This window comes from Eublepharis macularius, chromosome 11 (genome assembly GCF_028583425.1).
Source record: "Eublepharis macularius isolate TG4126 chromosome 11, MPM_Emac_v1.0, whole genome shotgun sequence".
Lineage (NCBI taxonomy): Eukaryota > Metazoa > Chordata > Lepidosauria > Squamata > Eublepharidae > Eublepharis > Eublepharis macularius.
This window is the reverse complement of record NC_072800.1, coordinates 67,334,675-67,803,419: the sequence shown is the minus strand read 5'-3', so window position 1 is coordinate 67,803,419 and position 468,745 is coordinate 67,334,675. Positions and strand designations below refer to the sequence as shown.

General features: G+C 41.5%; 1 protein-coding gene across 2 annotated transcripts; it reads right to left on the bottom strand.

Moving 5' to 3' along the window:
* Positions 1 to 172,478: 172,478 nt before the first annotated feature.
* On the bottom strand, positions 172,479 to 458,980 carry PLXDC2 (plexin domain containing 2). Of its 2 annotated transcripts, XM_054992093.1 has the most exons (15): positions 458,471 to 458,980; positions 320,424 to 320,635; positions 280,460 to 280,606; positions 274,483 to 274,552; positions 241,655 to 241,777; positions 237,884 to 238,002; positions 229,150 to 229,249; positions 220,879 to 220,974; positions 217,883 to 217,964; positions 203,413 to 203,473; positions 202,518 to 202,671; positions 196,653 to 196,691; positions 186,535 to 186,695; positions 179,647 to 179,679; positions 172,479 to 174,300 (listed from the first exon to the last, which is right to left on the bottom strand). In XM_054992093.1, exons 1-15 carry the CDS (start codon positions 458,580 to 458,582, stop codon positions 174,184 to 174,186), a joined length of 1,626 nt encoding a protein of 541 aa, XP_054848068.1. In that variant the 5' UTR covers positions 458,583 to 458,980; the 3' UTR covers positions 172,479 to 174,183. The 2 variants fall into 2 exon arrangements, with proteins under 2 accessions (XP_054848068.1, XP_054848069.1); XM_054992094.1 differs by lacking the exon at positions 179,647 to 179,679.
* Between the last annotated feature and the right edge of the window lie 9,765 nt (positions 458,981 to 468,745).

Below are 468,745 nucleotides of genomic sequence, written 5' to 3'. Positions count from 1 at the left end.
AGTAGTCAACTTGTCTGCAGATTACATAAATATGTACCATCTATTTCCCACCATAGCAAAGGGCTGTCAAGGTAAGTGAGAAGCAGAGACGGTTTGCCATTGTCTTCTTCTTTGATAGTCTCCCATCCAAGTACTGATCCTTCCAAGATTTGATGAGACTGGGCTACAGCATAATCCATGCTATTTTACTCATTTGCAGATTTGGGGCAATATAAACACAGAGTCTATGACAGCTTATTCATTGTTTTTGACCTTTAAAAGCCCATGTGGTCTGCTCCCAGGTTATGTTGAAAGAATCCATACTTCTTGGGTGGGATGCAGATCTGTTTTCTCCCTGCTCATTGACAGTTTCTATTGTTTTCTTGAAAAAGTTACTGTTCTTATTTTTACCTCAATCACCCAATCTTCTTCAGCACTTCTGTTGCATCATACTCCACATGTGTGTCTGGCACATATCTTTGATGAATTGTAGAGACAAGAATCCATTAGGAGTGATATTAACGGCTGAATCTTTTAAGGGGTTACTCTGTTAACTGTGATCATTGGATTGAATTCAACGGGCTCTTTCATGGGTGAAAAAGGGAAGAGAGCGTCCCCTTAAACAATGAAAAGGCTATGCTAGGAATCATGGGACCTGCATGAACAAAAACTGAGCGGGGTGTGTGTGTGTATGTGGTACAGTCTGCTCCTCCCTTAATATCTGTGTTTGGTCCTATTGGGTGGAGCTCTAGTTTCAGTTTTCCAATTTTGTATGTTAGCTGAAGTTGATGGTTTCTGGAGTTGTCTCCTTGCAAATAAATGGTTGATGTTTTGAGCCAGTTTATCTCTGCTGAGTGGACCTGAGGATGAGTGCCTGAGAGAGTACTCTAACCTGGGAACCCAAGTCAAAGGAGGGCATTAAAAGTGGGGAGGTGCTGTAATAATGATGGGAATTGGGCAAGACTAGGTGAACAAATTAGCCCAGTGTCTACAGTAACTTTATACTACTAAGATCAGATTATTCTCTGGTTTTGCCCCAAAGTTGCTGCTGAATCAATTATTCCTTACCTAATTCTGTATAGTTGTTCTCATCTGTTCTTTACAGATCTTAATGCTAGATATATCTACACCCAGTGCTTTTTTTCTGGGAAAAGAGGTGGTGGAACTCAGTGGGTTGCTGCTGGAGCAGCGTGGAGGGCAATCTAAACTCCCCTCTGTCTGAAGATCAGGGGGCGGGGCCACCAGCCATGTGGTCATTTTCAAGAGGTTCCGGAACTCCGTTGCACCGCGTTCCAGCTGAAAAAAAGCCCTGTCTACACCTATTGTTAAAAGTACCCTTCTCTATCCCTAGATAAGTACAAACCTACCTTTTAAATCTAGCAACCCCTCTGTTAGCTCTAGTCTTATGTCCCTGCGATCAATTAGAAAAAGTATTGATGGACATGAGAGAAAAAAACAATGAGTTTTTCGTAACTTGGAATTTTTTTTCTTACCGCTGGCAAATAAATGCCATGTACTCATGAATCATTTATTTGCTTCTTTTGCTAAAGCAGTGACCACCAAAGTCCAGAAAGCGCATGCATTTAAATATATTAGAGGAAATTCAAAATTAACATAGCATATGCCAAGTCCCCCCTGGAGACGGATTGGATAAAGAGGTAGGAGATACCGCAATATGTTAACAGCACCAAGAGTCTTTTTGCAGATATTTACCTCTGAAATGTAAATAGCTGCATATTTTTAGAACTGGCTCCTGCCCTCATTAGAGATGGGTGAAGAAAGAGAAGTTGTTGTAAATATGTCACTTAATTGGATAGCCAACACGCAAGCTGCTTTAAATGTTTAATTCCTAGATACAGGTTCAATCACCAGCGGGTGAATGGCAGCAGGAAAGGAAAGAGAGAACATTTTTCAGCTTCAGCGTTACTGGTTAGGTAGTGGCAAAGTGCAAAAATAAAAAGTCTCATTTGGGTCATGCGTCAATTTAGAAACTTTAAGAGTCATACTCTTTAATTTAATATTAAATGTATTTGTATCAGGAAACCAATTCAACTTGTTTTTCAGCAGTTCTGGGCAGGGCTTTTTTTCTGGGAAAAGAGGTGGTGGAACTCTGTGGTAGAACTCAGGACCACACAATGACGTCACTTTGGGTCAGCTAGAACAAGGGGGGAGTTTTTTAAAGTTTAAATTGCCCTTGGTGAAAATGGTCACATGCCAGTGGCCCCACCCCGATCTCCAGACAGAGGGGAGTTTAGATTGCCCTCTGCACTGCAGCACGGAGGGCAATCTAAACTCATCTTTGTCTGGAGATCAGGGGGCGGGGCCACTGGCCATGTGACCATTTTCAAGAAGTGCCGGAACTCCGTTCCTCCGTGTTCCAGCTGAAAAAAAGCCCTGGTTCTGGGTATAGTTCCCATTTAGGATCATTTCAAGAGATCCAGTCTTGCAAATTTCTGCACATAGGAGTAAGTTTTCTAGTTTCATGGGGAATAAAAAACACTTGCATGTGCAGTAAGCATGTAAAAGTGTGAACTGGTATGAGGGAGAACTTCCTCCTTTCCTGAGAGAAGGGGCTGTTTTAAAATAATTTAAAATGGAGCACGCAGACATGAGAAGCTAACTCCATTGCGTCCTTTTCGCTGTTCCATCCCCCTCACCCAGTATTTTCCTCTCAGCTGTAATGTCTTCCCATCATGGAGCCTGGGTGAGAGAAAATCTGCTTCAGGCAGTACCGAAACTGAGGAGTGCAGGCCACTGCAAATGGCTTTACACCTGAATGGGCAGACTTGTACTCTCTCCCTTGGTGATCCTCCAGCTGCACAGGAAAATTAAACCAGCCAGAATAAATGGTCAGACCAGAAGGTTTCCAACTGCTCCTGCCTTTTCACAAATAACTGGTTCCAGATTTAGATTGCTTACAACATTTGCAACTGGGCACATCATTTGAGTCAACTTTTAACTGTCGGACATAATAATGAACTGTATGAGCTGTCAACAAGTAATCCAGATAAGACAGAAGTGCTGTTCATGAACAAGAGGGTCAAAGAAGGGCTGAGGTTCAGCTTGGGATCCTATGAACCTCATAGTCAGCAGGTTTGGCAGGTAAACACACTGTGTGTGGCTGTGTGCGTGGCTGCTGCAACTGCCTATGGGCAGAGCCATCAATATCTCCTTCTCATTGCAATTAGCCTTCGGCAGGTGCCAAAGTGAAAGATGCTGGGGAGGGGAGCTGCTGAGCATTGGAGGTCAGTACAGGCTAGGATGTGCAGGAGGCTGCTAAGTGGCAGCAGCAGATTTGTGCAGGAGGGGAAGGCATGAGGGAGCTGCTGAGAAGTGGTGGCAAGTCTGTGTGCAAAGAGGATGTCTACGGAGGCTGCCATGGGGTGGACATGGTAATGTCTGTGCAGAAGAAGGAAGTTGAAAGGGAATTCAGAGGAGCAGGTCTGTAGGGGAGGGGGAAGAGTATAACTCCATGCTACATGTAAGGAGTGTCCCAATGAACAGGGACAGGTCTCTCAGAAGCAGCAGAATGAGTAGACAGTTATAAGCCTGGCAAGCTGTGGAAATCTGGGGGGGGGGGTTACTCACGGGGGACTCTACCAGGTAACACTGTAACATCAGTTCCAGGAAGAACCTGGAAGTGACATCACATTTCTCTAGGAATCACCAGAAACTCTATGGTAAAACCATAGATTTTTCAATGATTCTGAGAGCAGGCCAACATCACTGACATTATTACATTATTTTTCACTCTCTGGCCTCATGAGTGGTGATGGGAAACAGGAGCTGAAGAACGGGGATGTCCCACCCAAATGAGAACCTAGAAGCCCTAATACAACTAGTTGTTGTATCTCTAGACAGAGAAAGAATCAGTAGTGAAGACAGTAATGATCACAAGAATTATGTTTATCTGAAAACAACAGCTAACTAACTAAATAGGCCACAAGTAGGCCTTAGTAACTCTCCTCGTCCAGTAATGGCCACAAGACCTGGGCCTCTTCTTTCTAGAGAGCCTCTTGCAATTGTTCTTAGAGCAATGGTACCAATATTCCACAATGGTGGGCAGGGTATGAACTAAACCCTAGTTTCACATGTTCTGGACAGGTTTGCAGATTCAATTTATGTTCTTGATGGGGGAGGAAGAAGTTGATTTTATATTTTAGAACTATTTTGATATTAAAATTACACACCTCAGCCACAAGAGTTTGCTACTCTCGACTTCCGGTTTGGGATTCATGGAGGTCTAACGCAGCTCCATTTGCGGAGCTGACCGGATTGCCGTTTTAACCGGCCGGAGGGGTGAAAATAACCCGCGGCCGACTGCTCTCAGGCGGGGAGCAGGCAAAGAACGCTCAAGACCCTAGGGTGAGCTAGATCTCGGACGAGGGGGGGCTCTACACAAGGAGTCTCCCCCCCGATCCTTGAGGTCCCACCTTGCGACGGGTCGGCTATAATCTCTGCGGCAATTTTGGGGCCAATTCGGCTGGCATAAGACCTACATACCCAAGCTTCGATCGGGGAGGGAAGTCGAGAGGAGAATTTAAGATCGAAACAGCGATTACAACCCGAGAAAGTTGAAGAGAAGGTAAAGATCGCTATCTCTTGAAACGGGACAGATTGACAAAAACAGAGAGGAAAGAAAGTAGATTTTTAAACTGCAACAGACTAGTGAAAAGGAGGTGAAGACTCGGCAGGAGTTGTATTTTAAAAGAGACTAAGTTTAAAGAAGTTATTACAAAAATCGGACTATTGTTTTGAATACCTGTGGTTTTGGAGCTGTGGGAAAGAGACACCATCGCGAGACCTGCTGTGGGAAGACGGGAGACAGGAAGTGCGTAACAACAATAGAGTGGCTGAAGGGAAGCGGCCCTTGCCAAGGGACAGGAAGTGGGGAATCGCCATTTTTGAAAGTGGAAGGGTCGTGGCTTCAGCGGAAGAGGAAGTAGGCCATCTTGGATTATAATAACATAGAGAAACCATAGAGAAAAGACGCCCGACATTTTGGATATAAAAAATTAATTTTGGCAAAGATTGGGACATTTGAAAAAAAGGAAAACGTTTAATTATACGCCACGGAGTTGAGGAAGAGAGCAGATTCGTGGGAGCGAGCTAAAGCAAGCCCCACGATGTCGAAAAAAGAGTGGCAATCGGCAATAGAAAATTTGGACAAAAAACTTATAGACATGATGAAAGAACTTAAGGACACGAAATTGGAGCTTATTAAAGAGGTCAAAGAAGTTACACAGACAGTAAAGTCGGAGCTGTCAGAAGTGAAAAAAGGCGTGGAAACGATTAGCAGTGAATTACAAGGAACGAAACAGAGAGTCAAAACAGTAGAAGACGCGATGGAGAATTTAATAGAAACGCAACAAACAGAGATGAGATTGGTAAAGGGGAGGATGTCAGTTGCAGAAACTAAACACATGGAGAAGCAGCTTCGTTTTCGTGGTCTGCCAGAAGTTGAAGGGAAGTCAGCGCAAGAACAGATGACTGAGGTGTTGGCTGAATACCTGGGGAAGGAGGAGGAGGAAATTGTGGCTATCCTAGATGTGGCGTATCGTGTGAACTCGAGAATTGCAACCCAGAGAAAACTACCAAGGGATGTGATCGTGCAGTTTACAACTAGAAATATGAAAGAGAGGATTGTGACAAAACAATTTCAAGATCCATTGGAGATTGATGGCAAGACGATTATCATAATGAAGGAATTGCCCAGATCAGTGTTACTGGACAGGAAAAAATATAGAGTGTTAATTCAGACTTTGAAGGACATGAACATTAGGTACAGATGGGAGTTACCGGAAGGAGTGTCCTTGGAGGGGCAAAAAAGCGTATCAGATCTGAGCGGGAGATGGAGAGATTTATTAAGGACAATGAAAAAGACTTACCAACAAAACCATGAATATGGAGTGTAAAGTATTATCTTGGAATGTAAATGGACTAAACTCACCGAATAAGAGAAAAAATATTTTTCATTGGCTACTAAAACAAAAATGTGATATTGTTTGTTTGCAGGAGACCCATATTAGAAAACAGGATGTAAAATATTTAAAATCTGGAAAATTGGGCAAAGAATTTGTAGCGGCTTCCAACAAGAAAAAAAGAGGAGTGGTGTTGTATATAAAAGAGGAGCTGCAGCCAAAATTTGTTATGAGAGATGTGGAAGCTAGATTTGTAGCAGTGGAATGTAATTGGAACTTAAAGAGAGTGTTGGTAGTCGGACTTTATGCACCTAACGGTGCAAAGGAAAGCTTCTTTGAGGACTTAAGGAAGCACTTAGACGATCTTGTATATGACCAGATAATTCTTGCTGGAGATTTCAATGGAGTGACAGATTTGGAACTAGACAAAAAGACTACAAAAGCACAAAAGAAAAGAGGACTATTGCCAAAGCTTTTTTTTGAGTTGATTCAACAAGAGACTCTCGAAGACGTATGGAGGAGAGAATATCCTAAAACCAGACAGTTTACTTTTTATTCTGCAAGGCATCTTACATTATCAAGAATTGATATGATCTGGGCCTCAAAGGACTTAGCGTTATGGACTAAGGAGGTAGAAATAATGCCGATGGTAGGCTCAGATCACAACCCAATTATGTGGAAATTTGGAAAAAGGAGAAAAAGGAAAGCCTGGAGAATAAATGAGGACTTGTTACAGGAAAGTGAGAATATGGAAACATTGAGAAGAGAGACTAAGTTTTTTATACAATACAACGTGAATAAAGAAGTACCAACCAGTAAAGTTTGGGACGCGTATAAGGCGGTTGTAAGGGGCATACTAATGGACTTAAATGGTAGAGCAAGGAAAAAGAAAGAGGAGAAAAGACAAGAGATTGAGGAGAAAATAAAGGCCAAAGAAGTACAGTTAAAAAAGAGACCAGGGAAAAAGAAAATACATCAGGAAATCAAAATTCTTCAAGAACAGTTAACAGCAATGAGTAATAAAGAATTGGAGTGGAACCTTAAAAGACTGAATCAAAAAGCTTTTGAGGGTGCTAATAAACCTGGGAAATATTTGGCATGGCAATTAAAGAAGAAAAGGGAAAAGAAAATAATAAATAAAATTTGTGAAGAAAACAAAACGTATTTGGAGCAGACTACCATTAGCAGAGCCTTTTATAAATTTTACGCTAAGCTGTATAATAAAAAAGAAGTAAACAAAGAATCAATAGCATCATATTTGGAGAAAACCAAACTTCCAGAGATCTCGGAAGCTTGGAGAAATAAGCTGAACAGTGAAGTAACTGACGAGGAAATAAGTATGGCAATACAATCCGCAAATCTAGGAAAGGCGCCAGGGCCAGATGGACTTACGGCTAAATTTTATAAGACAATGGCCAACGAACTGGCACCATTCCTAAAAGAGGTGATGAACGGAGTTTTTAGGGATCAAAGAATTCCAGACACTTGGAGCGAAGCGAATATATCATTGATCCCAAAAGAGGGCCAAGATCTGACTAGCGTGAAAAATTACAGGCCTATATCATTACTTAACAATGATTATAAAATTTTTGCAAAGATATTGGCGGAGAGACTGAAGGGGTGGCTCTCGGAAGTTATAGAGGAAGAACAAGCAGGTTTTTTGCCGGACAGACAAATAAGAGACAATTTAAGGACAGTGATCAATGCTATTGAATACTATGACAAGCGTTGCGATAAAGAGGTTGGTTTCTTCTTCGTAGACGCTGAAAAAGCGTTTGACAATTTAAACTGGGATTTTTTGTTTGCCACTATGGAAAAGCTACAATTGGGAGAAAGATTCATCAGAGCAATCAAAGAAATATATAGGGACCAGACTGCAGCAATTGTAGTGAATGATGAACTGACTAAGAAATTGACGATTAGTAAAGGAACAAGACAAGGTTGCCCGTTATCTCCATTGTTGTTCATATTAGTATTGGAGATTCTGATGACACAAATACGACAAGACGAGGAAATACGAGGAATAAAAATAAAGGACTATTCATACAAGGTTAGAGCATTTGCAGATGACATAATGTTAATTGTAGAAGATCCATTGGAGAACATGCCAAAAGTGATAGATAAGATTAAGGAGTTTGGTGACCTGGCAGGTTTCTTCATTAATAAAAAGAAGTCAAAGATACTATGTAAAAACATGACTAAGCAGAAACAACAATTGTTAATGGAAACAACGGACTGTGAAGTAACTAGTAAGGTGAAATATTTGGGAGTTGAGCTGACTGCAAAAAATATAGATTTGTTCAAGAATAATTATGAAAAATTATGGACTCAGATAGAGAGAGACTTGATCAAATGGAATAGACTGAATTTGTCATGGTTGGGCAGGATTGCAGCAGTTAAGATGAATGTGTTACCAAGAGTAATGTTTTTGTTACAGACAATACCAATCATCAGAGACTCTAAACAATTTGAAAAATGGCAGAGGAAAATATCAGATTTTGTTTGGGCAGGCAAGAAGCCTCGAGTGAAAGTAAAAGTTCTACAAGATGCAAAGGAGAGAGGCGGAATGCAACTGCCCAATCTGAGACTTTACCATGATGCAATCTGCCTAGTTTGGCTAAAAGAGTGGATGACATTAAAGAATAAGAAACTATTAGCCCTAGAGGGATATAAAAATTTTTTTGGATGGCACGCATACCTATGGCATGACAAAGTAAAGGTCAACTCGATGTTCCTGCATCATTTTGTAAGGAGAAGTCTATATACAATCTGGAAGAAGTACAGAACTTACCTACAAGAAGGAACCCCCTTGTGGGTGGTTCCATATGAGGTGATAGATCCGAGAGCTGTGGATAATGAACAACAATGTTTAACGTACAAAGAAATAATTAAGATTGAAGTATCTAAACTTAGAATAAAGACGCAAGAGGAACTATCACCTAACTATGATTGGTTCCAGTATAGACAGATTAGAGACTTATACAACTCGGACTTTGCAAAAGGGGGCATACGAACAGAGAACTCGGAACTAGAGCAGACCCTTCTTAAAGAAGACAAGAAAAGAATATCCAAGGTATACCAAGTACTGTTGAAATGGTATACCGAGGATGAGATAGTTAAAACACAAATGGTGAAATGGGCTATAAACTTTAATAAAGAAATAACAATGGAGGCATGGGAATACTTGTGGAAAACTACAATGAAGACAACGACATGCACTAATATTAAAGAGAACATTTTCAAAATGATTTATCGTTGGTACATGACACCAAAGAAGATTGCGCTAGGGAACTTGAATACTTCTAATAAATGCTGGAAATGTAAGAAACATGAGGGCTCCCTCTATCATATGTGGTGGTCGTGTGAGGTAGCTAGGCAGTTCTGGGGGGAAATAATAAGAGAAATGAGTGAAATTTTACAGTTTCAAATAAATAAGAACCCAGAACTCCTGCTGCTAAACTTGGGAATGGAGGGAATTCCAGCCCATCATAGGACGTTGATTTTTTATATGACTGCAGCAGCTAGACTTTTGTATGCGCAGAAATGGAAAGTACAAGAAGTCCCAACTATTGAAGATTGGATCTACAAATTGCTGTATATGGCTGAAATGGACAAGATGACAAGAAAACTGAGAGATCTGGACTCAGGGCAGTTTAACACAGACTGGGAGAAGCTGAAACAATATCTGGAGAAGAAATGGGAGGTGGGAGGAAAACTGTGGCAGTTTGAGAACTACTGAAGTATAATAAAAGTATAAAAGAGAGGGGTGACTTTACCGGGGGAGGAAGAGAAATGTGAATTTATAAGCAGTTAGATTAATTGATTGAGATATATATAGATATATATAGATATGTATAGGTTAACTGATAGAACATTGATAGAGAATAATTAATGATAAGGTTTAAACATGAGGATTGAGTAAATAACAATATTTTCTTTCTTTGATAAGATTTATATGCACCAAACTGAATGTACAGAAGAGTTAAAGATTATGCGAGGAGTTATATAGAATTACCATAAAAAGTTGAAATGAGTAATATATAGAGAACAAATCAAATTGTTTGATTTAAATGTGGGAAATTTTTATGGTTTATGATATATAGGTTTATATAGAAATATTCAAAACTGGAAAATGGGATAAATTGTTTATCTAAAGACGTATAGTTTGGGTGTATAATAAGTAAAGGAGTTAAAGATGTACTGCTTAATATAATGGAGAATGTATATCTGTTTTAGACAGAGGAATTTAACAGAAGTAAGGGAAAAGGGACAGGGGGTGGGAAAGCTGTTGGAAGTCAACAAAAGGGGGGGAAAGGGAGGGGGTTAGAAACGAAAAACTAGGGGAAAATTGACTGTAATGTAGAAATAAAAATGGTCTAACCCAATAAAAAAATTTTCAAAAAAAAAAAAGAGTTTGCTACTCTCTAATATTCTGTATTCTATCGGCAGTTTGTTGGAACTCTGTCAGCTGAAGGTCTGTCATGTTGTGTGAGTAGACGCTTGGGCATGATAGCTGCTCCACAGCATTCAAACACATGTTCAAAGCTGCTTGCTGGCTTTGTCCTGAGGATTTCATGCTTCATCATCCCCACATAATACTTCTCATATCTATTCCCATGCTGTTGGAAGCACCCTGCACAGTTATAGGCTCTTTGTGCAACTTTCCCCACTGGTATAGATGCTGTCCTTGCATTTTTCTCAGACATCTGCAAGAGTGTCATTTAGTGAGGGCATATTTTAGATTACATGCAATTGGATTATAATCTATTGCCTCTTTGCTTTACATGAGATAGCAGCTAAAGTTTAAATAATGTCTTCTCCTTATCTCTACAATAATCTAACCAGGCTGCTGCAACTTGAGTTCTCGAGGTGGCCTTGTTTTTATTTATATATTTACATCATTTACTCTCTACCCTTCTCCTCAAAGGGAACCCAAAGTGTCCAACATCATTCTCCTCTCCTCCATTTTATCCTCACAACAACACTGTGAGGTGGGTTAGGCTGAGAGGGTGTGACTGGTCCAAGGTCACCAAGTAAACTTCCATGACAGAGCGGGAATTCGAACCTGGGCCTTCCAGATCCTAGTCCAACATTCTAACCACTATTTTTACCAACAGTTTCCAATTCTAAGTGCAGAACATGGCCAAGGCAATTATTGGCATTTCTTTGGAATAGCCGTTTTACTCAGTTAATCTTTAGAACTATAATTGCTTCTTTAACACTTCTTAATCATTTTGTTATGTGTCTACAAACTGCAAACTGTTGTGTATTGGGTCTCTTGCTCTTCAGTTTTCAGAAAGTTGGCTGCTTTTTGTGCCTCTTTTTAAAAATCGCTTCACTGGCAAGTATGTAGAAATGAAGTTCTGCTTGTACTTCTTCCACGAGCTAGCTTCAGATTTTCAGGAAATCATATTAGGTTGGCTCCAACAAGCTTCTCCACCAGTGAAAAAGGGAGGAAGGAGGCCCCTTTGGCTACCAAAAAGGCTATGCTGAGAATCATGGCACCTGCATGGACAAAAGCCATATGGAGTTGGGGTTGCAATATGGAGGGAATTAGGTGAGATTTAGCAAAAAAAGTTGGTGGGATTCCACCCATAAAGAGAATTTTAAAAAATCAGAATTTTTCTTCTTTAGGGTACCACATTTCTGTTACTATAGGAGAAATCTTAAACAGGTCTACTCACAAGTAATCAATAGTATTCAGTGGTGCTTACACCAAGAAAATTCCCACTGGTCTACTGTTTCAGTGTTTAATGTTGCCTAATGAAAGTGTTCATGGCTTATTGTACGAACATGCATATGGTCACAATCAATCACTGGAATCTCTGATAAATGGATCTTTCTGATTGAGATCTAACTCATACCAATAGATGTTATCTGTTGAGGCCAAGAAGCATTGAAGCATTTGAGTACAGCAAGAATGTCCAGCTTCACAGAAGTAAAGATATAGTTCAAAGATGGGGTATATTGGTTGAGGGCCAAAAGATATTCATATGTGTAAGAAACTTGTAATCACTTAAATGGACTTTAATATAAAAAGTAGCAAAAATGAGCTAACAGTTTTTATATATTTTAAGACAACATTACAAGTATAGATAACCTTGTATGGCATTTGAAGTTATAAGATAACTAGCAACAGAGCCCGTTTTTAAAAAGAGGGCCCTAGAAAACGCAGGAATGCTGGCCCTCTTGCCATGGCACCCTCCAGAGGGACAGCCCAGCTCGCCTGACCATCCTGCGGTGGTGACGCCCTCTGGAGCGACAGGCTGGCTTGCCTGGCCATCCCACTGTGGTGGCACCCTCTGGAGGGATAGCTTGGCTCGCCTGGCTGTCCCATGGTGGCAGCTCTCTCCGGAGCGATGGGCTGGCCCACTTGACTCTCCTGCTGCCACAGTGCCCTCTTCAGGGACAGCCACAGCAGTGGTGCCCTCTGGAGCAACAGGCTGGCTTTCCTGGCCGTCCCGCCACCATGGCGCTCTCTGGAGGCTGTATTGGTCACAATGCACTTTTTATCCTGGTGCTCCTGCGCAGGCGCACCAGGATAAGAAGTGCGTTGTCAGCAATATGGCTTGCCTTTTATGTAGAAAGATGAGTTAGCCAAGAATGTGAACCCTTATCAAGTAGGACAGTTAGCTATTATTAGGAGATAATTTTTTAAAAAACTGTAAATATAGGATAAGTTTATTGAGAGTTTCTTCTCAGAAGGGCTCTTTGCTTGAGATCTGCTTATCTCTGGGGTGAGATACTTTTATGGATTCATGTAACTGATTTCCTATAAGTATCTATGTGCCAATGGACGGTATGATAATCTGTTGATTTAATTAATGTCAAAAACTGATAGATATGCTATAATAAAAGATGAAAAATGTGACCAGAGATTCTCTAATGGTATTACATATGTACAAAACATGATACAAACTTAAAATGTTGTTGAGGTGTAACTTTTGCCAGGAATTCAATGATCTGATATAGGAAAACTAACTAGATGACTAGGGCTTCTTAAACATATGCCTATATCCGAATCAGGCCTGACCAGAGTCACCCAGAACAAAGTGGTATAATACTATTCCATTCACTAACACAAACACAATATCTAGACATCCTATTGCAGAGGCAGGAATGATCCTATGTCAGGCAGAAATTCATGATCTAACAGGATATTAAACTTGTCAACAATTTTGATAACGAATATGATTCTGGATACGGTTGCTCTTGGAAAGTTTCTTTTAATATCATTTTAATACAGTAATACTTCACCGACCGTGGTTCTAATATTGATTACTGAAGTAAAGAGAGGGAGAGAAAGTAAAGAACAACAATGGTAGAAAAATGCGTGAGAGGAAAATGATGAAAGAGTAAGTATTCTTCTTGACAAACACAGACAAACTGGCCAAATGCCTGAACTTCAGGCTTCTATTTTCTTTTAAAAGGGTTCAAAATGATTTAAGAAGACCTACACAGAGTTTTTAAGGGCAACTTAGGGTTGAAGTCAGAATCAAAAGCCAAAGACGAATTCCACTGGAGAGCTTCCAGGCAAAACTGTCATGCTATCCTAGATGTAATGCAGATGTAATCACAACAACCCACATATATATCTATATTGGCCATAGCCTAGCGCAGAATGTAGCCATTCTTGCACACCTCATTCCGCAACCTGCATTCCAAACTGGCACAGTAAATCTTGCCCTGTCAATCTATGGAGCATTATTTATGAAAGGGAGGAAATGCCATATAGGCTGCGGCTATGAGGCAGACTCTGGTGGTCTTTAAAACTACAGTAGCATGGCTGGAACATGTCTTGTCTGTGGTTTTGTCATATGTTGCTAGTGTAACTTAAAGACTTGTAATGTGGAGAGATCATAGAGTCTAGGTCTTTCACAGTTTGAGGGTTGAAGGGGGAACTTAATAAAAGGACAGAAATCCAGGTCAGGGATCACTCTTCTGCTTAAGATAAGAGTAGTGTAGGCAGGGCTTTTTTTCAGCAGGAACGCAGTGGAACGGAGTTCTGGAACCTCTTGAAAATGGTCACATGGCCGGTGGCCCTGCCCCCTGATCTCCAGACAGAGGGGAGATTAGATTGCCCTCCGTGCTGCATCTGCGGGGGGCAATCTAAACTTCCCTCTGTCTGGAGATCAGGGGGCGGGGCCACCAGCCATGTGACCATTTTCTCCGAGGGCAACCTACTGAGTTCCACCACCTCTTTTCCCAGAAAAAAAGCCCTGAGTGTAGGATTCTTCTTTCACACAATGGCATATGTCTGGTCAATCATGTTTGTTTCTTTTTGCATAGACTCCTCATGGTGTGTGTGCATGCTTGCCAGTTCTAGGAATAACAGCCTCACAACCAATCAGCCTGTCTACTTTATATTATGCATCTTTGTGGATTTTGCTGGCTTGATCATGAATAAGTGGTCAGTGCTTTTGCCAAGGAATGTTTATTTTAAAAATTAGTACAAGTTAGAACACAAGAATTACAGTTCTCACATATCTAGGTGACCTAAAGAATTTTTCAAACACTGATATAGCTGTTGGACTTGACATTATCATTATTTAATATTAGGCCTCTTAGTTTCGATGACTGCTTGCTTGGATATCACCTTCTTGGAGATGGTACTGTAAGCATGGAGAAATCTTTCCAGTGATCCCCAAAAGGTGATTTCACTGTGCATTTTGCAGCTATAAGCAGAAAAAATCCCTTTACAAAAATCTTCACAGGACTTGTGAGAAATATAACTATTTTTTTATAACTTGCTGCTTTTCCTGTACTTGTTTTATTCTCTTTCTCTTTGTGTCTTTCTTTCAATTTTAAAAAAAAAGTTTAGAAAAGAAACCTTTAAGAAGAGAAACATGATACAAATTTATATGTATAGTGTGGAAAAAATGCAGAACGGCCTTTTTCTGCCACTCCCATAACATTAAAATTCAGGGCCACCCAATTAAATGGACTGCCAGTAGATTTGGAACAGATGAAAGGAAGAAGACAACTGAAGAAGTAATTCTAACTCAAGAAGAAGGCAGGGCTGCTGATAGCCACTATGAGCCCCTGGGCAAAGATTCCATCTCCCACCACATAGGACCATGATCCAAACCAAATATCTTAACAAAACAAATCACTTGGTTTGCTGTCACCATAAGTGTATGGTGCCAGTCTATGGAGCTTTATTTATGAAAGGGAGGAAGTGCCAAAAATGAATGGATTGGAACATCTTGGACCAGGTAATTTCCATTATAGGCTACATGTAATAAGAGAGCCTTTAAGCAACTTGCCATGTGTCTCTAATACTTGAATCCCTAAACTGCAATGTAAGGTTATTGGGTGACACACGCTAGCTAGACCTACCTAACAGGGTTGTTGTGATGATAAAATGGAGGGCAGGGGAACAATGTAAGCTGCTTTGGATCGTCGCTGCGGAGAAAGATGGGGAGTGACATTTGTTATAAATCTAATCTTCAGTTTAAAAAGGATGATTGCTATTGCTGTTGCTTCATCAAGTATTGTTCATTTTTATTTATTTATTTATAATCCGCTTTCTCATTGAGACCCAAGATGGATTATACATTGCAAGTCAATATAATCCAGAGCTAGGAGGATGCTCAATGAACAAATACAATATGGTATGGGTTGCAGAAATCTGAAAACAAGCAGCTATTTGAACGCAGAGTATTGCTACAACTCTTTTGGCAAGAGGGAGAACTGCTCATTTAGTGTTCTAACTCCTGTTAAATATTGCAAGCACAGCAGTCAAGGGCAGCCCTCTGGTATCCATAGAAGCCATCATAATCGTGTAAAAGAAGCAAGAGCAGCTTCCCTCCCTCTTTCCGGCCAAGCCGTTCCTGCCCAGATTCCCATCCCGTCTATTCAGTTTGCACAGTCTGCTCCTCTCAATATTTCTCTCTCTAGCCATACGTTTAATTTTATATTTACACAGGCATGCATATGTCTACCAGAACACTTCTAACATCTGATGAAGTGGGCTCTTTCACAAAAGTGAAGGTAAAGTGGGCTCTTTCACAAAAACATAATATTACAATAAATCTTTAATAAGTAAACCAGTAAGAAATCTCTCTCATACTGGTTTATCCTTGTACCCTTACCTAGAACAAAAGCAGGGGCAACATGAGTTATATAATGATGCTCGATGAAAAGTTCTGAGATGACTGGGTTTTACTGACTTTTAAAAAAAGATTACATCATTGATCATATAAGATGAAGCAGAGCAGCAATTGCAAAGTGGTATTAGATGTCCCACGGATACAATAGCAGCAGTAACCCACTACTTGAACCCTATTTAAAATATAATTAAAGAATGGGAAAGAAAGGATTCTATCTGTTCCACGTTTATAACCTCTAAGACAGGCTAACATTCTCTTACCATGTATGTAATGGGTGGGTGCGGGGGGTCTTTTTATTACTTTGATTAGGGTTGTCAGGGGCCTCAGGGGCCCAAGCCGGGGTGCAGGGAGAGGGGGGCAGAGGGCAATGGGGTACTTACTTCCTGCAAGTGTGCTTTGCATGCATGCTCTTGCACTCCCTCATCCTGCTGAAGTGCCTGCAGCATTTCCTCTATTGTGCTATATAATTATGTCATTTTTCAGCACAAAAGAAGAGCTGAAATGTGCGCTGAAGCCAAAAACCACCCATTTGGAGGCTTCAGCAGAACAGGGAGCACGCACATGCACTTCTCTCCCTCCATGCCTCCCCCGCCCCGTCAGCCAGGTGAGCGGGGCTGGGGGTCAGCAGGTGGGGACAGGGATTCCTTCAACCCTGGTGGGGAGATGGCAAGCCTAACTTTGATAGATCACAGGGAACTATTAACTAGAATCCCCTTCTGTTCATAATATCAACAAAGATTTGCTGCTATGCAACTGGTAAGTTAAGTTACCAAGCAGGATAACAACAACAACAACATTCGATTTATATACCACCCTTCAGGACAACTTAATACCCACTCAGAGCAGTTTACAAAGTATGTCATTATTATCCCCACAACAAAACACCATGTGAGGTGGGTGGGGCTGAGAGAGCTCCAGAGACCTGTGACTAGCCCAAGGTCACCCAGCTGGCTTCAAGAGAAGTGGGGATGGAATCAAACCCGGCTCTCTAGATTAGAGTCCCACACTCTTAACCACTACACTAAACTGAATAGGGATGAAGACTTGAGAGCTACGCTGCTCAGCCAGGGGCCGTACTTTGCTGCAACGGAGGGAGGACGGCACCACCCCCTCCTTCCATATATGGAAGCGCTGGGAGGGCGGAGCGAGCGTAGCACGCAGCGCTGCCCTCCCAGCTCAGTTTGTTCCAGTCGCTCGGGGGAGACGGACGTCTCGACGAGCGGCTGCGCGCGCAGGCCCAAGGAGCGTGGGTGGACGCCTGGCTACTGCCGGCCTGTCGCCTCTGCGCAGCTCGGCGGCCGAGGCGAGGCACGGCCGAGTGGCGTCTGCTGCGGAGTTAGGCGGCCGGCGAAGGGCCGTTTAGCGGCCGGAAGTGTGTGCGGCCTGTGTGCAGCGCAGCGCGGCGGCTTCCTTTGGGGCCCGAGTCGCGGCGGCGCGGCGGCGAGTGGCTGGCGGCCTCCTCGCTACCTCCTTCTGTTGCTCGCCCGGAGCCGGGCAAAAGGGGGCACTAGGGGGTTGGGGGGTGGTCTTGAGATTAGTGTTGGGGGCGCGGGTGGTTCGGCGCGTCCCGCGGCCCGTTTTGCCCCCTCGGCCTTTAAGGCGGCGGCCTGGGAGAGTAGGCCTGCATTTTCCCCGCACAAGGCTACCTAGTGGGCGGCGGCCTTGTGCCTAGCCAGCGCATATCGGCGCCATTCTGCCTGCAAGGGGGCCGGCGGCCATTTTGTGGGTGGCTGAGTGAGCCGCCATTTTGGCTGCTGCTCTTTGCGGGGGTGCGGAGTTCTCTTTCTCATTGCCCTAGTGGCTGCCTATTTTCTCAAGCAGCCTTGCTAGGCAGGGCTAGCCTTGCCTGGTCTCTAACAGGGAGTGGGGAGAGGAATTTAGGTTTTTAATCCTGGTTTTGGATCGGCCAGCCTAAGCTCCCCCCCCCCTTTTTTGTTGATCTGGGAAGCTGAGCTAATTCAACCTCGCGTGGAGGATTAGAGAGGTAGACCCATTACTTAGTCCTGAGGTATTGGATCTTGGGGCTGGACATATTCCATTGTGGGCTGGTGGTTGCTAGGTATGGCTCCCAAGAAGGGTAAAGGGAGTTCTAAGGGCAAGCAGCCCGCTAAGAAGGCGCCTGCCAAGCGTCCCCTTCCCCCAGCACTGTCGTCTTCTGAGGATGAAGACTCATTCGGTGGGCAGCAGGATATTCTGAGGCGCCTTGAGGCGCTGGAGCAGGAAAGGGGGGATAGGGTGTCGGCTAGGCAGGTGGTGCGTTCCGGGAGGCCGGTGAGGCGGGCTTCTAGGAATGCGACTAACCGTGACATTTTACGCCGTTTAGCTGCTTTGGAGGGTACTACTGGCTCGCAGGAGGCTGGAGGTAGCGGCAGCCATACAGCAGCGGCGTCTGAAGCCCAGGAGCCGGCAGTCGACGAGGTGGAACCGTCGGAGGAGTTACCGCCTGTGGCAGTGGCCGTGGACCCAGTGGATGCGTCTGGTAAGGACCATGCACCACACTACACCTATCCTTGGCCTTGGGGCCCATGGGCACAAGGCGTCGCCAGTGGACCGATGGGCGGCAGGCAGGACGCTCTCTCCAGTTCTGCGTCTGCCCTTGCAGGTGGTGGGCAGCCTGCCTTTAATCAAGGGATTTCGCATAGTACTCATCACCAGCAAATGGTTCCCCCGCAAGCCTGGGGGGGTCCGTCCTTTGGCTGGCCGGGCTTTCCTGCCAGCCCTTGGGGGTGCTTTCCCTATTCAGCATTGAACTATGGCCAGGTTCCTTTTCACGCTATGCCTTTTGGTGATGCGGCCCTCCCGTTAGGAGACCACTTGGCGCAGGCCACGAGAGACAAGATTCTCCGTGGGGAGTATATTGATGTCTTCTCCCTTCTCTACCGCGAGTTAGAGAAGAAGGACAAGGACGAGATGGACGATAGGGATAAGGAGCGTTTGAAAAGGAGGCGTGTTGACAGGACCTGGAACAATTGGCTGCCTGGCTTTTTGATTTACGCCGGAGTAATTGCCAGGGCGCAGCCCACTCGGGCGGCGTCTTTGTTTCAGTACCTGGATATCATCCTGAAGGGGTACACGGGCTTCTCAGGTGCTGCATGGATGCAGTACGATGAGGAGTTCCGTATGCGGGCAGCAATGAACCCCAGCATCCCGTGGGACCGTATTCACCAGCAGCTGTGGCTGTCAGTGATGTCTCCTGCCAAGCCTAACTTGGGGGATCGTTCGGACAGCGGGCATGTAGTGTCGCGCAACGCCCAGTCAGCTACTACCCGCGGTGGTGCGGGGCAGCAGGTTCAACCCCGGCTGCTCTGCTGGGAGTACGCGTATAAGGGAACCTGCCCTAGGAAACCTTGCCGGTTTCGGCACGAATGCCCATCCTGTGCGGGCCAGCATCCATACAACGCGTGTGGTAAGGCCCGCCAGGGGTGGGGAGGCAGGAAGCAGGGGGGCGGTAACTCCGCCAGCCAACAGCCTTCTGGTAAAGGGCCCCAGCCCGGTAAGGCTGAGGGTCCTTGAACGCTTGTTACGTTCTTACCCTCTTAAGGAGGACGCTGTTTATTTGTTGGATGGTTTCAGGGATGGTTTCAGAATCCCAGTTCAGGGACCTAGGGCCCCATTTTTGGCTGAGAACTTGCGTTCAGTGCAGGGCAAGGAGGATATAGTTAGGAACAAGATACAGAAGGAATGTGCAGAGGGTAGGGTTTTGGGGCCGTTTGTGGCCCCTCCAACCCTCAATTTCCGGGTGTCCCCTTTGGGGGTGGTGCCGAAGAAGGCGGCGGGCGAGTATCGCCTCATCCACCACCTTTCGTATCCTAAAGGTGATTCAGTCAACGATGCCATTCCTGGCCATTTGTGCTCGGTCAGGTACACCTCCTTCGACCAGGCTGTGCAGGTTGTGCGCAGGTGTGGGGTGGGCGCTGAGCTGGCGAAATGCGATATTAAGTCTGCATTTCGTCTTCTCCCTGTCCACCCGCTGGATTTTGAGTTATTGGGGTTTGCCTTTGAAGGCGGGTATTATATGGACCGTGCCCTACCAATGGGTTGTTCCGTGTCTTGTGCAGCCTTTGAGCGATTCAGCTCATTCCTGGAGTGGGAACTGAGGCGGCGCGCAGTTAGCTGTGACTCCGCCCACTATTTAGATGATTTTTTGTTCGTTGGGTGGGCACAGTCGTCTCAATGTGCCAGGCTTTTGGCTACCTTTCTTGAGCTGGCAGACGAGCTGGGTGTCCCATTGGCTCATGAGAAGACGGAAGGTCCCTCTACGGTGCTCACCTTCTTGGGCATTGAGCTGGATACGGTTCAGCAATCGTTGCGATTGCCCTTGGACAAGGTCGATGACCTTAGGGATCGTCTACGGGCCTTCAAGGGTAAGCACAAGGCTTCGTTGGTAGAGCTGCAGCAGCTTGTTGGGCACCTTAATTTTGCGTGCAAAGCTGTTGCGCCTGGGAGGCCTTTTTTGCGTCGTTTGTGCGACGCTATGGCGCGCCTGCATGCACCCCATCACAGGTTACGTGTGACGGGGGGTATGCGCGCTGACCTAGAGGTGTGGACGGAATTTTTGAGTGACTTTAACGGTGTTACCTTTTGGCGGGAGGATTTGTTGCTCGAGGCGGAGTTGCAAGTTACATCTGACGCCTCGGGTTCCACTGGCTTCGGAGTTTATTTCCGGAGGCACTGGTGTGCTGAGCAGTGGCCCGCTGATTGGTTGGCATCGGAATTAGTCAGGGACATGACCTTTTTGGAGTTTTTTCCTATTTTGGTAGCAGTCCATCTGTGGGGCGAGGAGCTGGCGAACCACACTGTCCACTTTTGGTGTGACAATTTGAGTGTGGTTCACGTCGTCAACTCCTTGACCTCTAAATCTCCTAGGGTCATGCGATTGGTCAGGGCATTTACCTTGTTGTGCCTGCGGCGCAATATATTGTTTAAGGCCAGACACGTCCCTGGCGTGGACAACGGTGTGGCGGACGCTTTGTCTCGCCAACAGATGGAGCGTTTCTGGCAATTGGCCCCGGAGGCGGATCCTCATCCGGCAGTGATGCCCGCAGAGCTTTGGCTGCTTGGGAGGTTGAGGCGTGCCGCGCCATCCAGCTAGCCATCGCGCCCAGTACACGGAGGGCATATTGGAGAGCGGTAGGCCAGTTGGAGGGGTTCAGGAGGGAAGTTGGGATTGGTACCGCCTGGCCTATTCCAGTCGAGCACATTCTCCAGTTTTGTGTCCACCAGAAGGCTCGTGGGCTGGCAGTGAAGTCCATTAAGGGGCAGCTGGCCGCCCTGGCCTTTGTCAGTAAAGCCCGGGGATTTCCTGAGGCCACGGGTGATTTTCGGGTGCGGAAGATGCTCGAGGGTTGGTCCAGGGAGTGCGTGGTCCACAAGGACCCGCGTCAGCCCATCTCCCCATCCGTCCTTAGGGGCCTGGGTGCGGCCTGGAAAGGGGTTTGTTCTTCAGGCTATGAGGCAAGGCTCTTTCACGCGGCGGCGTTGACTGCCTTTTTCGGGGCTTTCCGGGTCGGGGAACTGGTGGTCTCATCCTGCAAGGATAACTCAGGCCGTGCCCTTTTGGCAAGTGACCTAGCTTTCGATGGGGACACGGTCACGTTGGCAATCCGCTGGTCCAAAACGGACCAGATGCGCAAAGGGGCTTGTGTTCGGTTGGGCTCTTGCTTGGAGGAGGAGCTGTGCCCAGTCCGTGCATTGCGGAGGTATTGGCGGGTGCGAGGCAGCGATCAAGGCTACCTTTTTCGGCACCTGGATGGCTTCCCCTTGACTCGTTACCAGTTCTGGGCTGTGACCAAGCGAGCCTTGGCGGCGCTGGGGCTGCAAGGTGTGAGTTTTGGTACTCATTCCTTTCGAATTGGAGCAGCTTCGACAGCTGCTGCAATGGGGTATTCAGGTCAGGCTATTCAAAAGGTGGGTAGGTGGCGGTCTGCGGCCTACCGCTCCTATGTGCGCCCGTTGAAGTATGTTTAATAGTTACTAATTGTGGTTTTTCTTAGGTCCTGCGTCACGGGTTGGACGACAACGCATATTGATATGCGGGCACAGTTTTGTCTTCTGGGCTGCCCATCAAGCACGCAGGACGTCAGTTGGGTCCCAGCTTGGACTCAGCGACCGGGCTACTGTGGAATGGCGGGGCCGGCGGGGCCTTCGGTGGCCGGGCCTGTTGCCATTGCTGTTCGGGGCTGGGCGTGCTATGCCACCCCATATTCTGGTCATCCATTTGGGGGGTAACGATTTAGGTTTGATGCAGGGTAAGGCATTATCTTCCCAGGCGCTATCTGATATGCGCCTTATTGCAGCGCGTTGGCCGGGAGTGCTGATCATGTGGTCGGCTATGGTCCCTCGGCGAGTTTGGAGGGAAGCTGAAGATCGGCAGGCCATCGAGCGGGCCAGGATGAAGGCCAATAGGGCCATTCAAATAGGTTTGGGGGCAGGGTTAGGCGTTTATTTGCCTCACCCTCGGATCAGGGCCGAATTCCCCGACCTCTACAGGGGTGATGGGGTGCACTTGTCTCAGACAGGCAACCAGATTTTTCTCGATGACCTGCGGCAAGGACTTCAGTTGGCTTTAGGCCATCAGTGGGGCGCCTGGGCCTAAGCAGAGGCTTGGCCCTGGCGTTGGCTGGTTTGTAGGAGTAGGGTGCGGGACGGTGAGCACCCTTGGCGCTTCCCTATGTGGGAAGAGGGGCCTGCCTAAAGGGCTGGTACTGCTGTGACGGCTGCCAGGCCCACAGGCAGGCTGCCTTCGGGAACCCCAGCCTGCGAGTCCTTTCCCTCACTGCTATACGGCTGAGGTGTCAGGAGCTTAAAGGGGGGTGACCAAATTTGCCTGGCCGGCTGGGTCCGCCCCATCCACTGGATGGGTCCCACCTGGGGCTTCGGGGCTCGCCCAGACAGGTCAAGGCGGTGGTCCAGGTGGGACACCGTGGCTTGACCTGTACCGCTTTAGGTCCTTGCCGCTGTTTGGTTTGTTTTGTTTGTTAAAGTTAATAAAGTGGCCCTTAGATCCAACCTGGTGTCCGTCTCTTTTCTGACTGGTGCGGCAATTGTATTTACGTGGAAGTAAATGTCACTGATTTCAGTGAAATTTGCATGCTTGGGAGGATAGTGATTCTCCCAAAGATTTCCTAGCTGTTTCACAGGAGCTCAGTAGGCAAGCTGGAGATGAGGTTTATGTAATTTTTATCACAAGCCAAAGGTAGTTTGAAATTAGGGTTGCTGTTTCAGTTGTTGCTTTGTATTGTTGCTTTGTATTGTTGCATCCAGGGTTTTTTTCTGGGAAAAGAGTTGGTGGAACTCTCTATTATCATATGTGCATACGTGAAGCACATGCATGCCACCAGAAACACACAATGACATCCCTTCCAGGAGCCTGCTGTGGCTCCCGCTCCTGGGCACTTCACCTGGCTCTGCTGGGGGTGGCAGTGGTAGTTGTCCCCCCAGGCACTTCTCCTCCTTCCCCTTGGCTGGTGCCTCCACCAACACCACAGTGAAGATGGTGGGTAGGATGGGGGCCCTTTCCCTGTGGAGCAGCTGAGGAAGGAGCACCCTGCCGAGCTGCTCCTTCACTGCCACCTCCAGCCACCTGCGTGCCTCTTTCCTTCTCTCGCCCCTTGCTTGGCATGGCAGCTGCAGTGGGAAGAGCAACAGGAGGGCGGCTTTTTCTTTCTTTCTTCTCCATCTTGGCCTGCCTCGCAGCCAGCCAGCTTACAGCGGCACCTCAGGAAGGAAGCTAAAGAAAGGGAAGAAAAGACATCGAAAGAGAAAGGGAGGGGGGGAAAGGAAGAAAGAAAGAAAGAAAGAAAGAAAGAAAGAAAGAAAGAAAGAAAGAAAGAAAGAAAGAGGGAGGGAGGGAGGGAGGGAGGGAGGAAGGGAAAGGCTGAGAAGCAGGCTGCCCGGGAGAAGCTCCACCCAGGAAGATGGCCCATGGGTCATTGGATGCTGGGGGTGGGGCCACCAGTCACGTGATCTTTTTTCAGAGGTGCCAGATCTCAGATCCAGGGAGATCCTGCTGAAAAAAAGCCCTGGTTTCATCAATCTGCTAAACCTGTTGGACTAGAAGCAATAGTGATGGCCAATTCACATGATACAAAGTTCTCATGTCCCCCATTTGCCTTCCCTGGTTCTGTCGATTAGATATGTGCTGGGAGTTTCATGCCTGAAATTTAATTCCCAGCTACTACAAAAATGGGCTACATGTACATTTCCCCAGTGGAACTCATAGTGGCTCTCTAGGGTCATTAGATGAGGAAAATGGGGCGGGGAAAATCTTAAGCTCCCCTCTCAATGCACGATGGTCTGTTCCAAATTCAACCTGTGCACCTTGGGAATTAAGGTCTGAACTTGAAACTCCCAGAACATATCTGATCAACAGGTCCGAGAAAGAAATGTGTGGGACACAGGCATATCAAGTTGAAAGAAATTTGAATCTGAAGTGGGGACAAACCTGAAGGTGAGAGAAAGAGAACAGCACAGACACACTGGACTGGGTGAAAATCAGGTCACAACTTGATTATTTACAAATTCGTTAGGTTTTGGTGCAGAGTTGGCTGGGGACAATGGGTGCAGCTGACAGCCCAATTGCTGACAGCAAACCACCCCTCCAACCTGTTTTGGGGGGTAGCCAAGGAGACAATGTGTGCAGTCAACAGCCCAATTGCTAACAGCAATCCCCCAAACTGCCTGTTGAGGGTAACCAAGGAAAGAGGTCCCGAGGAAAGAGAGCAACTCTTAGGGCCAGAAGTGGTGGAAGTTGCTCTTCCTGCCCATTATCAGCCTCTTGAGGGTGTGGTCAACATACCAGCCCTGAAGGTGGTTGTCAAGTCCTTCACCCCCAGAGTCTCTTAAGGCCCCCCCTTTTAGGGTCATTCAGGGAACTCATCCTTGCACATCCTGTATTATGTCCTCAGTCAATCCCTAAATGACAGAGGAGCTTGCCTGGCTCCACTGCCAAACTAAAGGAATCTGTAATATTCTTATCACTGGTTCTAGGATCACTGAGGTCCACATCCTTACCTTCTAAAGAAATGTATGCCATCTGGCTTGTAGAGGCTACTCTGTGGAAAATGCCCAAGTTCCCTATTACGCTGTATCATTGGCTAAAACAAAGGGGCAGAGGACCCCAGTACTCTATTACAATGGGTTCAAACAAAAGCCAGAATTGCCTTGGGGAATTACGTCTGTTTGTGCACCATCCATTTGCTGGGATCTAGAGCACCCAGCACTTCTGCCTCTGCAGCCACTTCAAACAAATGACCCAGGCATTGCGTGAGGTCAGTCCTTTCCAGTCAACAAGTGATTCTCCAATGGCTATGGTATGCAGCCACCTCAGCAAAGGTGAGGAAGCATCAGTGGAGCCTTGATGGGTGCACCTGTCAGGCTGGAACAGGCTGCGTCGTCTCCCCGCATTCTGTCTGGGCCCATGCTTTGGTTGCAGCTTTAGGAGCTTTGGTAGAAGCCATTTTGGGGCTCTCATGGTGGTTTGGGCATTGGGCACTGATCTGTTTGGAGATCCCCTTATGGGATCTTGGGAACAATGCAGGGCAATAACAAGACCAGCTTGTGGGCTGTTGCGGCATGCTTGCTCCCTGGTGACAGGGGAACAACGCCGAGGCATATGCCCTAATGTGTTCCCTCTTACTGTCATCCCATGGTGCTCCCTCAGTTGATGCCCTGAGGGGGTGAAGGGGTGATTGGCTGGCAGGTGGGCCCACAGGTCACAAATCTGTGCTCCATACAGTGTCAATGCTCCAATAAGCTGTAACCAATAAAGTTGTGGCCTTCTTTACCTCCAACCTGATCTGTGTCTCCTTCCTCCACCTTAGCCCTCTCCTCTCAAGCTGGCACGTTAGTGACCCCTAACATGTACTTAAGTACCGCAGGAAAAAAGCCAGTCTAATTTCTTTTGATATCTGTCCACCTTGTCCTTATTGAAGAAAAGAATGCTGACAGTGTTGTCAGGGCTTGTCGCTGCCGCCACTGGGCGGGGCACCAGCTGGGCTGGCCCTGACATCAGAGGGGCATCAGGGATGCTGCAGGACCCTGCTCTGTGGAAGGAGGGGCGGTATACATCACCCAGACTCCCTCTCAGTCCACTCACTGGCCTGCTCAACCTGGCCTGCTCACCCCCTGCATCCTCCATCATCTCCTTCTCCTCCTCCTCCCAGAACTCTCCTCCAAGCCTCCACTCTCAGACTGCTCTGTTCTCACTCCACGCCATCACTCCTTACTCACACCCACCACCTCAGAGCTCTTCCTAGCCACCCTTTATAGGGTTTCCTTTCTCCACCCCGCCCTCCTTCCAGGCTTGTTCCCTCTCCTGACTTGGCCCAGCTGTGCCTTCCCTCAGGTGTTTCCCTCCTATCACTAACCCCTTCTAGGCTTCCTTGCGGCAGGGTGGGGTCGAATGCGAGCCATCCTCAGCTGAGGTCTCCTTGGCCTTGCTCATGAGGAGCTGCCCCAGTAGGCCTTTGAACTGCTGAGCTTGCCTGGCCTTGCTCACGAGGAGCTGCCCCAGCCGGCTTCTGTGCTGCTGAGCTTCCCCGGCCTTGCTCATGAGGAATTGCCCTGGCCAGCTTCTGGGCTGCCTGCTCATTGATGCTGGGCGGGGCTACCCATATCCTCCCCCAGAATGCCTGTGGCAGCTCCACCTGGAGGGGCTTGGCTCCTAGCAACTCCTGAGCCAGGCTACTGTCCTCTAGCCGGGGTGTGGCTCTGGGCTGTAGTGGCTGCTTCTCCTCCTTGGCTGGTAAGGGCTCTGTTTGGGCTGCTGCTGGGTCCCTATTCCCCCTGCCTTGGCACTTTTCCTCTGGCCTGCTTAGCCCCCTCTCCTCCCCCTGGAGGGTGGGACTAGCTGGCCTCTCCCTGCTCCCTCCAGCTCTCTGAGACTTTGGCCTTTCACCCCTTCCCCCTGGAGTGGGCAGGTTCTGGACCTGGTTGCTGGCTGGGGTGGCAGGGCCACTGCCTCCCGGTTGCCTCCCACTGTTCCCTCCTGGCAAGTCTGGGGGCTGGGACTAAGACCCCAGACAAGTGTGGTCGGGACCTCCTGCTGATGAGGAAACTGGGCAGGGAGGGGGAGGAGAATAATATGGTGCAGGAGAAGTTCTTTGCAAAGAGCAGCTGCTTAAGCTAATCAGGGATCGTTGGAAATATTAGTCTTGGTCATCTATTCCCATGCTTGAGTGCTCTGACATATTTTACATACTAGAAACATAGGCTGAAGCAAAGGTTGCCAGTTGGTCTCATGATATGTGGAAAGGGAAATCCGTAGTTGCTAATCTTGGTTTTTAGTGTACAGCTGTTAAAAGCATAGCAATGCTCTTCAAGTCATTATTTGGAAATCCTTGCATAAACAAGAAGTTCTAGAGAAATCAGAAGCTGCTTCAATAGGGTTGCCAACTCCTGGTTGAGAAATTCCTGGAGATTTGGGGATGGAGTCTGGGATGGATTGGGGTATGGGGAGGGGGAACCTTGGTAGAGTAAAATGCCATAGAGTTCACCTTCAAAAGAAGTCATTTTATCCAGGAGAAATGAACTATGTAGCCTGTAAATCAGTTGCAATTCCAGATCTCCAGGCCCTACCTGGAGGTTGGCAGCCCTATGATTCAATGTCAGTCATCATGAAGATCATTTTTGCCAGGACACATTTCTCATTTGTTGTCTACAAGACATTATCATCTGCATCAATTATGCACCATTTTGTGCAGATCCCCCCCCCTCTTCTGCCAGTGATTGCCATTCACAGGCGGAGAAACCCATAATTTGATATTTCCTACCCAGATGATAAGTATTTTGAAATAAAAGCAGAGTGTAAAACTTGGGGATGCCCACCTGTATGGCAAGTTTAGCTTCTAGGCTGGCTTTAAAAGTACAGGGCAGGAAATGCTGGGTACCGCTGGCAAAGAAAATTTAGATAGGTTAATTTCCAAGTCTCTTTATCGCTTCCATTCTTGAAGTGGTCATTGTTCTGGGGATGTGCCCATAGCCTTGAGTTTAATTCCGCTGCACAATCTAATTGCTTTCCATTTGAGCAACAACATCCTGGCCTGCAATGCTGTATGTGGAACATTAGCCTGCTGCGGCAGCTGATTTTTCAAGACTGGAAACGGGGATTTATAAAAATGAAGGCTGACATGTCCAAAGCTGTAAAGCCCCAGAGGATGTTCTTATAATGCAATTTGTTAGAGATTAAAGAAACAGGGGAAGGGTCCCTCCTGCCTGTCATGCTGCAGGAACAACAAACACAGCAAGTTTAAAAATGATTAATGACGCCAGGATATGAAAAATGCCTGGTTTAACTGGGCTGTTAATAAATTTTATTTAACAGGAGAAGCGTGAGGGATGGCTGTTGGTATTTAGATATATTCAGACATGTAGGAAAGGAAGGGTATAAATTAATAGTGACATTTTAATTTTCGCCAGTAACACTTCTGCTGAATACAGAGGAGATATATAGTATTTAAGGGTTTATTAGAAAAAGTTGAGTCTATAGATATTGCAGTAAAATGAAATACTGGCAAAGATCTTTCTCTGTTGAGAGTATGATGCTCTCAATGTATGTGTATTTGGTCTCATTCTGCGGCAACCGGGACTTGTAGACTCTTGCAAGATTTCTAATCACCACCACTGTCTGCCTCGAAGGGTGATTCCGCACGAATGGTTTTCCCTGCTTCAGCTTCTAAATGACCTCGATTTTTTCTTGTGTTTCCACACGTGGGAAGGCAATCCTAGCAGCAGATTCAAAGTCACTGCACGTTTTGCCCGGTTTTTTTCCATCCTGCTTTCCCCTGACTTATTTGTCCATGCGCAGTAGATTAGGGATTTTAATCATGCGGAATTCTTTATCCAATGTTCTCCCCACCCTTGCTCTTTTCTCTCGCCCTTCTAATCAACTTAATTTGATTGGCCAACCATGTTTTCTAAGCTACACCCACTACCCTTTTCCTTCCCCTCTTTAAAAAAAAAATGTAAAAAAACGTTGCAATGTTTCTACAAATCTATGCAGAAACATATCCTGTGTCACATGACAACATCTGACCAATAATGGGTCCATTTTACAACATGCCAAATTTGTTACTTGTTGCTCGCTGACAGCTTCTGAGGTAGAGTGAAAGTGTGATGGAGGGACTTCAGCGTTCAACTAGTGGTCTAGGCATTTCATGGAGGGAGAAAGAGACCGTCCTCAACACAACACCTATCACTAAACCACACCGCTCACGAAGAAAGCGGGAAAGATAGACGTGGGGTCATTGGTAACAATTTTCCCTCCAAATGTCAATAGCCAATACTCTTCCACAATATCGGCGGGAGGTGCTCTGGCCTATCCAATATGTTTATTTGATGCAACGTTTATGTGTAGCAACTTTTTTTGTGAGAATTTTTTTTCTAATGTGTTGGTTTGATGCAACGTTTATGTGTAGCAACGTTTTTTGGGGGGGGGGATGAAGATGTGCATCATTCAACACTTCCCCCGGAAAAAGCAATGAGGAATCGATTTTTATCCTGTCAAAAATTCCGCATGATGGACTTTGAGCCGATGAAATGTGCGAAACAAAAGCCTAATGTGGAATCGGAAAGAAGTGGATTTGTAGGACTCCACCGTGGCATGACTGCTCAGAAAGTCCGATCAAAATTGATCATGAGGAATCAGGAGAGTAGCAGTTTCAGTCTGCTGTAGCAGAACACAATTCAAGTCCAGTAGCACCTTAAAGACCAACAAAAGTTTCCACGGTATAAGTTTTTGTGAGCCAAAGCTTTTGTGAATCAAAAAGCTCTCTTTGTCAGACAAACGTGAGCCTTTCTCACAAAAGCTTATACCCTGGATATGATTGTTGGTCTTTAAGGTGCTACTAGACTCAAATTTATTTCTGTCTGTTAACCACATAACCAGATCTAGCTGTTAACTACACAACTGCTCCTGTTCTATCTGTTAACCAAACAACCAACATTTTCTACAACAGTAGTAGTAGAAAATGTTTAATAACAATAACAACAACATTTGATTTATAGGACAACTGAGTGCCCACTCAGAGCAGTTTACAAAGTACGCCATTGTTATCACCACAACAAAACACCCTGTGAGGTGGGTGGGGCTGAGAGAGCTCCAGAGAGTCATGACTAGCCCAAGGTCACCCAGCTGGCTTCAAGTGGAGGAGTGGGGAATCAAACCTGGCTCTCCAGATTAGAGTTCCGTGCTCTTAACCACTACACCAAACTGGCTCTCAGTTTACCCCTATAAACACATTTTGTGCAGTGTGTTGGATTTGAATCTGGGAGATTGGAGTTCAAATCTCTTTTTGGTTATCTAATTTATCGGGTTGCCTTAGTCAGATTGTAATATCCAACCTAAACTACCTAATAAAGTTGTTGTGGGGATGGGGAATCAATGAAATACATGTGTGTGTCTCTGTGTGTTTGTGTGTAATCTGCTGCTTCTGAGCTCCTTGGAGGAAGGGCAGGATATAAATATAATGAATAAATAACTTACACTGCCCTTAAAGCTTCCATAGCTGTTTATTTGCAGCATTTAGTAATGCTAGTTTCTGATATATGAAAATAAGGCCCTCGTATTGCCTCAGCAGGCAAATGCTGGTCTGGTAAGGAACATAACCGCTCCATTGTTTTTAACTGAAATGTATTAAAGGGTTTGTTGAAAGAGAGTAAAATGCTACAAGGAAACATAAGAAGAAATTTACAAAGTGAAGTACATGGTTACATCGAAATAAATTTAACTGGTCGTCCAGTTCTGTTTTGGTCTCTGTAACTGCTGTCTTGCTCATTCTAATGTAAAGCTAAGGGTTATGAAACATAGATATCTACAGTTAATTATTCAGAGGCCTTAGTAGATGCTCAGGACTTCCAGGTAGTCTAGATACTTGACTAGACCATCCAACCCTTTCATCTAACCATGAGTAGGAACAGATGTATTAATATCATTTTAGTTTAGCACTCTCTTTTCCTCCCAGGAGACAAATATGCATGTTGCCACAACTTCCCTAGTGGTACCCTAATGCCCTGTGTCCCCCCTGTTTGGATTAGCTTGATTCTCAGGCTTTCTCATGCCCTTTTCCATAATTCTGCCTCCCTGTCAAATCTGGGGATCTTCAAGTACTTGTTTCATACTAAAGTCTCTGGTGGTGCACACTTCTTTCAAACCCCATGGCTGTGTACAATCCTAGGGACTTTTTTGGATAGTCCAGCTATAAGAGTAAACAGTTAGTTAGGATATGGGTTGGGTGTAAGGTTGCCAGCTTGCCTTGAGAAAATGCCTTGGTAGGACTGGTTTCCAGAGGCAAAGCATTCCCAAGTTATTGACAACTCTGTCAATTCATGTTACAAGATCCTTGTCTCGCTGATGAAATTTCACAAATCCATATCATTTCATTGGCTAAAATCCATCTTTCCTGAAGATAGGATTCCATCTCTACCTGGACCCTTCAGATTTCATGAAGCAGAAATACCATATTGTCGCATTAAGAGTACACTGCTCTGACTATTGAGGCTCCAATATCTATTGAAAGTCCTTTCATTGGGCTTATCCATTTAAATTCTTTCACGATTAAATCTAGCACAGCATTCTCGGTTGATGGATTCCACATAAATTAGGCATAATGTGAAGAAGTACTTCAGATACTTGTATGAAGATGTGAGAATACTAGTTAAAATCTCAGCAGTGGAAGAATAACTCCAAAGAACATTCCAGCCCAAGTTCTCCTGTTACTTTAAAGGCCTGGGTTTCCTAATTCTACAGCTGTTGTAGAGCTATCCAGTGAAACTTGACTACACAAGTAACACATATGGCTTTTTGGAATTCCATTCAAAATGCAACTGCTTTACTGAACTTTAATTTTATTTTTTTGCCTTTATAATTCCCAGATGTCTCCGTCTGTGAAACTGTTTCTTTTATTAGCAACAGCTGCGCCAAATTTTGAGAGCGATTGCTGTTGTTAACGTCTCCCAGAGGCAAATACTGAAATGGCTGAAACGTCCCTAAAGAGGTTATATCGTTTGTATCTTTCTGTTCCCATTTTGCAAACAGCACATGGAACCAAAGGGCCTCCTCCCCAGCTATAGTTTATCCCCATACTACTGTATTTGTTCCAAGGTTTATGAACATAATAAATTTCAGGGAATAAGTGAAGTCAATTCAGCCTATTAAGTTTCATTTTCTTTTAATACTCTAATCCCCTCAGGATGCCATTTGCTGTAATTGTTTCTTAAATGATCCCCCGTTGTTTAAGCTTCAGCGTCTTTGCTTGGAAAGCCCTTCCGCACATACAAGTTATGGAGCAAAATGGCAAACAGGACATCTGTTTCTGATTTGTTTTTCTTTACTTTGCAATTATCGCCATTGTCCTCTTATCTTTTTTTAGAGAAGAAAAATTGATAACAACATTTGGTATTAACTGTATACAATTTAAGGTTTTATATACCTAAATTAAATTTCCTCCAACCTCTCTCATTGACTATAAATCCACAGTTTATAGTCTTGTCTCATATTTTTTGTATCTCATTGGATCAATTGTGTTGTCCTTTGGTTGACTTTTATAGTTGGTATTTTTGTGAGTACTGTAGCAACCAAAATACTTCCTGGAGACAAATATATTCAATCATCCGTATCTCTGTCATTCTTTTCTCCTAAGGCAGCTCACAGTAAAAATTAAAAACATAATCTAAAAACATTAGATTAAATGTGCATGTCTATAATTGACAACCTGCCAGACCTTTAAAAAGCCAGAAAAGTCAACAGCACCAAATATTAAATAATAAATTAAAATGGCAGCAGAACACTTTAAAACTGAAAACAAGTGACGAAGCTCTAGGAAGCAGCAGGTGCAGACAGAGCAGGCAAGACACATCCACGCAAAATTCTAGGAGAGAGTAAGTTGCTATGTGGCACTGGAAACTAAGAAGACACAGCTACACATTCAAGGTGCCTCTGCAGAGAAGGCCCTGACCTGTAAACATAGTCACCTCAATTCAAAAGGGTGTTTGGGAAGGTAGAGCCCAAGTGTCAAGTACTGATGGGGAGAGGAGGGGGAAAGCAAAAGAGAGTTATGTGAAAAAGAGAATGATGAGAGAGGCGTGAGAACCAGATTCTCCTTCAGTCTGTTGACTGAAGGAGGGGGGGGGGATATAAGGGAAGCATTGTGCATGTGGAAATTCACCGGATAAATGGTTGATGGTTGTCCTCTGCAGACTGAAAGAGGTCCACATTCCTTATCACCAAATTCTCCCATTTATTTGATTATTTGGAAAATTCTATGCCACTTCTCCAGAAACCATTATTTCTAATTTTCTTCTACAATGTCAGTTTTAATAATCAATCTTGTTTGATCATACCCCCTATAACTATCTCTGAGCTTCTTCAATTCTCTCTCTCTCACACACACGCAAAATAAATATATGATATGAGTGTGAATCTGGTCTGAAAGAATTACCTGTCAAATGAAAAAAAAATATTCCAGACATAGCAACTGTCAGCATCACAACTTTTTTTAACATCTAGACTGGTGTTTAGTTCTCATTCAAGGTATAGCTCTTTAATGGTCAAGGTTGGCCATGCTTCATTTGAGCAGAAGAAGCGCATCTTTGGTTTATGCTAAATCATTTCTTGGGCCTTGTACATAAACAGTGAAATAAATGGGCTTAGACTGGAGTAACTCTGCTTAGGATTTCACTGTAAGCCATTTAAGTAAAAACTAATGCAGGTAAGGGATTTGTTCTCCATTGCCCTCCATGACTTCTTGACCTCATAAAAGGCTCTTTGGAAGAACATCTTTATTGTACGCAGAAGGTCCCAGGTTCAATCTCCAGCATCTCTGTGTTAAAAAGGATCAGGTTGCAGGTGATATGAAAAACTCCTGCCTGAGACTCTGGCAAGTGCTGCCTGTCAGAGTAGATAATACTGACCTTGATAGAACAAGGGCCTGACTTAGTATAAGACAGCTTTGTGCGCGTGTGCGTCTGTGTGGGGCTAGGCATAATCTTGCTGCACATCATTTATTTTTCTTTCTGCACTCTATATGGTTTGACATGGGGCTAAAGAGGATAGGATGTGTTTTCTATGGTATCAGCCTTCCAACAGTGCAAGGGGAGAGGAAGCATTCCGTCTCAATCCTTCCCTGGGATAATGTAGCAACATGGTTCAACTGACAGAGAAAGCAATAGTGATTTGTGCTGTACCTGTGACATAATACTTCAATTGAGAAAGTACACACATGTTCATACACAGTCATGCATATACACAGAGGAGCAGTGGGTGACTTCTTCAATTAATGCTCTTCCACATACTGCCATAAATTATTCAAATTAAGCAAATGCATACAGTCATGCTTAATTTATCCTAAACACAGAAAGGGGTGGGTAGATCAGAACAGAGCACTCACCTACTTATGTTTACTCTGTTAGACTAGACTTAGATTGGAGAGTGTGGTTGATTTAAACATGATTTAAACATGATTTAAACAAAACAATTTAAACATATTTATACAAAACATGATTTATTTTGTTTTCTTCTTTCATGACAAGGCATGTGCTGTTTCTTCCAGTGTGACATGCTAGTTGCACATCCATGTTTTGCCCTCCCCAGCTCTACTTTTCATACCAATTTTAACCAGAGAGCCTGAAAAAATCTGTAGCAGTCAATTAAAGCCTCTTCATTTCATAGCATTTGCCTATAAACCCACTTTGAGAATTTTAAGTTGAAATATGATGGATTGTGCCAAGCACTGTGGGAACAAAACCCTCACTAAACATAAGTGGGGATGTACAGAGAAGCTAGCAGGTGAGGAAGAACTGCCCCACTCATCCCTGCAAAGAGAGAGAAAGCTCCAGCTGAAATAGGGTTGCCAGCTCCAAGTTGGAAAATTTCTGGAGATCTATGGGGTGAACCCTGGAGAAAGTGAGGTTTGGGAGAGAAAGGATCTTGGCAAGGCATAATTCCGTAGATTCCACCCCCCAAAGTAGCCATTTTCTCCAGGTGAACTGTTCTCCGTGGCCTGGAGACCAGTTGCAATTCCAGGAGATCTCCAGCCACTACCTGGAGGATGGCAACCCTAAGCTGAGAACATTTCTAGACATGAATGGAAGGGAATGGGAAGGGTGAAAGATGAGAGCTTGCCATCTCCTTGAATAGTAGGAGATGTTAGCAAGGCCTAGTCCCACCTCTGCAATGAATGTGTTAGGCTGCAATCCTACTTCATTTCCTTTGAAATGAGGATTAGTGCATGCAGGCCTCACAGGGCCAGTTCTCCTTTCATTTGACGGATCAGTTCTCTTAGAAGATTTACAACATGCATCCACCACTCCAGGAGTCCACCTCAGCAATCCTGAGGTGATAAAAGCTTTGAGTCGTGGCTTGCCATAGTGTTTTCATTCCAAACTGTTTGAAAGAACAAGAGCCATCCAGCCATCTGTGCCTATAGTTCTCCTTTCAAAGGACTGACTTCCACTATGCTTTGCAATGCTTTATGGGATTAGTCCTCCAGAGCTCCAGGGAAAGGTGTTTTTTTAAAAAAAAAAATCTTTACCCAATGCAGTGCCATTAAAACTTGTAACAATCAGCACTTGTGGCAAGTAGTCTTGGTGGACATCATGCCATCAGCCTGGAACATGGTATTTGCCAACTTTAGTCTGAGCCTAATTGAGTCCCATGGGACTTATTTCCGATGCCTAGGATGATGGTGTTCTTGATATAATATTGGCTAGGTCCAGACATGATATGAAACCAAGGTTTGCTTTAACTGTAGTTGGTTTGCAAAACCAGGTTTTGGCTTGCAGCCAGGTGATCATTCAAATCCTGGTTTGCCCCAACAAATTCTTGTATCATATTTATTACATTTACACTTTCCCCCACTTCCCCTGCAAAGACCTAACAGGCATCCCTATTGTGGTGAAAACAGTCTTGGAGAACAAGCCAGAATTAAGGATGCATGTCACACAAAAAAGTAGTTAATAAGGAATTCAAACCATGATTTCAGATCTTGATTTTATGTGTCCAGTGGACTGGCCCATATTTGGATGATTAGTGGAATCAATTATGCTTTCACGTGTTGTTTGTGTTAAGCCATAGCCTGAATAGATTAGTCCACCATTGTTGGCAACATTGAAGGTGATGCAATGGCTGGACCATTGGTCTGGGATGCTGGATGAAATGGTGTCATAGGCAGGGGACCAGGGAAGCTCTCTGTAGGATGCTTCCACTTTGGTACAGGTCTCCTCGGGAGGGCTCAGAGCACCCAACCAACCCTCTTTGTTTACTCTTTCCCAGTAGGTTTTACTTTATATGTGACTGAATGAAGTGTGAGGATCCAGGCAGTGTAATAAACAACTTTATTTAAGAGATTTAGTAACAAGTGGTGTTCAAAAACTTGGTAGAATAATAAGAACAGTAAAGTTAGGTGAACAAACAAAATAAAACACCCGAATGCGTCTAACTAGACTGTTCTGAGCTGTCTCCTGGTGATTGGCTTCAAGCTGATTCACCCCTTCTGGATGAGGGATCCCTCTGTTTGCAGCAGCCTCTCCTCAGCTCTGCTCCCTGGAAGTGAACAGCTTCCCACTGTGGAGAAGGCCTTTTATCCCTTCTTCTCAAGAAGCACCCCCCTACTTCTCTACTAGTGCTATTTCTCCGTCCCAATCCCCTGTTAACCAATCACTGGGTCCAAAGGGGAACTGGGAAATGTAGGTCCTGTAGTCACTCTAGTACAGGCTTCACCATAGCCACTAGGTCTCACTACGCAGGTCCAGGCTCATAACTATGGTTCCCAGATGCCCGCCAGTGGCGGGCAAACTCAAGGGGGTTTGCCACCTTACCTGTCGGCGTACCAGTGATCAATGGGAGGTGGCAAGCTCCTGAAAGTTGGTGGGGCATGCCCCTGGGCAGCTCGGCATGCTCCGTGTTACAGTAGCCCGACTCTGGGGACTAGTAGTTAGCCTGTGGAGAGAGAGAAGATAACCCCTTAGTGAGCCTCTGAACATCTATCTAAATTAGTATTGTTATATGATGAATTATTCTGTTACAAAAATGCACAAGCTTAAAGAGGAATGTTGCAGTGAAGTTTTTCCAGAGCTGAAACTACTGTTGCTATCACAGCAGAAGCATCATCAGTGCAATCAAACCCACGAACGATGTAAATGAGGAGAGTCGACTGCAGCTCCCAAAGACAAGTGTAAGAAAAATTGTTTGGGCCGGTTGCACTTATGACTTGAATTTAGGGTTGTCAGCCTCCAGGTAGTGGCTGGAGATCTCCCGGAATTTCAACTGGTCTCCAGGCCACAGAGATCAGTTCACCTGGAGAAAATGGCTACTTTGGGTGTGTGGGGGGGGGGGTCTATGGAATTATGCCATGCCAAGGTCCTTTCCCTCCCCAAACCCCTCTTTCTCTAGGTTTCTCCAGGTTTCACCCCCCCCCCCCCAGATCTCCAGGAATTTCCCAACTTGGAGCTAGCAACCCTACTTGAATTGGCCAGGGAGTACCAGGTGTGTCTGCATAGAGCTTGTTTTTTAACTTGGATACATTCCTATGTAAATCCAGCCCCAGAAATCCACATGTACTGAGACTTGGGTTCACATTGGACCCTTGATAATCTGCATTTTGACAGGAACACCTGCGGCATCAGGCCAGATTATTTGTTCTACACAGCTGGATTCTTGCTGGCATCAGCAGTGCCATTTAGTTTTTCCAGGGACACTTCATGGTCTGTGTATCTAAACGCTAAAAAAGAACACTCCTTTGGGCAGGTTAGCATCTGCCAGGTAAATGCTGCTCATGGTCTAATAGAGAGGTGAAGTAGATGTTAAAACTATTTAGTGTTCTGGGGTGTAACATTGCTTGAAATTAATCATAGTTCTGATCACATCAACCATGTCAAAAGCTCAATATGCCTAATTCACATGAGGCTGTTTTTGCATGTTTGCAATATGATGCCAGTTTTAAAGGCATCAAATTGGCAGTGGAATGGCTACTGCTTGTGACTTTTGACTGTCCTCTGTGCCTTTAGAGAATCTATCCCTTAATCTCTAGTTTATCATTTGGCCTCCAACACTGCTTATTCTTAAAATAAACAAGCTGTGATTCTTCAGAGAGTCCTCCAAGAAACGAACAGCTTGCAAAAACCCCACTAGAGTGCAGAGTAAGCAATTAAAATAAAAAAGACTTTCCATTACTGCTCAGAACCTCTAATGCAGCTTCGTGCCCTGAATCACAGAGCCCTGTGTTGGTTGGTTTAACATCTGCCACTTCAGCGTAAAAAAGTAAAATTTGAGAAAAATCTGCTCCTGTAAAATGATAGAATGGAACGACTGTTTCCCCCATCGAAGGCTGGAATGGAGCAGAAATATTGAGAGAATCCCAGCAAGCTCCATAGCCAAGGGCAGGGCTTTTTTTCAGCAGGAACGTGGGGGAATGGCGTTCCAGAACCTCTTGAAAATGGTCACATGGCTGGTGGTCCCGCCCCCTGATCTCCAGACAGAGCGGAGCTTAGATTGCCCTCCATGCCACCGAGCGGCGCAGAGGGCAATCTAAACTCCCCTCTGTCTGGAGATCAGGGGGCGGGGCCACCAGCCATGTGACCATTTTCTCCGAGGGCAACCCACTGAGTTCCACCACCTCTTTTCCCAGAAAAAAAGTCCTGGCCAAGGGTGTCAGGAACTAACAGGGTGGTTACAACTCAGTAGTAGCTGTATGATGGAGCAAAGATTGTAAGGCCAACCTTGCATAAGAAATGCTTATCGCTTACTAATCGAGAGGAAAAAAACCTTAGTTTCTTATTTTCTTGGTAGTGACTTTGAAGCCTTCTGGGGGATACAGTCATTTATTTTATTTCAAGGATTTCTATCCTGTCTTTCTATCAGAAAAGAAACCTCCCCGCAAAGCAGTTAACAATAAAAAAAAATTAGTCACCAAAAAGAGCCAATCAACAAAACTCAGCAGTGAAAAAAATATCCACCAGACAGCCACATTTTTATAGTATGCTGAAGTAAGACTTGGCGCCATGTGGAGATCTCACAGGAGGACACTCCGAAGCCTACTGTAGTAGAAAAAGCCCTCTTCCATGTGCCAATCCAAATAACCGCAGAAAGGGGAGGTACATGGAGGAAGTCCACAGATCATGTCCTAAGATATGGAGAAGTTTATACGGGAGGAGATAGTTCTATGCTGCTTAGGACTTTGAAGTCCACTACTTCAAATAGGGAGCTATGGTTCAAATCAATGAAAAATAGGGAGCTATGGTTCAAATCAGTGAAAAAGATAAAGCTGAAAAGGGGTATCTTTTGTGATACCTGGTAAATAGGTATCCAAGATTTTAAAAATAAGAAGGATAGACAGTACTGATACGTATGCTGGGATGAAAGGGAAAGTTGCAAAATCCTTGTCCTTGTCCAGTACTATTACTCCATGGACTCATGGAAAAGTAGAATAATAATTTAAGCAACTTGGTAATAAAGTACCACCTGCATACTCATGTTGCAAAATTCTAGCTTCAATGCTAGAAATACGAGAAGGAATGAGTGCAAACTGGGACAGGAAATAGTACTAACTGTGGTGTGCATGAAGTTCTAGCAGTATTTAAATAATATGAAAAATAGTTGATGCAGACCTGTTTTAGATGCATCTTTGAAATGCCTCTGCATATCCATCCTGTAAAATTCACGATGTATTGTCTAACTCAGTTTACTCAGATTATCTAGATTACATTCCCCAGATTATTTAGTTGCCAGAAATTTGTTACAGTACCAGATTGTTCCTAGGATGTATTCCCATTTCCTTAGAACTCTCTTATGTGAAGGAATACAATTGGGAGTTTCCAGCCATCTCACATTTTTCATCATTGTACATCAAAACCATTTGCATTAGAACAGTTTAGAAAAGCACAGGCATGCCTGGAACAAATGTTACAGCACTAACTAATACATAATGGGCCAGTATGAGAAAGGTATGAACCCAATACTGGCAAAGCTAAAAGCAAGTTTAAGTAAAATGTGCTCTCAGATGCTTCATATAGCCTGATACAAGTAGGAGGAGACAAGCCTATTTCATATACAGTGAAGCAAACACTGAAAGATTCCAGGTTCAGCAAATCACAACCCTATTAAATAGACAAGCACAGATAAATAGCAGAAGCAGACATAATACACTGTGGCTGATATATGACATAAAATGAAAGGTGATTTGTATGGGCATGTGTGAGTGTGCAAGTATAAAGGAAACATCCATATATATTTTCAGAGGCTGCAGATCCCCATTTCTCTTTCATATTTTGCCTGTGGCATTGCCAATTTACCTTATTGTTGGAGGTAGGCCTTTTGTAAACACAATAGTGAAATCTTAGCTTAAATGTGTTCATGTCCAAGGGTCAGGCCCCCATCCGGGCGTGGCTATGCCTGGCACCCTCCTGCCTGTTGAGGGATTCTGGTAAGCTGACTTGCTCCACCTCGGCTGGGTAAGCGGCCTTGCCCCACCTTGGTGGGCGCTGCCACACGGGCCACTCTTGTGCCTGGCGGGTGCTTCGGGGAGGCTGCCTTGGGGCTCATCACCGGCGTTGGGTTCGTTGCCAGAGGGGGGTATACATCACCCACGCATCCTCTTGTCCACTCCGTCTCCTTCACTGCCTGCTGCCCCCTTTCTCATTCACTTCCATATGCAGCCCCGTTCTCGTTCTCGTTCTCGTTCTCGTTCTCCTCCCCCATCCCCCCTCCTCCTCTCCATCTCTCCTTCTCCTGCTTGTTCTAAACACCACATGCTCACTTCTCTATCTATCCTCTTCTCAAGTCTCCACCCCTTGACTCCCTACTGAGCCTGCTTATATAGGGCTTCCTGCTCTGCTCTCTTCCCTTCCTCTCCTGGACTGATTGTTCCTGATCTTGGCCAGATGGGGAGGCCTCCAGGTGTCCTGTCCTGCTCTGCTCTCCACCCTTCTTCTTCTGGGCTGATTGCTTCTGATCTGGGCTAGCTGGGGAGGCTCCCAGGTGTCTCTCCCCAGCTCCGGCCTCTCCCTTTCCCCTCATTCCCTTCTTGAAGGATGGAGCTGGCAGGGCCTTTCTGTGCAAGGCGGCCTGGTAGCGCTCTCTCTCTCTCTCTCTCTCTCTCTCTCTCTCTCTCTCTCTCTCTCTCTCTCTCTCTCTCTCTCTCTCTCTCTCATTCAGGGCATGTCTTCACCATACTTTTCACAGATCTCTTTGAAAATTAGCCCAGAAGAATGGCAAAATGGTGGAATCTGCATAAGAGATGCAATATATGCTGCAGAAGGATGGGCAAAGCCACTGACAAAGAAAGAACTTGCTTTGTATGCTTTCAATACATCTAATTGTATGCTGAAGAACTGACTCATAAGTGAATGGAGCTCCCATACAAGAATATCATGCACATTTGTTTTTTAAAGCTACAAAGATGACTACAGCTGGTCACTGAATATAAGATGTGATTTGACTATTGTAATGAACCCTGTGCATGGTTGCCTTTGAAGGCCATTTGGAAGTTGGAGCTAAATTTTTAATGTAAGTAGTTAGGAGGATTGCAGTCTTAGGTGATCTGGCCAAGAAGCAAGCCTTTATAGAGGTCCAGGAAGCATGCCCCAACCCGTAGTCTATTGGCATACAGCAGCTTTGTTGCAGGCGTGCTGTGATTTCTTTCTTTCTTTGGCCAGAATTTGGTGGTAAGGCATAGGCGGAAGGAATAAAATCTGGTATCCCTGAGCTTGTCAGTTCAAGAACCACCGCAGGCTTCACTCCTGAGAGCCTTCAGATGCCACACAAGCACAAGGCACTCACACTTGTGTTTGTCAGCACTTCTCTCTGAAGAATCTGGACTCTACATCCAATCTCACTGCAACTTTCAAAAGGAAAAGGCATTGAAGTAATAATAAGACTCAAAGTCACACACGTCTTTTTTAGAGCTTGTTAGCACTGTTCAGTAACTGGTGGGATCCCATTTTAAAATATAAGAATAAATGTCCAAATGAGTCGAAATGAACATGTTCTGTTTGAGAAAGTTCAACATGTAGAGTTTTAAAAAATTGTGTTTATGATCAATCAATTAGGTTGCAATCCTTACAACCCTGCCCCTCTCCCAGGATGCAGCAAAGAATGGTTACTTGGTCACTCCAATTCTGTGAATAACCCCCACTGATCAAAATGGGATTTCTGAGTAAACATGCACAGCATCAGGCTGGTAAGCATTTTATGGATTGATCCCACAGTCCTGCCGGCTCCCCAACTTACAAGGTATGGCAGGGATACTTCCATTTCTTGATGAAGTTCTGTAGCAGTAATCTTGAAAGCAGAATTCTGTAAGGATTTTTTGACAAGGACAAGGTCATCATGGCTAGTTTTTTTTAAAAAAATGTTTCTCCTTTTTATAACTTTAACTTCCAGAGCATCATTCCCTATTGCTTCTTGTAAAATTGGTTGCATTTCTTTTTCACACCAAAAGAATGACCTATCAAGGGAAGTTGCTCTATTTAACAGTTACTATCCTTGCTAACACTGCAAATGTGACAGTGCTCAGTCTGTCAAGAGGTAACAAGGCTATATAGCAAGGTTCTCTTTGTTACATCCCCCTACAAGGTACCATTCTATATTTGCAGCAACATCACCATCGACAGCATTTCATACTGTTATTCAAAAACCGCCACTAATGTGGCATAACAGAAGAACCACAGAGCACAGAAAGGTGTTCTCTATAATTTTCATTTGGTGTTATCTATTTATTGAAAACTAGATGAAGCAAATTAATTTAAGCATGCACATTTGTAACAAAAAGGATTTTATAACAACAACAACATTCTATTTATACCACCTTTCAGGATAACTTAATGCCCACTCAGAGAGGTGTGTTATTATTATCCTCACAACAATCACTCTGTGAGGTGGGTGGGGCTGAAGAGCTATTACCAGGGCTTTTTTTCAGCAGGAATGTGGTGGAACGGAGTTCTGGAACCTCTTGAAAATGGTCACATGCCTGGTGGCCCCGCCCCCTGATCTCCAGACAGAGGGGAGCTTAGTTTGCCTTCCGTGCCACTGAGCAGCGTGGAGGGCAATCTAAACTCCCCTCTGTCTGGAGATCAGGGGGCGGGGCCACCAACCATGTGAACATTTTCTCCGAGGGCAACCCACTGAGTTCCACCACCTCTTTTCCCAGAAAAAAAGCCCCGGCTATTACTGATCCAAAGTCACTCAGCTGGCTTCAAGTGGAGGAGTGGGGAATCAAACCTGGCTTTCCAGATTAGAGTCCTGCCACTCTTAACCACTACACCAAACTGGCTCGCCCATTGATTTTTTTTTTTTACAATTAAACAAGAGTAACTACATTGAATAAACTCTAATATGTATTTTTGTTGTTTGTATGCTTCAGAAGTAGGATTACCAACCTCAAGTTGGCAATCCTACTCAGATGATATTGACCACTTTCTCTCCACCCAGCACTAATACAACCCAAGAATCAGAAAAATTTAATCACTACTGTTTCCATATGGGTGGAACATTCCACTGCCTTTTTCTTGACAGTGTCACCTGTATCATACTAGAAGATATGAAGAAATGTACATTTCCGTACTGCCTATAACAAGCTTCCAGAGATATTTTTAGTACATAAAAATAACCTGATATGGTGTCATCCTGCAGAGTTTTCCCTAAATCTGCTGTAAGGATGATGCAGGTGACAAATTTGACTCTTAAATGAAAAATGGCTAAATAAATAGAGATTAGCAATCCTATGCAGGTCTACTCAGTTCTGTTCAATGGGGCTTACTCCTAGGAAAGTGTTCTTAAGATTGCACCATCCATTTCCTACCATGTCCCATAACAACAACAACAACAACATTTGATTTCTATATCGCCCTTCAGGATGACTTAATACCAATTTAGAGCGGTTTACAAAGTATGTTACTGTTATCCCCATTAGGGTGGATGGTGATGAGAGAGCTAGAAGCTGTGACTGACCCAAGTCACCCAGCTGGCTTCAAGTGGAGGAGTGAGGAATCAAACCTGGTTTTCCAGATTAGAGTCCTGTGCTCTTAACCACTACACCAAACTGCATTAGGTATACAACTAAGAAGTTGTAAATATCCACTCAAAAAATAGAAAGTATATTTTTGTCACTCCAACATATGTATCAAACAGGTATGCTCACTAGGAGAATGCATTGGAGTGTTCATGTCCCCAAATTTGAAGAACTAAGCAAATTTTATTGTTTTTGTTAAGTAATATGTTGATCTAAGCCTGATGTTCTAATCCTGATTTGTGCCATCACATTGTCCTGCAACACCATCATAAAATTCATGCAGTAAAACTTGTTTTACTGGGAAGATGTATAAGCTATTCTGAGATCTTATCAGTTTGCATAAGGTAAGTAGAAATTGTGTGTGTGTGTTTGGTGCCCTCAGGTCATAGCTGACATGACGACCCCAGCTGGGGTTTTCATGGCAAGAGACTATCAGAGGTGGTTTGCCATTGCCTGCCTCTGCAATCCTTGTCTTTGTTGGAGGTCTCCCATACAATTACTAACCAAGGCCATCCCTGCTTAGCTTCTGAGATCTGACGAGATTAGGCTCACTTGGGCTAACCAGGTTAGGGGAGAAATCATCTGCCAAATAGTTAATTAGTATAGGGGGGACGAATTTAATTACGTACAATTGGTATTATTGTTATAATTCTGTTATTCTTGCAAAGTTGTGTTTTTCAGATTGTGAGGGATAATGTAGTTACAGTGTTGTCCAGTCTGTTGGAACAAGATTCTTTTTGCAAGAGGAGTGAACTGGAAATATCCAGCAAATTGGTGGACTTGAAGAAGAACTGAATGTGATTGACGGAAAAATTTGCAAGCAGGAAACACCTGTTCAGCTTTTTGTTCCATATTACACCCATGTGAAACTTTGCTGTATTATTTGACTTAAGAGACTGAGCTAACGCTATTCTGCTTCAATTAATTTATCTGAGAAGTGTTATTCCTGATTCAGGCTCATGCAGACAAGGTGACAGTAGCCTAGTTCAAACAGGAAGCTCAGATCTCTGTTAATGAATATTAATGAATAGAGGGCCAACAGACCCTTACAGAAGTTTCTGCTTCATTTTTCATCCATTTGTTTTTACAGCGCCAGGAGAAAATGCAGTATAGAAACGTAGTAAACAAATAAAACACCATCCAGCATCTGCTGTCTTGGGTCATTGGTTGGACTCCCCTTTTGTGTCAGCATAATTACTAGCCTCCGGTGCAAAACAGGAACATGATCTGCTTAGATTAGATGTAGCCTTTCATTACAAGCTAGTTTCCATTCTAGTCCAAGACTATCAGTCTCTTTACATGTTATGAAGTACCTATGGACACTCAAGTGAACCTCATTTCACATGTCTCCACCCAACTTCTGATGTACTCACTTGCACAGTCACATTTCAGTTTGCTCTGCATGTGTTTGACATCAGTTCTTCCTCAACTACTAAAAGTATCCCAGTTTTCCCCACCTCCCATATCCATTGAAATGCTGATCTTGAAGGTTTCTCACACCTTAAAGAAATGCAAATCGGCAAGTCAAAGTATCCTATAGTAATTTGAATTGATAATTTGCATTTCTTTAAGGTGCCCTCAGGTCATAGCAGTGAAAATAAAGCTGAATTGGTGCTTTGCCCTCCGGAATCACTTGCAGATGCAGTAACACAAAGGGAGCGCCTGTGAAAGCAGCGTTCACATGAATCAAACAAGAACAGTCTGCACGTGAATTGAGGACCACACATCAAACCCTGCACTTGGGCATACCCAGATAATTCGCAATGTGTAGAGAGACTGTATGTTTCAGGGGAGGTTAGTGCTGGCTCAGGTTTACTGCTATGATCAGCTTGAACACAGGGATGATATTTGTATTGTCCTAGTTTTGCTCACAGAATAATCCACCAGCCCAGGTTCTGACTAGGCAGAGACAGTGAGTGAGTTGATGGACGGGATGGAACATCAATGGCTTCTACTTGTTGGTAGGATGGAGGCTAGGAGTGAATGAGGCTTCTTTAACCATCTGTAGATTTCCTAAAATAGTTTTCCGTGCCATACTGTGAATGGAAAGGTGTGGGAGGAAAAAGAGTGGAAAGTTAGTTATCCCTTGCCACCCCTTGAAGTCGTTCTTTGGGTCAGCACCCACTTCTGTCAGCAGATTGATTGAATGAAATTAATTTTCTTGGGACCTTCATTAAAATGTCTCTTTTTGATGCTCTCTGTTCTGTGTGTTAGGCTCAAACCATGGATAAAGCTTGACTGCACAGGTGGCATTTGGATAAAATGACAGCATCCTGGGTTTTCATACTTTTATTACAGGTGCTCATATATTGTAGATTGACAATCAAGATACCCAAGCTCACCTTTCGGTAGGCAGGCAGAATTTATGCATTGGCTTCTTTACAAGAATAATTTTGTTTCCTTTCAACAATAAGTATGGTTTTCATGTTCACTTGGGAAACATCTCTTATCTCTCTGACTGCTTCAGTTACACTTTGTTCCCGTCTTGCCTCTGTCGCTATGTGCTGCTAGGGGTTTGCTGCCAGCAGAGAAGAAAGGTTTAATGAAATTCAAAAACTTTTAGTACATTCATCTTATTTATGATCAAAGGCAGAGAATGAAAAGAAAAAAACATTTTTCAAGTATTTTTTTGACAGCTTGTAAATCAGTCATATAGACAAATATGTTTTGCTGCAACAAGAATCATATCAAGGGGACCTCTGTGGGATGTTCTTAGATACCAGATGGATACATATTGCATTGATTCAGAAGATACTTTGCTTTTGATGGGGACGCTTTTTTGATAGTGCTTTTGTCTAGGCATATATTCAGTAATCTGAATTTCCATGCTTGTCCCAATATACAGGGAATTTTTCCTGTTGAATTTCTATCTGCCAAGCAGCAGCTAAAGGCACATGATTTCTGCCAGAATAAAGGTGGCAACTTGTATAAATATTGCAAATAGTGTGTTACTAATATTGCATGAGAACATATAAAAAACACATATTAACTCTTTAGGAAGATTTCTTGCATCTGCTGAAGCTGGTGGTTATGCATACATATATTCAAAAGAAGAGAGGTTTTCAAAAGTCGTTGAAATAACCATGGTAGTGTAGGAACCCTATGTTGTCCCTAGCAAATGGGTAGTTGGATGATTTATTCATTGATTAAAAAAAAATTGATGCAACTTTTCTACCCAAACAGTGTCCTCAAGATGGCAAACACCAAGTCATTAAAAACAAGTAGTGTACATAAAATAGTTAACCAACTCAATGAAACATATAAACACACATACTAACACAACCATGGAGGAGGGCCCATAATTGTTAGTGGGGAATGCTGGCATAATTGAGTATTATTGCTTCTTAAAAATAAATGTAGAAAACCTCTTGATGGATCCTTCAAATCTGGTGGTCCCACTCCAACTCTACTAGCCTTGCCTTTCTATTGATCGTCTCTCATCCTTCCCCTTAAACACAACCTTCAATACCATTTCCATTGATAATTTCCCTAAGGAAGGCAGTTCTTCAAAGACAAGAGGTGATCCTTTTGGTTTAGATGTTACCATCAGATAGTGTTCCTCTGTGAATTCCCTCATCAGTTAGTTTCTCTGGTTCTTACATCATTTACAAGAAAGGTCTCAGGTGAGAATATCCTATAGTTATGCAGCCTCATTTACCACATTCTTCTTCAGTTGGCCCTTTTGATGAACTTCTTTATTCTCTTATTCCCTTTGGATATTTTTCAACATCTGACCCTTTCTGTGACAAACGGTGACACAATACCTACGTTGAGTATTACATGTTGCCCTCCATAGATTGCATTTTCTTTTTATTCCTAATTGTTCCACCAGTCTGTCTTCTAATAATAGTCATATACAAATCAATTAAAAACATACACTTAAAGGTGTGAAAAAATATATAAAGCCTTTAGTCATGAATGCTCAGATTAATGTGGCTTCTTATTAAAATATAGCGCATTGCCACCAATCATCATTTAACATAGTTCTTAAGCCATTCTTTAAACAACAGCTACTGCCCTTCACTTCATACCAAAGACCTACGCCTCTGGCAGCAAGCTGCCTTTATCAGACTTCTGCTTGAGTAGAACTTTCAGATAGGCAGTCTAAACTGGAGAAGAAGCTTCTGCAACCTTCCCCTGTGATAAATAGGGGGTGGGGAATCATGTGCCTGGCATAACATTATCTCGTAGCTTAACTGAATGTTATTCACTTTTTTCCCTTTTTGCTAATGGGAGGTGCTATATGTTAAATTCAGTTTCCACACTGGAGTGTGCTGCTGATTCATCAATGAGGACAGACCCTTGCTCTTGTATATAGAAATCTTGTATATGGAAATCAACAGGGCTCAAGAGTGTACCCTCATCATCCCAGCAGCAGTTTTAAACAACTAATACTGAAAACTACCATATCAGTTTAACTAAAAGTTTGACATGAATACTTCCCAGGGTTGAAAGGTACAACTTATCTGTAGCACTGTAAGTATTCTGAGTAAAGAATTGGATCTGAACATTTTTTTTCTCAAATTGCTGTCAGGATCCAAAAGAGAGATGTGACTCTCTGCCTGGTGGGTCATAAGACCAGGAGGGAGGAGAAGTAACTGAGTGAGTTGGATGAGGAAGCTTGATGGCAAATCTGCATAATGTGTGAAATAGATGTGAAAGATAGCCTGTTGCTCAGTAATTATATATTTCAACTTGTGAAACATGAACAGTGCTACCACCCAAATCGCCTGCCTTATATTGACCCCTGTCCTGCTCTGTGTGGAGGGGTTGTTCAGATGTATTCTCATCAGTCACAGCTACAGGCCTTTTCAAGAGAGCGTAGCAAGTCACACTTGCTCCTCTTGGAGTCTCCAAGTTTGCAAGAACTTCCAGGATCACTGCAATGTTGTCCCTGGATCTTTTTTTAAATGATGGAACTCACTGGTACTGAATACCAGCACCTTTGGTGGTGGTGGTGGTGGGCTCTCCCAAGTCCTGAGTGGGGATTTGGTATAAATATATGCAACCTTATAAATGACTACTGGCACTTTTTTCTTTTTACAAAAACACCCTGGTTGTCCCACCTCTCTCCTCAGCTGCTGAAGCAATAGAGTCTCAAAAGCTTCCTCCACTGAAGAGGCAACCAAGTACAGTCTGCAGTCTGAGATGGATACACAACCCTGTCCCCAGATATAAGATTCCTGCATTGTGTGTTGAGGAGGAGGAAAGTGACATGGAGATAATTTTGCAAGTGAGTTTTGAAAATGCAGTAAATTTAAAAAAGGGGTCCATAGCCATAAATTTGAGATGTGCTGATTTTAATCAATTCTTTCTATAAAGCAACTGGGATGTCCCTGATAAGTTATTAACTCCCATTCTTTGATAACCTTATAAAATGGGAATAACAAAAACCAGAATCATAGAAGTAATGTACATTCAGATGCACCTTAATAAAAACCAGAACAAATTTTCTTATTTCATATTGAAGTACATGTTTAGCTGAATTGAAGTAGGTAACACAAATACTTTCGTAAAAATGATAAGGCTATTGCAATTTATGCTTACCTCGTATGTTATTTACCAGTCCTACATATGAACATTACACTTCTTTTGCATAGTTTTGTATTAAAAATTTGCCATATATCCATGATTTTATACTTTTCAAAATGAGAAGATGCCAAATAAAGCAATAATTAGAGTATCTTTACATTTAAATGCTTGATTCTGCTCTTCTTGTATTTATATTGTTGTTTCTTTCTAAAAATCAATTCAAATTATTTCACAATAACCAACTAGTTGGAATTCTTCAGCATTGAGCATTTCTCCCAGTAGATGGTGCAAGTATTTTCTTTTCTGTCAGCAACATTTTCACATTTTCATGCACCCCAAATGCTCTTTGATTCAGTCCCGCTGTCACTGTTACTTATTGAGTACATTATGATGCTATTAGGCCATAATGTGTAGGCAGGCTGTAAATAGGACTGAAAGTACCAAAAGCTACTATTCTGTATATTTATTCTGTAATAAATACATTTTAAATACAACAATAAAAGCAAAGCCTTCTAAATGATGTGATTAAAGAGGTAAGTTTGGAGACGTAAATTGTAAAACAATGGCAACTTGACTAGACTGTTTTCGGTGGCATCACAAATAAAATGGAATTGTAATTTATTAGACTTTAGCCACAACATTATCATAGCCTTGGGACTCTCAATGAATTTAGTAAGAGAACTATCCACAATAATCTATTGCACACTCTGAGGTTTTCTAGAACTGCAATTTCTACTGCCAGCATCCCTGACTAAATTTGATGTGTACCATGCAGACCTTAGTGATTCAGTCATCAGCATTCCCTTACTGACTCAGTAAGGGGATGCATGGTGTGCATGGAACCCCTTGATAAATAAATAATATCCTACAAAGGATAAAGGTAGAATATTGCTGGTTATTTTGCTGTTTATTCTTGTCAGATCAACCTTCTGGGAGGAAGGGGAGTGGTAAAGTTTGCCTCAATCCTTGCCATTTTAATGGCCATGCAAGTGCCCGTGCTTTTCTTCAGTGGAACAAGATAAAAATCCACATGGCTTTGAGAGTAAAGGTGGGTTTACACAGTTGTATTGAGAAAGAGATGAAAGACTAGGAATAAGGAATGGCTTCTTCATTTGTTGTCTCACAGATTTTTCAGAATTTTACAGGTCAGATACTACTGTCTTTCCTCTCTATTACCTGAACTGCACATTGAGGGGAAAATATACTACATGGTACAGAGAGATCTCTTAAGGCTGTATTTCAAAATGCAGACCTTCAGAATGGAAGACCATAGTGGTAGCCTGTGTGCTATAAGGACTTGACAAGGCTGATAAGGAAGGAGGAAGGTTCATTTGGTTCACTATGAGGATATGAAGAGCACAGACTCTACCACCTTAACTCTGTTTGGCTTCAATGGGACTGAAGCATGCCACACTCGTGCATTCTAGACACCATGCAGATCTGAAAGTAGCCAGGTATCTATTCGAGTACATTGTTCAAAGTTTTTTTTTTATTTTAAAAAATTTATTTGGAAAGGAAAATAGAAATACTTCTAGATAGAATATCTAGTAACGTATTTTTAGGGGTTTTCGGGGTGGTGGTGGTCAAGATGAGACTAAATATTTTGTGTTCAACATTATATTAACAATATTAACACATTGTTCAAAGTTTTGATTTTTTTGTATATTGCAATATGAGCATTTTGCTATCCGTTTTTAATATTTATTTTAACTGTACAGTGCCAGCAGCAAACCTTTATGAAGAAGGTATAAAAGAGACACAAGTGTTCTTCTGAACTGATGCAAGCCACTTTTTCATTTTTCTTCTATTTTTTGTTTCTTCTCTCTCTTGTATTAGGGGTTATCATGAAGAATAAAAGCCATGTGGACACAGCTTGATCTGGTCTAACAGAGAGAAACTGAAAACACACAGAATTGTCCTGTGTCCTTTTCAAACATAGCTATGAGCCATGGGAAAAGAAGGCTGTACAGTGCAATACAGAGATAGGTGTGGAGTGTTGAGTGTAGATGGTCAGTGTAATTTCAATTAGGTGGTAACAGGATTGTCACCCACTGGTGATGGGAGATTACTCATCACTAAGGATGTGAACCTAGAAAAAATTAGGTATTTGTCAGATTCAGCTTTTGGAAAGAACATAATATTCAGGTCCCTAAAACCAGTTCAGTATTTGGATTTAGGTAACCCCCCCAACCCCAAATTATAGGGGCCATTATTCCTTATGGGGAATCTTTCCAGGGGCCTGTAGTGGCTGTTTTTCAAGCAAATTACACCAAAATTGCATGGAACCTATCCTTCCTGTCCACTAAAGACCCTCAAAGGTTCATGTACATTGGATCAAGGGGCCCAATTCTATGGGCCTCAGCACAAGGTGTCCCTAGTAGAGATGGGCACGGACAGCAATATGAATTAAAAAAAGCCACGAACAGCCCAATCTGCTGTTCGCAAACAAGCTGTTCATGAGGCCCCATTCTAAACGAAAAGTTGGTTGTTGCAAGCCTCGTTCATTGCTGTTTGTTGCAGTTCATCAAGCCAGACAGTCTGGCACCTGCAATCAATTCCCTTGGCAACTTAGGCAGGGATTGTCTGAACTCTGTCTGAACTCCTGCTGTTGCCCTGGAAACCCCAATCTAAGCCCAATTTAGCTTGATAGGCAGGTCTTCCTTTCAAGTGTGAAGCTCCAAATTTGTTACAAGAAGGGAGCAAAGACCAGGGGAGAAGGGCCTTCCAGTTCTGAATTTGCAGACAAAGGAGAGACAGTTGTTGTTGGCATTTTGATAGAGAGAGTGCATTGGAGCTTGAATTTTCTTTGTGTGTGGTGGTATAGGGATCTACCGCTTCAAGTTCCAGGGCTGCTGCCAGGCTCTGGGCTGAGCTATTATTTATTATTGGTACCTTTCCTTCTGCCTGCTCAGGTAAGGTTTCTGGGAGTGGTGCGGTAGGGATCTACCCCCAAGTTCCAGGGCTGCTGCCAGGCTCTGGGGCCAAGTTATTATTTACTATTGGTACATTTTCTGGGGTCTGCTCAGGTTTCTGGGAGTGGTGCAGTAGGGATCTTGACTTGGATGATGGCTGGAGGAGAGCCTGCTGGCCCCCACGAACAGCCAACCATGAACATGTTCATGAACAGGGCCATGTTTGTGGTTGTTTGTGAATCCCTGTTCGTGGATGGCAATGAACAATGAACATCATGTTTGGGGTTTTTTTTTCTGTCCATGCCCATCTCTAGCCCCTAGCCATGCCATTGTTTCCTATGGCCAAAAGGGGGGCAATCCCATGCTTTCTCCAGGACAAAGAAGCCAGCCAATAAAAGCAAGCAATCACTGGCTAAAAGCATTCTAATGCAAACAGAACTAAGAAGTCCAACAGAACCAGTATCAGATCGGAGAATCCCAGCAGAATTTTGGGCCAACCTGGCAAGCCCACCACAATCAATGTCAAACCAAATAATCTAAGCCAAACTAACTGAAATCAGGGGCACTGTTGCAACACCAACGTAACCAATTTCAAAGCCAAGAATCCAAACCAAATCATTCTGGCAAACCAAATCATTCTGGCAATATCAAGACCTGGCAAGAAGACACTGACATTAATATACTATAAAATTGAAGAAAAACAGTCCTGGGAGCCTTACAATGCTGGCCCTGAATATTTCCATATAAGCCTGGATATTTCCAGAATTTTTCAAGACCCATTTACTAGTATCCTGAAAAATTTGCAATACCCTCCACACACCTGAATATAACTGAAAAATACTTATAAGGTATTTATATGGGATGCAGGGAGACTGAGGGCAGGTCTACACATGCAGTAGAATGAGGTGACAGAATTCAGAAGTGGTAGAGTAAATTACACCACTTCAGACTTCAGGAGAGGGATTACATTTTTGACTGTTTCCCCACCTGCCTGTAAATTAAACACATACTTCAGGGAGAAATACTCTAACTTATCCTTTCACATCCTGCAGTAATTTACTATTTTCTGGGGATTGTTAGTATAGGTAAACTTTTAAAAGAGTGACTCCTCACCTGATGTCTGTTCTACCACCTCAGCACTCTATCACATCATTACCCCCTCATTCTGCTACAGGTTTGCCAGGCCTGAAGGCCTGAAGTGGTTGGACTCTGAGGTGCTCTAGTGCATTGTACTACTTCAAAGGTGAGAGATCACATTTTTAATGCTTCTCCATGTCAAAACCGCATGCAGTTTTTAAAAAATCAAATCAGGGAGCTATAGGATTTGAGTATGTGGTTAATGGCCCCAGACCAAGTACGGTACAGTTGGCATAATGTAGTGTTCTCACAGCAGACTGGTGATATTAGAAACTTCTAAAGGTCTGTCATGTCTAGTCTGGCCTGTGATGAGGCCTTTTATTGCATCAATTACATGTCAGACTGCCAGGTGGTACAGGAATGGATGGGCTTCTACTGTTTATTTTTGTAAATCTGGAGAACAACACTTCCCTTTTCTTTATTTTGACATGAATACAAGAAGGATGACTGTTTTGGATCCTAAACACGTTAAAATGTGAGTATTATTGGTCATTGTTGATGTCTTGCAATGTGGATACTGTGTACTTTGATGTCAGAAAAATCCTGTACTCATACGCATTGTGCTTATTTTCCCTTCCTGCCAATAGATTTAAGTAATAATGTAAGGGCGCTCTCCCCTTGGGATAGGTGAATGCTGTGAGCCCAGTGCCAATTTGCTGCTGCTACGAAGTACAAACTGAAATGAAACACACAAACTTTTGGGTGGGAGTGTGACTTTATAATTTGGTTTCCTGGATTTGGTTCACCCTTCTGGAAGCTGCTTTAACAAAATGAAACAGCTATTTACTGGCGTTTTTCCAGTTTGTTTGTTTCCTTTTGCACACTTCTAATCTGCTTTGCACACAGAATGTGCCAGGTTCAGTCTCTGGGATTTCCAGATGAAAGGATCTTATGGTAAAGAGCCAGTCTGCCTGTGACTTTGGAGAGGTAGTGCCAGTAAAGGTGGATAGCAGTGAGCCAGAAGGACCAATGTCCTGACAGTATAAGGAAGTTTCATTTTTCCTAGCTCCAGTGGAATGAATTATTCCTTCACACTGCGTTATAACCCTTGTTCAGCACCTTCTGATGAGTGTAAGGAATATTTTATAGTAATAAATTAATAAGCTACAGTCTGTTAAATAGGTTTGTTAACTGATTTTGAAAGCTTCTTTTCTCCTGTGGCATACTAAAGAAGACATTTTAAAATGCAGGTTGACTCTCTTGAGTGCTGAGTTAAATTGTTTGGATGCAAAAAAGAGTTTAAGGGTGAATTTGCATTTTGCAAAAGTGTTGCTTTGGAGATATTTGTGACAGTGATAGATGGAGTTCTAGCTAGTTGAGTATTTAATGGATAACCAAGCAACAGAAGGAAATAAATGATTTAAAGAGTAACAATGGAACATGCTTAGGAATCATGAAATAATATTAGGAGGAGCTGGTAAATCTCTTTGAAATATATTAAGAAGTAAAGTGATATGCAACCTCCTAATTGTGAGTAAAATTAATGTGATGGAAAAGCAGAGCAATGGAAGGTCCATCTGTCCATCTATTGACTTCTTTTCAAACTTAGCCTTATCACCTGATGAGCTGCAGCTGAACATGTGAATTAGTTCCTTTGAAACAGTGTGTTTCATAGCATATGTTTTTAGAAGAAAAAGCTAGGATACTTATTTTCAAAATAAATGTAAGTGATAGCTCTATACTGTTTTTCCCGGGTCAGCTAATCACACATGCTGCTCATCACTTGAGACCTTTTGAAATGTAGCAACCATGCATACCAGAAGCCCATCAAATGCATGCAATGGGAACATGTGCTATCTGCAGTCCTCCCAATATGCACAGTTACCATGTTGCATGAACAGCAACATTATTTTTCAGATTTTTCTCATTGACTATGAATGAGGACTCTGCAAAATCCAGTGGTAAGTGCATAGTGAATATTGCCCCTGTTCACATAACATGGTGAGCTCATGTATCAGGATGACTGTGGTATGTTGTGTGTAGTTGATAGTCTCCTTGCACATGGATTGTATGTTTCCTTGTTTCAGTCATCAAGAGATAAATCTATAACAGCTTTGTCTAATGTCGTTGTTCTCTTTAGTGGTTAAGAATGCTAGGACTTTAATATGGAGAACCAGGTTTGATTCCCCATTCTTCCACTTGAAGTCAGCTGGGTGACCTTGGGTCAGTCATAGCTTCTCAGAGCTCTCTCAGCCCCACCTACCTCACAGGGTGATTGGGCTTTTTTTCTGGGAAAAGAGGTGGTGAAATTCTCTATTATCACCTGTGTGCGTGCAAAGCACATGCACACTCCCGGAAATGCGTGGTGATGGCACTTACGGAAGTGACATCACTCCCAGCAGTGGCACTGCTTCCCAGAACCCAGCATAATGCAATATGACGAGATAAATGTTAGTAAGCTTGGAAAATTACACTATTATGAGAAAGGCTTTTTTCCCTCATGCTCATAAATATTCCAATGTCCCAGACAAACAGTATTCATAAAAACTTCCTTAACACCCATATGTCCGGTGCAATTTCAGTGATGTTAATCAGCTGAGGGTGGGGAGAACCATTTGAGTTACAGCTATTAAGACATAAGAACACCTATATGCTGATGAATATATTGATGAAACCTTTCTGTGACTTGGACACAGCCATCCATTCATAGCATAAAACTGGAATAACCATAACTGATATTTTAACTAATACAAATAACCATAACTGATATATTTAACTAACTCAGAACCAAAGCTGTGGGAACCATAACAATGTCAACTTCAGTCAACAAAGAATGAAAGCAATACACACACACAGCCCCCCACAGCCCCCACCCCCCATGAAAATAAAACAGAATGAACTCAAACAGCACACACATACGCAGAAACCCCTGAATGAAATGAAAGCAGAATGAACTCAAAGCAGCTAAACCTCCTCTGTAGAGGTGGCCCCAGCAGCTCTCTCTCTCTCTCTCTCTCTCTCTCTCAATCTCACTCACAAATGGAAAAAAAGCAGAATGAACTCAAAGCAGCTAAGCATCCTCTGCAGAGCCAGCGCCAGGCCCAAGCAGCATCTGCTTGCGCGTGCTCTCTCTCTCTCACTCACTCAAGAAAGCAGAATGAACTCAAAGCAGCTTAACCTCCTCTGCAGAGCCCACAGGGCTGAAGGAGGAAGGAATCACGTGGGCAGATTCTAGAGCTTCCAGAAAAGCATTCCGGAGCATCCCCCCTCAAAAAAGCCCTAGTTGTGATAATAATAACATAGTTTGTAAACCGCTAAGTTGTTCTGAAGGATGGTATATAAATCGAATGTTATTATTTCCAGGACACACAAATACAGAGCTGTATTCATTTTTAGGAAATGGCTCATTCCCTTGTAATGACTGAACCCACACCAGCAAGAGCCTAATAAAACCCCTCTCAGAGTCATTTAATTAAAAATGAGGTTTTTATTGTCCAGTGAGATTCAGACATATTTCTGATTTTTTTTTCTTTTCTAGCCTTTTCTTTAGAGTTCCATACCCATGTTTAACTTGTAGCATTTTACAAATGTTTTGAGATGCTAAGGGAATGCCAGTCAACTAGTAGGATACAAATCAAAAAAATAATTACAAATACTCACACCACAGTGGTTGTGCCATTGTACTGTTGAAATGTGTGAGCCCAACATGAGGCACATATATGAGTCCTCTTTCCAATGCTATACCAAAAATGCAAAAAGCAGATAATATTTGCTCATTATCCACTGATTTTTAAAATGGTTGAAGCCCCTCGCAGGTTCAATATATAGTTATTTTTTTTGTTCATCCTCAGCTCCTCCCCCTGCCTCATCACAATTCTTAGGGAGTCTTCTATCCCTTATTTGGGGATACTACTTTCCATCAGCACTGAGTTTAGTAGCCTGGTGCACTTTATGTCCATCTTTCTGTAAAGAAATATTATTTATTTATTAATAAATTGAGACTGACAAACCTCAATGTTCAGTGCAACAAGCAGATTCTAAACAAATCAATCTACATATCCTAAACAAAATTATATTAATTATTAATATAACTATTAATTACATTCAAAAGATTTGGTGAGATAAGCTAGTGAGATAATAAATAAATGGATCCTAAATAATAATTCAAGCAATATATATAGACTTTTACATGCATTAACCCTCTGAATCATATTAAAGATAATAATCCAATCATTGTTCTCATAGAAGGCATAAATGGCATAACTATTATAGTAATTTAGAATGCAAAAGGCAAACTTTTAATGCACATTTTATCTTTCCAGATCATGATGAATGATATCATTATCTATTGTTAATTAAATTATCTAAATTTTTGCCAAGTGTTCCTTATGGACCTCTGATAATATATCAATTTTGCCATCAATGCAATCTTCCGTACAAGATTAAACCAATCATGATTAGATGGGGCGAGGTTTGTTCTTTTTCCAGTTAATAGATTCAAGCCATTTTTGCTGCAGTAACCAAGCTTAAGACCAATTTTAAATCTGAGGAAGACAGATATTCTTTAGTGGTGGTGGAAAGTGCCATCAAGACATTGCTGACTTGGTGGTGGTGGAGAGTACTGTCAAGACATAGCTGATGGCAACCCCATGCTTTTGTATTCAAGGCACGAGACTAACAGAAGTGGTTTGCTGTTGCCTTCTTCTGCAACCTTGATCTTCTTTGGAGGCCTCCCATCCAATTATTAACCATTACCCCCTGCTTATCTTCTGAGATCTGATGAGATCAGACTTGCCTGGGCTATCCAGGTCAGGACAGGTTTTCTTTAAGAAATAAATAAAATTAGTATTGGATCTCAAGAAATATGACTTCCTAGTATTTGATTAATAAATTGAATGTATTGCCAGAAAGGCTGAATTTTAGACTGTCTAAAAAAATATGTATCTGATCTGTATTAGACATATTACATATCCAACAACAATCCTGAACATTATTATATATCTATGCTAATTTATGAGATGTTAAATACCATTGGAATAATACTATTGGAATAGGAATTTTCCTTCATGTTTACTGAAATCAGTTTACAGAGAGGGTCATTCCATATCCATTGCCATTCATCCAAATAAAGATTAGCCTGCAAATCCTTTCCCCATTTTTAGTATAATTTAAGGTTGGAGAAACCAATGTTAACAGCAAAGAATAAATATTAGAAATGTCACCACTGGTTTTTCAATCACAACAGATTATGTACTCAAACATAGTCTTCTGTTATAAACCATAATTTTGCAAAAGTATACATAATATGTGCCTGATATGAAAGAATTGAAATAATGGCAGTTTAAATCCATTTGTTTTATAAGTTATTTGATCAAAATCCAAATGTACTGATTTTCAACCAATTTTTTCTAATGCCAATAGATTATTATTCTGTCAATCTGAGAAGTTAGTAAAGTTAAAAAAAAAACCCAGCACTTGAATTTGTTCATTAAACAAGGCTGAAGTTAAAGGTGACCCTGGCCTGCACACAAAGAAGGTATTGTTTTATACCACTTTAACAATACACAATTGATTATTAGGTTATCTGTGGTTAAATCTTCTGTTTTTAACCAAATCAGATATTTTACCTGTAGACTATAGGGCAAATATGACTCCAAAAGAGTGTCTCTTTGTCACAAGAGTACCATTCTTTCAGCTCTGCTAGTTTCACTGCTCTATAATACCTTTTTATATTTGGAACCTCACAACAATATCTTTTAAAAAGACAATTAAATGTCTTCATTGCCATTCTTGGTAGTTTATTTGCCTATATAAAATCTTTAATTATATCCATCTTTAAAATGCACAACCCTCCTCTCTAAAATTTGCTAGGATCCCCAGTTTAACATTGGCAGATCTAATCAGAGATTAAATTGTTACATAACCCTGATCCTCTTACCCCATTAGTTTATGTCCTCAGAATTACATGGCTTTTGTTTTGGGAAAGTATCTATGGACCTAAACTTTGTAGTGTAAGATGCTGTTCCATTCCACAGATGTTCTTAACTAAATCACTCACTTTTTGTTTTAATCTTAATAAAATGGGCATAATTTAGCCAAAGGTTCCAGCAAATGTATCCCATATTTAACTTTTTTCATTGAAATTAAAGGAACTTAAATGAACTTAACTCTGGTGGGTTGTGCTCATTCTACTTGTTTGTATTTAAAAAAGAGTCGTGTTAAAATTGGATTGCTTTCTCTTTTTAAGCATCATCTACAAGATATTTTTTTCTCCCATGGAGCAAGTACAAACAGTGGACAGAGGCTAATTTGGAAAACAATATATGCACATTCAAATCTTAAACTGAATGGCTAATTGCTCTGAATGCTACCATGCTCAAAAAGCTGCACATTATCATTCTTCCTCCAAGCATGGGATCATGATGATGTGATCCTAGCTGCTTAACGAACACATCTGTTATTTAGTATCAGGGAAATGCACACCAACTGCATATTTTGTAGGCCAAATGATTTCTGGTCCCTAAATAGGGTTTCATTATATGAGAGAGAAAACGAGTGGACAAATGCAAAGCCAACACAACTGGAATAGATGCAAGAAGAGGCTTCGGGCTGAATACTGTAATATGCAAGGCTGATCTGGCTTTATGAATGCATTTTTAAAAAGCTTTCCCCCTTTTATTCCCCTGTTCCTTGCATTTCTTACCATTATAATTATATTGTCACCTTGCAGACAGGCCCTTCTTATAGCTCTTAATAAATGTTGCTTACCAGAACCTCCTGGTCATGGGAACCAAAGCACTCCCCCTAAGGTTTACAACAGTATTCCATGAAGGGAAGAGATTCTGCAGAATATTAAAATGGCACCAGCCATTTTATATTAGCATTATAAGAATTTCAGTGTTCAAGAAAAGGTTCCTATTGCATACCAGAATGTTACTATTCAAGTTCTATCACTCCACCTCTTCCATTAACCTATTAATTACTTCTTCTTGCTCTTAGTTATCAACAGCTTCCAGATTTGCTGTTAAAAGTACCCTTGGCATTTCTTAGAAAGCTAAGACTGCCAATACAGATGCCGTTACCTGGGCCAACCGAACAAGCATCCCAGTCCTTCTCAGAAAGAGTCAGCTGCACTGGTTTTTATGCACAAGATTATTATGGCTGAATATCAAAGAACAAGCCTTATCATGAGATAGCTAGACCCATACTTTGCCCAGAAATCTTCTAGAAACATGATGGATGGACCTTAACATGGGGACCTCTGCAGCTACTTCTTCATCCACCAGTAGAACTGTAATTTAATCCAAGATCCAGAGGGATGCTGTGAGCTCATTGTTTCGGGGAGGGAGATGTTAATATGTTTTTCAATGTACTATGTCTACATTAGCGTAATGCACATAGTGGGTGAAAAGATATTTTGTGGCAGTTCTTTTCTTTATTTAGGGCCTTTAATAAAAAAAAATCCTTTTCTTAGTGATAACTTTTGAACCTACTATGTTCAATATTTACAAAAAAACTAGACGTTTCCAAAAGAAAACAAGAAAAGATAAATGCATGTGAAAATAGTAGGACTCCCTAGCAGCTTAGGAAGATGCAATATATTTCATCTTCAGCCATCTTCAACATGAAGAGAAATTCAATCAAATTAAAAACAGAGAGACATTTTTTTCTTCAAGCCACATTAAACAATCAGGGTTAATAGAAAACATACTGTGTTCCCAAAGCAGATAATAACACTAAGGATGAGGTATTATACTTTGGATGAAAAAGAAACCAATAAGCTAATTTAATGAGCTAAATGGGGAGAATATCCTTTCCATCAATATGCTAAGAGGCGCAGGGAACAGGGACATAACATTGCAAGGAATTAATGCTATCATATACACTACTTGAGTCTGATTCCTGAAATTAATCAAAAGTTGGTTTAGTGAAATATGAAGTCCTGAGGAGTCTTTCAGAAGTAGTTTTTTCCTTATTACTCTGCTCATAAATTTCTATTTGTAGAGTGATGCAATAAGCTTGGCGCTCCATTTGATTACTATGCAATGCACTGACACTGACAACAATATATATATTTTACTTGGAAAAAATAGTCTAAAATATTCTCTATTCAGATGCGTTATAGCAAACAGACTACTTTATTAGTCTTTCATTGTGGAAAAACTAAATTCCTTTTTATCGATTAGTGGGAATCAGAGACACCTCTAGAGATTGAGGCTCTTTTATTAGTCTTTTGTTTCAGCCTCTATCCTGAAGATGTTCCCTAGTTGATACATTTCTAATGAATTGGAGGTCTTCTTGGCAATATTCTCCTTTGGATCATCATTTCCAAGCTTCTAGATACTTGTATGTGTGCCAATGAAGAATGATCTTGTCTTGATACTTGACTTTCATACAAGTGAGTTCTACATATCTATTAATTCTTAATTATTGCCTGCAGACCTGTACAAGCTCTTTTCACACATTCTAAGCATGTACAATGAATATGCACAGAGAGGAAGCAGAATATTCTGCTCCTGACCTGTGTGTTCACTGGAATGTTTTCAAGGAGTGCACATTTGTACATGATCAGGAAACTTGCCCAGAAGAGTACTTGCATATGGCTGTCTCAATTCAACTGGGAAATCTGAAAAAGCAGGATTCCTAATCACATAGAATGCTGAATGTGTGCTGGCTCTTTGCATTCCAGTGAATATGCATAGGGCAGGGGCAGGCTTTGCTGTCGAGAGCCTACTCCCTCCCTCCCTATGTATACTCCTTGTATGGTCTTAGACAGTGGTCTTATACAGAGTGAAGATTTTTACAAGGAAGTTGTAGACTGGGAAGTGAAAACAGCCCTGGAATCAGCCCTGCTGAGCAGTCCCTACCAGCTACCACTTCAGGAGCCATTAAACTCAATGGTGCCAACAATGGACATTAGCTTACCCTTATCCCACAAAATGGTAGCAATGCAGGAGGTGACAATTGGTGACCTCACACTAAGAGTCTGAGCCATGTGATCCCTGAGGGGCTGGCAGAATTGTTGGGGCTTAGCCATCAGCAGCCCTCGAGGGTTGTGGACTACCAGGACATTTTCCTGTACGTTAAATGGCCAATTTGCCTCTGAAACAAGATATAAGAGATGTTTGAAATTTGTGTTGGAAAAATACTGGATCTCTGGTTTAAGCCTACAATCTTTCTGATCATTGCTGGAGGAGTTAAAATAGGTAGCTGAGTTTTTGAAAGAAGAAAAATTCCCTTCATATTTTGATGTATTTTCACTTTACCTCACAGCTGAAAGGGCATCTGCAAATTGCTTTTGATTCCAATGCTGCTTATCTGTAAAGATGACAATATTTTGAAAGAAAAATGAATTTTATTCCACCATAGTAAGAAAATGAAAGAAGCCACTTCAAAATATGGCATATTCATAAGACAGATTCATAACACATTGAATTTGGAGAGACATAAACAGGGGAGCTGAGAACAAAACATGAGCCTGTTTGGGCAATAAAATGTTCACTTTGTTTATCGCCTTTTCCCATAAAGGTCGCCAGTAATCCAAATAAATGCAGCAGTCCTTTGTCCTAGGAAACTTATCTCGACAGGATAGCCTTCTTCTGTTTTGTTTGATGTTCTCTGCTCTGTCTTTTTTAAAACATAAATTGTGAATTCACATGGTGGAGAATGAACACGAAACAGTAAAACAGGTAAAAAACTACTGAAAGAGGAGACTGAAAAATTGAGACGCTGTTTAACTGAGTGGCCTGTTTCTATCAGCCGATAAACAGAATATAGAATAACAGATTTTCTTTCCCTGTTTTAAATGTAAGAACAAACAACATCAACAGCAACTATGAAAAAGGGAAATTCCATGAGGAACATTAAAATGAATGTGATTTAGTCTTTTCAATTGGAAGTTGTTTATGAAGGATGGCATTTGGTGACTAGCAGTGTAATCCTTAAAACACTTCCTTGGGACTAAGCCACACTAAATTGATCTGAGTAGTATTCTGAGTAGATCTGTTTAGGGTAGCTCTGTGATCCCACACAGAGCTATTTGGAAGTAAGTCTCATTTTATTCAATGGGAACTACTTCCAGGAAAGTGTTCTTAAGGTAGCTGCCTAAATACGTTACCTAATGAAATAATTAAATAAGTCTGTGATAATTCTGTATTAAATAAGGAGTTACTCCAGCCATGTATAAGATGATAAAGTTATTTTGTCACTGTTGCAACATAATTTTTAAGAGCTGGCTTTGTTTTTGAAATCATATTTTAACTTCAGAGGTTAAAAAGTATACTTTGACATTTCCTGCTGTTTTTGTTTGTGGCAATTTTATTATTCAGAGAGGGAACCGACAAAACTTATATAAAGTGAGAACCATGAAAAGACTGAAGATAAAAAAAAGCATGTATTTTTTTAAAAATGTCATTTCATCTAGGAACATGGCTCTACCTGGCCGGCAGCAATGCCGCTTGAGCCAGGGGCCACCTTTTGCCGCCCTGACTGGAGGAGAAGGCAGCACAGTTCCTGACTATCTGGAACTTGGCCAGGGGTGGGGGTGGGGTGGGTAGAGCCAGCAGCCTGAGCAGGTGGCTCCGCTTTCCCGGTCGTAGTCACTTCAACTGCTTGACCCACCCTACTCACCCTATATTGGCGCAGGATTAGCTGGCTGCTATTATCAGGGCCAGGTGGGGATTCCCACCCCATTTCCCCAAATTGGCATAGGGAAGGGTTTTTTTTTTGCCTACCTTGCACCACTTACGGTGGTTGGGGTAATTGGCATGTGATGGTGCTTGTTAGTTTTGTCATGGGCAGAAAAGACTTTGTGGCTAGGGAGTGGGCTGGTGAGCACCCTTGGCGCTTCCCCATTGGTGGAGAAGAGGGGTCGGCCAAGAGCGGCTGGTACTTCTTGTGACGGCTGCCAGCTGCATGGGCAGACTGCCTGGGAGAACCTCACATGCAAATCCTTCCCTCACTGCTGTACGACTGAGGCTTTAGGAGCTTGAAAGGGGGGGTCCCAGCCATTCACATGGATGGCTTTGAGGTCTGCCCAGACAGGTCAATGTGGAGGTCAAGGGGTGACCCCATGGCTTGACCTGTAACACTAGCAGGCCCTTGCCGCAGTTATTAGTTAGTGTTCCTGGTTGATGTTGATTTAATAAAATGGCCTTTAGATCCAAGCTTGGTGTCTGTCTCTTCATTCCGACTACGGTGGCAATGATTTCTTTTGAAATAAACAATGATACCTTGTACAAGTTGCGTCCTTCAAATTTCTTAAACACCAGATTGTTTTACCTCAAAGAGTACTAGTCTTGCTGCACCAACTGATAGTAATAAGTTTCCCTAAGAACTTTCTCTCTCTCTATTTTAATAGCATAGAGCACATCATGATCTTGAGTGGTGTGAGGTTGTTTCGAAACCTCTTCATGCTGCAGTTCCCCACTTTCACTACCCTTTCCTGCACAGGTCATTTTTCATGTATGCTTCATGAAGAAGCTTTTTCTTCAGTCACTGTTTGCTCTGCACTTTTATTTCACCCTCCTTTACTTTCAGTTGTCCTATATCCCCAGGAGCTCTTAGTCCTCAGCCATCCCATATGTAAATTTTTCATACCAGTCAAACTTAAACAAAAGCTGGCCAGCAGATTTGTTTGTTATCTAAGCACCTCAACATACTGAGCCGCCACATAAACTCAGTCAATCCATGTATGGAGCTTCATTACCAGCTGAGAAATACAATGTAGGTTTGAGTACTGCTAGCAAATATTTCTTCATTGGTGTGGAAGGGATTTTCACTGTGTTGTTGTTTGGGTGGTGTGGGAGCAATTCATATCAGCACTGGTGGGACAAAGAGCGCACACATTTTCCCCTTTGTTGTCATACTTGATAAACAGCTGAGTGGAAATAAAGCACAGTTTTTGCATAATCTTTTTGTAGTTGTAAGAGGGGTTTCCCTTAATGGGAATGCTTGTAGGATGCTGAAAGAATTGGAGTTGGATTATTGATTCATAACTTCTGTCTTTTCAGACAGCCAATAACATGCATTATATTCCTCCACATCTTGTATTCCATACAGTTTTATGCATACAGTATTAATGGACAGCTATGTCTGCTGCATTGAGAAATGGAAAGATGTCCAGACAACCTTTCATTGAGAAATGTTGTACTTAAAATCTCCTGGGTATTGAGGAGAAAGAACACATGAAGCCTTCTAATAAATCACACTAATTGGTCTATCTAGCTCAGCTTTATCACTGCAGTGGAAGCAAGTATTCAGTTTTTCAGGCAAAGAAAAAGTATTTCCCAGCTTCTGAGTATTTTTAAGTGGTGATAATAAGTTTCAAAGCTGGGACCATCTGGATGAAAAGCATGAGTGTTACCACTTTGCCCTAAACCTGGGATAGTGTAGCAATGTTGTGACATTGTCTGCCCATCAGGATCCCTCCCCTCCATGCCAATCAATCCTTTATTGGAAGGAAGGAATCCCACCTACATTGAAAAATCAGTGAATGGCCAAAAATTTTGGTGGGAAAGATTGGGCTTTATGGGCTTAGCAGCACGTCACCTTTTAAAAAATTTTTGCGCAAGTGTAGCAACATTGTGACATTGTCTGCCCGTCAGGATCCCTCCCCCACCATGCCAATCACCTCTGCACAAATGCAGCCGGCAGTTCTACCAAATGCCATTTCAGTTAAAATTATGAATGGCCTGACCCCACCTTGGAATAATAGGCTTACAGCAGTAAGCCAATGTGTGGAATGCATGCAACAACAGTGGGGATTCTCACACTTTCACTGTGAGTCCCGCCTTATCGGAAAGGTGATAATTTAAAATTTCAAGTTAATATTGTGAGGCAGCAATGTTGTTGTCCTATTCAGAAACAAAAAAAAAATGGTGGAAAAAGTGGCTGAGGAGGTTTGGAGGGCGGATGTGGTAAATTCCTCATGGACCAATCAGCTCCTGGGATGAAGGAGAGAGGGGAGCAGAGAAGCCAAACGGAGTATATGCTTTCACACGGACAAGGTTTGCAGCAGCTGCAACTCCCCTGTGGCTTCAAATTAAAACTCACAGTATCTATGCAGGGGGAAAAACTGGGGAAAACACAGCCAATCTTCGGTTCTGCGCCCCATGACCACCTTTCAAGTGTGAAAGTCATGCAAACATGGGAAGGAGAGACAGTGCTAAAATGATTTAAGAGTCCCAATGTGAAAAGTATGCTTGTCAGCTTTCTTCACTGTCCAACTTTCACATCCATCCATAGTAATGAGAATTACATTGCAAATCTGTTCTTTCCATGGTCTTTAAATTCTTCAGGAACATTATTTAGATTGTATTTTGTCACTGTGATTCTTTTAATGTTTCTGTTTAGCTTAATTCTAATTTTTGATATTAGCAACTCTTTTTTTTTAATTAAATAAATTTTATTGGATGAGGTGATATAAAATAGTTGGTTAATACATGCAACTTATCCAAATTAAACCTTTCTAAATATATAACCCCACCCCTCCCCTCCCCTTTTCTCTATTGACTTCCAACAACACTCAAACCCCCGTTTACTCATATAGATTATTATTTCACTATAATACAATTATATTATGTTACCCATGGTAGAGATCTTATATATATTCCCTTCGTTAAAATCTTACTTAATAAAATTTAAAATCCCTCCAAAGACCACAATTGTCCTTTAACATCGCATTTCTTTTCCAAATATTTCTTAAACTTCTTCCAGTCTTCCAGAAAAATTTCTGGATCTTGCTTTTTCAGATTTCTGGTTAATTTGTCCATTTCGGCCATGTACAACAGCTTCCTTGTCCATTCTTCAATATTCAGTACTTCTTCTTTTTTTCAATATTGAGCATATAAAATTCTTGCTGCTACTATCATATAATACAACAATATCTTATCATTTCTATTAACCTCTTCTAAATGTAAAGATAGTAATAACATTTCTGCATTTTTAGCAACATTGTATTGTAATATCAAAGACATTTCAGCACATATTCTAGACCTTTTGGCAAGTCCACCACATATGAAATAGAGAACCTTCATGCTCCTTACATTTCCAACATTTATTCGATAACTGTTTGTTAGCTATGGCTAATTTTTTTGGTGTTACGTACCGTCTATACAGCATTTTATAACCGTTCTCTTTAATACTGGTACAAGTTGATATTTTAAAGGTATTTTTCCATAGTTGTTCCCATGCTTCCATCGCTATTTCCTTATTACAATTTATGGCCCACTTTACCATTTGCACCTTGACTGTTTCGTCTTCTGTAAACCACTTCAATAACAACTTATACATTTTAGATATTGCTTTGCTATTATCCCCCAATAATAGTTCCTCTAGTTCTGAATTTTTAATTTTAAAACCATTCTTTCTATGTTCTGAATCAAATAAATCTTTAATTTGTCTATATTGTAACCAACCATATTTAAATGGCAACTCCTCATTTCACTTAAGTTTCAACCTATCATTTTCTAATACTGTTAATTCTTTGAGGGTAAGCCATTCCTTTCCCTGATATTCCATATTTGGGTTGATTACTTCAGCTGGAACAATCCAAAGTGGTTTCTTTAGCTCTATAAATTTCTTGTACTTGAGCCAGGTTGACAGTAGATTTCTTCTCAGGTAGTGGTGCTGAAACATTGCATCCATATTATGCTTCCCGTACCACATATATGCATGCCATCCAAATAGTTTATTATGTCCTTCCAATGTTAATAACTTATGATTGGTCAAAGACACCCATTCTTTTAGCTACACCAAACATATCGCTTCATGGTAAAGTCTTAGATCAGGTAACTGCATTCCTCCTCTTTCCTTAGTGTCACAAAGAACTTTCATCTTGACTCTTGGTTTCTTTCCTGCCCAGACAAATTCTGATATCTTCCTCTGCCATTTTTCAAATTGTTTCTTATCTTTCACAATTGGAATTGTTTGCATTAAAAACATCACTCTGGGCAGTACATTCATTTTAATTGTGGCAATTCAACCTAACCACAACAAATTTAATTTATTCCATACATACAACTCCACAAGGCACTTATCATTTTCACGTATTGATAAGATTTGGGCAACAAAAGATTTGACTCTACTGACAAAAAAAGTGGAAATCTTACCAAAGATGAGTGCAGACCATAATCCAATGGAAATGGACAATGGGTTGAAGAAAATTTAGATGGAGAATAAATGAGGATTTATTACAAAATCAGGAAAATTTGAAGTATTTGAAAGAAGAAACTAAGCAATTTTTTGTAACAAATAACAACAATGAAGTCTCAACACAGATGGTATGGGATACCTATAAGGCTGTAATGAAAGGAAATTTAACCTTACTTAACAGTAAGGATAAGAAAAGAAAGCAGGAGAAATGGCAAGAAATTCAATAAAAATATATAAAAAAGAACAACAATTGAAGAAAAGACCAGGAAAAAAGTCGATTATACAGGAAATTAAAATATTGCAGGATCAAATAACAGCCATTAGTAATAGAGAGCTAGAATGGAAGTTAAAGACATTAAAGCAGAAGTCATTTGAAGGAGCAAATAAACCAGGAAAATATTTAGCCTGGCAACTGAAAAAAGGAAGGAAATGAAAATTATTAATACAATAATGGAGGAAGGTAAAGAATTGAAAGATCATCAACTAATTAAGCGTGCGTTCTTTAAATACTATGCTAAATTATTTCAAAAGAACTCTGTGAATGTACAAGAGATAGATGGGTATTTAAGGAATGCCCACTTACCAAAGGTACCAGAGGTACCAGAAGAGATGAAACAGAGAATGCTCCAATAACAGAAGAAGAAGTCATACAGGCAATTGAAGCAGCTAAGATTGGGAAAGCACCAGGACCTGATGGGATCACAGCTAAATTTTATAAAGTAATGAAGGAGGACCTAGTACCAATTTTAAAAAATGTAATGAACGATATGCTTCAAGGAAAGGGTCTCCCAGATACATGGAATGAAGCTAGTATTGCACTGATCCCAAAAGAAAGCCAAGATTTGACAGAGTTGAAAAATTATAGACCCGTATCACTTATAAACAATGACTACAAAATAATGGCAAGAATACTGGCGGATAGGCTCAAAATATGATTAATGGATTTTATAGATGAAGATCAGGCTGGATTTTTACCAAACAGGCAGTTAAAAGACAATGTGAGAGTAGTGATAAATGCTATTGAATATTACGATAAGCGACCTGATAAGGAAGTTGGCCTTTTCTTTGTGGATGCAGAGAAGGCCTTTGACAATTTGAACTGGGATTTTATGTTCACAACTATGGAGAAGATGGATCTAGGTAATGAATTTATACAAGCAGTGAAAACAATTTATAACTTACAAAGGGCAACAATATGTGTTAATGACGACCTGACAGAGAAGTTGGAAATAAGGAAAGGAACCAGACAAGGATATCCACTATCGCTGCTTTTGTTTGTGATGGTCTTAGAAGTATTATTGAGGAGGATTAGAGAAGATGATAGTATAAAAGGAATAAAAATAAAAGGATCCTCCTACAAATTGAGAGCATTTGCAGACGATGTGATGTTTATAGTGGAAGACCCTCTACAAACCTTGCCAAGACTGCTGGACAAAATAAAGGAGTTTGGAGATTTGGCGGGTTTCTACATAAACAAAAAGAAGTCAAAAATAATAACTAAAAATATGACTAAGATGAAACAACAAGAATTAAGTGAATTAACAAACTGCGAAGTGGTACACAGAACTAAGTATTTGGGGATAGAGCTGACAGCTAAGAATATAGACTTGTTTAAGAATAACTATGAAAAGCTCTGGACTCAAATTGAAAGAGACATGATATTAGCAACTCTTGATCTGTATCACCATCAGTCCCTGGTTTTGTTTTAGCAGAAAGAGTAGAGCTTCATTATCTTTGGCATCCAGTCATGTAATCTGTTTGGTTCCTGAATTGACCACCTGGTGGTTTCCATGCAAGGCTTTTTCCTGGGAAAAGAGGTGGTGGAACTCTATTATCACATGTGTGCGTGTAAAGAGTGCGCGCTTCTGGAAATGCGTGCTACTGCCACTCCCAGAAGTGACGCCACTTCCCGGAACCCAGCACAATGCATATGATGAGATAAATGTTAGTAAGCTTGGAAAATTTACACTATTATGAGAAAGGGTTTTTTCCCTTTCTGTATCCTCTACAAAAAGTGAAATCTTCCATTCCCTTTCCCAAACATTTCATTTCTTTAGAATCATATTTTAAAATATGCCTCTAAAAATCCAAAACCCATCTCACAAATCTAAATTCTAACAGATTCCCTCTGCCAGCATATGAAAAAAAATTCCAAAATTCTTTCTCAAAATTCCACAGAGTCTGAAATTCCTAATCTAATGAATATTGAATTTTCAAATTTTCAGGGAGGGTTTTGCTTTACTGGAGCAATTCAAAATTGGATACTCAACTTTAGCTGCATTAGATTTATACTTAGTTTAAAATGGCTTTTTTTTTGTTGCCTGCCAGCTCTACCTTACCAATGGCTAAGCTGTTGTGACATTGTGAAATGCTCATAAATATTCCAGTGTCCCAGACAAACAATATTCATAAAAACTTCCTTAACAGCCATATATCCACTGCAATTTCAGTGATGTTAATCAGCTGAGGGTGGGGAGAACCATTTGAGTTACAGCTATTAAGACATAAGAACACCTATATGCTGATGAATATATTGGTGAAACCCTTCTGTGACTTGGACACAGCTATCCATTCCTAGCATAAAGCTGGAATAACATAACTGATATTTTAACTAATACAAATAACTATAACTGATACGTTTAACTAACACAAAACCAATCTGCATTCAAAAGCTGTGGGAACCATAACAATGTCAACTTCAGTCAACAAAAGAATGAACCCAACACACACACACACAAACACACACAAATATGCACAGCCCCACCCACCCCCAAAAGAAAGCAGAATGATCTCAAAGCAGCACACACACAGCCCCCCACAGGCCCATGAAAAGAAAGCAGAATGAACTCAAAGCAGTACACACACACTCAGCTCCCACCCCACATGAAAAGAAAGCAGAATGAACTCAAAGCACCACACATATACACACAGCCCCACCCACCCACCCACCTCCAAATGAAAATAAAACAGAATGAACTCAAAGCAGCACACACTCAGAGCCCACCCCCCTGAAATGAAAGCAGAATGAACTCAAAGCAGCTTACCCTCCTCTGGAGAGCTGGCCCCAGCGTTCCGGAGCATTCCCCCTCAGAAAAAGCCCTGTTTCCATGTATTCAACCATCTTTTTGGTGCCTGAAGCATGAGATAGCAATGAACAGGGTGTTCGCTTCACAAAATTCTATGAGTCACTCTCCTGCTTCATTTCATGATCCTAGTCCAAATTTTCCAACAATGTATGATTCTGATTAGTGTCCTACTTTTGATTTCCATTCACCTATGATATCAGCATATCTTGTTTAGGTGTATGATAAATCTCTTCTTGAACACTTGCATAAAAGTTTTTGATTTCTTCCTCCTCAGCATCTGTTGTTGGAGCATAAACTTGAGTGATAGTTATGTTATCAGGCCTTCCATGAAGTCTGATTGATATTAATTGGCCAGACTTTGCGTTGTAGCTCTTGTCTTGACTGCTTGTGCTATGTATTGCCTCACTATTAGAGCAACACTGTTTCATTTGAGTTTGTTATTTACACGGTAAAACACTTCATGGTTTTCTGACTGAAAATGTCCTGAGTTGGTCCACATTAGTTCACTCACACCCAGGATTGCAATGTTTAAACATTCATTTTGACCGATGGGACTCTAATCTAGAGAACTGGGTTTGATTCTCCACTCTTCCATTTGAAGTCAGCTGGGTTACCTTGGGTCAGTCACAGCTCTCTGGAGCTCTCTCAGCCCCACCCACCTCACAAGGAGATTGTTGTGGGGATAATAACATACTATGTAAACCGTTCTGAGTGGGTGTTAAATTGTCCTGAAAGGTAATATATAAAACACATGTTGTTATTTTCTTGTGTGACAATTTCTAGCTTACCTGGCTTCATACTTCTCACGTTCAATGCTCCTATTATGTGTATAGCACAGCTTTGGACATTCCTTTTGCATCTATTCACATTAATAACTGGACGTCCTTCCGACTTTAATCCAGTCCCGTAATTAAAAATAGCATTATTCGCACTTGTCCTCAGCTCTTCCCCAGTAGCCAATTGAGTGCCATTCAACAGGGGTGGGGGGCTTGTCTTCCAGCACTATATCTTCTTTCATTTTGGATTGTCTCATCATAGTTGGCTTTTTGTACCTTTTAATCAAGGGTTATGCCATGGGTCAAGAAAAATAATATTGGCCAGAGCTTAGAATATCTAAACAATTTCTTCAAAAGGATGTTAAAAGGCTCCCAACTAGGTAGAATTTCCTTATGAAAGACCTATACAATTATTTTACTTAGATGATTTTACATTTTTGGCAAAGTAAACCTGGTTTAATATTCCAAGATCAGCACATATGAAGATTGTGGTTCACCACATCCCCCAAACCTTTGAAAACTGGGATGATGACACAGTGTGGTAGGTCATGCTCGTTTTCAGATATCAAATAATTCATAAGACAAGTTCACTAAGCTTAAAATCAAGAAAAGCCTTTGATGTATAAATATGTATGTCGTAACTATGCATTACTCAGAGCTAAACCTTTATTCATTTGGGGATTTTTCCCTGTGATGTTGAAATGAATTGTTCAGGACTACTTAGAGAAAGTTACAATTGTAGCTATGAACTTGAATACGCTGTTATTCTGTTCACAGAATGAATAGTAGGGGTGTGAACTTCAAAAAACTAATGTTAATTTCAGATCATTTTTTAAAGGGCATTATTTTCAGTATTCTGAAATTTCAGGTTTGATAGCATTCACTCTCTTTCTTCCTCCTCCTTTGCCACTCCTGCTGCGTGCATTGCATTGTGTATGTGTGTGTGATCCTGTAGCTGGATTGGCAGCAGTACTTCTGGGCTGTCCCTTTAAAGAGACTTTATTTTAAATAGGAGGTACACTTGGTTACTGGACTCCTGAAATCAAATCTACTGCCTGTTAGAGCACCCCTCATTCCTTTTTATGGGGTTTGGAAGTCAGGTTATTCCTTAGGAAATAATAGTCTTTTAAAATTTAAAGGGCACGTGTTGTCAAAGGCTGTTTACTGGAGGGGTTTCCTCCCGCTCCCTTCCTCCTCCTGTGCTTTCCAAAACCCAAACACTCCCCAAATTCTGAGAGATAAATTATCATCACCCTCAGATTTTTAGAAGTGTCTGGTTGTTTCAGGTATCCCTGAGGTGACCTGAGACAGCTAATTTAGAGTTTAATTTTAGCTTGAGCACATTTTAATGCACACTCCTAACTAAGAGCCAAACTACATATTACAACAGCCACAGGTTTGACCTGACCTTATCAGGATTGGGCCCTTGTGGAATTTTTTAAATGTTCAAATTCTTCTGTAAAATGGCTTGAGCAGTCACAGGTTTGACTTGTGGCTGCTGTAATATGTAGGAGTGTGCATTCACATGTGTGCAAGATAAAATTAAACCCTAAATTAGCCATTTCAGGTCACCCTGGAGATATCTGAAACAACCAAAGACTCTTCTATCCCGATCATTCCTGCAGCATAGGGGACCAGGTGATCTTGTTCCCTCCCCCTTGTGCCTTTTCAAATAGCCATGGGGGGGGACAAGATTGCCTGCCCCCATGCCCAGGGCCTGATCTGGATTGGGGCCTCATGGCATTTTTAAAAACTGTCTCATTGTTCTGTAAAATCATGTTGGCCATCATGAGTCAAACGTGGCCACTGTAATGTATACTTTGGCCCCAATATAGCATAATGCATAAAGCCATTCTATACCAGCTTCAGCCCTTGGTCTTATGAAATCTGTTGACAAGTGGTGAAATTAGCATGGCTTGACCTTGGCACACAGGCCAGGGCAGACATGGGATGATTTTGTCCTGTGGCCACAAGGAATTGGGTGGTTGTGATTATGTCCTTAGTTCTCAGTGCACAGTTGTAAAAAGGAGCTAGCTCCAAATGACTGAGAGGGAGATCCATGATGACCAAGTTACAAGATAGTCATCTCCCCTTTAAGGCGTGCTACTCTACAGTAGCAAGGGTACATTCAGCTTCTGTAGCCTTTGCTACCACTAGTATTCTAGGGAGCTCCAGGTAAAAGTAGTATAGTAGTTTCTATAGGAAAGTTTTGCAAGGAGGCAGGATTGCAGTTCATGATGGCTAATATGGAGTTATTGAGGGAATCTGTAGTTTCCTTGATTGAGTTCAAGTTGTCTGAATTTGATGTATTGCACCCTAAGGTACTAAGGGAACTGACTGATGTATTCTTAGAAACTCTACAATCCTTGAGAAGAACTGGTGAGGTGCCACAAGGTTCCAGAAGGATGAATGTTGTCTCCATCTTCAAAAAGGGAAACAAGCAAGATCCAGGAAACTACAGATGGGTCAGTTTGACTTTGATACCAGGGAAGATACTAGAACAGCTACTTAAGCACTAGTCACTGGACAGGATCCCCTTCCCTGTTGTAGCTGGGAGATCTTGAGTTGGATCAGAAGGAGGAGCTCTGTGAATGCAGACTGTTGTTGCCCCTTCATGCATTTTCTAGGTGTTTGCTGTCTCCCAGAAGCAGTATTTCAGGGAGCAAGTTGGGCTGCAATGAGAAGGGGAAGCTGTGCTCTGCTGGTGGAAATCCCTCCTGGCTGCAGAAATATTTTATGGCATTCAAGACCTTTGCTGTGCTGTTTGGGTACATCAGAGTACATATGGGACACAGGCTTGTGGATTGAAATTCTCACTTCCCTGAAAGCAAAATACATTTAATACTAAGATACTTAGTATTCTGTCTGACTGTTCAGAGAATGTGCAGGGAAGTTGGCAAGGGGCTCTGTTGGGATAGTTTGTCCTGTTCCACCAGTGTGCACAAATTGATGTCACTGGTGTTGAGCAGGTTTTACTAAAATGATATTAGGAAAATGTGTTGCCTTCAGGATGATGGATGCTGGGGCAAGCTGAGCGCATGAGGAATGTGCGGCATAATTTGTTTTCACTTGCAGAAAAATGGATCTGCATTGAAAATCTATCAGGAGAAAATTAAAGAAAAGGTTGGAACAAGCAGTGATTTTTGTCTTCCTTTCCCTCAGCAATACCGAGCCTGAAATGATGAAAGGTTCATAAATTTGAAATGCAAATCAGGTATTCGGGGGTGGGGGAGCCAGTTTCATTTTAGTGCTGTATGTAAAAAAGATCGACTGTCTTTGCAGACAGGGCTATTGGATAGGAACTCATCCTAACAAACGCCCCGGTTTTGTTTTTTCCTATTGTTACAAAATGGGGCTGTTTCCCCACAGAACAACGGAATCCTTGTGGCAGCGCAAATGTCGATCTTGATTGCATTTCACATACCTTTCAATGAAATGTTTAAACATTTTATTTCAGACATTAATTATAATGATAAGAAAGAGGCTGAAAGGAGGAAAAGAATAACACATTGCTTTAATCATTTTATGACATATGTCTCTTACATGTCTTATCCGCCCTGAGCCTGCTTGCGGGGAGGGTGGAATATAAATACGATAAAATAAAATAAATACAGTAAAAGAACCAAATTGATTATGATTTTAATTTGCCACGAACCGATAATTAAAATATACCAAAAAATGAATCCTTGGATAGGTGCAGAAAAACAAACAGAATTCTAGTTTTTCCTAGACTGCCAGTAGTTGTTAAGAAAATTTATGGCAGAATTTTTTTCTACGATTAAACATTTTAATAGTTTCTATTTATTATCCCTTGCATATTAAACACTTGAATAAAATGAAATTCAAGTGAGTATTGATTCATCCTAGAGATCTGCGAACAAAGTCTTAGAGATCTTAGCTATAATTCAGTACCACTGCTTTGATGTGGAGTTGATCCTGTTCGTTACCAAATAATCACACATTCTGGAGTAAACATTTAGACATTATTTTTATGCTACCACAATAATGTTGGTAATATATAAAAGTTTTAATGCTACATAATTGAAAGTTATTTTTTTTCCTCTAGCAAGGAAGACAGCTTGGGTAATAAAATGAAATTCAATCCCCATCAGGCCAACATTTAAAAGAAGCAATATCATTTTCAATAGCCTTGGATTGCTGAGGCAACATGTTCTGTTGATGGTTCAGAACTCAACCCCTTGTGGTGCATGAAACAGTTGTCTGTCAGTTAGTATATTTAAAAAATAGGAAGCATCTTTTCATGATTAAACAGAGGAAGTACTGTGGCTTATTGGTAAAGAGCATCTGTTTTGCATGTGAAAAGATCCAGTAGTGAGTGATATGAGAGACTTCTCCTCCCTGAAAAGGAGAAAGGGCCTGGGTTTGGGACAGAGATGGCTTTAATGGCACATGTGGCCAATCTCTATCTTCAGATTGACTCAAGGAATACATCTCTGTTATTACCTTTGATACTGTGGACCATATGAAATGCCTGGAGAGCGAGGAGGGTCTGGGTAGAGCAATGTTGATAGTTTCAGACTTTACCGCCAGACCACTCATAAAAGATTGCAGTGGAAGGTGCCACAAATCTCTGTGTTAATTTAATATCTATGTAAGGCCCCTTAATGAGATCATCCACACTTCTGAGTGTTTGTTTTACAAAATTTATATCCCGTTTTTCTGCCTTCATAAGGGCCACCAAGGCAGCATGGTTGTCAACAACACACTAATGACACCCATCCATATTATCCTGAATAAGCCAACATCTGCTGCTGTCCTTGTCCTGCCCTGCTTTGTGGTAGCCAGCTGGTTGAGGGAGGACAAACTGAAACTGAATCCAGATAAGATGCAGGAGATGGGGGCTGGAAGAGCCATGGCTTTTAAATGGGAATTGTTCTTCCTACCATTGACAGTGTGTAGCCTTCACTGGCCCTATTTTACAGCAATGGCTGGAAATGAATCTTTCTTCCTAATGATGCTACCTGCTTAGAAACCTGACAAAGAGCAACTGCAGCAGTTTCGACAGATGCATAGGATTTCACCAGCTTCCTTACCAAATATTATAACTAGGAGCCAGAAATTAGATTCGGTTTTGGTATACCTGAAATATTTCTATCTGCCTTATGGTCTGTTGCTTAGGGTTCCAGATCCAGGTTGGGAAATTCCTGGAGATATGGGGTCAGAGCTTGGGAAGGGCAGAGTTTGGGAAGGAGCTCAGCAATGCTATGATGCCATTGAGTTCACCCGCTGAAGCTGCCATTTTCTCCGAGGAAGCTGATCTTTGTAGACTGGAGATCAGCTGAAACTGGGAGAACTCCATGCACCATCTGGAGGGTTGCCATCTATTTGCTATGCTTTAAATGGGCTTTTTTGTTGCATTGTTTTTTACTTCTGTAATCTGAGTACAACTGCATTGTTTTCTAGATGTCTTATGCTGTCTAATCAAATTGTTTTTTATATTTTATAATCTGTTTTGAGTCTCGCAAAGAGAAAAGCAAGCTAAAAATGAAATACGTAAATAAACATGTCGACAAATATCAGTGCACCTGAGAATTATTTCTACAAAAGGCAGTTATCCCCTATACTCCACAAGGAACCTGAAGGTTACCATTCTGGGACAAGGCCATATTTTATTTTATCCTGTTCCCAAAAAGAAAGCTAGAGCTATTTATGAGAAACACTGTTTCATTTGTAATTTCTGAAGTACCAAATGGCTTATTGATGAATGTCACACAATTATTTAAAAAGTCACAAATTGAAGGCTAGACTAGAACATAACTCTTCTACATATTGCTGATGCCTCTAAATTGTTTTTCTTACAAGTGATTTACCATTACATTGTACCTTATTTGTATTCTTCAGCTTGTTGCTTTTGATTACTGGGCATTTTAATAGTTATATTTCTGTTGCTCATTGTGCTAAAAGCAAACCAAAAGCCCACAAATCCAGCAGCTTTGAGAAAGAACTTTAACTGTCTGAGAAAGCAAATCAATCATGCATACAGACCTAGGGTCTGATTAAAATACATGTTAAATGAGAGTTGGGTTGGAAGTAAGTCTACTCCAACTCACATTTAACGTGTGACCTGACACCTTAAAAATAGTATATGGGTGGGGGCAAATTCTCTCCTGAACACAATATGGTGGCAGGAGGGGCTTAATCATTAACAGAATTATAGAACTGGAAGTTACACCAAAGGTCATTTTGTCCAACTCCCTGCACAATGCAGGAAACTCACAGTTATCTCCCCTGCCCAATCCCAATCAACCCCTGCTCTACGCCCAGAGGAAGGCTAAAAGCCTCCAGGATCTTCAGTCAATCTAGCCTGGTGGGAAATTCCTTACTTACCCCAAAGTGGCAATTAGCATTACCCTGGGAATATAAGAAAGAGCCACAAGGACCTAGCACAGGGTCACCCCTTCTTGCTCTCTCTCTCACAATCTGCATACATCCACACTGAATCTTAGAATCATCATCTTTGTAAGGTGACCATCTAGCCTCTTTTTAAATACTTCCAAGGAAGGAGAATCCACCACCGCCGGATGAAGCCTGTTCCACTGAGGAAAAGTTCTAACTGTTAAGAAGTTCCTCCTAACGTCTAGCTGAAAACTCTCTTGCTTCAGTTTCAATCCACTGTTTCTGGTCCCACCTTTTCGGGCAACAGAAAACAACTCTGCTTCATCCTCTATGTTACAGCACTTCAAATACTTTAAGATGCATATCATATCAACTCTCAGTCCACTCCTCTTCAGGCTAAACATAGCTCTTCAACTTTCCCTCATAGGACTTGGTCTCCAGACCCCTCACCATTTTTGTTGCCCTCCTTTGGACATGTTCCAGCTTGTCAACATCCTTCTTAAACTGTGGTGCCCAGACCTGAACACAGTACTCCAAGTGAGGTCTAACCAGGTAAAGACAAGAATAAAACACTCGGGGTACATAAACCACGGATTCCAATATCTCTACACTAATGCTCAGATCATTATTATTACATTATTATTATTATTATACAAACAAGAGTAACTTGAAGGTGACTATGACCTAATAGGCATTACTGAAACTTGATGGGATGAGATACACGTGGAATATTAGGATTAAGGGGTACACCTCATTGCTAACAGAAAAGGGCTGTTTTTCTCATGACTGGCTAGTTCTACATGTCTTCCCAGGAGACATGTGGAACCAGCAATGAAACAGACAGCCCCTCCCCCTGTCCTTTTCCACTACAGAAAGCATGAAGATTGAAATGGAGGGATTGATGTAGTCCCTCCATTTTAAGTTGTGAAGGAAACAAAAAAACAAATACTAAATGTTCATATTTTCTTTAGACCTTTTGATATTTTTCTTGAACTATGTAAAAATTGTTTCTTCTGCACTGTTACAAAATACTTTGTTTTATTCCCTGTTTGTAAAAATATTAATTTTAGTAAACATTAGAAAGTAAGAATTATACAAAATGAAATTCCCTTGCTTAGAAATGGTTATGATTTTGTACTTACTTTGATTAAACCCATAGCCAATCAAACATCATTCATTTCCAAGCTGTAAGTGAAGTCAATTCATATAACACAGAATTACATATTGTTGTTGAGATGGATTGACTTGATGAAGGAAGCCATAACCTTCAGTCTGCAAGACCTGAGTAGACATGGGCACAAACAGAAAAAAAAATGAACATGGTGTTCGTTGCCATCCACGAACAATGAACAACGAACATTGACGAGCATGATCCTGTTCATGAACATGTTCGTTGTTTGTTGTTCGTGGGGGCCAGCAGGCTCTCCTCCAGCCATCAAGATCCCTACCGCACCACTCCCAGAAACACTAGCTGAGCAGGTAGAGGAAAGGTACCAATAATAAATAATAGCTTGGCCCCAGAGCCTGGCAGCAGCCCTGGAACCTGAAGGGGTCGATCTCTATACCACCACACAAAAAGAAAATTCAGGCTCCAATGCACTCACCCTATCTTTCTAACAGCAGCTGTCTTTCCCTGAAAGCCAAAGCTGGGAGCCTCACTTCCCCTGGTCTTTTCCTCTTGTAACAAATTTGGAGCTCAAATCCACATTTGGAAGGAAGACCTGCCAATTAAGCTAAATTGGGCTTAGATTGGGGTTTCCAGGGCAACAGCAGGAGTTCAGACAGAGTTCAGACAATCCCTGCCTAAGTTGCCAAGGGAATTGATTGCAGGTACCAGACTGCCTGGCTTGATGAACAGCAATGAATTAGGCTTGCAACAACCACCTGTTTGTTTAGAATGGGGCCTCATGAACAGCTTGTTCGCGAACAGCAGATTGGGCTGTTTGTGGGGGTTTTTTAGTTCGTATTGTTATTCATGCCCATCTCTAGACCTGAGCAAGGCTGTCAATGATAGGATGTTTTGGAGGTTTTAATTCATAGGGTTGCCATAAATTAAAAACAACTTGACCTCTCATAACACAGAAAATTTGGAATATATTTCTAAATCTGATGTAAGTTTTATCTCTATAATAATTGTTTCAATTAACTTATTTTAATAAATATTTTTAAATATTTACATAATATTTAAATATCTGCATAAACTAAGCTTGTCAGTGAAAGTTTTCTTTGATTATAAAGAGGGATACTTTTTAAAACAATGGTACTATTCATTAAACCATGCTGACAAGGGAAAGAGAAATAAGAGAAAACACCGCTTTCTTTATTACAGAATTTTAAACTTAATCAAACATAATTTTAATGTCTGGCATATTTATTGTGGACTGTTACAAATAGCTTAATTAATATTTTCTATATTCAGCAAGAAGTTGAATTTATGTTTTAAATGATAAATCATTGTTCTTTCCCCTATACTGAACTTATTTGGTAGCACATAATTATCCAAGTGAGGTTGCTAAATAATTAGAATGTGGAACAAAGGTAGGAAATATAAAGGAGTAAAAGGGCTTGCCTTAAATTGTTTTAAGACATGTATTTCCCTCATTGTTTACTAATGGGAACAAGGCGTTGAAAAGGAGTTAACATTATTGCATGTTAAACAAAAATTCTGATGACGGTAGAATCAGTCAGTGAATTACCTGAATATTTGCCTTCATGAGTTTGTGATGGCAGATCTTGAGAGAAAAAAAATACAAGGAGTTTTCTACATGTTTTTTCCCCATCAGTTCTGGCCCTACACTACTTTGACTTATCCCCTGAGCTCTACATACATTCTTTTGCCTTCAGTTTTTACTTTAAGGGGTTTTTTTGTTTGTTTCTCTTTTTTTTCTTTTGAGGTTTTTTTGCATGCTCAATTTATTCCTGATTTTCTTAGCAGTTGATCTCAAAGCTTTGGAGTGAATTGGGTATGGTTCTTTCACACGGCTGCCCTCCCTCTGCATTTTTATAGTTTTGGAGTTGGTTTATTTTGTTCTGCACATGCCTTAAAAGAATCAGGATTTTCAAGTGAGGGTTCTGTCGTCATTAGTGGCATTATCGGTGATGTCAAAGCACCCCTCCTTATTTTTTGAACATGATTATTTTAATAGATTGATATAAAGGCTGAATTTTAAAAAAGATTGACAATGAACACATGGGGAGGTCTTTGCATGTGGAAACCCCAAAGGGGAACAACTACACCACCCATATCTAAGCCCAGGCTAACCCAAAGCAAGGAGGTGGAGGCCAGCACCGGAAGGACACTTGTGGGGCAAAAATGCTAAGGGAGGGCAGCTGTACAGAAGAACCATACTCAAATGAATTCCAGTGTTTGGGGATTGACTGCTAAGAAAATCAGGAATAAACTGAGTGTGCAGAAAAACCCACAGCACTTGGAATTTGAAACTGATGGGCTAAGAACGCCTACTGGAAAATACAGAACATTCAAACTTGTCTTCCAGAGTATTCCTTATTCATCTTTGCTCTAATACAAACATAGCTCAAAGAGCTATATTGTTAGCATTGCCAGGACTTCCCCTTCAGTTGGAGACCTTTTGACCCCTGCGGACCTTACCCACTGCTGCTTAAGTAGGCAGTGGGAGTGAAATGAGGAGGAATCAGTGTTGTCCCAAAGCTATACGATTACTTCCAGCGCAACTCACAATGATGTAATTATATTTGTGGTGACACTCTAAAATTACCTCGGCTGACAACCCTATATATTGAGCAATGCTGTTTTTCTGACGTGTTCTCATTGTCTTATTAAAGGACAATAATTAGACATTAAATGGTAAGCAGGACTAAGTTGTGAAATGTCCCTGTAGAAAATGTCCTTTTCTCCCTGTCTACTCCCACATTCCCTCTTTCAACCCCCCCTCTCTGGAACCACACCAACCCTTCCCAACGACCTCTCCTGTCCTGCCCATCCCATCCTTTCCGCGAAGGCAGGAAGGTGGGTGATGTTACCTGCCCCCACCACCCTGCGGCTCAGTGGGTTTCTCGGCTCATGGCTCTCCAACGAAGGGGTATTCCCAGTCTTGCATCATGATGCAGCTGGCGACAACCTGTTGTCCTCCTCTCCCCATCAAGGTCCTGGACATTCCCTCTTTCGACCTCTCCCTCTCTGGAACCGCTCTGACTCCTCCCAACCTCTCCTGTCCTGCCCACCCAGTTCTTTCTGTGAAGGCAGGAAGGTGGGTGATGCTGGCGACAGCCTCTACTGCGACACAGGAGGGGTGGACAAGCCTATGCTGGAGCAGTCTGCGCAATCTGACATGGTGGATGTTGGGGTCCTCTTTGCCCTCCTCTCCCTGTCAAGCTCCCCATCCCTCTATGAAACCAACCCTCTCTGGAATCACTCCGACCCTCCCCAATGACCTCTCCTGTCCTGCCCATCTTATCCTTTCCATGAAGGCAGGAAGGTGGGTGATGTTAGCTGCCGCCGCTGAGTGCATCAACAGGTTGCTCGGAGTAGGCCTCGCAACAGTTGGGATCTTCCCAGTTCCCAGTACCTCTTTTGACCTATCCCTCTCTGGAACCAGTCCAACCCTTCCCAATGACCTCTCCTGTCCTGTCCCTCCCGTCTTTTCCACGAAAGCAGGAAGGTGGGTGATGCTGGTGGGAGTCTATGCCATTTATTTGAAGTGCCTGTCCTGCTTGCGCAGGAAATGTGTGTCTGAGTAGTGTGGACTGCTCTATCACCACGCAGTTCCTGGGGCTGGTGGTCCCTATTTAAACTTCTCCCTGTCCAGAACCACTCTGACCCTTCCCAACCTCTCCTGTTCTGCACATCCAGCCCTTTCCATGAAGGCAGGTGCTGCCTGGTGCTGCTGGTTTTGGCCACGAGGGGCAGCTCTGAAGCAGTTGCTGTCTGTTCTGAGCAGGGGGGAATGGGTCCTGTGACTCCCGTCCTTTCTGCGAAGGCAGGAAGGTGGGTGATGCGGGAGGCAGCCTACAGCTGCACACGTGGGCACCTACCTGTTTGCCCACAATCCGCTTTCCTAGGGGAAACGATGCCTCTTCCACGAGGGGGGAGGGCATCCTCCACCACCTCAATGGCCAGCACGTGAGTCTCTGCTTCTATGCGTTAGGGGCGGGCCCCACCTCCCACCCTTGGTTCTTTCCTTCCAACTTTCCAATGATGCGATAAAGTAGATAGTAATGTGATCCCCCTGTCTCCCCAATATCCCTGAACACAGTATCTGTCTCTCCTGTCAATCCAATACAGGTATTCCATGTATCCATGCATCCCTCTGTCCTACACACCTATCCCATACAGCTATGCACCTGTCTATTGATAAACCTATCTATCCCATGCACCTAAACATCCAATGCTCCATGTCCAGCCAGTGTGTTTGTCTGGTAACAGACTCTGCACCATGCGTGGTATGGACAAGAGCATTGGCTCCAATGCCATAATATCCCCATTTGGTGGATGTGCATTAGAGTCTATGACCCACCAGGGTGTGTTTTTGTGTGTGCAAGGCCTCCGCGCATGCCATCATGTCTTGCTGGAGGGTTTTCTTTGCAGACTGTTGCTGGGTCATTTGGTTATGCGGTGGCTGCAGGCATCACCCAAATTACTGCCTTGGTGGAAAGTAGCCTCGGGGAGCCCTGGTGGGCGGGCACCTGGAAGGTGCTGCCAGCCAATGGCCAGTCCTCCCACCCCCTACAGGGGGGGCAGCCTGCCTTCAGGTTCATCGCATGGGGCCAAAGTGAAATGGGGAAGGTGGCTCCATTTGTATTGAATGGGAGTTTCCTGGGGGGTGTCAAATTTGGGAATGTATAACTCCGAGATCCATACTGCAATCTTGACCAAACTTGGGTGACGGCTGGAGGAGAGCCTGCTGCACATTCTCTGTGAATATGGGCTCTCTAAATGCTAAGGGGGGCACTCTGGCACCAACGAACAATGAACACCAAACATGTTCGTTAACGGGACATGTTTGTTTCCATTTGTTTGTTCGTATTTGTCATTGGCAATGAACAATGAACAGCCTGTTTGCCTCCCCCCACCCCTGTTCATGCCCATGTCTAATCTATATGGTTGGAGGGTAAAGTTAAGTTAAGCAGGGTCTCGTTAGACCTACTGTCTTTTGTGATGCTTTGAGTCCCATCATGGAAGAATATTAGATTATGAATAAAATAAAATAAAATAAAATAAAATAAAATAAAATAAAATAAAATAAACAGCACAGACATGCATGGTCAGCTCAGGTCCACCCAACACCATCTCCGGCAGTGTCAGAGTTATTATTTTTTTCTGACTCCTGTTTGGCCAAGTATGCTTTGCTGTCTGTGGTCTTTTAAGTTCTGCAAGTATCACAAATACTCCCCATTTAGATCATTTTCTACTACGAAGAGGCTCTGGAGATGATTTACAGTACAATCCTAAGCCGATTTACTCCAGTCTAAACCCATAGATTTCAATGGGCTTAGACTGGAGTAACTCTGTTTAGGATTGCACCATTAGGCTGGTTAGTTGTGCTGCTACTTTTATGTATATATGCATTTTAAATTGTGTGATAATTTTGTATGTTTTTATGGTTTCTAATTTATAATAATCGTTTTACATATTTTAACTATATGTTTCTGTAATCCACCCTGAGCCTGCTGGAAATATGGGGAGGGTGGAATATAAATTGAAAATAAATAAAAATAAAATAAGTAGTGGAGCAGGGCCAGTGACACTTCATATACTACATGGTCAGAGTCATTTTCCCTAATAGTAAATAGCAATGAATATTAACCTGAGAGCAGGGCAGAATGTGATACATCTTCCCTAAGGTATAAAAAACCTTTACAGTGCAAACTAGAATTTGGTACACAGAATTGTCCAGATTTAGGATACAGAATATCTATTCCCAGAAAACAAAGCTTTAGTGTAGTTTAGTGGACTTGTTTTCCATATAGCTGATTTATCTATTTCACATCCTCTCCTTTATCCCTATTGCATGTTGAATCTCTTTAAGAGGCTTACATTGTTATTTGTGGGGCTTATGAACAATTACTTATCATTTTGGAATGGCTGAATCAACCTATGTGAAGCACTCAGAGCAAAAACGCAATGTAAAATGTATAACCTTATATTTCAAAAATCTTTTGCATGTATAAAAAATGAGAAAGAAATGGCCAGAGTTGATTAGTATGCAGAACAAAGGACCTTCTTCTTTACAGAAATAAATAAAAACACAGATATAGGGAGCAATCCTAATCAGATTTAGTCAGAAGTGGACACTATTTTATTCAGTGGAGTTTAGTTCCAGAATTGAATCTTTAAACATTTCCCACATTTCTGTACAGTACAAAAATGGTTCCCAGCTGTTCAACTGAATTCACTATCTAATAAAAGGGTGAAAAAATTAAAACGTTGCTTCTGAGAAATTAACAGTGCAGTCCTAAGCAGAGTTACTTCAGTTTAAGTCCATTGAAGTCAATGGGCTTAAACTGGAGTAACTCTGCTTAGGACTTCACTGTTAAACACACAACATGAGAAATTACGAAAAACTGGAATTACCATAATTAATTTTTCAGGCAGTGAAATGAAACATCAGTGGTGTGAAACACTGACAATTAACACTCAAGAAAAAGCTGGTTATCTTTAATATAAGTGTAACACAGCCAGAAAAATTTCTAGAAGTTAACAGTTTTTATAAAAGTCATTAAATAAATACAACTGTGGGTGCCACCCATAATGCCATTGCTCTGAATTGCTAAGATGTAAACCTGTCTTTTTCCGCTTATTTGAGAAAAAATGAAATTATGTCTGCTGGGTTCTGAGGACAGCACATGTTTTGCATGCAGAAAGTTCCAGGTTCATTTTCTGGCATTTCCTGTTAGAAGATCTTAGGTTGCAGAAATTGGAAAATACCATTTTTTAAAACCTGAAACCCTGGAGAATTGCAGTCAATCAAAGTAGATGACACTGAGGACTGACTTACATGATAATTAATTCTTCCAGTCTACCACAAGGACTTTGATTCACATGTGCATTGGCAGTTCTGCATTTCTGAGGTGTGCATGTTAGCTTAGCACTTAAAGCCCAGCTACAAGAGACGAATTACACGAGGAGGAGCACGTGAAAGGAGTCGCAATGTTAGCCAGGAAGCTGAGTTTTAAGAGATCGGAAGCCTTTGCCAATTTCCCCTCTCTACAGAGCCAGGGAGATTGCTGCTCAGAAGGTTTGTTTATATCCTCTTTGCCTCTTAGAAGGGGAGGTGAAACTGATAGAGCCTTTGGGAGGCAAAGAGGAAATTAACAAACCCTCTGAGCAGCGATCTCCCTGGCTCTGTAGATCTCTTTTAACACTCAGCTTCCTGGCTAACATTGCAACTCCCCTCACATGCTCCTCCTCATGTAATTAGTCTCTTGTAGCTTGGCTCTCAGTTTGCACTGTGGAAGGGGAATGCTAATTTATGAGTAAAGTGCACACAAGGTTTATTAACTTAGGAAAGAATCAGACTCCTTTTTTGTGAAAGAATTCTATATTGGGATAGTCAAGGTACGGAAAGCAATCTAGCTATCTATCTAGGCTAGGTTGGAGAGAGATTACAGGAAGAGGAGGAACTCAGAAGGAAAGAACACCCTGAGAGGCGGCATGCTAGGTAGACAAGGAGACAGCAGCAGAGAAGACAAGAGGAAGCATAAAGGAATGACCTATCTGGCTTGCTAGCTCTATTGCCCTCTTTGAAGAACTAGTATGCTCTTTACCAAGGAAAACTGCACACTCCTTCACTTATAACAGAGTAGAGTCCTGATTCTGTTTGTGATTGTAGAGTATGTGAAAAAAAAGGCTTCATCCCCTCCCTGGTGCCATTTCACTGGGGTGGGGTGGGGGCTGCTATTTGCTGTCTTATGAAACTTGTATGTAGCTTTAATTACATGTAAGTTTCCCAGTGGAGAAAGGAGTACCTGGAACCACCTAAGACTGAAGAAATAGTCGAGGGAGGGGGGCTCTGAAGTCCCTTTTCTATGTGCATACTCTGATGAGAATTGGGTCCACACACTTGAAATACTAATAAGGCTTGCATTATAACAGCTATTTCGGTTCCACTCAAGAAAATCTATATTCCAAATACAAGACCTTTCATATGGTTTCTTTTTGGTTTTCATTTTACAAACACAGTCTTTGTATTTCATGGAAATGATATAGCGTTAGGATTTTCCTTTGCCGATTCAGCCATTAATTGGCAACTAGGCTATATCATCACTACAAGTATTGAGCATTCTATAGTGTTTTCTGCCAAGATGCTGAAAAGCCTAGAAATCCCTAGCTTCTTCACAGAACAACACTTCATTGCAGCTGCATCAAAGCTTTAAAATGGATTTATAGTGGTAATTGGCTGAGGGATGCAGAGAGATGGAAAGTAAAAAATGAGTACAATTTCTGAGTTTCTGATTCAGCGGTTATAGGTGACCAGTGATACTTCATAGCAAAAGACAATGCTCCATTTTCTTTTGAATGTCGAGGGATTCTTTTATAGCCTTAGCAAAGGAAATCATGTAATCTAAGCACCAAGTTAATATGGATTTCCCTAGCATATTTCAAAGGAAATAGCAGCCACACGGAAATAAGGATAATGGCTGCAACACGAAGAGAGAGGGACGGTTAACCCTCCTCTCATACATGTTTTTGTGATCAGAATTAGGACTAAGCTGTCTTTGATAGGACTTTTCCCTTTCTAGGGCTAATAACAGCCCTGCGAGGAGAAGGTTGATGTCAGTCAGTGAAGTCATAGTGGAGTGAGAGTTAAATACTATGTTGACTTCTCAGGGCCTGATTCAGATAAAGGTATCTCAATTTGAGAAAGATCTGTTCAGGTAACTCCTGGGATCATGCTGAGTTTGGCCCTGACACATGGCTACTGACTACTAAGACATCTGCTAAGTTGTAGCACAATTCCTCAGCATTTCAAGAATGTGATATTAAATTAAAGAAGCAACAAATATATAGGCACTTTCCATTTTCTGACTGTGCTATCAAATGGAAACAAAGAGGGCCCAAAACAGCGAGAAAACAGCATGTTGTGGTGCTACAAAATGGGGGATTCTGGAATTGTGAGAGACATCTGGGAGAGGAAAAAGACTGGCTGCTAGACAGCCACACAGGAGATGCAGTAGAAAGAAAATAACACAACTATCTTGTGCAGGAAGGCATGAGAGAGTCTCACAGTATGCTAAAGAATGTAATGTGACATGGCCTCCAAAAACTACAGTAAATGTGATATCCACTTCTCAGTCTCCTCACATCCTCTGCTTCTGGGCATCCAAGCACTTCTAATTTGAGCTGATCTTTCTTGGGTTTAAATGTCTTGCTTAAACTTAGGATCACCTATACCTTAATATTAAATCAAAATGTTTTATAGAGCTGTTTCAATGAGCAATTTTAAATCAACAGTTGGGTTTTGATGGCTCTTGTGCTTCTTTCTTAATGGATCATCATAACATCAGCCAACAGTCCATTTGCAATTCCATTGTATTTATTAAGAAAAGGAGTCTGCCGTGCACTGAAAAGATAAAAGAATCAGAAAGCAACAGAAAGTGAAGGGCCATAATAACACACAGTCTATAACTTGGCCATGCTTTAAGAACAATAGATGTGATGGTTATATTGAACCAAGATATCTGAGAGGGAAAACATTTTAAGTTCAATAGGAGTTCTGTGTAAGAAACCCATAATAAAAACAGTAAAACATTAATGATTCAGGCTTTGTCAGAGATGAAAGGCAAAGTCATTGGGAGCCTGTGGCATTGCTGGTGGGGAATTTTTTTAAAAAAAACGTAAGAGAAACTACTGTTCACCTCCAAACTAGCTGGACAATGCATTTCTTTCTTTTTTTTTATTGGGCATTTTTATAGATCTTAAGTTGAACTTGAATAAAGAATGTTTATTTCAAGGCAACTGCAACAGTCTGTTATCCAGAAGGAATGCACAAGTATTACCACACCAGGAAAAGCTCTCCTGCAATCAATGTCATTTAAATCACCAGATTCTTGACAGGGAGTGTACATTCAATTTGCAAATACATTGCCATAATTTTAGCTGTTCTCCATATGATGTCTTTTTTGTGTAACTGCCCCTGTAAAGCATCTTCTGTGTCAAAAAGATTATGGACTGACATAACCCCAGCTGGAGAGAATTGTGGTAGTGGCAGTGGAACGTTTAGACAGTGAGCTAGGGGGAGGGGAACAGAAGTTTCTGCTTAGATGCAGGACCCATTCAAGGTATTTTATCAGCCCAAGGAAGGTGGCATGGTATAGCCGAATCTCGTCAGACTTTGGAAGCTAAGCAGCATCAGTGCTTGGATGAGGGACTGCCATGGAAGATTCTGCAGAGGAAGGCAATAGCAACCCACCTCTGCATCTCACTTGTGTTGAAAGCCTCTTGCTGGGGTTGTGTAAGTTGGTTCCAGTTTGATGGCACCTATGTGAGCCTGTATATAAGCAAAACATAATGTGGCTGTTCCTACCCCTCCTGGTTAGTTTCTAATCAGCACAAGACAGGTTCATGGAAAATACTCTGCAATTTCATTTTTGGAATATAATTTTATTTTTAATGTCTTTAATGATAAATATGTAATGTATATTAATTCATTGTCAAGGATCATTACTCCACGGCAGAGTGCATGTTAATGGGTGCTTTTCTTCCTTTTTTAAAAACAAATCAACAGAGACTTTTGTGGCACCTCAAAAACGAACAGATTTATTGTAGCATAGATAACTGCAGAATAAATTGTTCCTGAGCATGCACAGAATGCCATTCTCTCACCACAGAATAACTGCAGCCTCTTGCCTCTTTTGAGAGTAAAACAAGCAATAGATTTAAATTTCTTTGACCTGATAAACAAAACATTACATATTTGTTTTTCCTAAGCATTTCTCCTTCTCTCTCCTTCCCTCTCTCCCTCTAAGCACTATGTCAATTAGTTTAGCCTAAGTAGTTGAAGAAATCCTTCCATTTTTTCCAGAATTCGGTTATTTTGTAAGTAGGTAGTCAATTTGGCCATTGAAGCATATCCATGAATCTTCTCTCTCCACTCTGTGAGTCCAGGACAGGCTTCATTTTTCCATTTTCCTGCAAATATTGCTTGATGACGTGGTTACTATCAGATAGGGAGGTTATCAGACTTTGTGAATAGCTGTTCATTAGGTAAGTGGTAGAGGAAGGTGCTGAAAGGATTAGGCAGGGAGGTGTCTCAGGAAGCCTTTGCTAGCTCTGCTGCTCTCCCGGGCGTGGGGGCAGCTAGTCAACCAGCCATTTGTGACCCACATTCTGGTAACTTTCTTGTCTCTAGGCAGGGGGTTGGCATCTGTTCTACCTGGCTGGGCAGTATTTTTGTGCTTATGGCACATTGAGGAAGGGATTATGATATTTCATTTCCACGAACTGCCCTTCTAGCATGAGGGTAGGGTCTGACTGCTAACAATGTTCCCTCCCGATGAGGTTTTCCAGATCTCCTGCCGCTGTGGAAAGAGGCCTCCCCCTGGAAGCTGTATTCCCTATTGCCACTCTGAGGGGCAGTGGGAGAAAAATAAAATAAAAACAGCAATGTCGCTACCTCACTTACAGATACAAACAAGAAGTGACAAAGGGTATCTCTAGGCAATGCTACAAGCTGTATTCTCTATTGCCACTTTGTAAAAATGCATTTAGTTATCCTACGGCATTGTTTATTGAAATGTCCTTGATATTGACTGTACTGCTCTCACACTATGTAATCCACCTTGAGTCTCAGTGAGAAAGGCGGATGATAAATGACAAATAAACGAATCCCATTATGCTTCATGGGAAGGTTGGTCACAGTATCACCAGGCAAGTACCTGTGTGGGAAGGGGGCAGGGCTGGCTTATAAAAGCTCCATTATCCCTTCTGGCAATAACATCAGGGTCATTTGAACTGAGAAGGAGCTGGGACAACAACTTCCACAGCCTGAATGGCAATGAATGCATTTCTCCTAAGGTGCCATATGCAGCTTGTACAGAAAACTGGTCCTGAATTTTAGGGGAAATCCTCAGCTTGTAGAGGGCTATTTGAACTCTCTTTCTGAACTTCCAGGTCATCTTTTCCCCTGAAAATAATACATTTTGCTAACTTTTAACAAAAGGTATACTTAAGCTGTTATGAGTAAATGTGCAGACTGTAGTTGAAATCCATCAGTTTCATCTTTGGAAAAATGGGAAAAGGGAGTAATGTACCCTACCAGTAAACAATGCACTTGCATTGTGAAATGCATGGCATAGAAAAGGCGAATGTGCAGTTGTTGAAGGTGTTGAGTCACCCTTTCTCTGGATGACACGAATTTCATTTCCTTTGTTGACAGGAATTTATCACTATGATACTAACTTTTGTTGAAAAAGTAAAGGGCCTTTGGCAAAAACAATCTATGCAAAGCCATAGCAGAGGTAACCTGCTGAAAATATCAGTCAGCATTATGCACCTCCTTCTTTGCTTGCCTGTATTTATTGTCAAACCAACCTTACCCTGCCTAAAGACCTTGGGGGGGGGGCGCTTGGGAGGGAACCCTAGCAGAAAGATGTCCATTTGATTTAATTTCCCTCCTATTCTTCTTAGCAAGTGGACCAAAGGGCCTAACGGGACTATTTATTTTGTATATAAATGCTGAATAAACATGACATTTATGTTACTTTTTGTGTGAGTGTGTTATGTTTAGTTAAATATACTTTTCAAAAAGAAGAGCAAAATGGCACTTTTGTCCTGTCTTTTGCCTTTTGGAAAAGTGTAGTGCTTCATGGTTTAATCTCAAAATCTCTGCTCTTTTCCAAAAAGTGACAAACTGTCATACACCCGCAATGGCAAGGTTTTGAAAGGTCTTTCCAGTTCACAAACATGAATAAGCCAACACAGAGGACTGTGAATATATTGACCTTTATTCTGTGACTTCATGCATTCTTTACACTGGATGAAGTGGGAGCAGAGTAATGTGAGAGCATGTATTTGTTTTTCCAAAACCACAATATTCCTTAGAAGATTTTTCCGTACACCATCACTTTTTCCTTTTTGCTGTGACTTTATTTTTTCATTTCAAGACAATAAGTGTTGCTTACGGTCCAGAAATATTGGGGTGGGATGAAACACTGCAGGCTACCTTCCAGAATATTATGAGAATCTGTGGCACATTACTTTCCCTTTCATCTCCTCAGCTCAAAAAAGAAAGTACTTAGGCTGTTTTGAAGCTGAAGGCAGGAGCAGCGTGGATCTTTGAATCCGACAGCAACTTTCATGTAGAAACAGATCTGAAAACACTCAGTCATATCTAAGGACTTGCCTGGAACCCAGCCTGCTTAATATACCATGAAAGGAAGGTTCATTTAAAGCATTGCTGTTTCACATCTTACAATGTTTCTACATGACAAAGCCCACTTGTGGGGAGAGTGGAATATAAATTGAATGAAATAAATAAATAAAATAATAAATAAATGAGGAGAGCTGGGATTTTTCATGTAGGAATGAATGGAAAATACTAACAAGTGTGTCTTTCTGATATAAAAACTCTCTTGCCCTGAGTAAAATGACAGGCAGAAATCACACTGGAAGTTTGGTTAGTTACCACTCCTGCTGCAAATGACAAATCAGAACTGAAACACAGGAGTGAGCGAGTAGGTGTGTATCTTGAAAGTCTTTGTGATGCTTTTAAATCTGTGACTGTTGAGTGACATGCTTATTGTGACTGGGTAGTTTCCTGGTGGGTGTTTCTGGGTTGATCCTAAAATCCATTAGTGTTCTTTAGTTCTCATGATTTTTTGTGATTCTTTTCAATGCAGAAGGGGAGGGGGGAAATTGGAGGCTCTGGGGCAACTGTTTTTGCACTCAATGGTACCAAAAAAATCACAGAATATAGTCCTTTTCCTGACCCATTACTCATCTGCTTTCCAGCACACACAAACAAGGAGGTTGGCTTTTAGCCTTTAAAATTTTTCTTTATTTAAACTATAAACTATACACCATAACATAATAAACAATAAACACAGAGAATAAGAAAAAAACACAATTCTAAACATGACACACTAACAATACATATATCTATATAATTAAAAGGAAAAGGGAAAAGAAAACAAACAAACAAAACACACCTAGATTACACTACAGGTTGAGTTCTGATTTTCTCTGCAACAGGTATGTATCATTTCTAGAGTCACACTTATTCTAGGTTAGTCACAAACCCCCTCTTTTTTCTATTGTTCATGTTTCTTAATCCATAAATGCAGATGTCATCAAGTCCTTGTTATCCATTTCATTAAGAAGTTAACTAATGTCCTTTCTCTAATCAATGCAGTAAGTTTTGCCGTTGACGCAAACTCCAAAACTTTTGTCAACCATTCCTCCACTGTAGGCAATGTTGTAGTTTTCCTCTTTTGTGCATAAAGTACTTTTGCTGCTGTAATGAAGTATAAAAACAGTGTTCTAAAGCTTTTTTCCAACTGGCTGTCTGTTATTCCCAACAGAAAAGTCTCTGTTTTCAGCTGAATCTTCAACATCTTCTGAATTGATGATTGCATCTGCAACCCAAAACTCTTTGCTTTCTTACATGTCTACCACATATGGAAAAAATATCCCTTCTTGTTTGGCACATTTCCAACATACATTTGACACCCCCTTATACATTCTAGCCAATTTTTCAGGAGTCATATACCAACGATACATCATTTTGTAAAAATTTTCTTTCATACTGGAGCTTAATGTAAATTTCAGCCCTCTTGTCCACATATTTTCCCATTGCTCCATATTGCGTCCACAATTTTTCACCCATAGATTTCTCAAAGTCATAATGACTCTTGTCTAATTTGAATCTCTCCAGAATTTGCATATATGGAAACCACTGACAGGCGTGCCCTTCTGCTTCTAAGTCCTCTCTTGATTTAATTTTAACTTGGTCCTGAGAGAATTCCAATAATTCCTGATAAGTTAACCATTTAGGTGGACTAACCATTTCCCTTCTAAAATGAGCTTCTTGTGATGACAGCCAGAGAGGTATTTTCGAACAAAACCTATGTTTGTATTTATTCCATACTCTCAGGATTGCACGCTTTACATAATGATTATTAAACTCTGCGTTGGCTTTAACTTTGTCATACCACAGATACCCATGCCACCCAAATTTTAGATCATGTCCTTCCAGGTCCAGTAATCATCTATTTTTTAACAGTATCCATTCCTTCATCCAAACCAAACAGCCGCAAAATATAATCTCAAATCTTGGAGGCCCAAACCTCCTCATTCTTTTGTATCCTGTAGAACCTTAAATTTAACCCTTGGCTTTTTGCCTTGCCATATAAATCTCGATATATCCTTCTGCCACTGCTTAAATGGTGCCTCTGTTGTCAATACAGGAATTGTCTGAAATAGGAATAACATTCTAGGTAAGACATTCATTTTAATCGTAGCTATTCTTCCCAACAGCGATAATTGAATTTTATCCCATCTTAGCATATCCCTTTTACTTTCTTTCCAAGTCTTAATATCATTATTTTGGAATAACATACAGTTCATATTTGACAAAGTAATACCCAAGTATTTTACCTTTTTCTCAACTTTAAACCCTGTTTTGCTCTCAAATTTAATTTGATCTTGTATTTTAATATTTTTAGTTAAGACTTTGGTTTTCTGCTTATTAACCTTAAAACCGGCTACTACACCAAATTCTTTCAACTTTGTCATTAGAGTTTCAATTCCATTCAAAGGGTCCTCCAAAATCAACACCAAGTCATCTGCAAAGGCTCTCTGTTTGTAGTTCTCCTGTTTCACCTTAACACCTCGAATTCTCTCATCTTGTCTTATGTCCTTATTCAAAACTTCAAGCATCAGTATAAATAACAAAGGTGACAATGGGCAACCTTGTTTTGTGCCTCTTTGTATTCCACATAGTTTGGTTAACTCTCCACTCACGACTATCCGTGCAGTCTGGGTTGTATAAATCAACTTAGTCCATTTAATAAAATTGTCCCCAAAGTCCATATTTTCCAATATCTTAAACAAAAATGTCCAGTTTAAATTGTCAAAGGCCTTCTCGGCGTCTAGGAAAATCAAAGCAGCTTGTCTTTCATTATGTTTTTCTAAATATTCCAGAATATCCAATACCATTCTTACATTGTCCTTTAGATGCCTCCAAGGTAGGAATCCACTTTGGTCTTCATGAATAATGTCCCATAGGATACTTTTAAGTCTTCCTGCCAAGATCGATGCAAACAGCTTATATTATTTAATAGTGATATTGGCCTGTAGTTTCTTGTCAATGTGTGATTTTGTCCATCTTTTGGAATAAGTGTTAGGTTGGCCTACAAGGAGGTTGGCTTTAATGGGCCCTGGAGTAGATAAGCGTGGGCAGTACACGCTCATCATTTCACTGAATCCTATGGTGGGAAACTGCAAGCAAATCATTAGTGGCAGGCTGATACCCAAGCAGAAAAACAGCTTGTGCTAGCCAGCAACATTTGGGAAAGAAATCCTGCTTTTTACTTTTTTCTTCTTGAGGTCCCTTTAATTGGGCAGAAAAATTCTTGTGTGCAGTGCCTGCATGTACTGAGACACAATATCCAATTACACAGGACTCTGGGGGGGGGGGGTGTCCATTCTCTCAGGAGAGCTGTTGTGGCATAGTGATTAGTTATGTTGTGAGTCAGCAATCAGGTGTGTTGAATCCTACTACTGCCATGAACTTAGCAGGTGGACGGGTAAGTCACTCCTCTCAGCCTCAAATCCCCAGCTATATTGTGGGGATAATAATAACACTTTACATTCAACTGTGTAATCCTCTTTTTTGCCACCCATCCCTGCCAAGTGACAACTTTGCAAACAGTCCATTACAAAGACTTCCTCTCACATCATTGGACTTTTCTTGGAGTTAAAAATGAGGGTGGGGACTGTGTGGTGCCAGTAATCAAGGTTCTTCTTGCTCTGAATACAGTATTCCCCTCAACCCAATAGTCCCCTTTGTTTCAAGAACCCGGGGGCTTCAGTGATTGTCTGGGAGGGGACAGTGCTGTGCTCTATCATCACATTAGAAAGAATAAATGAGGTCAGTTACCTGGGAAAAATAATTTGGAAAAAAAATGTGAAAACCGAGAAGCACCTGCGCACTGCTGTGATGAAGCGGCACTTTAGCACTCAAAATTGAAAAATGTCATGGAATATTTGAGGGAGGAATTTCCATGACTACCAGCAGCCCAGACCCATGCTTCCTTTCCAGAGAGTGACAAGTAAGGCTCAAAAATAGTTTCTGTGATTTTTGTGGATCAGGATTTTGTTTATGCAGATCCTTACTGGTTAATTTACGTTGCTTATTTCTTATTTCAGTTCAAGTATGTGAGATGTCTTCAAAGTGGTGAGATAATCTTTACACCTCCAATTTGTCCCAGGGTATGCTTTACGAAAGTGACTACATGTCTGTCTTGGCAGACATCTTCATTAATATAAGTGATGTCAGCACAGATCTGAGTTTTCTGATTTGGTTTTGACCTGCACAAAACCAAAACCTGCACACAAGGCTCCTTTCTGGTCCATATGTTCAAGTGCTTTTTCACATTGGAGAAGAGGGAGAAAGAAATTCTTTGGGATGTTAATAAGACAAATATTTTTCCAGGGCTTGAGTGCAATAATGCAACTCACCCACTTACCCCAATTTTAAAAGACTGTGGAACAATCTTGAGCCTCTTCTCTTGAGCAGAGTATTTGGGTTTTGTGGCGAAGTACTCATTAACAGCGGGTGGCCTAAGAGAGCCCGGTGAAAGAGCTTCTGCTTTGGTTGTTGGGGGTTTTCCGGGCTGTATTGCCGTGGTCTTGGCATTGTAGTTCCTGACGCTTCGCCAGCAGCTGTGGCTGGCATCTTCAGAGGTGTAGCACCAGCCACAGCTGCTGGCGAAACGTCAGGAACTACAATGCCAAGACCACGGCAATACAGCCCGGAAAACCCCCAACAACCATCGTTCTCCAGCCGTGAAAGCCTTCGACAATACAGCTTCTGCTTTAGTTACCTAATTGTGTCATGAAGTAAAATGTGCCTGTCACATTTAGCATGGATTGTCCAGAGCTTTGTAGATTCTTTTTGAGTTCTGGGAAGCTTCAGCATCTTCCACAGGGAGTGATGTTCTCGCTTGGCCCAAGGTATACCAAGGAATTGTTCATGTTTTGTTTCTGGCAGCTATTTGAGGCCAGACTCTTTTGAATTTGCTTTTGATGTGTGGTCAGCTTTCAGGGTGCTGGAAATCTTCCCATGAAGCTGCTATTTGCAAATAGACAGTGATGGGCCAGTACAGATTTCGAAGTATCTGTAGATAGTGTAGCATTATTATTACACATTATTATTATTACACATTATTATTGTAGCATCCACAAATGAAGAATATGATGAGGTACTCTGGTAGGTCCTTGAGAGCGTATGAATAAGAGAAGTCAAATTCAGCACAGACAATATTCAATACCTGGCAGATACTGTTAGGTATACTGGCTATGAGGGCTTCCAGGGAAGCAGAAAAGGAAATGGTGTGGGGAGGTGGATATGGAGGAAATGAGATGCCCCCTGCAATGCCCCGTAGGTTTCCTGCTTGTGGAAGTCAGAAAGGCCTTATGTTCCATTTAGGACAGCCCCCTGATCAATACAGAAAATCCAAAGCTAGAGTATCCCAGAAAGATTGCTGTCCAGTCTCAGTGTGAAAAACTTCAGTGAGACAGAGAGCATCTCCATCTGGGCAATTGGTTTGATTGTTGAACTGTCCATATTGTTGAAAAGTTTCTCCTAAAATTACACTGAAATCTGGTCTCCTGTAGATTAAAAGAGCTATTCTTGTCTTCTAGAGCAACAGAGAACAAGCCTTTATAATTTTTTTAATTGACAGCCCCTCCCATATTTGAAGAGTTCATATGCAGTGATGGTACCTCATCTAAAATTAAGATGAGAATTAAGCTTTCCTTATGATGTTTCATCCTATATTACCTATATTGCTACACTCAGAGCTGTTTTTCTGCTCATGCTTGAGACAGCCCACCTGTACCAGGAGTCTAAGCTTGATGCTATGTATGTATATAACTGGTGCTCTCTCTGTGCAGTCCTTCCTGACAACATATCAGACAGAAAATGGCCCTAGAAATGGAATTCTTCTCAATTGCTATAGTCTTGCTGGTCTCAGAAGAATCTGTAGGAAATGGATTTAGAGAAAGGGCAAGTGGTACCATTAGGGTTCTTCCACCATCATCGCCCTCAGGGGATTTTTCCACACTAGACGCTTAAAGTAGCTTCTGCTTCAATTGCTTTGTAATGGGAATGTGACACCTACATTGGGCCCGCATGCTCTTTCCCATTAAAAATGCTGCTTCTCTCTATTCTCTTCCATATTAAGAATGATCAAGCATTAACATAAATAGCAAGAGAAACTCAAAGGTGATTGAAATCTCATGCATGCAAATGATCTTAGAATGGTCTAAAAAGACTGCGTTTCTTTGTTCAGCTTCTCATGTATCCCCCAAGTACTTGTGTGAAGTTAATCAGATCTGTGGCATGTTTTTTTTTCCATTTGGAAGACCTGCAGATACCTTCGGGCTCTATAAAAGGACTGGGCCTATTTTAAGTCCTGCTTTGTGATACCTGTGCTGCAGCCTTGTTGATGCCATCCTTGTCCAAACGCTTTCATACTCAGGTGGAAAGTTCTCTTGACAACCTCATCAAGTTAATAAAGTAAGGGGGATAACTCGTTATATTGTGAGTACAGAGGAGCTTTGCTGAAGTTAAAATAACTATGTTCAGATTCATCAGTTGACATCAACTGACGGAAAAACATGTGAGGCTGGATTTTGACTAGGGATGCTGTGCATTTCGCTGTGAACATGTTTAATGGTTGAACTTACTGTGTTTGAAGGTAGCAGTCAGATGTGAGCCGATCACTTGGTTTGTTTGGTTTGTGCAATGCAGCTGCAAATGCCTGCCAAGCTGGTTTGTACTGGGTTTTCCCAAAGCTGAACACATGCAAAGATGCTGCCAAATCAAACTGACCAGCAGCCATTAGCATCACAAAGGAATACTTAGCTAAACACCAAAGGATAGGATTTTATTGAAACATAGCATTTATTGACGGCTGCTTTATACAATTTGTGAATGATCTGAACTGGTATGCATCGAGTCATCCCAAAGCCGCACATGCACAAGGACGCTGCTCATTCAAATGGATTGGCAGCCATTATGGCCAATAAGGATTACTTAGATGAACACCAAAGAGAAGGATTTTATTGAAAGACAGCATTTATTGATGACTGATTCATCAGATTTGTGAGTGATCTGACTATCTATTTAAACAATTGCCTGCTGAGTAGAAAATAGGAGAACTTTAGTATTTTTTTCAAATACTAAAATACAGACTACGTTATTAATAGCAATCAGAAATCAATTTTACAACAATGTATTGTAGTTAGAGATAGGCACGAACCAGGAAAATTCTGAACCATGCAGTTCATGGTTCATCGCATTTCATGACCCATGAACTTTCACAAAGTTGCCCTGGTTTGTGAACCAATTCATTCAGTTCATGAAAATGTCACTTCCGGGTAGCAGAAGGTCTGCAGAGAACCCATCTCCCTGTTGCCTAGGAAACTGATTGATTGGCGTCAGGCTGCCCGCAGTGATGAACCAAAATACAAACCAAATGAACCAGGCTAAAATTCGTCCCGCGAACCGCCGATTTGCAAATCACAAACTGGTCCGGTTTGTGACGAACTTCAGTTTATGTTTTGGTTCGTGCCCACCACTAATTGTAATGAACTTGGGGTTTACTCTCCTATCTACCTGACCTTTTATTGCTGTGATCAGTTTATCTTACATGAGAAAAAGGATAGTGATGCTCTGTGATGGCTGCAGATATCGCCCTTCAATGAGCTTTAATAGCTCTGGCTCACCAGTCATCAGGACTAGAGTAGATGATCCAGACATTCCTAGCAAGGGGGGAATGGATGTAGGTATATGTTGGTCTGTGGGAGAAGAAGATGCAGGATGAACAACTGAAAAAGGGGAGAGACAGAGACAAGCAAGTACTTGTTGCTGAAGAGCAAGCTGCAGGCTTAGTCTTTCTGTTGGGAGATCTGATGTAGGGGTGGTCTGCTACCTCTCTGCCTCCCCCTGTGTTCTGTCTGTATATTTGTAAATAAAGCAAATGTTATGTTGACAGCATAAGAGGAGGGGGATGAAAATACTAGTATTACTGCAAAAAAATATTTAATGAAGTAAAGGGGGGGGGTGCACAAAGACAAAATGAAGATGAAGAGACAATTGGTGAAATGTGCAATGAAAAGCTCAGAGCACCAATTGTCTCTTCAAAATTATTTAAGAAATATTTTATTTCAACAAGCATTACTTGCCTTAAAGATTGTTCACCATGCAAGGATAATGGTGTAATCATGAAGTCTGGGATAATTAAAAATACACGTGTGCCACTTGGTTTCCAGTGTTGATAGATCTGTTCATGCCATTTAGACATTAGTTTTAAAAAGAACCGTATTTTTATCCATGTTGGTATGCAGCAGCGATACAGTCACTGAAAATATCTTATATACGAATATTCAAGTGGACTTGATCTGAGGATACTTAAATTTAGACACTGAAGCTGTGAACAGACAAGACAGATCTTCCACACCTGAAAAATAACGCAGGTTTGCAGAAAAATCTGAAACCTAAAAAAAAAAAATGATGAAAGGAGCTCCTGTAGATTTACCCAGATGCCTCAGTTGCTGTTGCTAGGCAACCAAGGTCAGTATTCCAGGCTTGGTTTCCGTCAATAAAAGGCAGAGGGAAGGGGAAGGGCCCTTTCTAGGGCTGTTTGGGCCTTTGATGGAGGACTCATTAGGGCCAGGCCCAAAAACAACGACTGGACGACTTGATAACATTTGACTTGCATAACTCACCCAGGCCTAGCTGCTTGCTACTGCTCAACAGCCCAGCAGCCACCCCTAAAGCCAGTGTAGTGTAGTGGTTAGAGTTTCAGAGTAGGATGTGGGAGACCCAGGTTCAAATCACCATTCTGCTTTGGAAGCTCACTGGGTGACTTTGATCCAGTCACACATTCTCAGCCTAACCTACCTCTCATAGTTGTTGTGAGCAGGGTTCATTTTGAGGGGAAATGCGCAGGAACGCAGTTCCGGTAGTTCTCCAAAGAGGTCACATGTCAGGTGGCCCTGCCCACCTGATTTTTGGCCATTTTAGGACTGTTTTGGCCTGGATTGGGCCCAAAATGGCCAGGATTGGGCCTAAAACAGCTAGGATTTGTCCTAAAACAGCCAGGATTGGGCCTCTGACAGGTGGTGTATCACTCTCCTGCTCAGCAGCAGCCCAAATCTGACCATTTTAGGCCCCTTTTCAGCCATTTTCAGCCCCTTTTTGCCATTTTGGGGTCAATTTCAGCCCTGAATGGCCAGGATTGGGTCCAAAACAGCCAGGATAGGTGAGGTCAGGGGATGTGGCATATGCAAATCAGTCATGCTAATGACACATTTCTGGTGATGTCAAGGGGCGTGGCATATGCTAATGAGTTGTGCTAATGAGTTCCTGCAGCTCTTTTTCTATGAAATGACCCCTGGTTGTGAGGATAATATGGAGGCAAGGAAAATGATGTAAGACGATTTGCATCCCCACTGTGGAGAAAGGCAGTATGTAAATGAAGTAAATTAGTAAATATAGATGAAGATGGGGGGGGGAGATAAAAAGTAAGTTGTTAAATAAGTTTGAAGGAGAGAAGGATGTAGGGGAAGGTGAGCATATAGAGGCTGCCAGGAAAAGGGAAAGAGGAATAGTGTGAGGAAGGGGATACAGGGGAAAATGAAGTACACACACAGACACCATGCAGCTGGGCCATAGGAGAGAGGCTGTCTGGGGTGGAAGGGGGAAAGGTGAAAGCAGTGACAGAAAAAAGCTGATGGGAAGGAGAGAAGGAAGCAGGAAAAGGGGAGAGGCTATGGGGCGCAGGGAAGGGAAAGAAGATATAGGGCAAGAGGGAAAATGAGAAGCCCCTCGCAAGTCCTTGCAGGTCCCCACTTGTTAATTTCTATTACCAGAGCTGCTATTTGTGACACAGCTGAACAATGTGACACTGCAACAAACAGAGAAAATGGTTTTGTACTTACTTTTCTTTTAAAAATACACGCAGCAACTGACAGCTTTCAAGAAACATGTTATCTTCCTTCTTTGCATTATTTCAAGTGTCATTTTCAAAACCGCCCTTAAATTGAGAAACATGAATGCTACAAGGAGCACCTGGATCAAATTTCCCTAGACATTGTCATTTTTTGAGAAGCTGATCTTCTGTATTTTCTATCAGTAAATCACAGAATGTCATCGGGATGCTTGGAACCACATTGCTGCAACACTTCCCTTGCAGTTTTCAAAGCATTTCCCTGTGTCTTCGGGTATGGGGTGAAGGTGGGGGGCAGCAGGCATTACTTTCACTGATAATCGTAACACTGCACTTTTTCATTTGTATGAGCTTCAAAAAAGTAGAAACATGCTACCTATTCTTATTGAAGTGGCTGTATGTTTAATGCAAGAAGAAGCTCCATCATAGAACTCTAGTGCAACAAAACCACAGTGACATATCTGCCTGGGTTTTCTTTCAAGATAAGTATCTGATCTCTGCAAGTTACTGTACACCCATAGAGAGTTCATGCTGATCTATTGGTAGTCTGTATGGCAGAAGAAGGGAAGCTAAATGATACTGAAAGTGGCATGGTATGCTTGGGGAATGAGGCCAGGGAGGGATATACAAAGCATGCACAGCAGCATTTCAAGAACTTTTTCTAATTTTTAAAGATCTATAATGCTTTGAACATTGTATATATGTTCTTGCGTATGTGAACGCTATTCCTCTCCAGGAATTCAAGAACATTTTCTCTGTTTCCCTTTGTAAGAAAACAAAATTGACTAGGCCAGAAGATGCTTGCAAATTGGTCTAATCAATTTTACCACTTCCATTGATTTGCCTAAGAAATGGGGAAGTGGCTGAAATTCAGAAAAAGGTCTATCTGTTGTAGTCTCCACCCCGCCCCAAACAATAGAATGGAGAAGGCTCTATAATTAAGACAAAGGCTTCCTAAATTCAGTGACGTTCCCGCTGGTCCTCTTGTGCAATTTGCTTTTACTATTATCAAGCTACCATTCCCATGTTTCAGAGAGTTGGTGCCACAGAAGAGAAGCTTTGCCGCTAGTTGCTCTACAGAAATTATCATCTGTCCACTGTCTAATGCAGGTAACATTCAACTAGGAGTGGTCTACTTTCAATATATCTACCTTCATTTGAATAACATTCTTATTAGCTTCACCTAAGGCAAAGAAAGTATTTTTGGTTAAAAAAAGTCTTAGATATTCTACAAGGAGGGAGGATTAGATATATGACAAATCGATAAAAATAAATCCAGCTGTCTTCTGAGTCTCTCTGCCTCTTTGAACACATCATTCATTTTTTCTGACTCTGAGACCTAATTCATTACAAGCATGAACTTCTATCCTGTATCCAAAGGACAGATTGATAAAAAAGTCGATATGCAAGAAATGCATTTATTAAAAATTAGGTATCACTTTCTTCCTTTTGGTTATCATTCATAAAATGAATTGGTAGTTCCACTTCACAATCACTTAATGCAATAAGTGAAAGGATTAAATGTGATCAATTCATGGTTCTGAATGACCTCTCATCAGATTAATATCTCAGTCTGTGGAAGTGCTTTCCAAAGGGCGGATAAGTAGGGGAAATGGCTGAGTTTCTACATTTATCACAATTTTGCTTGCATTCTCCTTAACAATAAGTAATTTTCTTTGAGCTATGTAAAAAGTACAGAAAGGGTTTCTTTCGTACAATATTTTTACTTAATCAAAGAATGCTTGTAGAATCAAAGCGGTTCCACGTTCCTCTTATTTTCTCATCTTCCTCTTTATCACCCTGAGTCTTCCTGTTATCCAATGACACTCTGTGTACAGCTGGCTTTCCTTCTAGTCTTCAGTGGTTTAGTGACAAGGCAAGCCACCATTAATTTAAAAGCCACTTGCAGTGTCAGCAGTGGTAGCTGGAACACTAGTACTACAACTAATACTACAATGATAGCTCCGGTCGTTCATGAGGTTTCTTTATATATGTAAACAGATACTTTGAATCATTCATGGTCCCTGGTCTATAATTGCAGCAGAATTCCCAGCGCTTCTACTTGTCTGCAAGGCATATAGTAGAACCCTATCCATCACTGTGCAGAGGCAGCTGATCATAGGAACTGGTACCTAGGAATACCTTTTCCTCCCTTGCAGGCTGGTCTGTATCCGCGGGTAGACAATGACTTTCGTTGCTTAGTTTAAAAAGGCTACAGTGTCCTGCTTCTCAGAACAAGGCCCCTTTTTTGTACCAGGAGGTGAAGCAGGGATGGAAGCCAGGGCTACCAGCAGCGGCCATCTTAAAAGTGGTCATTGGTTTCATTGCACTGTAAACACAGCCGCGTTTTTCTGCCTTATATCTTCTTTTTCAAAAAGTCTCACTGGATGAAATGTTCACATTGTCAAAAGAACAGAAATTATATAAGCTGTCAACCTGCTGAAGTCATCTTTAAAATATATTGTGACGTTTCTGCCTCACCACAGAGAATGAGGTGTACCACTGCTATAAACAAGCATAGTATAAAAAACCCACCTCTGCAGGACTGGTACCATACATCTTCCCTTATCAGTCGAAAGACAAATGAAAAGTTAGCAAATGTTAATGGGCTTGTTTTCTGTGCTATCTGTCTCTGTGAATGAAAACAACAAATCAGCAACGTTTGCAAAAAAAAAAAAACCTTACCAAACAATTCATTTTACTTCACTTGATATAAGATACTATTATCTCCAAAGAGACAATGGATATGTGGGGCTGTGTGAAATTTCTCATCTTTGAATGTGTGTTTCTAGTGTTATTAGCGTATTTTTCTAAGAACAAAATTGTTGGGATGAGTGTCACAATGCACTGTATTTCTGTTAAAGTTTATAGGACAGTAGAAAATGGATAAAATAAAGTTAGAACTGCTTCTAAACTTGCTATTACTTTTTTAAAAGTTTAAATAACATTAATATACTTTTTTAAGATGCATTGGGAAATTAGTCTCTCCAAGGTATACGATATGGACATTTGAGGCTAGGATTTAAAAAAAAATCATCACTTAGCCTTGATCTAGGGTCACTGCACAATCTTTAGCAAACCACTATAGCTTTGTCTAACCTACCTATCAGGGTTCTATTGAGATGTTTACAGTGCAATCCTAAGCAGAATTACTCCAGTCTAAGCCCATTGATTTCAAAGGGCTTAGACTCCAGTAACTCCACTTAGGGTTGCCCTGTTATTTATTTAGTTATAGGTTGTCTCTCTCTCCAACAGGGACTCAAAGTGGGAAAGGGGGCCTGGTTATACTTTGTGACCCAAGGCCTCAAAATCCTGTAACAGGTCATGATCTTCAAGCACATGAACAATCTTCTGAAAGAACAACAATTTGCATATAATAAGAGGCAATTCTAGAGCGAGAAGAACAGTGTATGAGGGAAGACTCTTCAGCAAGCCAAAAGAGAGAGTTTTAGGGGAGTTGTCCAGTTCCACATTGCTTGCCCCAAATATACTTTAAATCACTGCCAATGAGGTTACCCAATGAGGAAAGTTGGGGGAATTAGCTTGCAAGAAGAGGCAGCAAGAGGCAGATAACTTTGCAAGATCTCCACCTGCATATACAAGGATTGTCCCTACCAGAGAACTCTTTCAATGAAGAGGCACATGTTTCAATCAAAAGGGTTTTTTTAACTGAAAATAATAAAGATCAACAGCAAAGACATATACAACAGACACTCAGAGCTAACTGGAAAGCAGAGGTGAAAATTGGATAGAGTTTGAGGGATTGGATGTGTTATGTATTGCTTGAGTAGGAAAGAAGGCTCCTGAGGCTTACTGGTCTTTGCTTGCCGGTAATGGCCAATCATAACTGTTGCCGTATAGTCCAATCACTGTGCTGCAAGTAGTTTCTTTGTATATAATTCATGCAAATGAAGGATTCTAGCTGCTTACCTTGTATTGGTTGTTGTTAAAAGTGGGTGTGGTTTCTGCAAGTATAAATTAGTTACTGTTGAGCCTGAGTGTTGTCTGTCTGCTTCCAGCTTCCAATAAAGATGTTTACTATAATAAAGAGCTGTTAATCTCAAATTATAATAGGATGATAATTACCATCCAGAAGAGGACATCCGAGAGAGAGAGTGTTGAGCAACCAGCGCATCAAATGCTGAAGAGCTCAGATGGAGGTCCAAGGGTGGATCCTGGATCCAAAAGCATGCGCACAACTATGGCAGAGGGGTAGTCCAATTATACAGTGGAATGTACCTTGTGTCAAGATTGCACCTTCTGCCAAAAAACAATAACTTAATGGTTGTTCCTTGGGTGGGACAAAGGACTGGGCAGCTGTTAATCTCAATATATAATACTGGCGACAAGGATGGGATTGAAGGTGGGTAGGCAGCCCCGCAAGGCCAATGGCTAAATCACTCCTGTTGCAGGGAACTGTAGCCTCAGCTGACCCAGAGCCAGGGCTTTTTTTCAGCTGGAACGTGGTGGAACGGAGTTCCGGAACCTCTTGAAAATGGTCACATGGCTGGTGGCCCCGCCCCCTGATCTCCAGACAGAGGGGAATTTAGATTGCCCTCCACACTGCTCGGCACTTGGAGGGCAATCTAAACTCCCCTCTGTCTGGAGATCAGGGGGCCGGGCCACCAGCCATGTGACCATTTTTTCCGAGGGCAACTCACTGAGTGCCACCACCTCTTTTCCCAGAAAAAAAGCCCTGCCCAGAGCTAATACACAGTCACCCTGTTGCAATTCACTAACAGTGGATTATGGCCGCCAAGGGCCACTTTGAGCCTTTTGACTCAACCTCCCAAGGACTGGGAGTCATACATCGCGAGGTTCAAGTTCTACCTTGAGACAAACAAGGTCACTGATGCAGACCTCCAGACAGTGACCTTCTTCAGCATCTGTGGGCAGTCCACTTTTGATATAGCCTGGGCACTCGTGGCACCAGCACAGCTCTAAGCTACAGCATTCAATGTCATCAAAGACCGGCTCCAAGACCACTTCTCACCACAGCCATCAGAGATCACTAGCTGGCACACTTTCTACAAGTGAGACCAAGCACAGGGTAAGTTGGTGACCATTTTTGTTACAGCACTCCAGCAAGCGGCACGACAATGCAATTTCACTGATCTAGAGATTGCGATCCAAGATCGACTTGTATGTGGTCTGCGGAACAAGAAGCTGCAATGTCGGCTGTTCACCAAGAAGGAACTCACGTTCAAGGAAGCCCTCAAGGAGGCACTAGGAGCGGAAGCGGCTGACCAGTCAACAAAAGAGGTGCGCCAGTCATGGAGTCCTCCCCTACAAAAAAGACAGAACCGGTTCTCCATGAGAGCATTGAGAGCGATTTGGAGGACGACGATGAAGTTCACAGGACTCAAGTGGTACAGTCCAAGAGAACTGAACCGCAATGCACTAACAGGTTACCCTGTGCCAGCTGTGGAGGACGCCACGACCAGAAGTCCTGCAAATTCCAAGATGTTGAATGCCAGGCTTGCTGAAAGAAGGGGCATATCACACGTGCATGCAGGGTGCCCAAGAGCAGAGGTTCCCTGCCTCAGATGCTGCAATGACAGTGGCCAGAACAGAAGGGTTCTTTCCGGCCCGAAGAATGCCACTCCATGACCAGCCGAACCACAGTCCTGAACACGCGAATACCCACCAGAGAGAAAATCAGGGTAATGGTGCACATCGAAGGGACACCATGCAAGATGGAGGTCGACACCAGGTTGGCACTCTCAATCATCTCAACAGACACCTTCCACCGAGTGTATCCCAGAAAAATAGAAAAATGAAGTCACTAAGGTATGCCGGGGACGACGAGCCTGCTGAGACCTATGCAATCCTTCTGATATGGACGGTCCTCTGACAAGTGATTCGACGTTGACAACGGCCTCTGCCCTGCTAGCAGAAGTGGAGGAATTTCCCAGACTCCATTGAGTTTCTGGACAACTTGATGTTGCTGGACAATCTCCACTCTGCTCGCTGTTTGGAGCAGACCAAACTTAGGGGGGGGGAGTGTTATGTATTGCTTGAGTAGGAATGAAGGCTCCTGAGGCATACATGACTATTGGTCTTTGTGTGCCAGTAATGGCCAATCATAACTGTTATCTTATAGTCCAATCACTGTGCTGCAAGTAGTTACTTTGTATATAGTTCATGCAAATGAAGGATTCTAGCTGCTTATCTTGTATTGGTTGTTGTTAAAAATGGGTGTGGTTTCTGCAAGTACAAATTAGTTACTGTTGAGCCTGAGTGTTGTCTGTCTGCTTCCAGCTTCCAATAAAGATGTTTACTATAATAAAGAGCTGTTAATCTCAATTTATAATAGGATGATAATTACCATCCAGAAGAGGGTATCCGGGAGAAAGAGTGTTGAGCAACCAGCGCATCAATGCTGAAGAGCTCAGATGGAGGTCCAAGGGTGGATCCTGGATCCAAAAGCATGCACACAACTATGGCAGAGGGGTAGTCCAATTATACAGTGGAATGTACCCTGTGTCAAGATTGCACCTTCTGCCAAAAACAATAACTTAATGGTTGTTCCTTGGGTGGGACAAAGGACTGGGCAGCTGTCTCTGGGGCAAGACAATGAACTGGTGAGCTGTCTCTGGGGTGAGATAATAAACTGGAAAGATTTTATTATGTCTTCTCAGGCAGAACTAAAGTTATTAACAATGATTGACGACTTGCGATATATGGGTAGGCAAGGCTATCAGAGCCCTGTGTCACCTGAGAATAGGAGAGTGGATAAGAGAAAATAGGTGGGGTATATTATGGTGATTAATTCAGGAACTCCGGGAATACCCTATTGTTTTAGGATCTTTGCATATCTCCAGGGCATGGGGGCTGAAAGCTGGCCTCTCCTGACAGCTCACATGCTAGTAATGTTCTGTCTCCTGGCCAGGATCTGGCTTCCATATTTCTGCCTGGCTTGGGTCTGACTTGCGTTTAAAACACATACCGAGAAGGGCTTATGGCATAGCCATATTCATCAGCCTTAATATCGTGAGGGCAAGTCTGACTGCTAACAGCCTGTCCTAAAGAGACCTTTGGGTTCTACAAACAATAGATTCTGCAAGAATAGCTAGATCATTCTTCTCTTCAGCTACTGTAAACTTTCCAGACCCAGAAAATAGATTCTTCTGCACTTGGCAGAAAGTCTAGTTTCAGCCTTTTTCAACAGACAGTTTAAGAAATGTTTGACTCTAGGTCATCAGACTTAGAACAGTTAAGTCAGGAAGACACTCAGACTAGTAATATCTAGTATAATATAGCAAAGGGATATAAATCTTGATCCACATTCCTACACTTGACATTTGTGCACTCATTTTGCTAATAAATATTGAGATAATTCAATGAATATAGGCATACCTCATGTTGAGATAAATGGAATTAAAGTGCACTGTTCAGTGTTTATGTTCTATTGATCCCAGAGAGGTTTTGGCCAGCCTACACCTGCCGAATTGTACTAACTGCATTTATTATTCTGTTTTAGTAATACTTGGTGACCTTAATCTCTAAATCTAGTCATGCTAAAGTAGGAGTATTTCATAATGTTAGAAGGTCAAATGACATTTAGAAAAATCACTTACCTAATACTCCTTTTTTGTTGTGCATAATGTCAAAGCTCTTAGTTGCTTCAGTGCATACGGAAAAGATTCACTTGGCATAGACCCACAAAATTTAAAATGCTTCAATTAATTTGAAGGCATTTTTTTTTAAAAAAAGCTCTAAAACACAATGTGTGGAAAGATCTGTAGGTGATTCAATCATTAAGCGCCCCCCCCCTAAAAATCATTTAAACAACTTATGTTTTAGAGTAAAAATAACAAAGTATTGGGGCAGCTTAAAGACTATTTATACCCAAAGCCATCAGAAACAGATGGGCACTGTGTGTGTGTGTGTGTGTGTGTGTGTGATTACAAATAGAGCCCAGAAGGCCTAGTGTCCTGGGACAAGTGTGAGACACTGCATTGCACAACATGGTTGAAAACAAGATCCAGTCAAAAGAGTAAATAATCCAAAAAGAATGGGTATGGACCACTGCGGATGAATGAATAAAGGAGGAGAAATCTGCACAGTGTATAGGCATTTGCTGAAGTGAACACTGAGTCATAAAAGCTTATGCCACAATAAATTAATTTATATTTAATGTGCTTCAACATGTCTACCCCTCTACAATTGTTTTTTTGGAGAATTATTTATAACATTCCTTCCAGTTCTCCCCTTCAGGCATTTTTTTGGCCCCAAGTGTTCGAGCCATACCATCATAATATCTCGAGGAGCACAACATAAAAGTTTCCTTCAGCCCTGTGGCTGTGAGTATCTGGTACCGATTGGACAGAAGTTTGATCATTACTTGCTGTTTTGTACAATATATCATGTTAAAAAGAAGAAACATTTGTTTGGGCTGTTGAGACATATTCAAAGTGAAGATGATAAATCAAAGTTGAAGTTCTTTCTATATGATTTAAAATACGTTGTCTTCAGGGTTGCAAAAGTTGTGGAAGTCGCACAGTATGGGAAGGAACGATTTATGTAAATCAAAGCTAAGGACTGTAAACTGTTGTTGAGATTTGACAACATACCTTGCTTTTAGAAAGTATTGATTCAATTGCATTATATTTTCATGATGTTATCTTTTGTGTGGCCAATTTTTTATGCATTTTTGTGCTACAGTCACTGCTATGTTTGGTTTAAAAATACACTGCTACTCATGATGACATAAAATATTCTCCATACTGGGCAAAGAGATGTGAAATAATGTTAGATCTTACAGGTTAAGATTTATTTTTAAAAATTACAAAGTTCAAAGTCCAGCTTTCTCATTAAGACTCAGGGTGGATTGTAAGTCCATGCAATCAATACAATGAGACATCTGATAAGCAAAGTAACAGGATTACAGAAATACGAAAACAAAACATAGGTGTTAGATATGACAAGTTAACAATGCCAAAATGTGGGATTATATAGGTAGATAATAATGCAGTGAGAATAGTAGTATAATCCACGGTCTCATTCTATTTATTAAATCACCTTATTGAACGGTTACGTCATCATATAGGTTGCCTTTACTTTACATCATCTAAGAAGTGCCAGAAGCATAGGGGCTTTTCTGACAGGCCATTTGACAAGGTATGGGCCACAGTAGAGGAAGTGGGGGGCAGTTGTTGATCTTGCATTAGCAGGGTGGCACCCCCAGAAGGCCATGCACAGATAAGTGAAGCTGTCGTGGGGAATAGGGGGAGAGTCGGTTCTGCAGATATGCGGGTCCAAGGCCATGAAGGGCTTTATATTTATACAGAATCTTGAATTGAGCACAGTAACTGATGGGCAACTAATAGAGTGACTGCAGAGTGAATGTAATATGCATTGTGCACATTCCTCCAAGCTCCTGATAATAGCTAAGTTGTGGCATTTTGTACCAACTGGAGTATTCGAGTTGACATCTAGGGCAGACCTAAGTAGAGTGCATTACAGTAGTCTATGTTACTATGACATGGATCCAGGTGGCCAGTTCAGTCGAGTCTAGATAGGGGGTCATCTTCCAGGCGAAACACAATTGGAAGAAAAGGGCATTGCACAAGCAGAAACAAGGCTCAGGATACGCCCCATGCTTTCCATTTAAGACAATGTCTGAATTAGTCAGAACTGCTTAGATTTATTTGGGCTCTGTCTCAGTTACTTCACTAGGGCAAGGAAGCTGTGTGAGCACTCATTTGCAGACCATGTGCACTTTAGTGAGAGCAAGTCTTTATTAAAAGCTCAGTTCGTTAATTCCACACCTATGCATAAAGAATACAAACACGGCCCTCACATAAATCCAAAGAACATTTCTAGTATGTGGCACTCTCCTCAAAGGGGCTGTATGTCCATCTAAGTGACAGATTTCAGTGCAATTCTCTTAGGCAAGAGAATGACGATCAGGGAAAGCACCTCAGGGCCAGAGCACAACGTATGATCAGCTAGAAACTGAAACGTAATATGACACCATGGACTTGTGTGGGGTGGGGGGTGTCTTTCCACAGAAGTCCCTTGTCTTCAGAAAAGACCCTGGGGCTGCCCCGTCAGATTTCTTTTCTGTGCTCTCTTACAGCAGTGCTTCTAAGTATAATAAAGTATTTGATTTTTGGAACTTGGATTATATTTGATAGTAAGACCCTTTGTTCTATTGGACATTTTTTTTTGCCTTGGAGGTAGGGATGGTTAAAGTAGAAGAACAGTGGTGGATGATTTGATCCCAGTCTTTTGGGTGACAAAAGGGGGAGAAGAAATATTTCAGCTTTGTTTTTTTCATCTCAAATGAAGAGTTAAGCATGGCTTTATGCCCCCCGCCCCAAATAACACCTTAAATCTAGATGTCTGTTTCTGATCTGAATAGCAACAATAGGTTCTGGAGAAAATTAAGGAGGCTCTTTCAGTCCATTCCATTTATTTTCCCCACACCCTGTTGTTTATTTTCCTTTTTGTTGTTTGTAAGCAGCATTGAGAGTACCTGTGCCCTTCACCAAGGCAGTGGAAGTGGAGAAGGCAGAAAGGAAAAGCATGACTGCCAAAAAATATTGTGGGATAACTGCAAGGAGGAAGAGAGAACTAGAAAATCCCATCTGTATCTCTTCTCTGTCTGCTGAAGAAGAAGGACAGAGATGGAATTTTCCAATTGATTAATTTTGCCCCTTTTTGACTTCTCTTGTGCATCTCCCAGAAGCAGATCCTTTCAAAGACATGAGATTATATAGACACCTTGAAGAAGAGACTACATGTTATGCACTATTCCACAAGGTTTATTTTTTACAGGCTTTTAAAACATTTATAGAATATAGCCGTATATTTTCCCCAGTGAGTTTAAAAGAAGCTACGAGCAGTCATTTTGAGAAGGAAAATGGGGCAACAGGAAAAAGCCCTTTCCCCAGCAGCATTCTTCTGTTAAATATCACTCATTTAACAGAAGAATGCTGTTGGGGAAAGTGATTTACTAGGACATAACACTTGATATCCACAACTGTATTGGTCAGAAATGTGAAAGTTAAAAATGTATCAGATTATGTTCCATAATGATGTTATATTTTTGGCTATTTCATGTGCCAACCATATATATGTTCCTATGGAAATCATGCATTACTATTCTAAGCAGAGTGATACTGTTGTAAACCTATGGACTTAAATATACTCAGAAGGATGTAACTGATTAGAATGCACCAATAGTTTGCAAAGTATCTGAAGACAAATTGCTGCCAGCTAAATCTGTAAATGTCTGATTTTTACATTACACTTTTTTAAGTACATGCATGCTTAATGAAGATTTGGGCTATTCCCGTGAATAGTGAATATATTGTGTGAACCCATCTCAGGTCTTGCTTTTACTTCTGGTCCTCCATACAATATTTATTATTTCTATAGAACCATCAAGATGCATGGTGCTTTCCAGAATTAAGAGGACAGATCCTTGCCCGAAACAGCTAAAACCCTCAAATTTCAGAGAAGGAAGAAAGAGAAGGGAGGTAGAAGCAAAGATAAATGGGAAGAACATGTGTTTGTTCCAGTTGCACATTCTTTGATTTTGTTTCAGAAAAAATGAAAAATAAAAGGTTGTATCAAAGGCACAAAGGTACAATCAAAGGGTTATACCAAATGGCATCTACTGAAGCTACATTTGAAGGAAATGAGAGAACATTTCCATTGTTTCTAACAGCGTTTATAAAATAAGCAAAAGTGATGAATGATAAGAGCCTTAATATAAGAACCTGGAAATGAACATAATGAGAACAGTGCTTTTAATACTATGAGAATATTAGTCTATTCTTTTCATTTATTAATATGCATATTTTAGCCCATTTGTAAAAGAATATTTGTAATATTTGCATTTCATATAGCACACATTTGAAGTTTGTTCTGAAAACTCTTTTAGGTGGCATGCTAAGCTTTATTTCAAATGTCAAGGTTTACAACTGCTTTACCAGTGTCTAACAATGCAATCCTATGAAATGCATCCTATTCCTAGGATTGCTCTGCAAACAGTGCTACTGACTGGCTGCTACTATGAGGATGAATTCATTAATGCAAGTACAACCCAACTGCACTACTCTGCCTGGCCTGCTGATCTCACTGGGGTGGTTCCACCCCCAGCAGCCTTTCTCGGACTTGGTGGCAAGCCTTTCTCTGACAAGGAAAAGAAAGACTTAGGGTTACTAGCTCCCCTTACACTCCCAGCGGGAAGCACTCACTTGCACACGCGTGATGATGTCCCTTCTGGGAGGTTTCATCGTGCAGGCACAGGAGCATGCATGAGCTCTTCTCAGGGGGCAATTTGTGTCCCAAGCAGGCTCAATTCAGCTGTTTGGGGCCCAAATCGGCCTGCTGCAAAGTGCAGGAGTGCTCTTGGAGCAGCACAATGAAGACACTCTGGGGAACTGACATCATTGCACCATCCCAACAGTATGCTCAGGAGGCCTGTTCCCATGCCTTTCCCCCTGTCAGCCAGGTGAGTGGTAGAAGCAGGGGATCCTCCACTACCACGAGGAGACTGTTAACCCTTGGAAGACTTCAATCCTCAGCCAAAAGGAAAAGTCAGGTATAATTGAATTGAAATTTGCTCAGTGGACTGGCAGGATAATGAGGATCCTTCCTCACAGTGTAATCCTAAGAAGAGCTACTCTAATCTATTGAAATCAATGGACTTACGCTGGAGTAACTCCTGTCAGGATTACACTGTGAGTTTCTAAGCATGCTAGTAGTTATCCTTTAATCTACCAATATGTTTAATTAGTCCTTAGCAAAAACAAATTACAGCGTTTACAAACTGTCAGCCGCCTTGAGTCTGCAATTGGTGTGGGGAAGGCAGTCTAGAATTTTAAACCAATACATATATATATAACATGATCTTTTTGGTATTTTGTACCCCTGTTTAGGTTGAGCCCAGAGCAGGTGCTGAAAGCACTACTGAGATTTTGCATCTGCTTCTATCCTTCTAATGCATTGTTTTAAACACAAAAGATCAGCCAACAGAAGAAATCAGCTTCATATATCCCAGCATGTATCATGATTAAAAAACCCAGTTTTAGTGTTTTTACTGTTGCTGATTTTTATTACTTTCCGTTTTTACTATTTTTGCTATTACTCGTTTTCAGCACTTTTATTAGCTTTGTTTATTGTTATGGTTGTTTAGTGTTTTATTTGGGTACACTACTTTGAGAGTTTTATGGTTATTAAGCAGTATAGAAACAAATCAATTGACAAATGCCTCTCATATTTAAGAAAAAGACCAGTAATACATATAACAAAAGAAATAATAAAATAACACTAGAAGTTGTCATGCCAAGACTGGGCTTTTCTTTCATACCTGCATGCCTACTTATTTTCTTTGGGATAATCAAATTAGCAAATTTTCCCACTAGGGATTCTCCTATTTTTATATTACATTAATTTGTTCTAGTTTCACCATATTTCAAGAAGTGCATCTGTCACTAGAAAGTTCTCAATGTTTCTTCATCTCAGAACAAAAAACACGTAACATCTTCCATTTCCCTTGGTAGACACAAATGTCTGCTGAATTTCTTATGGAGGTACCATCTGCTTGAGCTGAACAATCTTAATTAGCCTAAAGTCTAATAAATTAGTATATGCTGAGTATTTGTTCTATGCAAAGATGAGAACGACTGTTTTTGAGCAATTTTGCCATCTTTAATTAGCATTGTTTCTTTTGTAGTGCATGCAAGCGGCGGTGCTGATGTACAGGAAGGCATTTAGCATAATTTTGGCAAAACTGGCTGTCATTCTACGTCTGTGCTTCTGCTCGTTTATCTTATCATGAAGAGAACAATAATTCTGGTTGCAAATGCCCAAATATGGAGGCCGGATACTTTTATCTCGGCATGAAATTCACTGAAACTTGGAAGCCCATTATCATGTCATATGTTATTTCAGAAATACCATAATGGGTTGGATCTTGCAACACAGTTTCACCTTGCACTTGCCCCCAACCACTGCAGGGGCTTTCATCTGCTACGGGACTCACTTTCTCTGCTGCTAGCACTTCCATTGCAAAAGATCTACATTTTTCAGAGATTGCTTACACATTCAGAAGTGCTAGGAACTGAGCGTTGCAGTACAGGAAAGCCTCTGTAGGAGCTGGACAGAAGAGCAAGGGGAACAAGGGGAATGATGTTATGGCACCAAAGCCGATGTCATTATGTTATTTCAGAAATAATGTAGATATTTTTTCATGACTCATGAGATCAAGGAGGGAGAATGTTACACTTTTGAACTGAGTATCAAAAAGTGGTTCTTGGGCCCTGCTGAAAAGTACAAAGCACATCAGGCATTAAAAAGAATAATCCTTCCCTGCAGCCACATAATAGGTTTAAACAGGACTACTAGGCAAAGGATTGAGCTATGGGAATGATTTCCATACTTCTTCTCAAGAGGCAAAAATGGACTATATCTATGTTTAGCATTTATATAGCATTTTTTTCACTGTTCAAAGTGCTTTGAAATACATATTTAATTGGTCTCTGCAACAATCCCTTAACATAGAGCTATGTTGTTGTTGTGTTTCCAGTATGTTTTGCCTCAAACATTTAATTGGATGGATCCAGCACAAGAGCTTGTAATTGTGCCAAGATTACAGATTTCCCCAGCTTCCCCCTCCCTCGTGCAATCCTCTCTGAACCCAGGAAAGTTTATTCCTGGGGTCACAGAACTCATGTGGAGTAATAGCCATGTAGGTCGGGTGGTTGCTGTGGGGAGGGTGAACAGGGTGAAACCTCTCCCTTCTTCCTCTTCTGTCACTAGAGTTCCATTCACATCAGAGGCATGAGAGAGCAATTTTGCCTCCTTCCCCTGCATGTCTGTTACTCCACACAAGTCCTGCAACTGAGACTAAACTTTTGCAGATTCGGAACAGGAGAGGAAGAAAGGGAAGAAAGAAAGATCCCCTGACGGATCGCAGGGTGCAGCCCATTAGTCTTAAGAAAACAAAGGATCAAACTTGGTTAAACTATAAAGGATGGAAGAAAAGGAGACATTTTAAAAGATCCCGTTGAAGCAGAGAATGAGGAAGAAAAAGCAGAAAACAAACAAATTCTGAATCATAGTAATGGATCAAATTGCGATAAGGATTGGAAGGCACATTAAATATTAAAAATAATGCTGTAAATTGTCAGTAGTCAGAAACAATACATTTCAAAGAAGCCATGAAATTTTTTATATCATTTCATAGCATATCCAATAAGAGGAGATAAGCCACATGCTATGAGGATGAATGCATGGATGCCAGCAGCAATATTGTGGCAAAATAATGGCTGGTTTTATTTGATTCATCAGACCATATTGCCCTTTATCAGCAAATGAACAGATGTACTCACCAGTTCCAAATGATCAGACCGTAGCTTCAAAACATACTTGTTTCTGCAGTAAACAGATTTACAACTCAAATGAGCAACTTTGTAAGTGGCAAAAAAGCTCAGCTATTTCTTCACAAAACTTATAGTGATCTTGTGTTGGAACAGAGACCTTAGCCTCTGTGCCCAAGTGCAATAAGTGTCTAAGAATGACAAGAATGTCCAACTAAATATAAGAGCAAGATTCGGATCCAGTAGTAGTACTGGTCTGGTGACACTACTGGACCTGAAACTTATTCTTCTACGACAGACCAACATGGCTGCTGACCTGAAACCAACTAAATATAGAAGTGAAGATATAATTAAAAGACAAGAGGTTAATGGTTGAAGTCCAATATGTATGAGGAACTTGTAATCAGCATATTCTTTTAAGTTAGGTATTGTTAGAAGTGTAAATAATTATGTTTTGATAAAATATAAAACTGAGACAAGATTCCCTAGTAATATTTTGATTTGTGTACCATACGTCAAATGAGGGATAATTTTTTTTAATGTACCTCTTGCTAGGAGAATAATGATCTGATCTAACAGTGTGTATAACAGAAAAAAATGAGCTGAAATTAGACAAAGAATTCGGTGGTTCGGCTTGGTAAAGCAGTTCCAGAACTTTGAACCAAATCTGGGAAAGGAGTCTGTAATGACTCCCCACCACTGAAGAGTTTGTGTGTTTCGTTTTGATACTTACCAAGCAGAGGCCGTGCAGACAGGCAAGGTAGTCGGTGGCCGTCTGGCAGCATCTTATTTTCCTTGATGGCAATTCTGTCTGCACAAACAACTAAATGGCTCCAAAAGGGAGAGACTGAGCCCTTAATGTTAATGCTTCTGGTGGGAAGGGGATGTGCATGGTGTGCATGAGTGCATTTTCTTTCAGCACTTCCTGGGTAATGGGGTTAATTATAACACTGGCATTGAGTGGCTCATAGGGATAAAAGGTTTGCTTTGCACCAGGGAGGGGAACAGCAGATAGCATGGTGCCATTAGCCCCGGTGTCACCATTGCCAATCACCATCCCTATCTATGCACCTTTAAGCGCAATGCAAGGAAAGGCTGGCCTGGCAACATCCCTGCAGGCATGCACACACATATGGGCTTGAGAAGAGAGGGTATCCTTCATCCTCTCTACCCCCAGCTGCCACAAAGGCTCATGTTCTGCAGATTAGGGTGAAAATTGGAAAGAAAAAGCAATTATTAAAGGAGAGCCAGGAGGTCCCGGGCATGTGGAGCTGTTTCATGCCCATTCAGCGGCCTTCTGCTGCTGCTGTCCTTCACTTAGGTGCCATGGTGCTCCAGGGCCACTTACTATGACTTAAGAAGTCCTCCAAGATAGCAAGTCAATGTGCACCAGGAGGTATTTCATCTGGCCCAGAAAGCTTTCAGGCTTTTGGGGCTTCTCTGATCAAAACTGTTAACCCAGCATTAAATGACAGGGAGGAAGCAGGCACAATAATCACAATTATAACATTAAATTTATATACTGCCCTTCAGGACAACTTAATGTCCACTCAGAGCAGTTTACAAAGTATGTCATTAATTATCCCCACAACAAAACACCCTGTGAGGTGGGTGGGGCTGAGAGAGCTCCTAGAAGCTGTGACTGACCCAAGGTCACCCAGCTGGTTTAAAGTGGAAGAGTGGGGAATCAAACCTGGTTCTCCAGATTAGAGTCCTGTGCTCTTAACCATTATACCAGACTGGCTCTCATGTGTGTATATTACACACTAGAGCACATCCAACTCTTTCCAGATCAGTATTGAACATGGACGGACTGATCTGGTCTGATTTTTTTTTCTTTCTGCTTGTCTTCTGGTGATTTCTCCTTTCTCCTTTTCATTCAACTCTGGGTTAATGGTTTTAGTAGGAAAGAGAGACTGGCAGCCAGCAACCTGTCCAGTCTCCCACTTTTAATAGTAAAAAAGAATGGGAAAAGGAAAAAAAGAAGGGAAAAAGAGGGCCCTCTACTTTTCCCTCTACTTCCCATTAAGGAAAAATCAACATCTAGCCCTCTTTTTCTCTGTGCTTTTACACACAGTGCAAGACTGACTGGAAGCTAGTTGGTTTAAACAGGGAGTCCCAGGCTTCTGCAAAGCAGATAAGGATGAGAAGGATTCAGCTCTCATCATGGAAACAAAACTAACAGTTGCAGGAAACATGGCATAACAGCAGGACTCAAAAGTAAAATTTATTGGCTTTGTCACTAAAACATTGTGTGTGCCCAGCTACTACCAACACTGGCCTTCTTTGGGGTCCATTGTTGTGTGAGTTTTCATGTGCTTGAGGAGAAACTCATTGTTTGATGGATTTAGGGATGATGCGAAAAGAACAGATGGTGCATGCATGCATGCGCAGCTGCCCGACACTTGCCTTGACATGAGCCTTCTCCATTCCTCAGGGTCCATATATGCAGAACCCTATTGTTGCATGTTCTCAAATTCGGTGGGTTGATGGCTTAGAGGAAGGACTGTGTTTTGATGTCATTGCTTGCAAAAAAGCTGCCCCAGAGCCTCACTCCCTTGAGAAGAAGAGCATGCAATTGCACATGCACAGCGCAAAGGGCTAAAACAAACAAAACCCTCCAAACAGATCAGTTCCAAGCCGGCACCAACTCAGCCAGAACAAATTGGTAATGAGACGCAATTGTTCCATAACCCCTGGAACCAAAACTGAAACAGAAACTTTCTAGATGCATACCCCAATCTGATCTCAGATAGCTAACTAGAGCCTAGGGCATCTTAAGTGCACACTGCACATCTGATCAAAGTTACCGAGAACAGTATAAAATAAATTAAAGAATGCCACACACATACACACGTTGCCCTTAAAGGTCTAGAAGAACAAATGTTTTGGAACATATTTTCAATTCAGGGCCAGCATCTGCAGCTGAGCAGAACATTCATTGTTATTCTTGTCTTCTTCCATCTAGTACAATAGTTGGAAAGTATCTACAAATGCTTCAAAATCCATGCTGAGCATCTTTCTAATACCTATTTTATGAACACAGGCAGATGTGAATAAATTAAATGATTTTGAACCAGTTGGTTCCATTTGTAGAATTAAGTAGCAATTTGCAAAATGATGCTGTCGATCAAAAATGAATAGCAGAAGGAGATTTTCCTCTCCCAATACAACAGGACAGGACAAAAAGTTGCTTGCTTTAAAGCCTTCTATTTCAGTTCACTAGCATTTTGGAACTGTTACTAATTGTTATAATTGTGTTCTTAAACCCAGCAAAGTTGTTTAGGTTTTCTTCTAGGATCATAATTGAAAAAAAGGCAGACCTTTTTATTTCTGACTGGCTGATTTTATTGACAATATTAACTAATTCTTTTATGTACAAGTTAGATCTGTATAAAAAGCCGATATTGTTTATTGCACTTTGGGCAAACAAAATTAATGATTGAATTGTTCTATATGTATTCTATATGTTTTGAATGGGAAGAAAACAACACCAATAATAACAAGGGTCATTCTGGATTTGGGATACCTGCAGTGAACAACACAATTTAAGAAGTTTTCAGGTCTAATGACTAGAGATAGGCACGAACCAAAATACGAACCAAAATTCATGATGAACCAGACCGTTTCGTGGTTCACAAACCAGTGGTTCATCAGATCCCATTTCTGATGAACTGCCACAAACTTTAGGCTGGTTTGTTTGGTTTGTTTTTTGATTCGTCACTGCAGACAGCCTGGTGCCGATCAATCAGTTTCCTAGGCAACAGGAGACGGACTTCCTGCAGACCTCCTGCTGACCCAGAACTGACCTTCTGCTGGCCCAGAAGTGACCTTCTGCTGGCCCTGAAGTGGCGATTTTCTGACCTGGATGTGACATTTTCACGAACCAAATGAACTGGTTCACAAACTGGGGGGAGGGGGGCCAGATTTGTGAAAGTTTGTGGTTCATGAAATTTGACGAACCACATGGTTCTTTTTTCCCCAGTTCGTGCCCATCTCTACTAATGACTAGTATGGTATAAAGAAAAACAGAATAACACATTGGATTCCACGTGTTTCTACCCTCTTTTCTGTGATGTTCAGAATGGATGCTCTGAGTCATCATTGCAAGCTAAGTTCTGATAGATGGTAGTTGTGGGTTTTCCGGGCTGTATTGCCGTGGTCTTGGCATTGTAGTTCCTGACGTTTCGCCAGCAGCTGTGGCTGGCATCTTCAGAGGTGTAGCACCAAAAGACAGAGATCTTTCAGTATCTCTCAGTGCTGGTGCAGAGGAACAGTAAAGGAAGGTAAATGGTAGAATCAGCACTATGTCATATTCCTCAGCTTTTTTTGTTCCAAAGGACACTGAGAGATCTCTGTCTTTTGGTGCTACACCTCTGAAGATGCCAGCCACAGCTGCTGGCGAAACATCAGGAACTACAATGCCAAGACCACGGCAATACAGCCCGGAAAACCCACAACAACCATCGTTCTCTGGCCGTGAAAGCCTTCGACAATAAGTTCTGATAGGTCGCCTAACATTCTAACTTGTCAGAGTGTTAAAGTTTTTGCTTGTCAGCTATTTGAATATGGCTCCTGGACACACATACAAGCTTATACAGAGCCAATGCCTATTCCCAAAGAAAAGGTCTGTGCCGGTGCAGAGGAACAGTAAAGGAAGGTAAATGGTAGAATCAGCACTATGTCATATTCCTCAGATTTTTTTGTTCCAAAGTAAAGCAAATACCTTTGAGAGGAAATAGCAACTGACTTCATTTAGGAATGTTTTCCCATTCCTTGGCTGACATATTTTCTTTTTTAAAAAGAGAGAGAGAGAAAGCTTGAGGATCCAGTCAAGCTGTCTCTTGCCCTTTTCAGTGCCATTTCTAAAACCCCTGAGATGTAGCACAAGTAAACCAAGCTTGGACTGTCTTTCTGAGCTGCTAAGCGGATGGACAATAAGCCAATTTACAGTGCTAGAAAACAACCTCTGAAAAGATCAGCCTGGTGTTTTTTTTGCTATAGTTTTGTCTCTCGGCTTCACTGGAAGAAGCTGGGCAGGAACTGCCAAATAAAGTCACCATCTGGTTCGGTGCCTGATGATTTTACTCAGCAGAGTAAAGCATTTTGTACTGGCAACTGTGATCATTTTTGTAAGCTTTCATTTGTAAACATTGTATAATCTCGGTTACATACCAGATCTGCATTAGCTTTTCTGGATCTCAGCACAAAAAAATGGGTTTGTTGAGCATTTGCAAGCATGAGCAGTGTTGCAACTACCAACAGGTGCTTATGGTCTGCTACTCAAAAATCCATGGAGGAGCACATATTTCAACTCTGAAATCTCACAACAGGGCCAGGAAAAAATCCCAATGAGATTGCTGGCTCAGACTTTTTCCTGTGACTCCTCAGCTGTGCGCCCCAGATAATTAGGAGCAAGATGATTTGAAATACATCCAGAGGAATGTCTTTGTACTGCTGACTCTGCATTTCCATACTTCTAGCCAACTCTCTATGCACCAAGAACACTGAAACCTAGTGGAAAAAAACCTCTCTCTGCTGATACGGATATCAGGAGAAAAAGTTTTTCTCTGCTAGGTTTCATAAGCTGTTCTCTGGCAAATTATTAATACAGCTGCCAAGGAAATGTTCCCAAAGGATAATCTCATGGAAGACTTTTCCCCCCTTACATCTCCACCATATTCTTTATTGTATCCATTAGGAGTTCATCATGGGAAGGGGGGGGTGCAGTTTGCTGCCTACTTACCATCTCATTATTTTTTTTTGGTCAGAGTGAGTGCTGATGGTTTGTCCCTTGAAAGAAATTGTGAACCCTTTGGAAATTAAAAATGCATATGTTAACATTATCTGGGCCCTATAAAAACAGTGAAGGAAGCTGCATATGCCAAATATGCTTCTCTGTCATTAGTAGGGTAACCCAAATGGTGGCTGAACTTTCAGAAGAGGAAAGAAGACTGTAAAGTCTATTGGTCATGAGCAACTTTTACAGGACCATTTAAAGCAAAAGAACAGGGAGCAAACAAGGTTTCTGGGGGATGTTTTGATTGGGGAGCTGGAGACTGGGGGAAAAGGTGGATAAAAAGCCTGGTCTATATACACCCCTAGCTACTTTTCTTTCTCCCCTTCCTCTTTCCATTCCCTCTACATACATCTCTTGGTTGTTCCTCTTTTAGCTTTCCTCCCATTCTCTCTTTCCTCTGTCTCCCAGGCCCATTCCTGGGTGGTAAACAAAGGGAGAGTATCACGGTAATGTACAAATAAACAAAAACAAACAAGCTGTGAAATCTAACTAATGAGTGTCTCTATTGTAAATCAATCAAATTAAAGCAACATTATAGTCAAATTAAGCAAGATAAACAGAGGATATATATACACACAGTGTAGGCGATTACAGAAGGCAAAGCATCATAATTAAAATATAATTCAACAGGATTTCCTATACAGTATTAAAGTGCTATGTGCCTAGAATTGACCAGAGGTCTGAACAGTAATCACCAAAGACCCAGTAAGTCTATGATGAAACAATGCCAGAAGGTCTTCAGTGCAGTGCATTCCTGGGTGGAGCAGTAAGCAGCTTGCCTGCCTTGCCAACGCTAAGTGTCAAAGCCATTTACTAGAACCAAAGAAGTAGCTAGTCACAAGAAGCAGCCAGCAAAGCAAGTCATGCAGAGGCTCAGTGGCAAGGAAAGAAACTGTATGAGAACAAAAGTGAGAATACCTGTCTTCCTGGGTTTTAAATTCTGTCTTATGAATGTTCCTGCTCTGTGCTTTGGCTCCTTTTCTTGAGCAAACTGCCTCTTTGCATGGATTTTGAATTCAATGACTGTCCTGCAGATTGGCTCACTTTCTTGATCTGTCCCCACCCCAGAGGTTGGAGGAGCCTTCAACCTTCCAACAGCAATTGGTGCCTAGGCCACTCCTGCCATGACTTGAGAGGTGGTGCTCCCAGTGGCAGTGAGCAACAAGTGGTTAGCACTCCCTCCCAGCCTCCATCTCTCACCCTCTCTCACGCTTGAACTGCACAACCTGTCCAGTCTGTTCTTGAAAAGCTGCTGCAGTGCTGTAGTGGTGAGTGATGTCAGAGACTTAAGTGAGCAGTGGTCAGGGGGGCAATGTGCCTCCAGCTTGGGGCCTAGGACAGCTGCCCCAGTTGCTCCATGCCTATGACCAAGTCTGGCTACAGAGGCCAAGAGTATGGCTGGTCTTCTCAGAGATAGCAACAGGTAAGCTAACCTATGGCTATGCTTAGCTTTGCTTCTGCTGTGGATTGTGAGTGTGAAAGAAGCTTCCTTCCTTTGTCTCTGTGCTTGTTGCCTCTTCCTGGGTTGCTTTGAGCTCCCAGGAACAGACAAGCACATTGTCTTAATAGTCCACATTTGAAAAGAAATATTTCTATTGCTTTCAGCGGGAAGGTCAAAAGTTCAGTTATAGCCTCCCCTTTTAGTTGTTCCTTCCATACATCTTGTCTAAGGTAAGTGTAGTTTCACATGGACATGTGAAGAAAAGGTGTAAGCAAAATTTAGCGCTTCGTAATTGCTTCTGTTTCAACTTCCTCCAGACTATCTTTGCATGTTGCTTTCACCAGCGGTTTGCATTTAAAATTTAATTTAACGAAGCCATTCCTCAATCTTTCATGCATTCATATGATCAAGAATGATCAAGAGAATTTATTGTATATGGCCATCGGCCTTCACAATCTAAAACCTTTCATAATAAAACATGCATACAAATATAATTACATGTGCATAAATAAAATTACAGTAAAATGCATTTTACCTAAAATATAAAATATAAATAACTTTAAAATCAAATGGTTTCTAGCAGCTTAAAATGCAACAATCTGTATCAGTTGTTTACTTTCCTAGTTGCCACATTTGCCTTCATATGATGTCACAGCACACATGCCACCAATGTGGTCCCCCCACTGCTTGTAACAGCTGTGGGCAACAAGGGCTGCCAGTGGGAGGCCTTCAGTGACAGGCAGCCCTCGCCTTCCTTGCCCAGTCCTATCCAGGGAGGAGGCAACGAGGATGAGTCAGGAAGGCTGGGAGGGCCTCCAACCACCCTACCAATTGCCCAGCTGGCCCCTGCTCCAGGATCTCTCTCTTATTTCCACCAGGTCATGCCTAGTTGCTGCAGCAGTGGGTTAGTTCACTCTTGGTACTCGCTGCTGTGCTGTGCTGGGCCTTAGCTTGCAGGTGGCAGCTGCATCACTCCCCAGCCTGGACCCACAATGCTTCACCTCCTGCTGGGTCCCACCTCCCCATTGCTGCTCCACCACCCTCCAGGAGTGTTGGATAAGTATAGTTGCAGAGTAGAAAATTTGCACAGCAGATAAAGAATCACAGACACGTGTGTTCAGCTTCTAAAATAAATGTTTACTACATAGAGGAAAAAATAATAAAGAGTACACTGGAGATAAAATAAAGAAGGGCAAACTTAGTTCCTACATCCTTACATCCTGAAGATAACGGTCTAACTAACTGGAGAGCAATGGCGTCCTGAGTAAAGGAAAGAATGTCAATTGGCCCCCAATAAACCTGGTCAGCCAATAATCAATCCTAGATCTGTTTATTAAGCATGCAACTCCCCTTTTACCCTGGCAGGAAGAACAACTCAACATCTAACTGGTCTTATGCAAACTAGTTGTCTCTAACTAAACACAAACAAATTAACTTTTTCATGACTGAAGAGAATGACACTTGTAAAAATCCCAACAAGAAGGAGTTGCTGTAAGGACATGCTGAGTGGTGGTGAGGGATGGAGAGTCTGAGCCCCCCAGCGTTCCTCCCATACCTGCACAGTAAGCCCCTTGTCCCATCTGGTGTAGAAGACAGCACAGAGCAGGGTGAGGGGCTAGCACTTGCCTGTTGCTACCTTGCCCCATGCACCCACGCAGTGACTCTGGGGCCCTGTACTTGAGTTTTGCCCAGGCCCTGGAATCACTAAGACCACTCATGCCTGCAGTTGGTGCTTTTAATGCTTTGGGGTGAGGTAACGTGGATGCTTTTACTGCATTATTTTTGCTAATGCAAGTGTGCTATTGTGCCTTAATAAACGGGTTTGATTTGTAAATTTGACTTAGTTTGTGCTTGGTCTTGGTCTCCTTAGAGTTCTCAAAAACAGGACCTGCTACACTGCAGCCTAAATGCAACACTTCAGCTGCACCTGCAGCTAAGTGCAACACCTTGTATTCAAAGCCACATTAACTTACTATTACTCATGTGTTTAGAAATCTGTCATTCTATTTTTTTACACTGTAAACGTTACATCTAAGCATTTCATTGTTTGTCAGCCTTTATAATAACATTAGCCTGCAACAATGGCATTAGTGTGGAGTGACATCTTTATGGCGGGAGTGAAACCTCCATTATGAGGGTCAGCTAAAACAATCAGGAATATAACTGCTTATATTAAAAGCGGTTAATGTGTAACACAGAAAATGAACAAATCAATCACCCTGAGGTGCTATACAAAATGTCTATTCAGATAAAAATTTAAACCAATTGTGCAGTAAGTGCTGCTAACCCCTGATAACATGCACTAGGAGGCACACACTTAGGAGCTCTGTGTTTGCTTTGTAAAGCTAATGCTAGAGCAGGTAGAAAAGTTTGCAGGGGAGACTTGCCAGGTGGAAAGAGAGTGCCTAAGCTTTTCCCCACCTGTCAATTCTTCTTTAATGCCTTAACTCATTTTAACTCTTTCCCCCTTCATTTGGGTACAACTAGCCCAGGTGAGCCTGATCTTATTAGATCTCAGAAGCTAAGCAGGGTTGGTCTTGGTTAGTAACTGGGTGGGAGACCTCCAGCAAAGACCAGGGCTGCAGAGGCAGGCAATGGCAAACCACCTCTGATAGTTTCTTGCCATGAAAACCCTGCCAGGGGTCACCATAAGTCTTGACTTGAGGGCACCACACACAGGCTAGAATAAGATGGGCTACAGCAGCAAAAATTATTCTGAAGAAAGGTGTTTCAGGAAAGATAAAAGTGTTAGAGTGCTGAACTTGGATCTGGGAGACCCAGATTCACATCCCTGCCTGCTGGCAACCCATAACTCCACAATATCACTTTCAGTTACATATCTGGAAATTACATCATGGCAGAACTCTAGGAACTTCCCATATCTCTATGGTAAAAATCATGTGATGTCATTTCTAGGTAAGTACCTGGATGTGACATCACAGCATTGCAGCATACTTCACTTATAGTCTATTTTTCTTGATGAGACTCAGGATGGATTACAAAGTATAAAAATCAATTCAAAACAAACAGCAAAAACCTCCAATACACAGTGCAGTTGGACTAGGATTATAGAACTGGAAAACAGAGCAAACAAACAAAAACTTTCTAAGGAAATAAAATCTCTCTGAGGCATGACATACACTAATGTAGAAAGTGGATTGCAAAGGTAGAGTACAATGCAGTAAAAGTAAGGTGATACAACAAATATTGCAATAGGCTATAATCCTATCCTTTAGAAAAGCAACTACCTGAGCTGTTCTGTTAAACTACAATTCTAATCCCTTCATAAAAATACTCTCCTGAATATTTCTGTTTTGCACCTTCTGCAAAATGACCTCCCCAGGTAGGCAGTTACATAAAGTGGGAGCCACTGCGAAATATTGTCTGAACAGTGTGTTTTACCCATATGCAAGGGGCATCTTTAGAAGGTTTAATTCAGATGAGCGACACTGTCATGGTGGAGCATATTATGAGAGGTGGTCCTGTAGATATGTGGGCCCAAGGCCATTGAGGCCTTTGAAGGTGATATCTAGAATCTTGAATTGGACGCTGTAACGTTACATTAGAGATAAGACTGGATTTTGAAACAGATCTAGTTCTATTCATTTTGATTTTGTTTCTTCCTTGTATGATACAACTCTATGCGTCTTTATCTTCATATACGTTTCTTTTTCTTCATACAAAATTAAAATGAATGCTGTGCCAACATTACATTTGCATCAGTCACATCTAAATGGCATCTACCATATACATGGCATACAAATAAAAGGAATAAATGACAGCCATGGAAATCAGGCAAACGAAAATCGTGATGATAACAACATATAAATCTAAAAGAAGGAACAGCTTATTCCTGGTCCATATTAACATTACCTTAGCAAACAAATGTTGCTGGGGTAACATTAAGTTCTGATTATGAAGCCAAAAAAATGACAATACATTTGGGGACAAGCAGCTAAGAAATATCTCTTGAAACAAGGAAGTGATATTCTCTGCAGTAACTGAAGAAGGAGAAGAGCCATGGCTCAATGAAGAAACATCTGTTTCCAATGCCAAAAGTTCAGACCATGGCTCCTCCACTTAAAATGATCAGGTTGTAGGATGATATGAAAGCATTTGGCCAGAGGCCCTCAAGAGCCGCTGCCAGTCAAAGTAAACAATACGAGTTTCTTTAATCCAATAGTCTGACTCAGTGTAAAGCAGCTTCATGTATTGGAACTTCTGTGTCTTGTCAAAAGAAAGTGTGGTTTAAAAATTCATATTACTGGCTCCTGCCTCTCCTTTCCTTTTGAAAACTTCTATTTGCATTATGATAACACCTCAAGTTTTATTATTGAAAAATTCTGGTTGAACCATGGCAATGTATCAGGGGCCCAAATATTAATACAGTTTTTAATCTTATATGATGCTATTCTATTTAGAATGAACAAAAATAAAACACCTTAGGATTGTGCATGTAGTTAATTTTGATAATTCCATAAACACTGTTTTCCACTTACTAAATTGCGGGAAATTTCTTGAATGTAGACTAGGAAAATGTATTGTGACTAGAGATGGGCACGAACAGAAAAAATCACGAACATGATGTTCGTTGTTCGTTGCCATCCACGAACAGGGACTCATGAACAACCAAGAGTCAAGAAAGATGCTGGAAAAGGACTGAAGTCAAACACATGAAACTGCCTTATACTGAGTATACATGGGCACAAACTGGGGGAAAAACCCTGAACGTGATGTTCATTGTTCGTTGCCATCCACAAACAGGGACTCACTAACAACCACGAACATGGCCCTGTTCATGAACATGTTTGTGGGGGCCAACAGGCTCTCCTCCATCCATCATCCAAGTCAAGTTCCTACTGCATGACTCCCAGATACCTGACCTGAGCAGGCACCAGGAAAGGTACCAATAATAAATAATAGCTTGCCCCCAGAGCCTGGCAGCAGTCCTGGAACTTGAAGGGGTAGATCCCTATCCCACCACACACAAAGAAAATTCAAGCTCCAATGCACTCTCTCTATCAAAATGGCAACAGTAACTGTCTCTCCACTGTCTGCAAAGTCAGAGCTGGGAGCCCCCCTCCCCCTGCTCTTTGCTCCCTTGTAACAAATGTGGAGCTCTACACTTGAAAGGAAGACCTGACTATCAAGCTAAATTGTTCTTAGATTGGGGTTTCCTGGGCAACAGCAGGAGTTCATACAATCCCTGCCTACATTGCCAAGGGAGTTGATTGCAGGTGCCAGACTGTCTGGCTTGACAAACAGCAACGAACAGTAACAAATGAGGCTTGCAACGACCACCTGTTCGTTTAGAATGGGGCCTCACGAACAGCTTGTCCGTGAACAGCAGATTGGGCTGTTCGTGGATGTTCGTGCCCATCTCTAATTGTGACTGGTTAAAAGTGAAGACAAATGTTTCGTGATAGGCACATTGTAAATTATAAATATGAGCATTTGAGCTAGGCCATCTCTTTTTTGTTTACTGCTTTGTGAAATTTTAATGCTATGATGACCTTTCAGTTAAACAGTAATCTAACTTGACTCATCTTAAATATCTTTAGAGGAGATTTCTGTGGTTGGTCCCACACTAGGTGTTTTAGGGCACTCCTACTCATCTGTGCAATACATTCTTTGAATCGAATTTTTCTTGCCCTTGTTGACCATTATGTGGCATATGCTAATATATAAGAAAATTCCAAGGCTAGAATCCATGTCAGGATTTTGTGCATAATCTCAGATATCAATGAGCTTTTGTTGGCAACCTATCTTGGGATGACATAAAATATTTGATGCTGACATGTATTTTATTAGCTTACAACTGATCATACTGAAAATAACTATAATAGGCAATTTTTGAAGTAAGATAAAGATGCACATTTCAACCATCAAAGATTCAAAATACCAAAGTTCAGAACATGACAAGGCCATTAAGAAAGTCTTTCTGGAAAGAGATTTCAGAGCATACTACAGCATTTATCCCTTGACTGGCAGGTAGGAGTCTTTTTTTAAAAAGGCTTTACTAAGCTTTAGATTTATTTTTAATGACATGGATTTCTTTTCACAAAAATGAAGAATGTACATCAATGCCTGGATGATCATAAATAATAGAAACTGAAATTTGAAATAACCACTTAAAACTCAAGGTACCTATGTAATATTATTCCTTCTTTATTACCCATGTCTCAACATACCAAGGGAAGATTAGTGACAAATATGTAAACTCTAATACACAATTATAATACTGGAATTTCTTTCATCTGATTTTTCCAGAAATCAGCATAAGAAGATGACATCCTATTAATCAGATATTCTCTTCAGGAGACAACAGCGTCTTGAGACTCAAAAAACCATTCTGGGCATAGCTGTATAATGAACACCTGCATTTCTGCATTCTTCCTTGGCAAGACAGCTTAAGCTAAAGAACCAAGCTACACCCTTTACATTAGGAACATTTTTGTTTTGATTTCTGAAGAAAACATGTTTTTTCAAAACTGGATCGGTATGATTTTGGAATGAACACACAGATGCATGTCAAAGAGCAGCTCCCAAAGGCTGAAGGTTTAAGAAAACAATATAAGTTGTCAGAATATATTGTATCTTATGCCACTCAAGGGTAATCTGGAAAACACTACCAGCCCAGATCATACACCTGGAGTGTTACCTGCCTTCCTGTGCCAAGCAGACACATCTGACAGCTGGCTTTCTCAAAGGCCAACGTGCCGGTATCTTTTACTTGTGTGGTATCTCATTCTTTACATTAGGGAAAAGAAAATGATGTGTTTGACACCTGGAACACTACTTGCCTCTCCTTGCCAAGCATAGGACAACACAACAGCTGGTTTCCCACAACTCTCTCTGCCAGCTTTCCTTATTGTCCACATTAGGTGAAAAGTAAAAATGGTTTCTGTGTTTATGCTACTCTGGTAGCTAAGCAGCAATTGAGGTAAGTCCAGATCATACACTTGAAGCACACCCTGCCTCTCTAGTTGAGGCAGGAGATAATATAACTGGCTCCTCCAAAGCTTTGCTTGCCAATATATCCATCCAAGTATTATCTTATGCACTCCATAAGTGAAAAAAATGGTGCAAAGGATAAAGATGTATGCATTTCCCTGGGCCCATTCATGAAATGCTTTCTCTCTGTGCTGTTGTCCACTCCTTCTGAATTTCAGTTGAAGTCAGAGAATTTCTGAAATGAATCTTGAGTTTTTATGGGAAGGGGTTGTTGCCCAATGGTATAGTATCTGTTTTACATATAGAAGGTTCTAGGTTCAGGTCATAGCATCTCTGGAAGGTTCTAGGTTCAATCCATGGCATCTCCAGATTTTTAAAATAAAGTATCATGTAGCAAGAGATGTGAAAGATCTCACCTCCTGAAGAGCTGCTGCTCTTCAGACAATACTGTCTGACTCAGTATTAGAGATGGGCACGAACAGCAATACGAACAAAAAAAAAGACACGAACAGCCCAATCTGCTGTTCGCGAACAAACTGTTTGTGAGGCCCCATTCTAAATGAACAAGTGGTCATTGCAAGCCTCGTTCATTGCTGTTCATCAAGCCAGACAGTCTGGCACCTGCAATCAATTCCCTTGGAAACGTAGGCAGGGATTGTCTGAACTCTGTCTGAACTCCTGCTGTTGCTCTGGAAACCCCAATCTAAGCCCAATTTAGCTTGATAGGCAGGTCTTCCTTTCAAGTGTGGAGCTCCAAATTTGTTACAAGGGAGCAAAGAGCAGAGGGAGGGGGGCTCCCAGCTCTGACTTTGCAGAGAGTGGAGAGACAGTTGCTGTTGGCATTTTGATAGAGTGCATTGGAGCTTGAATTTTCTTTGTGTGTGGTAGGATAGAGATCTACCCCTTCAAGTTCCAGGACTGCTGCCAGGCTCTGGGGGCAAGCTATTATTTATTATTGGTACCTTTCCTGGTGCCTGCTCAGGTCAGGTTTCTGGGAGTGGTGCAGTAGGGATCTTGACTTGAATGATGGCTGGAGGAGAGCCTGCTGGCCCCCACGAACAGCCAACCATGAATTTGTTCATGAACAGGGCCATGTTCATGGTTGTTCATGATTCCCTGTTCGTGGATGGCAACGAACAACGAACATCATGTTCAGGTTTTTTTCCTGTTCATGCCCATGTATACTCAGTATAAGGCTGCTTCATGTGTTTGACTTCAGTCCTTTTCCAGCATCTTTCTTGACTCTTCTAGAAGCATCTTCTGAGAACCATTTGAGGTACAGGTTTGAAGTGAAAAGGAAGTGGCATGGGGTGTTGACATTTTGGCACATTTCATGAAGAGTCAGATGGGAATTTGAAGTTTTGCTTTTTGACCTAGATAGTTATTGCATTCATATTTATGCAATGTTTTATTGACATGCAGGCATGTATATTGATCACACAAACAGTACCTTCATACGATTATACATATGGTCACATTTAGGCAGTGTTGCTATCAATGTACCCAAAAGCAGAGGTGAGATATAAACAGTTTCAGTTTAACATAATGTAATAAGCTGCTTAAATTGTTTTATTTCTTAATAAATGTAACTCATTCATTGTAGTGCAGCCAAATGCCTTACACAGAAGAGTCTGTGCCCAGTTAGCACATCTGTCAGGAAGAAAAAGAATTTTATCCCCAGCACTTAAAACCACTATATATTGTATTTAGGAAACTTATATACCCCTTCAATCAAGCTATCTTTGCCTGGCAATCATGATTTTGTTGAAATTTTCAATGTCCCTGGAAAAAAAGGCATGAGGCAATGGTATTTTAATACACATGGATATAATGTAGCCTCCAACAAATTGTCAGAGAACATTGCAGAAAATTAAAAAGGAGCCTGCACTCTTACTTTGCAGATATAGAAACTGAAGAGAAAAGTAAAAGAAAAATCTCACCCGTTTTTCTTCAAGTTGTTGTAATGAGTGATCCATTTTTACCTCTTCACTGCCTGTAGCATCTTTCTCTCTTGTGCACATTGGAAAATATGCATATATAAGAACTAAATTTAGAAATCCCAAATTAGCAATCATGACAAAGAAGTTCAAATAAACTCTGAAAAACATTTTCATTCTGAAGGTCATAGCCTCCTCCTCCACCTAGCATGAGTGGAGGACACTAGAAACCACCGAACTTGAGTTTACACACTTGAATTCTAAAACCACAGGACCTTAAAATTGGGGGACAAGACCTATCTTCTTATTCCTCTCTTGCCTGTACCAGTTTCTAGAATTCCATTTCAGTGTTCTAAAGCCTACCACCTTGGATTTCGGTATTTCATGTAAAATGCCAACTGGAAGCCAAAGTATGGAAGCCAAAATATTTAACCCAAGGTTATAAAACCTCTCAGTTTTTTTTCCCCTTGCTTGTTTACAAATTACCACGAACTTCCTTTCCATCTACTGTTTGGTGATGATAATAATAGCAGTGATAAGGAGTTATTGCGGATACCTTCCTTCCTTCCTTCCTTCCTTCCTTCCTTCCTTCCTTCCTTCCTTCCTTCCTTCCTTCCTTCCTTCCTTCCTTCCTTCCTTCCTTCCTTCCTTCCTTCCTTCCTTCTGATGGAAATGGATTCTATGGATTGGAATATCTTATGTTCCTTTACTATCTTCATGCAATTATATGATATTCTCAGGTACTATTGTAATATGCAAAGAGCTAACACTGGAAACACATGACATGCAGGGTATTCCCTGCACCTAGGGCAATAGATATGCTTACCAAGTAAAGCTTGCTGCAAAGAAAACCACAGCTGTTTTCAGATAATGCTATGCTAGAAATCGATAAGGGAAACCTGCTTTCTGACAAGTAGAGACTGCATGTAGCCACAAGAATAATTGAAAGTAGACAAGGAAGAGCCAGCTGCGTATGGGAGGAGCAGGAATACCTGTCCCTGGACATGGGATTAAGGAGGGAGCAATAAACCCCCCAGTGAGAGGAATGGGCTTGTGTCCCCCCTAATTAGATTAACTGAACCTCCCAAGACTGTGAGAAGTCCCTAGCAAGAATTGCGTACACTGAAAGTAACTTTCTGCACATCCCAGAGGAGGGGAAAGGGCTCCTCTCCCATAAGACTCAAATGGCGCAATCTCTGCCTGCATGGTACAAGGTTGCCAAAGCGACACTCTGGCGCCCTTGGCAGAGTGTTACACTGTCAGGCTGGTGAGGAATAAAGAGCAGCTCTATGAATGGGAAAGTTGGGAGCGGAAAGAGATGTTCCCTGAGAATATAAAACAATGCACTAAAATGATAAGCAAAGCTAATTGGGAAATATTGTAATGTAGATGTTGACCAAAGTTATTCCTCCAATAAGCGACCACCTGGTCATTAGAAGTGGCCCCCTAGACAAGCCAATGGGAATCATAATTAGAGGCGTGCACGATTAAAAAAAAATAATGATCCAGCTGATCGTGGATTGGCGCTGGCAATGATCCCGAATGAATGATCCACACTGATCATCTCCCGTTCCCGATCCGTGGATTGTGGATCATGGATTGTGGATTGGGGATACCAAAGCGGGGCGTGCTGCTATTCCCAGCTATGTGGGAAGGTGGGTGGTGGCGGCCGCCGCCGGGCCTGACGGGCATGGGGAGAGAGTGACGAGCCGCCTCCCCTCAGGGGGCGGGGGGGGGGTCTGGCCGCTTGCCGGTGGCAGCCCCCATGTGCCCGCCCACCAGGCCGAAGAGGAGCGCTCTGGTATTCCAGGCGAGAAAAGAATGGTGGGTGATGACGGCGGCATCTGTGTTTGTGTTTGGCCATCTGTGTTTGGCCGTCAGAGCTGCCTACCAGGGTTTGCAGGGATGAAATTGGAGTGCCCATGGCTACAGAACACTCCCTTCCCCCTCCCTCCCCTGGGTGTCTTCTCCCAACTTGTGACTGCTTTGCTGCTCCATGGTTGGAAGGAAGCCCTGCTGATCAGGGAAAGCTGGACTTCCATTCGGGTTTCCAGGGCAACAGAAGGAGGGCAAACACAGCTCAGGCATTCCCCTGGCTCCGTTGCCAGGGGAATAGATTGCTGGTGCCTGAGTGTCTGGATCCCCGATCTGAGCCCAATCGCTCTAATCCAGGCCCCTCCCGATCGCTGGATCGTTGGCCGTGGACGATCACGATCCGCCGGGTCACGATCGCGTGATCGCCATTATCGTGGGTTTTTTTCTATCATAATGCGGATTGTGCCCATTTCTAGTCATAATTATACCTGCACCAATGTAACCCCAATATTGTAATGAGCCAAAAGGTATAAATCATCTTGCTCAGCTATTGTAACTTAGATGAACGTGATGCATTCATTCTCCGTGTAGCCAGTGTTCCTCCACATTTAATAAATGTAGCAGACTTGCTTCTTATGCAGGACTCCACATCTGTCTCTTCTTTGGAATTGGCTAAGGGACATTCGAACCACTGATTGTGTGGAACACTTCCTTCACACCGTAATGACCTGAATGCTATCATAACAGAATCCTAAGCACCAGGGAATTGTAATTATCTCAAGGTGCATGAATTGCTGTTGCAGCATCAGAAACAAAGAAAGTCCAAGTCCAAGATGAACTTTCAAATCTGTAATGCTCAGCTTGGATTGTAGCTCGCCTTGATGATCTACTGAAGTTCTTACACCAAGCCAGATGACAAATTTTGGTGGCATCGCTAATTTTAATTGTTACTGGTATCTTTTTTTAAACAACTCTTCCTCCAGTAATGTCCTTACACTTAAGATTAACAGTACATTTTGTGACTGCCCTCTTCCTTGATTTGTGAAGCAATGTCACATTAATAGCCTTGTTGGCAATATTTTCTTGTTCAGAAAAAGAGCTTCAGGGCATTCTCTGTTTTATCTTGCTTTCAAAACTAATCTCTGGGGACTATACATTAAATATGATAGACTTTAATTCTGTAAAATAAAGCCTGCACTATCACAGGAGATGAAACACATACAATGTACTTCTTTGCTGGGTCTGAGATTATTGCAACTCTTTGAAATGACTGGTTACAAATTGTTCTTTGTGCATAGTGGCCATCACTCACAATGGCCATGTTTTATTTATCATGTGGCATCATAATTCTCTCCTTATGCAGTGGCGCTTTTTGTGCAATTCTAGCAAATTAGGATTCCCATAATGATGTGCAGCCGGCATCCTTCCTGTTTTTTTCTAGGGCAAGAAGCATGAACCAGGAAGTAATTGACAATTTCCTTGACCTTGATCTTGGTTGCAGTTTTAACGGCATGCTCCAGATATGTTTACACATACATTATTCACAAGACACTTGGAGATGCCACTTCTTAGTGCAACTATAAGAAAGCTCTGCCATCAACTATTCATCCTTTCTGAAATAATTTCTTCAGTAGTTAGGAACTGGAAACTCATCATTAGTTTTGCAGACTCAAGAGGGCAATCTTCTTAAACAGCTGATGAGTCTTATAAAGGATTTCCCCTTTGGCTTATAACAACAGTGTAGAGCTCATAATGAGTAACCTCAGAGTCAATTCAGGGTGTCAGATATCCCATATATATGAAAGTTTCACTTCAGATTTATTCAGGAACCAGCTAGATGTGAACATTCTCCTGATGCCACTTCAAAAATTATCTGTACTTCCTGAAAGAGGAAAATTACCAGATTCTCATTACACCACAATATGCTGTACTATAATACACATTACAACACTTGTGCAAAATCATTGCATTAATACATTCTGTATTATTCATTGTGTGCGTGTGTGCATGCTTATAATGTTATTTAGATATATTTTTGCAGTAATGTGTTTCAGGATTTGTGTTTATGGTTCTGTCTACTGTTGTTCCTTTGTGATTAAGCTAGAACAATCAGAGCAACACCAGCATAGTTAGAAGATCGGACTACAATTTGGGAGATTTGGGTTCAAAATCCCATTGGTTTTCAAGGGGTGACCTCAGTCCAGTCACTCTCTCACAACATAGATTATCTCATAGGTTTGTTGCAGGGAGTAAGAAGCGTTTACTCTACTTTGAGCTCCTTGGAGCAACTACAGCATAAAAATTCACCAAGAAAAAATATTACACCTCTACATTTGAACCATATGTTTGTGTTACCCAATAGGTAAATTTCAGGTTGGTGGCCGTGTTGGTGTGTATTAGAAGAGCAAGAGTTGGGTCCACCTTAAAGAAGTAGCACCTTAAAGACCTACTAGATCTCCAGGGGATTTGGGTCCACCTTAAAGTAGTAGCACCTTAAAGACCTCCAGGGTATGAGCTTTCCAGAGTCAAGAGCTCTGACTCTTGAAAGATCATACCTTAGAAATCTAGTGGGTCTTTAAGGTGCTACTAGACCCAAACAATGTGTAAGGTATACTGAGATACATTTGCCTGTTCCATTGTTCATTTTTCATGAAGAAGCAAACACTTTACATCAAGTTTCCATTAGCTTGAAGAGTCCTCTGCCATCATAATGAATGTTTTAGTACAGAAAACAAGGCAAATGCCAAGAAGGACATGATTTCCACGCTCTGAAGTAGATCATCTTTTAAGAGGCCTGGCTGTATTTGAGATCACCAAACAAGTTGTTTTTAAAAATTACCCTGTAAAAATGAATAAGCTTCTAGTTAAATTTGCTATGTTCTGCAGTAAATGGCTAGATCATAAAAAGCCTTTGGTGGTTAAATGAATAGAGAATAAAAATAGAGGAAATATCATGGTGTATATCTAAATTATAGGAGAAACATAACACAGAAAGGCCAGTGTTAAACTTATTGTTATTGACATTCCCCAAACCATTCAACCACCCCACATTGTAAGAGGTCCCTGTCTACTCTAATAAACTCTTATCTCTCATTTATTGCTGCTGTTATTCTAAATATAGCTAAGAGTACATCAGATTTCCAGTTTAAAAATCTGGTCTGATTCCTGTCATAGTTAACTCTAGTTAACTTTAAGAACAATGACACATTTATGTCACCAACACAATGGGTTGAATTGTCAGCTTATTTGTTCAATCTTGCACAACTCTCCTCTTCATCACAACTGTCCACAGCTTTTGTCCATGCAGGTCTGATGTCCCTAAATATAGCCTTTTTAGCGGTCAAAAGATCTCTCTTTTCATCAAGGGTAGAACTGGTTGAATCTAACCTACTTCCTGGAAGTACATGTCTTGAAATTCTGACCCATGCATATACATGTACACATGCATGTGTGTTTTTCAGTTACTTGTGAGGAACACAGATGTAATGCCTATATACCCTCATCACTGCCAACCTGGATGTGACATCAGGCATGGGTTTATACCTGTGTCTGCTAACACTGAGTTGCAAGGCCCCATCCAGAACAGGTGCACAACAGGGCATCCCTAGGCTCATGGGCTCCATAGATGGTCAGCTCACCCAGAGGTGTGACCTCATCCTGGCTTACCAGTTGGGGAGGGGGAGGAAATGAATTGCACCTCACCCCCCTGCCTGGCCTCTGTGGCCTCCACTTGTTGTTTGTCTGGCTCCCCCCTCCCCTTAGTGCTCCAGATGGCAGCATGGCAGAGGCTGCACTTGGGGGGGGCAGTGACATGCTAGCACCTCCACCACCACTTTCTTCCTGCTCTTGCCTCCTTTCACAGGAGAATGACAGTGACCTGACCAGTAAAGCCAGGCGAGAGCAGGAAGAAGCCAGAAATAGGGCCATACAGACTCACTGGCTAGGGCACTGTCTTTCTCTTGTGGAAGGAGGTGAGAAAAAGAGAAGGGGAAAGGGCTTATTGAATTAATTCAGTTACATTAGAAGGGAAAGGCAGTGGGGATTACGTCTTGGGAGACAGACTCTGTGCCCTTTTTCCTCTGGCAGTCATGACTGAGAGCAACTCTCCCACCCACTCTCAAAATCCCCCTGGCCTCCACCACAATCCTGTTCCCTGGGCACTGTGTTCAACTCCACAGGGGGAGGAGATGCACGATCCCCCCTCCCTATCTGTCCCCCTTCTGTGTTCCTTTAAGCAGGTTTGCACTTCAATGGGTGGCTGATGGCTGTTCTTCCAAGATGGTTTGTGGCACTTCAGGCAAATGCCATACGTGCTCACTGCTGGCCACGCAGCCTGGGTTGCGGGGGGAGGTCTCTCTGGCAGCTGCTCCTTGGCTTGGCCCTTGCTTATGTGGGAGAGTCTCTGGGGATGATGGCTTGAAGAGTGGCATCACCAGTGCCCAGTGTTCAATGAGACCCATCAATAGCTTTGGGTTTGCTAAAGCAGACTGGCTTGGGTATTTATACCCCTGCTTTTCTCCCCAGAGGGGACCCAAAGCAGCTTATAACATCATTCTACAATAAATCACATGAGTTTTCTCCACCATAAGATGATCTTTTGTCTTCGTGTCATAACAAGAGAAATATGGAGGGTAAGGACTCGGAGGAGAGTCCCACATATACGGGAAGAGGATGACAAGCTTCTCTGTCATCATGTGACTATTTGAACAAGTGGGGACCTGCAAGGACTTGTGGGTTTTTTTACTTCCCCCCCCACCATGTCCTCTTTCCCTTCCCTGCCCCCCATATTCCCCCCTTTTCTGATTTCCACCCACCTTTCTCTCCCACCTCCCCCCCTTCCCCTTGGCATCCTCATGGTTCAAAATATGGGCCTAGAGACTGAGTGTCAATGACTGGTGATGCTAAAATATGTCCAGGGCTTCCTTCTCCAAGCCAGATTCACATCCAAAAGGATGCCAGATGTCACAATATATAAAGAAATAAAAACGAACATAGTGCTTCTCTTTTAAGGTATTAAAAGCTGCAATTTTGGCCTTGAACTACAGTGCAAATTTGAGGACTTGACAACTTCCTGCCAATACTGTTCCCACCAACCTCTTAACAAAACATAAAAGCAACACATTCAAATTATAGTAATTACAAATTTTCTGCATAAACAGTAACTGGCAACAGAGTAAAACCATGCTGAGTGGCAAACAGCATTGCATTTATCGCTCCTGGCCTGTGGTAGTCTCAAAACTGTGTATTTTACAGTGTTTTCTCAACACATGCATTTTTTATTACAAGACGAAAAGATTCAAATAGTTTCAGTCATTCTTAATGTATGTTGTTATGTGATATTTCATGCTTCAGTGAGATAAACGATTTGCAATATAACTTACACAGGTAATGCAATGCTTTTGGCAGTCGTTGCATTCCATGTAGAAGCTCACAGGGAAACTGCCTTTGCTCTTTAGTCCTTCATTCAGCTTTCAGCAGCAGACCATAAGATCCCTTTGGAAGCTAATAAGCAGAGCATGAAGAGGGCAGTTCTGTCTCCAGCACCCGGCCACTCAGATTACATACAAATGCACTTGTCATAAGGACAGCAAATGGACTGTGTACTAGAACTGTAATTTGGGGTTTTACTGAATGGTATTTCAAGTAGGCAAAAATATATTTAGCTAGGTCAAGGTTTGATATCATAGAAGCATCTATTTGGTGTTGCTCACATGAGTGCAGGTATAATCTGTCTGATACAGAAGACTTTTGAATACATTTTCACTGTAGGGGAACTGTGGGCTCCATATCTGTAGACACATTTCTGTCAATCAGCTGCTCAACGTAGTGAAATCTCAACGTGTTGCCCATCTGATCAGAGCTGCTTGTTGTGCTTGTAAATCAGCAGTAGCAGAGACATGCACAGGACTCAAAACTGGATGTGGCCAGGGACTCTAAAAAGCCAGTGTTGGGTAGTGGTTTAAAGTGCCAGTGTTAGAAAAGGAGCTGGAGAAAAATGGAATAGCAAGATAACCCTGTACAGGTTCTTATCTAGTAGGTACATCAGTGTGATGGAATACATTGCACATCCCCACTGAACCCAGTAAGAAAATCTCCAGTTGTTTTTAGTGGAGTTGGATGCGCACCATTGACTATGTTGCACTAACTACATTACTTATGATCTGTATATAAAGCACAAATGTGCTGTTAGATCTAGAGTGCTGGACTAGGACTAGCTATAAAACAAACTGGGTTGCCATTTCTTCTCTCTCAATTTAACCTATGTAACATAGGGGTTGTGAGGATAGCATTTATTTCATATTATTGTTTTAATTTAATTTTATTTCATTTATATCCCACCTTTCTCTCCAATGAGGAGTCAAGGCAGCTTACTTAATTCTTCGGCCCTCCATTTTATTCTCATCACAACCCTGTGAGGTACATTAGGCTGAGTGCGTGTGATTGGCCCAAGCTCACCCAGCAAGTCCATGTAGAGTGAGTTTCCATGGCGGAGACTTGGTTTGCCCTAACCCAACGCCAACCTGATTCTGGTCCAACATGCTAACCTCTACACTACAGTGGCTCAAGTACATGTTCATCATCCTGCTCTCCTTTGAGGGATGTGGGAATTAAAATGAGGTACATAAGCAGAGAAGCTTATGTTTACTTTTTTCAGGCAATAACAGTTTGGAGTGCCTATATTTAAGTAAATGAAGAAATTGTCCATTGCACTAGATATTCTAATTGCTTCATCAGAATCATCAGCTCATGATGGGACTTGCAAAATGCACTAAACAGGTAATCGATGTGTTTGTAAGAAGATGTCACTTCGTTTCAGATTATTTCAGTGCCCTAAAGTTCCAGCTATCTATTAGGAGAGTAACAGTTAAAGGATGACCAGGGAGGAATCTAATGTTGCAACATGATCCAAGTTAACAAGATAGCCATAATCTCTTTACTAGGGTAGTGGTAGTTTTAATCTCTATATGGTGATTGCTTTTAAAGTAGAGGGATAATCAGTGCATGACCTCTTTTGTTTATCCATCGTGGCTAAGAACTTTCCTTTCATAGCCTTAATATTCCATGTGTGTCCCAATAATAGTGCCAGTCAACACGTAAATTGTAGCTAAGGCATGTAACACACTAATGGCTGCTTGGATGGCACTGAGAGCAGGAAAACTATCTTGTGTCAATCTATTGAGAGGATAAAATGGAGGAGAGGAGAACCAAATACCTTGCCTGTGCAGCTATACTTTTGTCTGTAAGGTGAGATCATACATAAATATTTAGCATTCTGTAGCAGTAGCTTTAGTTGGATAAGTGATCATGTGAGGGTGAGACCCTTATTTACACAGCTCCCACTCCTTGGAAAGAACTCCCCAAGGAAGCTTGTCAGGTTCAGTCCTTATATTCCTTCTTTAAGCAGGTTAAAATGTTTTTATTCACAAAATTTTTAAATTAACTTGCTGAATTTATACTTTTATATTGTCTTTCTGATATTAATCAGGATTGCTTTTTTTGTGCATACTTGTGTGATGTGGTTATTGTTACTTTCTAAACAGGTTATCTTTACACCTTAAAAAGGCGACAAAAGTGTTGTATCTAATTGAATAACAGGCTTAGCTCCTATGCCTTGTTTCCATTTGCACTCTTCTTCATCTGGGGCAGAGGCAGTCCATAGTTGCAGTGTTCATCCCAAATGAGATGCTTTTAATCTTTTTGAAAGGTGCTGCTCCTGAATTAATGGAAGGTCCCAGGATCAAAGGAATGCATTCTGCAACAGAGGACTGCTTCCATGGGGGGGGGGCAGGGGGGTTAACATATTAAAATGGTGGGTTAGTTACCAAACACAAACACTGAAGGGAGATTTGATTCCTTTTTCTCCAGGCAGGTTTCCTCAGTGTTCAAGGTTCAACGGTAACCTTTCTAACACAGCTGACAGGCTTACTGCTCAGGATCCTGGCCTCTCCTTCATAAGCAAGCATAAGCAAATTAACCTGCCATATTAAATGATGAGAAGAAACTATCCAATAGGAGCAACAGACAGTGCGCGGTTGTATAGACTGCATCTCTTACCCAACACATATCTCTGAATCTTCTCCTTACTGTAGAGTCCTATTACCTGTGCGAAAAGCCCTCTTGAATAACTGAGTTTTGGTTAGTTTGCAGTAGAGATGGGCACGAACAGCAATACGAACTAAAAAACTGCCATGAACAGCCCAATCTGCTGTTCGCGAACAAGCTGTTTGTGAGGCCCCATTCTAAACAAACGGGTGGTCATTGCAAGCCTCATTCGTTGCTGTTTGTTGCTGTTCGTCAAGCCAGACAACCTGGCACCTGTAATCAATTTCCTTGGCAACTGGAGGCAGGGACTGCCTGAACTCTGTCTGAACTCCTGCTGTTGCCCTGGAAACCCCAATCTAAGCCCAATTTAGCTTGATAGGCAGGTCTTCCTTTCAAGTGTGGAGCTCCAAATTTGTTACAAGGGAGCAATGACCAGGGGGGCTCCCAGCTCTGGTTTTGCAGACAGTGAGGGAGAGACAGTTGCTGTTGGCATTTTCAGAGAGAGACATGGAGAGTGCATTGGAGCTTGAATTTTCTCTGTGTGTGGTAGGATAGGGATCTACCTCTTAAAGTTCCAGGGCTGCTGCCAGGCTTTGGACCAAGCTATTATTTATTACTGGTACCTTTCCTGCTGCCTGCTCAGGTAAGGTTTCTGGGAGTGGTGTGGTAGGGATCTACCCCTTCCAGGTTCCAGGGCTGCTGCCAGGCTCTGGGGCCAAGCTATTATTTATTATTGGTACATTTCCTGCTGTCTGCTCAGGTAGGGTTTCTGGGAGTGGTGTGGTAGGGATCTTGATGGCTGGAGGAGAGCCTGCTGGCCCCCACAAACAACGAACATGTTCGTGAACAGGTCATGTTTGTCAATGTGCGTTGTTCATGCTGTTCAGCTTCTTTTTTCTGTTCATGCCCATGTCTAGTTTGCAGACAAGCAGGAGAGTGGGAGCTTTCCTAACCTCTTAAGGCAGACCATTCCATAAGGTGAGGTCACCACAAAGAATGTTCATGTATGGGCAGTTGTTGATTTTGCCCGTTTGTGGGGTGGCACCTGTGGAAGGCCCTGTTCAGATGAGCGAAGCTGCCATGGTGGGGCACCAGAGTGCATGACGATGCTATTGAAAAAGGAACAAGACAAAAGTTTGTATCTACTTTACCTTTTCATTTAGGATTCAGCCTTTCCCCAACAGTGTGATTTTTCTTTCTAACACACTTCTCATTAAAGTAGAAGCAGACAAGGCAGCAAAGAGCTTGCATTTGAGAATGAGGAGTGATAATACACTTTGCAGGTGTGGGGAACGTAGAGTATACAAATCAATCTGTAAACAAGCCCCAAGAGGCAAATCACCTAATCAAAAGCCCTTTAAACAGGTCATTGTACCCAATCCAAGGTGCTTTAGAGACCACCAGTCTCACTGAAGAACTACTGGAGAAGGTAAGAAGTGAAGCAATAAGCAGTCATCAATACTATACAGCAAACAATTCAAGCAAGAGAGGACAGAAGCAGGGGGCCAATTACCAGGATTCATTTGCCACCAGTTTTCCATTAACTGTCTTAAAGATTTGAAGAGCGTTTACAACTTTCAGCAACTTGCTTTCTTGAAGATTTTTGTGCTATGGAATACTTAACCAAAATAGACATGATGGACGCTCTCTTGTCTGAAATGCATAAATAATGCAGAATGTGGTCATAGATAAATATAGGCAGATTTGGGGTAATTTTTCACATGGGAAGCTCCAGCCAGCACAAAGAAAACCTGCAGTTAAATGTGTTTCCATTAGAGGAAAATGGCATGTTTTTAAAAGCTCACAATATATTTCCTATAAATATTTATTTGATAATAGACACTTCTTCTAGTATTTCTCATAATACTGAACATAATTTTAGGAGTTGTCATGAAAACGATCAACTTCAAAACAAATACAAACAAATAATTATAGTCTCTAAATATACTTCATGGAGGATTGGAAATGCACTCTTGATTGACTGATTTCCATATTCATAGGAGGCATGAAAATTCATTTTTGACATTTGTATGTATTGCAGGCAATAACTCTTGAGAGGAAATGTGAAATTGCAGAGTAACTCATAGGAACCAAGCAACACATTTTAATACCTAATAAAGAACTTAGCTCTCTGAAATGACAACAAGCAAATATTTTACTGGTAATTGTGAATGATTCCTTTTTCAAGACAAGCAATCTGTAAGAAAGTCATTGATGAAATATTAGCTGAATTGCTCATCAAGACTTTAGTAATTCATATAAAGTCTTCTTTTTAAAAAAAGTCTTTGATACCTGTACCTCAGTCTACCAGGTTCCTGCAAGAAATCACAATTCTTTAGCAAAGGTTTGTCTTGTGATTCCATTGGATCATCCCATGCCCAGCCTAAATGAATGAACAGTGCTCATGGAACCAAAACCTATTGCACACTATCAAAGGAATGTCTAGAATATGAGACACCATGCCAGATAAAGCAATCAAATCATCAATGAGCAAGGATAAACTCATCTCCTTCTCCATTAACATTTCTCCTGCAATAATTCAGGTGGGAGCAACCTTGGTTCTGCCACTGGCAGAAAAAGACATGTATTTGAGGGTTTCAAAGGACCCCCAATGCCTTCCCCCTATGCAGCATGAGCATACATTTTTCTTTTAATTGTATTGATCTATTGGAAATGGCATGTCTGTCTTCCAATCAGACCCTTGTAAGGAAGGAGCACAGAGCACTCCCAGCCAATCCCATCCTGTATACAGGTGCCATTCTTCTCCCACTCTTTGGAGACAGCTTTTCCCCCTGTGAAAGTAGAAAGACTGGGTTGTTCAAGGGCCCATGGAATTCGAACACTTTGTCCAATTTGATTGAAACTTGATGACAACTGCATATATTGCCAGGTATACATAATGAACAATATGTAGTGGCTCTTGAGACTGTTAAAGTTCCTTTACGCTAAAAATGCCATGTTAAAAACAGCTTGTTTGTTGAAAGAGCCATAAACAAAATGCTCTCAATGTGAGTGTGAAGATTTTCTGAACTATATCTCTCTACATATTTGGAAAAGAGCTGATATGCCATTTCTGATGGGTCTCATATATGTTAAAGCTGCTTGAACTCCACTATGAAGATCACAGCCAGGCCTCTGTGTATTCTCCGATTACACCCTACAAGCACTGAATTAATCAGACTGAAAATCTGTATTTAAAAATATGTTTTATATAATAACTCTAACAGAATGTTCACTATTATTTGGGAACCTAACAGTTTCTACTTCCCCTGAACAATCAAATTGACTGTTGTCGAGGTCTCACAATTCTGCCATCAGAGACTTTAAATGAAAGACCCAAACAACAACAATAACAACAACAACATTCGATGTATATACTGCCCTTCAGGACAACTCACTCAGAGCAGTTTACAAAGTGTGTTATAATCATCCTGTGAGGTGTGTGGGGCTGAGAGAGCTCTGAGAGAGCTGTAACTGACTCAACGTCACTCAGCTGGCTTCAAGTGGAGTGGGGAGTCAAAAGCTAGTTCTCCAGATTAGAGTCCTGTCACTCCTAACCACAACACCAAACTGGCTCTAACAATTCTTCTGAACTATAATTTGATAGAGTGCTAAATGATCTTTGAGTGTACTGTAAGTAGCCTTCACCTCACCCCTCTCATTTTGCCATTTTATGAAGCTATCATAATACATACAGAAGGCAGATTTAACAAAATCTAAAATAATATTTATTCTTTACAGAAGACTAATTAGAAACTAATGAAAATATTTTCTAACATGAATAAGGAATATTTCTTTTACTTATTTCTCTTACATTCTATCCGTGCCTACCCCTCACCCAGTCTGTACCTCATCATTTTACTCCAGAAGCTGATTGTTTCCTTCCAGCCCAACTGCGAGCTCCAAGCCCCCTGCAATAAGTACAACTAACTGCCCCCTGATATCAACGTTAGCCAGTCAGCTTTTTCCGCTGTATCCGGCAGCCCCTTCCACCACCATTAAACAAAGTCCCTACATTTTAAATCAACAATAATCCATAAAGGGAAAAAATGAGCACATCATAGCCAAACAGGACTACCATTCCCCCCCGCCCCTGTGAGGGTAAGGGATCCCCCACTGCTGCTTAGCTCGTCGGTGGGTGGGTGGGGGAAATGAGCAAGAAACTCCTCATATGCCTGTAAGTGATGTCAGGGTATCTCTGGGGAATGTAGGGGATGTTCTAACATTTGGGGAAATCTCTGTGTCGAGTTGTTAGAAAAAGGGACTAGAGATGTCTCTGGCTCAGACCTTCAAGACTACAAACAAAACAAAAGGAAGGCAAGAACCATTGAGTTAGACAGATAGGCTAGTATCAGTCTCCTTCCTGTCTACTCTATTATTACTCACTTTCTCTGATTGGTAGAATGTAGTCCAAGGGAATTTCCTTCCTTCCTCTCTCTTCTTCTTTCCTTTTTTCCTGCATCCACCAGGAGAAGCAGCAAGGTATCTCCTCCTGGGACAAATGAAGCAGATGGCTTGTTATCAATCTGAAGCCATCCTAGTTAGCTAGATTAGTTAGTCATTTTTTCTCTCCACTATACCAAAGTTAATGTACTTCTCTAAATAAATAGACCATTTTTGGTACTTTAACTTGAAGGAGAGGATCTCTGTGTGCAATTTGTAAGGTAGTGTGGTGAATCTTAGTTTAGACCACATTACTGCACTGAAGCTCAGGAGGAGTATCCTGTTAATAAAAAAAGGAAGGGCTGTCTGATTGGTCCAGCTGTCCTTAACTAAACCCAACACTAATTGCCAAATTGTGCCTGGGAACCCTATAACAAAATAACTTTTTAAATTACTCTCACAATTACACCATGTAATCACATCCACTCACTGACCATCATACATACTTAATACATGGCACCATTTCTTTCAGTACTGGAAATCTAGTCTTAATTTGCAGCTTGATATTTATATATTTTTTCTCTTTTCTGAATTTTGATCTTATGTTCTTTATTGTAATTTTTTTTAAAGGAAATAAAAGAAAAAAGAAACACGTTTCTTTGTATGGTTACAAAGGTAGATTTAAGCATGACACATGTTGGAGCATCTAATAAAAACCCCATTAGCGTTTTCTATGGCAAGGAATAAAGTATGCACCTCAAGACAATATAAGGATATTGGTACAAATTATATAGTTTACGATTGGTATTTATTTATTTATTTATTTATTTATTTATTTATTTATTTATTTATTTATTTATTTATTTATTTATTTATTTATTTATTTATTTATTTATTTATTTATATTCCGCCCTCCCTGCACAAGCAGGCTCTTATGCTAAGTTCTTATGCTAAGGATCACTTACCACATCTCTGTTCTCCCTTTCCTTAAAGCCTCACCCTACCTGCTTTATTTATTGATTCTGAAATAACGTATCCTCCACTGACCTAAAAGCTCAGATGATGTTTGTACTTTTTCAGTCTTCCCTTGCCCTTGAACAATTGCCCTTGAACAATTATTCACAATTGAAAACATACCTTAACATACCGCAGTGTGTGATATAGCCAACTCTGTATTGTGTGTTAGTGCTTTAATGTTAATGCTCATGCATCTTTATGCATGTACACTAGTGAAAACATGTATCCCCACCCTAACATTTAACTTCTAGAGATTTTTGGTAGAAAGAAGAATCCCGAATAATAACAACTCTAAAGTTAAACAACAACAACAACAACAACCACATCCTTCCAAGACAAAACTAGAGAAAAACAAGAACAAGATTAAGGCCCAGAAAATAAAAGCATTTGTACACAAGCCATTGAATCACGTTTCAGAATCTGTGTCATGGTGAAGCAGAATTTGAGGGAAATGGTTTGTTTTACTCATTAATGAAGCAATTTTTTACTCATGGATTAAGAAGGGGAATTATTTTTCTGATTGCTATACTGTGATTTTAGTAATATTCCTTTGGAATGTTGCTTCTAGCTGGCCAATGGGTAAAATTGGCTTATTCTACATCTTGCTTTTATATAATTTTAATAAATGTGAAAAAAAATTGTGTGTGTGTGGGGGGGGAGGGATTTGGAACCAACTGAAAATTTCTGCTGAAAGGCGAATTTCAGTCTGTGGAGTGCAAGTTCTTTCTCTCCTCCCTCCCACTGCAGCCCAAAATATGTATGTGTGTGTTGTCAAGACAGAACCAACTTATAGCAACCTCATCAAAGGGTTTCCAAGGCAAGTGAGGAGCAGAGGTGGGCTGTTGTCGCCTTCCCTTGTAGAGCAATCCCGGTATTCCTTGCTGGTTTCCCATCCAAGTACAGATCAGTAATGTAAATCCCCAAATGCCCCCACTCCAAATGCTGTTCCTGGGAGATGAGGGAACACCATGGGAAGGGGTGGTGATGGATGTCTATAGTAAGAGGGGGAAATCAGCATTCACTACCCTGTCTATCAGTAGAAAGCCTTTGCGGGATTCAGACCTATTTGAATATATTTTTTCTTATTTTGCATTTGGCAAACGTAAATGAAGTTTGGTATATATTCATTTCTCTATTATTTTGGTTCATGCGTACATCTTTTCACATACTAAACATGTACTAATTTGGGAGACTGCCCCACTCTTCAGGGATACCAGGGTTTTGCAGAACCAGCTGTCAAAACTTGTGCCAAGGGACGATGGAGTGGGGGTGTGTGGGTCTGGTAGTGTTTGTATCTGTCGACCTTAATGTTGATGTACAGATTTTGGAAGGTGGGTCTCTGGTCTATATTCAGGTCCTTTTGATTCAAGGCCAACATATTGGCTCTTTCCTTTGCATTAATGTCAAAGTTCCACCTAAATTCTTATAACCTCAGAGCAGAGAAAACTTGTGGGATATTCTGCCCACCACTCTTGATACCTCAGTTTTACAATTTCCAACTCTCACCTTGTGATATGTGAAGATTTCAATGCCAGAATAGGACCTGGCTTTTCTGATTTCTCTATCCACATTAATAACCAGGCTGCCAAAGAAGCATGTTTCCTGGACTGGTCATCACAAGATGTAGTTATAAACAAGCTAGACTTAAGATTCTTAGAACTGCTGTCACTCCATGCATATTCTCTGCGGCAGAAGGTTTGATATGCACCTTAGGAACCAGCACAATAGATTACACAGCTGTAGCAACCTCACTCCTATTCCAGACCCTTTATTTTGAGGTTGGCAATACAACTTAGAGTGATCACTGCCCATTACGCCTTTTGCTTGGATTTGGGGTAACATCTTGCTTAGTTCTGCCCATGATCCATTAGATGAATCTCAGTCTTGTGTAAAGAGAATCAAAGTGGTCCATGCAGCTATGCTCCAGCTTAGCTCAATCTCTGGTAAAGGATAACTTCTCATCTCTGAGCCAAGTACTAATATCAGATCTGATGCCATCAAGTGTTTTGAAGGCATAACTTAGCTCCACAAACCTCTGCTTTCTATCAACAGACTCCTAAAATTACAACTCATCTTGGCAGAGAGTAATTTGATCAGAAATGTAGAACTGCCAGGAAAGAGTTAGTTCGCTATACCTGATACATGCATCACTGTAAGAAAGGAACATCTATCCGTCATCTCATTTTTGTAAGGTCAACTTATAAGAAGCTTCTTAGGCAGAAAAAGTTTGACTTTGCTAAATTACAATAGCAGGAACTAGGCAGCCTAAGAAAAGAAGGAGTACTGGTTTTGGGAACTTGTTTCTTTTGGTTCAGGCAGATCCCATCCCCTTTATTGGAAGCTCAGCTCTCTGCAAAAGACTGGCATGCTCACTACAGCCAGGTATTCAAGGCTCCTCTCATTCTGGAGAATGAGGCTGTGGGGCAGACACCTAGATCTGTCTACCTTACCACAAGGGCCTCCCATCACAGTGTCTGAAATAAGAGGCCTCATCTATTCTTTCTCCTTTGGTAAATTCCCTGGTGAGGACCTGTCACCTGATCCCTCCTGAGTTGCTTTTAAATCCTTTCCTAACTGGCAAGCACCCATTGTAGCTAAGTTGTTTAATCAGATCAATCTAACTGGTGTTTTTTCCCTCAGGGTGGAAACTAAACAATGTAGTCCCAGTATTTAAAAAGGCCTGCAAATCGGTTTCCCAAAACTATCGACCGATTAAATTGCTGGATGCAGCCTCCAAGTTGTACAGCAAATTCTGCTGCACATGTTGGAGGACTGGGAGACCTCTATCCAGCATCAGGAAAGGGGCAGGCACTATTGATCACTGCTTGACTCTTAAGTTAACCAGCTGGCTCAACAGAGTATTAAAGGCCCCACCAAGGCCATGTTTGCAACATTTGGAGATCTAACTGCTGCCTTCAACTCAGTAGATTGGAACTGAGTGTAAGCAAAACTAGCAGGCACTAATATAGATAAATGCCTATTGTTTGTGATTCAGGAATTTCATTCCAATATATTTGCTAGAGTTATGGTAGGCCCATCAGGCTCTCTAACAAGTAGATTCAGATTACGGGGGAGGTCAAACAGGGGTGCTTTTTTGCCCCTTTGCTCTTTAATCTTATCTGAACGATATTGTTTATCAGGCCTTGAGTTCTTTCTACCATCCTTGATGGGTCAGAAAGTATTGATTCTCCTATATGTAGATGACATGATATTGGTGTCCTTAACTTGTATCAGTTTAAGAAGGATTTTGTACAAAGTGTGCAATTTCTGTAAGAACAAGGCTTTAAACTTTGCCAAAACTAAAGTAAAAGTCTTTGGGAAGCAACCGCGAAGATTTAAATGGTCAATAGATGGCAATCCCATTGAACAATGCTGAACCTTTAAGTATTTTAGGGTGACATTTAATGAAACCCTCATATAGAAAGCTCACTTGGCAATAACAAGAACCTCAGTTTTGAGAACTACTGGGGCCATCTTAAAATTTTACACTTCAAAAGGAGGATTTTTAGTTAAACCAGCCTTGAAACTGTTCCAGTATAAGGCCATCCTTCTCTGAGGTGAAGAGATCTGGGGTTGGAATGAACATCTGATGTTGACCTTGGAACCAATCTAAAATCTCTTTTTAAAGATAATTTTAGCTTTGCTTTGTGGCACTCCAGTGGCTTTAGTGCAGGCTGAACTCAGGTAACATTCTATCAGAGTCTGTTTGCACTTGGCCTTATTTAGATTCTGGAGAAAGCAAAGGAATCTTTCTACTAGTCTGCTCTTAAGGCAAAGCAATGCACTGTGGCATTCAGATGCTACTTGCCCAACTGGCTTTAACAATATCCTTCATCATTATTTTCTTGTGGATGACATTTGGGGTGTCTCAGTATATGAGACTGGATCTTTAAGATCGATGCTGCATTGAATAGAAGTACTTGTCTGTTCCAAATTTTCTCCTTGGTTCAAGTTGTTTAAAAAGGACCATGGCAGAGCCTCTTATCTGACCAAAATTGTCTTAGAATGGCTTTAACTTTTCTGTGGTTTCAGACTATGAGCTTAGCCATTCTAGACGGTCATTATACACAAATTCCAATTGCTGCCCATTTATGTATTTGTGGAGCTTCAATCCCAGAAGATCTTCCACACTTTATTTTGTTCTATCCTTTGTATATAGAGCCCAGAAGTAAATTTCCTGCAGTAATCTTAAAAGTCATTTGAAATGAGGTGCTGGAGAAGAGTTTTGCGGATACCATGGATAACTAAAAAGACAAACAAGTGGGTTCTAGATCAAATCAAGCCTGAATTCTCCCTAGAAGCTAAAATGGCAAAATTGAAACTATTTTACTTTGGTCACATTATGAAAAGACAAGATTTTCTGGAAAAGTCAATAATGCTGGGAAAAGTAGGAAAAGAAGAAGACCTAAAACGAGATGGCTTGACTCAATAAAAGAAGCCACGTCCTCCAGTTTCAGGATCTGAGCAAGTCTGTTAATGATAGGACGTTTTGGAGGTCTTTCATTCATAGGGTTGCCATAGGTCAGAGGCGACTTAACAGCACATAACACACACAATCTTAAAAGGTATTGATTCTTCTCCTGCGGTGAAGAAATTAACTTTCCTTATTTCCACATTACATCTGTACATCTCTTATAAAGTAGCACAGACTATCCTAGCAACTAAGAAAATTGGGCGTGAGCTGTGCTTAAATGCTGAGACCCCTTCACCTGTGTATAATGAAGGTGATTTGTGTTTTAATGTACTTTTATATGATTGTAGCATTATAGTTTTGCCATTTATTGCTCTTTGTTCATGTTTTACTTGTGTTTTCTAATTGCTTGATTGTGATGACCTTTGGTCACATGCAATAAACATTTCTCGGACTTTGGGAGATTGGTACTGAGTATTATGATAGGCAAAACCAGTGGTAGGAGATTATCAATCAGTACTGAAATACAAGCAACTTTAGAATATATATTATATATTCTTTAGAATGCTAAATTCTAAATTCAATGGAACTAGATGCAGGTGCACTTAAACTTACAGGAAGAATTTCAGTACAAATTGCCAGGTGAAGATACTCAGAGGGCTGGAATTGACAAGAACAACTTAACTAGAGCAGCACTACAGGTGAGCAGAAATTGCTAGAGGATTTTTAATATCAATGACATTTAAATATATTCTGAATGGAAAGGCCATTTGCATGCGGTAACAGTTCTAACTTGTAAGCCATTCTCATCCCCTACATGATAGAAAGAGCAGAGAGATTAACCACAGGTTTCAGTGTCTCTCTCATCAACCTCTAGTTCAAGGTGTCACAGTTTCTTTACAAGTTTTTTTCCCTTGAGAGATCTTTCAAATCTTTTTAACCAGGCCTCTGTTCCCCATAGGAAATTCTGGAAAAACAAAAGCTGAAAATTGATGCATTTGTACTGAGAAAAATATCGCTGAAAGGCAAAAGTGGGTGAGCTAAGGATGCAGAACAAAATGAAAGGTAAGTTGTAAATAAGACCAGCAATACATTAAAAAATGAAAACTGGGAAAGCAAATACTGAATGCTGATTAAAGGACATATATGCTTCTTTAGCCGCAGGTGTCTAGAAAGCTGAAAAACCTAATTTTAGATTTTGGTGTCCTAAAAAAAAAGGGTCAGCCAGCTCTGCTATTCTTCCTTCCTTTCCTTTCTAAGTCCCCCCCCCCCTCCTGCCATGATGTTTTTATAGATTTGGACTATCTTTCCTTCTCTCAGATTGTGTATTGGAAGACATTCTGATAATATACATAAGTATTGAACAAGAAGGCCACTGGAAGCTGGCTCCATGGATCTCCAAGTGCAGACCTTCCTAATGGGTCCATTGAATCAACAGGAACACTTTCTTGACACTCCTAATTAGCGGAGAGATCATTTCTTGGCTGAGGTTAAATGCAAAATTAATCTTGTGGTCCAATGTTGTGCAAAACTGCAAATGGAGAAGATAGTCCTAAAAAAAAATTAAGACCAGAAAACCTGCTTTGAGGTGCACACAGTGGATGTTAATGAATGGACGTGTTACTAAGTACTTAAAAGAGCTTTATTAACTGAAATATTGTCTGTGTACTCTTTGAAAAAGATGAAATTTGAAACGAGATTACCCAGGATGTAGACAACCAGTCAGAGGAATATTATTCATCATTTTGGAATTATTCACAGCCATCTGGAGTTGTTTTCACTGTATGAACTTGCATCATTTGGATTTTTCCTCACTACTTGGATACCTAGTGCTCAGCCAGGACCTAATACATCTATTTTAAGGACTTGTGGTTATATGGTGCTACTTATGCATTTTCACTTTAGGATATATGTGCAATAAGAGATGCAATTATAATAGCACTTTTTGCACCAGCACTTTATTATTGATGATTGAATGTTAAGAGGTCCCTTGTTTTTTAGCACTTATGTGAATTGTTGTTCCAACTGTGAGAGAAGCAATTGAGAAACTTCTATTGGGGTCCCACTGTGGTATTTAATGCATTTATGAATTGTTACTAAAGAAGACTTGTATTAGATATACTAAGCTCATTAGTAAGATTATGTGGGATTTTTTTCCTTTCTCAGATTATTTACCACATTACTCTCTTTGGCTGTTACTTGAGGTACATGTTGACATCCTGTGAAATGGTGAACATCAGCTTGGATCACATGGAGGGTAGACATGTTTGAAAGAGAATACCAAATCTGGAGCAGTGGTCCTGCTCTGCTTGTTCAATATTTAGAGACCCCAGGATGAACCAGGAATACTGTAAATTCTGGACATAGAATACTTTGGTAGTGAAGCCAACTCTTGGGCCAACATAGGATTCTGTAGCGCGACTACACATGATTCCTGGAGTTCCATGGGCAAAACTCACCCCATTTCTTAAAATTTAACTTTCAGGTGTGCAGAGCCCAGATTTGGATCAGAACTGTAGTACAAGGGAAGGGTGGGGTAAAGCATTCCCAGGGTGCTATTTTTCCACTCTGAAATGACTCCAAGGAGATGTTATTTGCTTCATTAGGTACTTGTATGTTTATCCCAGCAGAGGAAATGGTGGCTCCAGAAAAATAGTATGGGGAGAGGTTTAAGCCGTCTCCCTTTAGGCCATAGTTTCAATCCAAATCAAGGTCTGGTGTGCCTGAAAAACATTTTTTTTAAAGTTCTGCCTACAAAACTCTTGTACAAAGTAGACTTTTTAAAAAGTGTATAAACGGAACTACTAAAAATATTTTTAGTTCTTCCCTTAGTGTTGGTGATTAGTATGAACCATCTTACTTGCTGGACCTTGCAATTTTACAAATGTAGAGGCTGCATCTGAAAACATTAAGATATTACCTTGGATCTCTCCTGTAGATATGAAATGTTCAATGTGACATTTTGCGTTGGCAGAATCATCTCATGATCAGCACTGGGCCTCCAACAGGTGCCTGCAGATCAATAAACTTACAGTAAAAAGGTTTCATACTATATTCTACAGTTGCTAGGAATGACTTTTCAGGATTTTCCAAAGGTACAATGAGTTGCTGCTCTAGCAGATTTCTGTGTGATTCAATGGCAGTGCAATTTAATTGCTCCTCAAGGGTATTGGTGTTAAAGAGGAGGAGAATAACAAAAACATGACTTCAGTGTACAAAGAGAGATTTTCAGCAGAATACACACAGTCTGCTTTCTATGCTAAAATGCTTTTTACAGTGTTTTTTTTTTCAAATGGGAAAAATAGAAACTGGGTCTGCTGCCACACTAGTGTTTTACCATCTTCCAAACAGCAACATGATGCTTTTGTGTACCAGCTTTTCCCTGGCTTTGTTGTGGTCTTTCCCAAACCTGATTTACTACAGTGTTTTTGGAAGGTGTAGTGATTAACCTCCCCCCACTCCCCAAGCCAATGTAGCATAGTGGTTAGAGATTCAGAGTAGAATCTGGGAGACCTTGGTCTGAATCACCACTCTGCTGTCAAAACTCACTGGGTGTCTTTGATCCTGTCACATGGTCTCAGCCTAACATACCTCTCATAATTATTGTGAGGATAATATAGAGGCAAGGAGAATGATGCCAGCTGCTTTGGGTCCCCATTGTGGAGAAAAACAGTATATAAATGAAGTAACTTAAGAAATATAGGTGAAGACAGGGCAGATAAAATGTAAATTGTTTAGTGGGTTTGAAGGAGAGAAGGATGTAAGGAAAGGGGAGCATATGGTGGCTGTCAGGAAGAGGGAAAGAAGAAATAGGGTGGGGGAGGGGATACAGGAGAAAGTGAAGTACCTCCAGCAAGTCCTTGCAGGCTGCCCACCATGTAATTGGGCCCAGCTCAGCCAGCATCACACAACTGGTTCATAGAGGAGAGGCTGCTTGCGAGGAGGAGGGGGAAAGGTAAAGACAGAGAGACAGACAAAAGTGAGTGAGAAGAGGAGAAGGTAGCAGGAAAAGGGGGAAAAACTATGGGGGCAGGGAAGGGAAAGAGGACATGGTGGGAGAGGGGAAATGAGATGCTCCCCTCAGCTCTTTGCAGGACCCCACTTGTAAATAACTATTTCTAATGATAGAGATCATCATTAGACATGGGCACGAACCAAAAAAAATTAATGAATCCGCGGTTCGTGGTTCGGTGCCGATGATGATCCCGAAGTCGCGAACTGCAACGGACATTTCCTGTTGCCGAACCCATTCTTGGTTCGCGGTTTGTGGTGTTCAGAATGGCCCCCATTGCACTTAGAGAGCCGAAATTCACAGGGAGTGTGTAGCAGGCTCTCCTCCAGCCAGCATCCAAGTTTGGTCAAGATTGCAATAGGGATCTTGGAGTTATACCCTCTCCAATCTGAGGCCCCCAGGAAACTCTCACAAAAATCCAAGCTCAATTATACTCTCTCTGTCTCTCCCCAAAGGCTAGCAAGTAGCAAGCAACAGCTCTCAGATTCCACTGCTCACTGAAAGTAACAGCCACCCTAGGAGCACAGTGCTTTTTATAAGCTGAGGTCCCATAGAGCAACGCAGGAGGTCTGTGTTTGGCTGTCAGAGCTGCCCATCAGAGTTTGCAGGGATGAGATTGGAGTGCCTGTGGCTACAGAACACCCCCTCCCCCTCCCTCCCCTGGGTGTTTTCTCCCAATTTATAACCACTTTGCAGCTCCATGGTTGGAAGGAAGACCTGCCGACCAAGGTAAGCTGGGCTTCGATTCAGGTTTCCAGGACGACAGAAGGAGCAAGGACAGAGTTCAGGCATTCCCCTGGCTCCGTTTCCAAGGGAATTTATTGATGGCGCCTGACTGTCTGGCTTCCCGAACCATGGCCAAACGCACCAAACCAGGCTTATTCTGAACACTGGTTCGTTTCCCATGGACAATCACGAACAGCTGGATCGCGATCGCGCGATCGCCAATTTCGTGGGGTTTTGAAGTTCATAATGCGGTTCGTGCCCTTGTCTAATCATCATTCGAGTATCTTTTCCTTTCCCCAGAAAAAGACCTACCATGTGCATATACTTCAGTTTCCCTGCTTCCTAAGTCCCAGTGGAGCTCTGTAAGGAAGCAGATTTCTTAAAATAATGCTCAGTTCCTTCACCAGCCTTTGTTAACTAGAGAAATACAGTATTTGAGCTAAGGTATAAGTGGAAACCTGGCAGGAGCTTTTCCATTGCATGTGCTTAATGAAGATGTAAGCACAGAGATGGCTCTCAGGTTGACATGTATCTGTTCACTGTGGAACTCCAGATGCACATCAAAGCACCTCCCTGTACTCCAGGGCTTCTGGCTTCTGGTAATAATACATTTTTTATATATGTTGTTTTATCTTCATTTATATAGTAGTTCCATAATTACCAAGAGGAATATCACTTTTCTATTAACATGCATAGATGGTGGTGGGATGAGATATCCTGGCGACTTTATCTGTTGGAGAGTTTGAGAAGAACCAGTGCTCAGGCACAATAATTGTACATTCAGGAAATCAGTAATTTGCCTTTGGATTTTTTTTTTCTGTTCTGAATATTCTGTAGGGTAGAGTTTGCACTACTTTATATAAAATTAATAATTTTGAAAAAGTAGGGACTGGGTGTAGTGCAGTTGCTGCTTCAAGAACTAGAAATGTTATTTTGTTTGTAGAAACGTTCGTTTTTTTTAAAAAAATATCAATATATAGAGAAAATTCTTTTTAAAGCTTTTCTCAAATCATGAAGGGTCCAATATGTGAAAACTGTCACATCTTGGGCTTAATCTTTTGCACTGAGCTTTTAAGGGAAAGCTTGGTTTTGGGGTTGAAGAATCAGTCTGAAGAATAGCCTGACCACTATCTACTCAAGGCAAAATGGCCCCAACACCCTGCTAGAAAGTGAGCCTGGTGAGATGGCAAAGAAATGCCTCTTTCTTGGTCCTGTTGGATTTATCAGGAGCCTTTGATATGTGGACCAAACTATCTTGTTAAGGTACATGGAGGCAGAAGTTGGTACCAGGGGATGGGCTTTGGACTGATTCAAAACATTCCTCACAGATCGGAATCAAAGGCTTGCCATTGGAGACCAATTATCATCAGTCTGGAATCTACCCTGTGGGATTCCGGGGGACCCAGTCCCATCCCCCATGCTTTTCAGTCACTATGTAAAGCCATTAGGCCAAATCATTAGTAGTTTGGGGGCTGGCTGTCATCAATATGCTGATGATACCCTGCTCCATATCTCCCTGTCCAAATATCCTGGATACTCTCCTGGCGATGCAACAGAGGACCTGAATTGTTGTGGTTAAACCGCTGGTGTTGGTGGCTGTTTTATGGCAACCTCTGGTGGGGTTTTCATGGCAAGAGACTAACAGAGGTGGTTTGTCATTGCCTGCCTCTGCAACCATGGTCCCATCCAATTACTAACCAAGGCCAACTCTGCTTAGCTTCTAAGATCTGACAAGATCAGGCTCACCTGGGCTATCCAGATCAGGACAGTTAAATGGCTAAGAGTGAACAAATTGGAGGTAAATCCCTGGAAAGACAGAGGTAATGGTGCTTGGAAAGGCCGAGATCTTGAAGTGCTTCCCATTTATGATGGGATTCAGCTAACCCTTGCTGACTCAGTTAAGAGCCTTTGGGTTATACTGGATCCCACATTACTGCTGGAGAAGCAAGTTAATGCAGCTGCCTATCTTGCAAAATGTATTTGTCCACCTAGATTCATGCCTCGGTAACGTTGATACTATACTGTTGTAATGCACCCTATAGGTCTTGCCTCAAAATCAATTTAGCGACTGCAGGTGGCACAGAACACCGAGTCTTGGCTATTAGTGGGAGCTAGGAGCAGTGTGCATATTAGTCCCATTCAGCAGTCACTCCAATTGGCTGCCCATCAGTTACCAGGCTCAATTTAAGGTATTGGCTAATGGCTATCATATACAAAGGCCTTGGCTCCTCCTATCTGCAGGACAATCTCCTTCCTTATGCTCTGCCATGTCAGCTTCATTCATCTAGGCAGGGCATTCTGCAGGTGCAAACCTGCAAAGGACCAAGACCAACTGTACACGTGCACTCTATGTTGTGGCCCCCACCAGATGGAATGGCCTGCTTGATGAGCTTAGTAAAGCTCCAGTTTCCCCAACTTTCTGCAAATTATGCAAATTATGCAAAACTGAATTATCCAGGAGGGCTTTTTCACATTGGCAAGAAGGCTGTACAGTAACAAAATTGTTCAGAATGATAGCGTAAGGGATTGTCAGCTTTACTACTGGGTACTACTACTTCATATTGCCTATTGCTGTAGGTAGGATCCACTATATAATTTTTCATATGTCAGGTTAATACTTACGCTTTGTTTCAGTACTGTTTTCAGATATCTGGTTGGCTAATCCTATTTCATTAGGTTTTTTGGATGTTCTATCCTGTTGATTGTATTGGCGTATGCAGTGTAATCTTCCTTGAGTTCCCGTGAGAAAGGTGGACTAGATATAACACAAATGAATAAATTCATCAGGGCAGGGCAGAGGTGGCTCAGGAGTGACCAGTCACCACCAGTTCTGGTGTATATCACTTTGTTTTCCTACTCTTTAAAGCTACCACCAAAGTTGTTATCTTCTTTCACGTGAAAAAGAAGGTGGCACACATACTCACACATTTGCTATTGACTGCTTCCGTATGGAGATTTTCCCCAGGTGGAACATAGCGCAAGTGTGCTTTTGTAAAGGGCTTCCGCACAATGTTATGCTCTTTCTGAGTCCTACTTATGAAGCTCCCAGCTGCAGGCATAGCCTCCACTTAAAAGCTCTACCAGCAGCCAATCCAGACAGGGGGCAGAGCTTAGCTTTGCTTTCAGAATGGCGGGCCTAAATTCTTTTTATCCTCCCTCTTCAGCAATTTGATGAGGCTCCCTCCACTAAAAACTGAAAGGCAACTCAGCTGTGAGTTGCCTCTCAGTTGTTACGAGGAAGGGGGGATTGCTGGGCTGCAGGAAGGCCTGGTAAAATCTTATCAGGTCAGCGCTTCTGCGCCGATGTGATTAAGGGGAAAGTTGGGAATGGATGGTGCCAGCAGCACATGGCACAGAGACAGAACACGTGAACACTACTTCTGGGCACCATTTTGTAGCCCATTTGGAGCCATCCATCAACTCTTTCCCACTGCATCAAAACTGTTATTTGCCTCTCTCCAAGAGAGCATGTTTGTTTAATTAATCACAAATATCCCATTTTATCCCCATTTGGGAATGGCTCACACAATACAGAATTTTTTGGAGGTTGTTTTGGAATCAAGACCAGGTCTTTTTGCGTCTCTACCAGATCTTCCACCTAGTTCTATGCTAAGGGCTGGAGAAAATGGCTGCCTTGGAGCATGGAATCTATGACATTATATCCTGCTGAAGTTCCTCCCCTCAGCAAGCCCCACCGTCCTTGGGTCCACCCCCCAAATCTCCAGCAATTTCCCAACCCAGAATTAGCAACCCCAAAGGCAAGTTACAGACTCGTTTTGGGGAAAACAACAGAGGAAAGGTTTTCTCACTGGTCAAAAACCTGTAATTTTTGTACAAGCTCCCATTTTGGGACTGGTAGTTCTCACGTCTTTTGCTGGCTGCTGGCATCAGAGTGTAGAATGACCACTATAGCCACTGAGCAAAGCCCTGGTGGGCCAATGACCTGCCCCTTCTTACTTGGGTTGATCAAGCCCAGGGGTAGAAGGCCTCTGCTCATGCGAGCTGCTTGCGACCTGGGAAAGGTGGCACCTGACCCAAGCATGCCACTCCTGGCCTGTGGCTGGACACTTGGCTTGAGTCATCTGTGCGCAGAAGGGAGTCTGGAAGAGCTGCACACAGCACAGAAGGCACCTGGCAGAGGAGTGTGAAATATAGTGGTGGCCAGCCAGGAGTCTGTCTCTTTTTCCCTCCCTCTTTTCCAGGGCTGTATTTTTCTACCAGTCTGCCCCCTGGTTGGCATTCCAATTTTGTATGCCTTATGCATGATTTTTTGGGGTGTGTGTTTGTGCATTCAATTATCTTTCAAGCAGTTGTGTTAGCATTCCTAATACATACTGTTATGTCTGTTGATGCCCTAGAATGGTATAGAGAAACTGCAAACTTACCAGTATATCTAAGCTTCTCTATACAATATCTATTGTGATTGGAAGAAGTAAACTGCTCTTGTGTTCACAGCAGAAAATAAAAGGAACACAAGACACTGATCTTTTGAAGGAATGAATTCCTTCTGTCTTTGTGCCCTGGTCTTTCCTGAAAGGATGTCCTGGAAGCCCTTGGTTTGTATTTGAATTTTGTTTTCGGCAATTTGGGTCTTTCACCAGCAGTCTTGATAATGAACTCTGACTGCCTGTGTAGTTACTTTTCGCTGCCCATTTGGGATGGGCCTTCAAGAATCAGCGCCATTGATGAGTCTCCTGTCAGTAGATTCTGCTAACACAAATAGAACTGACACCTCTTGTTATAAACACAGCACACAGTTTAAAGCCTGTGTGTCATTTCAGGAAACAAGGTTTGCCTCTCCATTCATGCCAACAATTTTGATCTGCCTTTAAAGTTCCCCTCTTGAATGAAATAGCCTTCCACTGACAACTATTTGACACCCATTATATTTGTTTGAAATAAATAACAGAGTGAAATGATAATATAGAATCATGGAGTGTTTTACTGGCTTCAGAAGCGGTCAGGTTGTGGCCACGATTGACAAATTTAGGTTTATGTAAATTATGTAAGGGGATAACTGGGAAGGCTTGTCTGGGATAGGAAAACAGAAATGATGCTCTTGTGAATCCTCCCAAAAATGGATACCTCCTTCCGATTCGAAGGGTAAGGGGGCTTGAGGGGAAAGGAGAGGGCTGGCAGTGAACGATGGCTTTGCTGTCTGAGGTTTCCCCACCACAAGCTTTGTCAGAAACAGTTCAGAACTATATAAGTGTTGTCCAAAACTGAATGGATTCCAAGATGAGATGGGAGAGTTCACCCTTTGCTACTTAGGCCAATGCAGATAACCAGTTTGTTGTGAGTGAAAGATAAGTTAACCATATGGTAAAGTAATAATGTGTGACACAACTTATGGCGACCCCAGCAAGGGACTTTCAAGGCAAGTGAAGAGCAGAGGTGGTTTGCCATTGCCTTCTTGTGCAGAGCAACTCCAGTTCTTCCTTGATGGTCTCCCATCCAAGTCCGTTTAGCTTCTGAGATCTGATGAGATTGGGCTATGCCATACCATTCCACCACCCAAAGAAATAATACAACTTGGTCTGGTTGTAAGCTACACATTTAAGTATATATTCAATTAATACATTCAGTTCAATTAATATACCCTATTGTATTGTTTATTGAATGCTGTGTGATCCACCTTGATTCTCAGTGAGAAAGGTGGATTATAAATATTGTAAATAAATAAAATAAAAATAAATATACACCAAGGAAAAATGCATGTATTGAGTTAATTTTAATCCTGCCTTTCTTCCAAAAAGCTCTGGGCTGTGCACATCTTTCTCCAATTTTATCTTCTCAGGAGTCTTCTGAGGTAGGAAGGGCTGAAAGAGAGCGATGGACACCAGTGGGGATTTGAACCTCTCTTCCCCAGTTTCTAGTCTGACATTCTAGCCAATGCATTACAGTGGTTCTCATTACTTTAAATGGGCATGAAGAAAGAAAAAAATGACAGAAAAAGTACCAGAAAAACTCATGGGTTTAATTTATTCAAGTGAGAAGTAAAACAGATTTTCACACTGAAATATGAGGCACAAGAAATTCAAAGATCCCCACCCCCTTACAAGATAGATATGAACAACTTTCTCTGGAGATCATATAAGCCCTGTTTTACCAACTGCACCCAGCTGAGGACATGAGCATATTTCCACAATAGTTGATTCTTCCCTATTTCTCTGTCTTGGGGGTTCAGCAGCAATAGCAGGAAGGACTGTACACAGACATTATCATTACAATTTGTCTTGCGTTTATTGGATTTTTAAATTACTTCTTAAATTGAATTGCATTGCACAAACTCATTATGCTGGGATTCTGGTCCTAGCCATGTTAGTCACGTCAGGGATTCTCTCCTCCTCCCTCCACTCCCACCCTGCATTTAATTTGTAGTAATGTCACAAGCAATTATCCCACAGCAAATGATAAGTCATCTCATTATATAATAGAGTTTCTATCTTTGCCACTGACAAAGCCAGGCTCACATTTTATCCGCTGATTTATTGAGGCCTTTGCTTCATTTGGACTCTGATTTGTCTTCTGTCTTCCTCCAATCTGCTCTGCATTTTAAAGGCTTCTTGGTGAAGGTCAGAAAACCAACATCATCCTAAAAGCACCACTCGACTAACAGTGAAATCCTAAGCACTAGTTACTCCAGTCTAAGCCTATTAGTTATCTAAAAATATTGGTGTTCCAAATGAATGTTTTGTTTAAATTAAATCTTTTTAACAGAAACTTTCCCCTAAAGAGCAGCTGGCTTTTGTACAGCTGCCAAAGGAATGGAATCCCATCTCTTTCTGCATAGCCCATCAGTCTGATCATGGGGAAGTTAGAACAAACACAATCCACAACCTTACAAGGGTTTCAGAGAGCAAATTGCCCTGGCTTGAAGAGAAATGGCTTTTCATGTTTCAAGAAAATCCTAGTGCAGGAGCTGTGCAGACACAGGTGAGAACTCTGGAAGCCCTATTTATATTTTCCCCCATTCCATCACCTTTCTTGCAACAAATAATACAGCTCTAAGACAGCTTTAGGTAGCCTCATATGGTTTCGTTTGGCTAGTGCAAAAAGCGCTTGGAATCTGGAGAAACTTCCACAACATATTGGATTTGTTCTTTCCGACTCTCACACACTCTATTCCAGTTGTTACTCTAAAAGGGAATGCTGGAGTTGAACGGCTCAGACCACAAGGTTGGTTTTAACTAGGGCTTTATTCTGGGAAAAGAGGTGGTGGAACTCAGTGGGTTGCCCTCAGAGAAAATGGTCACATGGCTGATGGCCCCGCCCCCTGATCTCCAGAGGGGAGTTGAGATTGCCCTCCGTGAGGGCAATCTAAACTCCCCTCTGTCTGGAGATCAGGGGGCGAGGCCACCAGCCATGTGACCATTTTCAAGAGGTTCTGGAACTCCGTTCCCCCGTGTTCCCCCTGAAAAAAAGCCCTGGTTTTAACTGTCCATTTTTGGTTGTTTGCAACTTGATATCTCAGCACTGTTCATAAACCAGATCCTGCCGATTGTCTCCTGCATCTAGAAGTCACAAATGTTCTCCTTGTTCTTCTGTGCTGTTCCAAGTTCAAGAAAAATCCAGGAGCTGCCAGAGACAGCAGGGGACTGCATGTCAGCAGTGCTGAGAAATGGAAGAAGGCCCTTCCTAGGAAGCTAGAATGGCTATTGGACACCTTGTTGTGTCTGTGTCTGAGGGTGTTCAGTACAGTCTGCCTGTACTCTTTGTGGAGCTTTGCTATAGGTTGACCAGAAAAATCTCACTTGCTTCCATTTGAAGAATGGCTATCATCCCATTTTCTGAACCCACAAGCAGAAAGCAAACTTTTCTTGGTAACTATTCTATGTAATCTTCTGTAGTCAGTTAAACTAGACAGTTAAATTGGTTTGTACTCTTGATTCCTCTTGCCTGAATTCTTGTTCCACTGAGACTATTACCTGCCTGCTCCTAAACGTATATATGTATACTAACACGCCCATATGGTTTAGTGGTTTCACATGAGTCTTACTGTTTTTACTTGTGCATCAATTTAACACTGATCCAGAGGAGTTAGCAGTGTTAGTCTGTAGTTGCAAAATAGTAAACAGTCCAGTAGCACCTTTAACACTAACCAACTTTATTGTAGCAAAAGCTTTCGACAACCACAACTCTCTTCATCAGTTGCATGGAGGGTATGAAGAAACTGGCCAAAGATATAGGTGGGGAGGGGAGGGGGGAGAGGGTGCAAGGAGTGAAGGCCATGTAAATGTAAACCAGTTGCAGAAGTCATGAAAGAGATGGAGAGCGCAATCCAGGCTGGTTGTGTGACCCCTGTACAACTACATAATAGACAGATAAAGATCACCTTATACCGGAAACCCACCAACCGATATTCATATCTATATGCCTCCAGCTACCACCCAAAACATACTTCTCGGTCAACTGTCTACAGCCAAGCCTTATGTTACAATTGTATCTGCTCCAATGCTCTCGATCGGAACTCTCACTTAAAAGATTTACAACAAGCACTTTTGCTTCCTTACCACCTATATATCTCTGGCTACAATAAAGTTGATTAGTCTTAAAGGTGCTACTGGACTCTTTAAAATTTAGCACTGGTCTACAAGCAGATTGTGAGGAGGCGGGGGGGGGTCTATAAATCTGCCTCCCCCTAAGGTTGCCAACCTCCAGGTGGGCCTCAGAGACTGCCCAGAATTAAAACTGATCTGCAGATTGCCCAGATCAGTTTCCCTGGAGAAAATGGCTGCTTTAGAGGGCAGATTCTATGGTATTATACCTTGCTAAGGTCCCTCCCCTCCCCCAAACTCACCCAATCCCAAGTTCCATCCCCAATCTCCAGCAGTTTCCCAACGCAGAGTTGGGAACCTTACTACATTACTAGGTAGTGGGATCCATCGTGTTTGTAGTGTGTTTGGAACTTTCTTTGCATATAAATTCCTACGAAGAGGTGTAAATTTATTGCTTGTTAAAAGAGGTCACTGTTAAAAACTTGGGAATATGGTCATGAAGTAATTAGTCTGTATTTTGCTTTAGAGTGGAAAGGTTTTTAAATCAAAATCTGTGTTGTAAATGATAATAATAGGATTCTTTGCCATTGCATATACTTAAGCACAGTCTTTGGAGTAAAGAATCGTATTTGTATCATTTTTAATCCATCCAGTTTAATTAAAATTTTTTAAAAAAACCATATGGACTTACATGACATCCAGAGATAACTTCATTACATTCTTGATTCACAAGGAGAGGCAAGATTTACTACACAGTATATCAAAGCAGACACTGATGATAGTCTGGTACGTTTGTCAAGGATGCAGGAAGATATTTCCCTATAGATGTCAGTATTCTACAGACACAAAGATATGCTTATTGGCCAGTGTAAATGAACTGAGAAGCTCATCCCTGTGTGTTCTCAATAACACAATGGCATCAATGCATTAACCTAATGTTAAACATGACAAATATTTCACTAAAGCCTATCAACAACTTTTCAGGAGATAGGCAGAGCTTGAAATAATTGTCCAAGATTTCAGTTCTTATTCTTTTACTGCTTCACCCCCAACTCAGCTGCTTGTCAGGGGTTTCCCTGACAAGAGGCTGAGTGCAGCCTGCCGCAGTTTAAATTTCCTTCTCCCTGCTGCTGTACAGTACAGGAAGAGGGGCATTTAAATCCCCCACTCAGTTGCTTGTCAGGGAAACCCCTGACAAGTGGCTGAGTGCAGCCTGCTGGGGTGAAATGCCCTTCTCCCTGCTGCTGCACAGCAGCAGGGAGGGGCACTTCACCCCCAACTCAGTGCTTGTCAGGGGTTTCCTGACAAAGTCTCCCCCCTCCCTCCAGCCAGCTGGAAGGAGGGAGACTTTGAAAGGAAGTTCCCCATGCCATTTGCAAACGGCATGGGGAAATGTCTTCCCTTCAGTCTCACCCCCTCCCTCTAGCCAGCTGGAAGAGAGAGACTTTGAAGGGAAGGAGGTTCCCCACACCATTTGCAAACGGCGCAGGGAACTTTTTTCCCTTCCAAGTCCCCCTCCCTCCCATGAACAGCCAACCACGAACATGTTCGTGAACAGGGTCATGTTCTTGGTTGTTAGTGATTCCCTGTTCGTGGACATCATGTTCGGTTTTTCTCCTGTTTGTGCCCATCTCTAATCAAGAGCTGGTTTCTTAAACTAAATCCCAAGGGCACAATGCATGGGAAATTCTGCTGCACATGCTCCACTGAAATGAATATGAACATAAACTGTAGTAAAGCATAAGAGGACCTTCTGCCAGAGGACCTTTTCTGCCAGATCCTGTCCAAAACATTCAGGCTCGGCTCATGTGACTGTTCCTTACCACCAAAGGTCCTTAGACCAGCTGAATTAACAGCAATATTGTGAAAAGCATCTGTTGGGAAGAATTATAACTGCCATGTGTTAGCCAAAATGGGGCTCTAGAGTGACATGAATTTCAAGTGGTATAATACTAGGGATAAAGGAACAGAATATCAAGTATATCCATTCATGCTTTAAAATAATGCAAAATGAAAATTCTGCAATTGTTTATTCGTTGTTGTTTGTTATTTGCCTTATGACATTTGCCCAGACCAAGCATTTACTAGGTATAAAGATGTCACTACAGCTGTCTGAATTAATAGCATGTGTTGGTATAAGTGTTTTGGGAGCAAAATCAAATGGTTTCAGATGCTGCATTGACCTTATGGAGCTGGCAAGCACTAGAAAGTAAATGTTCTATTTGCACATGGATGGCATCTTAAATTTGCAGGAGATGTTATGGATTCTGTTGCTGAAGACTGAATGCCTTTCTTCCCTGTTCATTCTTTATTTTCAAATATGGCAAACTAATATGTTGGTGTACAGTGAGTGGTATCCTACCACTCTGCTTGGCTAAGTACAGAGGCTTCTTCCACCTCAATAAGCCTTCCTCCAGTGAAGGAGGCTCTGCTACTGGAGAATACTAAGCTAAGTGATATGACTAAACTGGCCATCTTCCATGGTCCAACTTTTGGTGAAACTACATTTAGAGATTAGTTGGGTGGCGACTCAAGAGAGGGCCATCTCAGTCATGGCACCAAACTCTGGAACTTTCTCTCTCAAGGCAGTCTGTTGCTTTCTGCTGCTCTTTTCTGTCAGAGGGTAAAGACTTGTTTTATCTGGTGTTTTCTCAATGATCCCTCCTTCCCTCCTTCTGTTTTAGTTGCTGTTTTTTTAGGTGTTTGTATGTGTATTTAGCTTTGGTTTTAATTGTTTTAATGATATATTTTTGTTTTGATTTTAATGGTTTTTAAGGCAGGATTTTAATATGCATGTTTTCATCAGGGTTCTGCTCAGTTATGAGCCTTAGCTGTTTCCTTACAACAGAGTAACTAAAACATAGTGCTTAGTGGAGATCATGGTCAACTTGCATATTGGTACATTATTGGTACAGTGATAGTCCATTGCCAGGATACCCTCAGAAGGAAAGCAAAAAAAATCAATTTATTCTGTTTCTCAGGTCTTCTTAGTGTTTTCTCCCAAGTTCAATAGTACAGATGCCATTCCCAAATGATATCAGTTTTAAAAGGTGGGGTGTGACACTACTATAACCAGGAACAAAATCTTGAGTACACACAAGGAGATAAATACCAAGAAATAATCTGATTACCTTTTCTGTCCCCCATGCTTGCTTCTCTTGTCTATACTTATCAACAGCTATTCCTTTGTTGTATTCAAGGAAATCTCAGCACACTTTAATTTATAAGTTGTTTACACCTTTGAACCACACTTCCATGTTACAAAAATTAATGGGGAAATATACTGAATTGTCAAACACATGGGCTCGTTGTGTTCTTCAATATGACAAGAAGAGGTGGAAAAGTAGTGTATTAGAAAGAGGTGGGAGTGTATTAGTCAACTATTAGAGATTAAGATAACAGTTGGTGATATAACTGCCACTATTAGATAAATGTGCTAAAAATTAGGTAGCATCATATTTTCAGTTAGAAAGATGTCTTTGGCAAGGGGCTGTGGCTCAGTGGTAGAGCACTGGCTTGGCATGGAGAAGGTCCCAGGTACGATCCCTGGAATCTTCATTTAAAAGGATCTGGTGTTAGGTGATGTGAATGATCTCCACCTGAAATCCTGGAGAGCCACTGCCATTCTGATTAGTCAATACTGAACTTGATGGACCAATGGTCTGATTCAGTATAAGGCAGTTTCATGTGTTTGCATGCTCTTTTTACCAATTCCAGGAACTTTTTACTGTGAGAAGTCAAAGTCATGATCTAGTAAATCTTAATGAGTCACTTTCAAAAGCTCACACAATGCAAAGCTGGTGTTTGTACACAGAGTTTCTCTGATTAAAAGAAACAGGAATCTATTTCTTTCTTTGGAAGAGAGAATGCTTGCCCTTCTTGAAAAGAGCACCCGACCTGAAGCAACTACCCACCAGCAACAATAGACTAACCACCAAAGATTAACCCCTGAAACAAGCTCCCAGTCAACTTGGACCTATATTTCCTTGAGCAACACTGTCACAGAACTCAGCAATGTCATCCACACCACCACAGGCCCACTCGCCTACACATAATGGGATTATTTGGTACATGTAAAATGATCAAATGCTATTTTCATTATATTGTCAAAGGCTTTCACGGCTGGAGAACGATGGTTGTTTTGGATTTTCCAGGCTGTATAGCCATGGTCTTGGCATTGTAGTTCCTGACGTTTCGCCAGCAGCTGTGGCTGGCATCTTCAGAGGTGTAGATCTCTGTCTTTAGGTGCTACACCTCTGAAGATGCCAGCCACAGCTGCTGGCGAAACCACGGCTATACAGCCCGGAAAATCCACAACAGCTATTTTCATTACCCAAACATGCCAGAAAATGTATACAAAACAGACATAAAAAATTAGAAACACTCATAAATAGACTTTAAGTTTGCCAGTCTCCAACAAAAAAAGGCTTGAAAAGGTGGTTCTAATATGAAGTTGGCTTCAGGTGAGTAGCTGAGTTGGTCTGTAGTAGAAGAGAAAGATTTGGGTAATTCATAGGTGAATTTTACTGTATCAAGCTTAGGCTTAATAAGGACAGGAAGGAGGCAGCTCACTACAGAAAAGAATCATGCCTCATTATAGATTTGTGTTCATTATTCATATTACTGTGGCAATTCATCAGTGGTTAGGAATGGCCCACTCCCATTCTTGATTGGAACGTTTAGTGTTTTGACCGGAGTATGTTTCACTGGTGCTTTGCAATGTAATGAAGTACTGGAGCACTAGGCCTCTTGTTTTCCCTTTTAAATTATCACCTTTTTTGTTTGTAGCCTTTTATTTATATCTCTAAGTTTAACACTTCATGCTACGTGTAACACTTCATGTATTTGCTGAAGTGGTTCATGAACTCTTATACCAAAATAAATGGGTTAGTGCATCAAGGCCTCTTCTATAGATTTCCAAAATACTGTAATTTTTAACAATTTCATAGCAATACCACCCATCTTGTATATGTTTAAACTCTCTCAATGACCTAGAAACACACAACAAAATGGATTAGATAGAACAAATAATAAATACAGAAAATACAGTATTGTATTATTTACTGAAGGAAATAACAGGTAAAAATCATGTTGTTTTTTTAAAAAAAATGGAATCATACAAGTATTGATGAGAAAATGCAGAGTGCTATAAAGGTGGCACATGAAAATGTAACTAAACAACTTCAAACCTGAAACTGAATGTTGGAAATTCTACCTTACCATGATTCAAATGCCTGTGCTCATATGATATGTAAAAACAATGAAAGGTCACACACAAAATCTGAATGAAGGCTTGAGTAGCTCAATGTATAGTGTGATCCCTTGATGTCCAAAGGCAATATTTCACTGGGACTCTTTTTTTTAAAAAATATCTTTTCCTTGTCAAGGGTTTTGCTGTTAAAAGAATCTGCAGCTCTAAGAGACAGGAAAAGTGATAGCACTGCAGTTAAACGAACCACTTTCCCTACACAACATAAAAATTTATTTTAATATTAAGGATTATTTTACAGCTCAGTGGAAATATGCAACAATGCAATCTATTTCCATCGTCTGGATGGTGAAAATGCACTCTTTAACAGTCACAAGAGCCTGCCTTGTGTTAGCTATAAAAAAAATATATTTATATTTATATATATTTATTTATATATTTATGCAGCTACTATGTGCATTAAACAATATTACTATATGAATCTGCATGGATTTGCAACACCTTTAATATGAGAAGGGTGGATCAGAACCAAAAACGTTGCTCTTCGGGAACTTGTGATAAAACAATGATGAGAGATATAAATGGTAACATTCCGTCACCCAGCTGCATGGGTTCTGTGGCTGGTTCCCCCCGCCCCCTGCCTACCATCAGCTAGAAATGTCCTCCACGTCTGGTTCAACTCATCATTTAGAAGCATAAAAAATATTACTGAAACTAGCAGCCAAATCCTATGCATGGTAATTCTGGAGCAAGTCACACTGAATTTAATGGGAATTACTCCTAAATGATTATACATAGGACTATAGCTGGAATTCCATTTTTGTGAACATTGAAACTTAATATTAGCCCAATTTCACTATATATTCCAGTTGGACAGCCCAATTTCACCATAGTGAAAACCTTCTTGCTTTTTTTTTAAAAAAAGAAAACTCTCTAGTGCTTTGTCAAATATAGTTGTGGAAAAAAATCACAGTATATAATTCTACAAATACAAGAAACACTCCGCTATTTCCAGATATATATCATGTTCATGGAATGGAAAGAAAAGAAAACCGAAGTCTGTATTACTCATGGAAGTGTAGAAAATTGTTTAGCTATGTTATCTGCATCAGATAATTCTTGTCAGTAGCCTTGTCAATGAGGATCACTCCGAGTGTGAAAAGAGTAACCATCTGTGACCATTAAAAAACACTGGAGGGCTGGATCAAACAGGGAAGCACTTTTCTGAGTGAAAGCTTTGTATACATTTCCTTGATTGGTCTTACACTTAAACTAAGAGCATGGCAATCGTGTCCACATTCTTAGACTGTGTTTCTGAGATGTGTGGATGAAGTAATTGTACACCATCTTGCTCTGGAAAAATCTCTGGAAAGGATGCTCAGGGATCCCACGAACTTCATTTTTCCTTGGAGAAAATACTCCCAGAAATCTATTCTGTCTCTTTCAGGTTACAGCAGTTTAGGTTTCCTTTCCTATAAGTGATAAGCAGATAGAATGTCTTACACCTGTAGGCCAGTACTGGTGATCTGCCACAAAAATCCTAGCATTGCTCTGATACAATAAAGCCTTCTTTCTCGCCAACTGGTTCCACTTCCGCATAGGCAGGGTGGCCAGAGCCTCTTCGAAATTTCATTGCAGGCCACCTACTTGGACGACGCTAAAACAGCAAACAAATAACAACAACAAAAAATCAGATTATTGAAGTTGCACTCTTATCAACTGCTAGGACTATTTCAATGTAATGCTATATAAAAACCACAGCATTTGCATTTGGGAGGTGCACAAACATTTAAATCAGGTTTTTGTTCACTAAAATTCTTGTCTAGGTTTTTTTGTATATGTTTATAAAATGGGTTTGGGGTTGTTAATTAATAGTGAATTCCACTGGTTTCAGTGGGAAACATTCCTACCTGTCACTTCTTTCCAATTAAGAAGATGAAATTTTCAGAGATTATCCTTACCCATGGGAGCCTTCCTTGCAATTTAGGACAGATAGGAGAAAATTTCTTTGTTTTAGAAGCAGTGACATAAATGTGACAACACATTTCCAGTTCTAACTCTCCAGTTCCAACCGTCTGTCACCTACAGAATCTTTCTCACTTCCTACCAAGTTCTTGCTCATTTCTGATCATGATGGACTTGCATTAGAGAAAAAGATGAAATACAAACATTCTATGTATGAATGGAAAATAAGGAAGAGCAGGAGGAGACCATGCTAGTGTTGTCTCCTAACTGCAGCCCTTATGCATTCAGACCCCCTCCCCACACTGTAAAGGCAGTATATAGAGCGGGTGCCAGCTGACCTGGAGACTGGAAAGTTACCAAGCCATGAATCAGAGAGAGAGGGTGATTGACTGGGCTGTCCAGCCATGTACTCTCTGTACTCTGTGTGTGTGTTCTGGACCCATACATTCACCCTCAGATATGTCTGAGTCTTCTCTCCTTCTCCCTATGAAACGCTGGTCATTTTGCTGCTGATCCCATGGACCCCTCCTTCTTTATGACTGGTAATTATCACCCTATCCCAAATTACACTCTCCCATTTTCCTCTTTGTTTTATTAACTAGCCTTGTATGTGTGCTGTGTGTGTTTTTTGCATGTTAAATTGCCTCTTATTTCTCTTTTAATGAAAAAACCCCTTTCCTGTTGAACATCTGCTTGATTTATTTGAGAGTTCTCTAAGGGAACAATCTTGGTATACATAGGTGGAGATTCCTAGTTATTTCCTCTCGCTGCGTCTCCTTTAATGCTTATTCTCCTAACAAATTAAGGAGACCTACTATTCGGGTAACACTTTGTACTGTGTCAGCTCTGAAAGCACCCTTTCCCAACTGGCATTTTCAATCTACCTACAATATAATGCCTTAATAAAGCATTATCCTTTATCCTGAAAAGAACATTCTGTCTCCTGAGACAAAAGGAAGAGCACTGAGTACCTGTGCAATGGGGAGACTAGAAAAATGTTTTTGGAAATAAAAATGTAAAATACCTCAAATGTTGCCATCTAATTAGTTATCTTTGTTTTTCTGAACAAGCAAACAATGGCCTTTAATTGCCCTGAAACTAGATTAAGAAACTAAAAACCATGGTTTGCAGGATGAGTACAAACCGTGGTTCACTGGTTCAAATGTAACAGCAAACTGTGCTTTGCCATGGAAGAGGAAGCTTGTACCATGTGAGGGTAGGAAGAAGCTGAGTACTCCCTCACAGTCCCCCCCTCCAACTTGCCCACATAGCACCAAACAATGATTTGGCATTACATCAGAACCAAGCCACTTTGTCTGCTTCCAACATCTGATTAGCCAGACTCTGAAAAGACTGAAAGTTCATGTCAAAACAAAGTCTTCAAGATGTTAGATGTTCCTTCTTCTGAAACATCCTGCTGCATTACTAGATTGTAAAAGGGTGTTACTGACACCAATGTGGCTGGATGCTCTAATTATGAGTTAGATCAGATGATTTCTAAGTGTTTCACAGTCATGATTCTATCACTCCTGCAAGGGTACATCAAATCAAACCAAGTCAATGTTTTCAGAAAAGATGCAGAGAAACAAACACCTCTCTTGCTTAAGCATCTTCTTTTAGAGTTGCAAAACAGAACAGGAAATCTTCAGTTTATATAACATGAGATGCAGTTGAAGCAGCAGCTGTTGCTCATAATGCAACAACTCAGCAGGGTACTTAAAATGTCAGATTTAAACCAGCAAACATGTAGCATTCAGTGGCATTTCTGTTCATTCTTGAGATGACAGAAATATCTTTATTTTGCTTGTTGAGTTTCCCACTGCAAATAACATAAAAGGACAAGGGGGGGGTGCCTCGGTGACAAGTGCTCACTGTTCACTTGGCTGGGCTGCTGACCCATTCAAAACTGAGAGCATATTTTCGTTATTAATTGATAAAACAAGTAAGTTAATTGGCCTTGTGGGATTTGCAGATTTTTAACCTGAAAAAATGAATGTCTCAATTTTTTTTTGTCTTAGCAACAGCTACAAAAATTCAAAGCCATATTTTCAGACTTGATTTCATGATCACCATGTGAACAGTGCATGCTACAAACCCAAATATGGATGCTGATTACGATGGCATTATCTAAAGAAGATAGCGTTATCAAATACAGAACATTTGGGATAGTTTCCTTCCAATGGGTGAGCTCCTTCCTGAACTGTCCTACCTTGGCTTAGCCAATCAAGGTAGTTCTTTCCAAAATGTAATAGAAAATTGGATCCCATGATCCATGGGCACAAAAATCATGGATCCTTGCTGCATTCCTTTCCTCCAACAGTAATTTTTGATCCCAGCAAAGTTGATCCCCATGTTTGCAGGAACTGCATGGATTCTTAGCCACCATGACATTGGGCTGCATTGAGGAAGGGGTGGGGATAAAATTTCCTCAGTTCCCTTTCCACAAGCACCAGCTCCGCTGACACAAGAAACTGGAAAGTGATTTTGCCCCCCTTTCCCCTGCCCAGTGCTCCAAATAGCTATTAATCCCCATGGGTCCAGAAACACTAGGAATTAACTTTTCCAGAATAGTAATGGATGGCTGCTTCTCACATCACAGCAGTCCATTACCGTGATGGAAAAGTTGATTCCTGAATGTTTCTGAACCCATGGGGATTAATAGCCATGCGAGTCAGTGGGTAGGTAGGAAAATCACTCTCTTGTCTCTTGTATCAGCAGAGCTGATGCTTGTGGAAGGGGAGGAAAGGTACTTCACCCCTGCTCCTTCCTCAGAGCAGCCCAATAACTTGTGTTGGCTATGCATCCATAACTTGCTGACCAGAGGCTATAACGATCCCAGGATTCTAGATGAAAGTAAGATAAGAAATCCTCTATAGAGCCGGATTCGGTTTCGTTTTCTCCGCCATGTCGGACGCTCCTCTTCGCTGGCTCGAGAGGAAGCGGCCGAGCACCCTGTCCGGGCGGCTGATCTGCGAAGATTAGCCCCCAAAACTCCCAGTGAGGGAGGCTGGGTCCGGGACGCTGCGGGAAGAGCCCCCTGGAATCAATGCGGGGGGTTAATTGCCCGTTTGTCCCTACGGAGGCCGGCGGACGTGCGCGGCGCCTCGAGTGCTGCCGGGCCATGAGAAACGGCAAAGAGCAGAATTAGGCGAGAGCCTACAAGTAAGCGAATTCCTTCTGTTATTACAAGCGTACGTGAAGGAGAGGTGAGATCTGAAGCCAAGAAGGCTCACTCTTCCCCTTTGCTGAGTCTCAAAATTTGGTTGGCGCCCCCCCCCAAAATGGCAACAAAGAAACAAAGTCCTGCCCTTGGCAAGTCAGTTTCGGCTGCCATAAAAGGGAGAATCGTTGGAGGAAATTGTACGGAGGGCGGTTGGTGAAGCTATAAAACCCTTTGTTGACAAGCTGAATGAAACAGATCAAAGGGTGGGCTTAATTGAGAGCGAAGTGAAAACCATCAAGGAAGCAGCGGGGGGGGCAGAGAAGTCTGCTCGGGAAAGTGCGTCACTCGTGAAGGCTACGAATAAAGAGCTTAAACTGGTGGAGAATCAGTTGATCGGGCTACAAGTGGAACGAACACAGACAATTTTGCGCCTCCAGAATGTGAAAGAGGAGGAAAACGAGGACTTACGGGGTCTTGTCTCGGAACTATTGGCGACACCCGCGAGGGCAACTAAAGAAGAAGTTAAAAGCGCCATTTTGGAAGCCCGTCGGGCTACTTCAAAGTATGCAATGAAGCGTCAGTTGCCGCGCGAGATCATCATCGATTTTTCATCTAAGAGGATCCGGGACACTATCCTATACAATTCATACAATGCGGATTTGGACTTCTTGGGCAACAAAATTAAGATATTGAAAGACGTCCCATTTCTAGTCCGGAAAAGACGTTTTAAGTATAAAAAGTTCGCAGCTCTTCTGAGAGAACGTGGAATAAAGTACAAATGGTTATTTCCGGAAGGAATCTGGTTCACCCATAAAGATCAAGCCTTTAAGATATTATCAGAAGATCAACTAAGGGATTTTGAGGACAGGAACCCAGAATTCCAGTGCACCAAGCAAGACGAAAAGGAGAAGTCTGAGGGGGAGGGGGAGGAAACGAGCAATGCGGCTGCAGTTGCGCAGAGAGAACTCCGTCCGGGACCCAGGAGGGGAAGAAAAATTTAACTTGAAATTAAATTGTAATTTGCATTTAGTAAGGTCAACCACTCCATCAATATAATATAAAGCTTTAACTTTTGAATAATGGCAGTATGAAGGGAAAACAGAAATGTAGTGTTTAGTGTTTAGTGTTTGTAGGGTACCTTCCCCTTTTTTCCACCCCTCCCTCCCTCTTCCTTTTTTCTTTCCTCTTTCCTATCCCTTGTGTTATTGTAGTCTTTTGTAGTTACTGTTTTGTAGGGTATGTATGTATGTAGTAGTTGTATGTTAGATATTGAAAATAAAAAAAAGAAAAGAAATCCTCTATAGAGCCAATAACATCAGAGTCCATCATAATGATCTGAGTTTTTGCCTGGGAACTTTGGCCGATTTCAAAGAAAACTCAAGACTGTAGTTGTGTTCTATTGATACAGCTCTGGGAATCTAGATTGTATGTGGCTGCTGTGAGTAATAGAAAATAAATGTAATGGAAGCTGTGTGCAAATAAAATGTGCAAACAAATAAAACATTGTTTATTGAATTTCTTGTGGTTTCTGGTATGTTCTCCTATCAGGTTGCAAAGTTTCTAACTGTAGTGTTCCTGATTAAGAAACTTGCAGCTACCTTTCAAAAGGGCCAGAATGTCTATTTCAAATGAAAGCTAGCTAAAATAATTCTTATGGGAAATGTTAAGATGCTCTTGTTCAAGGGCACTAAGTGGTGAATTCAGATAACTATTTTCTTTCCAGTTAACATGAAGTTAACCAATCCTCAAGTGGTAGAAATTAAGAAAATTAGGCTATCTGGTTGGCTCATCTAAATGATGGACTCCTCAGCCCCTCCTTGTTAGACAAGAATATTACAAACAATATTTATGCTCTAATGACCTCTTCATACATACGTTTCTTGAACAATGGTCTTCCTTTATAATGTTCTGAAACAATAAGTATAAAGGCAGCATCAGACCATATGCATTTTTCAAACCACTGCGAGATAGTTTGCTGCCATGACATGGATTTGTATTATTTTTTCTTTTAATAAATAAAAATGTTTTTTTAAAACATTGTCATGTGTAGAGTCCATCTCTCTTGTCACTGGATCCTTTTAGCCAAATGGAATTCTACACTGCTGCCCTTACTTGGTAAATTCAAAATAAAAGTTTTCTGTGGAAAGTAATACTTGATGGTTGCATCCATGAAGATGTGGCAATGCAGCAACTGTTTTAATGAACTACTAGTTGCAGATACCTTCTGCTGAATATAAGCTTAAGCAAATGCAGAAGCTAGCTGAATTTTTATAGGCCAAAGATGCATCAAAGATGATAAATGCTATTTATCCTGCATCTAAAAAAAAAACTTGTTTCCCTGTGGAAACAACTAAAATCTAGCTCTAGACATACTTGTGACAGGAAATTGAGTCTGTTGGCTTTTGTTTCTAACCTCACTGAAACCCTCAATGAAACAATGGCCCTTTTTGCACATGGTTTAAACCGCCATTTAGGAGCATTCGCCCTGATCGCAGTGGCTTCGGCATTGCACCTGTTCATTTCACACTGTCCACTGCAATTTCAATTTGGTGTCTGTGCTTCATTTCAAAACCTCGGAGCAATTTTGGGCTTTCGGGGCCTTGCAATTCACGTCACACTTTTTTAAAAAATTGAGCATGCGTAGTAATGTTGCAATGTTGGAACCCTTCCCCCCTTTTTGCTGATTGGGCTGTCCCCTGCCCACTGGAGAGGCAATTGGTGGCAGAGTTCTGGGGGAAAACATGTACCACTCTCATTTTTTTTTAATCAAGCCAGGAAAGGGTTAAAATGCTGCCGATTCATCTCCTTCTAGGAAGCAGAGGCTTGTTTCCAAAGGGCTGTGCAAAATGCTTGGGTTTTCCCCCCCTCTTTGGCAAAGTCTGAAACATGCCTGGGAGGGAGGGAAAAGCAGCCATTTAATCCTTTCCTGGCTTTTAAAGCCAGGAAGAAAGTGCAGTAACATTACAACGTTGCAACCCATTCTTGTCTTAAAAAAAAACAAAGAATGTGTGTGCATACCCTAAGGGAGGAAGGAGAAAGCAGCTATTTAACACTTTCCTTGCTTTTAAAGCTAGCAGGGAATTAGCAGCAAGCTTAGGAATCATTCCTGGCTTTTGAAAAAAAATAAAACAGCATGCATACAGGGAGGAAGGAAACCAAGGAAGAAGCAGCCTTATGACCCTCACCTCGCTTTACTAAAAAAAAATGGTGGACAAGGAGTTCAGAGAGCTGAGGAGGGTGGGAGTGGTTAATTCCACACAAACCAATCAGCTCCCAGGGAAAAGGAGAGGGGGGGAGAGAAGCAAAAAGGGGGCAAAAGTGCTCACATTAGCAAAATGCGGGCCAGCTGCCAGTCGGCAGAGAACTTAAAAAAACATCGGGGTATGTCCGCAGGGGGAAAAATTGGGGATACAGCAGACAAAAAGCGGGACTGCATCCCATGGCTGCCTTTAAGTGTGAAAACCTTGCAAACATGGGATGTGGAACAGGTACAAACGCACTCTAAAAACTGAGTGCGAAATGTACCAATTAGACCTTACTGTGCTTTTTACTAAGTTACTACAATATTGTTTCCAAGCCGAATAAATTTTATAGCAGTTTGGAAAGAAGAGAACATGCCTATTAGGAGGGTCAGTTGCACGTTTTAGAGCCACAGATTAGTGAGACAATGTATGCTTTGCATAGAGAAGGCTCTAGATGCAATCTTTAGCATCACTAGTTAAACAACTTCAGGAAACTTAACTGGAAAGGACCTCTGCTTAACGCCTTATTTTACTGAATTTATTTAATGTATTTATACTCTGCTTTTCAGCTGCACTGTTTCCCAAAGTTGCTTACAATGAAAACCCAATTACATGCTTAAAAATTAAAACCAGTTGCTGATATGCAGTTCCATTTTTGTCATTGTCGTTTTATACAATAAAAGAAGCTTTTTCAAATGCTGTAGCATCTGCTGGAACCTGGTGGAACAATGCAAAGCCAGGACTGTCATTTGGCAGAGATAATGGTAGAGGGAGCCTTGTCAATGCACAGCTGCTGCCTTCCAGCTGATGATGGCTCCAATAGCTGAGACCTGTGTGTCCTCTCTGATGGTTAGAGCTTTTTCCCTGGAAGTGCAGCTCAATTAAAATAAGCAGGGTAGACTAAATTACCTTCATCAGCAAAGACTCAGGAAGATCTTGCATAAGAGTGAGAAGATGGAAATGTTACCAAGCCATTGCTAGCCAGCCTTTCACTGGACTCAGTCAGTATAAAGCAACATACATATTCCTGGAGGAAGAGTTTGTAGAGTGTGGAATGTTCCAGTGCCCTTGGCAATTAAAATAAATCACTGCACACTGCTGTAGTTCAGGGATTGTTATAATTAGAGGTGTGCACTTTGAGTATTTGATTTGGGTAAAATACCCGAATCGTGCCCAATTCAGAAAACATGCTGGCCCCAATGTGGAAATCCTGAAGCAAAGCTTTCTGAAGCATTCGTAATGCTTTGGGAAGCTTCAGGGCCTCCGGGGATTAAGTTTAAAGGGCCCTTTCGCAAGTGGCAGGGCCCTTTAAACTTACCCATTTCACACCCACCACCCCCACTTCTCCCCACCCGCCTTACCGCTGGCACTGTGCTGGAGGAGGCAGCCTCTCTCCTGCCCGCTGGCCTTTGGCAGCGGCAGCACCGGCCCTCTCTGCCAGCAAGCTGCGCTGGCTGTGGCTGTGTGGTGATGGTGGCAGGGAAGGCCCTCTGCTGGCCAGTTGCACCGGCCATGGCTGTGCGCTGACGGCAGGGAAGGCTTTCCTCACCGGCCTGTTGGTCAGTGCGGTGTTGGGTTGCTCCAGCCTTCCGCCTGACCAGGTAGGTGGGGGTGAGGTTGGGGTTTAAAGGTGGGGGTGGGAGTTTAAGTGTGGTGGGCCTCCCCCTCCCCCATCACTTCAGTATGCTCTGAATCTTTCCGGAGCATACCGAAGAAACTTAGAAACCCAAATCCGAAGCGGCATGCCGCTTCAGATTTCGGGGCTTTTTCTGAAGCTTTTTCCCACTTCGGGTAAACCCGATGCGGGAAACCTGAATATTTTTCGGGTGCATACCCCTAGGTATAATTGTTCACTAGGCACAGTTAATAGCCCTCTTCTTTTGTTTGAGCTTTAGGAACCAATCAATTTTTTCTGAACTAAAAATTCCTGGGTACTTTTCCATAATGTGTCTAGAAATGTCCAGATGACTTTGAAGCAGAATGAGTAACCATTATTTACTTTAAAAAAATTAGGCAGGGTTTTATATATTCACAAAAATTGACAGCATAATTGCAAAAGCACCTCCAACTGGACAGAGAACTCCGATTGATTAGTAAGGATCTGCTTGGAAAACTTCTTAAAACGTGTAAGATGAGCAAAATTGCAGAACAATGTGCTCTCCAAGACAAAGATAATAGTAATTTCAGTTGTTTAAAAACTGTGAAAGTGTTACTAAATAAATAAGGTTGAGTTTTGCATGGTTTTGTAAGCATAAACAAACTAACCAACAAAGAAGAAGAAATGCTCTGGATGTTGTGAGCAAACAGGAGTGAGAGTGATCTGCTATGCACATACAGCAGGGAGATAAAGATTAGAGGATAAGTGATGAAGGAGAAGATTGGTTATAGAGAGAGTGAACAGATGTGCTCAGTGGGGAATAATGATTTTCGCATATAGCACAAGCACAAGAATATGAGGATATTGGCATTTAATGACTGCTTTCCCTTGGCTCCTGAAAAAAACTGAGAAGCATATTGTTATGCCTTACAAGGAGCTATATAATTTTTATGCATGCCAGTAATGCAGTACATTTCACCTATTATAAGAATTCAGTTACAGCAATTACGAGCACTATGTGCACTCTGATTCAGTGTTAGTTTGCTGAGACTCTAAATACTCTCTTTATATGCATTTCTTTCCATGAGCTTATTCTACAACAAAAATTCATAGTGTCTACAGAGGAGATAATTTCAGAAAAATGTTTCATCTACCAATGCGCACAGCACGGGCATCTGAAACAGTTCCACATACGTACGGCAAGGCTTGTCAAGTTAGAAAACAGCAGTTCATCATGAAAGATCTCTGTTATATTAAACATGAAAGATCTCTATTACATTAAACATCTTTGCCATTTACTGCTTGCACACAAGTGTAAATTATGAGGACATTTACTACATTACTGACAATTTTATTACTGCATTACTAATTAAGTCCATGTGATAACTTGCAACATTTCAAAATTTAATAAGAGTGCGTGCATGTGGAATGGTAGCATTAGAGCAGAGTTATAAAACATTTCTTCAGTTTTTGTTTCATTCTCAAATATTACCTCCATCTTCCACTGATTTTTTTTCATCCACCCAAAAAACTTTTATAGAAGTCATGAAAAAACTAATTAAGCCTATAAGAGACTTGCTTGTGCAAGCTCAGATGAAAGACTTGTGTGGTTGCCTATTTTTTTATCAAGCAAGTTCTTCTACCTTGAAAAAAGCTAACGCTAGATGCAAAAATAAAAAAGGCAAATATTCAGATCAGCTCTAGTTAGCATTCTTAGCAGTGATAGCTGAATCAAGCTTTCAAGAGCCAATTTTACAATTGCTATTTTCTATTACCTTAGCATGCATTTGAAAAAACAGAAGTGGTGCTAAAAATCATCAAAAGTGTTAATGATTTTTTGAGAGCACAATCAAACAGAAAAGCTGCATTCTGGCATCAGTCTGTATGCCAGACCAATTGGTAGTGGGCAGTGGAATCCTGGGGATACCACCAGTCTTTACCTGGTAGAGTTTCCACAATATAAACTACTAGACCAGGGGTTCCCAAACTTTTAGAGCCCATGGCCACTTTTGGAATTCTGACACAGACTGGTAGTTACAACTACACTGCTTCAGGAAGTGGAGACAATTACAAAATGGCTGCCACAAGAGGCAAAGCCAACCAGAAAATGTCAGGAAGTGAAGTCATGCATACCTCTAATAACAGTTCTTCAATATTTCAGACAGAACCTCTGTTTAACAGGATGCCTTTTAAAATGAATATATATTTTCTTGCATACACACAGCTTACTTTCATGCAGTGAAGTTCCTTTTGTTGTGGTGGCAGTTGCTGCTGATTCAAATGTTTAAAAATCTGCATAACCAATAGATCTCCAATAGCCAATCAAAAGCCCCGTAGACAAAGCCCCATCTAGTTCCACCCACTTTCTAAAACATTTGATGGGAGCCAGGAAAGCAGGCACTATGGTGCCCATGTGAGCCCTGTTGGGGACCCTTGTAACAGATGTTATAGAAGTCCTGTTGATTTCAACAGGAAATATTTATTTCTCACTCTAAAATAAATCAGTGTTAGATTTATGATGATTAATTTTTCCTCTGCATCTTCATAATTGCTCCACTAAGGTATGCTTTTCCATTATTATTTTTATATTATTATTTTTGCACTATTATTTCAAACTACTGTAATAAAGTTCCATGGAAGATGTTACCTCTTCATCTTTCAATACGATCTAGTTACCATGGAAAATTTGTATACCACTGGTATATATTACAAGCTTCAATTTTATACAGTCATAGTTTAACAACTCTGTGTGTGTGTTGGGGGGTGGGGATTGGAGGGATCCTCTTCTTCTTCCTTGGTTTTCCTCAAAGCTCATGACATCTTACATATAATCTGTGGCAGTTCCCCTTCCTACAAATTAAAAGATTTTCTCAGCAAACTGTAATTTGCTTTCTTACGTAAATCACAAACTCTGCTTTGTTTCCTTCTCTCCAAATACAGTTTCCAAACCACAGTTTAACCTTGATTTGAGTGCACAAACAGATGAATCTCCAGGCTTGTTCATATAACAAACCCATCCAATTATGTGTTTGTGCAGATAGCCACTTACATAGCAATTCACATGCACAGCCAACCATTTTTACCATTCCTACAGAAAATTAATGTGGCTTTGTCTTCTCATCCCTCTGATGTGGACAAGCAAGTGTATCCGTCTATACCAAATAGTGTCACTGCTACAAGAAAGAATGGTCCGAAAAAACTATGATGCAGTTCTGTTTTTGAAGCTAAGCGAGCCTTGCCCAGTAAACTGCCAGGAAAGGAAATTGCCAGGGGACATATGTAAGCTCTCACAAGCTCTTTACCTATTAATTAACAGTAAGTAATATAAAAATATAGGTAGCTTTCCTGCACAAGCTAGAAATGTCAGCATCATATTGTTGCCATGACTGTGTCTGAAATGGGACTACTGTAAACTCTCTTGGAGAAGTAGTGAAAAGAAAGACAGTTCTGAACATACAGTGATACATCTTGAATTAGATGAACTATTTATTTACCACTGCTGATAACACCATGTGATAAACTGGAATTAATCAGGGTACCGTGATGCAGTGGTGGACTACTACTGAGGTGAACTGAAGGCTAGCTGGACAGAGACAGACTGTGTGACCTCAGTAATTATTCCTAAAACATAGTGATTCTCCAGGCATGCCATTTAATACATCGTAGTGAGAAAAGGTCATTTTCAAGTTCACAGCTGTTTAACTGGCTGGAGATGTACTCCCTGCCAGCTATCTTATTCCCCGGCTAAAGGCCAAACGTTGTAAATCAAATAAAAACAACAACAACACGACAAAAAAAGATGAATGCAGGCATTTATCAGGACTCAGAGAATGCTTCAGAGCTTCAGCGTACAGGAAGCAGAGCAGACCCTGAGACGGTAATAGGGGGCAGCCTCAGTGATCTATTATCATAAAGGCAGCTCACCTCAATAAAGAAGAGGCTGGCTGCTGACGTTGGATGGTGGTACATGTAAACTGTGACAAGTATAGCGGCTGCCACAATCAGCACCAGAATGAAGATCCCAACAATTAAGCCAGCGTGAAGAGATCCGCCTTTCTTCTCTGCTGCACTGTCGTCTGTTGAGGCTGCAGGGGAAAAAACCCATTCAGATTATGCCTGGCATTGTTTCACGTGAGTTTTTTTTCTTTTGTGGCACGCTTCTATAATGTCAATAAAAAAGCGCTTCAAAAGATTTTATTATTTCTAGCTCAATAAACAGTATTAGCATTGCCCCATGCAAACTTAACTCGGGCATTCTAACATTTCTAAATTAACTGCACAATGAATCTGCATTTGATTTCCCCCGCTAATATATTCACACTTGCCTCCAAACCTCATGCATTAACTGAATATTGTTTGGGAAGCTTGTATTATCATAGTATCTTTAAGAAGAATAGTCGAAAACCTTTCTGTGGAAGAGTCAGTAAAACTGGGATAGCTGAGGATTTGGGTTTCCAAAGTTCAGTTTGACTGTGGAACAGATTTGAATTCAATGGCCTTCAAATATTTTGATCTGAATAGAGCCCAAGTACCATATAAAAATATTGCTGAGAGCCATCATTTTGCTAAATAGCAATACTGCAACATGTTGTCAAAGAAGCAAGTAACAGAAAAAAGTGTTGCCTACAGAAATATGTCTCCTTAAACCACTTGACTAAAACTCTGATTATTCACACCCCTGCCATTTTGTAGTACATTCACAGTGGAATCTTCTGCAGTTATTTCAGTTTCAGCCCACTGAATCAATGTTTTAATTACATTAAAACATTGTTTTAATTACATTATATGTTTAAACATACATTATATGTTTAATTACATTATAATGTTTAATTATAATGTTACATTACATTATAATGTTTAATACAGTTTGATTGCATTGCTCATTGTATGCATTATACAGCTTTTGTTGCATTTTTAAGAATTTTGTAATCCGCTTTGAGCCTCAGCAAGAAAGGCAAAATGTACATAAAGTAAATAAACAAGTAATTCTTGAAAATGGCTATAGGATCTGTCCACTACATTTGAGCAGCATTATAAAGACTCCACTAAAAACAACAAAGCAAAGCATGTGATTCCTTAAAGGGATATAATTCTGCTGTATAATTGCAGGACCCACAACAATAAGGACTAGCAACTTAACATAAAGTCTACAAAGTACAACACACAATTATGGTGTAAGTTACTGACCACTTTTATGAACAATATTAATCACAAAGGCCACTAGCCTGTTCCTTTTCAATACAAAATGAACACAAGGACTGCACAACAAAAAATCCACCTGACAACTGATATCCATTTCGGAGCTAGAGGAGAGAGTGTAGCCTTGTGGAACTGCACAACCACCAGTATATAGCGCTCTTGACAAAGAAGATACTGTTATGGGCAAAGTAATGGTGAGGAGACCAACACATTTTCTAGGAACTAAAAATATGCAATATGGACCTTGTTACATTATACTTCATTTTGTACCAACGTCTGAGAGTTTAGCCACTTCACAGCATTTACAAGCAAACACCAGAAGTATTACTTTATTTATAAGAGATTCAGACCACAGACACATCAAATTATTCCATATTTCAAGAAAACCAACAGCCAGCATTTAAGAACCATAAAGCTAATTCAATCTGATTTGATATTCATACAGTGTTTAGCATCCAGGTTTGTAAATGAGAATTTTGTCACTTCCAGACAGCATATATGATATCAGCTTGTCAGTATTTCTGCTATCTTCTGCTTTTTAAGCACTGAAATAATGCTCAGTATGCCAAATGCAAAGAAATACACACATGCATATATGTATATTTGTATGTATATACACGTGTGTATATGTATATATATATATATATATATATATATATATATATATATATATATATATATATATATATATATATATATATATATATATATATATATATATATGTATGTGTATGCACACAGAGACATGTACATAAGGTTAGGAGATACAAGGAAAATTGGTTTCACTCTGTTTGCACAGACAATGAAGACGGTTTTCAACTCTTAAATATTTTTGCTGGCAGATATCACCTGACAGTTTTGTTACAAAGTGATGGAATAGAAGGGATAAAAGAAAACTCAGACTCTTTTGCAGGTTAAAAGAACGTATTACACTTATCACAGCACATCTGCTGTTGGCAGAACAAGATCAGCATAACTAAGCTTGTGGGGAAGATGCTTGGCTTCCTGACTCTGCCTCTCCAAACCATCTCTGCACTTTTGTTTTACAAAATTTATACCCTGCCTTTCTGCTAACAGGACAGCTCACAAATTAAAACATACATAATAAAATCACATTAAAAATATTAAAACCAAGAAGAAATGAAACACTAAAACAATTAAAACCAGAGCTAAAATACAGAATAATAAAAACAACAATTAAAACATTAGGCAAGAAGGAGGGATCACTGCGGGAATGCTAAGTCAAACAAAAAAAGTTTTCACCTGCCGGAAGAAAATGCAACAGAAGGGGTCATACCAGTCTTCCATGGGAAAGAGTTCCAGAGTTTTGATTCCAAGGCCCTGAATAATCTCCAAAGATGTGTGTGTGTTATGTGCCATCAAGCCACCTCCAACTTATGGCTACCCTATGAATGAAAGACCTCCAAAACGTCCTATCATTAACAGACTTGCTCAGATCTTGCAAACTGGAGGGCGTGGCTTCTTTTATTGAGCTAAGGCATCTCATTTTAGATCTTTCTCTTTTTCTACTGCCTCCCATTTTTCCTAGCATTATTTTTTCCAGGGAATTGTCTTCTCATAATGTGACCAAAATTCAACAGCCTCAGTTTTGTCACTTTAGCTTCTAGGGATCAGCCTTAATTTGACCAAGAATTCACTTATTTGTCTATTTGACCATCCTGTTATCCCCAAAACTCCCCTCCAGCACATTTCAAATGAATCAATTTTCTTCCTGTCAGCTTTCTTCATTATACAACTTTTACATCCATACATTGTAATGGGGAATACCATCATTTGAATTATCTTGATCTTGGTCCCCAGAAAGACATCTTTATCTTTAAGGATCTTTTCTAGTTTCCTCACAGCTGCTCTTTCAAGTCTCAATCTTCTTCTGATTTCTTGGTTGCAATCTCCTTTTTGGTTGATGATTGAGCCAAGGAATAGAAAATCTTGAATAATTTCAATTTCCTCATTGTCAACTTTAATATTATATAATTCCTTAATGGTCATTACTTTTGTCTTCTTAATGTTCAGCTGTAATCCTGTAATTTCCAAAGGTGAGGGCACTTGAAAGAGAGGCTTGGAATATAATGGTTGGGTACGTTCATAAGGCAGTAGGTATTTCTTCAGCTATGTGGGACCCAAACCTTAGAGATTTAAAGGTCAACACTAGTACCTTGAATTGAGCCTGGAAACAAGACTGAAAGCCAGGGTAGATAGACCAAGAATATAGTGATTGTTCCCTATGAGCCACTCCAGTCAACGTCTTGGCTGCAGCATTCTGCACCAACTGGTTTCCAATCACTTTTCAAGGGGAGCCCCACATAAAGTGCAAAGCAGTAAACCAACTTAGATGTTTTACACTGCAATAATCTAACATAGATGATACCTTCCATCCAAGGTAACCATAGATTGCATCTGCTCTTTACATACCTGACGAATATTATTGATAACCCCTGTCATGCAAAGCAACATGGACCACTATTGCTTTTCACTGCATACAGGGGAAAGGGAAAAGACATGCATAAATCCAAGTTTCAATTTCCCAGCAGCTCCAATGAAAGATTATTAGATAACGAGAATAGGCAAGACCTCTGACAGAGACTGAAGAGGTTACTGACAGCTGGAGTAGATAATATGGCACTGACGGGCTAACTTAATGTAAACCAGCTTTATATATGATCACAACCATGTTCTTTTAAATGGAATATTTGGAGGGTAGAATGATTTGATTATTTCACAATAAATGGCCTGAAAAGAGCTGTTATAATTCTCAACTGATTCACAGAAATGCAAATATTTGGCATAACATGTCTTTTCTTCTTGATTTTGCTATCTAGCCTGTCATACTGCCCTGGTAACTTGAGATACCACTGCAACATTATTGTAGCACTTCAGTGGGATAGAAATGTTACTTTGTGGAAGGGGCAGAGACTCAGGAGGGACAGTCCATTAAAAGTAAGTCAACGAAATTGCTGCAGATAAGTGATTTGTGGATTACATTTGTATCCCTTGAGATTAGAGCAGATAACTGAGTTTATTTGATCTAGATATGCCGCTATTTGAAAATAACTAAGCTGTACAGCAAACTTCCTGCATATTGTACTCCCTGGAGCTTGTTGCTCCAATATAAAGCAGGAATGAACAGCCTAATGCAGGGACGGTTCAGGCTATCCATTCATTTTATTGGATTTCAAAACAAAGTAAGGTTTTGGCATTTGGACCATGAAGAAAGGAAGCACCATAATTCAAGAGAACAAATTGTAGCAATTTGAATCATCTTCTTGTGTAATTTATACCTTATTCTGCACATTTACGACAGAAATGTTTGCAGTAAAAAATGGTGCTTGGTGATAGGAGGATAGGAGAAATGTGAAGCAAAGCCAGACGTTTTACACCAATGCTCTTCTGAGCATACTCCAAAACCCCACAAAACAATCTGGAGTGAAAGCAATTTATCAGTGTGACTAGATTAAATTTCCTCAAAGTAAAGATTATTAATCTGGGAGGTTGTTTTCCCAGGATGAATGACTTCAGCACTTTCTCTTCAGCAGACATTAAACAGTCTTTTTGTTAAAAGAGAGTGTATTTTAAACACCCAGATCATCATTTCTTGAAACAAATAGCTCTGCTTTCCTCAGAACCTTATAATGAAAAAGGACTAAACCATTACCACACAGCAGCAGAAAACAATTGCAAGTAAACAAAGCAATTATATATATTTTTGGAATATGACTGCCACCCCATGAAAGAACTAGCACTAAGGACTGGTTTCAAAGAGTGAAGCGTGCCCATACATTTGGAGTGGGGCTAGAGCAGGATCTTACATTAAAGTGATCAGTTTGTCAAAAGGCATTACTGTTTTCTTCTTACCACCCCCTCTGCAGCCTTGATTGCCCTGTTGTTGAGGTGTACATGAATTGATTCGCTTTGCCTAGATTTGATTGCAGTGATAGCTTTTTGTAATTCATTTTCAGATGCAGTTAATTACTGGCTTTGATTTCAAAACTGTGATTGTGTGGGAGAAATAATTTTATTGGCCATCTAAAAGCAGGACAGTAATTAATAAATCTATGGACAGATAAACTAGTTTAGTGTTGAGTAATTGCTTCTGAATATAGAAGTCGGCATGGACAAGAATGAATAATCAGAAAGCTGACAGGGTGGGTGAATTCAAAACAGAGCAAACAAAATCCCACTGACGCAATGGCATTTTGCTGCTTTTCCCACACCAGCTTGCCAGGTACCCACAAAAGCTGCTCCTCAAGGCCTGGGAGTTCTCTGGAATAATGCAATGTGATGGGAAGGGTGAAGGTTCAGCTGGAGGAGGAAACAGTAGAAGTACCTTTGGTCACATAGAACACCCGTTGGATTCCAGACAATGAAAAATGCAAAATTACAATGGAAGCAAATACACACAGGATCTCAGTGGGTAAGCAATATGATCTTCAAGCAGAGGCATAGACACAAATCTTTTGGAGATAATCTAACTTTGGATTTCCTCAACAAGGAAATGAACAGTCTATGACATTCCGCCACAGAGAGACAAGGGAGATTGATCTAGGTAGGGGTCATAATGGAGTACTTTGAATAAGTAAAAAAGAGCAAGAGTCCAGTCGCACCTATAAGACTAACAAAATTACTGGTAGGGTATGAATTTTTGTGAGCAACAACCATATCCGGTCATAACCTACCACTAATTTTCTAGTCTTATAGGACTCTTACTCTTTTCCACTGCTACAGATAAATATGGCTACCCATCTTGATTAGAGGTGGGCATGGACCTGAAAACGGGCCAAAATTTACCACGGACCGGGCTGGTTTGGCATCAGTGAACCAGTGGGTTGTAGGGCACCCGTTTTCCACTGACATCATGGACTTTTTGCCAGTCCGTTGGTCCATGGACTTTTTGCCAGTCTGTTGGTCCATGGCTGGGAGCACTTTAACATTTGCTCCACCTGACTGGCAGGCCCAGAGGGGACCAGGGGGGGGCATTAAAGTGCTCCTGGCGCTGCTTGCAAGTGGGGCCAGGAGCACTCTGACTTTCAAATCCTCCCCCCTTGCTCCAGCTGACTGGCAGGCCTGCCAGTCAGCTGGAGCAAAGGGAGGGTTAAAGCACTTCCAGCACTTGCCCGGCCAAGCAGTTGGTTCACGAACTGGCATTGAACCATGAAATGTTCGTGGTCTGTGCAACGCCACGGACCATGGATCCACGGCCTGTGGGTTTTTCCTGATCCGTGCCCACCTTTAATCTTGATCTATCCCTTGAATATGTGTGTGTTTGTCTTTTGAGGTAACGGGGGTGGGGTTGTCACAAGAGAGAGCCAGAGGCCTCTTCTGGTTCCCTATAATTAGAGGACTGTGCTTTACACAGGAGTGGGAAACTGTACGTGATACGTAAAATATAAATACCGTTTTTCAGGCTATTAGCTGAATTCTAAAGTAGCCATCTAAAAATTCTCATCATGAAAGTGAGAATCCTATTCAACAGACCTTAGCCATTTGTGGAACTGTGACATGCGAACTGGTGAGCATCTACTGTAACAGTTTCCCCCCAGATATTTAAATGTTTTATCTGCAACTGTGCAATTGCTTTTTGAGCTAGACACCAATTTGGTACCTTCAAAGAACAGAAGTCAAATTAGTACAACTTTTACAAGGCTTCATTTGGCTTGAAAATTCACTTTGAAAAGTAATTAATAGATGATTCAGAGGTCATCCTGAAGACCTGAGGAATTCAACTCTCTTTCAAGATTCAACCAGCCCAAACTGGTTATTCTTTCTTAGCCGTGTCTATCAATTCACATTACAATGTCAAAAATGCTGAGCTGGGACATATAGGCAGCCTATACTTCAAAAGACTCCACACATCTGGGTAAATCAAAAGTGACAGCATTTGGAAGCAGGGGGAAGGAGATAAAAGAGAAATGGAATTTCAAATGAGAGAAACCATTCAGCACTACCACAGGTGTTTAATGCCTTTAATTACAGGTGATTTCCATATAAAAACAAAAGGTCGGAACAGTTTGACCTAAACCAATGGTATGATTTAAAATGTAATTAAGTTACCGTATGATAAATGATGGCCTTAAACGTTACGGCATGAAAAGAATGGCAGAATTATTAAGAATCCTTTGGCTGTTTCTAATCAAGTATTGACTGCTGTGCCCCAAAGGAGCACAAATAATGACAGAGGCTCATTGATCAGATATAACTTACTTTGCCATTTCGATAAGAGTTTAATAGGGGATCTATTCTGGAAAAACTGATGACTCTTTGTCCGGCTTTACAACCTTTCTATCTGAAAGGTTGACAAAGCAGAGCATGTATAAAGGAAGGCTAGAGGAGTTTTACTGGCCTAATCTAAGAGTGATGATAAAATCCAGTGCATAAATGAAGATCCATCACCAGTTCAAAAGCCATGGATTAGCATTTGGAGGACAAATATTCTGCCACTTGAAAGACTGTTTCTTCCCCAAGCAACAAAGTGATACTACATAAAGAGTTAATTTGTTGATTTTATTTTGAAATCAAACTGATTTAATGCTAAAGCCACACACTCTTGCTTAAAACACAAATAAGGAGTAAACTCTACCAAGATAGGATAGCAAGTAAAGGTCAGCTGAAATTAATGATTCTAGGGTCAATTTAGTCATTATAGTATTTGCGAGGTGTACACACATTATTCCCCATGTCATAATGTGACTCTACAGGTATGTACAAGTGGGCATTGAACCAATCTCCAGATATTTAAAAATATATATGGTTATTATTCATGCATATATGTTTATTAGTATGCTTTTGCATTAATTATATCTCCAAGCATTTGGGAAGGAAAAAAGTAAGTTATGGGCAACTGGACATCCCTAATTGGAAGAGATCTGATTTATGGCATTGCCACTATTGCAAATTGCATGCTGTTAACTCTTTTTTAGATCTGGAAAACAATGATCAGAACATGCTGAAAGTTTGCTGTAACCTTTGTTGTGGAATGAGCTAAGTGTATATCGCACACAAAAAACAATCTGAAGCACATGTACCAGTACAACACAACTAACATGACTTCAAAAATAAATGAATAATATCCAAGGAAAACAAAACAACAGTTGGGGAAAGGAAGTGACTAAGTCCTAAAAATGTACCTTCAGAAATTCTGGCTGCAATTTTGTTTCTGAGCAAAATTCCAATTGCTGGTTTTGATCTATAAAAACCTTAAACAACCTGGTACTGAAGTATGGCATTCTACTCCACAAACCTGTACCTATTCCAAGATCTACTGAGGTTGTGTTCTAGAGCTTACATTTATTTCAGCATTACTGTTTATAATTCATAATAAAATTCTGAATTATTTCACTGCAGTAATAAAAAATCATTGAATAGCCATTGTGGAGGGTGTTAAATTAGTGCAATCAACTGACAGGATACTGAGGAAGAGGTCATGGTAGTAAAAAGAGATTCAGGAGCATAAACAGTTCTCCAGATAAGAGCCTTCAAGCTAGCCAGAAGGGTCAAGATATGAAGTCTTCATCATCAGGATTGAAAACACTCATCTGTTTTCATCAGCTCCTCTTGACCATACTCCAGTTATCTTTTTCATTAACATATCTGTGACTTGATATGTACAAATAGCTATCAAGGATATTTCCCCCATAGTTACTTTACAGCATTTCAGAATCCATTCTGCTTCCCATGTTGTCCAGTGTTCTGCATATGCAAGAGAATCATGGGAAACAGAACGGTTTTTGCCTTGTCTTTTCTCTGTTTTTCCCCCCGCGCACATTCCGTGATTTTTTTAAGCCACTGCCCAGTCACTGCTGGCACGTTTAATGTCCGTTCAGAATCAAAAACTCCTGTTCTGCTTTTCATGCTCCCCTTTTCCTTTCCCCCAGGAGCTGATTGGTCTGTCTGTCAGTAACCACTCTCACCCTCCTCAGCTCTTTGAACTCTTTCCCCATCATTTTTATCAATAAAACGGGTTGCTTTTTTGTTTGCTTCCTTCCTCCTGGGTATGCACACGCTGTCTTTTTTTTTTCAAAGTCAGGAATGAATCCTAACATTGCTGCTTATTCCCTGCTGGCTTTAACAGTCAGGAAAGGATTAAATGGCTGCTTTTCCCTTCCTCCCTCGGGGCTATGCGAACTCGCTCATTTATTTCTTTTCAAAGTCAGGAATGAATTGTAATGTTACTGCTCATTCCTCCTGGCTTTAAAAACCAGGAAAGGGTTAAATAGCTGCTTTCCCCTTCCTTCTTCCCAGCATGCTTCAGGCTTCTGCTAATGCCAAAGAGGAAAAAAAACCACAAGAGTTTTGCACAGTCCTTTGTGAAACAAAACAGCAGGGAAGCTGCCTGGAAGGAATGAAGCAGCAACATTTTAACCTTTTCCTGGGCTTGGCTTTAAAAAAAATAAATGGGAGTGGAACAAGCATGAAAGTGCATGTTTCCCCCCCAGAAATCTGCCCCCAATTGCCTCTCCAGTGGGCATGGGATAGCCGAGGCAGCAAATACAGGCGGGGGGGGGGAATGGGTTCCAACATTGCAACGATGCATACATTTTTTTAAAAAATGATGTCAGCTCCAGTCCTCACAAAATGCGGCTCCAAAGAGACACATCTCTACTCGTCAGCAGACCAAAATCACCATGAAGTCATGTAGAATGATGGGACCCTCCGCTGTTTCAGCACCAATTGGCGTGAATGCTCAGCATTGCTGGCTTTAAGTGTGCCATGCAGAATGGGCCATGGTCTGTCTTTAATTTCCCAAATAAAGATGGCCGAAGTATTTCCAAATATCAATTACACTCACTGGGATGTGATTTAGTAATCGTGTATGAATCAGCACTTACCTCCATTATCTTTTAGATGAAGAGCTATCTTTGTGTCATCTGGAAAAAAGAAATTTAAGGGTATTAGACCAAAGAACTATATATGATATTGCTTTATTAGCAATTTTTATTATTTCCAATGTAAACACTGAAACAGTGTTTGATCCCAAATTCACCACAGGAATAAGTCTGCAGTACTTCTGTGCTACAAACATAAAGCAATATAAGCTGCTTTGACAGTTCTGTCTTTCTTTACAAAAACATCCCAGGAACTTTAGTTCTGGAAAGCAAAGTTCTGGTACATCAAAGAACTACCTACATCATCACGAAGACACAAATCTCAGGATTCCATGGAGGAAGTTTTGGGAGTTAAGTGGATTTTTCTTTGTATTGTCTTCTTCTACTGGCCTGATTTTAAATCTAGAGACCAGTGAGATTCCCTCCTCTCCTACCCCATGAAAACAAGCATCTCTGAACTACTCCACAGAAACCTTCAGAAACCAATGAAACGGTTTGTGCAGGGCAGTAGTGGAAGCGACAGGCAGTGTTCTATGTCCTTCCAACCTTTAGCAATGGCCAAGATAGGGAGCACATATCTGTGCTGCTGACGCAAGCAGGAGATCTCTGTGCCTGTGTTCTGTAATGGCAAGTGATGGAAGTCCCATAGCTCAAGAAAGGAATGTATAATTTTATTTTGACCACAAGTCACTAACATATATTTCCTCTTCAAGTGAGGGCACTGTTCTTACTGACGAAGCTATGTAGCTAAACCAGACTGGCTATATATCATCATGATGTTATTTTACTCTGCATGTTCCTTAACTGGCAAGGAGCATGTGGTGAGAGAGGAGGAAATGGAACTGAAGAAGTCATACAGTGGCATCCTAAGCAGAATTACACCCTTCTAAGCACAGACTTCAATGGACTTAGACAGGAATAGTTCTGCTTAAGATGGTACTGGTAAGGAAGGGAAATGAGTGGCCACAAACAGTTACAAGAAGAAATAAGGTACACTTTGATTTTTAGGCATTCAGCACTTTTGTGCTCCCCAAAATTTTTGTGTTTAAAGATTTAATACAGCTCTACGAGGCATTATATACTGTAGAAAAAAACCAACAGCAGAGCCAATTACTTGAACTTGGCACACAGCATATAAAACCACCTTTATCTTTCTCACAGGTAACATAAATCCTTTAAGTATATTTTTATCTGTATGGCTTTTTGTGATCACTTGAGATCCTCAGGACTTAACTATTTTTTGGCACCACAGAGCAAGCTACCCATTTTATATGTCTCCAATAAACAATCTACCAATTCTAACTAACTCTCACTGTTTTCCAGATTTTTGTTACTACTGTCAATTTGAACAGCCGGTAACCAAGTTACAATATTAGCAGAGGGGTACTGGGAATTAAAGCTCAAAAGCCCATACTGACAGCTCTTAAAGCATTCTTTCCATGTTGCTGCACTGAAAGATCATCCTCTGCACTGGAAGACTTCCATTTGGTAATATGTTTGGGGGACTGTAAAGCTTAACCTTTGAGTTAGTAGCTTGAAATGCTGCTGAGAGAATTCCTTCAAACAGTGGTAAATTTAAGCACTTGACATCTCACCACAGTCTAAAATTCTTTTTACTTCTTTAATGTAGCATTAATTCTCCATTAAAGTAAAAAGTGTTTAATGCCTCCTTCTATCATAGAATTAGAATCAACTATGTAAGATAATTAACAGTGCAATTCTAAGCAGAGTTAGGCCACTGACTTCAATGGACTTAGATGTAACTCTGTTTAGGATTGTGGTGTCATGGAAATGGGTATGTTCAGCAACTGCCCGCTCATGTGCATTCCCTGTGGTGGTTTTCACATTATGGAACAGCCTTTCTAAGGATATCAGGAAGGCTCCCACAGTACTATCATTCAGCAAAATATGCAAAACAGAAATGTTCAGGAGCGCATTCTTGTAATGGACTTAGATCTGTAGTGATACAGGACAATCCAGAAGGGCATTTTATACAGGACTGGGGAATGGATACTGCTGGTCATATACTATTAAAATCCCACCTGCTGCACTGCTTGCAACATGGCAGCCCGGACAGTTTGCTGTTCACAATTTTGTATTCCTAGTCCTATTCCATTGATATAGTCATTCAATTTTTTATTCCTAATCTAATTGCATCATTCACTGGATATCTTATACTGTATGATTACATTGTTGCTCACATTATTGATCAATTTTGTATTCCATGTCCTAGCACTGTTTATTTGAACTCCTACATTGTATGATTACTTTTTCTCTCTTTCTGTGTTCTGAAATACATGTTGAGTGAGAAAGGAAGGCTAAATGAAAATTTCATTTATAAACTAAATGAAAATAAATATTTATTTGTTCCTATATTGTACTTGCCGTATCTCAGGGTATCATCTTTCATGTAACAGATCACGTCCAAATTGAAAACATCTAAAGCAATATTTTGTAAACTTTTTATTTCCAGGGAACAATTTCCATAATGACTTCTTTATCATACATTTTGCACCCTAGAACATACTCCAGCACTGCTCTGTAGATGCACATTGTAGAGGAACATCCATAGTTCTGGGCAAACTATTTCAGGGATGCTTGTCCAACATATGTACATATAGAAGAGAGTGCTAAAGAACATTGATTCCTATGGATCTCATCATGGCTGATGTTCAGGAAAGAGGTAAAGTACATCTCTTTTGGGTCGGCTAACGGTGGTGGCAAAAAGTGTTGTCAAGACATAGCTGACTGAAGGTGACCTCTGGTGGAGTTTTCATGGCAAGAGACTAACAGAGATAGTTTGCCATTGCCTGCCTCTTCAACCCTGATCTTCAGTGGAGGTATCCCATCCAATCTCGGACCAAGGCTGACTCTGTTTAGCTTCCCAGATGTGATGAAAGCTTGCTTGGGCTGTCCAGGTCAGGCAGGTGGGCTAATAGCCTGAGCTAAACTTGATTGCAGATGATTGTGATACCTTGGCTAGGCATTGTAGATCATGTCATTTCCTGTCCGAGCTGATTTCACTTTTGTAATTTTTAGATCTATGTTTCCACGATGTTTTATTATTGTAAAAGATCTTAAGGATTCAGCTGGTCAAAAAGGTGTGGTATCCTTATTTATTGTTTCAATTCCAAACTCTACAGAACAGAACACCAAACACAGTTACAAGAAATCAGAAAGCTTAATCTAGTTGATGGATTACTGATTTCCACAAAAGTTCAAGGCTTCAACATCTCTACCATTCTGCACGGTAGCTAACAAGTACAATTACTTAATTTTTTCCAACCACAGACACAAATCAGGAAAACAATTTTGTTTCCCAGCCCTTGCCAAATTTATACACGGAGCAGTAAACAAGTTCAAAACAATAACTTGAAATTTTCTTGGAATCAGAGAAGTATAGTTCAACAATAATGTTTCAGGGCTGAATGGAACATCAAAGCCAAGGGCAATTTTTAACTTTTCCATTATCACTGCTGGATATTTTTTGGCACATGGACAGTGCCACGACATATGAAAGAAATCCACATTTGGAGAGTTACAGTACTAGCAACAGTCAGCAGAAAGATTATAAATCATTGCTGTCCTTTTAAGTGTAAGATGCCACTGGGGAATAATTTTTATAATGTTTTCCTTAAATAATAAGCACATTAAAAGGCTAGAGCCAAATTAAAAAATATATAATATAGTTCCTCACCAGAAACTGTCCAGCCTAAATTCCATCTCATTTGATAACTAGGTGTAGGTATATGGTTAAGGTCTAACAAGATGTCATACAGTTTAGAATATAAGTGCCTCTTCTTGTAAAATTAATTTTTCAAAATCAGTTAGATCCCAGCACACGGCCAATTACAATCTGTCTCACAAGAAGACTTTTTAATTGCAAGTATCTAGGTTGGATTATTGTAACTCACTCTACACTGGGCTGACATTGGGCTTGCTCCGAAAGTTGTAACTGGTCCAGAAATGCAGCGGAGCGTCTTTTGACTGGGACTCCATTCTGGTCACATGTGACACCTGTGTTGTGCTAGCTGCACTAACTCCCAGTGGAGTTCTGGATCAGGTTCAAAGTTTTGGTGTTGATCTTTAAAGTTCTTAGTGGACTGGGACCAACATACCTGCTGGACTGCCGCTCACCCTGTATTTCCTGGAGAGTACTTCATTCAGCAGGAAAACACTTACTGGTGGTCCTTGGTCTCAAGGAGTTGGCCCCAACCTGATGGAACTCTCTGTCTGAAACAATTCAGGCCCAGCAGGATGTATTATCATTCTGCCGGGCCTCAAGATGGGAGATATTCCACCAAGCTTTTGGTGGTTGAGGCAAGCGGGCCTCCTCTTTGGACTCCCACTGAGGGATGGTGAGTATCCTCCCCCTCCTGGTCTTTGCCTTTTGCTGCTGTTGCCATCTGCCACCCTGGACCTATGATGACCTATGATGATTATGTGTCGGACTGTACTATAAGGGCTGCTGAAGGAGGATTGTGGAATCACAACTATGTTGTTGCTGCTACTAGTTTTTAATTGTTTATATTGTATATAATGTTATAAATTTTATTTGTTATTGTATATTGTATTGTTTTAATCTGCATGTTATCCTCTGAGCCTGCTTCGCGGGGAGAGCAGACTACAAATCCAATAAATGAAATGAAATATACAAACACACTCATCTGACCATTGGTTAACTTTGAAATTAAGTCATACATGATAACTCTGTTCTATTAATGTATTATATATGTCCAGGACCTACAATTCCTATTTAGTTAGTGACTTTAATTAGTAATGATGACGCCTGTCAATCTCCCTTGGAGTGGTAGTCAGTGGTGAGGTGGCCAGTGAAAGTTTATTCCTATATTCATCCCAGCATTTCAAGAGGTTATTAATTACCACGGAATTACAGTTATAAACTCTAAACTAAAAACTAAACTAAACTAAAAAACTAATTTTGTATCATAAAAAGGCAGAATATTGATGTTTTAATAAATAAACAAATAAAACAAACTATCATGTAATTTGGAAATGATAATATTCTCTTCTTTTTACACTGGACTAAAAATATGTAAAGGAATGGGCAGAGGATAACAGGGATTCAGTAACAAATCAAATCAATCTTATTAAGAATAGTAGGATTAGTACACAATTTCCAAATTACTTTAAAAATGATTTAAAAACTTAACTCCACATTATTAAATGAAGTATTTAATTTTGGATTACTACGAGTTCAATCGTATGCAAATTAATTTTAATGGGTTTAGACTGACGTAACTCAGCAAAGGATTGCATTGTGCTTCTAGTACTACATAATACTATAATTTTTACTACTAAATTGTTAACTATAAGGAGAGCATAATAAATGAACATCAAAGTTCTGGATTCTCTGCACCAGAATTTAACTTGTATTGGAAAAACAAATCAAAACCCTATATGGCTATTTTCTTAGAAGCCAATCATTGCTAGAAAGATATTACCAAGGAAGTCCTGGATGGAGGATGTTAAATTGCATCATACAATGGATTCATTACATAAATTACTTTGAAATATTAATTCAACAATGTTAAGTAATAGTGGAATCCTATGAAAGCCTATGGGTTTAGACTAGAAAAACAATGCATAGGATTGTGTTGTAAGTGGCTTTGTAGGTGGCTCTTAAACCTTGTTTTGTGCTGAAGTTCCTATTTATAGTATAATAGTATTGAGTTTAAAATACATAAGTTAATTTGGGAAGGAAAGTTGCTTGGAAACAAGATTATCCCTTATTTGCAATACTATTTTTTTAATCATAATCACTTTTCCAGATTTCCAGAGCTCCTGCAGCCATTTCAGTCTTAGAAAGTTTACAATTACAGATAGTACATTCCTGTTTAAAGTTACCTTCTGTGGGCAGGCTAGTTGGCAGATGTGACGTCGTGGTTCCTTTGGTAGTAGTTAAAACTCTGAATCTCATTGTAGTTTTCTGTACAGCAACAGTGGTCTGAGGAGGCATTTCAGTTGTGTTTACATTCTTCTCACAAATCTTATCTTTAGACTATAGAGGAAAAAAATACAAACAAGAAAAGAGAAAATGGGTTCTCAACAGAAGCCACTGGTCTCAGATCTATAGACATCTAAAGCAAACACAAAACGTCAGACTAGAGTGAATGGAAAAGGAAACCGTAAAACATTATTTTTTTAAAAAAATCAAATCAGAAAACTTTCCATTTTGATTTAAAAAAGATGGTTGAGTACAGATTTGTACTCAAATCTGTACTCAAATCCGAATAACGCCTGATTCAGGTTTTTAAACTGAACCTGAATCCCGAAACGCAAATCCCTACTTCATATTGTTGAGCAGCCTTTCTCTGATGGAAACAGACTCCTCACTTAGCAGAGGTAGTCAGTGAATCCAAATTATTATTGCTAAATACAAGGCCTATCCACAAATGAATATTTATAGATAATTGTAGCATGTACCCCAAAGCTATATAAACAGGTCTTCGTGTTTGGATAACACTTCTGAATTCAGATTTCATGCACAAAACAAGCTACCAGGGAATAGCATATTTGCTTTAAGTATCAGTATTTGTGAATGAGGTACACTACTGCTATTGCCACATAGATGCTCAATCTTGTGGACAATGATCACTTCAGGTAAAGCTAATTCTGTTCGCTTCTCTTTCCCCTCTTCCAGATAGTTATATCTGAATCACAGCCAGAGTCTCAGAAACCTTGGAATGATCCCAGCTCACAACCAAAAGATCATCATAAGCAAATGCTAATAGAATACTACCTCCTCAGGACAGCCACTGTCAACCCAGTCTTGCCGGTGACGATCAAATCCACTGGAACATCTTTAAATGACGGAAGAGATTAAAACAGTTCAGTTGCAAATGAAAAAATATATTGGTTGGATCAAGTTGGTAGCGGGAGGGAGAGGGAGAGAAAGAAGTCATTATTTTACTTTTAAATCTGGATGATCAACAGAGTATTCTCTATATTCAGGTTGATCTTCTGAGTCAAAAATGATTAATGATTTCTATAAGGAACTAATTTTCATAATTAGACAATTTAAGATGTCAGTGTCCTTTTGCTTTGGATAGTTAATAGCTTCACTGTATTATGCAGTAAGAGTCTCCAGTATGAATTTTTTTTAAAAAACCACAATGCCAGTGATTAAGATTTGATTCCCGAGCCTGTGAATTTAAGTCAATTTAATTTATTCTGCCAATTTTTTTCCATTTTCTCTATAGTCATGTTAGTAAGAGTGCACTGTATCAGGATGTACAGCTTTCTTTTTATCAGAACAGGTGATCAGAGAGATCTGGGCACCCATAAATGTCTGATCAGTGAATGGCATTTTATAGGCAAGAAGTCATCCAAAGCAGTCTGTTCCTTCCTTAACTTGCAGTGCAAAGACGGAGGCTGCTCCTAAACTTTTACCCCAGTTATCTGAAAATTAATGAGGTTCCCACCAAAATATTATATGTAGTGAACATATTGCAAAACAGCTGGCAGATTATTCTTTAATTACTCCCATGAAGCATCTAACTGTACAAGTGTTGTCATTAATATTTTCAAGATGGCTTGAGAACACAGAAGGCAAAGTGCAACCTCATAGACACCAAAGGTGCCAAAGTGCAACTTCATAGGCACCAAATGGACTAGGATCTGGGAGACCAAGGTTTGAATGCCCACTCTGCCATGGAAGCTTCTTGGGTGAACCTAGGCCCACTCTTTCTCAGCCTAACCTACCTCACAGGATTGTTGTGAGGATAAAATGAGGAAGGGGGAATGATGTTGTAAACTGCTCTGAGATCCCACTGGAGAGAGAAACAGCACAAAATAAATAGTGCAAAAGTAAACTACATAAAGATATGTGAACAGTATTATTATCCTATGAATTACTTCTCATATGCAAAATACTTCTCACTACATTTGCAGTTCTAAAGAAAGACATCATTGGACCAATCCACACACAAATGACAAAGCTTTCCTGTGACAAAAGCAGAGTATGCGTGGGTAAATTTCAACAGTTCAGTTCTCATACTGCAGAGGGTTTTTGTGACTGTCTCATGGCAGATTTGCTGCCATGAGTAGTTACTCTGGCCACGATGTGGCTTTTCCGCTGCTTTTCTGTGAGCGCTTACACCCTGACTTTTAAAAAAATCTGCTTTGTGGTCAGCAGTTTTCTCATGCATACTCTTTATTCCATTTTTTGGTGTTCCCCTCTCTTACCTTCCTCCTGCCCCCTTCCAGCCCACTGTATTGTGATTGGCTATGCTCGTCTATTTTTAAATTTAAGTTCAGCGCAGCCAATGAATGACTTTTTTGAAAGCACACAGGGAAATGTTTCCTTTTTATTATTTTTGCTTTGGCATGGGTGGGAATATTGTATAGGGGGCTAAATATCTGGGTAGTAGAAAGAAATAAATGAATATGGAGTTTTAGATTCTCTTTTTGTTCCATGATGGAGAAAAACATGCTTGGGGACAACAGAGAAGGAGGCCGGAATGGAGCTTTGCCAGCGATGCATTACCGATGAGATGATCACTTCAAAATAAAATTCCTTTTTAAAAATATTATTTCTTTTTGTTTCTGGGAAAGAACATTTCCTTGTTTGTGTGAATAATTCAAGTGCATGCTCGAATCAAAACCTCCCCCTGCCTCCTCTATTAATTGTTCAGCTGGCCAATAGGCGATTCTCACAGAATTCCTTAAAAGGAAAAAGGAGCACAAGTCAATTGGCAAATCAGATTAATGAAGGGAGGGATGGTGGGGTGGAGAGGCTGATATCCAGGAAAAAGGCTGATCCAACGCTCTAGCGATGCATCGATTCAGTACATGTGCAAAAAAAAAATGAAAGAAAGGGCTGGCGCTGTGACACCACAAATGACAGTATCAGTGATGACAACAAGCACTCATGACTCCGACTCATTTTGGCATGGTGCAGATTAAAAAAAATCCGGCACCATGCTGACCAAAACGTAAGAGATGTGAACAGCCACATACAAGCTGATTCCATGCCTATCGGCTTGACTTTGGGGAAAGTGAGTCATGTCCCTGGTGCACAAGGGGCTAAAGAATCTTCTTCCCATAGAAAGGCTTTTCCTTTGAAGGAAAACCCCTTGTGTTGGAGAAAGGTCCTGCAAGCACGTAGTTCAGCAGACTGCTAGGCTGTAAGTGAACAGCTAAGACCATATACACACCTACAACTGTTTTAAGCACAGTTTGATCTCCTCTATTGCTCCTCCTGCATGCATGAAAGAAGGTGATTTTATAATGTGCTTTAATTAGGTCTTTGGATCAACTGACGGCCACGTGGGAAGACCCATTTTTAACTGCAGTACAACCTTCTTGCTTAGGGATGCCAACATCCAGGTAGGTGGCTGAGGTTCTCTTTTGAATTACAAGTGATCTCCAGGCTACATAGATCAGTTCCCCTGGATAAATGGCAGGTCTGGAGGGTGGACTGTATGGCATCATGTTCCTCTTGAGCTCCCATCTACAGACTCTGCCCTCCTCTTCTTCCACCACCAATTCCCCAGAAATTTTCCAACTTGAAGTTGGCAACCTTATTTTTGCAGTTTAGAATATCTGTCAGATTTCAGCATAAGAGAAGTTTTAAACCAAATTTGCCTGTGTGGATACTGATACTGAAATTGTATATTGTTAAACCTACTATTAAGGGCAGTGCCTAGATCCAAAATTATAATGAATTTTTTCTCAGTGCATATGGCACACTTCTAGTACAGAAACTTATTGTTTAAAGCTCATTGTATGTAGACAAAGCACGGCCATTGAAAATATGGATGAGGAACAGTTCCATCCTAAGCAGAGTTACATCCTTCTATGTCCACTGGAGTCAATTGGCTTAAAAGGTTATAACTCTGTAAATAGATGAAAATATATACAATTAACCATATAGTGTATAGTGTTATTCCTATATAGTGTTATTCATGTCTTAATCAAAGGGCTTAGGCTGGAGTAACTCTGCATAGCATTACACTGTAAGGTGGCAGTCCTTCAACATTTTTAAAATTTAAATTTAGCCTTATTAAAAACATTTCTTTCCTGTCTTTGCATAAATCAAGTCAGTTTTGTGCACTAATGAAGCAGGCAATCTTTGATCACTGCATACTGATACTGTATGAGAGGAACTGTACTAATCCTTATCAGAAATGTGTGGAACAATGAATCCAGATACTTTTGCTCTAAGGGATGTAAAAAAAAGCAGAACTCTACTTATTTGACACTGCCAGATGATGCACCAAAAGCCTAACAGTCTTACTTGTAAAAGCTGCTTCATCAGAATCAAGACAGCTTCACACTGGACTCCCCCCAAAAGTATCTGGAAAGTGTTTCCAAGGCATATGTCAACGAACCATCAATTACAGAGTATATCATCACTCCTACACCTCAAAATTACGAGTCTGCAAGCTATCATTACAATGTTTCCTGAACACAACATTTAATAAGGCTTTCATTTACTGGCACGACAATAATTCCCCACTGCCATGAACACACCATAGCAGATTTGATTAGTTATGCCATTTGTGCCATCTGTCAACATAGCCATTTTATAACAACTTCATTCTCAAAGGATGACCCAAGTTGGCTCCTAGTGAAGCAATTAACAAACCACATTCCAGGACATGAGAACAAGAGCCTCATTTAAGAAAAGAGGGGGAAATGAGAATCCTGTTGACACGGAACACAGCAATGTGATTTTAGGAGTCACAGTAGGACTTAAGGAGTGTTTACAGAAACAATGGTAATGGTTTGGCTTGGCTAGTTGCTCTTGAGAGAGGACCACAGGGAAACAAGCAAAGTTTTTCTATCTAGGCAAATACAAAAGATGGAGGAGTGGCTCGTCTTGAAGTTTATTAGCTGCAATTTGTTCCTGTTTTGGGTGCAGAGAAACAAGGTGGCCTGAAAGTTTTTTTTTAACTTTTCTTCCTCATTTAGAGATGCCAAATGATGTCAAAACTGCGAGTCTAAAAGAAAATCTTTTTTTAATGAGGTTTTAAATAATATACTTAGTTCAGGAACAAATCGCTTGGGAAAATCACTAACATGGACAAAAGCGACTGAAAAAGTAAATGAAGTTTTCCAAATTCTGGATATTTTTGAAATATCAGTGGTAATTTTATTTACTTAGAATATGTAGTTTTAAAATTTACGATTGTTTTAACAAGCTATTACTGTTTTAACTTACAGTGATTATGGTTAGCCTCCTTACAACCTCCTTCAGACTGTTAGGTGGGATATATGAACCTCTTAAAATGAAACCAAGCAAGTTTTAAGTTGGGCTGTTTCTGGTGAAGAGTTTTAAATGGAAATTGTTTAAATTGGACTGCAGCTTTTTTTTTTTTTTTTAACGAGGGCCGATGTGCCTTTAGCAGTTGCATAAGAGGCAGAAACCCAACAGGGAGGAGAGCTCCCCAGATGCCAAAAAGCTGCTCCTGTTTCATTCTTGCCCAACACAGGACTGAGAAAGGCAACAGATCCTGCATGAGAAAGACAGCAACCCTGTTTAGATATCACAGCTAGAAAGAATTCACAAAAGAGAGCAGCGATACACTTGGTTGCCTTCTATGAAATAAATTTAACAGCCCTATCAGCTGTGACATTCCTTCCAATCCCACCTTTATTTGAAATCCAGCAAAAGAATACAAAGATGCTTGCAGGAAAAAAAAACTTTAATCTGTGAACTTGCAGCTACAAACTCCTGATAGGACTGTGCACTGGCGTTTAGAAATAAGAGATACTTGTATCCAGGAGCACCAGAGACACAAAGCAACTCTTAAACAGAGCTGCTCACTTTAGACCAGGACAGACTAAAGGCGGTGCAGTAAACAGTCTCAGCATTCATTAGTTTGTACCAACATGTGAACAGACAGCAGGATGCAAAGAAACCTCTTGGAATTCTTGCAACTGGAAAGATCTATTGAGAGGAGCTATGTTTTCTTTATCAGCATAAAAGAAACAAAGGCCTATGTTGAAAGAAAGAATAAGAACATTTAAAAAGTCATCTAACAATTTCACATAATATGCTATGTTGTAGTTCTAGAATGATCAAATTAAAGATTTATTCAAAGATGGATCCCCCCCCCCAACAACTGTGCATATGTTTTTAAAAACTGCAGCGTTTATGTTCTTAAATGCTGTTTACTATAATGGTAAACCAGAATGGGGAAAACTCTTTAAACTAGAGAAAGCTGTATTTATTTTGTATGAATAGCGTGGATATTTTCCAAAATCATACAGCTGCCTGTAGTATGGCAGAGGACAAGGATGACAAGAGAGCAATGTGTCACCAACACAACATACTAGAGCATCCAGCACCAAACAAGCTAAGTTGGCACAACCTACATTTGTCATATGCTGCAGTAGCCCTTTTCAATGGAGCAACGATGAATACAGAACAATAGATACATTTCAAATGTCAGACCAATGATACATTTATAGTACTGTTGGTATAAATCACAATGCATGCAGTCCCATGCATCTCTATTAGATGGGTGTCATTTTCTACTATCATCAGCTTAGCATGCAATTGATTTAAACTGGTACAGATTACTGTGGATGGATAACCGTAATGTGGTAATTGCATCTACTTTGCTTAAGAGAGTCTTATCACTGGCTCAAGCAGGGAAATCATTAAATCATGGAGTCTAATTCATATGTTTGTGAACGTTACCTGATCTCTCTCCCTCTCTCATTAAAATACAGTAGAGTGGATATTGCTATGGTCATGGATATCATTCTAGGTAAGGCTAAGAAAACTGATAGCACATCTCAAAGTTCACTCCTTCATGATATGTATTATGGATTAGATAAACTTAACTACACAGACCTTAATCTCCCACAATGAGAAAGATAGCAGTGGTTTACTGCAAATATAATCAGATAGTCTCTAGTTACACGTTTATTTATTTCATATACACCCCTTCTATTAAATAAATAAACCTCCTCCCAGTGTGGCTTACAACATTCTCCCCGTCTCCATGTTATAAGCATGACAATTCTATGAAGTAGGTGAGACTGGGAATGCACGACTGGCCCAGGGTCATGCAAATAGCTTTCACAGCGGCGTAGGGATTCAAACCCAGACCTCCTAGATTCTAATTCAACACTCTAACCACTATCCATTAGTGGCTGTCTTCCACCACAACTTTGAAACTTTTACACTACTAAAAGGGGTTCTCTTGTGGACTCTTGCATTAAAAGTGGCCACACACTGCAACACAGAAATTAAAAATGCATTTTGTAATTTGTTTATCAAGGCACACCCGACATACAATCCTGGGGTACGAGTGGCTACTGAGCAGGCACAGCATTAATCCAACACTGAATAACATCAAGGTGATACACCAAGACGGCCTGACTCTCAGGTAATCAAGGAGTTTGCTCAAGATCATTTTAGCTAACCGTCTTCTTTCCATGGAAGTTCTCAACATCCTCACTCACAAGCAGTGGCACTGCCTGCTGTTTCAAACTGCTTCAAAGCAAAAGGTCAGGGAACCTCTGAAGAAGGGGAAGGACCAAAGAGGTGAAGAAGCACAGAGAAGAGCCAGAGAGGCATCATCAGATCTACAAGGGAGGTGGCCACAGATGGGCTGGGCCAGAGTTCTACTCTCCATCATGAATGGAGTTCTCTTGCTCAAACAGACCGCGCGCTTTCCATTTTCATCAGAGCTTTCCTGCTTGAGCAGTCAACTTATGCAACAACCAGATGTGGCCAACCTGAACTTTCAGTAAGTGCGTATGTAGCGCAGGATGCATGAATGTTTTCAATAATGCTTTATTTCATGTAAAAGGATCCTTGCTTGGGAATCAGTTGCTGTTTGCACCTGGATTTGAGTCCACAAGGTCTGAAGCCTTGCCTCTGGGTCTGTTCTGCCCTGGGACACGTCTAGAACTGTAGGTGTTATTTTGCATCTGACAACAGCACTTAGTAGAGTAAAAGATATGCTTGCCAGTGGTAAGCAGTGTCTGTAGACCTGGTTTTTTTTTTTTTAATCTTGTATATATACAGGCCTTTCCCCCCTTCAATCTTCTGAACATATTCTTCCATTTCTTTATATTAGTTAATGAAATACAAAAAGAGGAGACTGTATGGGCAAGTGCTATATTTAGCTAGTTAATATTATAGTAATTTTAAAGTCTTTTACTGTTTGAGACATAAAATACTGATAGACTGTAAAATTTACGATGTCAAATACAATTGTTTTCCCATTAAAGAAAAAGTGAAACTAACACAAGGTACTGGAGGGAGGGAATCAACGAACACCGAACTCTGGGATTTTTGGAGCCTTAAAAGAAGGCCTCAGCATGTACTCTTAGCACATATTTATTTATTAATTAAATAGTTATATCCTGACTCATGGTGGTTTATAAATTAATAGTTTAAAATGTCACAATGTAAAACCCCAAATAATCCCTGGCACCACATATCTGCAAACTATAGCCCATAAAGAGGCCTGGAAAACAAAATGGCCTTTCAGTGTCTTCCCAAAATTTCTGTACCCTCATACAGGTTGTAAAGTGGCTTAAAAATAAATACACCATTCAAATCAGTGTTGTCAACCTATCGCAAATGTGGAAAGCATGAATGAATTGGGAAGGATGAACAAAAAAACAAAACAAAACTCTTCTTCTACTGATTTAATTAACACAGACAAGCAACAAGCCAAGGGCTTGGCTGAAAGGTCCCATGACAGATGGCGTTCATAGAGCTCGGATGATATGGGCTCTAAGTTCAAGATGTATTGGATTTTCTCCCCTCCAGGTCACATTTGTCTTTAGATGAATGCAAAGTCAAATTGAAGTGAACACACAGCAAAAACACTCAAATGCTGATTACTGATGAATTATAGAAGAGCAGGGGCTCATCAGTTTTCTCATTAGGAATACCCATTAGCACTCATTAGACCTAGAGGTTGGAAAGCAAATGGTTTAATTACTGCTATTATGCAACACATAGACTGGAGAAGTCAGAGACAAAGTACATCTAAGGGTGCTTCTCATTAAATGTTCTTCACTTGGTGCGGGTGCCAACATTTAAAATTACTTTGCCAACTGTGCAGGGCATACATGTATATGAACAGCCACGTTTCCCTTTAAAATATAAGGATGCAAGTGTTTTTCCAAGTTATCTCTTTGTGCATATTTGTTCCTTTCCCCTTTAATACACGTATGAACACACCTTTCAGAACTGGTGAAGAATATCTGTATTGTGCTGGGTAACTCTACCCAGGTATAGTGCTTAGGGTGTAAGAGTAGCCTCTGGGAGACCAATGTGCTATGTGTTCACTTTATTTTGACTGCATTTATCAATCCCAACTTTGCCATGAAGCTGAATGAGTGAACCTGAGCTAGCACCCTCTCTCAACCTAACTTATCTCTCAGCCTAACTTGTGAAGATAAAATGAGAGCAGTAGAGAGATAAGTACAATACTGAGTTCCTTCGAGGGAGGGTGGGATAAATATTTTGTTTATGTACAAATTCTTGAAGCCAAGCCTTTTTTGAAGGAAAAGCATCTGTCCCTTTAACAGAGGCTTAATAGGATGTTATTTACTTATAGTTGCAAGGAGAAGTGATGTCATCGGTCAAGGCCAGTGTGTACGCGCCCGTGTCACCAGCCTGCCTCCTCTCACCAATCAGTGGGAAGAAGAATGAATTGCTAGGAGTATGTCCACCATTGGTGGGTACGTGGTAACACTAGGCACAGCCTGACAACTAGTACGAGTCCAGGAGGGGGCATGGGGGTTGACAGCATGACATCACTTCCCAGGGAAAAACTGGAAGTGATGGCACTCCTTTCTAGGAATCACCAGAAACTATATGGAAAAATCACAGAGTTACCGATGATTGCTAGAGTGGAATGACATCATTTCAGGGTTTCCCCTGGAACTGACATCACACCGTTGCTGATGATGGGTTTTTTAACATTATTTTTCCCCACTGGCAGCAGGAGCAGTGGCAGAAAACAGGAGCCAGGGCAGGGGTCCACTACCCCAGCGGGAAAAATGGCAGCCTGACATCATGTCCATGTAGGGCTGCTTGATGTAACTCCTCCCCCCACAGTTTCTTCCACCAGCTTGGATTAGGGAAAGGGTCAGACTGCTGGGAGCTTGCCTGCCAAAGGGGGCAAGTGGTATGCTGGCATCTGTGGTAGGTTAGGTTCAGAAACAGAGATGGCCTGAATCAGCTGATGAGGTTTCAGGCTGAAGGCCTTACAATATGTTGTTCTCAGGTCTACCCTGAGTAATATCAAGCAGACATGCACTGAGAGTCCCGGCTGAAACTTACTTATTATTTATAACTATTAACAAAATTTATATTTTACTTTTCTGCCCTCATCAGGACCACCAAGGTGGCTGACAAATTAAAAACATTCATCTTTAAAAACCATTAAAACCAAACCGAACACATCAAAAACACTTGCCACTGAGTGAGTCCCACTGAATAAAGTTAAGGAAATGATAACTAGCCACAACTAGCCAATCCACAAAGAAATAGGCGTATGGAGCTCCCAATTCTAGAGCAGGGTACTTACCATGCAATTGAATTTGTTTCATTTGTTGTTTTATATGTTCCCCTACTGTAGTATCATCTTTTACTGTTATATCTCTTTCTATAGCCCAGAATGAACAGGCCTTAGAATAGCCTCAGTTGGGCAGCTATACTATGTTTTAAATGAAAGGCAACATCATAAATTGATCTCAAACATTGCTAAGATGGACTGATGTTAAGCAATAATTTGCCATGTTGTAAAATACTCCTTGGTTTTCAAACATTCCATTTTTATATAAAAGGTATCATTTTTCCACAATGGAAGCTGAAAAACCAAGACCATGTTATTTTACAGTTAATAAAAGCAGTAATAATGTGAATAAAGGCAAAAAAATTGCACATTTGTGAGGAAACTGCAGTAATCAATTTAAAAGCATTTCAGTTACCATAGTAATTTGTGACTAGGCCATTCAGACACTCCTTCCCAGTGTGATTTTCTTTATCACCAGAAATATTTTGCTAAAGTGACAATTTAAATTTTAACTCAAAGTGCTGAAAACATTGTAGATTTTGCTGACTACTTCTGTATACTTTTGAAAAAGGAAAACCATTCGCAGAATCAAACACAAAAACAGAACACTACCAATTCTCTATCAAACAAAATATTAGCAACAGTTTTCATTTAAAAAAAAAAAGAAGAAGCATGGCCAAAACAAGAATACAAGGAATTCTTTCCATATCAAATCAGGCATGATTTTCATCATCGTCGATGCTATATTGGGAGAATGTGCCCGGATCCAGAATTTGCATTCTCCTCCCCCATACTCATCTCCAGGGACCAAATATTCCCACGTGAAGACTTTTTTTTGGCTTCACTTGATATTCCCTCTGTGATCTTTCCCCAATGTTTTGACTGTTGTTTTTATTTTTTGTATTTATTTTAAATTCTGACTTTAAATTGTTTTAATGATATATTTATGTGCTGGTTTTAACGGCTTTTAAGATGGTATTTTGATGTGTATATTTTAAATCTGTTAGCTACCTTGGTGGCCCTGTGAGAGCAGAAAGGAGGGGTAACAAAACTGGAAATAAATAAAGTTCCCATGTCAGACCATTGCACTCTGACTGGACTGAATCTCACTGCATGGTTGCCACAGAGTCTTTTCCATGCTGCATGAGCAGGCTTCTCTTAAATCACTCACATCCACTCTACCCACCATGATTTGTTATGTTCACTCCCTCCCTCTTGCTCTCAGGAGAACAGCAGGCAAAGTGAGTGCCTTAGAGGTAATGCCTGAAGGAAATAAAGTACTTTTAAGCAAGCTGCTTGGGCCCATCACATCTTCTGAAGAGCGCCTTCCCTTATCAGCATGAACCTGCTGGTGCAGCCAACAACTATGCTATGATTCTGGAACCCCCAACATGTTGAAATGCAGCTGCTAAAGTAGGATTCAACTGATGCATCCTATCTTCCCTCCGACAGCCTTAGCAAGCCTTCCACAGCCTTTGAGTCTCTCAGATGGAAATCTTTTTGGCTTTCTGCTGACTGCCTCTGCCTGAAGAAGCTAGCCAGGACTGCCTTTCCGTTCAGCCATCTTGGACCCAAAAATTTGTGTAGTTTGATTGTGACAGTTATATCAGACTAGTGGTACTGATATATTATGGCCACCCCACCGCCCTCACCTGCTGCCCCAGGCCCTGCTCACCTGACCATCGGGGGGACGGGGACGGGGACCTGCTGGAGACGAGCGCAGCATTCCTGTTCTCCCCCATTGTGCAGGAAAATGGTATCATTTTCAGGCATGATGGAGGAGCTGCATATCGTGCTGAAGCCCAGTACATTAAAAATTGCCCATTTGGCCCCGCTTGAGACCCTGGGGCCCCTGGCAATGCTAGACAGGTAAGAAACACAAGGTCACTAAAATGAGAGAAAAGTACAGAAGACGCCAGCCAAGATGATTAAAGGGTTGTAGCAATTTTGCTATAAGGAAAGGCTGAAGAGTCTGGAACTTTTCAGTTCTGAAAACAGATGACTGGGAGTGGAGTGGGAAACTTTTCTCCCTCCCCCAAAAACAAGAACTCAAGGGCACCTGATGAAGTTACAGGGGCTAAAAGCAGAAACAAAATCTGCAAAACAATAATAAAGCCCAGTCTGCACAAGATAATCATTGCTAAATGTATCCTAGTTACCAAGGTCAGCAGTTGCAGAAGTTAGTAAAAAGCTAAAACTATAGAATTATTTGGTTATGTAGGGAATGTTCTCCTATATTCACAGCATATGCTAAATGAAATGCTCCTGAATGACTGTGCCAACTAAAAGAAAAAGAAAAACTCTTCCTCAGTTTGATCATTAGTATTTTATTAGGGCTAAATCTAAGCCAATTTGTATGTGTATGGGGTAGGATTTCAAGAACTTCCCTTTCATTGGGGAAGGTCAAAATAGGGAAATCATTAAGACATCTCAAACATTCAGGCAGCACTCATGACAGGTGCCTCCCAGTGTCAATTCCTCTTGAAGAAAAACAACTTCTCCCCAGCAACATTTGGAAAACAGTGGCACTTTCATCACGTCAGTTGGCAGAAGTCAAATAAAAGTAGATCCTTCATAGTTCTGATCAGCTGCCACACCAGTGTCATTAAAAATATCTCTCTCCTCCTGGAAACACTGACGTAGACATGTAAGCATGTGATGCTACTAACGGAAACAAAGCTACTTTGAAGGGAGGTCAATTCTGTACTCTCAATTGGCTTCATTGGTCCCCAGTACCATCATTATATAGCCAAATAATTGGCTACATGATGACATCCCTTTTTATTCCTGGAAGGGAAGACTTTTATTATTGCAAAAAGAAAGGCTAATGTAGGTGCCATTAGGGCTGCAAACATGAGTGCAAAGCACTTTGAGAGGTAAGACAAAGGAGCAGTTTGGCAAAAAGTATGAACCAACCTCTCAGATTATGGTTGTAAGATCTAGAACCTCTCAGATTATGGTTGTAAAATCTAGAATGCCAGTCTGAATTGAATATATAATTGTATATATTAATTCAGATTCCTATATCCCACTTTTCTCCCTAAGGGGGCCAAAAACAAATTACCACATCATTCTTCCTCCCTCCATTTTATACTCACAACAACAACCCTGAGTGAGAGTGACTGGCCCAAGGTCACCCAGTGAGTTTCCGTGACAGAGTGGGAATTCAGATTTTGGTCTCCCAGGTCCTAGTCTGACAACCTAACCCTTCTATCATGCTGGTAAATTGAGTAGCTTGTCCAGAGGGTTTGAGCTACTTGGTCACAAATCAGTGACCTCTTCTTTAAACTATCTTTTATTTTAACAAAATAACAGAGATAGATCAAATCAAGGCAAAATTATTCAGTTCTGCATAATTTTCTGGAATTCTTCCTGTACATGTTTTTTTTTCAAATCCTGAAAAAAGGCCACTATGCTGTAAGAAGTCTGCTTCTCCCCTAACTTAATCAGCCAAATGATCTTTCCCAATTTCCAAAGTTTTTTTTTTAATACAAGCAATACTATTAATACAAGAGATATTAATCTTTTTCCATTTTAGCAACAGCTATCTTTCCAGCTATGCATAGGCACTGTATAAAGATTAGTGGGGTTCCTTTGGTTTAGGAACTTCCCTGAGTTATTTCCTGTGGACCAAAAGCTCATTGGCTACACAGTTTCATGATTTTAAAAACCACAGCACTGTCTGTGCTATAATTCCTGTCTAGGACTTGAACCAAAAGTACCTGAAAGCAGAGAATTTTTTTTTAAAATAATTTTCTTAGCTGTTTAGTTTAAGCATCTTTCACTGAACATACTTTTGTACATGTGCTTACAGAGCAGCAAGAATATTTTGCATTGTTGGTGCTACTGCAAAATCTTATTTTACATTCTGAGCTGGACATCTAAGGGAAATGACGCTTGACTTGTAACATATCCAAGGATTACAAGGTGCACAATTCTCATTCCAAATCTACTAGTTACTTTAGTAATATCATTAATAAAGTTATAGAGTTGCATTCAAACTTCTACAAATGGAAAGAGTTTGTAGTAGTTAATTTCGGTCTTCTTCCCTGGTCAACTCCCTGTGCCCCACAAAAAAACTGCTGCTAAATGTCAGCGCTCTCTGTACTGCACAGCTGTAGGAAGAAAGTGGAATTGAGAAAATTGCACAAGCAAGCGAGGGGGCGGGGGTGGATTTCATTCAATTCTCCTTTCTTCCTACAGCTCACAATGTTTTGGATTTAAAGGGGTTGCTGGACAAAGAGAAAGGTGGGGGAGATCCATTTCTGCCAATTCAGCACATTCGCAGAAGTTAGAGTCCCACCTATGTTCTTTTTTTCCAAAACACATGAAAACTATTCCACAAAATGACTGTCACTCCAACTCTCAACTGATACAATGTCCTACATTTAATTATATTAACTGATTCTCTTCAATGTGTTTCAATCCCATGGCACTCCCATCAAGTATGAGGACCAACCCCCATTCTTCCAGTTGTCAGTCATGCTGCTAGTATCCTGCTGATAATAAAATGCTTCTGTGCCTCTGAGAAGGGGAAATTACTGCTTTGCATATCATGAATTAAAACGTCAAAAGCAACACGTTCATTTTCTCCAGGAAATAAATCAGGCCAATTGAAGTAATTTCTATGTGAAATATCGGATCAAAGAGAAATGGATTCATTACCTGGGCCATTCTGTATTAAACACCAAACTGAAGAAGCTTCCTTACCGTTGGAGTTTATTACACCAGCTGCAGTTGAAGCCAATCTGGGACATAACACAGGGGCCACAGCTGTCAAACTGGAGGCAGGCTGGAGTACAGGGAGGAAATCATAGATAATTCATTTTACAAAAATCAATTTCTTTATTTCAATTTCATCTAATTCTACCCTTCTAATCAAATTGTATTCAGAGGAGCTTATACAGCTAAAAACATAACTAATTTAAAAACAGCAAGAATAATAAAAAGTATCAAATGATTAAAAAATATTTTTTAAAACACCGGCGAAAAGAAGCAGTAAAAAAATTCAAGATGATAAAAATAACAGCAATCAATCCCAAATTAAAAAGATTTAAACCAACAATTGATGTTAGAAACAAAAAAAGAGGAATACTTCTTATAATCAATAGGTTTCTTGACATTAAAACAAATATTTTTCTTCAAAACTTGTTAGAGAAACCAATAGGTTACTTGCAGGTACTATGAAAATGAACACATACTTAAAAGACTGATCTTTTCAATACAATTTTAATTCTACTTGTAAACGTAAGACCATTTCCACAAATCTTCACTTATAGTAAGTTTCCTAAATTTGCTTTTTGTCATGAAAGCATTCTCCCCCCCCCCTTTACACCTCTTCCTTACGGTGCTTACATGTCACAGCTTATAGCTAACATTCTGCTATATGAATGTACTAAACTAAATAGAAAACAGTGTAAGAGATATGACTGGATTACAGAAAGGATGTTTTGATTCCAGTTAACTCATGACAGTTTTTCTGGCAACTTACATTCTGAGGCATCTTTTTAAAAATTTAGACCTACCTCAGACAAAAAGGAAAGTGGATGAGATACAAAATAATCAGTTGTTGCTATTTCTTCACTATGATTTTATTTTTGAAATATGAATATGCAAAGTAAGCCTGTTATGTCAGTAATCAGACTTATAAGTGAAATCCTAAGCAAAGTTACTACAGTCTAAGCCCATTGAAGTCAATGGGCTTAGACAAGGCAACTCTGCCTGGGATTTCACTGTTAGAGAATATTTATGCTTGCTAGGCCCTGTACATATACATATACAATTGCCAGAAAACTTATGCTGTATGATACTATGGATATTCAGGGTGCAATAGGTAAAGCAGCTGGATATGTCTGCACTAACACCCAGTTAGTGTCCTGAAACTCTTCACATTTTTTTTGCTCTTTTTGTTCCTTGGTATCTTTTCCAGTGCTTTTGTTTGTTACCATTTCCTCTGTAGTGGCCTGTGGCTGGTTTTTGAGTTGGGTAACATACAACATTCCCTCTAGAAAACTCTGTATGCTCACACAACACACTTGCCAATAACCTCTGACTTGTGCCTGTTTTGCCTTGGTCATTTGAGGCCTGCAATGTGAGGTGATGCCCACTGGAGTTAAGCCAGAGTTGTATGTGTCTGACAGAAGTTGGAGCAAAGTGCATGGATGTATCAGGACTTAAAGTATATGGGTAATTGAGGTGGGATGATAGGCTGCTGGAAGCTTAGGAAGAGCAGACAGTAGGAGCAGAAGCAAGTCAAGGTGCTTTTATGCCCCCGCCCCTCCTCTTTACCTGTTTGCTGCCCTGCAGTGTGGAAAGCCACACATGTCCTACCGGCTTCTTTGTGAGTTTTATTTCCCTCATGACAATTCAACTACCATTTTTGTTACCCTGGCAGAATTTTATGAGAGGTCAGAAAGTAGCCTTTGGAGCTTCCCTTGCCATTCTGCTTTCAAAGAAGCCTAGAGGGGCAAGAGACATTATCTATTCTGGCTTGGGGAGGGGAGGTAGCAAGTGGGCAGGCAGCAGATGAGAAGTTGGTTGGCTGACAGCAGCATGCAAGATAGCTGACTGATTTCTCTCAAAATCTATCCAGTTCTGTTGGAGGATTCCTGCTGGCCAGGCTGCTCCTGGGCTATGCCTGCTGCCTTCCCTGGGATGAAGTAAGATTGCCTCGGGTTCCAAGGCTGCTGCAGGTGGGTAGGGCATGCTTTCTCCTGCTCACTAGGCTGTTCCTGGGCTACATTAGCCGCCCTCCTCAGGAGGAGATAAGGCTACACCAGGTCTCATGACTGCTGCAGGTGGGGGATGAGTAGCATGGGGCCTGGCAAGGCTACTCGCTGCTGCTGCATAGGCGGGATTGATGGTGCAGAGACTGTGGCACTGGACATTACATCTCTATCCTGCCCTTTCTAAAAGGAGGTTGAATAATATAGATGGGAGTTATTCTCACAGCAACTCGGTGAGGTAGGCCAACCCTGCGAGGTGTGATTGGCCAAAGAATGCACAGTAACTCGTAACTGACTGCGGATTTAACTCCCATCTCCCTGCTCTAAAACTAGTGTTCTATCCACTGTATCTACTATATAAGAAAACAAAATGAGATATCTATGATGTGGGTATGATGTACAGGTGAAAATATATACAATTAAAATATAGGTCTCAAATTGCCAAGCTAAAACATGTGTAACAGGTTATTGGGATAACAACAACAACAACAACATTCAATTTATATACTTCCCTTTGTGACAATTTAGCACCCGCTCAGAGCGGTTTACAAAGCGTGTTATTATTATTATCCTCACAGCAATCACCCTGTGAGCCAGGTGAGCTCTGAGAGAGCTGTGACTGACTCAAGGTCACCCAGCTGGCTTCAAGCGGAGGAGTGGGGATCAAACCCTGTTCTCCAGATAAGAGTCCTGCTGATCTTAACCACTATACCAAACTGGATACCAGTACTGTGTGAAGGTACAGTTTTCTGGAGTGTTTTTTTTTTAAAAAATGTATTTTAAAAGCCTTTCATCATAACAGAGCAATGACTAGGATTATGGTCATTGTGGGATGTTTGCACAACCAAGCATAATATATGATGTATAAAGATTATACCTATTTAATGCAAAATTAACTTTTGTATGAAAAAGGTACAATAATTAGAAATGGATGTGATATGGTGTGGATTATGCCCCTGTGTGCTGGTGAGTTTTACTTACTGGGCAGAGGAATCATCTCAACAGCTGACAGATTGGTAACCTTTGACATCTGAAGTTCCACTCGGTGATACTCATATATTGTCCTTCTACGGACATCTTCCAAGAAAGAAAGAAATAATGAGAGAAAATTCAATTCCATAGTTCAAAGCGGAATTCACACTGGAACATTTCTTATTGTACAAAAATACTGCCACCACTGAAGTTCCAAGCCGTATCAACCGTTAGAATTAAACGTACTGAAAAGGGAAAACAGAACTTTTGTAGGCATTGCTTTGTAATCCATCCATCAGCAAACCCACTATTCAAATATTGATTGAATAGTTGAACTTGAACAATTTATTCAGAGTGATTCTTTTACAGAATGCAACTGCTGGAGCTACAGTTTAAAAGGGGAGGAAGGGGGAAAGGAGCTTTTTAACTCTTTCCCTTCATGCAACTTTCCCGCTAAAAACTGTCACCCCCAACTACCTTTATCCCAGCTGAAAATAACCTGTCTGTATCCTGAAGTTTTACAAGTTGGGGCTGTAGTGGTGGTAAGGCACAGTTTTCAGTGAAAGAACAAGCCACAGGGAAAGGGTAATAAACTACTCTCCCCTTGCAGCAATCTCCCCTTTAAATTGTAGCTTCAGGGATTAATTCTGTAAAAGAGAAAAAAGTCCTTTAAAAAGGATCTTGGAACTGCAACTGCAACTGACCTACTAAGGTTATAAGCATTTAAGACAGCATTTAGCACATTTCTCACAAAATCCTGAAACCTGAGTGGCACTAATAAGAAAATACAAGAGGGGAACTTGGGAGGACTCATGGGAGAGGGGCTATCTCATCCCTCTCCAGTTTTCCTTCCTGGCTCTTTCACCTTTATCTTTTCCTTCCTCTAACACACTTACTTACCTGCCTGATCTTCCTAGGTGACATTCCCACCCACCTGGTTATCCCCTAGTGCCACCCCGTTGCCCGGTCTCTTTCCCCATCCTTGCAGTGCTTTCTGTTCTCTTGCCACTCCTGCTTCCCTATTCTACCCCTCCTTCTGTTTGCAGCATCAGTTGTTGGGTGCTATTTTGATTTATTCTGGCAACCCCCCAAATGCCACCTAAAATTTACTCCTCTGTGACACCTGTGCACGAACTGTTACAGTTTGGACAGTTTTAGCCACTAATTTTGCTTTAATTTTTCATATTTTTAGACAAACAGGTTTTTCCTCAGGTTTGCAGAAACCTTTACCCAGAGGGCCCATAATTTAACCATCTCTGTGTATACTCTAGCCTTGAATGGTCCTGTTGTGTGGATTTTTGATAGATAGTGGAGAGGGCACACATGGCTATATATAATGGTATGTATCCTCTCCTACTACTCAGGTCTTGCTAACCAGCTCCCTGTTTTGTACAATCATTTTTGTAATATTGGATTAAACACATAAATGAAAACCTATGTGCCATTGTGCAGACCAATCCTGAGTATGCTGACTTGCTTCTAAGTTTTGCTGAAATCAATGGGACTTTTTCCTCAGTAAGTTTAGACAACACACTATTGCCTTAGTATTTATAGAAATTGACATAAAAGCCTGCCTCAACAGAATATTCATTGCAAAACAATTAATGCATTGCTTTGAAAGGTTTTTGCATATACTACACAGTAAGCCCACCAAAAAGCCCACTTTAAAAAAGGAAGAATGTGATAAATTACTATCTAATTCTTGCTTCTCTATTTATTATTTTATTATTCTGATCATGTTCAGCGTTGTAGATAGTAAGCTGATGGCTGCAGGACAGGCTTGTAGCTTTGCAGTATATCACAGAGAAACTGTGATGACCTATTACTTCGAATTTCCAAGCTCTTACACACTTCCACTGAATGCCAAAAGATTTATGTGCAAAGATGGAAGTGGTACAGTTTTTGGTGGTGCGCCAGGAACGCAGACTCCTTGACTAGATTAATAGTTGATCACAATGCAGGAGGTGGAGGAGAGGAAATGGGGGAGACGCCACGTAGCTCTGAACGACGGCCGGGGGAGGAGAGAATAGCAGTATCAGAGCTCTTACGGATTCACAGAGAAGCCCAATTTGACAACGAAGAATGGATAATACAAAAGGAGCCAGCCAACTGAAGAGGAAGAGTTGACTGGGTGCCTCCTAATACGGGAACTAAAACATAATTATTTCACAATTTGTAAGACCAAAGTAAATCCAGCCAAAAATATTGGTCTATTCCACAAGGGAAAAACAGATAGGCAAAACAATGGTCCACCCAGCTGGAGGGGGATTTTGGAAAAACTGTAATGCCTTGCAAATATCCATTATGGTGTGTGGGTAAGCAGAAACTTCAACAACTTTCATAACCCTAAAAAGTGCACTCTTTCCTATTCAGGCGAATCTCTTCTTTCTCTCCCACATCACAAGAATTTATACACCTATTCATACACCTATGTTACACAGTAACATTTAAATGGCCCAACCATGTGGGCAGGAGCCAACCACGTGGGATTTGACAGTGTGCCAATTCTGTTGTGGGTCCCTGGTCACCAGTCTCTCCCTCCTGCCCTAATTCCATCAGAACTGTTCACAGAAAAGCAGCACAGAAGGCTACAGTAATGTAGAAAACGTCCATCTGTAGCTTAACTGATCCAGCAGATTTTGGAAAAAACAAATTTAAGTGAGAATATTAGTCAGCCGAAGTGCCTAAAATTATACCACGTGTGTCTGATCAAACGTATCAACTGCACTTGGATAAAAAAGGTTCCCAACCTTTCTGAGTCTGTGGGCACCTGTTCTGTCACAGGATAGTGGGCGCAACCACAAATTGCCATCCACAAACTGTCATGGAGTGAGGTTATGTATAACTCTAATATTAATATTTCAACATTTCAGACAGAAGCTCTGTTTAACAGGATGCCTATGGTTTTAAAGTGAAGATCTTGTGATGTGGAGGCAGCAGCTGTTAAAGCAACTTTTAAAAAACCTGCACAGCCAATCAGTTCTACAATGGCCAACTAAAGTCCAGGGGGTAAAAGCCCTATCTGGTCCTGGCCAGTTTTTAAAAACACTTGGTGGATGCCAGGAAAGGAGTTGACAGGTGCCACAGGCGCCACATTGGGCACCTCTGCCCTATATATTCATGATCTGACTAAACATGTATATCTTGTCATGATCTTGGTTACCTCCTCATGGGCTGAATGGAAAAGGAAAAGGATAAGGCTTATCTTTGAAATCATGACTATTTGTCCTGCCATTACCCGCATACAAGATCTGTCAGTGTTTGAAAAAGCTGTCAGCCTAGAAGCTAGAGCAGCAATATCTGTTACACACTGGCAAAGTTCACCAAGCCCAGAAACAGCAGGGAGAGATTCGATTCTTATCTTATTTCATAGGCATATATCGGCAGCTTGTGGCATCAAGACAACCTTCCCAGATTCATTCTACTTAACTTCTTACCATGGCTGAGCACTGTCATTGCCAATTAACTCAACTTGTTATTTCATTTAGGTCCAATTCTTTTAAATTCTGTGATGAAAGGTCTTTCTCTCTCTCTGATGTGAACATAACATCCTATTAGGCAAATAAATTACTGCCACCAAGACATTCAGAATGAATTACTAGGAAGATTCTGGCCACGATACCCACCCTGGAAGGTCTGATACCTGTCTGGTATTCCAAATGTGCTGAACTAAAACGTGTGTTCAGAGGCTAAGCTAATTTGGGCTGTACTTGAGCACCTCTTTTGCCAAGAAGGGAAGATTTATTCTTCCACAGTGACTTCTTCCTAGGATGCACCTGCCAAGTCAAAGCATTCAGAGAATGTGTTTGAAATGAACTCCTGCCAGTGCTGGAGGCTTTAATTTGTTTCCCCCAAAGAAGGCAGGTTCTTCAGTCCAAAAAAGCAAGCAAATGAATACATAAATAAAAATGATGGCATTGGTACTTCGGCTGAACCTGTGTTCAGTCATTAGCGAAGGTTAACTCAGGACATGCTGATTTGGCATGACCCCATAAATGTGCTCATTTGGAACAGGATGAGAAATGAATTTTAGAAATCTGTGATGTCAGCATGACAATCATTTGCATTTTTAAATAAAAGTCCTCAAGCTTACCTACGTGGCTTAACTAGCATGAACTGTTTTAAGTTCTGACATGCTGGCAGGTCTGATAAAAAAGATGTTTTGCGAATCAGAACTTGGGTTAATTTACATCACTTAATTTTTTTTTTCAGGTACAGTGGGAAACGATGCTTATTTTAACAATGGATAATTTGTGAAACTAGGAATTGCCTTGCAGACAATTATTGCACCTTGGCTTGTCCTATCCATTCCTGATTTTAGCACTCACTTTTCTCCCCACCTCCCACCAGGTACCTGGCTAATATGCCAGTTTTCTTCCAGGTGTCCAATGCAGAGCAATGCCTTGCTATAAGACTGCTCAGATGAAAAAAAATCTTGACATTACAATCTAAGGGAACCCTACCATCAAATCTTCCTCAAAGTCCCATTTTATAAGCACTATTGAATAACACAGAGCTTACATCTGAGCAGACTTGTTTAGGACTGCTCCCCCTCTTCCTGTGAGCCATTCCACTACTCTGCCCTTTCAAAAACAATCTCACCTGCCCCCACAGCAAAAGGAAAACTTTTGGGGAAAACATGTGTTTTGAGAGGGCAGATTCAGCCAGTCATTCTGCCTGCGCTTGGACAATGGAGAAGACCGGCAGCAAGAATGCCCATTTTGCAGAGCATCAAAAGGAAGGACTTGGATATGCCCAGGGCTGGCGCCACCATTGGGGCCGGAGGGGGTGCTGGGGGCGAAGGCACGCGCCACTGCCGCCACACGCCCCCAGCTGGGTGCAGCAGCTGCGGGCCAGGGACGGCAGGGCTGCATGCGGTGCCGCCTCAGCCACCTGCCAGCCAATGGCCAGGGCGTCACTGGGCGATGAGGTCATCACGCGATGATGTCATCACGCAGTCCAGGGGTGCGCGCGCGCTGCATGCATGCACAAGGATGGCCTCAGGCACCAGTAACACTGGCACCGGGGCTGGATATGCCCCTCATTGTGGGAACAAAGAAAAAGGAAACATGAAACCAACAAGCAATAGCAGAATGCAAAGATAGTAAGTTTTTTGGAAAATTTATTATAGAAAAAGAAAAAAGTGAACATGAAATAGGATAGCTTTTTGCAGTTGTTGCAGAGCTCTCCTACTTGGGTATGCCCCACTGCTGCTGCTCTACCCGTCGACACTAACTTTCTATGGGTCTGTTACTGTGTGTGTGTGCTTGAGAAAAAAACTCAGTGGATCAATCATTTAGACTAGGAGGGGGACTAATGATTGATGCTGTTTTTGGTTAATCATGAAAAAAACCTGCCCCAGAGTCTGATTTATCCACCCACCCCTGAAAAGAACAGTGAGCATTTGTGCATGTGCAGCCAAAGCACGTGCAATGGACTGAAATGAAAAACCCAAATGAATCAGGGCCGTTTCCAGACGGCTTACCTTCTGCCGCTCCATGACGTAACGTCACAGCTCGTGCCGGAAAAATGCGAAATAGCGTGTTTTCTAGTGCGAGTTTTGCGCAACATCGCGCAAAACTCGAGCGAGAAAACGCGCTATTTCGCGTTCGCCTCAGCACGAGCCGTGGCGTTGTGGCATGGAGCGGCAGAAGGTAAGCCATCTGTAAACGGCCCAGGTCCGAGCTGAGAGCAACCCAGCTGGAAGAAACTAGTAATAAAATGGAATTGTTCTGGAACCCCTGAAACCCAAACTTTCTAGATGCACAACCCTAGTCTAAATGTCTCACTTTTTCAAGTTTTATAAGAGAAACCAGAGTGTGCTCTGCTCTCCATCTGAAGTCATTGATTTCCCAGAGTTATTATTGGTTGAATGAGCTTAACGTTTGTTATATTCTTATCTAACTCAATTTTTAAAGGATAACGATATGTGTGAATGATTTATTTCTAAGACAATCATTTAAATTGATTCTTTTTTACAACACAGGCACTAAACTGTCTCACAGTTTATCCATCTATGAAAAATACTGTAGCTTAAATCAATAGTTATACCATGTACTTAATGCAGATTAATTATCCCTTAGCACACTTTCACTGCCCATATGTTCACATAAACCATTGGTTAAAGAAGAGAGGAATGTGTTTGTATTAGTTCAACAAAATCTAATTTGTGACTCATACTTTTACTAATGGTGGCAGGGGTTCCAGATCCTGAACAGACTGACCAACTCCCCCCTCCTCTCTTAAGCTCCCTTCCACAAAAAAACAGAGAGTCTAGAAAGCGCTAGTATAGTACTGATTGTGTATTAAATGAGTAGGACAGGGTGCCCTGGATTCGGTGAAAGACATTCTCTTACCTCAGTTAATGCATCAGTGGTGTGATCATGCTAAGTGTTACAATTCCATCCTAGACAGAATTGTAACATTTCTGGCAATTCTGAAGCCACGGTAGACACCCTTCCCTCTTCAGAAAAAACAGAAATGTTGGGGGAAAGGAAATATACATAATATTTTCTTTCTTAACAAACCTTAAATATTTTACTGCTTTAGGGTGGTTTCGTTAAAATGATCAGCAAGGAGGAAGGAGGTATAACATTTATCAAATCTGGATAGACTCAGGATAATATATATTTTCTGATTGTTCTTGTAAAATGAAAAATGCACTAGCATGTATTTGACTGTTTCAACCATGCCACTTTGGCAAGGGCAGCTATGTAGAGAGTAAGTATATGTGGCTATTACCTTTCCAAGAGAGCTGATAGGAATACATTAAAGCAGACTGAATAAAGGCTCTACGGTGTTTAGGGAATGTATAAAGGGAATTTTGCCACATTTCCCAGCCACAAGAGCAGATTTAACTCATGCTCTATCAACCTGAAGAGCTCTATCCCATATTTGTTGTTTAATTTAGCTCCCTAAAACACCAGATGCTGTAGAGCAAAGGGATTATACCCATAAAGTTGTACTTTCTCATCAACATCTCATATCCACCTTGAGCGATAATTATCTGAGAGAACTGATAAAGTTAATCCAGGGGGCAGGCTCCATGGCATAACTGTAAACCCGCCTTGCCCCTCCCCCACATTCCAAGCCTGAGGAGAAAATAATTTTTCTGTTTTGAAACTCAAGCCTTTGGCCCAGTAACTGAAACCAAAATCATGCTCATGGCCCATTTCACCATTTACCCTGAGTTGCCCTGCTATGTTCAGTCCTGAATTTACTGCATTCTGTTCAGCTGTGCTTCATTAGGGTGTGCTTGTGAGAGATCTTGAAAACATGGTTTGATGAGCTGCAAATCACCTTTTTTTGTAGTAGATAAGGAGTATGCCTTCTGGTCATCTGTGAAGTGCCTTACTTCTCTTACTCTCAGATTGTTTTGGATTATTGGCTTCCCAGACATTGCCTTGGGAACTGCATGGGTGGGTAGGTTGCTACAGCCAGGCCCACCTACTTTCACTTTCTTTACTTTTTGGCCTTTAGCCTTCTCCTTCTCGAGTGGAATTCATGACACAGTGTACGTTGATGGTTGGAATATTTGTGGTAGGCTTTCTGTCTAATGTTTGCCAAGTTATTACTATATAATTGATATTATCACAACAGTTTGTGTGTTAATTATTCAACTAAATAAATTCTCTCTTATTTCATCCCACTCAAGTTCTTGTGATAGAATCTTCATCAGTGTATCAACAATCCCTTCTGTGTGCCACTGCCCAGACTGGGCACCTTCCTTAAATTGTGAATAAAAGTTAAGCCTGCAGCTAGGAGTGAGATACAGTATGGAGGGCTTTTTCCCTTACACTATTTAGCTCCAATTTAGCCCAAACTGGAAAGTGGGGTACTTTCACACAATGTGTTTAGGGAATGCCTGTCTCCCAATCACACATGGTAAAGTCTTGCAGGCTGTTTCGCTAAAGGCAGAGCTTTCTTCCTGTATAAGGAGTCCTCCCTTGATGGCGTAAATGGATCCCATACTTTGTTTGCCCCATAATGTTATCTATTCTGGAAGTTATAATGGAGTACCTGAGGAATACAGAATTACACTGTCTCCTTCTTGCTTAACAATTTAATTTTGCTTATCAGTTCAAGCCAAACAACGAGGCAGTTAGTTACAGTGGGAATTGTAAACCAAATAAAATTACATTAAAATCAGTAAATTGAAACTACTATCACATTTTTGTTTAGTTAAAACATCTTTTCAGCCTCTTTAATTTTGTTCCCTTCTTGCCCCCCTCCCCTGCACCAATTTATACTACATTCATTAGTAATGCTTTAATTACGTACTGGGAATTTGCTGGATCCTATGGACTACCACAAATGCATCTGACAGCCCCACTTTCACAGGGTGATTGGTTGAGCTTATCTGTGTCACTGAGACAGGAATCTGCAAGACAAAAAGAAAGTAATGTCATACAGATATCAACTGTGATGCAGTTGTAAAAATGTTTTCTACCATCTTCATTTAGCTCAGAAAATCACTCTCTCCCTTGACTCGACTGGCCACATGTATCCATGTCACAGTGACCTTGAAACTAGACTATTGTAATCTACTCTACATGGATCTACTCTTGAAGTTAACTCAGAAACACCAGCTGGTATAGAATGCTGCCATGAGCTAGGCAAAATATGAACATTACATCCTTTCCACAGTCACTTTATTGATTACCAGTCACTGGGGTCAATTCAAGGTACTGGTTAGCACATAGCCTTCCTGGCCATGAACCCTCATGTCCGCAGGACTGCCTCTCCTGTTTTGCTCCACCATAACAACTTCACTCATCTGAGTAAAGCCTTCTTAAGGTACCATCATACAAGGGGATAAGACTGATAGCTGCCTGCACATGTGCATTCCCTGTGGTGTCTCCCACCTTGCAGAATGGCATGCCTGAGGAGACCAGGAAAGTGCCTATACAATTGTTTTGGAGGGGATCCCTTTTAAAAGGAGCACATTGTTTAAAAATATTTTCTTGCAGACACACATTTATCTTCTGTAATACAGTGAAGATCCTTGTGCTGCGGTGGCAGCTATCGCCAAAGCAACTTTTAAAAATCTGCACAGCCAAGCAGATCTTGAACAGCCAATCAAAAGCCCTGCTGGGCAAAAGCCCCACTGGCCCCACCCACTTTCTAAAACCACTTGGTGAGCACCATTAAAGGTGTCAGTGGGCACCACATGGGGGAACTCATTGCTGCCCCTACCTCCCACCTATAGAAACATTTTAGAAATGTTTTATTGGGGTTGCATTGTCATCTGCTCTGAGCTCGCTCACAGGGAGGGCAGATTACAAGTTAAATGAATAAAAATAAATAAATAATAACAGAACAGATCTAGAAGGTGCATTTTTAAAGCAAATCAGCACTGTAGTTTATATAGTCATGATATGTATTATCCATTTATTGTATGTGATATCCTGTTCTTTCTACATTATTTTCTACTTCTGTAATTTCATGTTCTGCTTCAGTTTGCATATCATGAATGATACATTTTTGCATTGTTTCTGATTGATTGATTAGATTTTTAACCCGCTCTCCCCCCAAGCAGGCTCAGGGTGGGTTACAATCATAAATAAATTACAATAAATAAAACCAATAAAATACATCTCAGTACCAACATGGATTTCAGCATTCCAGATGGTGCACCCTTCCCCCTGTTCCTGCCCACCATACACAAGGGAAGAAAAGGGTGGAGGTGTGGGTTGGTGAAACTCTAACTCCTCAAGTATGGGGCGGCAGATGGACCATATGCCCCCCCCCGGCAGGAGACCGGCAGGGAGGCTAATTAGATTGATCCAGCGCTGGCCTCAACCATATGCCTGGTGGAACATCTCCGTCTTACAGGCCCACCAAAAAGATACAAGATCTTGGTGGGCCCGAGCGTCTTCCGACAGAGAGTTCCACCAGGTTGGGGCCAGGACAGAAAATGCCCTGGGCCTGGTCGAGGCAAGCCGAGCCTCCCTGGGGCCAGGAACCACCAGTAGGTATTTACCTGCAGATCTAAGAGCCCTCCGAGGTACATATGGGGAGAGGCAGTCCCTCATGTATGCTGGTCCCAGTCCATTTAGGGCTTTTAGGTCAGAACCAGAACCTTGAACCTGATCCAGAATTTCACAGGGAGCCAGTGCAGCTGCTGCAGGGAGTCACATGTGCCCTGAATGAAATTCCTGTCAGGACACGAGCAGCAGCATTTTGGACCCGCTGCAGTTTCTGGGTCAGGCCCAAGGGAAGCCCTGTGTAGAGCGAGTTACAGTAATCTAATCTGGAGGTGACCATTGCATGGATCACTGTTGTTAGGTCATGGGTTGAGAGATAGGGGGCAACCTGCCTGGCCTGCCGAAGATGGGAAAAGGCAGTTCTGGCAGCTGCATTGACCTGGGCCTCCATTGACAAGGAGGAGTCCAGCATCACACCAAGGCTCCTGACTGATGAAACGGGCACAAGTGGTGCCCCCTCAAAGGCTGGGAGCTGAATCCCCATATCTATCCCCCCACAGCCCAGGTACAGGACCTCCATCTTTGTGGGGTTCAACTTCAGTCTGCTCTGCTTCGCCCGTCCAGACATGACCCCCAGTGCTCTAATTAGGGCCTTGGGAGCAGAGCCAGGCTGGCTGTCCATCAACAGGTACAACTGGGTGTCATCCGCATATTGATGGCAACCCAGTCTGAAACTCCGTGCCAGCTGGGCAAGAGGGTGCATGTAGAGATTAAACAACAATGGGGAGAGTAACGCCCCCTGTGGGACGTTGCACACCAAGGATTAGCATGCTGATAACCTCTCCCCCAGTGCTACTCTCTGTCCCCGACTGTGGAGAAAAGAGACAAGCCAAAGCAAGGCAGTCCCTTGGCTCCCCACATTGGCAATGTGGTGGGTCAACAATTCATGGTCAACCATGTCAAACGCTGCTGAGAGATCTAGCAACACCAGCAGCACTGACCCGCCTTGATCCAGATGCCTACAGATATCGTCTGTGAGGGTGATCAACACTGTGTCAGTCCCGTGACCTGGGCAGAAACTGGACAGGAATGGGTCCAGGACCGATGTATCTTCCAGGAAACCCTGCAGCTGCTCTACCACCGCTTGCTCAATCACCTTACCCAGAAACGGGAGGTTCGAGACTGGGCGGTAACTGGATAGATCGGTGGGGTCCAAGGTTGGCTTTTCCAGGAGGGGCTGCACTACGGCTTCCTTTAATGCCCTGGGAAAACCCCCAGAGCTCAGTGATAGATTAATAATGGCCTCCAACGGGGCCTTTAGCCCATCGATACTGGCCTTAACCAGCCACGAGGGGCAGGGGTCCAAGGAGCACGCAGTGGGCCTCACCAGCCGCAGGATCCTGTCAACATCCTCCTGGGATGTTCATTGTTTCATTAGATTGCATTATTTACACTGTGTAATCTGCCTTGAGTCTCAGTTAGAAAGGTGGGCTATAAATATATAAAATAAAAAATAAAAATATAAATACTTCTTTGTCATACAGATGGTAGCATATGTCCTAATCTTGTATTAATGGTGTACATATTGCTTTCATGTTACTAGTGGTGCACTACACCCAGTTGACATGTGAGTAAATCAGGAAGTTGTTTTCTTGGGGGGGGAGGGGTCTGTTTTATAACAGAAGTCTAAATCCCCCAAATTATGTTTAGGTAGGTGTGTCCAACTCTAGCAGCAGCTAATGATATATTTAGTTAACTCTTTGAAGTGATTATGTACCACAATCTAAAGCTTTTAAAGGGCTCCAAAGATGGCAAACATTCTTCAAAACTAAAGTAGATGGCGCAATTACCCTTTAGGAACAGGTGAGTTTCTGTAAATATATTCTGTAAATATACTACAGATTCTGAAGCGATGGCCAAATAGACACCTCTTTTAGAAATCAGTAGGGCATTAGTTTGCTAGACATGGAGAAATTTGCCTTTATTCCAAGTGTGTTCTCTTTGGATTCTCTGTGTAGCAAAGTGATTCCCCCCCTCACCCAGAGGAAAAACAATGCGGGGGGGGGGAGTGAAAAGACTATTTAAGCACAACTTGGTTTTGTCTAGTACTTAAGTTCTGATGAATCCGTTAATCAATCTCTCACAAGTGTTTTGGAAATTACATTTTCTCGTGTACCTTTGGTAATCACCAGCAGAAGCAAATTTACTTTGCATAAGCCAATTAAAGGATTCATTGTCAGTTCACTGCAGGGAAGAAACCAGTAAAATCCTAACATACAGTGAATACCATTCTCAAGCAGTTTTGCTGGCTTATTATGTAAACATCTCTCCTTTTAATACCACTTTGCTGATCATCAAATACAATTTGCACACACAGAGCCGCACAGAAAACTTATAATGGGGAATGAATTTGGTTTCTGTTATTAATATTTTGTAGGAATTCCATTGTGTAAACACTAATGCTAACAAAGGAAAGCAGGGCTTCTGTCTTTATATAGTAAATCTGAGAGTAGCTCTGATATTTAAGAGCTTCACTGCTGAAAAGCAGCTTTTTAATTTTTGCATAAGTAGGGCTAACGTTCAGGAGTGCAACTTTTCCTGTATCTCTACACGTAATTAATAAATGCTCGATGCAAGGCCCCTAATTTATTTAGAACATTTTTTTACATTGCCTTAATGTGAATTCTATGCTTGCTCATTAAAAAGTAATGAGCCCTTAATTCACACAGGAACCATTACAAAAGTTACTACATTGGGAGGAGCCTGGATGGGGCAAAGGCGGCAGAAAATAGTCCTGAGGCAGAGAGCAAAGAATAGAATTCCTTTCTTCTGCTACATGCTATGAAAAATAATATTGATTGCTGTCTTTTTAGGTGAACTTTCATCTATGAAAATGTTTTGATATCCCTACCAAGGATTTAATATTCACGATGTTGTATATCATTTTACAAGATAATCATTTTGAAGATAAACGCTGATTATATCATTTATAGTACAATCCTAAGAAGAGTTGCGTCCTTCCAAGTCCACTGAAGTAAATGGGATTTAAGAAGTGCAACTTTGCTTAGGAGCGCATTGTATATTTCTTTTTTACAATGTTGAGGATGCTTAATTGGAAATCTAATAATCTAAGGGTATTAGCCAGTTGATCACTTCCATTTATCGTCAGAGATTCTGATGGTGACTAGCTTTTAATAGCACCAAATTCCCATAAGCAGAGCAGCACATGTTGAAGTAGGTTGAGTGAAGGAAGACTGTTAAGTGTTAACAGTTAATGTGTGTTTTATTTTTCGTTTTCAGATATTTCCCCTTTATTTAGGTTGATTACAAGAAAATTGATAAGATATCTCAAAGAGACATCAGTAACTTCTGATGACAGGCAGTGGACAAGTTGAGCAGGAAAATTATTAGTTTTCATGTTAATAGTTTGCACTATAATCAGAAATTCTGACTGCAAATGACATAAATAGAAATTGTTTGCAACAGAATATTTTCCAAACCCTGGCTCAAACACAATCAGAGATGACTGGTAAGTTGAAAGAGGTCTACTAAATGAAAGGGGGTCTACTAAAATGAGTAGGGTAACTTCAGAGAAAGTAGGCATTCAAGAATGCAGCAGCTTCTTGTGTGAAATTATATTTCTAATTTCATAGAATAGAGCCAGTTTGGGGTAGAGATTAAGAGCGACAGGACTCTAATCTGGAGAGCTGGGTTTGATTCCCCACTCCTCTGCTTCAAGCCAGCTGGGTGACCTTGGGTCAGTCAGAGATCTCTCAGCCCCACCCACCTCACAGAGTGATTGTCATGAGAATAATAACACACTTTGTAACCCACTCTAAGTTGTCCTGAAGGGCGGTATATAAATCATATGTTATTATAGAATCATAGCGTTGAAAGGCGTCTTACAGACTATCTAGTCCAAGCTCCTGCCCAGTGGAGGAACACCCTAAAGTATCCCTAACAAGTATTTGTTCAGCCACTCCTTGAAGATTACCATTTCCCTTACACCTACCTTATAGAAGGGACTGCCATGATCTTTAATGAACGCTTTGCCCATAGGAGTAGATCCCTTGAGTAAGCTATTATTTGCACTCTCCAGCAAGCTCAATTAATACTTAAACAAGCTCTCAGTTTTCAATCACATCATCAGCAAGGTCCAGTAAGGGTGTGCATAAAACCATATAGTGGGATTGTGGGCATAAGTCATAAAGTAGGGACTTATGTTAGAATATGTCCACAACTAGGGTTGCCAACCTTCTGGTGGGACCGGGAGATTTTCAAGAATTGCAACTGACCTCCAGGTGACAGAGAACAGTTCCCCTGGAGAAAATAGCTGCTTTAGAAGGTGAACTCTATGGCATTATGCTCCACTGAGATCCCTCCCCAAATTCCACCCTCGCTAGGTTTCACCCCCAAATCTCTCGGAAATTTTCACCCTTGAGTTGGCAACCCTATCCACAACATCATGTAAGCCTGTATCGAAAAAAGAGTTTAGGGCCTATGTCTGATTAGTAGAATGTAGATACTTAGATAGACCTTAGGCCAGACCATACTAGCAGATAACTGATGTGTATGTAGATTTGAGCAAAGGCCCATAGGGCATGTGTTTGAAAAGGCCCCCATGATCAAGAGAGGTGGTATAAAGCAGGACTGGGCTAGCTGAAAAGACTGGGAGGGAGAGAGGAGTGCTGAAGGCAGTGCTCTCTGAGAGTCAAGGCTTGTTTCCAAGCTTTGGATCCAAATCAGACACAGAGCTGAAACTGCTAGTTAGGAGGATTGAACACTTATCCTTGGGAGAACACTTTATCCCTGGGAGTGGCTAGAAAAAGCTGAAGAAGCTGCAAAGACCAAAGAACATGAATTTTGGGCACCTAATTCTTCACTGACTGCCTGAGATCAACACCCTAGTGTAAGCAGTCGGCCCGGCCTCCGCTATTTTAATAGCAGTTTTATATATGGCTGCTTGTGATATTAAAGATGTTCAGGCCTCTGGAGTTAAAAAGGCTGCGGTATTGCCACTAGAGAGCCTCTAACAGTTGCTGAGTCCTGTCCGGGAGAACATGGCATGTATGGAATGCTGTACAGGAATGCAGAATGATTGAGAGGCGATTGGATTTACTATCCTTCTAGTCCCAAAGGTGCCCAGTGCAACAAAGGTCTCGCAGAGTTGTCCCCACTTAACACATTCCTTTCCCTTCTTCCGTGATGAGATCTCCTGTCCTTGATTGAGGAGCTAATCAAATGACATTTTAAAGTATATACAGTTGTTCCTGGGAAGGTACAGTCCCCACCTAAGTCCATCAACTTGGCTCCGGTGGAATTCACTAACAAACTATCCGTGTTGTACAGCGCTAGAACAAGTTTTGCATTTGCTTTCACATGCCCTGGCAGCTACCAATCAAGGCAATCAAACTCTTTGTCAAACCCAGGAACTGACTGTTGGAGCCTTTGTTCTAATGGCTAGGTGGGCTCTCCCATCTCAGGGCACATTTTACCTATAAAAGTAGAGCCCTGACCTCATTCAAATCGTGCACACTTCCTGAGTCCAAGTGCTGCTCCCTTAGGGTTGCTTCCCTAAGTCTCTCCCTCTCTCCTGGCCAAGAATGCTGGCGTTTGAAGCTCTCGTCCTCCATGGACCACGCTGTTCCTCTGATTGGTAAATATACTCCGCCCCCTCTATTCCGACTTCTGGCTAGCCTCCTAGGACTGTGTGTGTGTGTGTATAATTATTTTACCCCCATAATTCTGAGTGTATGTGCATGCAGTTTTGTTCTTTAATAAAAGTTGTAGATTGATGTTAAGCACCAGCTTTGTCTGCTACCTTGGGGAGTGGACCTGGTAGAAATTGGTGGAGATTTCCCACTTGTTAACCTTCTTGCATAGCCATTCTCCTTGCTTGCTAATTCCCCCACAAATCATTTTATCACAAGGAGACCAATTCCGGTAACACTAGTACAGAGCTGCCCCACTTTGTCTGGCCAAGAGGGAAGGAGAACTGCTCCTAGGGCAACAAACAAACTCAAGGATTCATCCAGCATCTTCCTACAAATAGTTCCTGCTGTTGCAAGAAGGTCTTCTGGATATTTGGGACTCCATTCCAGGCATAGCCTCTGGACAAACTCACAGTACCGTCTGAGCCCTCTACAAAGTGGATTGTGAGTAGAACTCTGCTCTGGGGACACTTGTTAGTGAACCAGTATTGATAGCTTTGGGAACGTTTTCACAGTTATGTTCTGTTATATTTAAATAAACTGGATTTACATTTTGAATTTGTAAACATTACTTTATAAACTGAACCTGGCCCTTGGGACTCTGGGGGTTACTTGATACTGATTGTACTAATCTCATACTGTGTCATCCCCCTTGAGTTTCAATGAGGAAGGCGGACTATAAATAAATAAATAAAATTTATGACAGCGTGCATGTAACATGCCAAACAACCAGCCACATTGGCCCGCACAAAATACCAAACAAAAAACAAAATCCAAGTAATACCTTTTTATTAGGGCCAACCAAAATGTAAAATATTGCAAAAAATTTTGAACTCTACAGAACTCTTCAACAGGACACCTGTTACAAAATAAATTTTTGAGAGGAAGAAAGACCATATCTTGCTAGCATTTGGAGTAGATGCTGTGCTGGCTTGTCATTTTGAACTAACGTTGGTGTTAGATTATAGCAATTGCATCCTGGGGAAAACTACCAAACAATGAAAACATTGGAAAGACAACAAAGGTCAGCAAAATCCAAACGCCGCTTAAAACCCCAGATGAGAATTTCTGTTTGCAGGTTGACAGCAGAAGTAAGCATTTGATAGTCTTAATGTTAATAATGTTTCGGATAAATTTAAGACAGCTTAAGAAAGCCTGGGCACAGAGAAAAACATTTGTGTATGGCTTTCCCTAACACTGAACCGCCTGGTCAAAGAACATCAAGTCTGAGGCTACTTTTGTGTCAACATATCTACAGGCACTTAAGCGTTTTAAAAACTGAAGCAGTTTAAAGTGCGTATTTTATCACCTGCTGTTACTCATCCTGAGAGTGAAAGTAATATAAATTTAGGTAAATCATTTTGAGAACAAACTTACCTCCTTATAACCAAAAATTATACGCCCATCATTGAGAAGTGTTGCTTGAAATGTGAAACTGCCCAGGTTGTAATTATCCTGTAGATGTACATGATCCCACTGGACTACCAGTGCAGTACCTGCAATGTCCAGCACAGACAGGAAACAAAGAAAACATTGCAGTTAATTATCAGCAGCCATTGAATGTAACAGATGCAGCAAACACTGAACTCAATACCACAAAAACGGTGGTAATGTTATAAGCCTTGCAAAATTAACATTACTTTTAATTATATCAGTGATATCCTAAAATGTTTTAGTTCAATAATAGGCATTACTTTTAATTGTACCAGTGATACCCTAAAATGTTTTAGACCAATATAACTAAGAGAGACCTCTTCTTCTATTGTAGCTCACACCAATCTTTTCAAAAAGTCAAGAGCACCATATTTACAGCAGCACTGTAAGTCTAAGAGATGCCAAGTAACTTACAACTAATGGTAGCTACTCTGTGCAACTATAATCTGTGCAGAGATTATTTTCAGATGTTCTACTTGCTTACTATTGCTCTGGATGTAATGGAAGCAGTGTTTGCTGTAGAACAAGACACTTGAGTTGTGTAAACACTTTTCACTGATAACAGGCAGCCTTGATCAATGAAATGCTCACAAGGAGTTATATAAGGACAAAGGTCCTTCTAGTTCAGCATCCAACAGTACCAGCTTCAAACCTGAAAGCAAAACCCTTGTTCGACCAAGCAATTGGCATCCATTCCTCGAATCTGACAAAGGGAACTCATAACTTGGAAATCTAATTTAGTCTTTAAGATGTTACTGGACCTGGATCTTTCTCCTCGATATATCTAATTCTCAACATGGCCTCATCAGTGGATACAAAATTCAGAGACTGGAACCATGGATAGACAAGACAGATTTTTCTATACAAACCAGAGAAAAGATCCGAGTTTATAGGAAAATCTGAAATCTTAAAAAACAGGTAGTGGAACATGTCTACTTCCTCTAATCACAGTGTTACATCGGTCACTTAGCTACAACCCATTGGCCATGAGGATGTTTACAGAAATGCTGATGCAAAGAAAAGTTTATTTAAAGAGTTCAATTTTCACTTTGTCCATTTGTTATGCATAACATTTAGCAAACTTTTAGAGTGACAGGATATTAAATCATGTAATGTATTATTTATTTAACTTATATACAGCGTCTCCACCATACTAGTGCTTGAGGCAGTTTACAGCATAGATATAAAAATACTACTAAAATAATATAAATACAAACAATAAAATTGGTAATACAATATTAAAACAGGAATACAAACATTGAAAACCCATCCATCTAAAGAGAAGCACCCTCACTAAATCCTACTCGTTAACTAAGATTATAGATAGTGTACCATTGAAATTATAGATACCATGAATTTATAGATAATGTACCATTAGCGATGCTTTGCAGTCTTTGAATGGTGACCACAATATTCTTGTCTTTTTGATCCTCATATACCATTCTCCACAGCTTACAGTGCACTCGACTGACTGTAGCATACTAATGATACTTCGTGGTGTTTTGACAATCCCTGTTTCTGCAACCCTAGGCAACATCAACCAGAGACCTATTGAGCAGGTATTCCTAACTGTTCTGCTGCATTTTGTTTGGTTGGTTGCCAGGTTGTGAAGGTTCATTCCAGGTGTCTAGCATATAAAAAAGGTGGTGCAAAGGCTGAGAAAGAACATTACGCATCCTGATACCTGAAAGAAACTCTAATACAGAAAAAACTTTGTTAACCAAAATTCATATGTAACTGGGGATGCCGGTTAATGAACTATGCCAATTAACAAAGCTGTTACTCTGCTGCAGCTCAGTGATTCAGATGACTCCCAGCTAAGCCACTTGGCTGGCTCCCACCTAAGTCACTCTACTGGAGAGCAGCTGAACAACAACAACAACTTATTTATTTAATTCAATTTATATTCCGCCCTCCTTGCAACAGCAGACTCAACAACAACAACAACAACAACAACAACAACAACAACAACAACAACAACAACAACAACAACAACAACAACAACAACAACATCCAATTTATATACTATCCTTCAGGACAACTTAACACCCACTCAGAGTGGGTTACAAAGTGTGTTACTATTATCCTCACGACAATCACCCTGTGAGGCAGGTGGGGCTGAGAGAGCTCCAAGAAGCTGTGACTGACTCAAGGTCACCCAGCTAGCTTCAAGCGGAGGAGTGGGGAATCAAACCCAGTTCTCCAGATCAGAGTTCACCAACTGCTTGGGTCATTCAACTGCTGTGGGAGCAAGTGACTTGGGTGCTGCCCATCCAAGTCTCTCATATGGCTCCGCCCGCCCCAAGTCACTCAGCCAGTTTGCTGCTAAGCCAGTTAAGTGACACGCACCTGCCCGAGTCACTTGGTTTGCATGTAGGCATGTAGCTAACTGAGCTGGCCTGCTCCCACCCACAATAACAAAGCTTTTACTGCAATATTTTACTGGAGACATCTTTCATAGTCAGGATTGTATCTTTTCCGAAGAACCCATTAGGGGAAGTGAAATGTTTTGATTTACCTCTCTTCTATAATTTTTTTTATTAGACTGACCCAAAGACAGCACAAGATAGGTCAGTGTAAGTCACCCATCCCTGAGAAAATCTTGGGCCCTCAAAGTAGGATTCAGCAATAGCATATTGCAATTTTAGTCTTGTTTCCTTAGAAAATGTTTTCTGAAGAAAAACTGAAACATGTTCATTGTGCTGTTTTCAAATGGGCTTTTCATAATCTCACTGCATAAATGATTTTGCTATATATTGCATTTTGCATGGTGTGAAACAAACAGACATGTTTAATTTATTTTCTGAATATTGATTGGACCCCTTTCTGTTTTATACAAAATGCAGTTCTTTCATATCAAGATTCATTTCATCTCCCAATTTCTTTTAAAAAAAGATTCATGCACAGTATATGCATATATAGTGTCACAAAATTATATAGCAGGTTTACAGAGCAGTCCTATGCAAATTTACTCTGAAGTAAGCCCTATTTTTTTTTGCTAGTGCTTACTCCCAGGTAAGTATTCTTAGGACTACAGCATTAGTGATTTTTCAGCCCCTGCATATTCCATTGTAGCAATCTTCTTGCTACACATCATATAAAGTCTTAAAGACTTTAGGTTATAAATGTTAGCCTAATGGCTATCTGGTGGGATTTTTCATTCATTAATTTTTGGTCTGAGTGGAAGCTAGAAAACCAACATTTATCACCCTCTGAAGCCCTGCTCTGTCCATTTTTCTAAAAATCAGCAACCAAACATTGTTGTGCTAGGATAATGTTTTAACAAATATTTGTAACAGGTTCTCTGAGACCTCACTTTCATTTTTTAAAAAGTAAGTCTCTAGCCCCTTCCGTCGTGGGGATGGATGTATATATTTATTTTATTTACTTCATTTTATTCTGTCCTTCCTCTAAGGAGCTCAGGTCAGCTTTAATCCTCACAATGAAAACGTGAGATAGGTAAAGAGGAGAGACAAGCTTTGCCATGAGCAGAGATCTATCTGAATCCCTTTCTTCTGATCCCAGTCCACTATATCATATTAGTGTTACTGAGATCTCAAGGAGTAAAACTGACATCGTCTGTACTTGGAACATTTGCTCTATGTCTGAGCCACCTTCTTTCTTCTAAGATTCCTCAGTCATTCTTTTGATTTTTCTACAAAGCGGGCAGGCGGGCGGGGGGGGGGGGTAGCCAGCAAAATAATTAATACAGACCATTATCAAAGTATCTGACAGTTGAATTTCTTGAAACACCAGGGTCAAAGTTGGCCATCAAGGGAGCAATGTATTGCGTAGCTGTTAACATTCGGTGCACCACTTCTCCAGTATATATAAAGCCTATAATAAAGAAACAAAATAGCAAAATCATGTCAGCAACGGCTGAAAAGTTAATACATGCCAGAGTTAATTAGGTGCTGCCTGAGCTTCAAAGAATTCTTGAAGGAAAAATTAATCTCATCACCAGGTTTTAATAATGAATCATAGAATAGCAAAAGAATACAGATAGAAACATCATAAAGGGCAACAGAAGAATGGCTTCCTGAGATAAACAAATGAAAGGGATTCTGTTAGGAAAATGATCTAAGGGTGTGGGTCTATTCCTGAGATCTTCAGGCTGTTTTTACTAGTCTGGGGGTGGGGTGACACACAAAGGCTGCAAACAGTTGGCCAAATTATAATGTGGCGGCGAAATGAAGGAATTTCCTGGTTCACAGCTCAGTCCCTTGGCCATTATTTTAATATCTAATTATCAAAGACTTTGCACCATATAGCCACATACTGAAGAGAGACGTGTTTCTACAAATCTGGAGGAACCCCGAGGCTTGCAACCCTCCTTAAATTAAAAAAGAAAGGATAAAATAAAACAAAAAAAGTTTTTAAATGCCAATATTTGACAAAATTATGATATCTAGACCGCCATTTTGGATTTCCTAGGGAATCCAAAATGACTGCTGCACAGAAGAATAGGGGGCAGGAGAAATGGACAGGGAAAATGAAAAGGGAAGATGAGGGGCAAGGAAGCAGAGCCAGAGTGTAGGGAAGGAGGAAAGAAAAATAAAGCAAAGGAAAGCGTGGAAAGGGGTCTTGAGGAAAGAACTAAAAAAGAAATAATAGATGAGAGCAAGAAGCGAGATAGGGGGAAAGGGAAAAATGGGAAGTAGGGAAAGGGGAGAGATGGCAGGGGCTATGAGAAGGAAGACAGGCTGAGATAAGATGGCAGGAAGGACAGGTCGGGGGGTGAGATTCCCCTCCCCATGGGTCCTTGCTTGTAGTATACTAATTCTGTACAATCTCTTTTACGAATTTTTGTGCATCTAGCCTGGATTGGCAAATGTTCCAAAATAACATTCACATTTGTTTACTTAGTCTTTAAAGAGAACACATAAACATTATTGCTAATTTGCTAATCCATTGCATCTAGTGTTTTCTGTGGCAGATAGTCTTTTTCTAGACCCAACTTGTGACTTTTAAAAAACTTTATATTCAGTTTCTGTGACAACCTGCCTGTTATGAAGTTAAATACTTGTGAATTTTCTTGGGATTACTGTGCATTTTTTCTCCCTTCTCTGTAAAAATTGTTTCCAGGGCTGGATCTACTGGGGGGCAGGGGGGATCACCTGCCCCTAGTGCTGGCGAAGAGGGGGCACCAGGCGCAGCTGCCGGCCAGAAGCACGCGCCATGGAGCTGCCGGTGACAGTGCCACGGAGCTGGCGGCTGAGTGGAAGGGCTGAGAGGCTGCCTGTGTGCCACCCTGGCCACCTGCTGCGCCGATGGCTGCACCTGGCCTGCAGTTGCTGTGCCTGGGTGAGAGCGCATGCTGGCAGGGGCAGCATGGGGCAACTGAGCAGGCGGCCTCCCAGCCCTCCCAGTCAGTTGCCCTGCGCTGCCGCCACCGTGTGCTTCCAGCTGGGTGCAGCAGCTGTGCACCAGGCACAGCAGGCAGCCAGGGCAGCATGCAGAGCAACTGAGTGAGAGGGCTGGAAGGCCAACCACGTGCCACCCCATCTGCCTGCTGAGCTAACGGGGTGGCTTGCTCACAGCGGCATGCCCTGTGTGATGGCGGCACGTGTTGTGACATCATCACGCAATCCGGGTGCAGGCGCGCACTTTGCACGGACGCACAAGTGCTCAGGGGGTCAGCAACAGCCCTGGAGCTGCCCCTCAGGTGCCAGCAATCCTAGCTATGGCCTTGATTGTTTCCTGCACTTATAGTCATCGGGGTATTTTCCACACAGGGCTTTTTCATTGGTTTGAGCCCCATATTTCATCAATTTCTTTCCAAAATTCTGCACACATGGTCAAAATACCCCAATTCAGTCTCCAAACTGCATCCCAGAATTTTTTTCATTCTGCACAGAAAAAGGATGCATCTGCTGCAGAATCGATCTTTCACTGACTTTTCTCCCTGCACACATACCTGATTTTTTTTTCTGGGGAAGTCAAATGGCTTTTTTTGAAGTGCAGAATTCTTTCTTCAATGTGAGGTTGGCCCTGCCCCCCCTCTCACACACACACCTTTGTCTCCCTGTGCCCTGACTGGCTGAATAGCAACCAATCCATTTTTCCCCACACTGTTGCCTAAAAAAACCCTTGCAACTGGTGTGGGAAAATGCTGCAATATGGCTAACACAAAAACTCTGCAGAGTCCTGAATCCTGTTTGATATTTTAAAGTTTATCCCTTGTGCTTCCTGTACTTCTCAGTCCATTCTTTTTTGGTATTTAAAAGCAGCAGCAGTGGTATCTTTTAAAAAAGCCCCCCAAACCTTGCAAGTTTCCTCAGCCAATCAGCTGATGAAACTGAATAGTCCTCAGCCCAACAACTGATGAAAATGATCTGTTCTCCAGAATGGGGCATTTTGTCAGTCCTTGGCAGTAGGTCCCTCAAGTTCTCCACAGTTAACACACAGGTGTTCCAGTTGAAACAACTTTATTAGGGATCCATACAGTTCAAGGTGTTCACACAAAGATAGCAATTGGCAGAAGTAACTATTCAAAAAAGGGCACTACTAATTATAGGGAAACTTCCCACCCTCTGGGTCCATTGACATTCTGGCACGAAAACCCCAATTAGTTACATGGGAACTGATTAGTTTAGGCTAGACATAGTACAGAATGAAATCATCTCAGATCTGAGAAAAGATACATCGCTCGCTGCCCGCAGCTTGCGTCCAAGGACACTTACCATAGAAGTGAAAGTAAATACTTTCATGAGGTAACAGTCAACCCCCACTGGTTCAGTACATTACATGTTAGCAGTTAACACACTCTCAGATGATTTATACAGTATACAAAATACTACCTTAGCAAACAGTTATGAGCAGCACAAAATGCAAAATACATTAATAGCAGGTATGCAGGCATACGTGACACATTTTTCTACTACAGAAGAAATAGACACCACTTTGATTCAACCCTTTCAAGTGTGATAATTAGAGTCCCAAAGCAGATCTGATCCTCATGAATCCTCATGGATTGAATATCCAGAACCCCATCTAAGTGGCGGAATGCAGAAAATGCCCAGGTTAACTTTTGGCATTTATTAATCAATTTTAAATAACCAATTGGAGGGTTATTGCTTCAGTACCACCACTTTGTAAATAGTTGAAGTTAATTTAGTTCGTATTTTTTCATATTCACTGTATTACAATAATAAAGAATGTCTTTTAAAAATGAACAATGATTCTAGCTGGGTATAAAGCAAAAGCAAAACTATATTTATCCTGCCATTTCCCCAAAGGAACAAAACCTGACAATTAACCATTGATTCACGAGCGTTCCAAAATAAAGGCTGAGGGAGGGAAGAACGCAATCAATTAAGCTAACAACAAAGGAACAAAAAGAAAATTGCAGACTGGAGAGAAACTTTTGCTGAAGGGGACTTACTTCTGAGTGTGTATCTATATATACCATATACATATGTTATATGTATATATGGTACATACACCATATACATATGCCCACCAGGATCAATTTAGTTGGGAATAAGTGGTATATAAAGAGCCTTTCAGAACCTGTAATATCTTCTAAGGTGTGGTGGATAGGGGCAAGATTATTACTTTAATTTTGCTTTCAGCTTAATAAAGAAAATGGAACCTTCAACAGCACAGCAGCACAGTATGGAGCTACCCACAAAAGCATTTGCCCTGTTTTATTCAGCACTATTCCTTGGCTCAATCATCAACCAAAAGGGAGAATGCAACCAAGAAATCAGAAGAAGATTGAGACTTGGAAGAGCAGCTGTGAGGGAATTAGAAAAGTTCCTTAAAGATCAAGATGACTCTCTGGGGACCAAGAGCAAGATAATCCAAGCAATGGTATTCCCCATTATGATGTATGGATGTGAAAGTTGGACAATGAAGAAAGATGACAGGAAGAAAACTGATTCATTTGAAATTCTGCCATCTTCTGGGCATGGAGCAGGAGTCACTGGGGCAGTCAAGGGGGGGGGAGTTGTGAATTTCCTGCAATGTGAAGGGGGATTAGACTAGATGACCCTAGAGGTCCCTTCCAAACCCATGATTCTATGATTCTATATGAATGTTGGAGGAGAGTTTTGCAGATACCAGGGAAAGCCAAAAAGACAAATAAGTGGGCTCTTGGATCAAATCAAGCTTGAATTCACCCTAGAAGCTAAAATGACAAAACTGAGGCTATAGTACTTTGGTCATATCATGAAATGACAAGATTCTCTGGAAAAGTCAACAATGCAAGGAAAAATGGAAGGCAGTAGGAAAAGTGGAAAACCTTTAACAAGGTGGCTTGACTCAATAAAACAAACCACTTGCTCCAGTTTGCAAAGTCTGAGCAAGTCTGTCGATAGGATGTTTGGGAGATCTTTCATTCATAGGGTCGTCATAGATCAGAGACGATTTGACAGTACATAACACATACACACCTGGGTTATGCAATCAAATCCTTGAACTGTAGTGGAGATGTGCAAAATTTCTGCTAAGTGATTTTAGGCAGCACTCTTGACATCTGCTTTCAGATAATGTAACGTTTGCTATTTTATTTAAAACAGTATAGTCATATCTAATAAAAGGTGTGGCCAGATAACCAAGACAACTGCAAGTGCAATTAATGAATGGCTTATTCAACAGATTCTTGTGCTGTGGATTGCTGCCATCTTGAGTCAAGGATTCAAAAATCAGAAAAAGCAGAGAGTGAAATGGATACCTACAATCCAGACAGCATTTTTAGGGATCAAATGAGAACTCTGCTCATACTTTAGCCTAGTTTGGAAAGAAACACAGAATGAGTTCAAAACATCCCACAGATTCAAAGCCTAAACTAATGCCTGTTGGACAGGATATTTTATCATTTGCACTAATACCATGAGTTTCAAATGTAAACCAAGAATATTCCTGAATAGGCTTCCACAGCAATTTGGCAAGTATCACTTCATCTATGACCCATTTCTCTCATGGCTGCAATGGCTCTCTCTTGTTTCACAGTAGCCCTAGGAAGAATGTTCCAAACCTTCAGTTTCCTGGTCTACTTAATTCTTCTTTTGTAGGAAAAGTTTGGAACTTCCAGAAAGGCTTTAGAGAGTTTGGGAGAACCTTCTACACAGATGGAATAAATTAACATGCTATGGAAGATCATTAAAAGGGATATTAAAAATGAAGGGTATATAGTTTTATTTTTTTTTAAATAAGAGCAAGAAATGTATTTATTTATTTATGTTATTTATAGTTCACCATTCTCACGGTGGATTACACAGTGTAAGTCAGTACAGTCAACATCAAAGACATTTCAATAAAACATGTAAGCATGTTTAAAAAAATCCTACAGAAATCCAATACAGTGCTGAGGAAATGCTGAAAATGAGCATAAGAAATTCTGTGTGTCAAGCCCTGGCAGGTAAACCCCTCAAGCCCATCCACAGTGAACACACATTGGTTCCAGCAGAATCAGCTTTACTGGGATCTATGCAGTTCAGGTCTGTTCTCCATCACGGACCTTGACAGAAGTGACAATTCAAATCGAGCAATCTGTGTTATAGTTGATTTTCCTGTGCTCCAAATGATAGTTGAGGTTTTGGCGCGCAAGCCTACAAGAATTCTGTGAGAACCTATTCAGTTATGACTTGGGTATACAATGCCCAATTCCCAGCATCTGGGAACAGGAGAGAAAACTGGCATCTAGACACATCAATGTCACGGGTAGCTGAGACTCGCATATTTCTCTAAGATAGCAGGAAAGACCCTTTCTGTGTCCTAAGGAAGTAACATCTGCAATATGGTTACAAATGATCAGAGAGAGTTACACATCAATTCAGTAATAAAGCAGTATAGATGTATTGTCGAAGGCTTTCACGGCCGGAGAACGATGGTTGTTGTGGGTTTTCCGGGCTGTATTGCCGTGGTCTTGGCATTGTAGTTCCTGACGTTTCGCCAGCAGCTGTGGCTGGCATCTTCAGAGGTGTAGCACCAAAAGACAGAGATCTCTGTCTTTTGGTGCTACACCTCTGAAGATGCCAGCCACAGCTGCTGGCGAAACGTCAGGAACTACAATGCCAAGACCACGGCAATACAGCCCGGAAAATCCACAACAACCATCAAAGCAGTATAGCTTCAGCATATTGTGGCACAAGCATTATAACAAACAGACAACCATGGCATGGCTGTACACAGACATGACACTATGATTGACATATTAAGTAACATAGAAACTATGCAGTAGATCATGCTTATAGCAACAGTAGTGGAATCTATGGTCCATCAACATTTACAGCAATAGTAGTAAAGTCTGTGTTCCCTCCTTATCTCTTTACTGATGGATCTCTATGACATGACCCTCCTATCTGAGTAAAAAGCTCTCTTGAATTATTCAGTTTTGCATCGTTTGTGGAAGGCCAGGAGAATGGGATCTTTCCTAACCTCCTCAGGTAGAGACTTCCATAAAGTGGGGGCCACCATAGAGAATGCACGTGTACAGGCAAAGTGGCACCTATAGATGGCCTTGTCCAGATGAGTAAAGCTGCTGTGGTGGAACACTGGGAAAGAGGCAGTCCTGCAAATATGATAGACCAAGACCATGAAGAGCGTTGTAGGTGATAGCCAGTACCTTGAATTAGGCTTGGTATCCGATAGGTAGCCAATGGAGTGAATGTAGGGTGGGAATAATATTTATGGTCCTCTTAGTTCCTGATAAAAGTCGAGCTGCAGTGTTCTGCACCAACTGGAGTCTCCAAGTTAACTTAGATGGGAGACCTATGTACAGTGCACTACAGTTGTCAAGTCTCATTGTTACCTTGGCATGGAACCAGGTTGCCAGATCAGTCGTGTCAAGGTAGGGGGCCATCTTCCAGGCTAGACTGAATTTGTGGAAAGCATTTTTTGCAGCTGCCTTAACTTGTTTTTCTGGTAGTAGTGCTGGATCCAGTATAACCCCTAGGCTCTTAACTGAATTGGCAAGGGTGAGATGAATGCCACTGAAAGTGGGGAGTATGTCCTTCAAGACCTCTACCTTTCCAACTAGCATCATTTCTGTCTTCTGTTCAGTGCTGAGCAAATTAGAAATTGATTATGTATTGTTCTGTCAGTGGTACAAGTACATTTAGCACAGAATTGTTATTTACTTCTGATTTTAAAGGAATATAGCTATTGTTCTGCAATAAAAAGCACAGAATACAATGTGCACACCTAATTATGGATATCTGAAATGCTACACTTTCTCAATACTTCTTAGTTTGATGGCCTGGATTAGAATACCACGTGACTACTTCTATTAGGGTGGCCATCTGCAGTTTGGGAAATTCCTGAAGAAGGCATGATTTGAGGAGGGGAGAGACCGTAGCAAGATATATTGCCATAGACGCTACCCTCCAAATCAACCATTTTCTCCAGGGTAACTGATCTCTGTGTCCTGGAGATCATTTGTAATTCCAGGAGATCTCCAGCCACCACCTAGAGGCTGGCAACTAGATGTGGGCACGGACCAAAAAAATTTAACGAACCAGCGGTTTGTGGTTTGGTGCCGCTGCTGAACCGGAAGTAACAAACCGAAATGAACATTTCCCTCTGATGAACCATTTTGAGGTTCGTGGGCGTCAGAGCAGCTCCCGTTGGACTTAAGAGAGCCCATATTCCCAGAGAGTGTTTAGCAGGCTCTCCCCCAGCCAGCACCCAAGTCAAGATTGCAATAGGGATCTTGGAGTTATACCCTCTCCAATCTGAGGCCCCCAGGAAACTCCCATTCGATACAATTAGAGCCACCAGTTGACGTTGGCCCAGTGTACAAGGGGTTGGCTGTCAGAACTGCCTATCAGGGTTTGCAGGGATGAGATTGGAGTGCCCATGGCTACAGAACACCCCCTTTCCCCCTCCCTCCCCCCGGGTGTCTTCTCCCATGTAACCAATTTGCAGCTCCATGGTTGGAAGGAAGATCTGCTGATCAAGGTAAACTGGGCTTCGATTCAGGTTTCCAGGGTGACAGAAGGAGTGCAGACAGAGTTCAGGATTTCCCCCGCCTCCATTTCCAAGGGAATTGATTGACTGTGCCTGACTGTCTGGCTTCACGAACTGCGGGCGAACACAACGAACCGGGCTTCCTACGAATGCTGGTTCATTGGCCATGGACCCTCATGAACCACCGGTTCACGGACAGATGATCAGGCGGTTCATGGATTTTTTTGGTTCGTAATGCGGTTCATGCCCATGTCTATTGGCAACCTTAGGTTCTATACATTCAGGAGAATTTGGGAATTCTTTCTCTTTGGGCTGAAATAGATGTGATTATGATTGTCCAAGGTTTTTAAGAGCAGTCCTGGGGATTTAGATAAGGGTCAAAGCATGGGGGATTTTAAAAAACTGTTCCCTGTATTATTCCTGTGTGCTGCTTCCCTCCCCAAGCAAACAGCTGCTCAGGGGAGATGTACTGGGAAAAAGGGAAAATTCCCTTGTCGATGCTTTGAGTCTGCTCTGAATTCAGTATTTCCTATTTGGGCCCTTCAACACTGCTTGACTGGCCTCTTAATAACTGAGCAAAGTTTTTAAAGCAATTTATGACATGATGTGGTAAAAAGCACAAGCAGGAAGAAAAAAAGTAACAAAATCTTATTTGGCATGCCTGCACCTTACTCAGTTTTTGGATCTCAGCTAACATTTCAGGCCATGGCCATTTAGATAGAAACATTTACCCCCCCCTCCCCAGTTTCTTCCTTTTAAACTAGTTCAAGTTCGATCTCTAGTTCAAGTGAGGGTCTTTCTTTTGTCCAGTTATGGTCCAGCTAACTGATACATCACCCCCAGGTATCTATTTACATTTTCATCATATTCAGGTTCCTTCCAAACTAGGAATCACTAACCTTTAAAGCTACCCCCACTCCTGCATGTTACCAAGTTTTGTTTTGTCTGAGAAACAGAACATTGACCATAAAGAGCACCAGAACTGAAGCTGTCTGCATAGCTGCACAGAGAAAAACCCTATGAAATAAACACTTTTTAAAAAGAAGTCCAAAGCAGATCTTTTTTGCAATGTCTTCCTATGGCTTCTTGGGGATAAACCACCAGCAGCTTAAGAGCTTCCTCTTGGAGACCCCTAAACTAAGTACCAAAGAATGTACCCAGCTTCTTGGTTCCTGGATAATGCTCTGCTAAGAAGTCTGGAAAGGGAAAGCTAACATCCATAAGGGAGCTCTGACTCTCAAAAGCTCTTACCCTGGAAATCTGGTTGGTCTTTAAGGAGCTATTGGACCCCAATTTTGCTCATATACAGCACCACTGTCCATGATAGATGTTCACGTTTCAAAACCAATTAGGGGTTTTAGCAGTTGTTGAATTTGGAAGGAAATGATACAAAACAATTTGCCTTTTAAAAATGTAGGGAGAGTTTGCATGCTGTGAATATAGATTTGTACAGGCGTTACAGTCTCAGGGTTATATTTCAAAAACTGAATGCAAACATAGATAGAAAAACCAGGTTGTCAAAGAAATACTTGTTTTTTTAATCCTTCAGACAGTGCAAGGCAAAACCATATGTTCAAAGCTCTGCTATGCTTAGCTAGCTGGAAATGCCAGCGATGACTACACAATGAAAGGCTTTAAATGACAAAGGCTTCCACTGGGAAAAGCTGGAGTGGTCATTTGAGCACACCATTTGCAGTGAGTTTATTGGTTAGATTTTAGCAGAGTGTAAGGTAGACGGTTAATAAATGCAGAGTTTCTGTAAAAACAAGACTTGAGAAATCACCTCTCCCCATTCTGCTGCCTCCCCCCGCCCCAGGCCAGCCCAGGTAACTCAAATGTGTTCAGAGACAACAATATTGTTTAGGAAATCACAAATGCTGAGCTCTTCCTCTGAGCGATTTATTTTTTAATGCTGAAAATACAGTATAAAAGAAAATACTTACTTCCACACGATCCACTGTTCAAATTTATCACTTTTCAAGTGCTTATTTTTTTTGGAATAGAAACTCTCAGCTGGTTGCTTCTATCCAAAAATACTTCCCATGTAATTGTAAGTGAGAACAGTTGTAGAAAACAAGGTGGGCGACAAGGTGATTCATATGCTCACTCCTGTTTAATAATTAGTTGCTTCAACTTCAATCGTTCCAAAATAGTAACCATCCGAATATGTTATTATTGTGCCATAAATCAGTCACAGCAGGGGTTGAGCTGGGGTCTGTACAACATTTCTGCTAAAGCCTGGTTCACACACGCAAGAGAGAGAAAGTTTGGGTGACAGAATAAGCTGGACCACTGCATGTGGCAGATTCCAGTTTTGAACACTTCTTTGCATAAAAAAGTCATGCACATAGAAAATAAGCCAAGTAGGTGGAAAAACTTCTACTCCTTCCTCTTTTCTTGCTGTGCCGCTTTTCTTTTTAAAGGGAGAAATTTCCAAAATTCGATTTTCCATCTGTTGTTTGATATGATACCGTCATGGTCTATTCTACCACCACAGCATTTTACCACCTAATTCTCTTGCACACGTAAATCAGGCCTTAATCTGGGAGAACTGACTGCTGAAACTATACAGACACAAATCAAAGCGGCTATTTCCTTCCATACCTCCTGAGAGACTGGCCATGAGAACTGCCCCGTGTAGAAATGTTTTGGTTATTATTATATCCATAAATGCACTCAGGGAAAAGGACAGCAGACGTGGAAGATAAAATAAACCCTAGGCCTGGAGAGTGCCTGGATGGGATACTTCCTACAAGACCCATGTCAACTGTCTTGCATTTCATGATGGAAGAAAATGGGATAAACTCTTGGATCTAGGGTTGCCAGCCTCCAGGTGGTTACAACCTAAGCAAATGGCTACTCCCGTCCGTAAATAGGCACAAAAATTGGGAAACTCATGGGAAGTAACGTCACCTTAATAAGCTGTAAACAATTTTTGTAACAATTTTTTATATATATAAAGTGCAAGTGCAATGAATTAATTAAGTGACTGAATATCTAACGCTCGAGCGTTAGAATTTACAGCCGCCAGCATTGGAAGGTTTCACCCTTGAATCGTTTTGATATTTGCCGTAGAGGTTGCTCTTGAAAAAGTCAACACGAAATCTGTGGAGTTGAGCCGGCCCCAGATCGGGCGTTGGGCATTGAGAGGAGTTTCCACCAACCTCACCCTCACGGCTTGCTGCTCAGTGGAAGAATTAAGTCATTCCACAACACGGAAGAAGATATAACGATGGGATCGTTGTTGGGACTATAGGTCCATTATACTCGGGTGTCTCTTTAAAATTTATTGTGTCTAAGAATTGTCTGCTGCTGTTGTTTGCTGTTGGGAATATGTTTCCATTGAATGTTCAGTTTTATGAGATATTGATGTATTTATGATCTGTATTTGATATTCAGTCACTTAATTAATTCATTGCACTTGCACTTTATATATATATAAAATTGTTACAAAAATTGTTTACAGCTTATTAAGGTGACGTTACTTCCCGTGGGTTTCCCAATTTTTGTGCCAGCCTCCAGGTGGTGGCTGGAGATCTCCCATAATTACAACATCTCCAGGCCACAGAGATCAGTTCCCCTGGAGAAAATGGCTGCTTTGGAGGGTTGACTCTAATGCATTATACCCTATTGTGGCCCTTCCCCTCCCTAAATTCCACTCTTTCCAGGCTCCACTCCCAAAATCTCCAGGAATTTCCCAACCTGGATCTGGCAACCCTACTTGGATCTGATTTTATTTTTCAACTAAATACTTCTTGTTGCAGTCTATCAAGCTGGTTGACTGGACACAGGGTACCACTGAGGCAATTATCTGAGCTACAAAGCAGCCACATAATTGAGTAGTACAGCTAGTAAGGATACGCAGTCTGACTGCAGTTCAATTAATTACAAGTTTCTCAGAAGGAGAGGTCAAGCCAGATCTGAAACATTAGGGGACCAGGTTGGCCCACTCTGCTGCCTGATCCTGTTGAGCTTGTATAAGTAAGTAGAGATAGAAACAACATGTTCAGGAATATAGCTTAAACAAGATTCAATGCATTCTTTTGGTGAATGGCATCTATACTAGTTTCTGGAGTGGGAATCAAATGGCAAGATTCCATACTAAATAGGGTGTGGTGCACAAGGAAACCCATGTAATTTTGTTTTGGCTTACCAACTATATGATAATTCATGTTCTTGTATCCCGCAAAATTTATATTACCACTGAAAATGTGGCTCAGTATGGAAAATCTTATTTTGGTGTTGTCTATACCACTTTTCCATAATATCTGCCTTTAATCCCTTATTAAGTTGGGTGGTGGATTAAAAGCTTTAATAACATCGTCATCATTATGACGGATGAAACTGTAGAAGCAGGATAGTTAATGTAAGAATACTGCTCTATTATTTGCCCTTCAGAAAAGTTGTATAAAATTATGTCTCATCCTTCCATTCAGTTGCTAGGCTATTTTCTAGGAATGAAACTTCACCTATAATAATAGATAAAGGAAGTGCTCGATATCATTCTATAATATTAATGTCATAGATACGTTACATTGATTTTAGCTTATGAAACGTACATTGCACATTTGCATGTTGACTCACTGCATGGGGAAGGGAAGTCAGCATAACCATGCTGACTCCACATCTGCATGATCGTTGAGTCATCTGCAGTAGCATCACTGATCACAGAGAGGCACTTCCTTCACGCACAGTGTTTGCACCATGCAGATGACTTGGTGACTGTGTGGAGGTGAGGCCATTGCACTCGTCCAGCTCTCCTTCCCCATGCTGTGGGTTAATGTAGGGAGGAGTTGTCTGCACATGGCTCATATAAAATGTAAGTTACTCGTACTTTAAATTATGTCAATCATATTGCATAGGTTCAGTATATATTGACAACAATACATTCAAAGTAGAGCTCAAAATACACATATTTTATTCCAAAAACCATATCCTAAATACACTTTTCCCCTACAGCCCATTAAGAAAATAAAGTTTTCTAAACGGATCATGGGAGAGTATTGGTTATATTGTTAAGAAGAAATTCAGAGGACATGTAGGTGATATAATGATCTGCTTTACTGCAGGTGAGTTGAAAACAAATAATGGATCAGCTCAAATTTCAGTATGTGTGTTTTAGTTCTAAATCTAACTGAAATGCAGTACATGAAGAACAAGAGAATGCAATGAAACACAAGCTAGAGAACTGAATTGGTTTTGCTTTTGAACAGGAAGTAGTGCACAATCTTCTCTGAAACATACAAGGTTAAAAGCAGACAGACATAGTAACACAAGGTCAACAGTTAAGATTAAATTCTCCAGTCTAAAGGCTCCAAGCCTTGAAATTGCAACCCAATATAAATATGGAAGTGGGGGACAATAGAGCCTTAAGACAATCTGCACCATCTGCACATGACACATTGCAATGCAGCAGCTTCTCTTGTTATATATTCATTTATTCTCAGACGTTCATTCAGTCATTTTTAGGATAATTTGTGTGTGTGTGTGTCTCTCTCTTTCTGTGTACAGTATTCTCTTTAGAAGGAAAGCAGCACTCAATAGCAATCTTAGCCATAGAAATATTTTGGCTGATGAGTTTGTGCTGATGTATTTACTGTGACTTCAATGCATGTCCAATGTTCATTAGATGGGTACCTTATTCAGGCTAATTTTGATCCTCCCTAATACATGCTGCTCCCCCACCCTGTATTTCTTTATTCTTCCATAGAGAGGCACTTGCGACAATAAATCTGCTGAGAATGTTGCCTTATTGGTCAGGGGCTGATGACAGAAACGTAGTGGGTAACTGAGCAAGAGGGAGTATCAGGGAAATAATTCTCACTGGGAATACGGCATTAAATACAGGCAACAAATTTTTTGTTGGTGCTTAATGAATTCACCATTATCAGTAGAACAGTATTTAGGAGAAAAAAATACAGATTGCCTAATAAAATCCACATTGTGTGATCCTAGAAGTATATAATTGCTTTTATACCATTGCCAATATAACTATTTATTATTTCTTTGTTGCTTCAGCAAGAAAAGTGAATTTGGAGAACACTTCATTCCTGCCACAGGACTGCCATTTTGTGCTAAACTCTGGAAGAGTGCCGCCATCTTTCTAATTACACCAAGATTAGAAAGTTGAGAAACAAAAAGACAGCAGTAATTCCACACCCCTAAAACAACCTGAGGGTGTTTAAGTAACAGAATAATAGGTTTGGGAGTTGCACTAAAGATCAAGGAAGGAAGGACACAAAGTCTCCCACGCCCTCTTATACAGCTTTATTACTAAACAGCCCAGAGATTCCTTTTGCTTTCTTTCAATTGACTCTACTTTGAAAACTTTTATGCTAGTCTATCAGTGCCCACATCCCATCCTTGTAACACCAGCATACAATCACTGCTTTTGGTGCTACACCTCTGAAGATGCCAGCCACAGCTGCTGGCGAAACGTCAGGAACTACAATGCCAAGACCACGGCAATACAGCCCGGAAAACCCCCAACAACAATCACTGCTTCTGTGGCTGTGTTGTGATGAAAATCAGTTTACTCTTTGTCTAAGCATCGGTTTGAGGGTCCAGCTCTTTGCATTGTGTCACACAGCCAAAACACATCTTATTTTTGTTATAAGTGAACGACTGCTTCTTCGAATAAGCAACACAGATCCTCTGGATATTTGTCTATGACCTTTGAACAAGCAACTTGTAGCACTTAGATCTCAGTCTGCAATGTATTTTATAACAAAGGCAAGGAGGTTTATTGCAAAGAGAAGATCGTTTATCTCCACTCAAGTTACCTGCCAGTGTCCAGGAACACCTACAATTAAAGACAGGCTAGGGCTACAATCCTTATGCTGACAGGCTAGGGCTACAATCCTTATACTAAACTCCATTGAATTTATTGGTATTTGCTTCCAAGCAACCATATAGAGAATCAATCTGCATGCCAGTGAATTTCTCAAGTTGCCTTAAATATTATAACTATTGAACAGTTTTTAAACAACATGTTTTCTTTTAAAAGAAGTTGTGTATATGTAGGAGGAGGTATGACAAAGTATCTTTTATTACTAAAAATGTGTATGGAAAACAAAGTACATTTGAATAAAAATCTTTCACATCTTGAATAGAGATGGGTATGAACCGAAATACTAACCAAAATTAAGCACGAACCAGGCTGGTTTGTGGTTTGTGAACCAGCGGTTTGTCAGATCTCATTTCTGATGAACTGCCACAAACTTTTAGGCTGGTTCGTTTGTTTTGTTTTTCGGTTCATCACTGTAGACAGCCTTAGGCCAATCAATCAGTTTCCTAAGCAACATGGGATGGACTTCCTACAGACCTTCTGCTGATCTGGAAGTGACCTTCTGCTGACCCAGAAGTGATGATTTTCTGACCTGGATGAGATGTTTTCACGAACTAAACGGACCGGTTCGTGGACCAGGGGCAGGTTCGTGAAAGTTCATGGTTCATGAAATTTGACGAACCATGAACCACATGGTTCGGTTTTTTTCCAGTTCATGCCCATCTCTAATCCTGAATTGGTGCTGGCTAAAAATGTTGAAGATATGCCAAAGAGATACCAACGGAGGAAAAACCAAGGGTAAATGTATTCTCTTAAGAAGGTGTTCTCCAGGGACATTATTATTCTAAAAGGCTGGATCCCATTATGTACTTTGTAAACATATTCCCCAGCCATGTGACTGCTCCATTCCTATTTTCTTTCCTGCTTATAGTCACATGTGTTGGAGGAATGTTTATAGGAAGTATACAAATGGACTCCACCTAAACTTTTCTATAGTCAATGGAAGAGTCCCTGAGTTTGAGCAGATAGAGACTGCACGGCTCATTTATTGCCAATGCTCAATAATTTTCCAGAGCAGCATCCAATAGCTAGCTCAAGAACTGTTCAGAATTGTTCCCTGTAGTCTTCAAACCCAGTGGTTAAGCTCTGGAAAACCTAGGTCCAAGTGTACACTCTGCCATGGAAAACTTGCTGGGTAACCTTGGACAAGTCACACTCCCAGCCTAACCAACATTGTATGATTGCTGTAAGGATAAAATGGAGGAGAGAAGAATGATGTAAGCTGCTTTGGGTCCCCATTGAGGAAAAAGGTGGAGTATAAAGGAAGTAAATAAAAAAATAAATTCAGGATTTGGAGACTTTTGCACAACTCTTCTGAGCTGTGCTTAGTTTGCAAGACTTGGACAAAACCAGAGAAACCCTTCAGATTTTGTGCCCTTGCTTAGGCATCCCACAAAGGTTCCCCCTCAGAGAACATGAGAATTTAAACACAAAAGCTGAAACTAATGGAAATTCTGCTGTATTGTTACTTCAAGGTTTCTTTCTCCTGAAGCATTTGTAATGGGAGCAGGATGGGTGTCTGGAGAGTAGACCCTGGGTTAAATAAGCACCACGGGACAATTGTTATTATTTGTATTTCTATTCCACTTCTCAGGAAAAGGCATGGCTCCCAAAAGAGATTACTGACTATCTATCTATTAAACTACATAACAACAAAAATCCATTTAAGCCAAATCCCAGCACAGAGCAACAGTGAAGGAGGAGAAGATTCAACAGTCACTTTAAAAAAATGGTATTCAAATCTCAAAGGCAGAAGCTTTTCTAATGTTTGTGAAGGTAAAGAGAGAGTAGGTTAAGCCAGGCTTCCTTATGTAAGGAATTCTATATGCCACAGTAGAGATGGGCACAAAATGGGAAAAAACCAAAATGAGCGTTTCATGTTTCATCACATTCCACAAATCATGAATCATGAACTTTCACGAAATTGTCCCGTTTCGCGAAACAATTAGTTTTGTGATTCATTAGAACCCAGGGCACTTCAATGGCCCCCTTCATACCCAGAGAAGCCAAACTCACAAGGAGACTTCATGAGGCTCTCCTCCACTCATACTCACCCAACAAGCCAGCAAGAACAAATGCTCTAAATAAGAATATAAGCAAAGAAAATTAAAGAAAAAATAGTAGGCCTCAGTCAAGCTAGGCCCCAGAGCCAGGCAATGCCCTGAGACTGGGGTTGGGTGGGGTGGAGGAAAGAAGGCACCCTCACCCAACGACCTTCCCAGCAAGGCCAAGAGCTGAAAATAAGAAACAGGCTTTTCAATCTCTTTTAAAGCAGCAGCAAATCCAGCCAAAAGCTCCCAATTCCACTCTCTCACTCCAAATGCCAGCAACAGGTCCTCCCTTTCCCTCTGTCTACTGGAACTGAAAAGCAAGAGGCAGAGAGCTGTGCCTTATATAAGAAATGCTGACATCGAGCAGAACAGGTCTCTGATTGGCAGACAGACCTGCCTAATAGGGTTTAGAGGGATGAGATTGGTGTTCCTGTGGGTACAGAAGGCCCATCTTCTCAGTTGCCTAGGGGATTAACCCCCCTGCTCCTTGCTGTATAGGGCAGAATGGCAGCTCTCCAGTTGGCAGGGAGAGCTGCCTATCAAGGTTACGTTGGCTAAGATTGCGGTTTCCAATGGCAACAAAAGGTCCACAACACATTCCGGGCCTATGTTGCCTAGGTAATCAATGGATCAGCACCAGCCTGTCTGGCATCATGAATCATTCACGAATCGAATGAATTGGCCCCCAAAGTCATGAAAACTGCAGCCCCACAAAACGTGTTTCACGAAACACAAATCAGTCTGATTAGTCACAAAATTTGATTCATATTTCAATTCGTGCCCATGTCTGCTCCAAGTAGTATCTGGAATCTCAGGGACATCCTAAACAAAATAACACTCTTCTAACCTCATTAACTTCAATAGACTTCGAGAAGTATAACTCTGCTTTTACATGGTAAATAACACCAGTTCTAAGATACAGAAATAATCATAAGTGGTTAGAATCAATCTATAGTGAATTCATCTCATTAACTACTGTTAAATTATGAAGATTAGCTTAAAAAGAAAAGAAAATGAACTTCACAGGCAAACAGACCATAGAGTTTCACCACTACATTTTGGGAATGCATGAATCTTATTTTCCCCATGTAATAGCAAATGTCATAATAATTCTCTAGGGTATGCTGTTAAAGAAGAGCAGCTGGCTTTTATAGTTATAAATTTATGAACTACAATGGCCAAGTCAACACTGAGAAGGTAACTCTCCTAATAATTTCAAGTTAAATGTCAGGATCCAGCTTATGAACTGGTTGGTATGTGACAAATGCTTCACAAATCTCACAAGATTACCTCATTATTAGACAGTTTAGATTACTTGACATGTAGCCTAACCTTACTGGCATTTATGTGCTGAGGTTTTGTTAGGCTTACCAGGAGCCTACTGGAAATGGGCAAACTCCCAGTGACTTGTCTCTCTGTCCAGTGATCACTAGTGATTGGTAGGAGAAGGCAAGCCACCCGGAGATTGCCCACCATCAGCAGACAGCCCAGGCTAAGGACCCTGATGATGTTGTTTCTGGTTACAATAGAAGCTATGGCATCACACAAAGGTCATTTGCCCAAACACTATGCACAGTCCCGCACCCATGCAATGTCGTCTCTTCTGGGGCACAGAAAAGCATTTGTGAGCAGACTGTTCACTGTAAGTACCTCCCTGACCTCCCAACCATTGTTAGCGGGACCAGGCAACCATATGTCTGTTGCTGGTTAGTATATCTTCAACACATTTAACACATACCAATGTTAACTCCATTAGCTACACCACTTCGATGAATAAATATTACCCAAGTGCCTATATTCAAAAAGCAAGCATCAAACTGGTTTGTAGCTCTGTGTTCAATATAAAAAGAATGTATGGAAATACAATTTGAATAATCAACCTTCAAGACGCCATAATCAAACCGTTATCTGTTGGAGGCATTATGATGGTATCCCACCCTGCAGATGCAGGGGACCCATTAGAAAAATCTAGGCTTGGAGAATAATGAATCTGATCTACTTCCAGAAGGCCCTGGGGAATTTTGCAAGTCTAATTGGTAACTCAGTAGAAGCCACATTTTCTATTATGCTCAAGTGACTGAAGATGTTCAAGCTGAAACAAAATCAAAACGCATCAGAGATAATACTGGTTGGAAAGACTAATTACTTATTTATTTAGAAAATGTTTATACTGCCTCTCCAGGAACCTGCCTGAGGCAGCTTGCAAAATAAAATAAAAACAAAACATTAAAAAGATATAGTCACAGTGTGATTCTTCTACTTCCATAAATTAAAACCCAGCATTAAAAACGTAGATAAAAACATAAATTATAAAAAAGACACTGACAGCTTAAAATGTCAGTTTCCAAACTAAAATAAGGGCTGATTCCGCACACGTTGGATAATGCACTTTCAATGCACTTTATCAATCGTTTGAAGTGGTTTTTTTGTTCTGCACGCAAAAAAATCCATTCCAAATCATCTATAAAGAGGATTGGATGTGCATTATCCAACGTGTGTGGAATCACTCAATGATAAAAGACTGCATGAACAGAAACATTTTGGCCTGGCACCTGAAAGAAAGCAATGCAGGTGCCTCAATTTAATTTTAATTTTTAATTTATTAAATTTATTTTCCACCCTCCCCATACCAGCAGACTCAGGGCAGATTACAATTTGCACACAAATTTAAAATCACATCAAATAATTCATACAGTTTAAAACTATAAATTATAAAACAACCAAAGATTAAAATACACACACACACACACACACACAGCGTCACAATAAAATGCACTATACATACGCACAGGGCACAACCCTTTAGTCAGCACCAGAGCATTAGGGAATATTTAACACATGGAGGATGTTACCAGTGGGGAGGGCACAACCCATACTTAACCAACCAGGGGGGCTCCGCCCAGCATCAACCATACGCCTGGCGGAACATGTCTGTCTTACAGACCCGGCAGAAGGATAACAAGTCCTGCTGGTCTCTAGTCTCATTAGACAGAGCGTTCCACCAGACTGGGGCCAGGACCAAAAAAGCCCTGGCCCTGGTCAATGCCAGGTGGGCCTCTCTGGGGCTAGGGATCGCCAACATACGTTTACCATTACAGTGAAGAGTCCTCTGGGGTTCATATGGGGAGAGGCGGTCCTGTAGATACGCCGGTCCCGGTCTGCATAGGGCTTTATAGGTTAATACCAAAACCTTGAACCCGATTTGGTACTCCACTAGTAACCAGTGTAGCTAACGCAATACCAGCGTTATATGCACACACTTTGGCATTCCGGTGATGACCCGTGCCGCTGCATTCTGCACCAGCTGTAATCGTGGGATCAGGTTCAAGAGAAGCCCAGCGTTCTGTAAGTAGCAGGCCACTACTGAAAAAGCCCTGTTTCTGGTTGCCACAAGCAGGGCTTGTGAGGCAGATCTTAACAATGGACAATATGGGAGGAGGCAGTCCTTTTATATCAAACTTGTCTGTGGTTCATCTATTCAAATCCAGCCTTGGGAAAGCGGAGAGGACAGGGCAATAAATACCATTTGCTTTAACTGTCATTCTGGGATGGATCAAGAGATGTTTCTCTAGCCTTTTGCTACCGTCATAAAGACAGAGACGTGGGCTACGTGACAAGGGGCAGCTCGCCATGGAGTTTGGAAGAGACTGATTTTAAGGTAAGACTGGTTTTCCCCTTGAGAAAAGAGGGTACAAAAAGGCTCTGAAGCCTATTGTGTGTGTGTGATTCAGCAGGATTCCGAACGGAAGGCTTTAACGGCAGGCTTGCCATCATCTTCCCAAGTGCTGGACCCCCATCCTGGCGGGGAATGTCTTATGTAGGAATTTTAAAGTGACAGACTTCGGGTTTTCTTTTCTTTCCCTTATTAGCTGTAGCTGTGTGCACTGCTCCTTCTACGTACATTGTGTTCTCTGTATTTTATATTCTACTGCAGTGCAATAATGGCCTTTTATTGCTTAAGTCAAACTGTGTCCAAGCCTCACCTATGAGCCTTGTGCTCAGCCACTTGCTAGAACTCTGCACACACACAGAGCCTCACCAGCTTCTCAAACAGCTGGTGAAGGGTCAAGCTTGTTTCGATTTGGGTTGGTGGTGGCAGCCTACTGGAAGAACCAAAGGGAGGGAGAAGTCCCTCACCCTGATCATAAAAGATGCACTTCCTCTATCACAGTCCTAACAAAGATTATCCTTCAGGGTGACCAAAGCCATTTCTATCCCAAACATGAACCTATATCCAGACTGGACTTTTTGGTATCCTTGAAACCTGGATATGGATCACTGATATTTTTTTAGTGCACACCCCTACTAAGCAGGTACTAGGGTTGCCAGCCTCCAGGTAGTGGCTGGAGATCTCCCGTAATTACAACTGGTCTCCAGGCCACAGAGATCAGTTCACCTGGAGGAAATAGCTACTTTGGGGGGTGGATTCTATGGACTTATGCCATGCCAAGGTCCTTTCCCTCCCCAAAAACCCCACTTTCTCCAGGCTTCACCCCCCCAGATCTCCAGGAATTTCCCAACTTGGAGCTGGCAACCCTAGCAGGTACACATGACTAACAGTGTAATGAACTTTAGATATATAGTTTATATACAGAAATAATATCTTTAATTCTAAAGATGAACATTCAGATAGAAGAAAAACATAAAATTATTTGATGAATGAATGAGCACTAAGTTATGACAGTACTTTATGGAACCCAAGTAACATGTTACTCTCCTTGTTTTGCGTGCCAAATGTGGTAATTTAATCATATAGTACATTACAAGCAGTGGCAAAGCATCTCTATGTTACATTCCAAGTGAGCAGTATGAAATTAGAGGGTACATGCACAGCTATTTCCACTTCTCCAGTCAGACTACAGGTTACAACGTACTTATGGTTGGACTTAACACAGGATAATTATGACATGCAGTTATATCACACTTGCCACAGAAACCCATTTGCTTTCCAAGGAAAGAAAACATGTATCATGAAGTAACAGTGAAACTTCTTTGGGTCACAGCATACATAAGAAAACCAGTCTTTAAACCATAACAACTGTAGGATCATGCTCTCCATCCCTGCTTGAATTTCTCTTATTCTCAGATGAATTTTCCTCCTCACCTTAGATGCAGCGAAGGTATACATTGACAATGACACTAATCATGGCTAAGGCTAAGCAGGTTTTTGGCTTAACTGAGATTCCTAAGTTGGTTTTAAAGCTGGTTAATGTGGGAATGTTATTAACCACTGTTATGGCAGAAAAGAGAAATCACTATGCCTAAAGTGCCTAAATCCACAGCAGAGTATCCTAGAGTAAGAGAACTAGAATCCTTCCAAAATTCTAATGCTGTGATAATATATCTAATAGCCATGGGTGGACCACCATGAGGATAAAGAAAAGGGAGAGAGAGAGCTACAAATGGAGCCCATCAGGACTAGAGTAGACATTTCTGTAAATCCAGGGGACTACCTTGAGAAATCTCAGCTGCTATGCTGGGTTGCTTTCTCCTTTCTCTGCCTCCTCTCTCATCTTCTTACAGCAGAGGTGGGGAAAAAGGGGGCAAAGCCAGCATGGTCAGTGGAAGAAAAAGAGCACAAGAAAGCAGCAGAAAGCGTGAAAAGCAGGGATGGGATGAATTGGGAGCCAGAAAAGAGGGCCAGTGAAGGGGGCCAACAGCATCACAGCAACTGAGGCAATAATGATGGAAGGGCATGCAGATTGACAGGTAACAGTCAGCTTGTGTTCATTGCCCTAAATGAAGTAAACACGAACGTACTGACAGAGAAATCAAGTCTGAATCTGCTGCGGGAACAGAGTAGTTGTTATTTAAAAATGTTTCGTGCTCACCCAGGGTTGCCAGGTCCCCTGCTATGGTAAGCCCAGCCTCCTCCAGCTTAGCCCTCTGTACCTCCCAAGTGGGCAGACTGATGGTTTGCACTGCAGTCACAGGGGACTCATCCAGAATTTTTGTTATGTTTGGGGGCAATCTGGCCCCACTGAGACCCCATAGCTTCCAGTTTTCAGCCCCTCATAGTATACTATTGTTTTCCCCAGGAAATGTTTGTTTTCACATAAATTACCTCAGGATCATAAATTAGGTGAGTATTATTGATTCTCACACTGTTGGGATGAAGTTTAGAGAACATGACTTTCTCAAGGACTAGGGTTGCTAACTCTGGGTTGGAGACTGGGTTGGAGACACCTCATGCCATGAAGTCCACCCCCCCCCCCCCCCAAAGCAACCAGTTTCTCAAGGGGAATTGATATCTGCAGTCTGGAGATTGAGAGGGTATGAGCTTTCGTGAGCCATAGATCACTTCTTCAGATACCAGCTGGGGCTCACGAAAGCTCATACCGTACCACAAATTTTGTTAGTCTTATAAGTGCTATTGGACTCTTGCTCTTTTCTGCTGCTACAGACAGACTAACATGACTACTCATCTAGATCAGTCTGAAGATTGTAATACCAGGAGATCTCCAAGCTCCACCTGGAAACTGTCAACCCTGCTGAGGACACATGATGAGTTGAAATGAGATTTGAAGTCAAACCTCCTTAGATCGTATCTCCATCTTTCAAGCCACTAACCCTGCTTTCATGCAACCATCCAGTTCACACATGGTCATTCACATTCCCTTCAAGACTGTTACATATTTGGGTAGATGAGCAACTGTTGTAGAGCAGGACAGTTTCCAGGAACAATTTTCATAAACATGATCCATGGTCTTTCTGGTCAACAACTTTTTAATTCCTTCTTTTTTCATCTTACTAAGCCTTAAGATGCATCGTCCTGATGTGTCTTCCTATCCATTTTCAGAGCATGGAGAAAAGGCTTTCTTTTTTGGAATTACTGAGTCTATAACGTAATCTACTGTACACTATACTTAAGTGAAAATCAATAAAGTTCAGGTCAGAACCCTCCATTCTCATTCCATAAAATCACTCAGCAAAACCTTCAACATCTCAACTGTTTGTCAACTGAACCACAGTGTGACTGACACAGGAATTACATCTTTTTTGAAGCAACCATTTAAGTGAACAGAGCAGAAGGCCGAGGCTAGGAAATGAGTGGAAGGAAGGACACATGACAAGGTAAACACAAAGATATAGCTTGTAAGAAAAGTGGTGTTCTTTCCTCACAAAATAATCAAGACAAGCATCACCCCATTGACCTGCCTCAGTACTATTAGTACTGAGAAACTACTTTCTGACCACAGTGTATCTGCTGGAGTTGCTTCTCAATAGAAAGTTTTTGTTCTTTCAGAAGCTAAGCAGTGTTGGCCTTGGTTAGTACAAGATACAACAAAGCCTTTATTGGCATATCTCAGGTCCTTGGTTAGTAATTGTAGGGGAGTCCTCCAAGGAAGACCACCTCTGTTAGTCTCTTGCCTTGAAACCCCAGCAGGGGTCGCCATAAGTCAGCTGTGACTTAACAATACTTTCCACCATCACAGTTGTTGTTATTTAGCAGTTTCTGCTTTCTCCCAAGCCCTATTTTTATATTCCAGTGGTTGAACTAGTAGTGTGTCTTCCACACAGGTTATCTGCCCTGAGTTCAATGCTTTGGGAAGTAGGAGTCCCCCCCGCCCCCCGCCTTCCCCACATTGGTGCATTCTTACATTTCTGGGAGATTCCTTAGTTTTTTCCTGATCTTTCTCAACCTTTTCTGCCTGGTGGGATGCCCTGTACAAGTCCCTCCCTCAGGTTCCATGATTTGGGCGGTTGGAACTTTAAGGGGGGAACCATTTGCTGGCTGGTCGCGTCTCAGCCATGCACATGGACGGCTTGCACCGGAGCAGTGGGGGTCATCCAGGCAGGTCAAGGCGGAGGTCCAGGGGTGACCCCAGGGCTTGACATGTAGTTAAGCTCTTGCCATGTTTGCAGTTAATGTTTGAGTTAATGTTGTTTTCAGATTAGTACCCAAGCCTTGTGTCTGCCTCTTTATTCTGACTGGAGGAGGAATAGGAATTTCTATTATTGTGTTTATTTACTGCTCTGATGATTCCAATATTTCTTGATTTCCCCCCTAAGATTATGTATGGAAAGTGGTTTGAGAGATTATTGCATTAAGAACAGTGGTATATAAATATTTTATATAAATAAATGCTAAACTCTAACGCTTCCAAAGCTTGGAAGTCTTCAGTGCATACTTTTCTATCTTGTCAGATATCTTTAGTGAGAGCCAGTATCATGTAGTGGATAAAATGCTGGACTGTTTTATGTTTCATTTTTAGTTCTTTGTTCTCAGATTAATCTCCCTCAGAAGGATATCCTCATGAATTTTACTTTGAGATCCTTAGATGAAGGTCACATACATGTATTAAATAAAATAAATACAACTCTGAAATATGAAATACAATTTCTGAAATATGTTTTCCCCCTCTCTCATTCTTGCTCTGTCTCTTTCATTGAGTTGGCTTTCATTAGGTTTTCTTTTAAAGGAGCTTCCAGTTTTAATTAAGCTACTCCTGTGGTTTGAGTTTGTTTAAAACTGAACTTCACACAGTGCGACATGTTATTTTCTCAGCCAAGCTCACATATTAATTAGAGAATGTATGCTCTATCCTGATATTACCTCCTCTATTATTTTAATTTAATGTTCAGTAACCTCAGCTGTTTCTACACAAGTGGCACTCCTATCTCAGCATACAGGACCCCAGCTGTGGAATGCCTTTGGAAAAAACGAACTATCAAACATAAAGCTTTCTAGCTGTACTTTGAACAAGGCAAGGACAAACTATTTCAATAAACCATGGGTTTTAAAAAATACAGGTACTGTCCTCTGACTATAGAAACAATTGTGTCTTTTTGGATTTCAGTCTCTGGGGCTCGGCAATCAAAGTTGTCTTAAAATTTTCTAGCCATGGGGACTATTTAACGTAACCCACGTCCATGTATTTTCTCAATTCCTGATCAACCTTCCTAGTTGATCCCCCCCTCTCCTGCAATACATACACCATAAATATAACAGAAAGACCATCAGTGGAGGAGGAAAATGGAAATACCTCCTGTTCCTCATTCCTACCCTTGAATATGGGAAAGGGAAGGAATCACAAGACAAGAGAATGTATAGGGGAGGTAGTGGAGGGGCTTACACTGTGGGACAACGTAGGTGCTAACCAGCACCACATACAACTCAGTTGTGCTCTCTTCATTTGAACTATGAAAGAGGTTTGCCAATCTCCATAACTGGTGTTCCCAAACACTTTCACCAGAAAACATAATTCTACAGAAATTCAGGAGGGGAAGCTACCAAATATTTATGCAGAAACATATATATCACACCAGAGATGGGGAGGCAAAAAATGGTGATCTCAAATCAATGGTTCATGAAAGAGAAAAAAAAAGGACAGCATCAGATGAACAATAAAGAACAATTATGCAAATTATACAATTATACAGTTATTATACAAATATTGCGGGCAATGGTTTATACAAGCTGCTGATCCCAGGCTTTCTTGGCATAGAATTTGGGTTATCTTGGCAGAGGAATTTGATACTATTTTTAATAACTTTTAATATATCAAGCCCAGGTCACTATCTGGGGAAATGAGCATGAATAGATATAGAGTTATCTATACAGTGTGTTACAGTGTAATGCATAGCAGCACATTACACAAACTATCTGCAGAATGTTGATAACAGTAGTGTTTTTATTTTGCTTTAATCTTTACCTGGTGGGCAAAACATTGCTTGGTTTGTACCACAACTCATCCATCAAATTTTCAGTTGTGTTACTATGGAAACAGCACAAAACATACAGAATGGAGATGGTATTACACATTTTGCTGTTTGGAAGAGGGCAACTTCCAAGCCGCCTTTGTTTCTGTCACTCACCCCAACATTCCTTATGGTTACTTAACTGTAAAAGGATAAGGAGGTTTCCATGGACCTCTCTCAGCTGGTATAATGAGGCTCTCCCACTCAGTGTCTCTCGAGACTTTCTCTGTTCAGCTTACAACAAAGGGGAAAAGCTTTTTATTTGTTTCCTCCTAGAGATTATTATTGTGAAACTACTTGGTTGGAGCCTAATTATATGTTGCAGGACCAAACAGAGATTTGGGGCTAGAAGTTTTCATTCACTCCTTTATTTGAACAGGTGACATTATGAAATACCCCCTCCCTCTTTTGGGGGGCAGGATTGGACTGGGTGCTTTTTAATCAGCATTCAATAAACACTTCTTTAGAATAGCTGGAACTAAAGCCCTTTGTCTAAAAAAAAATCAATCATTCTGCCTTTGATTGCTAGATATAATTTGAAATGCTTTGCCAGAGATCATTTGGGTAAGTTATATCTCTGGAGGTTGCCAGCTTTGTTATGATAACATGCCATGTAATTATGAGAAGCCCTTGATTCAAATTCTGTCACAGCATACTAATTGGCCTAAGACTTCAATCCTAAGAACACTGTTTTGGGAGCAAGGCCCAGTGAGTGAAATTAGACTTATTTCTGAGTCGAATGGTTTAGAATTGCTCCCTCAGCCTTTTTCCTCTCCTCAAAATTGGGATAATAATATTGACTTATTTTGCTCTAAGACTTATATGAAAAGTGTTTTGAACTCTTTAAAGTATTAGCCAAATTATGGAAATAGTTGCCTTATTAAGTAATCTAAATTGTGAGAGAACTTGAGGGAGTATGGTAAGCTAAATGGTGGTAGCATATAAATAGAGGGGGGAAATCTAAGTGAGTCCTATAAACTGGAACACCAGAGATTTCTGTTTGGCAAAGGCAGAGGTTATCCTAAAAAAGAAGAGCAGAGTTGGGAGGTCACACCTCTCTTAAAGGGAGTCTCTTTTATTAAAATCATAAACTGGTTCTCAGATCTGCCAGCCTATTTCCATAACATCTCATATGTGTTTGCTGAGGAAATGGTAATGGAGGCATCTGAACAGAATGTAAGGAAAACAAATTAATCGGCTTTTGATGAAGAGCCAGCTTTTGTTTCATCACTTAAAACAGGTGATAAGTGAAAAGCATTGCTATAAGTGCAGGTGACCTTTAATATCTAAGCTGAATGCAAAATGGTAAAGAATAAAACAGAGAAAGCAAGCCTCCTATTCTTCCTGACAGCTAATTTCAGGTTCACAAATGGTTGTTGATTACATCCAGTCAGCTTTTTTCTAAAAGCAACTTTTGGCTCATATAGGAGGAAAAGAAGATGCCATCCAGGGCTGGCCAGCACTACTGCACTATTTTCCTTTTCCAAGCAAGCTGGTAGAAGAATACATTTCACAGGGACTTGCTAATAAAAGTTAAAGCTTTGCATCTTCAGGTAAGCTGGCAGGTTACAGATTTTAAACTATAACATAATAAGCAGACAAATTCCACTCCAAGTCCAAAACACTTTTCTGAATTGTTTCCTTCTTGAGACATGGATGTTCCAAGGTCAGGGTTCCCAAGCAACTTTTCTTCATATACACAAGTGACAAGACCCCCAGATCAGCTCAGGACCATGGTATGAGAAGAGGGAGAGTATAATTCTTTCACTCAACATTATTATCCCAACCTGAAATGGTTATGCCATTTGACCCTATTGGGAGAAAACAAATGTCCTCCATGTATTGCACTAACAGGTCTCATCCCACTGGAGTAAATGCTGGTTCCTTTGGGCCATTTAAGGTCAATGGCACAGGAAAAAGGATTAATATTCCTACATAGTGATCCTCAGCTAAGTTGGGGTCTTTTCCTTTAGAACGCCAACCATGGAATTCTATGATGCAAGGCTGATCCTAAAGTTCGGCACAACTTTATGAGCAATTATTTAGTAGTGCTTGCAAATTTTAATTTGCTCCATCTTTTCTTTCATTCTTTTCAATAATGGCAACTGCTCCTTCACAACTATCCCACTGTTGCTTTCCTCTAAATGAAAACCAAGGATGACCAGATTCCCCCTCCCTTATTCTGCTTCATTATTGTTCTAAGGTTCCACAGTCAACATGGCTCTATGTGCCACAGAGTAGTTCTGTGTCTCCAGCTCTAAGTCTAGACCTAATAGCACTGGCAAGCTACAACCTTGTTCATTTAAAGTGACCTATGCAACAGTCACTTCCAGGCTAGATTACTGTAACTCACTCTACGTTGGGCTACCCCGGTCCATCATCTTCAAGGCCTCCTGGAGGACTGGGGATGTGCCACAAGACTGGAGAACAGCGAATGTTATCCCAATCTTTAAGAAAGGGAAGAAGGATGACCCAGGAAACTACAGGCCGGTCAGTCTGACTTCTGTTGCTGGGAAGATATTAGAACAGATTTTAAAGGGATCAATCTGTAAGCATCTGAAGGACCACTCAGTGATCCGGGGAAGTCAGCATAGTTTTGTCCCTAACAGATCTTGCCAGACCAACCTGGTTTCCTTCTTTGATCGAGTGACCAGCTTACTGGATTGAGGGAACTCTGTTGACGTGATTTATCTGGATTTCGGTAAAGCTTTTGATAAGGTCCTCCATAACATCCAGATGGGCAAACTGGAAGACTGTGGACTGGACTATACGACAGTTCAGTGGATAGGGGACTGGTTAGAGGACAGCACCCAAAGAGTGGTGGTCAATGGTGTTTCATCAGATTGGAGGGAGGTGTCCAGTGGGGTGCTGCAGGGCTCGGTTTTGGGCCCAGTACTTTTCAATATTTTTATCAATGATCTGGATGAAGGAGTGGAAGGGCTGCTCATTAAATTTGCTGATGATACCAAATTGGGAGGAGTAGCAAACACCCAAGAAGATAGAATTAAAATTCAACAAGACCTGAATACTCTGGAGAAGTGGGCAGCTGTGAATAGGATACAATTCAACAAAGACAAGTGCACAGTATTACATCTGGGCCACAAAAATGGGAAGCACAAATACTGGATGGGGGATACACTTCTGGGCAGTAGTATACGTGAAAGGGATCTTGGGGTAAGAGTGGACTGTAAACTAAATATGAGCAGTCAGTGTGATGCGGTGGCAAAAAAGGCCAATTCAACCCTGGGTTGTATCTAAGGGGCCATAGCGTTGAAATCGCAGGAGGTCATAGCCCCTCTTTATACTGCCTTGGTCAGGCCGCACCTGGAATATTGTGTGCAGTTCTGGAAGCCTCACTTCAAAAAGGATGTGGACAAAATCAAGATGGTGCAGAGGAGAGCGATGAGGATGATCAGGGGTCTGGAGACTGAGCAAGGGTTTTATTGGAAGAGAGAAACACCTTTTCCAGGAAATCAATACAGAGAAAAATGTGCTCATGTTGCATGACTGGTAAGCATCAAAACTTAAAGAAAAAATAACGGATGTTTTCAAGGAGGTTTCATTATTGCAAGCATTTTGAATTTGTGTTACCATTCCATGTAAGGTAATGCTCTGAAACAGCAATTTCTGTGTATGTTTCGGACTCAGGTATTCCGTTTTGCACACCCCTAAGATTTACTGCGCTAAACCTAGGAGCCATCTCTAAACAAAGTCAAATGATTCCTTTTTACCTTAGTTTTAATTCTTTATGTGTAGGGGATGCTTTTCATGTGACATGACTGACACAGGGACTAACTTGGGTGACAGTGCAATTCCAGAAATCAGACTTGGAAGATTTCAAAATCATTAGTACAAATTTGGCTATTTCATAACTCAAAGTTCCAAAGTACAATTAAGTATGGAGAATTTCAGACCATTGGCAATAAAAAATATTTGAAATGTTCTGTCAGGAAGTTTTTCTATAATTAGAAAACTTGAACATCTCTAGTAGTTTTTTGAGATCAAAAGGTGCCAGCATTAGCATACATAGGAATCCCACATGACTGACATCTCCCTCTAGAAGACTCAGATTTGATTTATTACATTAATAATGGCATTACAAACTGATTTACCACACAATAACCTTGGCAAAATATGAATTGAGGGCAAGGCTACACTAATTTCCCAGATCAGTCCATTTGATAGCTTCCTCTCTCTTTTTCACTAATTGAAAGGCAAAAATCATATTCTGCTACTGACACTCTTTGAAAGCGAATTGTAAAGTTAGCACCACGACTAGAAGCAAAATGGATTTGTATTAACAAAACTTTAATGCTACACAGGGTGGAAGTCCATGTTTCCAATTTAGCAGTGAAGTGTACTGCTAACTTAGAAGCACAGCAAGTGCAAAGCGAGAGGACATTGAATCATACTCTCTTGCCGCCCAATTCTAAGGATAATTTGGAATTCTAAAATAAAAGACAGAGATCATTCTAGCTCCCCTCCCCTTCACTTTTGCTCATGCAAAAGACCATTCCTTACATCCTAGGTTACTTGCAACAGTTTCTGAACCCTTATGAATGGCTTGGTAGGTATGAGTCCGAGGCTGAAATGGAAGGAAAGAACTATTCCATGACTGGAACTCAGCTCATAGCTTTTATGGACAGAACAGAGCCTTTTATGGACAGAACAGAGCCAAGGTATGCACTGCTGCAGGACAGCAGTCCCAGGCTGGCAGAATGGAAGAGAAGGCAGTAGAAGAGTAGATTCCCATTCTATTCTGCCCCTCATTGCAGTCTGAGCTCCAAAAGAGCTCCTCCAAGCTGGCGGTGACCACCTTTTAATCTCTGCAACTCAGCAAGCTTCACTCCCCCCTCTCTGCTTCATTAAAGAGGTTATCAATGAGATTCTCTGGTTTGATGTTTGTTTGTTTGTTTGTTTATGACATTTATAGTCTGCCTTTCTCACTGAGAATCAAGGTGGATTACACAGTGTGAGAGTAGTATAGTCAGTATCAAGTACAATTTCATAAACAATGCCATTCTCTGGTTCGACAATAAGCTTGCAAGGGAGTAATGCTGAACCAGAGAATCCCAAGCAAGGTGAAGGAAGCTGCAGAGGTTAAAAGCCTTGGAAATGTTTCCTCCATAGGAAACAATGAGGAATGGCTCCGGGCAGCTTGTTTATGGGCCTGGGGGGTCTTTAGCAAACAGTCAGGAGAAGGTTCCCAGCAAATTTGGTGACGACTGCTGAAAAATGCCCCTCCCCAGCCCCTGGAATATGGGCTAGTTAAATCTGGGAATCTGACCTGGATATAATAATAAATAAATATATAACAACAACAACAACAACAACAACAAATTAACAACGTGTATACAATGGCTATATAACTGATTCTGATAAATTATCTTAAAAGACTTTGGAGATGAATTTTTTAAATGCTCCAGTAACTCATTCTAAAAGAAAGTAACGTTCCATTGGAACCCCTGCTATATCTTCTTATAATTTCGCCTGCCCTCTTTGATATCAAAAGCTGTTTGTGCAATTTTTATTTCAATAACAGGAAGCAGCATTGTTGATTGTGGAGGCTGCAACTGTTGGGGGATCACAGAACCTCCACAACTGTTCATCAGCCATTTCTGACGTCAATTAAATGCCAACAATTAATTAATACATCAGCTGTACACAGATAACCATCAACTGATTAATGTAATTGCCGGATTTGGAAATTATTTTATTAGTTGTTTGTTTTAGAGAGGGAAGAGAAGAAGTCTAAGAGTTCTTTATATGGCTAGCAAGTATCTTTGGTCTCCCTTCCTTCCCTGTGTTGGGAACAGAAGAACAATAGGAAAATAACTTTCATAACTTTGGATTAACGGAAGCATTCTAATTTAGGAGACAGTGAATGAATCTGGATGAATTAAAAAATCTGAACTATGAAGTATAGGATAATGCTTATTCTACTCTACTTTGTATTCTCTCTTAAATAACATAAAACATCTGACACTCTTGTCAGACAATGCAAAATGTATAGATAGGAACCCACTTACCCCCAGTTGCCACTGTAATTTCACGTAGGAAATGACCATAAAATGGAAAATCGAAGGATAAATTCACTCTCTGCAAGAAAAAAAATCAATAATGTAATGAATATTAGAGGACCATGCACTTTAAAATGTTATTCAGCCATTAGCTACTGCTTTTGCCTTACGGTTTATAGAGTAGCCATGCCATCTTCAATTTGGAATAATTTTTCAGTACTATAATTGGAAACATTTCTGTTTAGCAGATAAGGCTAGAAACATATAAGGGGATCCTGTTTAGGGAGCAATCCTCAACTCTGATTGGTTTAGGATAGTAAATCCTACACCACTATATGGCTGAGATATGCCAGCGCCATGTCCGTGCAGCCACCAGGCTTTGTAACATCTTCATTGACATAGAATAGGGTAGTGTCAGGGGTACATGATGGAAAAACGGAGCTTAATCAAGCCTTCCCAGTTAGCTCCTACCCCTGGCATCAGCATAATATGACTCTAGTAACAAATCTGGAAAAATTCCAGATTTTTCCAGTAACAACAGCTGGAAAAATAAAGAAATCATGGAGAAAAAAAGATACAACCGCTCCCCTCCCCACAGCCTCCTAACATACCTCCAAGCCGTAGTACAGCTTAGGATACCAGCTAAGCCTGCAGTCTATTACAGTTCTTTCAAGCACTAGGTAAGGACACCCATAGCTTATAGAGGACAGGGTGCATAACATGATAAGAACTATATCATGTCAAGCAACATTCAAAAGTGGGCCTTTGGCAACAGGAACTCTAGAAAAAGGGCACTTTGTACGAAAAGGGAATCCTCTGCATGATTTCTTCAATACTGGACTCACATGGGAAGAAATTCCTAAAGACATCCTTCACAGTCTGCACAATAATGTTCTGCCAATGGGAGGGAAAGACTTCTCAGATGGCACAAACGCCATGATCACTGCTGGTGTGCCGTAAACCATGCAGCATGCATGATGGCAGTGGAATGGGTAGGGTGGATGGAGTACTATTTATTTATTTAGAGAATTTATATGCCGGTGACCTGCTCAAAGTGGCTCACAAATAAAAAACAATAGAATCAAATTATTTTTTAAAATAAACATGAAATATCAGCATTAAAAATAAGCTCTTGAAAACTAGCTATTGGCATAAAAACAGCATGAATGTACTGAATGGCTTTAAAATCTATAAAAGACTGCATAGTAGGGTTGCCAGGAACCCTGGGGCCAAAGCACTGGTGCAGGGGGCTGAGGCGTTGGGTTATCTCTCGCATGTGCGTTTTGTGTACCCCCACTCTCCCCCATCCTGTTGAACTGGCTTCAGTGCGTCTGGCATTTCCTCCCTTGTGCTGGAAAATGAAGTCATTTTCCAGCACGAAGGAAGAGTCGGGGGCCGCTGAAGCCAAAATTGCCTGTTTGGAGGCTTCAGTGCTGGCATTTCAGCCAAAGGCTCCAAACGGGCAATTTTTGGGTTCCCCTCTGCTGGCCAGGTGAGCGTACCTGGGGGAGCAGCAGGTGAGGACAGGGATTCCCTAGCCCCTGGATCAAAGGATGGCAAATCTACACAGTAGACAAAGACCATTAAAAGATAAACTCCATTAAAAAAGATAAAATCCCTAATTAAAAAGTGAGGTAAAAGAAATGTTTTGCCCTGTTGCCTAAAGGACAGTATAGTAGATGCCATGTAAACCTCAAGGAGGAGGACATTCCAAAGGCCACCACTGAAAAAGCCCAGTTTCTAGTTGCCACCAAACTCACTTCTGTAGGCAGGGGTTTAGAGAAAAGTGCTTGGGGAACAGATCTGAACTGCCAGACATGACAGTACAGGAGAAGGAATTTCACCAAGGATTAAGTGCCCATAATAAACCCCTTGAAGGCAGCAGAATGATGGCGAATGGGGGATTATCACCAAAATCACTGGCTTGTGGGACAGCCAATCAGTATGATTGGCCATTTAGCTCACAGGGAAATTTAATGGTGGGCCACTGCCCTAAAGTGTTGGCCAGGAGTAAACAGAGCCAGGTCCCCGCAACTCTGCCCAAGCCTCAGGGGCACTTGACCCAGACCCCTCATCAGCCATGGCAGTTTAGGTCAGCTCACAGTCCCTTCCTGCACTGCTTCCAGTTTGGAGGAGACTGTACTGGGTCAGCTAATGCCCATTGTTTGCCCTAATGAACTAAGTGGCCCTGCAGGGCTGACTTGTAGCACAGCAGGGACTCTTCAGTCTCACCTGCTCCAGGGCCGTTTTCACTTCCCAGTTCCCTCCTGGTAAAAGTGGCCCATCTCAAGTGTTGGTGAATTATGGTACAAAACAACAATATACATGCTATCACCTGCAGACAACTGATCCCACTTAAAAATCATCTGAATGTGTCCATCTGCCCCCCTCCCTTATGTCTGACTCATTTTTATATTCCCCTAGAGTTAATTAATTTTTTCTCTTTCACTCTTCCGCCTTTCTAGAAAAGGATTAGTTTCCCCATCTCTTAGGTATTTTAATGACTTCTTTGGCATGAAATTAATGACTAAATATTTACAGCGACTTCAAATTAGATTTTCTTTTTTTCTTCACTGGAAATTAGGATTTGGTGGGATTTATTTATATGTATCTGTTTATAACTGAAACAACTAATTCCATTTTATTTAAAAAATCATCTTACGGCAAAAAAGAGTGCCCAGGATTACCACTGAAGAATATATTTCTAGCTTATTATTTCACCCCTTTTCACTACTTAATGCAATTTAAAAATAATATGGAATCTTAATTTGATTTCATGCTGGCCTTCTCAGGAACGTCCTCCAAAATGTAGCTAAAAGCCCATCCTATACCCTCTATAACAATGCCCTCCTGAACAATTTTGTTCTACACATTCTGTTGAATGACAGACATATAGGAGCTTTCCTCCCACAAATACTTCAGTATGAGGAACTGCTCATCTTACCCATTTACAGGGCGGCACCTTCAGAAAACTGTGAGCCAAAATACATGTCAAAGTAGCCACTGTGTAGTTGCCAACACCATTTTAGAGGACAACTGAGCCATTAAAAAAATGGTATCGTGGTACCATGTGATCTTGTGTCTCCTGCCTGTTCAAGTGCTGAAATAGTCACGAGGGGGCTGTTTCAGCATTTGAAAAGGTGTATGGGGGAACAGGAGTGTATGGTGCCGCTGCACTATAGGCAATTTTTAAATGGATACATTCTCCTCTAAAACGGGGTTGGCAGCCACAGTTTGTACCTGTGGCCATCATAATGTGTAGTTTGGCTCTTTGTTGAGGTGAGTGCAGAGGTTAGGAGAGGTGGCCCTTTATCTGAATGGCTTTCTGGATGACAGCCAATACCTTGAATCGAACCCAGAAACTAACTGGTAGCCAATAGAATGACTGCAGATGAGTAATGTACACTCTGCCTAGCTCCTGAAAATAATAGAGCTGTGGCACCAGCTGGAATGTCTGTGTTGTCTTCAAGGGCAGATCCATGTAGAGTGCATTGCAATAGTCTAGCCTTGAGGTTACAGTAGCATGGATCCATCTGGCCAGATCAGCAGGATAAAGGAAGAGAGCCATCTTCCAGGCTAAATGAAGATGAAAGAAATACTGGTATAATACTAGGCTCTTAACTGAGTCAATGAGAGTCAGCTGAACTTCATCACATGTGGGAAGCACAAGACCTCAGCCTGCCCCCAAAGCACCCCCTGTGACTTGTCAAGATTATGTTTCAACTTGTCCACCTTTAGCCATTTAATTACAACAGTTAGGTGCTGGCTCAGGACTGCTATAGCAATCCTGAGTGGTTTGGACAAAGAAGTACAGAACTATTGTCAGTATAGTGATGACACAAAAACCACAAATGGTTTCTCCTAAGGACTTTACATAGATATAAATAGCATGGGGGTGGGGTGGGGGAGAGACACCCTTTGCTGCAGAATCTGGCTTGAATGAATTTATTAAAGGGTGTCTTTAAATTTGGAGGTCTTTCATTCATAAGGTCACTATAAGTCAGAAGTGACTTGACAGCACATAAGACACACACACACACAAATCACCATTGTATATAAATAAGCCATGAACAAGCATGCATTAGAGTGGCCAAGGTCATTCCTCTTCTATGGGAAGAACTCTCACAAAGAAAAAGGTACAGATACCCATCTGTAATCAAACTTAGAATTTTCATGAAGTCCATATACATGTACGAATTTCTTCCTCAACTCAATCACTCACAAGAAATGTATAAAACTGCCTCACACTGAGTCAGACCATTGGCTCATCTATATTGCAGATGGTGGCTGGCCGACATTCCATGAGATCACAGGAAGAGGTTCTTTCCATACTCAAGATCTTTTAAAATGGAGATACCAGGACAGGAGTTGGACCTGGGGCTGCCAGCCTGCAACAAATATGCTCTACCATTTGTTTCTTGGTTTGCCTAAGTGCAACCTGAACTTCAGCTGCAAAAATGCTTACTTTGGAATGAATCAAATCCTGAAAGATAAAACCTTCAAGCTCATATGTCAGAATTCTAGCCACCCCTGCCTCCATATTTATACAAGTTTTTGGTCGCCCCTGCCTTCAGTAATAAAATTAATACAACAGAACGGTCGCTATAATTTCTGCCTTCAACAAAATGAACTGATTGTAGGCATACATATGCATCTATGAATATAACAGTACATTTTCCATCCCAATGGTATCAGAAAGTTCTCTTTTTTTCTTTTGGAGCCGCTCAATCAAGTTCAGCTTTTTCAAATCAAATGAATGCAGCCAATTCTCCAGCTTTCTAGCTCCTATGACTAATTTGAATTTAACATCGAAGTTAACGTCTAGGGTTCTGGCACCATTGTTTTGGTTTGGAAAACAGTTGTAATTTCTTTGACAAAATGCTCTTGCTTTTCACACTGTTCTCATCTCTTTCCCAACTCACTTTCCAAGAGCACTCAAGAGGAGATGAGTTGGCAGAACAGCCATTCCATTAGGCATTCTTATTTGTACTGCAGTTTGTTTTTCATTACCAAACAACCAACCGTATCCAGCAATCATATATAACCGATATTGTGCTATACTGGGTTGATTCTTAACTTAGGAAACTGCCAAACTTCAGCATTTCCACTTTGCTCCATCCATTTTATTAGCTATACTTTTCAGTTTCGTGGGGAAAAGAGAGTATCTATAAATTATGTTGTGTCAGTCTAAATCCAAAGGTTTTATAACCTCCTTCTTCTTTTGAATCCTAGAGATTTTTTTCTGTCTGCAACTCTTCTGTCTGCTTGCCACCTGGTTGCTGAGTTTATTGGCCTTGGTTTGAAGCTTTGAATAGCAGATTTAGCAACAGCCCACTCCATCACAAGCCCTGAACTGTCATTTTCCATTCTGAATTTACAACTCTGATACGGATGCTTTTCTTTAAGCAGTTTCCAATACTTGTTCAGCAATGGGAGTACCATTTGGAAGCCATACAATATCCAATTATACTTGTAAAGTTAGAGACTTAGTTTAGCATTCTTGCCATGAGGAGAGCATGATTGGAATTAGCCTAAGAAGATTTTTTAAAATCTGAAAATGGAGTTATACCTGCTATCTCTGTTACCATTTGACAAGAATCAACAGCTTTAAACAGCAATATTTTGATAAGGATCTAATGGTTCTCAAAAAACTCAGGTAACTATAGCATCTTATAAAAATGTAAAGGGTAAATATGGGGCTGCTACATTTTAGTTCTAAATATGATAGTTAAGCTAGCCAATTCATAGCATAATTTCACTGTCAAGTGCGCTCAATGGCAAAACTGCCATCAACTTGAATGACACTAAGATGTTACACACACACACACACACACACAAGTTTAGTATTTTAACTCATTATAGGAAATTTTAAAAAAACCAAAGAGACTCTAAAGGTTTTAAGTTCAACATCCTTGACTATGATTATGATTATGATTATGGTATCAACTCAAGGGGCCAAATAGCAAATGCATATCAAATGCCTTACTGCTGCTTGTCGATGTGAGTTAGAAAGAATCCCGTGGATCTTCACTTTTTCTTTTTCCATTTGGTCTATGTTCACCCACAGATCTCGGCTGGTAGCATCAAATGGGCCATACGTCCTAGAAGTGTAGTAATTGTGATCCATATCCTTCTGAAAAGAAAAAAAGGCAAATTAAATATAAACATACCATTCTGTTTTATCTCTTTTTATAATGACTGCAAGAATTTTTATCTTCTGTCATTGATAAAGTTTTTATTTCCTTGCCAAAAAACTACAGTCAATAAAAGTACAGAGAGAAAAATGCAGAATATAATGGGCGAATTCACACGGCTCAAGTTTGCCGCTATTTCCCCGCCATTTATGTGCTTCTCAGAGGGCTGTTCACATACTCTTACCTCAATCCCGCCATTCTATCGTATCTGTTGCACTGCACCTCAGACGAGGTTGTCATGCTTTCAAACGCGTCTCTTGCGCAGTTCTCACTATGGATGTGAACAAACACAAGTGGTTCCCAAAGAGACCGCCCCCTCTTAACCACCCCCACTTCCTTGTTTCTTGCCTTTCCGGAACACTGTCCCTCTATGCCAAGCAATTCTTATGGTCCCAACTCTGTTCGAGGCATGCCCGCACCCTCATCTTGTTCTTTTTTAAAAAGGATGGGGGGCATTCCTAGCGCTATTGTGCAATCCTGTTCATAAAGATCACCCACAAGCAGTTTGGGAAGTGGCGTTGTAAAAAGTCGTGGAGGCATCAAGGGTGGGGGGGTTGCCATTTTTTTTACAGTAAATAATGTTTCAGTGCCGAAGGAAGGCCTAGATAATTTCTGATAAACGGACTGTACCTGCAAAGGTTGACTCTTTCCGTTTTTTTTTAAATTAAAATTATTGGTATAGCGAAAAATTGCTGTCCTATAATTATAGTTGAGCGGTAACATTAACCAATTGCAAGCATCAATGGGGGTGTGACCCCACCATTGCAATTGAGCAGAAAATCGCTATAATGGTAACCTATTATTTATTTTTTTTAAAGAGGCTACTTGATCTCATCATTGGCGATGGTGTATCTAAAACCGCCCTGTATCACGTGAGTCTCCCAGGGATGTAAACGGAGTATAGTGCGACACTGGCGTAGTAAAAGAGGGGATGTGAACACAGACTAGGACATTGCGGGATAGAATCCAGAACAATTATTACATATGAAAAGCGGAAGGTAGGGAAGTATTTGATTAACAATGACTTGGCTGGTGATAAATCGAATTTTACAAGTGCAATTTTTGTATCCTGATAAGTCAAATAAGTAGCTTCTGCAAATGCCGAAATAAATGTTGGTTTGCGATTGAAAGATAGTCAATAATTTCTGTGCTCCAAAGTCAATGTTTTAATTACTACGACACACAGTTATTGAGAAAAGGCTATGCCTTGTTGTGGCAGGGTGCTTGCTTTGCATACGTAAAGATCTAGGTGTGGTTCTCAGTAGCATCCATTCCTGAGATAACAATACCTGCCTGAAACTCTGGAAAGCCACTGCCAATCCTAACAATCCTAACAGCAATAATGGCTCTAATCAGGCAGCTTCGTACATTCACATTACTTCCAAAAATAGTTTTCAAGTGATGATTTAAATGTTTGGTTTAGCATTTCCTTTACTGAACTGTTTTTTTCACAAAAAGGGATTTTTAAAAATAAGCACTACTTTCACTTTTCACTAATTTCACTTTGGCAGTACTAGAATTTCAACCCTGATATAGCATGATGCTACACTCTTGTTCCATTCAAAAATATATTAAAAATTGCAGTTTTAACATTTTCTTTGTTAAAAGTAATCTCACAAGGTTTTTTTTTCTTACAGAGAGGTCTTGGCTCCTATTTTTCTCCATTTCCATTTGTATCCTCCTCACAAAGCCCCATTTCATGTGCATGCACGCATGTACACACACAAGAGATATACATTTCCATTTTAAAAGCATGCAGAATAAGCAAAGAGAAAATGTAGACTGTTTTAACTTGTGAATAGGCAGACTATATCCCTTAAAAGCATATGTCTTTATGTCAGCCAATCAGGCTTCCACAAATTTATTGTGATATTCTCAACATGAGCGTCCGCCCATCCTTAATTTATAAAGAGTGCTTACAAGGAGCAGTAACATGACAAAACATATTTTGTATTCAGTATTAAATTCTTGAGAACAGAACAGGGAAACTTGTATTTTGGTATTACTTACCATTTCCAATGTAATCTCAAGATATTCTCAAGAAAATGAAATTATTAGAAGCAAGCAATATGTAATGGCACCATGATTTCCAGCCAGACACGTGCACCTGTGCCACCATCCATGGCTGCTTTCACACACTTTGGATAATGCACTCTCGTCTCAGTGCACTATAGCAAGCATTTGCAACTGGATTTCACAGGAAAAAAATCAGTTGCAAATTACTGATGTAGTGCAGCATCCAACCATGGTCGTCGTCACATGGGCATCTGTTCCATTAAATTTACAGCATATAGCATCATCTCTGATATCGGCACAGTAACGTTTCTTTGGGTCACCTCGCGTTTCTTCACGCTTCCAGCTGTCCACACCTAAGTGCTCTGTTCCATTCTCTCTAATGGGCGCAGAAGCAGCTCCTCCCCCCCTTTTAAATTTTTTTTTTGGTGTTTAATTCCGCTATAACGGAATAACATTAGCTTCCTAACCTACTGCTGTTTCCTGAATAATCTGAAATCTGTGTGCACAACTGAAGTTGTTGTCAGCTGGATGAGGCTGCAGTCTTCCGTGCCTAAGATCCTTTCGGTAACGCAAAACTGAAAGCGGAAGTCAGATAGAACGGTTGCGGAGTTTAAAATTTTCCCGCACAAAAAAAATAAAGGCATTATATCGCTATAACATCGAAATTAAAAAAAAAAAGGAAAATGACTGAACATGGCCATTTTTAGCGAGGTGTGGTTTTGGGTTAAAATAAAAATTTCTCTAATGGCAATTCAATTATTTTTACTTGTTTTCTTCAGCAGAAAATTTTCATTGTGTGACGTCGTTATAGCGATATAAGGACAGTATTACAAAAAAAAGGGGGGGAGTCGCGGGAGAAATGGATTCTGGGATTGAGGAGAGAAAAAAAGGGTCGGCCTATGGCGTGGTGAAAAACATCGATGTGAGGCATTCACACTGAGAAGCAAAGTATCACGACTATCAAGCACAAAGCAGAAGAGAGAAAATCGCATCAGTGTTGGAATAAGGTGGGTGTTTGCTGGGAAATTGCGCCATTTTCGCGCTAAATAGAAGCCCGTGTGATGACGGCCCCAGTGTGAAAGCAGAAAGCATACCAGAAGAAGGAGCTACTAGCCTGCTCTCTACTGCACTTAAGTGAAACAATTACACCTTGTCTAGAAGAATGTATTTCAGCATACAGAATCAGCAATTCTCACGTGACATGAGGGGCCAATGGGATTTCACCTGACCCTATCACAGCTCAGAATCTGGATTGGTTTCTTAGTCTGACAATTCAGTTTTAAGGTGGGGCAATGCCCACTCTGCCAGAGAAGCTCACTGGTGGCCTTGGGCCAGTCACTCACTCTCTCTCTCTCTCTCTCTGCATAACTTACCTCACAGGGTGGTTGTTGTGAGGATAAAACAGAGGAGTGGAAAACACTGTTAGCAGCTGAGTTGGGTCCCCACTTGGGAAAAAAGTGGGGTATAAACTAGGCCTTGACAAATTTTCTTCAGCTTTAGGAGCCAGACTTATTTTTTAGACTTCAGGGTTTTGTATTTTAATGACCATATTTTCTAATTATTGTCACCACAAAACCTAATTCTAAACGCTTCGCAGATTCTTGTCATTTAAAAAAAATCTGTAACAAAAGTGTTGTAGCATATAAATAAATATGGGGTGAAGCAGGTTTTCATCACAACAAAAAGCTAACTTCTATCCCTTGCCAAAATAATCTTTGTACTTCTACTGAGAAACATCAAGAGGAATGTAAAAAGAATGACTGCTGAAAATACTAGGCACCACAATGAAACTTTTAGATGCCAAGGTGCCCTGGTGGCTGGGATTTGTCAAGACCTGGTATAAACACCCAAATAAATAAATACCAAGCTGTTGCAACAGATATCTGGCTGCTCTGTTCTTTCTCGCTTCATCTCACTCATCCTTTCCGCTTAGGCTATCCTTCCACTTTGACCATGGGAAGACAGCCCTGGCATCATCCATAATGTCCCCAGAGTGATGGAGGCACAGCAGCCACTGAACCAAACCTGTACTTACTTAATCAGTGTCAAGAAATCTTAACTGCAACTACTGACAACCAAGATGTCTTTTCTTCCAAGCCTCATTTTGACAAGAGTGCAGTCCTAAGTAAAGTTACACCCTTCCAAGCCCACTGACTTCAGTGGATTTAGAAGAGTGTGACTTGGCTTAGAATGGCACTGTTAATGATTCAGAAAGGTCAAAATCAGCTAATCAAATAGAAAGACTAACCTGTCTCTAGTTACTCATGTCAATATACCACTCTACTTTTGTCCTTTGTTATAAAAACAAGCAAAAGCCCCACAGAGGACATTAATCAGACACACTTCTCCAGTCTGTTAATCAGCTTGAGACCCATGGGAGTGGAAAGTGGAAAGATGGACAACTGCAGAAGCAGTGAAAGAGCTGTAACTTTTTCCCCATTTTTAAGAAAGGATCAAAGAGTACTGCATTAGTACTCCACAGCACTCAACCACCCCACACCAATGATGAGTAGGACATAAATGTTAAGTCAAATGCATTGCTTTATAAAAGTACACTTTAAATGGTATCTTGAGCCACATTTTTCTTTAAATTACTATCAAATTAAACACTCTAATGGTAATATTCAGATCAAGAATCTAGCTGTGCATTTGAATTAAATAGCTTTTGGATCAGCAAAACCAAACCCTGTTAGAATTCAAGTATCATAGTCTGATGTTTTGCTGCAAAAGCTTTTTTAAACAAATACAACATGAGAAACTCCCTTACTGATATTTCCACAAGGAATCATTTCTCAGCTCTATACTTGGCAGTGTTATAAAGGAAAGGGAACCCCACACATAACACCTAAGCAATTTTCCTTGATTATTAATATGTTTTGTTGAATGTATTTAAAAATAGTAAGAAGAATTTTTTTAAAAAATCCTATTGCATTTTTATCCTATCCTTCTAAAAAGTGCGAAGCTGTTTACATGGCTCTCCCTTCCTCGCAACAACCCCATAAGGTAGAGAGAGTGGATGTCCCAAGGTCATCCAGGAAGTTTCACAGCAGTATTGGGATCTGAACTCTGTCTTCCCAGATCCTAGCTCAATCTAACCACTATACTACATTGCAATTAGAATAGTCTGCATTCTGTAAATAAAATACATACATTTGAAGCCTATTTTCCACATGTGAGGGTGTAGCACCCAGTTCCTGGACAAAAGCTGATCACCTCTTTATTCCTTCCCATCCAAGTATAGAGAAGGACTGCCCCCTTATTTTCTTCATATACTTATAGAGCTAATAAACACCCTCATCCTAGAAATAGAATTTTACCACAAACATGTTTAACTCTTAAATGACTCTGTGACCATCTGGGTGTCCCCATGAGGCTTGGATGGTTGTGGGGCACTACTAATGGCTGGGCTGGAAGTGGGGTGCCACTGCTGCCAGACAGGAGGCTGTTGCAGCCTTCAATGGCCAAATGAGGAGGAACTAGAGATAGAACTGACTAGAGAGAGGAGGGCAGAAGTGGCCAAGCCCAAGATGGCCTGTAGAAGAGTCAGCAAGAAGGCAGCACTGCCAGAGCTGCCAGCCAGAAGTGAGAGGGGAGGCCGAGGACAACAGATCCACAAGAATGGGAGAAGCCCATGGGGAGTACAGGAAGGCAGCAGAATGGGGAGATGGCATGGGAAGAGCCTAGAGGCTGGAAAGAGACCCAGCCCAACTCACCTTCTGAAAGGCCCAGCAAGACAATCCTGCTTGGTGAGAGCACGAAGGCTCAGGATGGTGGGGTGGGAGGATGGCCTAGAAACTGCCAGGTTGGTGGAGGTGCAAGGAACTGGCCCAAGGGCAAAACTTCTCCAAAGGACAGATACTGAGCAGATTGAACAGCAGCCCCTACGGGAAAAGGTATAGAGGTGGGATGGACTCACTGAGAACTAGGGTTGCCAGGCCCCCTCAACCTCCCAGCGGAGGATTGGGACCTGGCACTTACCTGCGGGGGGTGGGGGTGACATCACTTCTGGGAAGTGAAGTCATCACGTGGCCCCTGGGAGCACACCTACACTCTGCAGGGGCCTGGACTGGGGATGCTGCAGAGCGCAGAAGCAATCCTGCCCTCCACAGTGGCCCAAAACACGCCTGTTTTGGCCCAGATCGAGCTTGTTTCGGGCCCGTTTTGGCATGGATCAGGCCCGTTTTGAGCCGCTGCGGAGTGCAGGAGCGCTCCTGAGCTCTGCAGCAGCCCAAAACAGGCCCAATCCAGATCCCCCTGGCAGGGGGTGGGGTCTGGCACCCCTACTGAGAACTACTAAAATGAACAGTGGCTTATCCTGACTTGAGGCTTGCTTAGAGAGCAAAACAGTAGCCATCATCATTTTCTCTCTTTCTGATGTTAGCTGAGTTCAAGCACTAAACAGGAAAGAGACATTGTCAATGCTTTAATTTAATTTAATGTATTATATTTATATTCCGCCCTCCCCGCTTTCGCAGGCTCAGGGCGGATCCTCATGCAGGTCCTCCCAAGTCAAAACTGGGGTGGAGGGGCATGGGGAATTGACAGGTACTTACCTGTGTGAGCATGCACCTATGTTCCCTGGTGATTACATAATTTTTGGCATGAGCCAGAAGTGATGGCTTGATCCAGGGGCCAATTGCTTAAAAATCAGCCCTGGTACAACATATCATTTCTGGGTCACCCTGAAAATGATATAATTACTGGGGATGCAGGCACACACACACCCATCTCACCCGCATACCTGCTGGCCTGCCTCTCCCCTTTCTCAATGTCTTTTCTCCCCGCTGGCCAGGTGAACAACAGCGGGGGGGAACAGCAGCTAGGGGCAGGGCTAGCAACCCTATACTCATGATTTGCTCTATTCTATCTGTGCCAATATTATAGACACATTGCCCTTTAACTACCCATAAATATCTTATCTACCAGACTAGGACATGGAATAGCCTACCTGATGAGGTTAGATGGGGTTCCTGCTCTCTTGGCTTCCTGCAAACTATGCAAAACTAAATGATTTAGGAGAGATTTTTTATAAACAGGTAGAAGGGCTGTACTGTAAGGAAATGGTTGAAAGCATACACTGGTAAAGGGTTAGGGACTGTAACCTGTACTACTGGTACTGTCTGCTGTAGTAAGTATGTTACTATTGGCTAATTTCTACACTATTAAATATGTCTGCTTTAATTTCTTATGCTGTTTCAGCACTGTTTCAGCTCTGTATTGTGTTTTTGCTTGTTTTCGAATCTCTGCAAATTTGCATACTGTATTGCACTATTTATCAAATGTTGCAGCTATTGATTGTATTGACTTATACTGTGCAATCTGCCTGGAGTCTGTGAGAAAGGCAGACTATAGATAATAATATTTGATTTATACACTGCCCTTCAGGACAACTTAATACCCACTCAGAGTAGTTTACAAAGTGTGTTATTATTATCCTCACAACAATCACCTTGTGAGACAGATGAGGCTAAAAGAGCTCCGAAAGAGCTGTGACTGACCCAAGATCATCCGGCTGGCTTCAAGCAGAGGAATGGGGAATCAAATCCAGTTCTCCAGATTAGAGTCCTGTGGCTCTTAACCACTAGACCAAACTGGATCTCTTATTAGATAATGCTAATAAAATAATGTAAAGTGCACACAGCTTTGATAAGCTCCGTCTTCAGCACCAGACAGTGACAAGGAGGGTGAAAGATGAGTCAGAGCAGGTGGACCTCTAGTCTTGAGGTACAAGGAGACATTCTGGGAGAAGACTATTCCTCAGGACTGTCCATGCAAGGAGAATCTGCCCATCTTCTGGATGATGCAAACCAATGACCGTTGGGGTGGAAAGGGCAAAGTAGCAATGGTTTTTAACCTAGTGCACTGCCCAAGAGAGAAAAGGGGATCTAGAAAAAGAAGAGAGGCTCTTGGGGATGAGATGGTGATGAAGTGGATGGGTGGGAGTGTTCCTACGCAGCCTCAGCATCAATCATCTCGGCACCTAGCGACCCTCTTGGTAAGATTTGTGTTGTGTGGATATGGAGTCCTGAAGTAACACTCTCAGAAGACGTTCTTGGGCTCTTCTGGGCCCTTTCGGGCACAGCTGGATGTGCAGTGAATGAATGAGTTCTCTCGTTAGCTGCTGCGCTGTCTCTTGTGTATTCATCTCACTCTGTACTCAATAAACCCTGTTTCCTTTAATGCTGCGTAAAAACTGGACCTGTGCAACAAAACAGGGAATAAGATTCTGTTGCCTAGGATCAGTCTGCCAGTCCCAGCAGAACTGATAAGAGGCCTGCCCGAGCTTTTTTCTCAAAGCCTAAAATTCTCTCACACCAGGAGGATTTTGTCAGCACCAGGTTTTTATTTCTAATAGATAAGCACTGTATAATAAACAAAAACTAGAGGAGAGACAATGACTTGTGGACCACGGAGGAACCCATGGGGACTCTTCCTGATTTGTAGAAAGATGGGAACCCAGCCTGAGGCAAAAGGAAGACATGACAGACTACTTCGTCCATGAATAGATTTCTATTTTACTTGTAAATATTTATAAAAAACCTTACCTATTCACGTTTACTGGTGGATTTATGTCTCAGCCTGACATACCTTTACCATAGTACAAGATATAGTGTCCAGATTTTCAGATATATTGAAAAGGTCTTGCTGAAGTGAAGCCTGTGTACTGTAAAGCTTTTATTTCAAACAGTATTACGAAACACAGCTATGCGACCGACACTGTAGATCTTGTAAAAGGGCTCAGGGGATTAAAACAGGTCTGGTGCTGCTATGGAGCAGGATGAAATATTTAAAAGTATTACAAGAAAGAGAAAAATTCCAGAAAGAAAAGCTGTCAAAGTAGATTTCTTACAGCCAATTGCTTTCTTTATTAAAATTTACTGTGGTGTCTTACTGACATGGTTAATTATTTATACTTCAAAGCTGAGTTTGCCTCAGACCTACTGATATTTGGTAACAGTGCTTTGACACATACAAATACTGCATGGCAACATGAACCTTTGAAAGGCAGTCCAAATAGGAAAGTCTGATAGAAAAACCTTTCCCAAGTCTAAACAGAAACACAGGAAAATAGAGCTGGAAGAAACTCCGAGGGTCATCTAGTCCAAACCCCTGCGCAATGCAAGACATTCACGTCCCCCCACTCCCCCAGTGACTCCTGTTCTATCCCCAGAGGAAGACAAAAAACCCTCCAAGATCCCTGGCTAATCTGGCCTGGAGAAAAGTTTCTTTCTGACTCCAAAATTGCAACCAGCATTACCCTGGGCATATAAGTAGAGGCCCCATGAGCGACTAGCACTGGCTCATCCCTTCTTGACCTCTCACAATCTGTAAGAGGGAATGGAGAAAAACTGGAGAAAAACTTTTCAGATGGTTGGGTTTTGACAAGGATCAGTGGACAGGGAGTTCCATTACTGTGGAACAGCCAAATACATTGTATGGGATACTAGGCCTTGTTTCTGCTTGCACAATGCCTATTTCTATTGCAAAGGTAATTCTTTGCTGTGAAGCATGTTCCCTTAGCATTAGGAATTTCAGCTTATGCAAGACAGATGTAATTAAATGAGCCAAACAGCACCTAGGATACAGTCCATAGCAGAGGACTACCTCCGTAGCAGACAAAAGGGAGCAAGTAGAGACCAAGCAGAAACAAGACTTATTCCAAGACATTCTATAATGGATAAAAGGTGAGTCATCATCAACACAGCTCGCCTTTTATATATAGTCCATATTCAATTATCACCTATATGCCATATGTTCAAATATTGATAATGTTGTAAGGTCCTCAATCCATTGAATTATGGGAGATAGGCATTTGTTTCTCCAGTGTTCTAATACGAGTCTTTTAGCTACAATATGGACACTGAGGGTCCATTTTCGTTGTTGTCCAGAAAAGAGGCAAATAGTTTAAAAGTGTATAAACATCCTCAAAATCAGTGAGTACTCTAAAACAAAACAAAACAACAAAAGTGTGCTTATACACTGCCCTTCTGGACAGATTAGTGCCATACTCAGAATGGTGAACAAAATCAGTGTTATTATTATCCCCACAACACAGTTGGGTTGCTGGGGCTGAGAGCAGTGGCTTGCCCAAGGCCACCAGCAGAGTTCAAGGCAGTAGTGGGAGTTGAGCTAGTAGAGTACTGATTCACAGCCCAGCCACTTAACCACTATGCTACAGTATAGTAATAACTTCCTCACCAAAAGACCGAACAACTGGACATGCCCAAATCATGTGCTTAAGAAACACATGCTGTTAATTACAGTAGTCATTAGACATTGTACTTAGTCCTTTACTAAAAACATGCTCTGGTGTCCAATATATCTCAAACATAATTTTTTTCCCTGAACAAGATCCATAGACACAACAGATATAGAGTTTAAGGCCATATGCCACTGCTTTAACAACACTGGGCAATCTAGCCCCTTATTCCATTAATTCCTGAGACTCTGCACATCGTATTTATTTACTAACATCAAATATCTATAAACAAATATTGTAGGTTTCATTTGTTGCATTCAATGAAAATTTCCTGAATTGGGTGAGACTGAAACATTCAATTCTGCAGGACCATATTTAGATACCAACAAACGTTGCAGTTCTAAATATTGTCATTCAGCAGAAGCTGACAAATCAAATCTAGACCTCAGCTGAGAAAATGATAAAAACTCATTGTCAAAGCCTATCAATTAATCCAAAGTACCTTTTTAAAGAATATCAATGGTGACTGTATTAAGCCAATTTCTATGTTTCAGTCCTTTTATCTCTTTTGTCCAAAACATGATGAATAAAAACTTTTTGCTGCTCAAGATTTGTTAATCAATAAGCTTCTAAAGAATAAACTGAAAGAATAAAAGGTAATCCAAAGTAAAAATCACTCCACTCTCCAAGATTTAAGGACAGATGGACTCACAATCTAGCTGTATCTAAAGAAGTGAGCTGTGGCTCATGAAAGCTCATACCCTACCATAGTCTTATAGGTGCTGCTGGTCTCTTGCTCAATTCAGCATGTGAAAATGGTTCAAACTGATATTGTTGTGACATTTGGGGGCATAGTTCTCTAACGGCAGAAATTACAGGAGGAGCAGAATCCATTTTAACATGAATGCATTCCCATTTAAAGAAGGGGACCATACAAGAAGCTTCCAAAAGCACTCAAGATGGATAATCCAACTGAGAGGTGCAATCCCAATAATTAGAACAAGTTTACAAGTATGTGCAATGATATGAAATACAATCATGAAAGCTTACGAGTTCTAGTCAAACAGACTTGGTGTTTAGATGGTATAAATCAAGAGTTTGTAACCAAATGTAGGATTGCCAACCTCCAAGTGAGGTGTGGGGAGATCTCCCAGAATTATAACTAATCTCTGGATGACAGAGATCAATTTCCCTGGAGGAAATGGCTGCTTTGGAAAGTAAACTCAATGGAATCACACCTTAACAAGCTCCTTCTCCTCCCCAAACCCCATCCTCAAATCTCCTGGAATTTCCCAACCCAGAGTTGGCAACTGTAGCCAAATGCAACTCTGGAGAGAATCAAATATGGCTCTTTAAGAAAGAAAACAGGTCTGGCCAAAGCTTTAAGGGGTTACCTGTTCTGGACAAGGTTGCACTCCCTTTGATGGAAAAGATCTGTAGTTTGGGGGTACTTTTGGATCCAGACCTACTGCTAGATACTGCTTTGCCTGGTTAGCCAGCTATGGTCTTTCCTGGGCAGGAAAAATCTGGCCACTGTGGTACATGCCCTGCATATCCCATCACCACTCAGCTTGCCAATGGGAAAAAGAGGCAGGAAACTGCGGGGAGACCAGGCAGCATGGCAATGTGATGACATAACTCCCCATGTGCTTGGAAGTGATGCCATCATGTTGTGGAGTGATGCCCTAGTATTTGAGCAAAACCCATAGAATTTTGCCCAAATACCAGAGTGGTTCCAGTGGGCCCAACAACATGATGATGTCACTTCCAGAAGCGACATCTCTTCATCACTTGTGATGCAATGGCATTGCTAATGAGCCCCCTGCACCTGGGCCGATTCCAGACAGCCCTCTCCATGCCGAAACGTCGCGCGTCGTCGCGCGGAAAACATGAAATATCGCATTTTCTCGCGTGAGTTTTGCGCGATGTCAGCCCTGGTAAATCTCCCCTCACCAGTTGCCAGGAGGGTGCTGGCAACCCTAATTATCTGCAAGGATAAAACGGTGGTGAGGAGGGATCCAGGTTTGCTGCCCTGAGCAACATGAAGATGGAATAAAAATAAAAGCAAAATAAATAAATAAATGGAGCATGCAGTCCTGTGTTTGATGTGCATATGAATGTCCAGAGGCAATGCCCATACAAAACACAGCAATCATTGTGTGGGAAACTGTTCCTTATCATTGCTGGATACAGATTTTATTTAAGATTGCTGTATACTGAGCACTGTAACTTTTATAAATGTCTCATGAACAATTGTGCTACAAGGGTTTTGCGAAAATATGAAACACTTCCGCTTCATTTTTCACGGACACTTCTATTGTATGCCTAAAATTAATTTCATACTGTTTTAACCAACAGCACTGCATGATGGTCCAAGAACATGAAATGCAGTCCATATCTGATTTCTTTTTCCCAGCTGCAATGTGACAGAAATGAGAAAGGGTTTAACATACTGTTTTTTCAATGAAAAGTGGTATCGGCCATGAAGAGCTGCATTATCTGAGTGACAGATCAGAGGATGACTATGGGAAGCAAATGTATAGTAATGGAACAAATAATAGATGTGTATAAGGTTGCCAGCATTGCCTTGGCAAATGCTAGAAAAGGTTTTGAGGGTGGTACCTGTGGAAGGTGGTGTCTGGGGGAGCGTGACATCACTTTTGCTCTAGAAGTTTCCCCTAACCTGTATGGTAAAGACTCTAAGACAAGGAGACATTTCTAGAGACTCTCTATATATAGGGCTGCCAAGTTTCTCCATCAATTAGTGGGTGGGGGGGTCACTCACTCCTCTTCATGTGCACGCGTCAGAACCCATAACGCTGGTCAATTATATCTCTTCTTGTGCTTCCCTGGAGGTGATGGTGTTGCACAGGGTCAATTCTTTAAGAATCGGGCTAAATCGGGTGCTGCTGGTGCACATATACCCATTTCCCCCGCCTGCCCCATCTGTCATGGCCACCTCTATTAGGTCTGCCTTCTCCCATTGATCAGCTGGTCATCAGCAGGTAAAGACAGGAATCCCCAGGAGATTGTCAGCCACCGGTGGGCATCTGGGAACTCTATGGGCAATTTTCTGACCATTATTTCTCCTATTCCTCAGTTTCTCAAGAACAGAGGATTGGGGTTGAGGGTGGAAGTTTACCCGCTGCAGGCTAGCACATGGTAAACTTGATGCATACCATAAACCACACAGTGTAAGGACTTGTAGTACATTCAGAAATAGGATTTCAGTTCCCACTTTCACTGTCCTTAATTTAAAAAAATTTAGGCACAGTACATTCAGTTGCTGACACATGATCACGGAAACTTTAAATATGCAAAGCATTAAGTCATTTCAAGAAGTGTCTTGGCAGAAGGAAGTCTGCAAGGATGTCTACTTGGTATGTGCCCAGGTTTAAAAGAATTGCACTGGATTAAGTCATTGCAAGTCTCTTGGCACTAGGAAGACTGCAAGACTTCTCAGGAATGGAAGTGAAGTGATTTTGGAGATGCTAATAATTTTCTTTCATGCAAAATGCTTTTTGCATCTGACAAAATGCTGCCTTGCTTGTAACAGAAATTTAAAATGGGCACAATTGGTATACTGAAAGACTGAAACACTCTCTCTCAAAAAGGAACGTATCGTTTACTTCCAAATGATACAACTGCCATAGCATATGTTGTGGGGCTACATATCCCAGAACACAATTTGTTCACAAGAAGATGATTTCCATATTGGAGATGATAATTGGCCTCCTTTGACCGATTTAAGATTTCAAACATATTGTGGAATATCAGATTAACTGCTACGTCCAAAGAAGTGCGGCATTTCCAAAGAACGGTATAATTGCTCTCGAGTGCATTCCAATTGCTTGATAGGTCTCTGGCCAAGAAATCAGTGAAACAGAACAGAACATTGTTATTCACTTTTTACCTATTGAGGCGCAAAACAGAATGGCTGTTTCCATCTGGAAATAGAAGTGCTATGAACTAATTATTGATAGGTATCATATACACTGTTGAACCATCAGTGCCCTTGGATATGCAACTCAGACAGAACTGATGCATTTGAACTGATGGCTGGAACCAGCACAATCAGACGTGACTGAAGTCCCAATCTCATATCCATTTATGATGCATTTATGTGAACATATGATTTGTATAGAGACAGACTACTAGCCCCCTGCCTCAATACTGCACATTCTGATAGACAGCTGTTCTCCAAGTCTCATGCAGTAGTCTCTCTCAGCTCTATTAAGTGAGATCTTTCACACAGAGATTGCAAGGATTGAACCTAAAATCTTCTGTATTCAAAACACGTGCTCTACCACTCAGTTATAGCCTCTTCCTACAGTTTATATATGATGTCTGGGAACCGATTCCATTTCTTCTCCTTCCCTTTCTTTATCTTTTCCAGTCAACTCTTTTTAAAAATGTTTGATGTCAGCACAGTGAACACCTTGGTCTGTGAGAGGCCTGGCTTAGAAGGGTCTCTAAGGAAAAAAAGATAGTGACAGTGGAAGCCTAAGCAAATTTACATTCTTAAATCCCTGGAAGGATGGCACTATTAGTTAGGAACGCAAGGCCCAACTTTCTGTTGTGGAAGGAAAACAGGTCAGTTCCATGTTGCCTCAATAACATAAGAAGCTAAGGCCATGTGGCAATACTCTGTTTGCATCATTCCTTCCCATTCCAATGTAGTTCCCTAACGCCAATATGGCACCTAATGGTGATGTGACAGGGAAAAATGTATCCAGTGATCAGAGCAAGGACTTACGGAGTAAAACTTTTTACTGCAACTACCATAAACTCTCTAAAACATATGAACTGTGTTGAAAACAAATTGTTTTAAGTCCATGTATCTAGTTAAGGAATATCATCACAACTATTCCGCAATACCATCTTAGGGCCTCTCTATTTAATCGTCTGTTTCTGCAATTCCTATTTGTGCATCCTGAACTTCTCCCGGTTCTAACCCTGATTCCCATAACTCTCCTAAGCCTCTCACAGACTGCATTGCTAGTGCAGTCTTAAAGCAACTTTGGCTTTCATCTGGCTTCCTTAGATGAGCTGAAGCATATGGCCTTTGGAATGATACCAGGCAGTCAAAAGGAAGATCAAATGCATTCATAATCCAGTAGGCATCTAACATATTCTAGGTCTGCCAAGGAATAAATAAATAAATGCTCTTCCACACAGCATTAAAAAGTTACTTAAGAATGGATTTAAGAATATCTGCCATATTTTCTTTACAGGATAGGTAAACATCTGCCTTACTTTATTTAGTGTGCTTTATTGTGCTATATTAACATTATTCCGCGTTTTATGGGAACTGTGGCATATAGAGTTTGGAACTTCACTGTGTTGCAAAAGCACAGAACATACTTGGTCCTATCCTATTCAGTGCAGAACTTTATACTGACATTTAAATCTTCTATTGCTGAATACAGAACGCTCTAACCTCAGGGAGAAGCTAGTTTTCCATGTGTAGAGAAGGGTTCAAATTTATGATTCACCCAGATAAAGTCTGCACTGGTGCAGTCTAGCAAAGATAACAACAACAACATTTGATTTATATACCGCCCTTCAGGACAACTTAATGGCCACTCAGAGCGGTTTACAAAGTATGCCATTATTATCCCCACAACAAAACACCCTGTGAGGTGGGTGTGGCTGAGAGAGCTCCAGAGAGCCGTGATTAGCCCAAGGTCACCCAGCTGGCTTCAAGTGGAGGAGTGGAGAATCAAACCCAGCTCTCCAGATTAGAGTCCCGCACTCTTAACCACTACACAAAACTGGCTATGTAGAGTTTATAGCTCTTAAGGGCACTTCCAGGCACAGACACACACTCTCTCTCTCTAAGTGTGTGTGTGTGTGTGTGTGTGTATGAGAGAGACAGAAAGCATGTGTTTGTTAGAGAGAGAGAGAGAGAGAGAGAGAGAGAGAGAGAGAGAGAGAGAGAGAGAGAGAGAGAGAGAGAGAGAGAGAGAGAGAGAGAATATCAGCATGTGGATTGCTCGGATCCCAGTGCTCATCACCATTACTGGTCTAAACAAACAAACAGGATCAGTGCAAATGACAGAACCCGTGTAGTGGTGAGTGGCACATGCCTCCGTGCTAGCTGGCGCTTCCTAAGTGAGGTAGTTTCCTACCACTTTCTGTTTAGTGTTGCTGTAAAAAGCTGCTGTCTGAAATTCCCCAATGGGAGATTCTTCATGCTTTACTGTGTCTACCTAGCAAGAGCAAAAGCTCAAAACCAGAAAATGTAAAATAGAACCTTCTGTAGAGACTGGGGACCAGGAAGAGAAGCGCCAGAAAATTAATGCAAACAATCTAGTGAAAATTGCTTGTCCTCAAAAAGCCCTCCACTGGCACTGCAGAGAAAGAATGCAGGAAAAATACTGGCTCGCAGAAGGAAGTGTACAGAAAAATTTAATGCAAAAAATCTATTGCAAATGCACATGCCTCGGCATTCACAGCAGAGACGAATGCAACTCCTCACTGTGTGGAAGCAACCACTATTTGCAAGGGACACAAGGCTGCTACAAGAACTACCATGGGTGGATGTCTTTGATGGTAGGCTGATGGTATGCTGTTCAGTATTATTTAACTTTGACATGATAAAGTTTTTGCTAAAACTTCCCTCCTGCTGAACAGGAAGCCAGCATAACTGGGAGAAAGGTCACAAAACAGGGTGTAGCATTCCATTTAAAACCGCTGTGTAAGTGTTCATGTATGTCAAGTATGTCAAGTGTTCAAGTATGTCACCCAACCAGCTAATGGAAAATATCCAAATTACAGCAATATTTCTACCAGAAATACTGAAAAGGAGCAAAGCAGCCACAAGGACCCCCACCCCCTTCCACTGGCCACACACGCCTGCTTTCCATCAGGGCAAAACCTGTAAACAACTCTGACAGTTTTATGATGTCCAGAGCTCTTTATCTGGTAGCATACAATAAGGCTGCTTAGAGATTTTTCTCCATAGGAAGAATCTTGATTCTGGAACATGCTGAGTCCTATATTTTTAAAATTTTCGTATAAAAACTATTTTTAATCTAGATTCAATTTCTAATCATTTTGAATCTAAGCAACTCAACCAAAGAAGCCAGTGAGACATAAAATACAAAGAAGCCTCTTAACAGTTACTTCTACATTACGGATGAGGATAAACCCTATGCAGTGAGACATTACCTAGAGAAGCATTATTACATGTGTTTTGCCATGCACAGACAATGCAGCTGCAAACTGAACCTCGAGCTAATGGAAGGAAAAACTGTACCCTGACGTTTACAGTTATTAGTCGGTATCGTCCTCTATACCAGGCAACTTTCCTCCACAGATGTGGAGGGAGAGGCCTCTGTGATCTTTCCATTTTGGTCATTCTGATCTGATCAAAGACAAAAAGTTTTCCACTGGAGAAAAAGAATCAATAGGGGCATCTCAGGAGGACTCCATTCTGTCACCCATGCTCTTCAATATTTATTTGAGGCCAAAGAATGAGCCTGCCTGGAGCTTTAGGATTGGATGTCATCAACCTGCAGTGGATGGAGTGGAGTGGCGCTTAAAGAGGTCAGGGGTTGCTATTCCTTACCAAAGCCTCCAGATGCACCCATCTCAGCAATGAACCAGTGATGTGAAGCTGTAATCAAGTGGCTAAGGTAGAACTAGCTAAAGCTGACCCCAGAAAAGACAAAGGTAACACTGGTTAGGAAGACTTCAGAGGGACTAAAACCAATTTTGGTGGATGGAGTGGAGTTGGCATTTTAAGAGGTCAGGGCAGGGTGCTCAGGGACCTAGTCTTGCTATTTGGAAAACAATTTGGTGTAGTAGCCATGAGTAAGTTGCATTTGGTTCACCAACTTGCTTTTTTGAACTGTTGAGCTGGCCATGCTAATCTACACCTTTTAACTTTGTTAACAAAGTTAAAACTCCATGATCTAGTTCTAAGAAAACAACCCAATATTCTAGTGCTAGGGTAAACTTGGAATGGGAGATAGGGACTGCAGGCTATCTGAAAAAGAGACATGGAATGCCACACTGCGCTTGTTATAATGCATACTTGTTCTTAAAAGTTACCGCAAAAGGCAGGATCAGATCATGCTAACAGTATTTCTCCTTTCTTTAAATAAATGACACTCAGTGGCTCAGGAACTATATCTCTTTGACATGCCATCTGTGGCTCTTCTGAGCATCATTCTCCAATATAGCACCTACCTCATATTTTAGGAAAGTGGGCAAGGGCCTTTCCAGTGTGGTTCAAGGTTACCAGGTCCCCCACTATGGCAGTGAATCCCCTGCCCCCAGCCACTACCCCACCACTGCTCACTTGGCTAGCTGCATGACGAGAGGCATCAGTAAAGGGTGAGGCAGGCCAGCAGGCATACACACAAAGTGCACGTGTGTGCCCTCATCCCCCAGCAATTACATCATTTCTGGTACTACACGGAAGTGACAGGTTGCACCAGGGCTGACTCAGTTAACATCAGCTCCAAACATTTTTAAAGAATCAGCCCATCACTTCTGGGTCGTGATAGAAATTATGTAATTACCAGGAGATGCAGGTGTGTGCACACTTCGCTCAAATACACAGGAGAGTACCTACTGTCCCTGTGCCTGTCTTGGTTTTGACTTGGTGTCATGCCTCAGGTGGGGTGAGCCACCTAACACTGCCACCACTCTGGGATTTAGGGTCCCTTGGGAAGGCCCAGAGTACCCTCCCAACCCTTCTGACCTCCATAGCTTGGCCAATAAACAGGCATGAGGACCCGGTAGAATAACAACAAACAAAAGGGTTTATTTACAAGGAGGTCAGTTAATCAAACAACAAGCAAACAAGGTGCCTTATAAACAATAGATGGGTGAAAGTAAAATAAACAAAAGGCCCTAGCACAACTGAACTCACTGTCCCTCTGTCTGCCGGGCCTGTCTTCTCACCCTACCTGGATTAGGGCCTCTCTCCCTAGCAGAAACCTCCTCTAGCCTGCTCCCTGGGAGAAAGAATGCAGACTTTTTTCCTCTCAGGCTTATATAGCACTAGCCCCCTGTGTTCTGATTGGCCAAAAAGGGTGCCAAAACGGCCCAGGGGCTCCTGGGAATGGTAGGCAGGCCCACTCTCACTGCTAACAGGCTTTTGAGGCCTTGCTAGGCCTTCCTGGCACAGCCAGATCATGAAACCTGGGGAGGGGGCTGGCAATCCTGGTAGGGCTTGTGGTTGGCAGGTGTATCCTATATGAAACAGACATCACCAGAGATGTAGTCCTCATGTCTGAGATGGAAGTAAATGGGACACTTTTTTATTGAGGGTAAGTGGCTCTCCAGGAACTGCAGAGTGAGTACCACTGCTTTAGTTAAAAAAAAATACTTTATTTGAAAAATGGATCTGTGATGAGGGTATATTAAAAAGGAAGATATGGCTCAGAGTCAGAATCAAAGCACTGAAAAGCAGACAATTGGTACACAAATTGTTAGAGGGGGTGTTTCCCTATATAATAGCATAATGGAAGATTTATATTCACTTACCGTGAAGCTTCCTTTCTCTGTGGTCTGGGAGTGGTTCAGTCTAGACTGATGGGAAGTAGCTCCTCCTCCATAGCAGGGTCGGTCGAATCAGACGATCCCCTCTGGGAGGGCTCTTCCCTGGCGCGCCAGTTCTTTTCCAAGCCCTCTGTAATCCATTGCCACCGAGTAGACTTTCTCGTTTTGACATCAATCTGTTAACGTAACTTTAACACTCAGAGAAAAACACATAACCATTAAACAAACAATTCCTCAGACTTAGGGTGGGTTTGACTGAACCACTCCCAGACCACAGAGAAAGGAAGCTTCATGGTAAGTGAATACAAATCTTCCATTATCCCGTGGTCTAGGAGTGGTTCAGTCTAGACTGATGGGATAAAGTCTAGCAGTGTTCCCCAGGGTGGGTTAACTCTTTTCACATAACGTGCTGTAGCACCCTCCTCCCAAACGCTGCCTCTGTAGATGCCAGCTTGTCTACCTTATAATGCTTAACGAAGGAATGCACTGATTTCCAAGTAGCTGCCCTACAAATCTGATCCAGTGAAGGGAAAGCCCTATATACCGCTGACATGGTCGCCCCTCTCAGTGAATGGGCTGTTATCCCCTCTGGAGGTGTCAATTGTCTGGATCTATATGCCAGAGAAATGCAATCCCTAATCCATCTACTCAACGTGGTCGTAGAAACCTTCTCGCCCAAAGAACTTTTCCTAAAAGAAATGAACAAGTTTTCCACCTTACGAAGGGACTTAGTCCTATCTATATAGAAACTTAGGGCCCGCCTGACATCTAACCTGTGCCAAACCTTTTCCTTTTCATGCTGGGGGTTACTACAGAAGGATGGAAGGACAATGTCCTCCCCTCTATGAAAAGCCGAATTCACCTTTGGAATGAACGTGGGATACGGTCTAAGTACTACTCTGTCATTATGAAAGATACATAATTCAGAATTCACTGAAAGTGCCCCAATTTCCGAAACCCTCCTTGCTGAAGTGATCCCCACTAAAAATATAGTTTTAAGTGTCAACTCTTTGAGAGTACACGTCGCCATGGGTTCAAAGGGCGCCCTAGTGAGAGTGGTAAGCACCACATTCAGATTCCACGTCGGAAATCTATGAACCTGTGGAGGATTAAGCAACGTAGTCCCTCACAAAAAACGCTTGATGTGAGGATATCTAGTCAAGGAAGTTCCTCCTTTTGACCCCCTAATTGCAGATATAGCTGCAGTCTGCCTCTTCAACGTGCTGGTACTCAGCCCTTTATCCAGTCCATCTTGGAGGAAAAGTAATATCTCATGTATAGATACAGCCATTGGGTCAGTGTCCCTCTTTGTGCACCAAGTCCGAAAGGTCTGCCACGTTCTGTTATAGCTACTATTTGTAGACCCCTTTCTCGATGCCAACATGGTAGCTATTACCCTGTCCGTGTATCCTAGAGATGACAGCTGTTCGCGCTCAATCTCCAGGCTGCTAACTTCAATGAAGCCGGTTCCGGATGAAGTATCCTTCCCTGCGTGAGCAGGTCTTCCTGATTCGGCAGGCTCCATGGTTCCACTGTTGACAGTCTTTTCATTTCCTGAAACCACGACCTCCGTGGCCAAAAAGGAGCAATCAGCACTACTTCTGCTTGTTGTTGGATTATCCTTTGCAGCACCCCGTCCAAGATCCGTACCAGAGGGAAAGCGTACAGGAGCCCCAGAGGCCAGTTTTCGTGTAGTGCGTCTGTTCCTAACGCCCCTTGTTCCTTCCACCTGGTGAAAAACTTTGGTAGTTGAGTGTTGTGTGCCGAAGCAAAAAGATCCACTTCCGGTACTCCGTACCTTTGGCCCACCTGGAGGAAGACCTTCCTGTTCAAGGTCCATTCTGCCTGGTCTACCGTGGTCCTGCTCAGCCAGTCCACCACCGTGTTCTGGGCACCCACAACATGTATTGCTTTTATGGATCTTAAATTCTGTTCCGCCCATAACATAATCTCTGTCGCCTCCTCGTTCAGCTTCCTGTATCTGGTCCCTCCCTGTCTGTTTACATATGCTTTCGTTGTCATATTGTCCGTTTGAATCAGTACATGTTGTCCTGTAAGTACCTTCTGTAAGTTCCATAAACCGTTCTTGACAGCTCGAAGTTCCAACCAATTTATGCTGTTTTGTCCCTCCTCTGTTGTCCATGTCCCTTGAGTCATGTTGCCACTTGTGTGTGCTCCCCATCCTGTTAGACTTGCATCTGTTATCATAACGATTCTTTCGGGCTCTCTGAGAGGAACTCCTACTCTGAACCTCTCCAGTGATATCCACCACTCCAATTCCTGTTTCACCGACTGCGTTAAGCGTATGCGCTCGTGTCCCTTGTGTGCTATTATCCTCTGATATGGTCTTAGGAGTCTCTGTAGTGGTCTTGTGTGGAATCTGGACCAAGTCACCACGTCCTGACAGGATACCATCATGCCCTGCAGCTTGGCTAACTGCATCACCTCTATCTCTTTTTGCCCCTGGATAGATCTTAACAGCGACACTACCTTGAGTTGTCTCTCTTTCGATATGAAGGCCCTGTCCCTGACCGTATCTATCATTACTCCCAGATGGGTTATCCACTGTGATGGTATGAGGCTGCTCTTTTTCCAGTTGATCATGAAACCGTGAGCCTCCAGACAGTCCGTTGTTGTCCGAATTGCTTCCTCCCCTTCAGCGAGAGTGCGCATCTCTATGAGGACATCATCCAGATAAGGAAACAGTGTGATTCCCTGCATTCTGAGAAACGCTACCCTGGGGGATGATTTGAGTCCAAAGGGTAGAGCCTTGTATTGGTAGTGTTCTCCGTTGTACGCAAAGCGCAGATACCTCCTGTGCGTCTCCCTGATAGGTATATGAAGATAAGCCTCTGAGAGATCTATAGAGGCCAGAAAATCCCCTTTTTGTATGGATGCCAGGATTGATCTCAAGGTCTCCATCGTGAATTTGCGTGATGTGATGAACTGGTTCAGCCAACGTAGGTCCAGAATCGCTCTGGCTTCCCTGTTTTTCTTCGGTACAAAGAACACTGAATACACCCCTTTGTTCCAGTAAGGTGTCATGACTGGTTCTATGGCCCTTATTGTCAGCAGGTGCTGAACTGCTTTCATTCTCTGAAGAAGTTTCGCCTCCAAGATGTTTTTCTTTATATGAATGACGCGATTTGGGGGTCTGTTTTGGAACTCCAGAGAGTAGCCCCTGGATACTGTTTCCAGCACCCATTTATCCGTGACTGTCCTCTGCCACTGGTTGAAGAATTCCAGAAGTCGACCCCCAATCTGCGTCACCGTTGGCTGACCGTAGTCATTCCTGATGAGTTTTCTTTTGCTCTTTGTTCTGTTGACCAGACTTATGGAAGGTGAATGGTCTACCTTCGCTCCTGCCTCTTGGTTGCCATCGGTTCTTATAAGGTCTGGAAGTACTCTGTCGAAAGGGACGCTTGGAGTCACAAAAGGAATGTCTATCCCTTGACCTAACATCCTTCCTTTTTGATGGCAAGACCTTCTTCTTTTCCGTGTCCTCAACTAGGTACCTGTCAAGGGCTTCCCCAAATAGTTTGGCCCCAGTGAACGGAATTGCTGCCACCTTACTCCGTGCTGGAGGGTCTACGTCCCAGTTCCTCAGCCAGGTATTTCTTCTTGCTGCCACACTGAAGCCCGTCGCCCTTGAGGACATTTGGAAGGAGTCCAATATTGCATCTGCTGCAAAGGCCAACACCAAGGCAATTTTCTTCACCTCATTCTTAATTTCCTTAGGCACTTCACTGCCTGCTGCCGCCAGGTTAGACGCCCAAGTAAATGCTGCTCTAGCGAACAAGGACCCTGTGGCTGATGCCCTAAGAGCAGCCGCTGAAGCTTCAAAGTTTCTCCATAATGTCTGTTCTATTTTCTTATTAGGTGGATCCTTGGGCATTCCTTCTGCATCCATTGGTAACACTGATGTAGTAGCAAGGCTGGTGACTGGATCATCAACCACGGGTAATTTTATTTTCCTCGTGGCTTCTGGAGTCAAGGCATACAATTTATTATACACAGATTGGTATATCTTAGGTTTAGCTGGGTTCTCCCATTCAGCTTTTAAGATACTGTGAAAATACGCTAGTAGAGGCACCCCAGTTTGGGTATTTCCTGCTTTAGGAAGGACACTCTCTAATCCCTGAGGGAAGGCTGGATCAGACTCCTCTCTTCCTACAGGGGCTTGAACAATTTCTAATGTTCTCAGCACTTTAGGTAGAAGCTTAGAGAACACCTCTTGAGGGAAGAGTCTAGTTTGTATGACACCTCCACAAGCCTCTTCTTCATCAGAGAGTTCTCCTTCTTCACTATCAGAGTGAGGGTCTGACATTTCTGACTCTGACTGTAGCTCTTCAGATAGACTTGAGTCTCTATCTAAGCATTTTCCTTGAAGCTTACTCCTTTTGGCTCTAGAAGGAACCTCAGAGCGTCTTGGCCTTGGTCTCTTTGATGACCGTGGAATAGTGCCTCCTTTCTCAGATGTCTCCGGGCTTTTAATTGAGTCCCTGATTTCTCTGAAGCCCTTTTTTAATTCTGTTCTGATCCAGGCTAGTAGATTCTCCTTAGCCTCTGGACCAGAGAGATCTAGTTGCTTACTCTCCTGACCTCATGTACTGGGGCCCGGGGAAGAGTGAGTAGAGCCAGGGGAACTAGATCGATCTAGGCCTTCAGCCATCTCCGTAGCTGTGCTAGGCCCTTCCATCCCCGACGTGGCCGCCTTTCCCGCCAAAATACTATCCCCACCTAAAGGAAAAAGGGGGGGGGGAGAACGAGAGCAGGCAAGGGAGAGAGGGAGAGGGAGAGAAAGGGGAAAATATTTTCATGAGCAAAATTACTTCCCTCTGCAAGCCTTATTGCTACTCCGAGTAGGCTTCCCCCTTTTTCCCAGTGTCCCGCAGGGATCACTTACCGGGCTTCTGTAACACAAGCTGTCTCCTGCCGCCGCTTCTGTGTGTGTGCTGAGGAGAACTTTCCCTTGCGGCTGCAGCGTTCTTGCCTTCTTTGCCACTGCCTTAAGCCCCCGACGCTTGCAGCGTCTTGCAGCCGGCGTCCTCTTTGTGCCACTTGCACAAACGCCGCTACTGCTGCTCCTTCTCGGCCTCTCTTTCCCCCGGAGCGCGTTTCCCGCCGCGCTGCCCCTCTGGCGCTTTCGCGCGCTGTGTGCACCTTTCTCCGCTCTCCCAGTCGTTCTTTGATCGGCGGATGGGGGGGGGGTGTTGGGGTGGAGGGACAGGCCCTTCCTTTCCCCCGGCCAATAGAGTCCTCTTCTTCTATTCTCTTTTTCTTCTTTTTTTTTTGTAGGACCATTGCTCTGTAGAGCACAAAGATTCGACTCCCTGCAGAAGCAGGGCCAGCAAAAATTGGTGCGCCAGGGAAGAGCCCTCCCAGAGGGGATCGTCTGATTCGACCGACCCTGCTATGGAGGAGGAGCTACTTCCCATCAGTCTAGACTGAACCACTCCTAGACCACGGGAGAATATTGTATTGTTAATGGGATATGTAGATGCTTCCATGGTTTTTTTCTTAATTGAAATCCTATTAAATCCATTTATGGTATCCAAGATAAAAGCACAAAACAGTCAAAGATGTTAAACATGCTATGAAACCATTTTGGAGAGCCAGTTTGGTGTAGCAGTTAAGATTGTGGGACTCTAATCTGGAGAACGGGGTTTGATTCCCCACTCCTCCACTTGAAGCCAGCTGGGTGACTTTGGGTCACTTACAACTTCTAGGAGCTCTCTCAGCCCCACCCATCTCACAGGGTGATTATTGTTGTGGGGATAATAATGACATACTTTGTAAACCACTCTGAGTGGGTGAAGTTGTCCTGAAGGGCGGTATATAAATCGACTGTTGGTTGTTGTTGTTGTTGTTATTTTCATTACCAGGCAGAAATGGACATAATTAAACAGCATTTGATTCCACTTATCACCAGACTGTGATTTGAGACAACTGAATAAAGGAAAACTAACCAAGGTACTAAGAAGAACTGTACTGTGTTATTTTGAATGACAACACCAGAGATTTTATCACTTAAGAAACCATCATTCACAACATATGTAGGATAAGACTGTCAATGGGGGTGCCACATCACAAAACCTGTGATGTGAAGCCCAGATTTGTGTGTTATCGGAGCAGTAGAGTTGCTGCTCCTGTGATTAGATCCAATGGTACATATGTTAACATTCAGATAAATGGATTGCATGGAGCATGTAGATCATAAGACACACCTACTCACTACTTCTCATCCACCCATTCTTTAAGATGTGCTCCTACAAATCACAGCAATGCAGTATTGGATGCAGCCAGGCAAAAGCACATGAAGCTCCTTTGTAGTTAGACCATTGGTTTATCAAGGTATTCTCTACTCTGATTGGCAGTGGCTCTCCAGGATCTTAGAAGGAGGTCTCTCATATCACCTGCTACCTGGCTCTTTTAACTAGAGATGCCAAGGATTAAACCTGGGACCTTCCATATATAAAGATGATGCTCTACCACTGAGCCATGGACGCTACCACAGCACTCTATCAAGTTATGAACCATCTTGATAATCAGCTGTTCAACACTAGATTGAGACTAGAAGAGCAAGGATTGGACACAGATCACAGTGCAAGTAGACCTGCTGCATGCATCTTCTGGAAATCAGCTACACTGCTTCTTTTATAAAAAAAGATTTATCTTGGAAAAGTATAGTACAGTACTGGACAGCTGAGTAATAGAACTAATCTTAACTTGAAATATCTGACTCTATTAGGCATCAAAACAGAATTACACTTTTCTACACACCAGAAGAAGGAAACACCGGTAATGCAAAAAGAAAATATATCCAAAATCATCCTTGGAAATGTTAATTACAGGAAAGATCTTTTCAGAGGAAGCAAGCAGTATTTTTATACTGAAAATGTTTGTAGTTGATTACAGTGAAAAATGGTTGTTGTCAAAAAGCAACAGCAACATGGTAGCACAGATAAATTCTTTGAAATGAAAAACCACAGAACCTGGCTTCTATATTCAGTTTCTATTGACTCATGTCACCTGCCATGACATTTGTTAACTTTTCTAGAAATGAGGTTCCTCATATCATAGATACATGCAAAATTCTGGTGTGTATTGGGACCACTCAAATATTCTGTTGGGCATCTATTTTCTCAAGCTTGTGATGAGAAGGAAGGAAACAGAATGGGACCTTATTATTATTATTATTATTATTATTATTATTATTATTATTATTATTATTATTATTAATAATAATAATAATAATAATAGAAGAAGAAGAAGAAGAAGAAGAAGAAGAAGAAGAAGATTTATATACTGCCCTTCAGGGTGACTTAACACACACTCAGAGTGGTTTACAAAGTATGCCATTATTATCCCTACAACAAAACACCCTGTGAGGTGGGTGGGGCTGAGAGAGCTCCAGAGAGCCGTGACTAGCCCAAGGTCACCCAGCTGGCTTCAAGTGGAGGAGCGGGGATTCAAACCCGGCTCTCCAGATTAGAGTCCCATGCTCTTAACCACTACACCAAACTGGCTCTCCTTAAGGCATATACTTAACTCCTATATGATTTTTTTTTAGCTGCCCAGGAGCTAAGCTAAGCTATGCTACATTTAGTTCATGAACTATGCTTTTGCCAACCCTTGCTGTTTTAAATGTTTTTAGCAGGAGTACTGGAACAGGAGAAAATAAGCACAACTGAGTAAAACTGGTGACTTTGCCCTAGAAAGTATATAAAATACCACCATTATGTGTAAAATTGAAGCTGTGGCCAAAGAAAAGATTTGGAAAAAATGTTTATCAGTCAATCACATATTTATTTGTCTCTTCTTCCAGAGCAGTGTGCATTATTGTCCAGGAATGACGTCAGAGCCAGTGTGTCCCCACCTGCAGCTGTGGGAACCGGAGCTGGTCTGGTGATGCAGGGGCCATAGTAGGCCCCACCACTGCCAGAGACACCAGGACTGGACCCAGCAGCAAGGCAGCACAAGCTGAGAGTGGGGGTGGCCCACAGAGGCTGCCCCTCAGCACAACCAAGGAGGAGGCTCACAGGGAGGGGTGGTGCCATCAGACAGGGCAGGATCAGCCATGACACGGGCAGCAAGTCAGGAGGCACAGGGGCTGGTCTGGAGGGCAAGTGGTCTTTTGCTCCAGCTGACCTCCAGGGGTAACCAATGGAGAAGAGGGGTGGAGCAGGGGAAAACAGCCCATGGCTGGGATGGAGGGGGAGCAATTATCCCCACCCCCAATGATAAGCCAGGCTGAAAAATAGATAACTGAGGAGGACTGCTATTGAAGGGCAAAAAAGGGGGTGGGCGGGCTAGATGATGGTAGGCCAGGGAGGAATGGTGGACACTGCTTTGGGTCTGGGAGAGCCTGAGCTGTAGGCCCCCAAATTAAGTAATTTGTTTAACTCATTCTATTAGTGTCTCTAAAAAGCAATTATGAATGGGAGAGATTTGAGAAAAAAGGAACAAAAGTTAGTTGACAGTACTGCAGTTAACTGTGTTCTTGTCGTAAATAAACCCTAATCCGGAGCACGAGTATGGCTCGGAGACTCTACACTGCTGAATACGATATCTTGCAGACTGGACATAAAAAGCAGAGGTAGTAATTAAATAGCCCCATGATGCTTCTTAAGAACAAATCAGAGATAATCCTAGCTTTCTAGGCAGAGCCTAATTAAGATAAACACTGCGCAGCTTTCGATGTTAATACAAAAGGAAGCTTCTGATAAATGAGAGTTCATTCTTAAACTAATACTGCACAAATGAGGGCCAGACCTCTGCTGCATTCCAGGCAGAATTCTGCATCCTAGAAAACCCACACATAAATTAAGAAATTAACCTGTCTCTCTAAAAACAATTCCTACATAGAAATTTTAATGGGCACATTGTAGATGGAATTGTTCTCCCTTTTCCTAATTTCAGAATACTTTTGTACCAAGAGAAGCAGAGGCTCTCTTGGTGGAGTTAAGGTCAAGTCATAGCTGACTTTTGGCAACTCTGGGCAGGATTTTCATGGCAAGAGACAAACAGAGGTGGTATGCCATTGCCTGCCTTTGCAACCCTGGTCTTCGTTGGAGGTCTCCCATCCAATTACTAACCAAGGCCAACCCTGCTTAGCTTCTGAGATCTGGTTCACCTGGGCTATCCCAGTCAGGGCAGGTGAATGGTAGTCTGTCTATAATCTCCAAAGCAAGATGAAAGTTAGAACAGAAATCCTCATTATTACTAGCAGCAGTCCTTTCCATTGATCAGGAGCTTTACTTTAGGACCACATAGGGAACCCCACCTTCACAATTACCCACATGTGCTGAATTTCTTGAACAGTTCATATGATGTTTCAGAGACTTATCAGGACTCACAGCAGAAGCTGTGAATCAATCTGTTCTGAGAAAATACACGGTTGGCGTTAATTTGATAAAAGCTGGCACATGCATCAGATGAAGTATTAGTTCCTCATCTCTAGAGAGAACACCAAGTCATGAATTTTCAAAGCCACCACTTACTATGCTTCATTAATAGTACATTAATCCATATCAGAGCTATGTTACTTAGATTTGCCAAATGACTAGAGATTCTTACTGAAGCAGAGTTGTATAGTATGTAGGAAGACCTGAGAGAGAACATTGAATGACATAACACAAGGCTCAGTACAACTAAAGTTCATTTTTGTAGGCTTAGATGGGAGTAACTGTGCATAGGTTGAACTGTCAGTCACTTGCCGATCTCCTCCCCCCGCCCTGCTAATTTTAAAAGAAAACACTCCAGAGTTTATGGATATTAATAATAGACAGCATAATTTATTAGCAATTGACATTTCTGAAGGCAAATTCATACAGCCCATATTTTTACTCCATATCATATATCATAAAATGCAACATGTATGCTTTTTTTTTTGTGCATACTGGCATTTACCAATATTTGTTAACCCTTTAGGAAGCTAGTGGAAAATGTCAGAAAATCGTGACATTTACCAGTGAATCTGAAAGTTAGCTGATTCCTCTTGCTTGAGAAATGTACAAATTTCACCCCTAATTCAGCAACTATGGATAACATTTACCATGGAAGGGGTATAATATCAAAAACAAGCCTTGGAATTCAATCACACGTGACACTTCACAGACTGTCTCAATACCTACCAAGATGCTTCCAGTACATTTCAGCTTTATTGACATCATTTACTAGTTTACAAGGAAGACTAGGAAATATAAAAAGTTATGAAGAAATAAATTTCTAAACTTAGAAATAGGTCACTGAAATGTAATATGTTAAAGGAGAAGGACCTAACTGTTCTAGTTTCACGACGACACACCCAAGTCAGTGAAAATGCTTAAAAATGCTATGACCCTTTTAAAATAAATTCACATATTGCAGAAGAAGAACAGCGGTTTATGCCACATTTGAAAAGGTCCCCAAAATCAGTTTACATGCCCTCCAATAACATAGCATATGAAATGCATTAGCTGAAAACAGGCTCTTCTCAAACTGTTCACATTAGCTAATTCCATTTAGTTATGACAAGTACATATCTCAGACTCTGTTTTCTGCATTCTCACCCCTTTCAACTAGGCTTTTAGCCATGTCTCTGTTTATTATATCCTTGAAGAGACCACATAATACACTGATGGGAGCACCAAGGCTAACACAGTTATATCTGGAGGTTATGATGTTTGTAATTTACCACACAAACCAGAGACAGCAATATGAATCTAATTTACAAAATGATGTTTATTCTACCATGTAGATTATGATGTTTATTCCACTGTGTAGATTATTTCGTTATGGGTACAGTCTATGAAGTTATTGATTCACCTGGTGATTCAGGGTTTTTATCCAGGGCTGCTTTATCGTAAGACCTCTGATTCAGGTTGACTAGCACAATCAAGTTGCGGAAGCTGAGGTCTTATTATTCCCATCCTATCAGAGGTTGTCTACAAAGTGGTTCACAGGAGCAAGCTGTAAATCTCTCAGGGTAAATTAAACATTTTAACTCACAGCAAAAGTATACATTGATGTCTACGACTCCCTAAGTCAGGGGGATTTATACAAACTTTGAAAGGGCATCTCTCATTATCTTTTTTTTAACCTTCAAGCTAGAATGTTAAAGATTAATTTCTGCTTAAACACCTCTGGTGTTCTACCCGATTTCCCCTTATAATCCTACAAGATCCAGGGCTTTCTTGGTCCTGGCTCCTACCTGGTGGAACACTCTGTCTACTGAGACCAGGCCCCGGGAGGATTTATTGTCTTTCTGCCAGGCCTGCAAGACAGAGTTGTTCCACCAGGCTCATGGCTAAGGTTGGGCCTTTGCCGGCCTGGTGGGGGAGAGGAAATTTACCACCCCCTGTGAAAAACTGTCCACCACAGTATGCATGCAAAATATTATAAGTCTTCCTGATGCTGCCACCATACAATACAAAATGTTTTAAAATTGTTTTTAATGTTTTTAAATATTTTAAATTGTTTTTAAATGCTGTTAGCCGCCATGAGCCAGCTTGTGGGGAGGGTGGGATATAAATATGAAATAATAAATAAATAAATACCTAAACAGTTGTGCAGTGCTGGAGTCAGCCCCCAAATAGAAGACTGTTTGGCCTGAGTAACTCAGAAATAAACCAACCACCACAACTTTATCTTCAGGCTACATTTCTTTCAGCACTCCCCCAAGTATTTCTGCTTTCCCCATAATTAGTTTGGTAGCAAAAATGGAAGGGGGTAAGGGTTTACCAGATTTATATGCTAGCAATATAGTGATAATATGAACTATACATTTGCTCCATTTTGCAAGCATGAGGTGAAATCACAGTACAAATGCATATGCAAAATGACTATCAATTTTTGTTAAAGACCATAAGCACCACTGTCAATAGCTTAGGAAAATGATGCCATGAAATCAGTATATCCCATAATATAGCTGCTGCTATGGAAGCAGCAAAACCAGGCCATCCCGAGACAAAGAATTGGTTTTTAATGCACTCAATGAATGCCACAGCTATGCATAAACATATTACTTTAACCCAAAAAAGGAAAAACTTTCAAGTAGCCTGAGGATGACTAAATATGAGAGTAGTTCAGCATCAGTTAAAAGGAAAAGGGAGGGAGTGGTGGAAGAAATCTGCCTGCCCAACCCAAGGGAGCTATTAAAGGATCCTGCAGGAAGAGATTTGAGGGTGGGAACATGTGATGAACCACACGTTTTTAAAAGCCTAGAAGTGCTGTACACACAGCTTCAGGGTTGTTACAGGTTAATCCTTTGCAGATACTGAGAGTTTTGAGTGACAGGCAAGGCTTATGAACTGAGAGGAATTGAATGCAAAGTGTTCAGGGAGATGGAGTTCTAACAGAGAGCAGTTTTAACCAGTGCCGGAGCTAGTATTCCCAGCGCCAGTAACAAGCGCAGTTTGGCTGCATTCACGTGCGCTGAGTGCATGCGCCCCCGGGCGCTGAATGATGACGTCACCTCGTGACATCATCACGTGGGGCGGGCATGCTGCCAGCGGAGTGGTGGCAGCAACGGCGGCTGGGAGGCCGCCTGTGCCACTTGCCTGCCCTGCTGAGGGGGCAGCCAGCTTGCCATGCGCGCTCCCTGTCCTGCGGGGCAGGCGAATACTGTGGGCGGCCTCCCAGCCCTCCATGCTACTCGCTTGCCCAGCAGGACAGGGAGCGTGTGGCAAGCTGGCTGCCTCCTCAGCCAGGCAGGCAAATGGCACGGAGGGCTGAGCGGCCACCCGTGCCATTCGTGTGCCCAGCAGGACACAGGGAGTGCGCGGCAAGCTGGCCGCCTCCTCAGCTGGGCAGGCGAGTGGCACGGGCAGCCTCCCAGCTCTCCATGCCATTTGCCTGCCCGGCTGAGGGGGTGGCCAGCTTGCTGCGCGCTCCCTGTGTCCTGCTGGGCAAGCAAATGGCATGGGCGGCTGCTCAGCTGCCTGCGCTGCCCTCGGCGCGCTCCCGGTGGCTGGCAGCTGCGCCCAGTGCCCCCTCTTTGGCGGCGCCAGGGGCAAACTACCCCCCTGCCCCCCCTCGATCCAGGGAAATAGGTGCAGACTCCCAACTGGGTTAAAGAAAAGAGATAGATCTTCTAAGGAGAGGAGATTTTCTCTACCCAGTCAAATAGAGAGGTAGCTCTGGAGAGAGAAGAAATCCTTGTTCGGGCGTGATTGCAAACTGCCTGTGGACACCTGGAAGAAAGCACTGGTGATTGGGGTACTAGACAGTGGGTGCCAGCATTTCTAACTCCAAAAGATAGAGAGAATTCTAAAAGAAAGTATACTAGAGTGTTTGGGGAAAACCAAAGGAACACAAGCATTCAAGTATTTGAAGACTATAAGAACTAAAATCTGTGCATGTACTGATTTTACCTCAGAGATATATATGTTAAATTTCCTCAGAAATTTTCAACCCCTGATTTCACCTTTCCCCCTCTAAAATAAATAAACGAGTTAGTTATTTTTGAATTTTAAAAATGTCTCTGGTGTCATTTCTGTTGTTTACGGATGAAGGAACGTTATAGATGGAATTTACAAACTGACATCAACGCTATACAGAAAAATATTTCAATGTAAATGTAAAGGAACCTATACCCTACCCAAGCAACCCAAGGAGGACTGACCATGTTCAGTGCCCTCTAAGATGCATGGAATGTTGAGGGAAGTTGAAGATTAAAGAGGAAAAGTGGGGATAGTAGTAGAGTTACTAAAAATTAGCCTCTTAACTGCCTAAGAGATTTCAGAATGAGAGCCAGTTTGGTGTAGTGGTTAAGAGTGGCAGGACTCTAGTCTGGAGAACTGGGTTAGATTCCCCACTCCTCCTCTTGAAGCCAGCTGGGTGACCTTGGGTTAGTCACAGCTCTTCCAGAACTCTCTCAGCCACACAGGGTGATTTTTGTGGTGATAATCAGGGCTCATTTCAAGGGGGAACACGCAGGAACGCAGTTCCGGCAGTTCCCCAAAGAGGTCACATGTCAGGCGGCCCCACCCACCTGACTCGGCCATTTTGGGTCGGGCCTCTGACAGGTGATGGATCACTCTCCCACTCAGCAGTGGCCCGATCCTGACCATTTTGGGCCCCTTTTCGGCCATTTTCAGCCCCTTTTTGCCATTTTGGGCCCAATTTCAGCCCTGAATGGCCAGGATTGGGTCCAAAACAGCCAGAATAGGTGATGTCAGCGGGTGTGGCATATGCAAATCAGTTATGCTAATGACGCACTTCTGGCGATGTCAAGGGACATGGCATATGCTAATAAGTTATGCTAATGAGTTCCTCCAGCTCTTTTTCTACTAAGTGACCCCTGGTGATAATAGTAACATACTTTGTAAACTGCTCTGAGTGGGCATGACGTTGCCCTGAAGGGTGGTATATAAATCAAACGTTGCTGTTGTTATAAAACATATTCATGAATTCATTCTATGGACTCCTAGTGTCTAATGCAAAGTTGTATAAGATTGTAGAATAATATAGAGAACTATTCATTTTGTGTGAGTGACAATTTTTTATATCTAAAAACTTGATTCCAATACAGGAGTCAAAGGTATGAGAGCTTGCCAGAACATGGCTTTTGCACAGGGAATATGTACATGAAGCTTGGGGGGGGGCTGATATTATTATATAAATAATAAAATATTGCATGTTACAAAGTGTCAAAGAAAGGTTACATTGTATTCTCAGCCTATGCCTGCTGCCAAAATTATCAGGACATTTCATAACAAAGGAGACTCATGTATGGTTACCAACTCCAGGTTGGGAAATTCCTTAAGATTTGGGGGCAAAGCCTGGGAGAGGAGGAGTCTAGAGAGGGGAGAAACCTCAGCAGGTATAATGCCATAGAGTCCACCCTCCATGGTAGCCATTTTCTCCAGGAGAAGTGAACTTTGTAGCCTGGAGATCAATTGTAATTCCAAGTGATCTCCAGGCCCTACCTGGAGGGTGGCAACACTAGACTCATGTCATACTAAACAAAATAAGTCTCTGCCCAATGCTATATATTCCTTAACATTTTGTCATGATAATAACATTTGTAAGTTAGTGCTTTGAAGACCTTTGGCTGGATCAACTTCATGCAAATCCTGCCTTAACAAAATTAGGGCCAGTTAAATCAGACCTCCTATTAACTATGCACATGTGACAATACTTGCTTAATATGTGTGTGTAAAGTGCTGTCAAGCTGCAGCCAACGTATGGCCACCGAGACATTTAGAGGTGATTTGCCATTGTCTGACTCTGCATAGCAATCCTGGACTTCACTGGTGGTCTCCAATCCAAATACTAACCTGACCCTTGCTTAGCTTCCAAGATCTGACCAGACTGAGTTAACCTGGGCCATTCATGTCAGAGCACTTTAGGGCTGCCAGGTCCCCTAGTGGAGGCAGGGGATCCCCCAGTCCCAGCCTCTGCCTTCCTCTACCACTCACCTGGCTGGCAGGGGAGAAAGGCCCGGGGAATGAGCCCGGGAGGAAAAAACCTCCCAGGCCAGTGCACAGTGTGGGGATTCCCACTGGCCAATTTGTCCCTGTGAAGTATGGGAGCATGCCTGACACCAGTGCAATGACATCACTTCCGGAAGTGATGTCATCATGCCCTGCCAGGAGCACATGGATATTTTGTGCACGAGACAGAAGATCCTCAAGATGCCAGGTCCACGCACTTCTTGCTGTGAGGGTAAGGGGACCTGGCAACCCTAGGGCATTTGCTTAATATAAGTAGATATAAAGAATAAATTTAAAAGAAAAAGTTTGGGACAGTGAGGAAGTAGCATAACTGACATCACTAGCTATAAGCAAATCAGCAAGACTGCAAAAAAAACACTATGTAAATTAATTGTCTGGTTTACACTCAAAATGCCAAACTCTAGGCTTTTATTTAGGGAGATGGAGAAATGGTCTTTCTTTCTTTCTTTCTTTCTTTCTTTCTTTCTTTCTTTCTTTCTTTCTTTCTTTCTTTCTTTCTTTCTTTCTTTCATGAATAAATTAATTAATAAATTAATTAATTAAAATTAAAAATCAGTAAGCTACTGGAACGGAATGTGAATTACATTTGCTTCTGATTAACAACTGAAAAATCAGCTTTCGAAAGGCTACGCCATGTCTTTTAGCTCTATAGCAGGGAGACAAAAATTGTGCCCTCCCCAACACACATCATTCTCACTGTCTGAATATAGAGGATTTGATTAGGCATGGAATAAATTGTATTTTCTACTTAATGGCAAGGTAATTTTCTGGAATAAACTCTTGAAAAGCTTGAATGAAAACAATTTAATGCAGCACCTGGGACTCTTTGGCAATAACAGAATAATTTTCTAAAAAGAAAAAGGCAAATTTGTTTTTGTAGTCCTCTAGGAATAACATGAAAAGTCTGTGCTTTCAATTACCAAATTGTCTAACCATTTACGTTGAAATTTTATTCAAAGGACCAACATATTATGCTCAGGAGTAGATTCCATTTTCACTGCCATTTAATTATTGAACAGTAATCTTCTCAAGGAATTTGCTCTATCACTTACTCTTGGCTACAGAAAGATCTCCTGCAGCAGAACACCCTGAGCTTGCGAGAAGAACTTTACTAGGCACACAGCAAGGATAATAAAGCATTCTTTAGCAAACACCATAAAACACTATCAGTTAAAAGTTATCAGTTAAAACACAATATTGCTCTGTACACTCCTCATGTGTAACACAGTTCTGTAGGTTATCTAGTTGTTCCTGTGAAGAAGAAATTGCCCTCAGCAATTGATGTCCAGAATCTCACTTTTTCAGCATGTTCCTGGCTTGGGGTTGTTGTTGTTGGTACCTGTGTAGTCAATATGTTTGACTGTGGAGTTCTGTTAAGAGTGATGACAACATGATTTTTCTGAAGTGTGATGAGCTGGTTTCAATATATATCCACTACATTCCAAAGCACTGTTTTTCCATAGCAGCGTATCAGACTAGAATCTGAGAGCCCTGGGTTCAAATTCCAACTTTCCCATCAAAGTTGTATTGTTGAAGGCTTTCACGGCCGGAGAACGATGGTTGTTGTGGGTTTTCCGGGCTGTATTGCCGTGGTCTTGGCATTGTAGTTCCTGACAGCCCGGATTTCCCATCAAACTTGCTGTATGGCGTTGTCGAAGGCTTTCACGGCCGGAGAACGATGGTTGTTGTGGGTTTTCCGGGCTGTATTGCCGTGGTCTTGGCATTGTAGTTCCTGACGTTTCGCCAGCGGCTGTGGCTGGCATCTTCAGAGGTGTAGCACCAAAAGACAGAGATCTCTCAGTGTCACAGTGTGGAAAAGATGTGGGTCATTTGTATCTACTCAGGAGGGGTGGGGTTGAGCTGAGTCATCCTGTAAGAGTTTCCCAGGGTGTGGAATGCTAATGGCGGGAGGCTTCACTGTATCCTGAGGAGGTTCTTTTGCATATGGATTGGTACTTGATGTGCTAATCTTCTCTGCAGGGCTATTGTCAGGGATAGAATGTTTTGTTAGCCTGGTGTTTTTCAGAACTGGAAACCATGCTCGGTTCATTCTTAAGGTTTCTTCTTTCCTGTTGAAGTTTTGCTTATGCTTGTGAATTTCAATGGCTTCCCTGTGCAGTCTGACAAAGTAGTTGGAAGTGTTGTCCAGTATTTTGGTGTCCTGGAATAAGATACTGTGCCCTGTTTGAGTTAGGCTATGTTCAGCCACTGCTGATTTTTCAGGTTGTCCAAGTCTGCAGTGTCTTTCATGTTCTTTTATTCTTGTCTGGATGCTACGCTTTGTGGTCCCGATGTAAACTTGTCCACAGCTGCAGGGTATACGGTATACTCCTGCAGAGGTTAGGGGGTCTCTACTGTCTTTTGCTGATCGTAGCATCTGTTGTATTTTTCGGGTGGGTCTGAATACTGCTTGAAGGTTATGTTTTTTCATAAGCTTTCCCATCTGATCAGTAAACATTCTATCCCTGACAATAGCCCTGCAGAGAAGATTAGCACATCAAGTACCAATCCATATGCAAAAGAACCTCCTCAGGATACAGTGAAGCCTCCCGCCATTAGCATTCCACACCCTGGGAAACTCTTACAGGATGACTCAGCTCAACCCCACCCCTCCTGAGTAGATACAAATGACCCACATCTTTTTCCACACTGTGACACTGAGAGATCTCTGTCTTTTGGTGCTACACCTCTGAAGATGCCAGCCACAGCCGCTGGCGAAACGTCAGGAACTACAATGCCAAGACCACGGCAATACAGCCCGGAAAACCCACAACAACCATTGCTGTATGGCCTTTGGCCAGGCACATTCTCAGTCTCACATACATCATAGGGCTATAGTAGAGATGCCAGGCTGTCTGCTCTTTGCCCACTGGTGCCTGCTCAAAACAAGGTGTGTCATAGCATATGCGCTAGTATTTACAAAAACTCTATGGTAAAACTACAGAAAATGTGTAATTGCTAGAGTGTATAAAGACATCACTTCTGTTTTTCTACTGGAAGTGACATCAGTGTGCTGGTGCAATGCTGGCACACTAGGCCCAACTCCCAAATTTCTTCCAGGGGTTGCCTGCTATAGTCTTGGAACTCTAGATTATTGTGAAGAAAAATTAGGAACTGAAAACAATGTATTCTGCCCTGAGCTCCTTGCAGAGAAGACAAGATAAAAATGTACTGAAGAGATTTATTTTCAGGGCAGACAATGTATGTTCATATGCCTTCTACCACAATTAGAATGTCTGTCTGTTCTGATCTATTTAAGCAAACTAATTTTTACTCTGTACAGTGTTACATTTCTAACCTCTAATTTTCGTGCCTAAACAGGATTGTTGCTTATTAGTTTATCTCCTTTTATCCTGTAACTGAGTCATTGTTGGGTGCAAATTGAACTATGAAGGAAATCTGAGCTGTTTTCATTTTGAAGCGGTAGGGAGGGCAAGAACAGAAACTGCTTTGAAATGCAATTTAGTCAAAGGTTTTGAGGCAAAAGAAATACCCCTCCCCCCAATTACTATCTGCTTTTTCTAGTGCTTAATTTTGAAAATTAGAAGCAGCAAGGCTTAATTGCCTGGAAGTTTTGCTTTCTGATTGTAAATCTTGCTTGTGATGTATAGCTGTGTCTATGAAATGCAGGTAAGGTTGCCATAGGCCCAGTTGTCTGAATTTCATTTGAGCTATGGGCTGGACTGGCTTATCAAGTATAAATGTTTGGGCTGGGCAGTAATCTGAGAAAGACGCAGTGAGGTTGCTTATCAATGTTCTAGAGCAGACAAGGCCAATCAAAAGAAAGGGGAGAACAATCCTGTAACGATTTTGTTTAAACAGTCTAGCTTTGGACTGTTAAGTTTTTATTTCAGGAGAACCCTGGTAACAACCAACACTCTTTCATACAAACAGAGCTTTGGCTGTTGTCTACTTTATCCACACTTTTACCTTGAGAACACCTTCCATTTGTGGCTTGAATCCCACTGCTAACACCACCTGTGGCATTTTGCCATTTGTATGACTTATGTATTGCTGCTTTCCAAAAGGTTATTGCTGCCACCAAAGGCTTTTGCCTTGGATCTCTTCTGTTTAGCTGGTATTATAGGCAGCTTTGTTATAGATGGTAGTATGAACAGTCAGAACATGGCGGGGGGCTGTGAAGTAAAAAAGGGGATCCTTTCTTGATCAGAAACAGAATTTATAAGAACGTTAAGTGTGCTGGTTGCAGAGTTTTGATAAGCATATTGGTTTCAGAATATTTCTTAAGCTTAGTGATTTCAAAATAGTTATATATTCATAGATCCAGTAACACAGACCAATTCTCTACATAGATCTGCACTAACAGAATCTGTATTTTCCACACTGTTGAAATTTTGTAAATTGTATAAATTATACATTTTTTGTATCTTTAATATCTTCTACAATACAACCATGACAGAATGAGTGCCCATGCTTTGGATTGTTGGCTATCAGTTACCCTGAAGTCGTCCACTGAAAGATTCCCTTGCCTTTAATCCCTTGACATGACTGCAGCAGGATTCTTATTGTCCCCCACACACTGTAGTAATCAAAGTAAACCAAATGAATAGAATAATCCTCTACCTCAATCCGTGTAGTGTTGTCATGTGTGTCATCGAGCAGCAGATCTGCAAAACTTCCAGGTTCTGAGGAGTCCTGCCCCATATTGGCCCTGTTAGTGTCCACTGGTTTGAGAGAATCCGAACGCCGTTTCCATCTGTGGCTGTATCTGTAGGAATTCACACGTACATTCTCCGCCACTTGTGGGAAGCTCTGAACCATTTCATAAAATGAACCTGTTAGACAAAGAGATTTTTAAAGAGGTTCAAGTGATGAGATCAAAGAGCTATGTTCTCTTGTAATTATTTTACAGCGTCCATCAATTTGCACAGGACTTCACAGATTTACAAACAAGAGAACCCTTACTGATTTATTACACCAATATATTTATGCTCATTATCATGAGGTTTATGTGTCTTTTAATACTTCTATATATCTGATCAATTACCAGCAGATAAATTAGGTTAATCACCATGCAGTATTTATATATTAGCCAAGGCAATCCTGATGGTAAGGCTGGAATTCAAAGAACATCTTTGGCTTTCACTTACCCAGGATATTTTTTTTTTTTAACTTTTTGGTTATCCGTTGCCCTGGGGTGTGTGGCGTTCAAGCTGTTTATGAAACTCTCTTCAGTTTCAAAAACCAGATCTGCCAAATGGTATAGTTTGTAGAAGAAAACTAGTATAAATAATTATTACATCCTCTGAAGGAGATGCACAATTTGAATCATGGTCTGTATTTTAAAATAGCTTGGCTCCTACCTGCACAAAGAGAGGGGGCGATTTTTGCCAATTCCTATGACAGCCCCAAATCCCCCCCCCACTTTTGTGGAACAGGAGACCACCAGGAATGGCTTCTGTTGGGGAGGCATTTCTGGGAGGGGGCAGATTTGTGCTCTGTTATCACATTTGAAAGAATAAATGCAGTCAGCTGCCCACGGAAAAAAATTTGCCCCCCCCCACAAAAACCAAGAAGCACCTGGTGTGTTGCTGTGATGAGGCAGCACAGTCAAAAGCACACAAAATCAGAGGAAGGGTTTCAGTGACTACCAAGCAGCCCAGAGCAGGGTCTCCCTTCCAGAGAGATGGAAGTAAAGCTCTGGCCATCTGTCTACTGAGCATCATGTCAAATCTTGAATCAACACTCAAACCCAGTACATTAAAACTACTGAACACTTCCCAGATCACGGCCATCTATAGGAATAGGGTGCCATTTCTTAATTAAGAGCTGAAGTGTGACCCTTTCTCAGAAGGCCCACAATTCTTGCCTTGAATAAATTGGTGTAAATTTTCCCTTCAGCTGCCTCAGAAAAAAGGGCAGCTCAGTGGAATGTGTTACCAATGGCTATTCACAAATCCATCCAAACCTGCCAGTCCTCCAAGAAAATCATTGCAATACTGAGAGCATAAATAGTGGCTTTGGGTTACAAAATGCAAATAGATATGACAGCATGAACAGGAGCAATCACTGATACCCTTGATGTTCACAATGCAAGTCAGTTCTAACAGAACTAAAACCACCCCAAGATGTCTTATATGCACACTAGAGGCCTGGAGCGTGGCACGTAAATTTGAACACACTGAAAGCTATCTAATCAGCAGCTTGAGAGGGAAGCTTCTTTCCTGGTGTGTCTCTCTTCCAACCCCATCCTCAAGGCACACTCTCTGCTATGCACCTTCCCCCCCCCTCACCTTCCCTATCTTGCATACATTATTTATATCCTGCCTTTTCCCCCTATGGGGATAAAAAGTGGCTTACATCATTCTCCTCTCCTCCATTTTATCCTCACAACAACTAACCCTGTGAGATAGGTTAGGCTGAGAGTTTTATGACTGCCCCTAACTCACCCAGCAAGCTTCCATGGCAGAGTAGGGACTCAAACATGGGTCTCTCATGTCCTAGTCTGACACTCGAACCACACTGGCTTTCATGCTGCAAGAGGCAACCTGATCCCTCTCATGTTTAATAGAAATAAACCCCCTTGAGTTTGACAGCAATAATCCCATGTAACTGTGTAGAGTCACAGCTTCACTTGTTTACCTCCACCTAAAAGCAGCTCTGATTTGTGGAATTGTATTGTATAGTTCAATCACATCAGATCTCAGAAGCTAAGCAGGGTAGATACTTGGACGGGGAAAGTATCCAACTCTGTAGAGGGAGGCAATAGCAAATTACCTCTGTTTCACACTTGTCTTGATAGCCCTTTACTGAGGTCACCATAAGTGGGTAGTAACTTAATTGCACATACATACATAAAAGCAGCTGTGCTTAGAGCCAGTTTGGTGTAGTGCTTGAGAGAGCAGGACTCTAATCTGGAGAGCCGGGTTTGATCCCCACTCCTCCACTTGCAGGCAGCTGGGTGACCTTGGGTCAGTCACAGCTTCTAGGAGCTCTCTCAGCCCCACCCAACCTCACAGGTGTTTTGGCTTACATCATTCTCCTCTCCTCCATTTTATAATAATAACAATAGCATACTTTGTAAACCGCTCTGAGTGAGTGTTAAGTTGTTCTGAAGGGTGGTATATAAATCAAATGTTGTTGTTGTTAGGAAGGAAAAAGTGGAGAACCCCCCCCCCTGCCCTGCCCTGCCCCGCCCCATTGCTGAACCTTTACACTCCATCTGAACCTTAGCATCTGTAGGTATCTTTGCAAAGAAGCATTTTATCATTTGTGCCAGTGGCTACTGCCAAGAATGATTAGGAAACAGGCACATTCTGTAATGACATACCACAAAAGTAATGTAGGGTACACAATAAGCTCCCCCTGTTCTTGGTAGATGCCTCATGATTCTCCATAGTACCTGGATTTGGAACCAGAAGACGTCACCTTGATTTGCTTTGTCAATGAGATTGCAAGGATACTCAACTAGATGGAGACATCAGAGTGGTAGGAAAAGGTGGGATTATCTCTAAGTGGTGGGGAACATAGCCTCTCAAAGGAAGAAGAGCAGAGAGAGATAGACTAGCTTCCATGGCCTTGGAGGACAAAACTGCAAGCAGCATCCCAGCTTGACGGTCAGTCCACAGGTGCTAAATAAAGAGGAAATGCTGGTATGATTCTTTTCCTACCAAGCCTCAGGCAGTACCAAAAGTGAAGATACTCTGGGAACTTTCATCAGGATCAACTTGGGCTCCTAGAATGAGGTTTGAACTACATGTTACATATTACACGAGCTTGCCACATGGACTAGCAGCCACTCTGCTGCTGTGAGTTCCTGATGCCAACTCCATTTAGAAGCATCACAGAAGCCCTAATTCTGATCAGGACTGAGACACAGGAGGTAAGTGGAAGGGTCTGCCTTCCCCACGTGCCATTTTCCCAAGCTGAAATGGCACTGGGGCCTCCCATGCCCGAGAGCTCAGGAAAATGGTGCAAGTGGAAACGCACGAGAGCCCTCCCTCATTCCCTGTGGTCTTGATCAGACTTGGGCCACTGTGCTGCTTCTAAATGGAGTTTAGAAAATCACCACTGCAGAATGACTAACAGGTTAACTTGTGTAATTTGCTATATGAGCCCCAGGACTTTGTTGAGAGTTTTTGTTGCCGTCATCTATCTCATAACTCACAATTTCTCTCTCATCACTGGTAAGCTTCAGTTGCATAACCAAAGCAATTGCAGAGAAAGTCTGGGAGGGGAAGAGGAAATTTTCCTTCCACTCCAGGTCTCCATGGGTCACACACCTGTCTAGCCTTAATTTTAAATTTTCAAACAGTGAGAGTCTGTAAGGACAAAATCTTCCTTCTTGATCACAAGCACATACAACTGTTTTACCTCTGAAATCCATCTATCCTACCTCCAGATAAAATTATCTGTAAAGCCAACTCTCAGGAAGATTGTTTTGCGTACATGTTGCCTTTGAGTTCATTATATGTCCTGTTCCATTGTCCTCCTACACACAACACAGCGAACATAGGCAGCACCAGGTTAATTAAAAATTGATGGCAGATAACCTTGATTACCTGACTACATATGCCTTTCCAGTCTCTTTATCTACTGACACATCTGTGTGGCAGATAAACATTTGTGAAAGGATCGGATTCAAGGATCTGAAGTTTGCAAAGGCATCTTTTCACTTTAACTAACTTGTGTTCATGTATATATTGTGCAAATGACACTTATTTTATCTTCCATTATTCAGATATTTTAGTGCCATGCATGAAAAAAAGCATTCAAGATTCTAGATGACCAAATCTGTCCTTTATGCGTCTTCTTCCAGTTCTTCCAAAATCTCCACACAATACACATAAAACTGAGCCTATCCTTCTGTCTTTGAGCTCATTCTTTCTTAACATGTCAGCAGCAGTTTTGTGTTCTTAATAGGTAAAGGTTTCCTGGAAGAGGAGTTCAAAGGCACAGTTCTTGATGTAATGATCTGCTCTTGATTGGATATCGTTGTAGGTATTATAACTTTTAGCATGAGAGTAGTTCTAAAATGGCCACTATGTCTTAGTATCATAAATAATAATAATAGTGTGTTTATATACCACCCTTCTGGACAGTTTAGTGTCCACTCAGAGCAGCGTTTTTATTATGCCCACTATAATCCTGGGGAGCAGGGGCTGACAGGAGTGGCTTAGCCAAGACCACCTGCAGAGTTTAGTCCTGAAAGACAGTAAGTAAAGTGCCACCAAACGCCACTAGGGTCTGCAAGGAAAGATATGAACACAGGTGGTTTGCTATCGCCAGCCTCAGTATAACAACTCTGGACTTCCTTCATGGTCTCCCATCAAAGTTCTAACTAGGGCCAACCCTGCTTAGCTTCCAAGATTTGACAAGGGTCTTGAAAGACTACCCTGGGTCATCCAGGTCAGGCTTGATACTACATTTTTATCTTGCCCATCCTCCAAGTAATTCAGGGCAGCACACATTTATTTGGTTTTAATGTTTGTAATCTTCCTTCTCACACCCCCCAAAAAGGATTTTCCCATTTCACTTTTATAAACACAACAGCCTTGTAAGGTAAATTAGGTGGAGAAAGTTACTGGCCCTGGGTCTCCCAATGAACCATCATAATAGTCAATATTAAAACCCATATCTCATCAGTTGTAATCTGACATTCCAAACACTATGCTATACTGCCATATTGGATTACATGAAAGCAAGCATACACATACTGAATGTAGGACCTATCTAAATCACAGCTAGCATCCTAAACAACAATCTAGAACAAAACATCTATTAAATGAAGAGTAGTTTTTTAATGAGAACGCCCCAACTGCTATTCACAGTTCTCTGCCCAGGATGTAAAACCTCCTGTTGAGATAAGGCATCACATTTGAAATATTATTTCAAATTTATGGGGGGAAAATTGGATGCCCAACAAAATGCAGTTAAGCCAAATGCACACAGCTGTGAGTTCTACTTGCATTAGACGGCTTCTGATGCACAATAAAGCCTATTGCAGACAATAATATTCAAGCAATAACTGCACCAGTGATTTGGATTTGCTTTGTGAAACGGCCCGTTGGATACTCACCATGAAGGGTCCTTCTCCTCTGAGGTCAGGAGGACATCTGTGGGTGTTCCCCACCTTCCATTTGGGGAGGCAGGAAGTAGAATCTCTTCCTCTTCCTGAGTAGGTGGGACCACCCCTTCTTCTCTCAGTTCGGGTGACTCCCAACAGCAGTGCCACTGGAAAAAACAATCTACAAACTATAATAATAACTGTCCACTGTAACGTATTATAAGATCTACCTCCCAGAACATGCAGAAGTAGAATCAGTAGGCAGAAGGACCAGACAGTGAAGATAACAGTAAAGGATCAGGGAGGGCCAGATGTCCTCCTGACCTCAGAGGAGAAGGACCCTTCACGGTGAGTATCCAAGGGGCCGTTCTCCCTCTGAGGTGGAGGACATCTGTGGGAACTCCCAAAGCAGTTCTTTACATTCTGGGTGGGTTGATACCTTCGTCTGGTACCACATGTTGGAGCACCCTTCTGCCAAATGTGGCATCCGATGAGGCGTAGGGATGTAGGTGATAGTGTCTCACGAACGAAGATACTGATGACCAGGTAGCAGACCGACATATGTCCTCTACCAACGCGTCTCTGCTGAGAGCCGCATTCGCCGCAGCACTCTTTGTCGAATGAGCGTTAATCCTGGAAGGAACGGGAAGCTTCAATACTCTGTATGCCTCCCTAATGCACGACGTGATTGAGTAGACAATGGCCGTGGAGGACATCTTCAGGCCCACTTGCGGAGGAGTGACACTGATGAGTAGGGCGTCGGTCTGACGGATACCTTCAGTTCTAACGAGATATATCTTCAAGGCTCTCCTCACATCCAGCAAATGCCAATCTCGTTCTTTGGGATGCTTTGACTCGGGGCAGAAGGATGGTAAGACAATCTCTTGGGACCTGTGGAAGCTGAAGGAAACCTTCGGTAAGAAGGCCGGGTCTGTTCTCAGCACGACCTTGTCCCTGTGGAAGATGCAGAGGTCCGGACGGATGGAAAGAGCTCTCAGCTCTGAGACCCGCCGCACTGAGGTGATTGCGATGAGGAAGATGACCTTCAACCTCAACCATCGCAAAGATACTGACTGTAGCGGTTCCAATGGTGACTTGGTAAGCGCTGTTAGGACCACATGTAGGCACCATGTCGGAAAGCGATGAATCACCGGGGGATTCAGTAGAGTTGCTCCTCTAAGGAACCTCTGGATGTGAGGGTGGCTGGCTAAGGGCACCTGTTCCCTCCTCGGGATAACAGAGCTGATGGCTGCAATTTGCCATCTCAGGGTGTTAGGCTTGAGACCTCTGTCCAGGCCCTCCTGTAGAAATCCCAGGATATCTCCCAAGGATGGGTCCAGCTGATCTGCTTTTTTGTGTCTGCACCACCTAGAGAAGGCCTTCCAGGTGACTTTGTATATTCTGATGGTCGACTTTCTTCTAGAAGCTAAAATGGTGTCGACAATCCTTGGTAAGTACCCTCTCTGACGAAGATGGCGCCGCTCAATCTCCAGCCTGCTAGTGTCAGCCACTCGGACCGCGGGTGCCAGATTGGCCCCTGACGCAACAGGTCCGGTTGAACAGGGAGACGCAGAGGCTGACTGATGGACATAGGTTGCAGTGTTGAGAACCACGGTCTCCTGGGCCACCATGGTGCTACCAGAATTAGTTCGGCCTCCTGTTCCTGAATATTTCGAAGAAGCTTTGGAATCGTTGGCAGAGGAGGGAAGGCGTACAGCAGCTCCGGCGGCCACTGTGAGGTCAGAGCATCGGTGCCCTCCACCTTCGGATGGAAGTACCTTGAAAAGAACTGGGGAACCTGGTGGTTCAGATGAGAAGCAAACAAGTCCACTTCGGCGACCCCAAGTGATTGACTAGGATGTGGAAGACCCGAGGGTGAAGGGACCACTCCCCCGGATTGAGGTACTGGCGGCTCAACCAGTCAGCTTCCACGTTCAGGGTGCCCTTGACATGCTTGGCTCGAATGGAAAGGAGATGACTCTCCGCCCAGTTGATGATCCGATGTGCCTCCCGTTGTAGTCTGGAGGACCTGGTTACCCCCTGTTTGTTGATGTAGCACTTGGCTGCTACATTGTCTGTGCGGATCAGAACATGCTGTCGGGAGACTTGGTGGCTGAAGTGTGCTAGAGCCAGATATATGGCTCTCATCTCTAGCACGTTGATCGGTAAGAGACACTCTCATTTGGACCAGGTGCCCTGGGCCGGGGATCCATTCAGAGGCTCCACAGCCCCTCAGACTTGCATCTGTAAACAACTGAAGGGGCTGAGGCGAGAGGAAACTCTTCCCTTGGTTCAAATTGGCCTCGACCGTCCACCAACACAGACTGTCTTTGAGTGCAGGAGGGACATGTGTTTTGATGTTCAATTTCTGGGCAATCTGGTTCTGGAAGGGTCTCAGAAAAGCCTGCAGCGGTTTGGTGTGAAAGCGGCCACCAATAAATGGCTTCCGCATCTGCCACCAGGAGACCCAGGAGTTTGGACAGTTCCATGACACCGGAAAAGCGCTGACTGATGACGGTCGAAACTAGAGACTTGGTCTTGAGGGATTTGTCCTTGGGAAGGAAGAAGCATCCTTGAGTGGAGTCTATGATGAATCCCAGGTGTTCCAGTCTCTGCGATGGTATTAAGGAGCACTTCTTGGTGTTGATTAGAAATCCATGTCATTCCAGAAACTGTCTTATGAAGGTTGTGTTCTGAAGTGATGTCTCCCTGGTATCCACCCTTATGAGCAGGTTGTCCAGGTAAGGATGAAGGTGCATCCCCTTCTCCTGAAGCCTGACCACTAGGATGACCAGTAGTTTGGTGAAGACTCCCGGGGCAGTAGAAAGGCTGAAGGGCATCGCCCAGAACTGAAGATGGACGTCTCCCACGCAGAAACGCAGAAATTGCCTGTGGGCCGGGGCAATAGGGACGTGCAGGTAGGCTTCCGTCAAGTCTATAGAAGTTAGGAATTCCCCCTGATGAAGAACTTCTGCTATAAATCACAGGGTCTCCATTCTGAAGTGGCGTAGCCGAATAAAGCGATTCATGTACTTCAGGTCCAGTATCGAACGCCAGTCCCCGTTTCTTTTGGGAACCGTGAAGAATATGGAGTACACCCCCCGCCCTCTTTCGAAGGGAGGAACGGGTTCCACTGCATTGATTTCCATCAGGTGTTGTATGGCTTTGAAGGTGACTTGTTGTCTGAGTGGGTCCTTTTTGAGAGGTGACTGCAGGAACCGCTCCGGTGGAAAGGAGATGAATTCTATCGAGTAACCTTTGGACACTATTTCTCTGGCCCATTCGTCTGCCTGAGAGTCTTCCCAGGCGTCCTGGAAGAGAAGTAGACGTCGACCCACCAGAGCCGTGGCCGAGTCAGGGCTTCTGACTCTTGTCCTCTGCGTTGAACCTGCTGCCTCGATTTGCCTGTTGTCTGTGGTTCTGGGGTTGAAATGAACCCTTCCGAGTCTGTGTCCGCTGAAGTCCCCAGGAGCGTTTAGGATCCTGACGTGTTCTGGGAAGTGTGTGATGCGACCGAAAGGGCTGAGGGTTGAAAGGGCGTCAGTCAAAGCACTTCAAGGATCTGGGCACAGCTTTCTTTTTATCCTTAGTCTCCGCCAGAATCTTCTCCAGTTGATCCTCAAACAGTTTTCCTCCTTGAAAGGGGTAAGCCATTAGGATGAGTTTTGCCTGCAAATCCGCCTGCCAGACCTGAAGCCACAATAGTCGTCTAGCCGCCGTGGACGCCGCCATTGCTCTAGAGATGAAGCATAAGGAGTCCAGGGTGGTGTTGTCTGTAAAGGAGCTTGCCTTTAGAATTCTGTTGGCCCCTTCTGTTGGCACTTGTTGGTCTCCGGAATCAGCTGGATAAGTCTTCTAGTCCAGACGACCGCAGCTCTAGAGACAATTGATGATGTTGCTGAGGCCTTGATTGCTATGGCCATTGCTTCATGTGCCCGCTTGAGGGCCCCGTCTCCCTTCTTATCAAGGCCATCTCGAATAGCTCCCTGTCCGTCCTCCAAGAGCAGACCCTGTGACTGCACTGCCGCTACAGGAACATCGATTACCGGAACTTGTAACAACTCACTTGCAAAGTTTGGAAGATTATATATTTTTTGAGGGCGTTGGGGCAATGTTTGCAAGATGCTGGGATAGCCCACTCCGCCTTGAGTTGTCTCTCAAAATATTCCGGGAATGGGAAGGCCTTAGCGTTTTCCCCTTCCCTTGGGAAGAACTCCCTGTTCCCCCTGGGTCTACTTTTGGACCCCCCTGCTATGGGTTCCTCATCCTCGATTTCCTGGAGGTCCACAGCTGCCAGTGTTTTAGACAACAGGTACCTATAGTCCTCAGCCTGAAATAGTCTATTGGATTGATCAGTGTTGGGCAACTCTTCCTCCTCCTCCATCTCCTCCGGCAAAAAATTCCCTTCATCAGAGTCTTCACTTGGGGAAGATTCTCCCTGTGCCCATCTTACAGACTAATCCTGGTGAGTAACCTGAAACCTCTTGCAGGCAGCTTTGGTGGGCCACAAGGTGCCTGGCTCCCTACCCCCTAAGGCGGTGGAAGGGCGAGATGGAGGGTGATCAGGGTTGGATGAGGGATCCCCCCACAGAGGGACAGGATCTCCTCCCTCAATGAGAGTCTGATGGCTGCTAGCACACCAGGGCCCAGTACAGGGTGATGATGACTTACTCCTGTTTCCTGCGGCAGAGATCTGAAGTCCTGTGGGCAAGTTGTGCCCGGCTGTGCCGACCCTCCCGCCGGGAGGTTGGCAAGCACGTCTTTGTCGGCCAGAGGGAAAATCGCAGCGTCGGCTTGAGTTCCCGCCAAAGTGAACATCGGTTGACGATGCTGCTTCTGATCTCTTCACTGCTTCGTGTCAAAGTGAGCATCGGTTGTCGGTGCTGCTTCTGATCTCTTCACCGCTTCGTGCCTTTTTGGCTGCCGCTTTCTTCTGGATCTGGGGCCGTTTGGAGGGTCTCTCCTCAGATCTTGCCACTTGTGCGTCGGGGGGCCGGGCCTCCCTCAAGGGCTTGTCGGCGCCAATGGGGTCTGTTCCCACGGCCGGCAGAACGACTCCATGGGAACAACCTGGGACCCTTTCCAGAAAGCTCTCTTCGGAATCAGAGGATTCCCTTGGCTCCATGATGATTTCCATCAATGTCCTTCCTGTCTCTCTTCACGGCAAAAGGCCTTTTTTTTTTTAGAAGGAGAGGAAAAAGAAAGGAGAGTCAGTGGAAGTGTAGGAGAAGGAAAGAGAGCAAGGAAAGAGAAAAAACTAACGAGAGATGGTAAGGTAGCTAAGCTAGCCTAAAACCTAACTGCTCTCCCCAGAGGCAGGAAAAGAACTGAGAGACGAAGGGGTGGTCCCACCTACTCAGGAAGAGGAAGAGATTCTACTTCCTGCCTCCCCAAATGGAAGGTGGGAAACACCCACAAATGTCCTCCGCCTCAGAGGGAGAAACAACAGATCTGACTTTGCATATAAGCATCCCAAAAGTAATACCAGTACACGGGAAGACAGAAATAAGCATGGAAATAAAGAGATAGCCTTTCTACATCTCTAACTTCTCCCCACAATTAACTTACTTGGTTTCTTTAATGTGATAGTTGGAACGTAGCTAACAGAGATGGGCACGGTCCAGAAAAAGGACCAAAATTCTGCATGATCCAGCCCAGTTCATAGTTCACGAATACATAAGTCATGGACTCAACTTTTTCATGAATTTTGCTCTGTCTGGACCGGTTGGTCCATTGTCCGTGAGTCCAGACTTCCTAGCATCAATTTATCAATTCCCTAGGCAAAGAAGGGCACGTCCGCAGACCTTTTGCAGCACTTAATAACTTAATAGGCAGCTCTGGCTGCCAAGCAAAGAGCTCCTAGCTCTGCAAAGAACGTTCTGCAGTCAATCTTAGCCCTCAAAACCTTGATAAGCAGCTCTGCCTGCCAAGCAAAGAGCTCCCAGTCTGCAAGGGAGGGCAGGGACGTTCTGCAGACAATCTTAGCCCTCAAAACCTTGATAGGCAGCTCTGCCTGCCAAGCAAAGAGCTCCCAGTCTGCAAGGAAGGGTGGGACATTGTGTAGCCAGTATGGAGCAAGGAGCAAGGATTAATTCCTTAGACAATGCCGGGGAAGGTGTCTGTGTGGTGAGTGAGGGGGCTCTTCTCCCACCCTCTTCTGTTTGATTTTGCATCATTGCAACTTTTTGGTGCTGCTAGCCAATATAAGTCAATTGGCATTTGTGACTCCAGCATCTACTAGAAGTTTCCTGGGGGTGGCTGCTTCGGGGGTCTGTAACTTGGACATCCAAAATGCAATCTTGACCAAACTTGGAGGGTGGCTGGAGGAGAGGCTGCTGAAGATTCTCTGCAAGTTTGGGCTCTCTGGGTGTGAAGGCGGCAGAGCAAGGCGTCCCCGAAGTGAAAAATAACAAACCAACGAACCGGTTTGCGAACCAGGCAGGTCTGTTAAAAGTTCACAGTCAGTGGAAATCAACGGACCACAAACTGGCAGTCTGTGCGGTTTTCCCAGTCTGTGCCCACCTCTAGTAGCTAATGACCTCTGCTGATAAAAAGGCTTTTAGACTTGCAGGAAACATTATAAAGGATTTGCCTGTTTCCACCAAATATCTCACAGTTTGCACTCAATTAGCAACTGTCATGTCATTCAATTCAACTGGAAAACCACCACATATTGTAAGGATGTCCAATAAATAGTTCAATCATATGAGAACATGTACAGATTGGTAGAAACTTGTCTAGCAATTTATGTGGACAACAGCAGTACTTCAATAACATTTCAGATGTTCAGATCTACGCCTCATATAAGTTCATTGCCAAACGCACAAGGGTTTTGCTCTTTATATTTCTTTTACTTGCTGCCACACAAGAGGAAACATTTAATGAAGCTCTCACAGCAAATATTTCACAGCATACTTTTGAATCCAGCAAGATTAGCAGAGAGACAGCGAGAGAGAGAGAGAGAGAGAGAGTGATTAATATATAATTAAGCTTGCATTTAAATCTAATGATTTTAGCAGTTGTCTTTGAGGTTTGCATAAAATTAGAAGAAAAAGTTATTAGGCTGGCAATTTTATTCCCCGCTTATGTTAAATTTAAATTTAAAACTCAGGTCTTTGGTTGGACAAGATGGTAAGAGGAGAAGGGGAAACAGCAATCTCTTAAAAGTTCTTGCAACTCTGAGATCAGTCAGAATTAATGAATGGTTTGTTAGCTGCATTCAGAGCCACTTGTGGTTGCAGTTGATCAATTCAGCCGTCTCCAGTCAATGCAATCAATGAGAAGCACTAGAGCAGGATTTGGGAGGGGAAATGTGTGTATTATAATTCACTCCGACCAGACAGGTCTAAAAAGAATACTTTAAAAGAGGGAAAGAAACTGCTGTTGAAGACGAATAATAGCTGCCAGCTAGACCTCATTCTGCCTTGGAGGCATTTTGTGCCAAACTGCTTCCTGTAAAGACTTGCACAAAACAACAGAAAACACACTCAACTGTGAAAGAAAAAGCCCATTCCGTCTTACTAGATTAAGTTGAGAACAGCTTATTTTCTTTATTAAAAACATTTTGTTTTCAAGAGCTAGGCATAAACTGAGCATTTGTTACCTTAAATATATACTTAAAATTTGAAATTAAAAGTTGTTAAACTATGGTTGAAACAGTCTGGAGAAAAGCATGCCCTACTTCTTTAATACAGGCTCAATAGAATGTTTTTTTACTAGATAGCATTGCTATTTGCTTGCCCTTGATGGGGGAAACCTCACTGGCACTCTCCCATCCCCTGCAAGCACTCAGTGGGGTAGAACGGGAAATGGGAGGGCATGAAATGATGCCATGATGTAACTTCCAGCTATATAACTGGAAGCAACATCACCACATTGCACTTCAGTTTAGGATTTACCTGAAACTATGGTTTTTAGAATAGCATTTTTGGTGAATTCTAGAGAGTCCTACCATGTGGTAGTGTCACTTCCAATTATGTATTCAAAAGCATTAGATTATCATCATTCGGGAAAGTCCCACCCGTCAGTCTCCCAGGGGTTGCTAGACATTCTTACCAGGTGTTCCTATTATAATGGATCCTCTATGGTATAAGTTTTACCTGCCTATTTCCACAAATTAAGCTTCTATTAAACACACAGGATTTTTTTTTCCTCTGCAGGCTGTTAGCAACCCTAAATTAAACACTAACCTGTCTTAAAATTAATTTTCCATGATCCATTCTTAAGTGCACTGAAACATGTAAACAGGTGTGTTTCTAAGTAATGCTTGCTAATTGAGCTGTACCTGTGAGGCTTTAACAGAACATCAATATTAGCACCAATTTTCTTTGGGGGAGAAGGGTGTATTCAAATCCCCACCACCATCCACTAAACAGCTAAGCTGCACAATTGTTGCTTTCTAGCATGGTTCTACTTGAGTACTTAAGATGTCATCTTTTAAAATAATTTCTCTAGCTGTCCCTTTAGTATCAGTTTGATCTTCAGCAAGTATCAGGTGAAGTTATTTAGCTTCATGCCATGAAAGTTTTAACTAGAGATGGGCACGATCCGAAAAAAAAATTAACGATCCACCTGATCGTGGATCGGGGCCGGCAACGATCCCAAATAAACGATCCACACCGAGCATCTCCCATTCCCGATCCATGGATCGTGGATTGTAGATCATGGAGGCAAAAGCGGAGGGACGCCCCACTGTTCCCAGTGATACAGGAACGGTGGGTGATGCCAGCGGCATCTGTGTTTGTGTTTGGCCGTCTGTGTTTGGCCGTCAGAGCTGCCTATCAGGGTTTGCAGGGATGAGATTGGAGTGCTCATGGCTACACCCAGGGGAGGGAGGGGGAAGGGGGTGTTCTGTAGCCATGCTCTGTGGTTGGAAGGAAGTCCTGCTGATCAAGGAAAGCTGGGCTTCCGTTCGGGTTTCCATGGCAACAGAAGGAGGACAGAGTAGCTCAGGCATTCCCCTGGCTCCGTTGCCAGGGGAATAGAATGCTGGAGCCTGTGTGTCTGGATTCCTGATTCGAGCACGGTCACCCCAATCAAGCCCCCCCCCCGAACGCTGGATCGGTCGCCGTGGACGGCAGTGATCTGCCGGGTCCCAATCACATGATCGCCATTATCGTGGGTATTTTTCGATCGTGATGCCGATCGTGCCCATCTCTAGTTTTAACTGCTCTTTTCTCAACATTTTAGCACATTTAACCTTAACATTTAGGAGGACATTTTTTTTCCTGGCCAGTTAGCAGCCTTATGAGCACTGTAACTGCTGTAACTGCGTGGATGAACCGGGACTATTGTGTTCAATGTAGCTTAAATCTGCTTCAGTCAGGACTAGTTTCCTATATGGACACAATTTTCATGTGAGAAATAACATGAAAACTATGAGTAGATCCATTATATATTACAATCGTATATTATGTGTCCAATCTACTGCATGGTATGCAAACTAATTTATTTATTTATTTGTATCCTACTTTTCTGCCAAACAGGGGCCCTTTTCACACTACTTGCCTGCTCCCAGAACGTTGCGAAACATCATGCAAAAAACACAGAAGATAGCGTCTTCTCGCGAGAGTTTTGCGTGACATTTTGCGGACGGACCCAAAGCAGATTACATTTTATCCTCACAGTAACAACCTCTGAGGTAGTGTGAGACATGGACTATAGATCCATAGTCTAACTCAGGTTGCTAATAGATTATGCTTCATTAAATGCTTATATGCTTACTTCTAAGTCTGCAGGGCAAAGAAAAACAGATGATGTGGAAAATGCAAGTGGCCTCAAAATATTCTGTGCATCAGCAACCTTAGCATGAAGTTTCCTGTGCAGACAACTTTAGTGCAGAGAATTTCTTAAAACTGAATGCTTGCAAGAATGTGTGAAAAAAAACAAGTAGACCAAAGATCAAGGATACAGCTCTCTGGGCCTTCAACAGTGGCCGTTTTCCACATGCGCCCCGGGAGATCGTGCAAACTCACAGCATGAAGCGACTTTCTAGCACAATCTCCCGGTACTATCCCCTTTAATGTTCCGATGATGTCAGAAAAAGGGCCATTAAATGGTTTTGTACCTGGCCAGCCTGTTCCACTGCAGTATGCCACTTGTGATATGCTCGAACCTCTCTAGAATCAGCCTCATCCTTACCACTTACTAGAGAATGAAAGTGCAACCATGTAGACATCAGTGCAATTTACCACACTTAACATTTGATGCACAATTTATAAGTTGTTCCTGACTCAAAAGCACTTTCCTCAAAAGTAATTCATTGCACTGTGCACATCCAAAACGTGTGAACAAGAGTGTGTACAGGAGGAAAAGTGCCATGCACTTTAGAATGTGGAAAGAATTGAGCAACTGGCTATTTTTATCACATGTATGGAAAGCACAGCAACCTTGTGCTGCTACTGGATTGTATCCATAGTGGATTGAGTGACAGCATGTCCCAGTGGCCACCAGGAGTTTATGATAGCCTAAAGGAAATGATCTGTTACTTGGGTAAATGAGTAAAATAAAATGGACAAATATGAACAATCCCATACTTAGAAGAACAATATCAGCAGGATATTTACTTAATTGCTAGAAGTATAAACCACCCATTTACTCGTGGGCAGCCACTTTTGCTTTTAAATGGCCTGCACTTTGTCAATAGTGCTTGGAGGTACAACACACATTTAAGGACTGTAATAAAACCAGTAATTTAAAGAAAGCAGCCACATAGCTTCAAGGGACAGCACAGTTCAGATTTTTAACTTTACCAAGTTTGTTCTCAAATAAAAGAAAGTGCTCTCAGCAAAAGAAATGCTGAATAAATTGGGCGAAGTTTTGACAATTGACATAGCTTTCCTTATGGGCTTTTTGCTCTTTTTTCACAGCCGTACAAAACTAAAATAAAATAAAATGGAAAGAGAAATGCTCAAAGATTTATTGCTAAGGGATGTAATATACAAACAAAATTGTTTTAGCCAGTGCCACGGACATATTTACAAAAATTAAATATTTAACAAAAATCTGTAATAAGGTAACCCTTTTAAACTATCAGCTGGCAGGCGGCAGGGGGGGATCCCTTGCCTTATTCCTTTATTTAGTGCATTGTTATCCTGTCCTTTCTCCAAGGAGTCGAGGATGGAATACATAATTCTCCCATGTGCCATCCTCAGCATCTGTCCTCACAACATTCCTGTGAGCTAGATCAGGCTGAAAATCATGGGCACAAAGTCATCCAGTAAGTTTTTGGTAAGTGTGTGTTTACTCCTAGGTCTCCCTGATCCAATATTCTAACCAATTCATCACATTGCCCTATTCACCCATCTCCTAGAAGGTGAAATTTAACCAAACGTTGTCTAGACATCAAGAGCACCTTAGAAAGTAAAATCACAACTGAGATTTTCATTGTGCTGAATTTTCCACCCTCACCAAATATTTCTTCACGTACAGACAGTACAATATTCTTCATAGCCCTTTCTGTACACCCCTATGTCTCTCTTTCATTGTTTCTTTCACTGAAATTCAGTAATACCACAACAACAGTATCTGGGTTCAACAGCACCTTAAAGACCAACTAACTTCCCAAGGTATGAGCTTTTAAGAGTCAGAGATTCCTCCATCAGATATGGGGAGTGGAAAAATGAAGGAGTTTTTATAATCCAGGCACAAGGTGAAAGGGGTATTGTAAATAAAAGTGTCAGCAAGCCAGCTTTATTATGTGTTGCCATTAGCTTGACAGACAGGAGTGTGAAGTACAGAAAATCAGCATCAGTAATGTGAGAAAAATCCAATGTTCCGATTCAACATATTCTTGCAAACTAACTTGGAGCATGATCCAGAGCAACACTCCGAAAACACAGTAAAAAGCAACTCAGCAGCACTGCCAATGAAAACAGCATTTGTGTGGAAATTACTGCACTTTAGTTCGTTTTATGTACACATTCAGTCATTTAGCCATTGTTATACCACCTTTCAAAAAGTTCAAGGCAATTTACAAGAGACAATAATAAGCAACAATCAATAAAACAGTACATGTAACTGTAAAATATAATACACTCACACAATATGCAATGGAATTATAGCATCAGTCCAGAGAACATTTCAACAGCATAAAGGGGATTCAATTAAAAGCGAATTTTAAAAGACTGTCTTGCATCCCTTGAGAATACATGAAAGAGAACTAGCATCCCTGTCGTCCTCCTGAAGAGAATCCCAAAAGGTTTGAGCTGCAACTCAGACAGGTCTTACGCTGGCCCCCTTTGACTTTCCTTGATGGGGGGGGGGGATGGTACTGCCAACAATGCATGTAGCCTGAATTTTAATTGGCAAATGAGCTCATATAGGGAATGATGACCCTTCAGTTATGTAGATCCCAGGCTATCAAGAGCTTTAAAAATTAATGCGAGCAATTGGAACTGAACCTGGAGGCAAATCAGTAACTAGTGCTACTCATTCAGAACAAACTGAATGTGTTTGTCTCTTTCCAATTCAAAATAAATTCTGCATTTAGTTGAAGTTTTTGAGTTATGTACAAGGGAGGTCCACACAGACCACATTACAGTAGTCAAGCCTGGATATGAACAAAATGTGGATCCACCTTGAAAGGTTGGATCATTGCCAAGAGGACCAATGGACAACATGAAGATGAAAGATCCTCATGGCCCCTATTCTGCCTGCTTTTCAAAAAGCAGGCCTTGGCCGAGTAGTACATACAAACTCTTAACCTGATGAGATAGAATCAAGAAACATCATCTAAACAGCACACCCACACTTTTTACCAGCATGATCTTGATATTGTCTGGATTCAATGTTTGCTTGTCAGCCTCTTTCTCACAGCTTGCAGATACCAATTTCAGCCAAGCGGCGCGGAGGGCAATCTAAACTCCCCTCTGTCTGGAGATCAGGGGGTGGGGCCACCAGCTATGTGACCATTTTCACCAAGGGTGATTTAAACTTTTAAAAACTCCGCCCTAGTTCCAGCTTACCCAAAGTGACATCATTGGCCCTGGGAGCATGCGCGCACTTTGCATGCGCACATGTGGTAACAGGGGCACCACCTCCCGCCAAGAGCTGCCCCCTGTGCGGACAACCTACTGAGTTCCACCACCTTTTTTTCCCAGAAAAAAAGCCCTGGATGTATCCATATGCCTCTGAGGGCAGATCATCCCAATACTTTCTTGTACCATCATGCTGGTAATGCTTGAAAAACACATGGGGCAGGCTTGCAGTGTGGTTACTTCCCAGGCCAACATCACCCTGCCTTGGAGGATGATGGTGTATTGGTGTTGGAAGTAACTATGCTCTAAGCACATGGCCTGCACACTTCAAATGTTACCAGTCACAAGAGAAGCCACACCATGCCACAGCTGGCAATGTACTTATCAGGGCATAATGGGGCAACCAAGACAGAATGGGACAAACTATTAGACAACTATCTGGTTGTTCCATAGTCATTTGCCATGTTAAACATTAGGAGATTATACCCAACAGTAAAAACGGTTTGGATTGTGTGACTATAAAGGTTATGAACATTTTTCAGCGGAATTTTTATAGTCAAGGGATGCTTAAGTGCCTTTCAGAGCAAAGTACTGAATTAGATTCTCTGAGTTTCCCCTAGCCTCAAGACTCCTGCACATAGCAATATGCATGGCAAATCAAAGGACTGGGTTCTTACAGCGCAATTCTACACATGGTTATCAGTGTGCTTATGATGTACTAAGTCCAAAGGGGCTTCCTTATATAGAGAAGGTACACAAAATTGCAACCTTCGTCAGGTACAGATCATTAATTCCTACTATAGGATGTTTATTTTCACATTTTAATATTAGACATCTACCCCACCATATTAGAAATCTATCCTATTGCTAAGTAGCATCCACTATGTCAAAATGAATCCCAGCTATATTTTTATAACACAGAGTTTCTAACAAACACTCTTTTTTTCAATTGTGAAATAGTCTTTTCATCTACATTTATCATGGTGACAATCTACATTTAGAAAATCAGGGGTAACTAGCAGATAAGAAATTGACTGTTCAAATAGTATCAATTGACTGCCTCCCGAACCTTAGATTCGGAAACTGTTTGCCATTCAACAAAAAAGTGGAACCATTTAATCTTCCATTTACATGCAAATTCCTCTCATTCTTTAGAGTTTTTCACAGAATGCTAACTCTACATTATTTAAACACATTGGACATACATTTAAGGATGCTTTTCTAGTCAATTACTGAATTATAAACTCTTCTGCAAGATCAAGCATCTACTTTTAATCGAGCTTCATATATAATGCAGGTATGTCAGCTTCTCTACTTGGAATCCAGCCTAGCTTGGGTTTCTCAAGGCCAACACAAAACGATGCCACCCAAGAAGAGAGGAAAACTTCTTTGTGACTCAGTTTTAGAACATGTGGCAGCTTTTAAGCAGTCGGAACACTTCACTTTCTTAACTGAAGTGACAGATGTCTAGAATAAAAAGCCGACTGCCATTAATCAAATCTTTTGTAGATGTGCTACAACTGGAAGCAAAAAGAACTAGAGTGATTATTTTCCCACAACTGGGATAAGGCTTTTATAAACATAATCTAGGTGACGATATGTACTTGTTTTTCAAAAGATTCCTCTTTAAATTGTTCTGTATCAGCATCTGTCAAGGAAAAATCGTGTGTGTTTAATTCGGTACCATAATTTGAGAACACAGCAAAGTTACTTGATTTTTTTCCCCAAGTTTGGCTATTTTGATCTTGCTAGAAGCTTGTGTCATTAGTGACTGAGAAGAAATTCAAAGGCTGTACTCAGATTCAAGTACTCAGGTTATAGAGTGGATCAATAAACTGCAATAGAAAGAAAAGGAAGATAGGGGCTCCCTGTGAACATTCCTTCTTCTCAAGGGGCAGAGGACATCCTGGAATAGGTTGCTCTTACCCACCGCTTCTAAAAGAAAAGCCAGAAAACTTCTTCAAGCCTCTTGAGCTGGGGAGGGAGCGTTTCCCAGTATGGGGACTTGGAACCACGGAGAGAGAAAAAAACCTCTCCCTAAACTATCAATAAACCAAACCGTAGGACCAACCTGGTCTAACTGGAAACTAATAAAATGCCTGTTTGTCTTGTTCTTTGAGTTTTTAAAAATATATTGTTCATTCAGCAATCCACCATCAATGTCCTCCACCCACTCAAAAGACTAAATGCTCATGGCGAGTAACAACTTTTCTGTAAGCAGAAGAGGATACTCTGCAATGCCCCAGTCTCAGGTGGGATCTATTAATGGAAGAAAAAAGGAGGCAAAAATATAAATTACACTCTGAAGTGCCTTCTCCCCAAAGTTGTCTGTTTTGTAATGTCCCTTCCCCTTCCTTCAACAAGTTTGAGTGGCTGCTTTGCAAATCCCCACAATGAGATTTCTCTTGAAAAGCACATCTGAAATAGCAGCCCCCCCCTTAGTGAGTAGGCAAAGACATGGTTGGGGGGAGGGAAACCCATGACCCCTCAGTACTTTCCTTATCCCAACTCATTAAGGAAGACTTTCTTGCCATTAGATGATTCTCTGTGGAACACTAAAAGGGATTCTGTCTTAACTGAAGCTTTTGGTTATGTTCATACATTCTTTGAGCAAAGGCTATGGGGTAAGAAAGATGGGTAAGTAGGGAAAACGGCAATTAATCAGTGCCTTGATTGCTAAAATGGAAGATTCCCAAGTTATACCAGCCTGTGTATCACTGACCCTTGAGTACCAAGGAGCTACATCTTTGGGGTACACATGCAGAGAGTTTGCAATGTCGACATTCAGAGAACTTATTCTTCTTGGTGCATATGTATTTAAATATTCCCAGACACCTTATTTTACTGATGGGGTTTAACACTGCCAGGATGTCATGCCTTGCCAGCTGTTTGGCCTACTGTAGTAAACTACTTATTTAGTTGTGAAAGGTTATGGAGTTTAAAGGGCATTATGTCTCTTCACTCCTCTAGCCCTAAATCTAGATATGAAGGATGAGGACCGCAAGATGCAAGTGGCTGACATGCTGGTGAGCAAAAGAAATTCTGTGCTTGTTCATGCATACAAGTTTCAGCACACATGATTTTCAATTAATAATTAAGACCAGAGTGAAACTGGGTGCTTGTTTGTCTGTTTCTGTCTCCCTTCTATGCCCCACCTACTACTGAAGCAAATTTTCCACTGTAAAGAGAGATGGCAAGCCTGAAATGGTATACATTTTTTCTGCCCAATGTTCTCAGATGGCATGGAAGAGGAGAGAAACAAACAAGAAAGAAAAGAAGGCCCCAGGGAGAAAAGGTAATAGGCAGAACCAGGGCTTTTTTTCAGGGGGAACGCGGGGGAACGGAGTTCCGGAACCTCTTGAAAATGGTCATATGGCTGGTGGCCCCGCCCCCTGATCTCCAGACAGAGGGGAGTTGAGATTGCCCTCCGCACTGCAATCTAAACTCCCCTCTGCCTGGTGATCAGGGGGCGGGGCCACCAGCCGTGTGACCATTTTCTCCGAGGGCAACCCACTGAGTTCCCCCACCTTCTTTCCCAGAAAAAAAGCCCTGGGCAGTCCTCTGATGCGCCCCTATTGCAGTTGCTATTGAGGGAGTCACTGGTCCCTCAATACTGGGAAACAATCTGCCATCCTGACACCACAAAACAGACAATACGGACTCTCAGGGTTGTCCTAGAGGGACATTTCAGCCTGACTGCTCACAGAGGGAAAGGCAGACTGCAGGCTGGGGAGTCGATGGTAAACATCCCTGCTTATTTATTTAGAAAAAAATATGATGCCACCTCTCCAGGAATATACCCAAGGGAGATTACAAAATAAGAATGGATGGCCTCTTAAGAGACAGAGAGACTCATCTGTGATTTTTCTCTGACTGGTCAACATGCTGTGGGCCTACATAGCTTTCCCTTGCCTGCTTAAAAGGTCAGGAGTGTGGCCATTAAAAATTTCTATCGTACCCTTTAAGCTTACCCTGCTGTCTGCCCAAATGAAGAAGCTAGACATGAAGATGCAGAAGAAGTTGATGACACAGACCCTACACTCTCTGTGCAAGTGATACCTGAGGAATACTGGGAATCGTTCCCCTTATCTGGCAGGCCCTGACCCCATCCACGAGGCTTGAAGGAATTTTTTGGCCCTACTTCTGGAAATGGATGGGAGGAGCAACCTGTTCCTAGATGCTCTCTTTCACTGAAAAGAAATCATTGGTTCTTATGCCATTCTGAAAGATCCTAATTCATCCACCAGCAAGTTTTGTTTTTTGAAAGTCTGTCAATCTTTCTCATAACAGAATTTCACCAGTAACTGGAAAAGTTCTTTAATAATGCCTTTGAGCACCCAGTTCAAGTTGTTAGTAAAACAAATGTTGTGATGGGATTTAGTGCTGATAACAGAGTATTATCAGCTACTGAGTTTTGGCATGTTACTGTCACAATATCATGCTACCCGTGCACCAGAATCTCCCCCCTCCCACTCCGCAGAGTGTAGGAAGTGATGAGTCCTCCACAGGATGCCTTTTTATCCTGCATAAGCTTTCCCACTACCCACAGCTGCACAATGGAAGCTCCCACATATGTACTGTTTTGTACTATGAACTCTTCTGGGGGCTTCCTCCCTGATCCGACCCGGGCTCTTGAATCTTAAGTCTTCAGATTCCGATAACTGTTTTCTTCCTTCCCTGCTGATTGCCCTCCTCCCTGCTGCTTTCAGCTTTCCATCTGATCTTACATTGATTCACAAGGTTGAGCTGTGAGGGCAGGCAGCGTGACTAAGGCAGTCAGGAGAAGACTGAAAGACGGAAATACAACCTAGCACAATTATGAGATAAAAATCTTTTCCAAAGTAGGAGAAAACCTAGAGATTAGCCAAGGTTTTTTTTTTTTTTTTAGTTTGAACCTACAGTAGACACAACTCAAATATGCACCAGGTGTGGTGGAATCATCCTTTCAATTTTCAAATTGCTCGTTTCAAAGTCCTCCTGTAGGAAAAATCCTAGCATATGTCTCAACATACCCATTTAGAAAAGGGCTAATTTTCAGGCTATATATTCATGTTAACTCCTCACCAGTTTTAACTTGTGGTGGAATGGTACCAAATGTACCATTTAGTTTTATTTGGACTGCAAGTATTTTAGTTTAAAGATTTCAAGCTTTTAAAATGTTTTGGGACAGGTGTCTTCAAACCTTTCTTGCTTATACAATAACATAAGACTTCTCTCTATAGTTATGTGATCAGTCAGTACCTCGGCAAATTGATGTCTTTGTCGTTCAGTTAATCTTGCAAAATTCCATACTGCTACTACAATAAATTTTGTAACCCTTTTCTGATTGCAAGAAAAACAAATGTGTATCCCATTGATAGGGAAAATGAAGTGTTTGAAATTAAAATGCTACTAATGGCTATATCTAAGCATCTAATTAAGCCTGACCATCTGAAAGCTAATAGAGTAAAAGCTTTGTTATCTGGCACTTGATTATCCAGAATGCTCAGACACAATATCCTTGTATCTTTAGCACATGTGCACCTTACTCCCACAATGCCTCTGGCTGCTGGTGGGCTTCCGACAGCTGCACTGCCAGCTGACATCATCCTCGAGCACCTCCTCCCCATCAGACTGCCTTGAATTTTTGGGACAGGGACCAGACAATTGGGCCATGTAGGATAGCACAGTGGCCGAAAGGGAAGGTCCCAACAGGCTTAGGGAATGTCAATACGGCACCCTCATTTATCATTATTATTTACTTAGTGCCTTACAGGGTTACACTAATAAAAACAGTGAGGCCCCTGTACTCTATCTAGACTAAACAATGGGGAAACTATGGAGCAGATGGAAGGAAAGAGCAAAGGATATGGTAGTGCAAATGAGCAAATGAAACTGCATGAATGTATAACTTTGTAATATTTGGGAATGAGGTTTAAGGAAGCAGCCAAAGGGTGTAAGAAACATAAATCTGAATAAAGAAAGGAGAGGGCACCACGAATATATGTAATTTACCTTTTGTGCATCTCCCCGTGAGGTTATAAATAGTGTATTTTGCACTATAAAACTTGCACTATAAAAGTTGAGGCATCTTCAGTTTAGTAGTATTTTCCTTGAAACAAACGCTGCACTTGAATTTGGGTCCTTTAAAATTAAATATCAATCTGGGACCTTTTTAATTAGAAGCCATTTTTTTAAAAAAAAAACTTACATTCCTGCTCAGCCAAGAACTTTTGAGAGTGATCTTGTGCTACCTATACCTAGAGTCGTCAGTTCCAGTTTGGGAAATTCCTGGATATTTTGAGGGTGGAGCCTGGGAAAGGCAGGGTTTAGGGAGGGGAGAGACCTCAGTCAGGTATAATGCCATAGAATCTACCTTCCAAAGCAACTGTTTTCTCAAGGGAAACTGATCCCTGTAGTCTGTAGATTAGTTGTAATTCCAGATTTTCAGGGCTCACCTGGAGGTTGGCAACCTTACTTATACTACAGAATGAGACGAGATGACTGGATTTACTCAATCAGCTTTAGCTATTCCAATCTGTTAGGGACTCGGGTATTGAGTCATTCACTTGCCTTTCCTCCAAGGGAGGCTCAAAGTAACTTATCATTCTCCCCTCCTTGGCCGTATTTTCACAACCAGCATTGTTTCAGGTCAGTTAGGCTGAGAGAGAGATTTGCCCACAGTTACTGAGAAAACCTGCAGAGCAGAGTGGAGAGTAGTCTTTTCAACACTCTAACCACTATACCATGCTAGGTCTGCATTGCCTTGTCACTACAGCAGCTTCTAAAAATGAGTGCAGTAATGCTGACCCAGACAGTATATATTATTAAGAATGCTGAAGCCAATATACACAATCCAAAGAGACTTGCAATAGGATAATTCTACTCAGAGCATTTCTTCTTTCAGTCATGTTGTAATTATTTTCTGTTTCTACAAGTGGTAGAAATAACTACCATGCAGTTACTGCACTCAGTACTATAGCCATAATAACATAATAATGACAAAGTGATTATCAGCAAGGTTTGGCAGCATAAATACTAACAGGAATCCCACTGGAATAACAGTATTACTTACTGTTAGAAGTTATAAAGACTCCTTTAAAACACACCTATGCCATTTGAACATATGACTCATCTAGCCAAATTCAGCCCTTTAAGTACCAGCTGTGGAATGTCAAATCCTAGACAAGTCTCCTTATTGTAATGCCAGGAAACTTGGCACCAGGGTTACAAGACATGGCTGCTGGGCTACGTCTGATGGGGGGAGGTCATATGTTCAGGCTTGCTTAAAATCACCTGGTTTTCTATTTAAATAAAAGCCATTTTTTTTTACTCCTATAGTGATTGCTCTCTTCCACCCATTATGAGTTTTAAATACTCTAAAATCAAGGGGTGAAACTGGAATAGCGAAATAAACTATTATCAAAAAAGGGATGGAGTAATTTTCAGAGTCTGAACATTTTCCTTCCCATTTGTCACAGTCAAAAGGGATTAGTCATGATTATGCATTTTGCATGGTAATTTAGTTGAAAAAAATATTGTTTAGGAAGTGGTCTGCGTTTTTGGTAAGGGGATAAAATTAGTCTTCTGGGGCTTTTTCATCCTAATTCTTTCCACCAAAGTTTGCATTTGTAACAAGCATATAGCAATGCTGACCTAACAGACATCTCCTTCCCTGCCAAAATAAGAATGTGGCCAACAGACCTCTTTTTTTTAATATCCTCCAGCTTCAGTTAAAGCAAAGCATCAGCCAGCTAGCTGTAAAGACAGAATGGGTTTAAATCTGCCTAGGATGGTCTTTTTCTCCAAGACTGCAGCCTACAGACTGGCTGACAGCCCATCTTCAGCCACAGAAGCCACAGTAAGGTTTGGAAGAAAATTCCACATTTTGTGGTATGGAGTTGATTCTGTAATGCTCTGATCTGATGAGCGCTTGATGGAAATACACTTAGCCTTATAGGCTGGGCATTCTTTGAAACAAAACATAAATTTAGAACTCACACTTTATTCAAGCTTGTAAACAGCTGGACACCTAATTTCCTCTCTCAAGTGAGAATGGTCTTCAAGGAACAACAAGGTATATTTTGAAAATCAGAAAACAGTGGTCTCCCTTCCCTGTACTGATTCTTAAAGCAACCCGCTGAGCTAGATTAGGCTGTAGGAAAGTGACTGGTACAAGATCATCCAGTGAACTTCATGATGGAGTGGGATTTGAATTTGTGTTTCTTAGTTCGCACTGAAATAGCCTCTGAAAGCCACTCCAAATATTAAGGGTCCAGGGAACTGTTCCTGACCTCAATGTGGAGGTCATTCAAGGTTCTTGGGACATTGGTGTTAAATCCCTTGCTCTAGATGTCACATAAATCATTCCCCCCACCAAATCCCCAAAACACAATGCAAAAGTTTGCTTCTGCAAAGAAGTAGAGAACTGCTGCTACCATGGGTCCAGATGCCTTCAAGTTCTTCATTGGAGAAGAACAAGAATTGAGGTAGAGGAACATCCATTTCTAAGGGGAGATGTCAGGACAGAAATATAGGGTATGTTCAGCCATAGACTGCCCTACAATCTAACTTGGGTCTTTACTGCTGCAATGGTTCCTTCAAAGGCAGATACAAATCTACTATCCTTCCATGTCCTCACTGCACAGTGACTTCATATGTGCTTCTAAGACCTATATAGTTTCATTTTTTGACCCTGATTGTTCAAAGCAGACTCTTTGCTTCCTTATAAAACAATTTTCTTTTGCCTACTTGGCTCTCATTCAGCCATTTAATTTTTTTCTTTGCCAGCTCTTAAACCCGATCACTGCCGGCAGAAATATCTGTCTTTACACTCTCTTAAATGCTTTAATATTTTGTAACTGATGTGGTGAGTTGTACTTCAAAGTGTAAGAACCTGTTGAGTTAATGGCAATAATTAATGAAAGGAATAAGTCTCCTTAATCCAGCAACTTCAATTAAATTCCAGAGCATCAGCTCCAAGTTTCTATCCCATTTCAGTTTGAAACTTATGACCCTTTCTTCTAGCTTTCCTGTTTTCAGTGTGGATGGCTTCACACCACCGGCCACTTCCAAGACATGACCACCAACAATAACTTTTGGTCTGATGGACCAGAGTGCTAAAGCTCATTCACTCTCTGGTTAACCTGAGGGTCACCACTTCCTCCCACCCAAAATGAACAACACAGAAACAACATTGTCACTGTCATGATTCCAGTTTTGAAAGGGCAAACGGAAATGCAGGCTCCCATATTCAATATGTTTTCTTATTATCTGCAGGTTAAATGATACCCTAAAGCAATTTTAAACATCATTTCAGTTATTTTTGCTTCTAGGTACAAATTAAACCTTCTGCCCACCTAATCCTGCAAAGAAATGTTCTATAGACACTGCAACTATCTCTCTTTTCCATATAAATATGCACTGAATGTAAGACAATGCAAACTGAAATCAACAAGAATTGCTTTACACAAAAGACAATCTGGCCCCAGTCCCCAGTTACATTTCTGTGGCATTATGTCCTCCGACTGGATCCTATAGGTTAGGTATTGGGTTTGCCTTAGTATGTTCCTGTAGTTCCAGCCTTTCCTTAAGGAAGATGACTTGGTTGCAGGAAAGATCCAAACAGAGCAGCACAGCCAGAAGCTGATGGGATGGCTGACCAGCTCATCAGATAGCTAGTAAATCTCTTCAGGAGCTGCTGACTGTAATCAATCAATCAGTTGGTGTGATCTATTAGCATTTTATGTATTTACTAATTTGTAAATAACATTTACATTCAAAAAATTCAAAATTAAGGAAGGTGTCCTCTAGACATTTATATATATCTAACCACTTACCATCTAAAGAATAGATTCATATCACACTGAAATATTTAGAACAGGGAGAGGTACCCTTCTTAACCCAAGTGCCAAAAAACTCACAGCATCTACCTGTGAAGATGGTGGTGCCGGGAAAAGAATAAAAAAGGGTTGGGGAAGAGAATAAGTTTAATCTTGGCCAGGCAACCCAAGGGACAGCTGAGCCCTATAGCACTGCTATAAAAGCAGGCACTCAACCTGGATACAGCTTGATCAGAGACCTGGCCTTGTGCCGTTGAGCAAACTGATATAATGTGTCATTGTTCAGGACTTATGTCAGGGGTTATCTACCCTTGATTTAGAAGAATCCAAAGACATAAAATGATATACCATCTGAAGTAATTTATGATACCATACTTCAAGAGTATAAGGTGTCTCAGCTGGGGATCCTGACAACTAACATGGCCGATAAGGACTCGTGCCAGCTGCGAAGCCTTCATTCTGGATTTTTCATGGGGAAGCCATTGCCTCTTTTGGAAACATTCAAACTGTGGCATAAAGTAGCTTGGGGTTGACAATTATTTCTTTGGGTTCCTCACCATTTTGTGTAGAAGGGCAAAATACCTGTGATTATAATTTTTTTAAAATCTGAATCTATCTTGAATGTTCACTGCAACTGCATCCATCAGTGGAGTCACAAAGGGGGGGACTGACCCTCTAAATTCAGATCGGCCCAGGCTGTGTGCAATGTTATGTCTGCCCCAAGCTACATCTTGTTTTTGTGAAATGCTGTTTCAACTCTGGAGAGCATAGCTTGTTTTTATACTGCATTCCATGGGTTCAAGGCAATTTAATAGTCTCAGTAAAATCATAAAACAAACAAGCAGCAAATAAAAAAAAATGCAACAAAAATACAACAACAGAGATGATAACCCAAACAGAAACGCACCATTCAAATGCTCTCTGAAAAGTAATGCTTTGCATACTTTACAGAAACTAAGAAAGACTGTGCTTTCTGAATAGTTTTACAATATGGTCACCATTAGAATAAACAAAGCACTTCTAGCTGGCATCGTTCTCACCTGATCTAGTGGTGACCTGGATTTTAATTGGCATGTAGACTCCTGCAGAGAGAGGTGATCCATCAGATATATTGATCCCAGACTGTGAAAGGTTCCAAACCTGAAACAAGTACCTTGAACGGAACCCAGAAACAGTCTGGTAACCAAGTTGACTAGGATCACACCTTTAGACTACAGATAGGAGCCACACAGCTGGATTCAGCACCACTTCTGAACTGCTTTCAAGAGCAGCTTTGCTATGAAGAATACATCATAGTAAGCCTAAAATTTATGGCAGGATTGACAAAGCAAGATCTGAACTTTCCAGAAGCTTGTACACTAGGAGCAAATAGTAAAAAGCACTCCTAACCACAGACGCAATGGGATTCTCAAAAAAGTTTCTCCCTCCCAGATCAGATGAGGTCAAGCACACATTCAGAAGTCCTTGAAAAAAGGAGAAAACTGAGTAATAAACAGGTTAATAAAAACTCTGGGAAAAAAATGAAATGCTAGTCTATGTGTCCGCATTAATAACATTAGGGGAAAATGTGTTTTAAGAAAATCAGACTATGAATCCTACTAAAAATTCAGGACAGAACAAAGTAAGATTTAAAGTGATCATTTATTTCTGTAGTGTACACTGAAATCCTAATTAAATACAGCCCTATCATCTCCTTTTGATATAGAACTGTAGCTGGTAATAAAGCCAATTTGGGTCTGACTGAGGCTGTTACAGTAACTGATTGCATACAGATGCCACTTCTTAAAGAGAAATTTTTTGACCACCTGTTTTCAATTTCAGGACTGGTAGTCTTGCATTTACCGAGCTTCTTGGCATAATCTGTGGGCGTGCCATCTGTTTGGTATATTTTCCAGATTTAATCAATAGCTCACATTCCATGCTTACTAGAAACATTATATTTCAGATTGCAGTCACAGATGACCATGCAGGAAAAAAAACCTGAATAACTCTTTTACACACGCATGCATCTAGACTCAAATAAGTTTCTCTTCTTTGTTTTTCTCTGTCACAACAGCCTCAGTACCACAAACTTTATTAACCTCCCAAAGTTAAGATTTGCATTATACATATTTGCATGGGTTGGATTCTCTCCTGTTAACCGAGGGATCTTCTATCATCAGATGAAGCCTCTTCACTTAGTGAAAGGTTACTCAGTCCCATGAAAACAAATTCCACCCACACATCTTCCTTTCTGCTTTGACACCATTCTTTTCTGTCGAAAAACAGCTTTCTTTACAAAACCGTAACCATTACTCACCAAAAACTCTAGCCTTAGTTTTTCTGTCTTTACCATTAACACCCTTTACACAGGAAAATCTACACACATGTATATGCATTCATTCGTGAAATAGAAAAAGGCAAGCAGAATTATATTGGAATAATGAGACCATGAACAGGATTATCAACTCAAGGCAGACTTGTAGTTAAGATGCTATTTGAAATGTGACTTTAAACAGTTTTGTGTTACATGTTTCAATTTCAAGTGCACCATTAGATTTGAGTCATAAGAATGTCTTAATTTTGAAACCTCTATCAGTCAGCATTACTACACAGTAGCCATCAAAAACAGCAATCAACTGAGAGAAAATGATAATTAGATCAAGCAAATAGTATCTATGCCTTGGGGACTTGCTGTATATTAAAATACGACCACCTTTGGTCTATAATTATGCTGCACTGAAGGGAGCTAAGTTACCATTATGCACTATTAAAGTGAAATCAAATTTCATGGACTATGACATATACTAAATTGGTTACTTGCCTAACCTGAGGCATGTGTTTTTAATGGATTGCCTTTAATAAGTTGTAAATATACGTGGTGAGACACTTCACTGGAAGTGTACAGAATGAGTTACATACCTTGATTCCATATACTATCAAACTCTTACTATAGTGTACAACCCCGAGGTGAAACCATCAACAGTACTGGTCAGATATGATACCAGCTGGGATTCATCAGCAACAAACTACTTTTTAAAGATCAATCTGTGTGCGCATAATAACCAATGATCATGTATACAATAGGCATATACTTAAAGCAAGCAGAATATATAGCGATGAACACTGCCACACAAACAAAGAGAGGGAGTATGCAAACATACACAGAGTAATAAATCAGTTTGGCACAGTGGAGAAAGTAGTCTTTTATAACAAATATTATTCATTTATTTATTTATAGAATCATCTTAGAAACCTTGAAGGCCTGTGATAAGCCAGACAGTAACTAACCACTCGGCCAATGCGGTTTTACTGTAATAACATACTAGTACTGGCACCAGATACCAAAATTGTTCACAACATCTACCTTAAATAAAAGCTGACTAGTTTACATAAAGTCTGACTGGCCTATAGATATAGTTGTTAGGTGAATAAGTTGTCACTAGAATTTAACTCCTTTTTTGCTAATCTACCCATTTTATGAACTGCCACATGCCTACTCTTCCTACTCTTACAATGACTATTTTAAAAAATCACCATTCCACTGGATTTCCACTGCATCTGCCTTCCTGCCTTGTTGTGGTTTGTTGTTTGTTTCCTTTTAGAAAGTGAGGAAGGCTTCTGTTGCAGCCCCTCTCTCAGTCATCTTTGCATTTTCCTTATTCCCTATGGAGGACGTTGGCGGGGGGGGGGGGGAGGGGCTGGATTCATTTTTTATCAAATGTCACCAAAATCGCAACACAGTGTATTCTGCTTGTCCTTCAAAGAACTTCCAAGTTTCAATCAAATTGAGCATAGCTTTTCAATTCTGCGAGCCCCTGCATGAGTTTGCAGGCTGCAGGCGAGGGGAGGGCAGCTTGGCTTCCTGTCTCCTGGCCGATAGCTCCAACGTGGCTCCATGGGACGTATGGGGAGTAGCAGGATTCAAAATATCTGGCGGGCCAATCAGAGCCACCGACTGGGAGGAGGAGGGCGGGGACTTCATCCCTGACCTGAGAGAACAAGTTTGCTCTCAGGTCTGACCCCCTTCTATTTAAAGGGAGCCAGCCAGGAGCACGGGGCAGTTGGGCTCCAAGCAGGAATCCCTCCCACCCACCACTTCATTTAAGGTTTATGTACAGGCTGGTTCATGTTGTTATTCTAATGTTAAATTGAATTTGGCAAAACGTTTTGAATTTGCATTGCAATGTCACATTATCATCACAACTTTGAGTGATAGTGAGTTTTGACAGGTTGGAACAGCTTATATGTTGTTTGGCTTTCCTGTAACGTGACATCATCATAATCTCTACGGGGTGGTTTTGGCGTTGGGCACGGATCCTCTTGGGGGGAAACAGGGCCTACATGCACAGTTTCCCCCATAGATGGGGATTCCCATAAGGGATCTTGGAACAGGGATGGGCAGGGGCAAGCCCGGCTCAGGGGCTGCCAGAGCATGCTTGCTTCCAGGTGACAGGGGAACCACTCAGAGGCTTCCCACTAACTGACATCCCGCAGTTTCCCTTTCAGCAGGCGGGCTGAAGGGTCATGGGCTGGCAGGCGGGTCAGCCAATGCAGGGATCTGCACCCTATGCTGTGCCAACACTTCTATCACGGTCACCAATAAAAGTTGTGCCATTTTTTCTCCACGCAATGCATCATGTGTGCTTGTTAACCTGCCCAAACACCCTAAGCCTTTAAGCTAACCCTGCAATCTGATTGGAAGGGAGAAATTCAATACAAATTCAAGGGAAATGCGAGCTCATGCTGCATGCTGGTAAATGCTAGAACTAAAAGAAAACCCCGTGGATTTTGTGATGGAGGGGTTTCATGACTGCCAAGCGGCTAGGATTAATGTTTACATTCCAGAGAGTCACAAGGCTTGAAAACTGGTTTTTTTGTGATTTTTATGGGTCAGGATTTTCCTTTTGTACACCCCTAATTAACAGTTAAAGAGTGGTCTTCACCCACTGTGAATGGATTGATTAGTTTTTTTTATTGTATCTTATTTTAAACTTTGTAACATATGTAATGATGGAAGATTACTACTAAAGGTAAGAGATGTGTATGCAAGAAAATATTTTAAGCTTGTGCCTCAAATCCCTCATTGTAACAGTTCTCCTCCCAGTCCCCATATTTCGGTTGTTTGCAGTTTCCAGTATAATGTATCTGCTTAATGGTTGTACGTGATAGCATTACGGTCAGGATAAACATTCCACATCTTGCATCTCAGGGGAGATTCTACCAAGCATTCAATGATTTCAACAGAATTCCTACATTTCAACAGATAAGAGAGGAGAACCTGTCAGGGAACTGCTCTAAATTAATTGTTGCATTCCGTTGCCCCAGAAGGTCAGACAAGAACCAATGGCTTGAAATTAAATCAAAAGAGTTTTCGGCTAAACATTAGGAAGAACTTCCTGACAGTTAGAGAGGTCCTTCAGTGGAGCAGGCTTCCTCAGGAGGTGGTGGGCTCTCTGTGAACCTAGGCAGATCATGAGAGGGAGGGTGGGAACGGTTACATCAGTGCTTAGTTGTCATGCCCCCTTCTTACATGCCTAGGGTAATGCCAATCGCCACTTTGGGGTCAGGAAGCAATTTTCCCCAGGCCAGTTTGGCTTGGGAAACTGGTGGTGTTTGCCATCTTCTGGGCATGGAGCAGAGGTCACTGGGGATGTGGGGTGGGGGAGGTAGCTGTGAATTTCCTGCACTGTGCAAGGGGTTGGACTAGATGACCCTGTAGGCCCCTTCCAACCCTATGATTCTATGTTATGGGGAAATACTGGGGCAAAACAGGATTTAGGTGCCAATAACAATTCTCTTAGAACTAGGCATGCCTTTGACAGGTTCAGAAAAATTTATTCATGTTTATGGAGTTGAATCAGTAGAACAAATCAGTCACTGCAACAGGTTAAGTATTGATGTCAAGCAGCAGTTTAATGTTGTTTGGGTGAGGAAGAAGTGCTAGATGTCTCAATCAACTCAAGGGCTAATGCCGCAATCAAATGAAACCCTCAGCTTCCTACTTGACTCAAAACCCTCCACTGACTACTTTACAAATGCTACTGGCCTCTTCAGCAGACTGGACTCAGAAAGAATTCTTACGCTTATTTCTGATGTAATGCAAATTTTACCTATAATTTTGGCATGAGGTAATTATCTTCTGACTACATTTCCATGTGCTAATTTACAGTATCCTGATAACTTTAATTTTTGAGTGAAATCTAGTATATATTTTACATATCTTAGTTCTCAACTCACATGCATTCAAGAGCATTATGGGGAAAAGGCAAGTATCTTTTTTTTTGCATTAATAATGCATTAAGAATACAAGCTAATTCAAAGCACAGAAGCAGTAAGATTATTCAAGTTTGCTGGGTGTGCTCATGTGTATTCATGCACAGCGTAAACAGGTGGAAAATTCCAAAAACTCATGAGATGGGAACATATTTTAACATTGCAAAGGTTGGACCAGACATTGAGAATTTCCTTTGTATAGTTTAAGAATTCAAGGGCTTTCTTCTGTCTTGACAGAGATATAGCCTGCTTCAATCAATGTCTGATAGTGATTTTCTGCCCTATCCTGAAAAATTAAAGAAATTTGCCATTGTGGAATGCCTTCAAAGGTACAAATGTCATAAATGAATGATGGCAACTGCTTGCAATGAGTGAATTTACATTTTTATTAGGAGTGTATCAGGCAGGTCTGTATTACGAAGTCTCTGCAGTAAGTACAGATAAGGAAATACTCATGCACCATGATATGAAGGGCTGGCTCAAAACAGCGAGCATGTTTTATGTGCTTTATAAACAACAACATACACATGTAATAAAAACTTTCTGAAACTTCTCAGTTTTTCTTCCTCCAGAGAAAAACCAGAAGCTCAACAGCTGTTTACTGGTTCAGTGCAGACATTAAAAGATAAGTCAGTGTTTCCAGTAAAGCATGTGGCCACGCATGCCAGTTCTAATAGTCTTTGACATTCTTTTTCCGGGATTTGCTTTCCAGAGAACTAGCTGTCCAAAATACCAACATTACTCGTAATGAAAAGCCAAAAGGTCATATGCTCTACTTTTCAAATTCAGTATGCTAAAATTTATATAAACAACTTTTTCACAGAGAATGTCTGTTGCTCACCCACAAGTGTAATTATGAGCAGAAGAACTAATAAAGGATTTTTTTGTAGGCCAGATTTTCAACTAAAAATGCAAACCTTGCATGATAAAAATGTCTTTCCAGTTGGCTTCTTTGCTGGCAATCCAAAAGCCTGCTTTTGTATCAATTAAGCTATCAAGTATGGGAAGCTGTCTGGCAAGAACCAGAGCTCAAACTTTCACAGACTTCAAAAGACTATGGAAGCAATTCTTAACGGTTAACAAATCCTGAATGGAGGTCTGTGAATGTGAACTCCATATGCCCCGGCAGAACTTTTGAACTGACTCAAGGAGGACATGAAGATGCATAATGAGAAGCATCAGTGTAATACCAAAGGCTTCATAACTTTTCAGCCTCTAACTTTAGCTCATCTCTAGTTGTGCAGTTTTTATGCTTTCCTCAATGATTCAAGAATTTTCTCAAAAAGAAAAGGGAAGAAACCTTTCTCCAAAATAGCAGAAAATACAAGTTGACCATAGAGAGGAATTTCTTAACCAAAAACAAACAAACAAACCTTAGCAGCAAACAATGCAAACTGAGAGAAACTTTGATATTTGTATCCTTCCTAAAAGAATGTCAATAACATGAACACGATAAATATCTAGCAGGCAAGGTATAGGAGATATCCTATACTGTGTTTAATGTCCTTTTGAGATTTAAGTTTCCATGACTTCTACCATAGATTTTCACTAGCAGGTCATATGTTTATTCTCTGATCAAGAACTTATAGTATAAAATAATTGTTAATATAGGATTGTATTCTGGTTAGGGTGGTTTGGGCATTTTGATATTCTAGACAAAATAAATTAAAAACTCCTGGAAACTCAGGCTTGGAACTCTTCTTCAATCATCCACCCATAATGTTCAGCTCAATGGTGTCTTCATTATCCTAAGCACTGTTGCTAAGACACCAACATCAGAATATCCCCTTCTTTCAAGGATTATCAGGTACCCAGGCTCCAGGAGTCATCCACTGATGCCCTCTTCTTGCTGGTACTGATGCCCTTTGTCTTTTGCTACGAATTTTGGTTCGTATTTCGGTTTGTGCCCATCTCTAGTCTACATACGAGAGATCTGGACTGACTCCAGGAAGACATAAAGATGCATACTGACAGGCTCCTTTTTAACAGCCCTTGACTTGCTCAACTACAGTTGTGCAATTTTTAAAAAATGGCTGCTGGGCCATGCCCTCCACTTGGATTCTAGGAGCACTGTGGGAAAAATAACAGTCATACAAGCTGCAGAATTGTTTTATTTAAGTTGCACTGGAAAATGAGGGAGACAAGATCCACATTAGGCCTCTGTATTTTCCCCAGTAGGGCAAAGAGCATCTCTATAGAGATATTTCAGGTAAAGAAAATGGCACAGGGTAAATGGCTTCAAACGATCAGCACCAGATCCAAATCAGTGCCCACATGTTGGTTATTTCAAAGAAGAAGCTACTTGGGAGCTTCATATATAGAATGCCCAAATCATGACTGTTTCAGCTTTAACATAACAGAACTATACACAGTTTTTGAAATGCAGCTACAGTGGTGTTAAACAAGCTCAAAGAGTCCTGAAAAGATTAGACCCTTCTGAATCTGCTTTTAATTTTAATTTTTTTTAAAGAAAATTCTTCTTTTGAAATGAGCTATGTCTGTGTGGGGCTTTCTAGACAACTTTTGATGGGCATATATGTTGAGTTTGATAGATCTGTGGCCCCTGTTCTTGAATGCATCAGATCCTAGGCACTAATCAAGACCATGTTTACTCAGGTCACCACCACCTTTCTGCCTGAAAATGAACTCCTGCCCTCAAGTCATAGTTGAATTATACTGACTTCTGGTGGGGTTTTCATGGTAAGAGACTAATGGAGGTGGTTTGCCATTTGCCTGCCTCTGCAACCCTGGCCTTTGTTGGAGGTCTCCCATCCAATTACTAACCAAGGCCAACCCTGCTTAGCTTCTGAGATCTGATGAGATCAGGCTCTCTTGGGCTACCCAGGTCAAGAAACCTTTCTGCCTCACTATGAAATCAGCAACTTTCCTGAAGTTTTAGATGAATGATCCCTTGTAGCCTGTCTTGAGATATATCTCCTACATCCTTGTTAGATGTCCTTCACCCCTTCCCCTGCCCTGTTAATTTGTTGAATGGTGCTATGTCTCTGTAGTATAGCCAAGCAAAGAAGGCATCATGTGAGAAAATGACAGGAACACTTAAATTTGACCAGAAGCTACAGATGATCAGCTTCTCAAATCGCCCATTGTGGTAAGTTTTCACTTAATGAATATAACCAAAACGGATAGTCACCTGGCATGTGATAAAGATTTGCATAGCTCAAAATACTTGGAGGTATTGTTATTGCTGCCAATCAAACACAGTTTCTACACAAAAGGGGTTTTTTAATGTCTTATAATACAAACAAAAAACTCTGTTAATGCTCAGAATTCACACTAAGCTTAAACCTGTTTTAGTCCAAATCAAGGACACAAAATAAACTGTTACAAGAAATGAGGAAATCCCATGCTGTCCCATAGCATAGGCAGTCTAGAAATTGACTTTCTTCTTCTAGTGGGATAGAGGCAGCACATAGTTGTCTTGAACTATTTGTCTTTGAACTTCCATGTTTGCTATGACAGAAAGAGGAGAGGGGAAGAGGAACAGCAAATTCTTCTTCCCTTTCTTTTTCCCTCTCTTCCCACTCCAACTTTGGTCTTTGTCTACTCTTTGTCCAGACCATGTAGTCAAAGTGGCCCACATCTATTTTAGGCAGGACCAAGGAAAGGGAGTTCCTCTGAGGAAAAAAATGGTTTGTCACAATGGATTTATTTAGAAATATATTTTTAATGTATCTTCCTGGACTGTCAGCCAGCATGTCTCCAAATAACTTTCTTCCTGATTGTTTCAGTCAGGCGTCAAACACTAAGAGCCTCAGCAACCCAAAAAAGAAGATCAGTCTTCTACTTCTTTATAGCACTAAGTGAAATCAGAATTCAATTGACAAGACTTTGATGAACATCACTTTATACCAATACAGTTGCTGTCAGATATCAAAGGGAAAAGAATAATGGTCTCATTTCCCCTTTACTCTACACCAAGAAGCAACAGACTGAAAGAAAAATAATTTCCCAGGATCTTATTGGTACAGTGAACATGAATCCCTCTTTAAAATAAAAGGAGGAAAAAGCATTTGCAAAAGGCATTAGGACTGAAAGGCACTGGAACAGAAGTAGTCTATATTTATCCAGCAGATGAACACACTGTGAGGAAGAGTCTCTCTCTCCCTCTCCCTCTTTATGTTTGCCCAACAACATAGGATGATCTAGAGGCCCACATTTATATGGAAAAGATAATCCAGTCATAAACATCATATTATTGTTAACAATTCTGCACTGTCTGTCAACAAAACTAACAGCTGGTGTGTCATTTCTAATTGCTGTCATTCCTAATAGGCATGGCAAAACATGACAGATCATTTTTTTAAATTATATCAACAGACATACCATACTGATAGGAATGGCACCCAATTGCTACAATCCTGTGTTAAAATGAATTGTTGCATACTCCTAGAGGTACTTCACCTATAAGTCATTAAGTACATTTATATTCAGATATCTGAGGTGACTACCAAAAACAAAAGAAATAAAATGATAAATAACAGATTTTTAAAGAATGTGTCAATACAACAGTTGTTTTAAAAAAATGTCAATAGAAATAATCTCCCCAAAGTAATCTTTAAAACCTAATGCATTCCAAACAAAATGAAAGCTTCATACTGACTGTTGTCAAACATAGAGCAGACAGTGAATTTCCTGTACTTTTGCCTAAATGTCCACATTTATTTATTTGGAAAATTTCTAGGCCATTTCTCCAGAGAACCTGCTTGAGTAATGAATCAGTAAATTAGATTTTATGCTAGGCCTCTGGTTTTCAATGGTTCCCCAATGAAAAGCTCAGGAACAGCTGACAAATTTTCTATGAATCTTGTGTACCAATACTAATTTTCTTTTCAGTCTGGTTTTAGGCCCGGTTATGGAACTGAAACAGCCTTGTTAGTTTTGGTGGATGACCTGCGTCAGGACATCGACACAGGGAGCGTGACTCTGTTGATTCTCCTGTACCTTTCAGTGGCTTTCGATACCATCAATCATTGTATCCTTTTGGACCACCTTTCTGGGCTGGGATTGGGAAGCATCATTCTGTGGTGGTTCCAGTCCTACCTAGAGGATAGGTTTGTGAAGGTGGTGCTACACAACTGCTGCTCAGCTCCTTTGCCTTTGGCCTGTGGGGACCCACAAGGTTCCATCCTGCCCCCCATCCTTTATAACATCTACATGAAACTACTGGGTAAGGTCATCTGGAGATTTGGGCTGGGTTGTCACCAATATATAAATGACACTCAGCTCTATCTTGCATTTCTAGCTGATCCCAGGGAGGGTGCAGGAACCCTGAACTGGTGCTTGGAGGCAGTTTTGAAGAGGATGCAGGCTCATAAACTGAAACTTGACAAGATGGAAGTGCTACTGGTGAGCAGGTCTGACCCAGGATTTATGGCATCAGGTGTCACCCACTCAGGATGGGGTTACACTCCGCTTGAAGGAACATGTCCATAGTCTGGGGGTGTTCTTGGATGCAGGCCTACTGCTGGAGAAGCAGGTAGCAGCTGTGGCCAAGGGTGCCTTTACCAGCTTCAACTGCCTAGCCAGCTGCAATCTTTCCTGATCAGGAAAGATCTGGCCACTGTAGTACACACCCTACTTACATCTAGATTAGATTACTGCAATATGCTTTATGAAGGGCTGTCTTCGAAAAGCATTCAATTGGTACAGAATGATGCAGCCAGTATGGAGTGGATTGCAGGGAACATATCACTCCAGTCTTGCCTCATCTATAATGTCTTCCAATCTGTTTCCTGGCACAAATCAAGGTGGTGGTGCTGATTTTTATAGCATCATATGATTTGGGACCAACATATCAGGAGGACCCCATAGTCCCTTATGAATCTACCAAACCATTGTGGTCATCTTCAGAGGCCCTGTTTCAGGTATCCCTGCCTTCCAAGATTAAGCAGGTGGTAACCCTGAAGAAGTACTTCACCATAGTACTATCAAAACTCTGAAACTCTCTCCCCAGGGAGATTCACCCTGTCCCATTCTGTTGTTATCTTCTGCCAGTGGGTGAAGAAGTTTTTGTTTTGCTTGGCATTCTTTCAGTGATAGTTCCTCCTTCTGTATTGTTTGAACTGTTGCTTTTATCTTTTGTACAGATTTTAAGTTCTGGTTTTAAATATGTATTTATGTGTTTGTTTTAATGGCTTTTGTGTAGTGGTTAAGAGTGGTAGGGCTCTAATCTGGAGAACTGGGTTTGATTCTCCACTCCTCCACTTGAAGCCAGCTGAGTGACCTTGGGTCAGTAACAACTCTCTCAGAGCTCTCTGAGCCCCACCTACAAGCAGGGTGTCTGCTTGTGGGGATAATAATATTGACTTTGTAAACCGATCTTCAGTGTGGGGTTAAGTTGTCCTGAAGAGCAGAATATAAGCACAAGGTTATTATTGTTATTTTAAGATGAGGTTTTAATTTATATGTTTTAATTTGTTAGGCTTCTTGATGGGCCTCTGAGGGCAAAGACGTGGTAAAAATTCTGAAAATAAATAAAAATAAACAATGTGCAGTTTGAGAGGATGCTGGGTAGATCCACACTCTCCATTTCAAAGCGAGACCCAGTAGGTGTGATCAGCATCTCTTGTTCATTTCTGTAGCAACATACAACATGCCTCAGAATCCATTATAATATATATAATACCATGGGAGATGGATCAATGTGAGAAAGGTTCCCAGAATTAAAAAGCTGGAGACCACTAGTCTATATTATCAAAGCAGTTGCAAGATCATAGTTATTCACGAGTGGAGGAATTCCCCAGGAGCATCAGCTCTGAACACAGATTGATATATTTTAGTTCTGTACTTTTCCTTTTTTGTCACGTGTTACTAATAACTATTCACAGAATAGGTATCATAAAAATATGTGACAAGTTAATAATATGCATGTCACCAGGTGTAGAATTAAAATTTTGGAAAGCTATACCAAATAATAAAATGTAATGCTGTTTGTCACTATTATATAATCTATGCAGACCACCCCACTGCAATGTCATTTTATGTGGTTAAGGAATGCCGTAAATTTGAAATTATCTCAGCCATTCAAAGATTATAGAGACAACATGATGTCTTGTCATCATTCAGTAAATCAGATTTGGCATCATAGCTATGTCACAAAACCAAATCAAGAGTGAGGAGTCAAAAAAATTTGCATTCACTCTAAGCAGGCTGTCTGACAATGGCATGCAGCCAGTAATGTTGGAGTATATGGTAACTTCACAAGGCCAGCACCTTCTCTTCGGCTCTCCCTTTGACAGGTGAACAATTTTAATTTTAATTCCTGTGCAGGCTTTCCTGAACAAATCACTGATATTGGGAGGAAGGTGAACTTTACAGGGGGCAAGGTTTTTTTTGCTAAATTCTTCAGTTTCAATATCCATGTGCATGATGACAAATGAGGTGCAGGTCTAAGAGTGCCATTTATTATCAGCTAGTACAGGAAAGCTTTTAAAATAATTTCTTCAGCCTGCAGTGACAATGAATGCTTTGTTTATAAAGCAATCTGCTTCTCTTCACCCTCTTATCAAAATATGTTGTATATCTAGCCTGTGGCTCACATCCTCAGAACTGCCACCTGAATAGGGATTATGACTAGAAAACAAATAAGGCAAGAAAAATTGAGGTTACTAGCAAGTTGCAGTAGGAGGTACAAGAGCTCGGTTCCATTTAATTTGGCAAAATATTGCTTCAAAATGGGTAATACATAATCAAAAGTTTTTTGCTCCAAAAGGAAGACAAAGAGTATTACTCTGCTTAGAATAGCACATTAGGTATTACTCTAGTTCAGTGGTTCTCAACTTGTTGGATATGGTGCATCACAAGTCCAAATTTATTTGGTACAGTGATCCATCCAGGACTGGCTCAAGGTTTTCAGGTGCCCTAGGTGAAGTATGACCTTGGCATTCATCTAGTCCATTCACATCCTACTATGAACCCCAGGTAAGTGGCATTCCAAAGTAAACAAGCCTTTGCATGTGAGGGCTATATTCCAATTTTTGATGACCTTCTTCTTCTCCATTACTTCCTCTAATCACCTTTAAGATTCTAAGAAACACCCTATAGTAACCGTAAGGACACATTTTACTTGATTCTTTATCAATCAACATGCATATGCTGTGAAGAAAATAATACCAACTAATGTGTGACATGGAAGATACTGTTTCCAGAATCAAGTCTTAGTTTCCAAAATATAAGCCAAAGCTTTGTCTCAAATTAAGCACCAAAGTGGTTCTTGCAGCAGCCACTTCACACATGACGATTTCCCCACAGAAATATTGTTCTATATAAGAAAATGTACATAAAATTATCAGTTGGATTCCCCACCCCCATTATTGTTGCAAAAGAAAAGATAGGTGAAAATATGAAAAGGCTGGCAAGGAGGAAGTGGAGAAAAAGAAAGCAATACAAAGGGCAGGGGCAGCCATTAGGGAGGACTGGCCTGTGACCCACTTTCAGAGGCATCAGGACCCACTTCTGGGTTCAAACTCACAAGTTAGGAAACACTACTGTAGTTCAAGATGCATCCCAGCCATCTTGAATACAGGCAAGGGAAAAACAGCATGGCTGGCTCCGCTCAGCAACTAGCAACCAGAAATAAACTAGGGTTGCCAGGTCTCCCCTTTCCCTCTTAGTGGGAGAGAGGGACCCAGCACTGACCTTTTTTCTCTTTGTGCATACGCAAAGCATGCGTGCATGTGCAAAGCATGTGCACACTCCTGAGACTTGGAGTGACGCCATCGCACCGCCCTGGGAAGCCTGTTCCCCGCCTTTCCCCCCCACTGGCCAGGAGAATGGTAGTAGGGGGTGGGGTGGGGATTCCTTGCTCCCCACCAGGGGACCTGGCAGTCCTAGAACAAACAATGTAAAAATTATATCCAAAGCACCATTCTCTTGATTTTGGATGGATCTTTGAGCATTAGACCATTTTAAAATTAACCTCCTAATAGCAAAGTGAAAAAATCTTGTACACTCAGGAACAGACTTGCCTATATTTTTTTTTTTTTTGAAAATTTTTTATTGGGTTAGAATCCATTATTTCCACATTTACATTCAATTTTCCCCAATTTTTTCATCTCTAACCCCCTCCCTTTCCCCCCCCTTTTTGTTGACTTCCAACAGCTTTCCAACCCTTTGTCCCCTTTCCCTTACTTTTATTAGCTTCCTCTATCTAAAACAAATATATATTCTCCATTATTCTAAGCAGTACATCCTTAACTATTTTTAACATTATATGCCCAAACTGTAAGCCTTTGTTTCCATCTTAGATAAACAATTTATCCCAATTTTTCAATTTCAGGTATTTCTATATATCATAAACCATATAGATCATACATTCGTTTATATCAAACAATTTGACTTATTCTCTATATATATTACTCATTCTATCTTTTTATAATAGTTCTATATATCTCTCCTCACGTAATCAATCAATTTGACCCATCTATATCTTCAGACATTCAGTTTGGTACAAAACTTGTCAGAAAAAAAAGAAAATATTGTTAGTTAATCGCTCCTTATATTTAGTCCTTATAATTAATTATTTTCTCTATGTTCTGTTTGTTAACCTATATATATCTATATATATGTCAATCTATTAATCTGACTGCTTATTAATTCACATTTATCTCTTCTCCCCCCGGTAAAGTCTCCCCCCTCTACTTCAATACTTCAGTAGTTCTCAAACTGCCACAGTTTTCCTCCCACCTCCCATTTCTTCTCCAGGTATTGTTTCAGCTTCTCCCAGTCTGTGTTGAACTGCCCTGAGTCCAGATCTCTCAATTTTCTTGTCATCTTGTCCATTTCAGCCATATACAGCAATTTGTAAGTCCAATCTTCAATAGTTGGCACTTCTTGTACTTTCCATTTTTGCGCATACAAAAGTCTAGCTGCTGCTGTCATATAAAATATCAACGTCCTGTGTTGGGCTGGAATTCCCTCCATTCCCAAGTTCAGTAGCAGGAGTTCTGGGTTCTTATTAATTTGAAATTGTAAAATTTCACTCATTTCTCTTATTATTTCCCCCCAGTACTGCCTGGCTACCTCACACGACCACCACATATGATAGAGGGAGCCCTCATGCTTCTTACATTTCCAGCATTTATTAGAAGTATTCAAATTCCCTAGCGCAATCTTCTTTGGTGTCATGTACCAACGATAGATCATTTTATAAATGTTCTCTTTGATATTAATACATGTCGTTGTCTTCATTGTAGTTTTCCACAAGTATTCCCATGCCTCCATTGTTATTTCTTTATTAAAGTTTATAGCCCATTTCACCATTTGTGTTTTAACTATCTCATCCTCGGTATACCACTTCAACAGTACTTGGTATACCTTGGATATTCTTTTCTTATCTTCTTTAAGAAGGGTCTGCTCTAGTTCCGAATTCTCTATTCGTATACCTCCCTTTACAGAGTCCGAATTATATAAGTCTCTGATCTGTCTATACTGGAACCAATCGTAGTTAGGTGATAGTTCCTCTTGTGTCTTTATTCTAAGTTTGGATGCTTCAGTTTTAGTTATTTCTTTATACGTTAAACATTGTTGTTCATTATCAACAGCTCTCGGGTCTATCACCTCATATGGAACCACCCACAAAGGGGTTCCTTCTTGTAGATAAATTTTGTACTTCTTCCAGATTGTGTATAGACTTCTCCGAACAAAGTGATGCAGGAACATCGAGTTGACCTTTACTTTGTCATGCCATAAATATGCGTGCCATCCAAATATTTTTTTATATCCCTCTAGGGCTAATAGTTTCTTGTTCTTTAATGTCATCCATTCTTTCAACCAAACTAGGCAGATTGCATCATGATAAAGTCTCAGATTGGGCAGTTGCATTCCGCCTCTTTCCTTTGCATCTTGTAAAACTTTCACTTTCACTCGAGGCTTCTTGCCTGCCCAAACAAAATCTGATAATTTTTCAAATTGTTTGGAGTCTCTGATGATTGGTATTGTCTGTAGCAAAAACATTACTCTTGGTAACACATTCATCTTAACTGCTGCAATCCTGCCCAACCATGACAAATTCAATCTATTCCATTTAATCAAGTCTCTCTCTATCTGAGTCCATAGTTTTTCATAATTGTTTTTGAATAGATCTATGTTCTTTGCAGTTAATTCGACTCCCAAATATTTCACTTTACTTGTTACTTCACAATCCGTTGTTTCCATTAACAATTGTTGTTTCTGCTTAGTCATATTTTTGCATAATATCTTTGACTTCTTTTTGTTAATGAAGAAACCTGCCAAGTCTCCAAACTCCTTGATCTTATCTATCACTCTTGGCATGTTCTCCAATGGGTCCTCTACAATTAACATTATGTCATCCGCAAATGCTCTGACCTTATATGAATAGTCCTTTATTTTTATTCCACGAATTTCATCATCTTGACGTATTTGTATCATCAGAATCTCCAATACTAAAATGAACAACAATGGAGATAACGGGCAACCTTGTCTTGTTCCTTTACTTATCGTCAATTTCTTGGTCAATTCATCATTCACCACAATTGCTGCAGTCTGGTCTCTATAAATTTCCTTAATTGCTCTGATGAATCTTTCTCCCAATTGTAGCTTTTCCATAGTGGCAAACATAAAGTCCCAGTTTAAATTGTCAAACGCTTTTTCAGCGTCAACAAAGAAGAAACCAACCTCTTTGTCACAACGCTTGTCATAATATTCAATAGCATTGATCACTGTCCTTAAGTTGTCTCTTATTTGTCTGTCTGGCAAAAAGCCTGCTTGTTCCTCCTCTATGACTTCCGAGAGCCACCCCTTCAATCTCTCCGCCAATATCTTCGCAAAAATTTTATAGTCATTGTTGAGTAGCGATATAGGTCTATAATTTTTCACATTAGTCAGGTCCTGGCCCTCTTTTGGGATCAATGATATATTCGCTTCACTCCAAGTTTCTGGAATCCTTTGATCCCTTAAAACCCCATTCATCACCTCTTTTAGGAATGGTGCCAGTTCATTAGCCATTGTCTTATAGAATTTAGCCGTAAGTCCATCTGGCCCTGGCGCCTTTCCTAGATTTGCAGATTGTATTGCCTTACTTATTTCCTCGTCAGTTACTTCACTATTCAACTTATTTCTCCAAGCTTCCGAGATTTCTGGAAGTTTGGTTTTCTCCAAATATGACGCTATTGATTCTTTGTTTACTTCTTTTTTATTATACAGCTTAGCGTAAAATTTATAAAAGGCTCTACTAATGGTAGCCTGCTCCAAATACGTTTTGTTATCTTCGCAAATTTTATTTATTATCTTCTTTTCCCTTTCCTTCTTCAATTGCCATGCCAGGTACTTCCCAGGTTTATTAGCACCCTCAAACGCTTTTTGATTCAGTCTTTTGAGATTCCACTCCAATTCTTTATTGCTCATTGCTGTTAGCTGTTCTTGAAGTATTTTAATTTCCTGGTATACCTTCTTCTTCCCTGGTCTCTTTTTTAGCTGTATTTCTTTGGCTTTTATTTTCTCCTCAATCTCTTGTCTTTTCTCCTCTTTCTTCTTTCTTGCTCTACCATTTAAGTCCATTAGTATGCCCCTTACAACCGCCTTGTAAGCATCCCAAACTTTATTGGTTGGTACTTCTTTATTCACGTTGTATTGTATAAAAAACTTTGTCTCTCTTCTCAGTATTTCCATATTCTCTCTTTCCTGTAACAAGTCCTCATTTATTCTCCATGCTTTCCTTTTTCTCTTTTTTCCAAATTTCCACATAATTGGGTTGTGATCTGAGCCTACCATAGGCATTATTTCTACCTCCTTAGTCCATAATGCTAAGTCTTTTGAGGCCCAGATCATATCAATTCTTGATAATGTAGAATGCCTTGCAGAATAAAAAGTAAACTGTCTGCTTTTAGGATATTCTCTCCTCCATACATCTTCAAGAGTCTCTTGTTGAATCAACTCAAAAAAAAGCTTTGGTAATAGTCCTCTTTTCTTTTGTGCCGTTGTAGTCTTTTTGTCTAGTTCCAAGTCTGTCACTCCATTGAAGTCTCCAGCAAGAATTATCTGGTCGTATGCAAGATCGTCTAAATGCTTCCTTAAATCCTCAAAGAAGCTTTCTTTTGCACCGTTAGGTGCATAAAGTCCGACTACCAACACTCTCTTTAAATTCCAAATACATTCCACTGCTACAAATCTAGCTTCCACATCTCTCATAACAAATTTTGGCTGTAGCTCCTCTTTTATGTACAACACCACTCCTCTTTTTTTCTTGTTGGAGGCCGCTACATATTCTTTGCCCAATTTTCCAGATTTTAAATATTTTACATCCTGCTTTCTGATATGGGTCTCTTGCAAACAAACAATGTCACATTTTTGTTTTGTTTTAGTAGCCAGTGAAAAGTATTTTTCCTCTTATTCGGTGAGTTTAGTCCATTTACATTCCAAGATAATACTTTACACTCCATACTCATGATCTTGTTGGTAAGTCTTTTTCATTGTCCTTAATAAATCGCTCCATCTCTCGCTCAGATCTGATGCGTTTTTTGGCCCCTCCAAACTCAAAGGACACTCCTTCCGGTAACTCCCATCTGTACCTGATTTTCATGTCCTTCAAAATCTGAATTAGCACTTTATATTTTTTCCGGTCCAGTAACACTGATCTGGGCAGTTCCTTCATTATAATAATCGTCTTGCCATCAATCTCCAATGGATCTTGAAACTGTTTTGTCACAACAGACTTGCCTATATTTGTGAGTTAAACAGTCTATTGTGACTGTTACAAGACTTTTTTTGTAAAACAAAGTGAATCAAATCACTCACCTCTGAACCAAACTCTATATAATTCACAGCTTTCTCTATTAAAATGTAGATTCACTGGAGGCCCAATTATTGTTGTTATAGTTATATATAGTCTCCTTTTCTCACTGATGATCAAGGTGGATTACACAATATAAGTATGATCAACAGCCGGGACATTCAATAAAAAATCTATAGAGTATGGATTACAGAAATTGAAAACAAACAGAAAATCTAATACAGAGGTGATACAAAGCTGAAAAAAAAACACAAGCAAGTTGACAGAACATATTAAACATGGAAACTATTCCATAAGAACATACAGCAATAGACAGTATATATTAGCATAGTCTACAGTCTCATTCCTTTATCAAAGCATCTCTCTGAACCATTTCCTTACCGTACATCCTTATTATCTGTGTAAGAAATCCCTCCTGAATAATTTGATTTTGTAGAGTTTGTGGAAACCTGGGAGAGTGGCAGCTTTCCTGACCTCTTCAGGCAGGCCATTTCACAAGGTGGGGGCCACCCTAGAGAATGCGTGTGTACGGGCAGTTATTGATTTCGCAAACTTGCAGGGTGGGACCTGCAGAAGGTCTTGTTTAGACGAGCAAAGTTGCCAAGGCAGATTACGTATAAGGACAGAGAGGGTCCTGTACATATGAGGGACCAAACTCACAAAGGGCTTTGTATGTGATAGCCAAAACCTTGAACTGTGCTCAGTAACTGATGGGCAGTCAATGGAGTGAATGCAGAAAGGGACCAATGCATATTTTAATGATAATAGCTGTGATACACATACACTCTTCACAACTGAATATTTGTATAGGTGTTTGATTGTCAAATTTTTGGGCCTAGTATAAAACATCTTGGCAGATGTGGCATTAACAGGCCACATCTAACAGATAAAATGGTAAATCTATGCGTAATGTTTTGCAAGAAATTAAGTTTGGATTTTATGTCTGCTTGCCAATGTGGTTTTTAAAAATTGTTGCTGTGAATTTAAACGCCTCTGAGGAAAGAAGGAGGGATGGATCAGTGAATGGAGTACAATCTGATCAGACAGTAGCTGTACTCTAGGGGACAGACTGAATTGCAGTATTGAGAGAGTATGCTGACAGAAAGGGTTCTTTCTGGTCAAAACAAGAAAACTCTGTGGAGCCTGAGAGCAGAACCACAAGTGACAAAAGGCACAGATTGGACACTTGTCAGCTTCCCTCAAGTTTTGATGGGAAATGTAGGCAGCTTGGTGGAATGTTGAACAAGTGACAGTTGAAAAGTCCATTGGACAGCAGTCAGAGAGCGAAGCTGCGAGACCAGGATGCCTACATTTCCCATCAAAACTTGAGGGAAGCTGACAAGTGTCCAATCTGCGCCTTTTGTCACTTGTGGTTCTGCTCTGAGAGTCTGTGTTTATTGTAGTTCAGTCAGGCAACCTGTGTGGAGCCTGAAGTTATGTGTGTTGTGTGAAGTCTGTGTGAAGTTATGAAAACTCTGTCAGGAAAATTGTGTGTGAGCCTAAGTCAATCTGTGTGTGTCTCAAAGAAAAGATTCTGGCTAAATCAGAAGCCTGTGTAGAAGCCTGAGAGCCTAATTTTGTTTAAGTCAGGCAAACTGTGTGAGCCTGGGTCAGTCTGTATGGAAAATTACTCCATGTGACTAAGTCTGTGAATATGCCGTTAAGAAGATATAATTATTTTTTAAACCACCAAGCTTAAGAACTATTCTGAAACCAATACACTTATCAAAACTCTGCAACCATCGCACTTTTGTTCTTATAAATAAATTCTACTTTTTTGTTTAAGCAAGAAAGATTCCTTTTATCTCCACAACCACCTTTACACACTGACTGTTCTCTTGAATGATCATCTGTAACAAGTCTTCCTATATTAACAGTTGAATTATCTAAGGCAAAAGCAAAAACCTTTTGAGGGAATCAGGGAGGGAACAATATAAAGGTACACAAATACAAAATGAAAGTTGTTCTTGAGGTAAAAGCTTGGATAAAGTAGAGAATATCTGAAGCGCTGTGTGAGTGGAAATAAAAGAGTGTTGGTTTTTAACCAGAGTCCTCCTAAAGTATCAATAAGGTAAAGTAAGAAGGAGCCAGATTAAAGGTCCTAAGGCAAAGGTTTTAAAAGGTTTAAAAACAAATAAAAACTAAAGAAATAATTGCACTGTGTCTGACTGAATCACTGCACAATTCTGTTAAGGGCCTGACTGAACGTTTCATTTACCCTTAAAAAAAGCTTCCTTTTCACTGAAAACCAGAAAGTCCGAAAGACACCTGAGCTAGAATACATCTTCATGAAAGATGTATGAAAGATCATTCATTCATGCAAATCCTCACCTTTGGTCTGAAGTTGTACAGTCTGACCATGGGTTTATCACCTCACCTGCTGTTTATGAGAGAAAACTAGACTTTAATTATAAATATGATTTCCACGGGTACCTAGCTAGATAATGGACAGCTGTAATGATGAAAGGCTGCATGAATCCCTGTGCTGTCAATTATGCTTTCCTACAATTAGAAGGTCTTGCACATGTATGAATTATTCTGAACACCTCAAAAAAGGTCAGAGCCTATGCTGATATCTTGAACATATATTTTGTGTGTGAGGAACTAATGCAGAGCACCACTGGAAAGGAAGGGTGGAAAAGAAAGAAATCATAACTGCGTATCAATCTCATTGATACTTAAAATACACAAATAAAGATACACCTTTGCCCCCCTAGTCGGAATGAGAGACAGACGCAGTATTTTGGGTTCTAAAAATTGGGCCGCTTTATTTAAATTAACAACAACAAAACATCAACTACGGCAAGGGCCTAACTAGCGGTACAGGTCGCTGATATCTTGAACATATATTTTGTGTGTGAGGAACTAATGCAGAACACCACTGGAAAGGAAGGGTGGAACAGAAAGAAATCATAACTGCGTATCAATCTCATTGATACTTAAAATACACAAATAAAGATACACCTTTGTATCTTTATAAGGGAGAAGATCTTAAGCCAACTTCTCCCATTACCTTTGTAATAAGGCAGTTAGTACAACATGGCTTCTTCCTATAACACAAAGATAACATAAGCAGCCCTCAGCAATGTAGTGCAGCCAATTATTAACTTCCCCCCACTCCATTTTTCATTAACTGACAATGTTGCCCAAGTTTCTGAACAGATACTGTTACGTGGAGAACCCACATATGGGTTCCTTGCATATGGCCTGGGGCTTCTCATGTAACCTGAGCAGCACAAAGAGGAGCTGCACTGCAGTGGTTTCCACACTTCAAAAGTAATATGAAAAGAGAGCCAAATACTTGGCAATAAAAATCTAAAAATACTTGGCAATAAAAATCTTCTCCTTTTAATGCCAGTATAGCATTAAAAATTAAAAGTTGTTGTTGTATTAGTTGTTGTTAAAACAACTAATACAATCAATTAAAAATTAAAAGTTGTTGTATTAGTTGTTGTATTAGTCTGGGAGATCAGAATTTAAAATCTTTGCTCTTGTCATGGAAGCTCACTGGGTAACCTTAAACCAGTCACTGTTTGTAAACCTAACTTCGTTTACATGGCTGTTGTTGCAACAATTAAATGGAAAACTGTTAGGAGCCAGTTTGGTGTAGTGGTTAAGAGCAAGGGACTCTAATCTGGAGAACCAGGTTTGATTCCCCACTCCTCCGCTTCAAGCCAGCTGGGTGACCTTGGGCTAGTCACAGCTCTCTGGAGCTCTCTCAGTCCCACCCACCTCATAGGGTGTTTTGTTGGGGGGATAATAATGGCATACTTTGTAAACCGCTCTGAATGGGCATTAAGTTGTCCTGACGGGCTGAATATAAATCGAATGTTGTTGATGTTGCTATTATTATTATTAAAAGGGCAAACCATGTATGCCACTCTACACTGCCTGGAGGGAGGGTGAGAAATATTCACTAGATAGGGTATTTTCACCTTTGTGGCTCACAGCAGGTGTGGCAGTATGAACACGTAATTCCTTTTTTAAAAAACTCCAGTCACCTATAGCCAAACTAAATGTAAAGGTGGGAAATTCATTATCATATCGTTTAGGGAAAAAAATACAAACAATATAGCCATATAGGGCAACTACACTGCAACTGTGGCACTGGGTAAAGGGGGTCTTCCCTTGATTTAAATCTGCCACACAAAAGCCGCTTTCCCCCCCATAGAGGATAAGCCCCTCAATATCATCTTGACTGCTGAGGAGATTATTACCTCTGTACTTATATAATAAACATAATAGTATCTGTACATTTTTTTATCTTTGTATAACTTGTGTGAAAATATGAACAATATAATATATGTTGCTGCAGTCAACTATGCCATCATCTAATGAAGAATTTTTTAAAAAAAATCTACTTGTAACCATTTTGAACAGACTTCAGTCTGATGAACATGATGACAACTACATTTTTTTTGTATAGTGAAAAAACAAGCCATTAATTCTCATTTATGCCCAAATAGCAGGTTGTGCTGATACACAAATTCCTCTGACAGGGCTCAAGCATGTGACAAGTGTCTGAATGTAGTTAATATTTCAAACACAAATATTCTACGTTTCATGTCTAAAACAGGCAAATGGAAACAATGAGATATGGTCCGTCCCCCCTGCCCGCCCGCCAAGGTTCTTCTTGTCTTCAACATAATGGTCCTGCAGGGCAAATAAATTCAGCATCCTCAGTCATTTTAAAGTATATTAATAGAGCAGCAGTTATTATTATTGTTTCAGTTACTTAATTATGGGAACAAATCAAGTTCTTACAGATTTAATTGTACCTGGAAGTGTGATGCAAAGTCACTAAGCAACTGGGTGGAAAAAATTTACACAGACTGTTAAATTATGTGTTTATTTCTTTGTGTGTGTGTGTGTGTCTCTTTTGAAAGATTAAAGCTACAAGACTTATGATTTAAAGGGAAGGAGGCTAGTTCAGTCTTTCCCTGTGGCCTTTTTCTCTTCCGAAAACTACAACCCCATTATTTCCCAGAGAAGATAGAGCAACTGGGGAGGGGGGGATCTCTCGAAAATTACATGACCCCAAATAGCAATCAGTAGGACAAAAACAAACAAACAAATCAAACTCTCAGGAACTCCACATTACATGGAGTTCTGTCCTGAATTTTCACTAATTCTTTGTAGCTATATTTATGCACTGCTGTTGGACTGTCTGCCAAGAACAGCTTTTAAAGACCAGTCTGCTGGTAATAAAACTGATAAAGCTAAAGTTTCAAAACAAATTCCTTTATAATTTGTGGAAGAGTTTACATGGCCATTCAACCCCAGGGAAGGAATTGCCATGTGGGATGGGATGACTTAATACCATGAAGAAACACATAATGCCATGGATATGTATGTTGCCATCCCCCATATTTTAAAGCTTATTTTAAGCTTGGCAATAAAAATCTTGTCCTGCATCTTTCCTAACTAAGAGTCAGTATAGTATGTGTTTCCGAACCCCACAAACCCTCGCTGGAGGAGGGGGAGGACGCCACGGGCCTGCAGGGCGGCTGGGCAAGTTGTGAGGTTGGGGTTTGTCTGTTTAAAGGGCCCTGCTGCTTGCAAGTGGCAGGTCCCTTTAAACTATCAGCTGGCAGGTGACAAGGGGAATGGCCATTTAAATTGTCTTTTAATACAAACCAAATGAACCAGTAGACCAGTCCGTGGAAGTTCATGGAAACGAGCTTCTATGAACCACTGGTTCGCGAACCATGAACCGGGCTGGTTCGTGGGGTTTTTTTGTTCATATTCAGGTTTAAATCCATCTCTACTCAGCTCCTTACTGTAAGATAGGGTTGCCAACTTCCATGTGGGAAAAATGCCAAAAAACACAAATGAGCACTGATGCAGTAAACTAAATTCTTCACACAATGTTCACAAAAATAATTTAGTGAATTTGAGAGTAATGTACAAGAGTGAAATACAACATGTGAAATTCTAAAACATCATAATCACTAATCCTGTGAGGATACACATGCTACTCGGTGTTGTAACACCTTGCTGTGTGTAATTGACTGTGATGACATTATAGTGATTATGATGTTTTAGAATTTCACATGTTGTATTTCACTCTTGTACATTACTCTCAAATTCACTAAATTATTTTTGTGAACATTGTGTGAAGAATTTAGTTTACTGCATCAGTGCTCATTTGTGTTTTTTGGCAAGTTTAGGTGGGTGAGCAACCTTGATAGCCCCTTTTTGTTTGAACTTCCATGTGGGGCCTGGAGATCTCCTGGAATTACAGTTGATTGCTAGACAACAGAGATCAGTTCCTCTGGAGAAAATGGCAGCTGTGGGGTTTGGACTGTATGGCAGTATACCCCACTGAGGTCCCCTCTCCCAAACTCTGCCCTTCCCAACCTCCAAAATCTCCAGGAAGTTTCCAATCTGGAGTTGGCAACCCTCCTTCAAGCTAATGATATGCATGAAAAATATTTAAATCTGGAACATCTTAAAATAGCTTACAGTTGATGGGCTTTGCACATTTAGTTTTTAGACCATCTTCTTTCTGCAGAGGACAAGACATGCAAGCCTTTCACTGTGCATCTGAAAGTATTCAGTGACAGCGGACAAGCAATGCAATTCATTCCACTTCATCAATCTATATAACTGCAAAGCTACTTTATTCTCATAAAATAAATATTTTGGATGGAATACACAGTCATAAACCATTATTTCACAGAGCAATCTAATTCCTATTTTGAAATGATTAGCCCTTATGAATAAGGATTTGTTTTTAATCAATGGCAATAGTCTATATGTAAGCACAATGGCAGATTCCAAAATGAACTCACACCAAGAAGAGAGCCTGAAAGCCACTTAATAGCATAGCCCAACACATGCCTCAAAAAATCCTTCTCCAAATGTCAGTGATCCTTCACAGTGATATCAGGTATGCAAGATGAGGAAACAGAAGAACCATAAATTAAGGAAGTCCTAGTGAATACACAGTGATTTTTGGCCCCACTTATAAAACATTTATTTATTTATTTATTTATTTAACACATTTATTCTCTTCTTCCCAGGCAACAGAAGCAGTTTAACAACAGCATTCTCCCTTCCTCCATTTTATCTTCACAACAATAATCTTGGAGATTAGGTTGACAGAATGTAACCATTTTCTCCAGAGAAACTGATCTCTATTATGTAGAGATTGGTTGCCAGAGTTTCATCCTCTTACGTCATTGCCAAGCTCTGACTGGTCAACCAGATCACCCCATGTTGCTGGGCAATATGGGATAAAAATGTGTCAGTTCAGTTATGCCTTTGTCTTGAATTTGGGGCCCAGTTTGGATCCCTACCCCTGGCCTCCTGATCTGTCATTATGCTTCGGACTAGGCTTGTCACCCCCTCGCCCTCACCTGCTGCTCCCCCAGGCCCACTCCCCTGAATAGGGGGCATGGGGGGGGAGAAGCAAATGGCACACTCCTCTGTTACTCTGGCACTCTGGAAAATGACATAATCTGCTAGTTCAATGGAGGATCCACAGGGCACCCTGAAGCCCAGTTCAATAAAAATTGCCTACAATCGGGCAATTTTTACTGAACTGGGCTTCAAGGTGCCCTGTGGTTCCTCCCTCATAGTGTAAAATGATGCTCCTCCCCACCCCCTGCACCCCTACTTTAGCCCCTGATTCCCCTGGCAACCCTACTTTGAACCCTAGAAATTTTGATGCCAAAAGATGTGAGAGACTGCCAAATAGGGTTGCCAGCTCCAAGATGGAGATTCCTGGAGATTTGGGAGGTGAAGCCTGGAGAAGGTAGGGTTTAGAGAGGGAAAGGACTTCAGCATGGTATAATTTCACAGAGTTCACCCTCAAAAGCAGCCATTTTCTCCAGGGGAACTGGAGGAGATCTCCAGTCCTCACCTGGAGGCTGGCAATCCTACTGACAAAAAACTTTATCAGGTATGTTTAGGTTATCTAGCTCTTTGTTATTTTACCTTTTCTTTTTGCTCACTCTCTAAAATTACTATTTTATTCATCTTATCAATAAATATATTTTTCATCTGTGTGGTGTTTCATTTGTTTATGGCTTCAGTTCTGAAAATAATGCCCAGGCTAACTTAGTCCTCTGCTACTTCTGTAACTTTATCTGGTTGGGACTCAGCTTAGCTGACACCCAGATATAGTCCATTAAGGCCTGCGGCTTTCATTCCCCAGCTTCTGATAAGGAGATAGTTGGGGAATTGGTGATAACAACCTAATTTAAGGGCATCAGGGTCCTCGTTCCCTGTGAACCCCTTGAGTTCTTAACATGCACCTCTTATGTTCTTATGCTGAAACCGATCTTCTCCCTTTCAAGGTCCCAAATTGAAGAGAAGCAAATGGCCAGAGTCTTGTTTTTCTTCAGCCTCACCCCAGCCCTACCTAATGCAGAATCTGTGACCTGCTCCCTGATACTAATATTCAGTCAATGTAAGGGGAGGACAATCCTTGATCAACCTAATTCAATTGCATGAAGCAATACATGCTATCTGCGAAGAGAAAACATACGGAGAAGTCTCATTTTAGGACAGCAGCCTAAATTACCTAATAGGGTTTGGGAGGGGGAGTTTACAACAGAGCAAGGAAAGAGGCTGGCACACTTTCCTCCTCTCCACTATATCAAAAATAGTCACCTGAATTCTCCTCAGCACTGCAGGAAGGTTACTTCAGTCTTGCGACAGAAATACTGTTAGGTGCCAGTGACTTATCAAGAATAGAAGGACTTTTGCCCTCGGTTTCTTCGGCCTGTATAGCGCTGGCTGTCATAACAGGCTAATAAAAGAACAGAGTATTTCATCATGACCAGTATGCAGTGATGCAGAGCGACAGAAAGGGAGTAACTGCTTTTTGAGTGAAGGGGAGAAAGGTGGGAAAATACAGCTTGCCATCTGTGGATACTGCCTCATTATCAAGTAGAAGTGAAAGAAAATGAGGTTAATAAATTACAGTTACTCTGGTCAGGAGAATACTAAAGGAAAAAGTAATAGAAATGGTAAGCTCCAAAACAGAACTTAGGACCATTCTGCCATAATTTTGATATACATATTCCAGTTTCCAAACTGCTAATATCTCCAACTTCCCTTCCCTTTTTAAATAAAATGGCGTGTGCAACAGCACGATAACATTGCTAGGAGAAAAATGAATAAACATGTACAGTTCATAGCGAAAACATCTTTTTCATATCAATCTAAGTGCTTTAGGCAATTTATATTCCTGCTGATAAGAGTCAGTCATAGTGATGTACACAGCTACCAACTTTTGTCAAAATGAGACTCCTGAAGTTTGCTCCCCTGTTGCACTTCACCATAGTATCCTATGCATTTAAAGTGTTTTAAAAGATCTAAATGCAGCTGATAAAACAGAAACATGCAAGCCTCCAGGGTTACAACTTTGCACAGCTATGTAACCATTCCTTATTGTTTTATTTTGGACATAGAGCACATTCATATTACATTTTGATTCTGCTTTTTCTCCAGAAAAGCTCAAGGTGGTCTACATGGTTCTCCCTCTTGTCTATGAGGTAGGTTAGATTTAGAATGACTGGCTGAGTAAGTTTTTTAACACAATGCCTCACACTTGGTATAACGCTACAATATCAATATATAAAATTAAAAGGAATTAATTATAACACTAGAGCCATTTCTGCACATCCTTATAGGGACAGCCCACTCACAGAACACTGGCAGCTTCTCCCCATGATTCCAGACGTCTCCGTTTGCAAAATGGTTGCAGGCTGTTTGGTTTCCATTTTTTCAGTGCCTTTTCTGGAACCGTGGGAAAGTGTGGTCCTAGAAAAGGCGCTAAAAAAATGGAAACCAATCACCCTGCAACCGTTTTGCAAACGGAGACGTCTGGAATCCTGGGGAGAAGCCGCCAGTGTTCTGTGAGTGGGCTGTCCCTATAAGGGTGTGCAGAAACGGCCTAACATTCATTTTAAGACTGTTGTCAGATACAAATTTTTAAAACACACTATATAGCAAAAGGAAAGAGCAAGAGTCCAGTAGCACCTATAAAACAGACTAACAAAATTTGTGGTAGGGTATGAGAAGAAGTGAGCTGTGACTCACAAAAGCTCATACCCTACCACAAATGTTGTTAGTCTGTCTTATAGGTGCTACTGAACTCTTGCTCGTTCCTACTGCTATAGATAAGACTAACACGGCTACCCAACTTGATGTATATAGCAAAAGAATGTTTAATGCCATCTCCAAGAGAGTAATACTTAACAAGGCGCTGTGCACAACCTGCCTATTGTGGAGTCAATAGTCATTTACACTGGACCTTGAGAGCAGTACGCCCATAAGCACCAGAAGGTGGACTGAGAAGGCATCCACATTGTACATTGCTTATGAGGAATGTACATGCAAGACACACTCATGTGAAGCCAATCAAAATGTGTGCAAAACATATGTTGGACTCCCAGGCCAATTCAAAGATTCATTCATGCAGTTTTGATTGCTGGATATGGAGATTGTGAAGTCATGGTGCACAAAAGCTGGTGATGAGCATAACTAAAGGTAAACATAACAATAAATAACAGTAATATGATCATGAAGATAATTTCAAATGGGTAGTCTGTAGCAACAAAACTGAACAGTAGCACAGTGAGTTGGATCTTGCTTCATCAGATAAGAGCTTAAGGAGTGAAGTTGATATACATGTTTGGTACACATCACGTAGGGAAAATTTTAACACATCAAGATTTCGGATCAAGTAGGGAGGAAAGGTGAGAGGAAAAAAATTCGATAAAAATGCTGGGTATGACCTATCCTTCTTTTTTTAAAATTAACTTCTCCTTCACTCCCTGCCCCCCGAACACACAAAGTGGAAAACTGGTGCTTTACACACACTGGCCCTTATTTTCCACAAAGAATTTAGAATGGCCTTCAATAAAAATGTTTTCAAACTTTTCATCTATTGCTTTTTATTTTATTATTAGCAAGCAATCTTGGAAGCAAGGTTACTGTCAATGTTTAGTATTAAAATAGAAGAGAAAGCCAACAAAAAAAAACCCCTTTTTAGAACAAGATTCTTTTAAAGTAACAAATGTAGCTTTTGTTTGTCATAAATAAACAAAAGCAATTTAATCCATCCCTGGTCATATTTTCTTATTACATTTTTTTGCCATGAAAACAGCATCAGAAACAGATAATTCCATCTGTTAAATCAAAAAGCATACATCAGCCTTATCCACAGGAAACGTCCTAACTGTATATTGTTGCAAAAATGCTACCTTTAGGAATTTACTCCTTACCAAGCAAAACCAGACATTAAAACTTTCAGCCCCTACTGAGACCAATGTAGGCATCTGTGATCTGGGCAACTGACAACCACAGAAAACGGAAAACTCATAGCATCACAGGAAAAAGTGATTTTAGCAGTGCTAATGTTCTTTCAATATATTATAGTTTCACAACAGATTCATCACGATAATGGATAGAGGGAATCCCCTCCTTCAAATCTTCCAATTACCCAGTTTTCCAACATATATAGGCAATTGCAATGAGACCAGTAATGAACACATAGCTTTGACTTATTATGCCCTGACCTGGACGGTCTAGGATAGCCAGCTCCCAGAAGATAAGGAGGGTCCTGACTCCTGACTCATACTTGGATAGGAAACGACCAAGGAAGTCATTGTTACCCAGAGGCAGGCAATGGCAAACCGTCTCTGAAGTCTCTTGAAAACCCTACAGGGTCACCATAAGTTGCCTGAGACTTGACAGCACTTTCCACCGCTATAATTTATTACAGGAAGTTTACCACTATTCAGAATCACTAAGTTTGCAGTACCCCAAGACTTTCCATCTACTACATAAAAATAAGACCATAATTTTATAAAATGCATTTATCGCAAAACAGTGGAAGATAAAAAATGTTATTCTAGGACTTAGAATAGTCAGCCAGGCTCAGCAATGCAGATGTGGAAGCTCACAGCGCTACCTTCTGTGCGGTGCAACCACAACAGCTGACAGCAGATGCAGGAACTCTGGGCAGTCTGTCCCAATTTCATTGTTCAACTCAAAAGGTTTCACATGCCAATATTTTCCTGGAAAAACTGCTTTAACTATATTTAGGTTGGAAAACTATGAGAATGCCACACATTTCATTTCTCTATAATAAACTAAACCTGATTCCATTCTGATATCAGTTCAAGAATTTAGAATTGAGTAACTATTTTTACACTCCTCCAATATTTGTGCTATGGAACTGCTGGTTGTCATAGCTACTACATATATTCTAGGCTCCCTTTCAGAAGAGGGGCAGCCTGTTTGAGGCACAAAATGCAAGGCACACATTAACAACAAAAGAAACAAAATTCAAAGGAACTAAATACCTGTGCTGACAGCAACTGAGAATCCTAAGATTAACAGTGCAATCCTAAACACAGTTACACCAGTCTAAGCCCACTGATTTCAATGGGCTTAGACTGGAGCAACTCTTCTTACGATTGCACTGTAAATATAACAGGGAAGGTTTTTCTTTCTGCTACACTTCAATAAACTAGTTTCACGTTATTTATTTAGATATCTTTCTGATCATTTTCTTGGGACAGGGCAGCAATTAGGGTTCGAAAACCTAATTACAGTATATTCCCACATTTCATTTTGTCTATTTGCAAGAAAAATCAGGCTGATGGAAGTTGTTTCTTTGTTGCAGAACAAGAATTTTAACTTGAACATTTATTATTAAATTCATTAATTTATTTTTATCCTGCCTTTCTCCCCTTGAGCCCAGAATGGCTGAGGCTGACAGTGAAATCCTAAGCAGAATTACTTTAGTAATTTAGTATTTTAGTAATTTAACGTGTTACAGACTTTTCACACTCATGCTTTACAGCGTTTCCGCACCTGTTTCATGTCCCATGTTTGCAGAGGTTTCACACTTACAACCTAGTAATGGGATGCAGTGCCACTCTTATTCCGCGGTATCCCCGATTTTCCCCCCTGCTGACATATCGCGAAGTTATTTTGAACCCGCTGCCAACTTGCAGCTGGCCCAATTAATGCCAGTGTGAAGACTTCTGTTCTCTTTTTGCTTCTCTTCCCCCTTCTCCTTTTCCTTGGGAGCTGATTGTTCTGTGCGGATCTGACCACATCCTCTCTCCTCAGCTCCCTGACTGCTTTGTCCGCCCCCTTTTTTAATGTTTCAGCATTTGGTGGCTTTGTGGGCTGGGCTGGCCCGAGCAGAGAAAGCAAAGTGCAGAGTGGGAGGGAGGTGGGCAGGACCGGGGTCACGGGGTGCAAGTGCGCACGCTTGCCCTCTGTGCCCTGGAGCCTCTGTCCGAACAATGCCCCCAAAGAACTCAGGCTTGGTTTAACAGGCAGCCCTGGTGTCGGGGGAGGGAAGGAAGAGCTTCAGCTGTGCAAAACACGAGGTACTTGGTGTGTGGCCTGGGGCTGAGCTGACTTTAATCTTCGCTCAGCTGCCTCTTGCCCTTGCCAGGGCTGGCGAGTTTGTGAACCAGGGATTATGTGTGGCCTGGAGCGAAGGAGGGCGGAAGGCTGGGAATGAGCAAGGGTCATGGGAGACTTTCCCTCCAACAAGGCCTCCGATCAGCCTCTCCTCTCTTCTGGCTCCTGTCCTTGCGCCCCCCCCTGCCCCTGCATCCTGCTGCTACGGCTTCCTCTTAAGCTTCCGTCATCACAATTGAGTTGTTTGCTTTTCCACACCACCCTCTCCTTTTCCTTAAGCTGATTAGTCTGTGTGGATCTAATAAAACCTACCCTCCTCCGCACCCTGTCGGCTTTTTCTGTAATTTTTTAAAATATTTCTAAAGGACAGTAATGTTCCAGCATTAAAATGGCATTCAAACAAACATGGGGAGTCATTCTCCAAAAAGATCACCACACCCCATCCATTCAGGGTTCACGTGATTGCGTGAGACCGATGGTGGCCGGAAAATTTGCTGGGCAGCAACAATCAGCTCTCAACACCCGTCAGTGCTATTTTCAAACGTGAAAAAAGGGTGTGAAACTGGCTACACAGAGATGCAGTATTGATGTGTATAGGGAGGGGTGGGGTTTCAAGTGGTGGTGTCACAAAGTTACAATGCATGCACAAACTTTTTTTTTTAAAAAAAAAGGTGACATAAATTCCAAAGCCCACAAAGCATGCAACAAAACCAGGGCTTGTGAAACAAAATGCAGGACACCAATTTGAAACTCCTCGGACAGTGTGAAATGTGTGGGTGCCGAGCCGAATCTGTTGCGATTGTGGCAACTCCTCGGAAATGGTGCGTTAACCCTTGAGTGTGAAATATCTTAGTTAGACTGATTAGAAACTTTTAGATTTATTAACAAGATAGTGGTGTTGCAAAAGTACTAACAATAACAAGATAACTGTTCAGAGTATTCAGTGTTCTTACCATACGTTACATTAAGAATTTTTACAAGCCTGCAAACTAGATTTTATTATTTCCACACTGCAGATGTGGGGTTTAAACTGAAAAATTATGCCCTGTCTAAAACTACCTAGTGAGTTTTAACAGAACAAAAATCAAACCAGCCATTTTCCTAACTGGACAATGAATTTATTCCAAAGATTCTCTCTAAGTAACCATAGATTTTTCCCACAGTTTGAGGATGCCTCTTCCCATGAATGAGGGTTCCGTACACCAGTGGCAGGCCCACCATTAGCTGGACGGAACCACTGGTCCCAGCCCAGCAAAGATATTTCTGTCTCCTCTTGTACTTAATGATTTCATTTGGATACTATTATAACTTAAACAATCACCATAATTGTTTCATGCTGCAGGAATACTTACATGAAGATGTGGTGGTGATGACAAACTAAGCAGTTTTTTGCTCAGCATAGCAAAACAGTAGATATCCCCTCAAGATGACTGCAGCCTTACATCCCTCACAGCCTAAATTCAGCTAGAGCCATATGGGTGAAAAAGTAAGCTTCTACAAGCCTATCATTTGCCAGATGAGTAGCTTCTCGTACAAGCAGAAGTTGTGCATGGGATTCCTTGCAAGAACTTACCACTGGGTCAGCAAGTGCAAAGTGCTGCCCTAAAAATATGGCCATAATGCAAATCGACTCACCCAAGAGGGGGAAAGGCTAATTAATTGGTGCCATTGCATTATCTGTGATTGCCCTTTTTTCTTCTAAAAAGTTATGAATGGACATGGTTGAATCAGGACCAGAATGTTCTAAATGTTTGCTCCAGGAGCAAGAGATGAAGTTTTGAGTCTGAAAAAAAACCCCAGCTTGCTTTCATACGAGCCGAGAGAAATAAATATGCATATGACAGAATGCTCAGCCATCCTTAACTAACAACATTTCTATAATTTGCAGAAGCAGCAGGCTTCATCCTAAGCTTTTTGCACACTGTTCACGCAGCCACAGCAGCCCCCATTCACCTTGATTTAAACTTTTTATAACAATGGAAGGAAAGCAGGAAGCAAAAATGAGAAGGAACAAAAGACTCTGTTGATCTTAATGTTCAATTTTTAAAAACCTTTTAAAGGAACAAGTGGGTCCCCAAGTTTTAAAAGAGTCCCGCTAGCATCAGTTTGATCTGCAGCAATTAAAAGGACCTTTTGTTTCTAGCCAGTTGGCAACCCTAGTCACACGCCTGTTTCCTCTGCATATTTCCAGGTACTCACTAGAAATAACTCTGAAAAGCAGCATTCCTTTCAAAGGTCACAATACACACAGAACAACTAATAATGCTACTTTATAAGGAGAATGCATTAGTGCTACAATAACAATATTTAGACTTCTCTGAGTTGATGAATGTCTAGCCCTTGTTCCACTGCAGCTACTGAACTGCTAATGACTGCTGAACAGCAGAGGGGTGGCACTTGGAAACTTTCAGTAAGTTAATAATATAAATAGCCAGGGTGCCCCTCATAAACTCTGGGACTTCAAAAATTGGAAAGTTCAAGCAAAGTCTGCTTTTGGCAATCTGTAAGATACCAAGGAAATATGTTGCAAAGGATAAAACAGGTGTAGATGTCAAGATGACAAAGCCGAGTTAAAAATTTCTATTCAATCATGAAGCAATCGAGCAGTTCTCACCACCTAATTTAGGAGGCCCAGGTAGTCCTTACTTTGCCAAGCATGCTTGCCGAGTGACCTTGGATCACTCACTCACTCTCAGCCTAACATACTTCACATGGTAGTTGTTGTAAGAATAAAAGAAAAGAATGTTGGCAGCTGATTTAGGACCTGGGATATGTACATATGTACATACATACATATACAATTTAAAATATTTGATACTTACCACCTCTGGTGTGTAAGGAAGTCATAACAGCACAGGAATAGCACAGGCAAGCAACTGTAAAATGTTGTGGACATCTTTATAAAATTGACATAATCTAAGTCTTTTTCACCATAACACTGTGGCAAAAATTCAGTATGTTACTGAAAAGCATGTAACTGCAAAGCTGTAGAACTGACTAATCTTAACAAAAGGATGGCTCCAAGGATCATAGGAGAAGTATGACTTTCACACTCCTAGGAAACTGTACAGGCATGCTGTCAAACTTCAGTCCTCAAAAGAACACTATAATATGAGAAACAAAGCCTCTCTACACTTCATTTTCTCTCTCCACTCAAGAATTCTTATTTATGTGTTTAGCTAATCACGTTTTCAACATTCATTTAATTTATGCTTATGGTAAAGATGCATGCACGATTCTCTATAAAATCATCTTCCCTAATTAGATTCCTTCAAATTAGTACAATCTGTTCATTGCTTTACTCTTGAAATTCTTTATTAGTTTCTGCAACCACTATTGCTTGCTAGTAGTGTTTGATTTGAAGGGGTTTTGCATTTAGGCTCCTGATCAGGGCGAATGGTTATGTTAATTGCTGTCAGACATCCCCATCTTTGTTTTAACAGGCATCTACTTGCAAAACAATGTTTTTAATCACGTTATGCATGCAGCATGAACACCATAACACCATTAGCACTTCAGCAAACCCTTCATCAGGCAGAGTGTTTCTCTGAAGGATCTTTGCAGATCTAGTGATTGTTCTCACTAACAGAATGCATGATAGCAGTCCATCAATGACCGACTACACTCTCCTCTTAACAAGAAAGCTTTTCTGAATTTTAGAAATATATTTAAGAAAACTTACAAAGAACCCCAAAAGGATATGTTTCCCTTTCAAAATTCACTATGAATCCAGTTCTACTGCCCAGAGCAACCTGACTGGGTTCAATCCAACCTGCTTTTTCACTCAATCTCATCCCATTTCCTCTCCTTACTTCCCATATTACTGGTACCATAAAACGATAAAATACAGACAAGAAAAAAAATCATAAAATTAAACCATAAAAAGGAGTAATCAAAACAACACTTAGCAATCTGTTACAAACCCAAGGATTACAATAAACAAGCATCTAAACTTCATCGGATTGAGGGGATTACATCATTAGCACGTAAAAAATTCCAGAACTGGTTTCCATTTTATCATACTCAAATAAAGGAACTACCATACGTAGGTCGTCTCCAAACGGATTATGCATAATTAGGAGTGCCATTCTCCTGCCTGGGCCGGGGGATTCCCTGCTCCCACCCTTCCTCTGCACCCACTTACTTGGCCAGCTGCGGGGGTGCTCCCCAGGGCGCCCCCTACAGGTGCCGCAGAACACCCCTGCACCCACAGCAGCCTGACTCACGCCCCATAGCACTCTGCAGTGGGCCCGTTTCAGGCTGAATCATGCCCATCGGGGACAGCGGGGAGCATCCTTTGACATGTGGGGCTGTCCTTTGCCCTGTGTGATGACATCACTTCCAGGAAGTGATGTCATCACACAAGCCAGGAGCACGCACGCGCTTGGCACACATGAAGAGAGACTCCACAGAGTAAGAGCCAGGCTCCCAATCTCCCGCTGGGAGAGACAAGGGACCTGGCAACCCTAGGCATAATCTTACCCATCAAATATTGCTCCCAGATTTTCTGGTACCATTTTTTGGCAATGATCCTGTGAGAGATTTCCAGTTCCTAGCAATGACCAAGCGAGCTGAAGCAAACAATATCAAAACAAGAGATTTAGTATTTCTATCCAGCAAAGAATTGGCCTAGAAATCCAGTAACAAAAATTCCGGGGAGTACAGCAATGAAAAACCTTAGTCTATTATCCCACTGGAAAACTCCAGGAGTGTGGGGTAAGCAAGTGACATTTGGAAAATATAGCTCAGTTTGCAGACTCCGTTCTAAACCAAGATAAGGATGCTTCTTTCATCGCTATCCCTTGTGCCTGGTTCTTCTAGAACATCTATGAAATCTTTCAAACATCTTTTGATTTTATTATTTATTTATGCAACCTTCTTCCCCTTCCCCAGCCATGGGGACCCAAACACTCTCTCCCCCTGAATTTTATCTTCACCAGAATGTGTTAAAGACTGTATAATAAAATGGGCCCAAATTCTGGATATAATATACAAAAGGATCAATGGGAAAATATGTGGGTAAAGGGACTTAAATTTACGTTGAATTCCACACTCAAATAATTTTTTTATAAAATGATGTATCGGCGCTATATGTCTCCAGATAAACTAGCTAAAATAGCCAAAGGTATTTCGGATATATGTTGGAAATGTGAACAACATGAAGGGACATTTTATCACCTTTGGTGGATTTACCATAAAGGAAAGAAAAATCTGTGCATAATTTCATATGATAATTCATAAAATTTTGAAGATTAACATACAACTCAAACCAGTATTTTTGTTGGGACTAATGTACAAACAGCTGGAAAACAAGTGTGGCACCTAGTTTTTATGTATGACTACGGCGGCAAGGCTTTTATATACCCCAAATGGAAAAGTACAACATTGCCTTCAATAGATGACTGGATTGTCTTAATGGTGGAGTTAGTCGAGATGGCTAAACTGTCAGCCCTGATTAGAGAGAGAACACTGTTTATAACGGATTGGAAACCCCTTATTGACTTTCTACGGGAGATAGAAAAAAATGAGTTGATGATTTGTGGATTTGACTTTTAAGAAGATAATTTGGGGAAATCAAATAAAAGAGGAGACACAGAGAAGGCTAAGTTTATGAATTAATAAGACTGCAAGAATACTGTTTATAATGATGTTATACTTGTAGAGAAAACTGAAAATGGTCTGTTACATATGTACTAGTAACAAAGCCCATTGTGGGAGGAAAATACAACGGGCTCTAGAAAGGGGAGGATGGGCAAGTGTGCTTTACCTCCTCCTCCATGACTAATCACAGCCGGGTGAAGGGGGGGGGCATTGCCTCATGCTCCATGCCTGATCCCAGCTAGGTGAAGGGTGTGTGTGGGCATTACCTCATGATCTGCTCCTAATCCCAGCTGGTGAAGGGGGGCAGGCATTTCCTCCTGCTCCACACCTGATTCCAACAGGGTGAAAGCGGGGGATGGGCACAACTGCCTACTCCACTCTTGATCCCAGCTGGGTGAAAAGAGGTTGGACATTGCATCCTGCTCCATGCCTAATTCCAGCCGGATGAAGGCAGGGGGAGGGCATTGCCACCTGCTCTGCTCCTGATCCCAGCCCTGTGAAGGGGAGGCAGGCATTGCCACCTGCTCCGCACCTGATCCCAGCTGGGTGAAGGGGGGGGTCGGCATTGCCACCTGCTCCGCTCCTGATTCTGGCTGGGGGAAAGGGGGCAGGGATTGTCTCCTGCTCTGTGCCTGATTCCATCCGGGTGAAGGGGACAGGCACTGCTGCTTGCTCTGCATCTGACCCCAACTAGGTGAAGGGGGGGTGGGCATTGCCACCTGCTCCACTCCTGATCCCAGCTGGGTGAAAGGGTGGCGGGCATTGCCACCTGCTCTGCGCCTGATCCCCAAAAAAGATGAAGTCCCTGTAATACAGATTAACACAAAAATAACAATAGACAAATAGAATATACAGCAGTAAACGCTGACATTTAAATTGACCCTGAGTTCGGCCAATAAACATATGAAAACACAAATTAGCAAACAGAACGAAATGTATTGGAGCTAGAACATCCTAGCTCAGTCATATAAACATATATACACTAATTACAATTTGCAACAAAAGTTGCCAATTAGCAGATATCCAAGTGTAAAGTGTTTGCAAAAATATACGAACGGCTCAGCTCAAGAGCAGATATCCAAATACAAAGTCTCTGTCCCGCTGTATTGACAGGTGGAAAAGGGGGGATTCCCAACTTCTCCCTGGGAAATCCTTTGTTGATTAAAGCTTCCTACAGGATTCCGGTTGTTGTCCTGTTTCGTAATCCTCTTTATCACAGGAAATTAGGTCATTTCTGCAAAGTAGTATTGTGTAAGAAATCTGCCAAGTTCATAAACGTAACAAATATTGTATGGCATAATAGTCTCATGTACTCACTGCGTTCCAGCACTCAGATTCACGACCGCAAATAATGCTTGGTCACTGGCTGGTGACGCTCACCTTCACACTGAACCCTTTTAACTAACTGGAGCCACTCCCCGTAGACACATTTAAAGGTACAGAGTGCCCCTGCCTGTTACATGCCTCTAACAAATACAGTATTAGTTGGGAAACATTCCCTACAAGGACAAGATCCAACATATACAGTTCACAAGAAACATGAATAATCTATATTGGTATTCAGGCCACCTGAACCCGTACACTCTAATTCAAACGCCCAGTACGCTTCCCTTCTCTACAGTTCTTTATTAAAGTCCACAGATCTATCTGCTTGCAAATCTTCTATAACTGAAAACCTGAACTGTCTCTCATTATCATGATGATCCATAAAGTGCTGAGTGAGAGGTGCCTCAAGAGATCTAGTCCTAATCCTAGAGATGTGTTCTTGAATGCGGATCTTGACTGCGCGGCTAGTACTGCCTATATAAATACGGGGGCAGCTGCATTCAATTATGTAGACAACTCCTATGGTGCTACACGTGGAAAAATGCCTCAGAGTGATTTCCCTATGGGTGGAACTGACCCTGAAGGTTGGTCCAGTAGATGCCAGTTCACAAATATTGCATTTACCGCATCTAAAGTGCCCCACTAGTCTCACATCCACTCCCAAACTGTAATCAAAGCGGGAATGGACCAATCTGTCCTTGACATTAGAGCTGCGGAGAAAACCCACTGAAGGTGGAATACTACACCCTGGAATATGACTAAGTGCCAGTGCGTTCTAATGATCCGACTAATGTCTTTGGCAATGTGAGTGTAATCCACCACCCACCTGATGCAATCCTCCCTAGTCCAGTCCTTATCATGAAAGAGATCCGCTCTCTCCCTATATTCTGCTCTGCACACTGCCTGGTTGATCACTCGCATGGGATACCCTCTGTGTGTGAAATCTCGACTTAACTGATCTTTCTCTCTACAGTAATCCTCTGTGGTACTGGAATTCTGTTTTAATCGCAGGTATTGGCCATAAGGTAAATTCTGTCTCAAGTGATGTGGGTGATGAGAAAAGTAAATAAGAGTTCCAGTCTGTTGCCTTCTTAAAGTGACGTATCCCTATGGTGCCAGAACTAGTTCTATACGTGACCACATCCAAAAAATTAACGCAGGTGACACTACTACTGGACGTGAAGTGGATGTTAGGATCCACTCCATTCATCCATGTAACAAATTCCTCAATTGATGAAAGTGGGGGCAGGCATTGCCTCCTTCTTCATGCCTGATTCAAGCTGGGTGAAGGGGGGGGCATTTCTGCCTGCTCTGTGGCTGATTCCAGTTAGTTGCAGGGGGGCATTGCCACCTGCTCCACTCCTGATCCCAGGTGCGTGAAGGCAGGGGGCAGGCATTGCCACCTGCTCCGCGCCTGATCCCAGGCTGGATTTCCTGCCATGGCGTACTCTCTGGAGGTACAGGCTGCCTCACCTAGTCTTCCCTCCATGGCAGTGCCCTCTGGTGGTGTACCAGGGTAGGAAGTGAGTTGTCTGGAACACAGCCTTTTATGTAGTAGAATTAGTTTCTTTTCATTTACTTATTATGTCCTGTTTCTTCTCTTTTCTCTTTTTTCTTTTCATATAATTTCTTTTTTACTTTTCCCTTCAGTGGGATTTTAACCTTTGTATTAAAATAAAAAAATTAACCATCTGAATTTTATCTTCACAACAAACCCTGGAAGGTAGGTCAGGTTGAGAGAGAGTCAACCAGTGAACTGCCGTAGCTGGAAGCCCGATCTCAACAGTAGTCTGACTCGCTAACTACTACAACACACTGACAGCCACCCCTCTAATATAAGAAACAAGACATTGTGAAGTATTGCCACTTAAAACATTGGGAATCTCTAGGATAGAAACATCCAAAAAGAACCAGGTGCCTATAGCTTATTCAGATATTTATTCATTTAGCTCTATATGTTTTTCTCTTCTGAGTACCCAAAGTGGCTTACAGTATTATCTTTTCCTCCATTTTATTCTAACAGCAGATCTGTGGTGTAGGTTGGGTTGAGAGAGTGTAACTGACCCAAAGTCACTTAATAAGTTTACATGGCAAACTGGGAATATGAACCTGGGTCTCCCAGATCTTACTTGAGAGCTCTAGCCACTCCACCATGCTGGCTTGCACCATCTTTCAACTATGTGAAAGTCCTTATGATCTCAGGATTTTGAATTTCTAATGACAGTCATAATGCATATAGTAAAGGCGGGCTGCTGATGAACAAGGAGTGAATGCCTGGAAATGTGCACTTCTGGCTTTTAATTTAACGGTGGAGAAAAACATTCCATTTCAAATGAAAAACTTAAGATTTTTGCAAATCAAAAAGAGTCCAGTAGCACCTTTAAGACTAACCAACTTTATTAAAGGTGCTACTGGACTCTTTTTGATTTTGCCACTTAAGATTTTTGTACTCACCTTTTGCATGGCTCCAAGTGATCTAGCACACTTCCTGCTATGTAGTTTATTTCTCATTAAGAAATGTGTATTTAATCTAAAAGCACTTAGCAGCAAGAGTGCAGAATGTGCACAAAAATCTCATTGATACTATTAAACATCTGCCTCCTCAGGTAGAAAATTCTCTGTCTTGATTCTGAAAAAAAGAAGACTAAAGGGAGAAAAGACGCAATTGCTTTCATGAGAAGCAAGTGTCACAAAGCACAGGGCTTTGTTTTTTACCGCTGAGAAACTATAATTGGAAACAATTCTCAAAGCTGGGTCACGCCCTGAATTCCATCAAACTAGGGCCGTGAGATCTCAGTTACCAGAGCCTAAAATTAAAGTGTCATAGTGTCCTGGTTTGGAACTTATAGGAGGGAGGGAGGGAGGGAGAGGGAGGGAGAGAGAGGGAGAGAGAGGGAGAGCGAGAGTAATGCTTACAACTATATTTTGGATAATCATCAAGGCAGCAATCTCAAAACAGAACAATTCATGATGGGAAAAGCACCAAAGTGTCAGCAGATAATCAAGAACAAGCCAGGCTGAACATGTTTGTAAACTACATGTATTGAAATAATTCTGGAGACAAATTCCATTTTCCAAAACAGTAGGGATTTGTGTCCAAGACCTGCATTATCCTTCCACCTACTGAAACATACTGCACTACTGGTATTATTTTATCTCAATTTCCTACAGCCTTTGTTCTACTTTCCAAATATTTTGTAGTCACTATCCAAGATTATCATCAGGATGTTTTCCTCATGTCCCAACATGAGAATTAATACCGTACAAAAAGAACAGCACTCTCTTGAGATCATCACCGCATCACGACCCAAAGCATGTTCGGCAGGTTCCTCCCTGACCTGCTGGACGCCCAACCCTTATAGGTCTTAAACTTTATTATTTTAAATTTATTTTTTATTTTACTTCATTTTATTTTACTTTCTCCCCAAAGAGGCTTATATCATTCTCATCTCCTCCACATTTTCCTCACAGCAGCTGTGTGAGGTAGGTTAAGCTCAGAGTATGTCATTAGCCCAAGATCACCCAGCAAGCTCCCATGCCAGAGTGAGGAATCAAACTGGGGTTGCCCAGATCCTAGTCTATCATTCTAGCTACTACCCCACACTGGCTCTCTTGGATCAGTGCAGCATTTTCAAGCGACGAAGGATTATCCACTTGACAATAGTCAAGCCATAAGCTTTCACCATGTTTGGTCCATTCCTCTGGAATAGCCTACTGGAGTGGATGTGGTGGGTGCTTTCACTTGCTGCATCTAGGAAAGAGGACATTTTGTGGAGAGTAAACTGTTTTGGTAGATTTGGCTGCATTTTAACTCTATGTTTTAATTGTATGTATTGTTTTCTTTGTGAACTACATTTAATTGTGGATTGTTTTAAAGCTGTTGCTGGATGCTTATGTTGTTTTTTTGTGTCCTTGCAGATTTTGCTGCTTTGCTTGAAGCCTTGAGTCTGAGGGGATAAAGCGTGGTATACATTTTGTAAATAAATAAATAAACTGAGAAAAGCATTGTGTCAGGGCGGCACCCTGATTTCAGCCTTACAGGACCTTCAGGGAATATGTGGGATCCTGCTCGGTGGAAGGAGGGGGTTATACCTCACCCTCACACCCTCTCAGTCCACCCGCAGGTCCCTTCAACCTGACAGAGTCCTGGCTGCCTTCCACAACAGCTGTCTCCATCCAGTTGTTGGTCTGACTCCTTCTCATCCTCTCCATCTTCTTTCCTCCACCTCCTCTCCGCTGCTCTCATTCTCATTCTCATTCACACTCCACCACAACCCACCATCCCCTGTGGGTGGACATCCCTGTTATCCCTTCACCATTCCCTTCTCCACCTGCCAGCCATGCCCCCTCCTGCACTCTAGCCATGCCCCTGGCTGACTCAGGCAATCACACCTGGATTTGCTCTGTTGGCTGCATTGGGCAGGCACACCTGTGCCTCCTTGGTTGGCTGCCAAGCCTTCCTTGCTGAGCTGGCTGCTTGGGCCAGGCACACCAGTGCTCCCTTGTCTGGCTGCCAAGCTTTTCCTGCAGAGTGCCTCAGGCAGCTCCACCTGGGGTTGTTTTGCTCCCAGCTTCACCTGGACCAGGCTACTGCCTTCTAGCTGGCTTGCAGGCTGGGGCGTGGCTCTATGCTGATTTGGTTGCCTCTCCTCTCTGGCTGGTAAGGCTGCTGTCTGACTGCCCTTGCTTCCTGCACCTCCTCCCTCAAGTCTATTCCCCTCCTGGGGGTCCTTACTCTCCCTGCCTGGCCCCCTGGCCTCCCACTGGAAGGTGGGACTAGCTGGCTTCTACCTGCCTCGCCTGACTCTCTGGGTCTTGGGTGTTTCTTCCCCATCCTCTGTTGCTGGGCATGGCAGGGTCTTGATGTCTGTCTCGGCAGCTGCATAGTGGTCGTCTGGCTGTCTCCCCTCCCCTTCTCCTGTTAAGTCCGGGGGCAGAGCTTCAGACCCCGGACACATTGACTTAAACATTCAGCTCCTTCTATAAGCTGTTGTACTAAAGAATTTCACAAGGAGGGCTGAATATGTTATCCACACTTACCTACTACCTACATAGTGGGTGAACATGGTTCAGCTCCAGACTTGTGTGTGTGGTAGTACTCACTGATACTGAGTACCACTACTGGTGGGGGGGGGGGATCCCGCAAGTCCTAAGGTGGGAATTGGTAGAAATTGATGCAACCTTATATTTATTTACATTATTTACAGCCTGCCTTTCTCACTGAGACTCAAGGGAGATTACATAGTCTAAGTCAAATACAATCAACAGCATGGGGCATCCAATAAAAAGGGCAATAAAGATTAGACTGCAGAAATCTGAAAACAACAAGTTTGAAACAACCGAAACAAATCATCTACATTTAAACATGACACATTAAACAATGCAGAAATTACACAGTAATAAATTTCATTTCCCTGCAGCCCTTCCTGAATAATTCAGTTTTGAATTAAGACAGGAGATTGGGAGCATTCCTAATCTTATCAGGCAGGCCATTCCATAAGGTGGGGGCCACAACAGAGAATGCACATGTACGGGCAGCTGTAGATTTTTGCCCATTTGCAGGGTGGCCCTAAGGAAGAATCAGCATGGGACATGCCTCACCAGCCTATTAAGAGTTGTTGAGAATATTTAGCAACATTTGGAGAAGGCTGAACTAGTAGATGTTTGGAATTTAAGGCTTTGTACTTCAGAGAAAAGATGGCTAATGTCAGAGGCAACCCTGCCCCTCTCTCCATAAACCCCATTTCTGACACTAAGTGGGGAGGGTTATGCATGCAATTGTTATGCATGAAGTAGAGAAATGCAGATAATTTTTCCTCTCATACACACAGTAATAGAACAGTAATAGAACAGGTGGGGGCATCCAATGAAATTGATTAGCAACAGATTCAGGACAGACAAAATAAGAATTTCTTCACTCAAAATGTAATGAATAAGTGGAATTCACTGTCATTGGACATAGAGATGGTGGCTAGTTTAGTTTCCTTTAAATAGGATTTATTTACAGAGCCTCCATATCCTGAAAAGTAACCCTCTGAATACAAGTATGGAGGGAACAACCAAGGAAGAACTTCAGGTCCTCTGTGCTTGTAAACCTCCTAGGGACATCTGTTTGGCCACTGTGTGAAACAGGGTATTGAGGTAAATGAACCATGATTCTGACCCAGTCTAGCTGCTCTTATGTTCTTATGTTCTAACAGTTATTCTCAAGCTGGGCTGCATCCAATTTACAGATTCATGCTTCATGTTTTTTTTAATGTATGACACTTGGTAATATCAGCTAGTGGGAGGACTTCACTATTGAAAATAAGAGTGTTCAGATTCCCTCTCAAGCTTCTCCATCATGATTATTAAACTGTGGCTCTTCATCTGAAGGTAAAGGTAGTCCCCCTGTGCAAGCACCAAGTCATTACTGACCCATGGGGGGGACATTACATCATGACGTTTTCTTGGCAGACTTTTTATGGGGTGGTTTGCCATTGCCTTCCCCAGTCATCTACGCTTAACCCCCAGGAAATTAGGTACTCATTTTACCAACCTTGGAAGGATGGCACGCTGAGTGAACCTCGAGCTGGCTACCTGAACCCGGCTTCCGCCGGGATCGAACTCAGGTCGTGAGCAGAGCTTGGACTGCAGTACTGCAGCTTACCACTCTGCACCACAGGGCTCTTTGGCTCTTCATCTACAGGCACCATTTTTGTACATATTCAAAGCTAAACTGGTCTTGCAAATATCAGCCAAAGAGAAATATCAATTAACTTCAGCTAGTGAAGAGCAAAGAGCTTGTTCTCATCCATTTAATGTTTACCCATCTAAAGTTTACTGATGTCTACATGCAATTTTTCCTGTTGGAGCTAACAACAGCTCCCAGTTTCAGGTCCAGAAAACCACATGATGATGGGGGGAGGGGAGTCTTGAAATCCCTCTTCCCATGGTTCTGATCCAAATGCATGCCAGGGAAACTGAGTTCCAAGTATAGAACTTCAGGTGCATGCCTGATTTACAGGACCTGTAGTATCCACATGGTGGATGAGTCCCTTTCTGTCATGGCATTTAAGCCTAAATACAAGCAGTTCTTTTATCAAACAGCACAGAATTATAATCAATGTCTTAAGAGGGAGGGGATCAAAACAATTTTCAGAGTTCCTTTAAAATTATCTCTTTGTAAATTTTACTGATAGCTGCAGTAGGCAAGTATTTATCATTTTTAAAACACTAATTTTTCCCAGACTAAACCTACTTGGTATAAACTATAAATTTTTCATACATTCTGTCATTTAATATTGATATCTTCCGTAATGCATCTGGGCCAAGTTTCCATTCCAGTAGCACCTGAAAGGTTAACAAGATTGTCCAGGGTATAAGAATAGAGACATGGAGAGGGAAGGTGGCATGTATATCCCAATATGATCTGATCTCGGAAGCTAAGCGGGGTCAGTACTTGGATGAGCAACTACCAAGAAAGACTCTGCAGGGGAAGGCACTGGCAAACCAACCTCCGATTCTCACTTGCCTTGAAAGTCCCTTGCTAGAGTTGACATCAGTCAGTTGTGATTTGACAGCACATATGCATACAAGAATAGAGACTTAGGATTCTTACCTCACTTCAGATTCAAATTTTCTGCATTTCTTCCCTGCTCTAATCCAAATGATTATATTTTGCATTGTACCTTTACATCCTGACTCCCTTCTTGCAACATCCCTCCCGCCTTCTGACTGGGATATAAGGATTCATGGATCTCCATTTCTACTTGTATCTGACAAAGGGAGCTTGACTCTCAAAAACTTATACCCTGGAAAATCTCGTTGGTCTTTAGGGTGCTACTGGACTTGAATCTTGCTGTCCTATTGCAGACCATTATGGCTACACACCTAAAACTGGACCAATAAAACTGGCTGTATGACCTCTGAAGAGTACTTTGGAATGACCTGGTTTGGTATAGCCATATAATTATGTAGCAAATACTAGCTAGCATGCTACTAGTCATGACAATAACCCCTCTTAGTAGCACACACACAAATATAAAACAGAAATGTGACTCCATATTGCTATGCTTCCCTGCTGGGGATATCAAACATTCTAGTGACTGAACTGATTGTTCTTGCTTATAAATGCATTTCCTTGTTAGCTACATTGGGTTTTTAACAATACAACATTCTTCGTGAATGCTTCACATCCCTGAAAAGGAAAGCATAATCTTTACATATACAGAGCAGCATGAGGATTAGGGATAATGTGAATTGCCTTGTGATTTTAAATCACACCACCACCTGGGCACCGTGCTCGTCACAGCGAAAGCTTCCACAGCCTATATAACTAAACTAAATCCTCCACACACCAAACTCTATGAAAGCCTATAGAAAAGCATGACTGGGGAGATATGATTGTGTTTGTCAGTCACATCAAAAGCTGGATTATTACTGCTTTTCACAGTGATGAAGGTCAGCACAAAACCTTTTAGTAGATAAAAAACAGCAAAGTCTTCTAATATCTCGGGAAAGGTAGGCAGGCTGAGCTTTGGCATTCCATAGAAATAGTAGAGCCAGACTTCAATGGCATTCAGCAACTAGAAAGGGAAGTTTTTTTATTTCATTTGTGCTCTATAGATTCAAATGATATTGATTAGAATGAAGCACAAACTGATCATATCTATGGCTGTTGTGGGTTTTCCGGGCTGTATTGCCGTGGTCTTGGCATTGTAGTTCCTGACGTTTCGCCAGCAGCGAAACTACAGGAACTACAGGAACTACAATGCCAAGACCACGGCAATACAGCCCGGAAAACCCACAACAGCCATCATTCTCCGGCCGTGAAAGCCTTCGACAATACATTGATCATATCTACATTCCAAATGCAAAGATGAAACTGTTTGGACCGTTATTAAAATCTTGCTTTAAAATCTTGTATTAAAATAACTGTTATTAAAATCTTGTACAAGCATTACCAGAGCCATCATGACACCTTTAAAGCAAACATATTTACAAGAATTAACAGTGATATGTACTTAAGAGCCTCATCACAAAGCATTAATGATGACAGCATCAACACCAGAAAAAGATGTTTTCGTTCAAAGTCACCAACATCAGCTTGGCTTGGCTATAGTCAGGAAGGTTCCAACATCCAAGATAACTTGTTACCCCAAAACCTTTCTTCTTCTTCTGAATGCTACTAGAATGCATGTCTCATTCCCACCAGTAATGAAGCTACCAAATTCAACAGAAGAGTCAGCCACATCAAGGTTGCAGAAACAGCAGTTCCCCAGGACAACAGTTTGAAGCCAGTTAAAAGGAGCTTGGCAAAAATGTCAAGTCCAGCGGCTTCCAAATAACAATTCTTATATTCAGCTTTGCAACTCCACCTTCCTGGGTCCACCAGCGGAACTCTGTTCCTGCAAATACTTATGTCAGGGTTCATTCCTCTGGAGCAATGCTGCTGGAAAGTGATGCTTCTGCTGCCAAGCTACCATTTTGCCTTTTGATGTGTCATCTCAGTTTTCTGCCATCTATGGACTTGGAAACTGGGGAATCTGAACTTGAGGCTTGCCCCATAGGAAAACAAGTAATAGGACCCATATTGGATGCATTTATTTACTGAAAGGATTTATATGTTGCATCTTCAGAAGAACAGTTCAAAGTCCCTCCAAGCTGCTACCATGGGGTCCTAGCAAGAGATGGTGACTTACCTTGATGTCAACATGTACTGCTGGCAGTAGAGTCCTCCTCCAAGGATTTTTTGCCTAATTACTGCTCTGACAACTAGTAGATCCAGACAACTGAAACTATCCAATGTGTTCAGTGGAAAATCTCCAATTCTATTCCATGTAATAGTTTCAAGAGCTGAACTCTATCATTAGGGAGAAGTAAGGTCAGGGAGTTAAGACACTAAGGCCACTGCTGCTGCCTAAGGAAAGGAAGCTGAGTAGGAATTGGAGACCCAGAACTCCCTAAGCTGGGCACTTAAATCAAGTGTCTGAGTTCATACCAAAATAGAGGTTGGTTTGTATTGCCAATTTGTCGAGGTTATAGTGTACTTTTGAAAGGTTCTGGCTAGTCATACATATTGAAAAGACAATTTCAGACACCCATCTTTTGGTCATGGTCTGACAAAGTACTCTTTAAGATAAAGCAATTCTTTAGACTGTCCAGCCTGTTAGAGAAAGGTAGACTACAAAGGTTCAAGATCAGGGTTACCATGGCAAGCACAATGTGTTTTCAGAAAACAGATAGGCCCAGCATGGCTTCTGATTGATCAATGGACATCTGGTTAAACATTAAAACAAGATTGCTTTGGTAGCAACTGCCGTCTTAGCATTAGTTTTACTCTCTCCTCTTTCTCATTGTACTTTGTTAAATTACCCCTCTTCTTGCCTCCACTTGGATTTCCTGTGTGTGTGTATATGTAGTTCAGCCCCTCCCATGACAGCCATTTTGTGGTTGGCTCAATCTCTTGAAGCCGCAATTTTGTGGTTGTGCCCACAATTCTGTGTCAGGATTCCAAAAGTGCCCACAGGCTCAAAAAGGTCTCCTGCTCAAAAGTCCAGTTGCTATCCAAAAGAAAGCAAGGAGTAGGAAGGATCTCTGTTTCCATGCATGGCTCAATTTTGTCACTTTAGTGATAATAACAAATTGGATAGTAATCCATGAAGCATCCCTGCACATTACCTAGAGAGCATTTTGCTAGTTGTAATAATAGAGAGAGAAGTGTTATGGCTAGTCCTTTAAGTTTTTTAATAACAGAAATTGAACCAGATGCCATAAAGCTTTTGGATGGAGGGAGTCTTACCATGCAGAGACTGCCTGTCTAACATAACCAGCAACGATCTCATTTGTTTGTAACCAGAGATCATATCTCCCACCCGCATAGCATGCCTTTGTTCAGAGGGCTGGCTGCCATTTTCATCAGTAGCTTCATACCATTTGGCCAGCAGTGCATTGAGGTAATCCAAGCCAAAGAAATGTTAAATAAGGTTCAACACTGCTAACAAGCTTTACTTCTCCTTGAGAGCCTCATCCAAGCCAGTTGGTGACTTTTGTTTTTGAACATTTTCTCTCATTTTCCTCCCTCATCTCAGCTAAACTTCAATGTGAAGTTCACCGAGAACCATTTCAAGAGCATTCTTGTCACCACAAAAATGTAGGAAAATCACAGTGGTTAGTATGCTGCTGATTGTTGTTCATTTGCAATAACAGATGCAAACTATGTTAGGACTAATGTCTCTTTGGATTCTCCAGGTGTGAAACGGAAAGTTAAAATGGCTCAGGACGAAGCTGAGTAGCTGCTGACCTGTTAGCAATGCTGCTGAAGCGGAGGCCATTTCTGCCCACCAGCAGCCTTCTTCAGCAAGTTAAAGGGCAAGTCTGCCCTTGGTAGGTCAAGCACAAAAATGGTATTTCAAGAGTTGCACACTAAAGTCATCGGAGTGACTGGATAAAAACAAGCCATGCCATGACATACACTTAATTAACTGTTCCTATAAAAAGGATTTAGGTTGACTCACTGGGAACAGTTTTAATGAATGGTTACACAATTTCTTAAACCCCACTAAGCTGCTAAAGCTGCCCTTCATGAAAACCTGGCAATTCAATCGCCTGTTAATACGGTAACTGCCAAATACCATGCTCCAGTGGCCGGGAGAAATCAATAACGAACAAATCAAGGACTCATGCTTGAAAAATGGAAATCTGCTATTCTGCACTAAACATTGGATTGATTGGTATCATTTTCCAATATTTCCCCCCACTATCCTTGGTACCCACGGCATGAAAATAAACTCTATCAATCATCTCCTGCCCTCTCTTTTCCTCTTTTTGCAAAGCTGTTAACTTTAAAAAAAGGTCAGCAAACAATGGAAGAACCTACAAGAGGAGCCAAAACAATAAATGGCACAAGGATCATTTTATTTACTTGGCTAGACACATTAATGAATTCTGCTTAGTCTAGGAATGGTTCAGCCACAGCTGAGCTGCCTCCTGCATTTGTTATGCTCTGAATGATGCAACAGCTTCACTATTAAAATGTACAGTAAACTGCAATTAAGTAATTAAACATGGAAACAGCAATGACTTGGTTGAAATTCTACTGGTCCCCCTCCCCCAAATGCCTTGACCCACAACTTCATCTGCTTCGGAAGTTATTTTCCAGATAACACATGCCTCGTTTGGAATGTTTAACAACGATTCTTTTAAAAAATACAAAGCAATTGTTTAACCGTTTGTCCTTCTCTTCCATTTGCTATACAATGGTTTCAGACATGTTGTTAAATCCTCCATTGTGCCCACTTCTTTTCAATTCCATTTCACCTCTTCAACTTCTTTCTATCCACAGCAATACCCATACTCCCAAGAAATAATCAAGAAAGCGGTGTCCTGCCTCCATGTTGACCGCTAGACTTGACTGATTTCCCTGTATTCACCATGAAGACAGAATACCAGGAACTTATAGCGGGAATGAATTCTCTGCTTGGGCTGCCAATCTTATTCATAGCTTTAAAATGTCATGACTGGCACACAAGGGGACTTTATTTTTTCACTGCTTTTCTAAAAGGCTCACATACAGTGTATGCATAAAGGAGGAAATCTCCACACAGCCACTTCTGTGCCTCCCAATCATTAGATGAACACCTACTGGACTAGATAAACATGCAAACGGACAAGATGATTACTGGCCTATCACCTGCTTGCAACTTCCAGAATAAATTGCCTGACCTAATGCAGACCCAATATTAAGGGCTGCCAGTGGGAAGTGTGCCTTATTGCATCCCTTTCTGACATTTAGATAGCAGGCGAACAAGAGGAAAAAGAGCTTTTAGAGTTTTTCGACTGCCCATGTGCTTTCTGCAAGCTGTTTACTGCTTTTTAAAAAATTACTGTAGTTTTTTTTAAAAAATGGATTCTGTTGAATTTAATTTTATTGTAAACTTAAAAAGTATATCGTGGTTAGGAAAAGAGCTGTGTGCATTCAATGAATGCGGTCTTCCTCTGGGCTTAATGGGCAGCAGCAATGGCTGCCTCAAGCCAGGTGTCCCTGGTCCACCTGGCATTACAGAGGCTCCTTGGCCCCTTGGAAGTATCAGGCTTCCTTGCCCATCTAGAAGTACTGTGGCCACTCGCCCACCTGGGGAAGTGAGTAAGGTGGGTTGCTGGTCTCCTAGCAGGTGGATAACCTGTCCTGGCGGGCCAGCAGCTAGTAGTTGCTGTTGCAGACTGTGTATGCATTCGTTCGTGTGGATGAGACTTCCCATCAATGCATACACATCGTTCCTCAACCTTCCCGTCTCAGCACAAAGTCCTTGTATTTCTTCCATGAAGGTTGGCCCCAGCCACTCTTCCATCTCTGGTTCCTGGTTGCAGTCCAACCTCCCCAGGCGGGGGAGACTGAATCAGGGCAGCACCCTTCCTACAGCCAATGAATGCATCCACATTGGGCCCTCGTACTCCTGTGGGATCTTCAAGGTTTTCCCATTGGCACTGTAGCACCGGTACCCTCTCCGCTTGCAGCCATGACCCGGGTGATGGGAGTCCATGGTTACTCAGGTCCAGCTCTCACAGGTGAAGAAGGATTCCTGTCAAAATGTCAGGTTTTGACAGGTGACCCTCCAGAACCTCCACTGCATCAGATCAGGCTGAATTAGTTAAAGATCTTTTATTGGATCACAAGTTCATGCCTCTAACAAGGAATTGATATGAATACTGGTACAAAGCAAAGCAACCCATCTTAAACTCCCCGAATCCCTCCCCTTTTCCCAAGCTGGGGACTATTACTTCTGGTGCTAAGTGTCCAAGCAGGAAAGTATTAGTCCAGCGGTGTGAGAAGAACTCTTCAAGGCCGGCTCCTCTCAGCCAGAATGGAAAGGCATTTGTAAACAATCCAGCAGCAAGCAGATAAAGTAACAGAACCCAGTGAAAGTAGTGCTGTAGTGAAAGTATTGCTCTACCTTCCCCTCCTCCAAAACTCTTGAGTTCTTGAACACTCTTAGCCTACAACCCCAAGCAGTGGAACTCTTCCTCCCCACACACACATCTTAAGCACTTTATGCCATCACCCCGAGCAGGTATCCAGTCCATGTCGATGCATGGCAGACATCTGTAAAGCATGTCTGACAAAAGCAGCTGTTTTCTCCAGGGGAACTGATCTCTGTGGCCTGGAGATCAGTTGTAATTCCTGGAGATCTCCAGCCACCCCCTGGAGGCTGGCAACCCTAGGAGGGGAGGGGCCTCAGCAGGGCATAATGCCAATGAGTCCCCATTCCAAAGCAGCCATTTTCTCCAAGGGAACTAATCTTCCCTTCTCGGCAGTTTGCTTCATGCTCGACCCACCCACCTGTGCTGCAGTAGTGTACGTTTAGCTAGTCACTGGTTACAGGGCCAGATAGTAATTTTTTCTCCTTTATCCAATTGGCTCCAAGGGAATTTTTCGCCTACCTTACACTTCTTGGGTGGATAATTGGCTTTGAGGTGGAGCCATAAATGGTTTCTCCCTGGCAGTATAGGGTTTTGGAGAAATGAGTGGACCAGTGAGTACCCATTTGAGGGGGAACTGGGGTCCGTCAAGATTACTGATATTGTTTGATGGCTGCCAGCTGAGAAGGCAGACTGCCACATGGGACCCCATGTACAAGTAAGGCCCTCTTGTTTGATGGCTGGGATGCTATAGGCTCGGTGGGGGTTCCAATCACCTGGCTGGTTGGGTCCCAGCCATGTGCATTGAATGGCTTGCGCTTTGGGGCAACGGGCCTCACCCAGACAGGTCAAGGCAGAGGTCCAGGGGTGACCGCAGGAACTGGCCTGTACTGCTAGTTAGGCCCTTGCTTTATTATGTTTAATGTTATAGTGCTGCCAAAATAAAATGGCCCATTAGTTCTCAACACTTGTGTCTGCCTCTTCATTCCATCTTGGGGGGGGGGAATCTTATTTTTAAAAAAGCAAGATTTCAAGCAGTGAATCAAAACTTCTAGAAGTAGCAGATAATCTATTAGAGAACAAAGTAATACATTTAAACTATTCCCAAAGTTATTATTTACCAGCAGTATGAAAGAGAACATACTAAACAAAAAACCCACCTTAGTAGCCATATAAAACTTCTGAAAGACCTCTAACCATATTTGTGCAAAAATAGTACAATGCTTCCCAAATGCTTGTTCTATTTAAGCATCTGGTGGCTGGGTATCTCTTCAGCCTAGCGCTTCACAATGAGTTCAAATACTGATAATAGGAAAAACAGAAGTTGTCATGGCACAGGATGTTATATTATTTATTAAATCTCAAAGTGGCTTTACCATCTATATTAAATATATATATATTTAAAAGTTACTGCCAACTTTCTACTAAATACAACATTCAAAGTGGCTTTCTTAAAAAGTTGGTTAAATAGTATCAATAAAACAATCTGCATTCAAGAGACAGCAATAAAGAAGCCACAGCAAAGGAAGCAACCACAAAAAAAATCCATTTAAAGCAACAATAAAACAATGTGAGACTAGACCCCAAATCATTTCCCCAAACGTGGGAAAACAGGATAGTGTGCAATTTATGCATAACACAGGAGCCTGAAGAACCGAAGGGCAAAGAGGCCTCATCCAAAAGATAAACTGAGAGCTGTACCCTAGAAAACTTGATGCACAAATTATCTGTGATCACACAAGGAGCTCAGCTTGAGATAAAACTGCAATTGCAAACAAGACGAGTTCAACTTTTGAACGCCTTATCAGTGAAAATCATCCCTGTGTGATGAGAACGAGCTGGGAAGGGTTGCTGGCAAAAACTGCTTGGAACTTCTTGTGACAGACTTGTTCATTGTGCATATTTAAATGGAGTGAGGAAAGATCCATTTCAGAGCCCATTCCAGCAATAGCCTCTAGTGGTAATTTTATATCCCATTCTTCCAAACGTTTCCTAAACTTGGAAATGCAAAGATTGACTGTTTAAAAACATTCACTACCTCACAAACCCGTTCCAAACACACACAAACCAGTGTATCAGAAATGCTGAAAAATTTCTGTCCATCCACTACACAACACACGTGCCTCGAAGTGTAAGTCGAGATAAAATGTTCCCTACTCCACATGCTCCTCAACCCAGCCTTTCCTCTCCAGGATGAAAATTTCCCCACCCTTCTATTGATCGTCTTAACTGTGGTTAAATGGTTGTGGGTTGGATCCAACTAGTTTTTCTGCTGGTGAAAAAAGAAGGCTATGTCCTCTTCAACCACCAAAAACTCTATGCTGGAGATCACAGAACAAGCACATAAAAGCAATGTGTGATGGGAGCTGTAATAAGGAAGAGAACTGTGTGATATTTGAGTGAAAAAGCTGGCAGGATCCAACCCAGTGTCTGCACTGACCTTAACCCTGATTAACACTATCCAGTCTTTCTATCTTAACTTGTGTTTGGAAACTTGCTTTAAACTTTGTTCCAGATCCTGTTGAAGGAGATAAAAAGCAGAAGCAATATTAATCATGGTGAAGTCAGCCTGAGCTGGATAGCCCAGTTAAGTCCAATCTTGTCAGATCTCAGTAGCTAAGTGGGGCCAGCCTTGGTTAGTAATTGGATGGGAGACTCCAAAGGTCAGAGTCACTATAAAAAGGCAGGCAATGGCAAACCACATCTGTTAGTCTCTTCCCTTGAAACCCCAGTGGAGATTGCCATAAGTCAACTCCAACTTGATGCTAATTTCCACCACCAAAGTCAGTGCAAATATAACCCTTAACCAGAGTTTAGGCTACACCCCCAATTAAGGTAAAGGGGGAAGAAGAAAGAATATGTGATCCCACAAGATGCTCCTAATCTAACCATGGTTGAAGCATGGTCAAAACACAAGGAAGCCAACGTTTTTGAATTTATTACCAATCACATTCTGAAAAGCATAGGGATTCCTAAAAGTTAATTAAATTACCTCTTCTTATTTTTACAGTCAACTTTAATGAACATTTTCTACATTGGTTGTTGGGGGTTTTTCGGGCTGTATTGCCGTGGTCTTGGCATTGTAGTTCCTGACGTTTCGCCAGCAGCTGTGGCTGGCATCTTCAGAGGTGTAGCACCAAAAGACAGAGATCTCTCAGTGTCACAGTGTGGAAAAGATGTAGGTCATTTGTATCTACTCAGGAGGGGTGGGGTTGAGCTGAGTCATTCTGTATGAGTTTCCCAGGGTGTGGAATGCTAATGGCGGGAGGCTTCACTGTATCCTGAGGAGGTTCTTTTGCATATGGATTGGTGAAAGCTTATGAAAAAGCACAACCTTCAAGCAGTATTCAGACCCACCCGAAAAATACAACAGATGCTACGATCAGCAAAAGACAGCAGAGACCCCCTCACCTCTGCAGGAGTATACCGTATACCCTGCAGCTGTGGACAAGTTTACATCGGGACCACAAAGCGTAGCATCCAGACAAGAATAAAAGAACATGAAAGACACTGCAGACTTGGACAGCCTGAAAAATCAGCAGTGGCTGAACATAGCCTAACTCAAACAGGGCACAGTATCTTATTCCAGGACACCAAAATACTGGACAACACTTCCAACTACTTTGTCAGACTGCACAGGGAAGCCATTGAAATTCACAAGCATAAGCAAAACTTCAACAGGAAAGAAGAAACCTTAAGAATGAACAGAGCATGGGCTCCAGTTCTGAAAAACACCAGGCCAACAAAACACTCCACACCCGACAATAGCCCTGCAGAGAAGATTAGCACATCAAGCACCAATCCATATGCAAAAGAACCTCCTCAGGATACAGTGAAGCCTCCCGCCATTAGCATTCCACACCCTGGGAAACTCATACAGAATGACTCAGCTCAACCCCACCCCTCCTGAGTAGATACAAATGACCTACATCTTTTCCACACTGTGACACTGAGAGATCTCTGTCTTTTGGTGCTACACCTCTGAAGATGCCAGCCACAGCTGCTGGCGAAACGTCAGGAACTACAATGCCAAGACCACGGCAATACAGCCCGAAAAACCCCCAACAACCATCGTTCTCCGGCCGTGAAAGCCTTCGACAATACATTTTCTACATTATTTAACAAAAATATGATTAGATTCGCATTGCTATGACTCCAAAGTGACTCATTAGATTATTAGTAAGCAACATAGGGCCAACTCAAATTATTCCTCTTATCCATTTATAAACTATAGCCTCATACTAGTATCTATTTTGACAATAATGGGGGAATCACACCAGTATTTAACTCCTGTTAGAAATATAACTATTAAACAATGACTACAGCTACAGTGGTACATTGAAACACCTGTCAATGACCACAATAGAACCCCAAACAGTTCCACATACATGCGATTACCTCAAATGTTGATAATTTCTGGGACCAACTGCATTAAGAGAAGGTATTCACAACACACAAGCACTACCTCCTTGTGAGCCACGGAATATTATCACCAGCTATATTACTATGGCAGTTAGAACTCATGCTACTTCCTCTTGGAGAGTATACCCTAACTTAAGCATTGCTTAAAACACATAGGAGAGTGAGAATTGCACGTTAATGTAGTTCAAGATTTTAATTTAATTTATTATATTTATATTCCGCCTTCCCCGCTTTCACAGGCTCAGGGCAGATAACAAATACAAGATGACAAGAGGTAGCACAGAACACCCCTTGGAGATTTAGGTTTGGGTCCAATTTCTACAGCACAAACACCAGATTCAAAATGCTTTGAAGAATCAACCAGAAGACAAGAAAGGCTTCCACAAAGTAGCTGGTAAAAATCCAGAGCCACCTTTGAATTTCATTCTCAATTAGGATTTTCAAGCCATTGCTTCCGTTTATGGGAGTGCTTCTGTCTATTCGACTGAAGATTGAATATCACTTTAAGTAAAGTGTCCAGCAAACTGCTATGCCAATATAGGTAAATCAAGCGACAGGAAATACCACACAGCCATTAATAATTTGAAATGAGTTATTTTATAGCTGGTGCAATGGTAAATGGACACTCATCTTCGAGCACTCTACAGTGCATTGTTAATGTTTACCATTTATTATTTCATTTTAAGACATGATGTTACAAATCTTCCTTCTCACATCATTAGACCTTGAACAGGAAGCTACCCTCATTTAAATCAATGAAGAGGCTGGTAAGAAAGAAGTGGGCATACCAGAAATAGCCTCAAGGAGCCATGGAGCTGAAAATAAAATAGACAGCTAAGCCATCTTCTTTAATTTCAGAAAACAATGACATTCTAGTCTTGACTGATGGCTTGTTAAGCTACGGCAAAACAACACCGTTTTACACTAATGCCATGGGTGAACGAGATGTTTCCTGGATGCGCGTGATGATGTATCTGACACAGCTGAGGTCACAGAGAATTACAGGCAGACTATTGTCTCTGTTCAATATGAAAGCACTCTTATTTGAAGCAACAAGAAAATTAGGTCACATAGACCCAAAACCACACAAAGACCCCCAATCTGGTGCAAAGAAAATGCTAAATGCTATTTTTTTTAAGTATAAGATCAATATTTATTATGGTAATAAGATACAGATTATAGTTTCTAATTACATGAGACTTATATCTAAGACTTCAGTATTTTAAAGCTTAATTAATGATTCCAATAGATGCCCTAATACAACATCAGGATTAGAAGACTGGGCTAGCAAAAAGGCAGCATTGTAAACACCTGGCAGTTTGTCATAGCACTAAGAGCTGCTTAATGTTCAAGATGGATGTTATATTATAATAGCTACTGTTCTTTAAAAAGCTGGCACAGAGTAATACTTAAGAGACTGAGCTAAAACCCAGGACATTCCAGGTTCAAATATCGCTTCCACCACGCATTTACTAGATAGTCTTAGGCAAGCTAATTTCTTTCAGCCTCATTCTCTCCTATTCCAATTCTGCAGTCTTTGAATAATAATGTGTGTGTAAAGTGCCATCAAGTCACAGCCAATTTATGGCAACTCCATAGGGTTTTCAAGACAAGAGATGAATACAGGTAGTTTGCCATTGGCTGCCTCTGCATAATGACCCAGGACTTCCTTGGTGGTCTCCTATCCAAGTATTAACCAGGGCCCTGCTTAGCTTCCAAGATCCAATGAGATCAAGCTAGCCAGGGCCATCCATGTGAGAGTTTGGATAATAATACTCAGTAATACTAACCTATTTTACAGTGTTGTTCCAAAGATTACAGCAAAGTAATGCTTTAAACAGTCAAATGCACTACTCATGGCCAAGTATTTTGATCAGAAAAAGGATTCCTGGTCATGGAGTCATATGAATATTTAAATTGATATCCATGCCAGAGCCTCCAAAATAACATTAAAATCTACCCTTTAAAAATGCACTATTTAAGCACCAAGTTCTATCTTTTCTTCCACTGGCTTCCAGTGAAGTTCCAGATCCGATTCAAGGCATTAATTTGGTGTTTAAAGCCCTCCACGGACTGGGACTGGCATACCTGTGGGACCGCCTCTCCCATTACATTCCTTGCAGGGCGCTGCACTCTGCGGATAGACAACTCCTGGTGGTCCCCAGCCCGAGGGACATCCATCTGGCCTCCACCAGGGCCAGGGCTTTTTCTGCCCTGGCCCCAGCCTGGTGGAACACTCTCCCGCTGGAGATCCGGGCCCTGTGGGACCTATTACAGTTCCACAGGGCCTGTAAAACAGAGATGTTCTGCTGGGCCTTTGGTTGAGGACCAGTGGGTATCCCCCCCTTATTCCATCTAAGATCACCACCTCTTCTATGACTGCCCTCGGCTATGCATTCTGCCCACAGCTATGACCTATACAGGTCTTTTATCAGTATCTAAAGTAGCCTATGTATAATGGTGCCTGGAGTATTTTAGTGTAAGTTTTAAGTTTTAAGCCAGTTTGGCATAGTGGTTAAGAGCGTGGGACTCCAATCTGGAGAACTGGGTTTGATTTAGGGTTGCCAGGTCTGACTCGGTCAATACCTGGAGATTTTGGGGGTGGTGCTTAGCTAACATGCCCTTCCCTTGCTCCTGAGCTCCTGGAGAAAAACTGGAATGAGGGCATGTTAGAGCAGCAGCAGATTCTTCCGCTGTCGCTGCAGCTGGAGATTCACCGACACGGCAGCTTTCTCCATAGCAGCTCCCTGGGAGCAGGACACCCAGGGAGAAAGTAGCAGCTGCCCACCCCCAAACGATCGTTGAGAGCCCTCTTGTCCAGCAGGCTTGTGACTTGGAGGAACGATTTGCAAAAGCTGCTGCTGCAGCCGGCTTTCTCTGGCTCTTCAGGCAGTGATTCTAATAGAGAGGGGAAGGACACTCGGACTTCAGTTCCCAGAAAACTTGTGAAAACAATCAAGTGTTCTCCACGTGAAAAAAATTACTTGTAGCTTGGCTCTCAGAAGGCTGTGTGTGAGGTTCCTTACACTTGCTCACCTCCTCACCACCACCACCCCAGCCACGGCTGTGACTCCACACAAATAAACAATTTTAAGAGGAGCATCCCCTTGGGAAAGCCCTGAATTGATTGAAGCTTGGGGAAGGTGTGGGCAGTACCACCGGTGCCCGTTTCCATTAGGAGAAGAACTCAGCCTAACCTACACTCTACCTGAAACATCTTCCTTCCATAGAGACTAGGAGGAAAGAATGCTAGAGCATCCCCCTGGCGGTGGCCATTCCCCCCCCCCGCTGCTGAATGCACTGGAAGCGGGGAGAGGGGGCTCAAACTGGGGGATCCCCCGCCCCCAGCGGGGACCTGGCAACCCTAGTTTGATTCCTCACTCCTCCACCTGAAGTCAACTGGGTGACCTTGGGTCAGTCACAGCTCCTAGCTCTCTCAGCCCCACCCGCCTCACAGGATGTTTTGTTGTGGGTATAATAGTAACATACTTTGTAAACTGCTCTGAGTGGATGTTAAGTCATCCTGAAGGGCGGTATATAAATCGAATGTTTATTATTGTTGTTGTTGTTGTTGTGTTTTTAAAGTTGATTATTAATTTATTGTGTCTTATTGATGATGTGAGCCGCTCTCAGCCCATTTGTGGGGAGGGCGGGATATAAATCAAATAAAATAAATAAATAAATAAAGTATGCAGTCATAATCATTTCAGCAGTTGTAAATAATAAAGGAAAATTAAAGATGAGGACATAGTAACCGCAGTGTTCATTTATCATAATCATCTAGTACATAATAAAATGGTAACTTTCACTAACCACATATGGGTTTTCACTTCTTTCAACAAGAGGACGTTTTATTATAATATCCTCATTTTTCTGCCTTGGCAACAGGCAACCAACCAATCAACCATCACTTAGCAAGGAAGAAAAAACAGAAACGTGGTATATCTGCAAACAATCTTGCACACATTGCAAAAAATTTAAAAAAAATATTCGGGGGGGAGGGGCGTGAGTGAATGCTGGATGGTTTTGCCATGCTCATTATGGACAATCTCTGACCTGGATAGCTCGGGCAAGCCCAATCTCATCAGATCTCAGATGCTATGCAGGGTCAGCCTAGACTAGTAATTAGATGGGAGACCTCCAAGGAATACCATAGTTGGAGGTAAGCAATGGCAAACCACCTCTGTTTAGTCTCTTGCCATGAAAACCTCAACAGGGGTCATCATAAGTCAGCTATTACTTGATGTCACTTTCCACCACCACCACCACCATTATGAGCTACACTGTATGGGCTAGGTGCCTGTCCAATGGCCTTGCAAAGGATGAAGGAAGATGAGGACCTGCCAAATATTCTACAGTGAAGTATGAGGGTGATATTCCACACAGAGGCCTGCATTTGTCTAACTCTAAATAATTTGCAATTCTTCTTCTTGCAAAAGATCATGCAAATCCAATCTCAATCTTGCAATGCCTTATCTATCAAAATGCAACAGAGAGCTATGGAAGAACCAAGCTCTGCAAACTTTCCAACAGCATGATTTAATTCAATTTATCTATTTCATTCTGAATCCAGCTAAGGATTGCTCTAATTGTCTTGGATGGAACTTGCAACTGCATTTGCTGTCTAAACAGTTAACAACAAATATATTTTTTTTCTGTTCAACCTACAGATGTTTCCTTCCTAATGAACAGCTGGACTGTTTCTTTACATAATTTATATCTTTATCAGGCATTCACTTGCTGAATTCTCAGCTCCACCAAATGGAGGAAAACTCACAAACTACATCAATCATCCCACCCTTGTTCTTTATAACTTGTCAGATTTTGGCAACAGTTAATCAAGACATTAGTGACAGCATCACAGTCTGCTTTCAATCTGGTTCCATGTGCTGCATATACAAGCGCAACATAGATATCACCTTTACACAAGTCATGCTGAGAAAATATTTCATTTTTCCTCCTAGACTTTCTCCCTCTCTTCCTCCTGCTTTTCACAGATTAAAGCTAGAAAGTAAATTTACAGAATGTAACTATTTATGCTTTCTCATTCTACTATAGTTCCATTTAGTAGCCAGGTTTCTTTCTCTGGGCATTTGATTAACAAGTATTATAACCTAGAATATGCAAGTATAATAGAGATCATATGATGTCCTCATAACACCAACAGGGAAGAACTAGTTGACGAGGTGAAAGTATTGGGCACCCTGGGTAGCAGTGACCATGTAATTTAGGAATTTACAGTCTTGGGGAAGGAAAAACCTGTATGTCGTCAGACATATAGGTTGGAATTCAGGAAATTCAGGCAAATTTTAACAAACTGAAAATTATGCTGGGTAGAATCCCATGGTCAAAAATACTTAAGGAGAAGGGAGTTCAAGGGGGGTGGGAGTTTCTTAAAGGCAAAATATTGAAGGCACAATCACAAATGATTCCTATGAGAAGGAAAAATTGGAGGAGCCTAAAGAAGCCAAGGTGGCTCCATAAACAGCTATCTAAAGAGTTGAGAAATAAAAAAGGGCTGCCACACTGCAAGATTTTACCTGGGATCTAGGCATGTCACTCTGCGCCCATTCGGCCCCTTAGCTGAGCCAGATTTCCAGCTATCATTTTTAAAACAGAAGTCTGTAGGTCTTCCAGATCTAGAAAGATAGAAGGCAAAATGCGTGCTTTTCTGCAAAGAGGCCCATTCCACTTTCTGTTAGTGAATGATGGAAATCACAGCTGTGATAGATGGGTACTGGTAGCAAAGAGCCAATGTGGTGCAGTGGTCAGAGTGTTGGACTAGGATTAGGACTAGGAAAACTGTCTGCAAACTTTTTTTCACACAGTCTAGCTTCAAACATTTTGTGGGAGGACAGCAGGATTTAGTAAAAGTGAATGGTCACAATGAGGTCCAGGCTAGCTTTTGTGCACAAGAAGATGCTTCTGTCTTATTATATATTAAATACTCTAAAGGAACAAAAACCCGACCAAGATAGCCCAGGCAAGCAGGGTGGGCTTTGGTTAGTAACTGGATAAGAGACTTCCAAAGAAGACCAGGGTCTCTATGCAGAGGCAGAGGAACCTGAAGAAGGAAACTCTGACTTTTGAAAGCTTACACTCTAAAACTCTTGTTGGCCCCTAAGGTGCCACTGGACTTGAATCCTGCTGTGCAGAGGCAGGTCACTATTTATGCTTTCTCCACGAACAGAATGTAACTATTTATGTTTTCTCATTTTACTGTAGTTCCTTTTAGTAGCCAGGTTTCTTTTTCTGGGCATTTGATTAACGAGTATTATAACCTAGAATATGCAAGTATAATAGAGATCATATGATGTCCTAGTAACACCAACAGGGAAGAACTGGTTGACGTGGTGAAAGTATTGGGCACCCTGGGTAGCAGTGACCATGTAATTTAGGAATGTAATTTAATTCCTAAACTAATTCCATGTAATTTAGGACCATGTAACTTGGGAAACCCCATGAACCCCATGTTTCGGTTTTTTTCTGGTTCATGCCCATGTCTAGTCCTAAAACAGGGACAGACAGATTATCTTCCCTCCCATCTTCAGCAATCTTGGTTTGTAATCAGATTGTTTGCAGTCAAAAGTGTTAGCATAAATAAGGTTCAACAATTAGCAGAAAGTAGAAGTCAAACAGAAGTCAATCTACATTTAGCAATTTCCATTTAAAAAGGAAAAAAACCCTTATGAGTATTCCTCGACCATACGGAGAGATTTCTGAAACCAACAAGTTTTAAAATTAAAATAATCTCACTTCAAGCTCAGTCCAAATGGAGAAACTGCCTTCTTTCTTGGTGTAAATCACTTATCAATAAGGACAATCAGTATGAAGAGGTGAATTAGACATCATATGATGGCATTCAATATTTTAATTAGGAATATTTCAGATGGCAGACAACACAGTATTGCTAGACGTTATGCATAGGCATTTTCAGGTGTAGAAATGTAGAAGTCTCACACTGAAGATGTGCTCATGCTCAGTACAATTTTTAGGAATGGCACAAATAACTTCTGTTCAGCGGAACATGGAACTTCAGTGGAACTTAGGGATCCCAGATCCCCTGGTGGATCCCACCCTCCGCTCCTACCACCACTCACGTGGCTGGGGGGAGAAGGTGGGGGACAGGCCTCCCAGGCACGTTCCCAAGGCGGCAAGACGACATTACTCCCAGGAGTGACATCATTGTGCCATCCCTAAAGCGCTCCCATGCTTCACAGTAGGCTGATTTGGGCATGAAATGGGCCGAAGCAGGCTCATTTGGGGGCCTAATTGGCCTGCTGCAAAGCGCACGCATGCTCTCATGCCTGCATGATGATGTAATTTCCTAGACATGATGTCATTGCACAGGCCCAGGAGTGTGCCCATGCTTCATGCGCAAGGAGTAAAAAAAGGTGAGTGTAGGGTCCCCCTTCCCACTGGGAGGATAAGGGGCCTGGCAAACCTTGTGGAACTAATGCTATATTGATTTACAGAAGAACCTCTCAATCATCAGAAACAAAAATACTAATTTTTTCTTTCTTGTGCTAGATGTTATTCTGATGCATATTTATGATGACCTATCTTTCTCACTTCACAAGAAAACCCTAATTATATTGAATTTGAGCAATAGAGTAGCCATTTTTCACATTTAATAATTCCACTCAGATTTCATAACAATAAATTCTAAAATAATCAAACACTGTAATTATAAAAAGTCAACAGTAGTAAAAAATCTCAATATTTTCCCAGTCCTGTTTCTAGCCAAACAACGTATTTGAATATTCTGTGATTAGAATCACTCATGATTTTTTACAAGCACCAAATGTCCATTATGAAGTCAAAAGGAGCTATTGGGAGAGGAAATGTTTAACCCTTTCTTCCCTTGGCTCTTCTATAATTTAAACAGCTATTCCAGAGTTGCACTTAGCTATGTAGGAAAAGGGACAAGTACAGCACTTGCATGCTTGTAGCTATTAATTAGTTTTCAAAAATCATTCATGTAAACATGATTCAAATAAACAATTACACAGTATCACTGGACTAGAGTAACTCTTCTTAGGATTGTACTGTAAAAACATCTTCATCTTGTCTGGTTTAACTCATCCTAAGTTTTTTTAGATTTATTCTTTTATGATGTGTTTGAATTGTTCTGTTATCTTATTATCTGCACGTTGGTTAAGAAGGAGATAGAAATCTTTTAACTAAATAAATAGTGAAGGGAGATTAGCTGGGCATCATCTACCTGGCACCACACTCAGAATTGCAGTACAATCTATCCAAGATGGGCCTTAACGAAGTTTCTTTAGACCTTGAAGCCGGCCCCCAAATTAAGGAGTTCAGACTCACCCCTGCCAATTTTTTTTCCTCTGGCATATTAAGCATTAGTTTAATGTTGCTTCTAAATTATTAATGAGGTTCCCACTAGCCAGGAGAAAAACACTCTGTCCTGTTAATAGAACATTAATAGGACATTTTTTATGGCATGATGTTATTTACCTCCATGCCACAAAAAGCTTCATTTCCACACAATGAGGCTCTATCAAAATGGCAGGACAATTTTGAACACCCTAAATTCAACAAGTGAGGCCCTATTCTAAGAGTTAAGAACATCAGTTAGTTGTGAGGAGCGTGGCCTTTCGTTATCCCAAGGCTCTGGACTGCTTTCCTGAATAAGGTGCAGTATTTCTTCTTTCTCATCTTCTCTCAGGTAGGGTGCAAAATGTTTTAGGCATGTGAAGACGCACAGTCCAGGAAAAGCTTGAAAACTTCCAAACCACCTTGGAATTCCTCTCCCATACAGGAACTAACCCCATCTACATATGTTTTGAATGAACACACATTCTTTCCCATTTTTTCACACCTCCATCTTCTCTCCTCTCTTTGTAACCTTCCTTTTCTCAAATTTTAGATCGTAAGCTCCTTGGGGCAGGGACCTGCCTCCTTCTGCTCTGAAAAGCATCATACACATTGACTGTTCTGTGTAATAAAAAAAACTCACCATTTGATTCAGCTGGGCCTCAGCTAATGGGTTTCAGCTGGATAGCCATGTTAAGTTCATGACAACAAAAACCCAGTGGCAGCTAAAAGATATGTCTTGTAGTATATGCTTTTGCAGACTTGAGCCTTTTTTTTTTTTGCTTAAGCTAATGTTGTAAGGAATGGCAGCCATTACCACTAGACTGCTATGAAACTAGAATGGAAATAAAGAAAAATACCCTAGAATTATTCTCTTTACACCTCAAGAATGAAGCCCTGGGGGGGGGGGGGTGAACAGATTTCAAACAAGATTAGTAAATCTGGATCATAACGCTGTGCATAATAGTAGGCCAAGCCTGAATAACTACTCACAGTCTACTCTACTGTTTGTACTCTGAATGATTCCAACACTACCAAAAGTTGGCTTGAAGAGTGAAAGACTTGTTGCTTCCTCTCCAGGCCAAGCTTCTCTGTCTCCCCTCTACCTTTTCAGTAAAAGTTGTCTGGCAATGCCAGCCTTTAGTACACCCCCACCACCAGCCCTGCCACAGCAGACACCCCCTTTAGGCCCTGCAGCACAGCCTTTGGCAGTACCTCAGTTGCAGGAGCCCCTCCAGGCCTCTCTCACCCTTAGGCCAGTTGCAGCCAACGCACAGGCACAACTCTGGGGAACAGCCTGCAGCCACTCGGCAGACTCACCTGTCTCCTGCAGTTGCCCAGATGGCTCCACTTCATCCAGGCTCACAGGAGATTGCCATCAGCACAAGCCAGGCAGGCACAGGCCCCAAGATGCAAGGGAGCCACTGGGGAGGGTTCAGAAGCAGCAGGGGTGAGCCAGGCAGAGAAGCAGACCAAATGCCCCACCCTAGGTGGGGATGGAGTGGGTGGGGCCAGGAGGCTGCAGAGTCTACCCAGCCCTCCTATCAGATAGGCTGGAAGCAGGGCCAGTCAGGGAGAGTGGGTGGCGACTGGGGGCAGAGCCAGGGAGGTGGGGCAAGGGGAGGCCTTTAAATTCAGGTTCCTGTGAAGGCCGAGGAGGATTTTGCAGGGAGAGACAGTTGGAGTGTGCTGCTACTTCCAGGGCAAGAGAAGGAACAAGGTGGTGCAACCCCCTTCCCTGCCCATCTGAGGCCAGAGAACACCTGCCTGGAGAGCTGGTAGGATGGCAGGCCATCAGGTGAGGGCGCCAGTGAGGGAAGAGCCTCACAAAAGCCTTTTACCTTTGCCCACCCCACCAAGCACAGCCACCTGCCTGTCTTCAGCTTTCCCCTCAGCTGCGGCAGGAGAGAGCTGAAGTTCCCAACAAAGGCAAAGAACAGCTAGCAACCATTGACTCTGTTTACAGCAGAGCTTGTAATCCTAGCTACAAATTACCTCTGTGCTAGAAGTTTTGCAAGGCATTCCTTTTAAGCACTTATTTCCCCTTTCCCTCCTCCTCTTTTTAAACTCTGCAACTGTCAGGATGTCTCCTGTCATACTCTGCAAGGCCTCGGTGTACTGGTTGCACTTAGCAAGGCCTGTTTGATTCTGTGTGACTCTGATGTTAGAAGCTGTTCGCTGCCTGGAATGTGACAGCCTGCTGTTATCTCTTTCTCAGTCTGTGGTTTGCCTTTTGCCTGCGAAGGCCTTGGAGTTTCTTACATATAATCTCGGCTGTTCATCTATTAAACTTAGCTAACTGTTCTCTGAAGGGGAGATGGGGCTGGGGCTGGGCTTAGAATCCTATATACTTTATGTGCTTGTAGAGAAAGGTCATTCCTACCAAGGAATGTAATGGTGTATGAACTAGTAGCTTATCAATAAAATGCTTTAACTCATGCAGTTCCTGGATTCATGCAGTGAAGTCTTTGAGAGTTAGGGCGTTTTCACATGCATGCGTAACCTCACAGCATGAAGCATCTTCCTAGCATAATTTCCTGGCATGATCCCCTTTAATGGTGCAATGATGTCAGAAAATGCGCCATTAAACGGGATCGTGCCAGGAAATCGCGCTAGGAAGATGCGTCATGCCATGAGTTTTGCGCAATTTTCCAGAGGTTAGGGTGTGTGAAAACTGCCTTACTTGGCAGAACTTTATAGTAACAGGCAGAAGCCCACCAAAGCTTTAAATACCATGAACAAATCACAACAACAACCCGGCACATGGAATTATTAAGGTTTGAGCCAAGGTATTAAATTGCATGGGATGTCAAAAATCAAAAGCCACAGGCCTAAGCAAGAGTCCCCTAGCGCTGTCTTCTGAAAGCTACCATCCAAGGAAAAACCAGTCCAAAACAGGGTCTCCAAATGCTTAGACTATGGTATATAAAAAGTATATCTACATGAACTATACATGAACTATTGAATTAGATAGACTGTATTACATCTTCATTTCTTATTTAAGTACTGAAACATAAGATTAAGCCAGTGCTCTTCCCAGAAACAGTTTGATTTGGTAACCCTACAGCATCAGTGTGGCCACGAATAAGTTGTGCTAGTAAAAAATTACCAATATTGGTTTCTTATGTATGTTCTGAAGAATACACAGTAGTTTATCAAGGTAATTAATATAATTTAGCAGTAGTTCTTACATTTGTACAAGCCTGTTGTACTGTCATCATTTCCTCTCGAGGTCCTCTTGACTGAAAATATTTGTTTTTGTGCAAACGTACTCCTATAGGATAAAGCCAAAATAGTGTCTTGGTATTCTACCAACAATATTAATTTACTTTTCCCAAGGCAATACATTTCTACCTGGCCTAATTGGTCTACTCCTATTTACACCCCCATTCCTTTCTTTATCTCAGTGAAGCCTCAAATGCACTAGCATTTGAACTAGATATATTCTTCTATAGGCTTTGTATTGTATGGCATAGTCTGAGTGTGATCAAAGTGTGTACGCCCAACTACATCTCAGATCTGAAAAACATTAAAGATGAGGAGGATGCGTAATCTGTTCTTTTTTCACTTCCAATTTTTGCACAAAATTCTTCTGGTGGAGTTCCATTTTGGCATAATTTAGTGACAACTGTCCCCTGCTGCAATATAGTCATGTGGTTACATGTAATGAAATAGTTGCATCCACAAAGGTCTGATACACAATATAGTCCTGTTAAGTACATAACTGTATGCAGAGTTTCTTGTATTCTGCAAAAAAAATACACAGATACGTAATTTCTTGGCTTAGAGATGGTAACCTCTTTTCTCTAAGTATGAAGCACTATAATCATGACATTATACCTTTTTTTAATTTGGCTAGTTTCCTATCCTTCAGTGGGGGCACTAAAGTTACCTAGTACTGGACAGAAGGAAGAGAAGTCAGCCTGATAGGAGGCACACCAGGAGAATCAGAAGCTCTGGGCTGGTGGCAGGGCAATGTCACCTCCATAACCCTTGTTCCTGGGAGGCAGTGAGATCTGATTCAGGGAAAAGATGACTTTTACTGACTGGCCTTTCCTTCCTCCTAAGCATTGTTGAACACCTTGCAAAAGGCTTCTGCTGGCCTCTGAGGGTCAAACCAGACGATACAAAATACACTTGAACTACACTCAAATACACTCGAATTACAAAATAAGCTCGAATTACCCATGTAATTTGAGTGTATTTTGTCTCGTGTGATGACACCCTCGGTCTGAAAGAAATCTTACAGGAATCTGCAATTTACACAAATGGCAGAACTATATATAAGATGGGAGGTCTGTGACTGATCCAACTACAGATGGAAGGGGTTTCCAGCTTGCCTGCGACAGTGGTGATGAAAAGAGAGTTCAACTCTTACAATTTTCCAGATCAAAATTGCTCTCCCAAGTGGCTATTTCTTCCATAAGAGAAAAAGTGCAGGTATCTGGCAGAGAGTACTAAAACACACACAATCATTACTTTTGTGAAGAAGCAGGTATCTTTCCACAGCTGCAATTCAATAATACAAACAGACCAACATTCCAGACAAGGAACTTGAAAACACAGGCACATTATTCAAAAGAATGAGGGTTTATCGAGTGGCATTTTCATGGAGACGTAAGAAATGTACATTATATTCCAGACAGATGAAATGTAAACCCTGGCGGGGTTCCATGATTCAATTAGCATCTATGCAGCACGTTAGCGAAAATGTATAGTATCATCCATATTTCTTTTTGCTTAGTAAGTAAATGGACTTCAACCATTTGCTGTTCTGGTTTTAAATGTATTTAACTGTTTTATTTTTGAATCGTTTATATTACTGTAACCTGCCCTGATCCCGCTCATGGGAAGGGTGGGCTAAAAATCGAATAAATAAATAAAATCCCTAGAAGGGTAGTGTTTATTACAGGGAACAAAGTGTGCTACAATATCTATACAGATTTAGACATAGAAATAAACATTCATACGATCAGGGCCAACTACATAGATTTCTCTCATAGAAGTGGTGCTACTCATTCAGCAGAGAACTGATTCCCTAGTTAGGAAAGGATCCATGTGATCAAGCCCCACCCACTCAAACGATCATTTAAGCATTCTTCCAGCTATGTCAAAGCCGATCACAGTCAACAGAATGATTCAGAACTTGACAAAAAATGTAAAAAGGCACCTCCGATTAAAGACAAATACCCAACTGGAATATTTATTTTCTGTTTGCTCTACACTTTGGCAAGATGTTTAGATTTTCACTGAACTAGTGCAAATGGCAATAATTTAACAAAGCACTCATGGCCCATTGATTTCAACTGAAGCCTGTCTTTCTCTGGATGGTGCCCAAAGAATTCTACCACACCTCTGTTTATTGCCTCAGTTTCATTCACAGCTTTCTGCAGTGTGAGCAGAACTCTGTACTCCAGCCTTACATACTGGAGAGAACCAATGTACTATTTACACATTATTTGCTGTAACAAACAAGGTGATCCTTGAACTTCTGATTTACTCAGATTCTTCTCCTCTTTCAGCTTTGTCTCCATTTCACTTTTTCAACGTGTGAACAAATAAAATAAAAAAGGATAGTTATTGCAGAAGTTCAGTGATTAAAGACTGATGCAATTGTTATAAAGCTGCTATCATAACAGAAAGAATGATCCAGCCATATTTCCTCGAGTTCAAGGCTCCAAAAGGAGCCGCTGAAAATGGGCATATCCTTAATGGCAATAAACCCAACACTACTGATCATATAATTTTCTCCCTTATCATTATATTGTCAGCTGTAAATACATCCAACATTGTTAACCATTCTACAGCCTTAATTTAAAATGTTGTGCCTGCATATTAATTGTTCTGTAGATGCAGTATACTTATCTAGGCATCCTTGGTGACATAGTGCTTGCGGAGTGGATATTTGTGCAGAGAGCTTATATACTGACATGGGTAGAGGATGTCAATAAGCATGCTTAGGGCCAGATGTAAAGAATCTTGAGTTGTCACCAGCAGAAAAAATCTGCCCTCACCACCTCCTCATTGGTAGAAGATTACCAACATTTCTATATCTCAGTTTTATGAGGGTTGGTTGGCTATTGCTATACTGCATGGCACCAAGAAGAGGGTAAGCCAAAACTTGTCAATGGCACATTGCCTGATCCTGGATATTTCCAGAATTCCACACCCAGCTTACCATAGAGATATATAGTGTGCTATGATATACATTTGTAGTTTCAGGTCATGCCCTTGCCAGTTACATCTTCAGAAATGACAAGCAAGATCTGCAGTCCTGGACAAAGTTCATTCTTTAAGAGCAAGTTAATTCCTATGGCTTATTTATTTGACTTGGAAATAGATACCTAAATTTTAAACATGTTTGCAAGGTTAAGCATACTAAGGAGGGGGAGAATTAGCATGACGTTTCTTGGAATGCCTTTAAAAATTAAAAACTTTTCTATTACTTACAGAGAAAACTCTAACTATGAAAAATGGATAGTCGATCTTACAGTACTGTATAGTACACAATCACTGCACCATACAAATATAAACACTCTTCAGGGTTCACAATGACAGAACATTAGACCTTGTTATCTTGCTACAACTACTGATATGTATTGCCTTTCCACCCATTGGGCATCCATAACTCCTTAAACCCCTTCGTCAGCACATTAGACAAAATTACCATTGGCTAAAGAGAACAGCAATAATGGGATTTTTATAAAATGAGGTCTAATAAAACAAGTGTTGCACTTCTTGAACTATCAAACTCTTACATTTAACTAGCGTACAATCTGAAACACTCCACACGTCTCACTGACAACATGTCCCTGGCCTCTGGAACAACAGAGTGCTTAGCTGATGTTGTAATGCTCACACCCAGAGCTCCGGAAGACCAGGTAAGGTGGGGCAGTGATGATCCATCCACATATAATGTTTAGCCTAAGATTTCACAGTTTGACAGCGCTAAGTGCTATTTGATAAGCAGTCCAACTGCTTGAAACCCAGCAACCGCAGGGAAAATAGAAGAATAAAGCATCCCTAAAGCCTGCAATGCAAGCTGGCAGCTCTGACAATTCCCCAAACTAAGAAGAGTTTTGCTCTGGATTTTATACAGATGTTTTTGTCAGCATAACTTTAGCATGAAGATCTGCCTTTGCAAAAACTCTAGCCTCTTGAAATTTTTTGTAATGGTTCCTGGGACAAGAAGTGCAAAAAACACATTTTATTACAGCTGTCTCTGGACTAAAAACAAATTTTTGTTGATTAGTCATCGGCCTGTTAACCATTTTTTATTACCATGTTTGCCTTCAGTACGTTAGAAAGAAACATATAAAACAGTTTCTTTTCCCCTCCCCATGTTATCTATCAGCTGAACCCATGCTGCTTTCTATACCCATCTCTAAACTGGAGCCTGGCAGGAAAAAGCTCCCAAATTCAGCAGTAATGGCGATCTTCCAAAAGTTAGTAAAAATGAAAGCTCATGGAACATAACATAGCATGAAGCTGCTGTAGATAAGTGAGACCACTGATGGATGAAGGTCATGGCAGTTGCTCAGGAAGATGTCTCTGACATCACCTGCTACCTGGTCCTTTTAATTGGGATTGAAACTTGCACCTTCTGTATACAAATTGAGCTACTGTCCCACCTCATTGTTACAAAGGAAGGCCATCTTGAGTATTTTGCTCTTCACTGCCTATTACTGTAACATAACAGAACCAAAACAGGCTGAAAAAGAAATACTACATAGCCAAACCAGTTAGTGACTCACCTGTAGCAAATAAGAATTCCTTACAAGTAGAAAGAGAATGAGAATGCATTCCCTTTCTGTATTGGCTATTAAAGATTTGTGTATGTTATGAAATTACTTGCATTGGTGGGAGAATCTACTGATGAAAATCTGTAGGTCTAGTTTTCATATCTTAAGGCTTTTTAATTTAAGGATTCCGATGGTATCTAAAAATTAATCCTTATTTAAGTAAGTAAGTAAATGTGCTATCCCATTGGACACAGCTCTCTTGGTGGGCTGTAATTTTGAACTCAAAAGCATGCACAATAGCCTGTAGCTATTTGTTGATTTTTTTGATCTCTGGCCCTCCTTCCCTGAGCAAGTTAAAGATAAAAATGTTATCTTATCTTCTTGCTATTCTATGTATTTATTTAATTCTTTGATTCATTTATGCCCTACTTTTCTCCCCAATAGGGACTCAAAGTGATTTTACATCATGCTTCTTTCCTTCATTCTACCTTTTGAGATAGGCTAACAAGATGTGACTGCCCCAAGGTCATCCAGCAAGGTTTCATGGCAGAGTTGGGATCTGAACCTGGGTCTCCCAGATGCTAGTCTGACACTCTACCCAGGGAGTCACCAACCATTTTGTTCCTGTAGACACCTTTAGAATTTTGATGCAGGGTGGCAGGCACCATTACAAAATGGCTGCCATAGGAGGTGGAGCCAAGTACAAAATAAGGGCTGGTATGGCACACTAGTTTGAGTGGACTAAGACCTGGGATAACTGGGTTGGAATCCCCTGCTCAGCCATGGAAGATCAGTAGGTGATCTTGGACCCTTCACAATCTGTCAGCCTAACCTACCCTCAAAGGATACTATTGTACAGATTAAGTGGATGAGGAGAACAAAGTGAAAAAGCCACTTTAGGTCTCCAATCAAGGAGGAAAGCAGGATATAAAGAAGAAAAAATGGCTGCCTCATGAACTGAAGGGAGACACACAAAGCCTAAAGGGGAATAGCACACACAGAGAGAAGACCAGTGGGGGAAAGGGAGGATAAAACAAACAAATGACCAAATGGAGTAAGAGGTGCTCTACTGCTCCCTAATCTTCACAACCTCAAGTTCATCCTGTTTACAGGATCCTGGATCCTTCTTCAGTGAGCAGTGAGGAGTGATGGCATGGCGCCAGGGCCAATTCTTTTGGGATCAGCCCAAAACATTAAGTTTGGGGCCAATTCCTAAACATTCCTAAAGATCACCCCTATTATGACAATGCTTCCAGGTCACACCAGAAGTTTTGTCATTGGCGGACGCCATGGATGCGTTCACACCCATTTCCCTGGCCTCCTTGCCAGACTCCCATCAATAAAAGGCGATCACCATGCAGCCTCATTTTCTTGCCAATTGCCAGCGACTGGCAGGCAAAGGTTACAATCACCAGGATATTGCCACCATCAGCGGGAACCTGCCAAGCCTACTACTTTAACCTCTATATCAAACTGCTTCTCAAAGCTTATAGCTAAATAATGCCTGCTGGGAGGCTCTCCCACCCACACTAGATTGGCAATAATTCTAGAGTTCCAAGCATAGTCTTCTCTGGCTGCTGTAGTGAATGTAAGCACACACACCCAAACCATAAAGGCCAATTTACAAATACTTTGAAGTATTAGATCCAAAGGCAGAATTCTACTGATAGAACGAATTCTCCCATCTTCTCTCATCTTCTGCAGTCCCACATGCTACGAAGAAGCTGTTCACCAGAATCAAGGGAGACTCAGGAACAGTAGGAGAGACTGAAGCTTTCATTCACAGAAAGGAATTTTTAGATCTAACCCTTGATGTATGCAGTCAATAAAATATATTGATTAGGGGCAGCCATTTGCTATGCAATATTCAAGATTTGAAGTTTTGCAGGATATTGTGTCAGACTGGAAGTTCAAAAGATGTGCAAAATTAGATGTTTCTGAACAGCGGTATAGTAAAGTAATGTTGGAGTGGAGATATCTACAATTTATACATGACCCTTTATACATGATAACACTAGTGTAAACACTGCCAGAGCAGTATGATTTATAAAGGAATAGCAACCACACAGATTCTGACCCTAATAGCCTTGATCCACTGGACTATATTCAATCTTTCTGTTCTGATAGGTTAACAGGAAACCCCTTATGTATGTACATTAATCTGTTAATTGCACTTTACATTGCTTCAAGATTAAAGATAAACTGTCAGAACAAAACACTTTTTAAAGCCAAAATCTCACTTATGATTTGTCAAGTATGCTAGAACATCAGCTTCTATAGGCTTCTCATACTGATATAGCCAGGTGGAAATATTCCTTACATCTTCTGTTTGGCATTTGTATTCCAGTAAATCTGCCCAAGTATAAAACATGCTTCCATTCAAAGCAAAAGCCCATGTTGTCACAATTAGCTCTCGATCTTCGGGGGGAAATATACTTTTTCCAGCTTGGCAAAATAAAGCCATATAAAACAGAAGTGAAGGGAGGAAGAGAATGCATTTGCAAGCATTTCATGAGAACATTAGTAATAATTAAAAAATTAGACAACTTTCCTGCAAATTAGGGAAAAATAAGACAAATATTCATATTTAAGTTAGAGATAACAAGACAAACAATTGCTATGTAAAGAACAGAGATCTCTAAGTAAAACCATGTGAGCCAACATGGAGCTAGTCTCTGCCTTAATTGGTGATGGAAAGTGCCAACAAGTCATAGCTGACTTACAATGACTGCTGGTGAGGTTTTCAGTGCAACAGACTAACAGTCTTCCTCTGCACTCTGGTCTTCTTTGGACATCTCTCATCCAATTACTAACCAAGGTCAGCCCTGCTTACTTCCAAGATGTGATGAGATCGAGCTTGCCTGGGCTATCTAGATCAGAGCTCTTCAATATTATGATAGGAAAAGAAATCTGCATATAGTGCAAAATACAGAGTCTTCATTTCACCAAAAATTAAATTTCAGCACTGAGACAGGAAGAGAAATATAAGAAGTGGGAGATGTCACACAGTTGCCTACATAACATCTGTCCTTCTATCTCACTCTCCAACTGTAGCCTTTTGGAGACTGGATAACATATGACCAGAGCAGCTGGCCAGATTATGTCAGAATGCACACTAAACCACACAGCAGAAATAAATAATAAATATTAACCCCTTTTAATGTTCAACAGTTTGCATAATGTACTACTTTGGTTTCTAAATATTTCCATGATCGATACTCTGAGAATCCTGGGAAAATTCTTTTATGTGGCAAATATTGTGATTTGGAAGATGTAAACACCTGTGCTTGTTATAATCTTATCTATGTATCTGGAAATACTAAGGCAATCATAAATATACCCAATTTTTTGGAGGGGGAATGACAAACTATTAAGTTTAAAAATGCATCTAGTAATTTGGAGCAAATAGCAGTAATAGCATATTCAACCCACTCAGACCCACTAGCAGCGATAGCATATTCAACCCACTTCGAAGTTTAAGACTTCTCTGATGTATCCACATAATCTCTACTGAATCTTTAAGAAAAATGCATTCTGTAAAGTTTAATGCTTCACCGGGGAGTTTTTACTTCTTCTTGAGGGAACATAGAAATTTGATAGAGTTTCCTCATGTTTGAAAGAAGATTACTGTATCATTTTCTGTTATTAACTATTTCTAAAGAGGGAAGAAGTGGGATCTTGGCCAATGTTGCTATTTGATTTGTTTGAAAATGCTTTAAATATGCTCTCCCAACTGCTATTTAGGTTATTATAAATGATTAAACTATACATGAAAACGTAAATGTTTTGAAGTACAAGTGATGACATGACAGTGGATTAACTATAAATTTTCTGATGAGAAACAAAGAACAAAACACCTGGTCTGCTTATGGGAAAGGAAGACAGGTTTTGGTTTTTAGAGACCTCTTTTGGTGATATTCTTTCTTTAAATGTTGAGATCAAGGCAACAGCACCCTGCTAAAAATCAAGAAAAATTATTCAGGTTCCCTGAAGGAAAGTTTGGGTGCAAAGATGCTAAACTTTTAAAGCTTTCTTAATATTTATATCTGTAAGGATGCCAAGCAACTCTCGAATAAGGACGTTACTTTGAGTAGTAAAAATTCTTTATTGATAAACTGCTAGTATCATACACTTATACCATCTTTGCCAGGAATAATGGTTATATGAAAACATCGAGCAGTTATAGGTTCCAAAGCACGATTAACTTCCAAGCCCCCTCCCCACAATCTAATGTCATCTAGAAGGCACTGGGAACCCAGTTAGATGGAAGCAGGCCAAGAAGCATGGATGGTCGGTGGTTTACAACAGTAATCTAATTTTTTTGTACTAAAAGCATGTACTAATCATAAAAATGAAACATATCTACCAACATCTGGGCCCTTTTCACACTACTTACCTGCTCCTGGAACGTTGCAAAACATCACGCAAAAAACGTGGAATATAACGTCTTCTCGCAAGAGTTTTGTGTGATATCGCACAAAACTCTTGCGAGAAGACGCTATCTTCCGCAGTTTTTGCGCGATGTTTCACAACATTCCGGGAGCAGGTAAGTAGTGTGAAAAGGGCCTAGGTTAATCTCTAATCTACAAATCACCATTACTTTCAAATCAGTATTAACTTCACACACTCTTGAAAAAATGTGTTTTGCACCTTTTCCTAAAGGCCAAAAACCCAGACCAATCTCCTCAATTGCCTTTGTGTGACAGCAATAAAAAAAACCCCTAACTGTTATTATAATCCTTATAATAAACCGATGGTGCCCAGCACACAGCCTGTGCCAAGGACCTTCACGTGCACAGGAGGTCTTTAGGGGTGCAGGCACCATGCAAAGGGCTTGAAAGTTTAAAAACCAGCACTAGAAATTCCACCCAGAAGCTAGCTGGCAGCCAGTGGCAGGTTCCATATATCCAGGTATCATCTCAGGTGATAAAATGACTTTTCTTTTTCTCTAACATAGAGACTTTTTTTTAAAAAGTCTGTATTTATGTTTTTTTAAATATATAACAAAGTAACAGGAACAGTAGCAATTCCAAAGCTAGGTGACCAGCTCAAAAGAGTTTTTATTTAAATTGCCTTCCTGAAAATTATCCAACATCTAAATTATTCTGATTGCCTCTGCTTTTTTAAAACTGGCAAAAAAAGAGAGAACTTTTAGCATGTATCCAGTTGTGATTGCAATTTCTGTTTTAGCATTCCTTAGATAACATTAATTTACAAGGGAGTTTACTATTACTATTCACTATCTGAAATTAAATATTCTGAGCAAACTTGTAAAGATGGAAAATGTTCATCATACTTACAAGTCAAACATTCATTTATTTGAACAAATGTCCCAAGTTGCTTTACAAATTCCAAAAGCATTTTTTTAACATGATGGTCCTTTTGCAACTAAATCTCAACACATGCGATGTCTTCAGACATTGCTGTTAGTTTTCCCACTTCCTAACCCAAAACCCCCCTGAAATGTCACCCAGGGCTGCTTCCACACACAGGAGGTTTCCAAACACTGCCTCAGCAAATGCCAGGAGACGTGCAGGACGGTGCCTGGGGAGGAGGATGGGATGTCACTTCTGGGTGATATTCTGTGCTGCCTCTTCTAGTCTCTGTAGTCGTTTATCACAAACATTAGGAGAAATTCCTAGAGCATCACTATGAGCAACTATTTTTTCCTCCTGCTCAGTTCCTTGGGGCCAGGACATTAGAAATGGCAGCAGATAATTCCCAGGGCAGGTAAACAGGAAGCCTAACACACAGTTGATATTGTATTACCGTTGCACTATAGCAATTGTTCACCTTCTGAATTAACTTGTCTGCTGCACATGAAGCTCTAGTTGTGAGTGATGGCTATAGTGCAATGTCTAATTATATCCCTTTATGCAGGGCTCATTTCGAGGGGGAACGTGCAGGAATGCAGTTCTGGCAGTGCCCCAAAGAGGTCACCTGACAGGTGGCCCCACCCAGCCGACTCTTGGCCATTTTGGGCCTGTTTCATCCTGGATTGGGCCTGAAACGGCCCAGATCAGGCCTCTGACGGGTGGTAGATCACTCTCCTGTTCAGCAGTGGCCCGATACTGACCATTTTGGGCCCCTTTTCAGCCATTTTCAGCCCCTTTTTGCCATTTTGGGCCCAATTTCGGTCCTGAATGGCCAGGATTGGGTCCAAAACAGCCAGGATAGGTGATATCAGGGGGTGTGACATATGCAAATCAGTTATGCTAATGACACATTTCTGGTGATGTCAATGGGTATGGCATATGCTAATGAGTTATGCTAATGAGTTCCTCCAGCTCTTTTTCTACGAAATGACCCCTGCCTTTATGCACCAGGAACATAACTCCTCACTATCCCTGAAATCAAGCTGAAAGGCGTGGACTCAGCTTGTCTTTGCAGATGATTTCCTTTACCCCGTGCAAATTAAGTTTAGTAAAGGGGGAAAGAACAAAAGTGGACCTAAAGATACCCTTTCATCCTGAATCTGTTCTTTTGGATTAAATTAGAAATCTGGGCTCAAAGTGATTAACTGAATCAATATTTAATTTACTAATGGTGTTAGGAATACTAGTAACATGGTATAGTATTGGAAGAACCCAGAAACTACCTACTATAGAAGAAAGGGAAATTACAAATAGGATTAGTTACTAAAGTGTTGGACTATGATCTGGGAGACCCTAGTTTGAATGCCCACTGTGCCACGAAGCTTGTTTGGTGACCCTGGACCAGACATAGACCATTTCCCCATGTCTTAAAAAATGCCAACAAAAGAATGAGCGATGGTTGTTGTGGGTTTTCCGGGCTGTATTGCTGTGGTCTTGGCATTGTAGTTCCTGACGTTTCGCCAGCAGCTGTGGCTGGCATCTTCAGAGGTGTAGCACCAAAAGACAGAGATCTCTCAGTGTCACAGTGTGGAAAAGATGTAGGTCATTTGTATCTACTCAGGAGGGGTGGGGTTGAGCTGAGTCATTCTGTAAGAGTTTCCCAGGGTGTGGAATGCTAATGGCGGGAGGCTTCACTGTATCCTGAGGAGGTTCTTTTGCATATGGATTGGTACTTCATGTGCTAATCTTCTCTGCAGGGCTATTGTCGGGATAGAATGTTTTGTTAGCCTGGTGTTTTTCAGAACTGGAAACCATGCTCTGTTCATTCTTAAGGTTTCTTCTTTCCTGTTGAAGTTTTGCTTATGCTTGTGAATTTCAATGGCTTCCCTGTGCAGTCTGACAAAGTAGTTGGAAGTGTTGTCCAGTATTTTGGTGTCCTGGAATAAGATACTGTGCCCTGTTTGCGTTAGGCTATGTTCAGCCACTGCTGATTTTTCAGGTTGTCCAAGTCTGCAGTGTCTTTCATGTTCTTTTATTCTTGTCTGGATGCTACGCTTTGTGGTCCCGATGTAAACTTGTCCACAGCTGCAGGGTATACGGTATACTCCTGCAGAGGTGAGGGGGTCTCTACTGTCTTTTGCTGATCGTAGCATCTGTTGTATTTTTCGGGTGGGTCTGAACACTGCTTGAAGGTTATGCTTTTTCATAAGCTTTCCCATCTGATCAGTAATTCCTTTGATATATGGCAAAAACACTTTTCCTGTAGGACACTGTTTTTCCTTGGTTGTTTGATTCATCCTGGGTTTGATTGCTGTTCGGATTTCATTTCTGGAGTAGCCATTTGCCTGAAGTGCGTGGTTTAGATGATTAATTTCCTCATTGAGAAAGTGCGGCTCACATATCCATCTTGCACGATCCACTAATGTTTTCATTATGCCTCTTTTCTGTTGGGGGAGGTGATTGGAGTTTTTGTGTAAGTACCGATCAGTGTGAGTTGGTTTCCTGTAGACCTTGTGACCTAACTGAAAGTTTGCTTTGCGGATGACCAAGGTATCCAGGAATGGGAGTTTTCCCTCGATTTCTTTCTCCATAGTGAATTGTATGTTCAGGTGGATGTTGTTGAGATGATTCAAAAACCCCATCAATTCTTCCTCCCCATGGCTCCAAATGATAAATGTATCATCCACAAACCGGAACCATACACTAGGTTTGTGGGGTGCTGATTCTAGAGCTGTTTTTTCAAAATGTTCCATGTAGAAGTTTGCTATAACTGGGCTGAGTGGGTTCCCCATGGCCACCCCATCCATCTGTTCATAGAATTCATTGTCCCATTGGAAGTAACTGGTTGTCAGACAATGGTGGAATAAGGCTGTTACATCCTCTAGGAAAATCTGATTAATAAGTGCAATAGTGTCTTTTACTGGAACCTTGGTAAACAGGGATACAACATCAAAACTGAAGATGCCTCTGAAGATGCCAGCCACAGCTGCTGGCGAAACATCAGGAACTACAATGCCAAGACCACGGCAATACAGCCCGGAAAACCCACAACAACCATTGTTCTCCGGCCGTGAAAGCCTTCGACAATACAAAAGAATGAGCCATGCACTGTTTGCAGATGCCAGTAATCTTTTCTTTTCCTAGATGAAAATATATATACCTTGACCATCCCTTTCATTCTCCACATCAACCAAAATGCAGCACTACACAGCAATGATACAGCAGTGTGGTCTGCAATCCAAATACAATAGACTTTAATTGTGCATTGCAGAAAGCAAAGGTAATCTCTTCAAAGCCAACTGTATGTCAAAGCTTTGGCATCTGGAAATGCATGAACAAACAATGTGCCATTCCAGAATGGGCACACTGTCATATCTGCTGCCCACTAAACTATAGGAAATGCTTGCTGAGAGCAGAGGATTAGGTTTCCCTAGTAGATTCCTTCTGTTCATCCAATATTGAGCTTTGTAATGCAGGCAGTCTGTGAAATCAATAGTTTCCTGTTTGCTCCTTTTTAAGCAAAGCACAATGGTGTTTATTAAAGAGGCTCAAGAGCCACTGTCAGAATAAAGCTGAAAGGACTTAGAAGCCATTGATCAAAAAGAATGTTGCACACAGCGCATTAGAAAAATCTAACAGGGTCCTGCTGAATCCCAAAACCATGGCAAATAAAAAAAAAACCACTACTAATCTTAAAAGAACCATCAATAATGGAAATTGGTGAAGGATAACTGCGCAGTCCTAAACCGAGTCATACTTTCCAAATCTACTGAAGTCAATGGGCTTATAAGGTTGTAACTCTGCCTAGGTGTGCAAGCCACGAAGCCCATGAATTCATGTTCCAACACTTGAGCAATCAGCCCATTAGATGGTTTTGGGAAAGTCACTCGCTATGTCTTAATTGCAGCTGTCCATCTGCAATGTGGAGTCAGTAATACAGAACCATCTTATAGGGTAGTGGTAAACACTGCTGTGAAGAAAATTCAAAAGTAATATAGAGTTTAGACAATTTAGAAATGCTACATAGTATATTATTAACCATGTCAGGAGATCAAACAATCTATTGACACAGCACTATTTTAAAAAGCTGCTTGGTTGGAATCTTACCCATGATTTTACAATGAACTCATTTAGACAATGCAATAAACCTCTCTTTCTTCATGGCAGGCACAAATGAAACTTGTTGTCATGCTTATGTTCTCCTCCTCCCCTCATGCGTAGAGAACAACTGAAGGCTTCCTAGTTTGAGAACCTTTCGGTCAAATTGCAATTTTCCATGACATCCAAATGGTGGCACCTTGTCAAATTGGAGGCTATTCCCTCACCACAAACTGGGATATAATCCCAAGGTTAGAATCGTGGTTTGTGGTGGTGACAAAACAGTCTCCAATTTCCCGTGTTTTCAAATGACACAGTGGAACTGGATTGAAGGCTTCCCAAGCTAGGGAGCTTTCAGTTATGCTTGGTGGAAATGAGGGTGGGAGAGGTGAGAAGGAATGCACAAAATGGCAAACAAGCTGTGTTCATGTCTGTCACTAAGATTTGTCGAGACATGTGAATGTGACAATGTTACTACATGGATAAAACTCAAAAGCTTTACCTATTTCTCTGCAATGTGAAAAAAGTCTGCACATCAGGTAGGAACAGGCCAGGCTATTTGGGGACAATTTGTAACCCGGAAGTCTTCAATCTGTGTGCCACATGTGGAGAGAAATAGATTGTGTGTGCCCCAAATGATTTCAAACTTATTCATCTCACACTGGAATATACTGATTGAAATATAAAGGGTATATGAGAAACTTATCTTCCAGGTTCACCTTAAGGTACAAATTCAACCTCCCTTCCCATGATGGATTAGTTAATCCTTTATACCCTGTAAGTACTGGGACACTTTGATCAAAATGAACAAAAAGTACTAAAAGATAATTTACCTCCACATTTTGTGTCTGTACATATGGACAAAGTGAAATTCTAAATTATGCTGGCAACTGGAAATATACACTAGCAGTTATTTTGAGCTGAGAAGCAGTTCTGAGTGTCTATAATCCATAATATTAAATCAAGCACTTTATTTCTACACAACATACATCTAGAATAAAGTTTGTTCCGGGTGCTGAGTAAGACAGTTACTTTCTCCGCCTTGTGAATCTAGGGCTGCCAAATGTCCAAGATCAATATTTTTAGGAGAGCATCTGCCTTGCAGCCAAAAGCCCCCGCGTTCAAACCCCAGCATCACCAATTAAATGTGTAAGGCAACTAGTGACATAAAATACTTCCTCCTGTGACCCTGGAGATCTGCTTCCAGTCAGACTAACAAGACTGACTTTTGATAGACCAATGGTTTGAGTCAGTAGTTCCACACAGGAGCAAGGAATTATTTAAAAGCTCACAATCCAACCTTCTCCATGTTTGATATGGAAAAAATACGCAATTTCTAATTGACAAAAAAAGTTGCAATTCCATTCAGAGATGACTATGTCAAAACTATGAACAACAACAACATCCAATTTATATGCTGCCCTTCAGGACAACTTAATGACACACTCAGAGCATTATTAGTATCCTTACAAGAATCATCCTGTGAGTTGGGTAGGGCTGAGAGAGCTCCGAGAAGCTGTGACTGACCCAAGGTCACCCAGCTGGCTTCAAGTGGAGGAGTGGAGAATCAAATCTTGCTCTTCAGTTTAGAGTTCTGCCACTCTTAACCTCTATACCAAACTGGCTTTTGAAAACAGAATCCCAGGAGAAAACTAAAACTTGGGGTGGGGGGAGGGGTTGTCCTGGAACATTTAAGACCCATGTTGGTAACTAATAAAATATACTAACAAAGAGGGAGAGAACAAGCACAGCTAATTTAACTCAGGGCCAAGCTACAAGTGAAGAATTACACTTGAATGGCAAGTGAACAGACTCACATGTATTCCTCCCTGTTCACTTGCGCTCCACTTGCACTCCACTCGATCACTACCGAGTGGAGTGCAAGTGGAACGCAAGTGAACAGGGAGGAATACACATTAGTCTGTTCACTTGCCATTCAAGTGTAATTCATCACTTGTAGCTTGGCCCAAAGAAAGAATCCCCCCCACAAAGAAAAGCTACTGCAGCATACACTCTAAAAGATAGCATCTTGCATTCAATGGATTTTTTCTGATGTCAAAAGGACACTTCCACCATCAGAAAGTCCACAATTTTGTCTAACATTTTCTCTGCAGACCCCCATTACTGATCCAGAGAGCCTGCTGAATCTCAGGGGTAGTTTTTTAGGGAGTATGATGGGCTACAGCTGGAGTGTTTGGGAAAGTCCTTTCCCACAAATTCTGCATACAGTTTTTGCTGGATCCAAGCCAGCAAATGCAAATTCTAAAAAACTGAGTAAAGATTTTTTTTTAAAAAAAAATACTGCTACTAATATCTAATATTTATATAAGCACTTTTCTTAAGTGCTTGAAGAACTTTACGATATACATTATCTCACTGTACTTGCAACTAGGGGGGTGCATAACGAAAAAACAAGCCAAACATTCAGACAAATAGCTGGTTTGGCTTTTTAAAGCGACTTACAGAACAGCAGAACAAATTTGGGAAATGAGGCTGCAACTCCCTCCCCCACCAAAAAGTTTGTGTGTTCTGTTTTGGTTCTTATCATGCAGAGGCCACACAAGCAAGCCAGTTATTGATGGGCCGTCTAGCAGCATCTTGTTTTCCTTAACAGCCAGTCTGTCTGTAGTCATCAATGATAGGTAAAGGAACTTCATTAAAGTATTCCCAAACTGGGTCTCTTTTACAGCCTGCTGCCATTATAGGTTTTTTCCTCCAAGGAAAGAATGTGATAAACCTCAGGTCATACACACAAAAGATCCAAAGACTTGTGCAGTATTGTGCTCAAAAAGTTTCACTTTCATTTTGTACTGCTTGGCCCTCCCTCCTCACACTTAGTTTCTTCTTGTGCAGATCTATTCCACTCCAAACAATCAGAAAAACATTGTTTCTATTCACTGAACTTCTTGAAACTTAGCACTGGAGGGGTTGATTCTGTCTTCATAGGTTTGTAGAACAATAGGATTAAGGTCTTTTTCTCAACTCTGTTCATGTTATAACATTTTTGCTGTGAAGAAGAGGCATGTGATCTCTGCTGAGCTGACACAAATTCAGTTTTGAGAACTGCAAAACCAAGCATCTATGATAATATCTTGTAGGCAGAGAAACTGCCCAATAATCTTACAAAAACCTCTGGAAGAGCATGACATTGTGAATGGATTAATGAAATTTATTTACCAAAAAAATTAAACATATACAGCCTTATTCTACATAATTAAAAACTAATCTTTATTTCATGATGGAATAACCTTTGGATGGTAATATATTTTCCTCAAAAAGCATTTTATTTTAAAAAAATCCGATTTAAATAAAAAAAATCTGATTTAAAAAAAATCATTGATTTTTTATCCACCCTGATTGGAACAGAATTGTTCCATAACTTTCCATAAATGAAACAAATTTTCTTGGTGCACACCCTTACTTGCAAGAATTCAATATTACATATTAATATTATTATCCTCATATTACAAATGGAAAGCTAAAACTTACAGTGCCTCAAGGCCAAGCTAGACAAGGTTTTACCCCAGGGATGTGCCTCTATTATATAGAGTACTGGAATGCCTTTTAAGAGTGCCATCGATGCCCAATTCTGGCCAGAACCACCACTGAGCAAGGGAAGGAGAGACTCCTGACTTTCCACGCACAATTTTTCTAACCCAAACTGGCACCCGGGGTTATTATTTGCCAACACGCCCCCAGTGATGTTTCAGGTGAGTTAAATGTAGGGTTGCCAGTCCCACATTGGGGGCAGGGGACTCCCCTTTCCCACCCTCCACCCCCCTGCCCCTGCTTACCTGGCGGGGGATTGCACCTCCTGAGGTACATTCCCAGGTATCATGGCACAATCCTGCACTCTGCAGTGGGCCAAATCAGGCCCATTTTGCGGCCTATAGTGGCCCGCTGTAAAGCACAGGTGCTCACCAGGGCCCTCCCAGTAGCACGTCCGCACTCTGCAATGAACCGAACCAGGACTGTTTGGAGCTAAAATTGGTCCACTGCGAAGCACAGGAGCACTCTAGGAGCTGTTGCGCCACCCTGGCAGCACACCCACAATTTCGGCCCCAAACAGGCTGAAATCGGCCCACCGAAGGGCAAAGGAGCGCTCCTTGTCATGGCACGTGGCCTGCATGATGATGTTACTTCCCAGAAGTAATATCATCACGCAGCCCAGGAAAGCATGTGTACTTTGAGTGCACACAAGTACATCTAAATGGATGAGTGCCAGGTCTCCTGCCTCCCGCCCAGAGGGTAAGTGGACCTGGCAACCCAGGTTAAATGGTACAGGGGGGAGGCAGGAGCCCCCTACACCACAGTGGTCTCAACTAGAATCAGGTCCTTGTGGTGCTCTTAAAAGGCATTCAAGGACTGTACAAGATGGAGGCATGTCTCCATGGCTAATCTAGGGATGCCAAGTAGTTTAGTCTAGTTTGACCTTTGGTCTAATGCCATTCAGTGAAGAGAGATCTAAAGTGGGAAGTTCCTGACACAGTCCATATGACAGGAACAGTTTTCTTATCAAAAGCATGGCAGGATACTAAGATCTCCACAAATATGTGGAAGACATATTTTGTACCATTAGAAGGTATATTTTTGTAAAAGAAACAGCTGAACAAACAGCTGGTAAACAGATTTTGTTTATTTTAAAGTTATGCTTTTTGTTTTTGTTTTTTTTTTAAAAAAGGACACTATCTACTTATACTGATTTCATATTTCAAGTGTCCTTAAAAGACAAATAAATACAAAATAAGCAATAGAGTCATATAAAAACACTGATTTTTGAAGCCCCCCCCCAAATAAGTATTAGTATCGGTCTATCACCACTCACAGTTCGGTCTATCGGTCTATCACCACTCAGACATGGAATGACACAACTCAACCATCATTTCATCAACTTCTCTGCATGAATACAGTCCTCTTTGCTCTCTGTCACCTCAACGTGGCACAACTGCATGTTCATACTTTATCTGCAGCTGGAAGTTCATTTTATTTGAAGTTTGAACAAATCTTTCCTTTTGTGATCAGGTGATCATCAATGTCACTAACTGGGTAAACTTGCTGTTCTATTTGCTGGGGGCTTTCAATTTGATTAATTTCTTCTATTTGCTATTCGGTTCATATTGGGATTCAAACTTTATGGTTGCCTTCTCTTATCTTGTAAAACCGTACTTTCTTCCATAGGCCACCTACCTGATTAATGCTCTCAGAAGAGTCCACTTAATATGAAGGATAACTACATAGTTAGGTGAATAGAATTACAAACTAGAAATACCTTATGGTACAACTTGTATATTTGCTAGTTTCTGGGATTAGAGTCGCTAGCTAAGGTTTGTGGCTGCTATGTTAAGTATTTTTGTTCTGCTGTAGATGGAAAAGTGACCACATGCTGACAAGAAGTCTGCAAAAGAAATTGTACAAAATACCCTGAGGCCAAAAAAGATGCTTCTAACTGTAGAGAGATTTGCTCCATCACAGTTATAAGAACACTCCAGGTACACTCTGTTGCCATCTCTATGGCAGCTTTGTAAAAAGCTTGAACTGCTGTCACCTCTCCATCTATCCACTGCCAGAGATACAATACCCTACAATGTATTTTCCTAGGCAGGAAACATAGCAGAACACTTTGGCTTTCCACCATCTAAATTCTTTCTGACTCCCTCTGCCAGGATAGCAAGCAGGCAAGCACACAAATACATAGGGATAGACACAGAGTAGAGTGACCCACCCCACACACCTTTAGGGTAGCAAATTGTTTTGCAGAGAGCATATTGCTCAGAAGTAAAACACAAGCTTTGCATGCACAAAGTACAAGTTCAGTCTCCTTCAATTAAATAATCTCAGGCATCTGAGAAAGGGCTCTGGCTGCTGCCAGTCACAGTACTGGGTAACACAGGCCAGTGGTCTAATCCCACTTCACATGTTCATTGTTGTGCAGAAACAGGGACTACAGCCAAAGTTGTGGTTGCAGCCAATATATTTGCCACTCAGCTGCTCACCCACTCACCCAAACAAATTGCACAGTTGCACTAAAGCAAATTATTGAAGCACCTGGTGTGGTCAGAGAACTGTGTATACTAGCTAGAGACATGTCCATGTGGCTGTAGTCCACTTTTCAGTCTGTCTCCAATTCTCATTAATAGTCTGAGTGCAAGAAAGAGAATCCTCCACCTATTACTTCTCACTTTTATGCTAAAAGAGTTTCTGACTTAGGGTTTACACCAACAAAAGGAAGCAGCATACAGAAATGGCAAAAGAGAAGGGACACAGCTTCTCCACAGCACTAAAAGCAATACAAAGAATATGGATACAGTGAAATCAGAAACAGCATTCAGTAAGAAGGATAAAGCAAGCAGTAAGAGGGGTAAAGCAAGCAGCAGCAATTGTATCAGGCAGCAGTTATATCTAACATTGGAAAGCCCACAAAAGAATCAAAATATTCCAAGTAGTGTTACACAATCTGCAAGTGTTCCACTCAAGAGGGGAGGCAAGAGGTCAAACGAGATATTCCAGGAAGAGGTTTAGTTCCTAAGACAGGTGCCCGAACTAAAGCTACACCTTACTTATCTTATAATATTTATTAGTTAACTTTTCAGAGACAGCTCTAGACAACTTTCCTAAAGTCAGCTGTAGTCTTCACTACAAAAGGGATCCCTCTTTTCAAGATGTTAAAAAATGCTAAAATATATACAAGGATGGGAACCTGGAGTGTTTTAAAATGTTGAGAGAGACAGGCCTGTTTAAGGGCAAGGGGAGAAAAGACAAAGTATTGCAAAATGTGAGTGTGAAAAATAAAAAGCCTGCTTTGCTGTAAAGCAAATTATCACTGCGCAACACACAGCAATGCAGACATGCAAGAGCATAAATGGCATGAGGGACAGACGAGGGCGGTGTAATCTGTCAGGATGCATTACAGGGCAGAGACAGCAGGCACACAGATGACGGAAGCAAAGACTCTGGGCAACATGAAAATGTTCAAAGTCCCCTATGACATGCAAACATGCAGAGCAGGAAGATGGGAAGTGGCTCTTGAGAGGACTGGTGGGAAAGAGTGGATAAGCAAAGGATTATTGTACTAAAACGTGACAAGCAGAAGAGACATCCCCATCCAAGCATATTTCTCTGGTGATTTCCCAGCCTATTCTTCTTGCATTATACTTGGCACATTGTCTTTTGTATTTCTCTGACTCACCATTGGAGAGGGGGAGGGACTCCCACAGCCTGAAGCCTACAACACAAAAGTTTCCCCCCTCCCTCTCTGGTAGTTACTTGCCTAAGCTCTGAGAGAGAGGCCACCTACAAAAAGACACCAGATAAAAATTGTATTGCTGGTCAAGTTCATCTGGGTGTTAGCTTGTATGACAGTTCAGAATTCCACTTAGCTAGCACAAGCCCCTTGTGTGAGCTTAAGTATCTCTTTGGATCCCAGCCAATACAAATTACAATTTTTGAAAAGTATAAGAAAACCCCTTTTACAGAATTTCCATGACTGTCTTCAAAATGGTCCTTATATTGCTCTGCCAATGCCTTTTAGATGGATTAAAAATAAGCAATGGGAAAACATACAGTCCAGTGAATTTCCAACTAAATCCCCTGGCAGGTGGGCAGCAAGGCCTTTATTAAGAGCAAATGTTTTGGTGGGAGGAAATACACTATATAGTTCATGAGAAATAAGGAGGGCTGTCAACAATTTTCTTTGGCAAGCAGATGAATGCTTTAACAAGTGACCCACAATTGCAGATGGCTGCACATCAACTGAGGGATCAGTTGGTGTTTCAACATTCCCAGCAAAAGACCAACATGACTTATTGTACTGCACTCTTGGCTTGTTTTGCAGTGAATTCGAAAACCGGAATGATAGAAAATGCCTTGATGTGCATGCTAAACCACTGCTTCCACAATACAGCTGTAAACATCAAGAAAGTTACCACAGAGCCAAAACCTCTGACCCTAACCTTATATTAGCATCATCATCCTTCATTCTCACTCTCAAGATAAAGCATGTTTACATAATCATCTAAGTATTACTAGCCTTGAGATAAATTATACTCACTGAAAAGTTCAAGAGATCCACTGTGGTTGCAAGCTGATGCAGGTGTTTGGCAATTCAAAGAATACAATGGCTCAAGAATTCTGTGAAGACATCCTAGTAGATGCTAAAACAATGAGTCTTTTCTTTCTTCTTCAAACAACCAATAACAAGATCCAAAAAGGAAAGCAGAAAATGTAAACTTTCTTTGTGATATGCACATAAGAGACCATGAAAAGAAAAAAAATCCACCTTCTCACTACAATGGAAAATAAGGTATATTAACTAGTTTCCCCCCACTTCCAATACCAAACAAAAACACTAATCGGAGAACAGGTGTGTGTGTGTTTTAAGGAAACTTGCTCACATCCTGTAATGCAGATCATATGTTCATAAGGGAAGGAAAAGGCTTCAGATAGTAAGACCATGTCCTACCCTTTTACCATGCAAGTGGGTGCTCCATGCATGTGGGACACCTCCACAAACTTGTTATCTCGCCCCACCACCACCTTTGACCAATAGGAAGAATCACATGAAACACGCACAGGCCTGGGTGTGGCTTGCCCTTGAATCATATAGCATTATGCATCATGGTTGCCCCAACACCAAAGAGAATGGCCCTTCATACTGTGCCACGGCTGCTATCCCCATCATATTCTGAACTTGGTCTCTGTTCCAATGCAAAACGGGTGTAGAACACTGCCCCAGCGATCTCCTTTCTGTGTCTTTACTGATTCTACAAATCAAGTGAAATAATTTAACTTTAAAAGTATTAACCTGTCCTCTGCAAGAAGGACAAAGATAGCTTCATCTACTGGAAAAAATGAGAAAGTGCTCAGACCTTTTCATACTATACATTTTGAATGTAAAAATCATTTTACTAATTTTAAAAGAGAAAACAGTTAACAGGAAATAGTCCCCCATTTTTTCCAAAGGAAACTATTTTCCAAAAGAAAAAAAATCCTCCATTGTAAGGATAAAATTCATAAATTGTTTTAGTCCTGTAAATTTGAATATTATTACATATTGATATGTTTCATATAATTCTATGTTTCATAGAATAGAATGTATGATAGATAATATCGAAATACTGGTTAAAAAGTCAACATTGTTATTGCTGAGAAAGATGTAAGTAAAAGGTAATGACAAAATAGGAGAAATAAGGACTTTTTCATTTTCTAAGGCAAGGAGTAGAAATAGGTTTGAATTCTCAGTATTATTTTAACACTCTTAAAGGTTATGATGATTAGTTGTATTAAGAAATTAGCATTGTTATTATAAAAAAAAGGTGATGATAAGATAGGGGTAATAATAGAATAATGATGGGGTTTTTTAGGATAAGTAGAAATAGATTTGAATTCTGCATGTGTTGTTTATTTGAAAATATATACACCAAACAGGTTTGATTATTATTCTAACACCTTTAAAGGTTATGATTGTTGCACTCTGTACCTTAATAATCTTTGTAGCACGCAGCTTTATATTTGCTTTTCTTGTTCTCTTCCTTTATCCCTCTTTTTTCTGTATTCCCTTTTTGTTTTAATAAAATATTTATTCCCCCCCAAAAAACTCGTTGTTATGACCTTTACTTTCCTTGGGGTAGATGTTTCTTTTAATCTTTCCCTTAACCCTCTGGGTAGTCTGCTGCCACCAGGGATATTTTATTCCAAGATATTTTATTTGAATTTTCCCTTTGGTAACATTCCAAAGTGTCAGGCTCCTTCATGGTTCTATGTGGCCCTGAGGATAGGAATGGGATATAAAACAATGACAGCTACTCTGGGATATAACAAAACAAAATAAATGTTTATTTTTCAAGAAGCATATTGGTTTCATAAAAGTAGTTCTTAAAGTTGCTTCATTTACTCTCATTCACACAGATCTCTTCTAAGGCTTCACACACAGTTAGCCTCTTTCTCTAACTCAATATTTCTTTCACAGAAACGCTTAAAACTCCTCAGGCAGCACACAGCTAGTCTCTCTTTCTCTGACTCTCATTCACAGAAATATTAAACCTGCTCAGGCAGCACACAGCTGGCCTCTCTTTCCCTGACTGAGTGTCCTTTCACAAACATGCTCAGTTCAGGTTCCACACAGGTTATTATTTCTCTCATAAATCCTCCAATATACTCAGGCAGCACACAGCTAGCCTGCTTTCTTCTGACTCCCTCCCACTATGCTCTCTCTCTCCCAGTCTAAACTGCATTCACTCCGCCCACAATCTCAGTCAACCAATCATATCCCTCACTCATTCCTCTCTTTCAACCCCACTCTTCACCTAGCTCAAACCAAGCATTTAAAGATACATGCACCCATTTCTTGAAATCATTACACTTCTCTACCCCAATATTTCCCCCCAGGAGCCCTCAAGAGTCTACTTGTAACACAGTCCTGAACTTAGTTGGAGGCAAGCCATTAACTCTTAAGGATCAGAGCCAGGGCTTTTTTTCATCTGGAATGTGGGGGAACGGAGTTCCAGAACCTCTTGAAAATGGTCACATGGCTGGTGGCCCCACCCCCTGATCTCCAGACAGAGGGCAGTTTAGATTGCCCTCCGTGCTGCTCATCGCTGAGCAGCGCGGAGGGCAATCTAAACTCCCCTCTGTCTGGAGATCGGGGGTGGGGGCACCAGCCATGTGACCATTTTCTCTGAGGGCAACCCACTGAGTTCCACCACCTCTTTTCCCAGAAAAAAGGCCCTGATCAGAGCGCAAACTAAAAGGTGAAGGGCTACAGCTCATTGGCAGAACTTATGATTCACATGCAGAAGGTTGCTACTTAAATGCCCAGCAACTCCAATTAAAAGATTGTGAAAAGCTGCTGACTTTCAGAGTAGACAATGCTGAACTAGGCGCACCAAAGGTCTGATCTGGTACAAGTCAGCTTCATGTTATCCCTAAATCCCTAGGAATCACATACATGCAGTCATACTGTTTCTACTGTCTAAGGGAGAGGACAGTCCCATGATGGACTTTTTCTTGTCCTCTGTTTGCAGCCATTTCCGTTTGTGGCATGGTGGATGATCCATCACAGTATCCCAGTTTTAAAAGATTATAGAACAAGAGTCTCTTTTTCAAATTTTAAAAGATTATAGAACAAGAGTAGCTTTTTTCATGCACATTCTAAATCAATCATACAGTTTTTTAAAAAATCCCTTCAGAAAAGTAATGTCGCTAGTGAAAACAACAAAGCAGTCTTCAAGATATCACAAGATGCTTGGTTGGTTTTGCAGCATAGACTAACAGGGCTGCCCTTCTAGAATTTTATTAGTAGTGGTAACAGTTCACTTTATTTGTATTCCTATCCCTTTCACTCTGCAGGAGACTTAAACATGATTAATTTGAAAGCACAAGGCACAAGCTAGACTGCATTCTTCAGTAATGGCTGTACTTAAAAGTTCATGGAATGCACTTCTAATAAGTGGTGCCATTACATTTCTGCAATATAATGCAAGAATTTATTCTACCTTTTTTACAACACTCTTTCTCAGTTGTTCACAAAAGGACACATTTAATAAACAAACAAGAACCAAGGCACTGTTGCCACACAAATCATCTGAGCAGAAACAAGACTAATTTGAATATTCTTCCACAGAGTAATTATTATTGTTGCTTGTTTCTTCCTTTTCAAGCTAAGACCATAATTTATGGGGGCTGAATTTTCAGGATACTGCCTCTAATTTGGCAAGCCGTAATTTCCTTTCTATTGCCTCAACAGACAAAACAAAGACAATGGCACAGGTTTACAACAAGCATTTTTGGGACTACAGTACCCACCAAATGAAGCGAGGAAACAAATCGACAGGGCCAGACCAGTACCCAGAAACAGCCTGCTCCAGGACAAACCTAAAGGAACTAACAACAGAACACCACTGGTTGTCACCTATAGTTCCCAGCTCAAACCCATCCAACGTATCATCAGTGATCTACAACCCACCCTGGAAAATGATGCCTCTCTCTCAGAAGCCCTGGGTGGAAGACCTCTCCTTGCCTACAGACAGCCCCCCAACCTGAAACGACTTCTCACTTACAATCATGAATCGGCTAGCAGAGTTGCCAGCACAGGTACCAGGCCCTGCAACAGACCCAGATGCCAGCTCTGCCCTTGTATCTACCCAGGAAATACAATTACAGGACCCAATGGCGTCAACTACACTGTCTCTGGCTCTTACAACTGCATATGCCCTCATGTGCCAACAATGTCCATCTGCTCTGTACATTGGACAAACCAGCCAACCTCTGCGCAAAAGAATAAATGGACACAAATCTGACATTAAAAATGGCAACATCCAGAAACCAGTGGGAGAACATTTCAATCTACCAGGACATTCCATCAAGGACTTAAAGGTCACTGTAGTTCAACAGAAACCTTTCAAAAACAAAATCCAGTGGGAAGCTGCTGAATTGGAATTCATATGTAAATTTGACTCAGTCAAGCTGGGATTGAATAGAGACTATGAATGGTTATCTCATTATCAGAAGTAACTGACTTCCTTAACAGAAGCAAACTGATCTCCATATCAGAAGCTACTGATTGCACCTACTCCCCCCTCCCCTCTCCACCTATATATCTGACCAGTTTCTTCATACCCTCCATGCATCTGACGAAGAGAACTGATTCTCGAAAGCTTATGCTACAATAAAGTTGGTTAGTCTTAAAGGTGCTACTGGACTCTTTTTGACTCAGCAGGTATAAATCAGCATGACTGAGCTACATGGTCTCATATCAGCTGACAGCCCAGTTAATGCTTTCTAGATGGACTTTGTGAAGGGAGGAAAGTACTACAGACAGTACAGGCCCTTCTCTCATTACTTATACTGTTGTGAAGAGGCAAATAGCACCAGACTACTACTTATCTATGTTCTCCACAGCTGTATCCTGGCTAAGTGGTTCGCCCTTGCTTTGTAAATATAGCACACTTTCTCACAATGCTTTGCTCGAAGATTCACACCCTCCCATCTCTTGCCTCTTGCTATAAAAAAGTACCCAGCTCCTTCATTCATTTGTTAAGCCCAGGTACTGACTTCTGCACAAAAGAACAAGATGTACAAGGACAGCAGGGGATCTTGAGCAGTTGCGTATAAAAGGAAATTTAAGTAGGTCTAGCTTGTCATGCACTGTGAAATTTCCTTCATGTGCTCAACTGTTTAAAGTACCCCTCTCTCCTTTGGCATCCCTTGGAATTTACCAGCATTTTATTGCTGGAATTTACCAGTAATAATACCAGTACTATTACTACCAGAGGCTGAAACAAAAGAGACTGAAAAGATAACAAAATATCAAAATCTAAGATCTGAAGTTCAGCATTTCTGGGAGAAGCATACAACAGTTATTCTGGTAATGATAGGAGCACTAGGTGTGATTTCAAAAAGACTAAATGTCTAGGTGGTATCAGCATACAGGGTAACAACTGAACAGCCACACTACTTAGAACATGCCACATAAGATGATACCTCACTGACTCCTAGATTATTGGATAAAATACAAGTCAGTGAAGGACAAAAGGATTCCAGCCGAAACATCTGGTGGACTGTGATAACACCACATAATAATAAACTTCATTGAATATGTACCATTACTTTATTTATTAATTTAGGAAATGTATATGCTGCCTCTTCCCAGTCCTGTCAAGTAAAAACAATACCATAACATCATAAATTATCAATATAAAAACAAAACAATCCATTAAAACAAGCCAGGGCATAAAAACAGCACAAAACAACCTACTTACCAGTCTGAAAAAGATTCATAACACAGTTGTCAGACTAGAAACAGACCATAAAACAGCTAAAAAGATAAAAACCCTTAGTAAAAATACTGAACAAAATCTTTATGAAACTTGCAGGGCTTTTAGAGGACAACCAGGTGTAGGTACCCTGAAAATTTCATGAAAATAGGTAAAAAAATGACACACACACACACCCCGGTTACAGGATAAACCCTAATTGAGGTTCTCATAAGAAACAATGGCTGAATTTAATTTGCTCTGCAATACCGAACTAGAGAATCAATTCAATATTCGGGGAACATTATTTTTTTCTCTAGTTCTGTATAAACTGTAAAATTTATAGAAACCAAATTTGCCAATTTTTCCCTGTGTACACCCCTACTTATAATGTATGCTGCACAGCATAGCATAGTGTTAAGTGGTAAGACTGCAAATCAGCACTAGACATGGGCACGAATGAAAAACCCCCCGAACAAGCTGTTTGTTGTTCATTGCCATCCACGAACAACGAACAGGAACTAACATGACCCTGTTCACAAACATGTTCGTTGTTCATGGCCCTTTAAAGATCCCTTTAAACTATCAGCTGGCAGGTGGCAGGGGGGATTCCCCCCTGCTGCCTGCCAGCTGATAGGTCAAAGGGCCGTTTTCCTGCCACGTGCAAGGATCAGGACCTTTTAAACACACCACAAACTGACCTTCCCAATGTCCAATACCCACCAAATTTGCAGGGGACATAGTCCTCACTGTCCTCCGAAGAACCCCCAAGTTTCAGAGAGACTGCTCCCCGGGAAAGGCATGATGCATGGGTCTCCCCCTTTGTTGTCATTTTCTCTTCACAGTCGCAAAAACAGGACTCTCTGCTGGAAGCTAATTTGAGGGGCTACAAACTGACCTTCCCAATGTCCAATACCCACCAAATTTGCAGGGGACATAGTCCTCACTGTCCTCTGAAGACCCCCCAATTTCAGAGAGATTGCACCCCGGGAAAGGCATGATCCATGGGTCCCCCCCTTTGCTGTCATTTTCTCTTCAGAGTGGCAAAAACGGGACTGCCTGTTGGAAGGCAGCTACTTTGAGGGGTTACAAACTGACCTTCTCAATGTCCCATACACACCAAATTTGCAGGGGACATAGTTCTCACTGTCCTCCAAAGACCTCACAAATTTCAGAGAGACTGCACCCCAGGAAAGGGTCCCCCCCATTGCTGTCATTTTCTCTTCACAGTAGCAAAAACGGGACTCTCTGCTGGAAGTACTTTGAAGGGTTAAAGCCAGAAGGAAAGCCAGAAGGAGTTCAGACAGAGTTCAGTCCCTGCCTCTGGTTGCAGGCAACAAATGAGGCTTGCAACAACCACTTGTTCATTTAGAATGGGGCCTCATGAAAGCTTGTTCACGAACAGATGAACGGGCTGTTTGTGGTTTTTCCCCGTAATGCTGTTCGTGCCCATGTCTAATCAGCACTCTGCTGGTTCAAATCCCACTACTGCCATGAGCTCAGTAAGGGGCCTTGGGTAAGCCATTCCTTTCAGTCTCAACTCCCCAGCTGTATTGTGGGGACAATAATTAAACTGACCTTGTTCACAGCTTAGTGGAACACTAATCTGTTTAGAAGAGCCACATAGAAGCACAGGCAACTTACATCCATCTTGACCTCAAATGTGGTGAACAGGTTCTAGACCACAATGCCCATGTTCCAAAGATGAATGGCAGACAAAGAGAACCATGTGAGATCCAAAACAGCAATGCTGACTTGGGTAAAATCTGGAAATTCTAAGTAGTAAATTACTTTAGCACTGAAATAAAACTGAAGTACATACAGATCTCTGAGAAATGACTAATACCCTTAGGAATGATACCAAATTTAATTTTAAATCCCTCCACGCTAGCTGAAATCAGAAATGCCAGTCTTTTTAAATGATGTGTAGTCACCATCTGAGGTATGGCAAAATTGCAAGTACCATGTGTCAACTTGTCCATTCAACTTACACATGACTGACAGGCTCATAATCAAAAGAAACAAATTGTAAAGCCTCATCCATACATTTTACAACAGATAAAAATTAAAGGTGAGAGTAGTGTACTACTGATCCGAGAAATCAACAGACCAAATCCTGTACTGAGTAACAATCAATTGTAACTAAGGCTATAATCAGTAATTAGCAGAGATTGCATGCAATGGAATACCTGGGAACAAGGAAACAGATGTTTGGGCATCTCTATAAGTGCATAGTACATGATTTCATTAGCATCCAAGCTAGGATGCTGCATGCTAAACAGAGCCAAGGTACATATTTAAATTAAAGTTACATATGCAGCTGAACTAGTAATGGAAAGCAAGAAGCGTAAGCATTATCAATATGTATGTCACTCAACCCTGCCATCAAATAAGCAATTCTCACAACAATGACAATACTTATGTCCTGCAACATAATTAACCGGATCAGAAACCACATCCATTTTCACTGGCAGTTGTCATTTACTGGAAACTGCAGCCCGAATTCCCAAGAACCAATATACCACTTCAGTGAACAAACAAATATTTCCAAGATTTAAAAAAAAGTTGCACGTATGCTAAAAAAATAATTTGTGGAACTGGGACTACTGTACTTTCTTAATACATACATAAAACACAAGCAGTAAGTTTATATCTGCTTAAATTCAAATATAGGTAGCAGTTATTAAAAATCACACATTTTATGAAAACAATATGTACACTAATCAAAAAGCAATATAAAATAAATATAGATGTTACATTCCAGGAATGGTATCTAGATTCACTCCCCTGAAGTCATTCTGAGAGTAACATTGTTCCTGGCACAACTACAAAATGTAAGTTAAAGTATAGGAAAAGACTGACAAGGTTCTGATCTAGGGAACAGGAAACTATTTTCAAACGGCAAGAAATCAGATGTTCCACTTGTTAATACTGCAAAGAATTCCAAAAGTGAGGCAATGCTCATGAAGCATAGCTGAATGCACAACCTACTCAAGCAAAATTCTTAGTCCTACATGGTACCAGCTCTGCTATGGATTTTAACCATTCACAGAGGAGACCGTCTATGTCATAAAACCCCTCTCTTACCCAAGTCTACCTGTCTAGAAAAGAAAGCGGTCTCTGAGAATACAGAAATTAGTCCCCATGTTCTGGGCTACTCACTGGGTCCACTGAAATATTTCTGTGGTTGGAAGGATTTCTCACCTCCACCTCCCCCTGCCACCCCAAATGGCCTCTGAAATGCTACTCATGGGGCTCTCCAGGAGCAGCATGGGGGGCATTTTGGAATGCAGCAGAAGAGAGAAAGCAAGGAAGTCACACTGGGAAGAAATCCTTCCATCCATGGAAATGTTCTGGTGTCTCCAGGCCCATGTTTAGAGTTTTGGAAGAAAGTTCCATCTTCAGTCTACAGATCTCTTTATACAACTGGCTTGGACAAACTCTGGTAAAAGGAGCAGCATTTCCACGATTTGTTAATATTTTCTTCCTTGCTCCTTTTAGAAGTTTCTAGCATCTAAGCATTCTTAAGGCCAAATAGTGATTGCAAGGAGTGAAGTATCCTTAGCTGTAACAGGAATATTGGTGGGTTATTAACACCTGTGTATTGTTTTCATAGCAAAATTATTCCGATCAATCTTAAAACAACTGTTATTGTAGTGCATGTAAATTACAACAGCATTCTGGCATATGCGTGTGATAGAAAACGTTTGTATAATTTTCTGGACAAAACACATTGCATAACCCAGAACATTCTTGAGTCTTTCTTTTCTGGAAACACTTCAGCATTTCCTAAGTCTTCATTTAAAATAACTGGGAAGTGTAATTCGCTGAGTGCCTTTCCAAACAAATATTCATTTCATTGAGTTTAATGTGTTCAATGTTTAGTCTGACTAATGCAGAACAGGTGTGAGGATATCTTTTGGTGACCCAACATCCTGGACCGACTTCCGTGCATTTCATTCCATGCAAAAGAAAGGACACAGCAACAACATCTGTGCATAATTTCTTAGGTGACTTTTAACATAAAATTTGAAAAGCTGAGAAGATATGCTCAAGTGCACAAAGGAAAACAGCCTGAGACTATACAGAAAAGAATCAGTCTCCCCAAACAATGGCTAAGGCAACAGTTCTGCCCTCTAGTGGACATGTGCTAGCAGAACAAAGCAGAACATGTGCTAGCAGTGTTCCAAAATCAGAGTATTGATATATTTCTTTACTGCTTTTGATAGGCAAGATACAGAGTTAAACCAACAAGGGGATGGACAAGTTTAATGCCAAAAGTATGGAGGGCATAAGCTTTGAACAAGAGTCAAAGAAGCTCATGGGCAGACTACATGTTACATGCTCACACATTAAGTGCCCCCCTTGCCTGTAAGAACAATGCTTTGGGAAAGGGATTCATAGTAGAAAAACAAATACTCATACGCTCTCAACCTAACTTACCTCACAGAATTGTTATAAGGATAAAATGGAGAAACCACTATGGGTCCCCATTATAGAAAAGGATGGGGCACAAATGAAATAAATAATAAATCGAGGTACTCTGTGTTTTTTCTTGACATGATCCCAGACATAAGATTATATTAACCTCTCAGGAAGCACAAAAAACATAAAAATTCAGCTGTCTGTCCCCCTTCCATCCTACAACCATGACCCCTTTCCCCCCGCTCTCTAGATTCTGATATTTTTACACTTAAGAACGTTTGTGAACATTTAATCACATCAAAGCAGCACACCCAATGGCTTGAGCATTCTCACAGCATTGAACTGAAGGCAGGGTTCTGGCAATTTAACCTTCAGGATTCTGTGGTGCCAATTGCTAGAGACTGGTATATGCAATCAGATTATATTTCTGCACCACCATCCAACTTCTGTTAGTCCCCCACTCCCCGCCCACAACAGACAATACTGTTATTTTTCATCAAAATCAATATGCTGGGTGCTTTGATACTGCATTGCTATCTCTATGATCATAGCAGGTACCCTACAGTGGCATCTATGATGATGTGAAGAGACAGGTCTCAAGGTTCATAATCATAATGTTATACTCCAGCCCTTGATTTTAATAGATGTATACACATTCTTAACTCTATACTGGATTGAGACCCTATAATACGTATCACACTCACAGAAACTGGCATCCAACATGGAACATCCTGTTGGGTCAAACCATTGGTGCATCTTGTCCAGGACTGTTTACCATGATCAGCAACATCTGTGCAAGACTTCAGGCAGAGATCCTTCCCAGCCCTACTACTTCTGAGACCCTTTTAACTGGAAGTTAAAGACGGAGCATGGGACCTTCTACATGAAAAAACCCCATGCTCCAGGACTGAGCTATGGTCCCTCCTCATTCATTCCTTTTTGAACACACAAACACACAAATAAGCACACATGCTGCAATTTTCAGATTATTCATTTTCCTTTACTTTGGGGTAATACCCTGGACTCTCTGTACAAGATGAACACCAATCTTAAAACTGTTGCCAGCGCACCTTTCTGCTGTTACAGGTGCTATGGAATCACAAAGTTATATTTTGCAATTTTATACTAGATGAACAATTAGGAAAAAAAATCAGAGAAGCAACAGCATTGCAATCCCATTCTACTACAACAAATAGGAGATTTGTTATTAACTTATGTAGGAGCAGGATTCCCCTTAGAGAACTGAAGCTAGCCCCTTAGTTGTTAGAGGCTTAAATATTGTTGTAGCCTTTTAAGGCCAGCAGTATGAAGAAATCAATCCACATTTTAATGAATAAATGTCAACTTTTTACCAAGATAGTATGTGCCACTTGCCAGTTGCAGACATTATTAAACGTAATTGAATTTATAAGCGCTAAATGACCACATCAGATGTAACATACAAGTATTACCTTACTTGCTGTCACTAGTCAGTTGTTATAATTCTTTCTTCCCTTGTACCATGGCTCATTCCGGAGAGAAAGCAAATACTTATCACCTGATGACAACCACCAGCCTCAATTTGTCACTTGGCAGAGACAGCAACATGATGGTGATGCGCAATGCAGGCCTTCAGGATATTCCTGTAGACATCATCTATCTTTCTATCTCTTACTTCTTTTATACCAACCTTCTTCCAAGGAGCCCAGGACAGCACGTACAGGGGACCCGTGTTAAGCCGGTCTACTCAGAATTAAGTTCCATTTAATTGAAGGAGGTGGATCCTATGAATTTCCAATAAATCTTCCAACAGAGAATGACTCCCTTCAACAAAGAAAGATGTTACTCCATCAGAAAAAAAGTAATTCTCCACAGGAAGAAGTCTTTCTCTCGAAGGAAAACTTAGGAGGCAAGAGTCAAAGGATCCAACCCAATTTTTTAATTAACTTACTTTATACCCTGCCTTGCTCCGCAATGGGGATCAAAAGAGGCTTATATCCTTTTCCACTCCTCTATTTTATTCTCACAACAAACCTGTAAGGTAGGTTAGGCTGGGATTAAGCGACTGGCTCAAAGTCACACAGCAAGCTTCCAAGGTAAAGTGGGGGCTTGAACCTGGGTCTTCCAGATACTAGTACAACACTGTAACCACAACATCACACAAGCAATCAATGGGGCTTACTCTTTGGAAAGTGTCCTTAAGACTACAGCTACAGTCCTATACTCCCCAATTTATTTCTTAGGTTGATGTCAGGATAGTTTAGGATAAGCGTGAGAGAGTGAAGTAAGACAGTGGCCCAAAGTGACCTTTGTGGCAGAGTGGAGATTGAAATCCAGGTCTCCTCACACAAATTGCTCCAACTTATCTATCAGAGCTCAGAAACCTAAAAAGCTAGCTTGTCATTCAATCATTCCTAAACTGTATTTCTTTCTATACCCTCAAGCCTTACAGACATGTCTGAGAAAGTCTTACCTTCTAGTGTGGTCTAGTAGAGCACCACAGTGATTTTTATCTCTACATGATCAGCCCCCTCACTCAGTAAGGCTTTTCTATGAACCAATGTGAATGTCATGTTGCTCCTTAACACACAGGGTACAGTCTGAGGTTAATTCATTAAAAGCTGTGGAAACTGACATCAGCAGAACTGTTTCCCATTAAGACTCCAATCAGTTTTCCATAAATGAGAAAGACAGCAGTTTCCATGACCATATCCACAAGCTAGTGCTGATTTAAACACGATGCTGGGTCACTAAAGGGAATTCGCTCATGTATTTGTCTTGTTTCATCTAGGTTGTCTTGCTTTTACATGCAACATTAATACACCAGAGACCTATAGACAGGTGAAGAGCAAAATTCAGGTCCAGTAACACCTTAAAGACCAAGTAGATTTCCAGGGTGTGAGTTTCCAAGACTCAAAGCTCCCTTCCTCAGACATTTTCTTGCATTTTCTCAGGTTTTTCTCACATTGCAGATGTTAATTTTACATACTTTGCACCCATGTTCTATCTCGTTAATTCCAACACGTATTATAGCCAGCTTCCTGACAATCTAATTTGCAATACCCCTCTCACCCTCTGCCTGAACTTTAAAAATCTGCCCTTTTCCACTCCATGTGTCTGACCAAGCGAGCTTTGACTATCAAAAGCTAGCACCCTGGAAATCTAGTTGGTCTCTACATTGCTTCTGGACCCAAATCTTGCTCTTCTACTACAGCCCAACATGGCTCCCACCTGAAACTGTAGACAGGAGGAGTGCTGTACTGACAACAGGCCAGTGGTGTATGAGTAGTGCCTGAGACTTCAGTTATTGGCATATACGGTCTTCCTGCTCGCCCACCATCATATATGAAACCAGGGCTGGGCCCATTGCCCCACCCCATGAAGCACTTAGAACACAATTTGATGCAATGTTGGCACCACTGGGGAGTTAGTGCAAAAGTTTCAGACTGAAGCGCCAGTCTCTTAATTTTCCAAATGAGACCTTTGATCACTCCCCAGCTGATTTTTCTTAACCACACACCTTTAAAAAGTCTATCAAACCTGCAAAAATAAATGAACCTGGCCTGCCTCAAGAAAGACCCATAGATGTTTTGTATGTTAGGTAACAGCTTCTGTTTCAAGACTAAAAATCCAAAGCAATCACAGAAAATTCCTCGTAACTGAGCCAGAGCGCAAGTCTCTGCATAGGGGTTCCTCTGCATAGGATTGCACTGTTAGCTACATTCCCTGTGGTTTTAGGCATTCTTGTGGCCAAGGCTCTGCTTTTCAGAGGAACTGAGCAGCTGCACTCCCCACTAGATGCTGGGAGCGCTCACGCTCAACCACTATCCTCAGAATCTCAGCAAGCTACAGGGACTAGGATGTATAAACAAATATGTTTTCTGCTAACTTCTCCATACGCTGCTCCATGGGCATGTAATCTGCTTTGACTCACAACAGAGAGAAAAATGGGAAATAACTATCTAAATAAATAAAATGGGTTCAAATTCCAAACAAAATGGGCACAGAGATGAGGAAATTCTTAAAGCCCTTAAACATAATAATATCAAAGTTGGACTGATTAATCAACCCCCCACTGTAAAAGACAGTACCTATTACCTGAATAATGTCTCAGACTCTTCTACCATCTAATAGAAAATTTCTAAGACTATTCTCCAGTTTCCCTAGGCAATTTATTTCATAGCTCTAATTTATTCAATACATTTAATTTCCCCAATTTTTATTAGGCACTCAGAGTAGCACCTGTGCCTTCCATCCATTCGCTGGCTCTTGAGCAAGTTGTCTTCTGATACATATTAGAACATGAAGAAGGTATGCTCCCAGGATGAGCAAATAAAGGGAAACTTGCTTGGAGCTGGATACTAAACAGCACTAAAGGGAGAATTAATTTCTACCTACCTTTAACTTCCCTTTTGGATTCACAATCAGGAGAAAGGCCAGATCCCCCACCCCACACCCTTGCTTAGGCTTACACTACATTAGCACAAAGCGTAGAAATAAATCATACATAACCAAATGAACACTGAAGACAAGGCAGGGTGTAACTCTGCTTAAGATTGCACTGCAAGACAAAAATTTTATTCCTATTTTGGGCTTCAGAGTATGAATCCTACACAAATTAGCATCCAGAGCCTGCCAGTAAGTAGTGACATTTCTGTAGATGATAACAGAACGATTCAGTACATAGCTGTAGATATTATCAGATAGCAGTATGTTGCGGTACTGTAGGATCCAATGCCATGGGCCATCAGAAGAACATGCACCTGCTCATCCTCCACAATGTCATCACCTGCTAACAATGTCCTGTCTGGTCTCTGCAATGAACAAATAGGCCAGTCTCTCTGCAAGAGAATCCATGGTCACAAATGTAACATTAATTCAGAAAATTACACAATTCGTCATCAAAGTAAAAACTTCACGTGTAAAGATGCTGAACTAGAATTTATCAGCAAATTTATTTAGGTATTAAAGAAGGCCAGGGATTTCCCTGTTTCTATTCCTGGATTTAAATGAGCACAGCATAGGTAGGAAGTCTATGTTACCACTACATATATCTTACAAATTGTGAATGGTTATGATTCTTACATACAGGTGAACTTCACACAGAAGTTGCACAGCCATTTATGCACCACTTATAGTTCATGGCCTTTTAACTCCACCATCTGCCCACTGATGATAATGCTTCATGCATCTGAGGAAGTGGGCTCGTGTACATAAAAAGTGATGCTACAATAAATCTGTTAGCCTTTAAGGAGACATAAGTATCTTTATTTTTGTTGCAACAGACCAACATGGAAGATACTGGGGAGGGTTTTTGCAACCATACCCTACTGTTATCTCACTGAATGTTCTAACTGTTATTCATTATTGTACTTTGCTCAGTAAATGTCCTAGCTGATGATTGTATCGTATTTTCAGTTGCACTGAGTAATCTGCCTTGGATCTCAGTGAGAAAGGCAGGCTATAATTATCTATCATCATCATTATTATTAGTTGCTATTAACCTGCAGAAGTCTTTCCACCCTCAAGCTTCAAGGCAGAACACCCCTTTTGATCCAGTCTGCTGGAGTCTTGTTCCCCCCCTCAGTGGCAGGAAATGAAATGGCCAGGAATAATATTACTATCTCTAAAAGGAATTTGAAACCTGGTGTCATTTCTTAAGAAAAAGACTTGCATATTGATTATGCTCAGTGAAATACTTGTTTGCATTTTAGTCAGCAACAGAAATTGTGGGGGGGGGGGACACCTGTACTTCTAGTAGCATATTTCCTTTTCACTTAAACAGAAAAAAAGAATAGCATCTAAACCAGATTTAAATAAAGAGAAGGGGGGAGCAGAATTCTCAACTTTATTATCTCCCCTCTCTGGCATGGTGGATGAGTGATAGCTTCTGCTTCCAGAGGGGAAGTGATGTGGAAAAGGGGGAAATATCATCGATGGTGTACACATTTTAAATTTCATATTCTGGACTCTGGGTGGGAATGGGGTTGCCAGCTCTTTTTTTTAAACCAAAGCTCCTGTACCTTTGTGTGAGAAGCAGAAATGCAACCTGTGAAGTGTTCCCAGATTGGAAGAAACTTGACCCGCTGGAACTTTTCCTTGCCTTACTGTTACTAAAGGTGTAAGAGCCTTGCCAGAATAGAAAATTCATAACCCTAAGTATAAGGGACAGAACCATACTGCGTGCTGTTGGCTGGTTAGATATGAGGATGCCACTGAAACAACAAGCAAAGGAAGGAAGCCACCTGAAGCTGGGGACCTCCTTCCACCACAAGTGCATTCTTCTCAATCAGTGCAGAAGTTCTTGCTTGCTTCCTCCGCTATATTTCCTGCTCTATAGGAGGCCAACAGCTTGCCTATTATTGTGTCACTGAGAGCTTTCAGCAGCAGGCAAACGTTCAACCAGTGTTTATTTTCTATCTCACTGCATCTTTGTGGCAAAGAAAGGTCTAGCCCCATCACTACTAAAAGGCATAGGAAACACTTGTAAAACCAGAAGTTGGGAATAACCTGAAGAATTTCTCACAATGGAAACCTTCACGAAATCAGAGTCACAGAAAAAGGACTCCCCATGAACAATCCATTCTAACTCCTCTTGCTTTAAGGGTATGATTTTCAACACACTAACCCACATACCATGCAACATTAAGTTTGGAATTAAACAAGAATATCCCAGAAACAAAGCAGGCAAAGTGAAGGCACCATAACAGAGTTATCCTCACCATTCAATTAAATGTTCAGAGATGTTTTAAGGACACCCACCATAACTTATTCCAACTGAATAAATATTAGCAAGCTTTAGCAATTACACTATTACCCAGAAAGTTTTCTTGGCCCTTTCAAAAAAATGAGATTTTTGCATCCAAAAATATGTTATTTAAATGAAATATGTATGGGGTAAGGAATGGGGGGGGGATCCAACATCCACTTCCTTTCCAAATGTAATCTCAAACACAACTGAATGGAAGATTTCCTCCCACCCTTGGAAACACAAAAATACAGAAGTGCCCCCCATGGCAGCCATTTTGTGGCCACGTAAATTACCCTTTCTTGAAATTCCAGAGTGTCTGCAGGCTCAGCAATTCTGGATTTCATCCAGCAATACTACCTTACAGGGCTTGGAAAGGGCACCATGAGGTCAGCTATTAATCAAGATTTAAATTTTAAAGTGAGAAGTCTCATGTTCCAACCCTTCTTAGAATTCCTCAACTGCACTGGAAGCGCTTCTCCAAAACTTTCAGTCACTATCTGAGAGCAAAGGGGGAAAGGAATTGTTCACACGCGCAGAGGGCTGAACCAGTGTCTGAGCTTTAAGTCGCCCCTTGCACGGACACAGCAACATCCAATTCAAAAGGCATATCGCTTAAATCTCTATAATCCAGATTTTCATTCGCTGTAGCGGGCAACATCTTCCCATTGAGGGAAGATGTAGAAAGAAGGCTTGACCCTCTAACCCCAGGCATCTCTCACCGGACTCCTTTGCGCCTTACCGTGAATTTGTTTCGGCTTCAAGGCTTCCACGAGCTGCCACCGGTCCGCGAAACACTGCAAAAGTAAAAGCACGCCGGCCGCCGCCAAATCGACACCCCGGAGTCTCGCCATAGCGCCTCCCGGGCTCCCCTCTCCGCTTCTCGCGCTTTGCCTCGGCGCGCTGCTTCGGGGCGCGGAAAACTCGCGCACCTCTTGCCTTCCCCTCAATCCTGGGTGGAGGGAAGTCACTTTTTATTCCGATCCGATTTCATTGAGAGAAAGGGAGAGGCGCCACTCCCGATGGTCTTCTTTCCCCCGCAGTCCGCGCAGCCAAGAAGACGATCTTAGTCCAACATCATAACAACTGGAACGGTGGCGCGTGTGAATGCGTTACGGAACGCCAAACTCTGTCAAAGTGCAAGGGGGCGAATGGGCAAAGGCCACGAGGGCAGGCTTCCCACCTTGTTTGCTTATCCTGAGCCGATTCCAAGGGCTGGGGGCTGCAAGGTTGATGCTAGGCTTTTATTTCAGGCGAAGTCGAACGCCCCCCCCCACACCCTGGCGTGTGCTCCCCCACCCCCACACACGCCTTCTCCTCCCCCCACCCCAAACAGCAGAGGAAACAGCGGGCCCCTTCGGTGCAATCCGGCGGAGAAATCCAACGGGCAGGTCTAAAGATCTCAGAGACAAAACAAGCTCTTTCTTCCTGTGCGAGGGATGGGATGGATTGGGGTGGGGGGCGGGCTCTTGGCCTTGCAGCCCACCCGCTCCCGGGTCTCCGGGCTGCGCGATTGCGAAAATCAGGTTGTCGCGGAATCTCAAAACTGCAACTGGGAACAAAGCGCCGGGGCCGGGGGAGCCGCACCTACACACTCAGCGCCGGGACTTGCTAGCCATCCCAAGCTGGTCTGTAGCGGCTACAGAAAGGAGAGGGCGAAGCTACGCGCTGGCATGGGAAACAGTTGGGCTGCTGAGGGTGGAAAACGGCGCGCTGCTGCTACTGCTGCTGCGGCTCCCGCCCAGCCTGTTCCTCTCACTTTGGCACCGGGCAGAGCCGCCACCGGCTTGGAAAGGGAGAAAGCAGCCGCCCCCTCCCTCTCCCACCTTCCCCGGCCGGAAGCGAGCTGCCCCGACGGCCGCACTTCCCTGGAGGCGAGCGCGCCGCCCTCCTCTGCTTCGCCGCCCTCCTCCTCGGAGCGGTGGCTGGCAGCGACTCTGCCTCGTCTTTCGCCGCCCCCGGCGAGATTGCGCTCAGGCGCCCCCCTCCCCGCGCGCTGGGAGGCAAAGGCGAGCGAGCAGGCGACGCGCGGCTCCGGCTGAGGCCGTGTGAGGGAGGACGGGAGCGCCGCGAGGCACCGGGCTGGCTCCCCAAAACAAACACACGCGGCGGAAGGAGGCACCAGCCCCAGTCATGCCGCGTGCAGCCGCCGCCGGGGGCGGGACGAGAAGCAGATTGAAAGCGGTTTGGGGGCAGAAGCGGACCCGAGGCGCTGCGAAGTCCCCAGAAAACCCCGGTCGCTGCAGAGTCCCTTTTCCGCAGACTGCTCTGTGGGTCGCACGGTTCTGGGGAGGCGTTAATACAGATTAGGCTGAGGGAGAAGGGGAGGTCAGAAAGTCAACTCTGGCCTCTAGGGGCCGGTTCACCAGGTCGTGCTGCTGAGGGGCAGGCTTCGGCTTTAGCTTGATTTGTGTTCGCCTCCCCCCCCCCCCCCGCCATGGCAAAAGAGTCGGTCTGAATGCCCGGGCATATTCCTTCTAGGCTGTAACAGACTGGCTTTTGCAAAGTGTTCGGTGCCTGTGGAAAATTACTCCGATTTGTCACCCGTGCTCAGTGAAATCCAGATTGAAGGGGGAAAGTAACCCAGCTGGAGCGGAGAGGTTATGCGGATGAGGGGATAACCATGCCCACCGGCACTCACGTTTATCTGTTCTACTGAGGAGCAGCAAATCCTGCTCAGAGTTTAAGACAGAGGAGGCAATGGACTGGGTTTTCAAAAACCCTTTAATTTCTTGCAGTAAATCTTTAATACTTTGCGGATTATGGATTGTCACCATGTTACAATAGTAAAGGCTGCTATGTAACCAGTAGCCCATAAGACAGAAAAATACTTCTCAGAGTTGTTGCTGGCTATGCTACCCACTCTTTATCTGCAGCCATGATCCTTCTGATAGCAATACAGCCTAAGGCTTTCCCATGAATTCACGGTAGAGGTGGGATATGAACTGGAGATCCAATTCTCTTACACCTCACCAGCTCCTATGGTACTCTTTCCACCACTAAACTGCCAGTACTTGATAGTTACCACCGTTACTTTTAGTGGGGTCAAATACTGAAGTGATATTTAAAATTGAAAACTAAGATTCAGTTATAATGTCATCCTTTTGTTTGTTTGTTTTCCCATGAAACCACAGGGTGGTGCCATCAAAACATAAACACAGATGACTTTAAAAGATTCCTAGAGAGTAAGTCCCATCGATGTCTACTGACCATAGTGACTAATAGTATAATTATACCTATATACTGCTCTTCTAGACAAATTAGTGCCCCACTCAGAGCAGTGAACAAAGTCAGTGTTGTTGTTATTGATGCAAGACAGCTGGAGTGCTCTGGCTGAGATGAGCGCTTACCCAAGGCCATCTACTGAGCTTGTGGCAGCAGTGGAATTCGAACCAGCAAACTACTGATTTATAGCTCTGCTTCTTAACCACTATGCTACAGCAGCCCTTTGACTAAAAAAGAACCTTCACAGTTACTTCATAGTTAGAGGCAGACAGTGCTAGGAGGCAGTATCTGGGGGAAGGCCTAGACCTGTATGCTTTTTTTTTTTTTTTTGCATACAGCAGATGGCTAACTGCTGTGAGAAACAGGATGCTGAATTAGATGGACCACTGATCTGATTCAGAGGAGTTCTTCTTGGGTGGTACCTGAAGACCTACTTCAATCCAAGTTACACCCATGTGCTAGACTAGGGCTCCCCAACCTTGTTCATCCTATGGGCACTTTCAGAATTTGGAGAAAAGGTAGTCGGCACCAGCACAGAAAGAAAACCATCATTGGCATTGCAATCAAAAATAGCTTGTGCACTATGTTGAGCTGTAGTGTGTATGATGCAGTGTTCTCCATATGATGAACATTGGTTCCTTCTTTTCACAACCGAGCACATTTTGTAACAAACGTAGGATATTTTAGGAGGTGAGAATGAACAGGGAGACATATGCTTTATGGTTCATCCACAATTCATGTTAACAGTTATGGAAAAGAAATGCAAATTTAACAACAAGCAAAAGGAGTACATTCATTCATTTATTCATGCATCCATGTTGTGGGAGGCCACTACAGAAATGGATAGATAACCCAGGAGAATTGTGCACAGTGTCCGCTCTGTGCTAGTAGCTGAACCTCTCTGATTTGTTTTAGTCTTGGTCTCTTAAACACTTCTGAGGATCTCCCTTCTTCCAAGGACTGTCATCTTAGCAGACTTTGGTGGAAACAAATCAGCCTGCAAGCTTCAAATTATCTCATTGCTCACGTGTAAAAGACTTGTGTCCACCCATATTTGCTGACACCATCTTTTAACATCTGGGGTGCTGACTCTGCCTTTCCTAGTCTTTTTAGTTTGCAGTTTATGCATACTGACTCATGTTCCTACATCTTGTTCTTCTCAGACTTCTCTGGAGCTGTCTATTGTTATCTCTACTTCTTCAAACTTTCTGCATCCTTTCACAATCACTCCTCCTGATGTTCACCCTTCTGCTCAGACAAAGGGTTATAAAGGTTAAAAAGCTTATAAAGGTTAAAAGTTCATTTATGGTACTTTTAGATTATATTATGTATTAATCACACTTTTGCATGTGTTGGATCCTACCCTGAAGGATTTTCTACATGAAGCCTATTTCAGCATTTGTATCTCAGCAAATCCACACATGATGCAGTTCTGTGGTGACTTGGAGGCCTTTTTTCACCCCCTGTGTTTGAAGGAGTACTTTAATAAAATCACAGAACAGAACATGGATAGACAGGTACTCCTAATCACAACATAACAATTCACAATATACTGCTGAGCAACTACCATCTCTCCAATCCATCCCACACATATGGACCCCACCTGATGGTTGCAATGCCACACTAGATCTCTACACAATGCTTTCGCCACTGAGCCCAAACTGACATAATCAAAAAAATTTATCTCTTACAAGACAACTGAAAAGAATGCAATAAAAAGCCTCAGAAACAATCCAGACATCATAATTAAAGTAATCTGACTACATTCAGATAGCTGAAAGACAACTCTCCAATACTACTGTCTACAAATGACTGTCCTCAGATCCCACTCGGGAATATAAAAAAACCTAAAAAGGATTAGAATTCCCCATGCCCATACAAGAGCAAAACTATGCGGACACACCACAGTGTGTCCACTTCGACCAGGCACTTGCAGTCTTCTGCCCAAAATACACAAGCCCGGCAACTCAGAATGTCCCATTGTCTCTGGCATAGGCACCATGACTGTAGGGGTGTCTGGATACATGGTCTCTATTCTCAGACCTTACGGCATCAATGACCCTCACAGACTTTCTAAGACAAATACAATCTATTGACAATCTTCCAAATAACACTATTTTGGCCACCATGGAATCTCAAAGTCCATGGTGGCATGAAGTGAGCCTTTCGCTTCAAGTTAATTAGCTGAAGTTGATTGTAAGACAAAGTCAATAAAGTCCCTGAAAGTTCCAAAGGAACTTTGGCTTTGCATTGATGTTCAGCACTGCATATTTATATTTATTTTATTAGGAAATCTTTTTGTTTACTGTATGTAATAGTCTCTCCCACATTTGCTTTTGCTGCTTTTCCAGAACATCCCCAAACCCATGCTCAAGATGTGCCTTTAATCCTTAAGGAATCTTTAATTGGAGATAGGTGGCCTATAAATGTTTAAATTAACATTTTGAATTAGTCATCCAAGAATTCACACGTCATTACTGTATGTAGTAAACAAGGGCCAGGCATTTATCCTCTCTGTTGGTTAATAATATCTAGATTTCCAAGGTTTCAGGGCTTATTCCTAAATTGTAGCCACATGGTGGAAGCCTTTAAAAACACATCTGTGCATGGGCCAGCTTTTCTACAAGGCAGCTATAGCAATGTGTGAACACCCACTCATCACATGGATAGTTGTGATTGCTAGAAAAGTTGTCGTCTCTGCAATTCACATGTCAAGAGGAGCCAAGGATGGGATAGGTGTCCTCTACAACCATCTTTTGATGCTTCTGTCACATAGAGTGCACAACATATATCTGCAGTAAAGTAAAAATTGACCCTCCGTTCACTGCTGCAAACCTATACTATTCACTGGTGCTTTCAAGAATATTATCCTTGGTAATGAACAAACTCATTCACCTTTCAAATTGTAATTATATAAATAGGGCTACAGAGTTTAAAACTTAACCGCTAAATGCAGCCAGTCATACATCAGCCCAGAAGTATAAGCAGCAAAAACGATTTTAATCTAAAAATTTTTTAATGCATCACTGCTCATAATTAATTGCTCTCACCCTTTCATGCACTGATATTCTGATGCCCTGAAGGAGAATGCCTTGTATCTTAAATGCCCTTTAGTAGATTTCTTTGGTTGTTTACTGTGAAATTTGAGGTGGATTTTTTTATGGACTTTGATTTTTATCTAAAGGGTCACTGTGTGCACTTCAATGAGTTTAAAATGAAAACAATTAAAAAAAACAAATAGCATTTAATGGCTTGTTTTTTATGATTTAATGGTACTGTTTTTACCTGTAACCCACCTCAAGCAGGAGTCTAGATTGGCAGAATATAAATTCACCAAATAAATAAATAGTACAACTCAAACTCACCCCTAGTATTTTGATTTCTGAAGGTCATATAGAGTCCAATGTCCATACAAAAATATGTAGCCCGGTAGTAGGGCAAATATTTCTGGAAGTTAAAAAAAATCGAAGGTACTAAAACTGACCACTAAAATCTACTGTGAACTGGAAGTTTTCTCAGGTCTTTGGGAAGTGACTGGTGCTTTGCTAAGAATCCAAGCAGAAGGACTTACTCAAATAATCTTCATGCATTCCTCTTCTGTGTTTCTCCTCACTCCTTCCTACTTTACTGACTCCAATATCTGAAGCAGTTATTATTACATAAAATTATATCCTTCATCTCAGGGCTTTTTTTCAGGGGGAATGCAGGGGAATAGAGTTCTGGAACCTCTTGAAAATGGTCACATGGCTGGTGGCCCCACCCCCTGATCTCCAGACAGAGGGGAGTTTAGATTCAACTCCCCTCTGTCTGGAGATCAGCGGGTGGGGCCACCAGCCATGTGACCATTTTCTCTGAGGGCAACCCTCTGAGTTCCGCCACCTCTTTTCCCAGGAAAAAAGCCCTGCTTCATCTCAATGTAAGTTGCCAAGGTGGCTCAGAGTAACATAAAAACAAAATCCAAGACATAAAATCAGTTGCAAGACAGCTTATAGCACAGAACTTTAGAATGCCTTTGCAAAAGCTGGCAGCTGTATAACAAAAAGCCCACTCGCTAGTCCTAGATAAACAAGAAGGGATTTCCTGTCCCCTAAAAGTAGGGAATCCAAGAGGCAGGCATGCAGCTGCAGAGAAAACATTCAAAAGGTATTACACCGTCACCTAAAAAGTCTTAATATGGCTACCCCCCTACGCACCCAGTAGTGAGGACACTCAAAACAAGACCTTGTTTATCTTAGTTCTTGGGCAGGGTCATACAGAAACAGGTGATCCGTCTGATACGTTGGTCTCAGACCATGTTGGATTTTAGAGGTCTTGACCGGCACTGGATTGCTCCTGGAAGCAAATAGGTAACTACTGAAAGACTTGTTAAAATGAGTTAAAACAGGTTTTGCACAAAGCATCTTGGTCTCATTTATTCTACTTTCCCTTTCAAATGTTATATAGCTATGAAAACAGTCGCTATATATCATGTCGTTCTTTATTTGAACATGCATGTTCACTGGTGCCACATTCAACAAAACAGCATGGAGTGATACTTTCCAGATCTGAAATCAGGACATAATTGGTTTGATGTGTTTGAAGAACACCTGCTGGGGTAAATTATCTGTCTCCTTTACACTGTGAATGAGAAGGGGTAAAGACAGAAAAGCTGTTATGGACCCTGTGCAAGATTAGGGTTATTTGGTATATTAAATCAGTCTCATTGTGAGTTTGAGAGCAAATTGAAGTGAACTCAGTGTTAATTATAGCTGTTAATAGGGCAGTTCTAAGCAAGAATTAAACTCTTCTAGGTCTTTAAGTCAGTAGGCTTAAAAAGGTTTAACTCCAGAACATTCCTAAGGAGTTTTTATTCTATTTAAACATTAAGACTGTATTGCTTCCAGTATGAAAACGTTCCTCAAATATAGATTCAGAGGTCCAAGTTCAAATTCTTTCTTATCTGCAGACTTGCGGAATGACCTTGGCCAAGCCACTGTCTGTCAACTCCAGTTCCTCATCTTCAAAACAAACTTCCAGTCACAAAGATGATGTAATGGTAGAAAAACAAAGATCAGATAAATAAACCACTGAGCAAATAACTGTAGTTGTCAGTCATTCAGATGAATTTAGAATAAAAACTTCTGTCAGAGCCTGTCGTTAAAGAATGTCCTTGGTTCTCTTTACATTTTCTCACAATGATCAACTAATATAACATCCCATCTCTATTTAAACATTTGTCCTTGGGACTAATTTCTACCAGATGAGAATTTGGCCCCAGTTTCTTATCTCTTTTCCTTCCTTCAGCAGCTAACATCAATCATTAGGGAGGAAGGGAGAAATACTTGCCTCTGGTCCTTCATCAACACTGCCTCACTTACAGCAGTGACTCAGTATGTGTCCAGTAGATTTTCTTATGTAATTTTGCTCTTTGATATCTTCGCGCACTGTGGCCATTTTTTACTAAACTGAGTTATACTTTTATTCCACCTTTATTTCTTCCCTTCGTAATAAATTGTCATAGATCTTTCAACATAATGAATGGATGCTTTTCTTGACATTTTTTAAAAAGAATCTGTAGCCAAGTGAATTACTCCCCCTGAAAGCAGAAAATTCTGGAAATAATTCTCAGAGACCATCAAGGAAGGTAGCTGATCATCTCACAGGTGGGAACTAGGAATGGTTTGTCATGTGATGTAGAATTCCTTCAGGCAGTATAATCTGAGGAGGTCGCTTCTGATGTTTAATAGTTGCTTTAAAAGATATCTTAAAATGATATAAACTGAAATAAGTGATAGGTAACAGTAAATAAATAAATAAATGGTGATGAGTATAGAGTAACTCGTGTCTCTTTCTACACACTTTTGCAATAGAGCTTAGACTATACAAAGTGGCTCTGATTTTTCTCCCTCCAGGTCAGATGCTAAAAATGAGCTTCTATGTTTCATCACTGCACTGACCCCAGCCAAGGTTCAGAGGATTGAAACATCATGCAATACCCTACAATAGCCCTACCGTGCTCCTTTTCCAGGGTACCCCAAAAGACAAACTTCCAGTCACAAAGATGATGTAATGGTGAATTCTCAGTTTCACATTTCTCCTTTTCCAGATTGAAGAGGACGACTAAGGTGCTTTGCCTGAAGACTCTGCCAATAATCACTACCAGTCTGACCTAAAACGAAACCTGAATGTATATGAGACTTAATTCCCAAAGATTTCACTGTAATTCCCTGAGGCGTACCCCTCCTGCTCCTTTGACCTGCTCTTCAATGCTTTCTTTGGGTGCTGCAAAAGCTGACAGCCTCTATAGGTAACTTAGGGCTTTGTGAATATCCACCACTTAGGCTCACATCCTGGTTGACAGTCACAAACAGGGAGCTAGTTTTCTGAGGGAGAGTTTGTTCATTGACATGTTCAAGGGTGTTCAGCAGGATGCTTCAGCTATTCCTTCCTAAAAGCACAGTACAGCCCAGCACAATCAGCTTTTCACATATGCTCGTTCTCACACAGCCCACACAGGATTTCTGCTTCCCCTGCATCCTTGCTGCGCTGCTGCTCTGCTCAGCAGGCAGTTGTTTAAGTAGCTAGTTAAATTAGTCACAAATCATACAAATTAGTCATAAATAAATGCGGTGTTTAACAAAACCCTACGGTTTGGTGTTTGTCTAAGTCATCCTCAGCAATGTTAATAGCTGCTGATTCATTTGGATCAACAGAATTTTGTGCCTGCCTAGTTTTTCAGTAACCTGATATAGACCTCTTTGGCAGGTATTCAAGTCATTCCATGCTGAACCAAACAGACCCTGCAGTCAGCTCACATCTGGTCAATATAATTAAACACATTAAGTTTGATTGTTGAAAATGTTCACCATGAAATTCAGAGCATCCCTATAGTTAACTGCATTCCAGAAAACATAGAAAAACATAGTATTATTCCAACTGATGGAGTGGGGGCAGGGTTACTTATTGCTACAACTATGTATGCCAGCTTATTATAAGACATGCCATATAACAGAAATCAACTAAATAGCAGGCTAGCAAATGACATTCAGATTCCTGGACTGCACTAGTTACATCATGGTGGCACTTAGGCATTTGTATCTTGTGGAAGCCAATATCTTTCAAACTGTTCATTCCTAGAAGAGTTCAGTTTTGGAAGTTCAGATATAGAGTAATGTGAATGCTGACGATGGGATAGTTTTGGACTTGATGATCCCAACAAAAAGAGCAGATGCAGGAAGCAATCGTGGTATTCTAGGAAGGACCATGCCAAGTTCAGTAATATGAGCCAGCATGCCTCCTCATTCTGCAGTTTCAATGAAATTAAATGGATCTTAACATGAACCCCTTTGATATTTGTATGTATAAATTTATAATATTTATCTAAAGTTACTTTTCTAAAAACAGAGTGTGTAGAATACTGCCCATCATAAGAAACTAAATCCCTTAAGGACTGGATGGTATATTGCAATGTCTGCTGTCTATGGATTGAACCCCTTAGAATAATGGAAATTTGCTGATTGGACATGGAGCAGAAACTTAGCTTTCAAAGCCAAACAGACTTTTTACCTGACATCCTTTCTACTTTAATACATCTGATTTATTTCCACAACCTAAAAGGCAATCCGAAGGAATCTGGCAATGCACCACAGACACGTCCAGATGTATAGCTCTAAAAGAGCTAAAAATGTTAACCAGACAATAGTTTGGATTTGGGGTAAATGATAAACTTGGTTTACTCTGACTTTAATTTCATGTTGGTAAATACATGATGTGCAAAATTTAGTATCTATGTATAGGTGCCTTTGTCTATCAA

Bases quoted from the DNA above. Each gene is read 5' to 3' on its own strand.
- PLXDC2 (XM_054992093.1), bottom strand. From the start codon at position 458,582: ATGGCGAGACTCCGGGGTGTCGATTTGGCGGCGGCCGGCGTGCTTTTA. The intron at 241,778-274,482 runs GTAAGTGGGTTC...TCTTTATTATAG, and splicing joins AATTACAGTGGCAACTGGGG to GCTTTATATATACTGGAGAA. The intron at 196,692-202,517 runs GTAACTTTAAAC...TCTTTTTTCCAG, and splicing joins AACTAGCCTGCCCACAGAAG to ATGACACAAAGATAGCTCTT.